This window comes from Mustela erminea, chromosome 14 (assembly GCF_009829155.1).
Source record: "Mustela erminea isolate mMusErm1 chromosome 14, mMusErm1.Pri, whole genome shotgun sequence".
Taxonomy (NCBI): Eukaryota; Metazoa; Chordata; class Mammalia; order Carnivora; family Mustelidae; genus Mustela; species Mustela erminea.
Genome location: NC_045627.1, coordinates 78,196,482 through 78,769,704, shown reverse-complemented (window position 1 = coordinate 78,769,704; position 573,223 = coordinate 78,196,482). Strand labels below are relative to the sequence as shown.

At 46.3% G+C, this 573,223-nt stretch overlaps 9 protein-coding genes and 1 long non-coding RNA gene across 18 annotated transcripts; 4 read left to right on the top strand and 6 right to left on the bottom strand.

The window, feature by feature from the left end:
• Window positions 1-11,817: 11,817 nt before the first annotated feature.
• Window positions 11,818-23,224, bottom strand: KCNK18 (potassium two pore domain channel subfamily K member 18). The gene is made up of 3 exons (XM_032312862.1): window positions 23,005-23,224; window positions 20,401-20,529; window positions 11,818-12,614 (listed from the first exon to the last, which is right to left on the bottom strand). Exons 1-3 carry the CDS (start codon window positions 23,222-23,224, stop codon window positions 11,818-11,820), a joined length of 1,146 nt encoding a protein of 381 aa, XP_032168753.1.
• A 62,065-nt stretch (window positions 23,225-85,289) lies between these two features.
• On the top strand, window positions 85,290-91,028 carry VAX1 (ventral anterior homeobox 1). Its single transcript, XM_032314091.1, has 3 exons — window positions 85,290-85,571; window positions 86,734-86,921; window positions 88,815-91,028. The coding sequence occupies exons 1-3, from the start codon at window positions 85,331-85,333 to the stop codon at window positions 89,388-89,390; spliced, it is 1,005 nt and encodes a 334-aa protein (XP_032169982.1). The 5' UTR covers window positions 85,290-85,330; the 3' UTR covers window positions 89,391-91,028.
• A 45,448-nt stretch (window positions 91,029-136,476) lies between these two features.
• Window positions 136,477-145,205, bottom strand: LOC116573658. The gene is made up of 3 exons (XR_004278915.1): window positions 144,350-145,205; window positions 143,320-143,387; window positions 136,477-137,601 (listed from the first exon to the last, which is right to left on the bottom strand). It is a non-coding gene; the product is annotated as an uncharacterized LOC116573658 (long non-coding RNA).
• Window positions 145,206-189,057: 43,852 nt separating this feature from the next.
• SHTN1 (shootin 1) lies at window positions 189,058-292,558 on the top strand. 3 transcript variants are annotated; one of them, XM_032311925.1, is made up of 17 exons: window positions 189,059-189,333; window positions 210,315-210,367; window positions 220,489-220,549; window positions 227,158-227,252; window positions 232,859-233,027; window positions 235,116-235,213; window positions 237,302-237,383; window positions 240,335-240,429; window positions 246,122-246,268; window positions 248,918-249,071; window positions 251,241-251,340; window positions 256,510-256,592; window positions 263,033-263,142; window positions 266,242-266,295; window positions 271,763-271,883; window positions 275,949-276,141; window positions 290,785-292,558. In XM_032311925.1, the coding sequence occupies exons 1-17, from the start codon at window positions 189,276-189,278 to the stop codon at window positions 291,005-291,007; spliced, it is 1,896 nt and encodes a 631-aa protein (XP_032167816.1). In that variant the 5' UTR covers window positions 189,059-189,275; the 3' UTR covers window positions 291,008-292,558. The 3 variants fall into 3 exon arrangements, with proteins under 3 accessions (XP_032167817.1, XP_032167816.1, XP_032167818.1); XM_032311926.1 differs by lacking the exon at window positions 227,158-227,252 and having other exon boundaries at window positions 189,058-189,333; XM_032311927.1 differs by lacking the exons at window positions 271,763-271,883; window positions 275,949-276,141 and having other exon boundaries at window positions 290,785-290,903.
• Window positions 292,559-294,397: 1,839 nt separating this feature from the next.
• ENO4 (enolase 4) lies at window positions 294,398-318,946 on the bottom strand. Of its 4 annotated transcripts, none has more exons than XM_032311929.1 (14): window positions 318,682-318,946; window positions 313,058-313,186; window positions 312,102-312,292; window positions 310,721-310,866; window positions 308,587-308,759; window positions 308,361-308,492; window positions 307,545-307,598; window positions 306,308-306,364; window positions 304,054-304,221; window positions 301,784-301,866; window positions 300,263-300,414; window positions 298,627-298,694; window positions 297,994-298,111; window positions 294,398-295,441 (listed from the first exon to the last, which is right to left on the bottom strand). In XM_032311929.1, exons 1-14 carry the CDS (start codon window positions 318,841-318,843, stop codon window positions 295,287-295,289), a joined length of 1,788 nt encoding a protein of 595 aa, XP_032167820.1. In that variant the 5' UTR covers window positions 318,844-318,946; the 3' UTR covers window positions 294,398-295,286. The 4 variants fall into 4 exon arrangements, with proteins under 4 accessions (XP_032167820.1, XP_032167821.1, XP_032167822.1 ...); XM_032311928.1 differs by having other exon boundaries at window positions 294,399-295,441; window positions 300,263-300,458; window positions 301,741-301,866; XM_032311930.1 differs by lacking the exon at window positions 301,784-301,866 and having other exon boundaries at window positions 300,263-300,458.
• On the top strand, window positions 318,745-473,518 carry HSPA12A (heat shock protein family A (Hsp70) member 12A). Of its 2 annotated transcripts, XM_032311922.1 has the most exons (13): window positions 318,745-318,844; window positions 334,350-334,437; window positions 440,066-440,151; window positions 441,592-441,719; window positions 445,231-445,417; window positions 447,485-447,589; window positions 452,240-452,356; window positions 459,726-459,897; window positions 463,871-463,957; window positions 464,509-464,613; window positions 465,476-465,734; window positions 468,423-468,526; window positions 469,431-473,518. In XM_032311922.1, the coding sequence occupies exons 1-13, from the start codon at window positions 318,842-318,844 to the stop codon at window positions 470,066-470,068; spliced, it is 2,079 nt and encodes a 692-aa protein (XP_032167813.1). In that variant the 5' UTR covers window positions 318,745-318,841; the 3' UTR covers window positions 470,069-473,518. The 2 variants fall into 2 exon arrangements, with proteins under 2 accessions (XP_032167813.1, XP_032167815.1); XM_032311924.1 differs by lacking the exons at window positions 318,745-318,844; window positions 334,350-334,437 and adding an exon at window positions 410,297-410,494 and having other exon boundaries at window positions 469,431-470,068.
• Window positions 473,519-474,497: 979 nt separating this feature from the next.
• On the top strand, window positions 474,498-482,742 carry C14H10orf82 (chromosome 14 C10orf82 homolog). Of its 3 annotated transcripts, none has more exons than XM_032313928.1 (6): window positions 474,498-474,657; window positions 476,432-476,497; window positions 478,662-478,880; window positions 480,298-480,484; window positions 481,003-481,103; window positions 481,225-482,742. In XM_032313928.1, exons 2-6 carry the CDS (start codon window positions 476,443-476,445, stop codon window positions 481,368-481,370), a joined length of 708 nt encoding a protein of 235 aa, XP_032169819.1. In that variant the 5' UTR covers window positions 474,498-474,657; window positions 476,432-476,442; the 3' UTR covers window positions 481,371-482,742. The 3 variants fall into 3 exon arrangements, with proteins under 3 accessions (XP_032169819.1, XP_032169817.1, XP_032169818.1); XM_032313926.1 differs by lacking the exon at window positions 474,498-474,657 and adding an exon at window positions 474,972-475,036 and having other exon boundaries at window positions 481,225-482,741; XM_032313927.1 differs by lacking the exon at window positions 474,498-474,657 and adding an exon at window positions 475,047-475,244.
• Window positions 482,743-491,213: 8,471 nt separating this feature from the next.
• LOC116573263 (pancreatic lipase-related protein 2-like) lies at window positions 491,214-510,213 on the bottom strand. The gene is made up of 13 exons (XM_032313294.1): window positions 509,989-510,213; window positions 509,617-509,665; window positions 506,886-507,040; window positions 505,990-506,115; window positions 504,945-505,079; window positions 504,114-504,225; window positions 502,488-502,607; window positions 501,188-501,307; window positions 498,750-498,868; window positions 496,591-496,720; window positions 494,744-494,849; window positions 493,711-493,884; window positions 491,214-491,337 (listed from the first exon to the last, which is right to left on the bottom strand). Exons 2-13 carry the CDS (start codon window positions 509,663-509,665, stop codon window positions 491,274-491,276), a joined length of 1,410 nt encoding a protein of 469 aa, XP_032169185.1. The 5' UTR covers window positions 509,989-510,213; the 3' UTR covers window positions 491,214-491,273.
• Window positions 510,214-516,665: 6,452 nt separating this feature from the next.
• Window positions 516,666-532,309, bottom strand: PNLIPRP1 (pancreatic lipase related protein 1). Its single transcript, XM_032313293.1, has 13 exons — window positions 532,251-532,309; window positions 532,083-532,131; window positions 531,347-531,501; window positions 530,704-530,829; window positions 528,350-528,484; window positions 527,074-527,182; window positions 525,287-525,406; window positions 525,068-525,187; window positions 523,415-523,533; window positions 522,540-522,669; window positions 520,514-520,622; window positions 519,747-519,914; window positions 516,666-516,792 (listed from the first exon to the last, which is right to left on the bottom strand). The coding sequence occupies exons 2-13, from the start codon at window positions 532,129-532,131 to the stop codon at window positions 516,729-516,731; spliced, it is 1,404 nt and encodes a 467-aa protein (XP_032169184.1). The 5' UTR covers window positions 532,251-532,309; the 3' UTR covers window positions 516,666-516,728.
• Window positions 532,310-539,678: 7,369 nt separating this feature from the next.
• Window positions 539,679-558,584, bottom strand: PNLIP (pancreatic lipase). The gene is made up of 13 exons (XM_032313355.1): window positions 558,526-558,584; window positions 558,341-558,386; window positions 557,024-557,178; window positions 551,950-552,072; window positions 549,809-549,943; window positions 548,948-549,059; window positions 547,575-547,694; window positions 547,344-547,463; window positions 546,700-546,818; window positions 544,232-544,361; window positions 541,752-541,860; window positions 541,025-541,189; window positions 539,679-539,806 (listed from the first exon to the last, which is right to left on the bottom strand). The coding sequence occupies exons 2-13, from the start codon at window positions 558,384-558,386 to the stop codon at window positions 539,743-539,745; spliced, it is 1,398 nt and encodes a 465-aa protein (XP_032169246.1). The 5' UTR covers window positions 558,526-558,584; the 3' UTR covers window positions 539,679-539,742.
• Window positions 558,585-573,223: the final 14,639 nt, after the last annotated feature.

Below are 573,223 nucleotides of genomic sequence, written 5' to 3'. Positions count from 1 at the left end.
AAAAAAAAAAGTTTTTGGAAAATTAGTTAAGACATTTGACTTCAGAACCGTTGGTCAGCAGGAAGAATCTGGAAGCCTCCTGAGCGTGGGCACATTGGGGTCTATGAAATAAGGGGTGGTCCCTCTTACAAGGAAATACCAAGTGACCACTTACGAAAATTAGGGAGCGCAGTGCTTACCATAGAAAAACATTCAAGAGATGTTATTCCCCAGTGCAATCAGAGCTCACAGGACAGCATGCCTGTTACAATCCAATTTAGGGAAGCAAGCACATTTATTACAGAGGCTCTACGTGCCGGTGCTGGCGTAAAGTGCACTCAGCTGGGTTCTGGGTGGGTGTTGGTCACCCCCCGAGGGCGCCCATGGTCAGTTCCAGGGAGTGAGATTGGGAGGGGGGCAGTGTGTAGGAGGCTAAAGATCTTTATTTTCCACTTGTAATTGTATGCCCTTCTATATTTTTAAGTGTTATTTATTACAAGCTCCTGTGGCTTCTTTCTCATATTTTTTTCATCATGAGGTGTTTGCACAGAAGAAGGCACAGCACACGTATTTATTGTCCAAAGAGGAGTTGTTCAGTAAGCCCCGTGTGACCCCCATCCAGGTCAAGATGTAGAAGCCCCAGAGCCCCCGGGTGCCTACCCTCCAACACAATCACCTCCCCTCCCCTAAAAGTAAGCACTCTCCAGACTTGATTGATGACCTTCCTTGTTATCCTTCTGGTTCCTTTTGTGCAATGTCGCTGGTGAGATTCGGCCATACCTTGTATAACTGCTGTTCACTCATGTTCATTGCTATCTAGTAGTCCCTGATACGACCGTGTCGAATTTTCCATGTTCATTCTGTGAGCGGACGCTGGGGCCTCCCCGATCTGGGGCTCTCATCCGCCGGGCTGTGGTGGAGATGCGTGTCCCTCCCCCTGGTGCACGTAGGCATGTGTGTCCCCAGGGTTTGCACGTGGAAGAGACTGCTGGATTGTGGGACAGGCACAGCTTCACCCTTTCCAGGCAATGCCAAATGCTTTTCAAAATAGCTGCATGAACACATATCGCTAATTTTAAAGGTTTTTTTAAGATCTTCATGCAAATGAAAAGAAAGGAAGGAGGGAAGAGAAATAGGAAGTAGCCTCACCGCTGCACCGCTGCCTGCACCCCTGCGTCCCAGGACCTAGGATGCCATGCGCCTTTTGTTGGCACCTGGCTCTCCCACCATCCGAGAACTTGAACCCAAGCCTTCCCCGGCAGGCTCTGCTGCCTCTCCTCGGCTGCTTGATGGCCGGACTCAAGCAGTCATCTGTCAGAGCCTGCCGCATCTCCCTCCGCAAACCCCCAGAGGGCAAGGCTGGCTGTCGCTAAAGGTCAGGTCTCCCCACAGAGCCTTGCACAAGGCTTTGCACACTGAACTGTGCACCATTATTGCCCAGTGACTCTAATTTTGGGAATGATGTCCTTTTGCGACAAACCATTCCGATAATTTTTGGAAAGATTTTTATGGTGCTTTCGCCTTCCTACAAAAGTACCATATTGACTGCAAAAAGCTGCTTGCAAAAAGTTTCACTTTTAGTGGTTTGAGGGAATCTAGTGTTTAAATGCACGAGGATTCACCTAATTGTTCTCTTTTGATGGACATTTGCACTGTCGGTCAGTGATAAGTGATGTCCGAGGGAACAGTCCCTAGGATCACAGCTTTCCATATCTGTGCAATGATCGCCTTCAGGAAAACCCCTAGAGTGTGCATATGGGGTGGCATATGGAGTCCAAGAGCAGGAGATTTCACAACATGAGTGAAGTCCATTTCAACCTTCCATAGCTGTTCTTTGCAGAGCGCAGATGTTGGGAGGGTTTACAGAGACACTGGCTGGCATCCTCTCATTCGTCCCCTCTAAGACTCTGGTCACCTCCCCTCATCCCCTGAGCCTCTAAGTCTCCTCCCCGAAAAGCAAGTGAGCGTTCCCTCACCCTGCCCTGGTTCTCCTCTAGAGCCCACTACACCCCTCCAGCCTCCAGTCCCACACTGGGCCAGCCTTCGGCCTCACAGACTCAGCTCCTGGCCCCAAACACCTCCTCCTCCCTAGAAAATCACTTTTGCTCCTTTTAAAAATCCAAAGTCTTCTTGTTTTCTCAAGGAGACATCTGTGTTTTTATTTTCTGCCGTCCTTTGAGCTCTGCTCCAATGAAGCAGTTACCAGGGTTGTGCTGGAAGATTCTTTATGAGGGACTCAAGGAAGAAAACCTTTGAAGAAACGGAAGATGTGAGGGTGAGGTTGTCAAAAATGGCGGCCTTCAGAGCAGCCCATCCCTTCCAATGTCTGGGGCAAGGCTCTCCCCGACCAAACCTTAGACGTGTTCCTGGGAACCTTCTTTCCAACCAAGCCTTGCTCTCGGGCCTGTCTTCAGCCGGCCTAGTTCAGCCGTAGCGAGAATCTTCTAAATCAGTTTAGCAAGAACCACCCCCAAACGTTGATATTGATGTCTGCTCACCCTCCACATCTGACCGCATTCCACACCCCTCACCCTGGATGTCTGATCGCCCTGGTCTGCCTTCATCGAAAATCCTGTTACATAGGTTCACCAAGAATCCCTCTACCCTTGCTCGCTGCTCCTGGAGATTTTCATTCCCGGACCCTCTCACTCCTCTCCTTGGCTATTTGTCCCCAGGTGACTCTGCAGGATTTGAACTGAGCCACCTGAAGGCCGGGGAGAAGGATACCCAGCCCCCTAGAAGGGGGGCAGCCCTCCCCCTCGCCCAGAGCCCTGCCCGGCGCCCATCTCTGGGTGGTCCTCATCATCCACAGGGCCCCCAGGTTCTCATGGAGAATGATAGTCCCTCCTACCCTGCCCCTGCAGTCAGGGAGCTACAGAAAGGAAGGGCTCAAGGAAAGGACATTGACAAAGGGTAAAACTCTCTGTGTTGAGATGCACTCGTGAAGGTGCCATTTCCTCCAACGTGTGGCCGGCCATTCCCACTTCCAGACTCATCACACAGCCACAAGAGAAGGGGAAGCAGACTGCCCACCGACCAGCTGCTTCGGGCATCTTCCCTCTGCTCCCTGCAGCTCCCAACTCCCCAGAGGATGAGGGAGGGGTGGGGTGGCAGGCCTGGAGTGTTGGTGACCCTAAACCCCACATATTCCCAGAAGAAGGGGTCCCCCAAGGTGTTGAAGCCAAGAGGTCACTAATCCTTCGCGGCTGGTGGCCGAGGGGCTGACTCTGCTGCAGGCCCACCGTGCACCTGGGGCTGCACAGTGCAAAGCAGGGCGTGGCTTCCACTTCCTGGGATCCTCTGATCTCTGGTGGACCCCAGGATAATAAGGCAAGAGGACAAAATTTCAACAGTCCCCATGTAGTGGGGTAACTTCACCAAGTTCAGGGTATTTTGAATAGGAGCTGTTCTCTAATCCAGAATCTCTCTGTTTCTTGCACGCATTTAGGATAACATACAGGCTAAAGAAATAAATACAAGGGGACTCGGGCTTGGGGCAAAAATATCCGCTTGAACCTCCAGTGGGCCCAGGTGCGCATGGCCCTAAATGAGCCTGTTTGGTTTTGCTGCATTAATAAAGCTTTCCTGCAGCTCCTCCAGACAAGAGACGGTCAGTGAAACACCCTGTCCCCAACCTATTTCCCGCTTCCCTGTCCAGAGAGTGTAAATGGCTTTTGGGAAAAACTCGGGTCACCTTTGTAATGAGGGCCTGGTGTCCTCCAGCCGCCTTTTGGGGAGGGAGAGGGGGCGGCAGAGGGCCTGCTCCGCACACGCTGCCCACTGGGTTCTCCCGCATTTCAGGAGAAAACCAGGAAGGGCACAGGGTGAGAGTCGGGGCCCAAAGCAGCAGCAGCACCAGAGGGATCCCGGCATCTGATCCAGCAAGTTCTTCAGCACACATCGTGTTGTGAAGCTGCGCTGTCCAGCCGGGCAGAGACAGCAGACCCCGAAGTACCGCAGGGCAGGGCATCGAGGCCAGGGTGGGCAGGGGGAGCTCCGAGGAGGGCGTGTTCCTCAAGGCTGCTGGTCCGGGTGAAGTCCCAAGAGGAAGGGGTGAGGACAGGGCCTTGAGGCCGGGCTGGGATCCCAAGTCTGACAAGGGCAGGTGCCCAAAGCCCCAGGTCTGCTCTCTTTCCAACACTCAGTGAGGTTCCTGACTGTATGTAAAAGGAAGGCAGGATGTCAGTCACCCAGGTAGAGGAACATCCTGAAGGCAACCTCGCTGCTCTGTCCGTCTCTGTGTGTCCCACCAGCCTGGGGAAGCCACCGTCTCCTTAGCAGTCAGCAACACAGAACATTCCATCTGGAAAAAGCCTTAGGGAATCCTTGGTTAGCGGTTTTCATTCCTGGCCCACCGTTCCCCACCCCCACTTTTTTTTTTTTTTTTTTAAGTTATGAACTTCTTTCTTCCAACAAAATGCTATTGGGAAATAGAGCACGCACATAAAACAGAGCTCAGCAGAGCTACTCAGTCACAAGCGGTGACTGGCATCTCCTTCTTTCCGCATGAAAACCCCAGGCAGCCCCTTGTTTTACACGGGGGAAACTGAGGCACAGAGCAGCGATCGGGTTGGTCTCGTACCACACGGACTCTCCAGCGCCGACCTGGGTCCTGACACATAGTAGGCGCTCAGTCAGTACTGGCTGGATAGTGACTCCGGGAGGTGCTGACCGCCTCCGCTTGGTCATCTCTGTGTCACTGCACATGGATCGCTTTTTAAAGAGACTACGGGGTAGATGGGGGAGGGCAGGGGCTGCCACGGCAGAGAGGTCCGCTAATTGCCTAGGTTTTGAATTTGTAGCCTTTGAAAGGGTTTGATTCTTTGATCTAAATGACAAGAACAAAAGCAGAGCATAAAAGGGCCAAAGAGATGAAAAGAAGCCTTAATTTGTGTCCGAGATGGCAGTGGGCTTTGTGGTCCGGCTTCCGAGCTGCTCCAAAGTTCTCTGCCCAACAGACGTGCGTCTGTCACCACGGCAACAGCAAGGGCACGGCTGGGCCTCCAGACCCCGAGGAGCCCCCTGCCAGCCCCGCCCTGTACCTGGCTCTTCCTGGGAGCTGGGTGAGGAGCCCGAGGACGTCCCTCTCCCGTCCAGCTCAGCCCGGCCCCTCTCTCACCCAGCCATCTTATGGGTTCTCTGTCAGGAGGAGGGGAACGGCCTGGGCCCATCAGACTGTCTTCACCCACTGTGCACCTGTCAGTTGGAGAGTCTACGCTGCTAGCGCCCGGCGCAGAGCGGTCCCGGGTGGGTGAATGAACAGACACCCAGAGCCACATACCCGTGAAGGGCCTTGTCTACGACCGGCTGCATCGGGGAGGTGCATGCAAAATGGGGGCTGCCCACGCGCCTCTCGAGTCACCGTGGAAGAGAAGAAGACCAAGTCAAGACAGCCTCCCCGGCTTCCGTCTTGAGCACCCGGAAGGCCGGGGCTGCCCATCCCTGTGTGGGGAAGAGCAGGGCCCGAGGGCAGGCTTGGGCTCCATCCCCGACACATCAAGTGAAGCTGCAGGGGAAGCAGATGTGAACCCAGAGCTCCGGGGTGAAGGACCGGAGATGGTTTTTACAGCCGCTGGGGACCACAAGGGAGGCAGTGGAGCCCAGAAGAAATGAAAGGCCTCAGGTATGAGCTCTGGAGCCAAGGCCATGAGGGAGTGTCAGAGGGCGGCGTGCAACAGAAGCTCAGAGAAAGTGACCAGTGCCGGCTGCGGAAGAAGGGCACAGCTGAGCACGGGGGCCACCGCGTGCGAAGAGGGGAGCTGGGAAAGGATGTCCCCACCCCTTGCGTGCTGGGGTGTTAGCTACGAAATGCACCCCGCCTGGATGGGGGTGCACATCCTGCCTGAGCCTCCAAGATCCGGATCACCCCAGAACCACTGTGGACTCTCACTTGAGCGTGTCCTGCAAACGGAGGCTGAACACACCCTTCCCACCTCGCAGGCAGTGGGGCGTGCTGGAGGCAACGCAGCTGTGCCATTTTCTGCCTCCTTTTCATAGTAATGGAAATAGTTAGAAATGTTTTAAGAGCTTGCAAAGCTGGGCCACCATACTTCCCATGGATGACCTTGGTTAGCCTCACAACCCTTTGATGTAGGTACTATTTCTAGGTCAATTCGATGGGTAAAGAAACCTAGATTCAAGGCTGGCCAAGCAGCAGCCTGTCACCGTAGGCCAAGGTCTAACCACTGAGCCACACTGTCCCTTCCTGGTCAGTGTGACACCGAGGGGTGCTCTGGAGGAAGATTCTGGACTGTCTATCTGATTGCCTTCCTCTTCACCCTTTCCATTAGTCATCTTCTTTCTGGGTGTCTCTGGATAGCAAGCCGTCCTACAGCTGGCAGAAACCAGAGCACGGATCTTGGTACGTTATTTTAAGGTCACTTTACTGTGTGCCCAGGCTGAGGCAGCAGGAAGAGATGTGATGTCCCTCAGAAATATGGCTGGACCTCTGTCTGGAGAGGACGTTGTAAGAGCCAGCGGGAGCCTGGCTTAACAGACTGTTCCTTTGGACACCGTTTCCTTCTTGGCTGGGGTAAGAGGGAATCAGGTGTTATGGATGTTCAACTTAAGGGTCCTCCTGAAAAGAATCCAAAATCACCCAACCCAAACCAGGTGAGAACATGAATATTTGCTTAGAACAAGAACAAATAACAAATTACAATGCTGACAAATAAAAACACGCCCCTATGCAAGCACATTGTCAGAGCTGCTCTGGGCCATGGAAGGTCCCTGAGCTCCTGTTTTCTTAGCTTCCAGGCAGGTCACCTCTGTCCTTCACACACTGACCTTGATCAGAGTCAGTGGAAGTCTCTGACCCGTAGTTTCAAGCACTGCCTTCTGGGGCTTGGGGCTGCCCACCCAAACTGGGGAAGGGGCAGTAGCAGAAAAGTTTCCAGTAGTTCTGAACTGGGACCACCCCAGTGATTCGGCACAAGCATTCAGGGGCAAAGGCTCTGACCCAAACCCCAACTTGTATCTTCTCTGTAGACGACCCACAGGGATTTATTCACACAAATATGTTTGCCACGAACCTACTCCGAGCCAGCCTCGCACTAGGGCCTGGGGCATACCACCATGATGAACCACACAGAGCTGAAAAGGTTTAGATTTGTAACATGGTTGGAGAGCCTGGCACATACTAGCTGCTCATTAAATGTTGGGTTCCTTCCTTTCTTCCCATCTGGCAGCACCCTTAGAAGCTGAGGCCCAGGCCAGAGCAATGCACCCAGCGGCCCCCAGCCAGGGCCCTAGGACACTGGGCCCCTCCTGCTTCCACCCATCAAAGCGGGGGACACCTGCTTTTTTGGCCACCTGGCCCAACACACACACCGTGGAAGCAGGACTACAGGGGCTTTCCTGACCAATCGCCCCCGCCAAGTGGCCCAGAAGCAGGCGTCCAGTTGTTGGGGTCATTCAGCAGAGCAGAGTGGCAGCCAGAACGAGCACTCGGTCAGGTGTCCTGACTCCCAGACCCTCTGTCCCCAGTGGCCCATCCGGAGGCCCTCCCAAGCCTCTTGCTGTCAGGCAGGCTTGGCCCTGGCCCCCCTCCCTTAGGGCAGTACTTCCCAACCCCACGCTGGGGAGAATAACCTCAGTGTGGTTAGGAACGAAAACACACCCAAATCAACAGCACAGCTCTCCCTGGGCACCAGTCACAGAGCCCCAACCCAGTGGACTTCGGGTGGGACAGGGCGGCTGGACGTTGCAGAAGCTTCCAGCGTCTTTCTGGCAGGCTTCCGCCGTCTGCTGGGAGGCCCCGCTCTCTGGAGTGAGGCTGGTGGCTCCGGGAAGAAGGATGCAGGGTGACGCGGGTATTATTGACAGGACTATGGCCAGGACTCCAGTGCTAACATCTCCGGCCCTGACAAGAGTTTGGCAGGACATGTGGTTTGAGGACCAGGGTACGGGGACCGTGGTCCTCGGCGCCCCCTCTCTGGGGGTCATGCCAGGACAGGAGTCCGAAGCGCCCCGTCTAGACCTCTGCTCCGAGGACAAGGGCTCACAAACGTGCTGCTTCCCCCATGTCCGCGGCGGCGGAAAGGCGAGGGGCCTCCTCTTTGGGGACCTCGGCGAGGACAGAAGTCTGAAGCCGCCACTTGCAGGGAGGCCCTGGCGGACGCGCCACCTGCTGGCCTCGGAGCGCGGGGCCCGAGCGGTCTGGTGGCGCCACCTGCTGGCCACTCTGGGGAGCGCGGTCCAGCCGCCAGACACGTCCTAGTGCTCCGGGTTCCCCACCCTATGAAGCTCAGAATCCTCATCTCCCCTGGCAACACCGGCAGGACCTGTGACCCTTCCCTGGGCAGCGCTCGCTTTCGCAGTCCCCAGGCTCTGCGGGGACTGGGCCTCCCAGGGCGGCTCCTTCGTCCTTCATCCCACGTCTTAAGTATCACCTTGAGAGAACTGCTTAACATCCTAGAACAGAGCTTCAGTTTCTTGGGGCGCCTGGGTGGTTCAGCGGGTTAAAGCCTCTGCCTTCCGCTCAGGTCATGATCCCAGGGTCATGGGATCAAGCCCCACATTGGGTTCTCTGCTCAGCAGGGAGCCTGCTTCCCCCCCTCTCGCTCTGCCTGCTTGTGATCTCTGTCAAATAGATAATAAAATCTTTTTTTAAAAAAAGAAGAAGTTCAGTTTCTTCTTCTGTTAAAAAAAAGGGGGGGTAGAATCTAACGATACCATGTGCTGGTATATGGGCTGGTGCACAGCTGGACAGGCCAACCTTCACAGCCATAGGGCAGCGCCTCCCAAAGGCTTTGGTCCAGGGGCGGAGAGGTCAGAGACAAGCTGTGCGTGGGCACCTGGAGTTTCTGCCCCAAGTGGGAGATGCAGTAGGTGATCACCGAAATGGTCCCTTCTGTGCCGGTCCAGGAGCCTCTGGGCCACTTCCCAGTCCCCTAAATTCCCAGGCTGACTCTAGCCAAGCTGAGACCCACAGCCCTTTCTAGAGAGCCCAGTGCTGCTGGGGATTTGATCACGGGCTCCCCTGATCACCAAGAGTTTGGAGAGGACAGAGTGTTAGCTCTTCTGGGGACAGGTCCATTCCAGTCTGCAGGAGGCCCTCCCCGCCGGAGGTTCTACCTCTGCAGGGTGCTTTCCCCATCCAGGAGACCTCATGCCTTCCCCCGGGTGACTGTTCCACCCCACCCCAGCCCCCACCGCCCTGACCGCCAACTGGTGAGTCTCAGGGAGGCTATGAATACAGCAGTTAGAGCAGTGGTTTTCAAGTTTGAGAATCCAACATTCTAAATCAAATATCAGAATCCTCTGAAGGTCTTCCTAAAACAACACTGAGTTCACTGTCCAGCATTTTGATCTAGTAGGTCTTGGATGGAGCCTGAAAATCTGCATTTCCAACAAGTTCCCAGGGGATGCAGCTATCTGATGCACTTAGAGTCAGCTTTGCCACGTCTCTCAGCTAGCTACTTGGCCTCGGCTTCCTTATCTGTAAAATGGGCACCATTCTCTCAGTGCTACAGGGACTGTTAGATAAGACCGTGGGCATGAGGACTCCACTCAAAGACGCGGATATGGCAAGTGTGCAGTAAGTGGGGGCTGACCTCTGTGGAGTTGGTGTACCTGGTCCTGCCCTCCGTCCCCTCTGTGTATGCGGCAGACACTGCTGACCGGGGGGAGGAGGATTACAGGGGAGCAAGGACAGTGAGGATGGAGGCATGTGGGCGGCTCAGTCAGTTACGTGTCCCGCACAGGGATGCAGAAACGACCAGCCCAGGGTGGCTGGAATATGGGGTGCGTGTGGGCAAGAAATGAGGAGCAGGAAGGCATGCGGGGCCATTTCCCAGAACCGCCGAAGACCACCCACTAGCAAGTCCACTAAGCAAATGATCGAGATGCTTAATCTACGTAAAAATGTGTCCCTGACAGACGGCACATGTTTGCATTGGAACAGGACGTGCCTTTGCCTCCAGAAGGGAGGGGCCGAGATTCGAAACCACCTGTAATGACCCCCATGCTTCTGAGGGTTGTACCCGCGTCATCTTTGGAATCTTCCTTGCGAGTGGAAAGCAGCAATCACTCCAGAAATGTTTGTAGAACTCAGTGAACCTTGAAGAGCCCTCCGGTCCGATCGTGTGCTCCTATCTGAGAGGCCCATCCAGACTGACTCTTGAGTTCAAGGGGGATTTGCTGCCCCCCGGGCCTCTGTGGTTTCAGGGAGGTTAAGAAACCCTATAAAAATCCTAATCCTGGTGAGCCACTGCCTGAAATCCCATTTTCGGGGCTTTCCGTCTCTCCGTGGTTCTTGCTTACCCCTTGTCAATTCCCTTTCCTGGGGCAGGTCTTAAAGAGTTGAAGGGGCAGGAACCTTGTGGTTGTGGGGAGGAGGAGGAAAGATCCAGAAAGGAAGACCCGAGGCCGGTCTGAGAGCTGGCCCTTGGCAGTGACCTGAAGCCAAGACAGACCAGAAAAGGTTCAAAAGGTAGGTGCTTCCTTTCCTTTCTAACTGGAACCTCCCAGCACTTCTTATTGGTTTTTGTGATTTTTGTGCTATACCTCGGAGCAAGGTTCATCACTTACCTATGGACTCATTTTGCGAATCACCAGATTTCCAAGATCCTCTCAAAGAAGTTTTCCAGAAACACTGATTCTCTCAAATAAAACATTTCTCATGTCTTGGGACATGGAACAAGTCAAGGAACTAGGAAGACTTGTCCTGCCCCAAGCCTGTCCTGCCCCAACCCTGACTTATTACAGCCTTTCCCCCGCTGGGCTTCCCAGGAGTGGCTCTGGGACAAGGATGCGTGTGCAGGTGGGTCATTGGCAGTGACCTCAAGAGGAATGGAAAAATGAAACCAAGACGAAGGAGGCCAAGACAGGGGGTACAGATGAGCAACAGAGGCTCCATTCCACTGGGGAACTTGGGGAGACGGTGTTGGATCCGACCCAGAGTCAGCCCATGGGAGGGGCAGGCTATTGGGTACCATCCACCCACCTGCTCCTCAGCTGTTGGCCGCGGGGTACACCCAGGAGGGCTCACCCCTGACACTTCTAGCCTGCCCCACCTACGCCCATGCGTTAGGGACGAGGAACACTCCTCGGGCAAAGGAAGCTGGAATGCCAGGGCATAAGAGTGGGGCACCCACAGCATCTGCTACACAGCCCAGCTCATTCACGTGCCAACTCAGTCAGGAAGAGCTCAGGCGCGTATCCCCCCGCTGAGAGCCGGCCCCTCCTGTACCAGTCATCCCCCCGAAGCATCAACATTTGCACGCGCTCCTCGCTCAGGAAGCACCAGCTTTCCACCTGGGTGAGAACACTGGTCTGTACAGAATCCAGCAGTCAGAGTATCCCAGGCCCATGGGGACACAGGTGACAATCCCGCCTAGCCTCAATGTATCTTGCGTGGTGGGCTGGGATTGGGCTGACCTTGCCCACATCCAGGAAGCCGTTCAAGAGGAAGAGGACGGTCAGACTCGCTGTTTCATCGAGGGTGAAGAGGGAGGAGCTCGGGCAGATTTTAACTGAGCTGAAAGACACACTGCAAGAGCAAAGGTGGTTTTTTCCTGGTGACTCAAGAGAAGCTATGACATTCGTAAGGTGTTTTCCTCTACAACAGGTGGGACGTTTGAAAAATGAAGACGGGGCTCCCATTAACTGGGCTTTGGAGGATGGTGAGAGTTTTTGTCTAACGTTTTGATATGAAGGGCATTGGCCACGCTGGGCGTCAGGACCAAAAATCAGCCCTCATGCACGATTTGTCTCTAAGCCCCAAGGTCTCAGGGGACAGGCTGCAGGGACACCAGTTCTAACCACCCTGGACCCCAAAGGACAACGTGAAGAGACCAGCTCTGGCTGGCGTCTGTCACACAAGAGATGGTAGAGATCTCACTTTTTAACAGGCTGGTAAAATACCCCTTTTGCAAAGAACAGCATGAAATTTTTGTAGATGTGAACCAGCCTGTTTTGCACCAACTTGAAAGCAATGCACACGATCTCCATCCCAATGATGATATAAATGGAGAAGAACAAGAAGAAATGGGGGTGCTCTAAAACGGTGTCCCCGAACCCAATGGTGGTCAGCGTGACGAAGCAGAAATAGAAGGCATTCTCGAAGTCCAGCTGCTTCTCCCAGATGGGGAGGATGGCGGCCGCACAGGAAATGTAGGCGAACACGAGGAGGGCGATGACCGGGAGGGGCACGTCCAGCTTCTCCACCTGTCGTCCCACCTGATCCAGGTTGCTGATGACCGAGTAGGAGAGTCGTCCTGACACCAGCTCCGGACACGAGTTACTCCTCTCCACGGCCCGCGGGGGTGGGGGCAGCGTGTTCTGTGTCTCTCGTGCAAGAAGTCTCTCGAACAGATCCGTGTTGCTGCTTGGGGCGGAGGGACACGGGCCAGGTTTGGGACCCGGAAGCTCTTGGGCGTCTATGACGATCCTGGGGACAGCTTCGGCCGCAGGCTTGGTGGCCGGCCTTCTGCAGAGCAGGCGGGAGCACCACCGGCGAAGGGGAGGCGGGAAGAATGGGAGTTTTTGGAACCGATTGTAAGATGTAGACAGGAGGGTGGCCAAGATGTCACCCATGTCCGTGAGGACTAGGAACATCAGAGGGATGCCAAAGAGTGCATAGAGCATGCACAGGTATTTGCCGAGCCTGGTGACGGGGTAGATGTGGCCGTAACCTGAAAGAGAGCACAGAGCCCAGGAATGGTTGTCTGCTCTTCCCCCTCCCCCGGAAAAGCTTTCGAGAGACCTTCTGCCATTTCTCTTCCTTGTTTACGCAATGTGTTTGAAAATACTCATCTTAATGCATTCACCGGCGCCATCTGGCCTTGGGCTTGCTTTGCTGGGGGCAGTGACAGGGGAGACTCAGCTTCTCTTTAGGAGAAGGAGCATGGCATGTCCGGATCTTGGACCCAAGACGTCCTTGGCAGGGGGGACAAGCATGTCTGGGGGTGAGCTGATCGCTTTTCACTCTGCCGCGGCCATTTCTAAACATCGACATGGCAGGACGCATGCAAGGGGGGAGGCGGGGGTCGGCTCTGCCATCAGGACCACCTCCTCCTCCATCCTTCACAAAAGCACCTGTTTTTAAGAAGCCACCCTTGTCCTCCCCAGGATGTCTGGCCCCCTCCTTTATTAGTTCCTCCATAATGGGCCTTTAGTATACGCCAACAGTGTACAGCAGTGTACATAGCATGAGGGACAGTGGGAGGACGGAAGGTGTGAGACACAAGTTGCTGCCCTCGGAGCCACTGAGGTTTAGTAGATTAGACCAACCCGTTCACAAACGCTAGTGACGTGGTAAAGATCCCAGCATCGAGCCTCTTACCAACCTGCGCTCGAATCCCAGCTCGGCCATTTACTAGAACCTTACTTGGCTTGCGCTCACGTGGTCAAGTTTCTTGCCCATAACACAGGGCGGCAACCCCCGCTTTGTATATTGACCCCCTGGAAGGATGACGTGAGACCAGGGCCCGACCCGTCGGGCGAGGCTGAGAAATGCCGGCGTCCCCACGCTCAGGCTGATCCACACTGCCGGTCGTGCTTACTGTGGGCTGGCAGCGCCCCACCTGCAGAGGCAGATGTTCTCACCGTTCACAGGTGGGGAAACTGAGGCTTGGAGAAATGGAGCAACCCAGCCAAGAGCATTCAGGACGAAGAGCAGAGCTGGCAGTCAAGCCCTTAGGCTTGTCACACCGGCATTGGAGCACCCAAGGGGGTAGAACCTTGCCATTCTTACAAACCAGTCAGCCAAGCAAAGGGAGGGTGGGCTGAGGCTTTTCCGTGCTCTTCAGGCGCCGCCCCCCTCCCATCACCCCAGCCCCGACCCTCCCATCGACTGCGGGGCCAGAACAGAGAGGCCTCAAACCCCACGGGCCAGGCAGCAGGAGCTTCTGAAGGGAACGAGCTCAGTGACCTCAACAGAGTGAGGGAAATGCTTTTGTATTAAATGCCTGTGTTTAATTTTTGATGTCATAAAGGATGATTAATACAGAAAAACCTAGGCCAGTTATGCAAATTGACGTGACAGCACTTGCTCCTCTGGCTGGCTAAACCCCAGCCCCGGCTCCCGGCTCCCGGCTCCCGGTGGCCAGCTCTGGCCTCAGGCTCTGCCTTCCAGCGGCAGACACGCATTCAGGCCCCCCCAACACCAGGGTCCCGGGAGAACGCCGCGGACCTCAAACGGGCTCATCTGTTGGCATCCATCCCAGAGCACTCCACACCCCCCTTGGCTGATTCCACGAGGCACATTGGTGGCATTTGGTGGCAGGGGCAGTTCAATCTGAATGTGCCCTCATAGCGTATGTACACGTTGAGTGCTTACTGCATGCGCTGGGGACACCGTGGTGAGCAGAGCAGATACGGAAACCCACCTCGCCGAGCTCCTGGTGTAGGGAGAGAGGCAGATGTGAATCACGTAGCCACCCTGGTGAGCTCGCTGTGGCAGGTGGAGATCAACCACAGAACATAAAAGAGCACACTGTCCCATGAGCGATTAGAACAAGGCGCTCCTCCTGGACTTGCCTTTACTGAGCACCTGCTTCATGCCTGGCACTTACGGGTGGGCTTGGGGGTACAGTGGGAAACGGGCAGAGGTCCTGCCCTTTAGGGCTCCTAGCTGAGAAGAAATCAAGGCCTTGAGCTTATCTCTCCACCATCCATAGGATTGTGAGGACCCAACAGGTGTATACGCCAGGGGACAGGAATGGGGGCCACGTCTGATGGGCTAACCCTCCCATCAGAAACCCGGGTTTTTTCAGGGGGCAGGACTTGCTGAGACAATGCCAAGGATTCCAAATGCCTCTGTTTCCCTTCCCTTTTCCCTGAGGGTCTCCAGCATCTCCGGCCATCGCCTCTAGGAGAAGAGGTTGCACAAGTGGCCTCAGAGCCCTGTCCGGGCTTCGTAAAAGCCAAGAAGCACTGAGGCAATGAAGGTGGGGGTGTGGTCTTGAAGGGGAAGGTAGAGAAGAGGAACACAGGTGAGCCACGGCTGGGATGACCATCTGCCCAGGTTGCCTAGGACTGAGGGGTTTCTGTGCTAAAACTGTGGCAGTCCCAGGCAAACTGGGCAGTTGGTCACTCCAGCCATGAAGGAAGGTATGGAAAGATTCTCTGGAGCAGGGACGATGAGGGATGAGGGCACCTGGAGCCTCCTGTGGAGGGGAAGGAGCTCAGACCCGGCCATGGAGCCCCGGGTGTCAACGAAGATGCTTGGGCCAAAGCTTTTCATGAGCCCCATGCAGCCACCAGTGCTTAGCAGGTCCCCAGCAGACATGAGGGCCCAGAAAGGGGGGCCACCCCGTTTTCTAGATGGTGGACAAGCCCCTTGGGTTCTTGTGCACCCCCAGGCAAGTCAGGAGACACTCCACAGTGGAAACCTCTCGGCTTCTAGGATAGGGTCCCAGCATCAGATCTATTTTAAGGAAAAGAACATCCCACTGCTAGAATAAAGTGCCTCTTAGAGTGAAAATTCCCTGCACTGCAAAATCCCTAATGTCAACAACCATCATTATTACCATTATTTAGCGGACAAAGAACAGGGAAGTCAGGGGACCTGTCTGCGGTGGCACAGCTCAAAGCCGACAAGGGTGTGCACCCCTCAGCTGAAGGCTTCCCTGTTCACCTGCCCCCCCGCCAGTGTTCTCCTTGGCAAGGGTGAATTTAGCGGGTTTAAACTAGAGGTGGCCGCCTCGAGGTAGAACACGTTGAGTCTAGGAGCTATGCCATTTTTCAGAAAACGTTTCAAGGAAGCAAATCTGAGAGAGTATGCGGCCCCTGTGAAGGAAATTGTATTAACTGTACCCATTATTGAATGCTGAGATGCATAACGGAAAATCCTATCATTTCTTATAATGTATTCATATATTCCAGTATGGTCAGCCCACTCCACTTAGGCTGTGAGTATTTAATAACCCATGCACTTTACTTACTTTCTCTTTAAGTAGGCTCCACGCCCAGCATGGAGTCCAATGTGGGGCTTGAACTCCTGACACTGAGATCAGGAGTCCGAAGCTTAACGGACTGAGCCCCCGAAGAGCCCCCACACACTTTACTTTCTAATCCAAGGAGACTGACCCAGTCGGAAATGCCTGGGGACTGACCAACCTCACACCTGCCAGGTGTCCCTTTTTCCCCATCAAGGCCAGGTGCATTAAGGGTGGCCCAGAGATGGAGGGCAGGAAGCACTTCAAACACTGTTATTGATCACAGGCAGCGGAGAACCTCCCCAACATCCTCTTCCAGTTGTAATTACCGGACAGCATGATGTCCTAATTGATTTGATGGTAGCCTCGCTTTCTTGGGACTTAAACCAAGATAATGCATTTCCATTAGATCAGTGGTTCACAGCCTGGGCTCCCATTAGAATCACCTGGAGGGCTCTGAAAAATACCGAGGCCTGGGTTTGTCCCTAGAGACTCTGACTTGATTGCCTCGGGGTCCAGGCTTGGGAGCTCATAAAAGATAGCCAGGCAATGTGCAGCCAGGGCTGAGAACCGTCGAATCGCATCAGTGCTTTGCAAACGTCGGCGTGCATCAGCATCACCTGGAGAACTTACTAAATACAGATTTCTGGGCCCCACACCTATAGTTTCCAGCTCAGCAGGTCTAGGATGGGGCCTGAGAATTCATTCTCATTTCTAATAGGTTCCCAGGTGATGCTCATGCATGCTAACGGGTCCAGAGACCACCGCATTCGATCAGTTCTCATTGGGGAAAATTTTGCCTCCCAGGGGACATTTGACAATGTGGAGACAGCAGGAGAAGAAGTAGGGCCCTCAGGTGGGTAGGGACCAGGGATGCCGCTAATCTTCCTACAATGCCCAGGACAGCCCCTACCATGAAGAATCATCTAGCTCGAGACGTCCACAGTGCCTGCCCAGAAAGCCGGCATCAGGTTAATCCCCTGAAGTTCTCCAGGAAAAGAAAAACAAACTGAACCCCTTTGCTCATCTCCACTACCTTCCTTGAGGCTGCTGCTTCCCCATCACTGCTGCTCCACTGAGCTGTGGGTCTCTCTGGAAAGGCCTTGCCTTGGGGGCTCTGAGCTCCCTCTCCAGAGCCTCGGCTCGCCGCTAAATGGCACAGCTCCTGCCCCATAGGCCGGTCGTGTCATGAGGCTTAGATAAGATCGTGCATCTAAAGGCTGGACACACCATGCCCCGTGCTGGGAATTGCCCAGTAGGGCGGTAGTTAGCGGTGTTCTTTCTGCCGGTCCCTCCCTGCCGGTAGCCGCCGGGAGGGGAAGAGCCCGGCTCTGAAAGGAGCCACCTGGGGGCGCGCTCGAGCACAAACTCGCGTCCATCCGTGAAGCTGTCGCCGCAGACGCGGGGTGTTCACTCCAGCAACTATTCCTTCATCTTTCCTGGGGTACCGCTGCTCCCCCACCCCCGATTTAGAGATAGATCCAACTGGTCTAGATCCTTCTGGTCATCTGCCTGGACTGACTCAGGTGTGGGGGGTTTCTAGGAAGGGTTTCTTTGCTGGTGGGGACGGCCAGCCCCTTCTCGGCTGCACATGCAGTGCCGCGCGACCCGAGTGGACTCAGGTGACCTGCTGAGCCGCTAAGCAGGATGGGAGAGGACCTGAGGCTCGAGGCCACGGCCGAGCCGCACGTGGACCGGCCCCGGAGCTGCCTCCACGGACTTCTTACTCCGGAGGGAACGTGTTCCCCCGGTGGTTGAAGCCGGTTGGGTTGGATTTTCCGTGAGCGGCAGCTGAGCGGATCCTGGCGTCACCTACACTTATCCTCACGGTGACCTGCAAGGCCACCGAGGGAGTCAGAAGGGCCACATCGCTCCCTGATGGTCACACCGCTGACCCCTGACGGCCAGTCTCCAGGGTCCACGGCTGCCCAGGTGCTCCACTCCCCACGTGGGAAGGGGCTGCAGCCCCAGCCCGCAGCCACAGGCCTGGGCTCTGCGGCCCTTGTAGGCCCATCCGTCTCAGGGACTGGTACTCTCTTGAATGAAGACCGGGGCCCCAGGGCGTTTTCACTGGCCCGAGAGGAGCCATGGGCCACACTCCCAGTGGGGATGCTGACCCAGGAGCTCCTGAGCCTTGGCTGAGGGCAGCCTCACCACCTACCCTCCTGTGACCCCATCCCCAGCTGGGGAGACTCCTGCCAGCCCTGGTGCGGCCCCTCCCACCTGTCCCCGCCTGCTGCAGCGCTGCGGAGGGAAGCCAGGGGCCCTCAGTCCCTCAAGCATCCTCAGAGGGGGGCCCAGGGACACAGCACCCAAGTGTAAGAGCAGCCCCAGGTCCCTAGCTCAGGAGGTCACTGCTCCTGCCATGCCCCCCCACTCCTGTCTGTTTCTGCTGTCCCCCAGGAGACCACACTTTGTGCGGCCCCCGAGAAGAGGATCTGGGCTCCCCCTCTTTTTAAAAGATTATTTATTTATTTGACAGAGAGAGACACAGCAAGAGAGAGAACACAAGCAGGGGGAGTGGGAGAGGGAGAAGCAGGCTTCCCGCTGAGCAGGGAGCCCAATGCGGGGCTCGATCCCATGACCCTGGAATCATGACCTGAGCCAAAGGCAGATCCTTCATGACTGAGCCACCCAGGCACCCCTGGGGCCCTCTTTAAATGAGCACGTGGGCACTGTAGGGGTCAGCTCTGCCCCACACCCTCCCCTCTACCCTGGGCTGTGAAAGGACTGCCCTGGGTCAATGATTTGCACATAAGGAATCCTTGCTTTGGGGCTGAAGACGCACTTAAGAAAGTGCAGGGAATGGGGTGAGGCGGGCTCCTTCTCTCCAGGCGCCTTTCCTTCCAGGCCCTGGCATCAACTCCAGCCAGACATAACGTCTCTCTGGGAATCTGAGCTGCCCCTGCACCCCAGGCACAGGAAGACTCTCCCTGGGGCTCGCTGGGCGGGGCTGGGCAGCATCCCTGCAGCACCCCCATGGGCCTGCAAGACTGGCAGGCTAGTCTAGGGAAAGAGCACTGGACTTGGAGTCTCGAGGCCTATTCATGGGCACCCGCTCTACTCACTGTGTGGCCTTGGCCCCTAACAACACCTCTCTGGGCTCAGGCTCCCCCACCTGATTCATAAGACCTCTCTGAGCCTTAAAAGAGGCAGCTTAGTGTCCCGAGGGTAGCTGTTGGTCCCCATTTCCACCGCAGCCCTTCCTCCTCCCTCACCTCACTGTCGGCGCTCCCAGTCCTGCTCTGGGGCACCAGCGCCCCTCCCCACACCGCGCCTCCCCCCTTCGGTGCTCCCCTCTGTTCCCCCGGGGGGTCAGTTATCATCTATATGCTGGTGACTCTGAAACCCAGCTCCCCAACCTTGCCCAGACCCCTGAGCCTCAGACCCACATTTCCAGCAAGGCTGCATGTCTCCCCTTGGAAGCTCCCCTGGAGACTTGACCTTGACTGGCCCCGAATCCTTGCAGGGTCTTCCCCACCCTCCCCGCAGCGTGTCGGTCCCTCCCAGCAGAGCTAGAGACTGATGTTTTCCTCATCCCGCAGCTATCCGAACACTGCAGACTTTCCTGCAAAGACTGCCTCCAGTCCGCCCCTCTTCTCTGTCCTCGCGACCACTGTCCTGGATGAGGGTCCATCCTCGCTCACAGAGGCTGCCACAGAAGCCCCCCCACTGCTCTCCCTGCTGCCAGTCTTACCCTTTCTTATCCCCCATCCCCACCCCATGCTACAGCTGCGGTGATCTTTCTGGAACGCTGCGCTACCGTGTTCTTCCCTCGTTTAAAGGACATTCCCACTGCCCTCAGGATGAAGCCAAACTCCTTAGCCCAGCTTGCAGGGTCTTCCCGTGGACTGGGCCCTCCTCTCCTTCCCACCTCTCGGCACCCCTAATTAACCTCCTTACAATGCCCGCCATTCCTTCTGTTCCTGGGCCTTTGTCCACACCGGGCCTGGAGTGGCCTCTTCACGCCCACGTTCCCCCACACTGGCGCCTCCTGCTCTCCCTGACAGAGCCTGGCCGTCATCCCCTCCTGGGAGTCTTTAAAATGTTCTTACCATTAAAGTGTCGCCTCTTGGGCCACCCCGAGCCTGGGGCAGCTGCCCTTACGCTGCGCCCCCACGATACTCCGAATATATCGCAGGCTGACCACATCCGGTCGCCCGGGAGCCTGGGCCGGCGGGTACCACTGGCAGGAGGTGTTTCGTACAAGAACATTCAGCCAAGGGGCAGGAGGGGGCTGAAAGGCAACCCACACCTTGCTCCCTGGGGCCTCCACCAGGGGCAAGGGGCTGCACCCACCAGAAGGGAGGACAGTCCTTCCAAATTCCACCCCCCACCCCGTCTTAGCAGGGAGCACAGTCCTGCAGATTTACGTGGCCCCTCGGCCCGGCGGACCCGGCACAGGGCCGGCCCTCCTGCACCATTACTTGACCAAGTGAGCTGAATATTCTACCTCCCCACCAAGGCGCCCCAGCCTCTCCCTGCTCCCTCTTGCTCCCCCGACATCTGCCCCCAGGCCTGCCCTTGCCCTGGGACTTACCCACGGTGCTGATCACTGTGCAGCAGAAAAAGAGTGAGCTCAGGAAGGACCAGTCTGCAAACCCGTTAAACCAGTGGGGCTTCACCTTCTGCAGCAGCACCCCGAGGTCCCGTCTCCTGCCTTCCTCCACTGGGGAAAGAGAGGACCAGAGTGAGGAAGTGGGTTTTGCTCAAGACAGGTCCCACCATGTGCAGGGGTCTTCCCTAAGGAACAGGACCCCCCTGCCTTGTGGCCCCTTAATGCCAAAACCTGGCTCTGCTTTTGCTGTCTCTGCACTTAGTTCCTGCGGAGATGACAAGGCCTTGTCCTTTGTGAGAGGAGTCCCCAGGGAGAGGCCCCCAGGGGTCTGGCACAACCTCAGCCACAGGATTGCTGTGTGGCCTAAGGGAGCTTCCAGAAATTTCTGAGCCACCGCGTCTTTCGCTTTGCAAAGGGGCATTCTACTTCTGCTCAGTCTCTTTCACAAGGTTTTGAGAATTGAAAACAAAATGGGTCTTATGAAATGCAAGCTCTTATATGGATACAAACCATCCCTACTCCCGGAGGTCATTAAGCCTGATGGCATTTGGTACTCGTACTGGGATCTGTGGGCACCGAGGCGCCTGAGGATTTCTGGGAAGCCACGGCTTTCACAGCAACTGACCCTGGGCCAGCCGAGCACGACTGGGGCCCTGGTTACTCGGGGAGGTTCCCAAATAGCTCTGTTGGCCTGGGTGTCCAGTGGGCTTTGGGACCTCAGAGCCATCCTGAGACCCTGGCATGTGGCGGGAGCTCACTGCTCATGTGAAAGGGTGCCGAGCCGGGAGTCTGGACATTCTAGAGCCGGCTCTGACCCTGGGTAGCTCCCACAGCCGTGGACGGGATGCTTCTTTCCGAGCCCTTCCCCATCAGGGAGGGAGCATGATGTGGTGACAAGTGGGGTCTGGAGTCCAACGCCCGGGGTGGAATCCTTAGCTCCACGTCATAGTTTGTGACCTTGGCCAGCTGCTTAACTCCCAGACCCTTTGTTTCCAAATCTGTGAAAGGGGTCAGTTCATACAGGCCCCTGGGGGCGGCGTGAGGACTAAGTGCAATAAAGCAGGAATGTGTTCTGCACTGGGTCTGCACTTACCGGGCATTTAAATCTCCAACAAAAATTAGTTAAAAAAACGGGGTGGGAGGGGCGTCTGGCTGGCTCGGTCAGAAGAGCAAGCAACTCTCTTGATCTCAGGGCCATGAGTTTGAGCCCCACATTGGGCACAGAGATTATTTAAAAAAAAAAAAACAAAAAAAACACAAAATGGGGTTGGCCCAGTGCTGTGTTCCCATTGTATTCTGTCCATCAGAATCACCAGGGAAATGTTGTAAGATTCCCAGCCCAGCTCTGGAAATCCTGATTAAGTGGGTTTGGAGAAGAGCCTGGAAATGTGTATTTCAGACAAGCTCCCTGGATGATTCTGATGCCTGATCAGGTCTGGGAAGCTCTGAACTTGTTGCCTTCAGAGCTGGGGATGGCTCAGTGTCCTGGCGGGGGCAGGGGCGGTGGCAGAGGACATGTCCTGGGTCAAATGAGCAGCGTGTGTCCGTCCGGTACAGATGCAGAGAGAAGGAGCAGGACCCTCCATGAAGCAGAGGCTCTGCCTCCTGAAAGCCTGCTGGAGAAGCAAGGTCCGGTCCAAGGGGGAGCCGTGAGCAGCCCAGCTGATGACTTACCCATCACACCAGGGACATCCTTCCCCTCACTTGTAGAGGCTGTTTTTCCTTTGTCTTTTACTTGTGGACTCTCTATATTTTTATTTTGGTCTGTGAAATACATATTTGCAAACTTTGGGGAACAAGGCAGAGCAGGACTACGTGACTCAAGACAAATGAAACGCAGTAAGGACAGAAAAAGTGCCTTGTGCCTTTCAAGAGGCTTCATGTTCTTAATCTGCTTCCCACAGGGTCCCTATGATTGGCAGGCCTGAGACTGTGGGCCCCCACCGTCCAGCACACTGAGACCCAGAGACAGCAACAGCTCTTCTTCAGGTCACACAGCAAGTTGGGGGAGCAACCGGGATTGAAACCAGGCACCCAAGTTACCAATTCCCTCCCCTGAGTCCAAAAGTAGAAAAGGCCACTGGGAACAGGAAGTGGGAGAGAAGAGGGCCAGGCGGCTCCTCCTGGGGGGCCAAGCCCGGTTTGATTGTCGCTTGAATCCTAGTTCCTGTAGACTGAGTCCTGGGGATAGGCAGGCATGAGTCAGAGGAGCACCTAGGAACCCCCAGCCCCAAGTCTGGTCACCCATGGCCCCCAACCAACCTCATCAAATCTCTGGCAATCCATCCTCATCAGAACCTGTCCGTCTGGGTGGGGCTGGGAACTGAGGCAAAGGGGAGGGAGCAGGTCCTTCCTGAGCACGCACTGGGTGCTCAGTGCTTTCCCTACATTCTTCATAGCGACCCTAACAGACTCTTGTTTTCCCTGTTTCATGGAGGGGAAAACTGAGGCTCAGAGAGGAGTCATTTGCCTAAGGTCCCACACAGAGGTGGAAGGGATACAAGCTGAGGGCTCCCAGCCCGCTGCTCTCTGGGGGCTGCCTCCCCCCATGGAGGAGGGCCCACCCCGCCCAGAGGAGCCACCTACCTGTTCTGTTGCATTTCAGGATGCCACAGAGCTCCACCAAGAATTCCTCAAAGTCTGGGTCATTTGGCCCCAGCTTCTGGCCACCCTCGATGGCTGAGAAGAGGGCAGCACCCAGCAGTGCGTAGGTCACCAGGGAGCAGAGGAAGCAGAAGCGAGGGAAAAGCTTCTCCAGGGCCTCCAGCAAGCACTTCCTGGCCGGGGGTGGCCCTGCAGCCTCCATCCTCCCAGGAGCGCTCAGAACAGGAGGAGCTGGTGGGAGAGGCAGGAGCAGCCCTGGCTGGAGGAGGAGGGACAGGAGAGGAATGGGAGTGCCCAGAGAATAGCCAGGCTCCAGCACTAAGTGGATGGTGCGCGTGCTTCCCCAAGGACCGGGAGGCAGCCGGTTCTCATCACGTTCAGTCACTTAGATGGCGCCCCCCAGCACCCCAAATTGCTATTGATCCACTGGCCTAGAGCTGCCCTGCAGGGGCTTTGGGTGACGCTGTGGGAGCAGCTCTGTGCTCTGGCCTTTCCCATCTGGAAGCTGCAATTTTGACTTCCAGGTACCAAATCTGACTTTTGGTTTTCAGTCAAGTGATTGCCCTTCCCGAGGGTTGTCTGTGGTATCTGGTTTCCTGGACCGGTAGTAATAATAGTCATGGGCATGGCCAGAGCTCTACAGTCTCCAGGCTTGATCGTGTACGGATCTAATTATTGGTCCTAATTCTTCACTCCCCTGTAGCATAGCCCCCCTGCCACGACTTTAAGGTGGGCAGAGCTAGACCACATGATTTGCTCTAGCCAATCATCTGTTAGCAGACATGGCAGAAGCAGGGGCTTGAAATGTGCCCTGTGCCCTATCTCTGCCATGGGAAAAACATGGCCAGTCTCAGGCACAGCATTGTTGCCCATTTGGATCCCCCTTCACAAAAGGATTCTCTGCGCAGCTTCAAGGAACACAGTTCACAACAGCCTCCAGCTGTTCATCCTTCAACTTTCAAGTCCTCTTCTCTGGGAAGCCCTGCACAATAACTGCACAAGGTGGGGGTACAAGAGCTTCCCTCCGTCTCTGGCCCCCCCCCAGGGACTCCTCCAACCTGCAACCTTTGTTCTAGAACTTCCCCGTTGGTCCACCAGAGATTTTGTCAGCTCTGCATCATGATCGGAAGGCTTTCTCAGTCTCATCCTGCATCCCAGAAAAGGTTTTGCAATTCTTACCCCATTTCTCCATGTCCACTTTGTAGAGGATCCACAGCCTGGGGTAGTTGGCAGCGAAAGTGTACTGTGAGAGCAAACTCTAAGATGGAGGTTTGGGACGGGGTTGACCAATAGCCAGCTGTTGGGGCGATGGTGTATAAAGAGCTCTTGGCTCGAGGTGGCCTTCCAGCTGATAAACATCCCCTGGTGGTGACAGCAATGGTATGCAGGTGGAAGGTGTTGACCAGTGCAGCAATTCGGGCACTGAAAACATTGGAGGAATGATCATGCAAGCACAATGAGTTTGGGTGGCTACCATGAAATCACATCGATCATCCAAAGGCAAACATAGAAGAGGGAGGTTAGTCGGACAGATTACAGCCTCTGCTGCAGTTGGTCTCAGGGCTGCAACTGATACTCATCGTCCCCTTCCTTCACTACCCATTCTAAATCCCCTTGTCCTCTTCCAACTCTTCTATTTCCTCAATGGCTGACCCAATGGCATGACCCAAATCCTCATTCCTGGGGATATCCGAGTCCATAGTAACCATATCTTTTTCAGGTTGGAGTTGCTTATTTTGTCCATACAAAGACACAGTTGGGTAAGAAGTGCCAAGAGGTGCCTAAGTGGGTCACCTGAGTCACACTCATGTTCCTTCCGGGGTCCATTGTGTGAAAGAAGTCCTACCTCCTCCTTCTGAGAAGGCAATTGCCCTTGACAAGCTGATCACCCTTCTCTTGCTTTCTGGCTACCAAAGTGCCCAGACAGCAGCCATAGGGTTCAATTGGCCCCTTACTAGCTCTCCTGGTGAATGTGTCCCCCTTCGGGATCAGGACCTCTACAGAGCCCAGAGTTGTGGAGACGGAAGACAGTAAAGGAATATGATTATGATCATGCAATTCTCAGTGCGAAATAGAAAGCAACCAATGCTTCACTGCTTCTTTACTGCCCTGAAGAACAAGAAAATCTCCAAACATAGAACAAGCCAACTGTTCTGCCTCTCCACCCTTACACTTAACATTTGTAGCTAGCCTCCTAGACGGGTTCAAGTTTAAGAACTCTTTGCCTAGCCCTAGGTCCCCAAGATTTTCTTCTGTTTTCTTCTAATAGTTTTATAGGTTTTCTGCTTATATTTAAGTCCATAATCCATATGAGTTAATTTTTGCAAAACATGTCACACTTAGTTCAAGGTTGATTTTTTTGCCTATGGACACTAAATTGCTCCAGTGCCACTTATTGAAAAGCCTATTGTAACTCTGTTGGATTGTTTTTTCACCTTCGTGAAAAATCTGTTGAGTGAATTTATGTAAATACACTTCTGGTTTCTTAATTCTGGTCCATTGATCTGATGTCTATCCTTCTACTAATACAGCACTATCTGATTACTATAGCTATGTAGTAGCCATTAATATCAGGTACAGTGATTTCTCCCACCTTATTCTTCTTTCTCAAGACTTTTTGAGCTATTTAAAGGAACTTCTATGTGAGTTTTAAAATAATCTCATCTATATCTACATAAAACCTAGCTGGTATTTTAACAGGAACTGCATGAAACCCACAGAACAATGGGAAGACACTTGACATCTTCCCTATGTTAAGCCTTCCAGTCCATGAACATGGGATGTCTCTCCTGGACGTTACTTTGGAACAACACCGTAGAGTGCTCCATTGTTCTTTACTCAAGCCAAAAACCAACATTTTAAGATAAGAACACACAAGTTATTTGTTATTAAATGCTATTAATGTGCTTGGGGGCAGTGTAACTAAGTGAAAGCATGAGGTAGTTAGGGTAATGAAGAGTATTCGCATTATCTTTTTAAGGCTCTTTTTTTTATACATAATTCAAGCATCCAGAATACTATAAAAAAAATAACATGGGGCACCTGGGTTGGCTCAGTGGGTAAGCCTCTGCCTTTGGCTCAGGTCACAATCTCAAGGTCCTGGGATTGAGCCCCACATCAGGCTCTCTGCTTAGCAGAGAGCCTGCTTCCCCCCCCACCCCCACCTGCCTCCTCTCTGCCTACTTGTGATTTCTCTCTCTGTAAAATAAATAAATAACATAACATAACATAACATAACATAACATAACAGGGGTGCCTGGATGGCTCAATCAGTTAAGCAGTTGCCTTTGGCTCAGGACCCTGAGACTGAGCCCCACATTGTGCTCTCTTCTCAATGGGAAGCCTGCTTCTCCTGCCCTTTGCCTGCCACTTCCCCTGTGTTCTTTGTCTTTCTCTGTCAAATAAATAAAGTAAGCCTTAAAAAAGAAAAGAACAAATGCCTTATACCCATTAACCCTGAGGCCATGCTCCACCATCTGGAAGGAGACAGGGAGCCGGATAGAGGAAGACCCTGTGATAGAACATGAGCTGAAGACAGGGAGCAGCAGCCCATTAGCCACATGATCTAGTTGTATGAGATCAGTTACTGTTTTTGTCAGTCTACAGGAGTTATTCACACATATTTGGGCCAATGGGATAGTGGTGGCAGGAACAGGTGAGAACCCACAAGAGAAGGAAGCTATTGTGGATAAGTTGGGGCCAAGAGATCCATCCAGTCATGCCTGCCCACTCAGAGATGACCCAAGCTTCCTCCATTTTTAGGAGAGGGGAATTTTTCTGCTTCTTATACATTATCTAGTCCCTTTACTTAGGGAGGAGAGACTTCCCCTTGCTGAACCAGCCAAAAAAGCATTTCCTGGGGGGCCCAGTAGAGGCCAGATGACGTGAGGCCAATCAAGGTTCCCACCATCCACAGGAAGCGAGAATGCAGATACCTGGGTTCATACACTTCGGTATAATAAGGGACGATTTAGGAAGTGAGCTGCAAACACTCTGTGGCTTATGGAGGCAGACGAGAGAGGGATGCATGAGCCCGAGCAGCCTAGGGCAGCCTCGTGGAAGAGAAGAGTCAAAAGATGTCCAAGGAGAAGGAAATTAATGCCCAGCAGAGAGCAGATCCATGGTAATAGGTCTGACTGAGGTAAAACTTTCTAGTTCTGGAAGTGGGGGTGGGTGGAAACAACAGCGAGGGATTTTGTTCCTTCAGATGAGCAGTGTTTTTGCTGAGAACACAGGAACACAAGGTGCAGATAAAACAAAACTGAGCTTTAAGGCTGCTTCCTGGTCTCCTGAGACCCAGTACCTGAGACCTCCCCTCAGATAGGTACGTGTACACAGACAGTGGAAAAGAGGGATGGTGCTATCCAACAGCCAAGGATGAGTCCTTCTAATCCAGACAAAGGACGAAGGACATCACCCAGCCTGGATTCCCCTGGAGCAGCAGGAGCAGCCATGGCCCATGTGAACTCTCCCACTACAGCCCTGCAGGGAGACACGGAATCATGCTTTTGCCCCATGGATGTGTGTGTACGTGTGTGCATTTCTGTTTATCTCTTGAGGACAAGTACTGGGCAGGGGGGCTTCTCAGTCACAATAAACCCATCAATTCTTTTAAAAATAACGAGAGCCAATTACACTCCTACATTAAACATGACCTTGGTTCCTAGAATCAAATTGCTGTGTTACAATCAAGTCGTATAGCCTGCTTTATACTTACGACCTACAGGCTTATCACTCAGGGCAGAATGTGGGAACTGAAGAAAGAAAGTCTTAATACAAACAGGTTGGTGGAGAGAAAGCAGGGAGGTCGGGGTAGAGTGTACAAACCAGGCCTCCAAAGCTCGTTTGCTTGATCCAGCCCACACGTGCTGCCTAGGTGGGCCCCTCTCAGATTAGGTCTCCACCTCTGGTCCAGTTGGCTTTGCCCTGGGCTTAGGGCCCTGTGGCCTCCCATCTGCATAGTCAGGCCTATGGGGAAGGGGTGGTTCCTTCAGAGAGAGCAAGACCTGCAGATCGAAGAGGAAGATTGAACATTAGGGCTGTCATTGATCAAAAACTTGCCTAGAGATCACCATTCCCTACCTGGCAGTCCCCTGTGTCCTTGATGGGGTGAAGGCAGATTTGCTTGAACTATATACAGTGGTTTTTTAAAAAGAATAAAAGGAGGTTTATGGATCTCTTACATAATAGTCCAAAAGCAAGATGTGCTCGTTGCTGGGGCATCCCTGCTTCATCCAGACACTAAGTACCCAGGTTCTTTCCATCTTGTTGCTCTGCTTTATCCCAGGGCAGCAGTTTTCAGAGTGTGGTCCCTATAGACCAACAGCATGACCACAGTCTGGGAACTGTGGTCAAACTTGTTCGAGATAGAAGCTCTTGGGTCCAGATTTCAAAATTCTGGGGGTGGGACCCAGCAGTCTGACCAAGCCCCCCGGGCAATTCCAAAGCTCACTGGAGTGTGAGAAGCACTACCCTTGGGCACCGTCCTCACCAACACACTCTGAAGCCCACCTCTGTTTAAGTCAAGGGAAGGGAAAGAGGAAATCAGGACAATTAACCCTCTTTTAAGATGGTGGGGTGGAAATTACATGCATCATTTCTTTTCTTTTTTTTTTTTTAAGATTTTATTTATTTATTTATTTAGGCGTGCGATGAAGAGAGGGATGGAGAGAGAGAGAGCACACGTGCAAGTAGGGGAAGGAGAAGGACAAGCAGATTCTGTGCTGAGCACAGAGTCAGATCCCACGACCCTGAGACCATGACCGGAGGCAAAACGAAGACCTGGACGCCCAACTGACTGAGCCACCCAAGTACCCCCACTTCTATTCACAACTACACGCAGCCGTAAGGTTGGCTAGAAAAGAAACCTCTAGCAGGTGGCCACGGTCCAGGAAGAAGGGGGTGACTGTGAAGGCATAACTGATCACACCTCCACCAAGGGGCAGAGGGTGTCCTGAGAATGTAGCTGGAGCACCACTCTCACAGACGTTGGAGGGAGACTCACGTCTCCAAGTCTCTGGCCAGGGCCTTCATAAAATCTCTTGGCAGGGATAATGACTTCTTATAGCCTGCCATTAGTTATCCTGGTTGGTGGCCGGTAGAATGAGGAAAGTCAAAAGATACATGGGAAAGTGCTTGGAAAACTCTGAAGTATAGTTATTTTTATTCTTCTAGAATGCTAGGGTCTGGAGTTTCCCACACTTTCCCTCCTGCAGACGCAGCACACAATAAAGAACCAATAGACACAATGAAGGAAAATATGATCATAATCAAAATCAAGTAGGGAGAGCGCCTGGGTGGCTCAGTGGGTTAAGCCGCTGCCTTCGGCTCGGGTCATGATCTCAGGGTCCTGGGATCGAGTCCCGCATCGGGCTCTCTGCTCAGCAGGGAGCCTGCTTCCCTTCCTCTCTCTCTGCCTGCCTCTCTGCCTACTTGTGATCTCTCTCTGTCAAATAAATAAATAAAATCTTTTAAAAAAAAATCAAGTAAGGAAAGAAACAAAAAGTAGACTCACTGATGATCCAGGTGAGAGAGTTAGCAGACAATTAGTTTAACACAGCTTAATTTGTTAAACAGAAGAAAAGGTTGACAAAGGGATGAATGAAAAATTTTAACAATATCTACAAGGTATAAAAGACAACCAAGAGGCATCTGGGTGGCTCAGTGGGTTAAGCATCTGCCTTCAGCTCATGTAATGATCTCAGGGTCCTGGGATCGAGCCCCGCATCGGGCTCACTGCTCAGTGGGGAGTCTGCTTCTCCCTCTCCCTCTGCCCTTCTCCCCTGTTCATGCTTGATCACTCTCTCCAATTTAAAAAAAAATCTTTTAAAAGAGACAAAAGGATATTCTAAATTTAAAATTAAAAAATGTATGACATTTAAAACTTACTGGATGTCCAGAGAATGTAGACAAGCCACAGACTAGGAGAAAATATTTTTCAAAAGACTTATCTGATAAAGGATTGTTATCCGCAATCTATGAAGAAGTTATAAAACTCAGTAAGAGCAACCTCATTTTGCAATGCATAACATCATCAAATCATACATTGTATACTTTAAACTTACACAATGTTATATATCAATTACATCTCAGTAAAGTTGTTACCAAGCCCTAGAATCAAATTCATGTGTCTAATGCACATTAAGCCAATATCTGAGTCATCAGGTTGGAAACAGAGAAAGCTTTACTGTCAGAAGAGTAGCCCAGAGGCGCCTGGGTGGCTCAGTTGGTTGAGCATCTGACTCCTGGTTTTGGCTCAGGTTGCATCTGGCTCCCTGCTCAGTGGAGAGTCTGCTTCTCTCCCTCCTCTCTGCCCCACCCCCTGCTCATGTGCTCTCTCTCTAAAATAAGTAAATCTTAGGGGGAAAAAAAAAAAAGAATAACCCAGTGAGAAGACTGGGGATCAATGCTCATTTTAATCTGCCTTGAATTGTGGAAGCTAAGGACAGTTTATAGGAGCTAGGAAGGTATGTGGGGGTTAGGGCAGAAACTGGTTGGCCCTTGAAAGCTTTCAAGGGGAGACCAGAATCCTTTGAGACTGTGCACAGTTTTGGACACTGGGTTTCATCCAGGGATCCTGGTATGTTACATGTTGACCTTGTATCTATGAAACACATATTATCAAGTGGCCTCCCTCCTTGGTTCCTACAGCTAGTATTAGGGGGAAAAAACCCAAATTTTAAGTTTGATAATTCTTGCAAGGCTGTGAAGGAATGTGCCTTTGAGCAGTGTGTGAGGTTCTAATGGGGGGAAATCCTGCCTAGTGACAGTTTACATGGATGAAGAAGCATATGTCCAGTTTCAAATCCCCACTCCCATTTATAATTTGATCACAGGGAGAGGGTGACAACCGATCTCAGCTACTTCCTGCCAAAGAGGGGCAAACGTTGTGTTCGAGGAAGGAAACAGCTTTTTCCCTTGTGGGAAATATTCTCTGACACTTGGCTTAATTTGTACATTTTGCATGACCCAAATATTCAGAAACCACATTATTACATATATCCAAATATTAGTAGTTCCTGTAACATTGACTTAATCCCTAGGGAATCCAGAAAAAGAGTCCAGCATTTAATATGATTAACTGTTTTCAGCATATGGAACCCTGTGACTTAATTTATAATAATTGGGAGGCATGTATAAGAATTCTTTTTTTTTTTTAAAGATTTTATTTATTTGTCAGAGAAGGGGGGGCAGGCAGAGGGAGAAGCAGACTCCCCACTGAGCAGGGAGCCCAATGTGGAACCCGATCCCTGGAACCTGAGATCATGACCTTACCCAAAGGCAGACACCCAACTGACTGAGCCACCCGGGCATCCATGAAATAAGTCCTTGTGGTGGGGTCAAAAATTAACATTCTCTCCTTTTGACATAATTTTTTTTTCCTAGAAAGACATCATAGATCACCATTATTTCCTCTTAGCTGGAGTTTAACTGCTCTATTCTGAACCTTAGCTAAAAATCCTGCTCTAACCCTCATGAACCAGTCTTAGTCTTAAGAATAGGACAGTTCGGTTAAATAGTTGTGTCATTTCAAGAAACAATCTTGCAACTGGGCTTTCAAAGTCTAGGTTGTAAAAGCAATGAGGTAATTAATAAGAAGCGTTTCTATGGAAACAAAAATAAAACACAGGTTAATGGTTGCAGCAAATTATAAATCTAGTGTCTGAGTCCCAAGTGCTGCGAATGAGAAGATTTCTAGGTATCAGGTTCAAAGCATCCCCAGATGGAGGGGAGCAGGCATCAGCAATCTAATGGATTGTTTCCTGGATAGTAGTTCAGATGTCCCTGGGGATCTTTACAAGTGGTCCACGGAGCAACAGAGATGAAGATGGACTATCCGTGAGCTACTGTAGCAATTTCTCTGAAGTCTGCTTCAAGTCATCCAGCTTCAGTTTGCAGGGGTTCAAGGAGAAGGGCAGTTTTAGTTCTCAATGATTCCAAGTCGAGAGAATGGGAGAAAATGGGAAACCTAGTTTGGAGAGTCATAGCCACGTATTTGAAGAAACCAGAAACCTGGGTTTCAGGACCAGCCCAGGTTTAAAGGCAAAGGGACATTCAAAGACAATTAATAAAAATAGAATCTAACATCCATAAAGGTATGTTCCTGAAGTAAGTTTTTTCTCTCTAAAATCACTCTTATTTCTGCCAAAGATGGCCAAATTAGGACAAATTCGTTTGCGAAATAAGACCAGTTTTTTACAAACTTGGCCTGGTTATTTACAGGCGAGCACCAAGAATAGTGGTTGACCATATAAGTTTTTTAAAACTTGCTTTGCTGGAACCTTTCATAAGGAATTTCAGATTAAACTTTTAATAGCCTCCTGAGGCCAGAAGCTGAGCCAAATACTTACCATCAGATTCGCCTATAATACCTGTCAATTTGGGTGAATTCCTCTCTTTCCAAGATCCTCAAAATAATTCTGAGGTTCCTACACCTGCCAGGAATTCTTCACTCACCTGGTAAGGCTGCTGGGGACTCTGTCAGCAAGATACAGGCTGACATTTCCAAGGGGCTCTACTGACTCCAGAAAGTCAACCTTAGTTCCTTAAATCTGTCTGGTCATATCTGAGTCTACGTGTGTGTCTCTCAGATATGAACTTCCAGCCTTGATAGTATGAGCAATGTTTCGATGGTCCCCTGTAACAAGGGGGAACAGATTCTTATGAATTTGTGTAAATAATTATAATTGTCATGAAAGACAATACTCATAGAGAGTTTCCGAATTCTGGAGGGTTCAGGTAAGGAGAAAAGATAAATGTTTGCATTTGTTTACAAAAATAGGTCAAAAATAGATCAAATTTATGTAAATCATAGATATCTTGAGAGAGACAGTTTCCTTAACTCTTTAGACCAATCTTTAGACAATTGGTGAAGTTTCAAACAAGAGTCACAAAAACTACAATCATCTTCCTCTATTTAGCTAGTTCCATGTTACTAATTCTTGTTCTGTTTGAATGCAGCTTTCCTCTTAGTTCCAGAAATTCTTGGTTTCATTTTATGATCTTATAGATGTAGGAAACCTGTATTTGTCAAAAGTCCTTTCCACCTCTGAAACTAATTAATACACTATATGTTAATTAATTGAATGTAAATAAAATAAATTTTTTTTAAAAATCCTTTCCATGAATCTCCTTGAAGCTGAAACACATTTGCAAGGGCAAATGATAAGACAATGACTTATCAGAATAAGACAATGACTATAAATGACAAAGGACTCAAAAATGGCCATGATTAAAGATCTAATGAGAGCTCATTATAATGCAGGTGACAAGGAAGTCGGTTATTTCTGTGACACGCAACATATTAATAATTAGGATCACAAGTGATGACATTCTACTAGGACATAGCAAAAGCTTAGGAACTGTACGTAATTTCTGGAACAACTATAGCATTCACTCATAATCTAAGAAGGTTTATCATCACTTGTCTGACAATGCTTCCCACGTAATTTGACATCCAACTAAAGAACCCTAAGTAGGGGCTCCTGGGTGGCTCAGTCAGTTAGGCAGCTGCTTTCAGCTCAAGTCAGGATCCCAGAGTCCCGGATCAAGCCCTGTGTCAGGCTCCCTGCTCGGTGGGGACCCTCCTTCTACCTGTCTTCTGCCTGCCTCTCCCCCAGCTTGTACTCTCAAACTCTCGGTCAAATAAATAAAATCTTTTTTTTTTTTAATTACAAAGCCCATGCCTAAATAGGATCATAGGTCACTATACAGCTTAATACTTAATTGTCTATTTAGTCAAGGTGGTAACGAGAAATTCTGAAGGCAAATGCAGAGGGTTACATAGTTGTCAGCAAAACTAGCTCCTTTAATATTGAGAAGATTGAACTTTCTTAAGTAATCAAAGACCTGATAAAGACAAAACACAGAAACTGTTTTCCTAGGCAGATACCTTTAAGGTAAAGGGAAAGCTTTGTTTACAATTCTTATTGCGAGAAGGTGGAGGAGGGTGGGTAACATATCCTCCAGATGAGAAGGTGACTTAAGACCAAAAAATGAGAGGCACCTGGGTGGCTTGGCGGGTTAAAGCCTCTACCTTCGGCTCAGGTCATGATCCCAGGATCTTAGGATCAAGCCCCGTATTGGGCTCTCTGCTCCTCGGGGAGCCTGCTTCCCTTCCTCTCTCTTTGCCTGCCTCTCTGCCTATTTGTGAACTTTGTCTGTCAAATAAATAAAATCTTAAAAAAAAAAAAAAAAGACCAAAAAATGAAGCAAGTCACTCCACACACTGACAATCTTACACAAGCTTGCTTCCTGACAGGGGAGCCGGCGGTCCAGGCTGTGCGCATCCACTCTCCGCCCCTCTTCTCCGCCCCAGCCTGACCTTAACCCGCAGCTTTTATAGAGCAAGGGGCATGGTGGTGAGGTCATAGGGTAGTTCTCGAAAGTGCTGCCTTCCGTGCGCCAGGGCATCTCGACTAGCTACCTGACATGGAGCCTTCCGTGCAACACTTTAGGGAAGGTCAGAACAACCTTTCTGGCATTGCAATCAGGCATGTGTTCACCTCCATGGGGCCTGGAGCACATAACCCCGAGGGCAGCCATGGCAGGAGAACAAACAAGATGGAGGGCCAAAGATGGAGTCAGTGTTGTCAGCACTTATACACTTATGAAGAGTAGACCAGTAATCTGAGAAAACTCATTTTGACAGAAACACCATATTTCAATTTCATATCAGTGTGCTTTTGATATTAAAACTCATAAATCTTAATAAATGCATCCTGCCCATGTATAAAATTCTTTTCCAAAGATTTCCTTCTCATAAGCCTTCCACAACCTTCTTTTTACATTTAGATATTGTCCTAAGCTTACCTTCCTTAAATAACCAGCCTCATTTTAGGACAAAATTATTTTCTTTTTCCTAAATGAAAATACCTCTCCATTCCTCCAAGCTTTCTTACCAAAAATATGTATCCTACTTTCCCTACACACATAGCTGATTTTCTCATCATTTCCAGCAGTCTCAACTACGTTTATTAGAATTTGTAACTCTTCGAAACCTCAATCTCCAGTGAAAACTAAGTAGTCACCAACTACGAGGTGTGTGTTAAACCAGAATTCTGTAGACTGGCAAATTCATGAATATATTTCATAATTTCTAGAAACATGTTCTTTTATAGTACAACTTTTGTAAATAAGGCATGAAACGTGTTTACTAACAGACCCAAGTGTCTCTAGTTTTCTCTGCAATAGGAAGCCAAAAGCAGATAAACAAATATTTAGTAATTATGTTTCAGGACTTTATCTATTTGGAAGTGATCTAGACATTTAATGGATTTAACTTTTTTTTAAAGATTTTATTTATTTGAGAGAGAGAGAGCACACAGAGCGAGAAAGAAAGCATGAGCCGGGCGAAGGGCAGAGGGAGAAGCAAACTCCCCATTGAGTGGGGAAACTGACATGATCCCAGGACATCGGTGTCTTGACCTGAGCCAAAGGCAGACCCTTAACTGACTGAGCCACCCAGATATCTCGTTAATGGATTCAACTTTACTCACCACTTAACTTAGCAAAACCTTAAAGTTCAACTGTTTATCCTCAACAATTACGTTGAGATCAGTTATGAAAATCTTACGACCCTGAACAGTTAACATTACTTTTAAGGGTTCTTTTGTTTGTTTTTTGTTGAAAAATTCTGTAACAAAGATAGCATGAGCTCATTTGACCTTTGGTAAGCCTTGGTAGAATAAAAGTTTTATATGTGATGCTGATAACTCTAAATATATGTCTGTTTAATTAAACCAACAACCTTGAATTTGCTTTAATATCAAATATTTTTTCAGACCATGTGAAATTAAAAAGCATTGGGTTAGTTATTATCAGAGTCTTAGAATGCCCAATTTTTACAAGTGCTTGCCTTTAAACCAATTAAATAAAGCTCCTTTATCAATTAATTTTAGCGGTACCATCCAAGGTAGAGAAAATATCTCATATTTATAACACATATGGACATAAATACACAAACAAGATACAAACAAAATCTAGCTTTTATGTTATTACTATTTGTGGAGAAGATATTAAGGGTCCAATTTCCACATATCTCCCTTTTACAAAATAAATGTAATTGCAAGATAGTATTATAATCTGCGGATCCATTAATTTGTCGTTTTTCTCCAGAGTCGAATAAACACTATGGCCAAGGAGTGTTGAAAAAGAAGGTAATCTTTTTCGGTTTCGTAACTTCATAACTAAAACTGGTTTTGGAATCTGAAGCCCAAAGTGTCCAAAACCAAATCAGCATTTCACGTGTTACAAGCAGGACAAACGTACAACGCCCAAAGACAACAATCAAGGCATTGTAGGAGGAAACATAATTGAACACAGGTAATTGGATGACTTTTTCGATCTTGCAAACTTTGAGGGCCCCTCTTACAGATGCCCTAGGAGGAAAATTCCCCAAAAGAACCAAAAGCAAATGAGAAGAACAGCCACTGGTTATGCACACCAGAAACTTACCCTTCAGTTGTAGAATGCTAAATGCAGCTGATGTTGCTGGGGGAGCTGGCCAGGAGAACCTCCGGAGACTCAATATGATGTCAAGCAGCTTCAGAGAATCCCCCAAGTCACCTCATGGCCAGCCTCTAACACAAAGCCTTTTGGCTGGCTCACCGAATTGTTACCAAACCCTGAAATCAAATGAGTGTGTTTGATTTGGTGTAAGCCAATCTCTGAGTCACCAGGTTTGAAGCAGAGAAAGCTTTATTATCAGACGGATAGCCCACTGAGAAGGCAGGGATCAGCCCCAAATCTGCCTTGTCTTTGTTGAACCTGGGGACAGTTTATAGGGGCTTGCAGCAAGGTATGTGAAAGTTAGGGCAGAAACTGGATGGGTCCTGAAACCTTCAATGGGTGGCTGGAAACCTTTTTTAATTTTTTTTTTTAATTTTTCAGTGTTCCAAGATTCATTGTTTATACACCACACCCAGTGTTCCATGCAATACATGCCCTCCTTAATTTAATACCCACTACCAGGCTCAGCTAATTCCCCACTCCATTCCCCTCAAAAACCCTCAGTTTGTTTCTCAGAGTCCACAGTCTCTCATGCTTTGTCTCCCCCTCCGATTTCCCCCAATTCACTTTTCCTTTCCTTCTCCTAATGCCCTCCATGTTATTCCTTATGCTCCACAAGTAAGTGAAACCATATAATAATTGACTCTCTCTGCTTGACTTATTTCACTCAGCATAATCTCCTCCAATCCCATCCATGCTGACATAAAAATTGGGTATTCATCCTTTCTGATGGCTGGAATATTCCATTGTATATATGGACCATATCTTCTTTATCCATTCGTCTGTTGAAGGGCATTTTGGTTTTTTCCAAAGTTTGGCAATTGTGGCCATTGCTGCTATGAACATTGGGGTACATATGGCCCTTCTTTTCACTACATCTGTATCTTTGGGGTAAATACCCAGTAGTGCAATTGCAGGGCAGCTCTATTTGTAGCTCTATTTTGAATTTTTTAAGGAATCTCCACACTGTTTTCCAAAGTGGTTGCACCAACTTGCATTCCCATCAACAATATAAGAGGGTTCCCCTTTCTCTACATCCTCTCCAACACTTGTTGTTTCCTGTCTTGTTAATTTTGGCCATTGAAAGCTGGGGTAGGGATTCTCATATCAGATAAATTAGATTTTTTTTAAAGATTTTATTTATTTATTTGACAGAGAGAGATCACAAGTAGGCAGAGAGGCAGGCAGAGAGAGAGGGGAAAGCAGGCTCCCCACCAAGCAGAGAGCCTGATGTGGGGCTTGATCTCAGGACCCTGAGATCAAGACCTGAGCTGAAGGCAGATGCTTAACCCACTGAGCCACCCCAGCACCCCAGTTAAATTAGATTTTAAGCTAAAGACTATGGTCAGAGATACAGAAGGACACTACATCATTCTTAAAGGGTCTATCCACCAAGAAGATCTAACAGTTGTAAATATTTATGCCCCCAATATGGGAGCAACCAACCACATAAGCCAACTGTTAATCAAAATAAAGAGTCACACTGATATGAATACATTAATTGTAGTGGATCTTAACACACCTCTCTCAGTAATAGACAGATAATCCAAGCAGAAAATCAATAAAGAAAAAAGAGCTTTGAATGACACATTGGACCAGAAGGACCTCATAAATATATACAGAACACTCCACCCTAAAACAACAGAATACTCATTCTTCTCGAACACACATATGGAACTTTCTCCAGGATAGACCACACACTGGGTCACAAATCAGGGCTCAATCGATACCAAAAGATTGAGATTATTTCCTGCATATTCTCAGACCACAATGCTTTGAAACTGAGAACTCAACCACGAGAAAAAGTTTGGAAGGAATTCAAACACTTGGAAGCTAAAGACTATCCTGCTCAGGAATGTTTGGATCAACCAGGAAATCAAAGAAGAACTTAAACAATTCATGGAAATAAGACACATTGGTCTAAAACCTATGGGATATGACAAAGGTGGTCCTAAGGGGGAAATACATAGCCATCCAAGCCTCACTCAAAAAATTTGAAAAATCTTGAACACAGCAGCTCTCTTTATACCTTGAGGAACTGGAAAATCAACAACAAATTAAGCCAACCCTACACACAAGAAGGGAAACAATCAAGATTAGAGCAGAGATCAATGAGTTAGAAACTAGAAATACAGTAGCATGCATCAAAGAAACTAGAAGCTGGTTTTTTGAAAGAATCAATAAGATCAATAAACCACTGGCCAAACTAATCCAAAAGAAAAGAGAGAGGACCCAATTTAATAAAATTATCAATGAAAGGGGAGAGATCATGACTAACACTAAGGAAATAGAAACAATCATCAGAAATTATTATCAACAGTTATATGTCAATACGTTAAGCAACCTAGAAGAAACGGGTGCATTCCTGGAAACCTATAAACTTCCAAGACTGAAACAGGAAGAGATTGACAACCTGAATAAACCACTATCTAGTAATGAGATTGAAGCAGTGATCCAAAAAACCTCCCCAAAAACAGGAGCCCAGGAGGCTGGACACTTATGAGATTGTGCACTGTTTTGGACATCTGGGCTCCATTCACTGTGTCACGTGGTGTCCATATGTCTGTAAAACAAACCTATGGAGTAGCCTCTCTTCCTGGTTCCCGTATCTCATACTGGGGAAAAAAGAACAAAGAACAAGGTTAATAATTATTGTAAGGCTGTGGAGAAATGTGCACATGTGCAGCATTGGAGGTTAAAAGGGAGAAAAAGCCTAGCAAAGGTTTATATGAATAAAGTAGCATATGTGGATTCAAAGTTGGGGAATGAAAGAAAATAAATTTTTAAAAGATTGTTGTAAAAAGAAAAGTACAACTTGATTTAAACATGGGCAAAAGATCTGAACATACACTTCACAGAATATACACTGGTGACAGGCACATGAAAAGATGTTCAGCCTCATGTGACATCAGGGAATGGCAAGTTAGAACAACGAGATACCAACACACACCTGTTACACCTGTTACCTGGAACACTGACAACACCAAGTCCTGGCGAGGATGTAGGGCAACAGGAACCCTTGCTCGCTGCAAGATGGTAGAGCTACTTTGGAAGATAGCTTAGGGGTTTCTTATAGAACTAAACATGCTCTTAACACACAAGCCAGCAATTGTACTCCTTGGTATTTACCCAAAGAGGCTGAAAACAGATGTCCACAAAACCCCTGCATATAGATGTTTATAACAGCTTTTTTCATAACTTTCAAAACATGGAAGCAGCCAAGATGTTTTTCCGGAGGTGAAGGGATCCATAAACTGTGGTTCATCCAGACAATGAAATATTACTTGGTGCTAAAAATGAAATGAGGCGTCAAGCCATGGAAACACACGAAAGAGCTTTAAAAGCACAGTACTAAGTGAAAGAAGCCAATTTGAAAAGCCTAAGCACTGTACGATGCCAACTGGATGGCATTCTGGAAAGACAGAACAATGGGGACAGTAACAAGATCAGTGGTTGCCAGAGGTTAGGAGGCAGGGAGGGTTCAAGAGGCAGAGCACAGTCAGTTTTTAGGGCGATGAAATTGTTCTGCATGATACTATATTGGTGGATACATGTCAGTATACATTTAATGTACAACATTAAAAGTGAACCCCAATGTAAACTATGGACTTCAGGTGACAACGATGTGTCAGCGTAGGCTCATTGATTGTAACAAATGTATGCATCAGGCGTAGGATGTTGATGGTAGGGAAGGTCGTGTCTGTGTCTGGGTAGAGGGTATATGGGAACTCTGTGTACCTTCTGCTCCATTTTGCTATGAATCTAAAACTGCCCTAAAGAATAAATTCTGTTTTTTTTAGAAATATATAGGTTTAACTAAATAGGTTTAACTAAAGACTTGGATACAACAGAAGTTAGAATTAGTGAACTCAAAGACAATCAGTAGGTCCAATCAAAATGGAACATCAGGGATAAGATATACCCTCCTATCAGAAAAAAAAGACAAATTACATAAAACAAGGTTTTAAAAAACTGGATATGGGGGTGTCTGGGTGGCTCAGTGGGTTAAAACCTCTGCCTTCAGCTCGGGTCATGATCCCAGAGTCCTGAGATGGAGCCCGCATCGGGCTCTCTGCTCAGCCGGGAGCCTGCTTCCTCCTCTCTCTGTCTCTGCCTGCCTCTCTGCCCACTTGTGAACTCTATCAAATAAATAAATAAAATCTTTAAAAAAATAAAAAACTGGATATCAGACAACAAAGGACAGTGATCCGTGAAGAAAAGAACAAATGAGACAAATGAAAAATAAATAGGAAGATGACAGACTGAAACCTAATGGTAACAACATAACCATTAAATGTATATGGTTTAAACATCCCGATTAATGGAATAGATTGTCAGACCAGATATAAAATCAAAGTCTAACCAGTTGCCATCTAGAAGAAACACAATTTAAATATAAGGACACAAGTAGGTTAGAAGAAAGGAGATAGATATACCATGTTAAATCGGTCAGAAGAAAAGGCTGTGGGGAACTTGGGTGGTGCAGTCAGTTAAGCGTCTGACTTGGTTTCAGCTCAGGTCCTGATCTCTGGGTCCAGGGTTCAAGCCCTGCATGAGACTCCATGCTCAGCGGGGAGCTGTCTTGGAATTCTCTCTGGCTCTCAAGGCTCTCTCGAGAGCGTAAATATACAAATCTTTTTTAAAAAGAAGAAGAAAAGGCTGTGATGGCTATATTAATATCAGATAAAATAGATTTCAGAACATAGAATACTACCAGAGCTAATGTAGGTTATTTTCTAACGATAAATGAGTCAATTAATCAAAAAGACATAACAATCTTAAATGGTTTGCTCCTAATAATAGAGCTTCAAGATACCTGAAATAAAAACTGAAAAAATTTAGGGTGAAATGAACAAATCCACAAATATAGTTGGAAATTTCAATTCCCTTCTCTAAAGTATTGAGATAAGTAGGCAAAAATTCAGCAAGAATAGACTTGAATGACACTATGACCAAAATTCTGACTGCAGAATATACATTCTTCTCAGAGGCACATTATAATCAATCATATTTGAGGTCATAAAACGAGTCACAATAGATCGCTTTAGATCCATGTCATACAAAGAATGTTCTTTGGGCACTGTGGAATTGAATTAAAAATCACTAACAGGGGGCGCCTGGGTGGCTCAGTGGGCTAAAGCCTCTTGCCTTCCGCCCAGGTCATGATCCCAGGGTCCTGGGATGGAGTCCCGCATCGGGCTCTCTGCTCAGCAGGGAGCCTGCTTCCTCCTCTCTCTGCCTGCCTCTCTGCCTACTTGTGATCTCTGCCTGTCAAGTACCTTTTAAAAATCTTCAAAAGAAAAAAACAATCACTAACAATGATATCTGAAAATTCCCAAATATTTGGAAACTAAAATAACACACTTCTAACCTGCACTTCTTTCAAAGAAGAAATCATGAGGGAAATTAGAAAGCCTTTTGAATTGAATGAAAACGAAAATACAATGGATCAGAGACAACAGGATGTTGCTAATGGAGTCATGGTCAGGATCTTCATTTTTAAAAAGATCAGTCTAGCAGTCAAGTTCAGGAACAAGTAGGGAGTAGGGAATCAAGTAATTCATCAATATTTACTGACTGTCTATTCTGTGCTAAGCCCAAAAGTGCTGAAGTGGGAGCAGGGAACATTGTTCCCGCTCTCAAGAAGCTTACACTTTAGTGAGGGGGCAAAGAGAAATAAATGCCTAAATCACAGTGTTTGGTTAAGTGACAGTGACTCGTTGATGGGGAGGGGGTGCTGACATAGGGGTGGAAAGGCAGCTTTGGTAGGTTGGTCTGGGAAAAGCACCCCTCTGAAGTGACATTTGAGCTAACCCCTTGCTAATGGGAAGGAAGTAACTGTGCAAAGGTCCAGGACAAGAGTTTTTGAAGCAAACAGAAGGGCAAACGCAAAATCCCAGAGATGGAATGAGTTCCGCATGTCTGGGGCAGGGACCCGCGACCCAGGGAGCCACAGACAGGAAATGATCAGGTAGCCTGGCCATTAAATGTATTTTCCAGGTCTAACCAGAAATCCCTGGAGAGTTTTGACATGAGGGGCGATGAGGTGGGCTTCCTCTTTAGAAAGATCCCTCTGGGGGCACCTGGGTGGCTCAGTGGGTTAAAGCCTCTGCCTTCGGCTCAGGTCATGATCTCAGGGTGCTGGGATCGAGCAGGGAGCCTGTTTCCCTTCCTCTCTCTCTCTGCCTGCCTCTCTGCCTACTTGTGATCTCTGTCTGTCAAATAAATAAATAAAATATTAAAAAAAAAAAAAAAGAAAGAAAGAAAGATCCCTCTGGCTTGCTGGAGGAAGCAAAGAGACCAGTTGTCTAGGCAAGAGATGGTGGGGCCACAATGAGGGTCACAGAAGAGAAGTATGGCGACGTCACTGGAATCCAGATATGTTTTGGAGGTAAAGAGGAGTTGCCAGTGGATAAACAAGCGAAGAGAAGACTTGAGGAGGAGTAAATGTGAGGTGTGAGAAAGCACTCAGGAAGTCCAAATGGAAGACGACTTCTACTAGAACAGGAGTGACCGAGATGGAGACAGAAGGACTCCAGGTCCATTATTTCGTTGACTCAATGATCCGCATTTTTTTAAAGATTCTATTTATTTATTTGACAGACAGAGATCACAAGTAGGCAGAGAGGCAGGCAGAGAGAGAGGAGGAAATAGGCTCCCTGCTGAGCCGAGAGCCTGATGCGGGGCTCGATCCCAGGACCCTGGGATCATGACCTGAACCGAAGGCAGAGGCTTTAACCCACTGAACCACTCAGGTGCCCCTAAAGATCCCATTCTTTTTCACATTTATGCATCTCTGAAATCAAAAGATATCCACCCAATGATAGCATTTTTCATTGTTATTAACCATGAAACAATTATGAGGTAATTATACGGTGAAAACATTTCACTGACACTTTTTGCTAAGATTTAAAAAGTACTGGGGCACCTGGGTGGCTCAGTCAGTCGAGCATGTGACTCTTGACTTGGGCTCAGGTCATGATCTCAGGGTTGGGAGATCGAGCCCAGAGTCAAACTCTGCCCTCAGCATGGAATCTACTTGAGATTCTCTCTCTCTGCCCCTCTCCCCGCCTGCACTCTCTTTCTCTCTCTCTCTTAAAAAAATAACAATAAAAATAAAATTAAACAAGTACCAGCAGCAACACATCTTGAATTTGATAAAATATCCCTAGCATATTATATGGAGATATTTGCAGGCAAAGTTGACAAGACTTAGTGATGGATTGAATGAGAGAATCGAGGAAGAGGAAGATAACTAGTCACAATTAGGAGGTCCTAATTCTGAGATGGGAGAAGTGGCTTTTGAAAGAGAAAGATCCACATCTCAATTTTGTTCAGTCAGTTTGGGGGTCCCTCAAGTCATTCGAGGGAGGCTGTCCAAAGGCTGTTGGGGATTCAGTTTGGAACTCAGAGGAGAGAAGGAGGTTGGAGGTCCACAGCTGGGTAGAAGGTACACAAGGCTGGTTAAAGACTGAACAAGACTGGGGCGCCTGGGTGGCTCAGTGGGTTAAAGCCTCTGCCTTCAGCTCAGGTCATGATCTCAGGGTCCTGGGATTGTGCCTCGCATCGGGCTCTCTGCTCAGCAGGGAGCCTGCTTCCCCCTCTCTCTCTGCCTGCCTCTTTGACTACTTGTGATCTCTGTCTATCAAATAAATAAATAAATAAATCTTAAAAAAAAAACAACGAACAAGACTTCCTGATATGTAGAGAGCGAGCAGAGAAGATGGTCCAGAGACCCGCGGAAGCCACTGGGGCTGGGCAGCCCGAGGAGAAGGTGGAAAGCCAAGCAGAAGCCGTCTCAGAAGCCAGGAGGACAAGCCAGAGTCGCCAACCCAATCAAATGCTGCTTATACGTCAAGAAAGATGCTAATGTGTGTGTCGGTGTAGAGAAAAATCTGCAGGATTAAACACCACAGAGAGGATCGGCCAGAGATGATCTCTGACGGGTGCCAGGCAAGGTACTCTTCTTCGTTTTAACTTTTACTTTGTGATGTTATCTATTTCTGTGATGTATTGGTTATTGAAAGGGAAAAAACAATAAAGCATGATTGTAAAACATTATTTATCTCGCAGCAATGAGGCCCCTGTGTAACGGGTGTTGGACACACGTTAGTTTATCTCCCCGAATTTCTGCTTTCGGAAGCAAGTCTTCCCTTCCAACGAGACAAAGAGCCCTCAGAGTGGATTTTAGAGATGGGATGGATTTCTGGCATCTCAGCCGACAGGTAGAAAAGATCTTTTTGACCAGAGACTGGGCCCTCTCAACAGCCCTGAGGTCGCCCCACTCATCGGACCCTCAGAAGCTCGGAGTTGCGTTTAAATCTTTGTACGACTTAGATTCATTCTTCCCTGAGATCTGAATTTTTAATAGTTAGAAATGCCCAGCCATTCAGAAGGTGAGGAAAGTTCCAAACACGGAAAAGGATGAAAACCCTGTTGTTCATTTCTGAGAATGTTCCTTGAGGTGAATAATTTATGCCACTTATCGATTCCCATTTCTTAAAAGGCCTGGGTTAAAGGAGCCTGAAGGTTTCCACGCAGCACAAGCCCCGCTTCCCCAGAGGCCCGTCGGCCAGCAGGACGCTCGCGGCCCAGTGCTGCGACCTGAGGGTTCTCTACTGGCAAACGCTGCAAAGCACAAATACATTTGCATCAAGATCGTGAATGTCTTGGAGACGGTTGTAAAGGTGACACAGAAAAAGTAAATTAAGTATTTCACAGGACCCCAGCCCCTTACCAAGAGGGAACAAGTCCCCACGGGAATGTGGGGAACTTGCCTGTGACAGCTTGTTGCCCCCACACCCTCAGCCCTGTGATGTCGCAGGGCCTTCTGACAGACTCGCCCAGCATTATATTCCCCTCTCCATTAAAGCTGGGCTTGGCCCTGTGATCTTTGGCCAGTGAAACCGGGGCCAATGGGAGCCTGGAAGAGGCTTTTTAATGCGTTTGCACAGATTGGTTTGGTCTCCTGCTTTGCATCTTAAGAAGAACATTCTCTGAACACTGTTTATCCCAGACGTGGGGAGCAGACCAGGCCCCCCATCCCCCACCCGCGGGAAGCCACATCAACCAGCCTGCAAACCTGAGACAGATCCTGGATCGTAAACAAGGAGATGCCCATCCTGGAGCGCGTCATCTTCCCTCCTAAGGACACATCATTCTAAAGATTCAGTTCATCATAATGTTAAACACGGGGGCGCCCGTGGTGGTCAGTGGCTTAAGCCTCTGCCTTCAGCTCAGGTCATGATCCCGGGGTCCTGGGATGGAGCCCCGCATCAGGGTCTCTGCTCACCGGGAGGCCTGCTTCCCCCGCTCTCTCTCTGCCTGCCTCTGTGCCTACTCGTGATCTCTGTCTGTCAAATAAATAAATAAAGTTTAAAAAAAAGTTAAACACGAATTACTATATGCCCCAGAAATTCCACTCCTAGATAATATGCTCAAAAGAATTGAAGACAATGTCTCAAACAAATACCACCTGCCCAGAGCAGCAGTGTTCACAATCTCCCAAAGATGGAAACAACCCCAATGCCCGTCAGGGATGAGCAGATGAATAAAATATGGCATCTGTGTAATGAAATATTATTGAGCCATAAGAAGGAAGTAAGTACTGGTCCAGGCTACAACGTATATGAGCCTGAAGCCTTTATGGTAAGTGAAAGAAGCCAGAATGACAGGTACTGTAAATGATTCTATTCCAATGAAATATCTAGAAAAAGTAATTTCGTACAGACAGTAAGAAACAGCTTGGTGATTTCCAGGGGCTGGGGGGTGGGGGATTCCAGGTGCTGGGGAAATGAGCATTGGAGACTACCTACGTGGGTACAGGAGGTTTCTTTTAGGATAATCAAAGTGCCTTGGAGGTAGATGTTTTCATAAATTCCTCCAGGAAGCACTCCGAACAGCAGAGCCCCCTGTTAGAGGCTGGAGGAAAGAGGACATCCTGCAAAGATGCTTATGACGCCATCATGAATGTACTAAATGCCACTTTTAAAAAATGCTTCTGAATTGCTTACCTTAAAAATGGTTGATTTGGGGCACCTGGGTGGCTCAGTGGGTTAAGCCTCTTCCTTCAGCTCTGGTCATGATCTCAGGGTTCTGGGATCAAGCCCCACATTGGGCTCTCTGCTCAGCAGGGAGCCTACTTCCCCTCCCCCTCTGCCTGCCTCTCAGCCTACTTGTGATCTCTCTCTGTCAAATAAATAAATAAAATCTTTTTAAAAAGATTGCATCTAAATTACTGTTTTGAACAGTATGGAGGTGCCTCAAAAAGTTAAAAATAGAGCTACCCTACAATCCAGCAATTGCACTACTAGGTATTTAACCAAAGGATATAAAAATGCAGATTCAAAGGGACACATGCACCATAATGTTTATAACAGCGTTATCAACAATAGCCAATCTCTGGAGAAGGCCTAAATGTCCAGCAACTAATGAATGGATAAAGAAGATGTGGACCGTAATGGACTATTACTCAGCCATCAAAAAGAATGAAATCTTGCCATTGGCAATATCATGGATGGAACTAGAGTGTATTATGCTAAGTGAAATAAGTGAGTAAGAGAAAGACAAATACCATACGATCTTACTCATACATGGAATTTAAGAAAGAATACAGATGAACAGGGGTGCCTGGGTGGCTCAGTGGGTTAAAGCGTCTGCCTTCAGCTCAGATTGTGATCCCAGGGTCCTGGGATCCAGCCCTTCATCGGGCTCTCTGCTAAACAGGGAGCCTGCTTCCTCCTCTCTGCCTGCCTCTCTTCCTACCTCTGATCTCTGTCTACCAAATAAATAAATAAAATTTAAAAAAAGAAAAGAAGAAATATAAAAAAACAATAGAGAACAAACTGAGGGTTGATGGGAGGGGGATGGGCTGGATGGGTGATGGGCATCAAGGAGGGCACTTGTGATGAGCACTGGGTGTTGCATGTAAGTGATGAATCTCTAAATTCTACTTCTGAAACCAATACAGCCTCGTATGTTAACTAACCAGAATTCAAAGAGGAGTTTGAAAAGAAAAACATACAAATAATGTCTATTAAAATAAATAACTGTTTTGAGGAAAGGGAAAGGCATTCAGGGGGTGAATGATTAAGGCATCTGATCTAGTTACAGGCTTGCATCCCCTCCAGGCATGAATAAAGCTTTGTGGACATTATAAACTGTTGAATTTCTGATCACAGCCCCACAAAATGAGATTCACTGCCACAAGGGGGCAGTGGTGTCCAGGCAATGACCCAACCAACCAAGGAGGAAATAAGAAAACCAGAGTTGGGAATTCCTGAGTTTTCCTCCTTGGAAGTGGTAGCACATATCCACTGGTCACTGAACACACCATCAGCCATCTCAATACATATGTGTGTTGAAGAGAATATTGTGTCTGGAAAAGAATCTTTGGAAAAAATGTTCTGCAAAGACATTATACAAACACCGTTCGGAGTTCAGTGACCAGCCAGGACCACAGAGCCAGGTCTGGAACCCAGTCTACTGTTTTCTTGTCTGAGGCTTTTGGAGCCAATGCTTCTTGCTCTCTGGAGCTCTTCCTGAGCTTTCTGTGCAAGTCATGCCTGCGAATGGACACGAGCTCTTCTCTCTATTACTTCTGCGGCCGATCTCACGGCCAACCCCACTGCTGCCCTCAGACCCCCACCCCACAGCTCCTGCCTCATCTCCCCAGCCACCAGCATGCGAGGAAAAGCCCCACACCTGGGATCAGAGCCGGCAGTCGGAGTGCAGTGACTGGGGACAAGTGTCCACATGGGGCTGACCAGCTGTCAAACCCGCCACCACCTGTCAAAACCTATGAGAAGGCATATGGCAAGGGGTAGGCAGCTGGTCATCCACCATCAGCCTCAGAGGTGACACCGCTGCTCAACTTGTGACCTGCCCTGGCGCCTAGAGCTCCTCCAGGAAGCACGCCGGTCTGCACAGACCCCTGCGGGGAGGGAGGCATCCTTCAAAGATGATCCACATGCCATGTTGGAGGCGGAGAAGCTGCCAGGCTGGTGGAGAAGCTGGGACTGGTCTAAGAAAGGCCAGACTAGGGTATGAGCGTGGAAGTGGCCCAGAGCAGATTTCCAAGTCCTCTGCCCTGGTCCCGCATCCCAGGACACATGAGCACAGCAGCAAGGCAGGACACTTGCAGGAATTCCAGCTCCCGAGGGTGCACACGGAGGGGCTGACGATCCTTAGGGAGAGAGTCCTCCCTCCTAGGCTGCCTCATCCTCCGGAAGCCTCTGTGCCACCTGCCACCTGCAAATCCCAGAGAGCAGAATTGTTTGGGGCAGCTGTCACCAGAGGGAGCTCGAAGAACAAGTCTGGATTTTACTTCCTTCCGAAAATCCAAAGATGAGTTTAAAACCCCTTGACACTTCGATTTCACTCCTAATGTGTGAGAAGGACACACGACAGATTGATGCCGGCCCTGCGAGTGTGCAGAATCGCTGTCCTCCTTGGGGAGCTTCCCATAACTATTTCAGAGTCCCGGGATCCCCGCACAGAAGCCCCTCCTTGGCGCTCCCACCTGGGCGGGAACCCCGCGTTTTCCCCACCTGATGCACAGCCCCCCACCCCTCCCCCTCCCTGAACTGCCCCTCCAGCCGGAAGGAAGCCCGGACTCAGTGTCCAGCAGTTATGGACATGCCAGCCCTACCCTCTCAGGCCGCTTCCTCCTCCCCACCTGCCCTGTGCGCAGGTGACAACACAGAGGTGACAGACGAAAATTAGAGTGGAAATGACTTCCGGCTACTAGACTCCACGTGTCCCTTTTTGGCGTACCTCATCTCAGTTTGGGAGAGGGATGCCCCCGTTGCTGTTTTGCTGCTAGCCCCAGTGCTGAGATCTTCCAGGGAAAAGATGTAGCCCAGGTACCCTAGAGCACAACTGACCCCACCTGAGATTAGCAGAGTTGAAATCAGGGCACCTGGGTGGCTCGGCCACCTTTGGCTCCTGATCCCAGGGTCCTCAGCTGGGAGCCTGCTTCTCCCTCTCCCTCTCCTGCTCCCCGGCTCGTGCTCTCTTCTTTCTCTCTATCAAATAAATGGGTAAAAATCTTTAAAAAAATAAAAGGATACTTGAAATTCATAAGGTCTCATTCTCATTACCACATGAAGGTGTCACGACCGCTTTTTTTCTCTTCTCAGGATTATTTTGTCCCTGCAGAAATTTCCATTTTTTATGCATTTGGAGACAGGGCTGTCAATAGGGATCTCTCTTGGGTCTGCAAGCCTTTGTGGGTTTTTTTGGGGTTTTTTTGTTGTTGTTTGTTTTTTTTTAAAGATTTTATTTATCTATTTGACAGACAGAGATCACAAGTAGGCAGAGAGAGGAGGAAGCAGGCTCCCCGCCGAGCAGAGAGCCCGATGCGGGGCCTGATCCCAGGACTCCGGGATCATGACCTGAGCCGAAGGCAGAGGCTTTAACCCACTGAGCCACCCAGGAGCCTCAAGCCTTTGGTTTTGAGGCAGAACTCAGGAGACAGTCTGGGGTGGGACTGGGGGAGGGAGAAAAGGGACTGCCTCTTGACTTTCAGGTTCTAGGATTCAGCAGGAATCACTACTGTGGGCTATACACGGGAAAGGGGCCAGGGGGCCAGCGGGGAAGTGGACTGGTCGACATGGCCTCAGCAGGTATCAGGGGAGTTCGTGCGCATTCAGGAATGGCAGGTGCTCCCGGGGAAGTCTGAAAGGCTTCCAAAGACAGAGATCCCCTGGGCTGTTCCGGGAGGTGGTGACTGCAACCTCACTCTGGGTTCACCCTTCAGCAGACCCCCCCCCCCCCGCCCGCCTTCACTAACAGGTGTCCCTGCGGGTGGCCTTCTGAGTGCTGGTCAACTCAGGTGACAGGACCAACAGGGCGTCACTGTTGTCTTGCCTCTTATCTCCTGTCCCCAGGCTTCCTGTGACGGATGGGTGATGCGCTCTAGGGCTTCTGGGTTCTAGCTCCACAAATGAAGTATGCGTTTGACTTCCCTTTTCTCTCATGCTTACTCCAAAACTCTGACTTTCTTTGAGGTGGAGCACACACAGGATTTTGGCTCAGAGAGCAGAAGACCCTTCAGCTGTGGTTTTTACCCACACATCGGCCGGTGCTTCATCTGAAATGGTCTAGCATCTCCATGCCCTTGGCTTTGTGGCCATGGACCTTGCCGTCCCCAGCTTGCCCAGCCCCCTTCATGTCCTCTGAGTGGAATTCTTTGTTTTGCAAAAAGCTTTCACTTTTGTGGTACTATCCCCATTAGACAGATGAGGAAATGGAGGCTTGCCAGCTTCCAAAAGTCTATGATAAAGCGGGAACCAAATTATAAATCAGCAGAATTCATCCTCCTGAAATCAAACTAATGGTCTTATATAGCTCAGGGAAGAGAAGGCTGATGCAAGGCACTTCCTGTTGATCAAGTAGCTGTGCCTGAACGGGAGGGATTTTTGTATAATCTCCTGGATTCCAGAGCTTGCATGGCCTGGGACTGGCACTGGAAGACTCATGCTCTAATTAACATCTTGTACAAATAAAATAAAATAAAATAATGTCCAATTTCACATCTGTGATGGACACCTTTATTTTTGCCGCCCAGCCCCAGTCTGCTTTCTCCTGATATCTCAACTTTCCTAAGAGAAATCGGTCTGTATGTTTCACCTGCATCAGAAATGGGCATGTAATTCACATGTGACCTTTTGGAGCATTGCTTTCTCTTGGCCACAGTGACGGTTTGAGGCATGAGTACATGGCCCAGTCAGAAGCATTGAGACTCCTACTGTGATCATTAAGAAATAGGCGCTCTCCTTCACAGCACTTAAATCTGGGAGGATGCATGCCTGGAGTGTCTGGCAGCAATCTTGTCACCATGAGGAACCCGAGAGACAGTGTGTGGCTAGCCGATGATATCATTGGTCTCTGGCTACAATACTGACTTCTGAAATCAGTATTCATCTGGACTTCTTTGGTATGTGATCCAATAAAGGCCTTTATATCTTGGGCCAGTCTGAGTCGGCTCAAATGTCCTACCCAGCGTAATATCTCTTCCACCAGAACCACCAGTCATTCCATTTCCATAAATACGTTCACTTCATTTCTAGCCAGTGGACTTAATCCTTGTCTCTGTCCCTCTTGCCAAGCCACGTGGAAATTAATTCAAGATTCTGGAGATTCATTCCCTGGTCAGATCAGTCCATTTATAAAATAAATGAGGGCAAATCACCAATGCCCAGAAGAGCGCAGCCAGGCATCTTGTTTGATCCTGAGTCTGTCTTTTTTACTTACTCGTACAAAGGAATATTGCCCTTCTGCCCAGCAACATCTTTGGTGGCTACCAGTCTGCACCTGGAGCCTGCTTCCTCCTCTACAACATGCAAGAGATGGATCCGGCCATCTCTAAAAATCCTCTATAATTCTAGCATTCTTTTATACACCCATAAAGAAAATAAAGGAAAATGGCCTTATCCAAGAAGCATGGTCTGTGATCCGAGGGCTTTGGCATTTGGAAAAAGCCAGAAGTTTCAGAGAAATGTCACTGATGGAGATGTGCTTGCACACTCTCCATTTACAGTGACCTATGACCCTAAAAATGTCTCGATCTGGAAGAAAATACGGAAGAATAAGTGAGAATAAGCGTGGAGGTGGGTCTGTGTGGGGCATTTTCTCCTTTGTCCAAGGCCTCAGATCTGCAAGCAAGCGCCAAGCAAAAAGGAGCAGAGGCGGGCCCCTTTCAGGAAAAACTTTTGCTCATACGGAGGCTCTGCGAAAATTGCGTCTGGAGAGCTAAGAAGCTTGGCCGTGAGTAATTTGTTTTTTAAATAGCTCTGTTAGTTGGTCCACATTGTGTTTTTCATTCCACCAGAGCCGAAGGTGGCGTTTCTTTTGTTTATAGTATTAGTGTTATATTATTGGTGATCTCATTGTTCTTGTTTGTGACATGTTTACCTCGGTAGGACAGTTATTGTAGGAGGCAAGTCGGGGGCCAATCTACTCACCAAACCTGCAGAACTAAAGAAAAAGACGCCAATCTATACTGCGGGGCGCATATTACTCCTCTCTTGGATTGTTAAAGTCTAATTATAGGCTGTTGATCCCAGTTAGAACCATTTATAAGCCTAAACACCATTCTGCCGGGTGTCTTGCCAATAGGTGTGTTTCGTTGTTATTGTTGTGTAAAACATAACATTTGCACATTTGGGGGACTAGAACAGGTTAGTGTTCCCTGGGAAAGTCAGATGGAAATTAGGCTAAATGACTCAAAAAGAAAGGGGTGGAAGCAAGAGACCTCGATGTTTATTCATTAGGAATTTCTGAAACTGAAGACTATGGAGCTCTTCTTTCAGATCTCTGGCTCAAATGCCACTTCCTCTGGGAAGCTCTCCCTGACTGCCCACCCCCCACATTCTTGAGACAGCAGTTCCCCTGCCCCCACTTTCTGGCATTTATGCTATGTCACAGGAGTGTGAGGATTATTTGATTGTGTCTTTCCACTAGATGGAAGGCTGCCTGGCATGATGCATGGGCATTGAATAAATGTGTTGTGTAAGGTGTGTGTGTGCAGCGTTATCTGAGAATAGTCAATCACACTACAGAAGACAAAGAAAACAACCAAGATGGGTTAAACCCATGAGAAGTGTGAGGTACAGTGGTAAGCCAGTCAGTAGGTTATGAAGTATAAGCAAAACGCATAAGATATGCACAGAACAGAGGATGAGTGACAGGTAGCTTGTGGGACACAGACAGAATTCACGTGGATTGCGAGTAAATCGGTAACCTGTGTGATACGTTAAAGATGGATAGAATGAATGGAACATAGACTAGAGCAAACCAGAGTGCTAAGTATGGAAAGAAATAGATAAAGGGTCCAAGTTATAAGGTATGCTCATGCTGCCTCGGGCTTGCAGCTATGTTATCCCCTAAATCGGATACCCACTGGTGACATCCATTATGGTCCCACTTGTGCTCTGCCTAAGAAGCACAGCTAAAACCAGAGCTGTTCAGCAGGCTAATGGATGAGCTCCTGCTGGGCCAGTCGGAGCTGCCAACCCAGCCCTCCAATAGGGAAAGGGGAGGTCATGGCCTCGGGCACCTTCTGTCTATCGGGTCCTATTACTCACTCTCAATTCTGGTCCTTGGAACCACATCATTAAGGGGGAAGGTTACTATAGAAAGAGAGAGAGAGAGACCCACTGCATTTTACATAACCCAGGATTCAGGAGTGCGTCTCCCACCTGCTCACACATTATCGTATTTGTGCCAACCTTCCCCGTGCCTTTCCTCTTCCTGCTTGCGGTGTGTATTCAGTAATCTGTGAGATTCTCGCATCTCACCTTGGTCTAAGAGCCATTCTGTTCTGTCACCTTCAGAATAGTTTGCCTGGCAGTGATTTGGGAAGTAATTTCCTTTACGATATACTGAAATAGTACATACACTACCATTGTGAATTACCTACTATGACTGCTGATTAGGGCAAGGGGTAGAGTTAAACTAGTTTTTGAACCTATCAACAAGAAAACCTATTTCTTTTTTTGTTTTTTAAGATTTTATTTATTTATTTGAAGGGGGATCACAAGTAGGCAGAGAGGCAGGCGGTGGGGGGCAGGCGCAGGCTCCCCACCGAGCAGAGAGCCAGTTGTGGGCCTTGATCCCAGGACCCTGAGATCATGACCTAAGCCGAAGACAGAGGCTTAACCCACTGAGCCACCCAGGCGCCCCAAGAAAACCCATTTCATAGCCACTCAGCAAGTACGTACTGTGTTAAGTGCTGAGGGTACAGTGGTAAGAAACCAGCAAGGGTCCCTGCCGTCATGGAGCTCGGAGCAGAGAAAGGCAGTCTGACGATCAAGTGAATAAAGGCAGCTTTAAAGGGGGTAAGTCCTGCAAAGAGAAGCCACATGGTCCTCTGAGAGCTTATGACAGTGGAATTTGACTCATTCAGACAGGGTGAAGTTAATGAAGCAAAGAGCAAAGTATAAATGTCCCAGGAGAGAGAATAACCTATTTAAGATTACAGAGTGGGATTCTCACATGAACCCTTTATTCAGCAGGTTGCACTGACCCCAGGGCCTGGCCCAGTGCTGGGTTTGAGAATAAGGAGATATGGATAGACCATAAAACTTGAATCAAAACAAGTTCAAGAAAACTGTTAGGCCTGGAAGGGTCCTTGGAGGGCCTTGGTGTCCTAACTCCCAGCACCTTCGCCTAAGTACTTACTCTGTGATGCTGGCTCCTGTCACATCTAATACTCATTATGAGTTCGGCCCTTCCAGGACTAAGAGCTGACCTCAAAATAACATCGCTGGCCACAGTGTCATCTTCCAACCATTTGCTGGAGGAAAAAAAAAATTTTTTTTAAGATTTTATTTTATTTATTTGACACACACAGAGAGAGAGATCACAAGTAGGCAGAGAGAGAGAGGAAGCAGGCTCCCTGCCAAGCAGAGAGCCCGATGTGGGGCTCGATCCCAGGACCCTGAGATCATGACCTGAGCTAAAGGCAGAGGCTTAACCCACTGAGCCACCCAGGAGCCCCTGGAGGAAAACTTTTGATGCTTCAACTCAAACCCAATTGTCAAATCATTAGCTAAAGCATCACCGACATCTAGCTTTAGGAGAAAAAACCAAGCTACCATCCCCTGCTCTATGCTAAATCCTTTACATGCATTTTGTTTTACCTTTACAACAGCATTTGAGGTAACACCAGTACACTAGGAGAGAAAACTGATGCTCAGAGAGAAACTAAGCCTGACCCATTTGGCTCTTAAGTGACAAAATTAAGACTCAAATCCAGTTCATTCCGACCCTCACCCTCGAGGAAGCCCTCTCCAGAAAGGAGGTCCCCGCTGACTGGGCGGTGCATGTTTAGGAAGATGGATGGTCTGGGAGTATCTTGGTACCGTTGTTTTGTTGATGGTATTGCGGTTTGGGAAATGTGGTGGTCTTCTGGCAACACGTGCTGGAAATGTTTGCAGACTAAATACTGTGATGTCTAGATCTTGCTTCCAAATAATGTCTCTGAATATGGGAGAGGGGCGAGGTAGAGTCAGCTAGGAGCGGAAGGAAACAGAACGGCCCGAAGTTGATTACTCGCAGATCAGAGATGGGTACAGGCGGGATCATCAGCAAACTGTCTCTTCTCTTGTGTCCTTTTAACATTTTCCATACGTTTTACAAAACAAGTAAGTTGGGGGGCATGCTCAGTGCCCACTCCTCATCTCCACATCCCACAGAACTTCACAATTGTATTTGCCTTTGGAATCAGAGGTGGTATAGAGCTGGTTCAAGAATCTGAATCACCGGGGAGGGGACCCCCAGTGGCCCAGTGGGTTAAGCAACAAACTCTCGATTTCCACTCAGGTCATGGTATGGGGTCTTGACATCAAACCCCTAGTCCCCCAGCCCCAGCTTAAGGAGGAGTCTGCCTGAGACTTTCTTCCTCTCCTCCAGACCAACCCCCCCACCCCCCACCCCCCACCCCACCCCCTAAGAATCTGCATCACCAAAGATATAAAGTCCCACCACCCAACTAGCTGGCAGGGGGAAAGCACCCAATACATTCCACATACACGTGGACGGAAGGCTTTTTCCACGTTCGGGTCAGAACAGCAAACTAGGTAAGAACTGCTCAATTCTTAATATTTTCCTTCTTCTCCTTTTTCTTTCTTTCCCTTTCTTTCTTGCTTTTCTTTCTTCCTTCTCCTCCTCCTTCTTTTTTTTTCCTTCTTTTTTTAAAGATTTTATGTATTTTTTGAGAGAGGGAACATGGGTGGGGGAGGGGGGACAGAGGGATAGAGAGAAGCAGGCTCCCCGCTGGCCAGGGAGCCTGAAGGGGGAGAAGGCGTTCATCCAGGACCCCAGACCATGACCTGAGCCCAAGGCAGACTTTTAACCTACTGAGCTACCCAGGCGCCCCCAGAATCTGCTCAATTCTGATGCCGACTCCCTGACTTACTAACTGAGCAGCGAGGGGCAAGTTGATTTTTCTCTCCTGAGTCTCCGTCTGTGAAAACGAGGGGTGGGGGCGACGGTGAGAAGAACCCCACCAAGGGTGATTGGGAGAATGGAGGAGGCCGCGTAGTGCCGGGGCGCCCTCAGCGCCCTCTGCCTCCGGATTCCGTCCTCTCCCACCGCGTCCCCCCGCCGGGGTTTTTGAGGGAGAGAAACTGCTTCACACAGAGACCCGAGCACAGGGCATCAGGGGACAGGCGTGTGCCAACCGAGAAAGTTGAGGCGTATTTACCCTTCCTGTTCTTACGATCTGGGCAAGGGGCAGGGACGCCGTGTGGTGGGCGGGGGGGCGGGGATTGGAATTCTTTTTAAGAATCCGGTTGTAGGTTGTTCTCCTTCACCTCTGAACTTGGGTGGGATTATCTGACCTTGGGGGTCTCTAAGGGGGGCGACCAGGTCCGCCATTGGAAGACGTGGCGGGCTTGGAGCAGCGGCGCTCCGCTACCAGTCCCGGAAAGCCTGGAGCGACTCTCGGCCAGTGTCTGGGGACAAGGCGGCCCCCCCTCCCCGGGGGAGGGCGCCCGGGGGGTGCGCGGGCAGCGGGCGAGCTTCCTGCCGCTCGGCTTCCTGCCGCCAGGGGGCGCCCAGCCCGGCGAGGCCCGCGGGCGGGGCGGCGGCGGTAGGGAGAAGCGGGAGGAGGAGGAGGAGAGCGCGCAGCTCGCCCGAATGTTCACTCCCCGCACCACCAGGGGAACCCTCAGCGGGGCCCCAGGGGAGGCTCGGGGTTAAGGCACAGAGTGGGGGCCCCAGGGGTGGTCTGAAAATCGAGAGTGACTTGGGGGAGAGGGCTGGATGCAGACTCGCACCCATTAGGTGCTGGTTAAATATTTGCTGAACTCCGGGACGGCTCTGGGGAGTCCAAGTGCACTCCCCGGCGTCAAGGCAGCTGACAGGCTCCTAAAGATGGGCCCTGCACCGCGAACCCGAACTCTGCAGTGCCGCAGTACACTGACTCCGGCCCATGTGAACTTCCCTTTAGGGCAGGGGGTCAAGAGACCCCTGCGCGGCATGGGCACCACCTGGAAGGGTCCCGAAGTCTCCAGGCTCCTCGTCCCTTCCCGCCTCCCCGGAACTCAGTACTCCAGTACTCGTGGCCTCAACTGCGATCTACCGCCGCCTTGAGCCTGCTGGGAGAGAAGAGAAGCCCCCCGCACCCCCGTCCCCGTACCTTTGTCCTGGCGCCCAGCCCAGGGCGCTCGAGCGGCTCAGTATGATCCAAGGCATCCGAGGGGGCCAGAGACGACCAATGGGGGCTGGAGGAGGCCCCTGGCACTAACTGGGCGAGTGGAATTGCCCGTCGCGGCCCGCGATTCCCGGGAGCGCTTCTCGGCCTCTGCCAGTGCCAAGGCAGGGAAAAGGGCAGCTTAGAGTTAGAGACTGAGTGGAAACCCAAGAGCAAAGTCTCCCCCTTTCCAATGTCACACAGCGCAGTGGTTCGGAGCTTGACCTTTGAAGGAAACCTCACTCCAAATCCCTGCTCTACCCCTGATCAGCTGTGTGATCTTGGTCAAGTCTCCTATCTCTCTGAGCCCCGGTTTCCTGCTCTGTGAAATGGAGATTTAAAAGCAAACAACTTCTGCGGTCTGGCTGGATATGTGAGCTGTTAGGCCCAGGGTTCTCATGGCCCTCAGAGCCAGACGGAATCACGGGGGAGCATGGTTAGCTTCCTAGACCTGCGAGAAGTATGCCAACTCGTCCCGCATGTACGGTATGGGCCCTGCTCTAAGAGGCTGGGAAGAGTCCAGGTCCAGCCCTGCTCTGTATCCATTCCTCCTGAAACCAGAGATCAGAAGATGCCCCAGTCCAGTGCTGCTGGAACCCACCCTCCAGGATGCTTGCTGAAAATTTTTCCTGCAGGGTCACCTGCATGAATCAGCAGGAACTAAGCATACGCTGACACCACGAAGACATTCAATTAATCCTCACAACATCCTGAAAAACAAACAAGGAAACTGATGCACAGAGAGGCCAAGTCACTGACTCAAGGTCACACAGCCAAGTATATGGCCAAGTTGAAACCCAACTCCATCTAATTCCAGAGCCTGAGCTCCTTCTTTAAGTCTCGTCTAAACACCTACCTCCCCTTCAGCTCAGCCCCAAAGCCTGGGACCAACCACCCAGCTGGGATGGGAGAGGAGGACCAGTCCTGAGGCCTGGGCCCCTCTGTCCACCCTGGCATCTGGTGCCCAGAGTGGGTTGGAAAAGGAGGCAGTCTTCCTCCTGGCACCTTCAGGAACTAAAGACCAGGCTGGACCACTGGGAAAGGAAGGAGTGGGCTGGGCCAGGGACTGGTTCCCTCTCAGGTCAACCTCCAGGATTCTGCCCTGATACTTTGGTAGGAGTCAGCAGGTGCTTTGCCCACCTCTCCCAAATCAGGGTGTGAGGAGGACCCCAGCCCTGCCATCCCTTCCTTTCTTCTCTGGAAAGCCCATAACGCAAGATGCCCTGGGAGCTGGTGTTCATTAAAGAATGAACATTCTCAGCCTCAGATGAGTCTCTGTGTCGACAAGCCCCTTCCCCGCGCCTCCTTGCCGAGGCCGGTTAGTGGAGGCCTCCTTGCGCGCCCGGATCTCTAGCCCCCTCCGGGAGACATCAGCCAGGACTCGACGCCACAGTCAACAAGGGGCGTGGGCCACGCTGGAGGCCTGGCTCAGGCAGCCGCCGGCTCCCTGGGTCTCTTTGGGGGTGCTGAGTGCTTGAAGAGGGGGTTGGAAGGCTTTGAGCAGGGCAGGAGGGCTCTCTTGAGGCCTCCAGGGACTGCTCTCTCGCGGGTCTTGCGGCCGGGAGAGGAGAAAAGGTCTGTCGCAGCCGCGCAGGAGGGAAGACCCGCTGCCGCCGAGCGGGGCAGTTGCGACGGGGGATACCAGGGGGCAGTGCTGCGCAGCGAATGCGGCCGAGCCTCCGCTGCAGCCCGGGCCCGCGTGCGCGTAGACACCCCTCCCGTGCCTCAACGCTGCAAAGTTGCTCCCCGAGCGCTCCTGACCCCAAGTGGCCTCTCACCCCCTAACACGCTAAAGGGGGCACGCTCCTCTCCCTCCGCGTGCCGCGATTAGTGCGGCCGGCCCGAACGTCACTGCTCGGGGAAGACCGCAGCCCCCCGGTGGCTCCCTGACCACCGACTTGCCCTCCAGGAGCGCCAGCTGCGGCAGCGGGGTGCGCACGGGTGGGGCCACCGGGAACACGGGCTTCGAGGGGACGTCCTCAGCCCCCGGAAATGCAGACCCGAGAGAAATTGGGCGAGGTGGGCCGTCTGCAGTCGATAGACTTTCGGATTTGCTTGGATATCCGCCCCGGGAAAGCTCGGCTGCAAGGCCCAGGCCCACCCTCCGCCCGGATGGGAGATCTCCCAGGGAGGCGGGGGTGGGAGGGTTGACCTTTGGCGCTCGGACCCCCACCCCACCCCGGAATCAGGGATGTGTTAAGGAAACGCCTTTCCTTCTAACCTAAGCGAGGTTGTGTCCGGCTTTAAAAACTGCAGCCGCGGTGGGCCGACCGGTGACGGGCTCTGGGCTTTTCACCCCCGCGGGTCTCTGAACCCCACTGCCTTTCCCGCCCCAGAGAAGAGGTCGAGCCCTCCGGGTTCTGAGGCCAAGGTGAAATTTAAACAGGACAAGATTCTCTCTGGGCACGGCCTGCTTTTACTAGAATTTTTGTTTTTGTTTTTCTCTTTCTAATAGCCGCTTTGCAAAATATAAAATAAAAAAGCATTGGCATGTTATGTTGATGGTTGAGTGCTAGTAGCTGTGTGTTCTTTGAAGAATTCACACCTTAAAATTGCTTTCTGTGAACCCAGAAGAAGAACTTATAAACCACCGTTATGTAATTTGAAACCATCAATAGCCCCTCTTTAAGGCCGTCTTTATTGTGGGAAGTCAAGGTAATGATTTTGTCGCTAATTTCATCCCAATGTACAGCGTCGCTTTTATAGCCTTTCAAAGGTAAGTGAAAGGCGTCAATCTGGGACCCTTTTTGTGGCCGATTAACAGTTTAAACTGGTTTTCTAACCCTGTCACAACTATTGGGCCGATAAACAGGATTTCTGGGGAGGCATTAGCAAGTCTGTAAATAGATCATTTTTTAAAAACTCGGGCAATTCTGAGCTCCTCTGGCAAAAATAAAACACAGGTCCACAGGGTGGGGTGTGTGTGTGTGTGTGTGACCCCCAAGAAGTAGTTACGAACGACTTTCAAGAGCTGTTTGTGTCCTGGTTATTATGATGATGATTATTATTGTCATAATCTTAGGAGAAAGTGAACAACAAGCTGAGGCCACAGGGTTGGAAATCAATGGCTTGTAGGCACTGCGCTGACTCTACCTTATGGTGGGAAATGTCCTCCCTTTAATCATTAACAAAGCCGGCAGCTACTGCAAGTCTTTTTCAACATGGAACCATCCAAATAGAAAAATCTGATTTTTTTTTTTTTTTTTGCAAGGGTTACTAATTTTTAAATTGAAGCAAAACGGCAAACTGGACAACATGAAATCTTTTCAATTTGTTTTTTAAATTAAATTTAGGCCCAGTCCTACATGAAGTGTACTTTAAATGCCGCCGATTTTCTCTGATGGAACAGCAACCTCTAACTCCCGACCCCCGTCGCGGACCGCCCCGCGGACTGCCCCGCTCCCCGGGTCACCTGAGAGTTATCTTCGGGTGCAGGCACGGCCTCTCTCTCTAAGGGGAGGGCGCAGCTACCCCTCTGCAAAGCCAACGGGAAATTCTAAGTAGGCGTGAAACTGTCAAGAGGCCCAGCCTGGCGCCCACCCCCGCAAGACACTGGGGAAGGCGACACCCCCGGGCCTGGAGCGCCACAGACTTGCTGCTCTGAAGCCGTGGGCGGGAAAGCTTTGACCGTTTTGTCCTCCCTGCCCCCTCCCGCGCGGGGTTCCGGGGTTTAGGGCCCCGGCCCGGGAGGAAAGGGCGAGGCGACGCTTCTGGGCTCGCTGGGGACGCGGCCGCGGCGGAGCCCCTGCCTGGCCCCCATCCTCGCGGCCCGAGGCGGGGCGGGACGCGGAGGTGAGGTCTTCGGGCGGGCGGGACCCCAGCCCCGGGAGGGACCTCGGCGCTCCGAGCCCAGCCGTCGGCGCGCGGGAAGTCGAGGCGCGCGGGCCGCCTCCCTCCGCGCCCTGTTCCCCGGCCCCACGTGCGGGTCCGCGCCAGGACGCCGAGGACGCCGCCACCCGGGACAGGTGGGCGCCTCCCCCGCGCGGAGGAAGGACTGCGGCGACAGAGAGGGCCCGGGGCCCGCGCGATTGCCTTTTGAGCTCGGTCGCCACCAGCAAGAGGCACAACTCGCAGCCCGTCTCCTCCCCTCACTCCCGGCCCGGCCCGACCCCCGGTGCTCCGGGAAGCTCTGATGGCCCTGTCTCCTCCCTTCCTGCAAATGCCACCTCCAGTAAAACGCGCCCGCCCCAGCCAGCCTGGCGAGCCACCGGGGCCCGGGGCTGCCCCTGCAGCAGCTCAGTCTCGCCGGGCGCGGCGGAGGCGGAGGAGAGAGGCGGGCAGAGCACAGCGTCCCCGCGGCGGCCGCACGGGCTGGGGCTGGGGGTGGGGGCGACAGTGGCCGGCCGCCGGGCGAAGGGGCCCAGCTCGGCCGCGGAGGGCGGCCCGGGGTTCCGTGGCGCCCTCTAATAGAGCCCAGTCCGGTCCTCGCGCTCCGGACACAGCTCGGGTCCCGCCCTACCTCCCCCAGCCCCCGTCTGGCTGCGCTCGCCGCCTCCGGCCTTTCCTTTCCCTCCCAGGGTTTCCACCCCCTGCTTATCTCCCTGACTCTGCTCTCCTTCCCCGACTCCTTTCCGCCCCACCTCGTCCCCCGCCCTCTGCTCTACTGCGGTTTTATCGCACAGACTTCCAAGCAACCCCCCGAAACCCAATAAACCCCAAATGTAAGCACTGCCCAGATCCGGGTACGTATCCTGTCGCTTCTAGAAGGCAAACTGACACCGGGTGGATTTGGATCGGCTTCCTCAGAGAGGCCAGAAAGCTTTCAGATACTCTAAGTCAAGAGACAGCTTGGCAATTCTCTTAGCATCTCTGCGGCGGCTGAGGACTTCTTTCTTCGTCCCCAGACCTCCCCAGCCCAGGGGCGTTAGCCCATTGCTCAGATGGAGGACGTGGAACAGGGAGGTAATCCCAACTTACTATCAACTTCATTTTACTCATGTGGTGGATTTCAGTCCTTTGAATACTCAACCTCCTGTTTCCCCTTCCTCTTAGTTGATTTCTGGACATTTTCTTGGATGGTTTTAAGTCATAGGAGGAAGACAAGGCAAAGATAACCCCATACTTTTCAGTGGAGTGCAACAAATCGCAGCCTGGAATTACAGCCACAGAACGATCACAAATGAAACTGTGCTTGTGAAAATCTGTAACCCTAGCTATGTAATTTGGAGCTCGTCCTGAAAAAGGATATTGCACAGGTGAAAGTGATTTTACAATTGCTTCCATATTTTTAATATTTTTCTAAATTGTCGAGAGGACTTTTCTTGAATACAAGGATGAATGATTCAGCCTGGGAAGTTTGCTGTAGGCTTAGTCATGGGAGGACGGCTCCACTTATCATAAATTGCCTTTAAAGTGTATATTAAAGTGATTGAAATTTGTTTCCTTTTTCTTTAAAAAAAAAAAAAAGTAGTCTCTGAAGTTGAAGATGTTCTACCCTAACCAAATAGACTTTTCTGAAACTTAAAAATAATTCCCATGAACTTTTTCTTGGAAAAATTTCACATTAAACACAATGATTCCAGAACGCTTTTGAAAACAGGAGTTGAAACACAGCCTTCGAAACCACCAATTTTCTGCCTGGTTTTTTAAGCTGAGCCTTTCCTTGGGTGCCTGGACCTCGCTTTTATTGAAGCAGATTTTCCTGAGGGAAAATATGCGCTCCTGGAAATCTGCTTTAGGGCGAGGCGAGTCTTGAAATGATGCAGGTTGAGGCATCCCACACCTATCAAGGTGCACAGGCTTTGGGATGTGGGATCAGTGTAATATGCCCAGCAAATATTCTAGGTATGCTGACCCATTGAGGGAGATGCAAAATCTCCTAGCCAAATTCATGCAAGATGAAGACAGAATTCAAAAACAGTTCCTCATTTTGCAGGACGCACTCAGATAGGGAGGAAGAGGAGGCGCTGAGATCGGAATTGTCCAAACTGTATATACGCCTTCATGTTTATTACTAATTATCATTCCTTTTCCATAGCTCGTTTTGTTCGGCCAGCCCTGAGTACCTGGGGACTTACCGAGAACTGTTTGCTTTGGTTACTCCCTATACTGTTAGGAACAACTTGAACTGAGTCTGCCTAATCCAAATCCTGATGCTTTAAATTCATTCGTTAGCAACTAGATCAACAAACTGAAGTTCTTCTGCCCCTACGTAATTTTTACTCCTCCTCCCTTACCTTTATGCCTGTCCTCCAGAGTAGTTCTTCTTGATTCTCATTCTCCCCATTTATTCTCTTGACCACTTGAGGTTTCTATGACGGTGATTTACATTACTGATCCAATTTCCGAAGCACCTTCGAAATTAACTGATGCCTTTTATCACCCACTGGACTATCTTTTCACCAAGGAGCTCTTGTTAATCCAGAAAGGTAAAGGAGAAAAATGAGATAATCATATACAGGTAACTGAAGATGAAAGCATCTCATCGCTGTTGTGCTTTTTTCCCCCCAAAATGAATGTCTTTAAATTAGAAATATCAAATTAATTACAGTAATAATAATGTCAATTGCCACCATCTATGGGGTATGCAGGTCAGGAGCCTTGACTGCTAGCAAGGCTATAAAACACATAGAGTGGCCATACAAAGCTTCCCAGAGTTGTGTGTGTTTAACCCTGAACACCTAGCTCCTATTGCTAGTGATCTATCAGGCATCCTTCTTTAAGTAGAAAAACCTGACCTTAGAGGAAAAGGAAAGCTCAGAGGGACAACCTGACAGCTGATATGAAATAGTTCTCTTGTTGGAATACATGAAGGGAACTCCACCAGCACAAACTGGTATTTCCATGTCCTGTGTCAGCCCCCCAGGAAAGAGAATTGGGAATGAGAGGAGAAATGGCAGTTATCAGGAAATGAAATGCTTGCCTAGAGAATTCTGAGCAAATCAATCAGCAGTCCAAGCAGGAGGGGGTTGTTGGGTTTTGTTGTTGGTTTTTTTTTTTTTAATATCCACTTTCCATTTGTTTTACCCAATTCAAGAATTTTTCCCAAGAAGAAAATACGCTTGTAAAATGTCTCATTAACAACAAAGATGAATTGGACCTCATCTTTTGAATGCCATGCAGCTTTAATGGAGATTGTAGAAGTTTGTGGAATGAAAGAATACTGGCAGCCTGTATTCGGACTAGTTTCCATCTGTGCGGTAGGGTCTGAGCTGTGTGTTCTACAAAAGCTTCAGTTAGTTGAAGGATGACTTTGGTCCTGAATTTTCATTTATTTTTGTCTCAACTATGAAGAGATGTTTATTTTTGAAAATTTCACGTTTTAAATCATTTCTATTTAAATTTTTATCTGGTTTAAATTTTTATCTGATTCCAATTATGTTTTGTGACAGGTAGTAGAGAGTCTCTACATTTAGTATTATTTTACCAAGAGAAAAGGCAAAAATATGGACGGTACTGATTTCCGTATCACATGATGGATTCCTGGCGTCATTCTTCAGGCATCCGCGGTTAATTCTAACAAAATAAAGGCTTTTCCCTCCAACACGTGTGGAACTTTACCCATACAAAGTGTGTCAGTGTGATGCAGTCATCAAATGAGTACAGCTAAGGGTAGGATATGGGGGTAGGGAGATCTCAGCCGGTCCTGAGGAATGATGCAGTGCTTTAATGGAAAACCTGTTTTGTCCAGCAGCTGCTGAAATTCAAAATGGTCCCCAAAGCCTATCCCTGAAGCCAGAGGTTCAGCCACAGTGGCTCAGCTAGCCTCTGTACCCCGCCCCCCACCCAACAACATCCCAGCCCAGAGCACCTCCAAAGGCAAGACTTTTATTACAGAATGGAAGCTGCTGGGAGGGGCTCAATTCCCGGATCCACGGTTTTTGCTCTAAAAAGAAGGTAGCAGTTCAGTCCCCTGTTTGTTTTTGCTGAGCACCTCGGTTTTGCCTCCACATTTCTCCACCAGCAGGAGACCATTACCCGGGACAATGTTCTATTCCATTGTCTGTTATGTCCTACGGAACTAAAACAATGCTCTGTTTGGCCTCCCAGGCGACAGGGATTTGTTCTGTTCTTCCTTAAGCAGAGTTTCCGACTGAGTTTCTGACCCAGTCACTTGATATCCAGCAGGGATACCTGGCGACAATTTTTTTTTTTAATCTGCTATCTTGTGTTTTGTAATTTCATTCTCTGAGAAATAGCCCAGAAACTCGATTCTCAATCAAGAAGAATCACACCATAGTTAGGGGAGAGAGGGTTTGCTCAAGCTGCATGAGTTCTATGATTTAAATCAGCTAGATAGGATTTATTTATAGTTGTCTTATTTTTTTGTTTTGTTTTGTATTATTGAATAGCAAAACCTAACAGGTTTGTAATATTGTATTGTTGATTATCAAACCCTAAAAGGTTAGAAACCACAGGATCTCAGTTATTTTCCGCTGGGCCATGATGTTTCCTTTCTGTTTATTCTCTTTTAAAAACATAAGTAAATTTTGTATGCATACATATAATATTAGACACAGAATATTATGACATATCAAGATTTCTAACACTCATGACACATAATAATAAACATCAACTCTTTGAAGCTATTTTTCATACTTGAAATCTTCTGTAAAAGCAGAACGAGCCCACAGAATAGAAAAAAAACCTGATCTGCACCCAGCATCTGTCTTTATATATGGTTACACAGGCTGCTATCACTGTCTTCACTGGGAAAGCATCACGTATCTTAACGCAGGTCTAGTGGTAGAAAAACTTGTTTGTCCAGGAGCTAAAGAGTCAGTAGAACACTTAGGACTTGGATGTGGGCAAACTAATCATCAGTAACCCTCCAGTAGTTCCTATCACTTGACTGCTAGGGTTTGGCTTATGAGTAACCTGGAAAGCACAGATGTAACTAACAGCTGCTTATAATGAAAGTGTAATTGACCAAGATGGGCTACCTGAGGAGATTAAGTCTCTTGCTAATGAGTTCATATGCTGATTTGCTTATCTTTGAGTTGGTAATAAATAGTCCCTGTCTGTCACAGTCCCGGTGCCTGCATCTGGGCAAACCCACCTTCAGGAGGCTAGCAGAGAAACAGTTCACAGCCCAGGCCTGGAGAAGGAGAGCACCATTGCAGAAGATGAGATGGAAAAGCACGAAGAGGTAAGGCTGCGGAGGCAAGCAGGCCTGTGTCTGAATACGGACTCCCCCATTTCCTCTCTTGGTGACTCTGAGCAACTTACCAACCACTCTGAGCTTCTGGTGTCTTCGCTCTAAAAATAGAGGAAATAATAGTAACAGTGCCTGTTCTTTATTAGGGAAACTTAAATGACAAGATGCATGTAAACCATTCAGTACTTGGCATTAGTGATCAAAACAAAGGACCACCCGTGCCCATCTAAGCCCCAACCCTAGAATTCTTGCCAGTCTTGCCCCCATCACTAGGAAGAATGTCCACTCTGTGGAGATTGCAGTCACTTGTTTTACTCCTAGATCACAGGAGCCTTGTTGTCATGAACAAGTGAAACTTCATTTATTTTGTTTGTCTAACACCAGGGCATTTGGCTTGCAAGAGCAAAATTGTGCCCAGCCGGCTCTGTCATGGGTTCTGATCAATTACACTCCTTCTTGATGACTCCATTGGGCACTATGTGTGCCCTTCCTCTCCTTAGATCCAATTCCTACACCTCTTATCCTGTGTTACCTGTGGCTTTAGAAGCCTCCCCATCACGTGGGCTGCTTTCCTTTCATCACTGTTTCTTTGACTGAAGCCGGAACCCTGTTGCTTTTCCACATTGGTCACAAGTTCAGGAGAGAGATCCCTGCTTTTGAGAACGTAGTCTAGCTATGGGTACAAATGTGCATGAATAGAAGACCAGCAGCAGAAAGCAAGGCATGAAATGGAATGAAAACGTGGTCAAGATGGGACGCGCTCTGACATATCACCCTCTGACCCTCCCTTGGCTCATCCAAAAAGCTGGAGCGAACCCTCCAAGGACAGCAGCGATCCTAGAACTTCTGTGGAAAAGAGATACCGTGGTCCATGTGGAAGCTTCCTGTCCAGTGCAAATCAACTATACAAGAAACGAAATGAGAGGCTTTATGGAATCACAAGCTGCAGGGAAAGAACAGAATTATCTCTAACCCTTAAAAGGTGACTAGAGATGGGGGCACCTGGGTGGCTCAGTGGGTTAAGCTGCTGTCTTCGGCTCAGGTCATGGTCTCAGGGTCCTGGGATCGAGCCCCACATCGGGCTTTCTGCTCAGCGGGGAGCCTGCTTCCCCCTTCCCCTCTACCTGATTTTCTGCCTACTTGTGGTCTCTCTCCCTCTGTTAAATAAATAAATAAAATCTTAAAAAAAAAAAAAAAAGGTGACTAAAGATGGCAAATGCTGTAGTCAAAAGCCTGACATCTGGGTTCCTCTGAGGTGGGAGATGAGGGGGTTGCAGTGGGATTGGGTGCACAAAGGGCCTTGGATTAGGTTGGCGTGCTTTGTCTTATGTTGAGGGACGACTGTGATCTCATTTTCGTAAATTTTGGTGTGTGCGTACGCGCGTGCACGCACATGTACACAACACAAACGACTTTAGTTATTGGTCTTAAAAGTTTCCTTTCATAAATGAGGGGCTCAGTTGGTTAAGTATAGGACTTTTGAATTGGGCCCAGGTCATGATTTCAGGGTCCTGAAATCAAGCCCCACCTCTGGCTTCCAGGCTTAGCTCAGCGAGGAGTCTGCTTGAGGTTCTCTCTCTCTCTCCCCCTCTGCCCCTCCCTTGACCAGCACCCCACCCCCAGCTGTGTATGCACATGCGTGGGCTATCTCTCTAGAATAAATAAGTAAATCTTTTTTTTCTTTCTTTTTTTTTTTTTTTTTTAAGTTTTGGGCAGCCTAGGTGGCTCTGCTATTAAGGGTCTGCCTTTGGCTCAGGTCATAGCCCCGGGGGTCCTGGGATCAAGCCCCGCCCATCGAGCTCCCAGCTAGGCAGGAAGCCTGCTTCTCCCTCTCCCACGCCCCCTGCTTGTTTTTCCTCTCTTGCTGTCTCTCTCTCTGTCAAATAAATTAAAAAAAAAAAAAAAACTTTTTAGAAAGTTTCATTTCACAGATACGAAAACTGAGACTAAAGAAGGAAATGCTCCTAGAATCAAACAGCCTTTTAGCAGTCAATTGTCCCCCCTTCCCCCTTCCCCCTCCCTCTGTATTTTCCCATCCTCTGTAAATCTTAGCATCATTTATGAGTCCTCTCCCTCTCTCACCCCCATACTCAATCCAACAGGAGGTCCTGCCAGCTGGACCTCCTAACTGTGTCCGGAGCCCCCCCCACTTCCCCTTGCCCTTGCTCGTGTCCGCCTTCCCCAGCAGCTCTCCACCACCCGTGGTGGGTCCGGGCAGTAGAGGGCTGCATGGCTGCGGTTCCCAGTTTCCTGGTTGGGTCCTAACTGAGAAAGCACTGTCTTTATTCACATGGAAAACAGAAGTGGGCCCTGCACCTGTTACACACACTTCACAAGGCTCTTATGTGGATAAACGTGAAGGTACTCGGAGAGCAGAAAGTGGGCTCCGTATCTGCACGGGTGAAGAGGGAGGCACATATTCATGCTTCTGGAAGGATTGTTCTATATCACAGGCATATACACTCTTCTCATGTCCCGCAGTGCTGTGTCCGAATTGCTAACAGAACATCTCAATCTCTCGGGTGTGACAGATCATCATGGGTCTACCTTATGCCCCTTGCTAGCTGGAAATCCCTCCATGGTAGGAGCCCAGTCTGAGTCACCTTCACATACCCCTCCGGGCCGGGCCTGCAGGGACGGAGCATGTGCTCTGCTGAATACGTGTCAAACGGATCTTTATACAAAATAAGTCCGTGCTATGGCGCTGTTGTGTCCATTCCATGTGTGCGCCTTTCCTCCTGTCCCCGTGGATGGAAGGTACCCCATTCTCTGGGACGCCCGTCCTTCAGTGCTGAGCTGTGTCTCACGTCTGCAGAGAAGCCGTGCTCCACGCCAGCTCTCCTCACTCGGCCCTTCCATTCTTCAGAACTCCTTTCCCACTTGGAAACACAAAGCTCAGCCTTGAGGGATGTCTTCACTCAATTGACACGTTCATGGAAGTTTGGAAGTGCCCCAGGCAAGGGCCACCGTGTCTGGGAGTCTCCTCCTACAACACAGGAGGCTCCTAGCTCCCTGGGGTTGTACCAGCATATCACCTAGCAGCTAGATGCTCGGTAAATATTTGCCAGCGAACAAATGAAGACCCTCTTTGGTGGGACCCCTGCTTGCACTCTTAAACCTCTATGGGTTATTCTTCACACCTTTGAAAGCATAAATCAGAATACAAACCTTCATATGGCTTCCTATTGCTCTTAGAGTAAATACGAACTTCCTTCCCACAACCTATGAAGCTTTCTATGGCATGGCCCTGTCCTTCTGTCCAAACTGCTCTGCTCCACTCTCCCTGACTCAACCAGGCCAGCCTTCCTTCTGCTCCTCTAATACGCAACATATTTCTGCCTCAGGACCTTTGCACTTAACTTCTTCTGCCTGGGAAACTCTTCCCCTGGTTCTCTATGTGCTTGGCCAAAGTAGTCCCAATAACAATAGTCCCGTATCACTATTGCCCAAATACTTAACACTGGCTGAAGTGGGATTGAGTTTCCACGTTCCTTGTCTGTTGACACCTTCTCCCCCTAGATGGTGGACAGCTTCTAGTCTAACAAGCAATGCCTTTGTTTGCTTTTTCACTGCTATGTCTCCAGCCACTTAACCAAACGTCTGGCAATTAATAAGTGCTCAGTAAATTAATGAATGAGGAAAAAATTGTATCTCACTGTGATGGACTAAATTGGATCCCAACCCCCCACCCAAATTTATATCTTCAAGCCCTAACTCCCATTGGAGGTGGAGCCTTTAGGGAGGTAATTCAAATTAAATGAAGTAATAAGGGTGGAGGCCTAGTCTGACAGGACTGGTGGACTTAGAAAAAGAGGAAGAGACACAAGAGCTTTCTCTCTCCTCAAAAGCACAGAGGAAAGGCCATGTGAGGACGGAGGGAACATGAGTGTCTACAAGCCAAGTCGAGAAGTCTCACCAGAAACCAACCTGGCAGCACCTTGGTCTCAGAACTTCTAGCCTCCAGAGCTGTGAGAAAACAAATTTCTGTTGTTTAAGTCCCACAGTCTGTGGTATTTTGTTATGGCTGACCTAGAAAACTAATACACACAGACACACACACACCCCGTCACTAGTTAGCTGACCAGCTTTGGACAAGTCGATGTGCCTTAGTTTCCTCATCTCTAAAGTGGGACCAGGAATAGCCCCTGTTTCGCAGAGTTCTGGTGAAGATTAAAGGACACTCTCTTAGGGTCAGCAATTTGTATTAGCAATAGCAGTTTCAGTCAATTTTGTGAATAACAGCAGTAATGCCAAATTTTAGAACTCCTAAGTAGACTATGAGAAGAAAATGTCACCTGAGGAAAGAGATGGCTTGGGAGGCGCTAGACAAATGCTGGTGCAAAGCGACAGGGGAGGAAGAGGAGATAATTTGGGGAGACAGGTTGAGAAGAGGGACTGTGTGATGTGTTCAGGGAGACAAAGAGGGTAGTCTAGTTTGGGCAGAATCTGGACAGGAGAGAGCCCAGGTTTGGAGGTTTTTGTTGTTGTTGTTGTTAGTTTTGTTTTGTTTTGAGAAAGAGAAAGAGGGAGAGCGGGGGAGGGGTAGAGGGAGAGAAACCACCTCCCGCAGACTCCCTGCTGGGCGTGGAGCTCAATGCTGGCTTCCATCCCAGGGCCTGGAGATCATGACCTGAGCCGAAATCAAGTCAGGCCCTTAACTGACTGAGCCACCCAGCTGCCCTAAGAGACCATTGTTATTTGCACAAAACATCATTTTTAATTTTTAATTTTTTAAAATTTTTATCTACTTGAGAGAGAGAGAAAGAGTGAGTGAGAGAGAACATGAGAAGGGAGAGGGTCCGAGGGAGAAGCAGACTCTCTGCTGAGCAGAGAACCCGACTCGGAACTCGATCCCAGGATTCCAGGATTATGACCTGAGCCGTTGCTTAATCAGCTGAGCCACCCAGGCACTCCAAAACACCTGTATTTTAGAGTGAAAGAGGAGTGAGCAGACAATCTGAGCATGTCTTTCATGGCTGCTGACTCCGTCCCCTTTACCAGCAGCTGTCACTTCTGGCCCCAGGCACCGTGCTCTTTCGCCAATTGTCAGCGCACTGTGCGCAGCTCACTCTCCAAGCACCGGCCAGAAGGAACATCCTGGAGTGCCGGTGCCTCTCTCCATTTTTTTTAGCCCCTGTGCTGTGTTGTCCCGTGTCTGCTCTTCTGTCCCTCCCTCCTTTTTCTGGCCTGCAAAGATTTGTTCTGGAAAGAAGATTTTAAATAGAATGTTCCATTTACTGTCAAGTCAGTTCTGTAACCAGAATCATTTTTTGTCTGGTTTTATTGTTTTCAACTCTCCTTTCCCACAAAACCGGAGCAAAGCTGGGGTCTGGGTGTTCAGGTCATTCATTGTCTTAATCTTTCTTCTTGGCTCTTCTCCTAGGGTTCATGAACTGGCCTTTGAACCCGTGGACACATCCTCGCGTTCTCCTGCTGCTCCCTGTCTGGCAGTGTAAACAAATGCCTGTCTCCGGGCTCTGCCATTGATTTTCTGGATGCAGGACAGAGAACGCAGGCCTTGGCGCAGAGAAGGGGGGCCGGCCTCCTGACTGTTTCTGCTTCCTCATCACTCTGGGCTCCCTGAACTCACTTGGAAAGTAGCACGGCTTGTGGGGAGGACTGATGCGTAGCTCTGGCCCCCCTGCCATGTGTTGGGTGGGTGTGATTATTCTCACTACTTTCACTACCTGACTATTCTGTTCTCTTACATTCTCTGGCTTTGTGGTGCCTGGATCTCCAAATGGAGGAGGAAGAAGGGATGGGGCTCAGTTGCTTTCAGGGCCTTCCTCCCCACTTGGGGTGTCCCTGATGTGACTTGGCATTCTAACTACTCCACACATGGCCCGAACCCTGATGGGCAGTTTTGTGAGATGTTTTTCAGAAACAGCAAGCGCTGAGGACCCGAGACTCACCCTGGGGCTCTCCAGTTTTGCTAGCTCCTCAGATAAACGGCAGCCTGCACCCCCAGCTTCTGCTGCAGCCCAATTAGCAAACACATCTGAAGCACCTGCTCCCTTCAGCATCATCTTAGATCCAGACGCCTCCAGGACTAAGCTGGTGAAGCGAATGAAGGGGCCAGCCTGGGAGTGGGCGGGGAGGGTGGGGAGCATGGGCCCCTTCCAATAGGGCAGACACTTCTTATCTCCAGCTCATTACTGATGTGAAAAAATGAGTCCAGTGCAACCCAGAGCACCTAATTTTTCAAGAGGGACTTGGAGTTCAAGGGTTTAGGTAAAATCCCCTTATTTTGAAGACACTGAATATTAACTCAAATGGAAAAAAGAATACAACATGGACCAAACAGAACACGAAACTACAGCCTGGATTTGGCTCTGGTTTTTGGCCTCTGTTTTAAAGTAATCCGCGGGGTATATTGGTAAAGGCTCAGCGTGACTGCCCTCCTTCTGTGACGTACTTGCGTTTTCTCTGGGAGCTTGTCTAGACACCCAGCAGCAATCACGGTAGACGACTCTGCCATAAAACAAGGAGTCTCCACCTAAGGGCCCACCTGTGCTAGGCTGAGCACGTGTGGCCCCAGAATTTGAGAACATTAGAGCCGGGATCACCAGTGCAGGTTGGATCACGGATCTCTGTCCTGCTCTCCCTTCAGCCAAAAAAGAAAGTGAGGGTCGGATGGAGTAGGCTCTTGTCTGGGGTCACTCAGCCTGTGAGTGACCAACTTGGAACAAGAGTACAGTCTCCCAACTCCTGGTCCTATTTTCTTCCTTTTTTTTTTCTAGAGCTTCCATTTCTAGCTATAAAATGATGCTCTTTGCTTCAACCCCAAATACATTCTCCTAAGAAGTGGCATTCCTCTGAGCCACTGGGATTTTAAGCCATTAAATAATGATGGGCAGGTTGAATGGACAGCCAACACTGTGGTCTGCTCTGTACGGCTGAGTGTCAGGCCCAGGCGAGTGCAGAATTTTTATATGGCAAGCCAAAACGCTCTTACGCGTACTTGCATCTGATTTCATCCTTTTTTTTTTCTAGGAAAATACACCAAACCGTAGGAACGGGTTAAACAATTTCCCCAGGTTAAGAATGCAGTAGGAGGGGCACGTGGCTAGCTCAGTCGGAGGAGGGTAGAGCATGTGACTCTCCATCTTAGGGTTGTGAGTTTGAACCCAATGTTGGGGGTAGAAATTACTCAAACATAAAATGTTTTAAAAAAAAAGAATGCAGTCGGAAAAGGTGCTGTAGAGTCTTGAAACTGAGTATTTTCGAGTGTGTGCGTCCCCGGGCAGTAGCACCATATAGCCCAGCCTCTGGTGCTGGGAACCGGGAGGGTGTCTGCTCCCTGCACCTCTTTATAGGGCCCTTTCTGTAGGGATGGGGGGCAGAGCTGGGAGGCTCCTCCTTCCATCCCTCCAGGGCTCTGACAAGTCCCACACCCAAAGAACCTTAAGAACCTTAAGGGGAGGTGGCCACAGCCAGCCACAAGCTCCCAGGCTGTTTGCGGAAAGATCCTTTGTGGTGTCTTCTGAGGCCACTGTCGTGGTGAGGGGCATCATGCTGCCAAAACAGCTTCTGAGAATATCAAACGCCCCCACCAAACTTCAGTATTTAATCCCCCACAAGAGCTGTTTACAGTTCTGCGCACTCCTCTTCATGAACATTGTATCTTACTTTTATTTGCTTTTTCAGATAATTCAAACAGACTGCAGAGGCTCAATTTTCCCTTCCAGAAGGCATGCTGGTTTAATTAGTTAATGTTTGGAAAGCACTTCTGAAGAGGGAAAGTGCTATGGAAATCCTAAGCAGTAGTGTTAGGAGTTCCTTGACACACCTTAAAACCTCTCTCCAGGGTCAATGTCACCCCTTCCATTGCACTGGGTGCCTCTTAGTTCTGACAACTGCCTCACCTCACAGAGCATGTTTCTGCCCCTCTTTTGGGTTACGTTGGGTTCCAAGACCAGTTTACAGCCATCAGTGGCCCTGTGGCCACAGTTCCTCTGCTTCTGTTGTAGCTGAGAATCTTGGCAAACTCTGAGAATGAATATTTCTCACAAATAGCTAAGAAGCTTCCTAGTTCCTTTCCTTCTTTTTGCAAATGCTGATGGACACCCGCTGGGGCCAAGGCATTCCCTTCCCTTGGTCCCCTTTATTTGCCTGGGCTAATGGTTTTTGTTGAGTGACCTTGGTTGAGTCATTTCATCGTTCTGCATTCTTTGACCCCCCCTGCCTGCTTTGCAAGGGATTTAACACAGAATATCTGGGAATAAGAATAACCCCATGCTCGGTTCTGTATTCCTGGGTTAAATAGCTCACCTCGCCACTTTTATTTTTTTATTTTTTTAATGAATTCTTTTTTCTTTTTTTGAAAGATTTTATTTATTTATTTGACAGAGAGAGCACACAGGCAGAGCGGCAGGCAGAGGGAGAGGGAGAAGCGGATTCCCTGCCGAGCAGAGACCCCTGACACTGAGGCTGCCTCCCAGGACTCTGGGATCATGACCAGAGCGGAAGGCAGATGCTTAACCAACTGAGCCACCCTTAAATAGTGAATAAATGGAGGTCTTTGTTACTTGCACTGCTTCTATGTAGATATAGTTTTTGCTTTTCAAAATTACAGTGACTTCTCCCTTATTATAAAGTCTAACACGGGTGATTTTTCTAAGTTTATTTTGTGTTAAAATAGTTCTCAAAGGTGTTATGTACTTCTCTGCCTTCCTAAACAAAAATGCAATTCAATCTTTGAGGGTCATTTCCTTGATTATCCATTTCACGTTGCAGTCTATGGTTTTCGTGCCTTCAAGAGCCCTTGAGGTTGTAGGTATTTGTGTCCAAGCAGAGTCACCCCAGATTGTGAAATTGTGAAACTTGCTTGGTTTGTTTCCTCTCTTTCTCCAAGATTCCTGCCTCAAGCAGTACTTTACTTTACCATTTGATGTCTCTAATCTTTCACAAGCTAGGAAATTGGAGACTTAGGCTTGTTAGAATTAGATAGAAAATAAGAGTAAATAGGCTTTGAATGAGGCATGGAGAAGGTTTCCTAGGAGCAAAGAACCCAGTTGTAACTTACAGACCCTGTGATACATTATCTTAAGTGCTCAACAACCTTGTCTTCATCCTTTTTCAGTTGTGGCTTTCTTCTAGATGGGGTGAGGTTTAAAGGGTAAGTGACTTCTGGGCAAATGTTCTTACGCATTGAAACGAAACCACTTTCTGGTTTTGATACAAGGCATTCTTAAAGACGAGCACAGAATATGTGCCAGCTGCTTGTTGAATAAATGGCTCCAGCAGCTTTTCAGGCAAGAAGGAACTTTAGAAAATGATGGGTTTAAAGATGCCTTGAAATCCAAAGGTACTCCTATTGGAAAGATACAAATTTATAAGCCAGTTTTCCTGGAAAACCTCAAAGTTCTCTGTGACCCAGAAAATGTAATGAAATCAAACTTTCTTTTCCTTCTCTCAGATTGCTTTACCTGGAGAATTTCAGAGCCAAATTCACCAGCCTAAGTATTAATGTGGCTCTGATCTCCGAAAGGTAAGAGCAGAACATATTCATTTGCATCTTTGTTTTTTTAAAAATGTTTTAAAAAGACTTTATTTATTTATTTGACAGAGAGACATAGCGAGAGAGGGAACCCAAGCAGGGGGTGTGGGAGAGGGAGAAGCAGGCTCTCCATTGAGCAGGGACCCTGGGATCAGGGACCTGAGGCAAAGGCAGACCTTTAACGCTTAATGACTGAGCCACCCAGGCACCCCTGCATTTCTGTGTTTTTTTTTTGTTTTTTTTTATAATTTTTTTTTAAGATTTTATTTATTTATTTGAGAGAGAGACAGTGAGAGAGAGCATGAGCGAGGAGAAGGTCAGAGAGCGAAACAGACTCCCCATGGAGCTGGGAGCCTGATGCGAGACTCGATCCCGGGACTCCGGGACCATGACCCGAGCCGAAGGCAGTCGTCCAACCAACTGAGCCACCCAGGCGTCCCTGCATTTCTGTTTTTTAAAAAGAAAATGAAATTCAGGGCTCTGTACTGATATCCCAGTGAGGCGACCCCATGTGATTTTCTAAAAGTGATGAGGATCTTGGCAAAGACCACCTTTGTTCCATTTCCAGTTCTAACACTTTTATTTTCTATTGGTCGTAAGAGTGACATGGTAGGGGCTCCTGGGTGGCTCAGTGGGTTGAGGCCTCTGCCCTCGGCTCAGGTCATGATCTCAGTGTCCTGGGATCAAACCCTGCATCTGGCTCTCTGCTTGGCGGGAGCCTGCTTCCCTCTCTCTCTGCCTGTTTCTCTGCCTGCTTGTGATCTCTCTCTCTCTCTCTCTCTCTCTCTGTGTCAAATAAATAAATAAAATCATTTTTTTTTTTTTTAAAGAGTGACATGATATGTACTGGGCACCTGGGTGGCTTAGTCAGTTAATTAAGCATCCAACTCTTGATTTCAACTCACGTCATGATCTCAGGGTCATGAGATCGAGCTCCATGACCAGCTCCATAACTGGCTCCGTGCTCAGCAAGTAGTCTGCTTGAGATTATCTCCTTCTCCCTCTCCCTCCTCTCAAAAATAAATAAATAAACAAACAAATAAAATGTTAAAAAAAAAGGGGGTGACATGGTATGTCTTTCACGTATGTAGCCTCCCTCCCCCACCCCATGTGATGTCTACATCGAGAAAGAACAAAAATGAACAGATGAGTTATTCTTTAGAATTTGTTTATTTTGTAGGAAACACTATATAGTTCCTTGGTCAAGATCATGAAGTTGGATATGGGATGGTCCTGGCTTTGAATCCAGGCTGTACCATTCCCTAGCTGTGAGACCATGGACAAGTTCCTTAGCCTCTCCAACTTTTGGTTTCTCATCTCTAATATGTTACTTATGTGTTTCAGTTACTTACTGCTTCATAACAAATGCACCCAAAGCTTAGTAACTTAAGGGTGTGTGGCTGGCTTAGTCGGTAGAGCATGCGACTCTTGATCTCAGGATTGGGGGTTCGAGTCCCACATCGGGCATGCAGCCTACGAAAGCAAGCAAAAAAGAAAGGGAGGGAGGAGGGAGGAAGAAGGAAGAAAGGAAAAACAACAAACATATTTTTTCAAGATTCTGCCATTTGAGCAGGGTTCACAATGGTTGGCTCATTCCTGCCTCACATGATATTGTCAGGATCCCTTATAAGGTTGCATTCAGCTGGAAGTTCAAGTGGGCAGGAACCTCTAAGAAAGCCTCGCTCCCCTGACTGGAAGTTAGTAGTATCATCTGGGGCATCTCAGTTTTCTAGATGGACTCTCTCCCTCTAGCAGACTAGACTCATTTCCATATAACATAGCAGCTGGGTCCCAAGAAAGCAAGAACAGAAGGTACCAGGGCTGTTCAAGACCTAGCCTCAGAACTGGCCCAAGGTCACTTCTGCATCATTCTACTGATCACAAAAAACTGTCACAAAAACAGCCAAATTCCGCAAAGTGGAAATAGACTCCACCTCTTGAAGGGAGAAGCGACAATTTACGGCCATTTATAATCCAACACAATAGGTATGCATAGGGTTGTTATGAAAATTAAATGAGATAATAGCAGTCAGTAAGTCTGTAATAAGTAGTATTTGCTCGTTACTGTTATATAGATGTGGGGCTTGATCCTAGGGTGCTGGGATCATGACCTGAGCCGCCCAGGTGTTCCAGCACAATAGTATGTAATAGTTTCCTACTGTTATATAACATTTGTTACATAATAACCCTGTAGATACTAGGGCTTACCTTATTTAGCAGATAGGCTACTGGGTCACAGAGAAGCAAAGTAACCGGCCCAACATCACACACATAGTAAGTGGTAGAACAGAGATAGGAACATATAAGTATGGATTGGACAGCCCAGCTTAACTAAGATCTTGTTTGTTAATTCACTCTAAGCTCCCTTCCTGCTCAAAAATTGTATGCTGCTTCTATGTACAAAATATGTAAAGGACCTGAAGAAACTAGTTTTTTGGTACAAAATGAAATTTGAGAAGTGGAGTCCAGTGGCATTGTTTGCTTGAAATGTGGTCCAAGTAACCCAGAACTTTGCTCTCTGCACATTGGTTTCTACTCTATCTGTAGTTAAAACAGGGAAGCAATAGCTAGATGTATAGATACATTTTCCATTTTGGATATTTAGTATCAGTTCTTTTTCTTTTCCAATTTTTAAGTTTTTTATTGAAATTCTAGTCAGTGGTGTATTGCTAGTTTCACATGTACAATATAGTGATTCAACACTTCCGTACACCTGGTGCTCATCACAACAACGGTCCTCCTTAATCTCCATACCTGTTTCACCCATCCCCCCCCCACCCACCTCCCCTCTGGTAACCATCAGTTTGTTCTCAATAGTCAAGAATCTGTTTCTTGGTTTGCCTGTCTCTCTCTTTTCCCCCTTTGCTCATTTGTCTCTTAAATTCCACATATGAGTGAAATCATATGGTATTTGTCTTTCTTTGATGGACAAATTTCAATTAGGGTTATAGTCTCTAACTCTATTCACATTGTTGCAAATGGCCAGATTTCATTCATTTTGATGGCTGAGTAATATTCCATTGCAGGGATATACCACATCTTCTTTATCCATTCACCAGTCAATGGACATTTGGGCTGTTTCTATAGTTTGGCTAATGTTGATAATGCTGCTATACACACCAGAGTACATATATCCTTTTGAGCTGGTATTTTTGGATTCTTAGGGTAAGTAGCTAGTGGTGCAAATGCTGGCCCATAAGGTAGTTCTGTTTTTAACTTTTTGAGGAGACCCCATCCTGCTTTCCGGAGTGGCTGCACCAGGTCTCAGCATCAGTCTTTAATTCATTTGCTTCTCCAGTGCCTTCACCTCCTCCTGTGAAATGGGGGTAGTGGCAATTAGAGAACACAGGATCCATCACCACCTGCAACTTTGGTTGGGATGACGAGATCTGTATAGATGCTACGTACTCTTGTTTCTAACTAGTCATTATTATCAGGTGCCCTGATTCATTGTCCCAGAAACTTAATTTCTGGTTGCATCATCTTCTCTGATGCAGTGGCTTTTAAAATGATGTCTCAAGCATGAAGTTACGCTGTCCCCAAACCACTCATAATCTAAGACGATCTCAGATTTTCTGTCAGCATGGTTTCCCCTCCTACACCTTTCCAAAATAAAAAAATGAAGCCGGAGAAGGAAAGCAATGTGTACTATCTCTGATCCTACTTTCTGAACGTGGTGACAGGGCAGAGGCTGGGCATATTAAAAAAGCACCCTCCAGGCTCGGATTGTGATTTAGTTCATTTATATGGCATCATTTCACCCCGTCCCAGAGAGAGAGCATTCATCTTGTTCAGGCTCTGGGAAGACTGGGTGCTGGTGGGAGTGTAGCTTTAAAAAGTCAGGAGACCGGGATTGTCACGCAGATGCCCCCACTCACTAGTTGTCTAATCCTTAACAAGTTGCTTTGTCTTTGCAGGCTCATTTTCCTCATCTGTCAAGTCAAATGAAGGTTATGGAATAGATGATCTCTAAAAAACCCTTCCAGCTCTCCAGTTCTATTCTGGGTCTGTCTGCACCTGCAGACAGGGATGTGGGGGTAGGAAGGGCACTAGGGAGGGAGGCAATTTTCCTCATGAGAATAAACCACTTTTACCTGGAGCAGTCCTGTGTCCTCACGTGTTCTGTGGTACCGGCTTATCTCAGATTATCCAAATAATTGATTGAGTTCTCTCCTTTCCTTGCCAGAGACACACAGCTTTAGTTTCTGGGAGCAGCAGCTGCTTCTCTGAAATTTTCATCCCAGGGCTTCCGTCCTCCACTGTGTCCTCTCAGAAACCTGTCATGGTTTTTCTGGATGGATGCCCACAGAATTTTAATCCAGTCTCACACACACACACACACACACACAGAGGAAAAGTGCTATGCATAACAAAAAGCAAAACCAGGTTATGGGTTGAATGTTCCTTTATTGAATTCGGTTACTTCAAGGGCTCAGAAAGGAGAGTGACGGAGAGAGGCATCGGTGAACAGCCCTCCTTGGGCTGCTAACCCCAAGCCATGAGCAGTTAGGGCCCATGAGCTCTCTTAGTTAAAGGGTTTGCAGACAAGGCTGCGGATGAAGAGGGCAATATGTATTAGCTCCCATCCTGGATCCAGGCCAAGATCCTGACAACCCTAGACTCTGGGCAAGTAGACTGTTTAATGAAACTGGGTGTCTTAACATAACAACATAATATTCCCATTTCTTCCCTTCTCCAATTAACATTTGCATTTCCACACAGGGGGTGGAAAGAGGTCCTCGCTCTCATGAAACTTAGCAGAGTCCCCCAAATGTACTCAACTTCAAAAGGCACAAAGAAGGGATGCCTGGGTGGCTCAGTGGGTTCAGCCTCTGCCTTCCGCTCAGGTCATGATCTCAGGGTCCTGGGATCCAGGCTGGCATCAGGCTTTCTGCTCAGCAGGGAGCCTGCTTCCCCTCTCTCTCTGCCTGCCTCTCTGCCTGCTTGTGATCTCTGTCTGTCAAATAAATAAATAAAATCTTTAAAAAAAAAAAAAAGAAGGTACAGAGAAAAATGAAGAGGGGGGAATCAGAGGGAATATGAATCATGACAGATTACGGGGGGGGGGGGAGACAAACTGAGGGTTTCAGAGGGGAGGGGGTGGGGGGATGGGTTAGCCCAGTGATGGGTATTAAAGAGGGCACGAATTGCAATGAACACTAGGTGTTACACGCGAATAATGAATCACAGAACACTGTATCAAAAACTAATGAAGTACCGTATGGCGACTAACATAATAAAAATAAATAAATAAAAGCTACAGTTCTCCCGGTTTAACTTGCGGGAAGATCTCCAGGGAGGCAGCTAGAAAGGCGCACTCCCCAGCACGGCTCTAGGGCATTCAGTCAGTAGGTTTGGATTCAGGAAAACTATTTTGTTTTAAAATAGTAAAACTATTTTACTCCAAGACAGCTGGAGGTAGGAGGGTGATAGACTCATGAGAAACGCTCGTGTCTAGAAAGAAATATCACAAACAAGACGTCCATGTTTCCACGTGTATTTCATGTTGTTTCGATAAAATCCATGAAAACCTGTACTGAACAATCAAGATCCCAGCATCAACGTTAAGGTAATTCATCACTCCGCATCTTGAATACATGTCATGATCACACAGAGATTCTGGAAAACTCAAAGCAGGAATAAAAGTGCGAAGCCCTGGAGGTTTGCTTTAAAAGAGTATAAATATCTTTGAGTCCTAATTCTGCACTTGCCCACTGGGTGACTGGGGCAAGTTATCCAACCTCTCTGAGTCTCTGGGTTGGTTTGTTTTTTCTTTTCATCTGTAAAACTGGGAGGTTGCTAACCTTGCTGACGGGGAGAGGGCTTGAAAAAATTAGTTTATACACCCCTAAGTGCTCAACAAAGAGTTCCCACTTAAAATATGCCACTGTTATTCCCCTGCGGGGAGAGGCAAGTGTCTCTGAGGCCCAACTTCAAATTTGGGATTTGGGATTTGGCCAGAGTTTGGCGTATTCTCTAACGCGGGATACACTCCGGGACCTCCCTGGGCTCCCATGGCCCACAGCGCTAGTCTTTTCTACGGGCTGCAGTTCGCTCCCTGGCCGGTTCCCATCCTCCACCTAAAAGAAGAGGTGGTGGGTTGGGTATTTTTATTTTAAAAGACTCTTTTCTGGGCCTTTGACTGGCGCTGCAGGTATCAGCGTGGGTTTGGAGGGCCTCGGTAGCCTTGGCGGAAAGGAGGCGGCGGCTGAGCGGGATGTGACTGGGACCCGGAGCTACCCCCAGGTGGCCCCACTGGGGCCAAAGCTTGGGTCCGGGACTCTCCAAGGCAGCAGGTCTCCTGAGGTAGGTAGGTAGGTGGCCGGGCGGGGGTGCGTGTGTGTGTGTGGGGGGTAAATCCTCCTGCGCATGGGACCCGGCGAGGCTGGAGAGGAGCCAGCAGTCGGATGTGGCCCCACGCCTGGCCAGGTGGCAGGGAAGGGCCATGGGCCAGTCATTTGGGACCCCATCATCTCGCCGCCTAAGGAGGCCCCGGGAATTGGCTCTGGCCCAGCTCTCCAGGGAAATGAGGGCCCCATCAGCGGCCCGGATCCCCTCCGAGAGGACCCAAATCCCAGGGACCTGCACTGGCTCCGCGGCAATGGGAGCCAGCACCTGGCGGCGCCCGCGCCTTTCTACCGTTCTACCCGCAAAAGGAGTGGAGCCCTCGGGGCGCCAACCTGGGCGTTTGCGCGTGGCGGGAAGTAACTGGCAAGTTTGCTATATTTTGTCTCCATCCCACTCCGCATCTTCAGACCAGGACGGCCACGAGGACACTTCCCCCTGCCCACTCCCTCCCAGGCCCACCGAACGGCTGGGCCGAGCGGGGAATCAAAGGCACTGTCCACCCGGAGGCCCAGCTGGCGACAGCCGGAGAGGACTGACAGGCCACCCGTCTGCCGGGGACCCGGGAAACCCGCCTCCCTGCGGAGAGTGGCTCAGGACAATCCCTCACTCTCTCTCACACACACCCTTACACGCACACTCACACACCCCAATCAAATAAAGCAAAAGCCCAAGGTCTGCCTCCACGGCCAGAGGCGGCCTCCGGAACCGGACGGAGCGTGGGCTCTGGGACGGGCCGGAGGGGGTGGGGAGCGGCAGGGGGAGGGGAGAGCGCGAAGCCCCCGCCTCGGCGGCCCCTCCCGCTCGCCGACTCCGCGGGGTCGAGGGGGTGCTGGCGGGGCGGCGGGACCGCGGCGCGGGCGGAGCGCGCCTGGCAGCGGGCGGGAGCCCCTCGGAGCCCACCACACACGCTCGCACCCCCTCGCCCTCCCTCTCTCCCACCCGCTCGCCGGCACCCCCGCCCCCAGCCCCCTCCTCTTCCCCGCCCGCCTCCGCCCCCATTCTGGGAATTGTGTGGAAAAATTCTCAGCCAAACCTCCCACCTCTCCGCTCCCCCCACCCCATCCCACTCCCTTTAAAAAACCCTCTTTCCTCCCCGGCCCCTGCACTCTTTGTGAATGAGGGCAGGGAACACGGCCCTTCCCCCGCCCAGGAGCCACGCCAGACCGCCGCACTCAGAGCACTGTTTGTTAATAGTCCAATTAGATAATTGCCATCTTTCACTCCTTTTGCTCCGCATTTCCCATAAAGGAATGAATGGGGAGAGCGGCGTGGAGAGGGCTTCTGCCCCGGCAAGGTGACGAGAAGGGCTAGAGCATGCTCCTTGCACAGGGCCATGCGCTTGAATTGAATCATTGTAGCCTAATCAATGCTCTTATTGGATTACTGGCTGTTGCTTTTCTCAAAGATATTGTAGCAGAGACAATGAAATAGCTAGGGGAAAACTTTTTTTCTTTTTTTTTTCTCCTTTTCTTTCTTTATTTCTTTTTTTTTTTTTTTTTTTTTTTTTTTGAAGCAGATCTCACAGTTGAGATTTTCTCGGCTCTCTCTCCTCTCCCCCTCTCTCTCCTGCTGGACTCTGAGTACAAAGCTGCCCTTTGAATGGGCTGCCTCAGGCTGCTGGAGGTGCAGGCAGGAAAAAAATCCAACTGGAACTAAATGAAGAGAGGTGGCCGTTTAAGATGGCTGTCAGCGTCGAGGTGTGTTAAGAAGGAGTTGTTTGGGACGAAAGCTTGGCTTTTAGAGTTCGGGGGAGATACTTTTTGGGAAAACTTTTACTCCACCCCCCCCTTTTTCCCCCTAGAGGCAACTGCTTTCTTCTGCTGCAGGGTGTGTAAGCGTTTTTTGTTGGTTTCTTTTCCCTCCCCCTCCCCCCTCATTCAGCTCTATCTGTCGAGTGTGCAGAAAACCCCTCTAGCCAGTATGTGAGCAGGAGGGTCAAAGGCAAAGGGAAAGTTAATAATGCCTGCTAATGGTACTAACAATTCAGGATGAATCTTGTCAAAAGTTTTTCTGGAAGTGTGGGTCTTTGATTGTGTGTTTCCTGAAAGCAAGACCAATCATTTCCGTTTATTCACTGGCTAAACCCCTACTTGATTGGGGACAAGGACAGAAACCATCCATTACGATCTGATATATTATCCAAACAATTTAGTGTATTCATGAGGTAACCGAAACGTGGGGGCTGCGAAATTACCCGTAATCAATTGCAACAGCGAGTGTACGTCCCCGCGGGTGTCGGACAACTACAACTCGCCGTGTCAGTAACAGGCGGGAGCCGCAGCATTTCGGAGTTGGTCTGCTTGCTACCTGATCGCCAGGCTGGGGACACTGGACGTGCTCAGAGAACGCGGACGCTGACGAGGCGGCCTCGCCGCGGCTCCATCGGGATCCTGGATCAGACCCGCCGCCTCTCGGAGAGCGCGCCACTCGCCGGTCGCCGCTGACCCGCCCGCGGTCGCCGCAGCCGCCCCGCGGGGACATTCATTCTTGCCGCTTTCCTCTCTCTGGGCAGGGCTCAGGAGCTCCTTTGTAGGGTTTTGTCCCCGCAGTGCCTCTTTTTTTTTTTCCTTTTCCCCCCCTTTTTTTCTTTTTATTTTCTTTCTTTCTTTTTTCCCCTTTCTTTTCTTTTCTTTCTTTTCTTCCCCCCCCCCCTCCTATGTTCGGGAAACCAGACAAAATGGACGTTCGGTGCCACTCGGACGCAGAGGCTGCCCGGGTCTCGAAGAACGCGCACAAGGAGAGCCGGGAGAGCAAGGGTGCGGACGGGAACCTCTCCGCCGCCTTCCTCAAGGAGCCGCAGGGCGCCTTCTCCGCGTCGGGTGCCGCGGACGATTGTAACAAAAGTAAATCCAATTCGGCCGCCGACCCGGATTATTGCCGCCGGATCCTGGTCCGAGGTAGGGATGGGGTAGGGCTGCAGGGCGCGTTCTTTGGGGGAGGACTCGGGGGCCCTAGCCGCGCGGCGCCCCAGAACCAGGCCCGCAGGGAGGAGGTGCGGGCTGGGACTTCCGAGAAAGTTACTGGCCATTCCCCACCCCCGCCCCCGGGTCTGGCCGGCCGCTGGGCACTCGCACCTGGGGCGCGCACTCTCCAGGAGCCTTGACCCTCCAAGCCCCGAGGGGCCCCCCCTACAGGGTTGCAGGGAAGCCTAGGGGCCGCGCAGGCCGGCCCAGGCTGCAGGCTGCGGCCTCTGACTGGGGGAAGGAGCAGGACACTATGGAGGACGAGCGCGCGCTGGGCGAGCTAGAGGACCTGCCGGGAGCCTGCCTTCGAGCTCCGGCGCCCTGGCCGACTGAGTGCACCCAAGGGGAGTGCGGGTACCGGAGAACAGGAGCCGATCGCCGGCTACGGCCAGGCCATTTGGCGCGCTGGGCCGAGGGCCCCGGCGCCGCGCTCGGGGCTGGCAGCCGCCGCCGGCAGAAGAGGCTGGGCTGCGTTGACGAGCCGCGGATGTCGCCTTGGTGCTCGGCTTGGTCCCGCAGGGCTGCGCGTTGTGCGCTGGGCTCTGGCGGTGGCTGTCATGAGGCCCGGCCCCGGCCCGGCGCCACCCACGCTAGCAGATCGCCAGGCCCCGCCGGCCCCCAGAACGTCCCTCCTCCTTCCGCCGACCGGGCTCGGGAGAGAAGGAGACCCTGGGGTGGGGCGTTGAGACCGCGGGAGCGGGGTCTGGTCAAGGCGTCCAGAGCTGGGGCCGACGCGACCCAGTCTGGTCAGCTGGGAGACCTTCAGGCTACAGGGGACGCAAACCGCGCAGGCGAGACTCCCAGGCCGGAAGGAACATCAGCCGATTTGGATTTTTCCCCCTCCCATGTCCAAAGGGCTCTAAAAGGCCAAGTCTGGTTCCCCCTTCCGTCAGCGATGTGGAGTTAAACCCCCTCGCTCCACCAAACACACCGTGTCTTTGGTCCCCGGGTATGGCCGAAGCTTCCCCCCCTGCTCCCCGCACCCCCATGCCCACCCGGACTGCAGGCAGCAGGCACCCTGTCCTCCAGCAGGCTCTGGCCAGGGAGGTGGAGGGAGACGGGAGGGTTCTGGCTACTGACATCTCCCCTTCCTCAGATGCCAAGGGCTCCATCCGAGAGATCATCCTGCCCAAGGGCCTGGACCTGGACCGGCCCAAGAGGACGCGCACGTCTTTCACTGCGGAGCAGCTCTACCGGCTGGAGATGGAGTTTCAGCGCTGCCAGTACGTGGTGGGCCGAGAGAGAACCGAGCTCGCCAGGCAGCTTAACCTCTCCGAGACCCAGGTACCAGGTGGCCAGGCCTGCACAGCTCTGCACAAGCCTGCCCCCCCACCCCCAAACTCTAGCCCGCTCTTCCCAGTATTTAGCCTGACTCTGGATGAGACTCCCAGGGGAGGTGGAGGAGACAGGGAGGATGGGGTGATAGACCCACGACTTCTCCCCTTCCTTAAACCATTCCTTTCCCTCTATGTCCCCAAATCTGGAAGGGTCCGTACTCTGCCCACCTTGGCCTAGCCCAGGAGGCCCCAAATTCTGTCCTTTGGAATTCTTTTTTGGATCACAGTCTTGAGAATTCTCTACTTGCCTCTGCTCTACAAGGAGCCAGTGTTTGCCCCTGTCTTGGTCACCCCATTTTGGCCAGATTTCCAGGCATCACCTCCTTTGGGGACCCCAGCCTTGTAATACAACACCCAGGCCTGTTCTGCAAGAATGGGACTGGAGCCAAAGCCACCTGGGTGCAGAGGGTAACAACTAGATTGGAAAGGTGCACAAACCTGAGATTCACCTGCACCGGCCAGGCTACCCTGCCTCTTAAGGCTTCCCCTGGCCCTGAGCTGGACCCAGAACCATTCTGGCCGTGGGCACCCACTGGGCACTTACCAGGCCCTGTCTTCGGTGCTGATGATATGTGAAGTATGGGATCAGAGGCAGATTGGGGGCCCTGGGAGCCAGCACTGTCAACTGTGCTTTAGGTCTTTTCCTTTACATGAAATCCACATGTTGTTACTGGAGTCAGCCACAGTAGACTCTGGGCCCAGGCTTTTCAGGGCCTGATAGATTCGCCTTGTGGAGGCCCTTTTGGGCCTAGTGAGGGCATGGCACCAACTTGGCCTAGGTAAGGCAGACGTCTTTCTAAGGGCTTGTCTCCTTCCCTGCGTCCAGCCCTGAAGCAGGTAGGGAGCATATAGGTCTGGGAAGTGGGCAAAAAGCCGAGAACTGAAGACAGATCCTATTGGATGTTCTTTTTGAGTATGAGTTGGCACAATAGCTTTTTCCTATTTTCTCTACTACCACCCCTCTTGCTTTACAAAATCTAGACCTTTCCATATAGCTGCTAATCTCCATTCTGGGCCCCCAGCGAGGCCTGGAGAGGGGGCAAAAGGAGAGGAGGAAGTGGGAGGGAGGCTGGTAGAGAGGGTTTAGTTCACCCCAGCCTCTTGACGTCTTCCCATGATTCCAAAGTTCATGATGGAGAGCAGGAGAGTGATAAATTAAGAATATCACTCAGAACCTCCAATCCAGCTGTCAGAGAGAGAAGATGGAGAAAGCTTGGCCCCTAGTCCATCCTGCACAAATTACTCCTTCTACAGCCACCTTGCCTGCTTGCTGCTAGTTGATGGTCAAGTCTGACCCTCACAAGCCAGGAACAGCTTCTGGAAACCTTGGATAGGACTAATTCCGCAGAGGCTAAGGCCGAGCTTGTGGGCTGGGCAATGGGCCTGGGTCCAGAAAGGTAGAGCAACACTCCCGCCCGCCCACTCCCACTTCCTTACAGGGCAGCCTTCAGGTCTTACCGCTCTGCCGGAAGGAAACGTGAGCTCACAAGCCAGGATGGTCCGTGTCTGGCTGCAGGCAGTGAGGGAGCCCCGTGAAGTCCCTTCTGGTCTTCCTTCCAGTTAGGGTTGTGGACCTCTTTATTGCTAGTTCTGAGCCCCCACAGCCTGGGCCTGCTTCCATGAGCCGGAATCGCAGCCTTGCGGAGCGGGGTCCAACTCTAGGTGGCCCACGTAGCTCCCGGGCTAGCCCCTCTCCTGCTGCCGGGTGGAGCCAGACTGGGGCTGCGGCTGGGCTGGGAGAGGGCTCCGAAGGGAGCCCTCGCGCCCTGGGAGCCCGCTCTTCCTTGACGGCCCTCTCTCCCGCTTCTCTTTCCAACCCTCCCTGCGCCCCTGCGCCCAGGTGAAAGTCTGGTTCCAGAACCGGCGCACGAAGCAGAAGAAGGATCAGGGCAAGGACTCGGAGCTGCGCTCGGTGGTGTCGGAGACGGCGGCCACGTGCAGCGTGCTGCGGCTGCTGGAGCAGGGCCGACTGCTGTCGCCGCCCGGCCTCCCCGCGCTGCTGCCGCCTTGCGCCACCGGCGCGCTCGGCTCGGCGCTCCGCGGGCCCAGCCTGCCTGCCCTGGGCGCCGGAGCCGCTGCCGGTTCGGCCGCCGCCGCCGCGGCCGCCGCCCCGGGTCCCACCGGCGCCGCGTCCCCGCACCCGCCGGCCGTGGGCGGCGCTCCGGGCCCCGGGCCCGCTGGGCCAGGCGGACTGCATGCGGGCGCGCCGGCTGCCGGCCACGGCCTCTTCAGCCTACCGGTACCCTCGCTGCTCGGCTCGGTCGCCAGCCGCCTCTCCTCCGCCCCGTTGACAATGGCCGGTTCGCTGGCCGGAAATTTGCAAGAACTCTCCGCCCGGTACCTGAGCTCCTCGGCCTTCGAGCCTTACTCCAGGACCAACAATAAAGAAGGGGCCGAGAAAAAAGCGCTGGACTGATTTTAAGTGTTTGCCTGTATTTATATTTATAGTATCTATTGTGGTGATATTTATGGACTCGCGTATTCGGCGCCCGAGGCTCCTGTGCTGGGCTTCCGGCCCCCACGAGGCCTCTGACAGTTCTCCTTCCCCACTAGTCTCTGCCACCAATCATATTTTGGGCTACTTTTTTCTACCTTTCCACCGTGCCCCCCAGCCCCGCCCCAACTTCCTTCTGAATCCAGGAGAATCCAAAGAATTGGGGGAAATAACCGAATTAGCCACCTGATGTCCCAACCGATGCCTAGCCCTGGAGGGCAAAGACTGGTTCTAAGTCAAAGCCCGGGACCCCTGCTCTAGATCGGGCCGCTGCTGCCTTTGATGATTCTTACAAATATTGAAAGAGCAAAGCTGCACGCAGACCCCAGGGGCTGAAAAGGCTGGTGGGTTTCGTTAGACCAAAAAGGAAGACGCTCCTTCCTCTCGCAAGAGAAACCAGGGCTTCGGGGAGCCCCTGGGCCCCACTTTTTGGACTGCTTGGAAGAGCCGGTGCACACGCAGCTTTCTGGCTGGACAACTCCTGCCGATTTTTTTCCCCTTTTAGAGAAACAACAATCACTACCGCCCCCGACCCCAGGAGATCCACCAAACATCGAGGTAGACAACGGTGGTAAAACATTTTATCTAATCAGCAATAAAGCAAGAGTCGTAATTACCACGTAAAACCAGATGAAGTGAAACTAGTTTTTAAATACTCTCAACAAGCGAGTTTGGAAGGTTTAAGAGAATTCAGGATAGGGATTGCTCCACAGGCCCAAGCAAAATTCCAGTTCCGGGTGTTATGACTTTAAATAGGAATTTAAAAGGAAAAAGAGAAAGAAAGAAAAAAGCCAACGCTGCGAAAGAAAGAAAATTCAGAATCTTTTCTCCGAGGCTGTTCCAGGGCCGTGGCCGACAGCTTCAGTCTCCTCAGGGAGAGAGAGCAGGGCGGCTGCCTGCGGAAGCTTCTCCCCACCAAGCTCCTTGACCCGTGGCTTCTGGGCAGAATCGCTGGGTTTGGAAACGAATCCGTGCCCTTTGCCTCCTCTTCCCCACTCCCGGATTCACTGAACCCTTCCAGAACGCTGGAAACGCCCGGATTTCTTCGAGGACCCGGTGACAGGGACCGAGCCCCAGCCCGCAGCGCTGCCCGGCCTCCTGCGCGGTGGTCTCTGTATTCACATCAGTTCCCTGCGTGAACAGGAAAGGCATCCTTCCCTACATGCCACCCCTCAAAAACCCCAGGGTTTCCGCGGTCACAAGTCAGAAACCCGGACGGCGACACTGTCACAGCCTCATCCCTTACCTGAGCAACAACCACTGTCCCCGCAGCCACGGCTACGCGCATTTTAACCAAAACCACAGACCTAGCCGGCGAGGTGCCGCAGTGTCTAGAATGTAATTCCTTCATCCGAAGCGAGCGCAGAGCATTTTTAAAATAGTAATTTTATTGTAAATTATTTACGTCGGAAGCTTTTTTTTTTTCCTTTTTTCTTTTCTTTTAGGAAATAGTGAAGAAAATAATGAACGATTCAAACGCGGGTAGGTGTCACTGAATTCTGGCTACTAACTCTGTTCTGAATGTTTTGGATATTTGGATGTTTTGTATTTATGTGGTGAGAGTGAAATATATATATCTAAGATGATAAATGAGGTGCATTTTTGTCTTGTGTTTAAAGGATTAAAAAAACAAAACAAAACAAAACAAAAAAAAAAAACAAAAAGGAAGAAGAAGAAGAAAAGGAAGAAAGACTCAGCCAATGATGAGTCTCGGCGTTGGGACTCCTGGGGCATAGCGTGGTGGCCCCAGAGCCCGCGGGGCCCAGCCGATGGTACCCTGAGCTCCTGGGAAGAGGTTTGGGGTGGCCCTTGGTCCCAAGAGTCAGTCATCTGGCTACAACGTTCTTTTCACTTCTTTGAGTCTGTCTCCCTCTCTAACTCTCTATCCCAGTGCTGCTGGACCCGCAGGCCCTCCCCCCTGGATCTCCCACTTTGTGTTTCTTGGTTTATTTAGGAACTTGTTTCGGGACACCCTCAAGTTCCTACCTCCTAACATTCCCAGTTACTGAAGTTTTCCAACCACAGTTCCTTGCCCAGCAGCAGTATTTTGGATTGGTGCAATCATAAGGCCAGGAACAGGCAAGATTTTCCTTTCCTCTCATTTAGAGTTAAGTCTCTCTGCCTTCAAAGAGAAACTTGAGGGAGCAGGAGAGTGGACTAGATATTTATTCCTGCGCGGACATCTCCTCCCTTTCCGCTGCAGTCTGTATGCGGTGGTGACTATGTAGATGTTGCAGGGAAAGCTAGGAAGGCTGGGGGGGGTGGTGGTGGTGTGCTCCTAGACACTCCCCTAAAGCCAGCAGCCCCGAGGGCCGCAGGCATAGTGGCCCCAGCTCCCTCTTCTGGGCACCCGCATACCTGAGTGTTGTGGTTGGGGGGGAGAGTTGCCTTGGGACATCCGCACAGGGCAGCCCCCCAGCTAACCCTCACGAGGGTACGGTGCCTGAACCACAAGTTTGAAGCATTGGAAATGAGGCGGCAAAGTGTGGGAGGCTGAGTTCCTGCGCTCAGCGTGGGTTGGGTCTCTGAGCGTTTTGGGGCCTTGTTTGGGAGCCCGGTGTTCGGCTTGGAGCAGCCACAGTACCCCCAGACAACTCACTTTTGTTTTTCAAAGTCGCTACACACCCCTTAGCTTGGTACCTCGGGGCTCCTCCCCTCCCTGTCCTTCTGCTCTGCTCACTTTCTTTCCCTGGGAAGCTGCTTTCCGTCTTTTACCCCTCTAAGGACCTCTCCCTGCTGGTGCTCTGGGTCTCTGTCCCCTAATCTTTCCTCTCTTCCATTACTTCTCCGCAGCCGGTCTGTCTCTCTGCTTCTCTCTCATATTCATTCTCTCTCTCTCTCTCTCCCTCTGATTCCTCTGCCTGCCCGGGTGGCCCCAAGGCCAAGGCGTGGGTGGCTCTGTGGCGGTTTCCTGGCTGGTGGCCTGGGGCCAGAGAAGGGGGAGAAGGGAGTGAGAAGGTGGCATAATTTTAGGGAACAAAAGAAAACACAAAATCCTAGCTTAAGGCTCCCCAACAAGCTTAGCCCCCTCCCCGAGGAGCCTCAGCCTGGGGCGGCATCAAGCAGATCCCTTAGCTGCTTTCCCTCCTTCCTCTTGCTGCTTGCTTATCCCTAAAAGGGAGAAGAGCCACTTACCCCATTTCTCTGCTCTCACCTCCCTTCCCTGGCTTTGGGAAGAGCTTCTGCGCTCTTCTCCTGCCACTCAGGGAGTGCAATTGTTCTTAACGAGACTCTTCTGCATAGAACATGAATCACGATTTTAATTAAAAAACGTTTATAGACAATTCATTTAATTTTAGTGTCTGTCTTGTTTCCCCTCCTCCCACAAGGGCCTCCAGCAAGCCGCCTGGGTCCCTGGAGGCCTCTGGGGAGGCCTCTAGCCTCTAACTAGCGGCTCAGAGGCCAGGGAGGAGGCAGGTGGCCTCTGTGACAACAGCCGGCTCTGCCTGCAAGAAGGTGGAAGGGGCTCCTGGAGGTCAAGGAGAACAGCTGGAGGTTGGGGGGGGGGGTGCTGAAAGGCATCTCCTGCGAGGCCTGCACAAAGCAGCCTCCGAGTCTGCTCAGAGCCGAAAAGAAAAAGAAAGAAAACCTCTCACCAAACTCCAGTGACTTTGGTGGACAGGTGTGGGGAAGATCTGGAGAGTCACATGGGCGTGGAACTGGGAACTGGGACGCACGCTCACTTGTACACCAGCAGCTGGCCTACCCCAGAGCACAGTGTCTTCATGATAAATAGCATTTAACAGCCCTTTAGAGTTTACAAATAGCCTTTCACATATACCATCTCTCTGACCCCTTACATTGGTAGGGCCAGCCCTCATTTTAAAGAGCCACATCAGGCTTGGAGCAGGCTAGTGACTTGCTGAAGACAACAGAGCTAGTCAGAACTAAAGGGCTGAAAGCTGGCCCCAAGGCCAGGGCCCTCTTGTTCCCGTTGGTTGGTTTTTCTCTTTCTTCCCTTCGCGCCCCTCCATCCCCTGGCTCTCTTCTTTCCTTCCTTCATTCCTTCCTCTTGTGCCCAGAGCGTTGGTATACCTGAATTCTTCAGCCTGTTTACAGCCGCATCTGCAGACTCCTATTTCTAGCCTTCTCTTTGCCACACCAGCTGCTAAGGATTTACTTGGTGCCTTCATCGAGAGGTTTAAATTTTCCCCTTCTTCCTGTGTTCTTTCATGCCAGTCTGTCTCCAACTCCTTCCCCTCCTCTCTACAGTGACATCTTTAAACCCATTTCTACCTTTACCATCTCTACCTCCTCCTACCTCCGTAAAGCAATTTCTTTAAATTGAGATCTACTAGTCATACAGTAAACATCTCAATGGTAAAGTACACAAAGCTTAAGGGTACAGTTGATGAATCTTTACAGACACACACACACACACACATGCACACACACACACACACACACACACACACTTCTTGAATTGTTTCACATCATCGTGTGATGTGTCTCCTGTTTGAAAAGAAATGATGTCCTATCATTGGGCTGTTATTGCACAGAAAACCTTTCCAGGAAGTCTTTCTAAGTCTTCTTGAAAGAATTAGAAATCATGTATTTCTTCCAATCTCCTGTAATTCTGAGTTTAAGTGACTTAGGTCAAACATTTGATCAGAACTTAAAATGTGTTAAGTAAGTCAGGGTTTCTCAAGCAACAAGGGAAGACCACCTCCCTCTGAACCTCCTGGACACTGGTTAAAATGTAGATTCCTAAACCTAGGCTCCCTCCCCATGAATCAGAAACTTTGGGGATGGGGTCAGGAATGTATATTATTAGTAAGTTTCTCAAGTGATTCTTATCAGAGTTTCAGAGTTTTTTTTTATCTTTTCAGAGTTTGCCATTTCGTACAGTTCTCAAATGTTCGAACATTTGAGAACTGTACGAAATGGCAAACTCTGAAAACACTGCAACTTCTAGCATCTGGCCCAGGGCCTGGCGTTTGGTGGGAATACAATGAATGTTTGCTTAACAGATTAATCCACATTTTCTGACACAGTTTAGGGTTTCTTGGATCACATCATACCACCGTAATTTAACACCATTTCTGCATCAGGAAGTCTTTACATTTCAAAGTCTTTTTACTGGAATAGGTTTCATTTTGATGGAGCAGGGGAGGAAAGAGGGATAGAGTTTGGTGGTTTCTCAGATCTCAGGGATGGCTTTTTTATAAACTCAATTGGGACCATCTCGGTGGACATGCTGCTCTCCTTCGGACCTGGGAGTTCGGGGAGGGGAAGAGGAGTGCCCTCCAGATTTGCTGATAGCCCTCTACCTTCCTGGATTGGGAATGAGGATTCTGTTGGAAAGAGGGTAGAGCAATGGAAAGGAGCAAGGTCACCAGGGGCATGAAATGGACATGGAAGCTGAAAAATTACTTCTGTGTTCTCTGCTTTATGCTTGAAACTTATTTTCTATTCAGAAACACGTTTGCTTATCTTCTTCCCCTTAAAACAGAAAATAAATGTGGGCTTCAATGACAATGTTGTATCCATTCTTAAAAATAACAACACCACAGAGAAACACAGACACCGACACACACACACACACACACACACACACACACATGCGCGCGCCCATTCCTTGGTGTCTCGTAATGCCCACGATGATGGTTTGCTGTGCTAAGAAAAAGTGATTATTCTTAGTGGTTACTAGTAATGGGCTCTAGAATCAGAGTGACTTGGGTTTGAATCCAGAACCACCACCTAATAGTTGGGTAATCTCAGACAAACTACGGAGCCAGCTACTTTAAGCCTGTTTCCGTAATAATGATAGCTACTTACAGAATTTTCATGAGTAATTAGATAAGATATATGAAGCGTCTGGTACAACCTAATATCAACATTCAAATACTAGCTCTTTATTTTATGGCTATGTCACAGTGGCCATGGGGAAGTACTTGAATTGTGGTGGAGCCAGTCGTAGTGGAATTTACTCTCCCTGTCTTTGGACTGGATACCAGGGTCATCAGTAAGCACACCATTTTTACCATAAATGATAAATTGTTATTTTAATGATGTGGCAGGCAGCTCTTAGCTGTCGACTTCCTTCGGGAATTAGCTTAGCTGACAGAGCCACCTTGCCAAGGATCTCTCCCCACTGAGAGTCAGGGGGAGAAGCATGGTGCTCTCCCCCAGCTCTGGGTAGATTTCAAGGACCACCCCATCTTCCGAACTCCCTGAATTGTTGACTGAGGTTCTCTCAAGACTCCAGTGCTGCTAGACTTCTTCTGCCCAGTTCTGCTTCTTACTTTTCCCTTTCATACTTGTTGAGCTTGGAGCGCTGGCTAATATATGTTTTACACACTAATCTCTCTGCTTCTTGGGGAGCCCAGCTTGCATCAGATGTTATGGGATAGAGCTTGGAGAGTGACAGAAATGGAGAGGAAGCATTGAGGACCTAGAGCATAGAATGATCGCAAATCGTGGGGGAAGAGGCAGGAATGCAGGCAGGACCCAGAGTCCCATATTCACGACATTTGTGACTTACCATTAAGGTAGTGGGGAGTCACTGAAAGATTCTCCCAAGGAGATTATGAAATCGTTGCAGATCTGTATTCTGAAAGATCTTTTGGCAGTAGGGGAAGGGCCTGCAGGAGGTAGAGTGGAAACAGAGCTCGGAGCTCGAGGATTCTGGGGCAGAGAACAGTTGGTGAGTTCACTCCAATAGGGACAAGACAGCGTAACAGTGGTGGTGGGGGTGCAGACCACTGGCCATCCGCTGGTGCCGAAGCAGCAGAAATGGAGGAGAGGGGATGGGTTCAAGGCATTTTCTGAGCTAAAAATCAACAGATCTTAGGACCAAGGGGACGTGACTGGTGGTGGCCCTGATTTCAAGATGGGGTCCAAGTGGAACTTTGCAACCATCTCCTTTGAGCCAGAGAGGGAATCAGATGCAAAGCCTGAAACCAAGAAGCGGTGGGGGCCAGGGTGGCACCAAGGCTGGTGAGGGAGGGGAAAGTTCCTGCAGAGAACTTGGTAGGAGGTCCAAGGGTTGGAAAAATCCCAGAGTCTGCGCCCTCCGCTGGAGCCTGGAGCGTGTACGAGTTGTCCCTTCTCAGTGGGCGGAGTCTGCGGTGAGTGTCTGGAGGAGGTTGTGCTCCTGCACCTGGAGTAGCTGGGCTTCGCATCCCCAGCGCTGATGCCCCACGTCTCAAGAGGCGAGCTCACCCCACCCGGTGCTCCCTGGGGCTGGTGGAGGTGGGGGAAGTGCATTGGCTTGAGATGCCAGCCAGGACAACCACCAGGAAGGCGGACAGCTGGACCGCAGGTGACGCCTCCCTGGCGTCCAGCTAAGCTGCACTTGGCCATGACGCCCTCTTGCCCAGCACGCGCAGGAGTTAGTGCTAGAGATGCCTTCCACGCAGGTCGGGCTCTGAAGATGTCAGTGGTGACCCAGGTCTGTGGAGCAGCAGATCCGACCGCGGGAGGTACGGCCACGGCCCCTGGAAACCCCTTTCTCTGCCCGCCGCCGCTGCTCTGCCGGGGCTCTCATCCCAGCTGCTGGACTCGAGAAAAGGAGAGGAAGGTAAGCCAGAGACTACCTCTCCATCCTTCAGACCAGCGCTCTGGGCTCTGGAAAGCAAGTCAGGCTGGGGCCTGCTCTTGGAAGGAGGGAGACAGGGGCGAGGGATATGGTAAGGATGCCCAATAGCAAGGGCCCACGTTTAGTTTTGTTTTCCTTTCTTCTTATTTGTTAGAGAAGATTGCCCGCTGCTAGATAGGCGGTTGGTAAGGAAGTTTATCCTCATGCCCGTTTTACTGAGGATCAGGCTTAGTCTACTCGAGGGAAGAGCTAAAGGCAAGTTTCATTTTCTGTCCCAGATGTCAGCTGATGCTGTGGAGAGCAAGCCCGAGGATGGAGAAGGCATCGTTGGCTGGGACGGACAGACAGCCTGCAGAGAAGGACTAGAGGTCCTGAGTTGATCAGGAAGGTGTTTCAGGTCTTAGCAAAGGCAGCCCAGGGATGAGCGGGAGGGAAGAGGGAAAGAAAGGCAATGGAGTGGAAGGAGGTGGGGATACTTGTGGAGCAGAGATGAAAGATAAGACTAGAAAAGTAGCCTGATCAAGAAAGCTCTAGGGGTGCCTGGGTGGCTCAGTTGGCTTAGCGTCAGACTCTTGGTTTGGGCTCAGGTCGTGATCTCATGCATCAGAATTGAGGCTTTCTTGGGCTCCAACCTCAGCGGGGAGTCTGCTTGAAGATTCTCTCCCTCAGTGCCTCCCTCCCTTGTGTCACATGGCATCTGCTCTCCCCCTAAAATAAAATATAGATTTAAAAAAAAAGAAAGAAAGAAAAAGAAAGGTCCTAAATACAGAGCTAAAGATCTTTATTATGTAGGTGAAGGAGAGGTTTTTTTGTAGGGAAGGATGGGAGGAAAACCGAATTACTGGATTAGACAGGTGCAGAAGGGGGAAAAATGTTACTAAACCTTGAGGTTAGTTAGGTGTTGAGGTCTGAGATTGGGTTGTAGGTGAAGAGAATGGAAAATAGGTACAAAGTATGTCTTTGTCATCTCGTCAGTGATGGAGAGCAGAGTGGCTTAACGCACTGATACCAGCACTCCTTTCTAAACATGAACATTATTTCATGTTATTATTCTCTTCCTGAGCTTCCTCTGAACATCTCTGTTCAAAAACAATTAGCTTCTCTGTTCAGAGATACATGGGAAGGTGGCAAATTCTGTTCAACTCTCCTGATACCTTGGAGTCATTCGTGGTGGCTGCCTAGGGTACTAGTTTGTAAAGGATTCTGAGGCCTCATCCAAGCTCTGTGGGGAAGTGTGCTGATCATTAGTGATGTTTGCCATAGCTATAAGAGAGGTTTTTGCAATTCTGAGGGAAATAGAAGTGACATTATGGTCAGGTAGCTTCTTTGGGTTCTGAGTAAGGAGTTGGGTCCAGTTTTGGCTCAGCAGGTTTGCTTAGCCTGGAAAGGTTGTGGCAGATAGGAAGCTCTTTCCAAACAACTTAGGGCAAGTTTCTTGCAGCAGGCATTCCTCTCATTATGTAGATCCCCACGACAGGCCATAGTAAGAAAACCTAGGCTCTGAATTCCATCTCTGCCTTTTATTAGCCATGAGAACGTGAACAAACTACCCCTTTCAATCCAAATACTACTCTGAAAATATTATTTGGTAACATGCTAAATATTTATTTTATCAATCATGTTGTAAAGTGCTTATTACTGCCCAAGTATGAATGTAGCAAATGTTAGCTCCTTACTTTCATTTGAAGCAAACCTTGTCTTTTAGGCTATAACCATCAACTTCGGACTAGGTTTTTCACTGGGCAAAATTATATTACAGTGCTTTTTATGAAGATTCACTGAGACATTGGATGTGGAGTGTATAGCATAGAATAGGAAGAGAGAGCTCTCTTTACAAGTTGGTAGAATGAAGGAGACACACTTTCAAGAGTTAGGTGTCTGCACAGCATTTTTTGGTGCAATTATGCAAAGACACACACTCAGTCATATAGTATAACGTCCCTGTTTTTCCTCGACATAAATAGGTTCATATTATACGTATTATTTTGTGATTTCTTTTTCATTTAACAGTATATTCTTAAAGATTCTGTTAGGCCACTGCACATAGGTCTACCTATTTTGTTAAGCTCTATATATTTCATAGTATTGATGTATCATAATTTTTTTAGCCATTTGCTTATTGATGGAAATATGTGTTCCTTTTTTTTTGCCTTTACAAATATATTTCTGAGACCATTCATTGCCTTCTGCACCTCTACTAATATTCCTAAAAATTGGAATTACTGAGTCAAACAATATGTATATCTAAATTTTAGCAGGTACTGCCAAAGATTGAATGAATTTATACTCATACTCACAGTTTTTGAAAGTTAGGCTGGATAATTTAATGTTTCCTACTGGATATAATTCACCTAGGCTCTTTATATGCTAACTCCTCAAATAATTCAAATAATTGGTGTTGAAAAATCCATACGTCATAAATTCCCTTGAAGTTCCTGCAAAAACAGTTTGTTCGTTCTCTGTCCTGGATTGACTATTAATCTTGTAGATAATTTAGGACCTCCTCTAAGATTAAACAGATATAATTTCAAAGTGATACAAAGTTAAAATTTCAAGTCTTATTTTATAAAAGAGCAGTCCCTTGCTGTCATTCTCAAGCAGTGATCACCCTAAATTCTTTAAATGATTTTCTTACTTCTTAATTCCTCTTACTCATTTCCTTTACCACCCATAGTTCCTCTCCTCCAATATTCATGGTTTAGTTTTAAAATTTGGGGGGAGGGAATAGATTAACATTGAACATTGACATTATTATGGCAATATAAATCCTATTCACAGTTGAGCTGTGTACTATATATGTTATGAATTCATTTATTTCCCTATACAACTTTTGTTTCCCCCAGAGTTAATAATTTTCTTTTCTTTTCTTTTTAAAAGATTTTATTTATTTTTTTGACAGAAAGAGAGAGGGAAAGATCACAAGCAAAGAGGCAGGCAGAAAGAGAAGGGGAAGCAGGCTCCCTGCTGAGCAGAGAGCCTGATGTAGGGCTCGATACCAGATACCCTGAGACCATAACCTGAGCTGAAGGCAGAGGCTTAACCCACTGAGCCACCCAGGCACCCCAATAGTTTTCTTATTTTTTATTTAATTGGTTCTCTGTATAGTGATCACTAATTATTTCAAATTCACATGAGTGTGAATATTTCATTTAGCTCCTATGCATCAGATATTCTCTCAAATTCTTCTTTTTGGAGACATCTGTCTTGGTATTGCTGTCCTATTCTAACAGAGACTGCTGTCTCTCTAAGCCTGAGACACAGCTGTTTTTCTGGTTATCTTTCTTCACTATTATTCTTGAGATCATTATCCTTTTCTGAATTGGAAGCCCTGTTTCCTGGATTCTCTGTCTTTCTCTTTGATGATTTATTCCCTTGTTTTGATGGAACGCTTCCTTCCATAGCTCCTTGAGACATGGCGCATGGAGGTTCTTTGTTAGTTTGTTTTTGAGAGTCTGAATGTCTGAAAGTGCCTCTATTGTATTTTTACACTTACATGATTATTTACCAGAATATTTTAAAATTACAGGCTAGAAATGGTCTTTCCTCAGAATTTTGAAGACATCTCTTTATTGCTTTCTAGCCCCCAGTATCACTGCTAAATCCAATGTCCTTCTGATTTGTGATCCTTTATACGAGACTATTATTTCTCACTGGAAGTTTTTGGGATCTTTTCTTTGTCCTGATATTCCTGAAATTTCACAAAAATGTGTTTGGAGTAGGTCTTTTTAGATCCATTGTGCTGACCCTTAATGGGCCTTTTCGGTTTGGAAACATGCTTCATTGGCAAATTGTCTTGAATTAGTTCTTTGATAATTTCTTTTCCTCCTTTAGCCTTTTTTTTTTCTGGAACTCCTATTATTTGGATATCAGATTTTCTAGATTGATCTAACTTTCCTTTTTTACCTTTACTATTTTCTATGTCTTGGTGTTTTGGATGAGTTAATGTGTTACAAAGCACTTAGGACAGTGCCTGGCCAACTTCATCTTCTAATATAACTACTAGAAGTTTCAGTTTGGCTGTCATATTTTACATATCCGAGAGTTGTGTTTGATTTTCCAAACCTGTGCTGTTTGATATGGTAGCCATTAGTCACATGTGGCTGTTTGAATTAAAATTAAATGTAATTAAAAGTCAGTTCTTAGTTGCGTTTGCTGCATTTCAAGTGCTTTATGATCAAATGGGGCTAGTGGCTACCGTATTGGACAGTCAGACATAAAGCATTTCCATCATCACAGAAAGTACTATTGCACAGTGTTACTCTAAATATTTTTTCCCTTATAATAGCCTGTTATTGTTTTAAGAATGCACATCTTCTCTTTTTTCTGTAAGGATACATATTTTTTAAAGATTTTATTTATTTAAGACAGAGAGAGAGAGAGCAAGCACAAGCTGGGGGAGGGGTAGAGGCAGAGGGAGAAGTGAGATCCCCTCTGAGCAGGGAGCCCAAAGCAGGGCTCCATCCCAGGATCTGAGATCATGACCTAAACTGAAGGCAGGTGCTTAACCAGTTGAGCCACCCAGGGGCCCCTCTCTGTGAGGATATAAATGATAAGTTGTTTGACATTTCTTCTGAACTTCTAACTTTATTCTGTTATGTTGTTCACATTTAATATTAGGACATAAAAAACCTGACTGGACGCTTACTGTGCATGGTTGGGGCTTACTGACTATTGAGATTCATCACATGGTGATCTGATGTTTTGTTAGAGATCACTGAGTATCAGTATCTTAAGTCCTTTCTTCAAAGAAGAATTTTCCAGTCTCCTAACTAGAGTGTATAGGGCTAGCTGTCAATATTTTTGGCTGTTAAACCTGAGAAGAGGGATGGCAGTCTGACTGAACAGGTGTAGGCTTCCACTTACTCCTTTTTGCCTTTAGTTGTGTGTTGTGTCTTCCGATTCAGAGTTTTTCTGGTTCACTATATCCAGGAAGAAAAAACAACCCATACAACCAAATCTCCAGTTTCTGCTGAGGATTTTTTTTTTTTTTTTTCTAACTACAACTTCTTGCCTCCTTCAAAAAAAAAAAAAAATCCCTAATCTTTCCAAAAAGATGGAAGGAGCAACACATATGCTTCTGACACAACTGTTTGAGAAAGTGGGTTCTTCTAGAGCGGGCGCTGTGTGCTGAGGAAGGCTCTCTGCTAGACCCACGCGGCTGTAGCTGCCGTGTCTACCGTATTGCAGCTTCTCTTCCGGTAATCGTGGCTGTTTGAGCCCCCTCCCCAAGTGTTTCCTTTGGGCTTCTACACACTTACAGGACACCACCTGCTGCTGGTGTGGTCTCCTGTCTACTCAGGGTGGGGGATGAGATTGAACTGGGAGTCCAGCTACTTCATTTGCGTATTGATCTTGTTACCTGCAGCCCTGATGAACTCATTTATTAGTTCTGATGGTTTTTTGGTGAGTTGGAAAGTCAGTGCATAGTTTTTCAAGATGAGTTGTGGCACTTCATGAAAAACAGTGTATTGGAATTTATTGAAGAATGAAATGAGCTTCCTTTCCCTCTGTAGTGTGGAAGCACTATTTTCAAACAGAGCCATAACTACTAAATTTTAATATGAAATGCTCCATTCTTCTAGTTGAAGTTGCTGACCTAGCTTCTCATGGACCATGGAAGCTCCGGCTAGAGATGGGGAGCCCATAGTTCTGTGGTTGCAGGATTGGGATTATGGTCCAGGAGCCAGTCTCCCCTTGGATCAGCTAGCCAGCTGTTTCTTGGAAGGGACAGATGTTGGATGACTCAAGGAAGTTCTCCCTACAGGATGAGAAAAAGCAGCACAGAAGTCAGTGAAGAAGGGACAGTAGGTTTCACAGTTGACCTTCCAAGTCTCTTAGGAGAGGATATTCACTTCTTGTTCCTATTCTCTCCACCCTAGACCAGGCCATCATCAATCAATGCCTTGAAGTCAGAATCTCCTAATTCATCTCTTGTTGTTTCCCCCTACAACCTCTGTTCTGTGTCATCGCCACCGTGGTCTTCCTCAAATGCAGATCTTTTGTTGTTATTGTTAAGACTTTATTTTTTATTTTTATTTTTATTTTTTCTAAATATCTTATTTATTTATTTAACAGACAGAGATCACAAGTAGGCAGAGATGCAGGCAGAGAGAGAGGAAGAAGCAGGCTCCCCGCCAAGCAGAGAGCCTGATGCGGGGCTCCATCCCAGGACTCTGGGATCATGACCTGAGCTGAAGGCAGAGGCTTTAACTCACTGAGCCACCCAGGCGCCCCTATTTTTATTTTTAAAAAACTTTTATTTATTCATTTGAGAGAGAGAGAGAGAATGACCATGAGTGGAAAGGAGGGGCAGAGGGAGGAGAAGCACACTCCCCTCTGAGCAGGGAGCCCTCCACGGGACTTGACCCCAGGACTCCCTGACCATGACCTGAGCCAAAGGCAGATGCTTAACTGACTGAGCCACCCAGGTGTCCCAAGATTTTATTTTATTTATTTATTTAAAGATTTTATTTATTTATTGGACAGAGAGAAATCACAAGTAGGCAGAGAGGCAGGCAGAAAGAGAGAGAGAAGCAGGCTCCCTACCGAGCAGAGAGCCCGATGCCGGGCTCGATCCCAGGACCCTGAGACCATGACCTGAGCTGAAGGCAGAGGCTTAACCCACTGAACCACCCAGGTACCGCAAGATTTTATTTTTAAGTAATCTCTACATCCATCATGGCCTTGAACTCACAACCCTGAGATAAAAATCCCATGCTCTATCAACTGAACCAGCCAGACACCCATCAAATGCAGATCTAATCTCAGTTACTGTGCTGCTTGGAACTCTCCAGTGGTTTCTCACTGACTCTAGGATCCAATTCAATTTCCTTGGCATTGCTTACAAAGCCATTCATGACCAGACCTAGCCTTTTCTCACTGTTTCTGTCCCTTTTACTTTATGATTCAGTCTTACTAGACTTTAAAATATTTTCAGGTTATGCACAGAATGCTCCCTATGTCTACAGCATGTTTCACTATTAACTCATTCCCCCATGCTCTTCATCTAACAATATATGTAAATAAATGAGAAGAAAGAAAAGATTCATTGCGGAAAACAAAGTGCAGCCCATTTTAAAGATGTAGAAGTTGAGGCATGGAGAATCTGTGTGTCAGTGAAAGGACTGTAAGTTAAACTTTATTATTCTGAGTCTTGGAGTAGTACTCTGAATATCGTGTTTAACTCTTGAATTCTGTTTCATTGTCAAACATGCTCTAGCCTCAAGCTTTCTCCCTGAGTTGGGGTCCTTTCCTTTCACTGCCTGAGGCCATTAACCACCAGGTTAGAGTCAAGACCATAAATGCTGTACTGGAAGCTTAGAGATTCTTTTAAGTCTGGACTCTGGTGGTGGGTGCATTTAGAGTAGCACTCAGACATGAAGAGTTGGGTAGAGAGAATTTGGAACGTAGGAAGGTTCTGAGTGACCCCATGTTCAGAAGTCATTTATATCATTGCTGGAGGTAACAGGGTGCTAATCACTCACCACTCTTCCTTACTGTTTGAATCAACTGAAAGCAAGATGCCAAATAGAGTTTCAAATTTAAGTGGCAGCCAGTGATTCTCAAGATTATCTTCTCTTTCCCAGTTGGAATTGAAATCATCCATCCAGGCGTAGGCAGAGAAGGAGAGAAAAAGGTGGAGAGGGATAGGTGGCTTTTTGGTTTTTTTGTTTTTATTGTTATTGTTTGTTTGTTTCAGAGAGAGAGAGAGCGCGCACATGCAAGCGACTGGGGCAAGGGGAGAGGAAGAGGGAGAGAGAGAATCCCAAGCAGACTTCCACGCTCAGCACAGAGCCCCATGCAAGTCTCAGTCTCATGACGCCATGATCATGATCTGAGCTGAAATCAGGAGTCAGATGCTGAACTGATTGAGCTACCTAGGCGCCCCAGGAGGAAGAGTTGCCCCCTTTTTTAAGCAGTGGTCCCGTGAATATCAGCGCTCACCACTCAGATTACTTCTCACTTTTCCCTTAAGTTGTGAGAATTAGAGGAACAATCCCTTTCCCAGTGTCCCATATCCCTAGGTGGGTAGAATTGTCTCGTAGTCTGAACTGCCTTTTAAGAAATGTAATTAAGTGCTTTAATTGTTAGTGTTCTTTTTGTTGTTGTTGTTGTTGTTCTTAAATTTAACAAGATACAAGAAGGTTGAGGGTTTTCATTGTTCTTTTGAATCTGTTTTAACTGCTTTGCTATTCCCAAGGTTGATACTTAGTAGGCACTTTAACATTTGTTAATCAGTTGACTGGAATCACAGAGTGGGTTCCTGAAGACAGTGTTTTGAGTCCCTTTGATTTCATAAGTCATCTCATGAAAAAAATCTACCTTTAAAAAAAAATTTCTAGGGCACCTGGGTGGCTCAGTTGTTGGCTGTCTGCCTTCAGCTCAGGTCATGATCCCAGCATCCTGGGATTGAGCCCTGCCTTGGGTTCCCTGCTCAGTGGGAAGCTTGCGTCTCCCTCTCTCACTACCCCTGCTTGTGTTCCCTCTCTCGCTGTGTCTCTTCCTGTCAAATAAATAAATAAATTCTTTAAAAAAAATTTTTTTTCTGACATGCTTTATCATTCTTGCTTTTTCTATGTATTCTACTAGCCCTCTGCCCTCTCCTGAACTGTTTCACAGTATGTCTCAGACACCAGGACATTTCTTCCCCCAAACATTTCAGAATGTATCTTCTAAGGACATTCCACAACTACAATACCACTGGCATACCTAAGAAAAGAATTTTGTAACATTACCTAATATCCACTATGTAGTTAAATTTCCCCCATTGTTCCAATAATGTCTTACATTTTTTAAAAAATTCAGTGTCAAATCGGGGTTATCTGTTACATTTGGTTATTATATCATTTTTATTTCTTATTTTTAAAGATTTTATTTATTTATTTGACAGAGATCCCAAGTAGGCAGAGAGGCAGACAGAGAGTGAGAGAGAGAGGGGAAGCAGGCTCCCTGTTGAGCAGAGAGCCTGATGCGGGGCTCGATCCCAGGACCCTGGGATCATGACCTGAGCCGAAGGCAGAGGCTTTAACCCACTGAGCCATCCAGGTACCCCATATATCATTTTTATTTCTTTTAACCTTGAGCCGTTGTCTGATTTTATTTTCTGTCTCATGGTACTGGCTTTTGGGAAATCTAGGCCTGTTGCCATAAAATGAAATGCATTGTGGATTTGTCTGATTGTTTCCTTTGGTGTCATTTAACTTGTTTCTCTGTCCCCCATATTCCTTGTAGCTGGAAATGAGATATATCTGGCTAGAATACTTCCTAGGGAGTGTTTTGCTGCAATTGACTTCTCATGTAATCTGAGAAGGAGAATGGGTCCATTCTGCAATCATCACACACCCTCACAGGTAGCATGTGCTATATTAGATGAAATGGGAGAATATAAAGAAATAATGTTTAACGTAGTGCCTGACACATGATAGAGGCTCTATAAATATTTATTGGCTGCTAAAATATGTACAAAAGATAACTGACATTCTAAGGCAATCAATGGTAAAAGTCAAATGAATTGCTGAGTAGAGCTCTAATTTAATTTAATTAACAAATACTGCTTCTATATACTCTGAGCTAGGTACTGTAGGTCCTGCTACGTACTGGGAATACACTGATGGTCTGATCTAGACAACCCCAGTTGTTGCTTTTGAAGAGTAAATGCCGTAGTATTCAGAAGCTGGAGAATTAGTTTAAGTGGGAAGGAAGAACTTGTTTAAGGACCAACGATGTAAGCTGGAGTTAGATTCTGGAAGACTTTGTATGAAGGTCAACAATTCAAACCATCAGAGAAGACACTGGTTTTCTTCTAACAGACAGAGTTCGAAAGGGGTTACTATTTGACTTTGGCCAATGTTGCCTTATAACTTATGTGGGTCTTAGTTTTTTCATTTGTAAAATGAGAATAATAATGGCTCCTAGAGCTCATATCTGTTTAGCACTCGCCATGTGGTATACACTATCCTACCTATCTATCTATGGGGAGAGAGAGGAGAGAGAGAGATCTTGATCTTTGATCTTCATAGTTCTGTAAGTTACTGCCTATAATTATCTCTGTTCGCCAGATGAGCACACTGAGGGACACAGAGGTTAAATGATTTGTCCAAGATTACATAGTTAGTAAATGGTGGAATCCGAGTGGAGCGCAAGCAAACTTGAGAGATAAGGCTCTTAGCTTTTCATACACCAAATTGCCTATAGGGCTGTTGAGAGGATTAGATGAAATAACATATTCACTTGATCAGTGCTTGGCATATCGAAGAGCTTGATAAAGTGAGCGACCATTATTACTTCACTTGAAGAGATCCTTAGTGAAGTGCTTCAAAACATGGTAGATCATTAGAAGGTTGTGAGCTGTAGAACATGTCACAATTTGTATCGATTTCTGGAAGGTTAATGTGACAGCGCGGAGGACGGGATGCAGAAAGAGAGTCTAGACACAAGGAGATGTTTGGAGACTTGAAATAGCCCAGTTGAACGTAGGGAGAGATCCACCATCATTAGAGCAGCTTGACAGAAAAGGGAATTTTAAGACAGCATGGAGAGTCCGGCAACGACATTTATGGAATACCTGAAGTGCACACATAACTGCCGGTTACTCTGGGAAAGAAAGAAAACCAACAGCCTCTGAACACCCATGACAGGTGTCATTGCCTTTTTCTTTCTTTCTTTCTTTTCCCCTTTCATTGCCATTTATTGAGCACCTTCCATGGGCAGACCTTTGTCTGTAATCATTTCCCATCCTCACAGCAATGTAGCAAGGGAGGTGTTATTGGTACCATTTTTCTAGATGAGGCTTAAGAGACTTGCCCATGGCGGGGGGTAGGGGGGAGGGAGGGAGAGAGGAAGAGGATGGAAAGGAAAGGAGGAAGAAGGGAAGGAAGGAAGGAAGGAAGTAGGAAGGAAGAAGAAAAGAAAAGCTCTTGTGAGGGTTCAATCCCAGATCTGTCTGACTTCAAGGCCCATCACAGACTAACAATACTAGTTTGAGCTTTAGGAATTTCGTGAATCTTCTGACACGGTAGGCACAATTTTATAGGCAGGGGGTCACATAGAAGATTCTTAAAGGCATCTATGACTCCAGAAGAGAAGAACAATTGTCTTAGACTGCAGAATTAGAAGCATCATCAAACACTATGGTGAACTGCCCTCACTTCGTAGTTGGGCAGACTGAGGCACAGAAAGGGAAGATTTGTTACAGAGTGATTCAAGAGTCGGAGCCAGCACTGGCACCCAGGCCCCTTGTCCTGCAGGCCACTGCGTCTCTCTTTTGAGACGTCACATCAGGGAAGCGGAAGCCTGGAGCAGCTTGGAGGAATTGTAGCGCACTGGGTCGAATCTCCTTCTAGACTGTCTTGCGAGGGGTCAGGCACCTCGGTAGAAAGGTGTGTTAAACTTTTCAAGGACCAGGTTCTAAGTTAGTACTATTTGGTAAATTGACACTTTATAGGGTATTATTAGTCAGGGGCTGCTCTAAGGCGAGCTCAGAGTGAAGGGCCTGCTTTTTGCCTTGTGTATGTTTTCTCTCCAGGTAGAGGCAACGCTGCCTGGGCTCTGGCAAATCAGGCCTTCTTTGAGGGTGCTGGCTGTAGTAGGGAAAAAGGCAGGACACGCTGCTTTCTGTACTAGAAGAAAGTGTCGTCCTGCAGGAGCATGTGGAAAGAAACAACACAGACGAATGCAATTCGTATTCGTATCCCCTCCGTGTTCTATCTTCTGTGAGGCCTTGTGGCCAGCCCCACCTTCTTCTGAGCTTGAAACCACAGCCCCTTTTCCATTTCCTCACTGTATTTAAAATTTTATTCTTTTTTTCTCTCTCTCTTTTTTTTTTTTTTTTTTTTAAAAAGTAGGCTCCAGGCCTATTTGAGCCCATCATGGGGCTCAGACTCACGACCCTGAGATCATGACCTGAACGTAAATCAAGAGTCGGATGCTTAACCAACTGAGCGACCCAGGCACCCCAACTCACTGTATTTTTAAGGCTCGTTTTATTCTACCCATCACCTAGCCCGGTGCCTGGCACTTAGAAAGTTTGACTTGGTATTCGCTGACTAAGTGAATGAATGAGATTCTGCTTGGGTTCAAAGCTGGATTCTACCACTTCAACCTGCATTATAACAAGTGAAGTTAACCTCTCTGAGCAGTAATGTGGAAAACCTGGAAAGTCTCAGTGATGGTCAAGACAGGTCCTCTTGGGAACAGCGACAAGGAGTAGCAGGAGCGGGACCCTCCTGGCAAACTTAGAGGCTGGCTGACAGTATTGTTCCTACTTCCTTCAGAGTGTGCTCAGGGTCCCTGAGGTCCAGTCCTGATTCAAAACCTCAACTTTGCTTTCGTGAATATTCGGTTCCCTCCACGTTCTTGGCCTGCCTGAGTAACACTGGGGGAACTTGGAACATTTTCTCTTCTTTTGACATGATGGCCCTTCAGCTTTTCTGTCTCCAGGGCAAAACCGAATTTATGGCAGCATCATTCAAGATGGCTGGTGTTTGGAGAACTCTTGCTCAAAGACAGGAATGGAAGGTTTAGGGTTTCTCGAAGAATAGCCCCTTCCACTTCAGGCAGGTTTCTGTTACTTAGCTTTGTCCAGAAAATGATTATTGTTTCTAGATAAAGCCTCTGTAGTTTCAGACCTAATCATGATAAATCTACCAAGAATTAATGCCTGTCTGACATTAGACCAATTGCCTAGAAATCATGACACTCCTAAGAAATAGTCATCTTTTTATTGCAATGAAAACAAAGCCTTCCAGGGAAGATGAAAAAATACATTATTTTAATTTTTAGAGGAAAAGAATTCTTTAAAGAGAATTGTCAACGATCAAAACTGGTTGATAAATCACATATGTAACTATGTAATTAAACTTCTCCATTTTCCGAGCCCTGCAATTAGCGTACTTCGTCTAGTTACCCATAATGATTCATTCTCGCTAAGAATGCTGAAGAAGAGGGGAGTCAGGACGAGGAAGTTTAACTGGAAATTTTCTCTCATTTGGATCAAGAAGCAGTGAAGTTCACCGAGGCTGGAAAGCAGGAGAACTGGGTTCTATTTTCTGACTGGCTCACAGTAGCCGAACGCGGCATGAACCAAGGAATGGCTAAGCCTTGCCTATGCCTTCATTCCCTCGGCTACAAAACAGGAAAATACTGCTTACTGGAGAGGATTGTTCTGAATGAAGCCTTGATGAAACTCTGGGTGTGGCAATTCATTGTCCATTTCCAAGTACCATAAGGCCCTCGTGCATTTTAGTCTGGCGCTTTCCTTTTCTTATCCTAGCAGGCCAGGCCCTCTGTCGGTGGTGGGAGGTAAAGGTTTGAATGTACAGTAGCAGCCTTTGTGTGGTGTGAAAAGACAGACATTAATGAAGGGCTAGGCTGCTTTGTTGACTGTGCCTGTGATTGACTGGTGGCCCGGCTTCTGATGATCGGGAATTTATTACTAAGAAAATTGCCATGTGCTCGGAGAGTGGGGTCTTGGAGGTTGCCTCCCCTACCGCTGAGGGTCACCTCGGATGCCTCAGGCGATATGAGCATTGACTGTACGGGATTCACATTTAAAGGGAAACCCCTCATTGGGACCATGTGGAGGCCGTGGGGGCTTGTGACACGGACACTGAAAATTTTCAGATTTCCATTGGGTAAGGTTGGGGTTTGAGTTCAAAGAGAAGATCAGAGCTGGAACGGACCCTGGAGATGACCTGGAGATGATCCAGGGGTCCGCAAAGTGCAGATGGTTCGTGGCCTCAGTGCCATCAGAGAACTTGTTCGAAATGCAGATTTTGGGGTCCCATCCCAAACCAGCTAAATGAGAACCCCTGGGGCTGAGGTTTCCTGAAGCCGTGTTCAGTAAGCCCTCCAGATGACTGATAACACTCTGCAGTTTGGGAAGCACAGCTCGATGCTTAGCCCAGATGGTCAACGCTTGTGGAAATGCCGAATCTAGCGCCCAGTACGTTGACAGTAGTGCATCTACCGGAGCTGTGGCTCTGTTGCTGTTCGTATCTGCGGAGCTGGGACTAGAACAGAAATCAGTCTTTCCAGCTGCAGCTTTCTCCGGGACACCACATATGGCACTGGTCCTTAGGAATTCAAATTGCACGGTAGTGACCGCCTCGCCTCGTGGGTGGTGATGGAACACGGGAGAGCCATGTGTTGTTTTCAAAGTGGGGGGGCTTTACATGGATCAGATGGGAGCGGTGGTAGAGGCTCAAGCTAGTTCTTGGGAACAAATAGATTGTGACAGCTTCGGCACCCAAGTCTGCAGCTCCCTGTCCACATCACACTAAGAGAAAATACTATTCCTGAGGGGTATGAGAGGTGTTCCAGAAAAGAGAAATTCGTCATGGTGATTGATATTTGCTATTCTAACCTCAAATCTCATCGAAGTCCAGCATAAATCTGGCGAGACTCTACCTGTTTTTTATTTTTTGTGGGGTTTTTTTTTTTTTTTAGATTTTATTTATTTATTTTTGCAAGGTTAGAGTGAGCACGAGCAAGGGGAGGGGCAAAGGGAGAAGTAGACTCCCCACTGAGCAGGGAGCCTGATGCGGGGCTCTATTCCAGGACAACGAGATCATGACCTGAGCCAAAGGCAGACTCCCAAGCAACGGGAGCATCCCCAGGAGAGACTCTACTGGTAGGAATCAGTATTCCCACCTATAAAGTGAAAATAATGTGATGTCCCCACTGATTAATTGACAGAGAAAGGGTATTGATAGGATTGGTTTTATAAGATAAGAGCCTCAGAAGAAAAAAAAAAAAAGAAAAGTTGCGTTTATTTTGTAATAATTGGGAAAATCTGGCAAAGTTGACAAAAGGAAGTATAAAAGTCACCTGTAGGGGCACCTGGGTGGCTCAGTCGTTAAGCGTCTGCCTTCCGCTGGGGTCATGATCCCAGGGTCCTGCAGGCTCCCTGCTCAGCGGGAATCCTGCTTCTTCCTCTCCCACTCCCCCTGCTTGTGTTCCCTCTCTTGCTCTCTCTCTGTCAAATAAATAAAAAGGATCTTAAAAAAAAAAAAAAGTCACCTGTAATCCCATCACTCGGGGGAAAACTACCACTAATGTTTTGGTGTATTTCCTCCTGATCTGAAATTTTAACAAAAACAGCATGAAATCAAAAGATCTTTTCTTTTAAGGGATACTTGCATGTATTGAGTGTCTGCTATGTGCAAGGCATGTGCTAATTGCTGAAGACATTTTAAATCAGGGAATCCTTATGACAGCCCCACAAAGCAAGTGTTTGTCACCTTGACTACCTATTAGGATCACCTGGAGCGGTGATTGGGGTGGTGGTTAGAAATCTGACATCTGTGCCACAGATTAATTATTTCAAAATCTCGGGGGGGGGTAAATCAAAGGGAGAGTACTTTTTATGACAACACAATGCACATTCAAGACTGAAGAGTTGCCATAAGGTGGACCACTGGTTCCCACATTTTAGTGTGCCTCAGGATCACCCAGAGATCTCATATAAGCAGATTGCTGGGTTACCCACCAGAGTATCGAGTTCTCATTGGCTGGGTCGACAGTGGGGTCTGAGAATTTCTATTTCTATCAAGTTCCCAGGTGATGCAGCTGCTGCTGGTCCGGTACCCCTTTGAGAATCTGTGGGGGAGATTACCTACACCCCATTTTACAGGTGAGAAAAAGGACGCTTGGTTAAATAATTTGCCCAGGGTATACAGAGAAAAATGTGTAGATCCAGGGTATAAACCCAGCTCTATACAAGGTCAAACTTATCTCTCTACTTCCCTCACCCTGTGTTAGTATCACTTAGCTAATGTCCACTAGTTTAATAAATTGTGCCCATAGCACTATATCCTTATTTATTTATTTATTTATTTAAGAGTCTATTTATTTATTTATTTATTTGACAGACAGAGATCACAAATAGGCAGAGAGGCAGGCAGAGAGAGGGGGGAAGCAAGCTCCCTGCTGAGCAGAGAGCCTGATGTGGGGCTCGATTCCGGGACCCCGGGATCATGACCTGAGCTGAAGGCAGTGGCTCAACCGACTGAGTCACCCAGGCGCCCCAATATATCATTTTTAAACCTCCTGACTCACCCTGCACCCCAAAATTGTAGGGAAGAGGGTCGTAGAAGTGAGTTTGAAAGGTGGCTGGGAGCTTGTTTTTCTTTGGGTTTCAATGGCAGGGTGGGGAGCCTGAACTCGATCCTCTAGTCGCTCTTTCTTCTGTTTCTCCAGCCACAGCTCTCTCTGGTCACTGGTCCTGAAGTTTGTAGCTGGGAGAACAGCCCCTGGGTGGAGTCCTGAGTGGGGCTGTGTTTCTGCTGTTCCTCACGGGTTCTGGTCTCAGTGTAGAATATCACTGGAACCGTTTTGTGATTTAATTTCATTGATTGATCTGGTACTTTAACACCACAATCCTTTCTCTGTGATAAACCCAAGCCAGAAAGACTGAAAAGCAACCCCATGCATAATTATTCTCGCTTTGTTTACAAATTGTGCCATAAACGTGGTTGATCGATCTCTGGATTAGGTTGGGCTAAGGTCCGGTGCTTATGAGAAAAGGGACTAGGAAGCCAAAGACCAGGATTCTATAGGGGACAAGCTAGTGGCTGCCTGGGGGAATGGGGAAAGAGGCGAAGGGGATTCAGATCACACTTCCCCTCGATGAGCACGGAGGGGGGTGCTGAATTGTTGAATCATTATATTGTACACCTGAAACTAATATAACACAGTGTTAATCATACTTTAATTAAAACACAAATTATTCAAGGAGCACCTGGTTGGCTCAGTCGGTTGGGCAGCTATCTCTTGATTTCGGCTCAGGTCATAATCTCAGCGTCCCGGAATGGAGCCCTGTGTCGGGCTCCCCCACTCAGCGGGGGTGGGGTGGGGGGTGGGGGGTCTGCTTATCCCTCTCCCTCTTCCCCAACCCCTGCTCTCTCTCTTTAAAATAAATAAATCTTTAAAATAAATAAATACATAAATAATTCAAAAAGACAAGACCAGGATTCTTGCCCCAGTTCCGTCAAATATTAGCCATGTGATTTTTGGCAAATCATTTGACCTTTCTGGACCTCGGTGGCTTCATGTATTAGGAAGAATAAGAATTCCTAATCTCTTTACCTAATGGGATTTTCATCAGATAAGTTTTAGAGTTTTGGAGATCACCTTTGGGTTCAGATGGTCTTGGACAGGCTGGGAGCGACGGGAGCATTGCTTGGGAGGAGGGAGGCACAGCTGAGGTAAGGAGAGGGGTGGCTGGTGACCAGCAGGGGGGGGGGTCCCTGGAGGAGTGCGTGTTGAGCAGAGGGGAGACTGGCCTTGCTGGCATGGAGCCCAGCTCATGTCATTCCCAGGGATGGTCAGACACAGCGGAATTATCTGTGGAGGCTATTTATGCGACATAAATTGGAGGCCATTCAGAACCAATAATTTTAATAGTAATAGTAACAAATTAGTGGTCAATTAATATTACCAGACTTGGGGTGGGGGCTTGTAGCAAACTCCATAACTGCCTCATTCACTTTGCTCAACAAACTTACAAAGCAGGTGTTATTTATTTTTTAAGATTTTATTTATTTATTTGACAGAGCGAGACGCAGCAAAGAAAGGTAACACAAGTAGGGGGAGTGGGAGAGGGAGAAGCAGGCTTCCCCCCCAAGCAGGGAGCCCAAAGCAGGGCTCCATCCCAGGACCCTGGGATCACGACCTGAGCCCAAGGCAGACACTTAACAACTGAGCCAAGCAGGTGCCCCCAAAGTAGGTGTTATTGTGCATTAATTTTTTAAAAAGATTTATTTATTTCACTTGTGTGAGACGGTGCACCTGCTCATGTGCACACGTGAGTAGGGGGAGGGGAGAGGGAGAATCTCAAGCAGGGCCCCTGCTGAGCACGGAGCTCACGTGGGGCTACATCCAAGGACCCTGAGATCATGACCTGAACTGAAAGAGTCCCCACCCAACCAAGAGAACCACCCCGGCACCCCACCAAGTAGGTGTTATTATTCCCACTTGGCAGATTAGGAAGCTCGATGTGGTCGCACAGCTAGTCAGAACCCGGAGGCAAACCCAGTTTTATCTGGCACCAAATCCACCCTCTTTCCCTTTATTTTGTGCCTCCTCCTTTGTTCTTGAAGTATTTTCTGGATTCTTCTCTGGTCCCAAGATGGATTCATGGTCATTTCACTCGACCATCAGGGTCCAGCTCCAATGTTACCTCTTTCATACTTTTTTCCTTCGTTCCCAGTATGGATTTGTTTTCTTCTTTCTCAGGATTTTTGGTTTGTACTGGCAACAGCCATACTCCACACTTTCTGCTTTGTGTCTTAATTATTGGGGTTCAAGAGTGTCTTCCTCCATCAGGCCATCCCTCAGCAATACATCTAGCTAAGAACTTTTTCTCAAGATCCGTTTGCTGGTAACTGCCTTCCAGGGTGGGACCAGGAGCTCTCAAACCCATAATCGCTAAGGAAAAACTTACATTAAAAAAAATAATAAATCTGTGCAATTGATTAGGCTCTGTTTCCAGCAGGTAAAATGTGAAGAAGGAAAAAAAAAAGTAAAAGAAATGAAGACCTCTATTTTTATAATCCTTCTGCCCCATGGCTCTGAGAAGGCAGGTGACAGTCAGTCAGTGGCCTGGAGCTTCACCTGGCTCTGGTTTGCAGCGGGCTTGGCTCTTTGCCTTTGAACCTAGTAATAGAAATGACCGAGAGAGTAAAGGTGCCAGGCCGATAGTTATGCCAAATCCATTCTTCCCATTGATGCTGAGAGGATTTATGGAGGTAAGTCCCATTAATGTTAATGGAAGTTACATGTGTAATTCCCCTTTTTCATCACGGAGAGAATAGAGCTTTCTAGTCCTTGGGTAATTATGGGACCAGCACTGTTCGTTTTTTCAGTTAACTTTTTCACCTCCCTTTCCTGCTCGAACTCTTAAGAAAGGAACTGAATTCTTCTGTTCAAAAAAGAAAATTGCCAAAATATCTGAGAGGTGAAACAAATGTAACTAGATCCACTTGTTTGAGGGGGGGAAAAAAAGGCGAGAAAACACTAGGGCAGGAAGCTGGAGGGTGAGCTCCTGCTAATTTTCAGATCCCAGGAAGCATGTCGTGGTTTGGCTTTTCGAACAATGCAGGGCTTTTCACCGGCAGCCCTTTTCCTCAGGTATTTGAAGTGAGAGGAAAATAACTCCCTGAACATTTTGACTGAATTAATTTTAGCGTGTTAAGATTTGAGTAGCAATGCCTAAGTCCTCAAGGAGCCTGATAAAGAATTAATCTTGGTCTCTGCCTACGACTTAATAAAATATGTTAAATGCCTTGGTATCTGAGGTTTGGTTTAGAGGAATCAGCTGTATTACCGTCCTATTAATTGTTGACCCCCTGGGGGTTCCTTTGTCACACTAGGTGCTCTGATTAGAGCATACAGCGGGTCAACCCGTTCCTTCGGTGACAAGCAGTGCCTGACCCTCACCTGGAGATGGCAAAGTCAGCAACCTGGTCTTGGTCCATACATAGGTAAATTTTTCAAAACAGGGTTTCACAGTGAAAAAAGGAAAAGTTTCAACTTTCCTGAGGTCTTCACTTCTGTCATTTAAAAATTGTTTGTTTGTTTGTTTGTTTGTTTTTGTAGCCCGGAGAATAAGAAAGGTATACTTTGACACATGGACAATTTCAGGTTTTGTGGCAACCATCAGGTCTCATGTTGGAAGGGACTTTTATAGTCATGGAATTTAGCCAAGGGCTCCAAAAACATTCAGTGAGCAATAGGGACCTCAGCCTTGTGTTTAGGATGATGTCTGGAGTACAGCTGAGTGAGTGATTTGAATGAACCTGTCAGTAACAGGTTGTTCTCTTCCTTGGGCAACTTTGTATAAGAAAATTCTGCCTCCTGGTGAGATAAAAATATATCTCCCCCACTAGTTTTCTTTTACCCTCCACCCTGTTCTGCTCTCCCACCCATGGGTCCCTGTTCTATCCTCTTAAAACCACAGAGAATAATTTAGAGGTCTCTGCCACTTGAAAATTCTTCCTTTGCTTCTTTAGGATTAAGAATGGACACATTTTATTGACCCGCCTTTCTTATTCTGGATGCACTCATATTTTAAAGCCAAAATATGATTGCCTTTTAGATTCTGGTTATTCATTCTCCAGCTCAGCTGTATTTCTCCAATTTGGCTCATTTCTTGAGAATTATGATAGAATACCTTTTGGTCTATCACTTTGTCCTTTAAATCTTCATTACCCAGATTATTGGTCCATGTGGCTGCCAGTCTCCAAAGTTTTCCTTTCAGATGAATTAATCCAAGCTTGGGGGAGACCCAAATGCTATGTTGTGTGAACTGCTTTCTCCAGAACAGCCCAGGGTAGTGAAAAGAAAATTAATTGGGAATTAGGAGACCTAGATTTTAGCCTTTTCTCAGTCTTGGACACTCGCCATTTCAATTCCTTCCTATCTAGGCATTTAATCATTATGCAGCAAAGTGATCTTAAATTATACTTTGGATTGTGTCACTTAAAATCCTTATATGGGGGGATGCCTGGGTGGCTCAGTGGTTAAGCATCTGCCTTCAACTCAGGTCATGGTCCCAGGGTCCTGGGATCGAGCCCCTCAGCAGGCTCCCTGCCCAGCCTGCTTCTTCCTCCCCTCCCCCACTCCCTCTGCTGTGTTCCCTCTCTTCCTGTCTCTCTTGGTGTGGCTCCATGCTGACTACATCTCCCAGCCTCATTTCCCTCTTTCTTTGTGCTTTTCGTTATGCTCCAGCCTCACCTTTCCCTAAGATTTGTCCCACCTCAGAATCCTCGTGTAACCGTTTCTGCCTCCTCAAATGCTTCTGCCCTCAGTTTTGGCCCAGTTAATCTCTAGATTTCAGCTCCCAGATCCCTTCTCCACGTAGCTCTTCTGTCACCTGGAAGAAGCGTTCTCGCTAAGTGACCAGCGGCAGAATCGAATCCCAGCTCCCGGAGCTAAGCAGAGTCCAAGCCTCCAGCCTGCGCTTCTGAGTCGTGCCCCGCTGGTTCTGTGGCTCTTCCCACGGATCCGAATTCTGCGCAGGTTCTGTCGTCTGCACATGCAGGGATGGGTGGTGACGGTGTGGTACCTGGGTCTTCCAAACATTAAAAAAAAAAAAAAATGCAGTTCCCTTAAGTTGAAGGGACCAGGTTCAGGAAAGGAAAGAAAGGGCAAAGGGAACACATGTTTATTGATGACCAGTTTCGGGCTTGGACAAACTTTTACTGTCAGAGGCCGGATAATAAATGTTTTAGGCATCGTGGGGTGTGCATTCTGTTCTGGATGCAAGTTGGCGGTTCTAGCCTGCAAGCGACCGTAGACGGTATGTCCGTGAATGAGTGTGGCAGGGTTCCAGTAACCCTTTCATTACAGAAACAGGTGTTTTAGGCTGCTGGTCATTGTTTCCCAGGCCCTGACTGGCGTGCACCAGATGCTTTCTGTGTATTTACTCTTTATGACAATCTGATAGGCAGTTCTTTATCCATTTTCTAGGCTCAGAGGAGGTGAAATAAATTGTCTAGAGCCACCCAGGTTAGCCTGGGAAAGAATCAGGACTCTAACCTGGACGTGTCGATGTAAGAGAAAGGTGATCATCAATAATTGTTAATTCAGCAGTTCTTTATTGAGTACCTGCCCTACGACTATGGTGGTGCCAAACCTTTGAAAAGACTAGCATCTTTATACTTCGCTTTTACCTGATCACACAGTAAGATTTTAAAATAATCTGTAGAGACATCATGGTGTGGTAAAAAGGAAGTTCGCTTTGCAATCAGACCTGCCTCAAATTTTAACTCTGCTATTGAAGGACTCTGTGAACTTGGGCAAGTTATTTAAGGTCTGGCCTAAGCATCTTGAGGCCAAAAACAAATGAAGTGATATTGGCAGGGGTGGGCCTCCATGAAATAAGTTTTAAGTGGAATTTCATATAGGAAGGGACATTGTACTTTTTACTTATACTATTTGAATTTTTTCTGTACTAGGTACTGATAAGGTCTTTTTTTTTTTTTTAAGATTTTATTTATTTATTTGACAGACAGAGATCACAAGTAGGCGGAGAGGCAGGCTGAGAGAGAGGAGGAAGCAGGCTCCCTGCTGAGCAGAGAGCCCGACGTGGGGCTCGATCCCATGACCCTGAGATCATAACCTGAGTCGAAAGCAGAGGCTTTAACCCACTGAGCCACCCAGGCGCCCCTGATAAGGTCTTTTTGATTGTAAGACTTTTAAAAATAAAGGCAGGCATTCCTTATGTCCCCTTGAGGGCTGCTCTGTCTCTAAAAAGTTGGCTTGTGTGATGAAGCATTAATTGTCTCCACCAGCAGCCTTTGGAGGAGATTCAGGGAGCATAAATACTGAGTTTGAAAGTGAGTCACTTGGGGTGCCTGGGGGGCTCATTTGGTGAAGCCTCTGCCTTCGGCTCAGGGTCCTGGGATCGAGTCCCACATCAGGCTCTCTGCTCAGTGGGGAGCCTGCTGCTTCCTTTGTCCTTCCTGCTCATGCTGTGTGTGTGTGTGTGTGTCTGTCTGTCTGTCTGTCTCTCTCTCTCTGACAAATAAATACATATAGTTTAAAAAAAAAAAGAAAAAAGAAAGTGAGTAACTTTTCAAGTCCTACATTCTTTCTCCTTATTTCCTAAGTGACAAGGGAATCATTTGGGAGAGTGACTGGTACAGGCCACATCGTGATCTTGTGTGATACTCAGAGTAGAGTTTGGCACATCAGTGGGTTATTACAGTCGGCCAATGTTTAAAGAAGATATAGTGGGAGAAGTTAAGTGGTTTGTGAGAAAGATGATTCTGAGCAAAATAGAGCTGCTATTCTTAGAGAATTGTTTTAAGTGTCCAATTGTATTACATCAACTTCATTTTGATGATTGGAATCTCTTATTCCACAGGCTAGATCATCTCAAATTTCAGACCTTCAGAAGCACACCAGAATGCCTTCTTCTGCTCCTGGAATGAGCCTCCATTGCCAGAAAAACTGGCCATTCCTTTTCTGTGCCTATTCAGTTGCTTTGAAAATACTCTACTGCATTTTACACGATGCACCTTGCAGATGCCCTCACTGGAGGCAGTCCTCTCGCTCTGTTGCCCCGATCTATGTCTGATGTGTTCATGGAAAACCCCAACCTTCAGAAATCAGTGTGGGAGATTAAAATATAAGCTAGGTCATGGTTGAAAGTTTGGCATTTGGTGCAATTTTAGTAATCCATAACCTTCATATCTTTCTGCTTGTATCAGATGAAAGGTAAGCTCCTTTGACCCATGAAGTTGATCTGTGAACTCTGTCAAAAAATTAAAAACCCCACAGTTGTAGATCATGCACGCCATTAGCATAATTTGCCACCCAGGGTGTAAACGTAGGTTCTCTAAATTGGTACATAGCACATATAGTCTTTTACGGTGTGTTAAGGAAAGATTATTTGACATGGAGTAGAGTGAATGAGAAGTTTTCCAGAAGCATTAGTACTCTTTTTCTCTTCACTTGCTCTTCCAGAAACTGCGAGTTGTCAGACAAATTTAAATCTAGTCAATGAGCTAGATACTACACTTCAACCAAATGAGACCACGTCGTCTAGCGGAATCTCTGGGGGGTTGAACAGAGGAGTGATTCGATTTTCACAAGCTTATTGGCTTGGTAAATGAGGATGGAAGAAAAAAAATCTCAACTAGACAAATGCAGTCTTTGAGTTTCAGAGAACCAGGTTATGAGCTGAAATAATCAAATGGTGAATTTGAGCATCTGAATTTCCCTTTGCCCCCACTCTGGGGCTTCCTTCTCTCCCTTTGTGTGTGTGCGTGCGTGTGTGTGTGTGTGTGTGTGTGTGTGTGTGTGTGTGTAGCTTGGGTGTTTGTAGGACTTACTTCACTGTTATTAAAGCTTTGTAAGATTTCTCTAGGATCTACATGATGATGTTCCCCTTTTTTAATTCCTGAAATTAAAATGTGTTGGAATGCTTGGCTGCCTTTCACTCCCTCCTCAATGGACCCTTTAGTTTTTCACACCAAGGTGTCCTTCTTCAGGGTGCCAGGTCAGGCTACCAAAACAGCTTCTAGAAGGGGATTAGGACCAATTAACATCTTTGTACACAAAAGCTCCTGGCAGCTGGACAGGCAGGCTGGTGGCGGCTCCGGGGCTGCATTTTAAATAGGGGCCTTCTGTACTTGAGTTCAAGTAGGAAGAGGTGGAGAAAGTTTTTATTTATCATTGAAAATGCTGTTTTTGGATAAAGTCTAATGAAAAGAAAAGTAGTGTTCAGAAGTATCTAACAAATACCATTTGAATGTTGGTCTATATTGTATGCAATTCTATCAAGGATGCTCTCTCAATATAGCCGGTTCCTGGGCACATATTGAGATGAAGTGATGTTTCTTCACATAGCAATTTTGTCCTTACATTTCTCTTGTTCTCTGTTTAAAAAAAGTTCAGCTGGATCCCTCAGCACAAAAAGGAGCTGCTCCAAAGGATATATGGTCTTAAAAGCCAGTGGCCTTTTCATAAGAAATCTATCGTATGGGTACCTGTACCACAAAATCTTTGTTTAGGGCAAAATAAAGTGGAGAGAGGCATTGTGCAAAGTTTTTTTTTGTTTGTTTGTTTTGTTTTGTTTTGTTTTGCTTTTTTTCCCTTAACGCTTTGATTTGAGAGGGGCTTGGTAATTTTTGTTTTCATTTTAATCACATGGATCAGATTCTTAGCACTTCTTATTTTGTGCCTTAAAAACATTTTTCTTTTTTTGAGATAGAACCTATTTTTGATCAGTAAGATGAAAGAGATTTTGTGACCCAAGTCATTGGGAAGAGCCTTAAACAGAGGTCCAGTTGGGCTCCGTTAAGAGTAAGGTGGGTTAAAGGTGCAGTGTTTCGACACTTGGGTGAGAGTTTTCAGATCGTTCTGAAGCTCAAGGGCAGAGTAGGAGTGTTTTCAGTCCATTTACTACTGCGCCTTTCCAGCTGCCTTGTCTGCAAGGTACGTGCAGCTTTCTCAGGGAGTGAAAATTCGAAAAAACAAAATGCTGCATTCAGAATTTACAGTAGGAGCCCATGGGGGATACCTAGAAAGCCGAGGAAGAAATTAATTAACGTGTGGTAGGTCAAAAGAATGATGATGATTTGCCAAATCCGGGCACCAAGTGTAGGGGGAGATGTGATGACCTAGTCCTCCTTTTTCCTGCCCTGTGATATATTTTTGTTTCACGGAAGCAAACGATGAAAAGCGTGCTATGCATTTCTCTTTCAGTGGCTTGAATGGAAAAAAAATTTTTTTTTTTAAGTCAGTCTCCTGGCCCCTAATCTAAATTATGGTCATTTTCAGTTTCCTGGGTTTTATGCATAACTCTAGATTCTTCTTAGTGTGATATTTCCGAAGCAAACCTTAATACAGTCTCAATGTGTGGCTTCCCCCCCTGGGTTTTAGTTTCGGATACTGTATTGTGAGTCTTCTGACACGTTCAGTCCCCCTCATGTTAAATGGTAATTGCCCGACGTATAGGTGAGGATGGAAACATTGTTATATTTGGTTCATTTTTCACACTTGAGCAGTTACCCCTTTTTCTCTCTTGCTGTATGCTTATTAGGGTATGAAATGCAGGTGTGTGGGAAATGGCTAGCGGACATTGACAGGTTATTTTGTTGGTCACTGCCTAATTAGTAGCATAGTGGATGCACCCTGCTAAGCTTTAGTGTGGGGCAGCAGAGCTGGTCTGTTCTAATTTCCTCACGGCTTTGATATTCACCAAAAGATTGACGGTTTACACAAAAAGCCACGGCCCGAAGGAGGCCTGTGGAAACAATGAGCCTTCTTGCTTGTAGACACCACAGATGTGAGAGAAAGCTGGCTAAAAACAATTGGCTGACACTGTCTAATTGTCTCCGATGTCAGCGTCATTAATGTTTTCCCATGTAAAACGGAGAAGGCCAAGGTTGTATCCTCCCTTTATTTTGAGTCACATGATTATGTAACTTATCGAGATTCAGATTAAGTGTTAATTGTATTTGTGCAATAAAGACACAGAAGCTACCTTGGATTTAATGAGTATGTGCTTAATTAATTTTGACAGCTTTAATCTTTATTACCTCTGGTATAATCCTTATCGGCATTAATAGCATTTTTCTGTAATTCGGTTAGCATAATTCGGTAACATCAGCATTAGTAGTATTGAGTGATCATAGATATTTATGTTGCTTTTTGAGTTCAGACCAGGGAAATGATCATGAAAGTTTGCTTGCCTTCTGGGAAGCTTCTCGTCAGTGCGTTAAGCAATAATTAGGACAAATACTTCGGGGGCATCGGCAGAGCTTTGCAAAGTAGACAGCTGACTCAAAGGCTCTAAAGGGACACAAGGTAATAGTCAAGAAGCACCAAATGGCAAGGTTACTCCTGTGAAACTCCCAACCCATTTTTATCAACGAAATGGTTTTAAAGATTTTTTATTTTCCTGGATGAGGGTATACCTGGGGAAGGTGAAAACCCTAGGAAGAAAGGACAGATTGAACTGAAATTAAACTTTTTTTTTTTTTTTTGCAAGGTAAGACCTGTCGTTTCCCACAGTGCTGATGGTACACCCATCCAAACCCAAGTGTATTTCTTGTCATTGCAATCAGCAAATATTACCATACAGTTTGCACTGTGCAGCTACATCAGGGACATCAAAATAAGGCAGATTCTGTAGTTTCTGCTCTTTTTGATATTGTCTAGGCAATGTTTTTTTTTTTTTTTTTCCTTCTGAGCAATGTAGTGGCAGTGGGACAGAGCTGTGCCCTGGAGAAGAGCTACTCTTGTGATTTATTTATTGTCTCGGAAGCTTTTGCGCTCAGGAAAGCCCCTGTATCTCGTATCTCGAGCCCTACATAGAGTTAAAATGTATCAAACTTGATTCCCAAAAATAATCTCTTTGAAAAATGAGCCTCCCCAAAATCGTTTTTCCTAAAAGGCCCCATGTTTTCCTCTGAACCTTTTATTACCCAGGTTTGTTACTCAAGTACACAACTGCCCTTGACCGGAAGCATTAGTTTTTGAATCTGGAGTCGCGGGTAGAAAATTACACGGCTGAGTGTCTGGCTTCCGGTATGCCTTCTTCACAACAAACCCTGCGGACTGTAATCCACACAGGGGCTGCCCAGTATGGGGGGGGGGGTTGCCCAGACAGCATCCACGGGGGTCTCAGAGGGAATGTGCCACAGCACAACTTAGGACCCCAGAGCCTGCTGTCCCTGAAAAGGGAATAGCCTTTGGGGGTCAGGTAGATCTGAGTTAAAATCTGGCCTCTCCTGTACTAAGTGTGAGACTTTGGACATGACCTTTCTGAGTTTCAACTTCTTCATATGTGAAAGAGGTAATAATGCCTTGCGGGGTTGGTGTGAGACTTAGGGATAATTGTGTAGTGCTCCGCACAGGACCTCCTGGGGCAGCGGTACAGTCCAGGCGGTCACAATGACCTTCTCTGCTCTAGGCTTTGTCTGCCTTGGGCTCCGTGCCCTCTGTGTTCTAGGTGCCTACACCTGAGCTTGTTACCTGACCCGTTCGTGCTTAGTTCCCCGCAGGTAACCTGCGGATGGTCCCAGTATGGTAGGTAACCTGCGGATGGTCCCAGTATGGTGTTGTGGGGAGGATCAAGTGAGCTGATGATGGTAGGTTCATAATAACAGACTCAGTGACTATGACCAACACTGACGCTGATGGAGGGCTCGCTGAGGGCCAGACTCTGTGCCGCTTGTTTTTTTTTTAACGCACTTTATCTCACTTAACGTGCACACCGCACTGAGTCTGAGAAGGTATTACTCACGAACCATCCCCCTTCCTCTTAAACCCTTTAGTTTCTGTCCCTTCCTTATGCGCCCCTCCCACCAACTTTAAAAAAAAAATTCTCTTCTCTATAGACAGCAAGACGGTGTGAAATAAGTCCAGGCTTCTCCATAAAATGCTATTTGCTCATCGTGGTTTATTCCAGAATACAAGCTGTTCGCATGCGGCTTTTCTGTCAATGACCTGCACCACCTGGGGACTGTTCCCTCACCGTGGGCAGATCCTTCTCATGGGGGGGCAGATGGCTGGATCTGGAAAATACCCTCTTCTTCCCCCTCTGTTTTTATTGGTTTAATTTGCCCCCAGAGGGGATAAAATTTTACAGTTTTTAAATACCGTGCCTTCATTTGTATGTATTGGTCTATTTATTTATCATTTAAGCCAACAGCTTCAAATCAGTTCAGCAGACATTTCCTCAGCAGTCATTTGCAAGCTACTATGCTGCACGTGAAGAACACAAACCTGAATTTGGGAAGGTCCGTGTGCTCTCGGGATGGCCAGTGCAGGCTCTGCAGTCACGTCTAGGTTACATCATTCATGTATCCCTTAATAGCTTACAGAAGATCCCGGCTCTCAGACTTTATCCTCCTCTGCAAAAAAAAAAAAAAAAAAAAAAAAAAAAGGTTGAGACTATCAGTGCCACAGGATTGTTTTAAAGGATTGAATGAAATAATGTATGTGAAGCAGTCATCACTCACTAAATGGTAGTCATGAATAAGACAGAATCTTCCCTCCTTGGAGGAAGCAGAGACAGAGAAAAGAAAATTTCTGCGGACTGTGGTTAAGTGTACTAGAGTCATTCTGGCAGGGTGGGAAGAGGGAGGCTTAGGAAGCCTTTCCTCCTGGAAAGGCTGGTAGCTGACTTTAGTCTTAATGAATGAGGCAGAGTTGTTCAGGTAAAGTAGGGCAAGAGACTGGGTTTTCCCAGGGAAAGGGACAGGCTGAGTAAGGGCACAGGGAAGAAAACATGGTATGTTCCAGAAACTGCATGAAATTCATTGTTACTAGGATCACAAAGTCCTCAGGTTGGGTTTACCTGTAGGAGAGGCTGCTTGGAAGTGAGCTGGCCCTGTGTAGCCTTCCCTTTGTTTTACTCCCCTCAGTCTACCTTAGTAGGTTCCCCACCCGCTGCCTTTACCAGGTGCGGTGGACTAAAGAATGCCTGCTCTTATTTAATTTGCTTAGCTTTTGCTCTGAATGGAAACGTTATCTATAGGGAAAAATCTTGTCTATAATTTGAGGAAAAGTCAAACCTGGATTTCCAGAGCTTTCCTTACCAGCTCTGTGAACTCACACTGTTATTTAACCTGTGTCTCCGGTTTGTCGTCTATGAAATTAACAGTTTGCATAATAAGAGTATTAACCTCATCCGGGATACTTTAGGATTAAATGATATAACACACGTAAGGCTCTTGCAACAGTCCCTGAAACAGGGAAAGGGCTCACTAAATGTTAACCCTGACATGTTAACTAGTCCCAGAGAATTGCCATTCAGAGGAAGACAGGATTTAACTGAGAGAAATGGTGGAATTTTCCCGCATGATGTCATTTGCTATTCGGAAACAGACTGTGAGAGGAATTAAAAAGGTGATTCATTTTATCTTCTAGAGGAGCATGCACGGCTACTGCCTATACTGTAATTCCAAATAGTGATTCCAAGCCTCCTTGTGCTATTCTCTCACCAAGTCCAGAACTTTTTTTTTAATTTATTGTTTATTTATTTTCAGCATAACAGTATTCATTATTTTTGCACCCCACCCAGTGCTCCATGCAATCCGTGCCCTCTCTAATACCCACCACCTGGTGCCCCGATCTCCCACGCCCCGCCCCTTCAAACCCTCAGATTGTTTCAGAGTCCATAGTCTCTCATGGTTCACCTTCCCTTCCAATTTCCCCCCAACTCCCTTCTCCTCTCTATCTCCAAGTCCAGAACTTTTAAACAGAAGCCCTGAGAACAATCTCATTCCAGTGGGCAGAACCGCCCCCCGCCCCGCCAATGGCTGACTGGCTCCTCCTTCTCTCTTCCTCCTTTCCGCCCCCTTCCTACTGTCTTAAGGTCTCCCCACCTTCCTCCCTTCCCCTTCTCCTCCCACTATGCCTTAAGCTTCCTTCTTTGCAAATTAGGTTGCTTGGCTTGGAGAACAGTGTGGGCTGGTTTTTCACACCCGTGGCTAGGAGCCCTTGTGCAAGACACCTTGCACACCCATGTGAAAGGGCCCTTATCCCCCCTCTGAATTCTTGACTCCTATTTGAGCCCACCGGGTAAAATATACAGAACACAACATTTACCATCTTAACTTTTTTTTAAAAAAAGATTTTATTATTTTTAAGTAATCTCTAAACCCAGCATAGGGCTCGAACCCACATGCCCAAGCTCAAGAGTTATGGGTTACGCTGACTGAGACAACCGGGTGGCCCCTTCTTAAGTGGAATATTGTGTGACCCCCTTTTTAAGTGTGCAATGTTAAGTAGTGTTAAGTATATTCATATGGTTTTTATAGCCAGTCTCTAGGACATTTTCATCTTGCAAAACTGAAATTCCACGGGCATTAAACAATTCCTCATTCTCTGCTCCCGCAACCGCTGGCAACTACCATTCTGCTTTTCATCTCAATGAATTTGGTTACTCTAGGTACCGCGCATAAATAGAGTCATACAGTTTCTGCCCTTTGGGGACTGGTATAGTTCACACAGCTTAATGTCCTCAGGGTTCTTCCGTGTTGTACCATGTGTCAGAATTTGCTTCCTTTTTAAGACTGAATAATATTGCAGTGTGTGTGTGTGTGTGTGTGTGTGTGTGTGTGTGTGTGTATGTACTACATTTGGTTTATCTCTTCATCCTTCGGTAGACATTTGGGATTTGGGTTACTTCCACCTTCTGATCATGGTGAATACCACTACGGCCAATATGGGTGTGCAGATATCTCTTGGAGACCCTGCTATCTCTTGGAGACCCTGCTTTGGATTCTTTTGGATATTCTCGAAGAAGTGGAATTGCCGAATTATATGGTAATTCTACTTTTAACTTTTAGAGGAACTGCCCTACTGTTCCCATTTGTAATGGAAATTTGTAAATGTGCCCTTTACATCCCATGAACAGCACTCAAAGGTTCCCATTTCTTTGCATCTTTGCCAGCACTTGTTTTCTGTTTTTTTTTTTTTTTGATAGTAAACTTCCTAATGAGCGTGAGGTGGTATCCATGGTAGTTTTGATTTGTGTCGACCTAATGATTAGTGACCTGGAGCTTCTTTTCATGTGCTTACCGGCCATTTGTGCAGCCTCTCTGGAGAAATGTCTGTGCAAGTCCGTTAGCCGTCTTTGAATTGGGTTGCCCGTTTTCTTTTGTGGTTGTTCTTGAGTTTTAGGTATTCTCTATTTATTCTGGATATGAATTCCTTATCACATGCATGATTCACACATATTTTCTTCCATGCTGTGGTCTTTTTTATACTGTTGATACTGTCTTTTGATGCATAAAATTTTAAAATTTTCATGAAGTCCCATTTGTGTATTTCTCTTTTGTTTCCTGTGCCTTTGGTATCATATCCAAAAGATTATTACCAACTCCAGTGTCATGAAGCTTTTTTAAAAAAATTTATTTATTTTACAGAGAGAGAGAGAGAGAGAGAGAGAGAGGCAGTACAGGCAGGGGAAGTGGGAAAGGGAGGAGCAGGCATCCCACTGAGCAGAGAGCCCAATGCGGGACTCAATCCCAGGACCCTCTGATCATGACCCGAGCTGAAGGCAGATGCTTAACCACCACTGAGCCACCCAGGTGCCCTGCCTTTTTCTTTTTCTTTCTTTTTTTTAATGAATCTTTTGTTAAATGTTTTCTTCTGTGAGTTTTATAGTTTGAGGTCTTACATTTAGGTTCTTGATCCATTTGAGTTAATTTTCATACATGATAATAGGTAAGAGTTCAGTGTCACTCTTTTGCATGTGGATATCCAGTATTCCCAGCACCATTTGTTAGAAAGATTGTCTTTCCCCTTGAATGGTTTTGGCAACCTTGTCAAAAATCATTTGACAACATATGCAAGAATTTATTTCTGGGCTTTCTATTCTATGCCATTGGTCTATATCTGTCTTTATGTCAGTACCACACTATTTTGATCACTGTAGATTTGTAGTAAATTTTGAAATTGGAAAGTGTGAATCCTCTAGTTTTATTGTTCTTTTTAAAAAATTGTTTTGGCCATTTGGGTTACTTGAGATTCCATATGAATTTTATGATGGATTTTTCTATTTTGCAAATAAATCATTGGGATTTTGTTGGGATTACACTGACTCAGTAGATTTCTTTGGTAGTATTGACCTTTTAACAATATTAAATCTTACAATTATGAAAATAGGATGTGTTTCCATTATAAATGGAATATATGTATTTCTTATTTAATTTTTTACAGCAGTGTCTTATATCTTCATTGTAACCTCTTTGGTTAAGTTAATTTATAAGTATTTTATCTTTTGATGCTATAATAAATGGAAATGTTTTTGTAATTTCCTTTTCAGAGTGTTCCTTGTTAGTATACAGAAAGGCAATTGATGGTTATGTTGAGTTTGTATTTTGCTACTTTGCTGAGTTCACTTATTCTCAACCTTTTTTGTGAAATCTTTGGGATTTTTACATGTAAGATCATATCATTGGCAAACAGTGATAATCTTACTTCTTCCTTTCTAATTTGAAAGTCTTCTATTTCTTTTTCTTGCTTAATTATTGTGGTTAGAAGTTCCAGTACTGTGTTAAGTGGTGAAAATGGGCATCCTTGCCTTGCCTTATTCCTGATCTTAAGGAAAAGCTTTTCCATTGAGCATAATGTTTGCTGTGGGTATTTCACATATGGCTTTTATTATTTTGAAGTGATTTTCTTCTATTCCTCATTTTTAAGTTGTTTTTATCATGAAAGGGTGTTGAATTTTGTCAAATGCACTGTCTACGTCAGCTGGGATGATCGTATTTTTTTTCCCCCTCATTCAGTTAATGTGATATATTACACTGATTGATTTTTGTGTGTTAAAACATCCCTGCATTGCAAGAATAAGTCCAACATGGTCATTACCTGTGTGCGGAGGGTCAGGCTGTGTTCAGGCTTCTCTTGGGGCAGGGATCCTTCCATACCACTGGGATGGGAGATGGGTGGCTACTGTTATGCTAAGAGCTGAAATTGACTGAAATTTACCACCAGTCCTTTTGCTGAAATTTGCATGCCTTCAATAGACTCCAGGATTCCGAAACAGTTATATCAGACAGATTCCACCAGTGTGATTGTTGTCTAGACATGGAGACAGATTCCTGGTGCTTCCTAATTCTCCATCTTGCCAGAATCATTCTCATTTTTCTTAGTAGTATCATTTGAAGAAGAACTACTTTTAATTTTTTAATACTTATTTTTTAAGTAATCTCTACACCCAACCTGGAGCTCAAACTTACAACCTTGAGATAAAGAATCTCATTCTCTTTCAACTGAGCCAGCCAGGCATTGCTGAGCCACTTTTAATTTTGATGAAGTCTAATTTATTCATTTTTTTCTTTTTTGGTTTGTGCTTTTCTGTTCTAAGATTTTTGGTCATCTTAAGATCACAAACATTTCATGTTGTTTTCTTTCAGAAGTTTTATAAGTTTAGCTCTTAAATTTAGGTCTGTTATCCATTTTGAATGAGGTTTGTTAAATAATAGGAAGTAAGGATTGAGATGCTCCTCAATGATTATGATTATCCAATTACTGAAAAGACTGTCTTTTATCCACTGAATTACCTTCTTTGTTAATTCTTTCTTGAAAATCCTTGTTAAAATCAATTGACAAATATATGGTCTTTTTCTGGACTCCTTTCTGTTCCATTAGTCTATATATGCCTGCCCTTAAGCCACTACCATGCTGGTTCCGTAGCTGTAGCTTTGTATTAAGTCTAGAATTCAGGTAGCGTAAGTCTTCCCACATCGTTATTTTTCAAAACTGTATTGGCTATTTCAGATCCTTTGTATTTCCCTATAAATTCTGGGACTGTGAACTCTTTGGATACAGGAGTATGTCCAGTCTTTAGTGGTCTCCCACGGTGCCTAATGCAGTACCTACTAAGGCACTTTTCCATATTTTTTGTAAACTGATCATTTAGTGAGAACTGAGGGAATCTATAGGTTCCAACTCACTGGATCCTAGAATCTTAGGCTGAAAGAGGATGCACGGGGACACTAAGATGAAGATTAGGCCCAACCTTCTCATTAAAAAGATGACACAACTGGCACCTAGAGAGATTAGGCGACTTGTTTAAGATCACAGGTTAAGTCAAGAGACAGGACCAGAACTCCGGTCTTTGACCCACCTACTCTTAAATCAGGCACTGGGCTTACTGGGTTGGTGGATCTGTGGAGCTCTATTTATCTGCCAGAGATGGGACTTCATTTTACCTTTACCACCAGGGTTCATCAGTGATGTGTCAGGTCATTGGGATACAGAGAGTAATAGGACATGGTACTTACCTGTGAAGTGTTTATGGTCTATTGGTAGCTACTTTTGTATGTCTCACAGAAAGTGCTCCTAAAGAAGGTCTTTGATGTGTGTGTGGTCTAGGAAATATGCCTAAAAGTAGACCGTAGGCATCTGTATTTTAGTGACAGACTTAAGGCAAGTGAGCACCTGTGTGAATTTGATCAAAGAGTCTTACTGGAGGCACAAGCAGCAATGCCAAAGACAAAATTCTTGCAGAGCAAATAGCCTCCACACTGCAGGTGTTGCCGTCCGCACACCTGGATTGGAGGACTTGCTGAACCCAGACATTCTGACTTCTTAATGGATGACCATGAAATTGACAAATTGGGGGCGGGGTAGGAAATTGCATCTCTGAAAGCTTCCAGTTCATCATTCTCTTTGGAATGACTCAGCTCTTTCTTTCCTTCAAGCTGTAATTTCAGTTTCTTTCTCTAATGGACATATTGATATTTTTGTTCTTGTTTTTAACCTTCTGGCCTACTGAAAATGTCTTTAAAAGGAAATAGAGAAGTTGGAAATGTGACTTGAAAAATAACTTTTATGCAAAGCAACTCTATCAATATTAAGATTTAGTCAATGCCTCCTACTGGAACATTTCTAAACTTTAATCAGCTGTGAATTAATATTGCCATTTTGCTGTAATAAAGGACATTTTCTTTCTTTTTAAGTACTTTTATTCATAGTTGTTAAGCAGAAACCAATGGGGTTTTTTTGTTTGTTTGTTTGTTTTTTAAAGATTTTATTTATTTATTTGACAGACAGATCACAAGTAGGCAGAGAGGCAGGCAGAGAGAGAGGAAGGGAAGCAGGCTCCCTGCTGAGCAGAAAGCCTGATGCAGGGCTCAATCCCAGGACCCTGGGATCAGGACCTGAGCCGAAGGCAGAGGCTTTCATCCACTGAGCCACCCAGGTGCCCCATGCAGAAACCAATGTGAATTACACTGGGAAGCATTAAAACAGGCTGTTTTCTTTATCAAAGATCAAACATTTAGAAAATGTTTTTCTAAAATTTTGTATTTAGACCTTAAGTAAACAAAACTGGGTTAACGATATAGTGAATACCTTAATATTTGTTGTCTAAACAACACAATTCTAAACAACACATGGGTCAAAGAAGAAGTCTCAGACAAAATTTAAAAATATTTTTAGCTAAACGAAAATGTAAATACAATATATCAAAATTTGTGGGATATAGTGGAAGCAAAGCCTTGAGGGAAATGTAATGTAATGAATCCCTATATTAGAAAAGAAGATGGGTGCCTGGATGGCTCAGTTGTTTAAGCATCTGCCTTGACTCAGGTCATAATCCCAGGGTCCTGGGATTGACCCCTGCATCAGGTATCCTGCTCAGCAGGGAGCCTGCTTCTCCCTCTCTCACTACCCCTTCCCCTGCTCATGCTCTTTCTCTTCTTCTCTCTCAAATAAATAAATAAATTAAATATTTTTTAAAAAGAAAAGAAGAAAGATCTAAACTTAGTAATGTCATCTTTTACTTGGGGAAACCAGAAAAAGAATAGTAAATTAAATCCAATGGAAGCAGAAGAAAGGAAATAAAAATTAGAGAAGAAATCAGTGAAATTAAAAACAGAAAATCAATAGAAAAAAATAAATGAAACCAAAAGCTGTTTTTTAAAAGAAGACTGTTATTGTTAAAACTGATAAATCTCTACCCAGGTTAACCAACCAGATAAAAATCACAATACCAGCAATTAAAGAGGAGCCCTCACTACTGAACCCATGGACATTAAAATACTTACATATACATATTTGAAAGTTGCCAAGAGAGCAAATCTTAAAAGTTCTCATCACAAGAAAAAATAATTTTTTGATCACTTTGTATGGTGATGGATGGGAACTAGAATACTGTGATCATTTCACACTGTATACAAACCTTGAGTCATTATGTTGTACATCTGAAAATAATATATATTAATGTCATATGTATTACACTTCAAAAAAAGGATACTTAAGGAATATTATTAACAATAACAATTTTATACCCATAAATTTGATAACGTAGATGAAATGGACCAATTCCTTGAAAGCTACAATCCATCAAAAATCACACGAAGAGAAATATTGAACAAACCTGTATCTGTTAAAGAAATATTCATTTATATGTAGCTACATAGTGTTACTCTTCTGGGTCTCGTTATTTCTTTGCATGTTTCTGTGCTTCCATCTGGTGTCATTTTCCTTGTGCCTACTGAACTCCCACTAGAGGTGTGTATGCACATGTCCTGGAAACAATTCTATGAACTTTTATGTGAGTGAAGAGCTTCATTTTATAGGATGGCAAGCAAGGAAAACTCTACAGATACCAATAACAGACAGGACTTAGTGGATCACAGCATGGTAATTTTTTTAACCACAGCACAGCAGATGTTAGGAACATCAACATGATACCTCTATTCTCCATATCATAGAATTTCTTGAGCACACCAGAAACTGCTGTCCTTATAGGTATGGATTTCCATAGCCACTGTAAACGTCTAAAGCTATTAGATACCGGTGGTGGCCACAGGATTGTACTTGAGGCCTGATATAGTCTATGTGCCAGGAACAAGCAGATACTCAACTTTAGAAAGCCAAGTCAGCTACTAACACGTGCCACCATCTTTGTAGGCCATTTAAGTTTCTTTGTCTTATAAATGGAAGCCTGTATATTGATCCCAATGGGCTCATAACCCAAGTGGTTATGTTGGTAAGGTTGTTGCTCCTAGTCTCAAATGCAGGAATGATTCTGGCCACTTGGGCTATAGTGGCCTTATTGATCACTTTGTTTTATTTAGTTTTGTCTGGATGTGGATTCTTATGGATACCAAAGGTATTCAAGTGAGTTCAGTTGGCAATAATCTGCTATAAGCCTTTATCTCCTGTTAGACTTTTCATGGGCACACAGGGCTGATGTCTTGAGATCCTGCATCTTTCAATACCTTTGTTGGCTTGACATCCTTCATCAAGCCTGTGCTTTCTTTTTCCTTTCTTTAAAGTCTCTCTGTCTCTTTTCTTAACATAGCATGGGAAGGAACTGGAAGCCTGGTTGTTGGTCTTTTGTACACTTGTTCCACTGTCACCTTCAAGTGGCTCTTCCTGATTGAGAAAATGTTCTTGGACTTAATGATGTAATCATGTAAAATGTCGACACCTATTACACATTCAGCAGGGGGCGCAACGGCATTGGTAGACAGCAGTCATCTGAGCAGCCTCACCTGGATGGTCATTTCCCCGCCAACTTACTGCTTTCGTATCTGGCCACAGGAATGCATGAAACTCACTCTTCAAGAGAGACAGGTAATAACACAAACTCTATAGTCTCTCCCCCCATCCCATTGTTCTTGTCAGTGGAGTCTAAGGCTTTCATTTCCCCCTGGGGTGGAAAGATCTTGGCCTCACCCAGAGTCTCCCCTGATCGTTAGAAGCTATTAAATCAGGCCATAGGGACGCAAGGTCCATTCAGGACCCATGGAAGACTGCTTCTCCCAAGACTTCATCTGAATATATCTGTATTTTAACTTTGGTTTTGAGGACTATTTTTACTGGGTATAGAATTCTAGGATGGCACTTACTTTCTTTCAGCACTTCAAAAGCGTTATTCCATAGTCTTCTGGCTTCCATTGTTTTGGTGGGGAATCTGAGTCCTTCAGCAATTACTCTCTGCCCAGGCAAAGCCTCCTGCTCTGTGGATTCACAGCTTCTTTCCATTTCCCCCAATATAGCAACTACCTCATGGGGGAAAACTCTGCTGAACATCAGTTGTCTTCTCCACCATTCTGTCTTCTCTGGAATCTCAGTCTCTTGGTCCTTGTCTCTAATGCTTGCCCTTTCAGACCCACAGGTTGTAATGGTGTCCCACTGTTGCAAGTCCTAGGATGATTCCTTGTCCCATATTGGTTTCCTAAACTCTGCCTAAACTTTGTAAGCAGGCTTTCATTAAACTTCAATTAGTTACTCTTTTTAGGTGTGACATCTATTTCCTGCTGGGACACATTTACAACAGGTTTCCTTTATGTGGAATTTCTGGTGTTTTTTAATATACTGATGTGTTCTGTGAGTTTTCCAGAAGGGTCTTAGAATATGTATCGCTTGAAGCATTTCAGAACTGTGTTTCCCAGAGCCTTATCTTTAGAAATAGTGTTACTTGAATGTGGACCTGATACTAAAGGGCTGGGAGACTTCTTAGAGTCTAAACAAAGGTCAGCAGAAGGCTCCCAACCTGGTTAACGAGGGACCTGATGCCTGTCCTTTTGTCTCACTCGTCCATTTTCCGTAGAGACGTGCTGCTTTAGTTAAGATGTCAAACTATAGACTAGTGGTTAAATACACAGACTTTGGAGGAGGACTGAACTAAGTTCAAGTCTTTGCTCTGCCAGTTATTAGCTATATCACTTTGGTAAATTACATTGTCTTTGGAGCTTGTTTCCTCATCTGTAAAATGGGTATATACTTGCCTGTCACATAGGTCTTTCTCAGAGTTTAAAGGAAATAATGCTAAGTCTAAAAGAAAAATAAAACTGCTGACTGAGATCTTTTTTTTTTTTTTCTTTAGATGGAGGGCAGAGGAGCAGAGGGAGAGGGAGAAAGACATCATTTTTTTTTTTAAAGATTTTATTTATTTATTTGACAGAGAGAGCTCACAAGTAGACAGAGAAGCAGGCAGAGAGAGAGTTGGGGGGAGCAGACTCCCCGCTGAGCAGAGAGCCAGAGGGCTCCATCCAAGACCCTGGGATCATGACCCGAGCCGAAAGTAGAGGCTTCAACCCACTGAGCCACCCAGGTGCCCCGAGGGAGAGAGACATCTTAAGCAGACTCTATGCTCAGTGCTGAGTCTGACTTGGGGCTCCATCTTACAACCCTGAGATCAGGACCTGAAGCCAAAATCAAGAGTTGGGGGCTCAACCAACTGAACCACCTAGGGGCCCCTGCTGACCCATATCTTTTAAAGCTACATTTTATTTATTTATTAAATTTACTCTTAAATTTTGGCTTTTAGTTTATATTATAAACTGTACTTCTTCCATACACAACTTCTGTACAACACTAAGTTTTATTTAGTTAAAAGTAAATTCCTATAATATTACTATTATTTTAGCAGTTTTTTTTGTTTGTTTTTGGTTTTTTTTTTTTAAGTATTTTAAGTTTAGAGAAAAAGGATTTGGACCTTAATTCTTTTGTAATTTGTTCTTTTCTCCTTTGGGGCATGTGAAGATAGTGATCAAAATGGATATACCTGATAATTTCCAAAGTGGAGTTTTGTCTACCTAGATCATAATTTTGAAGATCTCCATGATTGCTCCATAGTACCTGATTGCTCCAAATATCTAGTTATTCTTTTTCCCAAAGGCAAACTTGCCAGTGAAAAGCCCATTTTCCTTAAGTACCCAGATAGACTTGTTTTCTGCACACATACCACTGACAAAGTCAGAGATTACACGTCATTCTGAGTCTTTCCATCTAAGCCCCTTTGTCTTTGGTCATAACACAAACTCTTTAGAATCTAAATTCCTTCAACATCTCTTTCTGATCAGTCATTGGGAATAGCTGACATATCACCATACTTTCTGCTCGGGGAAATTTTTATGAAACTCATGACTTACTTTACCCATTAAGGGAAGCTACTTCTAGAGGTGAGGCATTTTTATCTTTGTAACTGTACATTCCTTCTTCAGTCATGAGGGCTTTTGTGCTGCAGGAGCTTAAAATCTAATATGAAAATTAGAGAGGTACTGAGGTATGGATATACCAATGAAAGCACTTAGAACTTTCTTCCACTAAAATACACACACTTTAGTCAACACATTAAACACAACACCAATGAAATTTTATACATCTTAAGTGAATAATAATGAATACATAATGGATACTGTGCAGTTACTTTCCATTTGTCAGTTTTTCCAGAAACTGGTAAGTCAGTTTCACTTTAAAGCAGATAACATGCAGACTGAGGCCTCCATATGACCTTGGACAAGTTAGCAGGAGGCACTTGTTTCCCCCACTCTCAAAGTGAAGTGTTCTTCAGATCTTATGAATTGTAATTAATGCTGACTTTCTTGTAAGAACCCCAGCTTTGAGTCAGAGATTCCAAATTATTCTGGAAGCCTGACAGGATGAAAGCTCTTGGTGACTCTCCTTTATCCTTAGTAATTTTCACCTTATATGAAATATGATACATATATTTATTTCTGCACATTATTTTTTGGACAAGCGTGAGGATTTCTGTCCCAGTCTCTTGTAACTTGTGTTGGTATTCTCAGACGGTGGGTTTGGGAATGGAACAGACAGAGAAGCATATGAGGGCGGGGGCGTGGAGGTCTTTCCAGGGAACTCCTGTGACAACAGAGAAAAGTTGAAGCAAAGAAAAGCCTAGGCCTTAGACCAGCCCTCTAGCAGAAAACTCTCAGGGCATAACTATATTGCAAATCATTTCCCTTCTTTCTCCCCCCGCTGTCCCTTTGCTAAATTAGACAGCCATCATCACCCCTTGGCGCTCTTCCTTCATCTCGGCCCATTCAATTTGTTTTGATATAACACCCAAGGTTATCTTTCTAAAATACAAATCATCCAGTCGGTCTCTTGATTAAAATCCTCCAATTCTTGAAAGTCTCTCCATTGCTCTCAGGGATAAGTCTTTTTAACATGGCCCGCAGAGGTGTGATGGTCTGGCCACCCCCCTTCCCCCCGCCCCGTCTACCTTATCTCCAGCTACTCGATTATTCCGGGTCTGCTACACTTATTATTATTATTATTATTATTTAAAGATTTTATTTATTTATTTGACAGACAGAGATCACAAGTAGGCAGAGATGCGGGCAGAGAGAGAGAGGGAAGCAGGCTTCCCGCTGAGCAGAGAGCCCAATGCGGGGCTCGATCCCAGGACCCTGGGATCATGACCTGAGCCTAAGGCAGAGGCTTTAAGCCACTGAGCCACCAGGTGCCCCTGCTACACTTATTATTATTATTGTTTTGTCATATGTGGTTTCCATTCTTCCTTTGACCCATTCTTTCCTTTTCTAATTAATTTTCACTCTTCCTTCAGGTCCCAGTTGAGCCATTACTTCCTTCTGTCTTCCCTGACCATCCCCCACCGGGTCCAGTTTAGGTCCCCCTTTAATGCGACTCCTGTCACAATGGATGTCACTGTGTGTAGTAATTGCCTCTAATTATTAGTTTGTGTCCCCCACTAGATTGGAAATTCCATGAGGCCCCAGGCCGTGCTTGTTGCAGTCACGGCCACCTCTTCAATACCAAGCAGAATGCCTGGCGTGAAGAAGAGGCCCAGAATCTATTTGTTGAATAACTGAACAAATCAAGGACCTGTGATTTATGTGATCAGCTCAAATGGACAAGTTATTCCATGGTTTATACTGGGATCACTCAGGACCCAGGAAATGGAACTCTGGGCGGGAACGGACAGCTCTGGTTCAATGAATCTGAAACCCAGGAAGCCTTCACCTGACTCAGGATACAGAGTATCTACAGGGAAGCAAAGCAGATTTCGAAATATTGTGTCCAGTGTCTGAGGAAAGGAGATTCTAGAACATTTCTACCAATCAGGGAAAAGGTAAGTGGAAAATTGCAGAACATTTCCCATGTCTACTAATTTAAGCTGTATACAGTTCAGTTAATTGTGTCTACATCGTTGTGTTCCAGAAACTACAAATGGGTCTTTTTTTTTTTTTCATAAGATGTTAATTTTTTTCAACCCCAAACTCCCTGGAGGGCTTGAAGAGCTGAACCCACAAAGGACTTCTGTATTTCTTAATTCCTCCCTTTGAGGAATTTTGCTTTGGTCAGGATGGCTCCAAAGTGCAGCTGTGTGTCTGCCCATGCTTCCTGCGGACACGGGAGGGCACTGCAAAAGCAGGTTTATTTTCCCTGCCCTTCTTTCTGTCTCCCACCAGGTCACAAATACTCCCAGCCCCGCCCTGCCCATTGTAGCTCTTCCTGCTCCCGGTGTCAGTTCCCTATTCTTTGAATTTTCTCCAGGAGAAATGGCCCAAGTTACTAAAACTGAGATCCTTATAGTTCCCCTAGAACAATACAGAAATAAATGTACACACTTCCAAGTCGTGCAAGAGAGGAACTAAGATTTGTGGTGCTCACTGAAATGCACTAATGCTCAGCCTTTGGGGGGTTGTAGGTTCTTTGAGAATCTGACAAAAGTTACAGATCCTTCCCCCAGAGTGATGTACATACACCCTCACCATTTTGCAGACAGTATCAGAGCATTCATGAACTACAAGCTAAGGACCTCTGCTGGAAGGTGTTTATTGAAGAACTGTCCCAAGGTTTGTGGGGTGGGGTGGGGGGCTGGATGAGAAGTACTAGAGAAGTACTAGAGTACTAGTACTCCCGCCTATGAATTTGTTATTAAAAATGAAACAAACTTCCACGACGCAATCACAGAGTTTGATTATAAGCTCTGACATGTCCTTTATTAATTTCAGACACTGTGTCAGCACATAGGCTATTAGGAATTGCATAATAGGATCCTTTGGTATTTGCTGAGAGTGGTTTGAGGTCATTAGCTTTCTAATGAAAATAGGTAGATGTACACTTAGAAAAATGAGAATTAGCTGAAGTTAGCTAAAAGGGGGGAAACCATGTGCTTTAAACTGATCTCTCCAAAGCACCGTGACTATCTTTTTAAAATACACCACTACCCCTCCCCCACCGTGTGCTGCCTTCACCCCTGACCCTCCAAAAATCCGATATAGTCTGCAGTGACTGGAGAGATGTGGGGCTGTGGGCAGCTGGAGTTCTCTTTGTAGGAAGCTCCGGAGAGGGGACAGTGCCTGCGGGGTACTAGCGCTGATGACTGTCCCAAGGGTCATGACGAAGTACAGAAGTCACACTTTAACCTGTGTGGGGCAGAGTGGGTCTCTCGGCGCTTACCTGCCAGAGACAGGATTAGGAGATGGCCACTGGGGGCTTGAGAGGATTTTTTTCAGTTTTCTTCCAAAGGCCACGTCAGGCTCGGAGGAAGAGAGCTAGCATTTAAAGCAAGCCCCGTGGAGCGGCAGGACCACGGAGACCTCAGACTCGCCCGTCTCTTGATGTTAGCAGTTCCGGAGGTAGGGGTGATTGATGAAAAGCACAAGCGAGTGGCTTTTCTTCTCCTTACCTGCAAATTCTCTTTTCCCCTCTAAGTTGTGTGGCTATTAGAAATATACTTTAATGTGGTCGCTAAATGGCTCAGCCGCTTCCCTGTGCCACGACCATGGCAAGTTAATCTTGCTGCTCTGCTGCTCATCTCGATAATGGACGCAAGAGTAGCACGTATTTGGTAGGCTTGTTGTGAAAATTAATTGGAATAATACATGTAAGTAAGGGAGTTAGTACAGTGCTTACTGTCTAGTAAATAGTAAGCGGTGACCATTTTTTAAAAAAGATTTTACTGGGGATGTCTGGGTGCGTCAGTCCCTTAAGCATCCGCCATCAGCTCAGGTCATGATCTCAGGGTCCTGGAATCAAGCCCAGCATCAGGCTTCCTGCTCAGCAGAGAGCCTGCTTCTACTATTCCTCTGCCTGCTGCTTCCCCTGCTTGTGCTTTCTCTCTCCATCAAATAAAATAAATAATAAAAAAAAGATTTTATTTATTTATGAGAGAGAGGGCATGCAAGCAGGTGGAGGGGCAGAGAGAGAAGAGGGGGGAGAAAGAATCATCGATCAGATTCTCTGCTCAGCGTGGATGCTGACGCGGGATTCCATCTCATGACGCAGAGATTATGACGTGAGATGAAACCAAGAGTCAGACGCTAAACTGACCAAGCCACCCAGGTGGCATTGACCATTTTTGTAGTTATTTGGGCATCCATCTTCCCCATGAGGCTGATTATAAACTTCCAAATGTCAGGATTTGTCCTGATGCCTCCTGTTTTTATTGCAGAACTTAAAATAGGCTTTTAAAAATATTTTGAATGAATAAATGAATGAATGCATTAGTGAATAAGGACATGAGTGAATATGGGTTGGAAAAACAGAAGTTCTGAATAAAGAGTCAGACAGGTGTCCCACACTGGCAGGGGCAGAGGGAAGATATTATATGCTAGACCCTCTAACTGTGTTGTCCTTCCCTTTGACTTTGGCCACGGTCTCTTCCTTACCTTGTAGCTACTGCCTTAGAGCAAGTGCTTTAGAAAGACTTTCCGTAAGGACCCCTATCCACATGACCTTCCTCGCCCCTGGCCCCACTGGTTACATTTTCTGTCATTGCCCTTTGTTTATAGCACTTAAAATTTGTATGATTTGTATATTATAAAGCATGTAGTTATATAGTTATTTGTTTTTTTAGCCTTGTTTATTGTCTGCCTTTCCCACTATACAATAAGCTCTACCACAACAGAGAACTGTTTTCTTCATGAACCCAGGGAGAGGCAACACAGTCTAATGGTTAGAGCTGGGGATTTGAACCCATGCAGTCTGATCCGAGGACTGCCTCCATGCCAGCGCTGGCTCTGCCAGTATTGCTGTGTGACCAGGTTATTTACCTTCTCATCTTAGGTTTTCATCTCCTAACTGGGGATAGCGACAGTACCTTCCTCCCTGATCCTGTCTTTCTATCCCAGGCAGCTAGGGCCCCTGCCTGGGCCTGGCGCTTCAGAAGGCACTGCTCTAAACCGCTCTAGCTATATCCCACCTGCAGGCAAGCAGTCCCTAGGGCCAAAGGAATGTGCCTCTACCTGCTTCTTCTAGATCATACTTGTGCTGCCTGAGATCCCAAGACTCCCTCCCCAAATAGCTCTAAGCGTGCTTCCAGAGCCCGCTGGGGTTGGCCCTAGGTCCATCCTTTCAAAGATAGACAGTGTCCCCAGTGTGTGCACCCAGAAACCTCACAGTAACTGGAAATCTGCTCTTTGCAGCGTGAGAAGGAGGACACTGTTTGGGATGTTTGTCTGAGATGTTCACACCCATTGACCCAAGGCTCCTTCTGTGGTGCAAGTTATATGACGGGGCAGGGGGGGATAGGGAGGTAGGCCAGCGTCCTCTATTTTATTCTTGCTTCTAACCTGGCAAATGCTAGAGATAGGCCAGTACCATGTAGGTTGTTAGGAGGATTACATGAGATACTACATGTAAGGCCTTTATTATTTTATTCTCTCTGCCTCAAGGAATTTCATTCTTTTTTTTTTAAATAAAGATTTAATTAATTTATTTATTTACTGAGAGTGTGAGCATGGGGAGGGATCGAGGGAGAGGGAAAGGGACAAGTCAAGCAGACTCGGTGGTGAGTGTGCAACCCGACGTAGGACTCAGTCTCGCAACCCCCAGATCATGACCTGAGCCAAAATCAAGTCAGATACTTAACCAACTGAACCACACAGGCATCCCTACATAAAGCCTTTGAAGCTCGATATACTGAAAGAGCTCAATAAATATTGGCTATCATTATTACACCTTAGCTGACTTAGCACAGACTCTGGTGCATTATAGGTGTTTGATTACTTTTGGGTGAATGAATAGATGAGTGGTGGCTTGAACTATTAGCTCATTAACTGGGGTCTTGGTTCTGTTGCTAGGTGAAATCATTTATATACTTGAACAAAAGCTTCATTTGCTGTAGTCAGTGTGGGCCGAAAGTAAGAAATACTGCTTGATATTCACAGTTAACTATGATTAACAAACTTCCTATATGGAAAAAAGTCTTAGATGTTGATTTCACAGAATGATGGTTTCAGAAAGGGGCTGCATCTTATTTAAGCTAATAAATTATTTTACAAGAAATACCATAGAGAATTTGAATTTATGTGCAATCAGATGCTCCCTGTTAGCTCAAATGCATTTGCAGTGACGTATATAATGTGGGATTGAAAACAGGATTCTAGGTTTCAAGACAACTCCAAGGGTTTTCTCGCAATGCAGAGGGCCTTCACCACAAGCAGAGTGAGTGGGCTGCCTGTTAATATTATATGAGGCCCTGGAAACCCCGCTCTGATGGCTGATCAGTGGGCAGCAAACTCATGACTTAAATTACTTCTTTGGTTCATCAACAAATGGGAAAGGATCATGGACGTTGGTGACAGACAGAGCCGGGGTCATTCCTACCTCTGTCACTTATCAGCTGTGTGATCTTAGGCCAATTTCTTAATATCACTTTTCTCCAGTTTCCTCATCTGGATAAAGAGAATAATAGTAACCACTGAGGTGGGTTATTGAGTAACGCTGTCAGAGAACCTAACCTGTTTCCTGGTAGGCAGTAGATTTCATTCCCTTCACCACCTAATTGCCATTTATAGGCCCAGGAAACAGAGAGTATCTCTGGCACTAAGCTTGCTCTGACAATATAGTTATATAAGAGGCACTGAGCATACACTTACAGATGCGATTAATAAAGTACTTTACCCATGCAAAGTGTCAAGTTTGAACAAACTTCATGATAATTGACAGCGGGAGAACACAGCAAATTACTTTTAAAAGATAATTCAAACATTCATTTTGCTTAAGGCTTGTAAAATGCCATTTTATGAAATCTTATTTGTATTCCTGGTAAGATGATTGCTGTTTTATTTGTTCAAGAAGGTAGAAAAGTGTAAATAAAATGTTTTAAAAAAATAAAGCAAAATTATATTTCAGTTCTGATTTCTCCAAACTTATTATTTTTTTTTTGAGATTAAAAAAACCCTGAGTCTATTTTGTATCTTATTAAGCCCACAACTGGAGAGTTGCTTTGAGGCCCTTTGCCCACGGGCTGATGAAGATGACACTTTTTCTCCTGGGCTTCCTGCTCCCCGAATGGCACTCTCTCTCACTCTACTCCACGCAGGTCTGCTCTTAGGAAAAGGAAAAAAAAAATCTGATACTCAATTTCAGTAAATCTGGAATAGTGAGCTGAGAGCCCAGAGGGGAAGTTTTACCTCCGGACTGATCTCTTACATCCATGCAGGGGTTCTGTAGCCACTGGGATGTGATTTCAAGGATGTGAGTCTTGGGTTCCTTCCCCAAAAGAGAACTGGCGTCTCATTTGCTTACCAGAACATGGGGACTTCCCTTTTACCATGATGCAGCTTTGAAAATACAAATGTCTTTCAAGGAACTAAAACTGGTGGTAAAAAAAAAAGTAAATAACTGAACTTACTTGCATTCTTGGCAGTCACGGTGCTGGGGGTCCAGGAGGAGATGGGGAGAAGAGACAGGAGAGCAGGAGGAGAAAGGCACACAGGGACGAGAAAAGTCCGGGGCAGGAGAGATTGGGCGCTCCATGGGAATTCTCCACTGGCTGTAGTTTTAAGCCAGAATCTAACATTTTGAAATTCTTTAGTGCTGGCAATAGGCTTTTCATTTAAACAAGAAAAAAAAAAAAAAAACCCTGTACACCAGAATAAACACACAAAATGGACTGTATATATCCACTTAGTGATGGTTCGCAACCATTTAATGAACACATGTGGTGTTGACCTCAGGGTCCATTATGAACATTGACGCAGCCTGGATTTGTGGGGTTTTTTGTGGCTTGTTTTATTTTTTTGACAGTTTGATTTTCAAGACTTTCCCATAGCTTTTAGTACTGTTTTTTGGACTTATCTTCATTAAGGATTTTAAAAGCAAAGGTCTTTGCTTACATTGAAAGTGCTACTGTTCCTAGCATCATAGTTCCTCGCTAATGGCTTTCTGGAATACCATTTTCATTATTTAATTTTTATAGAATTCTACTTCCTTTATTATTACATTTGCCTTTGCAATATGTATGATCTGTTGGCCACACATTGCTAGGCTTTATTTATTTATTTTTTCACATTGCTAGGCTTTAACTATTTTTCATGTTTACCATGAATAAAAAAAAAAATGGTTGTGGATTCATTTCTTTGCAGAATAAACCACTACCCTCTCCTGTGCCCAAAAGAAAAATGGCAGGTATATCTTCTGATTATCTTCACTAGCTGTTTTGCTCTGATCTCTCTCTTTTCCTCACCGCCAGTGAAAATATCATGTTCTCTGGTTATGGAGAAGAAACAAGCACAAGGGTAAGGCTGCTTGGATTTTATAAATGTCAGAGTAATCATTTACCTAGTTAATAATAGTAATGTACATAACTCTTGACACTTTACCAAAGACCTCCACGTAGGTTCTTTTGTTTGAATTCTGAAGGCTTGTCCTAATCCTTATCCCATTTTATAAATGTGCCCTGCCCAAGTTCAGAACTAGTGAGTGACTGAGGCCATGCCTTCCTTCCTTGGACCAGGCTCCAGTCTTTCCCGTCCTAACCAAAAGCCCTCTGTCAGTCCCAGAGGTTTTTTTGTTTGTTTGTTTCTGCTTTAAAGATTTTTTTATTTATTTGAGAAAGAGAGAGAGAGAGAGAACGAGCAGGGAGGTGGGGCAGAGAGAGAGGGAGAAGCAGACTCCCTACTGAGCAGGGAGCCCAAGGCAGGACTCAATCCCAGGACCCTGGGATCATGATCTGAGCCCAAGGCAGACACTTAACCTGCTGAGCCACCCAGGCACCCCAGTCCCAGAGGGTTTTAGCTATGACGTTTTTCTCTTGCCCTTCAGGGCTCAGCTGCTTAAGAGTGGGCTGTACCCTGTTTCCTAAGACCTCACATTGTGTTCATTCTTTAGCCCCCCAAAATCCAGGGTTGGGTCACCACTGTGCCGGGCTGACTGAGAAGTGTCGCAGCACCTTCTGGATCCTGCACGCCAGGAGTCCCATTCAGACTTTCCTACTTCAGGTCTCTGTACTATGGACACAGCTGGCAACCCCTGCCTTCCTGCGGCGCCCCCTGCAGCTTCTGCACATGCCCTCATTGGTTTTCTCCTCCTCTCCAGAAGCATCTTCACGTTTCTGCAGCAACTTCTCTTCCTGCGTTTTTCGTTCAATAAGGAGATTCCTCAGGACGCTGACCTCCCCTGACCTCACTTACCTCTTTCTTCCCATTTCTTCTCATCCCAGAGCAATTCTGTCCATTTCTCACTGGTGCCTCTATAGGTAGGTGACTTCACAGAAAAGATATTACAGGTGTTTTCAAATACAAACAAAAGTAGAGATCATAGTTTAATGCCCCTGGACCCCATCACTCAGCTGTGACAGCCCCCGACATTTGGCGCATCTTACCATTTTGCTTGTACATCCGCAAAATACACCTTGTAAGGGTGTATATTTTGAAAATTAGAGCCACCATGCCATTTTTATACCTAAGCAGAATTAATAGTGTAATTACATAATGTCATCTAACTCTTCCTAAATCTCTATGATTGTCTCAAAGATATCTTCTTACAGTTGCTTTGAGTCCACATTTAATGACCTGATGTCTCTTTAATGAACTTCCCTTTCTAGTTCTGCTGGGCCAGGCCTTTCTCTTGGGCTCCAAACCCAGGAGTCCAGCCAACCTCTGGTAGCTTCATTCGGAGGCCTCAGAGGTACTTCACTCTCTCTCCCTCTCTCTCTTTTTTAAAGTAGGCTCCATGTGTGGAGCCCAACTCGTGTCTTAAACTCATAACCCTGCGATGGAGACCTCAGACTTTCAACCTACCTAGCCAACGAGGTGCCCCGGTACTTTGAACTCTTCATGTTTCTAACTTAACTTCCTTTGTCCCTACAAGTTTATTTTCATTTTGTACATCTTCTCTTAGGTAGGAAAGGGTGCTACTGGTTCCCCCGGGATGTTTATACCGGAAACCTGAGGTTCTTCTCATATCTCCCCATCTCCACTCGCTTCTCATATGTACTGTGTTACCAAATACTATTAATTATATCTCCTATACATCTTTTCAGCCCATTTTTCCATCCTCCCTGCCATTATCTTAGTTCATGTCATCATTTTCCCCCTGGATTGCTACAGATCCAAAATGGTCCCTTATTTCTTGTCCTGGAGGATATCTTCCAGATAGCCATTTCAAAAGCCAGAGATGTTTCTAAAGTGTCAATCTTGTCATATCACTCTCCTCCTTAAAGCTCTTCCCCATTGCTCCCCATTGTTTTGGGGCTAGATTTTTTAAAAAACTTTTTTATTTAACAGAGATCACAAGGAGGCAGGAGGGGGGGAGAGAGAGAGAGAGGAAGGGAAGCAGGTTTCCCACTTAGCCAAGAGCCCGATGTGGGGCTCGATCCCAGGACCCTGGGATCATGACCTGAGCCAAAGGCAGAGGCTTTAACCCACTGAGCCACCCAGGCGACCCTGTTTTGGGGATAAATTTTAACATCTAATAAGACCTTCAAAGCCCAGTGCTTGCTCCCCTCCCCATCCCCATTCTGCTCTTTCTCCCCTGCTGCTGCTTACTCTACCGTACATCCCTCCATTGTTCTCTGCCCTTTCTCACCTCGGGCCTATGCCTGTGATGTTCCTTCCACCCAGAATGCTTTTTTGCTTCCTCTCCCTACCGGCCCTCCTCCCCTCCCTGATTTCCATCTTACTTGTCATTACATCTTTGCCAAACAATGGGCATTTCAGGGACGTCTTCCCTCACTTGGGTGGGAAGGGTACCTGGAGGTACTCAGTTTTGGCTCCTGCTGTTACATTAATTTCACGGATTTGTAACTGCTTATTTGGTGTTTTATTTCTGGTTGTCGTCTGAGTAAGAATAGTGTCAGTTATTAGGCAAATGCTCAATAAACAGTAAGGGAAAGGATGAAGTCAGGATTCTTTCAAGTTGCAACATCTTTCCCATGTACTGCTGTTTCTTAACCGTAGAGGTATTGGGTGCAATGGGCATTGATTGGTGAACCATCCAGGCCTTAGAAAATTCAGCTGAATTTTCAAAAAACAGTCGAAACATGGAAGCAAAGTAGTGTGGGGTAAATATGTAAGCTCGTTGCTCTTAGGGCCTTTGTATTAACAACTCACTCCACTTGAAATAATTTCCCTTGATCTTCACCCATTTCGTTCCTTGTCATTTAGACTTCACTGTAGACATCACCCTCTCAGAAGGGTCCTTCTGGAAGACTGGTCTAATGCAATCACAGGCTCACCCTCTTATGTCTGCTCTTGGTTCTCCACAATTCTGGCTGCTGTTTGATGTTCTTCTGTCTCTCTCCCTTCCCCTGCCAGGGAGACAAGGGACTTCACCTATCCTATTCATGGCTGTCTTGTAGGTATTCTATAAATATCTGTAGAATTAGTGGAAAAATGAATGACTGCGGTAACAGAGAGGTGATACATTTCTAGAAGAGATAAGGGGAAATGACAAGCTTATTTCCCAAAGGGTATGTTTTTTAAAAGTAAACAAATCCTCTGTAAGTTATGGGAAAGGTAATCTTGTGTGTGGCCTTTTGCTGTGCTCTTTTAAAGTTTCCTTCTCTAATGGGTTGTGGGAGCCGTTTGATGGCTCTTCATTGGGCCGCCTTGCTTAAGTGAGGCGCTAAACTCACATTAGCAGAGAACGAGCCTGCGGCTGTAGGAGAGGTGTAAATGAATAAGAAAAGTAAGCAGGGCCCCTTCTGGAAGAGACCTTTTAATAAAAGAGGCAGGCAACCGTTTGTAGAGCTCAGCTTCTGGAAGCCTGTTTCATTATAAGGCCAACTGATTTAGCCCAAAGCACAACCAGTGAGGTTCAGTTTGGATCACTGGCAGTTGTGCAGGACTTTGGGCAACAAGGCAGGGAGGAGAGGAAGGGAGGCTTGGTTGGAAAGGCAGTGGGATGACGAAGTGCTTTGCTGGTGACTGGGCAGAAGCTCTGCCCTTGGAGACCTTCTGGTTTTGTGGCTCCTTGATGCCAGTGTTCACTGAAGTGGGTCAGGGAGCAGGACAGTGAGTTTGAGACCTCTGAGACTGGGGTGTCAGTGATATTAATAAAAAGCCCAAGGATTTGGGATGGATCTAAGAGATTTCTTAGGACAAATCCCAGGGGAAATACCAGCATCGAGAGGATGAAAAAGAAGATACGGAACTCTTGGACAAAGACCTCACATTTCTAACTTGAAGGCACTCATGCTCTTCTGTAGATCACACACTACTGGTCCTTCCTTTCTGAATTCTTTTAGCATCTCCCGTCTGTAGCATCTAGGCTCCGGAGCCTTCAGCAGAGTGCTGTGCAACAGAAATACAGTGAGACCCACCAATGGGAGCCACACATATAATTTAAAATTTTCTACCAGCAACATTTTAAAAAGGAAGAAAAAAAAAACCCTACGTGAACATAATTTCAAATATTTACTTAATTTGGGGGCACCTGGGTGGCCCAGTCAGTTAAGCATCTGAGTCTTGATTTCAGCTCAGGTCATGATCTCAAGGTCATGGGATTGAGCCTTGTGTCGAGCTCTGTGCTCAGCAGAGCCTGCTTGGGATTCCCTCCGATTCTCTCTCTTTGCCCCTGCCCCCCGCCTCACACACACACTCCCTCTCTCTCTACAAAAAACTCAACTTCTGATGATTTGTTGCTAGTGTATAGAAACACAGTTGATTTTTGTAGATCGACCTTGTGTCTTGTATCCTTGCTAAACTCACTCATTTGTTTCTAGTAAATGTCTCTTACAGATTCTGCCAGACTTCCCATGTCGTGGATGAAAACACGGAATGAATCAGAAATAACTCCGTTACACTCAGTGGAACTTGGCCAGAGGTGCGTTTTGAGTTATTAAATTTGTTCCTCCGAGGGAAATAAAGCAGCTGAGGTCACAATCGTTAGATTCTGGCTCTTCTGACTGGATCTTAGAGGGAAACAGGACAATAAAAGATAAGCCTGTGATTTTGTTACAAGGACCCTGGGAGAGAGGAAGCTGCAGAAGAGCTCTGTTGTCGAGACCCTTCCTTTTGGGAAAGGCCTGATCTGGGGGTGAAGCCCAGGGCTGCCCGTGTTGCTGTTATGGGCATCCTAGCCCGGCAGTACTTTCGGGCCCAGGCATCCTCTTTGGTTCTTCCCGAAGAGGCCTGAGGAGGTGCTTAGCAGCTAGACCATGGTCTAGGAAGAGTCATGGTCAGTAACAGTGCGCTGTCTGTAGCTGTCTACCTGCAGAGTTTTTCCCCCGGGGCCTGAAGTAGATGAATTTAGGAGTAGGCAGTTACTACCACTTCATTTTAGAGTCTCAGTATTCACGGCCCTTTAAAAAAAAAAAAATTATCCCTTCTCTTGCCTTCCTTTTGTTTAAACATGGGCCAGTTGCCCCGTGTTTATTTCATTTAGGAGTCTACTTGTCACAGCCCCATTTGCCCTGGTATGGTCAGATCTGGGTCATTGTAGGACCAATGACCTACCAGCTGGCTTCTGCGTTTTGGAAACTGGAGCTTTTCCCTTTTTCATCCCTGCCTGATGTACGTCACAAAGCTCTTATAAAGATCAAGGATTAATGCCGTGAATGTGTTCGGTTTACCATTTTCTAAGAATAAGTAAAAATTGCTGATTATTATTTGACAAATACTTACTAAACATTTATTTTGTTTTATGCACACTAAAGATAGAGAACAGACCTGGTCTCTGTTCTTGTGTCCTGCAAGGTCGGGTAAGGGAAGACAAATCCTGAGCAAATAAGCCCACGAGAAGTTATATGCATACGATTGTGATAATACAGTTTCTGAAGGGAAAGCAGCAGTGCTGTGAGAATGTGCACTATGACTTGATTCAGGGATCTCAAGAAAGATCTCTCTGAGAAAGTGACATTGAAGCCGACACCTAAAACGTAAATAAAAACTGCCCAGGTAGATGGTGTAAGGAAGAAAATGTCACGTAGAAGGAACCAGGTATGAAGATATGAGGCAAGATGGAGACTGGAGTATTTGGGGAAGGAAAGACATCTGGGAGGGTCAGGTCACAGGATGAGGTTTGTAAGGTCGATAAGGATCAGGTCGTGCAGGATCTTGAGGCTTCCCTGTGGGGTTGGGACTTTTACAGATCCCTCTCTGTGTATTTCAACAGAAGGAGTTCATTTTTATTTTTTAAAAGTATTTTATTTATTTATTTGACACAGAGAGAGAGAGAGAGAGATCACAATTAGGGAGAGAGGCAGGCAGAGGGAGAACAGGAAGCAGGCTCCCTGCTGAGCAGAGAGCCTGATGCGGGGCTCGATCCCAGGACCCTGAGACCATGGCCTAAGCTAAAGGCAGAGGCCTAACCCACTGAGCCACCCAGGAGCCCCCAATAGAAGGAGTTTAATATAGGAAATTGATTGTGAACATACCAGAGGGCTGAGAAAGCAATGGGTATCCATTAAGATAACCTGATAGGGGTACTGGAGTCAATAGTTTTCACTGTTAATAGTGTGTTAGTGGTGTTAGTAGAACAGGAGTGGGCAGAAGTGGGCAGAAGGACCCTGGGGCAGGTGGTGGGATCACAGAATAAGATGGAGAAGGAGCCTTGGTGTAGGAGCCTGGGACTACCAAAGGAAAGAGCCACTTCCAGAATTGGTGTCAGAAGCAGGGAGAGACCAACAACAAGAGAGAGAATAGGAGAATGAGAGAGAGAGAGAGAGAGAGAGAGAGCGAGCAAGTGCATGCTTTTCTCTCTCCTCTGCCTTCTGCTCTCTTGCCAATACCTCATAGTAGTAGAAGCTAGTAGAAAAACACACTTTATAGACTCTTAGCCACAACATTACAGAGCAGAAAGGGTGGATGTTGAACAGAGTGGACAACGGTGGGTTAGAGACAACAACAGAGTGTGAGTCCCTGAGTTTTAAATGAGAAGTGGGTAAGAATCCCTGAATTACAGAAGAATTGACATCATGTTAGTGATAACTTCCCTCCTGGCGTTCACAAAGTCCTCTTCCCCTGAGTAATTCCATCTGGTGAATTCTCCCCTGTTACTTATCTTAAAGCCTGTTGACCTCCTATTCTCTTTCTCACAGATACCTACGAGTTAGACAAGAGGGTATGATAAGGATAGATAGCATTCGTTGAATACCTGCTTGGTTATAGTATCTTACAGTGTCTCCTGTAATCTTTCCAACAAACATGATGATCTCCATTTTACAGGAAGGTGATTGTGACTGAGGGAGGTAAGCTAGTTAGTCAGCGTGCTGACAGCTGAAGGAATGCTTTCCACCCAGCGCCAGGCTCTGTCCGTTCCAACAGAGTATCCAGCCTGGAACTTGGGATGAACCCTTGAATGGGATTCTCCAAATGGAGGTTATTTCTCTCATGTGCGATTTCTTCTGACTTGGGAGAAGCTCCTTGGTGGGAATTCTGTGTTAGTTGAGCAGGGAACATAGCACGCAGGATCTTCAGTGTGTCGAGGTTTTTTTGTTTGTTTGGTTTTTGGTCTTAACTAATGATACTTACAATTTATTGTTAAGAAAGTTGTGGGGTTTGTTTTGTTTTTACTGTAGCATAAATAGTCTCCCTTTTACTGGGAAATAATTTCGTTTTCTTCATAGCAGAAATGTCATCAGATTTATGTCCCCCCCCCACTCACTCTACAGGTTTGTTCCAGCATTAACTGAGATGCTATGATGTGCTGTAACCTAGTAGGTATTCAGCAGGAGGGAGTCAAGAAGTGGATTCATTTTTTTTTTTAATATTTTATTTATTTATTTGACAGAGAGAGATCACAGGTAGGTAGAGAGGCAGGCAGAGAGAGAGAGAGAGAGAGAGAGAGAGGGAAGCAGGCTCCCTGCTGAGCAGAGAGCCCGATGTGGGACTCGATCCCAGGACCCTGAGATCATGACCTGAGCCGAAGGCAGTGGCTTAACCCACTGAGCCACCCAGGCGCCCCAGAAGTGGATTCATTTTTAATCAGACGGTTTTGTTGAGAACACAAAGTTTAGTTAAGAGATAGGCCATTGAGAAACGTTATGTGGATAATTTGATGGGGCCACAGTGACTGTGAGGGAGAAGAATGCTTCTGAGGGAGACCTGAAATTTGTCACTAGTACTTACCCGACCCTTTTTTGAGGTTAGGAGAAAGGTAGAAGCTGATAGTGTTTGGAGTTCATTTAAACCTGAAAAAAAAAAAAAAAAAGAGAGAGAGAGAGACATACAGGTGGCTTCGTCGGTTAAGCATTCAACTTTTGATTTTGGCTCAGGTCATAATCTCAGGGCCCTGGGATTGAACCCCCACAATGGGCTCCATGCTCAGCAGGGACTCTGCTTGAGGATTTTCTCTCTTTCTCTCTAAAAACAAACAAACAAAAATCTTTAAAAAAAAAAAAACCTAAAAAAAAATCAAACCCATGAAATACCATTATGCTTTACCTACAGCTCAATTGATGCTGTGCAGACATTGGTAAAAGAGTGCTGTTTTATCATTTTTAAAATTTAATTTGTATTTTTTAAAAAAAAGTTTAAGTAATCTCTATGCCCAATATGGGACTTGAACTCACGACCACAAGAGCAAGATCCCATACTCTTCTGACTGATGTACCCAGGTGCCCCAAGGGTGTTGCTTTAATACAGAACATGGGACGATTTGTAGGAGTGGGTTGACTGGTTACTATGGATCCTTAGGTTTCTCAGAAGCTTAAGTAGAGTGACTTGGCCTTTTCAGTATAAAACCTATTGAAAAGGTGAGTTATGTAGATGTATACTTAAGCTTCTGGGGATATAAGAACAGTGGGTTTCATTTTGAATATGCACAGTAATTGTGTATTAACATAATATAAACAATGGGAGTAGGCCTTGACCATTTTGCACAAAAATGTGTTTTCATTTCTTCCAAATGGGATTCCCATGGTAGTTCAGCATTCATTCTTCTTTTCTTCTTCTTCTTCTTTTTTTTTTTCTTTTTAAATTAGAAAGCAGGGTCTCTAATGGAGTCATCCGTGCAGAGATGTTCTCCTTGAGGCACTGCATGCACCACGTTGGGTTTTTGTTAGAGTTGCTACCATTCCTAGGTTTCCTTTCTTCTCATACCAGAGACCATGGAAAATACCACAAGCTTTCCCTAACATGAATTACTACTGAAAGACCTGTTAGGCTAAGAAGTAAACTTGAAGGTAGTATTGTCATCATGAAAATTGCATCTTCTGGTTGAAATTTACCACCTTTTGTATTCCTTGTTAGGTACTCGAGGTGGGGTTCTTGTATGCTGTACACACTTTGGGCCTGGTGCCTTTGTTGACTTACTGTAGGCAGCTGTTCCCTTGATAAACAAAGTTGGAAAGACTTTACAATCTGTTGCTCTCTCTTTCTTGCTCTTTGAAGTCACCTAGGGTCCAAGTTAAATGCAATGATGTATGCCTCATCACGAATGGAGAAATAATTCTAAATCTATTGGCCATGGGGGCAGAGGACCAGTTCTCAAACTCTTCAATCCAAGGACCCATTTTTAAAATTGTTGATGACCCCCAGCTTTTCTCTAAATGTGTTCTGTTAACATTTACTCTATTAGAAATTAAAAGTTAAATTTAAAAGATTTATTTCAGAGGTGCCTGGGTGGCCAGTTGGTTAAGCATCCAACTCGTGTTTTCACCTCACTGATCTCAGGGTTCTGAGTTCAAGCCCCACACTGGGTTCCATGATAGGTGTGGAGACTACTTAAAAATTTTTTAAAGAATAAAATATTAATTTCACTGGGGTACATGGGTGGCTCAGTCAGTTAAGTGTCTGACTTTGACTCAGATTATGATCTCAGGGTCCTGGGATCCAGCCCTGCAACAGGCTCTGAGCTCAGCAAGGGGTCTGCTTGTTGCTCTGTGCACCGCCCCCACCCCCTGGCTTCTATGCACTCTCCCCACTTCTATGCTCTCTCTCAAATAAGTAAAATCTTTAAAAGAATTTATTTCATTTCAATAAAAATAATAATACAAAACCACTACATGTTAATATGAATAACATGTTAAAATAAAAATAACTATATATTTTTATTACACTTTTTATTTGGGGATAAATGTAGATTGACATGCAGTTGCAAAAAATAATTTTGCAAGATCCTTGATCCAGTTTCCCTCAATGGTACTATCTTGCAAAATGACAGTGTAATATCCATACAGTCATCCCTACAGTCAAGATGTAGGAGAGTTCCAACACCACAAGGACCTCTTCTGCTGCCCTTTTATAGCCATATCCCTCCTCCTCCAGCCACCAACCCCTGGCAATTATTAATCCATTCTCCACTTCTATAACTTTGTCACTTCAAGGGTGCTACATACATGGAATCATACGTATGTATCCTTTTAGGATTGGTGTTGTTCACACAGTGTAATTCCCTGCAGATTCATCCATGTTGTGTGCATCAAGGGTTTGTGTTCATTGCTGAGCAGAACCCTATCATTCAGATGTACCACAGTGTCGTTCATCATTCATTTGTGGAAGGACATCAGGATTGTTTCCAGTTTATAGCTATTACGAATGTGGCTGCTGTCAACATTTGTGTGCAGGTGTTTGTGTGAACATACGTTTTCATGTCTCTGGGATTAAATACCCAAGAGTATAATTTCTGGTTGTATGATAGTCAAATTTAAGTGGTCCAAGAAACAGCCAAACTGTTTTCCAGAGTCACTGTTCCATTTTACATTTCTATCAGCTTCTTTGCATCTTTGCCAACATTGAACATTGTAATGATTGTTTTTATTTGGGGAGGCAGTGGCTATTTTTTAATTCTGCAAAAATACACGTAAAATGTGCTGTCTTAATTTTTATGTGTACGGTTCCATGGTATTAAATACATTCATATTGTTGTGTGCAACCATTTGCACTATCCATCCCCAGAACTTTTTATCTAATAAAATTGAAACTCATACCCATCAAACAGCAACTCTCATTCCTTCCTTCTCTAGCCCCTGGCAAGCACCATTCCACGCTCTGTCTCTATGAATTTGATTTCCCAGGTAGCTCCTATAGGTACCTGAATCACATCATACCTTTTTATGACTGGCTTCTTTCAGTTAGCATAATGTCCCCAAGGTTCCTCTATACTGCAGCGTTGTCAGAATTTTCTTCCTTTCCATTCCAATTTCCTTCCTATTCCATTATATTTGTAGACCACATTTTGTTAATCCCTTCTTCAGTTGGTGGACACTGGGTTTGCTTCCATCTTTTAGGTATTGTGAATAATGCTGCTGAGTACATAACTGTACAAAGATCTCGGAAAGATGTTGCTTTCAATTCCTTTGGGCATACTCAGAAGTGGAATTGCTGGGTAATATGGTAATTCTCTTTTAAACTTTTTTGAAAAGCTATCATTCTCTTTTCCACAGCAGCTACACCATTTTACATTATCAGTGACAGTGTACAAGGTTCCAGTTCATCCACCTTTTTTACCATAAATTTTTTTTAAGCAGCCATCGTAATGGGTGCAAGATGATATTTTATTGTGGTTTTGATGTGCATTTCCTTAATAGCAATGTTGGGCATCTTTTCACGTGCTTATCAGATTTGCATATCTTCTTTGGAGAAATGTCTGTTCAAATCCTTTGTTCATTTCTAAAATTGGGGTTTTTGATGGTGTTGTCTTTGAGTTTTAGAAGGTCTCTATGTGTTCCAGACATTAATCCCTTATTAGACATATGATTGACACATATTTTCTGCCATTCTGTGGGTAGACTTTTCACTTTATTGATAATGTCTTTTGATGCACAAAAGTGTCTAATTTTCATAATTCAAATTTGTCTATTTTTACTTTTGTTGCCTATTCCTTTGGAGTCATATGCAAGAAATCATTGCCAAATCCAAAGCTTGTGCCCTCTGTTTTCTTCTAAGAGTTTTGTAACTGCATGTCTTACATTTAAGTCTTTCATCCAATTTTAGTTTATTTTTGTGTATTATGTTAGATAAGAGTCCAACTTTGTTCTTTTGCAGGTACAAGTCCTGTTTTTCTAGCACCATTTGTTGAAAATGCTGCCCTTTTTCCATTGAATGGTCTCAGCTCCATTGTCAAAAATAATTTTTCCACATATGCAAGTGTTTATTTGGGGGTTCTCTATTATATTCCATTGGTATGTATGTCTGTCTTTACACCAGTACTATATTATTTGGATTACTGTAGCTTTGTGGTCAGTTTTGAAATTGAGGAGTGTGAGTCTTCCAGTTCTATTCTTTTTTTCACAGTTGGATTGGCTATTCATGGTCCCTTGAGATACTATAAATTTTACAGTGGATTTTTTTATTTCTGTAAAAAAGGGGGGGAGTTTTAATAGAGATCACATTAAATCTCTGTTGCTTTGAGTAGTAAGGGAATCTCAATAATATTAGGTCTTCCAATCCAAGAACATGGAATGTCTTTCCTTTATTTATGTCTTATTTAATTTCTTTCAGCAATGTTTTATAGTTTTTATTGCATAAGTTTTTCATCTCCTAGGTTAAGTTTATTCCTAAATATTTTATCCTTTTTTGTGCTATTGTAAAGGGAATTGTTTTCTTAATTTTCTTTTTGGATTGTTTATTTTTAATGCATAGCCTCTTGATTGGACAGTTTAATCCATTTACATTTAAAGTAATTACTATTGAGGGACTGACTTCTCTCACTTTACTGTTTATTCTCCATAAGCTTTATAGCTTTTTTGTCTCTCATTTCCTGCATTAGTGTCTTCTTTTTGAGTTTAGTTGATTTTTTAATAGTAAAATGTTTTTAATTCTATTTTCATTTTCTTTTATATACATTCTATAGCTATATTCTTATGTAGTTACTGTGAGAATTACATTTAACATCCTAAAATTATCCATTTGAATTGATACCATCTTAACTTCAGTAACATACAAGAAGTCTATTCCTATGTAACTCATCCTCATTGCCTTTCGGTTTTTGATATTACAAAATTACATCTTTATACATTGTTTGTCCAAAACTATAAAATAATAATTGTTTTTTAAATATATTAGTCTCTTAAATCATGAAGAAAACAGGATGTGGAGTTACAAAGTTATAATACTACTACCTTTTAGATTAATATACATTTTAAAAAATGTATTAGTCTTTTAAGTCATGTAGAAAACAGTATGGCTCCATGGCTTTTTTTTGGCTTCTTTGTATGTTTTCTATCTCTTTATTGATATTTCTATTTTGTTTATGAGTCATTTTCTTGACTTTATCCATGCCTTCCTTTAGTTCTTTGAGCATCTTTAAGATAGTTGTTTATTTTCTACTTTTTAAGGAGTGCCTAGGTGGCTCAGTGGGTTTAGCCTCTGCCTTCAGTTCAGGTCATGGGTCATGGGATTGAGCCCCACCCACATCAGACTCTCTGCTCAGCAGGGAGTCTGCTTCTTCCTCTATCTGCCTGCCTCTCTGCCTATTTATGATCTCTCTCTCTGTCAAATAAATAAATAAAAAATTTAAAAAAATTTTTAAAAAGATCTTATTTATGTATGTATTTATTTATTTAGTGTGAGTAGGGGGAGGGGCAGAAGAAAGGGAGAGGGAAAACCACAGGCAGACTTGTGCTCACTCTGGTGCCCAATGAGGGGCTTGATATCATGACCTCGAGATCAAGACCCGGGCCAAAATCAAGATTCATTCACTTAACTGACTGTAGCCATCCAGGCTTTCCAAGATAGCTGTTTTAAAGTCCTTGTCTAGGGGCGCCTGGGTGGCTCAGTTGTTAAGCGTCTGCCTTCAGCTCAGGTCATGATCCCAGGGTCCTGGGATTGAGCCCCACATTGAGCTCCCTGCTCTGCAGAGGGCCTACTTCTCCCTTTCCCACTCCCTCTGCTGTTTTCCTTCTCTAGCTATGTTTCTCTCTGTCAAATAAATAAATAAAAATAATTAAAAAAAATAAAGTCCTTGTCTAGTAGGTCCACCATCTGGTATTTCTTGGGGATGATTTCTATTCTTTTTTTTTTTTTTAATCTGAATTGGTCATATTATCCTGTTTCTTCTTAGGCCTTGTGGTTTATTGATGATTACCAGGCATTTGAAGCTAATGATAAGTGAATAATCTGGAAATCATATTTCCCCTCTTCCCATGGTTTTGCTGCTGTGGTTTTATTTGTTTATTTTGTTTTCTGATTGTTCTAGACTTTGCTGGAGATTATCCTGACGTTTAAATTTTAGTCTTTTCAGATCTTTTCTAAGCCTGTGCCTGTGCTGTTTGGGGGGCATGTGTGGTTACTTTCTAAATTTCCCTGTATATGTAACTGCTTTTGAGTATCTTAGTCCTTAAATATCTGGTTCTTAAAAGGGAAAAAGAGAAAAATAGGGAGAGGGAGGAGGAAAGGTGCCAACCCTTTAAATCCCCTGGAAGGCACATTAGCCAGGGGGGGAAGGGACTTGGAGCAGTGGCTATCCATCTCTGTGTCTGCACCTCCAAAATCAGAAGCAGAAATCAGTGTGATCAGAACACAGTTCCCCAGTGTATGGGGACAGGGTACTTATTACCCACCCTGGTCCTCACAGGCTGTGTGCAAGATGCTCCTGGGACAGGTACATCTGTCCTGCTGTGAGTTTGGGGATAGAAGATGGTAAGCTGCTGCTGAGCTAAAAGATGAAATTGACTAAATTTAACCACAATTTACCATTCAAACCTTCCCCTTGAAGCTATAAACCTTCAATAGACCTGAGTCCGAAAATAATTACATTAGATTTTGCCAGTGCCATTATTGTCTAGGCAGGGAAATGGATTCTTGGTGCTTCCTACTCCACCATTCCCCCAGAATCCTCCTCCTGGGGAATATTTTCTTTAATAGACTTCTTAAAAAGGTCAGATTTAGGTTTTCAGCAAAGTTGAGCAAGCAAAAAGTACAAAGAGTTTCCAGGTACTGCTTGACCTCCCACATGTGTAGCCTCCCCTATTATCAACATCCTATACCAAAGTAATGCATTTGTTACCATCTACGAACCTACATTAACACATCATTATTACCCAAAGTTTGTAGCTTATTTTATTTTTTAAAAGATTTTATTTATTTGACAGACAGACAGAGAGAGAGAGAGAGAGCACAAGCGGGGGAGTGGCAGGCAGAAGGAGAAGCAGGCTTCCTGCAGAACAAGGAGCCCAATGTGGGGCTCAATCCCAGGACCTTGGGATCACAACCTGAGCCGAAGGCAGATGCTTAATTGAAACACCCAGGTGTATCCAAAGTTCATAGTTTAAATTTGGGTTCATTCTTGGTGTTTAAATGAGTTTTGACAAATGATATGTATCCACCATTATACTATCACACAGAAGAGTTTTGCTGCCCTAAAAATTTTGTGTGCTCTGCTTTGTCATTTTTTTTTTTTTTTTTTAGTCATTCTGATTGGTGTGTAGTGATATCTGGTAGCTTAGATTTGCATTTTCCTCTAATGGCTAATGATGTTGAACATCTTTTCATGTGGCTATTTGTTCTTTGTAGAGATGTCTATTTCTTTTGATGATTTTTTAGAAAGATTTTATTTATTTATTTGACAGACAGAGATCACAAGTAGTCAGAGAGGCAGGCAGAGAGAGAGGGGGAGGCAGGCCCCCTGCTGAGCAGAGAGCCCGATGCGGGGCTCCATCCCAGGACTCTGGGATCATGATCTGAGCAGAAGGCAGAGACTTTAACCCACTGAGCCACCCAGGCGCCCCTCTTTTGATGATTTTTAAATTGGACTTTTTATTTTTAATTTTACTGTTCTAAGAGCTCTCTATATGGTCTAGGTACTAGTCCTTTGTCAGACATATGGTTTATAAATATTTCTCTAAGTTTGCCCCTTGTCTTTTCATCCTCTTAATAGGGACTTGTGCAGCGTGAAATTTGAAAATTTTGATGAGATTGAATTTATCAACTTTTCCTCTTATGAATCTTGCTTTTAATGTTAAGTTGAAGAATCGCAAATATTTTCACTGATGTTTTTCTAAATGTTTTATGTTTTATGTTTTACATGTGTAAGGGCCTATTTAGCCAGAGTGACCCCACCTCGGTTGAACAGTCATTTTGTTGTTTATGCAGTAAAACTTAAATTGACCCTGCCCCCCGCCCCCCCCCAGCCAAGGGGAACTTATTTAAAAGCAATTCCGGGAAACGGGTCCCAGGTAACAAAGCCCAAATACAAGGGTGGGTCAGGTCAGGGAGAGATAACAGCCCAAATGCAGGGATGAGTCGGGATGCATACTATCTCCCTAGCTACCAACGAGCGTGGGCCCTGCGTTTTGGGGGGCAATTCTCAGCAAGGTGATAGGCTAGTGCAAATGTCTACTATGGGGTGAATTGTAATTCAAATGGCCACCCGTGTGTCACCTAACATGACTGTGCAGCTTTCTCTGTGTATTGCAATCTCATCGGCCATTGTGTGTGGCCACTATGTGTGGCCAGGCTCAACCACATGGCCTTTGCTTTATAAAAGTTAGTCTGCGAGGCGGGGGGGGGGGGGGGGGGGGGGGGGGCGGCGGGGGGTCGGGGTCTCTGTAAGAGGCATGGCCCTGGCCGGTCAGTTTGATTCTCAATGCTTGGCATGAAATAAAGCTTTGTTTGACCTTCGCTTTGTGTCAGTCTCACTCCTTTAATCACGGACCCATTATTGGGGGACCCAACACTGGAGACCCAACACATGTAACTCCGCAATCCATTTTGAGTTAATTTTTGCATAACATTTGAGGTTTAGATTGAGGTGTTTTTGTTTTTTGGTTTTGCCTATGGATGCCCAGTTACTCCGGCACCATTTGCTGAAAAGGTGATCTTTCCACCATTGTATTGTTTTTGCACTTATGTCAAATATCAGTGGACAAATTTGCATGGGTTTATTTCTGTGTTCTCTGTTCTTTTCTGTTGATCTATGTTTCTGTCTCTCCATCAGTACTTCCTGTCTTGATTACTAAATCCATATCGTAGGTTTTCATATAAGATGGAGTGGTTCCTTTTGCTTTATTCTTCATTTTTAAGATTATTTTAGCTAATCTAGGACTTGTGCCTTTTCCATTTTAAATTTAAATTTTACAGTGAGTTTTCCTATGTCTACAAAAGCCCTTGCTGAGATTTTGACAGGAATTGCATTGAACTCATATATCAATGTGGGGAGAACTGATATGTTTGCTCTGTTGAGTCTTCCAGTCCATATACATAGAACGTCTCCATTTATTTAGGTCTTTGATTTCTTTTGTCAGCTTTTATTAATTTTGAGGATACAGATCATGTATGTGTTCCATTAAATTTATACCTAACTAATTCATTTTCTTTGGAGTGATTGTAGATTGTGTTGAGCTTTTAATTTTGGTCTTACATGCTTATTGTTATAGGGAATTGATCTTTGTGTGTTCATCTTATTTCCTGCTACATTTTTGAATCCACTTATTAGCCCTAATTTTATTTTATTATTTTTTTTGGTGGGTTAGAGTCCTGCCTTTTAGTGGATATTTTTTGGTAGTTTTATTTCTTCTTTTCCAATTGGTCTGCCTTTTCTCGTTTTCTTGCCTCACTGCAGTGGCTACAACTTTCATTTCAGTATTTAACTGCAGTGGTGAGACAAAATCTTCACTTTGTTTCCAAATTTGTTACCACATTCAGTCTTTCACCATTCAGAAAAATATTAGCTGTAGGATTTTTTTCTTTTTCTTTTTCTTTTTTCTTTCTTTCTTTCTTTTTTTTTTTTTTAATGAAAATTGCTTGATTCATTTTGCTGATCAACTCTGCAAGGGTGTTCATAGTGAACCCAGGTGGAGTTTGATTTTGTGCTGGATCATTTTCTTTCCTTTAAATTTTATTTATTTTAACTGGGTTTCTAAAAAGTTTTTATCATGGAATATTTCATATATCTATACAAACAAACAGGATAGTTGATGACTTTTCATATACCCATCACCCAGTTTCAAAATATGTCAACACATGACTATATTCTTCCCTTCTTCAATCATCATAAAACAAATCCCAGACACTGTGCCCCCTTATTCATAAATATTTTAGTGTGTATCTCTAAAAAATAAAACCATAATGCCATATCATATCATCAAATATTCAGTGTACGAATTCCCCTAATTATCTCATATGTTTTTTGTTTTAGTTTATTTTATTTTTGCAGCTCATTATTTGAATAAAGAGAATAGTATGATGAATTGATACATCTCTTGAGTCTCTTTTTGGCTGTTAGTTTCCTTCTTTGTAATTTTTTTTCAAAGAATTTACTTCTTTAGAGCAATTCTAGGTTCACAGCAAAATTGAGGGATGATTCAGAGAGATCCCTCATCCCCCTCTATACATAGCCGTCTTATCTCACACCAGATGCCATCTCCCACCAGAGTGGGACATTTATTATACATCATAATTATCCAAAGTCCATGGTTTATATGATCTTTTACACTTGGTATAGTATATTCTGTGGGTTTGGACAAATACATAATGTCATGTCTCCATCAATCCAGTAACCTATAGATGCAGCCACTGCCCCCCAAACCCTCTGTGCTCCATCTACTTAATTCCCTGCTTCCCACCCTGGGCAACCACTGCTCTTTTTACCATCGCCATATTTTTGCCTATTCCAGAACATCAGAGAGTTGGAATCATACAGTATGTAGTCTTTTCAGATCAGCTTCTTTCACTTAGTAATAAGCATTTGTTCATTCTATGTCTTTTCATGGCTTATAACTCAGTTATTTTTAGTGCATAGTAATATTCCAGTGTCTGGGTATACCTCAGTATTTTTCCATTCACCTACTACATGGCATCTTGGTTGCTTTCAAGTTTTGGCAATTATGAATAAAGTTGCTGTAAACATCTGTGTGCAGGTTTTGTTTGGATGTTAATTCCTTTGGGTGATTGCTGGATCTTATGGCAAGAGTATGTTCAGTTTTGTAAGAAGGCACCAAAATATCTTCCAGAGTAGCTGTACAGCTTTGCATCCCACCAGCAGTGAATGAGAACTCCTGTTGCTCCACACCTTTGTCAGCATTTGGTGTTGTTGGTGTTCTGGACTTTGGCCATTTTAATAGGTGTGTAGCGATATCTCATTTTGATTTGCATTTCCCTGGTGACATGTGATTTAGGTGATTTAAGATTTTTGTAGATAATCTTTAACAAAGTGAGGCTTTCCTTCTTTGTTCCTAGTTTGTCAAGAGTATTGGGTTCGGGTATTGGATTTCGTCAAGTGATTTTTCTGCATTAACTGACATGATCATATGATTTTTCTTCTTTAACCCTTTGATAGAGTGAGACATTACATTGATTGAAGGGGGGGTATTCATTTATTTATTTATTCCTTTAAATTTTTTTTGTTTTATTTAAATTCAAGTTAGTTAAAATATAGTGTATTATTAATTACAGGGTAGCATTTAGTGATTCATCAGTTGCATATAATACCCAGTGCTTGCTACATCAAGTGCCCTTTTTAATCTCCTTAATGCCTATTACCCAATTATCCCTCCCACCCACCTTTCCTACATTGATTTATTTTTGGATGTTGAAACAGTCTTACATAGTCGGAAAAACTCCACTTGATCATGGTATATAAATCTTTTTATACATTGCTTGATTCATTTACCAATATTTTGCTGAAGATCTTTGCATCTATGTTTATGAGAGATATTATTCTGAAATTTTCTTTTTCTTTCTTTCTCATTTTTAATTTTAAAAATTATTATTATTATTTTTGCATTGTCTTTGGTTTGGGTATCAGAGCAATACTGGCCTCATAAAGTGAGTCAGGAAGTATTTCTTCATGTTAATTTTTTTTTCATATGTTTGGTAGGATTATCCAGTGAAACTATCTGAGCCCGATGCTTACTTTTTCAGAAACTTTTCAACTACAAGTTCAATTTCTTTGATGGTTATAGGTTGTCTGTTTCAACACAATTGAATTTTGGTAGCTTATGGTATTTAAGGATTTGATCTATTCTAAGTTGTCAACTTTATGAACATGAAGTTGTTCACAGTGTTCTTTTATTGTATTATTATTATTATTGTTATAATCATAAAATATATACAACATAAAATTTACCATTTTAACCATTTTATTTATCTTTTTAAAACAACATTTATTTATTTGAGAAAGAGAGAGAGAGAGAACATGATGGGGGGGGGAGAGGGAGATAGAGGAGGGGCAGAGGTAGAAGGAGAGTCCCTGCTGAGCAGACAGCCTGACACAAGGCTTGATCACAGGATCCTGAGATCATGACCAGAGCTAAAGGCAGCCACTTTAACTGACTGAGCCACCCAGGCGCCCCCATTTTAACCATTTTAAATGATGCAATTTAGTGGCATTCAGTACATTCACAGTGTTGTACATTCATCACTGGTATCTAGTTCCAGAACATTTCATGTCAAAATGAAACACATACCCATTATGCAGGTATTTCCCATATCCTCCGTCCCTTAAAACCCTGGAAACCACTAATCTGCTTTCTGTCTGTGCGATTTTCTCTATTCTGCATGTGTCATAAAAATGGACCATGTCAGGCTTCATTCACTCAGTATAATGTTTCCAAGTTTCATCCATAGTAAGTATTATACCCTATTTCTTTTTATGGCTGAATAATATTCCATTGCATGGATACACAACATTGTATTTATCCATCTGTTGGTGAAAATTTGGCTTATTTGCACCTTTTGACTATTGTGAATATTACTGCTATGACTATTCTTATATTCAAGACTTGTATTCAGTTTTTGCTTGAACAGCTGTTTTCATTTTTCTTATGTATATACATGGGAGTGGTATTGCTGGTTCTTTTGGTAATACTATATTTAAGATTTTGAGGGACTGCCACACCATATTCCTTAGGATCTGCATCATTTTGTATTGTAACCAGCAATAAAAGAGGATTCCAATTTTTCCACATCTATGCCAAAAATGTTATTTTCCATTAAAAAAAAATCCTGGTAGGTGTGAAGTGGTATCTCATTTTACTTTGAATTTGAATTTTCCTGATGACTAATGATGTTGAACATCCTTTCATATACTTATTGGTCATTTATATAGCTCTTCTTCAGGGAAAGATCTGTTCAAATTCTTTTGCCCATTTTTTAATTGGGTTATTTGTCTTTTTGTTGTTTAATTTATGCAGTTGAGGTACCAGACCCTTATCAGATACTAGATTTATGAAATTTTTTTTCTCTATTTTGTGAGTTGTCTTTTCATTCTCTTGATAGTGTTCTTTGAAGCACAAAAGATTTTAATGTTGATGAGGTTCGATTTTATTTTTTTCTTCTGTTGTGTATACATTTGACATCATATTTAAGAAATCATTTCCAATGCTTTCTTCTAAGAGTTTTATCTCTTATACTTAGGTATTTGATCCATTTTGAGTTAATTTTTGCACATAGTATGAGGTAAGGGTCCAATTTCATTCTTTGCCTGTGGATATCCAGTTTTCCCAGGAGCATTTGTTGAAGAGACTTTTCTTTCCTCATTGAACGGTTTTGAAAATCAGTTAACTATAGATGAATTCTGAAAATCAGTTAACTATAGATGAATGATTTTATTTCTCAGTTCTTATTTCTGTTTTATTGTTTTGTATATTTATCCTTATGTCAGTACCATATTGATTACTGATTACTATATTACTTTAATTTTATAGAAAGTTAGGAAATTGGGAAGTGTGAGTTTTCTAATTGTCTTTTTAAAAAATTTTTAATTTCTTTTCAGTGTTCTGGAACTCATTGTTTATGCACCACAACCCATGTTCCATGCAATAGGTGCCCTCCATAATACCCACCACCAGGCTCACCCAACCTCCCACCTTAAGACTGTTTTGGCTATTCAGGATTCTTTGCAATTTCACATGAATTTTAGGATAATTATCTGTTTCTGAAAAAAAAAAGTTATTGAGATTTTGATAGGGGTTGCATAGAATATGTATATATATTTGGGAAACATTACCTCTAACAATATTAAATCTTCTACTGTGATCATGGGATCTATTTATTTAGGTCTTTACATTCTCACAGCAATGTTTTGTCATGTTTAGTGCACAAGTCTTACGTCTTCTTGGGTAAATTTATAGCTAAATATTTCATTCTTTTTGATGCTATTATAAAAGGAATTATTTTCTGTATTTCTTTTTCAATTGTTAATTGCTGGTGTATAGAAATACAACAAAACTGATTTTGTATATACAATTTTGCTGAATTTATTTATCAGCTCTAGTAGGTTTTTGTGGATCCCTAAGGGTTTTTCTATATTTGTGATCATGTCATCTGGAAGTAGATCATTTTATTTCTTCCCTTCTTATTTGGATGTCTTTTATTTATTTTTCTTGCCTAATTACTTTGGCTAGAACTTCCAGTGCAATGTTGAATGTAGGTAGTGATAGTTATCATCATTCTTGTGTTCTGAAGGGAAATCTTTCAGTGTTTTGCTATTGAGTAGGATGTTAGTTGTCTTTTTTTTCCATAAATGCTCTCTAACCTATTGAGGAAGTTTTTCTTCCATCTCTGGTGTATTGAATGTTTTTATCATGAAAGAATGTTGGATTTTGTCAGATGTTTTTTTCTGTGTCTATTAAGATGACTAGGTTGTCTATTAATATGGTGTTTTACACTGATGGATTTTCATGTTGAACCACTTGCATTGGTGGGATAAATCTCCTTACATCATGAGGCATCATCCCTTTAATGTGCTGCTGAATTTGGTATCCTAGTATTTTGCTGAGAATTTTTGCTTCTATATTCATAAAGGATATTGGTCTATAGTTTTCTAGTGATGTCTTTGTAGGGCTTGGTATCAAGTTAACATAGGCCTCATGGAATGAGTCAGAAGGTGGCCATTATTCTCCTATTTCTTTCTTTTTTTTTTTTAAGATTTTATTTATTTATTTGAGAGAGAGGAGGTGAGAGAGAGCATGAGCGAGGAGAAGGTCAGAGGGAGAAGCAGATTCCCCGTGAAGCTGGGAGCCCGATGCGGGACTCGATCCCGGGACTCCAGGATCATGACCTGAGCCGAAAGCAATCGTCCAACCAACTGAGCCACCCAGGCATCCCAATTCTCCTATTCTTTTAAGAGTTTGAGAAGAATTGGTGTTAATTTATTTTTAAAAGTTTGGTAGAATATACCAGTGATGTCATCTACTCCTTGGCATGTATTTGTTGGATGATTGATTTGATCTCCTTAATTGTTAGAGGTTTATTAAGACTTTATATTTCTTCTTAAGTTAGTTTTGGTAGTTTGTGTTCCTAGGAATTTGTCCATTTTACCCTGGTTGCCCAATTTTTGGTATACAATAGATCACTGTATAATCTTTTTTATTTCTGTAAGTTCAGTAATAATGTCTCCTTATTTTTTGATGTTAGTCGTGGGATCTTCTTTTCTTAGTTGTTCTAGCTAAAGTTTGTTAATTTTGTTGTTTTATTTCAAAGAATTAACTTTTGGTTTTATTGTTTCTTTCTATTATTTTTCTAATTGTTTTATTTCTGCTATAATCCTTACTATTCTGTTTGCTAGTTCTGGGGTTCCATTTGCTCTTCCTTTTTAGTTCATTAAGATGTACAGTAAGATTCTGATTTGAGATTTGTTTTGTTTTGTTTTGTTTTAAGATTTTATTTATTTATTTGACAGAGAGAAATCACAAGTAGATGGAGAGGCAGGCAGAGAGAGAGAGAGAGGGAAGCAGGCTCCCTGCGAGCAGAGAGCCTGATGCAGGACTTGATCCCAGGACCCTGAGATCATGACCTGAGCCGAAGGCAGCGGCTTAACCCACTGAGCCATCCAGGCGCCCCTGAGATGTTTTTAATGTAGGCATAGATAGCTCTAAATTTCACTCTGAGCCCTACTTTTGCTCTATCTCATATGTTTTGTTATGGTGTACTTTCATTTCTATTCATCTCAGAGTATTTCCAATTATCTTTGTGATTTCTTCTTGAACTTACTGGCTGTTTAATCCCATATTATATTTCAAATGGCTGTAGTGGTATCCTGTTTCATTCCTATTATTGGTATATCATGTCTTCTCTCTCTTTATCTTTCTCAGTCATTATTAGAAGTTTATCAATATTATTTTTTTTAATGAAGCAGCTTTTTGTTTGTTGATATTCTCTTTTTTCCTGTTTTCAATTTCATTTATTTCTGCTCCTAATGTCATTATTTACTTCCTTCAGCTTGCTTTGGATTTATCTTGCTCTTCTTTTTATAGTTTTTTAAGGTAGTTATTTTGTATCCTTTTAGATTTTTTTAGATTTTAGATCCTTTGTATTTTTTTAGATTTTTGATTTGAGATCTTTGTCCTAATGTAAGCATTTAGTATAAACGTCCCTCTCTATACTACTTTAGCTGTGTCACATGTACTTTGGTAAGTTATGTTTTTATACTAAACATATTTTAAGATATATTATGAGTGTTTAGTATCCACACTAAAGGTCCCACATTTCTTTAACTGTAGACTCTCTCTTTTATCCCTAGCTCTCTTAAATCACGGTACCTAGAACACAGTATTCTGGACCTATCTGGCCATTGAAGAATAGAGCAGAAATGTCTGTTCATTCCTTTCCTCGTTTCTTCAGTCAACATTTACTGAATTCCTATAGTAGATTTTATGATCAATAGGAATATAGAGATTATTAAGATAGACATAGTCCCTCTTCTCATTACTCTCTATCAGAGAAGACAAAGAATAAAACAAATTAATTTCAAGCGTGGCCACTATCTCCTATATTGTAGAAATTGTACTGCCATTAACACAACGCTAAGTTAAAATGCCATTAGGTCCTCCCCAACAAATTCTGTCATTTTCTATGCCATTTCCTTCCTTCCTTCCTTCCTTCCCTCCCTGACAGGGAGAGAGTGCACGCACACACACAAGCAGGGGTAGGAGCAGAGGGAGAAAGAGAAGCAGGTGGCCCACCAAGCAGAGAGCCTGACATGGGGCTCAATCCCAGGACCCTGGGATCATGACCTGAGCCGAAGGCAGATGCACAATAGACTGAGCCACCTAGGTGCCCCTTCTACCCCATTTTCATCTCCTTTTATTATCCTCTATGCTCATTTGTTTTGTTTCTTAAATTTCACATATGAGTGAAAAGCAATGGTATTTGTGTTTCTCCAACTGAATTATTTTGCATAGCATAATAGTCTAGCTCCCTTTACATCATTGCAAATGGCAAGATTTCATTCCTTTTCATAGCTAAGATTCCATTACACACACACACACACACACACACACACACACGCCCCTATATCTATATCTATATCTATATCTATATCTATATCTATATCTATATCTATATCTTTTCCACATCTTCTTTGTTCATCCACCAGTCACTGGACATCTGGGCTCTTTCCATAAGTTGGGTATTGTTGATAATGTTGCTAAAACATCGGGGTGCATAAATCCCTTCGAGTCAGTATTCTGGTATCCTTTTCTACCTTATTTTCAAAATTCTCTGCTAGGATAATCTAAATAATCTAAAATCTAGGATAATCTAAAACTGGTCTGCACTCTACAGGTTATACCAATTGCTTAAAGCTGACTTCTTTCCAATTAATTGGGGTTGTGGTTAAATATTTTCAGTAGCATGCCTGGCTGAATTGGAACTGCAGGAAAAGGAAAATGAAGGAAAAGGGAACTGTCCCTTTTCATCGGCCATTCTTTGAGAACACAGTCTGAGTCCATAATAGAGTAGCAACTTAAATTTGGGTGAAATGATCAACTTTTTAGTGTTCTCTTGTCGGTTGAGCTTTTGATCTTCACCAAAATCCTGGGCAGATATACACCTCCACTGACAGATGAGGAAATTAAGATTTAGAGAGGTTAAGTGACTTGCTCAGTTGGGAAGGTCGAAAACATATGCAGGTTTCTAGACTCCTACTTAGGCTTTTACTCTTGCCTCAATTTCACTGCCTCTTCATAGCTGACCACTAAATATGCTTTAAAGAGGGCAGAGTCCAATTGTATAATAGATCTGCCTGTCTGAAACATGATTATTAGTGTTAATGGTTGGGTATTACCTGGCATGCATGCGCTGGGTTTACAGTAAAGAATACCTACTTTTTACTAACTGTCCTTTTAGATATATTAGCGACTGTCACACCTGAATTATAACAAAGAAGCACTAGCAAAAATTCAATGTGGGCGGCAAAATTCTTTGAAGAATAACTAGTTATAATTGGGGAGTCTGAACACATTTCAGAGTTGCACGTTTAATATGCAGTATGGTTAATTGCACTGTAATTACAGTGTTTTAGAATGCCATGCTAAGTGTTTAATCCTTTTCAGGTTTGCCCTCCAATCAGTGGTCTGCCTTCATTTTCCAGATTGATGAAGTCTGCCTCAGAGAAGGGGGTAGGTAACAGGATTGTGCTGATGTGGCTAATCAACTGGGAAAGTTGTAAAATGAATCTTTCCTGTCTGGAATTTATATTTAATCATAGTTATGTGCTCCTTATGAATGAGTGTTGATTAGTTAGTTGTCAGAATATGAAAACAATAAGAGCTTTTATTTACCCAGATAAGTTATTCTAGACTCATTATTTGGGTCTGATTGAGTTGATGGAGATATTTACATTACCTTGGCACATAGATCCACTTAGTGTTTTTCATAATGTTAATTACATACTGCAAGAGTTACTGCCATGCCCTTATTTATGGTGTTTACTGTTAGAATTTGTTTATATGTGTGGTGATTATATGGCTTCCCTCTCTCTCTCTGGACTATGTCCTTTTTAAAGCTCTATCACAGAAACCTGATCTTCAGTAGATGGTTCGTACTGATGACATCTAGTTCAAGGATGGCAGCTCTCAGTTCTGTTTCAGAGTTGGTTGTGGCTCTACCACTGAGCTGACTTTTAGTGGTTTTTTTAGTAGGCAAACACACCTTCACATGTTAGCATATTTTTATTTTTCAGCATTTGGAGTTTTTCTTTCTGTGCATATCCTCTGTAAAGTGCTATTCATTCTTCAAGACCTGCCTTGAAATTCTAATCCTCAAGGAATCACACCCTAATTCTACCAAGGTGGGGGGGTCAATCATTGCCTCTGTCTCACTCACTACTATATCCGAACATTAATACCATCACAACTCCACCACACTGGACTGCAGCTGTTGTTGGATGTATTTGCTTTCTTTCCTTAATGGATTGGTTTGAGAGTGAAGGCCAGATTGTATTCATCTCTCTTATCACCTAAGTCTAACAGCATCTGGTATACAGTAGGTGCCTAACAACTTCCCAGTGTTGAATGTTGTAGGTTGTACTTAAAAACAAACAAACAAACTTTTTCATACTTAAAGACTACATTTTAGAACAGTTTTAGGTTCACAGCAAAACTGAGAGGAAGCTGCAAAGATTTCCCATGTACCCTCTGCCCCAACGCATGTATAGCCTGCCACCCCTCTCCCACCCCCACCATTGTCAACAACTTTCACCAGAGTGGTATATTTGTTACAACTGATAAACGTACATTGGCACACATTGTAATCACCCAAAGTCCATAGTTTATTTAATGTTTCACTCCTGGCCTTGTACATTACGCGGGTTTGCTTGCACAAATGTACAGTGACATGTAGCCACCATTATAGTATCATACAGTATCATACTCACTGCCCTACATTAAAAAAAATATTTTATTTATTTATTTATTTGAGAGAGAGCGTGAGCAGGGGGAGGAGCAGAGGGAGAGGAACAAGTGGACTCTGTGCTGAGCACAAAGCCTGATGTGGGGCTTGATCCACAACCCTGAGATTATGATCTGAGTGGAAATCAAGAGTTGGACACTCACCCAACTGAGCTGCACGAGGGCACTGCTGCCCTAGATTTTTAAAATTGATATAATAATACATATATATGTACATATCTATCTTACACACATACACATATATGACATTAATTAGTTTCAGGTATACAACATAATGATTTGATATTTGTGTATGTTGCAAGATGAGCACCGTAAGTCTAGATAACATCTATTACTATAAATAGTTACAAAATTTTATTTTGATTTTTAATTTTTATGTAATTATTTAATTGCTTTTATTGAAGTATAATTAACACATATTGTTATACTAAATTCATGTGTACAATATAATGATTCAAAAATTTTATACATTTCTGTGCTCATTAAGACTAGGGGTGCTTAGTTGTCTCAGTCATTAAGCATATGCCTCTGTCTCAGGTCATGATTCCAGTATCCTGGGATCAAGTCTCATATCGGGCTCCCTGCTCAGCGGGGAGCCTGCTTCTCCCTTTCCAGCTCCCCTGTCTCTCTCTCTGTAAATACATAAATAAATTCTTAAAAAAAAAGAGAAGTGTACTCTTCATCCCCTTTGTCTATTTCATCCATCCGCCAACCCAACTTCCCTCTGGCAACTATCAGTTTGTTCCCTGTATTTGAGTACACTTTCTGGTCTCTTTTTGTTTGATTTGTTTCTTAAATTCCACATATGAGTGAAATCATATGGCATTTGTCTTACTCTGATTGACTTATTTTACTTAGAATCATACCCTTCAGTTTCACCCATACTGTTGCAAATGGCAAGATTTTATTCTTTTTTGTGGCTAAGTAATATTCCTCCGTGTGTGTGTGTGTGTGTGTGTGTGTGTGTGTGTGTGTGTAAATATATGCATCACATCTTTTTTATCCATTCGTCTATAATGGACACTTGAGATGTTTCCATGTCTTACCCTTTGGAAAAGCTGCAATAGACATAGGGGTGCATAAATTATTTTTGAAGAATTAGTGTTTTCATTTTCTTTGTGTAAATAGTAATGAAATTTCTAGATTATATGGTAATTTTATTTTTAATTTTTTGAGGAACCTCCATACCGTCTTCTACAGTGGCTACACCAATTCGCATTTCTGCCAACAGGGCACAAGGGTTCCTTTTTTTTTTTCATAACCTCACCAACCCTTGTTATTTCTTTTGTTTTTTATTTTAGCCATTCTGACATGTATAATGTATATCTCATTATGGCTTTAATTGGCATTTCCCTGATGATTAATGATGTTAAGCATCTTTTTATGTGTTGGCCATTCATATGTCTTTCTGGGAAAAATGTATATTCAGGTTCTCTGCCCATTTAAAAAAAATAAGGTTATTTTGTCTTTTATTTTTTTTAAAAAAATTTTATTTATTTATTTGACACAGAGAGAGGGAGAGATAGATCACAAGTAGGCAGAGAGGCAGGCGGCGGGGGTGGGGGGGTAGGCTCCTTGCTTAGCAGAGAGCCTGATGTGGGCCTTGATCCCAGGACTGTGGGATCATGACCTGAGCCAGAGGCAGAGGCTTAACCCACTGAGACACCTAGGTGCCCTTATCTGCCCATTAAAAAATTTTTTTTTAAATTTTTTATTAACATATAATGTATTATTAGCCCCAGGGGTACAGGTCTGTGAATCGCCAGGTTTACGCACTTCACAGGACTCACCATAGCTCATACCTTACCCAATGTCCATATCTCTGCCCATTTTTAATGGGAGTTTTTTTTTTGGGGGGGGTGTTGAGTTGTATAAGTTCTATATATTTTGAGTATTAACCCCTTATTGGATATGTCATTTGCAAATATCTTCTTCCATTTAGTACGTTGCCTTTTTGTTTCATTGCTGGTTTTCTTCACTGTACAAAAGCTTTTTATTTTGGTGTAGTCCCAACATTTTGAATTTGCTTTTGTTTCCCTTGCCTGATGAGACATACCCAGAAAAATGTTTTCAATTATCTTGGGTATATATGTAGGAGTGAAATTCCTGGTTATATGGTAACTCTCTGTTTCACTTTTTGAGGAGCTGCCAAATTGTTTTCCAAAACCACACTATTTCACATTCCCACTGGCAATGTATGAAGGTTCCCATTTCTCCACATTTTCCCCAACACATGTTATTGTCTGTCTTACTGAATATATCCATCTCAGAGGGTGTGAAGTGGTATCTCATTGTGATTTTGTAGTTACCTAGTGACTAATGATTTTGTGCATCTTTTCATGTGCTTATTGGCTTTTTTTCTTAACATTTTTGATATGATATTCCTAATTATAGACTTTATGGTATTTATTCTGCTTGATAATTTGTCAGGATCCTTAACTACAATGTGATATCTGTCAGCCATTTTGGAAAATTCTCAGTCATGATTATTTCAAAGATTTTTATATTGTTTCTTCTCTTTTGATATTTCCATTACATGTATATTACACCTTTTATAATTGTCCTGTATTTTTTGGATACAGTGTTTCTTCTTTTTTTCCCCTCTCTCATACTTTCCCCTTTGCTTTTCAATTTGGGAAATTTCTACTAATGTATCTTCAAGCTCATTGATTCTTTCCCCGGTCATACCTAGTTTGTTCATGAGCCCATAAAAGGCAAATTTGATTTATGTTACAATATTTTTTATTTCTAGTATTTCCTTTTGAATTCTTTTTTTTATTAAAGATTTTATTTATTTATTTGACAGGCAGAGATCACAAGTAGGCAGAGAGGCAGGCAGAGAGAGAGGAGGGAGCAGGCTCCCCGCTGAGCAGAGAGCCCCATGTGGGGCACAATCCCAGGACCCTGAGATCATGACCTGAGCCTAAGGCAGAGGATATCACCCACTGAGCCACCCAGGCGCCCCTCCTTTTGAATTCTTTATACAGCTTTCTATCTCTCTGCTACATTTCTCATCTGTTCTTGCATGTTGTCCATTCTTCATTAGATCCCTTCAGATACTAACCATTGTTATTTTAAATTTCCAGTCTGAAATAGCTAACATTCTGCCATGTCTGATTCTGGTCCTGATGCTTATTCTGTTTCTTTAAGCTATGCTTTTTGTCCTTTAATATGTTTTGTAATGTTTTGTTTAAACCTAGAAAAGATCCACAGGATAAAGAGAACTGAGGCAAATAGGCCTTTACTGTGAGGTTTTATGTTTATGTGGCTAGGAATTAGCCCGTGTTTGCTCTTTGCTACAGGTGTAGGTGTCAGAGGCTAAATTTTTCTCTGGTGTTTTTGTTTTTGTCTCCTCCATGCCTTTGGCTTTCCCAAAAGAGTTCTTGATGTCTGAGATGTGAGAGTCTTTCCATTATAATTCCCTATTTTTATAGAAATCCTGTAGATGTGGTGGTAAAGGCTAAAGGGGAGTGGAGCATTCCCGAGTCCTTGATTAGATCTCTGTCTTGTAGTGAGTCTGTACCCGTGGGGTGTGTCTCATTTTTTCCCCAGAAGATGTATGACTTTTATTGTGCAATTTTGTGCAGCATGAGGATTTTAAAAAACACATATGTCATGTTGTAGCAGAATGTAGCAGAATGACTATAAATTCTTTCTCCAACAGTGACAAACCCACCTCCTGTTATCAACAATTTATTTACTTATTTATTCAACCCGAGTATATGTATTGAGGAGTTTCAGAATTGCTAACCCATATTCCAGTGGAAGGCACATGTGTCAACTAGGGTAGTGTTTGTGTACAGTTCACTTTATCTTCAGCCATACAGTAGCCAGTCAAAATACTGTAGGTCAGCTCCTTCCCTCTATCCTCTTTAGTGAGATAATGTTAGACATTAGTAATACAGTTACATGTATTTAGCTCCTATACTTTGGATTTGATCCATTTCGAGTTCATTTTTAATGTGTTGTAAAATAAGGGTCTAACATCTTTCTTCTGCATGTGGATACCCAGTTTCCCTAGCACCATTTGTTGAAAAGACTTTCCATTCCATCAACTGACCACATATATGAGGGTTATTAGGGGCTCTCCTTTCTATCCCATTGGGTGATATCTGTCCTTATTTCAGTTCCATACTGTTTTATTTACTAGAGCTCTGTAGTAAATTTTGAAGTGGGAAGATTCCAATTTTATTTTTATTCTTCAAGATTGTTTTAGCTATTTGGGGCTCCTTGTTATTCATACATGTATGAATTTGAGGGTCAGCTCACTCACTGCTACAAAAAAGGATGCTGGAATTGCACTGAGTCTGTAGATTGCTTTGGGAATTACTGATGTATTAACAATGTTAAGTCTTCCCATCCATGAACACAGGATAGCTTTCCATTATTTAATTTAGGTCTTCTTTATTTTCTTTTAGTAGTGTTTGTAGTTTTCTGCATACAATTCTTTCACTTCTTTAGTTAGTTATTACTAAGTATTTAATTTTTAAGAAGCTATCATAAATGGAATTGTTTTCTTAATTTTCTTCTCAGGTTGTTCATTGCTGGCATACAGAAACATAATGGATTCATGCACATTGATATTGTACTTTGCAACTGTGCTGAATTCATTTATTAATTCTTTCCTTGAAGCTTTCTTGTGGATGTTTTTGGTTTTTGTTGTTGTTGTTGTTATTGTTCTATTAATATGATGTATTACACTGATTTTTTTCCTTATATTGAACCACTTGGTATTGTTGTATAACCCTTGCAGTATGTTCTTGGATTAGCTTCACTATTATTATTTTTTTTAATTTTTTTAAAATTTATTTATTTTCAGAAAAACAGTATTCATTATTTTTTCACCACACCCAGTGCTCCATGCAATCCGTGCCCTCTATAATACCCACCACCTGGTACCCCAACCTCCCAAACCCCCGCCACTTCAAACCCCTCAGATTGTTTTTCAGAGTCCATAGTCTCTTATGATTCACCTCCCCTTCCAATTTACCCCAACTCCCTTCTCCTCTCTAACACCTCTTGTCCTCCATGATATTTGTTATGCTCCACAAATAAGTGAAACCATATGATAATTGACTCTCTCTGCTTGACTTATTTCACTCAGCATAATCTCTTCCAGTCCCATCCATGTTGCTACAAAAGTTGGGTATTCATCCTTTCTGATGGAGGCATAATACTCCATAGTGTATATGGACCACATCTTTCTTATCCATTCGTCCATTGAAGGGCATCTTGGTTCTTTCCATAGTTTGGCGACCGTGGCCATTGCTGCTATAAACATTGGGGTACAGATGGCCCTTATTTTCACTCCATCTGTATCTTTGGGGTAAAAACCCAGGAGTTCAATTGCAGGGTTATAGGGAAGTTCTATTTTTAATTTCTTGAGGAATCTCCACACTGTTCTCCAAAGTGGCTGCACCAAACTTACATTCCCACCAACAGTGTAAGAGGGTTCCCCTTTCTCCACATCCTCTCCAACACATGTTTATTCTATTTGTATGTGAATGCCTTAGAAATAGTGTTTAATGTCTCCTATGGAACAAGCTATTGGAAGTAGGCATAGTAAATGAGAAATCTGTTTTACAAATAAACATTGAAACCCAAAGAGGTTAATCAATTAACTCAAATCATGTCTTATGTTTGAAGAAAATGCAGGCCTAGATTTTAGTTCTCCTATTTCCTAACTCTGAGTTCACAAAACCATGTGATTGCTTCCAGGGGGAAGTTGATTTAGATAAAAAATGTAACCTAAAATGAAAAATCTTGCTTTGTGATCTGGTTGAATGATTATCTATTAAGAACACCTTAGAGGAGGGGCACCTGGGTGGCTCAGTGGGTTAAAGCCTCTGCCTTCAGCTCAGGTCATGATCCCAGGGTCCTGGGATCAGGCCCTGCATCAGGCCCCGCATCGGGCTCTCTGCTCAGCAAGGGAGCCTGCTTCCCTTCTCTCTGCCTGCCTCTCTGCCTACTTGTGATCTCTGTCAAATGAATAAATAAAATCTTAAAAAAACCCCAAAAAACCTTAGAGGATATTTTTGGTTTATATTTATTTTTGTTTTGTTTTTGTTTTTGTCACTGAAAGAGTGACCTTTTTTTTTTTTTGCATGGCAGTACAGTTACACATTCATATCTAATAAAATTATAAAAAGATACAGGAGGAAAAATAATTGATGTGTAATAGTGCATTCATGGGAAGTAGAAGGTAAGGAATGGAATGGGATAGAATTTACAGGTTTTACCTGCATCTGTAACATTAATTTTTTAAAAGTTGAGGGGTACCTGGTTGGCTTAGTTGGTTAAGTGTTGTCAGACTCTTGATTTCAGCTAGGATCTGATCTCAGGGTCATGGGATTGAGCCTCAGGCTCTATGCTTAGCAGGGAGTCTTCTCAGGATTCTGTCTCTCTTTCCCCCTTTCTCCACATCCTCTCCAACACATGTTGCTTCCTGTTTTGTTAATTTTGGCCATTCTAACTGGTGTAAGGTGATATCTCAATGTGGTTTTAATTTGAATCTCCCTGAGGGCTAATGATGATGAACATTTTTTCATGTTTTTGATAGCTATTTGTATGTCTTGATTGGAGAAGTGTCTGTTCATATCTTCTTCCCATTTTTTGATATGTTTGCCTGTTTCGTGTGTGTTGAGTTTGAGGAGTTCATTATAGATCCTGGATACCAACCTTTTGTCTGTACTGTCATTTGCAAATATCTTCTCCCATTCCGTGAGTTGCCACTTTGTTTTTTTGACTGTTTCCTTTGCTGTGCAGAAGCTTTTGATTTTGATGAAGTCCCAAAAGTTTATTTTCGCTTTTGTTTCCTTTGCCTTTGGAGACATATCTTGAAAGAAGTTGCTGTGGCTGATATCGAAGAGATTACTGCCTATGTTCTCCTCTAGGATTCTGATGGATTCCTGTCTCACGTTGAGGTCTTTTATCCATTTTGAGTTTATTTTTGTGTGTGGTGTAAGAGAATGGTCGAGTTTCATTCTTCTACATATAGCTGTCCAGTTTTCCCAGCACCATTTATTGAAGAGACTGTCTTTTTTCCACTGTATATTTTTTCCTGTTTTGTCAAAGATTAATTGACCATAGAGTTGAGGGTCCATATCTGGGCTCTCTACTCTGTTCCACTGGTCTATGTGTCTGTTTTTATGCCAGTACCATGCTGTCCTGGTGATCACAGCTTTGTAATAAAGCTTGAAATCAGGTAACGTGATGCCCCCAGCTTTATTTTTGTTTTTCAACATTTCCTTAGTGATTCGGGGCCTCTTCTGATTCCATACAAATTTTAGGATTATTTGCTCCAGCTCTTTGAAGAATACCGGTGGAATTTTGATCGGAATGGCATTAAAAGTATAGATTGCTCTAGGCAGTATAGACATTTTTTAAAAATTTTATTTATTTATCAGAGAGAGAGAGGGGAAGAGAGAGAGCACAGGCAGACAGAATGGCAGGCAGAGGCAGAGGGAGAAGCAGGCTCCCTGCTGAGCAAGGAGCCCAATGTGGGACTCGATCCCAGGACGCTGGGATCATGACCTGAGCCGAAGGCAGCTGCTTAACCAACTGAGCCATCCAGGCGTCCCCAGTATAGACATTTTAACAATGTTTATTCTTCCGATCCAAGAGCATGGAATGGTCTTCCATCTTTTTGTGTCTTCTTCAATTTCTTTCATGAGTGTTCTGTAGTTCCTTGAGTACAGATCCTTTACGTCTTTGGTTAGGTTTATTCCCAGGTATCTTATGGTTCTTGGTGCTATAGTAAATGGAATCGATTCTCTAATTTCCCTTTCTGTATTTTCATTGTTAGTGTATAAGAAAGCCACTGATTTCTGCACATTGACTTTGTATCCTGCCACGTTGCTGAATTGCTGTATGAGTTCTAGTAGTTTGGGGGTGGAGTCTTTTGGGTTTTCCATATAAAGAATCATGTCATCTGCGAAGAGAGAGAGTTTGACTTCTTCATTACCAATTTGGATACCTTTTATTTCTCTTTGTTGTCTGATTGCTGTTGCTAGGACTTCTAATACTATGTTGAACAAGAGTGGTGAAAGTGGGCATCCTTGTCTTGTTCCTGATCTCAACGGGAAGGCTGCAAGCTTTTTCCCATTGAGGATGATATTTGCTGTGGGTCTTTCATAGATAGATTTGATGAGGTTCAGGAATGTTCCCTCTATCCCTATACTTTGAAGCGTTTTAATCAGGAACGGATGCTGGATTTTGTCAAATGCTTTTTCTGCATCAATTGAGAGGACCATGTGGTTCTTCTCTCTTCTCATATTAATTTGTTGTATCACATTGATTGATTTGCGAATGTTGAACCATCCTTGTAGCCCAGGGGTGAATCCCACCTGATCATGGTGGATAATCTTTTTAATGTGCTGTTGGAGCTTCACTATTATTTTGTTGTGGTTTTTGTATCTGTATTTAAAAGTTATTGTTGTAGAATTTTCTTTTCTTGTGGTATCTTTATCTGGCTTTGATATCAAGTAATGTTAGACCCATAGAATGACTTAGGAAGTGTTCCTTCCTTTTCTATTTTTTTTTTGAAAGAGTTTGAGAAAGATTGGTGTTAATTGTTCTTTAAATGTTTGATAGAATTCTGGGATGCCTGGGAGGCTCAGTCATTAGGGGTCTGCCTTCGGCTCAGGTCATGATAGCAGGGTCCTGGGACTGGGCCCCACATTGAGCTCCCTATTCGGCAGGAAGCCTGTTTCACCCTCTCCCAATCCCCCTGCTTGTGTTCCCTCTCTTGCTGTCTCTCTCTCTCTCCCTCTCTGTCAAATAAATAAATAAAATCTTAAAAAAAGATGTTTGGTAGAATCACCAGTGAAAGGATCCGGTTCTGGAATTTTCTTTGTTATAAAATTTTAAACTACTGATGCAATCTTCTTACTTGTTATGAGCCTGTTGAGTTTTCCATTTCTTCTTGAGTCAGTTTGGGTAATCTGTGTGTTTCTAGGAATTTGTCCATTTCATTTATGTTGTTTAATTTGCTGGTGTACAATTGTTCATATAATTTTCTTATAATCCTTTTTATTTTTGTATTATTGGTAGTAGTGTCTCCATTTTCATTTTTGGTTTTAGTTATTTGCATTGGCTCTTTTTTTGTTATTCTAACTAAAAGTTTGTCAATTTTGTTGATATTTTCAAAGAAATAACTTTTGATTTTATTGATTCTCCTATTGTTTTTCTCTTGTCTTTTATTTTGTTTATCTCTAATCTTCATTATTTTCTTTCTTCTGCTAACTTTGGGTTTATTTTGCTCTTCTTTTTTTTTTTTTCTCAAGGTGCAATGTTAGCCATTTATCACTCTAAACTTCCCTCTGAATGCTGCTTTCAATGGATCTCATAAGTTTTGGTATGTTTTATTTTTGTTTTTAATCCTCTCTAGGTATTTTCTGATTTCCCTTGTGATTTCTTCTTTGAACATTTGGTTATTAAAGAGGGTATTATTTAATATCTATGTGAATTATCTTGATTTCCTTCTATTATAGATTTCTTTTTTTCTTTTCTTTCTTTTTTTTTAAGATTTTATTTATTTATTTGACAGATAGAGATCTGAGTAGGCAGAGAGACAGGCAGAGAGAGAGAGAGAGGAGGAAGCAGCTCCCTGCTGAGCAGAGAGCCCAATGCAGGGCTTGATAGAGGATGCTGGGATCGTGACCTGAGCCGAAGGCAGAGGCTTTAACCCACTGAGCCACCCAGGCGCCCCTATTATTGATTTCTAATATCATTTCAGTGTGGTCAAAGAAGATAGTTTATATGATATTTATGATTTCAGTCTTTTAAAATTTATTGAGACTAAATTTTTGGCTTAACATAAATTTATCCTGAAAATGTGCCATGTGTACTTGAGAAGAATGTGAATTGTGCTTTTGTTGGATGGAGTTTTCTATATATGTCTGTTTTATATATAATATATAATATAATATATATATATAATATATTATATAATATATATATTTTATATATATACACACACACACTAGTTTTTTAAAAGATTTTGTTTATTTGACAGAGAGAGAGAGAGAGACACAAGCAGGGGGGAGTAGGAGAGGGAGAAGCAGGCTCTCTGCTGAGCAGGAAGCCTGATGTGGGGCTTGATCCCAGGACACTGGGATCACAATCGGAGCTGAAGGCAGGGGCTTAATCACTGAACCACCCAGGTGTCCCTATGTCTGTTATATTTATTTGGTTTATAGTTCTCTCTATCCTTATTAATCTTCTATCTGGATTTTACATTCACTATGGTAGTCTCCAACTATTATATTTGAATTATTTCTCCCTTTAATTCTACAAATGTTTGCTTCCTGTATTTTGAGAGTCTGTTGTTTGCTGCATATGTTTATAATTGTGATGTATTCTTGATAATTGACCCTCTGTGAATATAAAATGTCCTCTTTTGTCTGACAGTTCTTGACTTAAAGTCGGTTTTGTCTGATATTAGCATAACCACCCAGCTCTCTTTTGGCTGCTATTTGCATGGAATATATTTTTCCCACCATTTTACTTTCAACCCATGTGTATCTTGGATCTAAAGTGAGTCTCTTGTAGACAGCATAGAGTTGGATATTTGGGGGGGGGGTATTTGCATTCTGCCAATCTCTGCTTTTGGTTCGAAAATTACACATTTACATTTAAAGTAATTACTGATAAGAGGGCACCTGGGTGGCTCAGTGGGTTAAGCCTTTGCTTTCGGCTCAGGTCATGATCTCAGAGTCCTGGGATGGAGGCCCGCATCAGGCTCTCTCCTTGGCAGGAAGCCTGCTCCCCCTTCTCTCTCTCTGCCTGCTTCTCTGCCTAATTGTGACCTCTTTCTCTCTGTGTCAAATAAATAAATAAAATCTTAAAAAAAAACCTTATTAAGAAGGAAAAAAGTAATTACTGATAAGAAATAAGAAATGACTGACTTCTGTCATTTTGCTGCTTGTTATTTATATGCCGTGTATCTTTTTAGCCTCTCATTTCCTGCATTACTGCCTTATTCTGTGTTTAGGATATTTGTGTATGTGTAGTTAACCATTTTGATTTCCTTTTGTATATATACTATTAATCTTTTGTTTGTGGTTACTATGGGGATTATGTTTCACATCCTAAATTTATAACATTCTAATTTGATTCAATGCAATCTTCAATAACTTTCACAAACTCTGCTCCTACATAGCTCTTATGTTACTGTCAGAAGTTACATCTTTAGGGGCATCTGGATGGCTCAGTTGGTTAAGCATCTGCTTTTGGCTCAGGTCATGATCCCAGGTCCTGGGTTCAAGCTCCACATTGTGCTCCCTGCTCAGTGGAGAGCCTGCTTCTCCCTCTCCCTCTGCTGCTCCCCCTGCTTGTGCATTCATTCTCTCTCTCTCTCTGCCAAATAAATAAATAAATATCTTTAATTTAAAAATTACATCTTTATACAATGTGTCTGATGTCACAGATTTATAATTATTCTTAATGTATGTCTTTTAATAATGTAGGAAATAAAGAGTGAAGTTACAACCAAGAATACAAAAATATTGACTTCTGTATTTGCTCACATAATTACCTTCACCAGAGATGTTTATTTCTTCATACTGGTGTCAGTTACTGTCTAATGCCTTTTCATTTAAACCTGAAAGACTGCCTTTAGCATTCCCTGTAGGACAGGACAGGTCTAGTGGTGATGACTTCCTTTAACTTTTGTTAATTTTGTCAATTTCTTGCTCATTTTTAAAGGACAGTTTTGCTGGATATAGAATTATTGACTGACAGTTTTATTACTTTGAGGGTTTTAGATATGCCCTCCTACTTCCTTGGGTTTCCACAGCTTCTTTTCTCTTTGTGTTTTAGATTTATTTAATTGAGAGAGCGCGTACATGAGTGGGAGGGCCAGAGGAAGAGGGAGAAAGAATCTCAAGCAGACTCCATGCTGAGTGCAGAGCCTGAAGCAGGACTTCATCTCATGACCCTGAGACCAGAACCTAAGCCCAAACATAGAGTCAGATACTCAACTGACTGCACCACGCAGGTACCCTGGGTTTCCACAATTTCTCATGAGAACTTTGTTGTTAATCATATTGAGGAGTCCTGTATGGAACCGATCACTGAACTTGAACCTGTAAATTCATCTTTCAGCAAATTTGATTTCTTTGTAGCCATGTTTTGTCACATGAAAACTTTTTTCGGGGGCACTTGGGTAGCTTAGTTGATTAAGTATCTGCCCTTGGCTCAGGCTGTCATCTCGGGGTCCTGGGATGATTGCTATTTCTCCCTCTGCCCCTCTCCCCACTTGTGCTCTCTCTCAAATAAATAAAATCTTTACAAGGAATTAAAAAACCATATATTTAAAATATACCATTCTTTCATCTCCCTTCACATGTGCTCAACTGCCTGATGTTGTATTTCAGATCTATGCTGTTTAATTTGTTCCATGTGTTTTATTTTGGATTGTTACTATTGTTCTGTCTCAAGATCATTGATCTTCTATATTATCTAATTTGTGATAAATCCTACCTGATATGCATAGGGATTTTTAATTTTCTGATACTGTATTATCTTTTGTAGTTCCATTAGAATTTTTTAAAAAAACTCCCAGTTTCCTTTCTCTTTTGTTCATGTTTCCCTTTATAGCTTTGATATATCTTAAACATATTTATACGACTTACAATATTGCTTATAAGGTCCTTGTCTGCTAATTTCATCATCTCTGTCATCTATGAGACATGAGATGGTTTCTGTTCACTCCCTTCTTATTCTGGATCATATTTTTCCACTTTGCTTAGTGTAATTTTTAGGTGATGAATATTATGAATTTTACATTGTCAAGTGTTGAATATTGTTGGAATCCTTTAATGATTACAACATTAAATAATAAGAAGTCTGTCATCACTCTTATTGTTCTCCTGAATGTAATATGCACCTTTCTTTTGCTGCTTTTAAGACCTAAGCGTCATGTTTACTTTTAACATTTTTGACTATGATAGGCCTTGGCATAGCCCTTATATTCCTGCTGCACTATTTATAAAGAGACAAAAATTAGTAACACCTCAAATATCTAAGAGTCTGAGAATGGTTAATTATTCATTGACATAATGGAATGGCATTGAATAAATAAATATGTAGATTATGTTGGTACAAGATAAAGTATATATGAGAAATAATGTTTAGTAAAACTTGGAACAAACTATTATATATAGTGAGGTTTGAAAAATGAAAAATACTTGTATAAGAAACTTTAGTAGAGAGCACCTGGGTGGCTTAGTAGATTAAAGCCTCTGCCTTTGGCTCAGGTCATGATCTCAGGGTCCTGGAATTGAGCCCCGCATCAGGTTCTCTGCTCAGCAGGGAGCCTGCTTCCCCCTCTCTCTCTGCCTGCCTCTCTGCCCACTTGTGATCTCTGTCTGTCAAATAAATAAATCAAATCTTAAAAAAAAAAAGAAACTTTAGTAGTTTTTTAAGTTGTGTGTAAGTAAAGCATTTTGAAGTTTTGAAGTAAAAAAATGTTTTGAAGTGAAACATTTCTTCTCTGAAAATCTGTTTTCATAACAATTTTGAGATGTAATTCACATATTCTCCCATGCCAAGTGTACACTTAAAGTATACAATTCTAATGGTTTTTAATATATTCATTAGAGTCATGCAAACATCACAATTAATTTTAGTAAAATGTCATCACCGCAACAAGAAACTCCATACCTTTTAAGCAACCACTTCCCAGTTTCCCCAGTGCCACCCACTTTTCAATAATCACTGTTGAACTTTCTCTCTCTATGGTTTTTGCCTCTTCTGGACATTCTATATAAATGGAATCATATAATATCTGGTGTTTTCTTATTGGCTTTTTTCACTTAGCATAGTGTTTTCAACGTTTATCCATGCTTTAGCAGGCGTAGATAGTTCTTTTTATCATTAAATAATACCCAATATTATTAGTTTTATATCATAATTAATATTATAATAAATAGCTTTAAATATGAAGACTTTGAAGCCAATTCCCTAAAATGGAGTTGGTGGATCAAAGAAAATGAACTTTAATTTCCTGAAAATGAAAATGAGCATTAAAGGGAAAATCTATTGACCAGTGCTCTCTCCCAGTCCACTCGTCACTGCTTGGGCCATTATCCGAGTTTGGTACCTGTCCTTCCAATTCATTTTTAAAAAGTCTGTCCTGTTCCTCTCTCTATTATATATATGTATATGTATATATATAAATATATATATATATATATATATATAAACACCCATTTAAAAAATACTTTTAATTATATGTTATATGGAGGTTAATAATTCCATTGTGATGCTTGCAATAGAAATCCCTACGTGCATTATTAAACAGAACAAAAACTAATTATATCACTTCAGTCCTTTCCATCAATATTCATATCATATAAATAAACCATAGTGTAATGGGAGATCTGAATCCCAATAATTGGCTCTAATAGCCATCCTAATAATTCATTCCATGCCCTGAAGATAATACCATATTGTATTTCAGGAGGCTATTTTAATTTCAAGGAAGGTAAACAGGATTGATTTCAAGGGGCTTCAGATTCATCGTGGGACCAAAGCACTCAGTTTGATTATAGATTTGATAATTAATTAACTCATTCTTAAACTCCAAAAGCGATACCTAATCACTGTATAATTGGAGTCAATGATTAAATCAGCCATTAAAACAATGGAATTTTGTGAACTAACTCAAATATTTAGTAGGCACTGTGCTGATATTTGGTTGAGTATAAGAAAATATTTCTGATCAGTTAGTTTTGGAGGAGGCCTTTGGGCATTGCCTGCCTGTCAGGATGACTGGTCGGGTTTAACAGGTTTCCTGGCTGCCTTACAAAAAAGCCAGGTGGCCATGGTTTGTTGACCAAATCTCTTGATTTTTTTTTTTTTCTGGGAAGAAATGATTTCTCTTTATACAAAATCCCTGGCAGCAGCACATATTTGTATTTTGTCATAGTTGAATCTGAATTGTCTCACGTTTCCTGGCACTTCTTTGAACTCTGTGGATTAACACATAATCTCAGGTAATCTCAGGGCAAAGGCCTTTTGGTTAATCTCTTGCAGATCTTCATGATGATAGTTGATGTGCAAATCTTAAACTATTTCATGAAAAACTAGGGAAAGGATTGGATAATTAGACTCAATATACTAATAAACTAATATCAAAATTGGTTTTTCATCTTCAAAATTCTAATTCACTCTAGTTTAAAAAATACTGTGCTGCCCTTTCAGATTATTCTGCCTCTAAATCAACCATCCTAAAATATTGTATCACTCTTCTAGGAGAAAGCAAAGCTATTATTTTTTTTAAAGTTCGTTTTCCCTTAGAATTTAGCAGGAGTATCAGACAGATACTAGTTAACAGCATTTACCTGTATTCCAGTCCCCTACCCTACCTTTCACAGGGAGACCCCCTCTGTAAATGGAGTTGGACATTTGCAAGTGAGTATAGAGTAGAAGCCCTGGGCTGGTGTAGTAACCACAATAGGGGTTTGTTAGTGAGAAAAAACAAGATGTGCAATGAGCCTAATTCATTTTGGATGCTTAATGATCAGTGCAAAAGAACTGTGCCTATTTTAGCCTAAAATTAGCATCCACAACCGCTTTTTCCTGACCTGTAATCTTAAAAACAAAAACAAAAACAAAAAACACCTAAGGTATGTCAAATTCTAGATTTGGTGCTTTGTATTTTCCTGGAGTAGGTATGGTATTATTCCTATTCTTTAGATGACGTTCAAAGGGGTCAGGAGACTTGACCAAAGACTAACCAGCACCTGGGGCTTGAGGAGAGCCACTGTGAAATCTGACAGGCCTGCCACGCCTCTTCTGGTCAGGGTCTAACCCGGACCGGGTTTACACAGTGCAGAGGGGAGCGAAGTGGGCCAAATGGTGGGCTTCTCTCTTGCCAGATCTGCTGCCAGGCAGCTGTGTGGCCTCGGACATTCGGCCAGCAGTGGCAGCCTCCCCAAGGTCAAGGTCCTGACACTGCAGAACAGATGCCCCGCAAGGCCCTGCGATCCATGTGCGGCAGGACCCACGTTCCGCCCACCTTCCCAACCCCGCGCCCCTGAGGCCCCGGGCACTGTCAACTGCCTACCACGCCCTCCCTGGCTCAGGAGGCGTCAATTCAGCGGGCCGGCCTGTTCAGTCCCTGCCTGCGTCCAAAGGTGCAAAACGTGGACACTGAGCTTGCCCCGACGGGCACCCGACTTCCCACACCGGCCCCAGAGTCCACTGGGTGAGAACCGAGTTAAAGCCTCGGTGTTCATGCCCACCACGCCCCGCTCTCCCTTGGTGGTTCGCGAGGGGCGGCCCGCGGCAGCGCTCCAAGTGCGGTCGTCAGGGACGCCGCAGCCCCGAAGCCGACTTTCCTCCCCGATCGCGCGTCGGGGTGTCCTGGGACTGGGGCGGAGGAGGGCTGCAGGAGCGAGCGGGGCGCACGCCCGCGGGTCCCACGCCCCGGGCCGCCTCGCTCCTCCCGCGGCGCGGGCCTCCGGGTGGGGCGGGGGAAGGCGAGGCGCCGCTGCCGCTGCGGGCGGGGCACGGGCTGCGGCCCCCGGGGCCGCCGCGCCTCCTCCCGCCGCCCCACCTCCTGCCCCGGGCCGCCCGCCCGGCCCGCCCCGCCCCCGGCCGCTGCGCCGCCCGCAGGTGCAGCGGCGGCGGCCGGCGAGTAGGTGCGTGGGGATGATCTCACTCGCGCGCTCCGCGCCAGGAGGAGGAGGAGCGGGAGCAGACCCAACTTCCGGGTAGTGCCGCCGCACGCCACCGGCATCTTGCTTTTCCTCCCCCACCCCCCGCGGCACCCCTCGCCTCTCCCTCCTTCCCTTTATTCCCGGCCCCACCTGCCAAAATGAACAGCTCGGACGAGGAGAAGCAGCTGCAGCTCATCACCACTCTGAAGGAGCAAGGTAGGCGGGCGTGCGGCCGCCAGGTGCGGGCCGCCGCGGCCCGTGGGCGGGGTCGGCTCCCGGGCGCTGGGTTTGGGCTGCGGCGAGGGGGGCGGGGGGCTGTCGCGGCCGCCGGGCTCGCCCCGCAGCCCTGGCCCGCGTGCGGGAGCGTCCTCCACGCGCCCCGCGCGCCTCGGGGAGCCAGGGGCCGAGCGTAAAGTGCGGGGGTCAGGGGCGTGGGGCCCGGCAGTGCGGGATGCGCTCCCCGCACGTTGCCGGCGCTGGCGATCCGGGTTGGGGGAAGGGGCCGGGATTGGGGGTTGGACGGCGACCCGGGGCACCCCCTCTCACGCGGGGGAAGCGTGGTTGGGGGGGCAGATGGGTCGGGAGGAGGCGGTTTGAGCTGCTCCGCTGGCCCTGCTCCCCAGCTGCCGCCCCACCCCTGCCCAGGGGCGCGGGGAGGCCTGCCACGGAGCTCCGCAGCCTTTCCCTGCTCTCCAGTCGGCCTCGGTCTAGTTCCTCTTTACCTCCTTGGCCACGATTCCGGGCCCTGATGTGTTTCACCGCTTTCCATTTTTAACTGTCTGTGAGTCACTGAGCCAACACCCTCTCGGTGTTGGGCCTCCTCAGTGACGATTTGGCTCTGGCCTGCAGTCGAGCCAGGCCGTGTCCTTGCATTTCCACGGCGCCAGGTAACGGGAGGTGACCTCCTCCTCCAGAACTGTTCTGATCAATCATTTCCATCTCCTCCTGCACCTCTCCACAAAGGCAGATTAGCGATCAAATGGGAGTGCGAGGCTCTCTCCATTGAAAATGACTGTTATTACCCTGGCCAAGGGTGGCCTGAGACTATGGGTCAAGACAGAGAGGAACTGCACAGATTTAGGAAGTGAAAATGGGGGAGGAACCTGGGCTTTTCTGAGTTACTTGGTGACACGGCCACAGAGTGGAAGGGTCCTGCTGTTCTCTTGCTCTTTCGCTTCTGCTGACTCAACTTACCAACTTTGTGAACTTGGAAGAGGCCCTTCCCTTCCATGGGTCTTGTGGTTATCACGCCTTACTGGATTGAAGCCATGGGCTAAACCAGAGGGTTTCATTATGTCTGGCCAGGTGGTATGACCTGTTGCTCAGGGAAACCACAAACATAACCATTTGCAGGGCTGTGTGGACTTCTCTGGAGTTTACATTCCTGGAAACACATCAAAGCAGATTGTTTACCAGTCCTCTTATCTTGTGGAAATTATTACCTCCCTGAAATGGACAGAGCACATGTTTTTGTGGTATCTAGCATTTAGAAAGTGCTGGATAAATGTTAATGGCTTTTGCCTTCCCAGTATCTTGGCTCCCATCCTAGACTAGCCGTAGGTCATAGAGTCACAAGCAGCAGTGAATCTAGTGGGAGGGCAGAATGTCCTTATCTGACATTCCTCGAGTGGTTTACTGAGGGGCTAGATTCTGTTAGCATTTTATTTCTAATAGCCCTCTTCCCCCCAATAACATAAAGATTCTTCATATTCTAGACAGTTGAAGCGTTCATCATTGATAATATCTCTCAGTGGATACCAGAGCTTTTGATGGATGGTCAGTTTTCAAATAATACAGTTAAAAACTTCACTTCTTTTCATTCTGAATATAATAATGTCAATAGTTTCACAATGGATTCACAATGCAGATAATCCACAAGTTGTTTATATTTCATTTTGGAACACATTCTCTCTGTTTCTATGTTGGATTTGAGAACTGAGAAGAAAGGAGGAGTCTTAAGTTTTTGGGTTCTTTCTTATTTATTGGAAAACAAAGCCAGCGTATTGGTATTTTTAGAGGATGTATTTCCTTAATTATGGGCATATCAAAGACAATAGAACAGTTAGACTTTGAAATTTGTGTTTCGTAAAAGGTGCACTTTTTTTTAAAGTATTGAGTCTGGTTACACAAGTGTTGGCATTTTTTTTCAGCCCATCTCAAAACCAGGGCATTTATTTGTCATTGGATCATAGACTGATAACAATGGATTTATTTCGAGAGCATTTGATTGATGTTTGACTCATGGAACTAACTAACCCAGAAGCTAGGGATTTGAGATGGAAAGACAGGCAACTAGGTGTTTGGGCTCTTACCAATATGATAATTAACTTTCTAAGCTGATGGTGTGTATGATTAATTTTTGAAAATAGACTTTTTTTTTTTTTTTTACTACCTGTAAACATTGTGAATAATTCCATCACTCCTGTTAAATGAGGACAAGAAGAACCAATATTGATGAACACTCTATTTTTTCTTTTTCAACACTGGCTAAACATACTCATTGATTCCTTTAACAAATACTTAACTACCAGACATCTATCATATTTGAGCTCCATGTGGTAGGCACTGGGGGTAGAGAGAATGAACCAGACAGTCTTTGCTTCCCCCCAAGTTTGTTGTCTAGTAGGCAGTCATGAATCAGACAGTCACACAAATGTGTACCATTACCAACTGTTTTTTTAGGGTAGATTCTTAGGAAGGGAATTCTTAGATCAGAGGGCAAGCAGACATAAAGCTCTGCCGGGCCTCACCAAAGTGCCCCCCAAAATGGCTGTACCACTTCACATTCCTCCCAGAAGTGTCCATGTCCCCCCATACTTGTCAACGTTGACCAATAGCATTCTTTACTAATTTTGGCAGTCTGACAAGTTTCTTAATTTTTGCCAGTCTGATGAACAAAAATAGTACCTTTCGAAAAATTGTATTACCTGGTTCTCAGTGAGGTTTGAAATCTCTCTACCTGTTTATTGGCCGTGTCGGCTTCCTCATCTCATTTCTTCCTTGGTGAATTTTAAGTCAGAAATTGGAACCCATTCCCCAGGAGGGTGTTCAGAAAGAAGATTCCTATCTACTCTAAATGGCAGAGCTGACAGCAGCCTTCCCTAATGTGAAGGCTTCAGTGGTGTGGTGAATAAGGTTGCCTTTGACAAAAGTTGTGAAATGTAATGACGGAGTCTGTCATAATATGAACAATCTCTAATTTATACTTACCATTCCCTAAGCTCTGTGTCTTATAAATCACACCCACTCTTGAATTACTTCAAAACATTGTATGTCCCCTTCTCGTGAATGGTATAATTAGCTATATTATGTCTTTCTAGAAAGTTATATTATGTCCCTTTAAAAAAAATTAGCCAGTATGTGATTGCTTATGTTCAAGCAGATGTTGAGGTAATGAGGTAATTCTCTTTTTGTCCTTTTTGGAGCTTTATTTTATTGGACTGATTGATGTCTTTAACACACTGACAAATGGTAACTTGGGGTACTATTTCCGATGCATATTTCCTAGCTCCTAAAGTGGACATTTCCCTTACAAAACATCCTACAATTTGCTCCCCCTCCAGAAGGCTGCTGGGAAATGATCGACTTAGCTCAGCGTTTATTGAAGGTACATGATTTTCTTTGTAATGTATTCATTGCACAAGCCCTGAATATTCACAGCCAGGCACTGTGCTGGGCATCAGTGATAGAGCGATGAATAAAGCCTTGTCCCTGCTGGTGAGGAGTTCCTAGTCTAGAGATAGTGATAGGCATGTAAATTCCAGGAAGAGTTTCTAAGTGGCCTAGTTTGGGTCTTGGGTTTAAGTCCTTTGGACCAGGAAGGGCAGGGCACCTTGATTGGCAGCCCCCGCAAAGACCAGTGGATTGGAGTAGTTGTCCAAACATGTATGGCGGGCCACTACCAGACAGGGGGATGCAGGCTGGGCAGATGCAGACAACAGCTGTCCACCGAACTGGTCAGCTTGGTCATGCCATGTCATTTGGAACTTGGTTAGGAAGTTTTGAGGCAGCAATTGCCACCCAGCAGTGAGGATGCGATCATGGAAGACCAAAGCTCCAACCACCACACTGAAAATACCGTCCTAGGGTGAGAGAGTGGGTTTTGAAGCACCGTAGCCTCCTTTGATCTGTACTTGCCCCAAGACTATAGCGACAGTGCTCAAGGTTCAGATGGAAATTTAGCCCGGCTTATTCTTAGAGTGGAGTTAGTAGTTAAAGAGGCTCCCAGTGTTCCCTTGATTGCAAGGCCAGAAAGTAGCTTGAGCGTTATTTTGACAAAAGGGGCCAAACGCTTGCCTACCACCGTGACCATATCAGTCAGGAGTAGCCGCAGCACCATCAGTCTTGGACACACATGGACACACATGAAGTCCCTCAGTAGAAAGCGGTTTGGGATTAGACGGTTGCCATGGTGTCCGGTGCCAACTTGGCTTTAACATCGTTATTTTTCCAAGTGTGGTTTGTGGCCACTGGTCTCCGAATAACTGGGGTCTGTATGCACTTTCTTACCTGTTATTATAGAAAGGAGCCTGGCAAATTTATTTTTCTTCCTCTGGGTCTGTTTTTGTAAAATCGATACTTTGAAGTGTTTTGCTGTTACAACAAAATACCACATAGCTTGAGAAAGTGCACAAACTATGAATGAACAACTCAAGGAATTATTGGAAAAGATGTTTCTAACAACGCTTACATTAGAACATCTCCAGAAACCCCATCATAAGCTCTCTAATCATGATCAACTGCCTTTCCCTGATGGTATTTTTGTCACCCAAGCTAAGTTTTCTGAAAGCTGCATGAATGGAATCATGCAGGATGCAGTATTTGCTTCTGTCTTCTCTCCCTCATCACGTGTGACATTGAACCACAGTGTGGGCTGTCGTCAGAGCTCATTCGCTTGCATTGCTTAGTAGTCCACTGTGGGAATACCCCCAAAAAAGAAGTTTTTAAGTGAAGATTCTGCAGAGGTCAGCAGACTTTTTCCGTAAATGGCCAGATGGTATTTTAAGCTTTGTGGGACACCTGGTGTTTCTGGTAAACCAACATCCTGTGGCTCAGTGGATTAAGCCTCTGCCTTCAGCTCAGGTCATGATCTCAGGGTCCTGGGATCGAGCCCCGCATCGGGCTCTCTGCTCAGCAGGGAGCCCGCTTCCTCCTCTCTCTTTCTCTCTGCCTGCCTCTCTGCCTACTTGTGATCTCCATCTGTCAAATAAATAAATAAAATCTTAAAAAAAATTTAAAAAAAATGCAATTTCCTCCTAAAGTCTGTGAGCTCCTGCCGGAAAGACACAGGCAGGGCAGCCCTCCGTGAGATGGATCCTGAGCCCGGGCTGAGGAACTACATCGTGTCGTTAGAATTACCTGATTCATGTAACGCTTCCAATGGGTAGACAAATCTTTTGTGTGTTTTTTTTTAAAAAATTGAATTTAAAAGTAAACATATGCTCATAGGAAGACGAATAAGCATAGGAAAAGAAAAGTATGCTGAACTGTTCCCTCTAGTTCATTTCTTAATCTTTATTTCATGATACTTTCTCAGGGAGTCTTTTTAGACACTTTTTCCCCCTAATTGTTCCTGCTTCCCATGAAAATTTTTTAAAAAGATTTTACTTATTTATTTGACAGAGAGAGAGCAAGCTCAAGCAGGGGGAGCAACAGAGGGAGAAGCCGGCTGCCCCATGAAGTTTTAATATCTCGGTGCCACGGTGGATCTTTTTATGTCCTGTGATCCTTTGGAGGTTGCAAACCGTTGTCATACCTGTGCTTGTATTCCCCTTTGAGGTGGTGCCATCCCCACTGATAACGCATGCTCTCACCCCCTTTCTGTTGCTCAGGGATGGACTGCTGACCTTTTGTTTATTTCCTTTTGGAAATTGTGCGCTTGTATGTGGGTAGGTAGTTATCACTGAATGTATATTACAGAATTTATATCAGTTACATGTAGAATTAAATCTTTAAATAAAAATTGATTGGTTAGGAGCACCTTTAAAAATTGAGCAGTTAAATGTCTGACTTTGGCTCGTATCATAATCTCAGGTCCTGGGATCGAGCCCCACATCAGGCTCCCTGCTTAGTGGGGAGTCTGCTTGTTCCTCTGCCCTTCTCCCCCTGCGCGCCCCACCCCGCTCATACTCACACACACACACACACACACACACACACTCTCTCTCTCTCTCTCTCAAATAAATAAATAAAATCTTCAAAAAACTGATTGGATAGTGTTCCACTCTACAGATTTGCCACATGTAGTTAATGTCCTCTGGATGGACACCTCTGTGTTTCTATGTCTTTGCTATTAAAAATAATGCTTTGGGCAATAGATAATAGTTGGAGACATCAGTATGACCGTGTTTTGCTTAATCTGGATGCAGATGATTACATACAGAGATATTTATAGTGTATGTCTATGTAGTGAAACCTGTCGCAGCCAGGAGGTGGGTAAGGAGACCTGACAACTAATTGTAATGTGGTACCTGAGTGGAATCCTGGAAGGAAATGCAACATTAGGGAAAAACTAAGGAAATATGAATGAAGTGTGGACCTTAGTTCATAATAATTGTCAGTATTGGTCCACTGATTGTAATAAATATGCCATACCAATATTAGATGTGAATAATAGGAGAAACTGGGTGGAGGGCTTATGGGAACTATCTGTATTATCTTTGCAATTTTGCTGTAAATCTTAAGTTTATGAAATTAAAGTTTATTAAATAAAAATGTTGCTTACATTCTTGTACACATTTATCTCTAAGTGTAGCTATGGGAAAAATTCTCAAAAGTAGATCCAAAAAGTGGGTATATTTTATTTTTATTTTTTTATTTTTTATTTTTTTATAAACATACATTTTTATCCCCAGGGGTACAGGTCTGTGAATCACAGGTTTACACACTTCACAGCTCTCACCAAAGCACATACCCTCCCCAATGTCCATAATCCCACCCCCTTCTCCCAACCCCCCTCCCCCCAGCAGCCCTCAGTTTGTTTTGTGAGATTAAGAGTCACTTATGGTTTGTCTCCCTCCCAATTCCATCTTGTTTCATTGATTCTTCTTCTACCCACTTAAGCCCCCATGTTGCATCACCACTTTCTCATATCAGGGAGATCATATGATAGTTGTCTTTCTCTGCTTGACTTACTTCGCTAAGCATGATACGCTCTAGTTCCATCCATGTTGTCGCAAATGGCAAGATTTCATTTCTTTTGATGGCTGCATAGTATTCCATTGTGTATATATACCACATCTTCTTGATCCATTCATCTGTTGATGGACATCTAGGTTCTTTCCATAGTTTGGCTATTGTGGACATTGCTGCTATAAACATTCGGGTGCACGTGCCCCTTTGGATCACTACGTTTGTATCTTTAGGGTAAATACCCAGTAGTGCAATTGCTGGGTCATAGGGCAGTTCTATTTTCAACATTTTGAGGAACCTCCATACTGTTTTCCAGAGTGGCTGCACCAGCTTGCATTCCCACCAACAGTGTAGGAGGGTTCCCCTTTCTCCGCATCCTCACCAGCATCTGTCATTTCCTGACTTGTTGATTTTAGCCATTCTGACTGGTGTGAGGTAATATCTCATTGTGGTTTTGATTTGTATTTCCCTGATGCCGAGTGATATGGAGCACTTTTTCATGTGTCTGTTGGCCATCTGGATGTCTTCTTTGCAGAAATGTCTGTTCATATCCTCTGCCCATTTCTTGATTGGATTATTTGTTCTTTGGATGTTGAGTTTGCTAAGTTCTTTATAGATTTTGGACACTAGCCCTTTATCTGATATGTCGTTTGCAAATATCTTCTCCCATTCTGTCAGTTGTCTTTTGATTTTGTTCACTGTTTCCTTTGCTGTGCAAAAGCTTTTGATCTTGATGAAATCCCAATAGTTCATTTTTGCCCTTGCTTCCCTTGCCTTTGGCGTTGTTCCTAGGAAGATGTTGTTGCAGCTGAGGTCGAAGAGGTTGCTGCCTGTGCTCTCCTCAAGGATTTTGATGGATTCCTTTCGCACATTGAGGTCCTTCATCCATTTTGAGTCTATTTTCGTGTGTGGTGTAAGGAAATGGTCCAATTTCATTTTTCTGCATGTGGCTGTCCAATTTTCCCAGCACCATTTATTGAAGAGGCTGTCTTTTTTCCATTGGACATTCTTTCCTGCTTTGTTGAAGATTAGTTGACCATAGAGTTGAGGGTCTATTTCTGAGCTCTCTATTCTGTTCCATTGATCTATGTGTCTGTTTTTGTGCCAGTACCATGCTGTCTTGATGATGACAGCTTTGTAATAGAGCGTGAAGTCCGGAATTGTGATGCCACCAACTTTGGCTTTCTTTTTCAATATCCCTTTGGCTATTCGAGGTCTTTTCTGGTTCCATATGAATGTTAGAATTATTTGTTCCATTTCTTTGAAAAAGATGGATGGTACTTTGATAGGAATTGCATTAAATATGTAGATTGCTTTAGGTAGCATAGACATTTTCACAATATTTATTCTTCCAATCCAGGAGCATGGAACATTTTTCCATTTCTTTGTGTCTTCCTCAATTTCTTTCATGAGTACTTTATAGTTTTCTGAGTATAGATTCTGTGCCTCTTTGGTTAGGTTTATTCCTAGGTATCTTATGGTTTGGGGTGCAATTGTAAATGGGATTGACTCCTTAATTTCTCTTTCTTCTGTCTTGTTGTTGGTGTAGAGAAATGCAACTGATTTCTGTGCATTGATTTTATATCCTGACACTTTACTGAATTCCTGTACAAGTTCTAGCAGTTTTGGAGTGGAGTCTTTTGGATTTTCCACATATAGTATCATATCATCTGCGAAGAGTGATAATTTGACTTCTTCTTTGCCGATTTGGATGCCTTTAATTTCCTTTTGTTGTCTGATTGCTGCGGCTAGGACCTCTAGTACTATGTTGAATAGCAGTGGTGATAATGGACATCTCTGCCATGTTCCTGACCTTAGCGGAAAAGCTTTCAGTTTTTCTCCATTGAGAATGATATTTGCGGTGGGTTTTTCATAGATGGCTTTGATGATATTGAGGTATGTGCCCTCTATCCCTACACTTTGAAGAGTTTTGATCAGGAAGGGATGCTGTACTTTGTCAAATGCTTTTTTGGCATCTATTGAGAGTATCATATGGTTCTTGTTCTTTCTTTTATTGATGTGTTGTATCACATTGACTGACTTGCAGATGTTGAACCAACCTTGCAGCCCTGGAATAAATCCCACTTGGTCGTGGTGAATAATCGTTTTAATGTACTGTTGAATCCTATTGGCTAGTATTTTGTTGAGTATTTTCGCATCTGTGTTCATCAAGGATATTGGTCTATAGCTCTCTTTTTTGATGGGATCCTTGTCTGGTTTTGGGATCAAGGTGATGCTGGCCTCATAAAATGAGTTTGGAAGTTTTCCTTCCATTTCTATTTTTTGGAACAGTTTCAGGAGAATAGGAATTAGTTCTTCTTTAAATGTTTGGTAGAATTCCCCCGGGAAGCCGTCTGGCCCTGGGCTTTTGTTTGTTTGGAGATTTTTAATGACTGTTTCAATCTCCTTACTGGTTATGGGTCTGTTCAGGCTTTCTATTTCTTCCTGGTTCAGTTGTGGTAGTTTATATGTTTCTAGGAATGCATCCATTTCTTCCACATTGTCAAATTTATTGGCGTAGAGTTGCTCATAGTATGTTCTTATAATAGTTTGTATTTCTTTGGTGTTAGTTGTGATCTCTCCTCTTTCATTCATGATTTTATTTATTTGGGTCCTTTCTCTTTTCTTTTTGATAAGTCGGGCCAGGGGTTTATCAATTTTATTAATTCTTTCAAAGAACCAGCTCCTAGTTTCGTTGATTTGTTCTATTGTTTTTTTGGTTTCTATTTCATTGATTTCTGCTCTGATCTTTATGATTTCTCTTCTCCTGCTGGGCTTAGGGTTTCTTTCTTGTTCTTTCTCCAGCTCCTTTAGGTGTAGGGTTAGGTTGTGTACCTGAGACCTTTCTTGTTTCATGAGAAAGGCTTGTACCGCTATATATTTTCCTCTCAGGACTGCCTTTGTTGTGTCCCACAGATTTTGAACCGTTGTATTTTCATTATCATTTGTTTCCATGATTTTTTTCAATTCTTCTTTAATTTCCCGGTTGACCCATTCATTCTTTAGAAGGATGCTGTTTAGTCTCCATGTATTTGGGTTCTTTCCAAACTTCCTTTTGTGGTTGAGTTCTAGCTTTAGAGCATTGTGGTCTGAAAATATGCAGGGAATGATCCCAATATTTTGATACCGGTTGAGTCCTGATTTAGGACCGAGGATGTGATCTATTCTGGAGAATGTTCCATGTGCACTAGAGAAGAATGTGTATTCTGTTGCTTTGGGATGAAATGTTCTGAATATATCTGTGATGTCCATCTGGTCCAGTGTGTCGTTGAAGGCCTTTATTTCCTTGCTGATCTTTTGCTTGGATGATCTGTCCATTTCAGTGAGGGGAGTGTTAAAGTCCCCTACTATTATTGTATTATTGTTGATGTGTTTCTTTGATTTTGTTATTAATTGGTTTATATAGTTGGCTGCTCCCACGTTGGGGGCATAGATATTTAAAATTGTTAGATCTTCTTGTCGGACAGACCCTTTGAGTATGATATAGTGTCCTTCCTCATCTCTTATTATAGTCTTTGGCTTAAAATCTAATTGATCTGATATAAGGATTGCCACTCCTGCTTTCTTCTGATGTCCATTAGCATGGTAAATTCTTTTCCACCCCCTCACTTTAAATCTGGAGGTGTCTTCGGGCTTAAAATGAGTTTCTTGGAGGCAACATATAGATGGCTTGTTTTTTTTTTTAAGATTTTATTTATTTATTTTAGACAGAAATCACAAGTAGACAGAGAGGCAGGCAGAGAGAGAGGGGAAGCAGGCTCCCCGCTGAGCAGAGAGCCCGATGCGGGGCTCGATCCCACGACCCTGGGATCATGACCTGAGCTGAAGGCAGAGGCTTTAACCCACTGAGCCACCCAGGTGCCCCTGGGTTTTGTTTTTTTATCCATTCTGATACCCTGTGTCTTTTGACAGGGACATTTAGCCCATTAACATTCAGGGTAACTATTGAGAGATATGAATTTAGTGCCATTGTATTGCCTGTAAGGTGACTGTTACTGTATATGGTCTCTGTTCCTTTCTGATCTACCACTTGTAGGCTCTCTCTTTGCTTAGAGGACCCCTTTCAATATTTCCTGTAGAGCTGGTTTGGTGTTTGCAAATTCTTTCAGTTTTTGTTTGTCCTGGAAGCTTTTAATCTCTCCTTCTATTTTCAGTGATAATCTAGCTGGATATAGTATTCTTGGCTGCATGTTTTTCTCGTTTAGTGCTCTGAAAATATCATGCCAGCTCTTTCTGGCCTGCCAGGTCTCTGTGGATAAGTCAGCTGCCAATCTAATATTTTTACCATTGTATGTTACAGACTTCTTTTCCCGGGCTGCTTTCAGGATTTTCTCTTTGTCACTGAGACTTGTAAATTTTACTATTAGGTGATGGGGTGTGGGCCTATTCTTATTGATTTTGAGGGGCGTTCTCTGAACCTCCTGAATTTTGATGCTCGTTCCCTTTGCCATATTGGGGAAATTCTCCCCAATAATTCTCTCCAGTATACCTTCTGCTCCCCTCTCTCTTTCTTCTTCTTCTGGAATACCAATTATTCTAATGTTGTTTTGTCTTATGGTGTCACTTATCTCTCGAATTCTCCCCTCTTGGTCCAGTAGCTGTTTGTCCCTCTTTTGCTCAGCTTCTTTATTCTCTGTCATTTGGTCTTCTATATCACTAATTCTTTCTTCTACCTCATTTATCCTAACAGTGAGAGCCTCCATTTTTTATTGCACTCATTAATAGCTTTTTTGATTTCAACTTGGTTAGATTTTAGTTCTTTTATTTCTCCATAAAGGGCTTTTATATCTCCCGAGAGGGTTTCTCTTATATCTTCCATTCCTTTTTCAAGCCCAGCTAAAACCTTGAGAATTGTCATTCTGAACTCTAGATCTGACATATTACCAATGTCTGTATTGATTAAGTCCCTAGCCTTCGGTACTGCCTCTTGTTCTTTTTTTTTGTGGTGAATTTTTCCGTCTTGTCATTTTGTCCAGATAAGAGTATATGAAGGAGCATGTAAAATACTAAAAGGGTGGCAACAACCCCAGGAAAATATGTTTTAGCCAAATCAGAAGAGATCCCAAATCGTGAGGGGGAGAAAGGGGATAAAAAGAGGTTCAAAAAGGAAGAAAGAAAAAAAAAAGAAAAGAAAAGAATTAAAAAAAGAAGAAAACGAATAAAGAAAAATATAAAAAAGAAAATATATATATATTAGATAAACTAGTTAAAAACGTTAAAAAAGAAAAGGGTAAAAGTTAAAAAAAAATTTACCAGAAGGCGAGAAAAAAAAAAAACAAAAAATGAAAAAGAAAAAAATTAAATTAACTGCAAGACTAAAAAAAATCACAGGGAGAAAGCCATGAGTTCCGTGCTTTGCTTTCTCCTCCTCTGGAATTCTGCTGCTCTTCTTGGTATTGAAACCACACTCCTTGGTAGCTGAACTTGGTCTCGGCTGGATTTCTTGCTGATCTTCTGGGGGAGGGGCCTGGTGTAGTGATTCTCAAGTGTCTTTGCCCCAGGCAGAATTGCACCGCCCTTACCAGGGGCCGGGCTGAGTAATCCTCTCGAGTTTGCTTTCAGGAGCTTTTGTTCCCTGAGCACTTTCTGTAAAGTTCCAGAGGACGGGAATACAAATGGCGGCCTCCTGGTCTCCGGCCGGGAGGAGCCGAGAGCCCGGGGCCCCACTCCTCAGTGCGCCCTCAGAGAACAGCACCCAGTTACTCCCGGTCTGCCTGACCTCCGGCCACGCTCCGAGCTCTCCGAGCCTGCGACCGGTTCAAGGTAAGCCCAAGCTGTGATCTTACTGTCCGCTCTGTCTCTGTAGCCGGCTTTCCTGTTCCAATACCCGCAAGCTCTGCGACACTCAGACACCCCCAATTCTTCTCTGACCCTGCGGGACCTGAGGCCACGCTGACCCTGCGTGGGCTTCGCCCCGGTTTAGCCTCTGGAGCGATGTCCCTCAGTGGAACAGACTTTTAAAAGTCCTGATTTTGTGCTCCGTTGCTCCGCCGCTTGCCGGGAGCTGGCCCTTCCCCCCGGGGTCTATCTTCCCGTCGCTTTGGATTCATGTCTCCGCCAGTCCTACCTTTCAGAACGTGGTTGTTTTTCCGTTTCCAGAATTGTTCTTCTTCTCCTCAACTGCTTATGGATTTGCAGGTGTTTGCAATCTTTAGATAAGCTATCTAGCTGATCTCCTGCTAGCTGAAGTAGTCTCAGCCTGCTACTTCTCCGCCATCTTGACTCCTCCTTCCCAAGTCCAAGTGGGTATATTTTAAACTTTGTCTTTCTGTAGATTTTATTCTCTTACAAAACCAGGCTTTGCTTTAAAATGTAGAAGGAACATGGCTATTGTTTCTCTACCATGCTGGTAAAAATTAAATATTAAAACATGAGTCCTGAAATATTTTGTATGGTACACAGAATAGTAATAGATTAAGATCCTTTTAGTTGCTTGATTCTGTTGAAATCCTCTGTGGCACAAATCAGAGTATGATTCCATTACATACATATATGGATGTGAGTGTTTGTGTGTGTGTATACACATACACATGTATACACACACATATGTTTGTTTTATTTTTTAATTTTTTAAAAAGATTTTATTTATTTATTTGACAGAGAGAAGTCACAAGTAGGCAGAGAGGCAGACAGAGAGGGGGAGGAAGCAGGCTCCCCGCCGAGGAGAGAGCCTGATACGGGGCTCAATCCCAGGACCCTGAGATCAAGACCTGAGCCGAAGGCAGAGGCTTTAACCCACTGAACCACCCAGGCGCCCCATATGTTTGTTTTAAATAAGACTTTTGGGGAGCAGTTTTAGGTTTATAGAAAAACTGAGCAGAAAGTACAGAGAATTTCCACATAGGCTCTTACCTTCCCCCACTCCCTATTTTCTCTATTATTATCATTTTGAGTTAGCATGGTGCATTTTTTAGAATCGATGTGCCATACTGATCTTTATTATTAATTAAATTCCATAGTTTACAGTTGGGTTCATTCTTTGTGTTATATACATCCTATGGGTTTGGACAGTTGTATGACACGTACCTACCATGACATTGCCATACAGAATAATTTCACTGCTTCAGAAATTCTGCTTTGCTTGTTCATTGCTCCCTTCTGAACTCCTACAGCATCCCAGATCTTTTTACCTCTCGTTTTGCTTTTTCCACCATGTCATAGAGTTGGAGTCATTCAGTATGTAGCCTTTTCATATTGACTTCTTTCATTCAGCAATGTGCACGTATGGGTCCCCCATATCTTTTTGTGGCTTGATAACACATTTATTTCTTTGTATCACTGAATAATACTCAGTTGCAGGGTGTACTGCATCTTGTATATCCATCACCTATTGATGAACATGATGGTTTCTTCCAAGTTTTGGGGATTGTGAATGACGCTGCTATAAACATCTGTGGGGGATAAGGCATGGTGGAGGAGAAGTCTCCAGTGGTTCTGTGATAAGGTCTCTGTCTCTTGGTGAGCCTGTGCCCTCGGGCTCTGACTTTCACTTGCACTTCTTAGTTTTGGTGTTTCTTCCTTAGCTGAGACGGGAAGGCTTGAGGGACCTGGAGTTGGTTATTACCTTCTGCCATGTTTGTTCGGCTCTAGGGAAGTAATTCGTGCCAAAGGCAGGCCTTGCCCTGAAGAACAGAGGCTCCGGGCGTGTTTCAGCATGGCTCCTTACCCCCTTCCCCTGCTTGAAGCAGTAGGGAAATTTCCTCTGATATTTTCTCGAAGCTGTGATAACACTTCAGGAGATGATAAAACTCTCAAAAGATTGGGACCCTCCTAAGACTGGCCCACTCACTAGGATTTTTAACTCAAACTTGTTAGCATTGAGCCTTCAGCAATTTGCCAATGATGGCTTAGGTTTCCCTCTTTCGGTACTGGTCTCTGAGCAGGCTGCGCACTGCGGCTTCTGCCCCAGGAAGTTGTGATTGTATCTCACTCTCCAAGTGTTGAAATAGCCTTTTGCCCTGTGACCTCAGTTCTTTGGTGGATCTAAGAAGAGTTGTTGATTTTCTGTTTGTTCTGCTTTTCTGTTGTCGTGAGGACAGGAGCGGTGAAAGAAAAGCTCCCTGCCAGACTGGAAACCAGACTTACACATGCATTTAAACATACTCAGTTTCCTTCCCTTCTGTGGGTTAATTTGAAGTCATTACTCTAGTTCGTTGGGAGTCGTTCTTAAGCATCATTAATTCATTAGCATTGAACTGTGTGTTCTACCAAGTAATGCGTAAATTTCAGGTTTGCCATCATTTCTTTTCAGATGCGAAATCTGTCATCTTTGTTTTTTGATCAGGTTTTCCAGCACCGTTCCCCCCCAAACCCCCCGGGCTTTTCTAATGCTTTAATTAACAAGGGAGGTATAAATGACTTCTCTTTCTACTCTGGCTCTAAAAGAGGACCCACTGGCATATGTGCAGAAGGGAATAATGTCCTAATTGAACATTATCTCTTATGACTCATGTCCTCGTTCCCCATTAGTAAGAGGTGTTTCAAGGCTACATGAGTCTCAAAGATGCAGACTTAATGGATGAGAATCTACATTAGAAGATCTTATGAGGCGCTGTTTTTCTGGTTATATTTGATGGCTATTTAAAGCTTCACTTTTATTAAGTATCTTGTTGTAACACGTGATGTAAGAGACCCTTTTAATATGGGGAGGAGGGTCCGTGCTCTTTCACAGTTTGTTCACGGGAAGACCTCCATCCATTCTTCCTTCTTCCTTAATTTAACACACGTGTACCCAGTCCCTGCTGTGTGTCAGGCATTGTGCTAGATGCTGGTGTCTGTGTGCATAAACACATGGTCTTCGCCCTAGAGCATTGTTCCTGGTCCAGTGTTTGCACATTGTACACAGTCGTGCCCAGGAATTTTTTTTTTTTTTTTTTTTTACATGAATGACTTTGGAAATCAGTAGACTGGTCCTGCCTCCAGTAATTCTTACTGTGGAACTTGACTTCTGCATGTATTTGTATCTTCATTTTTAAAATGGGGCTTAATTGCTCCACATCACGATTTGTATGAGCCAGCCATTCGGTCAACAGAGGTATCAACTCTGCTTTGGATTCTACTGGGTCTGAGGTCTTTTGGACCGAGCTGAATAGGAGAGAAGACGAGAAAACAGGCTTCGGCTCTGATGATTTGTAATGTCGCCCATAGATGCTCTAGTAGAGGTATGAGCAGGGCGCTCTGGTAGGATATTAGAAATAGGAATGTTGATTTTTGTCTTAGGTATATGGGGAGGGTTTTTGACAGAGAATGACAGTTGAATTGCCTTGTCAAGGAGGAATTAGGGAAGATGGGGAGGGGAAAACTTGGCAGGTAAAGGGAAAAATGTTTCCTGGGTGTGAAAAGTCTTAGAGTTCTGATGGCTTGAGTGCTGGAGTCTAAGGCTGAATGGCAGGAGTGGGGATGGGTATCCCAGGTTGTGAGGTAACATCTTGGCGGGGTCTACAGGAATGATGTAACCAGGTTGCCTTGTTACTGTGCTCACCATCTGCTTTGTGAAGCATGAACTTGGGACAGAGGGAGGCTAGAGGCTATATGAGAGGACTTTATTTACCATTATCAAAGATTAGAATTAGGGCCGATATACCGTAGGGGAAGGGCAGACTGGGGAGATGTTTTATGAGGTGGGAGCTGTTTGATAATTCACTGGAAGGTGGGAGAAGGAGAAGAATCAAGGGTGATCCTGAGGTGCTAGCTTAAGGACCCGGTCGGTGATGACCCCAGAAGGACGTCATGCATATGGGAAGGAGGAAGTTTGGGTGAAAGAGACCTTGATGAGTTCACTTGCTAACATGTTGAGTTTGAGGTGCTCATAGGCTGTCTAGTTTGAAGAGATCCAGAATAGTACTGCCTAACAGAACTTCTTGCTGTGATGGGAATGTTGTGTGTCCACTGTCCACCATGGGAGCCCCTAGCCACATGGAGCTGGGGAACACTTGAAATATAGCTAGTACAACCGAAGAACGGAATTTTAAGTTTTCTTTAGTTTTAATTAATGTACGCGTAAGTAGTCACATGTAGCTAGCAGGTCCGTATCCGACAGTGCAGGTCTGGAAGGTGTTGGATGTGAAGTACTGTATCTGGTGCTTATTCTTGAGATAGTGTGATCTACCTGCCTGGGACTGAGAGGTGTCCAGGGACACTGGACTCTTCAGTCTAAAACTAGGAAAGTCCCAGGCAAAACGTGCTTGTGACTCACCGCAGCCGGAGGTGTTCTTCCCTGTGTTTGTGAACTTTAAGTGTCATGCTTCTGAAATGACTAAGTCTACTCCTCTGACTGCTGGGCTGACTATGTCATGATTTGCAACTTAGAAAGAAAGCTCCCTTTCTTGGCATTAGGGAGCTGGAAAATGGAAAACCAGCATGATTCTTGAAACACGTGCTCTGCCTGATATTTTCCTTGTTTTCTCCACGTCTCCCTTTTTCTTCCATTCTGTGCTTTTATGGAGTGATTCCCCTCCCTGGCCGCACATTGGAATCACCTGGGGTGTTCACTTCTCAAACAAATATGGTGCCCAAGGTCCACCTTAGACTAGTTAAATTAGAATCTTGGGGCGGGGTGGGTGGAGAGGGGGCCAGACGTCTGTCTGATTTAAAAGCTCCCCAGGTGATTCTGATGTGCAGCCCGGATTGGAAAGTACAGCTCCCAGACATGCTTCCGCTTCTTTGCCATTTTTTTTTTAAAACTACAACACACTACAACTGATTGTTAGCCCTCTTCCCCCTGCTTTTATTTGGCAGAGTAGTAGGGTTTCAGAGATTTTCTGCTGTGCCAGCTTTCAGGTCACGTGTGACAGAAGTCAGCCTGAGACGGATGGCGTTAGATCTCTTATCGCACACGAGATCTGATGTGCTGTGCTGTGTCAGTAACAGTAAGCATGGTTGACGTATTGCACACGTAACATACCTAAGCACTCTGACACCTTACGTGTTAGCTCACTCTTAATCACCGCAGCATGAGAAAGATACATAATTTTCCTTCTTCTTTTCCAGAGAAGTAATCGGCAATTTAGACCAAAGTCCCTTGGCTGCACTTTTTAATTACTGTGTGATGGGACCTTACCGTACCTTGAGATAAACTGTACCTCCAAAGCCAGGAGAGGAAGTCTTCCCAAGCTGTGGTTATCTTTCAGACGGCCGAGCGCTGGTCCAGTTCATCTCGACTTTTGCATTGGTTACTTCAAGATTTGGAGGCTCTGTATCATCCAGTCGCTTGAGTTGTGTGACTCACTTAAAAAATTTCCAAACTTGGAGCCAATTCTGAAACAAAGAGAAGGCTTTCTGTGTGACCCTTTAGCATTTCCAAAAAACAAGTAGCTGAATGCCGTTAAGTCACTTCAGTTTTTGCCAGCTTCGCAGAGGATGGGGTTACTCATCCTCGTGTAGAACACATCATGTATATTCACTGTGATGTGTGTGTGTGCGTGCATGCATGCTTGTTTAGGAAAGTGAGCTTGATTTTCTAACTACAATGAAATAAAAATACAAATAAATGTTTTTCTTTCCATTTATGCCCTATTCCCCAGGTGTTCCCTTTCCACCGGGAGCTCTTCTCATATTTCCCCATACTTTTCCTGTCCATTCCTTTTACCTGGCTTTATTTTTTTAAGTTGCACAAAGTCACAAGAAAGCACATTGTCTGTGGTTTCCATTAAGATGGTTTCCATTAGGTGAAGGGTTCTTAATTAATGCTCTTCATGAAGACCCTATAGTTGGGAATCTGCAATGTTTCATCTGGATGCTAGGCTATATAATGGAAGAATAGTATCGGTATTTTTAAAAAGCCTTAAAGCTGTTATCTAATGTTTTAAATAGAAAAACATTTTCGTAATGTCAATATGAGATCATGGTTTTATAAGCCTTTATTGTTCGTACGTCTGTAAAGTAGGTCATCAAGAATACAGTGGTAAATCAGTCTTGATTTTTCAACTCCAGGTACAGATACTTTTAAATGTCAAGTAAACTAAAGTCTCTTGATAAAATACATATTTATTTTTTGAAAGAATATTAGGTATAGTAATAAGACTTGAGACCGTGACCATAGACTACCCAGTGCCTAAGTGTATATTTTTAGAATCTCTTAGTTTTGTTTCTTTCTGTTAAAAAAAGGAGGGGGTCACTTTATTGATTTTTCATAACCAAGGACAGCTTCGTTTATACCCATTGGTTGGGCTTTGTGTGGTGGAGGCTGATGAGGGGCTGGTGTGCATAGGGCTTCATTCTGTGGTCACTCAGATGTTTTCTGTTGAAAATATAATTATTTTTAAAAAGGCTCTATCTTGGGGCGCCTGGGAGGCTCAGGCCATTGAGCCTTCGGCTCGGGTCATGGTCTCAGGGTCTTGGGATCAAGCCCCGCATTGGGCTCCCTGCTCCCTGGGGAGCCTGCTGCTGCTTCTCCCTCTGCCTCTCCCCTTGCTTGTGCTCTCTTACTCCTTGTCAAGTGAATAGATAAAATCTTCAAAATAGATAAAATCTTCAAAAAGAAAATACCTTAAAAAAAATCTATCTTTCCATGTATATATTCAGCTATTTTACAGGCTGTCTCATTTCAAAGGATTCTTTTTGGGTATGGCTTCAGTAAAATTGTTCATTAACTTTTATTTAGATGGTCATGAAGTGCCAATAAAACTTAGGGGTGTTGGTGGTATAGTCCCATACATATTTGTTCATTTGGTTGGATTTTAAGGTTGTGGTCCTGTAATCACCATAGTTGTTCTAAATCCTTTGGATCACGGTTATAGGACACAAAGGATATGATTCACCATGTGAATTGTTTGTTTTTGGGGTGTTCTCTGTTCCAGTGGTTAGAATCCTACACTTCTAGAATTAATGACCAGATTATCTGGGATGTTCTTGAAGCCACTGGTTTCAGATTCCTTTTTTTCCGTCTTCCGGTTATTCATGGAAATAGGAAACTCTGTTTGTCTTTTTTTTTTTTTTTTTTTTTTAAGAAAAACTGAGCTTTTTGTAGATAAATCCCAATTACATTTTTTAAACTACAAGTATAAAAATCCCAACTCCTAATGTCCTGGCTCTGTGGTGCAAGTCGAGGTGCTGGTCGGAAAATAGGCCCACCTCACACATTCTGCTCCATCCTTAAGCCTGGGTGATGCTCTTTCTTCCCATCACATGCTGTGAACATCATATTCTCAACCGTGAAGTTATCGAAGAATGGTGCTTTGGCTGAGAAAGGAATGTGGGTGTTCAGGCTACTTTATTTGTCTGGTGATAGAAGCTTTTAAATAAAAAGCTGCTGTTTTTTCACGTAGTTCGAAATATTTCCAAATGGTTCACATATTTTTCCAACTTCCTGAAATGAATCTGGCTGGTATCCGGTCATGGGTCGGTCATGGATGACCTTGAAATGCGTGAAAATAGTTGTTGTTAACTGAGCGCTCCTGGCATCAGCCTTTTGCTCTGTGGACGAAGCAGATGTGGGGGGTGCCTGGGTGGCTCAGTTGACTAAGCATCCACCTTTGACTCAGGTCATGATCCCGGAGTCTGGGGATTGAGCCCCACATTGGGCTCCCTGCTCAGCAGAGAGCCTGCTTCTTGCCCTGCCCCTCACTCCTCTCATGCTCTCTCTCTCTCTCTCTCTCTCAAATACCTAAATAAAATCTTAAGGAGAAAAAAAGCAGATGTGTGACACTGAACTGAATGTGTAAGCCTACATTATTTTCTGGAGGCTAATTTTAAAAATAAACCACCTCTGATTACAGCACTACAGACTAACGGTGCTAGAAGGAACTTCAGGGAGCACCTCCCTGTCTGCTTTTACGGGACCAAGTGCTGAGCACCAAAGAGAAGTGATTTGCCATAGGTCACTTATGGCTCTGGGGTCTTTCTGTGACCTAGGGAGAATCCGAAATTTGGCTTGGTGGGCTCACACCTGCTGTGGTCTCTTTTTCTTTCTTACTCTTAAAAGCAGAAGCGCTTCTTCTGTGGCCTTTTCTCTACCCCCCCACCAACCTCAGAAACAACAGAGGTGAGTTGGATCCCAGGTTTTCCTACAGTAAACTTTTGATAGTGTTAATAACGTTGCTTTCCTTCCCCCCCCCCCCCCCTTTTAGCCATCGGCGAATATGAAGACCTCAGAGCAGAGAACCAGAAAACAAAGGAGAAGGTTTGTACTTTACCCTTTCTTTCCTTTCTCACATGTGTGAAAGCCTGGACGGCATGGTGCATTGTTCTGCCACCAATTTCAGTTAAATGCGAATGAGAGTTTTTTCTTTTTTCTTTTCTCCTGCATGTGCGGTTCAAGCTAATATCAACTCCAGGCTCCAGATGGTAAAGAATAGCGGGCATGCCACAGTGGGCGCTGCTCTGGGAGATTAACTGCACAGCTAAATGTGCAGCAAGGCACCAGGCCAAGCAACTCAAGCCCCCAAGAATTGTACTTTTCCCCTAACAACCAGATTTGGGATTCTAGTGATGGAATTGAAGGGAAGACACGTATCTTTGGGGCTTAAGACAGAGTAGATTCTGGAGAGAACTCTTTGGCGTTAGTCATTGGTGTTTAGCCCGTCTTCTTGCATAAACCCTTTTTTATGCTCGTGTCGTCTAAGTATATGAAAAATATACTGAAAGTTGAAAATCATCCACTACAAAGATAGTAATGCCTGGCGAATGTTTTCAGGGGCCTTGGCACAAGTTTTATTTTTAAACTGAAATCACTGAATTCAGCTAACCTTTATAAACTACTTACCTTTTTGTCTCTGCACATAATCCATCTAAGATTTGTGAATATTTGTTTATGTGTCTTTTTTCTCCCTTGCAAATTAGGGAGGGCACAGAAGGGAGGTCTGAGTTAAAAATGAGGAGGGCTAAATTGAACTGAGAAGTAGGAGAGAGAGAGAGAGAGAGCAGAGCTGCCTGTTATTGTTTTTAGGTAGAAACAAAATTTGTGTTTAGAAATTACTTTGATAGATTAAATATTTCACAACATAATGTCCATGGTGGAAAATTTAAAAATAGGTCCTTCATTGTTATTGAAGTTGATGGTCATCATGGCTGTAAATGATGAGACCTTTAAAATTTGAGAGTAAGATCTGGAATGAAAATGGGCAGTGAGCCGAATATTTGTAAAACCTTTGGCATATTTGAGGCTATTTAATTTAAGTTTTTCGCTCATATTACTTGGCTACCTATATTAGCTGTAACATGGTTTGTGATATTAATGGTACAATATAGAAATGGATTTTGAGACCATTGTTTTTCACTTAGTTTTCGGGCTCCTCTGCTCATTTGCAAATAAATCTTTGCTGTTCTGTGACATCTGGAGTTTCTTCTCTTCTTTCCATCTGGTGATTTAGGGAATGGTAGGTAGGTGGGGGTGGTGAAGATGTCTGTGATACAGAGTGGTTGCTGCGTGCATCTCTAACGTGGTAAGGAAGTCCCAGAAGAACAGTTTGACAACGTTCCTAATTCTAATGCAATAACCACCGCAAATCACAGATGTCCTGAGGCTGCCAACAGGTGGGGAGTTTGTGCTTAATCCTGGCTCCCTGAGGCCCCATAATTTCAGAGAGGAACCGGCTCGGGCCTCTTCTCCCAGGTACACAAGCATCTTGCAGCTGTAGGAGAAGGAGCCAAGAAGTTACCCGCTGAGTCTCTTCTGTGTGTCCAGGCCTAGGAGGGGGAGAGCAAGACAAGTTGGAAGGGTTAATTCAGGAGAACTCTTTGACTTAACCTAGAAGATGGGAGGGAAGACAGCAAACCCGTGTCTTCATGTGATGGTGAAGGAAGGCTAGAGGAGAAAAGGAGTAACAGAGTCAGAAGAGTAAATATTTTGTTTTCCTTCTTCTCCTCTAATCCTTGCTTACAAACGGACCTTGCATTGCCCTGAAAGTAGTGAAAACAGCCATTGCTGGCGATGTTGATGGTTATTTAACTGAGAGCCACTTTCTGCAGGGAGGTTTTTAAGTGAACCATCTGTTACACAAGTGGAATTATAGGTAAAATGGATTTGGTAAAAGGAGGACTATAAATTACTTTTGCCCATTAACTATTTGCATGTTTCTCTACATGGCCTAATACTTTTGTAACATCTGTGTGCATTACTGACCTTCTTATCTGCTAATTCTTTAAAAAATAACTATTAACAGAAATAGGAAGAAAAGAAATGAATGCGGTATGGAATGCTGCGGTTGGGTAAAACAAAATAGAGTGGTTTTAAGTTCACTCTGTTCTGTTTATCTTCTGTTAAAGAACTAACGGGCTTATTATTGCAGATTTCCCCCCCCCCAAAAGAGGGCTGCATTACAAAAGTTGGAAGCATATAATAAAAGCCTTTTATACAGCATAGAATGAGAAAAAGCAGCTTTAGTTCTGGAGGTGGTAAATGGAGAACACCATTTTCTCTGGCAAAGCACTTTCTTGTTCCTGGCTGAGGGAGCTTTGCCCAGGTCATACCCGCAAATACGCATGGCCATCCTTCCCTCATAGGGGAGTTTAGAATTAGTCAGGGAGAGAAATCTAAGGTGGAAGTCCTTTTGCCATGGTTAATTTGATCTGGGGGAGTTTTGCATGAGTGGAAGGGACCAGAGTAAATTCACTGCAAGTTATCTCTCCCTTCTACATGTCCACATGAAGTCTATCTTTGTTGCTAGATGATGAAACTGATCAACGAGAAGAGCCAAAGGGTTTGATTTCTTTGGATAAGAGCTTTTGATGCTCTGTTTGGAACCTCCTATGGGGAGACAAGTGGTAGGACGTGAGTTTATGCTTAAGGGTCTGTGTTTATAAAGAAGCTGCCATGGGGCACCTACATACTCAATTATGTTCCTCGTCTGATGCTCCAAGCAGTCCCGTGTCAGCTCCAGTGCACAGAGAACAGAACCTCAGGGCTTAACAGAGTCAAGTTTCGTACACAGGTCTTCTGACCACAAATGTTCTTTTTAAAGCCAGTAAACTCATGGAGCTGATTGACTTTTTCCACCAAGGTCTTGGTGTTAATCTTCGTTCATTGTTGTTAGCTCATGAATTTTCCATAGCAAATTATCAGACTCAGGACTTCTCTGGATCACTTGTCTTGACCATCTGTAGGTTTGTACTTAAAAACTGAAAGTTAAATATCAAATCCGTCTGGTGTCAGAAACGTCACATGTGTGAGCGTGTGTGCATGCAGATTCTGATGTAGGTGTGCAGGGGAAGAGTAGACTTGGAAGGTTGGGCCGGTGTGTCAATGATCTTTTCCTTTGTAGTTATCCCTTTTTAAGAAAAATGTAATATTGATCATTTTGTGGTTTTTCTCATTGTCTTTGAGGATGGAATCAAAGTCTGTTTGAGTTTGTAAGGAAAGCTTTTTTGAAGGGTTGACTGTTGAATGCCTTCTGAGTACTGGGGTATTAAGAAAGATACATAAAGGTCCCCCTCTTGAGTAAAACCACTCTCATGAGGGGTATAGCCACATGGACAAAGGATGAATTGTGCTGTTGAAGTGAATGTCTGCAGTTTGGGGGTGGGGTGGGAAAGGGACAAAAAGATAAGGATCCTATCCTAGACCATGTGACAAATTATTATTAGCTCTTAATGCTTGGCTCAAATGCCCCCCCTTTTTAAAAGTCGTTTCCAACCTTTTCTCAAGCAGAATAGTTTACTTCTTTGTAATAAAACATCTGTTTATTTCCTTGTATTTATCACCTTTTATCAATCAGTTATCATCAAAATAGTATGGGGTTGGATTTTAATGTAAAAAGTTCAGGTTTTTTGTTTTTTTTTTTAATGTCAGGGTCAGGGGAGTTTATGGAAAGGGTGCTACTTTCTATTATTTTTTGGCTAGTTTCTAAGTGACATTATCAGCAGTATGTTAAAAAGTAAGAAAGGCTAGCACATTGAAGTCAACAAGACTTCCAAAAATGTTTTTTGATGTATGGAAAAATAGAAGACGATATATTTTGGAATCAACCAAAGAAAATGTGATTGTTTGCCTGTGAAGCAGTCTCCCACATTCAGAGGTTAGTCGTGCTCCTACAATGGAAGGGCATTCCCCTTCTGACTCATTCAGGATCTTTGTCATAATTGTGTGGGGCTTTTTCCTATATGGGGGCAAAGCCTCACTGAGCTTTTAATGGAATAGCTTTCACGTTTCTCAGGGTGGTGGGGGTGGGTGTGGAGCATGCCTAAAAAGAAGGGAATGTGTATAATAGAAGAATATCTGCCTTTACACAGTATTTATATTTAATATTATGTCTTGAGATTGAGTTTTGAAATGAATACATGTTTAAGTGGCTGATTAGAAGTCGTCTGGATAAGCTACTGTAACAGTACATCAGGCGGGTCTGTCAGCTTGCCAGGAACAATGAATGAAAGGGAACGAGGCAGACACTTTCCAAGACTTACGTTTCAAGAAGCAAGATATATGATACTGTTTGCATCTTGGCTCCCCTTGTCTATTGTCAGAATTTCTTTCTCTTGTGTCAGTTTCAGAGGTGAAGGTCCCAAAGTATTTTATTTAAAAAAAAAAATCAGTAAAGAAGCCACTTTAAAGAGCAAGATATGCATCCATTATGCTAAGCGTTCATGCATAATACATCCACATACATGCAGTTTCTTTAGAACAGAGTGGCAAGTGGTCGTGCCAGAGAAAAAGTAATTACTTAGCAGTTTGAAAGTGAAAATGAGTCTCTTATTAACAGCAATCTATCCAGAAACAAAGAGCAAGGATCTCTGTTCTGATGACATGTGTTTCCATCTAACACACAATACCTAGAATTTGGAGAATGCTGCAAGACAGCTTCAGGGGGCAGCTACTGAAAATTGGAGGGAAAGAACTTTGAATTGGAAGAAAGAACACCACCAAAAGAGAAAGAGAGTGAAAGGAATTCCATCTAAGTGGGAATGGTTTCTTTTATTGTGTTTTTTAAGGACAGGCACAGTTGAGGTCTAGCCGACCTTCCATAGGTGGAACTGTGGGATTGTCCGGCATTATTAAAAATGATTTTGTTGGGGGGCGCCTGGGTGGCTCAGTGGGTTAAACCTCTGCCTTCAGCTCAGTCATGATCTCAGGGTCCTGGAATCGAGCCCCGCATCGGGCTCTCTGCTCAGCAGGGAGCCTGCTTCCTCCTCTCTCTCTGCCTGCCTCTCTGCCTACTTGTGATCTCTCTTTGTCAAATAAATAAATAAAATCTTAAAAAAAAAAAGATTTTGTTGGTCCTCTGACAGCATCACCAAAGACGCTAAAATAGATAACTGTGTGCAATTCTGATGCTGTGCGTGTTGACATTTTAAACGTTGTAACCGGACACAAAGGGAGTGAACTTCAGGAAAAAGCAGTAGAAATGGTGGTGGGCGGAGACTGTTTGGGGTCTGTGGTGAGAGCCACTGCTACGTGTCCCTGTGGTACAGCCCGTCCCCGGTGTTCTTATCAATTGCTTGCTTCGAGGCTGATCTTCTTGGTAGATCGTGAGCATAGTTGCGAGCACCCTGGCTGTTAGTTTCCCCTGGATCCCCCCGCCCCAGGGTTAGCACAGTGCCTGGCACATGTGGGTGCTATGTCACTAGGTGGTTCAGGGCTCTGAGGAAGGAAACTGAGGCATTTAGTGATTACAGTAGACTCCCTCAGCGAAGGTCCTTGCCTTGTGCACATCGTCTGCTTTGTTGATGGTGTGTGTATGCGGCACATGTGTGCATGTCATGGGCCCCAAACTGGCCTTTCCCTAGGCTGGCAACCCTCGCTGCATCCGTGCACCACGGAGATCAAAACGGACGTTCCCGTTCTTGGGGGCAAGACACGGTTCCGAGTGCTGGGCTTTTTCTTGTGTACGCTACACACACAGCAGCGTATAAAGAAGTGTTAGTACCTACAGGCTCTCTGTCTGTCTGCTGAGACTGCGGAGCAGACACTTTTGTCTGCACCGTAGTGGCTGTGTGAGGGGGAAGGAAGGGAGTCCTGCCGGTGCACATGGCGACCACCCTGCAGGTCACTCCACTGGTGCTTTGAGATGCTGGTTGAGTTCGGGAAGCCAGGTATCTGCCTGGGTGAGGCTCTGAGAACAGATCGGCCTGGGCTTCTCATGTGGAGACCAGGAGACCAGGAGACCAGGGCCTCTGATAATTCGAAACCGGCGAGGCCAACCTCTGGTGGATCCCCCACTTCACAAAGAGCCCCCATGGAGTCTAGAAGAGACCCCGTGTAATCCAGCTAGTGGAAAGCAGCCAGCGCTCAAACTGCCGGGTTCCACCCTGGCCGCAGGCTCTCTAGAGAGTCGCTGGGCATCCTAATTCAGTGATGTGGGCCCTCACATCTGTTGCTATTGCAAAGTCTTCCTGAGCAATTCTCACACAAAAAGAGGCAGTTTCCACAAATGCTGCAGCTGCGTGGGCAGGGTAGAGGAAGGGGCCGGGTGGGTGAGGGGTTTCTGCAGGACGCAGAGACATTGCGCTCTCCCCTAGAAGCCCAGAATCCTTGCTGACTTCCCTGTATTGGTTGAATGAGAGGAAGGTCACAAGATACTTTGCTGGGTTCACCTAAAATGATGAAATAAGCGGATGTCTGGATTTCTGCTTAGTAAACGGGTACATCCTTCATATTTTGTTCAGCTGTGGTTTGGGAATAAGTCAGCTGCCTTTGCCGTATGCATAGATCCCCCCGCCCCCTTCAACACACACCCCTTTCAGCATCCATAGCAGATGGTAAATTCTGTGGCTGCCAGTTTTATCATAATGTGGTTGCAGAAAATAGAAAAGCAAAGCACCATGAAGACCCCCGGGAGAATACAGCTGGGGTTGGGTAGCGGCTTCTGCATTCTCTGGTGCCGTCTGCGGGTTCCTGGACAAACGTACGGCTGGTGATGGGAACCAGTTACTGGCATGATGGAACAGGACTGCGATGTGGGGACCTGTCCTTCACGAGAGCCCGTCCACCTGGGCCTTAGCAGGAGAGAGCGCAGGCATAAGGCTTTGCTTCTGGGAGGCTGGTGTGAGCCTCCCGACAATTGCCACGTGGTGTCCATGACCCCCGAGGGGGCGCTGCGCGAGGGGCCGTGTATGGTATCAGCCGGCGGGCCTTTTCACGCGTGCGGAGGGAGCGTGCCCTCCTGTTCGATGCTCTGGTCAGGCAAAGTGTCAGTGAAAACTCTGGCTTTTGATTTAAGTAAGAATTAAGTTAAGCTCTGGTTCCTTCAGGTGGAGCTTTGAGAGGTCCAGGGAAGATCCAAGCAGTATTAAGTCAGGGGCAGCACTCCCAGGCACCAGACCAGAGGTGATACAGCTTTTCCGAGGGCATCGTACACCTTCAGAAATGAAGATCCACAAAGTTAATTTGAGAGTAAAACAGCAGATACATTTCATTTGGCAGTCATGCCCCAGGAGTGCGAGTCTAGTCAGAAATGATGTTTGATTTTGTGCTTTAGGCAAAACTGCCTTGTTGGAGGTGGGTATGCAGACAGACTCTAGGAAACAGGAACATTCCTGAAACTGCTGACCAGAATCTCGTAAAATTAAGGGTTCTACTCTCTGGCCGGGGAAGGATCTCCACAAGCTTATTTGAGAATCCAGAACTCTAGTGTTCAGAATTTTAAACACCAGAAATCAATCAAGATAGTTTATCTGTTAAGTTGGACCTAGAAACTGTATTAGACAGCATTACTTTTTTGACAGAGGAGAGATTCCTTGAGAAAACCTTGATGAAAGAATATGCATCCTCCTTAAGGAAATAGTCCAGCCTGATGTTCCTGCGGAGGGTCCAAGTCAGGAGCTGGTAAACAGCCTTGCTCATGTAGCATTAGGACTTGGTCCATGTTCTTTTGCGGGAATGGGTTTCCCCACATGGATGGAGATAAGCTTTTTCAAGTTTCAGTTCTTGAGACATTGAAGGGGAAGACTGAGCAGTTGACTTAATTTTTTTAAATTAAAAAAATATTCTAAAGCCCAAAGAAGGGCAGAGAATAACAACAAATATGTAACTGACAGAACTAACTGTCATTCTGGGGCAGCTGTGGGGCTCAGTCAGTTAAGCGTCTGACTTTTGGTTTCGGCTCAGGTCATGATCTTCGGGTCATGGCACGGTGCCCCACGTCAGGCTCCATGCCCAGCAGGGGATCTGCTTGAGAGTTTTTCTCTCCCTCTGCCCCTCCACCCACTCTCGTGGGCACTGTCCCTCTCTCCCAAATAAATAACATCTTAGAATAAAGAATTAACTGTTTTGTTTTTTTTTTAACTTAAAAAAATGCTACAGATAAAAATGAAGATCTTCAGTGTCACCCAGCCCTGGGCCCTTTCCCTTTCCCTGTATTTTGAGAGAGAGTGCCTGTGATAAATTTTGTATGTATCCTTCTATTTTGGGTTTTTATATTTTTATGTATGCCATATATATCATGAAATATACATTTACAGCCCAAGTCTATCAAGTGATTTTATTTGCTTAAGGTATATATTGACGTGGATTCTCCAATTCCTTTACTCACTGTTGTGGCTTTTGAGGTGTAGGTTGACACGAGCAGCTTACGATCATCGAGTCGTGGTTCTCTAGCATGCTACATGAATATACCATGATTTATGCTCAACCTATCTGTAGAATGTTTACTAGAAATTCCAGTAATAGAATCTCGAAATGGAATTGCAGGGGTGCCCGGCTAGCTCAGTCAGAAGAACATGCGACCCTTGATCTTGGGGGTGGTGAGTTTATACCCTCGCTGGGTATAGAGATTACTTAAAACTTACAAACAAAAACAAAAACCAGTAGTGGAATTGCTGAGTCATAGGGTGTGTGCACTTTCAGCTTTGATGGTTTATTTCTAAACTAGTTAGGACTGTTGACACTTCCACCAGCTTCCACGTGTCACTGTATGTGACAGTCCTCAACTGACAGCAAACTTTTTCAGTTTTTGCCAGTCTTAGATGAGACTATCTCACTGTCTTAATTTGGGCTTTCCAAATTATCAGTGGCATCATAATTTTTTAGCTGTTGAAATTTGAAATAATAAATATCCAAAGGCATGAAATCCTAATATATTTATATGGCACAGTAGGATTAAAATATCATTTAAAGTTGTGTTTTACTGGGGTGCCTGGGTGGCTCAGTCGGTTAAGCGTCTGCCTTTTGCTCAGGTCATGATCCTGGAGTCGCAGGATTGAGTCCCATGTCGGGCTTCTTGCTCTTCAGGGAGTCTGCTTCTCCTTCTGCCCTCTCCCTTTCTCCCTAGCTCATGCTCTCTCTTACTCTCTCAAATAAATAAATAAAATCTTAAAAAAAAATTAAGTTGTGTTTTACTCCCATGACTCTCTTGTTATAGTATTATAGTATTTTCAGAAAAATTCAGATTTTAATTACTGCCTTTATAGTTAAAAATCATTTCTTAAAGTCATAGACATTTTTGATGAAAATCTTTCTAAAATGTTTTATACTTAACCTGCTTTGTGAAATTCATAGTAAGTTGAATCAGTCCTCATAATGAACATGAAGTTTTTATAAAATTCATTCATACCTCGAGGGCATGTTAAAATATTGGATACTTGTGTGCCCGGCTAGCTCAGTCGGTAGAGCATGAGACTCTTAAAATATTGGATACTTGTTTCTATACCAGATACCCAGAAAGGTCCTCATGCTTTAGTAGTTATTTTTGCCTTTTATGGTATTCCCTCCTCCTAGTTTTCAGTGAGTCCTCCTTCCTTTTAAAACTCAAAAGTAGTTTATGTTAGTAATATGCGCTTATTGTGGAATATTTTATCTTTTCTCATTTTAATTTGCCACCTTCTCTTTGGAATTCTAAGGATAGGAGGATATTTTCCCCTTAACTGAGGATTTCAAGGGGTGCACGACAGCAGTTTGTCTTCAAGTCGGGGTCATTTCTGGCTGTGCACCAGTGTTCTGGATAGTTCTGAGGAGTGCGTCGCTACCCAGTTTCAGGGAATCTGACCTGCGGGTGCATGGGGTGTTCACTGTATTACCGAAATACCTACTTACTGAAAACACTGGGAGGAGGGAAGACCGTAAAAGGCAAAAAGAGGCACATATATTCTCTTAAAGAATGTAATTTGAATGCAAGGATGTTAAATTGGTCTGTTCCTGAGGAGATAATGAGCAGTGAGGTGACTCATTGTCTTGGAAGGTCCAAGGCAAGTGGCCAGATACAGATGGTGCAAGGCCATGCCGGTTGAGTAGCCTAAGTACCATGTGACAGTTAATGCTTTTTAAGGATTTTTAATTTTTGTTTTCATAAAACTGCTGCTGTTGATAGGTTTGCTCTTTCTTGCCTTCGCAAACTTGTGAAACAAATTTAACATTTGTGTCTCGTCTCCTTTCAGTGTGACAAAATTAGGCAAGAACGAGATGAAGCTGTTAAAAAACTGGAGGAACTTCAGAAAAGTATGTAAGCGTTTCATTGGAATTACTGTAACGCACATAACTATGTTTGGGAATTATGTGGGCAGACACGTCCCCTATGTTTAGTTGCTGCTGCATTGGGCTTCCAAGAAAGCAAGAATTGTCTTCCTATTTGCTGCCCCCTCCCCCCACCAAAAATGTCCTGGCATTACTGTGATTTTCAAACAAATGGAATGAATATTATTGTTTCAATAGTATGTTATTATAAAAGACAGTTTGCACTTGTTATATAAAAAACTTTACTATGCAGAACAGTTAAAGAAGAACTAAAATTACTTGTTATCTTGATTCTTTGAGAAAAGGCAGTGTTAATATTCTATAGTCTTTCTTTCTTGGTCTTTTATCTGTGGGCAGTATTTATGTCCACAAAAAATAAAGTCACGCTTTTCATTCAGTTTTACAACCTGCTTTTTTCAGGGAGTGGTGTATTGTAGTCATCTTTGCATGTCAGTAGAGATGTATTTTTTTTTCTGTATTCTCTTACATGATAGTATTCTAATTTATTTGAACATTCTTTCAGTGATAGATGGATTATTTCTGAGTTTTAGATATTCTAAGTAATGTCAAGTATAAGAGTATTCTTAAACATCTTCACAGTGGTCTGGTTTGTTTCTTACATTAATTCATAGAAAAGGAATTGTAGTTCACAGAACTATCACATTTTTAAGAGTCAGAATGTTTGTAATGGCCTTCTCACCAAGGAATGTTGTATTCCCACAAAAGCTGTAATAGTGTGCTAAATGTTTGCTATGGTATTCTTGTATGCCATGCCAATCTGTCATTACCTCGTCCACTAAGATAGAATGTATCTGATCATACTCAGAAGGATCAGAAGGAAATAGGTCATGGGAAAAGGACTAGACTCTAGCAGGAAAAGTTGTCCTTCCCCTTGGAAGCAGGGTCTTTCTCCGTCTTTCTGCAGATGCTGTGTTAGGCTGTTTGATTATATCATAAAGTGTTGACTTGGTAACTATGCAACAGAACATTTTATTCTTGTTGAAGGTTAAACAGGCATGAAAATGGAGCATTATAGTTCATTTCAGTACCCAGTTTATTTCAAGTGTCTGGCTTTAAAAAAGTCTCGGGAATATTGTTGTTGGTACTTTCCTTTGGAGGCCAATATGCTATGACAGAAATATCTCTTACTTGTGAATATACAAACTGCGATTGTGTAGAACTTTCTTGTTCCCTAAGGCGGGATTAATTTGATACTCTTCCACTTTTGCTGACACTGGGTCACACTGAAAGTATTATACCATTTACATTGTTACCAATTCATGTTCTCAAATTAATTATTGATAGTGGATTGGAATGCTGTGTGTAGTAAGAATAGTTCAAGGTTTTATGTTTGGACTTAACATAAAATGCTTTGGTCGGGCAGGTAGTAGGCATTTTGCCTCTTGTGTTCTGCAGAAATGGAAGGAGCTTCTCCCCAAATCAACCTACCTTTAGAGTAACATATAAACCTTCCTCTCCCACTTCCTTTTCCCCTTTCTTTGTCTTTTCCTCTAAATATCTTCGACAGTTTTAAAAATTCACATTTTTCCTTACGAGCAACTCAGAACCTAAAAGAATCAGCTGAAAGGTTAGTACAGTGATCTTTATTGTTGTATGCGTTGAATTTTTGACTTTCCTAAGTCTGCTTAATTAATGTAAAGTTTGGATGGCAGGAGAACAGAATGCCGACTCTTTTCTCTGACTCAAAAGAGCAGAACGTGGGGATGATGAAAATTCCAAATACTTGTTAAAACATTCTGTCTGGGGTAAATGGTTGATGACTTCTGAACAGGGAGCAGGATTTCGGATTTGGAAGGGAGCACAGCGGTTACCAGCAGGAAAAAGCAGCTGTGCTGTGAATCCACGTAGTCCTGAGCAATTTCTGCATTAGTAAAATTGGGATAAATGACCCTGCCTCCGAGGCTGTTCAAGGAACAAATGAGATAATTCGTGGAGAAAGTGCTGAACACAGTGCCTGGTGTTAGAGTTTAAGTGCTCAGTCAACGTGCGCTGCTGCCACCGCCATCTCGTTGACTGTCCCGTCTAGAGCCCGAGCCCCTTCGGCATGAGGAGTCCATGAGCCTGCTCACGGGTTCGTTTGCAGAGCCTGGTCTTGGCGCTTGGACAGCCCTGGGGAAATATCTTCGGGTGCTAAGTTGAAATCTGCCTGCCTGTCATGTATACCTAACGAGGCCCAGAGCTCAGAGTGAGGGAAGAGCCCCGTTAAGCCGAAGGGCTGTGCTCACCTTGCTGGTTGTGCTCTTCTTAGCTGGTTTTGTCCATATTTCCCCGCCATTTTTGGCCTCCATCAGCTCTGCCCGAGCCTTCCTCCTGTCTTCCTGCACAAAGAGCCCCGCTGCAGAGCAAAGATTCATGTGAATCTGTCCCTGGAAAGACAGATTCACGTGAGAGAAGAAGTCACTCAAGGCCTTTCCAGTCCTTCAGCCAGAACCTGAGAGCCTTTGCGGTGTGTGAGGACACACCCGTGTCCCCCGCACGCCTGCCAGCTCTCCTCCGTGTTTGCACACGCGTGAAGACCTGTCAGACGATCTCACATCGCTGGCGAGTGGACGGTATGTCTCCACATGAGCTGCAGAGACGTCCTGCATCTAGGCGTTGCTGAGAGTTGGCTGGATGGAGAGGAGTTGCGCTCACGTCAATCCCACGCGTGGTATCACATTTGAATACAAGTTAGAAAGACATCTAGAAAATCAGAGTCCTCTAGAAGTTGGTTTAGCTGAGCTTTACACGTTAGGACTCTATTTTGGGATGTATGTTACTTGACTTTTTTGGGCTTCAGTGTTCTCCAATAAGAAATTGCTGTGATATTACATACCTACCTCGTAAGACTGACGTGAGGAATCCTGACAGAGCACATGGGGTTTAGCACAGGCTGGACACAGAGTTGGCCCAACAGTCAGTGATAGCGGTTGTGTCCGAAGCAGTTCTGTTCTAGAGAGAACATTCTTGTAAAGGGGTGTTCCCAGACGAACATAGGCCTGATAGATTTTTCCAGTCACAAACACAAACACAAATGTGACTATGTAGCACATACCCAGCAGTATGTCAGGTGCAGGACGGTCAGACATGAATGAGTAAAGCTGTGATGCTCGAAGTTAATAGAAGACAAAAACAAGTCAAAAAGAGAAAGTCCCAGTTGCCCCCCATTCTGTGATGGCAAGTATGTCAGAGTGCTTTGCGGTCGTGAAGAGGAAAAATAGACTTTGCTGGTTCAATTGGACGGGTGGAAGCACTCATGGATGCCCTTTCAGGTTATGCTTCTGAGTTGTGAGAGTCACTAAAAACAACTCTGATTATGGAAAAGATCAAGCTTATATAAAACTAAGAAAATAATGCAGTGAAGCCCCATGGGTCCATCATCAGCTTCAACAGCTACCAGACCGTGGCCAGGCATTTCATCGCTGTCCACGCATGCATTCTCACCGACCTCAGATCATTTTGAAATGAATTCAGTCATCATATCATTTCATTTCATCATATCATTTAATGATAATTTTATCGTAAATAAATATAACGATTTCAATACATGTTTCTAAAAGTCTAGAATTCATCTTTCTTCTTTTTGAACCCTTCCTGTCATGCACAGCAGAGCTATGTTAGGTGTAGTGGTCATTCCTGGTCTGGGTGTTAGGAGACAAGCCTGAATTTGGCAACATTTAGTGAGCCAGTCACTAAATGAACAAATGAAAGGTTTGGTTTTCTTTTTGTTTTTTTAAAAAACTTTCATCCTTTGGAAGTTGCAAATAAAATTACATACTGCAAAAACGTCTGTTTTGTGTCATGTAACCTGACTTGTAGTTTTGGAAATGAGGTCTGCTTTTTAAAGATATAAATGCCCTCTGAAACATGTTCTTTTCTTTTAAATCTAGAAAGTGAATAGGTGGGTGTCTTTACTCCCCACTTAGCATTGAGATAATTTTTTAAACTAGAAATCAAAGCACAACTTTTGATTTCTACTGTTCTCTCTTAGAGGAAGAGAGAAAAAAAACCTATCTGATGGGGCCTGCTGTATGAGAATTGGAGAAAATTGTGGCTAGTGCTGCCTATGTAAGTTTATCAAGTTAAGTTACAGGGCAGCTTTTTACAAAATGTTCAGAAAATAAGTGTGAGTGTGTGTGTGTGTGTGTGTGTGTGTGTGTGTGTGTGTTTCTTTTTGCTGGGCCTAAACCTTGCTGCGTGGAATGATTTTTCCTTACTCTTCCATGAGCAAGAATGTTATTGAATAAAAAGTCAAATTCCTATGAAACATGCAGAGTGTTTATGTTTTTGTTATGATGGTGGAAATACCAGATTGTGGCAGAAGAAGTCAAGTAGTTAAGGCTAAAAATTCAAAGTAATATTTGATGTTGTAAAAATTGTATAGGTTTCTTTTCTCTTTCCTTCACATTTTTGAAGAACCTACCTTGTAAACATAGTGATAAAATGCCAAGAATATTAGGATTTTAAGGAAATAATAGAGCCTATTATTTAAACTACAATATAAAAGGCAATTATATTGATGAAGAGCTACATGGGCTTTGTGTGTGTGAATAAACTTGGCCTGTGTTCAGCTTCTATTTGTTCTTCTGGCATAAACACATATTGTGTGTGATTCCAGTTTAATGGGGACCCGTTTGTATGCCAAGCAGCTGCATTTTAGGACCTATTGCGTGATTTCATAGCTCTCTGAAAATTGGTTCTATTCAGAACAAGAGATAGAAGAGGAGAGGGGGGTGGTGTGGAAGGGGGGGCAGAGCCTCAACACACAATCATTTCTTTTCAATTGGAGCCAGAAAGGTTGATGACAACATGACCATTGTGTTATAATGATAAGACCACTAAGGCATCTGTACCTCTCATCAAGGCTTTCACACAACAGCAGATACAATTTAATTCACTGCTCTGTCAGCAGTGCTGATACCATTATGCCGTCTGTCTCCACAGTTATAATCACTGTCCTCTGAGAAATGCAGTTGAAATGATCTTGAGCAGTCAAAGAAACTCTCAATTAAGGCTGCCACTTCCAATGTGTCAGATTGTGTCTTATGCACTTGGTACAATTTTCACTTCCAATCCTGTTTATTTACAATGTCTACCAGTAATTACGCTTAACGTGTCATTTAGTGAGGGGGGCCCCTGCCAAGCCGATTGTTGGGTGCTGCTGTACCATTGAGTGGGAGTTTCTCGAAGTCAATGCCATCAGCAGCTTTTAGGCCCTGATGGGATGCAGTAGTAATGTTGATAATGCAAGTATCGTGCTCATCAAGTCATAATTAGATGCCACTCAAATGTGCCACTTGTAATAACAGTGTTGATTCATGTTTTTCTCGGTGACTGCAACTACTAATTAGTTAAGTGGTTTTTGGTTGGCCTGCATTTGCTGCAGATTATTATTACCCCTGAAAAAATGTCAAGGTTAGAGATGTTTCTGGCCATTTAGTGCTGCTTTATGAATTTGAATATTAACATAATAAGAACTTTGGACAGACTTAGGAAGTAATACATTTTTGTATTTAATTTGGAGAGAAATTTTTTTCCCCTGAGTTTAATCATAATTGCAGGTTAATTAAGCTTAAATGAAGCAAAAGTAATCTCTCTTTGTGTTATGTGAGCCCCAGTGCTTTTTGCCTAACTTCATTGGGTTTCACATTTGGGTGTACTTCATTTTTCTTTTTTAAGCCAAACACATGTCAATAAGTATACACGTCCACAGTGAGGTTTAAGATGCTGAGCATTTTCTTTTAACTAAAAATGTTGGGGAAAGGAATTGGCACTTTTCTCTCAGATGATCTTCGAAGTATAATTCAGGTTCTAAATTACTTTGTACCTTTGAATCTCAATCTGTATAAACCAGCTACTGAAAGAGCCTGAAAATTACTATTTTTCAAGCATTGGTAAAGTGTCCAGTAAAATTGCATTTTTCTTCCAATCTTCCTGACAGTCTGTGATGCAAGAAGGCTCCACGTTCATCGTCATCGAGTACATAACTGGGGTTGCTGTACTTTCCTGCCCCAGAGTTTATTAAATCACAGTAACTACTTTGTCTCTCATAGAGAAGGCTGTTGCATGCTGACCTGAGCTAAACTGCCACCTTGTTATTCTGGTGAAGGAGATCAAGTTAAGATTTAATTTTAAAAATTTCTTGCTAGCTGATTTTCCTTCTTAGATCCAGGGGTTTGTCTCGCTAAGAAAAGGAAACCACGTTTGCCACTTTTCATTGAGGAGAGAGTCTTTCGTCTAAGTTAGTGGACGTGTCTAAGACTCTGTGTACAGCTGCATAGAATAAAGACACTTAAAGGCAGCCTAACTAGCTTTCTTAAAAATGTGTGCATTGGAAATGAAGGCTCTTCATTGCGTTTTTTCCCCCTCCACGTCCAAATATTAGCTAAGATTTAATCAGGGCGGCAGCTTCAAGACTGTTTTTTTGTTTGTTTGTTTGTTTTTTGTTTTTTTGTTTTTCCCTCCTCCATACCCGCTGAAGGCCTGGCGAGCTAAAGAAGTGAAGTATTCTGAGTCATGGGACACAATGTGTGGGCTTCTGGAATCGCTGACTAATCTCTGAATGCTGAGACTTTTTTCCCCCTCATTCCTAGTTTCTCACATGGTTATAGAGGAAGTCAATTTTATGCAGAACCATCTTGAAATAGAGAAGACTTGTCGAGAGAGTGCTGAGGCTCTGGCGACAAAGGTGAGACTCTTCAAATAAGGGAATTCTACCTGTGCCTTTTAAGTTCAACTTCTTTTCTGATGAGTGAGTGGCCTCTTACCTGCTTTTGCTTGTCTAGTCCCATTGCCTCTGCTCTGATGAGGAGAAGTGTCGTAAAGTGCTGTAAATTATCAAAGCCCTGGAATAGGGTTATGTAAATATCTTAATGCCTAGGTTCTTTCCATTGTAAAAGGGGCATTTACATGTGTGTATTTCAGCATTGGTGCTTTCTGCCTCTAAAAAATGGCCCAGAGTCCATCTTTCAACTGGACTTTCTTAATGTCTGAGCATTGGGTGAAAACATTCGCCAAGTTTAAAACGAACCTGGTGTGGCATAAAGGGGGCAATGAGTGTTTCACATTTGATTTAGATGAAAAAGTCAGCCTCCAGCCTTACATTTCAGGTGATTATTTGTGAAAGCAGAGTGAGGGCATGCTAAAGGTGACCTCCAGTGCTCCACTGATTGCTTCTCGCTGATGAATTTACCAAGAGTGTAATTTTCTATATTCTATCTCATCAGAAGTACATTATTATTAAAGAATGTTTTTTATCTCTGTCTTACGTATTTTGGGTCGGGTAAAATGCATCTGAACCACTTCATCAGAAAATGGATTACAGCAATTTTTAACCAAAAATCATTAGTAATGCCGGTTGTGTGCCTTTCTCTCTTCCCCATCACCTCCCTCCAAAGTATGTCTTTGGATGTCACTGAAAGTCTGCAAATCAATCAGCCAGTCTGTCTATGTATCTCTCTGTTTAATTTGTGTGCATTAGCAGTGTGCTTGCTGGAGGTATTTGCTTAATTGTTTGTGTAATGACACTACATTAGAATTCATAAGATAATACAGTCAGAACCCAAGAATATAAACATGTACATGCAACTTCTCTTCTGTTATTCCTTTGAAGAATACACAGCACTATGGGCCATTGCTTTAAAAACAGTGATCGCATGGGTGCTTTCCTATCATTTCTTCTGCGCTACCCTTCATTAAGTGTTCACTGGTCTGCAAAACTGGGTGAATCCTCTTTTTTTTTTTTTTTAAAGATTTATTTATTTATTTGACAGACAGAGGTCACAGGTAGGCAGAGAGGCAGGTAGAGACAGAGAGAGGGGGAAACAGGCTCCCCGCCGAGCAGAGAGCCCGATGCGGGGCCCTATCCCAGGACCCTGGGATCATGACCCGAGCCAAAGGCAGAGGCGAATCCTCTTTTTCATATCCTTTATTCCTTCTTTGGGAACGGATAGAAAAAAAAAATGTCTTGGGAGCATACTAACTGCTCTGAACCTTGCAGTAGCTAAAGATAGTCCTTGGATTTTCTCTTGCTATCCATAAGTATCCCTGTTGCCAGTAATACATTGCAAAATGAGAACACAGACTACCTCGCAGGACTGGCAGAATTAATGGAAAGCAACAATTTGGGAGTTTTATTCCCAGTGATGTCATTTTGGGCATATGTGACTTTGGGCAAGTTACTAGTTCTGGTCTCTGGACTGCTGTGTCTCCTCTCAAATGACAGGACGGACTAGAGTTAGGACGGCAGGGAGAAAGGGACAGACTTCCCTTTTTTCATGATGCACTCTACTCACAGGTCTGTATAAACCCTTTTAAAAAAATGATTTGAGCCCTCCCCGCCTTTCTTAACAGGTGACTTTGAGCAAGAGAATGAACCTCTCTGGGGTTCTACAGTTGCCTTGTCCCAAGTGTCAGGGTGGACCAGCATTGATTTCTTAAGAATATCCTAGACCCACTGATGCTGGGAATGTGCCCCAGGCCAGGTGTGTGCCGAGAAAGCTGCCAGGGGACTGTTGTCTCGTCCGTCCCTGTTTATGAACCACTGTATTACTAATCTCAAAGGTCAGTTTTATACTTTAGTCTTGACAAGAGGATCCTTCACTTACACGTTTTGTCCTCCTCATGAAGTCTTTCAAAGTGGCCATACGGTTTCTTTCTGAGGCTACAATGTGGCCTTGTGGGACTTGGAATAAAAATAGGTCAGAAAGCCTATAGATGTATTCATTGGATCTGGAAGATACTACAGCTTTGAATGCAAAGTCTGGAAGCTTTATTATATGAATGATCAATAAGTAGCACATCCTGGGGCGCTCTGGGTGGCTCAGTGGGTTAAAGCCTCTGCCTTTGGCTCAGGTCATGATCTCAGGGTCCTGGGATCAAGCCCCGCATTGGAATCTCTGCTCAGCAGGGAGCCTGCTTCCCTCTCTCTCTCTCTACCTGCTTCTCTGCCTACTTGTGATCTCTCTCTGTGAAATAAAATCTTTAAAAAAAAAAAAAGTAGCACATCCTGATTTAGGTATCCCAATTGTCATTTTTGAAAGTAGACTCCATTTTTAAAGCAACAAAGTTTCTGTAAATTTCTTCTTATTTTTCTAAATCTTTGCTCTCAAATTAATGACAAATGGGATGTTCTTAAGATGCAATTTGCATAATTTTCTTAAAAGCAAGGGTGGATGCTTCGGTAAAATGTGTAGGTTAAACCAATAAATGTAGACCAATTATTTAAACCATATGGTCCAAATCTGCTTAACTTGCTTACTTTGTATCTTTAAATATTCATTAAGCTGCACCCAATATAAAAACTATTTAAATTTGAACGTAGTAGAAGATTCTGCTACTATAGGTTTATAAAAGATTTATTTTTGCTTTGTGACTTAGAATCATTCCAAAAGACAGTATGCTGTTAACATATAGCTTGATGAATAATAACCTCAGTGAAATTGCTTTGCCAAAATTTATGAATTCAGAGTTTTCAAAGATATCCAGTTAGTATGGTCATGAGATCTTTATGTACATAAATCTTATGTTTCTTCCTTCAGAATGTGAGAATGATGTTCCAGAGAAATTTGCTTGTGGCTTTTTTTTTTTTTTTTAATTATTTTTTTTTAAAGAGTAGTCTCCACACCCATCATGGGGCTTAAACTCATGACCCTGAGATCAAGAGTCACATGCTCTACCAAATGAGCCAGCCAGGTGCCCGGTGTGTGGCTTTTTTATTGAGTTAGTAACTTTATTGAAGAGAGTAGTTGTATTACAGCCACATAGTGCTGGCAGATTCTGATTCCTGGCTTGATAGAAAGAGGCATTAAACTCTTGAGGGTATAACAATTAATGAACAAGTTATTAAGTATTATTGTGACAGTGGCCCAGGACTGAACCTCTTAAACACCAGATAACAAAAATTAGTGTTTTTGTGCTTTCATGAGGATCCTGGAAGAAGAGAAAATTGCACAGATGTCTAAGTTGGTTAAAAAAAACTAGCTGATAAAGTATTCCCAAAGAAAAATCAGACACACACCCCGAACACCTTTTGTTCCTATCAGGAGCAGACACTGGCTTTTTCCTGCATGTCCGTCACTGTGTGAAGCGCTTCCTGTGTAATGTCTCACTCAGTGCGCACGTTATGGGGCAAAGGCTATTTTTACCCTTAGTTCGTGGAGGAGGAGACCACTGCTGTGAAAGGTGAAGTTATTCTAGGAGCAGAGACATTGGATTATAGAGCAGGATTCTTGCCTCTGGTTTTATAGAAACAGATACAGAAGTGTTTCCTTTCTCTGTGTCAAAGATTCTTCATAGTGATGCGAAACAGAATCACCTGGGGCCCCGAGAGGGTGCTCTGCGGGGTTCCACCGCCAGAGAGTTGGGTCTGTGAGAGAGCCTGTGCACTGGGATTGTGTAAAAGCTCTCTGGAGGTTCTAATGTGGCGTGTTGCAAACCATTAGTTTAAGTATTACTAGGGGACAGAATTACAAATGAAGGCTTGACTGTTTTCACTTTTTCCTTCAATTTTGATTTTTTTCCCTGCCATTCGGAGAAGATGGCACCATCTGAGTATCAGGCAGGATCCTTGAGCCACTCGTGCCCGCTGTAGCGCCTGTGGTACCAGGAACCCACAACAGGCTTTACGAGAATGTTTTATCCTAGGGGAGAGAGGCTTAGAGATCATGGGCTCCTGTCTTATCCCTGATCCTCTAATGGACTGTCGGGAGCTAGAAGCTGGAGCTGTGGGCTGGGCACAGGGAAGAAAGGGGCTGTGTGGGATTCCCTGAGTAGAGCTCACGAGGCTTCCCAGGGGGAAGCTTTGGAAGGGTTCAGAGGTCTGGGAAACCTCTTGGGCCCGCATCAGGCTACTTGGGATATAGTTAGATTCAGTGTTCTTGGGGTGAGAATCAGACCTCCCTGTTTGGAATGGTCTGGACTTTTTCCTGAGGGAAGCCCTAAAGGGCCTTGATTATGATCACAAATGAAGGACCAAAGCTGGGCCAGTACCAGCATGACTTACTCTGATGTAAAGCTGTAGTAGAGAAGGTAGTTATTAGCTTTCCAATGAGTTGGGTTTCTGTTTCTATTTATTTCCAGTGTCAGTTATTTAATTCAGAACTTGTCTTAGTCGCCATTAGCCCTGAGTGAAAGAAGAGAGGTTGCATTTCTATATGTGCATGTGTTCATAGGAGACCTTTTATTTTTTAGTCTTCAGAAGAGAAAACATAAGGAAACCATACTTTCCTTCTATGGGCTTTGGACCACGTTGAGTCTTTGTGCTTCGCACTAATACCGGTACACACATAAACAAGGGAACCGAAGAAGACGGTGGTAGTTGAGCGACTGAAACTAAAGAACAATTCATTTCTAACAAATACATTAATTAATTAAGATTTCTTCTCTTTGCTATGAACTATAACTCTTTTTATAGAGAGAACAGAAACATACCTTGAACTTTCTTCCACTGTCAAAAGGAAAAAAAGTAGGAATTTGTTAGTGAGGGATATTGGGGAATCCCATGGCATCCATGAGCTAGGAGCATTTTGAGAATGGACCAGAGTCCTGTGGGAAACCCATCTCCATTATTCTTCTCTGTGTGTCTCTACACACCAGCTCCGTTTTGGGCTTTGCTATGGACTCCCTTCCTCTGTTTCTCAGTTCAGTAGTGAATCATGTTTGCCTACAGCGTCTGTATATCTGGACACATGGACGGAAACTCATCTCTGTTCTAGCCTCCAAATTTCTAGAGGAGGGATTCACCTGGCCACGCTTAGGCGCACGTGCCTGATCCCCGGACTGATTAGCTTCAGCCAAAGGGATGGGGTGTTCTCTAGGGGAACACAGTTGTTCCCAAAGGAATGCTGTGGAACAATGAAGAGGAGTAGCAGGTGTTCAGAGAAGAGGGAGGGCTGGGCTAACAAACATTTGAAGGGTGGGCACAACAGCAAAGAAAACATTTTCTTGAAATGAAGTGCCTTAATTAGGACTATTAAGGATGGAATAAGTTGAAATTTGATTAAATCTAAGTATATAAATCTATACTGGTATCTTGTCTTAATAATTCTTATGTCATCAGAACTAGCATTTCCCCATGCTGCTGGCTGTAATCCAGGCATCAGGTCTTAACTTTAGTTAGTTTAATACTAAAAAGTGTAAATAAAACCTTACTTCATGAATCTTCTAATTGTTAGTTCATGCTGTGGGTGTTGATGAATATGTAAGACAGAAATACACTCAATCTGTCTATTGTTTAAAAATGCAAGACATTCATTTGACTGCTGTTAAAATGACTGTTTTTATATTTTGCCTTAGCTAAATAAAGAAAATAAAACATTGAAAAGAATCAGCATGTTGTACATGGCCAAGCTAGGACCAGATGTAATCACCGAGGAGATCAACATTGATGACGAAGATGTCAGCACAGACCCAGAAGGCACCGTGGAGACCTGTGTCTCTGTACAGTGTCAGAAGCAGATCAAAGGTGGGATGCTTGCACTGGGCACATTTTGGATAATGTTTCTTAGCACTGGGTGCCCATTGGAATCACCTGAGAACTTTAGAACTTGGGTCCTGCTTCAAAAAGTTTCAGATTTAAATGTCCCAGAGAGCAGCCTGGTTGAGAATCATGATACGATGTGATATTGGTGCATTGTGAATCACTTTCTCATTTGCGATTAGACACTTTTGAAAGTGTTGTCTTGATGGAAACAGCCAGCTTGTAAAAATTCTTAAAAATATGGACTACACATTGAGATAATTTTGTTAAGTGAAAGAATGGATAAAAATATATGTAGCCCATGCCTCCCATTTGTCTGGTTCTTTTTTGGAATCTTTCGGGAGGATTCCTCCCCAGATGGCTTAAGTCTCTGCCCTCAAAGGACTTCTCATCTGATTGAGGCACTGAGCTGTAAGCAATCTGCAGTGTTCAACTTAGACACGGTTAGACCACTCACTGTGGCAGTCAGCGGCACGTAGAATATCACATGGAACCTCTATTAAATACACTTTAATTTTATTCTTGATTGTATATACACCTGATTATATGTACACACTGTTTATGTTACAGATGGAGAAGAGCAGTCCGGGGCTCAGTGACTTTTCGGGTATTTCAGCATCAGGCGCATGCGAAAAGCAATACTTACTGGCATGTTGGGTTGGATAAAACTGCAGTTGGAAGGAGGGGAAGGAGGACACAGACACATTGTTACCTGACTGTCCGCCCCGGACCGAAGACAAAATAATACTTGTCTGGGTGGGGAGGGAGTAGTTTACAGGATTTTCTTCTGTTCATGATTCTTCCCTCCTCTTAGGTCTGAGACAGTATAGTCTCTCGTTCCTCCTTCAACATTACCCAGCTAGTGGAGAAAGAGGTTTCGAAATAAGATCTGAGAACTCTTCCAGGCTGGCCTCCTGTAAAATCTTGATTCAATTTATAAATAACTCCAGAGAAGGTTTTTAATTAAAAGCAATTAAAACCTGAGTAGCAAACCTGGAGGCCTTGGATATCCATTTAAGGACTGACTCTGTGCTAATATGTGTATTTGTATATATATATATATATATTTTAAAAAGATTTATTTGAGAGATGAGATGGAGAGAGAGAAAGGAGAGGCAGAGGGAGAGGGAGAGAGAGAATCCTCAAGCAGACTCCCAGCTGAATGTGGAGCCTGACTTGGTGGGATCCTGACTTGGTGGGATCCCAGGACCCTGACATCACGAGCTGATCTCAGGCCGAAGTCAAGAGTCGGGCGCTCCACCAACTGAGCCACCTGGTCGCCCCTCTTGTGTACTTTTTTACTGTTGAGTGGTGGGAGTAACTTTTGTCTACTACCAGAAGCTTTTGCACTTCATGGTTGCTAATAGTTTCATTTTGGTAATACAGTTTTCATTAAATTCCAATAAGAAGAACTAGGAAATAAATTAAGAAACAAAGCACCAACAACTCTGGAGAGAAAATTACTAGAATTAACCCTTTTGCAAATAGGTTATATTTTGAGTCCATTCAAATAATGTTTGAGGGCTATAAATTGGCAGCAGGTCAGGATTTTTTTCTGCAAATCAAAATCTGCAAATTATCAACTGCCCCATTGTTTGTTATATTTTATTGTGACAAGAGCCCATGGCCATTTTAAAATAAAAAGGAAATTAGTAATATGCCTTAATTTGTTTTGCTGAAATCTTAAAACATTTACTTCTAAAATGCCAGATAGTTTCCTAAAATATGGGCTGATAGCATGCAAAGAAAACATGATCTGGTACATTTAATAACACAGTGAGATTGCGTGGTATAAAATGATTAATAACTGTGGCTGCATACAGGGGCAAAGAAGTGAGATTTCCACCATTCTCTGCTTTATTTGCATTTTATTTGTTAAGTAACCTTGATTGTAAGCTACATATGGACTGGCATTTTCAGTTCTTTTGACAAGATTAATGTCTTTTAAGATAAATTTAGAAGTTACTACACTGAAACTAACGTTGTACTCTAAGTTCGCTAATTGAATTTAAATTAAAAAGTAAGTTTGCTTAGATTGTTTTCCTCCCCTTGTTTTTTTCTTTAAAAATGCAGAACTTCGAGATCAGATTGTATCTGTTCAGGAGGAGAAGAAGATACTAGCAATTGAATTGGAAAATCTCAAGAGCAAACTTGCAGAAGTAATCGAAGAAGTATGTATCTTGGGCCTGAAAAGCAAGACTTTTGGTGTTTTTAGGGTGTTTGGCTAAGTTAAAAACTTGCTGTTGGAAGTTGATTTCAGGCACGAGAACCATGTACCAGTTCTGACCTTCTCTTCTCCCCTCCGTTTCAAATATACGGAAAGGTGTAGAAAATAAGATCGTGAGCATTCGTATACTCACTACCCAGCTCAGTAAATCAGCAAAATAGCAATGAAGTATCCCGGTTGTCCCCGTATTTCACTATGGGAGGCCGATTTGTAAGAACGCTCTCTGCAATTTAAGTCATCTGCTTTATTGCTGCTGGGGAAGAAGTATTTGGCTTCGCCATCAGATGGTTTGGCTCAGTTGGGAAGGGCTGTCTTCTTGTGTACCAGCAACATAAGCATAGATGTCAGAATGGGTTCAAAGTGGGTGCTTCAAAAATCTCTTTATTTTTCCTTTTGAATGGTCTTTAAGAACAAGAGCACATAATTGCCTTTCTGTGCATGGTGCTTCAGAGAACTGCCTTTGCAGTCATGATTTAACTGGTGTCCGTGGTTCCCAGATTCTACAGCCCAAGCTTCTAGACCCATCCCTCAGGTAATGCTGAGGCCTTGAGGCTTCGATCCCTTCAGTGGGCAACCTTACCCAGCTACCTCAGTTTGCATACGTATCTCACAGTTTTCCTAAGGGCCAGAATACGGGAAAGGTTGGGAGGTGGTGTCCACCAACGTCAGCCTCGCATTTACTTAGCGTTACGGAACATGCTGAGGCATGGGAAGGATGATGCTGTTTTGGAAGTGGCGTTCCTGGGGAGTGTACACCGGCTACTAATTCAGACCAAAACCAAAAACGGAGCTTACGCTAAAAGCATCCAGTTCACAGGCTCTCTGGTGAGCCGATGGATTCAGAGTCCTTTTCCAGGACCATTATCTTAGTTTCTTTCTTGTCTGAAACCACAGGAGAGAGACAGACATGTTTTGATGCACTCTCTTCCTCAATTATGATGATTTACTGATGATCCTGTCCCCCTCCCATTTAGAGGTATTATTGGAAATCCTTTCAGAAGTTCCTTTTATTACGACTATTTCAGACATGTGAAGAGTATAAAAAACAAAATAAGGAACACCCATATGTCTACTACCTAGTTTAATACGCAGTCTTGATAACCCCCGTGTCTCTCTCCCTACTGTATTCCCCTCACTCCGTGCCCTGTTCCCCTACACAGCCATTATTCTGAATTTGGCTTTTATCATTCCAGTGCGTGTGTGTGTGTGTGTGTGTGTGTGTGTGTGTGTGTGTGTGTGTGTGTATTTATTTATTTATTTTGCTACAATACATAGGATTTTGAGTGTTTCTAAATAATGTAAATGTACCTGCTTTTTATTTTTTTAATTTCTATTTTAAGTAGGCTCTGTGCCCAGTGTGGGGGTTGAACTCACAATCCTGAGATCAGGAGTCAGATGCTCCACTGACTGAGCCAGCCAGGCACTCCTGTACCTGCTTTTTAAAATTCAGTGTAGTGCATTTGAGACATGCCCACTTTGATACACCTAACTTCACATTCTTTTTTTAAAATGGTCCCTTCATAGTCTCTTCCCATTGATGTCAAAATTAACTCAGAAATGTAAGTCTTTGGGGAAGATTTTTATGTGTGTTTTATTTAAGCCAGAAGTCATCAAAGTTTAAAGTATTTTTTATTTTAAAAATTCATGCATTGTTTTCCTTACGTTAAATGTCATCAGAATTTGAAGTGAATATTGAAGTTGAGTATTGGATCTCTGACTACATGATTTGTCTACTTTCTGGGTGCTTTCTACTTGGATTTTTGCATTAAAAATATCAATCATTTACATGGGTAGGGACCAGTGCCATTTGGAATTTGTAAGAAAGTTCTCTACCAAAGGATGTCCCAGCTTAAACAGCTACCCCCGAGGCCTTAAGAACAACTTTACTAAAAGCCCAACACGGTAAAGCCGTTACTGCCTGAAATTGTAACTTCATGTTGAATGTTGAACAGCAGTCTGGGTGTCACACATCACCTTATGTCGTATTTTATAATGTCGGGTGTTTTCTTCCCTCACAATTTCACATTTTTAGGTAAATAAAGTTAAACAAGAAAAAGATGCTTTAAACTCAGAAGTTCTTGAACAGAGAAGAGTCTTAGAAAAATGCAATAGAGGTAGGTGTTTCCAGTCTTTTTTTTACAGATACCTGTGTAATTTATTTGGTTTGCATACATTTTGTGTTGTTTTGTACCTGTGCCTGAAGAGTCTTGGAGCAAAAATATCCTGTCTTGGTTTTCCTGGTTTCTAGCCACGAGTCTCTCTCTTTCCAGTTATTTGATCACCCACCTTAGGGTCTTGGGACTTCTAAAAGTCCCTTCACTTGAGGAGCGTACGACCCACCTCAAACCAAAACACTGTTCTGTCTACATGGATCCTGGGACCATGGCCGTATTGGCATTCCCCTCAGTATTTATGTATTTGGTAGGTGATTTTTAATCCAAGAGAGAGGATATCTACACAGACACATGTGACAGGATATGAAAACATTTTAAATTACGAGAATATACAAAGTGGGGCAAAGCAAAAGTACAATTAAATACCGCTCTACAAGGTTCCATGCTTGCCGTGAGGTCTCGTGCAGTCCTGCCTGTGTGCAGTCAAGTCTGGCTTAGAGCTGTCTAGCAGCCAGAGTGATGAGAGATTTACGACCGTTCATATGAATCATATTAAAATGATCCTCTTGATCAGGAGAAGCAGGCATGGTCTCGTGGTGAGAAGGAGATTTCTCCAAAGGCTACCTCTAGAGAAAACGGAATCCTTGTTGTAAAACCCAGCATCAAGTCCCATGGGGGCTGTGTTTTTGCGTCCTCTGGTTCAGGACAAGGGAGTGATGCCTGAGTGCAGGAAACCTTTGAACTTTCATTGTTGTCATTGGTGGTAGTTCTCCACCTTTGGGGAACGAATTGAGATTTTTGAATAAATAAAGGACCTTGTAATTCAGTGTGGGAGATGTGGTGATTCTGACATTTCTCAGCTCCTCCCACATTCAGGAAGATAGAAATGGTTTTGATGTACTGTGCTAGACACAGAGGGTTGGTTCTACAAAGGTCGATCACATGGATCTTGCCTTCGGAGAGCCCTTTCCGTAGGAAGAGAGAGAGAGATGGTATAAATAAATGCAAAAGAAATAAATAATTTCTTGCAGAAGCCAAGTCAGAAGGGGCAGGGCATGTGAAAACTCAGTTTTCGTTATGGTGTTCTGGACTTAGAAAAGAGCGTCAGTTACCTTGCCCCGGGCCTTTAGATAGTCATAGTTGTCTTTGTTTCCTTCCTGAAAATTTCTTTTTTAAATAGGTTTGAAAATCATTTGGCTCTCAGGGACCTATAATTCACACCGCAAACCATCACTTACTTTGCTTCACTCGAGTAAGACCGTTCGTCTTCCCTCCGAGAAGGCAGCAGATTTACAGAGTACAGAGTTGGAAATTCTATGTCATTACACAGCAAACCAGTCCTTAGTCAGTTAGGGCTGAAGTGTCCTGGCGGAACGTTGTGTGAAAGCAGCCATTAAGAGCGCCTTTTTAAAGATTTTATTGCTATGACTCAGCTCAGGATTGAAAGTGCCTGTGTCGAGGCAGATGGCAAGACCAGTGTGAGATCTCCCTGTGTTGTGCCTAACTCCTAATGGCGTCATCACTCCCTTGGTCCTGCCTATGTCATTATTTAACAAAACAGGCCCCAGAATGTCAAAAAGTAGCAAAGATTTCATGTTTCTTCTATTTGATAGACCTTCCCTTTGAGATTCCTGTCCTTCAGTGATTCTTTAATTCAGAGCTCTCACTCTGGGCCTCAGTGGATCTAAGGCCATTTCTCTGTAAGCATGCTTAAACATGTAAATAAGCTTAAAAATAACGTATATATATATTTTTTTCTTTTTATTCAGCTAATACATTTTTTTAGTGGAAAACATAGATTCAAATGGAAAAGGAAAAAAAAAATTTCAATCTTACAGTCCAAAGATAAGCACTTATTAACGTCATGTATATTCTTCCAACCTTAAGACGATATCTATAAATAAATCATTGGTTAAATGTATTTATAACATTTATGGAAGCTGAAAAAATCTCAGCAAAAGAAATACGTCTTTACCCGTTGATACCTTAGAAGCCCCTGAATATCGATCTCCACTTGCATCCCCTCACGTAGATTTTTATCATTGCTCTTGTTTATAGCTCTACCAGGTGTGTACAGATCTCTAAGTGGCATGTTGTTTAACTTTGCATGTTTTTGAATTTTATATTCATGCTATCACCTTGCATATGTCCCTGTGCATTTTTTGGTTTGCGAGGTCTCTATTTGCCCTGGTATGTTAACTTTCCCTGCTGGATAGTATTTCATTTGCTGTCTGTCACAGAATTTATGGTCTTTTCTGTGGCTGTTTGAGTTTTTTCAAGTTTTCTGCTATTCCAAGACCTGCAGTTATGAAAATTCTTACATGCGTCTTCCGGTGCACGTGCCCTCACATAATGTGCCAAATGCCAAGGTTCATCTTCAACATCAGAACATGATGCCAGGTTACTTTTAGGTAGATTTTCACTCCTGTGGGCAATGTGTCTTTTCCCATCGTCCTGTGTCCTCTCCAAACTTGGTGTAAGTCTACTTCTTGATTTTTGCCAGTTCCCTCTCTGCTGAGTCTAAGAAGGTGTCTGTGTTTTTCCTTTCCATTTCTCTGATTACCAACAAAGATGAGTATCTTTGCGCATTCACTGACCTTTCCTGGGTCTGCCGTGGGACCATCTGGGTCATTTCTCTGTTTCAGCAGCGACGCCAAGAGCACTCTTGGGGCTGTGCTGCTGGATGTGTTCATGATTTGTGCTCTTGGGTGAACTGGTACGTTCCTAAAAGCAGAATTCTCGAGTCAGAGGGTATGAGTGGTTTTAGATTTTTGATTCACATTGCCAAGCTGCTCTCAAAAACATTTGATCTGTTCATACTTGAGTCAGCAGTGGCTGAAGGAGCCTGTGTGCCGGTACGCAGAATCTTTGCAACACTGCTTTTCATCCATGTTCCTGACAGTCTGTGTGGTCACTGGTCTTTATGCATTTCTCTTCCTTGTCTTCCTAAGTGTCCATGCTGGCGGTAGAAGAATATGAGGAAATGCAGGTAAACCTGGAGCTGGAGAAGGACCTTCGAAAGAAGGCAGAGTCATTTGCACAAGAGGTAAGCATCCACAGAGACCTAGTTTTAGATTTGTGTTTCTTAAAGAACTTTGCAGGTGACATGTCAAAATGTGTAGTTTTTTTTTTTTAAGATTTTATTTATTTATTTGACAGAGAGAGCGAGAGAGCACAAGTAGGCAGAGCAGCAGAGAGAGGGAGAAGCAGGCTCCCCACTGAGCAAGGAACCCGATGTAGGGCTCGATCCCAGGACCCTGGTCATGACCTAAGCCCAAGGCAGATGCTTAACTGACTGAGCCACCCAGGAGCCCCAAAATATGTTTTGAAGTTGAAAAAGAACTTAACATTTAGAATTAAGGGAGGCCAGCTATGGGATAGTGTCAAGTTCACTTAAACAGGTGTTAGAAATCTGGGTTCATATTTTGGCCATATTAGTCAGTTGCTCATTGTATGACCTGAGAGTAGCCCTTTTAGTTCCTTGGGGCTTCACTTTCACCATCTGTAAAATGGGTGATGCTATCAGCCCGACCAAGTAGATTTTGAAATCTGGTAGCACAGCTCTGCAAAAGGATTTCGTACTATAGAATGCTGTTATAGGGGAAAGAAATTATATTTAGGGATACCTGCCACTTGTGATGCAAAGTCCAGCCTGAGTACAGGATTTCTGTCTGTTTCAACAGCCTTAGGAATCTAGGTTACATCTCCAAATACCATCTCAAATAACAGCATCATGGTGTTAGTATTTTTCTTCACCTGTTAGACAGTGATCTCATTACATGAGCTGATCTTTCTGCTTGCTGTGGAACATTGCCGTGGTGTGCGTCCATCATTGTAGGCTTTCACCAGAGTCCTGGTTCTCCTCTCCTGTCAGAGATAAGCTTTGAGCTTCTCATGTTCCGGCTTCCCTTTGTTGACTTGTTGTCACTGGATATTCCGCGGCCCGGGGCTGGTTTACAGGGAGGTGGTGAGGCACCGGATGGCAGAACTGTAACGGCTGGTGAAGGGAGCACTGGTCTGCCTGAGATTTCCATCATGTCTCAGTATTTTGAATCTGGGTGCACACCGCAGGTTGCGAGGGAAAGTAGCTATGGAAATGTGAAACATCCGTAGGTAGAAGTATCCAAGGTGCTAGAGGAAGACGAAGCGTGGGGTTGTGGGAACGACCTTTGAAAATCAGATTACGGTTTTGTGCAGGAGTCTTTCTGCACCTGAGTGTAGCTGTGCTAGCAATGAACTCTGGGAAAGGTTTAGTCCAAGATGTGATTTGAAATATTCTCATTCATTTTATTCAGAGAGCTTAATGAAAGGTGAGTAAAAATTGTGCTCTTATTACTTGGAAGAAAGAAAAGAAATTGAGGCGTGTCAGAGCCCCTTGGGAAAGCTGCAGCGATAGACACAGTAGGGGGGAAGGGAGACGGGGCTCATGGGAAGACGCCTCCGAGGTCAAACTGAAAAGGTGGGCTTGTTTCGACCCGAATGCCAGGGTCTTACTTTGAGAGACATTTTCAGTTTTCCATCTGTTGTTCGTGGAATGATGTTAGAATACAAAGCCACTCGAAGAAGACTTGAAGGCCACACAGTAGCAGAGAAGACAGATACAAGAAGCAGGATTCTGCCAAGAATCTGAAGACAGTGATTTACTCTGCCCTTCACTGGCCATGTGATCAGTGACCATGACCTTGACACCAGCTGAGAAGCCAGAGGCGGGAGGAGGGAAGGCCAGGGTGGCCACTTGCATTCTTCCTATGGGGAGCCTCAGTGTCTGCAGCCGTGCTGGATGGTTTTATAGTATCTAGATTTTATCTGCACAACTGTGAGATGAAAACTGTTGTTGTTTTTTTAAGATTTTTTTTCCTTTTTTTTTTTTTTTCAAGATTTTATTTATTTATTTGACAGACAGAGATCACAAGTAGGCAGACAAGCTGGCAGATGGGCAGGGGGAGCAGGCTCCCCGCCAGGCAGAGAGCCCGATGTGGGGCTTGATCCCAGGACCCCGAGATCATGACCTGAGCCAAAAGCAGAGGCTTTAACCCACTGAACCCCTAAGATTTTTTTTTCAAGTAATCTCTACACTTAGTCTGGAGCTTGAACCTACAACCCCAAGATTGAGAGCTGTGTGTTCTATAGACTGAGCTAGCCAGGCTCCCCAGAAGCTGTTCTGTAGAATAACGTTAGGCTAGAACCCATACGCCTTCTGCTTTGCACGGTTTATAGACTTGTAGCTGCTGCTGCTGCTGCTGTTTTTTTGGTTTTGTTTTGTTTTGTTTTAAGATTTATTTACTTTTTTGAGAGAGCATGCGTGTGAGTGGAGAGAGGAGCCCAGGAAAGTCCTACAGTCTCCTCACAGGTGAGCTTCGTGACCTGAGTGGAAACCATGAAGACTGAGGTGCTTAACCATTGGAGCCACCCCGGTGCCCCGACTCTCAGCGTTTCAGCAGAAAACTGTTGCTAAAATGTGGAGGTCTTGGTTTAACAGGAGAAGAGCCGGTCTTGTACATTTTGGTTTTTCTTGTGTTCAGCAAACATCTTCATAAGCCAGACACTGTGCTGACAGTAGGAATGTAAGGGTGAAGAATTCAAGTGCGATCCCTGCCCCTTTGGAGCTTATAGTCTGGAGCCCTAGAATTCAATAAAGTAATTTGCTTTATATTTTTAATTACAAAAGGGATACATATTCCTTGTAAAAGGTATATACCTTTTTATAAAAAGTATTTGTAAAAAATATGAACAGTTCTCAGATGTGGAAAGGAAAACATGGAATGTTTCTCCCACACTCCTACTCCCGTTTGTCCATTTGAGAAACAAAAGCTGCAGGGTGCCTGGGTGGCTCAGTGGGTTAAGCATCTGCCTTCAGCTTGGGTCATGATCTCAGGGTCTTGGGATCGAGTCCCACATCAGGCTCTCTGCTCCGCAGGGAGCCTGCTTCCCCCTCTCTCTGTCTGCCTCTCTGCCTACTTGTGATCTCTCTCTCTCTGTCAAATAAATAAAATCTTACAAAAAAAAAAAGCTGTGCGCGTGTGTGTGCACACATGCACTTGTGCGCGCACACACACACAGAGGAATATTACTCGGCCACAAAGAAGAATGAGATCTTTCCTTTTGTGACAGCATGGGTAGACCTACAGGGTATTAGGTTAAGTGAAATAAGTGAGACAAAGACAAATGCCATATGATTTTGCCTCTTTGTGGAACCTAAAAAACAAAGCTAAACCAAACAAATAAAAAGCAACAACAAACCCATCGATACAGAAAACAAGTTGGTGATTGCCAGAGAGGAGGGGAGAGTGAGGGGATGGGAAAAATGGGTGAAAAAAAAAAAACCAGCAGCATGAAAACCAAAGTAAAAACTGTACCCTCCCCTCTTCAATAAGGAGGAAACGGCCAGTTGCCTTCCTACGTTTTTGTACGTCTTCAGTGTTAACTTCAGGTTTCAATGACAAATTTTCCTTTACTTTTTGAATCTGTTCTTTCTTGTTGGTCATTGTAGTTTTCTTGGCTCAAAGGTGTGGATACCTCATTCAGTGTGTGGTCTGGATATACTGTGAGACTTGTTTTTGAGTTCTGTTTTCTTCCCGGACAATGCACATGACATTTTAATATTCCTTTGGAAAGAATGAATCCTATAAAAGTGACATAATGTTTTCTTCTTTTTTTTTTTTTTCATTCTTTGAGAAGATTTATCACGGTCCTTGGAAATTCTGACGCCCCGATGTCATTTGTGTGATAAGAGACCACCTCCCTAACCCTAGCTGTCAGGTTCTTATAGTATAAAGCCAAATCCAGGGGTGCCTGGGTGGCTCAGTGGGGTTAAAGCTTCTGCCTTTGGCTCAGGTCATGATTCCAGGTCCTGGGATCGAGCCCTGCATTGGGCTGTGTGCTCAGCAGGGAGCCTGCTTCTCCCTCTCTCTCTGCCTGCCTCTCTGCCTGTTGATGATCTCTGTCTGTCAAATAAATAAATAAAATCTTAAAAAAAAAAAGCCAAATCCATCAGTGTTTGGTCACTAATTTTTTTAGGCCTATCTTTAGAAGATGTCATGTTAGTGTCTTAAGGTCTAGAAAACATAGTCTAATGAGTAAGTTTTCCAAGTTACCATGGTTATCTAGATGTTCTTTTCATCTTACACCATTACTATTTAGGTGTTGCTAACGGGTTTTGCGAAAGAAATTAACATCAGTAACATCCCCAAGACATAAACTTTATGATTTTCTTTCTACAATAACCAAGTTGAGATAATTTTTAATCATGTAAAGTTGAACACGTTTTCCTGAGTGCTCTGTGGAGAAGGAGAACTGTTGCTTTTTCCCAAGAGTGAACTGAAGCTGGGGGAGGCAGTGCAGTGAGGGACCAGCTGCGCCCCGACCAGCAGTCTGTCCTGGTCTGCGCACCCAGGGCCTTCTCCCCGCCTCTGAGCACTGGGGACATGTCTCACTGGCTGGGAAGCTGGCGGACTTACTGAGTCCAACTGCTGTTTGCAGGGCGCCTTGTTGGCTCTCTGAGGCATTTGCTAAGACATTGGCAAGGGACCCCAAGCAAATTAACTTTGAGAGGGGAAAAAGTTATTTAGCAAATGACTACTATGATGATAATAACAACTCGAAGCAGTTGTTTCAGTGATGCCATTGGTCTCAGATGTCAGAGACTAGATGAGACGTGGATGGCTCCCTCGCACGCCGGTGCACGCAGTCTCCTGGTCCTGGAGCTCAGCCCCGTGCACGCGCACACACACTCACTCCCTCGTCCCTTCTCAGCACCTTTCATCCTTACACGGAAGTGAGCGGTCAGATGGAAGAAGAATGTACATTTTCCTTTAAAAATGCAATTAAGAATCTGATGAAACGGTGAAGCTCTACTATAAAATGGGCTTAATGTCAGAGTTCATAAAATATTCCACTTGTAGAATCACCCACTGGCTGGCTCATGTAAGGTATTAAGGAAAAGAAGTAACTAGTAAATAGAAAATAATGTTGTGTTGGAAAGTGTGAACTTATAAAGACTGAATAATATGTGTAAGTTGCACAGTAAAGTGCCCAGTCAATATTGATGTGCCTTTTCCCAGCTTTTGGTGTAAAACAAAACACTAGGTTTAGTAAATACCAGAGGAAGAAGATTAGCCAGATGGTTAAGAGCTCAGGCTTCTAAATCAGACAGATCTTGGTTTAAATCCTGGTTTTGCCACTTTCATGTGTTCTTGGGAAAGTGGCTTAGCCGCTTTGGACCTCACTTACCTTCTTAGTAAACATGGGATAATAATAGTATCTACCTGACAGTGTTGTTCTAGGGATTAGATGATACACATAAAATCAACGCTGTATCTATCACAGGATGTTAGTCAGTTTTAGCTGTTCAAAGCAGAAGTATTCATAGGATTGATGTAAGGGTTAAATTAATACATAGAAACTATCTAGCAGAGTACCCACTATAAGTACGTGATGAGTAGCAGCCAGTAATGTTAGTATTAGTGCATTTCAGAGCAATAACAGAACATTAAAAACTGAGGCATAGGACGCAGCTATTGCACATGTACGTCGCTGGGGCAAGGGTGAATGAAGATCCTTGAAGACCGCATGAAAGTTACAGATGAGGTCGTAGCAGTCGTTACTGTACTACCGCACAACTCAGAAATAGCCCTTAACTTCGCAGTGAAGACTCCGTGTCCTTTCCTGTTGCTCCTCTCGCAGTGGAGGACGTGCGTGAGGCTGACTGGTCTGTACGTTTCTGTCGTGAACTCTTACAGATGTTCATTGAGCAGAACAAGCTGAAGAGACAAAGCCACCTTCTGCTGCAGAGCTCCGCTCCAGACCAGCAGCTTCTGAAAGCTTTGGAAGAAAACGCAAAACTCATCCAGCAGCTTGAAGAAGAGAGAATTCAGCATCAGAAAAAGGTAACAGATTTTCTTCTGGCGTCTTAAAACATACCCACAAACATGAGGGTCACTCCGGTCATTTTTGGCTCCCTGGTTGGCCTCAGTTAAGTCTTTTCTGCCTTTTTACTTAGTAGAAAGTAACTGCTGAATGAGCCTTAATTTAGTGCCCACGTAAAATCTAGAGCACACTGTCGTAGACGCATAATGATCTTTAACCTGTCCAAGGTCTGAAAAAGCGAAGGACGGAGAACTCAAAAGAGAGCTTGCATAGCGCTCATAATGCACAGTCGGGGCCCCTGGGAGCGGATTGTTTTCGGAGCCCGCATACACCGGGAGAGTACGTTAGTCTCCGAGAACTTACTGGAAGGCGCGAGTTTGATTCAAAGAGGGATGAAAAGTCCACATTAGTAGTAATTGTTTGCTTAGAGGAAATTTCTGATTTTGTAAACTTGCACAAATATATGTGTTTAAAGACTTCCTAAGTGGTTATTTTTGTTTGTTTGTTTGAGTGGAGCTATTGCAGCTGACAGAGCCCACCTTTGTGCACCAGGCAGAAAAGATAGTCATCGTGGCGGGTGAAGGGAGGAGGCGGAAGGGTGGGGGAGGCGAGGAGGTGGAACAAAGGCTTGGACGTCCAAGAAACCACTTACGAGAAATCACATCAGTATTTATACTCCTTACAGTGCACCTCATTTGTGAAGAAAGGGCTGTTAGCTGCTGTTTATTATCACCTGTCAAAGTCTCTTGAAGCAGTAATACTGACATTTAGTCCTTAGAAGTTTCTGAAGTTTTTATGAAGGTGGTCCTGAGGCAGAGGTGATTTTTCCCCTCAGTAAGAACCGCTGGTGCATGCGCAGAACCTCCAGAGGAGTCGGTGGTGAGGGCGGCGGCCCCTGGAAGGAGGACTAGGGAGTAGACTGCGGAGAGAACTAGGAGACGAGGAGAGAGCTAACTTCTTCCTTCCTTCCTCTTTCTTTTCCTTCCTTCATCCTCCCGTCCCTTCTCTTTTCTTTTTCTTTTTCTTTTCTTTTCTTCTCTATTTTTCTTTCTCTCCGTATGCAAGAATTACCATTTAAAATAAAGAGAAAATAAAGGAATATTTTTAAAATTTAGCTCATGCTAGAATTTTTCGGTTCTGAAAAGTCTTAGTTGTAGTTAACCTGCTTAGTAAATAACACGGGCCTAGGACCTACTGAATTGAACTGAAGTGTGGGACTTAGTCGTTGGACCTGTACCTTGTTGGGGCAGGAGGAGAGAGGAGCTGACACTGGAGATTAGCTAAAAGTCATGAATGGCTGTGACCAGTATTTCTAAGAGTATTCTGCTGTACTCTGCAGTTGTTCTGTGTAATCTTTCCTGTGTGTGGTCCTAAATAGTTCTTACCAGTCTGGTAAGTTCCCCTGCAGATTCTCCAGCTGTTGTTTAAACACTGTGTTGTTTCCTTGGTGATAAAAGCAACATACGCTTCTTCTTATAAGCAAATATTTAAAATACAGTACAAGTTAAAGAAGAAATTAAGATTACCCAAGAATTCCGTATTTTGGTACCTATCCAAACCTTACACAAATGGATAATTTTATGAAGGTGGTTGAAATGGGATCCTATCATACATCCTGTTTACAGCCTGATTTGTTTTTAGTTGATAGCCTATTGTTCCCTGTCAGTGTGTGGTGAGCTTTGTGATTTTATCTTAATTTTTTAAATAGATTTATCTAGAGAGAGAAAACACAGGTGGTGGTGGGGGGGGGCGACAGAGGGAGAGAGAATCTCAAGCAGACTCCGCTGAGCATGAAGCCCTACATAGGTCTCAGTCTCCCGACCCGAGATCTCGAACTGAGCTGAAACCACGAGTCGAATTCTCAACCAACGATACCATCCAGGCATCCCAACTATGTGATTTTAAGTGGTTGTATGGTATTTCAGTTCATGAAGACAGGATGACTTATTAAATCCATAATTTGGTGGATATTTAAGTTATTTTCAGTTATTCGCTATTACAGATATTTAAGTTATTTTCAGTTATTTGCTGTTACTATTTCCTTTTTTTTTTTTAAGAGAAAAAGCATGTGAGTGGTGTGGGGGAGGGACAGAGGAAGAGAGAGAGAGAGAATCTTAAGCAGGCTTCATGCAGGGCTCGATCTCATGACCTTGAGATCATGACCTGAGCTGAAATCAAGAGTCATTGGATGTTTAACCAACTGAGCCACCCACGTGCTCCCTTGCTATTTCTTTAAATCAAGTTCTAAAAGTAGTATGGCTAAATCAAGCCGTCTTTTCATCTTTCTTTCCTTTTTTTTTTTTTTAAGGTTTTTGATACTTGTTACCAAATTCCTCCCCCACAAGTGTTCTTTTCCATGTTACCTGAATTTTCTCTTGAAAAATGGGTACAAAGGTAATAATTTGTTTTAAATTAATTTCTTAGATATTATTTTACCTTTTTGACCCATATTTCAATACCCAGTTATCTGGGACATTATGTCTCCAATAAATTTATGTTGGCTTAAATAACTGGTATTTTAAGTATCATCTGTACTCCAAAATTTGCATGGCTTTTAAGATGGATTGGTATCTTTTTGCTCTGAAATGCAAAGTAAAGGGAAACTGATTTCCCCCCTTTATTTTTCCTTGAGAAAGAAAAAGCTGCAAAAGTCTGTTTGTGAATTACAGGTGAAAGACTTAGAAGAGCAGCTCGAGAACACAGCCCTCCACAGAGAGATTCGCAGCCTCAAACAGCAGTTGGGGCTTCTGGAAGAAGACAAAAGAGAACTGGAGTTAAAATACCAGAATTCGGAAGAGAAAGCCAGAGATTTAAAGCATTCCGGTAAAAGCGTCCAGTGGGCTTCTGTGTCTGAGTAGTCTTTGACTTCCCTGTGCCCAGCACAAAACCTGGCCCGTAGCTAGTCCAGAACACTCGCTGAATGCTATAGAGAAACACCAAGATCAGTTCAGTTGAATGGCCACCGGACTCCAGAGAGTCACAAGCCCTTGGACTTCTTGGTGGACTCAGAGCATGTGTGCCAGCTTTCCGTACCGAATGAAGAGATAAAGATACTGTTGATCTGGGAAGACCAACATTTCAGCATTTCTCAGGGCTTCAGATAAGATAGTTAGGAATACTTATTTTGTTCATTTTAGGGGTGGGTTTTCCCCTCTTTTCTTTTTCAGAGAGAGAGCGAGCATACTAGTGACTGGGGTTGGGAGGGAGGGGGAGAGGGAGAAAGAGAACCCCAGGCAGGCTCCATACCCAGTGCAGAGCCCGATGTGGGGCTCAGTCCCATGACTCTGAGATCATGACCTGAGCCAAAATCAAGAGTCTGATGCTTACCCTACTGAGCCACCCAGGCCACCCTTAGGGTACAGTTTTCAAAAGAGTTAAACTTTCAGGGTTCATACAACCCTCATCTGTGGTCTAATTATACCTATGAACTAATACTTTCAGTGTCACACCTGACAATAAAATGGGCAACAATATGTATATTAAGTGGAAAAACTTTTAAAACACCAGGGGATATTTAAATCAAAGGATTTATTCATTCAGTTCCAGAAGGCTTGACAGGAATGTGTGAATTGAATTATTACACAGGGATAAGTAATAAGTTTCTGTTGGAAGGGAGGTGATTTAAGGAGGCAGGTTGTTCCCTTTTATAACAGCTTCAGTATTCACTTGAGATATTTTTGGTTAATTTTATACTAGAATTTTGAAATCTGTATAGAAGAACTAAGTAGGGTTTTTTTTCCCTTTAAAAAACATCCAGTGCTTAAAAATCCACAATGAAAATGAATTGCAATTTACTTTTTTAAAAATCGATCTAAAATTAAGAAGTATTCTATTCTTTTTAGTGAATATCCAGGCAGCCTGTGGCCAAAGCCTTTTTTTTTTTTTTTTTTTTTTTTAATGGAAGAGACAGACACTAGAGAGAACCTGAGATTCAGTTTTGAGTATGTTTTATTTAGGATCTGCTGTGTGTATAGCCAGCCATACCCTAGGGTACTATAAAAAATCTAGAGGAAAAGAAACCGTGCCTTTTGTCCTTGAGGAACTCAAACTCTCTTTGAAGAGACAGACACATGCACATGAATGACGAGAGGACTCTTGGCCATCAGAGAGCGTAGCCCACACTGCTTATTTAAGTGTTGAGAGTAGAAATAAACAGGCAGATCATTGGGGGTTCAGTCATTCATGGAGAGAGGAATGGCTGGGGACAGAGGGGGCCATTCCTGAGTGCACACAGTATTCGGTACCTAGAGCCTGTTGGAGCCCCTCTGAGAGGTATTCACATCTGCAGAATACATAGAAATCGAGCTCCTGGAACTCAGAGCCTGCGTCTTGAACGGCACCAGGCATGGACCCTTTCACATCGCTGGTGCCCGTTTACCTGCTTCATTCGGGACGTGAGTGAACTGGGTGGATAAATTCTGTTTCCAGAATGCTCCTTCAGAAGAGCGAGATGTTTCTGAAGCTACAGACATTTGAGAGTCTGAGTCTGGTTAAAACTAAGAACTCCAGGATTTGCAATTTTTGAAGGAAATGAGGTGGAGGAGGAAAGTATGTCATTAAAATTCATTGCTCTAAATGTCATCTTTAAAATTAATTCCTGGTCTATACCCTTTAAAAGTCAAGTATTCACAGTTTCTCAGTGTTCTGAGTAATCCATGCCATTGTCCACAAATACTTCTTCCACCAGCTCAGTCCCTACTTCCACCCGTCCAGCCGTTGTCCCGAATTATTTTTCTTTTCCATAGCTGTACGTGCAGCCACAAGACAGTAACATTTCCTTGTGACCCGTGTCAGACCCCTTCTTGCATTAGTGGTCGCAGCCTGGATGACAAAAAGGTTAAGACTTTCTGCAGTTTCATACTGAGATTTCTAACTTTGCCTTAATACCAAGAACTTGACTTTGAGAGAGGTTACATTTTTTTTCCTTTATGTGTGTACAAGGTGCTAAGTGGCTTGTTTCAGCTCCTTTCTGAATGCTTGTTCTCCGTGCAGTTGATGAGCTCCAGAAACGTGTGAACCAGTCTGAGAACACCGTGCCTCCGCCTCCCCCACCTCCACCACCGCTCCCCCCTCCTCCCCCCAACCCCATCCGGTAAGTAAGTGCGGGCGATGGGGTGTGGGCCTGGGGGTGGGGGGGTGGGGGGCTGGGAGGCAGGGGAAGGGGGACTGTTCTGCGGGTCTTGTCATTCCTCCTCACAGGACCTGAAGTGTATGCTAGTGGGTAGTGGGATCCCTTCCTTAAATGCAGAACCAAAAACTGCCTTAGATTGCATCACTGGAGGGACCGGCGGTCAAAACTCTGAAACATATCAGCTGGTATTCCTCTCGGAAAATTTTCTTTTTTAAAAAAAAATTTTTTTTATTTTTATTTTTTTAAGATTTTATTTGTTTATTTGAGAGAGAAAGATCATGAGAGAGCACAGGCAAGGAGGAGAGAGAGAAGCAGGGTCCCTGTTGAGCAGGGCATCCCCTGCGGAGCTCTATCCCAGGACCTGAGCCAAGGCAGCCGCTCAGCTGACTGAGCCACCCAGGCACCCCTCTCAGAAAATTTTCTAAAGGCCGATGAATCACTCCTTTCTCTTAATGTACAGAGAAAGGGCCCTAAGACACCCCGGGCAGAAACACTCCTGGGGCCACCACCTTGCTCTGCTCCATGGAGACTTTCAGATCTCACGTGGATGTTCCGAATCCAGGAGCTGGACATGCGGTTTGGAAGTTTGATATTGGGGTGCCTGGGTGGGTTAAGTGGGTTAAGCCGCTGGCTTCCCCTCGGGTCATGATCTCAGGGTCCTGGGATTGAGCCCTGCATGGGGGCGGGGGTGTCTCTGCTCAGCGGGGAGCCTGCTTGCTCCTCTTTCTCTCTGCCTCTCTGCCTACTTATAATCTCTGTCTGTCAAATAAATAAATAAAATATTTGAAAAAAAGAAAGAAGTTTGATACTTCAGTGTTAAGATTTCAGCCCCTGATGTTAGGATTTCCTTCAACTGGAAGACCAAGGAATTTTGAGCTCTCCCAGAATTTTTTTTTTTTTTAATCTTTTCTTGCCTTAATTTGAATTTGAAAAGCTCTGGTTTGTTCATTTACCTTAAAAATAAAAGTACTAAAGGAAACAAAAACTTATCAGGACTAATTGTTACACACTAGTAATTAAACTCAGAGTGCTAATTATGTTTTGTCCCTAACCTCATATTTAAACCTTTATTAATGCCAGGAGAAGAACCCTCCGTAAGAAGAAGAAGAAATTACGTTTACATTCTTGCGACAGGGAATCACATATGCAGACAGGAATTCACTTTTTCTGAAGCCTGAGGTGACTGGGTGGTATTGAGTGCCTGAAGTAAGCACGGTCCACCCCAGGAAACCTAGGGGCATGTTTTGCCTTCCTTGTGGTTCTTTCTTACTCCATCCAGAGCTACATAAGACACAACCTGCTTGCCATGGTGACGGCTTCCCTCTTCATATCATGATGTTAGCTACTTCTGTATCATTTGTTTTTGAACAAAGGGAATTTAAAATTTTGCTAGATTTTTCTTTTACCTTTCATTGACTCATGTGATTTGTTTAATCCTTTCACACAGAGGCCGTTTTTTCCTACTTCGCACCTTTGCAAAGTCTTTCCGTGTTAATACAATGTGTAGTATGTTCCTCCCACACAATGATGAAAATGGGACTTTGCCCTTTAAAAAGATTCTCATTAGGTTTTCTTACTGAGGGTATGACATAATCTGCTTTGAGCCATTGAAGTAGTCAAGGCAAAATAATTTTTACAGCTGCTCAATCCAAGAATCCATTGAAAGAATTTCAGGTATTATAAATTCTTTCTGTCCTGGGTAGCTAAAATCTGTTGGAGATATTCTGAATTTGACATTTAAAATAGGAAATTCATCACTTTGATCTTCTAAGGTGTAGAATTTTGAGCTGATAAGAAAGATAATTTCTGGGGCACCTGGGTGGCTCCGTGGGTTAAACCTCTGCCTTCAGCTTGGGTCATGATCTCAGGGTCCTGGGATGAAGCTCTGCATCAGGCTCTCTGCTCAGCAGGGAGCCTACTTCCCCCCTCTCTCTCTGCCTACTTGTGATTTCCCTCTCTCTGTCAAATAAATAAATAAAATAAAAAGGTCACTTCTGTCTATGAGGAGGGAGAACTATTAAAAAAAAACACGATTATAGTGTTGCTTTTGTCTTTAATTTTTAGTCTCACAAATCCGGAAGCCCTTGGAATTAAAAGTAAAGTATAACCTAAACAGAATATTTTCCCAGAGCACTTTATAGTTTTACTGAGAAATGAATACAGGGTTCAGATTATGTATGTCTAAAGCATGAACTCTTTCATAAGGGCCCTTCGAAGAAAGTTTTCATTGAATAACATGAATGATTTTTATTTTAAGGTGAACTTAAGTAGTATAAGATGTAATTTCTCAGAGTTTTCTTTGTTGGTTTTCTTTTCTTTCTTTCTTTCTTTCTTTTTTTTTTTTTTGACAAGGGGTACTTTCTTGTCAAAGAAATATATTTGCACGTATATGGAGTTTCAGTGGACTTTGAATCCACTAATCAAGGTTTTCTAACTTTGGTCCTGAGCCACATTTGTTTTACCCTGGCAGAGTCCTTGGATAGAATGAAAGCAGAGATTGGGGGAGAGGGCAGTCTAGGGCCTTGAGGAAGAAGGCAGACCGTGGTCGTGTTGTACCAGCAGCAGTGAACACGGGAGAGGTCCTGGGCAGATGTGGGTCAAGGGCGGGGGCTATATTGGTGTATTAGTCAGCATTCTCCAGAGAAACGGAACCAGCAAGGGTGTGTGTCTGTATATGTATACGTACATGTATATACATCATGTCCGTTCAAGGTTTATTCGAAGGGATTAGTTCCTATGATTATGGACTGTGGCAAGTTACAGGGTGAGTCAAAAAGCTGGAGCCAAGGAGAGGCTGTGGTGTGGTCTCAGGTCAGCAGGCTCCAGACCAGGAATAGGCAGTGTTTCAAGTCTGGACGCAGGGAAAAGCAGATGTCCTAATTTCAAGGTATTCAGGCAGAGGAATTCTGTTTTATTTGGGGAAGGGTCATCCTTTTGTTTTATTCAGGCCTTCCACTGATTGTGTGAGGCCCATCCACATTAGAAAGTAGTCTGTGTTCCTCAGGCTACCAAATGTTAATCTTTTTCCTCGCGGGGGGAGAACCCTCTCTAAGCCCCACTGAACGTTAGCTTGTAGACATTGAAGAGTTCTGCCTTCAGTGACAGAATGGGGAACATGGGCAAAGTTTGCATGATTTCATTTCTTCCAACTTCTGGAATAAAATGTGCTTGTTGGTAAGTTCTAGAAACCTCCCAGGGTAGAGCATAGTGATTGCTTTCTCCTGTGCTTTGTGAGAGATTGTTCAGTGTGTTTGGGAATTTTAAGAAAAGGCAACTAGAGAGGGGATTAATCATAGATCTCAAGGCAGAAGTAAGAAATTTTAAAAAATCTAAAAATTACGGTGATTAAGAAACACTGAGTTGTTCCGTCCTCCGCCAGGTATTGCTATGTGCGTCCAGGTGCTGCTTTTCTGGAGGCAGCGATATGCCTTCCCAGCATGGCTTCCTCAGGACTGTACTTTGTCAAGTCTGCTTTACCACACTGAGAATATTTATAGTGAACACTTATAATAAAGTTCTAGAATTCTTGGTTGATTTGGGTTTTTTGTAAGCTTTTTTGAGGGGAGACTGATAACGTGTGTAGGAGCGTACACACACTTCTGTACAGTTTAAAAGTAATACAAAGTGAACATCATGTGTTCACCCTCCAAATCAAGAAGCAGAAAAATACTGGTAGCAAGAAAAAATTTTTCTTTCGTATATATCTCTAAACTCCTATAAATATGCATATGGTTTTTTTTTCTAACTATATATTGGAATTTTGCTGTATTCATTTGGGTCTTGTTCTTTTTATTCCATGTTACTTTGTAAGATTCTCGCGTGTTCTGTTGTGTAGCTCAAGTTCATCCATATTCATGGATACATAATCCATTTTACAAATGAATTATGTATGTTTATCCATTATGGCCCTTATACCTTTGAGTTATTACCAGTTCAGGGAAGTTCTGGAAATTCTACACGAAGATTCTGGTAAATGAATCCTGGTGCACAAGGATTGGTTTCTGTAAGATGGTCAGAGGTGGAACCCCTGGCTCCAAGGATCAGTGTGTCTTCTGCTCCACTGCATAATGCCTGACGCGTTTTCCAAAGTTTTCCACCATCGGTCTGTCCGCCATCTTCAGTCTGAAGTTATCCACTGTCTTCCTGTTACTCCACAGACCTACCGGCACATGATAATATCAGACTAGAAATTTCTTGCCTGTTTGATAAGTGTGTAGTAGTATATCAGTGTGGGTTTCATTTGTGTTTTCCTAGTAGCTAGTGAAGTCAAGTGATTTTTTTTTTTTTTTTTTTTTTTTTTTTTTTTTTTTTTTGGTATGGTCTTTGGAGATTTGGGCATCTCTTATGGTGTTTCAAAGCTTTTATCCATTTTCCTGTTGCATTATATGCTTTATTAATCTGTAGAATTTCCTTTTATTCTTTTTTTTTTTTTTTTTTGAAAAAATTTTGAAGTTTTCTCTAGTTAAATAATCTCTACACCCAGCATAGGACTCAAACTCATGACTCTGACATCAGGAGTCACATGGTCCTCTGACTGAGTCAGCCAGGCGCCCTTTCTCTTTATTCTTTCTGGTGTCTTTTCATACGTGGAGGTCATTTAATGTTAAATTTATCATGATTTGCCTTTTATACAGATTTTATAAATATAGACCAGAGAGACTATGGTCTAAATGTATTTTGTCCCTTAGGTATCTGCTCTGTGTCACTCAGATTCAGATGTCGTTATGCGCATGTTTCACAGATAAATATTTACTGAAAATATCCCCTAATTCTTTGATTCTTCCCTCTCCCTCAAACGTTTTACATAGATAGCTCTTTCTGAATTGTAGGTTTGCATGTTGACTTTTTTTCTGTTTTATTTTGTACAGTATTGGTCATGATAGCGGCTCCCTTCTTAGAGTAATGAGTTCGGTTCCACGCAGAAAGGGATGAGACATCTCTCTCTTCCTTAAAGTGCTGAAAATTTAATAATTTATTAAAAATGGAAAGTAGACTCCTAAGTTCTAGCTCTCCATTTATGCACCTAGAAAAGAATTGGATTTTTACTGATTATTTTGAATCAATACATGTTATTTCTAGAATTTTCCAGCACCTAGTAATCTCCTTTCTTTCTCTTTCTTTCTCCCAAAGATCCCTCATGTCCATGATCCGGAAGCGATCCCACCCCAGCGGCAGTGGTGCTAAGAAGGAAAAGGCAGCTCAACCAGAAACAAGTAATTCTCACCCACTTGGGTTTTACTCTCAGTGGTTTCAGCACAGGTTTTCAACAACACACATAGTTTTTGAGTTCTTTGACTGTGAACGGATTGGGGAGAAATGGGAACCTAGCAGCTGATAAGAAATAAGAAAAGGGTCCCTGCCTTCCAGCCACTCCCTGTCTGGAGCGGGTCACCTGTAAGGTGTGGTCTGCTGGGTGTGTCTGCTTTCCAGGGTGAGGCTACAGGAGGAGGTATGAAGGAACGAGAGGGAGTGATTGCAGGTGCGGGGGTTGGGGAAAGACTTTTTAGAGTTCACAGCAAGTGAACTGAGACTTGATCAAGCCCCGGCTATGTACTGACCTCGTGCTGTGTGCCGGAGACAGAAGACAGAGAGTGACACTGAGTGGGGGAGCAGTAAGCAAGGACGATTTCCTCGGGGAAGAACACACGTTTCTACAAGAGTATGGAGGGGGGGATGTGGGTATCAGGAAGCAGTGCTTAAGCTGAGTAGTTTAGATATGGGAAGTCAGGATGGGATATTTAGAATAAAAGTAGTTCCCATAGGGGGGCAACCAAATCAAAGTGGGGAAGGAGCTTGGCGTATTAGGAAACTGAACAAAGGTTGGTATTTACTGGAACGTGGGGTACAAGAGAAGGAAGTCTGAGCCAGACTTCGGATGTGGTCGAGATTTTGAACTGTAAGGCCAGGAGAAGTTTAAGTAGGGGTGTGGCAAGGTGAGATTGGTCTGTTTAAAGAAATCACACTGTTCGCTGCGAGAGGACAGGGAGCAGACTGCAGAGGAATGAGAGGGGGGTGAGCCGAGGTGGTCATTCAGAGGCGCGTGGCTCAGACGAAGGTGGTAGCAGTGGAGACAGAAGTGGGTAAATCCGGGAACAGCTCTGGGAGGGGCATTCACAGGGGTTAGACTGGATGGAGAGCGGCGAGGTTGAGGATGACCTGATGATGGGGTTGGAGGGAGGAGGGTTTTCCCCTTGAGCCGAGGCATCGGCCGCCGGGAGCAGCGCTGGCTCCCGGAGCTTCGGGCTGACCAGTAGAACCCACGTTAAACTCAGCACCTGCTAGTTACAAAGCATGGCAGGTTTGCCTGGGTCCAGCCCAGTTGGTGCAGACTTCTCGGCCCCCTTTTCCTGCCCCCAGGTTCAGCGATCCTGTCTCCCCAGTTTCCTACCATTGGCCGACTGATGTCCTCAGATTGTTGTCCCGTGTCCTGTGACATTGAGTGCTCTCACTGCATCAGAATAGAGTCCAAACCCTGTTGTAGGCTGCTTAGCCTCATTTCTGTATGTCTGCTCTACCTTATGGCTGGACCGTGACCTTGAAGACTCCCCTCTGCACTCGCTCTGGGTTTGCGTTCCAGAATTGCTCTGCTGCCTTCCTCTGGTCGGTGCTTTCTGGGGCAGGAGGCTCGAATTACATGTCTCCTGTGTAGGCTCCAGGCTCTGCCTCCACTTCCTCTTGATCGTCAGTGTTAGCTCCTTAGTATGGGTCCAGTGCTCTGTGTGGCTGTAGCATTTTGCTTCAGGCTTTATGATGTCCCACCCCACAGCCCCTGCTGTGGTGTTTGGGGGTTATTTCCACATCTCTCCCCCTGAACTGACTGCAGACTCTTTGAGGGCTTACTCCTGCCTGCAGGTCTCCCACAGCTTGTATGGACCTTCAGTGAATTCAAGTTTAGACCTAACCCTAGCCTTGCTACCCAAAACCCTGCAGCACCACTACAGAGGTAGTCGATTTCATCTGTATATGTCGACTTTTCGTGCCTGCATCTTACAGTGCTTTGGGACCTGGTTCTCTCATAGTACTTCTGAAAGGGACATTTTGCTTGCCACAAGGCATCACAGGATTCAGAAGTCTTGTCTTTGGTGATTGCAGGATAGCTCTGCTGTGTTACTGACAGTAAGCCTTCCTGACATTCTGGTTAAACTTAAAATTTTGTTTCAATCTTGTTTGGGGACCATTGGTAAGACTTAGAAGGTCAGGAGAGCAGTCAGAATAAAATGATTTCCCCTTCTAAGTAAATGACATTATCGGCTTGTCATCCTCAACGGCATCCTTAAGTTAAAAAAAAAAAAAAAAAGTATTCTAAGCTTGCTAACCCCAGTGTTAGAAACCGTATAGTTTTCCTTATGAAAGTGATGTTTCATTTACAATTCCCGATGTGGGGCATGTTCTCTCCCTCATTCCTGAATTATTGGGTTGTCACCTGGGATAATTTAAGTCGAGTGACTGGTACAGAAGTCACTCATGGGGTTTTAAACTGAAGCCACTCTAAACTATACCACCTGAAATGGTACGGACCACGGACACTCGTGGTTGCAGCCTCTCTCTGTCTGGCAGGGTCGTTACTTACGTGTCTCATTAACACGTCGCACCAAACCAAGTTGTTGAATGAATAAATCAACAATGATTAAATGCATGATGAATGAAGGCAGAGCATCAAACATTGGGGTCGTCTGTGACGCTTTGGAGCTTACATTTCTAAGCAGGGATCGGTCTTGCTGTCATAGTGTTATCTTTTGTTAGCATCTTATGATGGTTTTTACTGGCCAGTTGGTATTCTTCTCAGAGCTGATGAATGAAAAAACTTTTATTGCTAGGGTATGGCTCTTAACTTTTTATTTTCCTTTTAAGGTTTTACTTATTTATTTAAGAGAGAGAGAGACAGCAAGAGAGGGGAAACAAGCAGGGGGAGTGGGAAAGGGAGAAGCAAGCTTCTTGCTAAGCAGGGAAGACATGGGGCTTGATCCCAGGGCAGAGGCTTAACAACTGAGCCACCCAGGTGCCTCTAGGGTATGGGCCTTAAAAAGCCAAATTGTAAGGGAAGGTCTGTGGAATATTTTAGGAGTAGCTTTAAGGTCTAAATGTAAGAAATAATTAGCAAACTTTGAATTAATAACTGTAATTTCGGTAAGCATGCATTTATTGGACAAGTTCTGAGATTTTAAAGGTATGCTTGCTGTTTATCGAATATTTAGGCCGTTAATATGTTGACATTTTCTTACCTCAGTTTGCTCACCTGCTGAGTGGGTATAATCATAATCCCTATTTCATAGGGTGGTTGTGAGAATTAATGAGTCTCCTAACATGTAAAGTGTTTGGAGAAGTACCCAGCACATTGAAAATACTCAAAATGTTAGCTTAAAAAAATAACAACAACAAAAAAAGACGGGGTTCCAACCACCCTTTGAGGGGCAGAAGTCCTCATTCGGCAGGCTCTTGTGATCATTGTGGCTAAGGAAATATCCTTAACTTTATGACCTTACGTCAAATTCAGACTTACTCAACCATGATGTGTTCTTTAGAAATTTTGTAGATCAAGGTGGCATAAGATTCTTTTTAGACGCCTTTTTAAAAATGTTAATAAAAGAGAACAGTAATTCCCTGGAATTTAGAAATTCATTTTCATTTCCCCTAAGTAATAACAAAAGGTTTTATTGAGCAACAAGGTGATGGTTTTGTCTGTGGGTCTTTTCTTTAAGGAATGAACTTATTTTTCAAGTAGGTCTTAAAATTTAAGCCTCAATTAATTACGTGTAGCTTTCTGATCTAAGACTGACCTTGAAGCACTAACTCAAAGAACATTTGATTTGATTTTCCTGTGGCAGTTCAGTGACATTAGACCTGTTGTCTTCATTTGTCCCTTTTCTTTAATCCCCAGTATCCTGCATATTTCCATTGTCCTTCTGATTACATGCTTTTGTGAGACAATTACCAGCTGCGTGATCGCAGAAAGAATTACAAAACATACCATGAGCTCTCTGTACGTGATTCTTGTAGATTTATTAGAATTGCTTAATAGTTTAGAAGTTTGTATAGATTGCTTTTTGCTAGTTCAAAAGCAGGGTTGGTGAGAGAGAAAGCTTGTGTAGCTAACCTAGCGTTGCCCTCTGTATTGTGCCTGCGCAGGGAATCTGATAAGAGTGATTTTTCCTTAAGACCAATTAAGCCTTTACATTTGAAAAAGACTAAGAAATTAAAGCCTGGTTTATAATCTGTACACAATACAGATAGTGGCACTTCTCTGAATTATCACTATGATTCTGGCAAGCAAAAATAAGAAACTACTTTAAATTCCTGTTATGTTAGATGCTGCAGCAAATTTGAATGGTGTCGACCATAATTCTCCATCTGTCTGCCTTAATTAGTTTTTGTATGGTGCATTTAATTGGGTTCCAGTCCTTCCTTACAGAGCGCTAATCTGTTTGTCGGCCGTGTTCCTGTTGCCATGCAGCTCTTCTCAAGTCTCACTCAAAATGGCAGGCTTTCTGAAAAATCACATGTCTTTTTTTAGGATTTAAGAAAAAATTTTCTTTTCCTCAGAAATAAACTGCATACCCTTACCAGGCGCTTGCGTGGCAGATCTGGGCTTTATCTCCCCTGCTTGGAATAGGGTCAGCACACGCACCCTGTTGTGCAGAATAGGTATTCTGATACTGAATGAGTGAGTGAGTGAACAAATGAATGAATGAATTTCTCTCTATAGTAATTTTCTTGTCTGTCCCCTTGTTGATGCTTGGGAGCCATCTACAGAAGCTGCCCGAGAAAATGCTGCTTAAGGGCACAGAGTCAATCAGCCCACAGTTTTGCTTTCTTTCATTTACTGGTGGGTGAGTTCTGACTTCGGTGCCATGTTTACCACGTTGCCCGGCAAAAGATGCTTTCTTGCCATCTGGATCTGAAAAATGCTGTTTGGGTTTGAGTATGGAGAACTTTTCATTCATATCAATGGCCCGCGAAGATGGCAGAGCCCTAACTGAAGTTAGGACCCTGTCGGAAGATTTGGGTTGTACCATGAGTGTAGTGGTGGTGATCCCATCACTGTGGTGCCGCCTAGGTGAGGATGGTGGAACCTTCTGGATTCTTCTGGTTGCTCCCCTGGGTGTAATGAAATAGCAGTAGCTACTCAGTCAGTGTTAGTGTGAAGTCCACGTGGCAGAAAAAGAAGCCACAGTGTAGCCCTTATTAGTGCGAAGCCCGACACTCCCATCCATTGCCTTGGGGATGTTGTTGTGATGGCTTCCATTTAGAAGCTGTCCTTTTGGGCGTTAACTATTTCTGCTCAAATAGCAAAAATATTCACAACCACATAAAGCCAAAAGTTTAACAGGTCAGTCAGCGGATAGGGTACTTGCTGAGTGCCTACTGTACACCCAGCATTGTAGAATGTGCTAAACAGCCTTAGAGGAAGGTCTTGGTGAGGTACTTAAATATATCGGTTGCAGTGAATGAGACAGATGTAAATACGAGATCTAGAATGGCAATGATGGTGATAAATGTTCCAGAAACGACTGAGTGCTTTTGGTCAAGCTATTGTGCAACAGACAGATTTCATTATTCTGATCAGTAGCTTTAAGCCCACCTCAGCTACATTCATCTAATTGATGTATATTTTAACAGCTTTATTGTTTTTGCAGCAAAATAGTGCAAAGTTTAAACAATAGTTGAATTTTTAAAATCAAATTTAATTACTTAATTGCAATCATTTCTAGGTGTATGTTTTCTTTCAACATTGACAATGGGTAAAAAACTTGAAAAAGGTTTGCTTAAATGTTTCCTTCCATTGTGATTCCTAAACAAAAGATGGCAATTTAAAAATAGATTTCACCTATCTGCTGTTCATCTTCTGACTGTGGGTTTCTTCCAGCAAGTTAACAGATCTCTTTTATCTTTTATTTCCAAATGGCTTTTTAATAGTTATTCCTTCTTTGGGCTGATTTCTTTGACATAGGATGTTATAAGTTATAAAAACATCTCTGAGACAAAATCAAATGATTATTTGTGGTTAGATAGAAAGCTGCAGAAGTTCAGGTCTGTCATTATGCTGACATGGGACCGAATCCACTTGAATTTTAACAGAGATGAACGAGTATTGATTTTCAGGCTATAAATTAGCAACTCTAATTTTTATTTATTTTTATTTTTATTTTAAGTGGAGCCTAACATGGAGCTTGAACCCTGAGATCAAAACCTAAGCTGCGATCAAGAGTAGGACATTTCACTGACTGAGCCACCCAGGGGCCCCTGTAACTCTAATTTGTTTTAAAAAACAGGTCTTGGGCGCCTGGGTGGCTCAGTGGGTTAAGCTGCTGCCTTCGGCTCAGGTCATGATCTCAGGGTCCTGGGATCGAGTCCCGCATCGGGCTCTCTGCTCAGCAGGGAGCCTGCTTCCTCCTCTCTCTCTGCCTGCCTCTCTGCCTACTTGTGATGTCTCTCTGTCAAATAAATAAATAAAATCTTAAAAAAAAAAAACAGGTCTTTTAATTAAAAAAAAAAAAAGTGTGGCTACCTGGTAGCTGTTAACCTCAGTAAATTGTTTTCTGATGTCTTGTGATTCTGTCTGAGAAGCAGTTGTGCTTAATTACAAAGTGCATCGGAATAGAAAGTAGCTGTTTTCTTGTAACATAAGATGATTTCTGTGTGTGTTCTTTGACAGCTGAAGAAGTCACGGATCTGAAGAGGCAAGCAGTTGAGGAGATGATGGATAGAATTAAAAAGGGAGTTCATCTTAGACCTGTGAATCAGACAGCTAGACCGAAGGCAAAGGTATGGAATGACTAAATGTTCCCTTTCCCGTGATGCTTCCTTTTTTCAAGAATAGAAGTTTGAAATTGGATGAAAGCGACATCAGGGTGACTGAAATCTTAGGATAAGGCTAATGTGTCATAAAAGGCTATCCTCTCATACAAGCGTGTCTCAGGATTCCCGTTTGAGCCGCGGTTAACCTAAATCCTTATAGAAAGTCAGATTGTTGGAGATGCTGTCCTCCGCTTGATACGAACCTCTGCACCCAACAAATGATGATCATGCGCTTTCTTTTCTTTAATTCCTTTTGTGCAATTCAACAAGTATGGATTGAGTATCTCCTGTGTGCCTGTGTGTACTGTTTCAGACCCTGAGGTTAAAGCAGGACACAAAAGAGACAAAAATCCTTGCCCTTCCTGAGGCTTCTGTTTCCGTGTGAGGGGGAGAGGGGCCAGGTAGACAGGGGGCATAGCACGATAGTGTCAGGAGGACTAAAGACAGCTTTGGGAAAATAGTGAGGTTTGTCTGATTCCATTATTTTACAAACCTGGTCCAGGCCACTGCAAGGAGAACGTTTTGTGTATCTGCGTCCTCAGCTGCCTTCTGAGCTGGACCACGGGGAGCACCGAGATCTGGCGCCTGGAGCCAGCTCAGTACCTCTCCCTTCCCTCGTGGGTGCGTCCCATTGAAATAGACCAACAGTAGGGTTTTGATACTTTGTGTCTTGAAAAATGATTTGTTTATTTGTTTTCTCCCTGTAATAAAGCATCAGCAGATGGGTCCTCTTTCTTCTTCTAAACCAAACTTTTAAGGTTCATTCTTGCTCTCATGGATGCTCCTCTTCCACTGCTTCAGTGACCCCAAGGATCATGACTGTTCAGTACAAATTCTGCTGGACTTTAAAGAGTTGTCACTTGATCACCGGCCGGTGAGGTGGCCAGGCAGGGCAGGAGCTGTCGTGGTGGGAGGGCTGTCTGTGGAAAGGGGGAAGAGGGAAAGAATACCCAAATGCAAGCAGTGGGTTGACAGAGTGTGAAATGGAAGCTTTCGCAGCCACTGGAGTACAGGTCTGCTAGTGCTCTGAGCAGTTTCCGAGGCAAGGGACGGAGCGTCCGCAGTCTGGCCTGTGGGCTGGGCGCCGGGGTTTGGCGTCTGAAGCTCGCTGCTGCAGGAGCTGGGGCCGGATGCTACCCGCCTCCCGCTCGCCAGGCTCCTCTCTCCCCGGACTGGGCGGAGCGCTGGCCCTCTCCCACTCACGGGGTTGTCGTGGGGCTCAAGTGGATGATGGTGTAAGACTTTCACATCACAACCGTTTCAGAACAAATCAGCCAAACCAAACAGACTAGAGAAAAACGCAATGTCATGAAGAAGCCAAAATTAGTTTAGAGAGAAAAGTGTTGAAAGCTTGTTGAATCCTAAGCGATCAGTGTTCTGTATGTACTTTGCTTTTCAGAGGATCGCTTTGTCCTTCTTCTTCTTGCCCTGAGTCTTCCAACAGTTACTTGTTATATAATGTCAGTGCAGAGCTGGGGAACAGCCGAACAAGGAGAGTGGACGCCTGGGTGTTCCGCGGGTAATCGTCCAGCCACATAGCTGTAGTGCTGAATGACGCAATCAGTCACCTTTGAGCAAGTGGCCACTGCATGCGCTTGACTCCCCGCCCAGGTCACGGGCCGAGCACTCGCCAGCCGGGCTGTAAGAGGTGCTGCAGTCCGAGGCGGTGGCGTGGCATGGGCACTGAGTGGCCTGGAGCCAGGGCGCTTGCCCAGACATCAGTCAACGCTTGTCCCCCGAGCAGCGCACCTGCAGAAGTCAGGCCTCCCTGGAGAACACTCATTCAACTGCAAACTTTCTAAATTCCTTGATGTCATCGTTGATACTGTTGCGGTTACAATTAGTGTCTTGGAGCTTTGGGCTGGCACCTGTGACTGGCGCTCTTGGCACGGGTGTTTCCCAGAAAGCGTAGCCTGTGAAAGCAGAATGTTTTCATCCGACTGGTACATAAGCAGCAGACCTCTCTCCCTCTCCCCGTCCCCGTCCCTCTCCTGCCCCCTCTCTCCCTCGTTCACTGCCCATTTAAAAAAAAAAAAAATTGGCACGGATCTTCCTCTTTTCTTAGCTCTTGGAAGGAAAGGTTAGAGGTCATGATTAATCCCTTCCGGTCTCTCCATGACCAAGAGATTGCCTTTGCCTCTTTTCCCGGAATGCGAGGCCAGGGAGTCCCCTGCGTGTCCTCTCTTCTTCTCTGTCCTTGTGAGAGGACGTGGTACCGGGGAGATCAGAGGTCTTCTTTTGAGGACCTCCTGCTAGATTTTCCCTCCATGAAGGTAGTCGAGGGAACCACAGAGACTTTTAGGTATTGTGGGGTAGGCGAATATTCCCCAGAATTTCATTTCAAGTTATTTTGTTCATGGCGTAGCCAGAAGCCAGATTCCAACTGGGCTTGTCATCAAGACTCCAATACAGCCCTTCTCAAGGTGCACCTTTCCTCCTAAGTAAGACGGAGGCATTGGACTGTGCGCCCTCCATGGCCTCTCTTACTGCTTCGGTGGCCAGTGATGCTAACATTCTCCTGTGAAGCCAGGTTCTTTGCTGATCCCTGCTCCTGACTCAGTGCTGTTGTGAAATTCCTGCAACCAGACGTGCCTTCCCCTATCAGCCGGCATCCGCCTGGAGCTAGCGGAGCCGAGAGAGGTTTCTGCCCTGTCGCTTGCCGCCTGCCCCGCGCTGCTGCCTTCACCCCTGCTCCTCGCTCACGGGTGCCCATCCAGCCATGCCAGCAGAGAGCTGCTTATTGTAAAAAGTGAATAATTTGAAATAGAATCCCTGAGATCTGGTGCTTCCCAGACCTTTTCTCTGTATGATGATAACAAGAAGTAACAAAATGGCATTTAGCATATGTGGGCTTGAGTCCTCTTGCTTCGACTGCCTCTCCTAATTTTCTGTTTCACTGCCCCTTGCGAGCACTAACCCGTCTAATATTTTTTCCTAACCGTAAGACATAGACTTAATTAAAAAAAAAGATAGTCAATAGAAGTTGCCAATACTTTGCCATGTAAAAATCACTGTTTAGTATTTTTAAACCAAATCATTAATTGTCCTTTCTTTTTAAAATTGTAGCCAGACTCTTCCAAAGGCTCTGAGAGTGCGGTGAACGAGCTCAAGGGCATACTGGTAAGAATGGATCTGGGTTTTATTCTTTAGTTTATGGGAAACTGAGAAGAGAATATTTTTTAAATCTATTTTTACAAATAATTGGTTTTGATATGTTTTATTTTCATTCACAATAATCCTCAGTTCTTATGATGGTTCTCTTGATCGTGCCGTGGACTGCTCCATCGGATATGTTACTGTGTGTCATGCATCCATACCCTGCTGCTGCTATTCTAGAAGAATGGTTACACTTTCACCAGAATTGTTACTTCCTGTTCTTGCCCTGCAGTCCTTGCCTTCAGCCTCAAGACAGAGTGACCAGATCGGAGGATTAGGGCGTCATAATGGAAACACAGTAGAGTTTTTTACATGGACAGTGCTTAAGTTGGGGACGCGGAAGGGGAACTGTTGGTGCCAAAATGTCGACCTGAGCTCCTACCCAAATACGTTAGTGTCAGGAATCAGGGCCACTCACTGTCTGCTCTTCCTCACAGTTTAAAAAATTACATGATGATAAGTTGGAGAATAAGATAAAAGTCTCTGTCTTTATGTTACCGATTTCACTTTCTTTTTTCTTTTTTTTTCCTAAGATTTATTTATTTATTTGAGATTTATTTATTTATTTGAGAGAGAACGAGAGAGAGAGCGCGCGCGCGCGCGCATGCGCACATGCATGAGCTTACACAAGCATGGGGGGAGGGGCGGGGAGGAGCCAAGGGAGGAAGAGAGAGAGAATGTCAGGCAGGATCCCTGCGGAGCCCAGAGTGCAAGGTGGGGCTCCATCTCACAGCCCTGAGGTCCCCACAGAACCCAAAACTAAGTCAGATGCTCAACCGACTGCGTCATCCAGGTGCCCCATTACTCAATTCATTCTCTAAAGGTAACTCCTATCCATTGGAGAACAGGCCTAATGCCCGTCTCCAGCTGTTTTTTTTTCCTTCCAAACTATGAGCTTTTGCCCACAATGTACTGCCCTGACCAGCAGTTGCTGCCTTACTTAGTGACACCTCACTGAGAAAATGTCTCGGGCACTAAGAGCTCTGTTCTCAGATCCTGTTAAACAGTCCCAACACCACTTGCTACACACAGTCAATGACCGTGGTGGGGAGGTTGAGAACTGATACTCCCATGTTTGCTGTTATGGTGCTGATTATGCATTGCATGTAGACATCCGCATAATTGTGGCAAACAAAATTATTTTCATCAAGCGTGAAACAGCAGACTGAACTCAGAATGGCTTAATTAGTTTGCTTTAGATTTAGATGAGTGGAATTAGTCCTAGAGAGAGGTATGGCCTGGCTGGCAGTGGCGGTCCACCTACGGAATAAAGGGTGACAACCACTGGAAAAGTATGTGGTTATTATCTAATGGATTCTTTGAAGAGAAAACTTGGTTATCCAGTGAGAACTCCTTATGCTGGGCTCTTTCGTTGTCTGCACATCAGGTTGCTAATTCCTCTTCATGAAGCTCCCCCCGGAGTAGGATTCTGATCATGAGTGAAAAGGCGCACTGAGGTTGACTATTTAAAAATGGGGTTTACTTGAACAGTCAGACATCTGTCTAAGATACAGAGGACATTTGATCAGCCAAGATAGCCCCCTCCCTGTTAGTGCTGTATGGTAACAAGTTTACTGATTGATAGTGCTTAAAGGTCACGTTCACTAGCCAGTCATGTTCAGTATAGTTGTGTGCCACTTCAAGGAGAGAAGTTTGCAGAATAGAGTTTTGGGAGTTTTTTAATTTACACATTTAAAAAATTGTCAAAACCTCTGTCTTTTCTGCAAAGTGCCCCCATCCTCTTCCCTTTGGATTTGTCATTAGATTTCTGTATGTCACCTGGCATTAAGGTATCCCTAATAGCCATAATTCTAGCCATGTTTTTCCTTTGCATTTAGTGTTTTTTAAGAAGTGGAATTCATGGTGCTCTACCCTACTCTTCTGTGCCGAATGGCAGCTCTCTAGGACTCCCATAGAAGTCCCTTTGAGGGATGATGGATCGTTGGGGGCCCCCAGTCACTTGGGGCCAAGAAACCATACAACTTCTTGTAAAGGGGAGAGAAGGGAAGCCCCTCTTTGGTGAGGCTCTGTTGGTGCTTTTTGCTGGCATGCAGCCTGTTGGGGTTATCAGTTAGGACCCAGCAAAGCACACAAGTGTGGAAAGCCTGCCAAGGGTACACTGTGGTGGAAAGTTGGCCCCTGTGCCGAGAGAGGCCAAGAAACCTAAGAAATTCCATGCTCAGTTTGACTTAGAACAGAAACCAGGAAAACTAGCAGAAACTGGTGGTTTTGCTGAAATCAAACGTGACCTGAGTTGGAGGGACATCGCCATTTGGAGACTGGGCCTTTTGCTGGAAGTTAGCACACAAGTAGATGCACATCTCTGGTTTGGGATTTAGAAAATCTCCCTTTCTTTGGATGTAGACCCTTCCCAAGTCAGTTGCTATAGTCTCAGTGTCAACCGAACTTACTTATCCAAGCCTGTGTCCACGGAATTTTTAGAAGCTGTATGTCTTATAGATTAAAGAAACCTATAGTTTATTTCTCATAGTCACACAAGGGTTTTTTTTGGAGGTTTTGGAAACCTCTTGAATCACCCCAGTCACGTAAAAGTCACTTTAAGTAGGAAGAGTGATTTCTGAAGAATAAATCCATACAAATTATCTAAAAGTCTCTTTAAAGTTCAGTTGCCTCTAATTCAAATAAAAACAATTCCTAAGAAATTATCTTTTAGGTTTTTCCTGAACATCTTCAGTTTTTCAGAGGGAATCATCTAATAGTTGGTTTTGCCTCCTGACCATTAGATTAGTCAGTGTTAAGAACGTTTAACCAATATGGGGACTGAGCCCTATTACTGACTTACTGTGGGGCCTGGTCCAGACCCCAAGGCTCTCTGAGTTTGAGTTCTCTTCTCTGTAAAGTGAAGGAGTTCTGTGTACCACATGCCTTCTAAGTGAATTTCTGATTCTCAGACTTTACGACACATACATAAACAGACAATTTAGATAGCTTTGGTACTTTATCAGCTGAGCTCCTTGAACATTTCAACTGAGAGTCTTTCTTTTCTCCACAAGTGCCTGCATATTTAAAGTTTACTCATGTATTAGTCACCACAGTCAGTGGATGGGGAAAAAAAGGCTCGAGATTCAAAGATTAGAACTTGGAAAATGAAACCTCTCAGTGTCATGTGTGATGAGAAGACGGGCGACCCAGCGGCATCAGAATTTGGGGAAGTTAATGCTGTTATTCAAATGAAAAGTCGGGATTATGGTCAGAGAGAATTTCTTCTTAAAAGATATCCTTGCAAGGTATATGTGTAGGCTTGTGTACACAGACACCCATCTCTTTCTCGAATTAATTCCAGCCCAGGAAAATCAAAGAATGTTCTTGACATTCAAACAGTGTAATAGTTTCATGAGTTATATCAATAGCAAAGGCCTTACATTTTTCAAATGATCTATTTACAAATGATACCACTGGTAAGTTTTTAAAAAATTGTAAATGCATGATTTGACAATAGTTACTCCAGTACATTTTTCTTCAACTTTGTCTCATTTGGCTTTAGGTACATTTTCTTTTCCTGCCAAGTCTTGGTCCTATTTTATTAAATAAATTAAGTCCTTGATGAGTAGGTTACAGATCGGCATTAACTATCAAATAAATAAACCACATTATCCAATTTTTTAAGTTCTAAAATTAGCTGTTATTTTGCATATGTTACATGTAATGTGATTTTCCTTTGAATATATTTTATGAATTTTTGCAATAAATGAAAAGCAGAAAGAGGTAACCTGGGGGGTGGAGTACTATATGCTTGATTATAGTCTGACCCTTACCTATATATGTTACACCTTAGTCTTAGCTGGGTAGCTGATAGAAAAAGAATAAAATCTCCTAATCTTGTTAGTGGGGAGGGTGGGGCACCCCCACAGGCTGTTTCTCAAAGACTTTACCCAATTAGGGAAGAAATCTTCCTAAACAAAACATGATAACCTGTATCGTGTGAGATTTTTTTTTTTTTAAAGATTTTATTTATTTATTCGACAGAGAGAGAGATCACAAGTAGGCAGAGAGGAAGGCAGAGAGAGAGGAGGAAGCAGGCTCCCCGCTGAGCAGAGAGCCCGATGCGGGACTCGATCCCAGGACCCCGAGATCATGACCTGAGCCGAAGGCAGCGGCTTAACCCACTGAGCCACCCAGGCGCCCTGGTGTGAGATTTTTAACTACCTAAGTATTACAAGCTACTTTTTTTGTTGTTTTATAGGCTTAAGAAGAAACATGAGTTACCATTTTTAGCGGGTAGAATTCTTCGAGTGCTTCAGGAAGTTGGCAGGGGGCAGGAGCAGGATTAAGGCAAACCCGCAGAGAGCTGAGGTGACTAAGGCTGGCCTGGTTGGTAGCCTTGGGGGACAGAAGCTGCCTCTGACTCTGACAGGAAGTCTGGCAAGTTATGCCAGATTTGAGGTTCTGATTTGCTGAGATCCAAAGATTGTGGATCTCCTGGCTTCCCCCTGCCCAAGCACGTGGCCCAGTGAAGGAAGGCCATTTCAAAGAAATAGTGGGCATTTCTTCCGAAAGAAAACGAACCCCTAGTAATGGTGCAGTGCCGAATCCTTCCATACAAGGTGTGAAGTGTGTCACCCAGCACTCCGTACAGACCCGTGGCTGGCCCTGGGCGATAGAAAGCCATAGTTCTCCCTCTAGAACAGACTGAGCCAAGGCAGGGAACCATCACCTGGGTCTTTCTGTTGTCTTGAAAGTCAGTACCAAGTTCAGCAGGCACTTGGCTGTGTGCCATCTCTTGTTTTCTTTCCGTATCTTCTGGGCCCTGGATGATACAGTCACCACATCCTCTGTTAGGGATCTGGAGTGACCATGCCCTCCTTTCCTTGGTTCCCTGTGTCCTGGTAACCCTTCCCATTCACAGTGGAATCAAGGTGCCCTCAGGGCATCCCTTCTCTGGCACAGCGGCAGGAGAGCAGCCCGCGCCTCTGGTGAGCCAGGACACCATTGCCGCCAGGCGTGGGGTTAGGGTCGTTCTGAAGACTCAGACACACTTGTCAGTGCCATGAGGATTGGGGTTCAATAGCTCATGGCCGCTGGGTCAAGAAAACCTTCAAAGGTGAGTTCTCTTCTCTTCTCCCCACGATCGGTCAACCCCATCCACATCTTCACCATCGACGTACAGGTACTTCCCGCCACTGAGTCTCAGTGAGCTCATCGAGAGGGTTCTTGTGCTGTCCTTCCGGTGTGAGAGCTGACATCTTACTCCCTCGGTAGCATCTTCTTAAAGGATCCAGCATCGTGTGTTGCCGAAGATACACACATTAAAAATTAATATATGTATAGAGAGAGATACACCGCACATTCATTCTGTTTCCTAATTCCATTCAAATTCTGGTAATGTTTTGCTGGTTTGATTTTTATATTTTGTATATTGTATTAAGACATTAACCTTTTTGTTTTTGTTTTTGTTTTGTTTTCACTTTAGGGGACACTTAACAAATCCACTAGTTCAAGAAGCTTAAAATCCCTTGACACTGAAAACAGTGAAACTGAGTTAGAAAGGATTTTGCGTCGCAGAAAGGTGACGGCAGAAGCAGATAGCAGTAGTAAGCTGGTTTGAATTCTCCACTGTTCTTCTCTTCCTCTCTGAAACATCTGCCTCTAAGTCCCTTTTTAACATGAAATGATCTTTTATAATTACTAATTTTTTTAATGTGATTGAGAAGTATTGGATTGGCAGAGGTGCTTATGGATAGATATCTCATAAGTACTTAGGCATTTTTGTTTATATTGGTATGTTTGTTTATCTGTTTATTTGCAGGTAATCAAGGTTTTAGAGATCGGGCCTGCTTAGGGCAAGATGCCCTCCCACGTACAGATACTTAGGATGGGCTCCGACAGTCATGTAGCAGTGAGGACGGGCTCTGGATCCAGACCACCCGAGTCTGAACCCTTTATGAGCGGCTTGCCCTTCAATTGCTCAACCTCTGTGCCTCAGTTTCTTTATCTCTGAGATGAGGCTGTTAAAGTGCTGCTGCCTCACTGGATTATTCTAAGGGTCATAAGTCAGCAAATGGAAAGCGCGGGCTGTGTATGGCACCAAGTCAGTGCAGAGGGAACGGCAGTCAGAGTAGGGATCTTGTATCGGTTCCAGGGGCAAAGGGATCGTCTTTGTCCCTCATACATAGTCTGTTCACTGTCTGCCTGTGAACCAGGCGAGTGAGAAACGCCCACTCTGTCCCCAGCCAGGAACGACCACCTGAGCAAGTCTGGAGCTCAGAGTCTGCATTTGTGTCCTGATAGGCACGTATGAGACCTCACAACTAACTTTGCATGTGTTCCGGTTTTTTGTTATTGTTGTTGTTTTTTCCCATCAGCTTGGTCACAGGAATTAGCAGAAACCCATATGAGCTCTTCCCCTGGTGGTCTGGAGGCTGACTTTGAAAACCTACTCCAAAGTCAAGTAAAGGAACCTCCCTAGCTAATGGGCGGAGTCTTTTAGATTCGGTTTAGTCAACTCCAGTCGGTCCGTTGTAACAGGTCAAATTTGTACTGAGTCATGTTTACCAAGTTTAAGTTTCTAGAATAGGAGGGATTTGGATTTTTGTTAATCAAACTCTAGTTTCCATGTAGGGATTTTACTTCCAACAATTTAGTAAATTGGTTTTTAGTATTGGAAGCAGCAGCCAAACCTTTATTATATAAAGTTGAACCTTTTGTTTTCTTCTTGGAAAAAAAAAAAAATCAGCCATTCAGGTTTTAGTTTGGTCTAGATATTCTGCTGTTAATATCCTAGAAGAATTCCTTCCCCCAAAAAATAACCACCTGTCAGGAAACTTAAGCAGTGCTGTAAGAGATTTTTTTTTCTTAGAATTGCTTTATAAGCATTTATCAGCCTCCACAATAAATTATTGTTCCTGTTGTGGTAATCACTTCTTCCAACGTTTCCTCCTTGAAGTATTCATATAGCCATCATTATTGTTTAGGGCTTGGTGGATCCCATTTTTGTTCTCTGTCATTTACATTTTGTATTTTGTTCCCATGGAAGCATTCTTATTTCTCTTGTGAACTCGAACTTGGTTAGATGTACAGCACTATTTCAGAGTTGGTTTTCAATGGAAGAAACAAGGAAACATTTTCATTTTAGTCAGAATGGGAATTTGAATATTGCAAAGAATGGAGGAAGAAAGGTAGGAATACATTGCACAGGCATGGTTGAGAATCTTTCATTTTATTTATTATACCCCACTAGTATACACATATTTGGTGTATCATTTGAGGGATGTTACAATAAGGTATATTGTCAACAGAATCCATTAGCATTTGGATAGAGAAACAAGAACTCTGGCAGATTGGAGAGGAACCATACTGGGGAGAGTAACTTGCAGCTGAGTAGAAATTTTCTTTTGAGCTCCCTAGTAGCCAAAGCAAAAAAAAGGGGAGGTGTAAGAGGAGGAAACAAACTTAGTCTATCATCTAGAAAAAGAAATCATACCTTTTTTTTTTTTTTTTAGGTGGTACCAGTGTTTTCCTTGCATTGAACTAGAAGGAGTGTTTACCAGATAAATCTTTTTATAAGGGTCACAGAATGACAAAGTAAAAATCCAGGGACGGTTCAGGGAGTGGGGGAAGGGAATAAGTTAGCATAGTTGCACGCTGCATGGTGGGAGCAAATTACAGAGATGAATTTGACAGGTTTATGGCTTCAGGTACACCTGAATCTCTTGAGACTTTTTCCTTCTGCACACAAAGGCTTATGGGGAAGCTAATGTGAGGTCACAGAGTGGAGAAAGGAAGCATGGTAAGAGAGGCAGGAGCAGCCTAAGGTTTGTAGACTTCAGGTCCCAGGATAGTTAGTATCTGCCTCCCAGGCCAGTGAAGCACGTTTCTCTTTAGGGTTTCTCTTATCAGACCTAACTGTTGCTTTTGCTCGTGGCCTACTAAGCTGACATTTTGAAGACCAGCAAGTACCTCTTGGAAAACACTGGACAGCTTAAACAGGATGCAATAATAATAATAATAAGCTTAAACATTATTTATTTTTCTTTATTTCTTTTCATATGTAAGAAAAACCAGATCTCGGGTCAGCTCACGACTTTCTGTCCTTTGTAGCTGGCCTCATTTACAGAAGCAGCAGCAGCAGCAGGCGCTGGTGTTTCAGAAGCAGATCTGCTTTCCTACAAGGACAGATTGCTTAGAGCTGTCTAGCATTACAGTCAGCGACTACCCACAGGCAGAATGGAGCGGCTCAGAAGCAAATCTTGAATTCAACTTTGTATTTTTTCCAGATCTTTCTGGTCTTCCAGCTCTTCTCTCTTTACGCCTACATCCCCTTGCACCAAGAGGCTTATCCTAGGTGGGAGGGAAAGATCTTTGGAATCAGGATAGTCAGTGATGTCACACGCTCCTCTGGCCAGCTGGTAGAGGTAAAATAAAGGAGGAAGGCAGCTCTGATGTTTTGGGAGCTAAGGCTGCCTGCTGGAGCGGGAGTGGGTGTGTGTCTCCTCCAGCGAGTGAGGCCAGGGGAGGCGGGACAGCGGAGCTCAGAGCAGTCTGCCAGCCCCCGGGCTGGAGCTGGGAGCTGGGAGCTGGGAGCTGATAGGTTCCACTATTGGGATCTACAGACACAAGCACATGCAGATGTGACAAAAACATGCCAGAGCTTAACATTGACGACCAGGAATCGGCTAGTATTTGGGATTGTGCCCACTGGTACTTCCCATTTTAGGAGATGATCTGACATTTCTGAAGGAATCATAGACTCCCAAGTTTTGTCCTGTTTTCAGTGGCGCCTTTCAGGGTTGTCCACCAGCTTAATTTTTAGACATTCTAATTTTGTCTGTACATTTACAACTTATTACATAAATCTCTGTGTTTTGTGAAGATTTCTTCTGAGGTTTCAAGGAAGACATGTTGGAATCTTGCTTTGGAAAAAAGCTGGCTGGGACAGTGTCTTTATGACCAAAGAGAGAAAACAAGTAATGAGAGAACTGTTTCAGGGCCCAGGAGTTTTGGGTTGGTACACCAGTAATTTCGGTAACAAGCCCTATTACAGCCATTTCAGTCTTCCCAAAGGGCAGAAAGGTCCAAAAGGTAAACAGCCAAACTCTTTGCCACTTAATTTTTAGAATCCTGTGTCTGTATTTTAACAGGAAATAAATCCACTTACTTCTCAATCACATTAAAATGAAAATGTTCATAAAAGCTGTTTAATGCTTAAGAAGCCTTCATGAGCCTTTTTGAAAAGAACCTTTTGACATTGTTCCATTTGCTGTTTAAAACGCAGAGCTGAGTTTTGGGAAGAATTAACTCTTGAGAGGCCAAATGGTTCAAGTAGGGCTGTCAGAAAGCCATACTCTGAGAAAAAAAGAGTTTTCACAATTCTGGTATTAATAAGGACTCCGGTCAGTGAGGGAACCATGGCCTGGGGTTTTGTGCTTTCTTAAAGGTCTGTACATAATTTCTCAGCATGGTTCTGGTGCACTGAAAAGCAGTAGTACCACCCAAACAGAGCATATTTTAACAGGAACATTTTTCAGCATGCTCTCAAAATTTTAACAAAACTTGGCCTTCTCACTTCCTGAGGGATTTTCAGCTAATCTGTTTTTCAGTACCATATTAATAAGCATTGCACAGAATTATTAAACTTGAGGTATGTGTTTGGTTTTAAGGTCCAACCGGGATATTAGCCACCTCAGAGTCCAAATCCATGCCAGTGTTGGGTTCTGTATCCAGTGTAACAAAAACAGCCTTGAACAAGAAAACTCTGGAGGCAGAATTCAACAGCCCGTCCCCCCCAACACCAGAGCCAGGTGAAGGGTCGTGTAAATTGGAAGGATGCACGAGTCCCAAGGTTACGTTTCAGTAAGTAATGATGCTCTTTACTAAGTAAGTGTGTAGCAGAATCTGTGATGCCTGAACTGTGTGTTGCTTTGCTTTGTTCCTCTTTAGTGAGATTTCGATCGGGTCAGCCAATAAGCACTCTTGCTCCTTTGTTTGATGAGCCAACTTGGGATTCTAGGCTCCTAGCTTAGAGGTCTTATTCTGATCCGAAGCCGACGTGGGTTAAGAGAATTCCTTCCCCTAAACTGGTTTGGTAATCAGGTTCTTCTTCCACACACAGAATTCACCTGGATGACAATTACTCCGCATCACGAGACACTTAATCATCCTTTCAGGCTTAAATGCGTGGGTCATCCCTCTTAATGATTTATGAGCAGTCAAGGAAGATACTAGGTCTTCCAGAAGATGCTAGATCTTCCGAATTTGAAGGAGACATTTTTAGAACCTTGTTTTCTAGCCCTCAGTGAAAGATGTGCCTTACTATACTGCTCTCTCTAGAGACTGAAGAGATACTACAGAAGGAGTTCCCACCGCAGACTTGCTCTGGGAAAGTGGCACTTTGTCCAAGAGTTAATCTTGCTTTGAATGCGTTCAGAGCGATCTGGTGAAGGGTCAATTTGTTTTATAACAGAGGCAAGCTCTCTCAGAATTAGTCTAGTTTTGCTGAAGTTCTCTTGCCAGGATGTCAGCCGGTTTGCCGCTTGAAGAAAAGAAAGAGGTGAGACAAATCAGATCGGCCGAATATTGTAATCATGGTTAATTAAAACCTCTGACTTCCTGTTCTCTCAGGAGAGAAAGAACCTTTTTTTTTTTTTTTTTTTTAGTAGCTCTACCTGTCTTAGTTTAAAAGGTAAAGCCTGGACAAACGAAGTTGCAATTCAATTTAGATCTATTTTTGTCAACTGGTATTTTCTTCCGCTCTTACATTTCTCTCCCTGGCCCTATTAACTTTTTTTCCCCCCTCTTTTGGAATGAATGGCCTTCTTTGCTGATTCACAGCTTTATCTAATTTTTTTGTGTTTAATTAAAAGCACACTTTCTCCTGCGGTCCTGCATTTCCTTTCTTTTGACTGGAGTCATTTGAACAATTCTAACAGAAAGATGATCTATACTCATTCTTCATCTTTCCTATTAAATTTGTTTAACACCTAATTTGACATCAACAGCCTGGCTACATCTGAACCAATATCCAGACACAAAAGCAATTTGGCTGAGACAGGTTAGTTGCTGAGAACTGCTTCAGTGTGTGCGTATAGATTTTTTTTTTCCTTTACCGTTTTATACAGATAATCTTAATCAGAAAATACTGCAACTCCTTCCTCCTTTTGTCTGTCTTTTATTCTCCAAAAGTAAGTGGAAATTACATTTCCAAGAAAGGAAATGAAATAATTGCAGGCCCAAGGTCTGCAAAATGTGTGTTGAATTGACAGTGAAAAGGATCCGTGTGTTGACAGACACAGTTGTTAGATGCCATAAAGGCCTAAGTGAAGCTCAATTTATTTCTCATCTTGCTTGTTCAATGACTGCTTAAGAGGCACATTTCAATTTAATTTAGCTACTTAAAGCACTAATACAAATACTCGGGGCTGCTGTATTAACTTTTAAACTTCGTAACCCATTGCTTGATGATTCGGTTCCTGACATTCTTTAGCTGAAATAACTAACGCCATGTATTTTCATATTGACAGTCATTTAGCAAAGAAGAGTGCCTTTCTGAAAAATCTGTTTCTTAAGCATAATTAGACTATCCAAATAAACCCAGTATTTCGTGTATGTACCTGGTAATTACTCATGTCCTAGACGGGCACACACACTTCATTCATTTATGATCAAACCTAGGGTTTTTTTTGTGTTTTTTTTTTTTTTTTAATGAGTAAAAGAAGTTTAACTTAATGTAGTTACATGAAAGCTTTGAAAGCAAAATCTCACATGGTACATCAGGATTCCTTGAAAACCAGCCTGCCAGGACTGAGAAGGGTTATCTTGAAGACTGTTTCTGGCAGATTCTAAGAAGTCCTCCTGGTTAACACCAGCCTGAGGGGGGAAGCTTATCTCTACCTTGTCTTATCTCAGACCTGGATGGTCAAAGCACTTGGAAATCACATCAGCAATCCAAATACTGAATGTTACTTTTGCTTTTTAAAACCCGCTCTACTCTTAATAATCGCATCTTTGTTTTGATCTGTGGCTGCACCATCCTGGGGTTTGAGCCTGGTGGCCGCCCACCCCCAGTCCCTGCACCCTGCCCTGCCCTCCCGCTTCCTCCTTTGGCCCCTCTGGCCAAGTATCGCTCCCCCCCCCCATTCCTTTCTTTTTGCTGTCCCTGCTGACTCCTCTGTCGCTCTGTCCTTCCCCACTGACCTTCTTCTTAACCTCACCTCCGTCCTTTTTTTGTTCAGATGCCACCTCTCCAGCGGGGCCTGCCCAGACCCCTCCACTTAAAACTGCAGTTCCTCTTCCTCCAAGCTCTGATTCCCCTCACCCTACTCTACTCTTCCTCCGCCAGAATGTAAGCTCCATGAGATAAGAGGTTTTTGTTTGTTTTTTGTCTGCTCGCTGGAGTTTCTAGAACACCTGGGAAAATCCTGGAAATTCTGTAAATACTTGTTGAATAAATGGACAATGAGTACATTTTTAGTATTACTAAAACAACAGAATGTCTGTTAATTAGAATACCCAGTTAACCAGCATTTCCTCTGTTATTCAACAGTCCCACATATGCATAGACTAAATAATGGAGATTTTTGAGTGTTCTGTGGTTGGCTTCTTTGGTTTTGTAACATTTTTTTGTTTTGTTTTAATGCTCTGCCGCATTTCCAGGTGGTTCAGTTTTGTATAACTTCTGCATCTTTGTACCTACGTGAGATAAAGTTATCGGAGACAGTAGCATGCACAGTTTTAAAGGAAAGATTCAGCTATGCTCGCTTGTATGGCCTCAGGTAGACAAGAATGATTGGAAACCCACTAAGAAGGGTTTTAAAAGAGCAGAAACAAAGGTGTTTTCTGCATAAGATCCTCGCTTAATCAGAAAATTATAACACCAAGCTATTCCTGGAAAGTTTTTTCCTTTTAATAAATTCCTAAAATAAATAAATAAATATATATATACATATATATATACACACTAAATAATTGAGTTAACTCCAGTCTTGTGGAGCAGAAATATATGGATTTATTTCCTAGGGACTCATGACATGGCAAGAGATATCTTTAACACTTAATTGTAAAGATTAATTAAAATTAACATTCTTATCATCAGCTTAAGCAAAGCAAGGGTTTTATATTTTTTTTAAGAAAAAAGAAAAAGGAAAAGATAATCCAAGACTTGGAGAAGCCTAATTATTTCCATTTTAATAATAGCTTTAGAAATATTTGTGTCCGGTTAATTATCTCTAATAGGTATATGTTATCTAGTAATAATATCTTAAATCTAATACTGAGCTTGAATTTCGTTATTTTTGATTAGCTATAATTCAGACAGGAATGATGATAATAATCTCCCCTCATGCTATGAGGGGTGAAGAGTTGGCCAAGTAAAATAAAGAAAGAATACACATATAGGTACATAGCCAACAACCCAAAAACCTGATTTTTGCTTTCATGCTCTTTCCTATTGATTGAGAGCAAAAATCTGGCCTTGTTAAAATATGTAAGACTCATTAATTCACGTTATCCATGCTTGGGATGGTCAATGTAAAATAAGAGAAAATTCCAAATTATAGACTTGTTTAAAAGAGAGTTATTTTATTACTTTGAGACAGCTGTAATACCTGGAAACAGGCTGGGTGTTGCACAGGGTCAGAAAGATGAGGATGATTTGTATTTTCCCCTGTAAAAGCCTGTAGACCAGGGAGTGGGGGAGCAGGGAAACAGCCCGAGCCTTTCCATCTGTGCACAGGGTGCCCAGAGGCTTCCGGTTGTTGCCAGAACTGGAGCTCTCCCTACACCACCAGATAAATGGGCGTCCTGATCTTGGGTTTGCCATTTGTGGCCATTATGACCTTAAGCAAGTTACCGAGCCCAGGATTCGGGTTTCCTCGTGTGTAAAATGAGGGCAATAACACCTGCCTTGTAGAGTCGTTATGGGAGTTGGAGACCTTACGAGAACTATTTCAGTAAATTCCCTTTCTGTCTTACATTGAAATCGTAATGCGAGGCCATGGCTGCCTCATCCAGGACCAGAGCTGAGTTCAGAGCTTCGACATCGGTCACTTGTGTTCTTGACTAGGCCTGGTTTCCTTGGGAAGGTCATGCAACCTCACTATTCTGTTTTCTTTTTGTTGTGTTTTTTTTCTTATCTAAAATCGGGCAAGTGGATGAGGCACTCTCCAGAGTCCCCCGAGAGCTCTACAGCCTTGGTCATTTCTCACAAATGTGGTTGCTTGGGAAAGAGGTTCACAGTTAAGATAAGCAACAAGAGGCAAGCCCGTATTTTCTGCCTGCATTGTGTCTCTCAGTACAAACTGACAGTAAAACACACACAAACCCAGGAATATAAAATAATTTTTAAACTACATTACCAGAATTTACAAATCCAAATCAAAATGATTGTCATTGTTCAGAAAAGTGCTCCTGAGTGTCAGGAGACTCCCTGCAGCCCTGTTGCTGTCGTTCCAAATGCTCGCAGACCTGCCTGGGTTAGAGATACCTGATCACGCGGGAGAAAATTGGACAGCTGGTCCTACGGGAGAGTTAGTGCCAGCATCCATCCATCCATCCATCCGTCCGTCTGTCTCTCTGTCTAGGTTTTATTTATGTGCAAGAGAGAGCATGCGCAAGCAGGGGGAGGGGCAGGACAGGAGGGAGAAGGAGAAGCAGACCCTGTGCTGAGCTGTGGGCCCCACACAATTCTCAGTTCCAGGACCCTGAGATTGGGACCTGAGCTAAAGTCAGACGTTTAACTGACAAGCTGCCCAGGTGCCCTGTGTGTCAGCATTTATTTTGGTAAAAAGTGATATGGCCTAGTTTAATCTCCATTGTATGTTCGGTGCTTCCAAAGCACTTTGGCTTTGGAAAGTGAATTCAGTTTTTAGAAATAGCCATCAGTTGCCATGATTGCAGCTGTAGACTTTTTAGTGTGACACAGTATACACAGATACGGGTGAAGCTGTCTTTGTTCTAAGTCTGTGTGAAGTCCCTGAAACATGTTAGCTCTGTTATCAATAGGATGCAGGGGCCTGATGTCCTCTAGTATTACAGGCGAAGGGGACTAGGAAACAGTTTGGGGGAAACGCCTATGACATTCCATTGTATATGTGTTTTCTCTTTTTTTTAGTTAATATTTTTTATTCTTTATAACATATATATAAGTATATATTCATATTATAACAATATCTATCCAAGGAGGGAGAAGTACTTTAATTGCTCCCAGCAGGAGATACATGTTGATTATAGATGAGACAATGAGTAATGGCACCAGTTTCCATTTTGGAAGTTTTCTGGACCTTGGAATTCACTTCGGTTTTGCTGTTGTTACTCTATTTCATTAACATTCATTAAGTCCTATACATTCATGTGTTATTTTAATTCTTCTAAATGTACAGATTGGACATAGCTCCATTTTACAGATGTGAAAACTGAGGCTTGACGAGGCAAACACTTGGCCCAAAATTCTGTTCCTCATCGAGAGTCAGGTCAGATCTGACTGTACCTCCAGAGCCCATGCTTCTGAACTGTATTGGGTTGTGCATATTAAGAGCTTGAGGGATGGAGGGGAAACTGACTGAATGATTGTCTCCTATTAGAAGCAGTGATGCTGCAGTTAATCCCTCCCCATCCCCAGTGATGCTCACGTCCTGCTCCTCTGACCCTGTGCCCTCATGGGTAGGTCAACCCTCTGCCCCTCCCACTCCTGAGGCTGACCTCACTGGTCACAGAGTCTCTTGCCAAGGGAAGAAAGTGTTAGCCAGTAAAACAGTTCTGAAAAGAGGAGCCAATATGAATTAGCACAAAGACTTAAAGAGTAGGCGAAATAAATCATTTTAATGTGTTTTTTTGTGTCAAATGTCCAGTAAAAGAGGCAGGCTTCACAAATTTTGCAAAGTACCATATCACAAAACCAGCCCAAGTGACTTTAGAGTCTGTGGCGTAAGTTTCATTTTTACATTTTTTAAAAATTTTTTTGACATTTTCAAACATTTTTAAGAATAATTTATTCCCCCAGGCATCAAAATCTTGAAATCTCTAACTCATCATTGCATGCAAAAGGTGCTTTTTATTTAATCATAATATAACATGGCAATATAAAGTAAAGGTGAGTCACTGCTGTGACAGTTTCAAAAAGATACATTCTATAGCCCAAAATAAATTTTGTTGTATCAACTGTGTGCTGTACCCTTTTGAGACACCTCCGTCTTTGGTCAGTTCCCCAGTAGCTCCTTTGAGTTTGTGCATGAGTGTCCATTGGTTGTCATGTTTTTAGGACATCTCTATTATAAAGAGAGGCAGACGAGGTGGGCCTTCATTATAGAGAAGGAGCTGAGCAGATCTTCAAAGAGTCTTGCCTCCCCGTTGGGCAGGGCCCACGGTGACATCGTGTGCTCTTGTCCTCTGGCTTCTCTGTCTCTGAAGCGTGTCATGAACCAGTGGTCCTCCCCATCCGTACTGAGCTGTATTCAACCATGCTCACTTTTCCTGTGAACGCTTCCGGGAGGGTCAGTGTCTTGACAGTCACCGCTAAAGGCAGTCAGTCTCCAGGATGATTGTTCATTTCATCTAGTTACTCCTACAACACCTAGCTTCCAAGGGGGGAACCCATGTGAAAGTGGACTCAGGTTCCATCATCACTGGTGTGCTGCTTCTCAGTGATTCCATAGCTGGGTCTTCATCTCTTGGCCCTCATTTGCAGAGATACTGGTAAAGCCGCATTTGCCAGAGACCCACCCAGAGAACACTCACTCATCATGCTTCTTTTCAACCCCAGATCTCCCCTTAAAACACTAAGCTTTTTCAAACTCTTATACTTTTTTAGCCACGAGACAGGCAGCTAGCTTGCCTTTTTTTGTTCAGGAGGTCAAAACAGGCCACACCATGCTCTACAAGAATTTAAAAAACCAAAGCCCAGGTATCAATGACCGGAATTCAATTTCAGTAGAAAAATGTCCATTTCCAATGAAACCATTTTTATTATAATTTGCATTTAATTTCTAGATCTGTGGTATCTCTAAATACATGCGTCTTTTGTCCCCACGCAGATTTATTTTTGTAGGAGTTCATCTTGTTGAGCCATTAACTGAATGGCAAAGGGTAGTTGATGAAAGACTAACATTAGATGTCTCTAGGTTACTGTGATCAGTCAAACATTTCTATGAAAGAAAAATACCTAATTGCCTTTCAGGTTTTGAATTAAAAGTAAGATTGATTTTATCATCATTTGACCTCTAACTGGTCTCTTTAGTTTTAGGTCATTATTTCTAGTGTAAATCTGATGTAGAAAAATGAAATTGAAAGTGCTGCTTTTTTGGGTTGGAGCTGGAGAAGCTGTGCTTTTGCAATAGGTTACCAAATAGAACTCAAAATTCTTAACTTACTTTTAGGGAAGCTTGGCATAAAATGCTTCTCTCAAACATTGACCTCAGCCGGAAATGAATGTGGCTGGTCATATACCTACTCCTTGAGAGAGGTCGGGGTCAACATTTTGTTCACATGGAAAATGGAGTTCTTTTAGTCCCCACGGTGGAAGGGGCGGGTTTTCTTCCTGTTCTTTCATCCGACACCATTGCCTCATCTCCCTCTCTCCTCCTTTCTCTTCCTTTGTGTGTGTGTGTGTATGTGTGTGTGCACGCGCGCACGTGTGCATCTGTGTGTGTGTGCATGGCATGGAGGGGAGAGTGGAGGGCCCCTTCCCTGTCCTTAGTAAACATTTGCTTCTGAGAAGAGACTACGAGCCGGCAGAATGGACCGCATGGAAGTTACTGCTTAATCTGATGCTCTTATACAATTAAAGGATTTGCTGTGCCCTCCACTGTAATCTTAGTGCTGTCGAATTGTGTACTCACACCGCAGGAAACAGCTCTGCTCAGCAAAGCCCTGCTACAAAGGTTCTCCTTGTGTGCCTGTACATGGGTAATTAAGTCTTAACAACAAAATTAGCAGAACAACTGGATGTTCTGGAAGTTGAGATCCCCTCACTTCGTCTTTTTTTTTTTTTTCCTCCCTGCCCCCCCACACCTCGCCCCGGGAGTTCTTCTGTGGACTGGCAGAGAGGTCCGCCCGTCGGTATTGTCTAACAAGTGTTCTGAGTCACTGTGCGAACACCTTCTTCCAGGTTAATTGTTGAGGCTGTCTGACATCTAGTGTGAACATTCTGTTGAGTAAATCACAAAATGACTGTGAAAAATGCTACCAGTCATGGTCAACTCTCTCAAAGAATTAATTGCCTCCTAACATTTGCCTCGGGTTGTAAACACCTATGATTTTAAGAGACTTAGCATAAAATGTATCATTTCTGCAGAGAGAACCAAATTGCCTTTCGTACTTTGTAGTTTTTTTTTCTTTTAAGCATCTTTCAGTGTTTGTTTCCCCTTTTTGTTGTATATGGTGATGCCGAGGGGAGATTTTTTAATCTGTTCAAACAGAAGTTGCAAATTAAAACTTAAATGCAATTTCAGATCTCAGAATAAACTGACTTCACTTCTGGACCCTGATAAACACATCTCATTTGAAATATACTTTGTCCTGTGCATGAAAAGTGGTACACTGAATTCTCTGTGACCTCCCATCTTAAAATACATAACAAAGTAAATGTAAGGTGAAGTGTTTGAAAATTTTTAAATATTGTTCTGAAAGCCTAAAATAAAAATGCAACACTGTATACATGTTATGCACTGTATGCACTGTATGCAACACTGTATGCATAGCCCTTTGGAGGAGCCAGTGGTATATATGGTAAATTTTGTAGAAGACTACGTCTCTTAAAATACTTTGAAATAACGTTCACTTTTTAATAGCTGGGATCTGGATGGGTTTTTCATGGTGACTTAAAGTGGGGAAAAATTACAGAAAGCTTAAAAAGTAGCCCAAAAAAGTATCACACATGTTTCAAAATCTTTGCCTGAGCTGAAATCAATCTTAGTTCCTGCTTTATTGGTGTTGGTTTTGTTGGTGAGAATGGCCCTGGGTTCCTGAGCCTCCCTGGGGCCGGAGTGTTTCCGGATGTGAATGTCCACATCTTGCTCATGTTAGGATCAAGGGAATTGGGACGCGTCTTTGGGGTGCCTCCCGCGTCTGCGCCAGAACCCATGCACCGAGTTCCCTGTGCTCCAGTAACTCCAATAAAGAAAATACGGCTCCGTGTGGACACACATGTCTTTGCTCAGCCATTGTTACTTCTTTTAAGAAGGAATTCTTGTTAGTCTTTAGGGCAGAGCAGCATCTGATAGCTAATGTCAGGTTTTCAAACCACAGTGCTATTCTGTTGTTAAACAATGGTTGTTGTTTTTTTTTTTTCATACTTTAAAATTATATCTATTTTTTTATCAGATAGAGAAGCTGACCCGAATTGAAAAACTATTCTTTGACCTAAAATGGAGTTTTGAAAAGCACACAAAGCCAAAAGAGTTCAGCTTTGTTCTACCTTCATTATATTCGAAAGTATTAAAATTGGGAATCATACAGACAGTCGCACCTTCTATTTGAAACTCTTCTGGGAGATTTTGGACAAGTGTATTAAAATCTCCTGGAAAAGAGGGTGCCTAAGGGAAACAATAAACATTACGTCTGCTACAGAGCCGCCCCTGTGCCCTGCCCTACAGACTGTATAAAGGGCTTCGAAAACAAAGTAAGACTTCGTATTTTTACACCAGGGAAAATATAGAAACTGACTTCCTCTTTGGAGTTTTCCCAGGAAACTACTTTATAAAGACGAATTTAAATCTTTCCGTTTTCTGTCCTTGGAGGTGGTAAATATGATTGCGGCTTTATTCATTTTTATTGTAAATGAAACAGAGTTCAGACCGTCCGGCTGTGCGTCATTTGCTGGATGGCTGCCACCGACTAATGCAGACGTCCCACTGGGAGACCAGAGAAGAACTATACTTTGATTCACCAGATTGTGTTAAATAGTCCAGCTGTTGCGATTTGAAAGATAGTTACCTCAGAAGTGAAGTAGAAATGAACTTGGCATTTATGCCTCAAACCATTTTTATACTGTTTGGCAATCAGCTTTTCAGAGGTAGCATTTTATAAAATAACTCTCGCCGCTTAAAAGTTTCATTCACTGTAATGTTCAAAATGTCCCACCTTTATATTATCAGTAAAATTAAGCTTGAGTGATATGCAGAATTTGCATGAAATAAGCATTTCCCCCTTCATTTCATGAGCTTTGATTGTATTCAATTGAGCTCAGAACCACATCTATTAGGGCTCTTTTGGGCATTAGTTAATTTGAATTGCAGCCGAAATGTTAGCTAGAATGTTGTTGAATATAATTGGAATGTGGAAAGTTGATTTTGAAAGGAGTTTCATTGAATGCAAACAATGATGTGCTTTAAAAAAAAAAAAAAATTAGAATGCTGCTCTTTCGTCTCTTGTAATACAGTCTGAGAAATCACGGAGTCCCTTTCTGGAAGTTCAGCTTTGGCAGTTCTGTCTACTGTAGTTCGGGTGCTCCTGGTACCCCTCTGCTCTGGAGTCGGGTCCTTCTTCCAACCAGCAAGTGGTCCCACGTGCCCAGCCCCGCACTCTGGCTCCATTGGCTGCTTTCTAAGAGGGCACCCATCCGGCTTCCTGGAGCGGCACAGATTGCTGCGTTGCCTCTTAGCTCTTAATTCGCTTTTTTTGGTTTTTCTTTTTGTCTTGAAACAGCTCTTGAGCAAACCTAAAATGATCCATGAAAATATTTTGAATGGATCCTAAATGACTACCAGGAAATCCAGATTCCAGGATTTTAGCCCTGGGTCTGCTCTTAACAAGGTGTGTGCCCTCGAGCAGATCGATTAACTCACTCTTCTTTGGTGTCTTCATCTGACAAATGGAAAGGTTAGACTAGTTCCTGTCCGTCAGGCCTTTCAACCCGAATAGCATGTGAGTTTAGTCTTACTTTATGGAACACCCATAAAATTTAAAACTTGGAGATTTTGTAGTGTACAGGAGAAGATCTGCCATACTTTTCATGGTTGCTAAATATTATTAATTCCTCATTTGTGGTCACTGCGCTTAGGTGAACAATTAAAGCAGAAAAATGGAACTGAATGATAGTCTACTGTAATTCCTGTTGGATTGTGGCATTTGAGCCCCTGGGAGTTTATGTTAGAGGAGAAGCTTTAACCTGTTAGAATCTGCCACCGTGACTGCCCAGAGCAAGAGCCTGGGTTCTCGGCACTGTCACTGATGGTACTCTCTGGCTCTTCCCGTGAGACGGGGATGGAGAGAGATGGGGGCTGCGGAGGAAGGTCTCTCTTTCCAGAAGGGCCCCGGGCAGCTCCCTGTGGGGACCAGGACCAGGCCTAATGTCTCAAATCCAGAGGAGTTACAAGATAACAGAGGGGAAAACAGCAAGGCATAGCTGAAAGGGACAGACGCGGAAAGATACATCTGAAAGCAGATTCAGAAAGCCATAAACCAGTAAGCATGCCAAAATTAACCTGTGACATCATTACCCTGTTTCTGGAAGAAGCCATCTGAGGTAAGCCTCATGGAAAATGCAGGAAAACAGAGATGGCTCCTAACTCTTGACCTGACTCTGCCACGGGTTCTTCCCGCCCAGCCTCATTTTGCTCCTCGGTTAAAGGACCACTTGGACTCGATGATTGCTGCAGTGCCTTTTAGCCTTAACCCATTGGGATTCCAAGTCCATGGTCATTATCCTGGAGAAATCAGTTACTCTGACTCTCAGTGCAGAGATTCAGAGAAATTGCCCACAGCGCCAAGTTCAGCAATAATCAACAAAGGAAAAGAGTTCTCAAATTGTAGGCTGTGGGTGACTTAATAATAGATTAATCTGCAGTTGAGAAACTTACTTCAGGAAAGAAGAACAATTCTCTAGACGGAGATAATTTGGGCCAATTTCATCCTGACCACACAGGGTGTCTGAGTTTTCAGTTCAGTTGACATCCAGCTCTCTTTTTTTATCTGTGCCCTGAGAGCATCTCCTGGAAGTTTTCACTTCTAGCCGAGGCAGAAAGCTTTTTTCAGATGTGTTCCTCCCCACTTCACTTGCAGACACACACGGGCTCGAAAACATTCGCGGTGGTTCTGCAAAAGGAAGAAGGTCAGTGTGGGTCGATGGAAGTTGCCCACCTGGAATGAGGTGAAGCTTCCTTGCCATGCTCAGAGCGGACTGGCTGGCTTAGTTAGCGGTGGGCTCCGCGACAAGATGGCGGAGTCGGACTGGTGGCCAACCTACGGACGGTTGTGTCTTTGCCTGGAACAACCTGGCTAGGCTGGCGCTTCATTTCTTTAAATTCCCTTGCCCCTTTGTCTCCAGGTTAGGGTTGACCACAAGAGAACTCTGCGTGAGATTGAGAAGGCAGCAGTGGCCTAGTAGTCAGCTGTTTTGTTCTGATGGCCCGGAAAGTCCATGTAGGGCAGGTGCTACTGCGGTTCATGTGAGGTATCACCTAGTTGGCCCACAGTTTTCCCAGCATCCCCACCTCCTCCTCCAGCGTTTCCAAAGTTTAGACTAAGAGTGTGTGCAGTTCCCTGTGTCAGGCTCCAGGGTGTCCTACAGGTGGTCTGCATCGCGCGGTTAGAGACTGGGCAGGACGGATGCACCTCTGGTTTGTCTTCCATCTCTTGCCACTTTTCGCCCACCTTCCAGTTCCTTGCTGGAACTGCGGACTTCAGGCCCAGGCTCCAACACAGAGGCCACAGACTCCCCTAGACGGACTGGCTCTTTCCCTTGCCCGACGACTAATTCGGATTGTAGAGCCCGCGTCTCTCTCATAGTGGTTCTGCTCCTCTGCCTGTACCCTAGTGGACACTGTCTTCCAGGTGTCGCCTGGGTCCAAGAAGGTCAAACCAGGTACCACTGGGGAAACTGTGGGGAAAATTCCCAAAGCATGGCAACAGATGACGCGAGAAGTGGATCTTTGCCCAAGGTTGACCAGTAGTGTCCTGGTGTTTTCTAGTGACAAGGGTGTTGCCGAATCTGGCCTCCCTCTCACGCTTCTGGCCATCCCAGTGCTTTCACCACTGCCACAGGAGACCCTGTGTGTTTGTGACCTGGTCGTCGTCAACAAATGACAATATAACCGGGCAGCCAGGGGGCGTGGCTTCCAAGCTTTTGGACAGGTTCCGTAGTGCTGGTCAGAAAGCGGGAAGACCCTGGTTGTGCGGTTTAAGTTTGTAGTACCTGGGGCCGGACCCTGGGGGCTGCTTTTTTCAGTTGTGCATCTGTTCTGCTGTTTTTGTCATAGAAGAGAGACCTCCAGACCTATTCACACCAAAGCCTGGGTTGCCGAGCCTCTCACGCTTCATTAGTATCCGCCCATTTATGCCACAAGTGGATCCATGCTAGGTCCCGGGTAGAAGTGTGAACAAGGCTAACAGTCCCTGTTTCGTGGACGCTTCCACTTTACTTGAAGAGACAGATGTTAGACAGCTAATTACCCGGTGTTGCATGACTGTGGGGAGACCAGCAAGGGGGAAGGAGCAGGTGATAAAGGAGTGGCCAGCGGTTCCGACCTGCTCCCGGGGTCGGGGAACAGTAGCATCAACTCTTGCAAGGGGCAGGGCGAGCAGTGAGCTCCCCAGTACAAGTCTTGGCGTCCAGAGGTGGGATGGGGGTGTGCTGGTTCATGCTTAACATCTTAGCATTTGCCAAGAAGATCGGAAGAGCCCCTGCCCTGTCTGCTGCATACCCATCAAGCTTCAGGACCAGGTCAGGTACCCCAATACCTTCACAGGGTGGCCTCTGACTAGGACTCCTGAGAGGAGTCGGTGCCAGCGGCCGGGTTTCCTGACCCGTGGCAAGAGAATACACAGATAGCTCTGTCGCAGAGACCGTCACCCACGTAGCTTGAGAAGAGGAAGCTTCTTGCATCAGAATAGAAGGGAAGAGGGGGAGCCTCTGTGGAGAAGGAAACAGCTTCTGAAATTCCTTAAGACATTTCTCAAGGAGCACGATTCTCCTTTTTAGAAAGAGTTGATGGTCACTTAGCATTTGAGCTTATTGCCTGGATTCTTCCATCGGCCTCAGTCCTCCCTGAGCCTTTCCTGGCCTGACCAGATTTCTTCTTGTCCGTCCTGGCAGGAGCATCTCAGCTCTACCTCCTCGGCGGGGGTGGCTTCCTTCGCTGGGAGCTAGTCTGCCACCAGGTGTCGCCAGGGACGCGCAGGGGGTGGGCGTGGGACTGAGGGGCTCCTGGGTAAGTGAAGGTGGGACAGGGGTCTGGGTGGCAGCGGGGAGGCCTGCGCGGCACCCAGGAGCTTTGCACTTCTTGAGAAGAGTGTGTAATTAACAGGTAGGTGCGTTTGGCTTTTTAACACTTCTATAGTTAATTGCTCTGACTTTTTCCGCCTTCTTTCTTCTGGCCTCACGCTCCTAATGTCATCTAATAGCTCCTTTTTTCTTTTAATGGCTGGCACCTCAAAGACCACCTTGTGCATGTTAATTAGACTTAGAGCATTTGGGGTTTTTTTTTTTTTTTGGTTGGTCTGAGTCCAGGAATATGAAAGCCAAATATTTTCTGTTTTTTATTGTTTGTGTGACTGTTCCTCCTCCAGGCCTCTCAGTAACACCGGGCACAGGAGCGAGACTTCTGGCCATGAGCAGCGAGCGGGACCCGTTGTAGTTTTAGATCCTGTTTCCACACATGAACCCCAAACCAAAGACCAGGTCACTGAAAAAGATTCCACTGCACGCAAGGATGGCGAAGAGGAAATAAAACCGGAACACAAAGAAGACGGCATTGAGAAAACGAGAGACGCAGACAGCTCCCACTGCTGATCCGTACCCCAGAGGGCTGATGGGTGCACAGACCCTTCCCGGAGGGGTACGCGATCAGTTCTGGTGTGTTGGCAAGCGCCGTAGACATTCTGTTCTTGTCACTGTACTCAGAATGCGGGCTCTTTTCTGGTGTCACTTTTGTAAGTAATTTACCTATAAACATAAGTAAGCTCAGCAAAATACACATCCTCTGTAGGTTTTGTTTTTCTTCCTAGGGATAAGATATTTTTTTCGAATTACTGTGTTAAGTGTGACTTCTTCTGGAAGGTCACAGAAAATTCGGGTGTCTGTCATTTTAGGTAACGTGCATACCACTCATCAAATGTACTGCTGAAAGTCTGCAGGGCTGTGGATGAGTGGATGAGTAGAACTGTCCAACTTTAAGGAGATTTAAAACCCCCTCTCCCCAAAGCAGATTCTGTTTTCGGTCTGATCTTTGGAGAGAGAAACTGGAGCAGCGTGAAAATTGTGAGGCACCGTGGTGTACAGATCACTCTCTAGGATATACCGAGATAAGCTTCAAATTCAGGAGCTACAAACCAGCCCTCCCAGAGACCAGGCTAATTGCATGCATTGTCAGCTCTGGAACGGGGCATGTGCACCAGTGACTGTGTCCAAAGTCATTCCCGGTGGGAATGCGCTGTTGGCCCAAATGTAAAATGGAGGGGAAAGTCCCAGCCTTGGATTTCATCAGGTGCTATCTCAGTAAACCGTGTGCCCTGTGCTCGGAGCTCCTCGTGTTTTCTCCCATACTGAGCAGCACCAGTACCGTGGTTTATCGCGATTTGTCGCGATTTCTTCTGCAGTGACGAGAAGTAATAAGCACACAGTTTTCTTGCTTCACTGCTGTTCTACATTACACAGGTTTCTTGTGTGCGTTTGTGTGTTTTCTTAAAGAAATTAAGTGGTAGTTAGTCTCTAAAAATATGTTTCAGTCTACCACAGTGAATAAATAGAAATGTAATCAGGGATTTTTAAAAAAGAAAAAAAAAACTTATACAGCTTTTTCCACGTTGATTGTTTCCAAATTGGTGTTTATTTAAAATAAGTGGTAATGTACTTGAATGCATTTTTTATGACAATGATTCAGTAATGGTAATTTTACTATTAAAGAAAGTGGAAGGTTTAGTTTTGTTAGCGTGGCTCAGCATGTAGCTGTCAGGTGTTTCTCACCTAAGGGCAAAAGAAAATGATAGTAATAATGTTAGTGGTTGTGTTTCGTTTTTGCACGTGTGCTAAGCGTAGGCTCGAAGACGCGGGTAGGCAGGGAAATCAATGTACTTCCTAAATTTGGAGATAATTACCCTTCTGTAGCTTTGTTATGCTTGCCTGTTTCCATGTTCTTCCAGTGATGATTTTACAGTTACTTATCGGTTTACTCATGGGGAATTAAAATGTAATGTTTTCCAACTGTAATTTTCCTAATGGAATAATAGTGCTCTAGGATATACTGACTACAGACTGCATTAGCTCTGAGACAAGTTCTGTTGTGCTGTGATTGGAACTCTCCTCGCCACACTTATTAAAAAGCACTGACAGTTTCCCACTCAAGGTCAACTGTGGTTATTGACAGTTTTGGTTGAGTTCCCCAAACCAGTCACTATTCGGTAAGAAAATTGCCCAAGAGTCCATGACTTTAGTCATTGTTCGTAATCGGCACCGTGGTTTATTCTGAGGACTTTTACCTCGTGTTTTCTTCATGCTGTCCTTCGTGGGTCTGACAGGAATCTGCTGGCAACGGGTTTTACGTACACCTAGGAGTAGAGGGACACGCACACCCATCATTCCGTATTTCATCACACTCATCAGCAGGATGATACCCTTAGGAAGACACTGTCCATTCCAGGGTAAGACGGTAACCGCTTGGTGAGACGTGTTGCGGGGCCCGGCACCAATCAGTACCTGGTCTTTGAAAGTCTTGTCTTTTCCGAGTTGCCTTCTTACTTTGTGGTGGTCAGAAAGCACTGAAAATGAGCTTGGTGGAAAGGTATATGATGTAGGATTTTCCTCCCCTTGTTTTCCCTGCAGTATTCCTTTTCACATCAGTGTTGGGGTTTGGCCCACTGGGGTGCCATTGTCAGCAAACAGCCCGAGACAGGAAAACCCAGGAAGACCAGTGCACGTGTCTTCAGGGGAAGTTCTTAGCTATTTCCTCAAAAACATTATAAATGAGTGAAAAAGATGGGTGTCATGGCTCCCGCCATTCACCGGCAACTCTTCTTTCCTCACCTTCTTTGTTAGCAGCATGCTGGAAATGGAATCCTACAGGGACAGATGATTGTCATCCTTCCAGACCATCTTTAGGTTGTAGGTTAGGTAAATGCTGGTCCGTATTACAGAATCCGGGATGATTTCTCTGTGTGTGCTGAAGGGCTTTCACTGTGGAATGACGTCAGCTTATGTGGCAGGATGTTGTGAAGAGAGGACAGCTGTCCGTCATCATCACTGACCTCAGAAGGATCATCAAGCAGCCTTTATGTAACAGATTGGCTCGGTTTATGTAACAGATTCCTGGAACTAACATTCCCCAGTCCCATCGTCACTGATTTATATGGGGTTTGCCTAATCTCTTTTACTTTTTTTTGTAGGTAATTTCCATAAGTGTATAATCCATGTTTTATACTGATGACATATTACCATATATGTATGGAGAGAGAGATAAGTAGAAATTGTGTTTCTCACTTTGAGAGATTAGAATGTTCCCTCTCCATTGGTGACCCTAGTCCTTGAGTGAGGAAGAGGTGGACGGGCTGTGCCCTACATTGAAATGAAAGTCCTGACCTGGTCGAGATAATAAATGACCTCTTGAGTTAATTTAATTTTGTTATTAACTTAGTTTATAAATTTTTGTGCTGGTTCCATTCATTTAATTATGATAATTCGTGTTATGGTTCCAGGGCAGACTCTCTGATAATCTCCCCTGTTCCGTGTGTGTGTATATGCGCAAAGTCTATGCAAACACCCAGTCATGCTCTGCCTGCCTTTTAAATGAATTTTCCAGGGGCGCCTAGGTGGCTCAGTAGGTTAAGCATCTAGCTGTTGATTTTGGTGTCCCGTCATGATATCAGGGTCATGAGATCAAGCCCCGTGTCCGGCTCCGTGCTGTGTGCGGAGCCTGCTTGAGATCCTCACTCTCCCTCTGCTTTTGTCCCTTCCCCCCTCCAAAAAACAAAAAAACCCCAAAACCATAAATAAAATGAATTTCCTTACAGTTTCTCTTACCTCACTGTGTGTTGCTAAGCACCAGGCCAGGCAGTAGCAGCCACAAACAGGCACGGTTCTCCCAGCTTAGATACCAACCAGCCCTCCTGCCCCGGGCTCTGAGAGAACGTGCCACTGAGCCCGTTTGAAATCACTGCTTTGAGCATAAGGCCCTGGTGTTACCATGAGGCCATTAAATTTCCCTATGGGGGCTCTTCAAGAGGAAAAGTTCTCAGAAATCTCAACTTAGCCAACTCTCCCACAGGTCAGTACATCACAATTTTTATCATTTTGGAGGAAAGCAAATGGTAAGTTTAACCAGACAATCTAAATTATACAAGGCAGTAGGATATTATTATATCTATAAGGTATGTGTTTGAATAAATTTATTTCCAGTACGTTTCTGCCATAACCCCGATACTGCCTTACAAGGGAGGCACTTAGTCAGCCTGCGTGATGCGTCCTTTGTCTCCTGTGAGATGCTGTTGCGGAAGTAACTGAGCATTATTACCTTCAGAATCTGTATTCATTTACGGATGGCTTTATTCATTTAGACTGCTGCTTTTTCTAAAAAGGATCTTAGGACACCCACAAGCGTATAAGTAACATAATAAAGATGAAAATTTAGAAAGAGGAGGGAGTCAGGGAAGGGGCTGAAGGGCAAGGTAGTAAGCAGCAGCTGCGTGGCTGTTAGAAAGACTGACGTTCTCACATTTCTCCCTGCGCGAGGAAGGCGGCAAAAATGCGCTTGTGCCTCCGGGCACGGCTACGTCGCTGCCCCCCATGTGCGCTCAGCAGCAGAGGCGCTGGACTCTTTTACTAGGTCTTGGCCCCCCAAGTGGACAGGAGGGAACTTCCCCATGGACATTCGAGGTCTGGAAGACACAGTTTACAGGCGTAATTTCGGGCGGAAATACTAGGTACCAGTGTTACCAAACGGGAATCACAAGAATAAAAAGCACGCTGGTTAGGGATGTTTTAGAGCAAAGCCCATGTGAAGACACAGGTGGGCTCTGCGGGTCTCATGCTAGCAGCGTGGCCGAAAGGCGGGGTGTCCACAGCCCCATCCAGGAGACGCTCATGCTTTGGCCGACGCCTCCATCACTTCTGTGGGGAAGATGGGCTCCGGGAGCTCGGCTGGCTCGCCAGCCACGGTAGTCACAGCCTCGGGTGCCTCGGTCCCCTTCTCAGTGTCATCATTCAAGGGAAAAAATATGTGTTCTTCATTGAAACCTATTTAACAACAACAACAATAAAGTTTAGTGTTGAATCCGTGGTGCCAAGTTTGATGTTCTTGGTTCTGTGGGTAAAGGAGACCACCTCCAGAACTGCCCAGAGGTGTCCCCTCACCATGAGAAAAGGTCCCAGGACCATTCAGAACTAGGCCTGATTTGCTCAGTCTGCATGGTGCCCTTCTGGAACATTCGGTATGCAGTGGACTTTAGACAGAGGCTTAGCGGAAGAGGAGCAGAGGAAGCAGAGGAACTAGAAGAGAGGCCAGTCCACTATGTGAGTACACACCATCGCCAACTAAGCGTTCCCAAGCAGATGACTGCAGACTTCGTTCCAGTCGGGTCCATGTGGACAGTGACAGTGACAGTGCTCAGTTAACAGCTAAGCTTTGACAGGATTTCCTACTCCGTCTCTCAGAGGGGAGATCTGTCTCTCCAGTTCTTGGTCTCCTTCCCATTTATCGACCACTGTCAACAGGGTGTACGACCACAGGCCAATGACAGGGAAATTTTCATCGCAGGCACTCGTCAGAGATCCCAGCGATACGGTTCTGGACCCCGCAAGAAAGCGAGTCACGTGAATTTTTTGGTTTCCCAATGCATATAAAATTTCTGTTCACCTGTGCTGTAGTCTGTGAGGTGTGCAAGAAGTAGCATTATGCTATAAATAAATTTGCGTATAAATAATATAATAAATATAATATATAATATAATAATGATATAATATATAATAAATAATAAATAAATTATGCGTATAAAATTTCCATTCACGCTGTGCTATAGTCTGTGAGGTGAGCAAGAAGTAGCATTATGCCTAAAAACAAAAACACCCAATGTATCTACCTTAATTAAAAATCTTTTATTGCTAAAAAATGCTCACCATCATCTGAGCTCCCAGCGAATTAATCACTGATCACAGATCATAACAAAGATAGTTTGCTGACCCCACAGAGACGTGGAGTGAGCAAATGCTGTTGGAAAAATGGCATCCAGGGAGTTGCTTGACCCAGGGTTGCCACAAACCTTCATTCTGTACAAATGCAGTATCTGAGAAGTGTAGTAAAGCAGAGTACGATAAAATGAGGCATGCCTGTGATCTGATCATCTAGGCCAGGACGCCCTGGGAGAGGGGCTGGGCCTCAGGTCACTATCCTTTCTGATGCCTGGAAGTAGCTGTTTTCTCTTGTGGGGAAGTCTGGCTAGAAATGTGGCGGGTCCTTTAGGAACTTAAGGCTTTCACAAGTCAGGATGACATTAAAAAAAAAAAAAAAACCACAACCTGGTAATATGTAGGACAATATGATTTTACCTATTGGAAAAAACAAGGCCTGTGTAGCACACTGAACAACACTAACTTTGATTGCCCTTACCTAACTCAGAAAGAGTCTCTCAATCACATTTTTATTTTCTATGAAGCTTAGGAAGCATTTTGAGGTTGTAACATATGTTAAACATGACATTCCTAATTATAGTCTCTCTTGGCTTCTTTATTTTTTCAGTGCATATCCTGAGGCATAGGACTAATTCCTTGCTGTCATATGCAAGAACTGATTTGCTCTAGAGGCCAGACCCTGATACATTTATCATATATGAGATCTTACGGATAGCACCCAAGAAAATTTCGTATTTTGTCACTACTACTTAAATAAACACATACTTTTCCCCCAGCATATTGATTCATTTGTTCTGTCCTAAAATGCAAAATATTTTTAGAATTGCAAAGACAATAACTTGGTCTCTTTAAATATCTCTGTGTGCCATGCACCTGCTTTTGGCCATCACAGGAACATGAAGGGTAAAAATTCATCTTTGGGGTGTTTCTCTCCAATTAGCCCAGTATACAAGGTACCTTCTATGCAAGCAAATTTGCAGAGGTTTGACTTCCTAAATGATTGGTTCGTTTCTCTCAAGACCACAGCCTTGGGGCGCCTGGGTGGCTCAGTGGCTTAAAGCCTCTGCCGTCAGCTCAGCTCAGGTCATGGTCTCAGCGTCCTGGGATCAAGCCCTGCATCGGTCTCTCTGCTCAGCAGGGAGCCTGCTTCCTCCTCTCTCTCTGCCTGCCTCTTAGCCTACTTGTGATCTCTCTCTGCCATATAAATAGATAAAATCTTAAAAAAAAAAAAACACAGCCTTTTCCACGGATGACATTAAACTTAACATGCGGTCTACTTGTCTTAAGTAAAACCAGTTGTTTTCAAGAATCATCAGGAAAACACCTGCCTTTAACGTTTCAGGGGCTGTGCAGAGACCTTAGCTATAATGTGGACCGTAATAAAAGGTGGGCTTGGAGATTCCAATCAATTAATTCTATTGAAAAGCACCACGCAGCTTACTCATCAAGAGGAAGGGCAAGAGTTTGAAACATCCAGGTAAACAGATAATCCATTAAGAAAACAAAGCACATTGCTGCAACTGCCACCCTAGTTTTGTCAGCGATTAGTAACTGTCTTTGGATTCCCCTGCCCTCCCGCCGAGGGCCTCCAATTCCCCGTCTCCAATCTTTGTTCTCTTATTCATGGCTAAGTGAAAACAAAGCAAGAAAGCAGCACGTACCCAGTGTTCCACTCTGGAGCAGTTCTTCCTCTATAGCGAAGAGGCGGTTGTACTTAGTTATCCGCTCGCCGCGAGAAAGACCTCCCAACTTGATAAACCGGACACCGAGCCCGATGGCCTTAAGGGGGGGACAGGGAGGTGGACAAAATTGATTTTAAGCGAGAAGTCACGTTTTGCTAAAAACAGGGAAAAAGGGCATGGACACTGTGCTGGTTTTGGTTTTTCTCTTCTAACTTTGTATTTGATCCTTATGTAGATAAGGAGGTCTGCATACAAACAGAGACGGGAAAGGTAAACAGCGTGACTACGAATTAGATGCTTTACTAGGCATGGGAGCATGCTGATTTCGTCTAAGAACAGTCTGGTCTTTCTCGCTGCCTTTCAGGCAGTTACACTGCAAGTGCACATCCCAGCCACTCAAGTGTCTCATCATTTTCCCAGGACTTCAATTTTTCTTCTTTTTAAAAGTTCAAAGATTAGCTCTTTGCAAAAGCTAGCTGTCTGGGAGGAAGCAAGTCTTTCATAAAAGGTTACATGACTTTCTCCGCCAAAGACTGCATTTCTCTGAAATACCAATTCATGATAAAAGCAGTGTTTTGGCAGTTCTGCAATTGACCAGCTTTCAGTACTTGCCAGATCAACCAGGCTGTCATCAGACGACTCCCCTTCCGCGCTTCCGAACACGGCCACGCGCTGCTTACCTGTGAGCAGAGGAATTCTTTTCAGGTTTAGATGGCATAGGAACAGTGAGCATAACGGCATATATATACACACACATACATGTACACAGACACACATGTATGCACATGAGCTTGTACATGTGTGTATGTGCACACACATGTATGAGCCTCTGGAAACAAAATTGAAAAAATTGCCAAGATTTACAGCTTTTCTGTGAAGAGTCAATGATTTGACCACCAGAGAATTCTGACCTAAACATTTGTATTTTTTAATTACCCTGGTTTTATCTGTTTATCTCTTTCCAGTAACTCAGATGCTAAATACTACACGAATGCCAAATTTAATTAAAGATATCATAAATTGTAAGATCTTTAGGACCACTAAAGGGGACCCCAACTGTAAGACACATTTCCATTTTGTCCATGTTCCGTGTAGAAAAGTGTGCATCTTTGAGACAAAATAGAGAGGAAGTGCAAGGGTATCATTTTGGGAGCTGACAGGCCTTATTGGATTTCACAATTTATCGTGTAGAATTTTATTCAAAGGGATCTTTCTGAACGTAAACGTATTTGAAGAACAGTGTGGATGGTACTTAATCCAAATTTGAGGATCTCAGAACCCCTTGAAGTTTGCCAAGTCTACAAAGAACACAAGCCAAGGTTCCTGCTCTGGAGACAGTGTTTGGTGTTTTGGAGGCTGAGCCATGGTAATGATCCGAAGTGGAGGACAGCGTGCCTGCTGAGTGGGTCGGCCCTGGAGGAAAGGCTAGGGCTGCGACCTCCTGTCTACTACCTATAAGACAGCCCTGCCTGGGCCCTAGTCTGGGCCATCTCCAGGACAAGGCACTACAGGCATTCCATGCCATTCTCTGGTACGAGCCCAGGCCCATGGCTGCTAGTCCAGCTCTGAGCCCTGCTTTAGGTCTTAGACAAGCCTTCTGCCTAACTCCTGAGACCCACCCATGTTTCAGGCACTGAATAAGACTCCTGTGAGCTCATGGGACTTCATAGTCTCATGGGCAGATACTGGACATTAAATCACCGTACATGTAATTGTGGCCAATACTACAAAGAGAAAGTATCAGAAGCTAAGAGGGAGGTTGAGAGCAACCAGGTAGGGGTGGGGAAAGGAAACCAGGAAAGTCATACATATCTGAAAACATTTCCCTTAAGGAAAGACGTGAAGGATCAGGAGTAGTGAGCCAATGGTGCAGGGCAAGCATGTTCACAGACCTCACGGTGGTAAAGAGTTTGAAACTTGTGAGGAATTTTTAAAACATCAGCGTGGGCGAGTGGGATCACTGTCCTGTGGTGTGAAGCTGAGAAGGTACTGTCCTCAGTCACGCCTAAAATGGGGGGCGGGGGTGGGACTCCTGAACTGGGGCTGTTGTGGAACCACCAGGAAGTGGATTAGTACACTAGCTGCAAATTGTCTCCCAGCACCAGAGCTCTGATGGACGGCTGGAAATTTGTTTTTCTGCCAAGATTTACACCATGCTTTTTATTAACTGACAAACTGTACCTTTTTGGCTCCTTGTGTAACCAAGACAAGTTCCTTATGAGTCTTGTAGACCTATACTTCTACTCACTGTCAAGAAGACTGGTTATTTCCACCAAGTCAGAGATCGTAGTTTGGTTGGTATGTCTGATGATCAGCCCACTGGATTTGGGGGTGCTGATGTCCCCACCCTCTAGAAGTTTAGAAATGCTTTTGGATGCAGCTCCTGCAAGGATGTAACACCTGGAACCAAGAGCATTACAGATGCTGCCCCACTGTTCAGAGTCCTGGGTAAATATTTAAGAATCGATCGTTAAAATGTATGAAGCATGATCACAAAACAACAGGAACCCTAGAGCCCCTCATCAGAGTTAAACACCTTTCTGAGACCCACAAAATGGTTTTCTGTTGTTTCTGCGGCTGAGTGGTACCTGAACCGTGGCCACACAAATTAACCAGCTTCGTGGAACAGAATCTTCAAGTGATTAAATTTGAGCTTAAAGATATTTTGGATAAATTGTTTAATACACATTAAATGTTCCACGTTGATTCTGAAGTTCTTCCAGCCCAAGCTGTTCCTACCCACTGTGTTATCCGTAACGCTACTCACAACTGGCTGCCCAGAAGCTGCCACTGTTATTTCTGGTGAACAGAAAACAGAAGGAAATGAGCCTGTGAAGGCTCTAGGCTCTCCCTTCTCAACACCCTTGTTTTTGTTGGTAAGACCATCACATGAAATGAAATACTGTTTTAACTGATGATCTACCAAGTCTCCCAGACCACTGTACCAGATTCTGACCTATCCCATTAGAACAGACCAAACATGGGCCATCTTAGCACAGTAAAACCAGACGAGGCCAGAGCCCTTGAACAAGGTCTGAAGACGCCGCCAGCACGTTAAGGAGCTGGGAGGCGGCTCCGTGAGCCCCGGGCTGTGGCACAGGCAGTGACAGGAGTGATGGCCGAGGGAGGTATGGGGACCCTGAGCGTGATGCAGCTCTCTCCTCATGCTGCACATCTAAATCCACGCCTGATGCCCCGGACACTGTTCAGTTGATCTAATGGTTCTCTCCAATTCATACTATCAAGAATTTAGGTTTTGGAGATCCAGAGCGTTAGGGAGAGTGACGGCCCCCTCTGGCAGAGGAACAACCCTCGCCGGATGTCAGAGCTCAAATAGATAGGAAAACCTCGCTCTCTGAAACCTTTTTAAAATACACCTTTGCAGCTTTTCAGCGTGTATGAAGTAGAAGGAGGATGCCACACGGGCTGAGCAGAGGGCCCAGTTCCGGGAGCACTTAGCCCGGCCAGGGTACTGGCCCGCTGCAGCAGGAGCTGGTGGCTCGGCGGCCAGCCCTGGCTTGCTCATGCAAACATGGGTACCCCCAAGTGCCTGGGAAAGCTCGCTTGTTCTGCACACAGGCGCCCTCCCAGACCCCCTGCTTCGGGTCGGTGTTTGCTCAGTGCGTGACTCCGCCCCACCCCAAACTGCACTATTTCCAGCCACCGAGCCAAAAGAATGAGATTTTGCTCTCCGTTGTTATACAGTTCAAGGTGGGTCCCTGTTACCTCCTTCCTGAAAGGATCGATTAAGGCGATAATTGCAGGGAACCTGTTGATCAGATCCACATAGAGGTCCACCATCTCCGCTGCGTTTTTGTATGTTCCCAGCATCACTTCATACTTTCCTCTACTCTGGTGGGTGGAAGGACAATCACAAAATAAAGAGGAATGAGGAATTCCTCAAAGGGGAAAGGCGGCATTCCCACTTGTGTTTATTCATTGCCTATAAAAGATTGTAAACGTCCTTTTTGGGCCATAGTCTCATGAGTCATCTGTGTACTTTAAATATCTGTTACATACTAGTCTGGGGAAACCACGTCACCCTTCCTCTTCATGCCCCATGGTGCTCCTCCCACGGACTTCAGACGAAGCCTTCTATGCAAAAGACCAGGTACGCAGCAGGAGGGGAAGAGTTTCTTACTTAGTTTCGGCATGTGGTGCCAGCTACCTGGCTGCTTGGGCCCACGGGCGACGACATGAATTTATAAAACAGGACAGCAGTGCATAGCTTCCCACTCACCAGAACCCAGCATCTTTCCACTCACAGTAAACAAACAGCTGGTCTCCTGTACCGTGAATATCCTAAAATTTGAAAGCAGGGCGAGGCTTTGGAGATACGAACAGCCACTGTGAAATGTCCCATGACCTATGGGACAGCATCTCCTTCGCAGGTAGCAAGCACGCCCTGCCAGTAACCATATGGTTCTGAAAGAGCTCTAGTTCAACTCCATTCATCTGAAGTCTGGGAAGCCCCAGGTCATCAAGAACAGAAGTAAACGGGGCTAACAGATCCGTGTCGTGTCTCTGCAAATCCTGGCACTGATTCCCAAGTCTGTGTTCAGGGATGGCCCCTGGGTTATTCGGGTACCAGGAAGGAGGCAGGAGGCGACAGAATGACTGGTTTGCTGACACCTTCCTGCTATGGCTGCCAGTGGGATGGATTCCATTGGAACTAGGCAGGTTCCAGAGAAATCCATACTTGAAAGGATTTTGTACTTTTCTCAGATTAAAAAGGCAGCCGGAACTTTTAGTTTCTTTACTGCAAAACCTTGAGAAGCCTATCTTGTCAGTAAAGAAATGCTAATGATGTTGAATTAACATTGTAAGAACTATCTGATATCAAGCTAATTCATTTCACTGAATATAAGCAAAAAATACCCATTCTAGCTAGCACTAGCAGTCAGTATATTCATAGTTCTCGGTATACATTGCTGATGAAAACATGCAATTATTTTTTGTAATAGTATGTCTAGGAACCAATCATTATGTGGAGAATAGGAAATTACATTAAACAAGGCTTCCTGCACTTCGTATCTTTAGAAAACTTAAAAGGACTTAGAAGTCAGCTGAAACTTAGAGTTCTTGTATGCTGTTCAAGTTTTCCTTTGAAGTTAAAAGAATCACAGATTAAAGCGGAATTCTCTTCAGCCATATCCCCTGAATGGGACATTAATTACCAAGTCACCACAAATGTACGTCAACACGCAGGGCACTGCATACATCACAGACTCCGCATCTGTGTTTTTGAAGAAGGGAACTTGTATGTGGCAGACAGACAACTTTTACCAGTTTCCCTAACATGCCGGCTTCCCAAGTCCAAAGGTTAACTGCGGCTCTGTTACACTGAGGAAGTCAAATGAAAGCTTTTTAAAAATGAACCCGTTTTCCTCTCTTTTTGAAATAATTGTCCCCACGGGGTGCAGTCTCCGGAGAAGTTTCATCGCTAAAGCTCTCTCCTCCTAACCCAGGCTGTGGATAACACCGTGGATGGGCTTAATCAGATAAAAATACAGTCTCCCCAGATATCAACAACTTGGAAATATTTTTACATTTTAAAAAGGGAGTCACAGCAGAAACTCAGAACCACCTACCTGGCCAGACGGGCTTACCAAGTGATAGCTACAACGGATCCATTTTCTATGCCTGGCAAATTCCTTATCTACCAACCAAGGGAGTGAACCCAACAGAACATACCAGTTTGTTATTTTTCAATAGCTCTCACGGTCTATGTGAGCACCCCATTTTAGCAATTTTTGTTACAGAATTTCTATATGTAGCTATTTTGACATTTCCTGTTAATTTCTAAAATTATATGGTTATGTTATTCTCTGGTCATTAGCCTAAAATTATATGGTTATGTTATTCTCTGGTCATTAGCTAAGTCAGCTTTCTCGACTCCATTTATATTTGGAAGCTGCACACAATATTAATAAAAGCAATAGGATCTGTTTGGAAAATATTCAGGTATGTGCTGCTTTTGAGTCCTAATTTAAAAATAATGGGACCCAACAAGTTACGTGTTCCGGAGCAGAAACTTACATAATCCATCAGCTCATGGGCAGCACAGTTGATGGCTAGGTGCAGGTTTGTCCCCAGGTCCAGCCCCAGGTTCGCACAGATGCCTTGAATTAGGACCAGCGGTTGTTCTATGGTGTCGTAATTAATGGTCAAACAGCCAAGATGCGACATCTTGCCCGTGATGGGCTGCTAAAAGACCGAAGGCAAATGACGCTTATAGATACAGAGCGGTAAGGTTCTTGGAGCTTCCTGGTTATAAACTAGGCACCACTGACAACCAGACACAGCTCTCTAAACATGTGGTCTTCTGAGTCTGCATCAGTCTTATGTCTGGGCATCACCCATCTCTGCACGACCTTTAGGCATATGATTGCCCAAAGCGTCTGGAGTAATTTTCTTACCCTCATGGTTTCAGACTTGACCGGGGAACACACTTTTCTGTCTTAGATGTGCCTGTATCATGTCCTGATCAACCCTGCCGTGGTACACGGGCTGACCTGAGCCGCGACCCCAAGGTGGGCGAATCTCCAGGCTGTGCTTCTGAGTACCTGTCCGGTCCTTACCTCTGTCCTCCTCCACCCACTTCCAAACCTGTTCTTTCCTGTGTTCCATGTTCCTTTTGGAGAATGTAAGTGTGAACATGGAACCCTCCTTCAGGAAAGGTCTTACTTGAGAAAAGATAGAAGATTTCTGCTAAAATAAGGCAGCACTACGGATGGATTTCAGTGGAAGGCGGTTTGGGACCGAAAGCAGCCCCGGGAAAGGCAGCCATGTGTTTCTGATGCAAGGTCAGCCCTGCCGTGCCCTCCTTCTAAGTTGCCACTATGAATTATCACACATTTGAAGCAGAATAACGGTGATTCTGAAGGGGGGGGTGTGTGCGCGCGCCTGCGCGCCAGACGCAAGGGCAAACATGAACCGAGGCAGAAATATCCCATTTCTCTGCTGAGCGCACGAGTTAATTATAAGTGCCATCTGACATTCTTAACGGCAGGGACAGGAACCCTTTATTCAGCAATGGAACAGGTGGGGAAATTGCTGTGTATCAATCGAGTTTTGTTCGACTCTTCTCAACTGTAAGCATCACTTCTTGAGAGCTTATTAAATGCCCACTACTGTTCCAAACGCTTTACATAAACGCATTTACTCCTTACATCAACTCCCTGAAGCACCTAAAATTACTGTCCCATTTCACAGAGAGGTAAGTAACTTGGGACAGATTTTAATCCAGGAAGATTAGCTCCAGAGTTCAGGCCTCTTAACTGGTACGGCTGGCTCTCTAGAATCTCCCATTTAACCTGTTTCTAACAGGAAGAAAAGAAGTAGGAAAGCTGACCATGGGAAGGGCTGATGCTGGCCCGCGTTTCTCAGAACACCCAGGACAGCCTGCTGGAGCGCGGCGGAGCGCGCTGACGCTGGGTCACTTGGTCCCTGCGCCCCGGCTCTCTCCCGGGGTCTAGGGTGAGAGTGTTGTGCTCATCCCTACAGATTACCGACCAGGCACTTCACTTCCTCATGTATTTCCTCACACATTTCTCTTCTCTCTCCCAGTGCAGAGGAGGAATTTAACTTTTCACCTTTACTAGTCCCATCACCTACTGCACCGTCTCCAGGATTCTGACTGGTTATCCCGACTCTATTGTTAAAGCCCAGGCATCTGAGAGGTGTGTCTTCCTGGGCGCCCACAGCCACCGAAGCCGTGGCCGGATCAGGTGGCGATGGCTTCCGGAGGCTCTTGAGGCCACCCCGGCCAGTGTGGACAAGAACTGTTTGTCAGGCTACCGACAAAATCGGAGGTCTGGTAATGGTTCGTCTGAAATGGGGCTTGGGTGCCTTTTCAGGACCCGAAGAAAGAGAGGGCTATCATCTTGGGCCTTCTGTTTGTTTCTCTCTTACTTGGTAGGGATAAGATTACAATCGAAAACATTCTATCTGCCGTTCAGCTGGTTAGCCAGATTCACTCTCCCCAACACGTCACCTACCAAGTTTCAACTCTGTTATATTGGATTCATAAATGCTTCCGCACACCTTCAGGGGCGTCCGTTAGAGAGCCAGCCGCTGGCCCGGCAGCCTGTGGCCAGAGGGGTGGGGCCCAGTGACATTCCAGCTCGGGGGCTGTGGGGCTCAGCGCTCCTGGAGGAGTATCGCTGTGTCGTTTCTGTATGTGTGTAAGCCCTAGGCCTGGAGCACCGCTGACCGGGGCTGGAACATGGGCAGGGGCTATAGCGGTAAACTGTGTCATACTGAAGTCTGGTTAAGAAATACATAAACTTACTTGACTTCTTTTGCTTCCGTTATGCCCTTTTTTGGTCTCTGTTTTTGGAGGTGGCAGCTATGAGATAGGAGAGAGAGAGAAATCACTTGCCATTTTCAGATTCTGTGGCAGCAAGCAGAGCTTCAGGTCCTGGGGCCTGACCAGGCACACTGTGAGTCTCCCAACACACACACACACACACACCCACCCACACCCACCCCATACCAGCCCCTCCCGATTTTGAAAAACTCCAGACTGTTTCTCAAACTCGGGTATGTGGTCCTTTTCTCATCCTTCTTTTCCACCTCCGTTCCTATAAATGCATTTCTATTCATATAAATGAAGCATTATTCACTCCTACAACATCCCCTCCTTGCCCTTAGGGAGCAACACCACTGTGCGATTTGCCTTTAGTTTGTTTTGAACATTGTTCTAAATAATGTACAAATAAATAAGGTACAAACACTTCCGCTGCAGGGTGGATTTGACTTTTGGAAACAGCCAAAGGTCATTAAATCTGATGAAATCTGGTTTGCGTAGTATCATTTGAGATGAAAAGCAAAGATACTTTCCAAGGACATTTGGTCATTTTCAATACCCACAATGTGGGGTGTTGACCGAGCTCTGGAGCAAGGATTCAGCCCTTAAAGGGTGCATTTTAATACCCAGCATTTCCTGGCTCTGTAAACTAGGGCATGCTTGTCAAGAATCAATCAGGGCTCACACCAGAGTACATGCAAAGACAGTTCTCCTGCTTCTTTGCACCACGGAGTCAGCTGAACTCTCTATCCCTGGTAAAAACACCATACTCGGGAAGCATGATGTGCGAGGCAGGAGACATATAGCGGAGAAGAAGACAAACACGGGCACAACCAGGGACTCATACCTACGGCTCCCTGTCATCGCCCTGCCTCTGTGGCCTCCCTGTCGAGGTTCTGTCTGGCCAAAAACTCACATTTGCTCAACACTGGGATTCTAAGCAGACCTCCGAGTCTGGGCCTTAACTATTATACTAAACTGGCTCACACATCCTAGGGGCCAAATCCTTTCCTTGCAATTCCTAAGGGATAATTTTACCACAGAGGCAGATGATGAGATTGTCAAGTGCCTTTAGATACCAAATCCAGGGCCCAAAACCCAATTAATACATTTACATATCCATAACAACAATATTGAGTTAATTTCATAATAAAGTAAAATTTGTATACTGGGAGGTGTCAGTATCAGCAATTAGATACCATAGATTCTCTTTACCTACCATTTCAATTGTTTTGTTGATATGTTTCTGAATTTCCAGAAGCATCTCCACACCCTGTAAGTATAATAACCGTGATCTTCCACAACTGTAGTCTAGAAACTTCAAATACAAAAACTTACGGCACACACTGGCTATTTCTAACTGAGTATTTGTAGGGTCCCCAATAAGGTATCCTAGTTAGTGGATTAGATGTGGTCTACAAAATCAGAAGATTAAATGCTAATCTTCAGCCCTCAATTTTTATTTGGTTGGATATGAATGAAAGCTCTTCTCAGTTACGCTTTCTTCGCTGTTCAGAACTGACTCCCAGCCCATCATGGCTGCCAAGTTACTCACCCAGGGCTCCTTGGAGAGTCACAGGCACAAGTCCGTGCTGAAGGGAACCAGAGACTGAAGGTGGCTTAAATGGGCCCCTTGTATTTGAGGTCTTGCTTTCTTTCCACTTCTGATTGCCTAAATTTTTTTTTTTTCATTTTATATTTAATTCTCCCTCCCTTGGTGTCATAGGCCTTGGGGACCTACACGAAAGACTTGTTGATGACAGTGCCTTTTTTTTTTTTTTTTTTTTTTAGAAAAAGTAGTGTGAGGGGAACCTGGGTGGCTCAGTCAGTTGGGCGTCTGACTCTTGATTTCAGCTTGAGTCATGAACTCAGGGTTCTGGGATCAAGCGCCACACTGGGCTCTGTGCTCAGCCAGGAGTCTGCTTGAGATTCTCTCTCTCCCTCTTCCCCTCCTCCTGCTCATGCTCTCTCCCTAAATAAGTAAATAAAATCTTAACAGAAAAGGGAAAAAGTAGTGTGAGATCATCGAAGGTACTTGTCTAGCTGTTAATCCAGGATGGGGTATACACATCACTTCTTTCATTAAATTCAGCTTCCCGGGCGATGACTTCCCGCAGCTGACCAGAGACACCATTGGCAAAGGTAAGATGAGCTTTGTGGGCTGTTCCTGGAAGAGGGGAAACCAAGGAGAAACAAGAAATGTGGTTCACTGGTGTTGAGATACTCACAGGTCTTCGTGATGGAAGACAACGGATACTGACCTGACCTGACTGCTTCAGTAGCGCAATATTTAAGTAGAGGGGGTTATTGTCCAGGATGGCCCTGGTTTTGGCCACAGCGAGTGACACAGCCCCTATGGCCATGCTACCATTCAGTACAGGTTCAACAGGTTCTGGAGGCACAATAGGTTTCTCTGTAAAAGTATCGTTCCTCCCTGGAGGGAAAAACAGGGATAAAAGATTCCTTTCAAGGGTGTTTGACTACGATAAAACTCTTATTTTTTAATGCTTTGCTTACAGATGTGAAGAAAGTGGAGGCACTGAGGCTGGGGAGAACATGGTCTCCACCTCAAGCCCTCAAGAAGTTTCTGTGTGACTTCACTTACGACTCCCCAATGTCCAAATCATCTGTAGCCATGTGGCAGATTTTGCCACTCTGAGAAATTTTCAGACATTCGATATGAACTCCTTTGACGATGGTATAGGGCAAGTACTGTCAATCCCACATTCACTTAGGAGTAAAGTAGGGCTTAGAGAGGCCAAAAGACTTGCCTAATATCCAAAAGGAAGTGAAGGAAGAAGAGCTGGAGTGTCTTTGAATCCCAATCCTTTGTTTTCTACACCCACCAGAGCTCCTGCGTATCCAGCTTCCTGCTGAACGCGTCTCTTCGTGGATGTGTATCTCACTAGTAACCTTGCCGGCTAATCCCAAACAGGTGTCCCATTGTAATAGAAATGGCTTCCAGAGCTAGCCGTGCACCCTCCGCCTCACCGGCCTTTCACTCTTATTTGCTCCCAGCCGCCGCCCAGCCTGCCCAAGTGCCACACCATCCTTTGTAAATGGCCAGTGCCTGTCCCCAGCTGCTGGCCTGGGTCAGGTGGGTAAGACAAGCGGAATAAGGCACGTGACCCCATAACCCACAGCAAAGGTTTAGCGAACTACTGTCCCCTCCGACTTCTTCCCTTCTCTGGCGCTCCAAGTTCTGTCAGTCAACAGCAACCGCCCCAGGAACACCCACCGCAGATCTCTACCGGTAATTTAGCAGTGGCCCCCCCTGTGCACGGAGATTGGTCTTACATGATTCTTTTGCCTTGGGAGACTCTCTTCCCTCTCTGGGCCTCAGCATCTGAGTCCAGGAGATAAGAAACCATGTCTCCATAGTCTCTTCGGTCCCTTCCTGGTTCTGGTACTTTCTTATCCCAGGGAACCCTCATTTATTGGGTGTTTATTTTGTGCTTTGGCATCATGCTAGGCCCTGGTGGGGCTAAATTGAATGAGACATGATTCATGTCTTTAAGGAGCATGTTGGAAGGACGTAAAACTCTATTTACAACATGAGCAGCAGCTCCGGAACACTAGAGGGGCTGAAGTTCACCATATGTTGGAAAGCGTGGAACAAAGGGTCATGATAACTTGGACTATTTGCTTTAAAATAGCAAAGGCTCCCAATGAAAACTTAAAAAAAGATTTTATTTATTTTATTATTATAATATTTATTATATTATTTATATAATTTTTATTTATATATTTATTTATATAATATTTATTTATTTACTTAATTTATTTGCAAGAGAGAAAGTGAGTGAGAGATTGCATGAGCATGAGCTAGGGGTAGGGGCAGAGGGAGAGGCCATCTCCCTGAGACGGGGTTCAATCCCAGGACCAATCTCAGGATCATGACCTAAGCTGAAGGCAAATGCTTAACCCACTGACCCACCCAGGCACCCCACAAGAACTTTTATTAATACGTTATTAATAGGATTGAGAAAATGTTGGTTATTCATATCAAAAGATATCACTAATCCTTAAAACATCGAGTGGCTTTTAATGAGCTAATGGATATTTGGGGGACAGTTAAAGGTCCCCCATGCCACTTTCCTTTTCCCTGTCCCCAGCATTGCCACTATGCAGTGTACTTTGCTTGGAAAGTGCTCACTTCTGGGTAAGAAATATTTTTTCTTTTCAAACAAAGGGGAGGGCGGGATGGGGTAAACCCTTGCCTGCCCCATATGGCAGCGTCGAGCAAGGAAGTGGCATTGAGCATGGATGGTCCCTGGGGCGGGGGTGCCACCCTAGGTCTGCAGCAAAAAGACTCTAACTGGAAAGGCAACCGGAGCTTCAGCCTTTCTTCCTCACACTCTAGTTATCGAAGGTTCTGCAAGATGAGACACTGACCTTGCTTTTGTCCCCTTTTTTTGGCTGGGGGTGGAGGCGGCGGTGGTGGTGGTGCAGGAGAAGGGATGGACACTCTTGTGTCTTCCAGGCTCTTTTCCAGTTCTCTCCTCTCTTTGTCTTCTTGCGCTTTATTTCCAAAGAATGTCCTTCATGCCAAGAAAATATGGCTTTACAGTGAATATCGCTCATAATTTTGGTCAGTTTGAGTGCTGACCTCCATTCAACATGTGTCAACAATTAACTCTGCTTTTTTTAGCTACTTAAAGACAAATCAGCTTCACTTTCCAGGGCCCCAAAATAATGATGCTGTTAAAACACCGTGTTCAAGAGCTGAAATTAATTTTGGCCTGGAAATAAAGTCTTAAAAATTTTAGGTGCTTGTTTTTTTTTAAAATTATTTGAGCCTATTTGTTCATATATTTAAAGTAAAATTTGAATATGCTATTTGATTAAGGGCTACTGGATTTTTCTCTTTGAATAAACGACCACGAAAAGAAAAATGGGTCAAGAGTAGATAGTGAAATGTATAGTACAGTGGACAGGAATTCATTTTCTTTTTTTTCTTTTTTTTGGTGGGGAAGAAACCGTAAAATGAATAGTTTAAAAACAAAAACAAAAACAAACCAAAAAAATCCTTGAGAAGTCCCAAAAGGTACACACAAAAATGAACTCAAAATGGACGAAAGACCTAACTGTGAGACAGGAATCCATGAAAATCCTCGAGGAGAACCCAGGCAGCAACCTCTGTGACCTCAGCTGCTCCAGCTTTGTGGATGTTCTGTTTAATTAAACAAGTGGTGGAGCTTTGAGAGAGACAGAATCCAGCTGACCTCTGTTGGGCCAAGAGGCTCGTGGCACTGGACTTGCACGAAAGGAACAGTGATGCTCACCCTTCCTTGGCTGGGCATTGAACTGCACTGACACGGCCCTAGCGACCACTGCCTTGGTTGTCACGTGTTAAAGTCAACCTGTGGGCAGAGCACGAAGGACTTGTTTGTGGCTGGAGGACTGACCGCAAGCGTCACCCACTGGGACTCGGTGGAAGCGTATGAAGCCTTCAAAGGTGGCATAGGAGGTGGGGGGCCGGAAAGGACACCATCTGGATTCTTACCAGCGCTCTTGCTGAGAAACTTTCTACTGAAACTTTGACTGAATACACATGGAAAAGAGGCTGAGAGGCCTGATGTTCCCTCACACAGGAAAAAAACCCAGGTTTTTAGAAAAGAGCATTTCACCGCTTTCGAATAGGCTTCTTACTCAACTTGCTGACCATACCTTCTAGATATGACAGACCTGTTTTACTGGCGGGTGAAATTTTAAAAAAAAAAAAAAAGAGATACTCTTTGTACTGGACACTTCCGTTTGAAAGCGGAAGATCTACCTGAGCACCTGGTCCACCTCAGCCTGGTCGGAGGGCGTCAGGCCCTGAAGCTCCTCGGTGATGGTTTCGTTGACCCACTGCACCGCGATGCGGACCGCCTCGGACCTTGCTTCTTGCTCCGCGTCTGCCAGCTCCGGCAGAACATTCTCGAGGACTTCAAAGTGCGTTGAGATCACCACCGAACATATGCTCTGGAAATAACATCAACGAATTCTACATCTTCCCTCCCTCTTCCAGAAAGGAAGAAATTGAATGTATCCGGCTTTTAATGTGCATGATATTTTATCACCAGTTTCAAAGGGAAAATGAGAATATGTAATTTTCCTTGAGATATTTTTATAACTGTTGAAACTGTATGGAACCCAACTTCAGGGAACATTTAAAATTATTACCTTGTTAAAATACACTTACAAAAATCTTACATTGAACTTCATTTTTATCACTCCCTCTCCAATAAACAGCTAAAAGGATACAGACTTCATCATAATTATTTGCCTCCCAGAGACAGTAGCAAATTTACTTCCAACAAATATGTAGCAATTCAAGTGAATTATTACAATTATGAAAATGAAATTTTCCTTTATGTCGATCAGCCCACATATCTATAAATCTATGTAAATTTATATATAAACATATGAATCTATAAACATACCTATAGATTTACAGAACTCATCACATTAATGATGTCAGATTTTTTTAAAAACTACTTTTGCCCCATTTCTCCATCTTGGATCATCTACAGGCTAGCATGCCATGTCTGTACCCATATTGCACTTAAACCTAATAAAGCCATAATGCTTCCTTGTAGGGTTCATGCTTTATGTGCATGACTACCTACAAGTTGTATGAATGTATTTCACAAACATGGAATTTCAAAACCTTAATTTTCTACAATTTAGACAATAAATGCAAAGGAACCAAGACACAATAAAGAACATATTTGAGCTGCGTCCTACCTTGGGGAAATTTTGAATGGTGCAGAATATTTCCACTTGGAGGGTTGGAAGCCCCAATCCATCCAATACACTCTTCCCCACGACTCTGCATATGGTGGGAGGCTTTGCAAGTTTAGAAAAGCAGTTTGCCTTCAACACACACACACACAAACAAAAATTACAATACCATGACTAATTTATATTTAAAAGATCATTCACATTTACTCTAGTTTCTTTTAGACCTCTCCCCTCAGTGTCCTCCACATGCAGGGGTGGGGGCAGGGGATGGGGGTGAGGTTTGAACTACCAACTCTGTGGGAACTGCCCTGCCCTCACGTGCTGAGATTTGGATTAACTTGATGTGGGGTCTCCGGGATATGGAATGATCTGTTCTCTTTTGAACTCTAAGCAGAAACTCATGTACATTTACTTCTTTTAATGATTGTAAAACGTGAATTTATTTACAAGCAAAATGAAACATCTGAACAAAGTTTTTAAAAAAGGAAAACAAAAGCCTTTTATTCTTATAAAAGGACTGATTCAAAAATCAGTTTTAAATGACATAATCCCACAATTTTAGAAATCAAATAAACGTCTCCATTTTACAGAATAGTATCTAAGAAAATATAGAACTATAAGGCACCTAAAACATAGTTATTATATGTTTTATTTTTACATATAGTTACATATATTATATGTTTTTATAATTACATATACATATTTACATATATTTTATGTATTTACATATATTATATTTACATACAATAACATACAGTTATTGTAGGTTTTATTTTTAAAGACTATATCATGGTATTGGCCACTGTTTTAAGGGCATCACCCACATTATTTATGTCATATAACAACCCCATAGGGGTCAGTATTTTTTTTTTTTTAAGATTTTATTTATTTATTTGACAGACAGAGATCACAAGTAGGCAGAGAGGCAGGCAGAGAGGCAGGCAGAGAGAGAGGAGAAAGCAGGCTCCCTGCTGAGCAGAGAGCCCAATGTGGGGCTCGATCCCAGGACCCTGAGACCATGACCTGAGCCGAAAGCAGAGGCTTTAACCCACTGAGCCACCCAGGCGCCCCAGGGGTCAGTATTTTTAAAATCTCCACCTTACAAATGAGGAACGCGAGTATAGAGAGATGAATATTTTGCCTAAGATTGCACAATAGCTGGCTGAGCTGAGGTTCGCCTCTAGGCAGTCTGAGTCCAGAATCCATGTCAACAGCTCTCAATCAATGGGCGAAAGGGAGAAGGACATGAAGTCTACCTCCAAATTCAAAGCATTTTAGGAAGAAAAATAAACATGAGGAATGTGGTTATGCTCCCTGTTTTTACAAATCAGGAGTATGAGGCCCACACTAACTCAGGCTGTTCCTGAAGCAGATAATCTTCCATCTGCCACGTTGCCTTCCAATTTGTTCTGGAGACGGTGCCTCAGAGTGAAATTTGTAGTACAAATGAATTTAAGGGAGGAGAAACAAACAAATAGCTCAAGATTGGAGTCTTAGCCATATTAATTTACTTTGAAACAAATGCCTCTGATTTAATTAGATGATTCGAGCTACCCAATGGGGGAGATTAATTGTTTGAAAATTAGGATTTAGCTTCTACAAAAAGATGCCTATTTGGAAGCAAAGTATCCATCAAACATGACACACCTGAGAATGTTTTCCCATACATTTCTTAGAGATCCCATGTCACTTTTTAGCAGGTCCTAATCCATCCTGCTGCACAAGATCCGGAAGACAGATCGTCTCTAGAATGCTGTGAGGCAAACTCTGGAACCTTCTGGGGGCCAGTTTTTATTCCTCCCCATGAGGCATGGCTATTTTAACGGTGAAGGCTTCTGCAGAGGTTCTACTCACTCACCAGCGGTTCACACACAGAATGTGTTCAAAGCAGGTTGTCGGAACCTTGGTGAAAGCCATTTCATTGATGTGGAAGGCAGAAGCCATTTGGAAGTGCTCTAAGAGAGAGGGAGAAGAGCACGAAGCTGAAGCAGAAAGCCCACTCAAAAAGCCCGAGTAAAAAGATTCAAGATGGCGTCTCTACACGGAGGAGGAGCAGGAGCAGGGGAGAGAAGGAGGAAGGGAAGGTGAGGGGACACCCTCCTGGTCCTCATCAACAGACTGTACTGGGCTCTTTCTCTGCATTCACTGCCGAACAGGCCTCTGATCTTTGCATTCAAAATTCAGTGACCTCAGCCTACATAACAGGTCATCTCCTACCCACAGGTGGTGCTTCAGCACAAAAAAGCAAAAGTCAATTTTCAAGCCACCATATACGTATATATAGATGTACCTGTGTGTATATATATATGTGTGTGTGTATAATACATATATATAATTTATATATATGTATATATAATTTATTTTAGAGAGAGTGTGGGGGGGCAGGAGGAGGGCCAGAGGGAGAGGGGAAGCAGACTCCCCGCTGAGTGCAGAACCCCCAGACTGGACTCTATCCCAGCACTTTGAAATCACGACCCTAGCTGAAATCAAGAGTCGGAGTCTCAACCACTGAGCCAACCAGGCACCCCAAGCCATCATGTATTTTAAGGATGATGGTTCATATGTTACAGAGTAAGTGTCTCAATGAATTTAGAACCAGGAGAGGAAAAAATATCATCTAGCTTATGTGTTGTGTTTTATAGTGAATTTGAAATAACTAGTAACAAGTCTCCACAATGTAGACTATTATGTTAGGAAGAGAGAGGAACTAACATTTTTTAAGTATTTAGTATATGCCTTGAAGGAGTGTCTTGTTTATCACTGTATCACTCACAACAGTGCCTGGCATATTTAGGATTCCATAAATTAAATCTTGTATAAACTAATGTGTCAGACACATCCCTGGGAACTTATACATTATGTCGTAAAAGTCTCAAAACAACCCTGTCAGGTAAATCATATCATTTCCGTTCCACAGAGGAGCAAACAGTTCCAGAAAAATTGTATAAGGTAAAGTAACCAATGTCTTAATTACTCACTGCTTAGTTACAGATGACTCAGAACTTAGTGGCTGAAGCCATTTTTTCACTCATGATTCTACAATCTGGCCTGGGCTCAACACGGTAATTCTTTTGGCTGATCTTCCCTGGGGTCTCCCATTCAGGCTCCATGACCTGGACACTTGACTGGGTCCAGAGTATCCAGGATGACTTAACTCATGTGTCTTGGCGTCTCAGCCAGGATGGTTAGAACATCCTAGAGGCTGGCTGGGCATGTCTTTCTCACAGGATTTCCTGTAGCTGTTGCATCTGCCAGAGCCTCTCTACCTTGATCTCTCTCTCTCCAGTTGGGTAATTGACTTCCAGGCAACACGATGACTGGTTACCAGGAGGGAGTACTCCAATACTACAAACCTCAATATGGCAGCACTTTACCATGCTTTTGTCTGCATTGTGCTTGGCGTGGGGCTTGTGATCAAAGCAAGTCATATGGCCAGGTCCCAAGGTGTAGGAGAGATTTACATAAAAGCAGTCACAATGGTGGTATGGTTCATTGGGGAGCATCAATATCATAGTCCACTACAGCTACTAAGTGGAAGGGCTAAGAATCAAATCAGATCTGCTTGACTTCGGGTCTCAAACTCTTTATCAAACTATAAGGGACTAGATTGTATTACTATTGCCCCCAAGGATCTTCCTCATTATCTCAGTTCCTCAAATATGTACAGAAGCAGTGAAGAAATGGCATTTGAACTTAACACTGGAGAATATGTAGTATTTCACTGGGCACACAAAGAGGAGGAGTCAAGGGCAGATACTTTGGGTAGAGGGAGTATGATAAGGCAAGGGGAGGAAGTGAGGAACTTCAGGCTTTAGGGAATAGTAAGGAGCTACAGGACGTTTCTGAGCAAAAAAATGATGATCAGATTTAAGGTTAGGAAGGCTGCTCTGGTAACATGATTTAGTTGGACTTGATAGAGGGAGAAACTAAATGAAAATACAGATGGCTAAAACTCAGGCAGTGACACTGTCTTTTTGCCAGTCATTCCTGAACATCCTTCAAAGTCCAAGCCAAAACCTTCTCAGATGCTACAGCCTACAGGTTCTTCCCTATTCCTGAATTCCTTTGACATATAGTGTTCTGTCCCTCAGTCTAGCACAATCATGTATCACCTTATCTATTACTCCAGTTCTTTTACATAACAGTGGTTTTGGTCCCTAACCAAGGTATAAACTCCCAGAGAAGTGTACAAACCAAAGTCCTGGCTGCCTAGCAGACTGGGAAGAACATTAAATCAAGGAACCCGAGTCCAAGTGTCTAGTCTTAACTTTTGCACTAGGTAGCTGGGAGGCAAGGTCTTGGTGTCTTTGTGAAATGAAAAGGTTAGACTAGTTAACTTTCAAGAATTCCTCAAGTAAGAGAGAGTGCAAAGAGAATGGAATGTAGAATCGCATTCATTCATTTGAATGAATGAAATAAGTGCTTGAGTGTCCACTATGTACCATGCAATCCCTTGGTACTGGGAACACAGACCTGGTTCGATTTGTCACTGTTATTCACTGTGTCCCTTGGGAAAATCACCTAAATTCACCGGGCCAAGTTTCCGTATTTGTAAAACTGAAATTAATTTTTACCTCCCAGTGGTCCTAAAGATTTAAGTGAAGTAACATAAATCACAGAGCACTGGGAGCTCAGCATGTCCCTCCCCACCCCACCCCAACATACAACTTTTACTTCTAGGACACGACCAAGAGAAATAAACATTCATGGACCGCCCCTCCCCCCAATATCAACTGCCACAACCAGGTGTGGTTTTGAACCTTGTAAACACACTGTGCGTCTTTTCTGCATGTACATACTCGGCTGTCCCAACCACACTGCCTTCCAGGAGGAAGGTGTTGTTGGCTAGTTCTTAACGGATCTGGAAATGAGAACACGCTTGTTTGTTTCGACTGCTCATTGCTTAAGGCTAAGGTATGTGCCTGACCCTGTGCTGAGCACAGGCGCTAGGTAGGTGGTCGGAAAAGGCCCCTGCTCTCCACGAAGCTCGCAAGCCTAGGAAGGGTCTCATTACGTTTAGGAAATGATTTAGGAACACGCGAGGACAGTTAGTTCAGGCGAAACGGGCAAGACTGATGTGAATTTGGAGTTTGGGAGGCAGCTGGTGGGGTGGGGGTGGGCATCCAGGGTGAGAAAGGTGCGCACTGCAAGGCGAGCATAGCTTGGACGGAGACTTGGGAGCAGTGAGAACGGGCTGGGCATGAGGCCCTAGGGCAGGCTGAGGCCAAGCTGAGGCGCTCATCCGTGTTCAAACGGAGGTCGCTGGAGGTTGGTAAGCTGAGCTACGCGGTATTAAGGTCTGTGTTTAAAAAGCACTGCACCCGGGCGGACCCGCTCAGAGGCAGCGAGGAAGCTGTCGCTTCGGCCCCATAAGCGCCTAGACCCCGCTTTCTTCTAACCACTGCCTGTCCACCACTTTCTTTCTCTCTCTCTCTCTTTCGATTTCTCCCGCCCACGTTTCCGCACCGCTTCTTCCCCAGGCGTCGCCTCCCCGCAAGACCGCGGACCCCGAGCCCGCGGCGGCGGCGCGCGTGCGCGACTCAACGGCGCAGGCGCGTGGCGTTGCCGCAGCGTGGGGCGGGGGGAGAGGGGCTGGAGGGAAGAGGGTGTTTGTCCCAGGTCCCTACCAGGTGCCCGTAGACGTCGGCAGGCTGGAGGTAGAAGGTGGAGTTGAGCAGCTCTTCCAGCCTGCGCGGGACGTCGTTCTCCCGGTAGTACTCCATCGCCTGCTGCTTCAGCCTCTGCAGCTCCCTAGTGGTCCCAAAGCTACGGCCGCCGCCTTCTCCCATGGTAGGAGATTTAAGGCTACAGCAGGGGTTAGCTTGGGGGCCTGCGAGCGTCCTGCCCGTCGCTAGGCAACGCAACGAGATTCCCGAGCCCCCTCCCCAAGATCTCGCGAGGCTTCCAGCCCTGGTTCTGGCCGCGGGAGCTGCGCATGGCTTCTCTAACCTCCACAGTCCCCTCCGTGAGGGTTTGGGCCCGGGGCTTGGGCTCCTTTACTCCCGACGTTTTTCCTCCGCCGGCGTCATTTTCCACCACTTTCCCCGACAGTTTTCCTGATGGGGATAGAATTCATGCTCTCAGGAAATGCCTTCTGCGGAAGCGTGGGAGTGGTAGCCCCGGCCTCCAGCGGGGGGACCGGAGCCCCTGGTGGCGCGTCGTGGTCCCCACGGCCCTGGGCCATCCAGCCTCCCCTTCCCCGCAACGCCCTCGTTGGTCGAGGTCGGTGAGCGCCTCCGGGTGGCGAGGGTGTCCCATGCCCGCCCACTCTTGGGGGGACCAACATACCCTTACTGGTCCGTGGAGGTACCAGGAATTCATGCATTCGTCTGTATTTAGCCACCTGCCCCGAACCTAACAGTGTGCTGGCTGGGCACGCTATGGTGTGCAGGAGAGAACCGGCTACCCAACCCCCATCCCCACTCCGGGAGATCAGTGGGAGGGAAAACCAGCGTGGCCCGGAAAAATAAGGGATGAACCCCGAATGGTTATGGCTTGGACAGGCCTAGGGGTGGGCAATGATACAGGCAAGACCTGAGAAGGAAAAGCGGGAATGCGAGACTTCATTGGGTCATATCCCTTCTCTTGCACCTTCAGAGGCTGCCTCAGTCCTGCCCTTTTAAATCCAGCTGCCTACTTGGCTTCATTACACCTGCTACGTGTCCTATGCAATCAGAGAGCTTCTTGTGCCCTCTGCTCTAGATACTTCTGCAGAAATGGGCCGAGATGGACAGGGTGTGCTTGTTCTACTTTTGTCTGTGTGTGTTTCTGACTTGAACACATCACTTAAAACATCTGTGCTGTATTTTGCTCATCTGGAAAGCAATCTAATCTACTTTGCCTGCTAAACAAGTCACTTAGGATAAAATGAGAAAGTGAGTGAGAAGACACTTTAAAACAGGATAGGTATTTTCAGTAGATGCATGTAGATGTATAACAATATGTGATTCAGTAAATGCTGTTCTAGGAACCCAGACATGTACCTCTTTCTGAACTCCTTCAGTGTTGTCTCTGAATCTCTAATGGAACATCTCACTTTCTGGGGTGTGACAGATCATCATGGGCCTGCCTGATCCCCCTTGCTAGCTGGAAATCCCTCCATGGTAGGAGCCCCGTCTGAGTCACCTTCACATACCCCTCTGGGCTGGGCCCGCAGGGACGGACCATGTGCCCTGCTGAATAGGTGTCAAACGGACCTTTATACAAAATAAGTCCGTGCTGTGGCTGCTGTTGTGTCCATTCCATGTGTGCGCCTTTCCTCCTGTCCCCGTGGATGGAAGGGACCCCGTTCTCTGGGACGCCCGTCCTTCAGTGCTGAGCTGTGTCTCACGTCTGCAGAGAAGCCGTGCTCCACGCCAGCTCTCCTCACTCGGCTTTTCCTTTCTTCAGAACTCCTTCCCCACTTAGAGCCACAAAGCTCAGCCCTCGGGGATGTTTTGACTCATTTGACACGTCAGTGGAAGGTTGGGAGTATTCTGGGATTGGACCACCATGTTTTGGAATTGCCCATCTATAACCCACTGGCCTCTAGGTTCCATGAGAACAGAGACTTGGTCAGTCTTGTTCACCATTGTGTCCCCAGTATATTAACTTACAGAATTATTGCTCAGTAAATATATGTTGAATGAATGAATGGATTTTTTTAAAGATTTTATTTATTTATTTATTTGACAGACAGAGATCACAAGTAGGCAGAGAGGCAGGCAAAGAGAGAGGAAGGGAAGCAGGCTCCCGGCTGTGCAGAGAGCCCAAAGCGGGGCTGGATCCCAGGACCCTGAGATCATGACCTGAGCCAAAGGCAGAGGCTTTAACCCACTGAACCACCCAGGCGCCCCTGAATGAATGGATTTTTACACATAATGAATGTTTCATAAATACTTTTACTGGAAATGATTTGGAATTGAGTGATAACGAATACACCAGGCTGTCTGGAGCAAGGCTTTGTTTTCAGTAGTAATGAGACATCAGGATGGAAAAGTAGGCTGGGCAAGATGGACACGGTGTTTTAGGAAGTTAGCTGGTAGCAGTGTGTAAGCTGGGTGGGTGTTTAGTTGTACAGAAAGCAGGAGACACAGGTAGAAAATCATGTCGATGTAAGGGCCTGAACTGCACTGGTAGGAATGGCGAGAGATGAATGACAGATGAATAGGAAGAAGGATGGAAATCACTGTGCGTGGTTGGACGCGAGTTGGGGGACCAAAGATGATGCCATCGAGGACGGCCTGTACAGTACTCTTGCAGTGATAGAAATGGGATAGGTGAACTAGCGATGTGGTTTTGATGGAAGGAACACGATGCGTTTGGTTTTAGAGGTGTGGAACTTGTGGAGCACTGGTATCTCAGAGAAAAGGGAGCACTGATGATCCAGCGATCACCCATCCACATGGAACTTAAAGTTGAAACAAGAATAGATGAATCCTCTGGAGGGAGAAGGCGGGGGGAATCCTCTTGAAGCAAGGACCTAAATATTGAGGAAGGAATATATTTAGGACATAGGAGGAGGGTAAGGTGCTCTAATAGGGCAATAAGCAAAAGGGCTTAAGGAAAAAAGAAAACGGTCCAAATCTGAAGTCTAAGGCAGAGAGTTTTGTGTCAGATGTGCGTGGGTACATATGCTTAGGCTAAAATTGGAAAGAGTACACTTTAGCATACTCATTGTGTCGTCCTTGGGTAGTGAGATCATTGGGAATTTTATTTTTTTATATATTAGCTGTATCTGATTTTCCTAAAACGAATGTACTACTTGTATAACTTTGAACAATTACATGAAAATATTTGAAGGAAGAATATTACATCACGTTAAAGACTGAAATTAAAGGAGAATTAAAGACTGAGAAAAGATCATTAGAAACCAGTTGTTCCATTATAGAGTCATCCCATCTTCTTAAAAATAGAACTATATGTAGGCTAAATAAATAGCTAAGACCATCATCCCTGTTTACTTCTGTCATTCACTCAATCAACAAATATTTATTGAATGTCTACCATGTGCCAGATGCTGTTCTGGGCACTGGGAAAACAGTAGTGAATAAAATAGGGAACATTTCTTCTCTTCATGGCACTTAGTTCTCGTGGCCCTCAATCCTAGCACTTATATGCTGGTGAGCCATCAGGACAATAAACTGCATTAAGAGATGTGAAAGCATTTTGAAAAGTTGTTATGCTAGGGGTTTATTAACATCCTATTAGTGTTGTCAGATTCAGATGAAATAAAATGACTATTCATGAATATTTCAATTTTCTTATTTTCTGTAGATATTAGAAGCACTGGGGTTTTAGCTGTAAAATATATTCATGTACATGCCTACTGTATACATACTTCTCACATTCCTTGTTTTAGTACCATGGAGACTATATTTCCACTTCATATGGAGACTGAATGTCCAGGGGCACTCAAAGAACATCAGAGCTTGAAAGGGTTTGAGTGCTGCTCACCCTAAAGGTTTAAACAGGGGAGTAGAGGGGAAGGGAAAGTAGGGAAGGAAAGGCAAAGGCAAGGTTCAGGAGATAAGGAAAGTTCATATCCAGGGAGGGAGGGCAGGACTATACTCTCCTCTTTTAGATAGAGGACATAGCCATGACTATTGACTTCGCATGGATGGGGTGCTCACAGTCGAAGAGATGTATGGTGTTGGACAAGGGCCATTTGGGAATTAGGAGACAGATTGGAGTCCCAGCTGTCCCCAAGATCTAAACCTCACCAATCAAATGAATGGCTGGACTAGATCAGTGTTTCCCTAAGCTTTTTGAAAATGAACATTCCTTTTTAACAGCAAAAAATTGAGGGGACCCCCACCCCATATAATAGTGGCTATATGCAGTAAGTATGCATTCAGTAGTATGTTTGGAGCAATTATATTTCATTCATGTAAATTCCATACAAATGACAAAGACTACGTTTATAGGCAAACCACTCTTCAGTGTTGGGTGTGTATTTGGTGGACATTTGGAATGGTGAGCCCCTTGCCCACAGTGCGCAGGCTTCTCAGGGAGCTCGCCTGAGAACCACAGCGCCAGGTCTCCCCATCCAGGACCTCTTCTGTTTTAGCTCTGATTCAAAATAAACATCAGGACATATTAGCCTAGACCTATTTGCTAAATGAAGACGCTTCATGGAGGAAATTAATCATTCTTCAGGCTGCATTTCAAAAAGGATTTCTAAACCATGTCAGGTATTTCCTAAATGAATGAGGATAAAGAAAAATATATTTGTTCATTTTCCCTAATCCTCTGCAACACCTTTATATAAATTGGAAGTTGTTTGCCATGACTTTAATGCTCAGAAGTGATTGTTTAGATGTTATTTTGGCGTTGCTATCAAGTGCTTGTTAATTCTTGCCTGCATTTAACATCTGTGTTGAATATCATTTTTCATAGGGAACTAATGAACATGATTGCAGGTGCCTTTAATCATAGAGTCATAGAAACTGGAGACAGAATAGATGGAAATGTTGCCTTTTCCCCATCTAGAAAATGGGATTAATAATGTTACCCCTCCTCTCCCAGTTGTCAGGAATGAGAAATAGGATTGCCAAGCTAATTGTAATATAAAGAGCTGTAAATTAAATGCTAAGTAATAAGAGTAGGAATGATTTGACTAATAATAAAACGTTTTTTTTTTGTAGTTTGATTTTTTAATTACCAGTGTCTCCCAGCAGTAGTCATTACCCCTGTGCTAGAAAAACAAAAACCAGGGCAACAACTACCATTGCCGGAGAACTTTTATCTGCCTGGGGTTTTCCTTGTATCATCTCATTGAATCTGCAAAACCACCACAAAAGGTAAGCGGTTAGCCCAAGGTGGACACAGTTAGCGAATGGTGGAGTTGGAATTTGAACTCAGGCCCAGTGGACTCCAGGGGCATGCAACCCTCCCCCCGACCCCCCGCCCGGACGCCTGCTACCACTGTGCTCCTCTGCCTGTCAAATCTGGAAGTTTTGTAGTCAGATCCTGTGGTCTCATGCCTGTGATTGCTCGGGGCTTGGCCATCCTTTCTGGAAGAAGCCAGTTGAGTTGCTCACAACTCAGCTGTGAAAGGAGTTCACAAAGGAGGAGGAGAAAAGAGAAAGGAGCCCGGGTAAATGGTGTGAAGCTCTGGGTCACCGGTTCTCAGTCTGGGCTGCACATTGGAGTCACTTGGGGATTCTACTAGATTCTGGTGGGGTCTAAACTCTGTTAGAATTTAAGCACCAGGAAGAGGAGGGTTATCTATTCACTGTTGTAGTATTAAAAAAACACTGATACCTGGGCCCTACCCCAGACCTATTAAATTGGAATCTCCAGGGGTGGGGCACACACAGAGGTATTTTTTTTTTTAATGTGTATGATATTAATGTGGAGCCTAGATTGAGAACCTCTGCTCTAAGAGATTTCTTCATAGATCATGTCAGATACCGAATGGATAAGGCTTCCCCCAGGAATGATTTGATAGTGGATACTGCTAAGAAGTGTTGAGCCTTGGAACCAGACCATGTGGGTTCAAGCCCTGGTTCTTCCAGTTCCCAGCTGTATGACCTTGTAAAAGTTACTTGACCTCTCTGAGCCCATTTGCTCATCACCCAATATTTTCAATGTCATAGGATTGCTATGAGATTAAATTTGAAAATCCATGGAAACTTCTTCCCACTCTGCCCAACACATAGTAAAGGATGTCATTATTACCAAAGAAATTAAGGAGAAGGAAAATAACATTTTTAGAGTTTTGCTGTGTTTGTCTGAAAACCTTAATTTAGCTTTGTAGAGGAATTCAGGAGGAACTGAATTAAATGATAAGGGGACCTCCCCCACCCTTTAAAAACAATATTACTGACCTTTTAAGATAATCAGACCTCCTGGTAATCTATCACTTTTGTTTTAACCTTTACCATTTGCTCAAAATTATAGAGTTGATGCATTATTTCTCTCTTGTTTTCCAAATAAAGCAGAAAGCTGGAGCCATGGTTGTAATGTGAGTGTTCAAAGCTGGCATCCTGTCAAAGGCTCTTTTAGATCTAGCCTTCCGGTCATTTGTTGTGAGGGCTTTGACACTGAAAACCAAAAGATACTGTTGGAGATGCTCTTGCTGGCAGTTTAATTGGTATTTTTCAGGATATAGACACATAATTTCTATATATGCAGAATGAAATGGGGAGTGGGGCAATTATCCAGTGAGATTAAATAGTAAAAAAAGGGGGGGGGGAGAATCAGGCCAAAGGAATTCTTTAAAGCAAGCTATTTTGCCATTTTTGAATAGATACTTCTCTAACTTTGTAGAAGTAGATAAACTTAAGAGTATTTCTGTGACCTAATTACAGGCTAATAAATCAAAATGAATACATATAAAATACCCTACAAAGGCCAGGTTTTCCAATGTGTACTTGTTAATATAACAGCAGCAAAATAACTATAGGAATTGCATTTATTGCAAATGAAGGAAATGTTAAACATCTTTCCCACGTAGGGGGCAGCAAAGAAGAAAGAGAGGAGAAATCCCACCCAGTAAGAGGACCAGTAAGATGTTTTATTAAGTTATGGCTGAAAATGTTTTCTCTGTAACTGCTGCAGACATTGATTTGGTTAGTTTCCTGTCCCCTGAGAGTGGTATGCCCTTCTATTTCGTTGTTGCACTTAAATGAAAGCCAGTAAATTGTTTGACTTTTGTAATTAAACTGAAGAACTTGATTGAAGGGGAGTTTAGCTTCCCTGAAAGTGTGCTTTAAGCTAATCTACTTAAGAGGAATTATCTATTTCTTATTAGTGAAATCAAAATACTCTGTGCCTTTATAACTGATGATTTCTACGGGCCTGGTCATGAATCTTATGGTAATGGTAAAATGTCAAACATTATTTGGGGAATTTAGAAACTTTCAGTTGTCAAAAATTTAGGACTTGAGTTTTGACATTTGGTGTTGGCAAAATGTAGAGTCATATTTGTTTTCTTTTTCTTCCTTGATTTGCCATTTTTGGGGATCATGTTTATAATATTTGAGACTTTTTGTTTCTTGAATTTTTAAAAAAAAATTATAGTCATGGATGCAGATGAGAATTAGTTCTTTTGTGGGAGTAATTTTAGGGAGTAAATTTCCAGGAATTTTTAGCAAAATCATTTTAGGCAAATTTTTCAGTATGGGTTTGATTTAATTGCATCACTTTTATATATGACAATCATATATAAAGTACTACCATTGGAGCCCTATACACTTCCAAAATTATTTAAAGTGATGTTTGTGAATGCATCTCTAATGCCAATCTAATGTATTAAATTTTTGCAAAATTAAAAAATAAACAGAATTATATGTTAGCAAGGGACAGTAGATCTTGTTTTTAATTAAATTCCACTTATATTTTGTGACTGTGCATTCAAAACTGTAGGTGGATATTGTAGAAATAAAAGCGGTAATGATCAGAATTAGTTTCTTAGCAAAACAATGTTTCCATTAATACTTAAGGAGAAAGAGAGGATGAAAGTCTAAAATGTCATTTCTAAAGTGGAAATAATTTTAATATGTATTTAATGATGCCTGTCCTCTGTTTGGGCTACAGTCAGCATAACCATCTTTAAGTGGTAAGTTTGGAGATGGGAAAGAAAAGGGAAGTACAAGAGAATCTAACACAGATGTGCTCAGGAGTAAAGAGTGATGCGTATTGGGATGGTTTTGTGTAAGGGAACTTTCACTTGAAATAAAAAACTGAGGCAAAGTGAGGTTGAAATTGAAGTTTCTGGGTGCCTGCCCTGGTCTCCTCTTCTTTTTGTGTGCACAGAGAAATGGCCAAAGGAAGCCACAGGGTCACCGAGGACCCCCCCCCCACCCCGCCACTGCCCCTGTTGGTGGGAACTGGCCAAACTCCCAGAAGGAGCTACCCTTGTCCAGCAGCTACTGTTAGACTGTTGTAAAAATTTGAGTTGATTTATGAACAGCCAGGTGATTTAAAATATCCTGGAGCCATTCTCGGTAATCATCTTTCCTAAAGTTCATGACCAAATATTTGCACTCTAGGCTTAGGACCTTTATGGGAATTTGAAACTAGAGAGGACTGTGTACCAAACTCATGAGGCAGAGAATTTCTAGCAAAAAGCATCTCAGTTAATGTGAGTTATCTCTGCCTTCTAAAGAATTTTTCTACTTCTACAGCATTAAAAGTAGAGTTCCTGTTTGAGAGAACTAGTAACAAATGTCTTTTGGCCATAAAATTATTCCATATCAACACTTGTTGGATTTTTTTTGTATTTTTTTAATATTTTATTTTTTATAAACATATAATATATTTTTATCCCCAGGGGTACAGGTCTGTGAATCGCCAGGTTTACACACTTCACAGCACTCACCATAGCACATACCCTCCCCAGTGTCCATAACCCCACCACCCTCTCCCAACCCCCCTCCCCCCAGCAACCCTCAGTTTGTTTTGTGAGATTAAGAGTCACTTATGGTTTGTCTCCCTCCCAATCCCATCTTGTTTCATTTATTCTTCTCCTACCCCCTTAACCCCCCATGTTGCATCTCCACTTCCTTATATCAAGGAGATCATATGATAGTTGTCTTTCTCCAATTGACTTATTTTGCTCAGCATGATATCCTCTAGTTCCATCCATATCATTGCAAATGGCAAGATTTCATTTCTTTTGATGGCTGCATAGTATTCCATTGTGTATATATATACCACATCTTCTTTATCCAGTCATCTGTGGATGGACATCTAGATTCTTTCCATAGTTTGGCTATTGTAGACACTGCTGCTATAAACATTTGGGTGCATGCGCCCCTTCGGATCACTATATTTGTATCTTTAGGGTAAATACCCAGTAGTGCAATTGCTGGGTCATAGGGTAGTTCTATTTTCAACATTTTGTGGAACCTCCATGCTGTTTTCCAAAGTGGTTGCACCAGCCTGCATTCCCACCAACAGTGTAGGAGGGTTCCCCTTTCTTCGCATCCTCGCCAGCATCTGTCATTTCCTGACATGTTAATTTTAGCCATTCTGACTGGTGTGAGGTGATATCTCATTGTGGTTTTGATTTGTGTTTCCCTGATGCCGAGTGATGTGGAGCACATTTTCATGTGTCTGTTGGCCATCTGGATGTCTTCTTTGCAGAAATGTCTGTTCATGTCCTCTGCCCATTTCTTGATTGGATTATTTGTTCTTTGGGTGTTGAGTTTGCTAAGTTCTTTATAGATTTTGGACACTAGCCCTTTATCTGATATGTCGTTTGCAAATATCTTCTCCCATTCTGTCAGTTGTCTTTTGGTTTTGTTAACTGTTTCCTTTGCTGTGCAAAAGCTTTTGATCTTGATGAAATCCCAATAGTTCATTTTTGCCCTTGCTTCCCTTGCCTTTGGCGATGTTCCTAGGAAGATGTTGCTGCGGCTGAGGTCAAAGAGGTTGCTGCCTGTGTTCTCCTCAAGGATTTTGATGGATTCCTTTCTCACATTGAGGTCCTTCATCCATTTTGAGTCTATTTTCGTGTGTGGTGTAAGGAAATGGTCCAATTTCATTTTTCTGCATGTGACTGTCCAATTTTCCCAACACCATTTATTGAAGAGGCTGTCTTTTTTCCATTGGACATTCTTTCCTGCTTTGTTGAAGATTAGTTGACCATAGAATTGAGGGTCTATTTCTGAGCTCTCTATTCTATTCCATTGATCCATGTGTCTGTTTTTGTGCCAGTACCATGCTGTCTTGATGATGACAGTTTTGTAATAGAGCTTGAAGTCCAGAATTGTACTTGTTGGAATTTTTATTAACTTGTGGATCTGACCTAAACTTTGGCTGTCTAATCCTTAAATGCTTTCTTTTTTTTTGCTAGCCAAGCTGACAGTATGCAGGGGGAAAGTAAGGCTTATGTACTGATTTTGAGAATACAGCCTCAAAGACTGTATTTTATAGAGCAAGAATCAAAGACTATGTTTGTAGAGTAAGAACAAAAACAAATCTTGTTTTAAAGTATCATATTGAAATAACTATAACATGCGGTTATCAATTTATAAGCTTTAGAATGTATATCATCCTGTGTATCATATTCTATTACTTTACTGAAAATCCAGGCATTTTGGATTCTTGACTAAGACCATTGCAAGAAAAATATCTGTTCAGTAAATAATTTTTACACATTTCTTATAAATCTGTTGTTGGAAACTAGTTGTCTTCTCTTGAGACAATTCTAAATGCAAAAGCAGGAAATGCAATCAAAACCAGGCATTGAAAATTTACAGAACTTTTCATTTGTATTTGTAATAGACTTTATATCCATGTATTATTTGTGATATGAGAATAGGAGGAATCACCATGTGTTGGTATTTTTTTTTTTTAACTAAAAATCACCATTTTACCTTCCCTAGTACATGTTGTCTGAGTCTGACTCTAACTCACTAGGGACAAGCCTTGAACGTTTTATGCTCTCTTTGAGTACTGATGCTAAGAAACAAATGCAACACAGCTTGGCACAAAATTTGACACTTGCTGGTGGGTCGGAAAATGTCACACGCAGAGCCTGTATGCTCTGGGGCAAAGGCTCAGGTACCACATCAGGATCAGCCCCTCTGATCACCCTGTTTCTGAGAAACATCCCCTCGCTCTCCGAATTTAGACTTCAGCATATACACCTTGCGCTAGCTTATCCTGTCTATTTTTCACAAGATAAGTAGGTAAAATTGTCAGGTTTTTAATGGCTGGTGTCTGCAGCTAGTCCTTTGGGTCAGTCATCTTTGTGTTGATTCTCAAGTGCATCTGTCTCAGTTGGATGTTTTAAACTAAGCTGAACTCTGGAAGGCTTGGATTGGAGGAAAGGGACTGTAATCCTGTGTTACGCAAACTGGAGAGAGAGAGTATGGTATCGTTTCTTGGCTGCTTAGTGCTTTCTGACTTTCGGAAGAAAAGGAAACTTGGCAGCATGTAATTCTAAGAAAATTGTAAGAAACAAAGTAGAACCCAGCTCTTCGTGGGGGCAGGGAAGGGATGAAGTCTGCCTAGATGGCTTCCGCGTTGTCTGATGTCCTCACAAACCTTGAGGGTTCAGTGTTGACTGAGAATGAGCCTGTACATTCCACCGAGGGAAGAAAGAGCAAAATCTTTTTCTTCCCTTAGCCGGTGGTTCTGTTAATTCAGGAGCTAGAAAGCAGATTTTAAATTGACATCATTTTCAAACTGGAAAGTTAAGTGCCCCTTCTATCTGGAATACAGACATTTCAACAGGTCCTGTTGCGCTTGATGTGAACTTTTTATTCGAGTATAAAGGATCTTAACATTTCTGGGTGTTAACTTTTAGGGAATACATAGCAGTAGCAAACACAGCAAACACTAAATAAACAAAGGGTCTCAGGCTGAAATAAATGTCTGTGGCTTTCACGACGTAAGTACATCCACAGATGTGATTATGAAGAATGTTAGCTTTTACCCTAGAGAACAATCACATTTTAGCCCCGGGGTACCGCTCTCACTGCTGGTGTGAACATTTCACCAGTTAGGTACGCACAGACACAGGAATGATGCAGCATTTTAAAATACATTCTTTTCTTCTTAAACACATGCCCACCATCTTAACAAATGCTGTTTAGTGCAAAGTTCAAACACGTCACCCAAGGTTAATTTCTACCTCGTGCAGTCAGGTGGTTTCAGAAGTGCTGCGAGGATCCGCAGGAGCAAGGAGATGCAAATCCCCATTTTGCTGTCTCTGCCCTTTGGAATTCTGTTCAGACCTCTTACGTTGTGCGCAGACATAGGAAAAAGGAGGACGCACAAGTGAAACCAGTGCTGGGGCTGCTGTCAGTGTGGACGTTCTTTCCACTGACCGTGTGCTTGTTTCACTTGTTTTTGTCCTCTTCACACATTCTTTTTCTCCCCTCTTCACACTGTCTACCCAGGCTCGCTCTGGGAGTTCATGCGGAGGACACCAGCCCGAGCACCAGCAGCAAACACCGCCCCCCCCCACACACACCCCAGGGCCACCTTCCTCACATTCCTGCTTCCTGGGCCATTTTTTGCGAGGCGGTTTGGGATTCCAGCCCTGGTGGTCCAGGCTCTCCTAGCTGTGGCTATAGGGACTTAACCCATTGACCGCCTGTCCAATAGGCAAAGCTGTTGGAAATAGCTGTGTGGTTATATTTACTGCTTCTGTGTTTCCGTGATAGGAATCGTCTTTATAGATAAGAAAATCATAGAACCACGCAGAGCTTTTGGGTCATTTAGTTCCACACCGTCATTTTATACACACACACACATACACACACACACACCTTCATCTAAGCAAATAGAAACACCTCTAGTTGCTGGCAAAAAGCTGTCAAGATAATTCTTTTATTCAGGAATCAATTTATTTAATGAGCTTAAATTAAATATTTTTAAAATCCTCTTTGTTATGGGTAAAGGAAAAATACCATTTATGATATACAGTTAGTATGGTTATTTTGGTATAATACGTGTAATTGTCCCAACTGAATATCTGGCATATTCTGACAGTATTACAAGACTTAAAAATGTAAAGTCTAAAATTCCTAAATTCCGAGAAAAAAGTGCGGCACCTGTTTTGGGTTGTGGATCTCGTACCGCGGCCTCTCAGAGGTTTAGCTGGATAAAGTTCTGTGGCTTTCCTCAGATTTATAATTTTAAATGGCCTTTTGGTAGCTGTGTTCTCTATACCCTAGTTTGTCAAGTAAGCAGGCGGATGTTTTTGCCTTCTGATAAATTACCATTATAAACATGTCTGCCTCCCTTACTTCATCTGCTACAAAAAATATTCAGGGCTCATCCGGTTGGAAGGTGAGTCACCTGAGGCTTTGTTCCCGAATTAGTAACGCAGCAGGCTCTCATTTAGCAAATTGTGCTTCTCATCAATTAAAAGGCAAAAAGTTTCTCTCTTTCCCTCAGATAGAGACTTAGGCTTTCACCTGTCAGAGGAAAATGAAACCGTCACTAACCAGTGTTTATTTTGCTGGCGGGTGCATGCCTACTACAAAGTGATTTTTTTTTTCCTCCAGGTGAATTACTCCCCACGTTGGCGTGGCAATGACTAATAAAGTATTTATGAAAACGCAAGTGTGTCGTCCCCACTCCCACAGTGTGTCACTGCTGCCGCCAAGTGACAGGTCTGAAAAAAATACATCAGCAAACCTTAAACAATTAGAGCATCGATTCCACTTTGGAAAACCAAGGCCCCCACTCCCTCCTAGACAAAGATACCTTCTCCTTATAGGAGGAGAACGCAGAGGCTCTCCTAAATCCCTCTGACCCATGTAGCCAGCCATCCCTCGGAATTCGGGTTTCTGAGACTTAAGAATGGCACGGTGGTGAAGAAAAGAATGTCTTTCCCTGAACCAACTCCATCTCATTCTGGCGTTGCGGGGAGTTTTTAGTCCGGTTAGTTGTCCACAATCACACACAACATCCTCCTGAGCTACAGGAGGGAGCAGTCCCTGTCTTAAAAATCGAGTAGACACACCAAGAACTTGCAACTCTGGGAACCCGCGAGTGCTTGGAGACCTATGCAAAGACCATTCTCCTGAGCAACCTCGTTCTTGAACTGGGCTAAGAGCTTTCAATTGCTGTGACATTTTCAGCCAGGGAAGGGAATAGTTGTTGCGGAGAAATGTTTTACAGGCAATTACTTTATATTATCAACAGAGCAATTCCCTGTCCAGAGAGGGGCCAAAACGATCAAGTTAAATCGTGAAAGAGAGAAAGAGCGAGCGGGAGAAGGGATTCATCTCATTAGCAGGTGCCAGTGCGGCTGGCTCTGCGGCGCACGGTGTCACTGGCCCTTTAAGACGATGGCTGCGCTCCCTCCGCCGCCGCCGCCCCCTCCCCCGGAGCTGTTGACAGGTCTAAACCTCCCGAGCAGCCCATTGTGGCCACAGTAGGAGGCACCTGCAGAAAATGTGCCAAAACCAGGCAGGGAGCAAGAGCTTTTCAATAAGCCCCGCAGCTGGAGAGGAGAAGCAACACTAAACACGCGGGCGCAGACCAGGCATGTGATGGGAAAAGGGGTCAAACCCAGACACCTCCTATCGGCTTTCTGAGCTTTCTGAGCACCGTTTGGTTCAATTTGCTGACATCTTCTAGCTGGCTTTTCTCTATTTGCTTAATATGCTGAGGTATTTAGCTTAAAAGCACTAAATACTCCATCACGAGGAGCTCTTCTCTCCCTTTCCCATTTACTGTTATTAAGGACGTTTTCCAGTATTTTCTCCCTCTTTCTGCTCCAAACTAAGATTGTTTTCTTTCAGTTCTCTCTCTCTTACTGCTACCTCGCAGGCATTCGCCGCCACATGCTGCATTGCAGGCTTGATTGGACTCTTTCTTAATTCGAGGGCAAGTCAGGCTCTCCCAGTTTGGGCTCTGGGCTGCCTTAGTAAAGCACACATTCCAGCTGCTATCAGCACATGTCTGGAAGATGCACAGCATTTCGACGCAGTAAACCTTTGCTGGGCATCTACTGTGTCCCCACCACTGTCGTAGGGACTTCTGGAAATCCAGAGATAGACAGATGTGCCTCCCCTCCCCTACTGCTTAGGACCCAGCAGAGAGGCCAAAGCGCTGATGGCACCATGGGTTTTAGGAATTGGTCTTGCACCCATGCATTTGTCTTTGTGGTACTTACAGCCCTTTGGAGAATAAGCTGGAGTGGAGGTAGGGCAGGGGGGGTGGCAGGGAGCGATCTGGCATGTGCTGGTGGTGTAGTGGCTTTGTCTAGTCTCTCTTGAGAAGCAAGAGGACAGAGTCTCACTAAGCTGAGAACCTGGCATCACACCTCAGTTTTGGCAGCTCTCAAAGGTCTGGAAATACTTGCCTTTCTTTTTTTTTTTTTTAAATTTTTTTCTTTATTTATCTGACAGAGATCACAAGTAGGCAGAGAGGCAGGCAGAGAGAGAGGAGGAAGCAGGCTCCCTGCAGAGCAGAAAGCCCGATGTGGGGCTCGATCCCAGGACCCTGGGATCATGACCTGAGCCGAAGGCAGAGGCTTAACCCACTGAGCCACCCCGGTGCCCCAATCCTTGCCTTTCCATGGGGCCTTCCGGCTCACATGATAATGTTCCATCTGTTCTTTTTCCCACTGGAGGTAGTAAGGCATTACCTTGGTCTTACAGATGAAAACATCTGAGACTCAGCACAAAGCACCTTGCCCAAGGGCACAAACCAGTGGGTGATAAGTGCAAAGGCCCTGAGGAAGCTGACCCCTCTGCTGCCCACCGTTACCTTTCTGCTTCCCTTCTACCCTGTGCGGCCTCTTCCACCTGTCTCCCAGCGCGAACACACACGCTCTGAGAGTGGCGCAGAAGCAGACCAAGGGACATTTTCACAGTGAAACTTCTCCCTCTTCCTACAGATGGAGAGTGTTGGCGTGTACGGACTCTGTGGGTGTGCAGCGAAGAGCAAAGTGAAGTGTGACTCCAGGTGGGAAATACCAGCTTCAGGTAGGGAAGGAATGGATTTGTGCAAGTACCAAACTGGCGTCGGAAGTTGTCCCACCGCACCCCCCCCAGCCCCAGCCCCCAGCAGATTTCATTCCTTGGGAGAGGGATGAGGCCCATTTCTAGCTGGTACAGTTACCCTATAGCACATGCAAGATATTTGCCAAACCACTGCAGAACATCTGGTCACTCAGAGCGCTGACGAGTGGTAAGAGGCGTGAGAGCAAGAGTATTTCAGAAGCCCCCTTGAGTCGGGAATTGAAATTGTTTCCCACCTACTCAGAGCTTGGAAAATGGGCAACAGCGGACATCTACACTCCCCAGCACAGCTGCGGAGCGGGACCTGGCTGGGCGCACTCCTGTCCCCTCCCTGCCCGGGCTCCGCTGGCTCTGGGGGCTTGCGTGTGAGAGTTCAGGCCTGTCCTGAGGCAGGAAGGGATGGTCTCGGGCTCCTCCAAGCTTGTTTATGCTTTAACATGTCTCTCCCCACAGAGGACTGGTCCTCTTCTTCCTTCTTGCCCAGTGCCTCCCTCCAATTCTGGAGGAAACAAGTGGACTATTCATGTAAAAAGAGAAAGAGTGAGCTGGGGGGCGGGGGGCGGGGGGGGGGGATGCCACCGACAAACTCCATTGAAAGCCACTGGCTGTTCATTTACATTCACACTTTTTAAAAATGTTAACTAATGATGTTAAATGGTTTGCCAAAGGTCCTGGCAGGTCAGTTGTAGAAGTGTCATTTCTGCCTAATTAGGGCTCTTGTGGCTGCCCGGGGCCTCCCAGTGCAACTGGTGACAAGCCGAGAGCTGACAGCTTCAATTGGTGCCAATAGGAAGGTTGGGCCGGTCATGTTTTCCAACTCAGCCAGGTGTTTGCTGAATGGGGGAGGGGGCCTGGGGAGATCTGAGCGCGTCCATGATCCGTCTTCTTTCACTGCTGCCTGGCAAGTCCTCTCCCTCTGCCTGTCTTGTCTTGTGTCAAGGTCAAGAATGGGCTTTGCTAAATCAGCAATTTGGGTTATCTCTGGGAGGTCATTAGCAATCCCTGGCCCAGACATTTCAAGTGGTCTCAGACCCCAGATGCTAGATTTTTTTTTCTCCTCCCTAAAATCAGAAAGTAGGAAGAGAAAAGGAAAGTTTTAGGTTAAAAAAAAAAATAGTAGGAAGAAAACAAAACAGACCAAAAAAGACCCAGAAAACTCTGCATAGCCCTCAGAGTGTTAAGCTTCTGAAGACATTCATAATAGGAAAACTGCTAGAAGAGAAAACAGCTAAAACATCCAGCTCGATGCTTTGAATGTTTTCCAGGGAAGACGGTAATGAAAAAGAAATCATGTAATGTGCAGCTGGATGTTGCGTGCCTGTCACATAGTAGGTGTTCAACAAATAAGTTACTGCTGATTTGATTTTTCAAGGGAGAAATTTTTGCCTGGAAAACAAAGAGCAATTGATAGAGACCTGGTATATTCCACACCTGCTTTACTTGTTCCTGAAATGCTCTTTGAGTTTCTCAGTTCATCATAAAATACGTGCTAAGTTGGAGTGCCACATGAGAGGTTGATATGATTATTTTATTTCAGTTTTTTGTTTTTTTCCCCCCACTTTTTTTTTTTTTTTTTTTTAAACAACTTAAGCAATAACTACTTGGGAGCCCCAGGCTGCAGCAGCCAGAGCAAAGAGGCACTCCCGTGGCACTGAGAGGACCTCTGAGTGCAGAATTTGGCTTGAGCACACTGGCGGGTCCTGTGGGGGGTGACAGCACTCCCTGTTCGACCTGAGTTGGACACATCCACACTGGAACACACGCAAACACACACACACACAGTGCACATGTCCGTGGTCCACCTGACGGAACGGCAGGATTCAGGCATGAGCGTCTACGGGTCATGCTTGTTAAATCAAAGCGGGGGTGGGGGGGGAATGCATTAGGAAAAAAAAAAAAAAAGCCACGTTCATTTTATGAAAATCTGAAGACCAGACCCAAAGAGGTCAGTTCTGGGGAGGAGGAGGGAGACTACAGTCATAGGCGTCTGAAACCGGCAGTTTCCAGCTCTCTGTCCTGCTTGCTGCCTCTGTTATCTCAGATAGGGAACAATGAAAGTTGGGGTCAGAAAGGAGACTGTTCCCATCTGTTGATTTTCTCAATGGCGTGGAGTGAACATAAAAGGAGGCGGCCTCTGTAGGCTCGCCAAGGGACTAGCTGGTCCTTATCAGGGCCCACGCGTAGTCAGTCATCTCTCTGTGGCTGGAGACCACGTCACCGTATTTTCTTCAGACCCAGGACAGACAGACGCTAACAGAGGGAATTCATAAAATCGCCTCATAGGCTGACCTCATGAATGCTATGTGAGCAAATGAATCTAGATACCTCCAGACAGTTCAATTGACTGTTTCCAATTTTCCAGGGCCCTCCTTGGTCACTGAATGCCCTCCAGGGGTCCACTTTGCATTCTCGCCCATTCCTTTGGTGCTTGGCACATGTTCATTTTCTTCTCCTTCAGTCATCTTCCTGGTTTTGTCCTGGGATATGGTTTTGCTTCTAGTTCCAGTACGGACCCCCACCATGGCTCTGCCTCCCATATCCGCCTCTATCCGCTAGACATGACCTGCCACCCATAATGGCTGTTTGCAGACTTCGAGGGCAAACGTGTGAGTGTCTGGCTCTTAACGAATGCTAAGAAGTGGCCACTGAAGCCCCTCATAGGGGTTAGGAAGGTGAATATTTAAAAATCATTCTGTAAGATATTCGTGGTAAAGAAAAACATTCTTGCAGCCATGACACCAGCATGGGAAATAAGCCAGTCATTTAGTATAACGAAACAAAGCAACAAAAAACTTTTGAAGACTTGTGAACAGAGGAAAGAACATACACGTGACAGGGAGTCTTCTGTTTGGTGGCGTTAATATATCCTGGTGGTGCTCATGAAAACTGGTCCTCACAATGGCAAAATCATGTTCAGTTGGATATTACCTAAACCTTTCTGAAAGCAAATCTGATTTCGACATTCCATTGTTTTGAGGCTTTTTGATGGCCCTTTCAGATCTGATTCTGGCTTCTCTTTGACCTTGAACCCTTACTCTGCTGTGCTGATCTGCTGGCAGTTCTCAGGACCTGCCAGGATGTTTCATGCCTCAGGGCCTTTGAACAAACTCTTTTTTTAATCCTTGGAATGCCTTCTCTCCCTATTGTTCTCCCAACAAACACCTATTTCTTATACCACCTCCTCCCTAAAGCTTCTCCTGACACCCCTTTCTTTCTTATGCGCCCCTCTGCAGAACCTCACAGTCTTTCGAAGAAGAATAATAGTTGTGATAATAAAAGCTCCGTTTTACTGAATGCCTTGTGTGTGCCCGTGTCTGTGCTTTTGCTAGTTATACCGTTCATTCCTCACTGCCCTGTGAAGAAGGCGCTGTCGTAGATGCTCATATCACTAATGAGAGCCTGTGGCTCAAGTTGTGTGTTGAGGGTCACACAGGTTGAACATGGTGGAGTGGGACCTGAGCCAAGCCAGCGTGATTCAAGCACATGTAATAACCACCTTTGATCTAGAACCACCGAGTCACGTGGACTCCCATTATAAGTGGCTGCCGTGCTGGTGTTTGGGTTTTAGTGTGTCTCCCCTCTAGCTGGTGAGCTCGTGGGTGTTGGTGACACTCTTTGCTAAGTCTGTGTCTGGTGCCGAGTAGGGTCAGCACATGGCAGAGACTCTAAATGTGGGTCGAATTTAACAAAATTGAATAGAATTGAATTTACTACATATTTATGCGTATGTGTGTTATGTATATATTCTCTCTCCTGCCTCTCTTATTCTCTGTGTGTTTTTTATATATACATATATATGCACACTATACATACATATATAGCTAGGTACACAAGATGCATATATGTATATGTCGGTATATATATACATAAACAAACAGACATATATGTATATAAAGAGATTACAAGGCAGGGAGCGAGAGAATCAGTCTCAGCTGGGAGGAATACACATGCATTCTTGTCTGTTTGACTTTGGTTGGTGAGTTTGTAGTCTCTGTTAACCTCGTTGCCTTGTAGCATGGGGGAGACAGCATGTACCTTGGCCCGGAGGCTCCTAAAACCAGACCTTGAAGCTCTCCAAGTTCTTCTCTGAGTGTCCTATTATGGTTAAGCTTACTGGTTATCAGAGGAAGCGGATGTTTGGGTAGAAGGGCATTTTTGAGGGTTTTTTTGTTTTGTTTTGTTTTTTGTAATTTTTTTTTGTTGTTGTTGTTTTGGGCGGTAGGGGTGGGGGGGGGTTGGCTATGCATTGTCTCAGGTATAGAGCTGAGTCCTACTTTGTCTAAACAGTTTTCTTCATCATTCGGTCTTCTTGAGCCTGAGCTTGTTAGTGATGATGAGCCTGGGTCTCGTTCCGTCCTGTAAGGTCCTGTGCATTATGAAAAGGGCAAGACTAAGACCCAGCGTAGAGAGTAGCCTTAGCACAAAACCGAAAAGTTCTCTTAGAGCTAAGAGGCACCCATCTGATCTGGAACATTGGGTGAGGATTCAGTCATAGCCAGTTCAAGGACAAGAAACTCCCTCCCGGATCCTGTGCTCATATGTCGCTTGCTTGCAGGGGGAGACAGTTCGTGTGGCATTTGTAGACAGGTGCCCATTTGTCACACTTATTTTTATCCTATGAGCATGAAATCCCAGTTTTAAAATCAGATTCCAGAACTCAACAAGCTTTCAGGTTCTTACTGATTTTCTAAAGTAGTTCAGTGGCCCTTGGTGAGCCCGCCCTGCTGTCCTGTTGACTCCCTTCCTGCCACTGACCAGCCATACCCTTTGCTTCTCTCTCTGCTCTTTCGCTCCCTCCCGGGAACCCTTCCCCTTGGCCTTGCCAGACCCTGTCCATCCTTTGAGAACCTGGTCGGTCGATGGGGATCTGACCCTTTCCAGCTTTGCTACGCCATTGAAGGTCTTGTTACTCACCCCAGGCTTCTCTCTTGATGTGCAAAATGCTTTCAGGGTGTAGAGCCTTGGAGGAAAGCGGGGTGAAAGTTAAGACAGTATCTCGTGCATTTTCACCAATGGAGTCCTGATGGCGAGCTGACTCAACTGGCACTTCGGCAAGAATAGCATGTCTGAAGTTAAAAAAAATTTTTTTTGAGTATTTGCCAACTTTTAGTGTTTTTCTATTTTAAAATAGGGCTCTGTAGTTATAAGTAAAAGTAATTTTTCTGAACTATGCCTCTGAGTGTCCTTGGTGTATCATTACATTCCTTTGGGCGGGCAGGCCGGCTTGGATGCGGGATCCCTGCAGTTGCCCAGGCCCTGTGCTTGTTTTAATGCTCTGATGTTGCCATCGTGAAACTCGTAATAGCTTGAATGAGGGCTCCTGCATGTTCATTGTGTCCTGGGTCCTGTAAGGTATGCAGATGGCCCTGCCTTTGGGGTTTTGTGACTCTTCTGACTGGGAAGCGTGAAGAGACAACGTTAAAACCTTAACGTGACTTCGGTACCACCGACTGGGAGGCTGCGTGAGAGTCTGGGGGCTCTTTAAGGGAGGAGTTCTAGGCCGAAGACAGGAGGGTCTAGAAGGGTAGAGGCCCCTGAATGCCGAACTTGCCAGGGATCAGCTGTGCCCAGCAATGTTCTTAACATCCGTCTACAAAAAGCAGGGAGAGAACAGTCTGTGGTTCTATAGTTGATGTTCAGAAAGCTTCCTGGGAGAGCCTGGCTTTTCACCTCAAACTCCCAAATCATTTGGCCAAGAATTTCTGCTTGTTTGAAGTCTTCAGAAAAAAATCCCCAATGAAACATACCAACGCCGGAAGTGGGCTCCCCATTTTCAAAATGTGCGTGTATACGTTCCATTGTCGCTCTTCTTGGGACCTCCTCTTGTTTTACTGCCTTATTTGGAGAGGGACCTGGAGACGCACATATGATGACATGTGGGGTGGTGTATTTGAGAAACAGGACTAAAGGGAAAATAGGGCCAAGTCAGGAGGTGAGTCCGTGGATGCGAGCTGTGAGGTCTTGTGGTGTTTTTAAAATAGGGACCATCTCTGTGTCTGTCGGCCTCCACAGTGATGGGACAGAAGTGCGTGGGCAGCTGTGGGGAGGCGGGTCCCAACCGGGGTTGCACTGCTCCCCACGCCCGGTATTTAGCCGTGTCTGGGGAAGGTCGGTTGGGCTTTCTAGAACTCTGTCTGCGTGAGGGAAGAAGCCCTCTCCCAGGAGGTCTCAAGACACAGTCCCTTGCAAAGCTTTATTTGGAGGAGAAGGTGACTCCGAAGGCTTCCTGATGTCTCACAGTCTATCCCCCGTGACTGCCCCATCCCCCAGTAGCTCCAGTGACCCAGCGGCAGTGGCAGCAGAGCGGTGAGCCCGGCGCTGGCAGTGTTGGTGGCACTTGCATGGTGGCGGTGGCACCAGCACTGGCGGTGGTGGTGGCACCAGCACGGGCGGCGTCTATATCAGCGGGACGTGGCACCGCGGCTTTGAAGCAGACGATTGGACACGGCAGCGTCACAGTGGCTGTGTGGGCGCATCAGGTTCCATGCAGATTGGGGGGCAGGTGGCTGGAAGTGTCCCAGCGTGGGCTCTGCCTGCAGGGATTGGGCAGGTGACTGAAGCCTGGACCGCGGAGACCATGGAGAGAGAGAGGTACTGGAGGCTCCGCGGGAGGATGAGCCCAGCTGGTGGAAGATGGACCCCATTTTTTGCCTTAAGATAGAGTATCCCAAGGAGAGATGAGGGCTACAAGATTTAGAGCATTTGTAAGATAAGAACCAACCTGCTGATTAGGAGAAGCTTGCTTCCTCCTTGTGTGGGCAGTTGAGCACACATTCATCCGCTCCTGTGTTCTTTCAGTGATTGGTTCAGCAAACATCATGGGACCTTCCTTAGAGTCTGAGGTCAGATTATTGGCTTCTGAATCTGTCTCTGCCCTTGGTCTCTGCCGCTGGTAGACTGTACCATTGCCAGTCTACAACCATGACAACATTAGGTCGTGAAAGTTGGGTGATTTCTCTAAATTTCAGTTTCTGTGTCTCTAATATGACTTGTGAATAATAGTAAGTGTCCACCTCATTGGGTTAGCTAATGCATCTGCTTAATCCATTCATCAGTTGGGCTATTCCTTACTTTGGCTAGTATAGGTAATACTAGTGCTCATACTAATGCAGTAAACATTGGGGTGCGTGTGCTCCTTAGAATTAGTATTTTCGTATCTTTGGGTCAATAACTAGTAATGCAGTTTCTGGATCGTAGGGTATTTTCTGTCCTTTTGATTAGTCACCCTCATGGGTGTGAAGTGATATGTCATTGCATTTTGATTTGCTTTTCACCTATGCCTGCAGATGCTGGCCTATTGGCCATTTCTGTATCTTCTTTGGAGAAATGTCTATTCAGATCCTTTGCCCATTTTTTGGAAGTAATTTATGTATTTATTTGAGAGAGAGAGAGAGAGAGCATGAGAGGGGAGAAAGTCAGAGGGAGAAGCAGACTCTCCATGGAGCAGGGAGCCCAACGTGGGACTTGATTCTGGGACTCCAGGATCATGAGCTGAGCCGAAGGCAGCTGCCCAACCAACTGAGCCACCTAGGTGCCCCCTTTACCCATTTTTAAATTGAGTTGTATCTTTTTATTGTTTGCTTATAAGAGTTCTTTATATATTCTAGGTACATACTCTAGATGCACAGACTCCCTCATCAGAAATATGATATTCAAATATTTTTCTTTCTCTCATTCTATATATTGTCTTTTCGCTTCTTTGGTAGTGTCCCTTGATGCACAGAAGTTTTAAATTTTGATTAAACTTTAAATTTTGATTAAGCCACATTTATCTTTTTTTTTTTTTTCCTTCTTTTTGCTTGTTCTTTTGGTGTTGAATCTAAGAAACCATTTCCTGGTCCAGGGTCACAGAAATTTAGGTCTATTTTTTCTCTGAGTTTTAGCTCTTACATTTTGGTCTTTTTTTCGTCTGTTTTGAATCCAGTCTTGAATATGGTGTGATAAAGAGGTCAGCTCATGGTTTTGTATGATATCTCATTGTCCTGGCACCGCTTATTAAATTTACTGTTTCTTTCTCCCACTCAATCGTCTTAGCATCCTTGTCAAAAATCAACTGATTACCAATGTGAGGCTGTATTTCTGAACTTTCAAGTGTGTTGCACTGATCTGTCTGTCCTCATCCAGTACCCTACTGTCTTAATTATTGAAGCTCTGTAGTAAATTGTGAAATTACAGATTATGAATCTTCCAACCTTGCTTTTATTTGTCAAGGTTGTTTTGGCTATTCTGGATTCCTTACATTTCCATGTGAATTTAGGATCAGCTTGTCAATGTCTATAAAGAAGACAGCTGGGGTTTTTATAGATTGTACTCAAACTGTAGATCAGTTTGGGGGGTTTTGCCATCCCAACAATAGTTAAGTCTTCCTATTCATGTACATAGGATGTCTTCCCATTTCCTTCAGTCTTCTTTAATTTCTTTCCACAGTGTTTTTGTTCTCAGAATATAAGTTTTATCCTTCTTCTGTTAAGTTTATTCCTAAACGTTTATGGTGTTATAGGTATAATTATCTTCTTAATTTCATTTTTGGATTGTTCATTTCAAATCACTTTTAAAATGTTGTCCTTAAAACCACTGGACTGTGCAAAGTGGGGTGCACCTCACACTTGTGGATACGATTGCATGAATATAACCCAAGATACAGTTGTGGTTTTGTGTGAGGGGCTGTCGTGGGTGAGGTGTTCTGCATAACATCAGAATTTTGACTCAGGTCAACAGAATTCCATCATACTTTTTGAAGTCTTCTGCTGCTCTATCATCTTTCCCTCACTCTATACCTGGATGGGTAGCACTGAGAAGCTACCTCAACCCATTGTCAGTAGGCTATGAGATTGATTTGGATACCGATTCTGACCCTGGTCATGATATCTTTGTCCTTCAGCCTGTTCCCAAATGTAGTGAACACATCCTCTTTGAAGTTTTCATTCAAGCCAGTGATAAAAATGTTCAGCAGGACTTTGCCAAGGATAGAGGCTTGAGGTCCTGAGTTCAGAACCTCTCTCTGAGATCGTTGAATTTCAGCCCACAAATAACAGTATCCAATCAGTCCCCAAGTCACCCAGTGGTCCTTGTATCCAATTCAGTAGTCCCTGCGTCCATTCCATATGGTAACCCCATTGAACTTCTCAAATGCTCTGCTGAATTCCTAAATCATTGATCTACTTCATCTCTACCAGTCTGGTAATCCTATCAAAGAAAGAAACAAGATTTATCTGACAGAGTTGTTTCTCTGTGAACCTGCAGTGGGTCCTGGTGATTCCTGCTTTCTATATGCTTATAAACCATAAATCTCCTTAAACAAGTCATTCCTGAATCTGCTACACCAGACTCACTAGCCAGTTATCCTCTTATGATAAGAGAATTAACCTCAGGTGAAGAAACAGGATTACATGGGTCAAAGTCTTACATAAGGCTGGTGAGTGCGGAGGGAAGTCTAGAACCCAGGCTTACGATGACCTGTCCTTTGCCCCCTTCACTCACATGGAGAAGGTGCCTATGCGGACGATGACAGGACCAAGTGTGAATGTGGGAAGCTACTCAGAAGCTCCATGTCCTCCCGTGAACTCAGAACTTCAATTTCCTGTGTCCGAAGTGAAATACTGTTAACCATGTGACGTGGTTGCCTCAACAATGACTAGAGGGTGAGAAGAGCATGAAAAGGGGTCTTTGGAGCTGCATCTGTGGTATCATATTATCTCATTTAATTCAGGCTCCTCTTGTCCTGAATTATCTGGATTTCATTAGTTCAACAAGCATCTCTCCACTCACCTTGTTTTAGGCCCCACAGTAGGCTCTGAGGATCCCAAGACAGGAGAGGCACAACGAAGGTTTACGGGTGTGTCCAGCATGGTAAGGCCCACAGTGGGTCCTGTGGTAGACAGACTTGCCGTCCCGTCCCCTGGGGCTCTGGGCTTCCTCCCATGCAGTTGAGATGGCCAGTGACTCAAGTGAATCAATATGGAACCACAAACCAGCCAACAGTTGTTTATTTATCATGTATTCTGTGACAAGTGCTGCTCTGGACATTAGGATACGGCCGTGGATAAAACATAAAAATCCTTGTCCTTTTGGGGTTTACACAAAGAGTGTGTTTGTGTGTACTTGTGGGTATGCACAAATCTTAACAACTGTGTCAGATGATCTAGAGAAGGACTAAAGCTGAATGGGGGAGAGGGAAGGGTGCGGTGGACATGAGGTTAGAATTTAAAGTAAGAAGTCCAGGAAGGCCTCACTGAGAAGGTGACATTTGACCCGGAAGAGGGTGTGTGAAGAAGTCATGTGGGTGTCTGAGGGAGGAGCATTCCTGGCAGAGGAACAGCTAAGGCAGAAGTCCTGAGGTAAGAGTTGCCTGTGCGTTAGAGATCCAGCGAGGAGGCCACACAGCTGGGGCGTGAGGCCAGGTGGAGCCTTGGAGGTTGGCCACCTTCTCCTCTAAGAAGCCAGGGGCTTGAGTGAAGGAGTGGCGTGACCCGGCTTGCGTGTTTGAAGGATCGCGGAGGTCATGCTCTGAGTACACTCTGGTGGGGCCTGGGGTGGGCAGAGGAGAGGCAAGGAGGCCTGTTGGGGAACTATTCATTGCAAGATAACAGAGACAGTGCCTGTTTTCAGCTCAGGGTAAAAGGAGCGGCAGTGGGGAGACCCAGACAGAGGCTGGAGGGGAGGCCCCAGGATTTCTGGGGCCTGGATGTGGGACGTGGCAGAGGGAAGACAAGGACAACGCCGGCACATTTGGTCTGAGCGCATGGACGGATGGAGTCGCCGGGGACTGAGGTGCAGACAGGACAGCTGGTGAGGACAGGCTCTGGGAGGGGAGGGGGCAGGCTTGGGGCCTGTTGACTGGAGTTACCCGTGAGACATGCAGGGGGAGGTGGGTGAGCTCGGGCTGGAAATGTCAGGGTGGGAGTCATCACCACGAGAGTCCCGCAAGGAGAGAGTGTGCGTGGGAGAGAGATGTCTGTGGACTCGAGCCTGGGCCGCTCCCATATTTTTTTTTTTTTTTTTTTTTTTGCCCATCAGCACCGCTCCCATATTTAAAGCTCGCAGAGAGGAGAAACAGCCGGGGAAGGAGTCTGGGGGAGCTGCTCCGTCAGTGGCGGAGGGAAAGCAGATGTCCTGAAAGGCAAATGAAGAAGGCATTTCTGGGCAAAGGGGGAGGTCTCTCCTGTCGAGTGGTACAGATGGGTCACGTCCGATGAGGACTGAGGGCTGACATGTATTTCCAATCTTTGTGGCCACATCAGCGGCAGAAACAACAGGCAGACGCCACTCCTGGGTCCTGGCGTAGGCTGGGTGCGAGCTGCGCCCCTCCAGGCGGTCACGGTGACGGCCCTCTGCACACATCCCCGCCTCCACCTCCCGCCTTGGTCATGCTCCCTAAAATGGCAAAGAGGAGTCTCTTCCCCTTTGATATTCCTGTGCCAGCCAGTGTCCCGCTGACCAAGATGTTTGTCAAAATGCATAAAATGTATTATTTTTCCTTGGTTTTTCTGTATTTTGCTGATTTAGGCACATTTGTCGAGTTCTAATGCAGCCGATCCATTACACCCTATCTCAACCAGTAAAAACATTATTTCTAAACACATAGGATCACATACAGCTCTCCTCGTAAGGTACACTTCCAATACACGTATTATTTAATATAATGATGTCCCCCTATTGTCACCGTTCTCTGGACAGCCCCTACCCATCCTAGTAACGTGTAATGGGGACCACTTTTTTCCTGTTTTGGGGGGGTAAAGAGTGGGTGGATCCAGGAAACCTAAGAAGTGGAATCGTACAGATAAGAGGGGGTGGGGGGCTGCACAGTGGTTTATGGGCGTTCAGGGCAGAAAGGATGGCAAAAGCAGAATTTGGGAGCTGGGAAAATGTGAGTTTGGAACCATTAAATGACCACTGTGAGTGAAATGTAGACTCCCAGGACACAGGACCTGGGCTGCCCCATGTGGGGCTCCTGTGGGGAAGAGAAAAAGTCAGGGACCCCCAAGTCAGGGGGACCCTTTCTGTAGGTCTTTCCCAGAGAGAATGGAGCCAAAGGACCCAGTCAGCTGTGAGCCCGGGTGAGACCCAGAGACAGGAAGCAAGGGCCAGCGGGCGTTGAGGGCTGGCGTAGGGTTAACAGACCTGGCAACGTGCAACCCGGGGTTGGGGGGCTGCCGGCAGGTGCCACTGCCGCTCCAGGGGGCTCACTGGGGGGCGACGGAGGGAATGTCTGCCCACCGCGAGGCATTTGTTAGTTTCCTTTGTTGTAAATTTCTATCCCATCAAGACTTCACACTCACTGACTGTATGGACCCACGACTTGTGGATCACGTGCTGCCACGTCCCTCGTCCTAGCACTTCTCATCCCTGCCGGATGCATTTTCCGTCGGGCACATCAGGCCATCTGTCTGTGTTGTGGAGATGTGATGTGACACTGGTTTGGTGGGGCAGAGCGTGGAGATGCATCTGAGGTCTCCTTCCCAGTGCTGCTGCGGATACACTGGGTGTCGAGCCGCCCAGCGGAATGGAGGAAACGCGTGGGTGACTTAGGGTGGGGCTCGCTGGGCTGAGGCAGAACCTTTGAGGGTCCCAGAGGGGCAGGAAGGCTCTGGTGGATTCTCCAGGGGATGGAGCTCTTACGCCGGGGCAAGGAGTTCAGACCTTATTCTGTGGCTTAGGGAGAACCACCCAAGCTCTCAGGGAGAGGGCCAGTGTGATCGGGTTTGTTCCTACTTGGAGAAACCCAGTGGGAGCGTGTGGCAGGGGCAAGTCGGGGGTGGGGTGGGGTGGGGGCAGTGGACATGGAGACCATATGGGGCTGACTAGCAGCCCAGGTGGGTGGCCATGAGGGCCTGGCCCTCAGGGTCACTGCAGAGGACGAGGGAGCTGGACTTGAGGGTCGTTGTGGAGGTTGGGTCAGCAGGCAGGGGTGCCTGATTGGCTGCTGTGTGACATCCGGGAGGGTTTGCCAGTTGTCTGACCCAGGCCACCGAATCCATGCTGTGGCTTTCAGCTCCTGCTCAGAGATCAGTGAGATGGTCTCACACCCTCTTCATATTCTGCACATTATCTTGAATGACCCACATTTTTGAGGCAGAAGTATTTGGAGCAGGGAGGGACATAGGGAAAGTGAGCCTGAAATATTTAAACAATGACCTCGAGTCTCCCCTTCTCTTGTTTCTGTCGGAGGCCTGGCAGACCGCGAGGAGAGCGGAGCACAGGGAGACCTTAAACAGAGACATTATGTATAGATAGAGGGTGCTGTGGCCTGCCCTGGATTTCCTGTGCCAGAGCCATGGAAGCAGTGAATAGAAGAGCAGCCTGTCCCTGAACTTGACTGCATGGGGAGCAGCTCAGCTAAGATCCCCGCAGACGGCACTAAGCCTCACCTTCTCTCCTATTGTCCCTGGAACTCCATTGTTTTAAGCAAGCTGGCTTTGTCATCAGAGTTCATTCACTACTGACAAAGCCTCTGTTAGAAAAAATTAGATCTTAGAACCTTCTAGAGAGCCGGAGAAAATCACAAGCCGCCAATAGTGGGGGTGCCAATTCCTGATCCCCAGACAAAAATGGCAGGTAGGGTTTCTCCATTTGTTAATTGTTTAAAAAAAAAAAAATCTGGATGGGGCATGGGGGAAGGAACAGCCTGAATAATTATTTCATCCTGCCAGACCCCAGAATACAGTTTAAAGTTAACAATCCAGGTGATTCTGGCAAACTGTAGATCTCATCGTCCGCATTCAGCAGTACGGTTGATGGAAGGGAGGAGACACGTGAAACATCTCTCTCATCACCGGAGTGGCTGAAATAATATCTCGGTTCTGTTTCCTTCCGGAGACTGAGTTTTTTTTCCCTCGTTTTTTTCCCTCGAATTATTTTCCCAAAATAATTTGGGAATTATTTTAAAACAGCCCAAGGATTGCTTTCCCGTTAGGATAATAAACTCAGTCACAGTAAAACAGCCGAGCAAGTGGGTGGTCGGAAGCATTTTATAACTTCCGGCATTAAGAAGAAATATTTTAAGTCCAAAAAACTGTGGAGGATTTGAGGCGGCCTTAAACTTGGCCTTTCTCAATAGAAAGACTTCTGTCACCCAGAAGAGAAGGAAAACCTCCATTTAAAAAACATGACTCCAGCGAGCAGTAGGTTTTCCTGGAGCCCACAGCCCCACAGGCTGGCTGAGTTCAAGTTCATCGGTTGCCGGGCTCACAGCCATTTCCAAAGTCTGAAAGGACCTGAAGCTGCTAAAAAAAAAAAATCGGATAATGTTGGCTAACTGAACATAATAAAAAAAAGAAATAGGGTAGGAATCCAAGTACTCAGGTTCAAAAGCAGACGGCCTACGCTGCTGCCCTACAGTTCTGGCTGTCTCCGCACCTCCATTGTGCCTCCAGGCAGCGGGTTCAGTTGTGACCTTGGCTTCGGTGCTGCTGTCCATGGGAGAGATGGTCTGCCACCAGCCTCCCCCTTGTACACAGAAGCGGAAGCTGCTCCCTTCTAGATGCATCCGTTTTCCTGACAGTGTGGACGTCATGTTCTCTTACTAAGGCTGGGGCCAAATGCGCAGCGTGCTTATGCCGTAGTGTAAGACCTAAGGCAAAGGGCCTCTTTTCCCATCACTATCGCCACCAGCCTGCTCCCTCTCCCACCAGACTCTGCTTTTATTCCAGAAGGCAAATGTCGGACTGGGAGGGAATGGGCCCGCTGCGTTCTGGCCTGGATGGATGGTAGCACGTAGGGAGGCACAGCGGATGGAGGACAGGCCCCACGAGGAGCTCCGGGCGTGGCCAGCCCTCTCAGAACGCTTACGGAATCTTTTCTTGGGATGCCTCTCAGATATCACTCCTGTGCCTAACTTGTACGTAGGAAGACGGGCCCAGAGGTCATGTTTCAGAGCCAGACCTGCATGGGGGCGACTTGATCCCAGAGCGGCCACAGCGCCTCGTAATGGATGTGAAGATGCACAGTCTGGATGGGGAGGTGAGGGCGGCAGGCTGACCCCTTGTTTCAGTACCTGAAGGACAGCGCAATCAGAATTGGACTCCGCCTAATGAAAGGCCCCTTAGAACTTTCCAGAGCTGGACAAGCTACCTTGCTTCAGGTATGAGGGAGGACGAGAGCTTCCTGGGCTTGGAGGATTCGCAGAGGCTGGGTGAGGTGATTCCGGTCTGAGGCCCCTCTGGCAGGTGGAAGAGGAGTGCAGGCAGCAGAAGGAGCCCTGAGGGCCTGAGGGGACCTGAGGGCTAGGAGCCCTGGCCTGAGGCTTAGGGGAATTGGGTGTGGGCGCTCTGAGGCCCACATAGCCTCAGCCTCCGTCTCTGACTTCTCTCTCTCTCTCTTCACTCTTCTGTCTGCCTCTCATTCTCTCTCTCTGCTTCAGCCACTCTCCTCACTCACCAAACTGTAGCCATACCAGTGTTTCTGTTTCTAGAAGAGGCCAAGTGCTTTCTGGCTCCAAAGCTTTTGCATAAGCTGCCTCTGCCTTCTGTTGTTCACATGACCAACTCCTGTTCATCCTTAAGATCCAACTCAAATGTCACCTCCTCCAGGAAGTTTTCCCTGACTATCTCCTCCCAGGCAGCTCTTTCCCAGTTGATTTCAGTCCTATTTTCATGTTTGTTTCCCTCTCGGCACTAACTTCAGTCTGTGATTATCCTCTTTGTTTTTTTCTGTGCAGAGAGTAAGTTCCACGGAGGCAAGGCCACATGTGTCTTTTCCATTAATATGTCCCGAATCCCTTAGCACAGTGTTGAGTATTTGTGGAATGAATGAGTGAATGACCTTGACCAAATTACCGTAACCGGTCTCACTTTTCTAATGTATTAGATGGGGTGGAACTGTACAGGAAATTTAATCAGTACAGTGGTTCTCAAACTTGAACATGCGTCAGAATCATCTAGAAAGCTTATAAAAACAGACTGCTGTCCTCACCCCCAGAGCCTCCACAGGTCTGGCATGGGGCCAGAAATTTTGCATCTCTAATGACTTCCCAGGTCATGTTGATGTTGTTGGCCACGGAGCCTCTCTTTGGGAACTATTGGATTTGACTATCTGCAGGTCCCAAGACACTCATTTTCAATTTTTCCAGATTGAGTAAATGAATATGAAAGTGCTATGGTTCTAAAAACAGTATATTTATTTATTTTTAAAAGATTACTTATTTGAGAAAGCAAGCCAGCAGGAGCAGTAGGGAGGGCCAGAAGGAAAGGGAGAAACAGACCCCCGCCGAGCAGGGAGCCCAATGCGGGGCTCCATCCCAGGGCCCTGAGATCATGGCCTGAGCCGAAGGCAGACACTTAACAGATGGTCGGAGCCACCCACGCTCCCCTAGAAACAGTATATTTAGATACAAGGGCTATTTTGAACCATTACTTTCAAACATAAAGGGGGGGGGGAGTTGGTGGAAGGCAAGGAAAAGGAAAAAGTCCTCTCCCAATCAGGAGGGATTAGCCTCTACGGATGGGGTTGATAATGTCTGTGATGGCAAAGGGTCAGTTGAATGGAAGTGCCCAGGACCTGGGCGAAGGGCCGAGCAGGTCCCTAGGAACAAGGCTCGCAAATGGGGGGCTTGCGGGTTTCAAGAGCGCTTCCTGCCGGCTCAGCATTTAATCTCCACCTCAGAGGGTAAAGCTAGAGAATCACAATTAATAAGGGAAGTAGGAGTCCAAAGCAGAGGGGATGGGGAGTGGGCAACAAAACAAAAGAAACAAAAGCCACGAAACCCCTTGTGATACCCTGGACACACCTCATGGCCTGGAGAGCTGCCTTGCCCTGGCAGGAGGGTTGTTTGTTAAGCGTGGCTCAGAGTTCACCCCCAGTGGCCTGGGGATGCTTCCTTCTCTCCACCCACACAGCCTTCCAGCCACCACCTGCATCGCTACCCAGGGACCCTTTGCAGTTAGACTGTCGGGATTCTGCCGTGACGGGTTCCTGGGGCCGCCTGCTGTCTCCACTGAAGGTCTCCCCTCTCCGTGTTCTCGCAGTTCCGCTTGGGCACAAGAGAAGCATCTGTGTGGGAGAGTGTCTATGCGGTTCTTTACGGTGCCCCTTTTAGCCTGGAGGGCCCTTCCAGAGAGACGCAGTGGCAGGGGCAACCTGGGGAGGCCCCAGAGAGCCAAGAACCCTCCAAGCCTGGGCACAGCAAGGAAGCGAACCAGGACTCCCCCCCAGTCCCAGGAGTGAGCTCTTTCTTCTGCAGGCGGCCCCTTCCAGAAGCATCCTCCTCCTCCTCGTCGTCGTGGGCACTTACTGGACTTCCTGCACTTACCACTTACTGCAGGCAGTGGGCTTTTCCCTGGACTCTTCCATTTACTCCTCCTCTCAACCCTGAGAGCACAAAGGCTAATTGTGTCTCAATTTTCATAAACAAGGAAACTGAGGAAATTTAGAAAGTTCACCAAACTCAAGCTAGAAAGGTGCGGGTCTCACTTTGACTCCAGGGGTACCTGACTCCAGAGCTTGTCCTTAATAAGGGGGGGGGAGGTGCCTCCTTCTGTGCGAAGAGGTGAAATGGAACCCCGTTAGCAGACTTACAATTGGGAGCAAACCCAGTGGTGGTTTGTGTTGGTTTGTTCTCCCCCAAGTTAACTGTCCCTCTTGATTTGCCTCACCTCTCCCGTGGGGGATCCCCACTCAACTGTTGCCTGGGGGGAGGTGCCACTGTGCCCTAGACCTTTGCTGCTGCTGGGAAGTCCGAGCAAGACAGGGGAAGGTGGGGGAGGGGATCCCTAAGTCGGTGTTGCACAGGAGAGTCAGCTGCTCAAACGTGTGAAAGTCAAAGACCACCTGGACTTGAAAGGCCATCTGTCCTCCCAAGGAGGCGCTTGGAACTGTGGTTAAAATAAAGCAAGATGGCAGGATAATTGTGGATCTTGTCATAATTAGACCAGAACCTGTTTTGTGGAACAGGATGTCCCCTGGACTTTGGTCAGTTGAACGGTGCAGAAGAGCTTCTGGAGTAGTTTTCGGGCAGTGCCATTTTGAAGCCCCCACAGGTCTCTTGACCAAAGGACTTGCTAGTGTCTCTAATATGCTCATGGGGTCATGACCACGTGCAATGTGGAAATCAGCCTGTTATCATGTTACATCCCAAGACACATACATCAGACCCAAAAGGATTGCGGTTACGTGCGTTTTTGTGGAGGGTGTCTGAGGGTGATCAACAGAGGGGAGCCTACGGCCTGGCTTGCATTGAAACTTCCTAAAAATCCTCTTTAATTTCCTGGCTGTTCCCCTCCTTCTCAGGCCCCCAAGGCCAGAGACACACCTGTTAGACTGTAGCAGGAAGGGTACGCTTGTTCACCAATTCTGATGCGTACTAGGACCTTCCGGAAGGCTGTGCTAGGAAAGATCCCAGGACAAGGGCTGGTGTGAGTCTGAAAGAGTGTCATGACTGATTTAGCGGTGTCTGCCATGGCCATGGCCGAGACTGAGGCCCTGGCAGCCTGAGGATCGGAGATCTGCCACCCTAGACCGACAACTCAGAGTAAGAAAGAGCTGGAAATAGGGGCGCACGGGCTGCATTGTGAACCTTGCTCTGCTCCAAACTTGTAACCATTGAAAATTCAGTGAGCCTCTGTGAGCCTCACCTCCCTCTAGGGGGCAGAGCGTCAAGGTCACGTGTGCCACCCCTATGTCCTGGAGAGATGGTGACAAGGCACTGACCTACCAGGAGAAAATGCGCTTTCTGAGGATAGGGAAGTCTCACCGCTTCGGACCACGTTACTCAGGGTCTTGGCAGCTTACACATGGCCTGCTCAGCTGTTCATTAACTTGAATATGTTTTGCTAAAGGGACTGTTGCAGAGGTGAGGTAGGACCAGGGCTAGTGGCAGAGGGAGCCAGTACAGGGACCTAGAAGCAGGCGGTCCCATGAGGCTGCCCTGAGAGGAGCTGTGACCGTGGGGTTGAGAGTCACAGTGACCCCACAGAGGGAGCCAGAGATTCCTGACTGACCTCTCCTGTCCCCCTCCCTCCCTCCAGCCTGTGCCCTGGCTAAGCCAGTCAGAAGCCAAAGGAGCCCTGTGATGTCCAATGTTTGGTCTGCTTCTGGCTTAGATTGCACTGTAACAAACTATCATAAATAGAGTGGTGGTTTACCAACAACAGAAACCTGTTTCTCACAGCACTGGAGTCTGGAAGTCCAGAAATTGCGGGGGGGGGGGTGCTATCTGGCCAGGTTCCGGTGAGGGCTGTCTTTCTGGTGGCCGCCTGTGGACTTCTCCCATGTCCCACATGGTAGAAAGAGAGAGCTCGGATGTCTTCCTCGTCTTGGAGGAGCATCAGTTCCACGATGGCTTCACCCTCATGACCTCATCCAAGCCTAATTCCCTCCCCAAAGCCCCACCTCCCAATATCATCCCACTGGGGATTAGGGTTTCAACCTAGGGATTTTCAGAGGACACAAGCATTCAGCGTGTGATGCTGTCCTTCCGCAGAGACCTTGCGGTGGCCGTTACATCTTGCCAGCTGTATGAGGTTTCTGTGGCTGCTGTAACAAAGGACCATGTCCTGGGGGGCTTAAAGCAACAGAAATGTATTCTTTCAAGTTCTGTGGCCAGAAGTTCAAAATCAAGGTGGAGGCAAGGCCACATGCCCCTGGGGCCTCCAGGGAAGTCTCCTTCCTCACGTGTTCTGGCTTCCCGTGGCTCCCGCTGTTCCTTGGCTCGCATCTGCATCACCGGAATCTCCCCGCCCACCCTCACAGCATCTTGTCTGTTTCTCCTCCATGCGCCTCTTATAAGGACCTTGTCGTTAGATTTGGGACCCACCTACATAATCCAGGATGATCCTACGTAATCCAGGAGGATCTTATCTCAAGATCCTTAGTTACATCTACAAAGACCCTCTTCCCAAATGGAACAGTCACGGGTTTCAGGGATTTGATGCGGGCATGTCTTTTTTGGAGGCTACCATTCAACCTGCTACACCAGCCTTCCACATCTGACTTTTGTTATTGAGCCATGAGAAGGAGCTGAACGGTTCCTCCTGCAGGCCTCCCTGAGCTGGGTGAGCTAGCACTCTTTTGCATGTCTGCTCTCATTTGATAATGACCCGTGGGTTGGGGATCCTTAGGAGAGAGGGTGCACACTGTACTTCATTTCACAGAACGATTTAACTAAACGGCATGGTCTTTGTCAAACCAGGTATCCTCTGTGAGCCCCTCTTCTGTGTCTCTACAATGAAGCAGTGAGATTAGGCCACATCGGAAAGAATTTCTACTTCTAGAATCCCACATGCTGCAAACTGATGTCAGGATGGGGTGGGTATCTCCCTGGTAACCTTGAGCCCACCACTCCTGGTCTGTGACACACTTGCTGGCACCTGGGGTCAAGCTCAGAGCCACAGACAGGTTCAACCTTTCCAGGCCACTGGGTTTCCATCCGTAGCCTTCTGTCCCTCACAAAGAAATGGCCCAAGGAGAATGGTCGGCGTGCACAGGATGCAAGGCCCACAGGTGCCCTCGCTGGTACCCTGACCTGGCATTTAAGCTCAGGCATGTTGGGTGAGCTCAAGTTCCCAGCCAAGCGATTCTTGAGTCTTTTCATGCAGCCAAATGTAACAGTGACACCGTGACACCTTTCCTAATTGTGTTTTAATTGAAAAGACTTGATTTGATTATAGAAGCCTACACTGTAGTTGAAGGGCTTGTTAAAACATGTATTAAATCCAAAAGATTGCAATGTTTCCCTGTGTAATTATGTAAACAGTCACGTAAATGGGGCAGTTTACAGTCAGCAGGAATGCTTTTTCAATAGCACTGTAGCAAACTGGCACTGCCGATCAGTGGCAGGTGAAGTTATTTTTCTAAGGACAAACGCAAGTTGGGATCCCACCCCTCCCCGCCAACGTCAGCCACGCAAGCTTTTTAAATTTCTCCTTTTGTGTACGTGTTTCCTCGAAATCTGTTGTGATTTTAAGTAATGTTTCTGTGTCCTCTGGGGCATGTGAATTTCCCGTAAACAGGTAAGGAAAATAAAATGTGCTGCATCTCTGAAATGTTTAGATTTCTCAGCAGCAAAAATGATCCAGGAATTTAAGAAAAAAAAAAAAATGCTGTGCTATAGTTTTAAAATAGGAATAGAACTGCCTTAAAATTCCCTGTAGTTTTAATGAAAGTGTCCATTAAATTTACTGAGGATAAAAGAGTTATTTACCTCAAAACCCGCTATCCCTGGCTTCCCAAAGGACTTACGATGCTCACCTATCTTTTTTGAACTTCAAAATAAATGAAACATCGATCAGAGATGTCGTCGAAACATCGCTTCTTCTTGTCCATCGCTTGCTCAACCCTGGCCTCTTAGAAGGAAACAGGCCCCACAATCATGATTTCCTCTCAGCTCCAAGAAAATAGAAGCCGCAAATGGGCTGGTGAATTATGTGCTTCCAGTGGTTTTGAAGGGAAGCATTTACTGAGGGAGAAAATTGTTTTAATCTTATAACAACCAAGGAGGAGAGTTTGTAAAAACACAGAACACCTACACATACACTTGATTCTGTTGCATAGAAACACACGGGAACATTTTTTTTTCCCCATAAATTCGCCTGATGCCTCAGCTGTGGGATCTTGCTATGGTCCGTTTGGGGGTGGCCGGGCCTGGGGGTGTAGGGAAGGGACTGGGAAGCGTTGGGGTGAGTGTGAGGGTCGTGAGAGCATGGTCAAGGCTGCTGGGAATCCCAGGGTCTCCGAGAAGGTGGTTCCAGGGCCGGATGAAGGCCTTCGCCCCCTTCTGGAAACACAGGACCTGCAGGATACCCTGAGCTCTACTTCCTTTAAGACCCTACTCCTCAGATCACAGGATGGAGAAATCTGGTGCTGCCTTCCCCCAAGGCTGACTTGAATAATGTCCTGGCAGACCCACTTCTGTCGTCCTTACCCTTGCTGTCACTGGCAGAACTCAACACAGGGGGTGTTTTAGGAGCGTGGCATCAACAGTAGCAGAAAACAACAAACCAGCAAATAAATTCACATTCACTAAGTCGGTCCTAGAAATGACTTAGGAGGAGAAAATTAGAATAGCGAGTGGCGGACAAGAACAAGGCACGCTTCCCACTGCTGGCGGGAAGAGGAAGGAAGGAGGGAAAGAGGGAAACGGGCTCCCTACGAACGCGTGCGCCCCTCTCTGTGGAGGCAAACACACCTCCAGGCAAGAGTGCGTGTGCGTTGCTGGGGAGAAGGTGGGGGGACGTGCTGAAGGGCGGCTTTCACTTTTTGCTTAATGCACGGACGGGTTTGCATTTCTTTTTTTTTACCAAGGGACTTGATAATGGCTCACTTGTGTCATTTTCTAAACGGGGTGGGGGAAAGATTTTAAACAGCAATGCCCAGATTTGGAGGAGAAAATTACAAGTGGCCCGTTTGTACGACGTGGATTATGAATGGCCCGCGGCCCCCCAGCGGATGAAGAGGCAGAGGGAACTTGGTATGTATATCCTTCCTCTGGCTCGCATCCCTTTGTCTCCTTTAAGAGAATGCATTTTGCACAAAGACGTGCCTTGTCCAAAAGAGAAGGAGCTGGTTTCTGGAAATAAGGTTCACGCGCCAGTCATTTCCGAGAGACACACCGTGGGTCATCCGAGAACGGATCTTCCCCACGGGGGAGAGCACATATCCTCGTAACAAAAAGTTCAGAATCGCCAGGTGGTGGATATTTTCTTGGAACCTTTAGTTTAAAGGGCAGGATGATTAAACTGGTGGTGGCTGTTTTTGTACTTTATTAGAATGCCCTGATTCAGCTCGCTTAGGGCTTATGGACCTTAGATACAGACATGGAAGGGCGTACGTGAGGCTCGGCCTGTAGCGCCTTCCTCCCTCCCTGATCACAGCTCTCCTCACTGCCAGGCTTTTCACAGGACACTGCGCTGCTCTGTGAGCTCCGAGCAAGTGTATGTGTGTGTTGGTGTGTGTGAGTGTCATCTCCCCAAGCACTTGACCTTGTAGGGAATGAAACAAATTTTTTCTTTCTTCCTTCTACCCTTTGAGGTCCTCAGACTGGGGGCTCTGTTAAATTAGACCAACAAAAGACAGGTTGACAAGAGAAAAAAATCAGTTTATGGTGGTGAGACTTGGGCTTATAAAGCACTGAGTATGATAAATTATAGCATAAATTGTAGCATAAATTATAGCATAACTTATTATACTATAATCAATTAAAGTAATAAAATATTAAAATTAAAATAAAAGTAAATTTTAAATTAAAATTTTAAATTAAAATGTAAACTTTAAATGAAAATTTTAAATTAAAAATAAAAACTAAAAATTAAAATAATAAATTAAACTATAATAAATTAGTAAAGAAGTGACAAGACAAAGGAAAAGGTTATTAGATTTCCAAGAGCAGCAAACTGGGAAGGTAAATATCAGGGGAAGCCATTGGTGGGGGTTTATGGCAGTCCGATTTTCTAGAAGTTTCTACATTTAGTCAGATGAGGGAAACTCTGAGAAGGTGTAGTCCTCCATCTGTTGATTCTCATTTACCTCCAGCTGGAAATAACTCTCACGCCAAAGTGATATATTTGGGGCTGGCGTATTCTGATCTCCTACAGTGTGCTGCTCCTCACATGCTCTGTGCTCAGGCTTTGGCCCCTTAACTCAAGTATAGGTTCTTTGCACAATGTGCGCTCAGTAAATACTTTTTGGGGGGCTCTTTGCTCATGTATAAGCTTTCACGAGGTAAGGCTGCACAGCAAACATCGCAGCGGCTTGGTGCACCACGGTTTCCCCTCCTGGGGGTTGCCGATTGGCTATGGCTCTGCACCTTGCGTCTTCATTCTGGGACCCAGACTGAGGGGGCAGCCACTGTCGGGAACACACAAAGGGGGAAAAAAGCACCAGGGCTGGTGGAACCACACGATGGCTCTTAAAACTTCAGCTCAAACTTTTCACTGCTCATCTGCTCACATTTCATTGCCGAAGCAAGTCTGTGTTCAAGTCGAACGGCGGAACGCGGAAGGATGCTCCTCCAGGGGAGGGCTCTGCACAGCCCTTGCCTACAGATGGGATGTTTGATTCTCTCCCAAGGAGGAGCCAATGGCTGGTGATGGAGGCAGCCTGACTCCAGTGTCTGTGACCATGTGGGCTAAGCCGCCTTCTTGTGGCTTTATGTGTCAGTGCGTCTTGGGTTCCCAAGTCAGGTCTTTACACTCTGCCAGTGGCTTTCCTTGTTCTGTTGTGCCTCCATTTTGTTTCTTTTGTGTGTCTTCCTTTCCTTTTCTTTGTTTCTTTCTTTGTTTTCTTTCTTTCTTTCTTTCTTTCTTTCTTTCTTTCTTTCTTTCTTTCTTTCTTCCTTAAGATTTTACTTATTTTAGAGTGAGAGAATGTGAGAGCACATGGGCGGGCAGAGGGGCCCAGGAGGAGGGGCCCATCCTGACTTCGAAGCTCCACATGGGGCTCGATCTCAAGACACCGAGATCATGAGTTGAGCCGAAGTCAAGGGTCTGATGCTCAACTGAGTGGGTCATCCAGGCGCCCTTTCTTTTGTGTTTCTATTATTTTTGTTTTCCTAATTCTAAAAGCGACACATCCTCACTGTCATGTATTCACACGAAGTGGAAGTCCCCTTATGCCTACGGAAGAACTTCCCCTCCCCGAAGCAATCACGCTGAACCGTGTGGGGTGGTAGAGTTGTAGAACGGTCCCGTGCTTACACAACCACATAAAGGGTGTGCGCATAAGTAAGAGTTTAGGTGAGTAGCCAGATTTTCTTGTGGCCACACCGTGTAGTTAGCGTCGCATCTCAGACGTCTTTGTGCTGAGCTGCCTTATTCTTTTTAGGATGGCATGGTATTCCGTGGAACAAGCAATTGCATTGACTTACTTTTTCCCTACTCACGGGGATTTCCTTTGTTTGCATTTTTTGGTCTATCACAAAAATGCTGCGAAGAACATTCTAGATGCATGTGTGCAAGTAGTTTTGTAAGCTGGCTCCCTAGAAGTGGAATTGCTGGGTTAGTGTTCTCTAATCGCGATGGATAGGGCCAGGCTATTCCCCTGAAGAGTTGGACCAGTTTATACCCTCATCTATGTGGCTAATGTGGCTGCTTCCCCTCTACCCGACCCTCGCGTTTCTTTTAACTTTTCATTCTGAAATAATTCTAGAGGCACACTGAAATTGCAAATATAGTACAAGCATTGGCTGTCCACAACATTGGTATAACCAGCCTCCTCCGAAACCAGAGTATAGCTTTCAGAGCCAGGAAATCGACAGGGGTACAGAACCAAGTCCTATGTGGATGTCACTGGTGTTCGCGTGCACACTGCTTTTTTCCTTTTAGTAACCAGTCCCGTGAAATGTTATCACACAAAGAGTTTGGCCACAGACCTTTTAAACTTAATACATACCAGTTTTGTTTATCAGAAAGAAATCGTTTTCCTTGGTGCAATTTATTTTTGCAGTTGTTGCGTCCTTCTGAGTTCCTATGCCAGTGGAAATGTTGGAATCTAGATCTATTGTGTGCCGGCTGTCGATTTTCAGTGTGAAGTGAGCAGATGCTAAGAATCTGCTCCCCACCCCCACCCCCCACCAGCTTTTCCTTGAGCACCCTCTTGGGACAAGGGCTCTAACACCCAGGACAGTCTCCTGACCTCAGCAAGCATCAGTTTTCTGTTGCTTGTTGACGTGAAAACCCCAGACTGGGTTTTCATTCGGCATCTTGGTTATTCAGACTTGCAAGCCTCCCATGAATGTGCGTGAAAACTTTAGGGGAAATTAATCTCGGAGAAGTAAAACACGCCATCTCATTTTACTTAAAAAAGGAAGAAAATTAATGTGAGTGCCGGTGCTTCCTATGTGTTTATACCGAGTCCATTCACTTAGAATCAAGCCATTATGAGTACATTTGTTCTTGATGAAAGGAACCCAGCATTAGACCGGAAATAGGATGTGTTGAAATCAATTTAGTGTCAGCCACATCAAGCCTTTCTAAAATTGTAGGTTTTACAGAACTTTAAAACATGACTTGTTTATTTGGTAGAATTTAACTGTGATTCATATTTCTCTGAAGCAGACAAAAAGGCAGGGAGTCAGAGAAAATTGCCAGCGGGCAGTGTCCTGGGGCAAGGAAATGTGACTTTTAGAGTGTCTCTGTTCTGTCACGCCACCCCCCACCCCCCCAGCCCCACCCCCCCCCGTCGCTGTTTTTTGTTGTTGCTGTTTTTTGTGCTCATTTTTGTTTCTTTCTTTTTTTTTTTAAGATTCTATTTATTTATTTGACAGACATCACAAGTAGGCAGAGAGGCAGGCAGAGAGAGCAGGCTCCCTGCTGAGCAGACAGCTCGATGTGGGGCTCGATCCCAGGACCCTGAGATCATGACCTGAGCCGAAGGCAGAGGCTTAACCCACTGAGCCACTCAGGCCACCCCCCACCCCCACGTCACTGTTTTTACCATCGCAGCTGAAACAAGAATTTTTCAAGGCTGCCTGTTTTGATGGCACCTTTGCTTTGTGCACTCTTACGGGGGCTTCATGAGGGCTGTTATCTGAACGGAGAAAGCGACGGGGCCGATGTGTGACCTGTGAGGGGATGGGCATCACTTAGCCCAGGATGGCCCAGACCATGAGGCGAGGTACATGCGCCGTGTAAATGACCCCTGTGAATTACCCTGTCCTTTCCAGCTAAGAAATGCATCTTGGAGGTGAGGTGCGGGCCATTTTTTTAGTTTCTTGGTATCGGCTGGCATTCACATGAGCAGAAGGCAGAGGGAGAAATGTTCTGGGACACCCAGATGTGCCAGAGGAGTGGCTGCAAAGCTGGGCAGGGCTGGGGACTCCCTCTCCATCAAGAGCTGGTCTTGGCTGAGTCCCAGGGTTTCCTGCTGAGCCAGGGCCCCTGCTCTGGGGACACAGCAGGATCTTAGGAGCTGGAGAGGACTGTGGAACTCACCCAGTCTTCTCCTTTTGTGATGGTGGCCTTGTCACTGAGTGACACCCCCCCCCCACCCCCCAAGTCCCTGCGAGCCGCCCCTCGGTGGAGCAGGCCTGGGGCGGTAGGTCATCAGCTCTCAGAGCTGGGGGTGAGAGAGGGGGAGGGCCGGAGCCTCCACACAAAGCTTTAATTCCCTTCAAAACCAACTTGGCGAGTGCTGAGCCAGTGCCATCCACAGCTTTCGCCTGGAACCTTCTATTAGCACAAATCCAGTCGCCCACGGGTATCAGCTCCCTGCTTTCATTTTCCAGGAGAAGTGGGTTTCTATTTCATCTCTTCCATTGTGGGTATTAGGAAGGAAAGATGGAATTAGTGTAGGAGGAAGTGAGTTTCCTATTGGATACCCTGGGCCAGGGGTCGGGGCGGGGGGAAACAAACCAAACAAAACCACAGTAACAAAAACACCTTCACCCACCCACTTATCCCTGTGCCCATAAGATATATATGTGCTATGTAGGGAAAGATTTTTTTAAAAGAAATTTTTATTTTTATGTAAACTCTGTACCCAGCATGGGGCTTGAACTCACGACCCCGAGATCAGGAGTTGCTCACTCCACCCACTGAGCCAGCCAGGTACCTCAGCAAAACACCGGAGGGGAAGATTTTTGTCTGTTCTGCTCATGGCTGTTTTCAGACATCTGGAACGGTACCCAGCCCATAATAAGTTCTCACTAAATCTCTCTGAATGAAAAGAAATGAGTCATTCACTAAACACAGGCTGAGCACTTCCTCCATGTCTAGCATTTGGAGGAAGAGGGAACAGATCAGCCTTTGCCCTTGTGAGGCTTGGAGTCTCCAGGACAGACAGACAAGCAAAGAGACCATCACACACAGGCGTGGACTCAGCATGGCCACCTTCGGAGAGCAGGGAGCACCTTCTGAGATTTCTGAAAGTTGCGAGGCTTGATGTGTCCTCCAAAGCTGCCTCTGGTCCCCTGGCCAGTCGATCAGACCTTGGAAGAACAGGGGACACACTGTGTGTGTTGCGCGTGCGTATGCGTGTGCATGTGCAGGTCACCCAGCACTCCGTGGGAAGCTAGAATCTGAACTCCCATCTCCTGCTTCCAGATGCAGCGGCCAGTTCACAAACTGGGTCCCAAAGATGCTGTCTGGTACCTGAAGGGACAGAGCCTCTTTTTTTCAGAACTGGCTAGAAGGCAACCAGAGGAAGTCACAGCCTGTGCGGAGATCTGTGTTTGTGTCCATGGGAGCGGGAATGACAGTCAGTCAAGGATCAGAGACGGCCAGTGGCCTGGAGCTGGGGGTCAGAGCAAACCTGATCAAGTCCATGGCCAGGAGTGACAGATGCCTTCAAACCCAGGACAGTAAAACATGCCGGATATGCTGGGGTCGGCGGGGAGGCAGGTGAAGGTGGGTTAGAAGGCAGAGCTTGGCTGAGGGGTGGGGGTCCTGCACAGGCTCAGCCAGTGCCGGCAGCGAGAGGGTGTCCTGCCTGCTGGCCCGGTCTGCCAGGTTCCCTGCCAGTGGGCCCGGCTGGAGAGAAGGGCTGTGGACAGGTCTGGCCGGGAGGCACAGCATCAGGAACTCAAGCAGAAGGAAACGACCGTCTGGGTCAAGGTCGGTTCATAGGGGGATTGGATTTTCTTGCAGGACACTAACGGGTAAGGATGTGGATCTCCTTCCAATTCAAAGAGGCTGTGGAATGGGCTTAAAGTTTAGCGTCGTCTACAGTGGAATCCAAACGTTGATTTCAGTTCTGTTGGGTTTTCAGTCAACAAATGAGCGGAGTCATAAAGCTGAGCAGGACCCTCCAGCCTGGGGGTCCGTGGCTGTCAGGGGCTGTGGTCTGCGCAGGCGAGTCAGCGCCTGGAGGGAAAGGGCAGGCCGCTCCCCTCACCCCCGACCTCCCCGTGCCCACACCCCACTCCAGCCTCAGTGGCTTTGCCTTTCTGTGTTTTCTACACTGCCGTTCTGCATACGCTTTTGTGTTACCAAAACTTACTGAAAAGTCATTGCCCTGGGCAGTGGTCACAGGTGAGAAAAATAAGGATCTGAGAGCTAAAGGGAGAGACCCAGCTGGTTAGTGGCCAGTGGCTGGGTGGGTGGCCAAGCCCTCTCGGTGTGCCTGGACTTCCCTGGCTTTAAAATGGCAAGTCTGGAGTCCTGGGAACCCACCAACCCCGGTCCCAGGAAGACTGGAAAGGGGGGTGGGGTCACACTCTGGCTCTGTGAGCTCAGCTGAACTTTGAGGACTGCCGTAGCCTCTTGCCCAGAGTTCCAGCTCCTTCCTCGCCTCCCTGCCCCAGCCTCTCACTCTCCATCCTGCGGAGGAGCCGCCCTTTCCCGTCGGGTCACGCCTGCCGAAGCCCAAGGAAGACCCACCACCACAGTCTGAAAGTCGCCGTCCTCAGCCCCCTGAGAAGGCCTGGCAGGATCTGGCCCCTACCTCTGCTATCCCTCCCTCCAGAAACATGGAAACTACTCACAGCTGCTACGTCTGTGTCTCCGCCCAAACTGTGCCATTTGCTGGCAGTGTCCTCTCTGGGCTGCTGGCTAAAGTCAGCTGTCCCCTCTGGGCCTCTGGGAAATGTCTCCCAGCGTCCAGGCCTTAGAGGGAGCAGACAGACTTTCCCCCATGGCGTGGTGTGGTATATATGTCTGTGTTGCACAAACCATGGATGATTTGTTCATAGGCCCCACGGGAACCCAAATATCTGACGTCCTGGCAGGTGGATCCTTCTACCAACCCGTACAGACTAAGCCCTAAAGGGTCAAGGCCTGTGACTCACAACCTAAGGGGCCCAAATGAAGCCCCTTCAGCGAGGCGCTGTCAGTCCTGGGCACCAACCAAGAAGGAGAAGCAGATTTACACAGATTCACACAAACATATCCTGTGTACGTTTGTAGCGTCCCCATAAGCCACAGCTTTTCAAAGAACAAGGATACCCTGAGGCTGAGCCCTGGGCTCCAAAGAGAAAGCTGGAGCTCCCCCTAGCGGCGTCTAAAAGTTAGTGCTGCCAGCCTGCTCCTATGTGTGGGACTTGACAAGCCACCTGCCACCCTGGTGGGTTTCACTACCGTAGGGTTTTCTTCCAGGACCTGAAGGCTAGGCCCCAAGGAGCAAGAACAATCAGAGAAAGTAAAATCACTGCAGTGGATAAGGCAAGCCCCCCTGGTAGCTCTGCTGATCTTCACCTTTGAAGGGGGAGGGAAATGATACAGTGGGAATTGAAAATGACAGAAGGGAAGTTTCCCTGGTATAAAAAGCCCTCAGACACCCAAAGATATCACTCTTGTCAAGTCGCTAAAAGCCAGTTACCCTCAGCTCTGGGACTGTGCTCTCTACCCCAGGCAGAGGCTCTGCTGGGCGAAAGGGATTCCCTGGAGGAGATGCCCCAAGATGGGGTGTTTCACCCCCAGATCTCTGTCCTGTGCCTCCACAAAGATACTGCAAAGCCACAGATGAGGTTTCTCTTTCTGTGTTAAAGGCCTTCACCCTTCTAAACAAAGATTTTGTAGAAGCAGTAATATTCGAAGTCCCTTCAGCCCTATGTGGGGCTCTGTGGTACGAATGTGATCATTTGGGGCCATCTTGGTTTTGATGGGGACACTGAGGCAGAAGCAGGCCCAAAACCTGGGGCAGGACCAGTGTGGGGCCCAGGGGCCCAGAGCAGCAAGCTCTCTGGAGGAGGAGGGGGGACAGAAGGGGACAGAGAGCGCTGCCAAGACCAGCCTTCTCTACTTGTACCTGTGCCCTGTCATTGGTCTGAAGTTTATTTTTGGAGATTTAAGTTGGATTACTGCTTCTCAAAAAAAAAAATTTTTTTTTAAAGTAGGCTCCAATGCAGGGCTTGAACTCATGACCCTGAGATCAAGACTTGAGCTGACATCAAGAGTCGGATGCTTAACCGACTGAGCCACCCTGGTACCCATGTTTCTCAAATTTTAATCACTCAAGTAATAATGATAGTTATGATCATGGTAACTAACATTTATTTTGTTCTTGTTAAATACCAAAGACTGTTCAAATGCTTTACAAGTGTTATGTTAATCCATGACGCATTATTTGATATTGTGTATAATTTACTCAGTCCTCATAACAGTGCTGTAATACAGGAATTGTTAGTATTCCCATTTTAGGAATGGGGCTTTTTTTTGGGCCAATGAATACTGTATTATTGAATTTCATCCTTTTCCTAAATAAATATGTTTTTAAGAGAAACCCGATTTTCCTACTATAAACAAAAAACTACATTACCTGTCTTAAGAAGGAGAAAACTATTTTTAAAATCTGCTGAAATAACTATTTGCCCAGGTACCTTCAAAAATCATCTTCTGTACCACCAGCAGACAGCCAGGCATGTTTGGGGAAATGGAAGGGATCCCTCCAGGGTGGAAGAAAGCCATTTTGCATTTTTGAATTTGAGCTTGAACTGTGCTCCATAGAGACCTGCTTTAAAAAATGTTTGCATTTAATTGCTTTTCTTTATCTAGCTTCTAAGACAGGTGCTTTGCTCATAAATCTTCAGCCTTTCTTCTTTTTTATTTAATAAAATACAAGCAATTAAGGTTATAAGTTTTTCTCTATAGCACTAGCTGTGTCCTGTATGTTTTGATTAGTGTATTTTCATCATATTTCACTTCTGAATATTTTCTTAATTCTGATTATCATTTCTTCTTTGACCAAAGGGTTATTTAAAAGTATTCTTCTTCATTCCAAATAAAAAATAATTGTCTTTTTACTATTGATTTCCAGTTTACAAATTATGATCAGAGAACATGACTTGTATGTTTTCAGTCCTTTGATATTTATTAAGATATGCATTGCAGTCTAATATGTAGTCACTTAGTTAATGTTCTTTTCGCTTACCTTAGATATCTTTTCCCACTCTTATACTTTCCAGCTTTCTATAGCCTCAAGTTTTTGTTGTGATTTTTTATAAATAGCAAGTATTGGATTTTTAAAAATCTTACCTAAAAATCTTTATCTTTTACCAGGAGACTTTAATCCCTTTACATTTATTGTAATCACTGATAAATTAAAATTAGTGCCTACCATCTCATCTCATACTTTTTATTTTTTTTCTTTTCTTTTTCTTCTTACTTTTTGGATTTTTTTTTCTTATGTCATTTTTTCCCTCCATTAGGTTGGGAGTCACATACTTTGTTTTCATCAGGTTAGTGGTTACCCTAGAACTTAACAATATGCCCACTTAATTTGATCAAAACCTAAAGATAAATACCTTTACTTTCCCTCCACATAATACAAGGATCTCAGAACACTAATTTCATACTCCCTCTCCTGATTTGCATGTTATTTCTGTGGTATCTTCTATTTCTTTTTGTTTTTAACAACGATAAGACATTATCATTGTTGTTTTATACAGGTGATGTTTGTTTAAATTTCCATGCATTTCATTTCTCCTTACATCGTAGGTCTTCACACTGGAATTACTTTCCTATTGTCTGAAATTCTTCCTTTAGAGTTTCCTTTACTGAGTTTTGCTGGTGGCAAATTCTAGGGTTTCTTTGCTGGTTTGAAAATGTCTGTATTTCACCTTGTTCTTGAAACATATTTTCAGTGGGCACAGAATTCTAGAAAAATAACAGATAGTTATTTTTCTGTCAGCACATTGAGTGTATCATTACATTCTTCTAATTTCCATTCTTGCTGATAAGAAGTCACTTGTAAGTCTATTGTTGAAAGCCTTCTGTCTTTTCTTTCTGATTTCATTTAAAATCTTCCTTTGTTTTGGTATTCAGCTGTTTCACCATGATGTGTCAGGACATGGATTTCTTTTCATTTTTCTTGCTTTGGATTTACTGGGCTTTTCAAATCCGGGGGCTGGTAGCTTTCATCAGTCTGGAAGATTCTCAGCCCTTTTCTTATATTGCCTCCCTTTTCCTTATAGAACTTCTCATTCTATACTCTGTGTCTTTTAACTTCCTGTTATATTGTCCAGTTCTTGTCCCTTGAAGGATCATTTCCTAGGACCAGTATTCTGGGTGGATAACTTCTTCAGATCTAATTACTGATTATCTTATCTGGGAGGTATTAGCTTTAATTACTATTTTTTTAGTTCTAGAAATTCTATTTGGTTCTTTTTAAGATCTGTTTGGTTTTTCTTTTTTCTTTTTTTAAAGAGTTTATTTATTTATTTGACAGACAGAGATCACAAGTAGGCAGAGAGGCAGGCAGAGAGAGAGGAGGAAGCAGGCTCTCTGCTGAGCAGTGAGCCTGATGCGGTGCTCAATCCCAGGACCCTGAGATCATGACGTGAGCCGAAGGCAGAGGCTTTAACCCACTGAGCCACCCAGGTGCCCCTGGTTTTTCTTTGTAATTGTTTGTTTCTTTCCCATATCCCCAAGTTTTGTCTTTTAATAAACATTATGACTTCTAGTCTATGACTCTTAATTTCGGAAAATGAAGTACTGCTCCTCGGCTTGTTTGCTCAGAGGAGGAGGAGGAGAAACACAGGCATCCACCTCACCTGCCTCACCATATTGCTGTGCCTACAGGCACAGCACCCTGAAAAGTGCCATTTCCTAGAGCAGATTTTCTGCCCTCCAGCAAGTCCAAGTTAGGGCTGAGATTTGGGCTTGCTTTGCATCTGCCCTCTTCTCCCCCGTGTCTCTGGGGCTTACAGATAGCAAGAGCATGGTTTCAATCCCAAGTAGACCAGTCAAAGGGAGAGAGGGGCTCTGACGATTGTCTAGGCACCTGAGAGCCTCTTGAGATAGGACAGGAGAGCAGCTAATTCAAACAATCCAGGTGACGGAAGAAAAAACAGCGAGAGAATGACCTCCCCGTGGGCTTTCCACACTGAGGAATCGCAGAACTGGGGAGGGGTTGGATTGCTCCAATCATTTGCTTAGCTGCCCGATAGACGTGGATGTACGTAGCTTCCTATGGATTAAAATCCTGCCTCTGTAATCCATGAGCATGGTGCCTGAGACATAAAAATGTTCGAAAAGTATTTACAACCGTGATTATTATTGTTGTTGCTATTGTTACTCCGTTCCCAGGAAATGCTGATCTGTTGAGTCAGCATGTCCAATGTGCCAAGTCGTGGGTCTTTTCGAAAGAACCCGGTCACCTGAGCAAGGCAGAGTTTGCATCTTTCGCCCAGATAGTAAGTTTAGAGCAGGGCCTGGGTTGTGGGAGATGCGGAGGAGCCCCGGGGTAGGAGAGAAGCCTGTTTGCGGAGACGGGAGATGGGCAGGCAGGGGTGAGGAGAGGTGCGCGCCCAGGGAAGGGAAGGTGAGCCAAAGGGATGCTGGTGGGGGCTGGGGCGGAGGCGATGAATAGGAGGTGCCAACATTTTCTCCACAATTTTGTTCCATCTTGGGGAAAACGGGGGCTGAGGAGGGCCCTATGATGACAGCCTGAATTGGGTAAAATTTAAGGATAAGGAATTACTAATTAGTAATAAGGTGGAATACTTAAGTGTATGAAATGAATAATATGTAGCTAAAAAATAATGATATAGCATTAGGCATCTGAGACATGTGGACTCCGAGCAATTAACCTCTATTCTTCTCCTGAGTCGCGGTTGTGCTAATTGGCTCCTTTCCTCTGACGGGGCGATGTTAACCTTTCTGTTTTTCTCTAAAGGAGCAAGTACGTGGGGTAGATGTGCCGCTCTGGTTTGCAGGAAAGGTATTTTTTTTTTTTCCCTGAATAATAACCCATTTGCAATGTTTCTTCCAAATTGTTGCATTAAAAAGGTTCTTTCAGATTTTCCTGATAACCCTCCTTAGAGATGGGAAAAGATGATTTAAACACACCCGACTTCCTTCTGGAGCAGCTGAGAGAAATGGCGTGTTGAAGTTCTTCAAGCTTCGGACATCACCGTGTTACCAGTTTCTTATTTTTTTTTTTAATTTATTTATTTGACAGAGAGAGATCACAAGTAGGCAGAGAGGCAGGCAGAGAGAGAGGAAGGGAAACAGGCTCCCCACTGAGCAGAGAGCCCCATGTGGGGCTCGATCCCAGAACCCTGGGACCATGACCTGAGTCAAAGGCAGAGGCCCCCCAGTTTCTTATTCTTTCAAGGACCACGTCCTTATCGAAAACTACACACATGAAGCCCTGCCCTGGGTGTTGGGGACACGACATGGGCAAGGCAGCCTTCTGCTCTCCTGGAGCTAATGACTTAGTAAGGGAGGAACACCAAAGGCAGATGAACATGCAGAGATGTAAAACAGCCTTGGGTCTGGGAAGTAAAAGAGAACTGTCTAAAGAGGCAGTGTTAGGGAGGGGAGAGGTGCCTTTTAAGGCAGGGTGTTTGGGAAGGCTTCTCTGAGGAGACAGTATTTGAGCTGAGGCAGTGATGAACGGTGGTAAAGAGGCTTGTAGTTATTTGAGGTGCTATTCCAGGCAGAGGGAACAGCAAGTGCAAAGGCCCTGGGGCTGGCATGTGGTTGGAGTATCAGGAACAGCACGCTTGCCTCTACTGCTTGAGCAGGGTGGGGGCAGGAAAAGGAGGAAGACATGAGGTTGGGACATGAGGGCCATATCGTGCAGGGCCTCAGGGGTCATGGTAAGGAACTTGGGTTGATTTCCAGAGTTTAGTGAAGTTACAAGTAGGGTATGAACAGGGTCTGAGGGGAAAGGTTCACCCTGGTGCTGAGAGGAACAAAGGCAGTAGGCATGGAGGTGTAGTGGCAAATGGAATCAAGACATCAAGAAGAGAGCACCCTGGGTGGCTCAGTGGGTTAAGCATGTGCCTTCGGCTCAGGTCACGATCCCGGGGTCCTGGGATGGGGTATAGCGTCGGGCTTCCTGCTCAGCAGAGAATCTGCTTCTCCCTCTCCCTCCACTCCCTGCCCCCCATCGCTTGTGCGCGCTCTCTCTCTCCCTCTCTCTGTCTCCAACTCTATCTCAAATAAATAAATAAAATCTTAAAAAAAAAAAAAAGACATCAAGTGGGCCATCTGGTCATAAAAGACCTCGTGAACCTGACCCATAGTCTGGTGAACTAGAGCCTCTTGAGATACAAAGCATGAGAGAGGCCATGCCCTGCCCGCATAGAAACAGGTATTGGGCACTTCAAGAACCCAATCGGGTGGAGAGCAGTCACATCAGATTCACTCTGTGATGTGTTCACAGTCAATATCATGGAGTGCACTTATACAGAAACTAACCTGGGAATTCCAGACCCAGGATGGGACCCAGACAAATACACAACAAGGAATTCAAGTGCAGAGTGGTTCCTCGTAGGACACCTGTGAACAACCTGAATGTTCATCAGTAGAGGAACATTTAATTAAGCCATGGTGCATTCAGGCTTTGAAATCCTATCTTCAAGCTGATAGTGTTTTCCCAAATCCTACAAACCAGAAGAGAAAAAGGGAAAGTTAAAAATTTCACTTATCTTTTGTTTTCCCAATCATCTTTCCTAAGAGGGTTTCCTGGGTGTCCTTCAGGAAACATTTTCTTCTCAGATACAGGCATATCCATGTATATTCCATACATGTAAAAATGCACTCTTTTTAAAGCAAAAAGAGGGTAATTCTATAAATGCTATTGTGCAATGTAATTTTGTTTCATTATATGATATACCTTTGACATTTAGCCACATGAGTACATCGGATTAATAGCTGCATAGTAAGGATATGCCATAATTGACTCAATCAGTCTGCTATTAATGATATTTTCCTATATATGTTCCATTTGTGTTACTCAAAGGTATATATTCACAAGTATACTTTTTTTTTTTTACAATTTAAAACACTAAAAATGATGATGTAGCATGCATTTATTGTGCAGATTTCCTAAATGTGTTATGGAGAGAAACGCACCAGACTGCAAAATAATATGTGTTGGGTAGCCCCATTGATGTACGTTTGTGTGTGTGTGTATATATATATGCATATACATATATATATTAGAATATATGTGCATATATTTATAGAATCTAGAGGGATGCTCGCTAAAATGCTAACAGGAGTTATTGATCACAACCTAGTGATTGTAGGTGTTTCTTCTTGTTGGTGCTTTTCATGATGATGATTATTTAGAAATTGAATATATTTTTGGGGGGAAAAGCAAGCTGTCTTATATTTGGAGAACAATTAATTGGGAGCTGGTTCATGCGCTACACTTAAAATGTTTTGCGTTTGGAGCTGTACTTATCTATTGAGTACTTCTTTCCACTTGAAAATTAAATTGAACCTTTTTCCTTCTCCAGTTGTGAACACACAAGCCGCCGAGTGTGGACCCGCGCGCAGTTCACAGCCGCACCACAAGAGGGCAGTGTTTGCAGGCCATTGTGCGCATGGCCGCCTCCCGCCGCTCGCCAGGCTCTAGAATTTTGCAGGATGTCATCTCTGCGTGGCCAGAGCAGAGATGAGACGTATGTCCCGTGGCTACCAGTTTGAGCCGTGACACATATTTTTCCTTCAGCGAGTTTGTGTGGAGGTGGCACGAGGGTGGGATCGCCGGCAGCCCCGCCCTCTGCAAGCCGGCACCCCCCCCCCCCCCCCCCCCCGCCCTCCTACTCACCGTCAGATCGGGTCACTGCTCCTGCCCATCCATTCTGGGCCCAGCCGGCTTCTGCCTGCAGGGCTGACCTGAGCGCGAGGGGATGGGATATAGGGCGCCCCCCACCCCTTGCCCCACCCCCCACTCCCACCTCGTGGTGCTGATCTGGTGCTCTGGGAGCATCCCACCTACCCGGCCACATTCCGCCCAGATCCCTGGAGTCTGAGTTCCTGTGCCAAGTAGCCGCCTGGTCTTCTCTTCCCTCCTCCTCTCTTTCACCGCTTCATTTTTTTTTTTTTTTTTTTTTCAGAAGCGATGCATATTCATGACAAAAATTCAGATAATACAAAAGGAGAAGCTGATGAAAAGCAGGTCTCCCCTCCTCCTGTCCTAGCTTCCCAGTTTTCTCCCCCAAGGCAATCAAGGCTAAGAGCTTTTAGCAGTATGTCTCCTCCCAGAGATTCTGGGGACAGATGCAAATACAGATGTGCATGGATTTGTTTAAAACCACACCCTCCCCTTGGCTCCTGGTTCGCATTTACTAGCCATGGGAATTCCACATCAGTGCGGAGAGCGTCTGCCCAGGGACCTACTTAACTGGCTTCCGACTATTCTATTGCACAGATGCACGATGGTTAAATGAGCCGTGGGGCCCTTTGAACTCTGCCGGGCCCTTGCTAGCAGGACAGAGGGCAGTGACCAGTCTTGAAGCACAGGTGTACACCCTACCTAGACTACGTTCTCAGAAGTGGGATGGTTGGGCCGAGGGTCCATTTTGAACCAGTCCCTCCCCCCACCAACCCCCGCTTCCCGGCCCGGTGCAGGACACAATCCCAGCATGAGTCCTGTTTGTCCGTTGGACAGGTCGCTGGTTCTCAGTCCTGACCAAGGTCAGGATACCTGGAGAACATCCTAAAAATGCCAGTGCCCGGGCCATCTCCCATATCCCATGACTGATTAAATTAGAGTGTGTGTGTGTCGGGGGTAGTGGTGGGGAGCTGTAGGGGAAGGGGACTGGCCTTGGCACTTAAAAATTTCCCCAGGAGATTCTAAGGGGCAGGCAGGGATGAAAGCCACTATGATACGTGGAAAATATTGATTTAAATGTACATAATTTTATTGGAAAGGAAGATGAGGATTTTTCTGTGAGACCAGTGATTTGGGCTTTTCTTGAATCACAGACCTTTTGAGATTCCAACAAAATCCTTGGATCTTCTATCCAGAAAAATGTGCACCCACGTTGGTCTCAGTTTAAGTGATCCCAGACTCACTGGAGCTCCCCCTCAGGCTTCCTGGCACCGTGAGCCCCAGGAAGGGGTCAGGCCCAGAAAATTGTTCTTCTGGGGCCTGACTGCAGGCCCTTGGGGCCCCGCCTGCTGAGATCCCTAAGGAGCCTCTGCTCCCAAATCCCATCTGTGTGCCCGCAGAATAGCCCAGGCACTCCCCGGGGGTTTCCCTGGTGCCCGCCTCTGAGAGGAGCTCCAGGAGCCTCTGCAGGGGTTCACAGCGGGAAGGGCGCGCCCTCAGCCCACAGTAGGCAGACCTGTGGCAGGGGCAGGGGAGTAGGGGGTGACACGGTGCTGGGGAGGGTTCAGGGAGTTCAGGGGGAGCACAGACTGAGGAGAAGCGTGGCCGGGGTTGGGCGGGGGGCTGTCTGGAGGCAGGAAGGAGCAGAGCTGGGAATGATGGGAAGGGAAGTGTCAAGGGGGTGCGGGAGCTCACCACCTGCTGACGGTAACAGCCAGGAAGGTGTGGACACTTCCGGGGGTGGCCAGTAGTTTGGGGCCTGGGTTTTAGGGGGAAAGTGGGGAAGGAGAGATAAGAAAAGCCGCATGACTGAGCAGGTGGATGGGGGGGCCGGGTGAGCTGATAGACCATTCGCTCTGTGGGGGTCCAGGCAGGGAGTGGGGAAGGAAAGGGCTGGTCCTGGGGTGTTAGGGCAGCGGGCTCAGCGGGGGAGGGGAAGGTTGGCTCCCATGTGCCGGCTGAGGCTGGAGGGTGGTTAGGACCCCATGGTCCTCGGGAGGGGGGGATGAGAGTGCTCAGTGGGCAGATGGACGTGTGTGTGTGTGTGTGTGTGTGTGTAGTGGGGAGGAGAGGGAGAGAGGGCAGGAGGTAGGCAGACAGCAGAGCACCAAGCATCCCCTAGGCTAGGGAGTGAGCAGTGGTGGGGGTGGGCACCTGCCGACCGGCATTGAGGGACAGTCTCCAGTCTTTAAGGAGGCACAGGAAGCAGGCGGGGGTGGGAGGAGGGCCAGAGGGCCCAGTGGGGCAGGGCCTTTCTCAGGCCACAGGGACTTTCCCAGGACCCACGCACAGCTGCTCTGTGCAGCAGGGCTGGGCCCCTCTGCAGGCAGGTCTCTGCCGGGGCCATCTTGGTTCCTCCCACAGCAGGACCCGGACAGGGTATGGGTCACTGTCCCTGTTCCAGAAATCACCCAGACCCCTACCCCGGGCTCTGAACACGGCATTGATGGGAGGGTAGGGTGAGGGGGGAGGGAGTGTGCTAGCTCACCGAGGGAAATCGAGCCCCAGAGCCAGCACAGAGACCACATGTCAGGGTTTTCAAGACCCCCTCCCTAAGGCCAGGAAATGTCTCCTCTGGAACTCAGCGTCCAGGGCCTTGTCCTTGCCTGTGCTGCTGATTATGAGTAGCAGAAAGTCATCTCCAGCCAGTGTGAGCGAAGATGGCTTTGTAGTTAGGGCCCGGGGGCTCCACAGCATCCACGGGGTGGGGGGGATGCGCCGCAGCTGGGCCAGCGGCCGGGGCGCTCTGCGAGCCCCTCCTTCCCCCCGACCCTTTGCAGGCTTGTGCTCAGCATCTTGCGGCCCCACGGGCTGCCCCATGTTAGTGTGACCCGTTCAGTCCCACCTGGACAGAATCCACCTGTGTTGATGCCTGCTGCTCCCCCCTCAACTCAAAGATCTCCAGGAAGGAGCGCGTCGGTACAGCTTGTTCAGGGACTCACTCCTCAGCCAACCAGCGGGGACAAGAGGCACCAGGACACGGTGACTCCAAGGGTAACCGTATGGAGGAAGGAGTAAGGGCAGTTCTTGCTAAGGGGGTGCTGGGCAGACAGTCAGTCTCCTGGGTACCAACCACAAGCCAAACCTGACTTCCCGAACACATTCCCGAGGTGTTCACTCATTCATTCATCTTACAGACCCCCCTTGGGCAGCTACAGCGTCCAGGCCCCTCTCTAGGTGCTGTGTATACAGAAGTGAGTAAGACAGGTGACGTCAGTGCCGTAAGGAAGCCTACACTCTAGTAGGAGGAAGGCGAGAAGCCGATAAATAAACAAGAAAGATGCCAGGGCATGATAATCTGCAGAACAGGGAGATCGCATGGATAGCCAGAGGAGCCGGTCAGAGACTCGCCACTGCCTCTGAAGGACACGGAGCCAGCCAGGTGAAGGCCAGGTGACCAGCACCAGAGGCTGTGGGGACAGGGGACAGGGACCTGAATGAGTTGCGGGATAAGCCAGGAGTGTTTAAGACCAGCAAGAAGATGACCTGGGTAGGAGCCACCCTGGTAGGGAGCCACCACGGGAGGGTTATTTTCTTTCAACTGTATTTTTTAAAAAATATTTATTTATTTAACAGAGTGAGAGAGAGAGATCACAAGTAGGCAGAGAGGCAGGCAGAGAGAGGGGGAAGCAGGCTCCCTGCTGAGCAGAGAGCCCGATGCGGGGCTCGATCCCAAGACCCTGGAATCATGACCTGAGCTGAAGACAGAGGCTTAACCCTCTAAGCCACCCAGGCCTTTCAACTGTATTTTTGAATATATACTGCACGCAAATGTTAGAAAAGGTAAAACACGTAAAAGCCTTAGACAGTGAGGAGCTGAGCCCTCACCCTCCTACTAGTCGGGGTAGCTCCTATTAGCTACCATAAGAGACACTCCCAAGTCTCAATGACATGATGTGCTATAGGCATGTCTTGTTCCTGACACAGTCTGGGGCTCCCCGGGCTGGCGTCCTCCCACTCCGAGCGATGAGGAGGGAGCCGGCTCCTTTCCTGGTGTGGCTCCGCGGTCCCAGAGCGCTTCCCTTCCAGCTTTATGGGAGGGCGAGAGGGAGCAGAGGATCTTGCCGAGGAGCCTGGCTTGGAAGAGACGGGCAGCACTTCTAGCCGGAGCTAGTCCCACAGCCCCCCGAGTTACCAGAGGGGGCTGGGAAGTGGGCACTTCCCGTGTGCCCGGGAAGAGGAAGCGGGATTGGCGAGCGCATAGCCAGTCAGCCTACTCAGTTACCTGCTTCCCCAAGAGGCCACCCCTGTAACCCCGTAACCTAGGTCCTCATGTGTCTTCCCAGAGAGATCTTATGGTCACAGAAGAAAAACATATCTGCGTATCATGTAACTTTAACCACTACAGACACTGGCACGCCATTATTCCATACCTTGCTCTGTTCCCCCTTAAGAGTATATCGTGGACAGCACTGAAAGTTCTAATCTGGGGAGTGACGGGCTCTGATTTATATTGTGCGAGGTGCACGCCGGCTGGTGGGAGAGGATGGACTGGGGTAGGGCAGTGGGAGCAGGAGGCTGGCCAGCCGGTTCATTTGACGATGCCACATTATTGATGCCTGCGATGTATCGCGGTAGAAGCCTCCGCCGTGAACCAACCCCCCTGCCCATGCAGCCACCAACCCGAACGCTGTGTGTCTGTCCCTTGTTTTGTTCTTAAATAGTTGACTCCCTAGATGTGAGCCTTACCCGAATATATTGAGTTTTGCTTGGTTTTACTTTCCTGTAGTTCCTTCCTTTGCAAAGCTAGATGGTACCCACTGCGTGACTCAGCCACAGTTCGTGCATCCATTCTCTAGTCAAAGGACAGCTTGTTTTTTTTCCCTGAATTTGAGCCTTTAAGAACAGTGTTGCCATCAGCCTTCCCATATCTTTGACTTGTTAGAGTTTGCCGAATTCCGCTCCAAAGTGGTCGAATCAATCGCTACCCTCTTTGGCGGTTGTGCATAAAGACGCCTCGCCCTCATCTTCACCAGCCCTTGGGGACATCCCATTTCTAGATGTTTGCCAGTCTACAGCTGCGTCTTTTCATAGCCTCACTTTGAATTTTCCTGGTCACAGCTGAGCCTTAACATCTACTCCGTCTCTTTACCCTTTGTGTGGCCTCTTCTGTGAAGTGCCTGCTCACCATCTTTCTCTCTCTCTCTCTTTTTTTTTTTTTTTCATGAATTGCCTCTTTAAAATTGATCTGTGGGCATTTTATTCATCTTGGACACCAGTCAGCCCTTTGTCCATTACAGGTGTAATGAACATCATCTCCTGATCTGAGGCTCCCCTCTTCCCTCTTATTGATGTCTTTTCGTGACTGTTCTCTTCCAGTTTTAACATAGTAGGATATTAACATTCTTTTATGCTCTGTACAGTTTTGAGCCTAGTTTGAAGAAATCCTTACTGTTTAATAATAAATAAATAAATACATAGATAGATAACATCTATCTATGTATTTATTTATTTATTCTGGAGGGAGAAAGCGAGAGCGAACACAAGTGAGGAGAGGGGCAGAAGGGGCAGAAGGGGAGAGAGAGAGAGGGAGAGAGACTCCCCAGCAGACTTTGCACTGAGCACAGAGCTCCACATGGGGCTTGATGCCCTGACCCTAAGATCATGAGCCAAGCTGAAACCGAGTCAGTTGCTCAACGGACTGAGCCAGCCAGGTGCCTTGAAATCCTTCCTGTTTCGAGTTGGATTTGATGACTGCACCCCAGGACCCCAGGACCCATAAGCAGGCCGGGCTTATGGTCAAGAGGCTCCTGGGGAGGCAGAGCCAGGCGCAGCCCCTGGGGCTCCCGGGGTGGCTGGCCACCGACAGATGGATTTACAGCCGGAGGCGGTGAAAGAAAAAGACGGAAAGGGGCTTTCTGAGAACAAGGCACAGACCGCAGGAAAATCCTGTCTGCTTGGCCTCCCCTTGGAGCCATAGCCACCTGGTTTTTGCCGCCACCTCGGTCAGCCTGTATGGAGACATTTCCTAGCAACGAGCATCCTCGTCCAGGGGCAGGCTCCACTCTGGAGCGCTGGGGAGCATCTGCGCATGCGCTGGGCCATCGCGGGGCCGACTCGCCGCGTGGAGCAGGGAGGGGAGCGGGAGCCACACGGGGCGGCCCAGAGCCCGAGTCCTTCATGGGGCCAGGGGTCAAGCGGGCAGTGAACTTGGGATGGGGGGAAAAAGAGAAAAAAATATATATATATTCCTTATTTTCAGTGACTGCTAGATGTGCCAGCGTCTTGTCCCTCAGAAACATCGCAGACCTTCTTATATCACTTTTTTTGGTAGATATTTTAAAAAATCTACTTTAAGATTACAGTTGTAATAAATCTCTGCCAGAGCTTTGATATTTCGTGTGTTAACGAAGAAGTACCTATATTACTCTAGCACATATTTAAAAAGGATTTTGATAATCCTGGCGAATAACTAGGTTCTTTGGTAATCCTGTGTGATTTATCTTACGGATTTAAAAACATGATTCTGGGCGCCTGGGTGGCTCAGTGGGTTAAGCCACTGCCTTCAGCTCAGGTCATGATCTCAGGGTCCTGGGATCGAGTCCCTGCTCAGTGGGGAGCCTGCTTCCCTCTCTCTCTTTCTGCCTGCCTCTCTGTCTACTTGTGATCTCTCTCTGTAAAATAAATAAATAAAATCTTTTTTAATAAGATAAAATAAAAAATAAAAACATGATTCTGAGGAGGGTCTCATAGGTTTCCCCGGATGACCAAAGGACCCCTGAGACACAGGAAGTTGAGAATGGGCCCCTGGAGCCAGGAGCCTTCTTCTCAAAGGAAGCTGCTAAGCCCTGTGTCCTCAGACAAGTGCTGTGTGTGTGTGTGTGTTGAGGCTGGAGGACACGGAGTAGGTGACTGTGCTTTGCACACGTGCAAGGAAGTCCTGCCTTCCCAGGTGCCCCGTGCTGGGCAGGCCCTGGAGATGACGCAGGTGACAGGGGATCCCTGCCCTTTGGGTGAGAACAAGTTAGAGCTAAAACCACTGGCGCTGGGCTCTGGGCTTCTCTAGTTAATGGCGTCCTTCCTCTCAGTAGACTCTAAGCCCCTCCAGGGCGGGCTGGCACCGTCCACGTCCTCTGGCCATTGTCGTCACCTGAGTGTGTGTGTGCAGATGCGGAGGGGAGCTAGGAGGACACAACGCTCAGAGCCCCTCTGACTCTGTCCCTGCCCCACCTCCCCAGCCCCATCTCCTCTTGCTGACTTCTCCATGGCCGTGTGCACACCACCCTGTTCCCCATCCGCACTGGGCTCCGTGCTCCTCCACACCCACACCCTGCACTAGCCCGCTTCTGGAACTTTGCTCACACTCCTATCTGGCCCCGTGTAGACCAGGACAGGTTTAGTAAAGCTCTGGGAACACACGACTTTCTGATTCCGTCATGGGCTGGGTGCAGCTCTGCTCCAGACTGTCGTCCCTTGTGGGGAGAGGCTGACAGAGCAGCCTCTACCTCGAACCTTCCTGGTCTCCCGGCAAGGGAGGCAAGACCATGAGCATGTGGGCCTGAGTATCACTTCCTCTCACAACTCACTGGGCAGAGAGAGTCTGTCACATGCCCACGCCTGGGCTTGGTGGAGCAGGAATGTCATCCTCTCTGAGGGAAGGGGCCGTGGCCCGAGGCACCCACGCTCCCCATCCCTGCCATGTCAAGGCAATTCTGTCCCTTTCTCCAGACTCACCTGAGGCCCCGCCTCGCCTGGGCTCTTCTGCGGGTTTGTCTCTTCCGCCTGCCTTCTCTCGCATTTGCTTCGGGCGCCCAGCTGCACTTCTGATCTCAATTGCACTAGACCTTCAGCGGTGGCCGGCCACTACCGCAGCTGGCTGAGCTCCCCAGGTGTGCATCCATGATTTGACTGATTTGCGATGTTGCAAAGAGAAGCCACAGCTGCTTGAAGCCCTGGGGTGGCTTTGAAACCACGTACCAGGAGTGATGATTATTGGTTTGAGAATTTTAAGAAGGATTTTTTTTTGCTTAACTGGAAAGGGGTGAACTGACCTCCATCAGCATTCCCCCCCTTTGAGACCCAAGAGCAGAGGGACACTTCCTCCCTGCACAGAGGAAGCCCGGCTTCATCTTCATCTGGGTGGTGGGTCTTATGGGCAAGAAAGGATATCCTCTTGTTCATGAACGGACAGTTCGACGAAAAGCTTCAGTGGGAGGGCAGCTGCTTCTCACTGGTTTCTTGTGGACGTTGGGCCTCCTTTGAAGGCCTAGCTCCTTCTCTGCACCATGGAAGGCCTGCTGTTAGAGCGCCACCTTGAGGTTTTGCTGTGACTAATCAATGCCCAGCTGCCCTTTGGTAAATTAACTGCAAGATGAAGCCGGTTTATGGGAAGACCACACCAACTGTGAATCAGCACACCAGGTGCCTCTTTGAAGGCTGTTTTGTTTGGGAATGTCAAGTAACCGTCTTGTGTCTAGTGTCTGGGCATGCCCTTCCCCTTTCCGACCTGCAGGGACCCATGAGGACATGCCCAGAGATGTACTGGAGCCACCTGGAGCAGGTGCCAAGAGCTGAAAGTTAAATCTTCAGGCACCCTGTGAGCCAGTGGTTAGACATAGCCATTACCGAGAATGAAAGACAGACTGTTACAATGGAATAAATTACCTTAAAAACAAAGATATGACAAAATAGCCCTTTCTAATTGCTTTGCTATTATCTCCGTGCTGGGGGTTGCTTGTGATGGAAATGGGACCTAACGGTGTACCCCTGTTCCCAGCTCTGCATCTGGTGACATCAGCTTGGGGGCCTACGGTGGGTTAGGGTAGGAGTGTTCACAGCAGGAAATGGCCAGACGCTGCACGCATGCGCCGTGAGACAGCCCTTGCTAGACCTTTACCAGCAAGCACACCTCCGAGCGTGACCCCTCCTGCTGGGAATGGTCCGGGAGGGAGGGGGGAGGGATGCGAGGGGGGAGGAAGGAGGAGAAAGGGGCAGGCGGCCCGCCCTGACGCTCCGCCCACCTGAGGAGTCGGGCTCCCAAAATGCAGGGCTTAGAAAAGACACAAGAATTATTCTAAAATACATATTTCCCCCAACGATTTCCTTTATTACGGTTTAGATTCTTTTGGCCACTCGCCCGCGTGGCGGACTCCTCCCGAGCTGCCCGTGGAGCGTTCCCAGGAGGGCGTAAATGGCAGAGAGCGCGTGCGGGCCCAGATGTGGGGAGAGTGCCCAGCGCCCCCCAGCAACTAGGCAGCAAGCAGGTGGTGCTGAGGGGGACAGCCGCCGCCCCTGCTGCCCCGGGCCGGCTGGAGTCTCCCACCATGTGGGGGTCTGAGTGCAGCCCAGAGGGACGCACGGAGCCACGGTCTGCCCAGACGCTTTCTTGGCTCTGATTCACCCTGTACGTTGCTTCTTGGGTGCTTCGGGAGTGAATCAAGTTAAAAGCAAACTTGAACTGAGTCCAACTTGTCCATATTTCCCGTTCTTGAACCCCGTCCAGGTTCCTACCGCAGGCATTAGGCAGTTTATGTGAGGCATTGCAGCTCCCAGACTCACATCACGCTTTTAAAGGTCTCTCAAAAAAAAAAAAAAAAAAAAAAAAAAATATATATATATATATATATATATATATATATATATATATATATATATTCCTAAGTAGCATTACTCATTCTAACGAGTAAGATTACATTAAGTCCACGTCGTGCCTGTTCATAGTTTTTAGCATCCCGTGGAAATAACATTCTAAAAAATAAAACCGATGCGTTTTTAATAGCCTTTGAATTTTGATGCTTGGTGGCACCCACTGAATCCATAGGTCTGAGCGCTTCCGAGAATGGCCCTTAACCCGGCCTTTTTTTCCTGCTAGAATAATAAATTCATTCCTCAGCTATGACAATCGAATTTCGACTTTTTTATTTTGCTTTGCCTCCTGGCAAAACAATGGTCTCAAAAGCCCGGCTTTGTTAAAAGGTAAAAAGGGCTTTCCAAACTCCAGGGCTTCCCTCGATGTAGGAAGCGTCCCTACCATAGACTCTGATGGCAAACAGAAGTCAGCATCCGTGGAAGCCAAGTTGCCAGCAGACAGGAAGGCAAAGGAGAAGGCACTCCGCCCTGCCCAGGGGAGACTGGACGGCGATGAGACAGCAGCCTGGCAATGGAAGTGGCCAAGAGCTGGGGAACCTCTGAGAGAAACCCAGAGGCTGGGGAGGAGGGAGAGTGCCGGGGAGGGATGCGTAGATGGACCCAAGGTGGTGCTCCCTGGTGTGCGCTCCTGGGAGCCTCTCGTCTCCTGCAGAAGCCGTAGGGGTTCTTGTTGTCTCCTGAGGCACACACAGGTGCTGAGAGATGACTGGGGTGGGGACAGGCAGAGTGTAGGGGGGTGAAGGGGGCTGCGGACAGGGCACCAGGAGCAAAGTCACAGTCCCAGCTTAGCAGCACAGAGCACGGGGAGACCTCCTAGACCAGGAGTGCTCTCATGTCAGCAGAGCAGAGATGAGCAGGACCGGACACTTAACTGGGGTCCATAGAGGACCCCTAGGACAGCAGGTGCTCCCGAAGCCCTTCCCGCCACCACCCTTGGGCCACGTTCCTTCTTTTATGGCCTCCATATCGCCATGTAGTCAGCCCATTAGAGGGCGTATCGGAGGGCCTGGCTTTGTTCTGGGACTTGTGAAGGGACCGCAGGAGTCCTCGTGCTCTAGGCGGGGGCTCAGCCACCCCGAGAAGTTCCTGACGGGGACTGCAGGGTCCGGCCAGGCCGTTCGGTCACTGAATCTTGAAATTTCTGTTTCTTCTGAACGTCTCCATGTGCTTGGGCTCCTGGGCTCAGATGTTCCCTTAACACAGAGATGAAACGGCCTAGCGCCCTCCCAAACCCTGAGGGAAATCAGGCCTCACCCCAGCGGGCCTAAGGATCCCCGGAACAACGGTGACGCGAGGGAGGGGGCGGCCTTCCATCCTGTCAGCTTACAGCAGGCTCTCTGAAATGCTGTCACCGAGCTACTGGGAGGAGCACACTTGTCCGGAAGGTTTGGGGGAAGGGATGAGCCAATACACAACAGGCAATGAAACAACTTCAGACTCAATATTAGATTTCCCATTTCTGGAAGATGTATTGGCTGATCGCAGCCTTTAAGACTCTCTCTCAGAGTCAGACAAGGAGGAGTTCAAATCCCAGACCTCTCCTTTGCTGGTTTTGTGCCCCTGCGCATGCCATGTCCCTTCCCGAGCCTCAGTCACTCATCTCTAAATTGGGGTCATAAGGCCGCTTCGCAGGTGTGAGGGTCCTGGAAAACCTGAAGGGAAGAACTCACACGTTCAGGGTCATAACGAAGGCACCACAGAGGCCGACGATCGCTGCTGCGGGCTTGTGGCCCCGCGCCTTGAGGGGACCTGTGCCAGGCTTTCCAGAGGACACTAACGAAATCAGGCCACAGGATGGGAAGGAGGCAGACGAGAATGCTGGGTTCCCCCAAAGCAGTGGGGTGCTTGGGAGGTTGTGTCCAGTGGGAGGACTACGGAGGGGTCAGGACTGGAAAGCCGGCGGAGGGGCGATGGTGACCTGCTACTCCCGACAGAAGGAGGGGGGAGTGACAGGTGCGTCTTGGGCACCTCAACTCAGCACCAGCAGAAGCAGGAGGCAGAGGTGGGGCCTGCAAGGGCCTGAGGGCCAGAGAGGAGGAGCCACAGGCAGAATCAGTCAGGCGGCCGCATGGGTGAGGCTGCAGACCTAGGAGAGGGGCTCAGCCGATGGCGGACCCCAGGTTTTCTGGTGGCATGTGCTGAGACCTCTTCGGCATGTCTGCTCTCCTGCAAAGAGGTGGAGCGGGGCCACCAACTCCTGCTTCAGAGGGCAAGGCCTTCCTGTCAGGGGCCATGTCTCTGGGGAGACCGAGAAGCGCCATTGACATTCCTGTGTCCCGGGGGCTCTCGGGTTGTGGCCAGAGCCCGTGAAAGCACAGTCGCTGAGGCTTGCCTGGGGTTTCTGGTTCCGTAGGTCTGTGATGGGGCCTGAGAAGTTGCATTTCTAGTAAGTTCCCAAATGATACTTATGCGGCTGGTCTCGGACCACATTTTGAGAACCACTGACCTAGATCTCAGGCCAGCATCTTCTGGGAAGCTCAGAGCGTGTTCTGCGGTAGATACGAGCCTCCTCCACACAGGTCATCGCTAATGATGCTCAAGGTCAGAGAGGGTAAGTGACGTCACTCCGTCCAACAGTGGCAGAGGCATAATCTGCGTTAGGTCCCGCCAGCACCTCGCGCTCCGCTCCTTCACCGAGACAATGACCATCCTTGTCCTAGTCATCGTCATCACCATCGTCCGCCTACTTTGAGCTCCCTAGGATCCCCGTCTTGCAGCTTTGCCCTTGGTGGGGGGGGGGTGGGGGGCAGTGGCGGGGAGTTCTGCCAGGGCTTAATAATTGTTAGCTCAATGGGATCCCTTCCTGGAGCCCTTCAGTGAGGAAGACTTTCTCAGAGGGCAGTGGTGGCTGTCAGCAGAGACACCCCCTGAGGCCTTGGCAGGTCGACCAGGGCATGAGGAGGTGGCTAAGTGGTTGGTTGGTTTGTTTACTTACTTAGGACAAGGGGATGGGTGAGGGCGAGGTTTAGAGATGGCAGAGGGAAGTGGGAGGGCACCCTGGCCATGCTGCCCTTCGCTCTCTTTCGAGATGCTCTGGGAGCAGGAACGCCTGCCCAGGCAGACCAGGGGGGGCTCTGACCCAGGTGCAGCTCCTAGGCCTCCCACACGTGGCCTGCCTGCCGGGCCGTGCTGCCTGGTGGTCCCAGCCTGAGCTGCCGTCTCCAGGGGTCGGACCTGGTTTGCTGTTTGCCTGCAAGGCCTGCTTCTGTAACCGTGCTGTGTCCCCCAAAGGACCCCAGCCAGGGGCTGCTTGAGGGGAGACAGGGAGATACCTGGGCCCAGGCGGGCCTGCTGTTGCCTTGCTGGGACCTCTGGCTGCTCGGCGGAGGACAAAGAACAGGAGAAACGAGGGCCCAGCGGAGGCCGGCTCATTCCTCATGCGCTGACAGAAGCTTCTGGGGCTGCAAGTATTTGGTGGGGGGGGGGTTGCCCCACCCCCCATCTCCCCATGGCTCTGGACAGCCTCTGGGCCCATCTCAGTCAGCTAGGGCTGCTGAAACACAGATATCAGAGCCTGGGGGCAAAGTGGGCAGACACGCATTCTTCACTGTTCTGGAGGCTGGTGGTCCAAGATCAGGGAGCTAGCATAATGGGGTTCGGGTGAGAGCCCCTTCTGGCTTGCAGATGGCCTCCTTCTTATGTCCTCACGGGGAGGGGACAGGGAGCCAGGGGACAAAGCAAGCTCCCTCCTGTCTCTTTCTGGAAGGTTCTTGATTGCACAGGAGGGCTCCTCCCTCGTGACCTGCTCACCCCTAAAGGTCCCACTGGCTCACACCATCCCAGCGGAGCTGAGGGCTTCCAGATGGACTCTGGGGAGACAAGAACCTTCAGTTCCTAGCAGGCCCTGTCTGCTCATCTGCCTTCTAGCTGTCATTTAACTTCTGTGCCTCTCAGTTCCGACATCTGCACAAGAGCTGAAACAAGTGTCCCCTGAACATTTCAGCAGGTGACAAAGCCCCACGTCTGGGCCCAGCATGCAGCTGGTTCTCCATAAATGCTGGTCTGCCTGTGGGCCCCGTGGCCCTCTTCCCTGACCTTGGAGAAGGAGGGTGCACTCTGAGGGCCCCTTCTTCTGCCACCACTTAAGTGTCAAGGCCCTGGGACCGTCCCAGACCCTTGTCCCCTGTGTTCCTGTACACCAGCTCCAGGATGAGCGCATCCACTCACGGACTGCTCAGTCCCTCCTCTGCCCCAACTCCTGCTGATGGGCCCCAGAGACATTGATCTGTACACCTGCCCTTGGACATCTCAGGGAGACACCCTGTCCCCAGGTGGAACCCCCATTGTCCTCACTGCCCCACCTCTGACCCCATCCTGTGCTCCCTGTTTGCCCAAACCCAGATCCCAGTCCCATCCGGGCACTGCCCACTCCCATATGACCCGCCACCAATTCATGGATTGCAGCTAGCTTGGCACGCGTGGGAGGCGGGAGATTCGCGGGGGTATGGTTAGGTGTGGCTAGGGCAGGGGGCGCGCCGTCCCCGGAGCAGCTGGAGTCCAGTCCCCCTCCAGACCTCCCATCGCTGTATTTCAGTCCCCAAGTGTCCTCAGGGGCCACATGCCTTCCACATCGTCCCCTCCCAGAGGCAGCCCTCCTGACCTGAGCCTGGACCCCTTGGGGCAAGTCCCCTTGGCCTGGAGAAAAGCCTCCAACCGCAGCAGAGAGCACCGCCGGCCCACCTCTCCTATTCCTGCCTGGGAGCCCCATAAAACAGGCAGGCAGCCTGGGATTCCCCTTCATGGGATTGTGCAATTACCATCCCATCCCTTTGGATTTATTCACTCCAGAAACATCCTCGGGGGCCCCTCTGTCCAGGCCCAGGAAATGATTCAGACCTGAGCACTGCCCTGAACTCTTGCACAGCTTAAAACCCTTTTCCTCCCTGGACTCATTTCAGCTCCGGGAGGAGGCTTGCTCCCCCAGGCTTGACACTGACGTCACTGCTGGGCTCATCCCTAGGTTCCCGCTCTGGCCTGCGTCCCCAGTGGCTGTCAAGGCTTCCATCTTCCCCTCCCTGCTGCTTGGCCTCCCTCTGGCCGATGGGAGCTGAGAGCAGGAGCTCCGGGCGGGCCTCCTAGGTTGAAGTCCGAGCTGAATAAAGCAGCAGCGCCTTCCTGCTTGGTCTCTCTCTCTCTCTCTCTCTCTCTGAATGCAACGAGGCAGGAGATCTGCGCTGAGGTCTGAGCTCTGCACATCTCCAGGGCTGAGGAGTGGCCTGCATGACTCCAGGCCTCAGCAGCTCCCCCGGTTCCCGGGAGCTTTCTTGGAGCCTTCTCCCGGAGAGCTGGTGCTATCGGGAGGGTACTTGGGATAGAATGCATCTCGAGCCCGGGAGCTGAGGCCTGCCCTCCGTGAGCTGTCTTCCTGCAGCCTCGTGCTCCTTAAAAAGAAATTTAAACGTTCACTCAGAAAACAGAACCTCTGAAGATTAAATCCTCTTCGGAGCCGTTTTGTTCGTTTTTCTCCCTCTCGTGTCTGGCGCTTTGTGCATCTCTAAGAGAGTTGATAACAGAATCAATAGCTGTTTTCCTCTAATTTATTGACCTCGATTGCCTAAACCTAATTAGCATGTTTCAAAGCCATGAAGAGCTGCTCGGTCCCGGACTTGGATGGGGGAATTGATTGCGCAGCTGCCCGTAGCTGAGCCCATTGGGAGGGACAGATCTTACCGACAGCGTCAAAGGAACAGCCCGGGAGACGTGGCTCCTGAGGGCCAGCTGCGGGTGGTTTGGCTGCTCCAGACCCCAGCCCCAGAGATGGGGACCCTTCTCCCCAGAACCCGGCCTCCCTCATGGGAGACCACAAGGGTCTGTATCGGAGACCCACCCCCTTGGTAGCTGGGTCTAAGCCTCCTCCTTTCTGAGAGCCCTGTAGCAGGGGAAGAAAAGGCCTTCTTTAAGAAGTGACTGCCACCAAGGCCACACCTTGGGCTTCTGTGATTACGAAGACGAAGCCCTTTGGTCCCAGCGGGAGGGCGGGTGGCTGGAGGAAGTGGAGGCCCAGTGTGGCTAGAGGAGAACATGCTGGTGGCCAGACCAGGGGATGTCCAAGGACACAGATGCTGAATATCTGATTTATATGTCTCGGTGTACTGTGCTGGATGTCACCCCGTCATAATCCCCAAATCTGCCCTGAAAATCTCCCCCAGCAGCAGAGGTATTTGGGGAGGGTCAAAGAGCAAGCTTGCCAGGTCAAAGTCAGGGTGACCTTAGCAGACTGCTTTTTTTTTTTTTTTAATTGAGATTATAATTGAGAGAACAAAAAATTCACCAAGGTAAAAATGTACCACTCAGTGGGGTTTTAGTATATCCACTATGTTATGCAACCACGACTGCTGATTTCAGATTTCCATCCCCCAATAGAGAAACCCCATCCCTAGTAGCAGTCACTCCTGTCCCCTCCCCCAGGCCCCCACACCTGCCCATCTGCCTCCTATCTCCAGGGATTCAACTGCTCTATCCATGGAATCATAGAGCGTTGTCCTTTGGTGTCTGGCTTCTTGCACTTAGAGTCATGTCCTCAGGGTTCCTCTGTGTTGTAGGAGGTGTCAGAGCTTTATTCCTTTTATTGTTGAATTACTTTCCACTGTATGGATAAACTAGATCATATTTATCCATTCATCACTGAGGGGGCTTGGGGCACTTATACCTTTTGCCTATTGTGAGCAGTGCCGCTGTGAACACTCGCGTGCTGCTTATTATATGAGGAGAGCTTTTTAGTTCTCTTGGCTGTATACAGATGAGTAGGATTGCTAGTTCCATTGATAGTTCTAGGTCTGACTTTTGGAGGAACTGCTGAACTACTCTCATGGGTTGATTTTGCAGCCTCACTTGTGAGATACTGGGGCCGCAGGGGATTAGAAGAGATAGTCCCTCCCTACTGAAAGCAGGTACAATTAGGAAAACAGAGAGGAGAGAGGCTGTACAGGGCAGCGGAGGAGGAGCCCTGGGGACGAGCATGAAGAGGGACAAGGGCTCCTTCCTTCATTAATAGACCCGAGCCTGAGGCTCAGCCCGAGCCCTGGCAGGTGAAGGGTGCTGGGGGAACATCGCCTGCTCCTGTCTGCTCTGTCTTGAGGGACCCACTATCGCTCTGCCGTCCCTGATAGGAGAAGAAGACAAAAGGGGGGTGGGGGCCAGACAGGAAGTCTGGACCGAAGGAGGGGTGCCAATGCATCTGCTTTCTCCAGGCAGCCCCTTCCAGCCTTGTGTGGGCCGCTCAGTGCCAGGCCCCTGTCCTCCACTGGTCTCTCTCCTGCCTCCTTCCAGAGCCTCTGTCTCCCAGGCCAGTTTTGCCTCCAGGCTGATCAGGAGAGAAGGAAACAGGGTAGGACAGAAAAATCAGGACCTGCTAGACCCAGGCGGGGGCCTCAGCTCTTCTCTCTTCAATTCTAGTTCACCTCAGGGTCACGAGTAGGAGGCAGATGTCGGGGCGGGTCAGTCCCTCTGGGGGGGAGCACTGCAGCTCCCCGCTCCCCACGGGGACAGGGTTGGCTGTCAGCCTGCTGGGGCTTTCTGGGGATGACTTGTGCTAGCAAAGCCGGCGTGTCCCTGAGGGCCCATGTGAGCCAATGTGAGCTTTTCCTGAAGTCTCTGGTGTATTCTCTAAAAGTCTCTCAACAAAACTGTTTATTAAATTACAATGGTGAAGGAGGTTCGGGGTAATTGGAACCAAATATTCGTGAATGGCATGCTAGGCTCCTAGCAAGAGTGATTTTGAAGAGAAACATGATTAAAACAAGGGGATTCCCCTGAGCCAGGCCAGGCTGATTGAATCACGGGGAGGAAATGACAATCTGGGTTAATTTGTTATGCCATTTTTAGGCATTTAAGATCACCGGGGGAACTCTGTGCTTCCTTGTGAATGCCTCTGAGAGAAGACCAGACAATCATGGCGAGGGGCTCTTGGGGGTGGGGGTACCCTTGTCTGGAGGTGTCAGCAGGCCCAAAGTATGTTTCTCAGAGGCTGTCAGATGCTGGCCCCTGGGCAGCGGTGCCTGGTGGAGCTTTCTGGAAGGGAGTGATGTCTACCCACAAGCACATTCTGATCTTCTCCAGGCCAGCAATCTCTTTGCTCCCAGGTGAGCGACCAACCATCGTGGTTTACCCAGGACAGAAGGAGTTCCGGGAACGCAAGAGTTTCAGATTTTCAAACCAGGATAGTCCCAGGCAAACTGGGAGCCCAGCTTCCTTTCAGTGGGGAATGGTATTTAGAAACCAAGATCTGGGCTCTCCGTGGCTCATTGCTACCAGAGGACCATGGCTTCTGGGTCTTTTCTGTAAACGAAACTAGGAATTCTCTATTGTTTAAACCCATGAGTACGCACTGATCTATCTCATTCAAATTCAGTAATGTACATTTTTTTTTTCTCTTTTCCCCTCATTCTGTGTTTGTATCTTCCTCTCCACAGCAAACCCTGGTCTACAACATCGAGTATTTGCTCATTTGTTCTATCCTTCAATATATAAAAGACATAGCTTCAGAATTATGCCGCACATACCTCTACCAGCAACAAACCTACAAAATTAAGTTTAAGATGCCTTCATGGTTCTTTTTACTGTGAGAAAATGTCATTTTTAAAGATAGATGGTCATGGGGCACCTGGGTAGCTTAGTCGGCTAAGCATCTGCTGTCTGCTTAGGTCAGGATCCCAGGGTACTGGGATTGAGCCCTGCATCAGGCTCCCTGCTCAGTGGGGAGCCTGCTTCCTCCTCTCTCTCTCTCCCTGGTGTGCTCTCTCTCTCTCAAATAAATAAATAAATCTTTAAAAAAAATAAAGATATATGGTCATAATACTGTGCCCCAAATTACTTGAATTAGTGATTTTTTTCTGTCAAGTTACATCATATGTACCATTCATATGATACAAAGTAAGGTTTATTTGCTTCCTCTGTGTCAAATTTAGGGGACCCTTTTAAATAACCCTTGGACTTAATTTTATTTTTGGATGTATGAAGCACTCTGAACTGAAACTGTGTACCGAACAGCTATCCTCATCTCCTTCACCACACCTGCCCGGTTTTATTACCTTCTGATTTATTGCTTCTGTGCACCCTTTTGCAAAGCTAAGCATGCCTATATGTTTATAGGCATGCTTAGCTTTGCATATATATATATATATATATATATATATATATATGCATGCTTAGCTTTGCATATATATATATATATTTATATTTATGTTTTACGGTCTTTTGTAATTTGCTTGTTTTACTTAATAATATATATCCTGGAAATTGCCCCATGTTAATTCATAGGAGTTTCTTCATTCATTTCTATGACTCTGTAGACTGTCATCAAGAGGATACACTATAGTTTATATCCAACTAGTTTATAAATGTCCATTTGTGTTGTTTCTGATATTTAGCAATTTCAAATAATCCCGCCTTTTGCATTTCCATTTGTAGCTAGATTCCTAGACATGAAATTGCTGGGTCCAACCGTAAAGTCATATATAGTTATGGCTACCTCAGGGTGGTACCAGTGAGTGGACTTTCCCCAAAGTGGGTTATAAAGGAACCTGCCCCTTGTTTGGCAGCCATCACAGGGGACCTCTGGTGGGTCCGTGAGACTCAATCTTGGCGTGGGGCAAATCCAAACATTAACTCACTCATGTGCCACAGTCACGGATTTCCTTGCGCCAAGACCCCACTGGAGGACCTAAGGAAGCAAGAGAGGCTCCTTGCTGGGCCCCTCCCACGACTCAATGGTCCTTTCGGACTCTTCGGCTGTCCTATGGGGGTTGAAATTGTAGCCACGCTTTTTCTTTGTCCACAAAAGCCTGCTGTTCCTCCAGCTTCCAGCCAATGACTTTCATAATTCATGACTATTTTGGACAAAAATAAAGCTTCAGTCTATGCCATCTTTAAATATGACTTTCTTGGGAAACCTCAGATGATCTTTTTCAATGGAATTGAATCTCATAACCCAGAAAAACTCCCAGTCTGCAGCACACTTTGTTCATGAGGGAAAGAAAAATGGCCCTTTTGTATCTGCCTAGAGATGGCCTCAAATTGGGAGTGGGGCCAGCTCTGTCTTTGACCAAACCAAAGCCTCAAAGAGAGGGTCCCTTGGCCCCACCCTTCTGGGGCCAGTTCCGCTCAGATTCTTGGAAGCTGGGGCCCTTCGGGCTTGGGGATCGTATGACACGCTATGGACCAACTCAGGGAGTCACAGTGACACAGAAACCATTGTCCACATGTCTACCATGGTTATCTCTGGGCAAAGTTCAATATTCTTCTTTGTGTTTATTGTTCTTTTGCTGATGTTGTTTGAAAACAATCATATTCTGCAGGTGTCATTTGAAAATTTTTAATTTTAAGATATTAGCCAAAAGGTCACTGATGTCTGCTGGTCCCCACACATGCCATGAGATAGAAAACACAGATTCATTCAAAAGCAGCAAGTTTCTACCACGCCTAAGTTCAAGTTGGATTACGAGTTTGGTCGGACCACCCCCTCCCAACCGTCAGACATATTTTTCTGTCCCTTGTCACCTCTGTCCCCATCAACGATATAACTCCTTGGTGCATCCACCCTGTGCCTGGAGCTGTGCGAGACATGATGCATTATTGTCCCCAGTGTGGTGGCAGCTGGGTCCCAGGAGCAGGTAGACAAAAATCACTGCTGAACGTAAGGATAGGAATGTCCTAGGGAGGGGAGGGTTAGGTTTGTGTGAGATGGGGCCAGGTAAAGATTCCCAGGGAAGAGGAGGGAGGTCCAGCTGAGTGTGAAAGAGGAAAAGTGTGAAAATGTGGGAATGTGACATGCAGAGACTGGCAGTGGGGGGAGGGGAGGGGCGAGGATCTTAGACCAGATCCAGATCCCAAGGGTCTTCCTGAGAGCTGGAACATTACGATTTGATCCTATAAAGGGGGAGGAGGGGGAGGGCCTGAATGATTCAGTCTGTTAAATGTCTGCCTTCGGCTCCCGTCATGAACCTGGGGTCCTCGGATTGGAGCTCTGCATCGGGCTTTCTGCTCAGCAGTGAATCTGCATCTACCTCTGCGATTTCTCTTGCTCTTGATCTCTCTCAAACAAATCTTTTTTAAAAAAGTATTAAAAAAAAAAAGGTGAGGAGGAAGTCAAGGTTGAAAGGTTTCAAAGGGGAGTAAGCCATGAGCATGATTCGCATTTTGGAAAAAATCATAGAAAGTGGACTGGGTGTGGGGGCCTGGGACTAGGGGCAAGGACACCATCTGACAGAATAATCCAGAGAGATATGGCCAGGCCTCATCTGAGGCTGTGTGGGGCAGGGGCGGAGTGACTGTGGACGTCTATGGGGTCCAGTGGTCACCGGGATGGGCACAGGCCAAGTGCTTTCTGCACCGTCTGCGAGGGCAAGGATCAGGGGTATTCAGAGCCTTGCATAGTGCCTGGTGCAAACGAGGAACTCCGTGAATATTTGCATATACCATAAAAAACAGGGCTGCTGCTGTGGTTGGAGAAACATCAGTGCAACCTCCCCAAATAATGGAAAGCAAATTCAAACGTTCCTGCCATCTCCTAGGAAATGCAAAGGGAGACATTCATGACATCCAGCAAAACTTAAAAAATCCTTTTTTGCTTGTCATTGCCTGCCTCCCTACATTCTCATCATCCCATATTCATGGCAGCCGCCCCCAACATCTCTCCCCTCTTTCCAGATTTGCAAACTTTCTTCTTCGCGTCTGTTCTTTTTTTCCCTTCCACCTTCAACTTTTAGGTCAAAGCTGTCTTCTTTTTCCCTCTGTTTGTCTTTTTTAAACTCTGGCAAGAATTCTAGTTCTCTTTCCCATGTACATTAGCTAGCCTCTGGCTTCTCTAGTTGTGTCTGTGTATGTGTTTTATCCTTTCTCTACATTAACATCATAGAAACCCAAGTGTCAAGGATGCACAGAGAAACATCCTTTTTTTTTTTTTTTTAAGATTTTATTTGCTTATTTAATTATTTATTTGAGAGAGAGAGAGAGAGAGAGCGGGAGGGAGAGGGGGAGGGATCTTAAGCCGCCAGACGAGGGAGCACGTCCCACCACCTTGAGATCATGACATGAGCCCAAATCAAGAGTTTGTAGCGTAACTGACGTAACTGACGGAGCCACCCAGGCGGCCCAAGAAGTATCCTTTAGAATCGGGGAGAGGGGGCGGAGAATGCACACGGTTAGACTTGCCTATCTTTTTTGTTTTAGTTTTTACTTATAAATAAGCAAATGTTTTCAGCAGATATTGGGAATATTGATTCCTTGCACTTGGTGGCATTAAACAGAGTAGAAAATATTTTTACAAATACTGTACTGCATTATCATCCAAACGCCCTTATGCAATGTTATGAATATCCTCATTTTACAAATGAGAAAAACGAGGTGTGGAGAGGTCATGTGACTTGAAGTTTGATAACTACCTGAGCAGATAGATGGTGACTTGTGGCTTCTTATTGGGACTTCTGACGGTAGTATTTCTTGAGCTGAATGGGCCCGTTCATGTGTGGGGTTTATGCATGTGTGTGTGCACTGTGTGTGTGTGTATGTGTGTGTGTGTGTGTTTGGTTCTTGTTGTTCTGATTTTTGTTGTTGTCATTTGTTCGTTTCTTTGGCAGTTCTTGTTAGGATCAAAAAGATGTCAGGGTGTGACTGACCAGAGATGTTGAGTGACTTGCACAAAATCACACAGCGAGTGTGAAGATTGCTTAGATTCTCATTTCGAATCCAGATTCTACGTTCTAAATTCCCAAGTCAGACCCTGGGCTGCTACCAGGCCAGGAGAGTAGACCCTGGAGCTCTTGGTGCATTTGAATCTTAGGGACTGGTTAGAACTCTTTGGCTGCAAGCCACAGAGACTGGGTATGGCTATGGAAGCTATAAAAAGGGGGGTGGGTAGTAGAAGGTTATAGGGCAGCTCACAGAATCAGCGAAGCTGATCGACTAGGACTTGGAAAGCATAGGATCTTGAAATGAGGGTCTCAGGGAGAGGTAGTTCCTCGGAGCAAGTAGGCGTGTCTCCAGCAGAAGAGGAGTGGGTGCTGGGCAGGCCCAGATCCCCAGAGTCCCCCCCAAGTAATGTCTATGACTCTGCACACTAAGCGCTGGATGGTGTTGAAGCCACTGTTACTGACTCAGAATCAATTCCCACCTTATCTCTTTTGGGAAGAGTCCTGATTTTGCTCGTACTCATGGAAGAGACGATCCCCAGCTCAGGAGGAAACCCAACTTCATTTAAGCCGGTGGAGATAATCCCGTTGTCCTTGAGCAGGGCTGGTTTCAGACTTCAGAGTGGACGTGTGGTCCAGCCCTGTCGGGTGAGGAGTGAGCAGAGGCTGGGCAGGGAAAGAAAACAGGCCCGCAGGAAGACTTACTGTCTTTTGCCTCTGGCCACCCCGTGGCGAGATGGGACACATGGAAGGGCAGCCATCTCGCTGCCCTCCTGAGGTCATCCACCCACAGTGTAACTGGGCAGGGCCGCAGGGGTGGACACAGAGCCCCCTCCTAATCACTTGTTACTGAGTCAAGGTTTTTTATTATTTATAGCTGGAGGTGTCCTGATACAGAAACTCTGGGACAGAATGGCACATTTATTCCCCATTACTCCAGAGGTTAGAACTAAGGCCAGAAAGTGACATAATGAGGAAGACATTTCCACTCTTAGAGGAAGAGCTTGCTGACACCACTCTGAGATGGGGTGGGGGGAGGGGGCGGACATGGGACCTTCAGGGAGTGAGCTTCCATCCAGGGAGGCATTCAAACAAGATGACTGTCCGTGGTGCAGCAGATGGGTTTTCTGCAGGGAGAAAAAGATTCAACAGGGTCACCTCTAAAGTTCTTCTGACCTTGAACTTCCAGGGTTCTGTGGTCAGGAGCAAAGACCTAGAATCAGCCCGGGCCTCCATCCTCAAATATTCCACAGGGTCAGATTTTCCTATTTCCTATGCATTTAAATACATTCTTTTAATTTTTTGTTTTACTTTAAATTCAGTTTTTCTGATACTTTGGAAAAACCTGAGCAAGCTCCATGTGTTGCTACCTATTCTTAGAGTCTCTGAAAAACATTTTATAAATACATTCTCTCTCTCTTTGTCTCTGACACACACATACACACACTCACACGGACACACAAGTACATAGAAACGTAATTACACACAGTCAACACCCAAATTATCCATAGGCAAGAATTCTAACCAGAAAACAGAAATCTCCACCCCTGGCCCCTGAGCATATTCCTGTAACCTCTGTTTTCTTCGGGTCACGAGCTGTCTAGTAAGATCACCCGTGGACTTGAAGTGAGAAGTTGTGCGTTTGAATTCTGGCCCGGCTGCTTCCTGGCTGGGTGGTCCTGTGCAAGTCCCTTGCTTTCTCTAGGCCTGAACTAATAGACCAGCCCAAGTAGAGTAGCCATCCAGGGCTGGCACATCGGTGAGCCGTAACTAGCAACTGAAGTCACGAGGCATGGCCTCCAGGAGGCTTGGACACGTGCAGAGAAGAGGACCCAGGGTAGGGTGCAGGTGGGCACGGTCAGCACTTGGGATGCTGATTTGGATGACTCAGAGGTTTCCAAGGAGTCCAAAGTCTACATCAAGGTACCCCCTTCCCTGAATGGTGTTAGGCGCCTGACATTAAGAAGTGCCTTTGCAGCCTCACCCCTCTGTTTAAAACCCTCTCTTTCTGACCTATCCCACTTTTGCCGATTTAATTTTAAAGATTCAAATATTGATTTTATTCAGATTGTAAAAGAAAAACGTACTATCTGTTGAAAATGTGTGGCGCAGTGGTAGAATAAGAAAATCACTCATAAGCTTATTATACAGGGATTACCACTATCACTGCATTAATGTCTTTCCTTCTAGTCTTTTAAATGGATGGGTAGCTATTACAGAGGAACAGAGAAGTAGGTTGGTGGTGATTTGCATTTATCTGGATATGTAGATACTGTAAGGACTCAGGCTATAATCAATAGTACCTGACATTTATTGGCGCTTACTTTGTGCTAGTGACTTGTTCTACTTGCAAGTATTATGTCATTTAATTTTTGGAATGCTCCTCTAAAGTAGGTACAGTTACTATCCCCATTTTACTGATGAAAACACTGAGGCAACAAGAAGTGGCCACCGCCATGCAGATTCACTGTGTCGATCTATGAACCCCTCAAAATAGTGGGCAGCGTCTGAGCCCTTATCCGATTCCCAAAGGGGCACATGACCCAGGAGGTCCTGAAGGGTGGCCACAGGCCCTGGGATGGGGGAGGGTAAGCCCCACCCTGCACTGGCAGGTGTCCAGGGGGTTGCCCTGGCAAGTAAGCTTGGGGAAGGGCAGACTTTCTGAGCTCACTTGTGGAACCTGAGAAGGACTTTTGTGGGATCTGACATTTAGGGTCCAAATGTGAAATTCCTTGGCCCCCGCACAGAGCTGAATGTGTTTGCTGGAGCTTGTTTGCCTTCTGATCTCACACGCACACCCCTGGTTTGTTTGGAGAGCTGCAGTTTCAAGAAACAGCAACACAATTTAGAAACCAAATCAAACGGCCAGAGTGGGAGTAGAGGCCAAGGCAAGAGGCAGCTCCCCACCCTTCCTGGGAAGCGAGGGGCGGTCTCCAGACAGAGTTTAGAGAAAGAGAGAGAAAGAAAAATATGATAAATCATTAAAGGGAATCTGGAAAGGACCAGAGGCCCCCTCATTATCCCTCTGTCTTAGCACAACTGTTTCATTTCTCTGATGCCAGTATCTATCCACATGCAGGTGTAATTTTAGTGGTTATAATCATTAGTCTATAGATGTTTTCTGCTTTTTTTGAACTTTATATTATGACATTTTCCCATGTTTCTAGACCACCTTCCCATTTATATTTGTCATTCTACTCAGTTGTATGCTTTGCATGAAATAACACTGAAACATACATGCTTAAGTTGTTTCCTTTGTCCTAGAATAGATTTCTAAGAGGATTAATCGATCAAAGTACTTTTAATGTTACATATGCTTTTCTGAAGCATGAAACTTGGTTTGTGACAGCATCTTCTACGTCTTCATGAAAGGATAAGCTTCAACACAACCTCATCATCATTAGATACCATCATTTCATTGTTTTATAATTGATGCCACATTTTCTCAGTGTTTAATTATATACACACATATAAATTACTGATGAGAATGATAGTTTTTCATGTGCTTGCTTAACTGTTTTCTTTGTGGAGATATTTCTTTGTGACGGTTGTGTATTTAGCTCTGGACTTTGGGAAACACACGCTTGTGCATACACACAGCCTCACCTGTTAGATCATACGTGATGCAACATATTACCTCATTTATTTTCCTTCTTTTTTTAAATTAAAGATTTTATTTATTTGTTTAAGAGAGAAAGAGCGCTCACACAGCAGGGGGAGGGGCAGAGGGGGAGGGAGAGGGAGTAGCACACTTCCCACTGAGCAGGGAGCCTGGGATCAGGACCTGAGCAGAAGGCAGATGCTAATGGGCTAAGCCACCAAGGGGCCCCTCTTCTATTTTCTGTCTTATCCTCAATTTGCTTTGTTTCTTAAAAACAAACAAACAAACAAACAAACAAAACAGAAACTTAGCTTTTTAAAGTTCAATATTTTGATCTTCTTTTTTTTAAATTCTCCTCTTGCTCCAAACTTAGAACTTTATCAGGATACTAGGAAAAATAGGAAATCAAGACAGTCACAGCATTTTGGGAGGGGTAAAACAAATAACACCCTCTTACCTTGACCCAGACCTAAGCACCCTCCATCCTCAGAGCAAACTAGAGGTTTCCGGACAATGTATGTCTCCCCACTTTCCGGGTGCAGCCTGTCCGGGTGCAGGCTTGTCACAGGAGGAGGCTTCTTCCTTCTCTGCCCTCCCACCTCTGTGCCAGCTGGGGAAGGCCTTTGGTGGGGCGGTGGGACCATCGGGTGGCCGAGGAGTGCTGGTGATTACACGGCACGGGGCAGAGCGCCAGCGAGGGAGAGGCTGGCTTGTGGACCCCCGTGTTGCTGGAGCCGGCTGGTCCTGGCCCGCACACGGGGTGCTCTCTTGGGAAGGGAAAATGCAGTAGCACAGTGGAGCACTGGGCATCTTGTCCAGCATGAAATAAGCAAACACAGAAGGGGCTGCTGCTGGTGGTGACTGAAGTTGGTGTTTAGCTTGGGGAGGGGGGCATCCTCGGTCACTGAGCACTTACGTGCCAGCGTTTCAGTCGTCATTTTACACACATGCCTCATTTTCTCTTCGCGGTGACACTGGGAGGTGGATGCTGTGATCAGTCCCATTCGGCAGATGAGGAAAACAAGGCTGAGGGTAATTAACACCGCAAACTCAGAAGTGGCAAAGCTGAGATTCCGCTCTGGGCCGGCAACAGGCAGCGTGAGGCAGGAGGAATCAGTGTGTTTTGTATCTGCATTGAAGGAGACTGGGCATCAGAGAGGCTTGGTGACCTGCTTGAGGCCACACAGCGAAAGCCTGACAGAGCCTGGTCTTAGAGAAAGGGGTCCTGAGACCAAGTCCAGTGCTTGTCCTGCTACTGACATGGCGATCACCACTGTTGCAAATTGCACCCACCTCAGGCCAGGTGGCCCGGGACCCTCTTGGTTCTTAGCAACCTAATGGGAAGTCCTGGCGAGAGGCTAGGTGAGCCCTGCGCCTGGTGCTTTTGTTCTAGTCACTGTTCTAGCCGCAGGCCCGTTGCATGTGGTTTAGCCCTGCGGGATCGTGGAATGTGTGCCTGGGTGCCAGCGCGGGGCTGACAGACAACACAGCGCCTTTGTCCCCGCTGCCCTGACCACCACCAGATCGTCCTGCTCACACGTGGCCCGCATCCCTCGGCTGGCTGAGTAGGGTAGGCTGTTAAGTTTTACCTTTAATTTGTTGATTTTCCAAATTTACAGACTTTCTGAGGAGAGGCTGAGTAAGAAAAATAGTCTCTTGGGAAACGCGTACCCTCTTTTCTAAAGCTCGTGCCTCATTCAGGCACCACAAAGCCGGAACCATTACTGAGAACTGGTTGTGAGGAATAACCAATCGTACTGACCGACACTGATGGGAAGTTTCCGTTGTTGAAGAAGCTGGGGAAGCATTATCTGATGTAAAGCTCTAGTGGCCCTAGGGTATGGGGCTTTATCGACCCTCTTTTACAAGGGAATCTGAGAAGGACGGTTACTTACCCAAGACTACAGAGCTGGAAGGGATGGAGCTAGGGTTCAAACCCAAGGATAAACCAATTCCCAAACTCATAACCTTTTTGCTTAACCCTTAACCCTTTTGCTCCCTGTCCCCTGCCCTCCAGGGCCTTGCTTTCCGATGGAGGAGAGAGAGGGTATGGGAGGCCCAGAGCGTATTTCCATGCCCGAGTGCTGGTCAAGGTGTGCCTCGAGTTTGGGTTGTGCCCATCTGCCTCTCTCCTTTCTACCAAGGCTGGGAGCTCCCGAAGGCCGGGTCCACATCTGGCTAGACTTTGTATCTCTGCCCAGCGGCACAGTGAGGGGCTTGCAGGTGTCTGTTGGAAAAGGAGAATGAACAAGAGAGAGTGTCTCAGCAGATTTGGAGTGGGATGTTTTAAAAAATGGTGTGGACCCACTTCCTTTAGAGCAGGACTTCACGTCCAGATGGTAAAGCTGCCCAGCTCTGGGTGGCTCCCGGCTCTGCTCCTTCCGGCTCCAAGACTTCCGGCAACGTCCTGCCTTGACTACCTTCAATGTCCACATCTGAAATCCAGGCCAATATTAGCTTGTGCTTCAGAGGGAAGGCTGTGGAAATTAAATGAGCATATTGGCACATAAGCTGTGAATGACAGCTGTTGCAATGGCTTCCTGGAAGAGCCCGTGTCACTTGATGAGTTGGATTTTTTATAAAAATTTGGTAACTTGGATGTTGGGTACCCGGGGATTCATTGTATCATTCTGTTCTACTTTCGTGGATGCTTGAAACTTGCCGCAAGAAGATGGATGCTTTAAAAACAAGTACTAGATATCTAAGATGTTAGTTCTGCTTAAAAAACAAACACAAATATGGGTGGGGGGTTGGGCAAAATGGGGGAAGGCCGGTGGGAGGTCCAGGCTTCCAGTTACTGAGTGAGTAAGTCATGAGGGTAGAAGGTACAACATAGGGAACATAATAAAAAACAAAAACAAGGGCGCCTGGGTGGCTCAGTAGGATGAGCCTCTGCCTTTGGCTAGGGTCATGATCTCAGGGTACTGGGATTGAGCCCCGCATCAGGCTCTCTGCTCAGCAGGGAGCCTGCTTCTCCCTGTCTCTGCCTGCCTCTCTGCCTGCTTGTGATCTCTGTCAAATAAATAAATAAATCTTAAAAACAAAAACAAAATACAAATGCAGACACATCATGGGGTAGGATGCAGAAGATACATGAAAACGTTGAATCAAACAGCAGATTTGAAAGAAACGAATGGTTTAATTCAGCCGCTTTGATTTATGACCTGAGGCCAAGGTTGCCTGTGGTCTCACGGGGCCTTCAATGTTGTCATCTTTAAAAAGTCAGGAATAGTGACACTTCCCTCTAAGTATTTTATGAGTCAAGCGAGAGGAGAGATGTGAGGGTGCTTTGTAAACTGTAATTCTGCCTTCCAGTTGGATGATTTGTTCATTCATTTGACACATTTCTTAAGGCCCTGCTACATGCCAGGTACTAGGCTAAGCACCAGGACACAGTCTGGTGCAGCTCTCCATGGTATGCAGAATAGACTGGGACATTCTCCTGTCATCACACTGTCCAGGTGCAAATTCTGAACCTGCCACTCACTCCTTAGGTAATTATGGCAGGCCTCAGTTTCCTTGTCTGTAAAATGGGGACAGTGACCCTTCCTCTGCATTGTTATGAAGATTAAATGGGACAATAGAAGTGAGGTGCCCAGAGCAATGTCTAGCACACAGTAAGCACTAAATATATACTTACTATTGCTACTGCCTACAGGGAGGGGACAGTCTAGTGGGAAAGGCTCAGAATAAACAATAAGGGAAGTGGCTTTAAAGTATGTTTGTGTCATGGAAAAATGGGGTGGCATGATGTAACATGAAACAACACATGGGACCAGAGAGGGCCTCTCCAGGGTGCTGGCCTTTAAGGTGAGTCAGTTGGATGATATTAAGCAGGGGCAGAGGTGGGTAGAGAGATCAGCAGAGGGGGAAGCAGGGAGTATTGGACCTGGTCAAGAAGAGAGAAGACAGAATAGTGTCAAATTACTGGGTATAATTGATTAGATTGTAGACTGTTCAATCTGGGGGATATCTTAGACATTGTGGACCTGTATGTTTTTTTTACCTTAATTTTCTGGAAGATAAAATTAGTGTGTTATTTTGATTAAGTCAGGATATTATGCTGATTTCCCAGCAGTTGGAAGTCAAGTGTCTTGAGGAAGGGACTCCTTGTTCTAAATGTGAGTGTGTCATATGGGTTAGTGAAGGCCCAGGAGTAGGGGGATGAGAGCGGGGTATGACCAGGATGGAGCTAGCAGGGTGAACGGGGTCACATCCTGGAGGGCCTCATAGGCCTGGGAAACAAGCTTGGGTTGATCTAGTTCCAGCGGGAAATCTTTGGAAGGGTTAGGAATAGAGAAAAGTGAATCTTGACCAACTTCCCGGGCATCTCTCAGGCTGAACTGAAGGGGGCGCAAGAGTAGCAGTTGGAGGCCCAGGGAGGCTGTTGAGAGACCAAGGGGATGGTCTGTGTTAGCGAGATGGCAGTGATGGCGGTGGCCATCCAAAGTGATGCTCATCCTGCATTTGTTAATGAGGAAAAAGGCCAAAGCAGAGTAAAAGTCAAAGGGAGATGGGGAGAAGACAAGGTTTTGAAGATATTTTATAGCCAGAGGCTATCTTCTTCCTGAATCCCGAAGTCCGTGAAGACCCCCTCATGTGCCCATCTCTTCACTTTGGTCAAATGCTCGTGCTTTGTTCCCAGACGGCCTGGCGCACTGTCCAGAATGGAAGTCCATCGCAAGCAAATAGATCCGGGATTTGGGGGGAGAGAGAGTGAGGGTAAGCAGACCTCTGAGGCTGGAACTGGGGGGAGACAGAGGTGGGCCGGCTGCTCTGGGTGTGATGGCTCAGCTGTGTCCGCCCCAGCGGCCGCCTGAGTAGCTCTGAGCACTACGGGCACTGTCTCCACTGATCATGCTACCCTGTCAGGAGGGTGACATCACTGTCCTCTCTACAGGGAGAGACAGGGGTTCTGAGGAGTTTGGCTAAGTTGCCCAGGGCACCCAGCCTGACACCAGAGACCTCCCTTGCTCCACCATTCAGAGCCTACTTCCTGACGTGGCCCGGCCTCCTCTGCCCAGTGTACCCATGGAAAAGCCACCATTTTGTTTAGCTGCTAACCAATGGAGACTTTTAAAAAATATATATTTTATCTATTTATCTGACAGACAGAGATCACAAGTAGGCAGAGAGGCAGGCAGAGAGAGAGGAAGGGAAGCAGGCTCCCTGCCGAGCAGAGAGCCTGATGTGGGGCTCGATCCCAGAGCCCTGGGATCATGACCTGAGCCGAAGGCAGGGGCTTTAACCCACTGAGCCACCCAGGCGTCCCCACTGGAGACTTTTGAGTCCGATTCTTAGTCTGGATTCTAAGGGCCCTCAGCTGGGCTTTAGCATGCTGAGAACCCGGAACTGTACGGTCGGGGAACGCTTTCCCCCAGAATAAAGACAGAGTCTTGCTGACCAAGAGTACACATTTTGGTGGTTTGGCTTCCTCCAAGCTTAAAACAAAGTGCCTGGTACATAGTAAAACCTCATGCATATCTATGGAAGGAGTGAATGAATCTCGTGATTAAGGTCCTTATCCAATTGTTCTTCCTTAGTCTATGGCTTGCAGAACTCAAGGATGTCTTTTCACGGGCACTCGGTGAAGACTTAATGGTCCCTCTCCACTTGATGGGTGAGGCCCAGAGACAAGCTCTCACAAGGCTGAGCTCAGGGACCTGATGACCTTAAAGCAGATCTCCCTTCCCTCAGCCTGGTGCTGCCTTCCCCCCTTCTCCAGGCAAATCCTGGGACGGTATACCTGCCTCCAGGAAGAAGACACAGAACCATGCAGGCCAGGAGGGCACAGCAGCCTCTCACATCTACGTGGGATGTGCAGATGTTCCCACAATTGGGTAGAACTATCCACACAGGCAGCTCTAGGTGCCTGGATGGGGTAGAACCATCCAGACAAGCAGGTGACAAGGCAGCACCAAGATAGGAGAGATCTGATTTTTCGGGGGCTTTTCCCGCAGCTGCAGGTGGCTGGATCTGCTCAGATTTATCTTTGCAGGGTTCAGAATGCTCTCTTTGCCTGGTATAGAATTCTAGAAAGTTGGAGAGGAGGGATCCTGGAGGTCAGCTCCATGCCACACTCTGCAGGAGGCGGACATTGCTACTCATCACCGCATTCCTATCCGCAGAGCTAGAAAGGGCCTTGTTGCCTCTGGTGTCCCTGTAGTCATCAGGAATCAATTGCAGTTAGTCTCCTGCTGGACCTTTTGCAGTGACGGGAAGGGGGGTTTGGGGGGGGTTGTGGGGGGGAGACTGAAAGCCCAGCAGAGCTGAGACGCAGGGGGCTGTCCCTAACTGCATGACTTTGAACGAGAGATCTAGCTTCTCCGAGCCCCAGTTGCCACCGCATTATTTATTTACATGATCACTCATTCATTTCTTCAACAAATGTATCTTGAGCTCCTCCAGAGCCAGGCACTGGGCTAGGAGCGAGATGCAACAAGTAATTTTTTTCTGTAACTCGAAACCTTTTGGCTCTAACAAGCTAGTTTGTTGCAGCCCTTGTGATAGCTCTCTCGCCCCGGGATCATTCCCATTTTCCTTCTCTGAGCCTCATCCCTGGTTGCACTTTCTGTGCTGGCCTCCTTCATACACGGCTTCCAGAATGTTCCATCTTACCAGGAACCAGGCGCTTGCAGGGCCAGGGTTTGAGCCGCTCTGAGAATACTGCTGAGAGAGGGGCCGCAGACGCTTGCTCTGCTGTTTGAAATACTTACAAAAAAATATTTGGACGACCCTTCATTACCTGCGCGGGCATGTTTACATTGCAGGCCGGAGTGGTTGTGAAATTCTGAGAAACAGTTTCCTGTGGAACGTGAATGTTTCTCCTGGAAGACTCCTGTGGCAACCCATGTTGTATATGTGAAGCGTGTTTTGGAATTTTATAACAGAGAGGCTGATTCACAGCAGATGGGACAGAAATCCATGGGAAAAGGATGTATAAACTGGGCACCACGATTCAGCTCTGAGTTCAGATTTTCAAGATGTACTAAAGGTCAGAGGTCAAGGACCTTGACCTATTGCCTAGGCTTTCCCTTAAGTTTTTTTTTTTTTAAGATTTATTTATTTGAGAGAGAGATAGCGCACACGCACGTGTGAGTGTGCACACATGAATGGGGGGATGGGGAGAGGCAGAGAGAGACAGAGAGAAATTCTCAAGCCGACTCCCTACTCAGTGCAGAGCCTGACGCAGGGCTCATTCCCAGGATCATGACCTGAGTCAAAACCAGGAGTCGGCCGCCCAACCAACTGAACCACCCTGAAGTTTTCATGTTGCCTTGGCTCATCTGAATGTTGGTGCCATTATAAAGGAGGCAGTTTTATGATACTCAGTTTATAGACAAAATTCCGGCGGCATATTATAAAGTCCAAATCAGCTTTTACTGGAAGCTTCCTACATAAAAGCCCAGATTTGGATTAGTATCAGTGTTTCTCAAAATTTTAAAGAATTTTTCTTGGATAAACATTTTGTTAAAAGCCACTCACCACCATATCTTCCATGTGTCTTTTATGACCCCCCAATTTTTTACCTAAATCCATTCTGTAATTTATAATATACAATATATACAATGTATTATAATATAGTAGGCATTTTTGTGGCCCCAATTTGCAAATTAAATAATAAGTCCTATTTACTGTAGTGTATGTAGCCTAGCCCTACGCCGAGTGTTTTACATATATTGTCTCCCACAATTATCCTGCCTATGGTTATCAACGCATTTTATAGATGAAGAAACAGATCCAGAGGGGTAGGGAATGACTCAGCCTGGATTTGAACCTTGGTCTGGCTGACTCCATGTGACCCCACACTTCACTTGCTCTGTCCCTGTCTTGCTGCACCCCCAGGACCAGCACCCTCAGTGGGAGATCCATCAGGAAGCGAGGAAGGTGTGTATTTGTGTGGGGGCTGAAAGACAAGGCGGGGGCCTGTTGCAGCGAGGTGTCTGGGGGCTCGGCTGTGTGCTGGGGATGAGTCAAGTGAGGGCCTGAAGCCGAGGAGCTGTTTTCCTTTTTAGTATTTAACTGTCTGTTCCAGGCCCCATGTGAGTCTGGGGGCCACGGTTGTGCACATGGCTGACCCTGCCTGCTGGTGGGGGAGATGGGCCACCCAACATTGGAAAGACCTGAGTTCTAGTCTCAGCTCTGCAGCTTCTCAGCTGCACCTTTCTGGGCCTGGATTTTGTTTTCTATATAATGGGTTGATAATAGTAGTGACCCAGAGCTGTGATGGTGCTATGAGAGGAGGGTCAGGGGAGTGGGGGCCTCGTGCTGTCTTGGAGGGCCTGGTGGTTTTCTGGAACAAGTGCTGTCTAAGCTGAGACCTGGAGGAAGAGAGAGATTTGGTGGTAAAAGGAATGGAGAGTGGACTCCCAGGGAGGTGCCAGTTCTTTGGGGACCTGAGGACAGGCCCATGTGACTGGAGTGATCAGCATGAGATTACCAGAAGGTGGTGACTTGGCTCTGGGCTGGGCCCCTTTTGGGGACTCAAGTGGCCCGCTGAGACCTGTAATTGGTAGGAGTGGAGGTGGGGACATTCTCGCTGCCCACCACGACAGACCACAGTCTGGGCCCCTCTGGCCCAGAAGGTGGAGAAGAAATCATATGGAGGGTTCTGAAGGGAGTCCACAGGGAGCCCTGTGTGGGGAAGTTCGAGGAGGACTGGCGGGGACTTGCTGCCCAGTGACCTCCCACAAGTGCTCTGCCACGGCTGTGAGAGCCCCCAGGAGTCCGTGGGATGTCCCCGTGGCGGGCTGGCTCCTCCCACTGGACGAAGCCTGTCACGCTCCTCTTTCAGTGATGGAGCCCGTCCCTTCTCCATCAAGCTTTCGTTGGGCACCGGCCACACACCGGGTGCTCGTCTAGACCTGGGGATACAGAGGTGAGCAGCGCAGTCCGAGATCCTCCTCTCACGGAGCTTACTTCCCTGTGGGCACGGGACGGCAACAGGAGAACCATCTGGGAGGGCGGCATGTCCCGAGTGAGTGAGGATGCAAGCCATGTGCATGTCTTGGGCACTGGGTCCCAGGCAGGGCCGCCACCTAGAGCAGAGGCCGAGAGGTAGGACGAGATCGGGGCTGTGCACATGGATGGCCTGTGCGGTTTGGAGTGAGGGATGGGACAGTGGAAGGAGCCAGAGTCAAGAGGCAGCAGAAGGCCAGATCATGTAGGACCCAGTAGCAGAGGAGCGACGGGATCTTAGGCTGCTGCTACTGGTGGACGAGGCTCTGGGTGTCAGGAGAGGAGAGGGGGAGCCCTTCCCTCTGTCGAGTGACAGAGACAGGCCATGCTGTTTGTGGCCAGAGAAAGCCTGCGCAGGTGCCCCCACCTTCCTGCGCTTCCATCTGCTCTGCTAGAAGACAGCGGGGAGGGCTGTGAGAAGTAGATGACGCCCCTGCTGGCCCAATGTGTGCTCGCCAGGGCGGTCTCTAATTAGTGAGAGGATTAAAGCCCCGAGGACAAGCCTCAGGCAGAGGGCGCACTGCCTTTCATGCTCCCGGAAAATCGAAACTGTCTTCTGCTCTGTGCCCACAGCATGGGGCTTACATGTCCCCCCCCCCCCACCACCATTGTCCTCACGTGCCCTCCTGTCACTGTGGCTGCATGTCAGCAGAGAGGGCAGGTGGCCCTGAGGCCTTTCCACCACAGGTGGCAGGAGGGTGGGGACCGCGGGGTTCCTGCTGGTTCTGACAGGCTGCCAAGACCAATGTCTTGGTGCTGGGGGTCAGGACTCTGAATGGAGAGGGACAGGGTGCCGTAAGGATACTGAAGAGGGGCACCCGGGCCGGATGGGGGTGCAGGGAAGGCTCCCTGGAGTTGGGAGGTCTATGCTGAGGTCTTCAGGGTGCTGGTGATGAGGGATGAGGGGCGAACTGGTCAAAACACCAAACACATTTTAAGGCATTTGAAATACCAGCACCTGAGGCGGGGTTGGGGGCGAAGGACTGAAAGAGGTCCTGAGGGGCGGGGCGGGGAGGAGCTGAGAGGCGGGTGGGCGGGGCAGACCAGAATCACAAAAAAAAAAAAAAAAAAAAAAAAAGGCCCAAAGGGTAGGACAGGAGCGGGAAGGTGAGGAGGTCGTGCAGACAACGTAGGCAGTGAGACGTGATGGGGACGTGGACGAGGGTGGTGGCTGTGAGGACGGAGTGGAAATGTCTACGGTCAGCTAGGTAACGCCGCACTTGGAGACTGACCAAACTCAGACGGACGCAGAGAGAGGAGTGAGAGCTGATGCCCAGGTGTGGGCCTGGGTGGCTTGTGGGTGATGCCGCCTTATCGAGGGAGGACTGCAGAGGATGAGCTGGGCTTTGGGAGAGAGGGAAGGGCGTCGGAGGTGCCCTGGGGAGACTTTCAGGAGGTCTGGAGCCCCAAAGGAAGGTCGAGCCCTGGGCGGGGAGGTGGGCATCTCTGCAGATAGATGGAGGAGGCTTCTGAGTGCTGAGCTGTCTGTGCAGCAGTGTGGAAGAAGGAGAAAAATAAAACAAAATATGCGAGTGTGTAGATTGCCCTGGGAGCCTTGGGAGTTGAGTGGTGTCCTAGGATTCCCTGGGCTGGGAGCCTGGGACTGGGTCCCTGAAGGATGCCTGGCTGTGGGCAGGTAGACGAGGGAAACGATGGGGTTGTCCAACATGGAGAGAGACGTAGACTGTGGCCATATCCGAGGAAGGCTGGTGGAAGGAAGGTTTCTTGGGAGAGAGATGCCAGACGAGGCACATTGTCAAAGGTGTCGAACATTAAGCTGAAGAGTTAGAGCTTTTTCTTGTAGAAGAGGGAGGCTCAGCATGGTTTTGGAACACAGGAGACTTAGTCAGAACCACGTTTAATAAAAAACTCTTTCTGGCCTCACTGCCTTGGCACGTGTCCTTATGACACGTGCTCAGTGGGCAGCGTGTTGGTGGCTGTCCCTGCCCTCTGAGCTTCAATTCATGTGGCTTCAGCCCGGCCAGCTTCACTCAGTGGGGGTATAGGGGCAGAACTGGGAAGGCAGCTTGAAGGGCCATTGCAGGGTCAGCCTCGTCACCTCCACCACTGCCTTCACTCTTCCTCCAGCCTGCATTTGGGTGCCCTGTGCTCTTGGCCTCCAGACCGTGTCTTGAGTCTGCCTCTGAGATAATGGGGGATTGTCTCAGTAGGCAAGTAGTCCTGGGAGGGAGAGGGCGCTCTGTAGAAAAACAATGTTCTCCACTCTGGGAGTGCCCCCATGGGCTCCCCATTGCCCACTGTCTGACCATTGTCCACTGTAAAAAGGTGCCTATGACTCAATAACATGTAATACCTTTTGGACTGCTTACCACGCGCCAGACCCCAACCAAGTCTACATATAGCAGTTCATTTAGTCCTCTTCATTCTTAGGAAGTGGGCTCTCTATACCCATTCCACAGATGAGAATACTGAGGCTCAAAGAGGTTAAATAATTAGCTCATGGTCTCATCTACAGTCAGAGACTATAGGCTCAGGATTTTTAATGCAGGCCAACAGAGGTCAAGTTCATCTTTTTAACGCATCACCCTAAAATCACTCTGAGTAGAGGCTGGTCTCTGGGGTCTCCCAGCAGCACCCCACCCACCCCCTCCTCCATAACCTGGCAGCATGATGAAGCCTCCTTTAGGTACCTTTTGAGAGCTGTGGCCATCTCAGGGCAAGCTGGTGGTTATCCCACCTTGGTCACTTACTTGATGTGTGTGTTCTAGGGATCATCACTGAAATCCCTTAAACCTTAGTTTCCTTCTCCGCAAAATGGGGACCACTAGTCACCTCTTAGAGTTATGCGAAGCAAATGAGATAAGGCTCTTAAGCACTTAGTATAGGGCCAGGCGTCAGGGAAGGGCCCGGTAACGGTGGTCATGAGAGTCGTTGCCTCCTTGCACAGAGGACCCAGAAGCCACCTGGCCAGTCGCGAACAGGTGCCAGTGGCACGTGTGTGTGGCGGGGCCAGAGGACAGGGAGGATGAATCATTAACCGAAGCTCTGCATTATTGATGCCGTTATTCTCAGACTTTGAACGAGGGCCGGCTTGGGAGCCCATATATGGAAGGCGCGTCGCAGCCTCCGCGACAGGCAGCCCCCGGGGTCCCGAGTTGCCATGGAGTTCCGCAGGCAGCCCGGGGCAACCTCCCGCGGTGCTCAAAGCGAGCCCCCCCACCCCCCCACCCCAGCGCAGGTCCTCGGTCTGAGGCCTGAGCCCTGGCTGCGCCGGGTTCCTCCATCGCGTGGCCCTTGCTCCCCTTGGACCCAGGGGGAGAGAAACGACCGGTGGAGACTGGGGCGGGCTTCCTCCGGAGACTGCGGTTCCTGCGCGGTGCCTGCCGCAGGGCTTCGGCCCCGGGCTCTTCCGATGAGCGGAGGCGCGGCGGGGCGGAGGGGACCTGAAATCCGGTCCCCGCCGCTGGCCGAGCAGTGCGCCTTCAGTGCGCCGGCGTCCGGCCGGCTGGCGAGAAGCCGAGTCCCCGCCGCGCCCCCTCCTCGGCGGCGGCGGGCTCCGGGGGGAGCCCGGGAGAGGAGGGGCCAGACCCGGAGCGACGGGTCCCGGGGGCGGGGGGACGCCGAGCCGGGCCCCGCGCCGGCCTTCCCCGGCCTTCCCCCGCCGGCCAGGCTCCGCGGGGCGGGGCGCGGGGCGGGCCCGGGAGGAGCGCGGGGAGGAGTCCGGGCTGCGGCGGCGGCGGCGTCACAGCAGCGCTCCCGCTGCCCGGCGCATCAGACCCGGCCCGAGCGCCTCCGAGGACGCGGACTGGGACCCACACGGGCACAGGGGCTGCGCCGGAGGTTCCTCTCGCGGGCGGGGGCTGCGCGACCATGGCGGACAAGGAAGGCGGCGGCGGCGACACGGGTCCCCGAGGTGAGCGCCGGTCGCGGGTCCTGCGGCTGCGGCGGGGCGGGCCGGGGAGGGATGAGGCGCGCTCGGCCCGGCGCCCCGCAGCTCCCTCTCGGAAAAAGTGGGCGCGCACCCCTCAGCATCTTGCCCTCGCTGGGAGCAAGGGGCAGCGCCGCGGCCGAGCAGGGGGTCCGGGGGAGGGGGACCGCCTGCGGCCCGCCGGTCACGTGCTGCGCTCCCCGGCTGGGGTGCGGACACTGCGGCGGGAACTGCAGCCCCTGCCCGGGTGCCCTGGACATCCCGGTCCCAGGGTGGCGCCTTTTGGGGGGAGGGCCTTGCGAGTCCGGGTGAGAACCAATCCCGGGTGTCCATCCCCTGAGCGCGGTGCGGGGACGCCCGCGATTGCCGAATAAGGGGCCGGCAGCCGGGTGGCCCCGTATCCCCAGCGGCTCGTTTCCGTGACTCAGCGAGGCGCGGGTGGGAGCCTGGGGGCAAATCAAGGGTCTGGAGCTGTCCCCTGGCCCCGCCGAGGTCGCGCGTACGTGCGGGGAGTGGGGGCCGCAGCTCCGGGCTGGACTGCAGCTCACTGCCCGCCCCGCCCATCCCCAGGGATTCTGCCGGCGGTGGAGGGGCCAAGCGGCAAGGGCTCGTCTGTCCCCTCCTTGCCCTGGCGGGGGAGAGGAAGGTGGCTCCCAGTGCGGAGGACGGACGCTCGCATTTTGCAAATGTTCTATGGCCGCTTTCTTTGGGAAGCGTGGTTAGGGCTCGGATGGGGCGGGGGTGCCGGGTAAGGACCGAGAGAGGACCCGGCACCGGGGGGAAGGAGGAGGAGCAGCTTTTGGAGTCCAGGACTATAAATCATGGTTTCGCCAGCGGAGGGGACGGCCTGACCAGGATTGTGGGTCCCAAGTGGGGAAAGTTGGGCGCACGGAGACGCCGCGCGTCCCTGACCTGAGGGGCTCTAGCAGTAGCAGCCGCTGGAGGGGAGCGCAGCCCAGTGGCTTCCGGCGAGCGGCAGGGTAAGCTGCCTGGCGAGGATGAAATTAAAATGTCTGGGACGTGAGGGAAATTCATCCAGGAAAAGCTCTGCGGGCACCTCAAAGCTGGGGAAACTGAGTCAGGTGGCAGCGCAGCCACCATGGGCAGGGTGCTTGCAGTCTTGCAGACAGGTCGCGGCCCCCGCCCTCTGCTGCGCTCTGAGCGGCACCTGCCCCCTCCCCAGCCCATTGTTCCAGCAGATCTGGGAGGTGCCTCCCCGCGCGGCACTGCAGTGGTGGGGGAGTAGGGGGGGAGGGGGACATCCTGACAGGGCTCACTCTTGGGAGGGGCCTTGGAGAGCTCAGGCCGGGCCCAAAGGCGCATCAAAATCTGCCCCCACCCCTGCCCTTCCCCAGCTGGCAAACGCGGGCAATGGGCTGGTGGCTTTGTCTGGATATCACTCAGCAACTGGATGGGTTCATTCCCCCTCCCCTACTTTTTCTTTAAATTGGAAAAAAAAAAAACGTAGGGTGATAGGGAGGGACATCAGATTTGCTAAGAATTGCTAAAGCTTAAGTTTCTTGTCTCTCATGCTGGGATAAACAGTGGATGGCTGTATCAAATTCAAGGTTGGCTATGAGTGTGTGAAATCGGAAGAGTGAGCAGGAACGTGCTTCCCCCTACACCCCACACGTTTGTCTTGTAAAATCGGATTCAGCACCCCTTACCCTAGACACACAAGCGTGCGCCCGCGCACGCGCACGCGCGCACACACACACACACACACACACACACACTGGGTGGTTGTCTGTCCTCAGGCTGGGAGAGCTCTCCATCCAGGATGGGGAGACACATGCTGGGTGTGCTGGGCCACCTGCCTCCGTTCCCATGTGCCTGCTCTAGAGTGTGTCTTCACTTCAGTGATCTGCAATTTGAGGCAGCCTGTGCAAATATCCAACACACGGACTTGGGGCACAGAGCAGGCAGTCCCTGGCAACTTGCTGGTTCTCTCTTGGTTCCCAACCCTTCATCTCTAACATGGGAGATATTAATAGTATCTTATAGGAGCAGAGCCTGCTCACCCATCATCTAACACATCTTTTTGTAAGATTTCCTCCCTGAATATTCTGTGTGGGGCAAGGAGCATAGCTTATTTTATTTCTTAAAGCCTCAGCAACAGACCTGTTACCAGCATTGCCCTTTCCCCTAGGTAGGAAATAACTAATCTAGATTGAACGACCTATCCAAGGTCACACATCTAGGAAGTATTGATTTGGACTTAGGCCATGGGATTGCAGGGCTCTAGCCCTTTGCTGCCATCCTATGTAGCCCCTGTGGGTGTGGCCAGTGATGACTGCTGTATGAGGAACATGAAAATGGTGTTCTTCTGGGGATTATTTCAAGGATGCTTCAAGGATGATTGCAGAGGGATCAAGCTGTTGGGGATTTGGGGCAGTGAGAGCCCTGGGTGGTGCGATGGGCCGGAAAGACTGGCTACAACATGTTTCCCAACGGAGCACGGCGTGGGTAGAGTTCTTCGTGAAACAAGAATGGCAGAATGTTGGTAGTTGAAGAAGCTGTCTGATGGGCACTTAGCGCGTCATCACTATTCCCTTTCTCTATGCATTTCCTATGAGTTTCCTTTAATTAAATATTTACATTAATTTGCCAAGGGCCACCTTTTAATCTTTAGAGCTTTGGACGGCAAAAGCTGAGATGACCTTCATCCTGCCCCCACCAAGACCCGCATTGGTTGACACAGGGACCCCCTAGAAGGATGAGATGAACGGGCAGGGTGGGGGGGGAGGATGGGGGGCCCCGTGGGATGGCTCAGGCCAGGCTAGCTCTTATGGTGACCGAGTCAGGGGTAGGCGTGGGCAGTGGAAACCTAGTAAATTACTCCAGGGAGGAGATGGGGTTAGGGAGAGGAACGGCAGACAGGGGGGTTTGCCCATGTTGGGGGTGCCTCTGGAGGCATTGGGTTGGGCTTTGGAGATGGGATTCTTAGCATGCTGGTAGTTAATCACGATAAAAACAAACATTGCGAACATGGACATTTAGTGAGGACTCTGTTGAAAATTTTGAATTATTGAAATTATTGAATTACTTCTTTTGGCCCTGTGCACATTTGTTATTGAACGAATGGCTAACAGGGGTCCTGTTACGCCCATTTTACGAGGGAGGGAGCTGCCAGGCCTGCATGGCTCAGTCGCTCAAGAAGTGGGCTTGAGTGAAGGGTGGGGGGTGGTCAAGCTGTCTAGCCTCTCTCAACATGCGCCAGGCCAGGCATAGGCCCTGAGGGAATTCCACTGAGGGTCGGAATGAATGAGCGCACACACGCCTCGAGGAGTGTGGCTGCCTCACTTCCCCATGGCCACCAAACTGCAGATGGAAGTGGAGGGCACTGGCTGCAGCTCCCAAGAAGCCGAGGACAAGTTGAAATGATGCTCTGGGTATCCCTGGCTGGGGCTCTGGCCAGGGACCCACTTCCATGTCCGTGTGTGTCTGTAGCTGTGCCCCTGCTGCTGTGTACTCTTCCCTGTGCGAGCGCCCCACACAGTGTCCCGTTTCCCAGAGCCCTGTGATCTCCTTTCTTCTCAGGAAGCCTTTGTAGACTCATCCAGCTTAGTGAGATCTTGCCTTTGTGGTCCCAGAGCATTTGGTACTGATCATTGGTAATCTCAACTAGTGTCCATTGAGTGCTACAATGTTCCAACTTCATATGTGCACATCCCATTGACTCCTCCGACAGCCCTAGGAGGTTGGGGTTATTATTACCCCATTTTGCTGATGAGATAGTTGAGGCTTTTGAGACTTTGTTAGTTTGCTCAGCCAAGGGATCAAATCATGTGGCCAATGAATGCTTGAGTCGGGACATCAATCAGTCAAGGACCCTAAAAACTTGAGATTTTCTCTTAATGTCTTTTGTCCAACAAAGGCAAGGACTGTGTCTTTCATTTCCATATTCTTAGGGAGGGCACATAGTAGGTGCTCAATAAACACCCTACTGTGCCTTGAGTGACTCTCAGTCAGTAATCCATAAGGGAACACAGCAGTGGGGAATGGCATCTGCATCCAGCCCACTCTGCAACAAAGTGGTGCTTCTAGAAACATGGATGCTCAGGAGTGGGTTGAAGCTGAAGGGCTGTAGGCAGGGCTCAGTCAATCCTTGAAGAGCTGAAATTTTGATTCCAACAAGGGTTTGAGTGACGACTCAGTATTGTGGGGGCGAAATGCTCTCTCAGCACATAAATAGGCCTCTGGTAAGGGAGAAAGCGTCTTTATTATTGCTGTGCATAATTAGAATGGCAGGGAGGAACCAGGCGCTTTAATGAATGAGCAGCGTGGGGTAGGGAGTGAGCGCCTTCCCCCTGCAGCATGTCTGGACGTTGATAGGGGAGCAGGGTGAGCCATGGCGGGGACCAAGAATTGACACCGACCCCACCGTGGCGGGTTCCTTAAATCCTTGCTGCCCCCCTTTTATTAGAAACGATTCCCAATCCATTGCTCAGAGATGGGCTGTCACAGGTGCGTAGGGGTAGGGGAGCAACATGGCTTTGGAGCCCTAAGTGCGTGTGGACTCCAGCTAAGTTTTCCCTTCCTGGTCTGGATGAGGGGCACATGGTGTCTGCCTTGGTCTGTTGTGGGAACAGTGCAGATATCAGAGGGGCCATAATTTATCAAGTTCTTTCCCCACCGGAGGAAGGGAGAGGGGACGTTCCTGTCTCTGCCTCCCAGATGCCCCCAGGGATGACCATTGCCTTGTGTGGCATGATGGCGGGTCCGGCTGATCTGCTTTCTTTGCAGGCGTTAGAAGGAGGGCAGATTCTGCTCGGGTTTTTCCGACTTGGGTCTAGGTAGGGAATATGTCCAGGTCCTGAAGCAAAACCCTGGAAGGGAGGAACACTCCTTTCCCAGCAAACATGAAGTCGGCCCTCCTTGAGCGCCTTACCCCCATGTCTGCAGAGCCCACGGATGAGAGGCAGGAAGGAAGGCGGCTGAGGGCGGGTCCAGGAGCATGTCAGTGTCGGAAGCTACACATTTTGGTCACTGGACATCCCCTGGGGTTTGTTCCCCATCCCGGCTGCCTGTTAGAATCACCCGGGGAGCTTTTTACATGTCTTGATGCCTAGGCCTCCTTGCAGAACTGTTCTATCAGGACTTCTTGGAGTGAACAGCCAAGTTTGGCAAATCTGTGAGTTAGCACATATCTGGATTTCAGACTTGGGACCTCAGCACGAGGGGGTTAGAGGGCAGGAGCCTCGGATGCGATTCATTCCCTGGTGCTAGACTGAGTCAGCAGACTTCGTAGGTACCAGCTCCGTGCTCCATGGTTCGCTTGTATTGTGTCATTTCATCTTCATAAATACCCCATGAAGTGGGAGATTTCACACAAGGGGAAACTGAGGCTCAGAGGAATGGAGGAGGTGCCCCAGGGTGAGATAGCTGGGGGAGGGGCGTCAGGGAGGGGTGACCTTAGAACAGAGCTCAGGGCTGTCAGCAAAACCTCCACGGGCACATTTTATACGTAGGGAACTTTTTCTCTGTCTTCAGCCTCTTCAAGATTCACCTTCCTGATTCTGCCATAGGTACTGACCACCTAAACCGTGATTTCTTGATGACTTTTAAAATTGATCTGCTGGTTTTTGAAAAACGCATTTATTTTAAGAGACTTACTTATGTCAGTTCCATAAATGGGAAACCTGTGTCACTTGCCCCACATAGAAGGGGACTGCAGTGAAAATGTGTGGCATCCCACATACAGTCAGAATGCTTTCGGGAGATGCTGTTGCCCGTGGAAGGTTTTGGGCTGAGGCCGCGCTCGGGGTAAGAGGGAGACCAGAGAGTTCTAGAGGAGGTCAAGGATACAGGAGCACCAGACTGAGACGTTCTCTTTTCTGGAAGTCCTTCTCCAGAGGGGCTTGAACAAGAAGAGAAATGGTTTAGGAATCACCTGGCGGAAGGTCCTTGTTTCTCGTTCCTAGACCTTTTGGAACTGGAGCGCCCAGGAGAAGGGGCCCTGGGAGTGGGTTTGCAACACCTGACAGTTTATAATCAGGTGAGAACTAGTGCCCTGTCCATGGGCCACCACAAGCAACTCTGTCTATCAGGGAATGGGGCCCTCCCTCAGGGACCCTGAACTAGGATGGGCTGCTTTACTTTGGCCACGTGGGGGACAGAGAATGTTTCCATGCAATTTTACAGGGACAGTCCACCTGGATTCCAGTTCTGGCTTTACCACTTGCCAGCTATGAGATTCTGGGCAAATACTTAGCCCTGCCCCCACCCCCACCTCAGCTTCCCCATCTGTAAAGTGGGAGTAATCAATAGTACCGGTTTCAGAGCAGATTTTATGTACTCCCACAACCTCCAGTAAGGTTGTGGCTCCTTTGCTATTGTCTGTTATTACTTATTATTATGAATTCTGTAGCCATATATTAGTGGCTGAATTTCGTGAAGGAGGCTCAGAGGGGAAAAGGGCTGGCCTGGAATCCTATGGCTAGGAAGGGGGAGACCCTAGCCCGAGCATCAGTCTACATGACTTCTTGGCCAGAGAGCCCAGAACTTTGGAGGGCTGGGTGTCTCTGACTGTTGGCCACATTTCATGCCCATGTGGCCCTTTGCCAAGGCTCTGAGCTCCCTGCTGGCCTTCTTGATTGAAACACTAGTGGGGTTCAAGGTCTTTCTGTATCCCTGGACTCTATCCAGGGATGCCAACCTCTGCCCTAAGGTGGACTTCCCGTCCACCTTTGGATGGGCCCTGTCTCTGTGTTGAGACTCCAGACCTGGAGCTTTGCAGATACTGTTCTGGGCTCTGCCAGAACCATCCCTCCAATCATGACCCTGACCTGGGAGCCAGGGAGGTCAGCTGGGGCCCGTGTCAGCTGGGGCTCCACAGTGTCCCCACAGGGAACCGTGAACTGCAGCTTATGGGTCTGGGTTTTTGTCCGCTTATCTCGAGGGCGGCCATGTGGCCCGGTTTGCTGGGACTGTTCTGGTTTGTACCTCTTGTTCCAGTGAAATTATTAATAGTGATTCCTTTCACTTTCTGGGTATCCCAGGTTGAAAGATAAATTCTGTTGTCGTGATACTTATCTCTGTGCTTTCCTCAGCCACGTGAGCCTCACGTGGGACAAGAGAAGCAGGAGGACGTGTGGTTGAACCTGAGTTTTGGGCTCAGACACTCCAGGGTTCAGCTGTGTAACTCCTGGGTGTAACATTGCTGTGTCTCCATTTCTTCTTCTGTAAACAAGGATGACTGGTAGCCCTGCCCCAGTGGGGTGCCGTGAAAATTAAATGAGAGAATATAAGTCAAGCGTGAAGCTTAGCTGTAGAAGGTGCTCGCTAAGTGGCCAGAACAGACTCTTCTCCCTGCTGGTTTGATTTGGGGGTTAGAGGGGTGTAACGTGGGGTCTGGAGCCAGACCGCCTGGGTTCAAGCTTGGCCTGTGTCATTTACCTGTTCTGTGACCCTGGCAAGTTACCAAACATCCAGAAAGCTCAGTTTTTTCATCGGTAAAATATGGATTGTACTAGTCTTCTTCATGTGGTTTTCGTGAGGGTTATATGAGTTTATGTAGGAAGAGTGCTCAGAACAAGGTCAGCCGTAGACACGAAATTAATGTCAGTTATCATTATTAGCTATTATTGTTATTATGAATAAGAATCCTAAGCTACATCGTTGTAGGCAGGGGGAATTATCTGCTGTATTAGCTTCCTGTTGCTATCGTAAAAATTACCACAAACTCAGGGGCATAAAACAACACAAATTTATTACCTTATCGTCTTCAGGTTGGAAGGAAGTCCAAAGTGGGTCTAACTGAGCTGAGGTCAAGGTGTGGGCTGAACCTTCCTTCGGGAGGTTCTGGGGGCCTCTGCTCCCTTACGTTTTCTGGCTTCCAGAGGCCACCTGCATTCCTGTGACCGCCTCTGATGGCTCCCCCGGGGCCGGCGAGCCCGCGTTGGTCTCACTCAGGAGCCCAGGGGTCGGTGCTGGCTGTCAGCTGGGCTGCTGTCCGTGGTGGTCTCCGGCGGCTAGAGGAGGAGCAGGAGGTCACAAGGAAGGCCTCTTGAGAAGTTGCGTGCCATCACTTCTGCATTCTAGAGGTCAAAGCCAAGTCACTGGCCTACCAGGTTCGAGGGGTAGAGAGGCAGATCCCCCTCTTCGTGGGAGGTGCTGCAGAGAATCCATGGGCCGCTTTGAATCTGTGTCAGTTTGATGAAAGGGATAAAGGTACAAACTTAAAAATTGCTGTACGTTTTAACACAGCTTGCTGGTCAGGGTCACTCACTTCTTAGAACTTTCCGTGGATGTGTAATGTCAGGAAGTCTGCCCGTTGACAGTCAGATGTTCCTATAGTCCTATTCTCTGAAAAGCAACTTCTGGTATCTTACATTTGAAATTACATGGTTGTTGGTCAAATAAAATCTTAAAAAAAAAAAAAAGCACGGTGGGGGAGGGGAAGCGGTGGCATCTGCGTGGCTCAGGTCATGATCTCAGGGTGCTGAGATTGAGCCCCAGGTCGGGCTCTGGCAGTGCTCAGTATAGAGTCTGCTTGAGATTCTCTCCCCGCCTGCTCGCACACTCATGGGCTTTCTCTCTCTCTCTGAATAATAAATAAATAAAATAAAATTTTTTTTTTTTTAAAAACGTGAGAAATTACTTAATCGTTGGTCTACAGCATGTGTTTCCATGAGGGATGAACGGGGGCTTGATGTTGGTACGTGTGGAAGTCTGTTGGCTCCCTGACGATTTTTCCCAGTGGTTTGTGGGTTGATAGGTCAGAAATGCTTTCTCACGAGTAAAGAGCAACAGAGGAACCCCCCGCCCCAAATGCTGAAAGTCTACAGGTGCACCTTCGAGTGCAAGTTGTGGCCGCTTCAGTGTCTTTCAGCTCCCCTCATGCTGAGTGGGGACCCCGAGGGGGCCGGGGAAGGAGCCGGATCGGGATTACCCCGTAAGAACACAGCGAGTGCAGGTGATGCTCTGGGTGGGGTTTTTTGAGTTGGGCGAGAGTGGGCTGTGTAGGAAGTGAGTGCCCCCGAGGCCTGTCCTCTCAAAGGAGGAGCCCCAGCCAATGACCGACTCCGTGGGGTTTGGGGTCCAGGGGCCGGTGTGGCCCACTGTGCAGGGATGTTACTGGATCCACAGCCATTTTGGGAAGAGTGCAAGGGAAAGGTCCTATAAATGTTGAGTGACAGTCACCAACCCTGTCTTTCCCATGAATCCTTTTATTTTTAGCGTGCGATTTTGCAGAATGTGAGGACTCGCAGGAAGACACCACTTTATAGCAGAAAGGCTGGTATTTTGTTTGCTGTCCAGCGAGTGGCCCTTTGACAATATTTGCCCCGTGATGGAGTGGGACCTCGAATGCCTCGGCCAAGTGGAAGAGCCTCCTCTCTTCTCGGCCCCTCATGTCTGAGTACATGAACTGGACTTTTGAGACTGTTTTTATTTCTCTGAGCATATTTTTTTGAGTTGTTTTGCTTTACTGTGTTCCACTACTGCCCTCTGAAAATCGAGGCTCCGGGAAGGTAGTAGGGTCTGTAGGATGGACCCGTGAAGCACCCCGAGACCTCAGACAGAAGTGGGTTTTGCTGGTGTGCGGCACTAATGGGGTCCTCCTTGGCGCCTTCTGTTTTTTGTAAATAAGACCCCGTGGTCTGCAGGTTTCCCTGGGACTGGGAACCGTGCTTTCTGTGCCCCGATTCCTGGTTCCGGCTTGGGACACAGATGATGCAGGTGTGGGCGCCCTGGCCTGCTGCTTCAGAGGCCACAACGTGGCCTCGTTGGCCTCATGCTTCTGTGGACTAAAGGCCAAGGTCCTCTGGCCACTTCCTTCCTTTCTTTTTCTTTCCTCGTCCTTGAGGGGCCATCTCTGCGCGTTGGGATAAGAAAGTGTTTGCAGGACCGATGTCAGGAGTTCTGTTCCCAAAGTGGACTTGGAAGCTGTTGAGGAAACAGAGCTGAGGACGGCCTCACTGGCTGGTGGGACCTGGGGGTCTATTAAATGTCTGCCCGGGGCCCCTGCTCTCCTTCTATAGGTGGGCACATGGAGGCCAGGGAGGGCTGCAGGGACTGCCCCCAGATACTTGGCAAGGCCAGCGTGAGAACCCAGGTCGGCGGACTGCCTCTGCACACTTCCCCCCTCTGAACCAGTGCAGGCCTCAGGATACTTCTGGACACTGGGGTCCAGCCAGCCCCTCCCAGTCCGAGACAGCATGGCGACCTGAACCTGTCTGCGGGCAGGTGGTTGAGAGCGACAGGCCCTCATGGGGGAGCCCCTGGCACAGCCTTTTTTCTTTCCTTGCATTGTTCCTCCGTTCTTGACACTGGTGGTGGCCCATCTATTGTGCCAGGATTAAGGAGGGCTTAACTAGCCCTTTTCTAGCCAGAGGGAGCCAAGAAGGAGAATTTAGAGACAGAGGATCCCAGGATGGCTTCTGGAACTCCCTCCATGTCCGGTGTAGGAGGAAAAGTGCTGGGAGCCTAGAGCCCTCCCCACCCCAGTCTCTGACTTCTGCTTTAGCCTCCTTGTAGCCTCTCCCTTCTCCCTGCGCGCCCACGGTATGGGCTCCCCCATCTGTCTTTCTTGCTCAAATCCATATCGCCGGGGGGGCCTCTGGGTCCAGGCTTGGTGGCGACCTATGCCTGAAACTGTTCACACTAGCCGGGGGCTGGGGTCATTTGCTGGATAGGGGGGAGCACGGGGGTGCCCTAGCCGGTGGTCAGGGAGCGGCTGCCACTTGGGAGTGACGGTGCGAGTCATCGAGGAAGTCATTCGCAGCAGATGGTTCCTAGGTGAGGACTGTGTAGACAGAACGGATGCAAGCCTGTGAGAAATGTGGGTCTTGTTTCTAATAGCAACAGATACTTGAGACGGTCCCATTTTCCTTTTCTTTTATGAATCAAATGTAATAGCAGATGATAGATTTAATGAAAAAAATTTTCAGTGTGTCTCTGTCCTTGGCAAAATCAAACCCCAACACTCTGTCAGCAATTTGGGGCGGAGGTTTACTGCTTGCTGAGTTGAGGCGTCATGGCACGTGGAATTGGTGGAGATGTGCGGGAAGGACTCAGAGCCTTGGGTCTTTATCGCCATCAGTGTGGTTTGGGGATGGGTTTGGGAAGTCGGCACAGCTAGAGGCTGCAGGTGGGGGTCTTGAGCATTCTGAGCGACCCCTTCATGCTCCAGATGAAGAAACAGAATCCTAGAAAGGAGCAGTGACCTTGAGAGCCACAGTGACCTAGTGACCGCATAAGGTCATGCTGTCCCTTAGAGCAAACTCACACTCTGCCCGCCTGGGTTGAAACGCTGGGGATGGGGGTAGGGCTGAGGATAGAGACATCGGATGGCAGTACCCCGCTGGTGCCTGGTGGTGTCAGGGACACCCTGGACGGATTTGGGGAGCAGGGGATGGTCTAACTAGGGCACCAAGCTTCTGGGGGCCAGTCAGAAGGAGAGTGGTGAGCAGAGGTGCTGGAGACCCTGCCAAGACCTGATGCTGCCAGAGGCTTGCCGGGTCCCCTCGGAGCCGTCTAAGGAGAGGCTACTGGGTGTTTGCATGTGTTTATGTGTGTACATGGGCTCATGTATGTATATTCATGGGGAGAGAGGCAGTACCAGAGATGGAGGAGACGGACGGAGAGAGACAGAGACAGACAGACGAGGGGAAAGACTAAGAGATGTTAGAAGCTCCTGGTGGCTCTTCCCTTGGGATTTGGGTGGTTCTTTCAGAAAGGAACCCCAAAGAACTCGGCTGGTTATAGACATTGAATCCGCTCATCCCTCGCGTCATTCCCCAGCCCTAGCTCGCACCTGGAGCTGCTCTCGCAGAGAATCTGCGAACTGGTTTCCATCTGTGAATATGCTTACAACTCAAGGTGACCCTCCCTGCCCGCTTTCCCCAAAACTCAGGGCCCAGGAGCCAGGGGGGGCCATATGGTCATCTCTTGGACGTGGCCAGGTCCGGGCTCGTGCTCAGATCTGCCAACTGAATAGCCGGGCTCTGACCAGATGTGAACGATTAAAGCCTCGGACAGTGTTGGTTGGAAAGGTTGGAGCCCAGCAGTACAGCCAGGTCCTGGGAGCCCAGGGTGAGTCCTGGGACCCTCACAGAGCCCACTCCCCTTTCCCCTGACCGTGTAGGGTGGCAAGTTTTCTGTCTCAGCACCAGAAGGACCCACTTCAGGCAGGGAACCCTGGGGGACGTTGGTGGCAAAGGGTTGGGGGGTTGAGGATTGAAACCAGAAGTGAAACCCAGGAAAGTGGAGCTCCCCTCCTGGTTTTGGAGGAGGCTGAGGCCAAGGCTGGTCAAGACCCCCTTCCAGGCGGAGGTCCCCGAACAGTGCTCCCTGTGGGAGACCGGAATGAGCTCAGGTCCTGAGTTCCAGTCTCAGCTCCGTGGTGTGCGTGCTTTGGGGCCATGGGCAGACCTGGAAATCTCTCTGAGCTTCTGGTTCCCCATCAGTAGGATGGAACTAAGGAATGAAGCCTGCCTCTGCCCTATGGGGCTGCTGGGGAGATTGACCGGGCAGAGAGTCGGCCCCCAGGAGGTGGGAGCTGGGTGATCATTGGGGTCTGGGTGCAGGAAACAGAGAAGCAGGCAGGGGCCTTGGGCAGGACCAGCACTGCGGGCGGGACAGTCGGACGGACCCCCAGGGAGGCTGCATGAAGTGAGGTGTGAAAGCCAAGCTCTCACCCTGAGCACCCACTTCACCCCACCCCCTCCTCTGTCCCCCTGTTGCTATTCTGGGTAGATGCAGGGTGAGAAAAAGATAACTCTGCTTCTCATGACAAAAACATTTCATGTCTGTCAAGGAAAACATCCTCCATCGGAAGAAAAGAGGAAATGGCCAGGACCTCACGCCCAGAGTCAGCCCCATTAACCCCTTGGTGTTCAGAACTTCCAGACCTGCCAGGCATAGCGAGACGAAGCTAAGAGATGGGCTTTCGTGAAACCTAGCACCACGAGGTAGTGGTGTTTCTCCTTTTATGAATGAGGACACAGAGGCTTGAAAGTGTATGGTCCTTGCTTAAAGTCCCACAGAGAGAGCGTGGCCTGCGGGCCCGCTGCTTTCTGAGCCTCAAGTGTGAATTCTTCAAAAATCTTTGTCCTGGATCACTCCTGTCATGCTCCCTCACGCCCCTTGCTGCCAGCCACAAGAAAGCCACCCCCAGGAAGCCTCGCTTCCCTTTCCCCGAATACCCCAGGAGCGCGATGGCTGGGCACTCACCGAGGCAGAGCTCTGTGGGGGCGTGCGGGGCGGGGGCCTGGAGAGCAGACCTCACTCTCTCTTCCAGAGCTCCTCGGGTGCTAGGCTGGGGTGCTCCTGGCCGTGGCTGGCTCCCCAGAGCTCTGCTAGAACCGGGATAAGGGGAATCCGGGCCCCAGATATTGGGGTGTGGTCAGGGGTCCCAAGGTGGACACCTGCAAAATGGCAACTAGGCCTGGAAGCCCCACCCCTTCTCCTGGCACGGGGCCTTGGTGGTGGGAGCGGCCCCCTGCTGGAGCAGTACCTTGGGTCCCCTCTGGAAGGGGCACCGGCTGCAGGCGGGAAGCCTCAGTACAGCTGCCTCCATGGTCTTCCCCCAGGAGCTGTGGGCTCCCTTCTCACGGGAGCAGCCTTCTTTCGAGCAGGCTCAGCGCGAGCGCCCCACACCTTGCAGGGGCGAGGCTGCCGCTTGCTGGGGGGCCTGGAGGGGCAGGTGGGAGGGGAGTGTGGGTTGTGCCAGGTGGCCAGCTTGGGGGGGGCTGTGGAAAAACTCACAGTGCTCACCCATTTCAGTGCCTTCCCTTTCGTTGCAACACCCGGGGGATTGCCATCGAAGTCCGGGGCTCGGCCCCTCTCAACCGGCCTGGGCTCTCTGGTTTACCGTGTCCATAGCTCCATCGTCCCTACCTTGACCTTTGTTTTTTCTCACCCCCCTGCCCCGGTCCCGTTGTTCTTCTTAGAGCAGAGTTAGGGGGAAATTTTTGTACTCACATCACAGTAAGAGTGCGGCGTTAAAGAAACCCCTTCTCCTTGGTGTCGCCTTCCTGACCTCCGGGGCGGGGTCTTTGGTGACCTTGAGGAGCAGGGCCTGGGAGTCCTCAGACTGGGACTCAGATGAGCTGTGTGTCCTGCCAGCTGCGAGAGAGGCTTTCGCTCACCTGCACCTCAGTTTCTGTAAAGCAGGGCAGTGGTGCGGGGAGGGTGGGGATTGAGTGAGGGGGTCTCTGCAAAGCCATCTCGGGCTGTGACCCCTGCAGCCCTCCCCGGGTGCTCTTTGGGGTTGGGATGATGAATATAGCTGGCGTACAAGGATGCTTCGGGGCTGTGAAGCATACAGCCTGATGGACGTTCACATGCGAACACACCATGTGTGGGAGGCCGAAGATGTCTGTGTCCTACCTCCTGGAACATTCATAGCATGTTATCTTGTATGGCAAAGGAACGTGGCAGATGTGTTGAAATCCAGGGTCCTGGGAAGAGGAGATTATCCTGAATCATCTGGGTGGGCCCAGGGTCATTCCGAGGGTCCTTAAAAGTGAAGGAGGGGGCAGGAGGGTCAGAGACCGAGAGGGACTGGAAGGTACTTTGCTGCTGGCTTTGAAGATGGAGGAAGGGGACCTGAGCCGAGGACTGCAGATGTCCTCAAGAAGCTGGAAGAGGCAAGGAAATGGCTGGAAATGGCTTTTCTCCTGGAGTCTCCAGAAGGAGCACAGCCCTGCCAGCCCCTTGAGTTTGGCCCTGTGAGACCCATTTCAGACTTGAGACCTCCTGAACCCTGGGCACTCCAGAACCCTCAGGTTTTAAGTCACTGGGTTTATAATAATTTATCAGCAGCAATCGGAAGCTGATACACTGTCACCACGGCACCAGGCCGGATACGGAATATTTTCATCACACCAGAACATTACCTGGTGCCTTGTCCCAGGCTGTATCTATCCACCCTGTGAGGAACAGCTGTTCTGACATCTTTCACTTCTCATGTATCTGTTCTTGAACTTTGTGTGGATGGAATCCTCCTTCAGGTCCAGGGTCTTTTACTCAAGGCAGTGCTTTTGAAGTTCATTCATATTGTTGGGTGTATTGTTACTTTGTTCCCTTTTTGTTGCTGAGTAGTATTTCGTGGTCAGGCTATACCACACTGGGCTCCTCCATTCTCCTACTGATTAGATTGTTTCTAGTTTTTGGAGCTTATGAAAAAAAAAAAAAACAAAACTGCTGTGAACATCCTGCAACAGATCTTTCTTGTGGACACACACATACACTTACTTCTCCTGTGGAGTTGCCAGGTGCCAAGACAAGGATATGTTCTACCCAAGCTTGGGTAGAAATCGTGGTGCTGTGAGTGTGAGTCATCGTGGCCAGCCTTGGGACCAGAGGCTGGTGGTCACTCCACTGGCCCACAGTGGTTTCTGGGGGTGTGCATGATGGTGTGGGTCTTCTCTGGTCCAGGGTGGGGGCTTAGCAGCCCTCAGGTGGAGATTCAAGTGGAAAGCCCTAGCCAGCAGGTGGGTGCGCTGGGTCTTGGAACAATAGGCGAGTCTGGGTTTCTTGAGCACCTACGCTGGACCCAGCTCAGAGCTGGAATTTTCTTATAGGTGTTCCCTGGTCTCTTTGCATAGCCCTGTGAGGGGGGATAGTTGTTCCTCACTTTGCCACTGTGGAAACTGCGACCCAGGACACAGTTCTGTCTGAGGCAGAGCCAGTGAGGGTGGGACCGGTGTCTTCCCAGGCCCAGCCGACTTCAGATTTTTCAATCCTATCCCCAGCCCTGGAAAAGGAGCCCAGGGCTGGGCTGGGTTGGAGAGCAGCCCTGAGGGTCAGCTTCTCCCATGGGAAGGACAGTGGGTCCCTATAGATGGGTGTGTGAGCCAGGCCTTGGGGGGGGGTGACAGATGCTTCCCATGTGGCAGAGAACAGTCCAGCTGGTGGAGGGGTTTGTGGGGGTGATGGGGCAGTGGTGAGGGGCTAAGAGAGACATCTGATTGGTTAGCAAGCTAGACCTGATATGTAGGACAGTAGAGAGCCCCAGCAGGTGCTTGAGGCTTGGAGTGACCTGATGAAATCGTGGCTGTGACCTGATTCAGAGGAGCAGACTGTTGGCAGAGTGCGGGGCTCTCTGGGAAGCTCTCCCCAGCTCTCTGCCTTTACCTATGCTATTCCCCATCTTGTTCACTCAGCAAACTTGTCCTTGAAGATGCCAGGCAAGCATCATCACCCTGGGACTGCCTCCCGCACCCCAACCCCCTTTTGGCACCTACCACAGCGTCTAATAAAGAGTACAAAATAGAATTTTACAGTTTTCTTAATTACAATATTTGAATTGAAATCATTCACCCTGTTTTGGCCTGATAAGTCATGGTCAGATTCTCGTGAATTAAATACATATGTGATGTGTGTCCATTAGACAAGACAAATGGCAGCCTGATGATGATGGGGCAGAGGAGACCTGACATGCAGACCTGGGGGTATGGGGGGCTGTTTCACCTAGCGGGTGAATTCCCAGGTAATGCCGAAGCGATTGCCCTGCAGAGTGCTGCTTCATCGTACAGTGACGCCACACTTGGTTCACCTTTCTCTTACTGATGCATGTTTGGATTGCTTCCAGTTTTGGATGATTATGGGAAAAAAAGCTGATTCTGGAACAGATCTTTTTGTGGATGCCTGTATACACTCACTTCTCTTGAGTAGAATCCTAGTCATGGAGTTGCTGGTCCTAAGGCATTGTTCAGTTTGGGCAGAAATTCCGACTGCATATTTTAGCTTCTAGAATCTTCTTCTCCACTAACCCAGAATGTCCTCAATGTTGTGTCCACATCATCAGGACTTAGAATGTGTCTGTGGGGAGAGAGACACAGGGAGACGAGGGCAGGAGAATGGATCTGTGCAGGTGTCCCTGTCACCAGCTCCACTTTTCCTGTTGGGAGCATTCCTGCGGTCACTTCCTGTGGGTCACCGTCCAGTGAGGATGTCGCTGCCCTGTGCTCATACATTCCCATCTCAGTGGGGGTGTGCCTATCGCGAGTCAGGCGGGTCACTCTGTGTCTGGAGCATTCTGTTCTGCAGAGGAGATGGCTGTTGATTAATTGAGTTCCAGAAGGAGCTGTTAAAGATAACAATGAAGTCAGAGAAGCTGGCCGTGCACATGGTTGGGCTTAATGAAGCAGGCTGGCCATCATCCTGGGAGGGATGGGCCTATGGGACAACGCTAATTAAAAGCCCCAGACAGACCACCTGGGCTTACAGATGCCCCAGCAGTTCTTCCTAGTCCCCATCGTGGGCAGTTGGCCCTCTACGGATGGTAGGGTGGGTGGGAAGTCGCATTCCCCGGGCCTTGGTTCTTGTCCACCTGGGCACTGCAGTGGCTGGAACAGGGGTGTTGGAGGCTGCGTGCACTGCAGTCCCCTTGTGCATGTAGGACACACATGCTCTGGGGTGTGGGTAGCTGGGACCATCTGTGTGGCCTCCCTGTGGCTGCTGAACCCAGAATGTGCAGCATTTCCTGGGGATTCGTATGTATACTCAGAGAATATGGAGCACACTCATGTAGTACACTGCGATAGTGTATTAAGGCTCTACTAGCCTCCTCCAAGCTGCTTGGTCTCAGGTGGGCCTCGAGATGCTTCAGCAGGGTCAGTGGCTCAGAGTCCCCACCCCTGGCTCTGGGAGTAGCTTGAGGAAGGCAGCCTCATTCCCTGGAAAGTACCTTTGCATGGCCTTTCTACTCCTTGGGGAAAGACTTGGAGCAAATTTGGTCCAGGGGGAATTGTTCGTTGGTTTTCTTTCTTTGTTTTTATCTCCCTTTCCTGCTCTGGAAGTAGATATTCTATTTTAAATCCTTTCAAGAGGAGTTTCTCTTGAAATTTTGCCATGCCTGCTTAACGCGGCAAAAGCTAAAGTTGATCAATATCTTAACTGAGTTTACGAATTCTTCCTTTGTAAGAATGCCAGTTCCTCATTGAAGGTTTTGTATTAAAAAAAAAGTAAGAATGAGGGATTTTAAACCTAAAAAGTCTTTTTTAAAAAAGATATTATTTATTTATTTGACAGAGACAGTGAGAGAAGAAACACAAGCAGGCGGAGTGGGAGAGGGAGCAGCAGCCTTCCCAGTGAGCAGGGAGCCCGACACGGGGCTCTATCCCAGGACTCTGCAGATGGAGTGTGGCCTTTGGTTTTGTCCAGCCGGCAGCTTCAGAGCATCTAGGGGAAAAGCGAAAATGCAGCTGGTGGCTGGGGTGCCGGCCCTGCTCTGGACCTATGTTGACATGCTGCCCAGGAGCAGGGTGTCTGGGGAGAGGTCTTTGCCAGCCGTTGCCCCTGGCCCACTCGGAGAGTCCGAGACAGGCAGCCAGCTCCGCCACTGGCCAGGTTCCGAGAGAATTGCTGTAAACTGGGCCAGGCAGAGAGGTTGGCCACTGCCCGGGGCTGGCAGGAGGGCAGGAGGGAGCGGTGGCCAGGGTGGGTGGCGGTGACTAATGTCTGCTTCTAGGGAGGAAGGCTGTGTTCCTGAGTGCAGGTGGGACGAGGCACAGTTTTCCTGGCAGGGTGGTTTCCAGCAGCTCTTTGATTTTTTTTTTTTTAATTGAGATTCACATATCATTAAAAAAATAACTTACCATAAAATCCAGCATTTTAAAGTATACAAAAGTATACAATTCTGTGGCTCTTGGGACAGCCACAAGGTTGAGTAACCATTGCCACTGTCGAATTCCAGAATATTTTCATCACCCCGTAAAGAAGCTCCTGACCGTTTGCACTCCCTCCCCAGTTCCACCCTCTGCAGCTCTCAAGTTTCTCGCTGTGGTGTCACCAGCTGCCCCGAGGAAAGACTCGGGCCAGTCACAGAGTCCTGGAACCAGGGCTGGAGTGTGGTGGAGGGAAGGAACTCAGGCACGGGGCACAGGCGCTCACGACTGCGTGATTTCAGGAAGATGCTTACCCTCTCTGTGCCCCGGTTTCCTCTGCTGTTAAATGGGCCTAATAACTACTTACTTTCTACCTCATTGGGTTGATTGTAAGGATAAAATGAGACCCTGTATAAATAATAGTAGCTAGGCTTGTTAAGACCTTTGCCTGGGGTATTTTTATTTAATCCTCATTAATCCTGAGAGGTAAGAGTTATCATTATCCTATTTCATACAGAAAGAAAACCAAGCCACAGAGAAGTTCAGTAACTTGTTTAAGGTTGCACAGCTATGAATCTGTTTTTGGCTGAAAAGCATGGACAACCTGACTTTGTCTTGTTTCCAGAAAAGGGAAGTTAATTATAACTCAGAGTAGAAAGTCCAGAAGTCCAGCAAGCTCCAAAGCAGGTTGAGTTGGCAGCTCATGGACCCCATCCAGAATGGATGGAGGTTCTTTGGGTGGTGCTGCCTCTCAGGCTGGTGGCAAGATGGCGCCCACCAGCTCTTCCTCAGGGCCCTGGCTTCAGGGTAAGAATATTTCCTTCCCAGAAGCCTCCAGGTGACTTTCCCTCACAAACCCATTCCCACTTCTGTCATTGGGGAAGGGGAAGGGTTCGCCATGATTGGTTTTAATGACCCGGGATCAGCCCCTCTGCCGCCTCCGTAAGAGCCATGCAAAATTGAGGTTTAGCTAAGAAGAGCAAAATGTTTGGTGGGTAGACACAGCAGGATCCACCAAGGCCAGTAAGGAGCTGAGCTGGGATTTGAATCAGCCCTGCCCTGGGCTTCACCACACTGCAACACAGCCTCCACACAGCTCCTGAAGGGTGGTATGTGCGTAGTGAATCTAGGCGGAATGCAGAAATCTGTATAGTCCAGCTCCCAACACCCCTCCCCCCGTTTTTCTTTGATACCTGACTGGTTGAACCCCTCTGGTGATGGGGAACTCAGTGTCTTACCAGGCATTTTCCTTTTCTCATTTGACTGTTAAGTGCCACGGCTACCTTTCAGAGTGCTCTTAGGTGATTTAGGAAAAGATCTGCTCTAGGTGCAGAAATTGGAAAATGCTGCCTACTCTGGATGGTAGAGTCCTTCATTTCATGGCTTGGGGTGGTATGTTGGCGGTAAGAAAATGGCACCCTGCCTATGGGTGAATGCAGCCCTGCCTGGGAGACATCGCTCCCCCAAGGCAGACACCTTTGGGCCGTGTGCAAACTGTCTCTTCTGTTAAGACCCTCTCCAAGAGGGGCCTGTCATGTATGTGCATAAGCCTCGGCTCGCAGGACACTGGCAGGGCATGGGAAGTTCATGCTCGGGTTCCCCAGCAGGGGGGTACACCTGGGCTCAGGGCACCCCTTCCTGCCTGGAGGTGGTACAGCTCTCCCTCATCAGGAAGGTTCAGCTGTCTGTCTCCCTGGCCCTCACCTCCTGTTCTGCCTTTCCTCACCTCTCTCCAGGGTCAGTGGTGCATATTCGGGGCATGAAAGTTCCACTGCCTCAGTACGGTCAGCACCGCTGTGGACTGAGCCGTCCCAGGGCTTTTCATGGTGGGAACTGGGGAAGTCTAAGCCAGGGTCTTCCCAGGGCCCAGGCAAGTGGCATCTTTTCCTTAGAGTGGGACAGAGCTATTTCATCGACCTGTTCAGTTTCGAAGTGTGCTTCACTGTAGAGAACAGGAAAGCCTGCATCTCATTCCGTGGTGGGAGTGGGGGCAGGTGGCTTCCCAGATTCTCCTCTGTCCTTCTGAAAATGCCCCTGGGGTGAGCAGCTGGGCTGAGGAGGGGAGTCGGGACCAGACAGTCTCTCTCACCCGTGGCAGCACCAGCCCCGTTCCCATTGCTGAGTTTCCCTGGGGGTTCCATGTGCCAAGTTTCTGTCTGGTCGGTCTTTCTATCCTTGATTAACAAGCCTGGAGAAACACTAGCGAAAGGAAGTCCATTCGCGGACTGCATGTCTGGTGGTGCTCGTCCCCCTGGCGTAGGCACAGGGCCTGTTTCGCAACAGCAGTTGCTGTTTGATGATGATGATGATGGTAATGATAATAAACAGCTTCTGTAATTTACCGAGTGCTTGCCCGGCACCAGGGTTTATAGGTATCATTTCATTTTGTCCTTAGAGCGACCCTATAAAATATATCACCATCATCATGATCCCCTCTGTCCTTCAGTTTCCAGGAGAGAAAACGGAGCCTCTGAGAAATAAAAATAGCTCACCCAAAGTCATGCACCGGGGAAGTGGCCATGCTGGGATTTTGAACTCCAGCTTTCCTGACCTGGAACTTGTACCTTTCACTTCCGTGTTATCAGCACCCCCCCTCCCACGGCCTGATCTTTGGGTTGGAAGAATTAAGGCATTTGAAATGGAGCATCCTGATGGGCTTCAGAGCCTCAAGAAGGCCGTGCCCCACAGAATTCTGAGCCTGGAGGCGGCGCTGGGCAGCTGGGGCTCGGGAACGCCCTGTGACTGTGCCCTCCTGATTTTCCTCACGCCTTTTGCTCCTCTGTGGAATGGGGATTTATGTTCATATCTTGTAGCTTCATCTGTTTTGAGCAGTGGCACCTGTTGGAGACGTGACATTGGTCGTAGCACCGGCGCGCAGGCTCAGAGTTGGAGAACTTGACGCAGCTGGGTGGCATCCTGACAGCGTGGGCTTCTTTCTTAACCTTCTAGGCCTTTCTTTTCTCATCCGTGGATGGGAAGGATGACAACACCTCACACAGCAGGATTTCCTGAGTTACCCCAGCACAGCGGGGAGCTCGACATGAAATTCACGTTGGGAGATGGTTGACAGTGATGGTTTTCCTGATAGATTTCTGGGTTTTGTACATCTCTAACAATTTCAGATTAACCATGTGAGTCTGAATAAACTTGTACTAGAGCCCAGAGTCAAAACTGTACATAAATAGCTGACCCCAGTCAGGAATGCAACAGATGGTGGGCGGGGCCGTTATTCATTTCAGAGGGTTTCCCATGAATTATGTCCTTTGTTTCAATGAAATGGCGTCCCTGGGAATGTGGATTCCCACTTCACAGAGGGAGAAGTTGTGTCCAGAGAGAGGGGAGCATTCACACCTGTGCATTCTCCAGCTGCCCAGCCTGCCCACGTTCTGCATCACCATCGGGAGCCGCTTGTTTTCCTGTCATCCCTCTATGAGCAACAGCCAAAGAGCCAACTCTGTCTTTGTTCTTCTGTTCCTAAGCTCTCTTGGTTTCGAGGGCCACCCTGCGCCCCGAGCTGGTGGCCCTCTCTGCCCCCTCTACTTGCTCTTGTTTTGTTCATTTGAATCACGATCCAGTGTTGGTCCATGGATTGCAACAACAGGGGTCATGATGTCTCTTAAGTGTCTTTTAAGCTGTGGGATTCAGTCTCTGGGTCTGATCGGGATGACCCGGGAACCTCATTAGAAATGCAAATTTTCAGTGGTCCCAGACTTGTCGGAGTAGAGACTTTAGGGTGGGGTTGGGGCCAGCCATCTGTTTTAACAAGCATTCTTGGTCATTCTGTTGCAGGAGTCTGAGACTATTTGATCTGTAGGTTTCCCCTCCTTTCCTGTATATTTCCTTTGTAACTTACATCTTGGAGAGACCTGGCATTTGCCCTAGCGGTTCCCCCAGCCTGAGTTTTGCCTGTTGATCCCATGGTGCAGATGACCAAGGTCTTCTTTCCTCCCTGCTGAGGATGACAGGAAGACTCTGCTCCCTCAAACAGAGGGGGCTGACTTTTGGAGGTTACTGCTGAAGTGGGGTGCCCTCCTGGCATAGTATGGGGTGGGAGCAAGCACAGATGTTCCAGGCTCTGTGAAAAGGCTTGGTATGGCCAGGAAAGGGGGGCCATGGAAGAAGGAGAGGCCACAGAGGGAGGTGAGGATGGACTTCCAAGGGCCTGGTGCCGGTGGTAGGCTAGACTTCGTTTTGCTGGCCTTGGGAATTGAGGGGCCTGACAATGGGAAGGTTGTATGAGATCTTGGTTTGACCAGATGGCTCTGCCTGCAGGAAAGCATGACTTGGAGGGGGTAGACCTGGAGAAGGGAACCCCGGGGATGCTGGGCGGGAGCCCTGGTAAGTGTCAGCAGGATCTGGACCAAGGTCTTGGTGGTGAAGTTCCAGAGGAGGGAGTGAATGTGAGAGATGCTAAGAATCTCTCACAGGAATGACTTGGCTCGAGAATGCAGTGGGAAGGGAGGGAGGAGTCTAGGACTCTATCTGGGAGCCATGGTGGTTGCACTGACCAAAGGGGATGTCTAAGGAGAGAAGCAGGTCTGAGTGCTTTGAGAGCTGGTCACACATTGTTGGAGGCAGGTAACTCAGCACATGTGTTACCAATATCCTGACTCAGAGGGGTCAATGCCTCAGTTGGGAAAGACCTCTGTGACCCTTCAAATCTGTGCATATTCACTGAATCCACTTTTGGGGGTACATAGAAACATCCATCTGTCCATTTACCCATCCATCCACCCATCCATCTATCCACTCAACTATGCATCCTTTTATCCACTCTCACAAATATCCATCTGTCCATCCACTCAATTCTCTAGCCGCCTACCTGTCCACCCACTCATCTTCCATTTTTTATCCATCCATCCATCTGTCCATGCTTCTATCCATCCTTTTATCCATCTGTCCGTCTATCCATCTCTCCATTCTTTTATCCATCCATCCATCCAACTACTCCACATTTATTGAATGCCTGTGAAAGTCAGGAGCTGAGGAGCCAGAGAGGAAGTGAAACATAGCCCTGCTCAGACGACTCCAGGGTCCATGGAACAGAAGCCAGGTGGACAGAAGTATCTCAGTACTGTGCGTGGGGTGATCTGGTGGAGCCCCTCCAAATGCTGGTTCCAGGGGTCAGGGCTGTGAGATTGCTAGGTGTAATTCATGGAGGTTAGTAGGAAGAACTGTTGATCTAGAAACCCATTTCCTCACCTCCCATAGCAATGTCCCAGGCGCACATGTGCGTGTGGATCTCCCCCTACACGCGCGCCCCCCCCACCCCCGCCAAACCATGGTATGGGCTTGCAGGGACTTGTGGGGCTCCCTGTCTCTCCAGAAATCCAGATGTTCCAGTTTTCCCTCACTGGGACACCTCATCTCCCAAGCCGTCCCGGGGGGCAGATAGCTGGAAGATTCTGCCCCGTGTCAGAAGGGGCCCAGTGCAGCCCGCCGCTCTCGGCTGTCATGGTGCTGTGGCTTCTGCCACTATAAATACTCCTTTCCATACTTATTATTTAGCATTTGGAGAGCAGCTATTTTACACTCGGTGTTCTTTGTAACCAGGAGGGTCTTCCAGTTCATGCCAATAAAATTTCCATTTACTCTGGACATCAACCATGGTGATTAAAAAAAAAAAAAACCCATAAATTATTTACTGAAATGGAAGTTCAGCTTACAGTAATAATGCATTAGTTCAGCTAGCCGTGACGCCTGTTATAGGATAATAAATTTTTTTTATTTTCCTTCTTAAAAGACTTTTTGCCTGTAACCTACACATGACCTTGAACTAATCAATTTTCAAAGATGACAGTGCAGGGAGGGCATATAAGGAGAGTGAGAAAGGAAGGAAGAGCTTTTCTAAAATAGCCTGATTTTAGGCAATTGTCAGCAAATACCCGTTATCTCACAGCTAGGAGGGGAAAGAAATGAAAATATATATTGCATTTCTTAAACCGTAAGGACCAGACCTTAAAAATCCTTTTGAAATTGAGCATTTGTTTGATAGAGACATAAATCTGGCAGCTGGAAAGAGGGCCTGTTCGGAAAAGCTGGGGAGTCACCATTGTTGAGACCAATTGTCATGTCACATGAGCCTAGAGCCTTGGGGAAGAGAGTCAGCCCAAGGGTTCTCTCTTCATTTTTTAAAAAATGTTTTATTTATGGAGCAAGATCAATTTTATATATCTCGGGAAGTCTACAGTTCTGCTCACCGCCATTTGCTGACTAATGTCTCCAGCAGAGAAGGATGACAAGCAGGTTCAAGAATTATGGCTAGCTTTGACGTTTCTTATCAAGGCTGTTTTTTATTTTACGAACATCTGCTTTGATTAAAGGCATTAGAGCCAGGAGCAAATAAAAATGTGTCTGATTTTCACATGTCTGGCATTTTATAACGGGAACCATGACAAAATCTGTGTCTTCATTCTCACACCCCTAAGTCAAGTGATGAGTATTAACCTAGTATAGTTCCACTAGTTTCTTCTCCATTATCTGGTTTGGGCTTCTAAAAAAAAAATTCCTGTGGCAGGAGACTCGTCGGTTGAGTCAGACTCTTATTTATATCCTCTTCTTCGCTGCAAAGATATTTTCATACCCCTCTTTGCTGCAAAAATTATGTTAAAAGTGACTTGGTTGAAGAATGTGTTGGGACATGGGTCCTGGATTGAGTGAACCTAGAAACATCCCCATCAAATTATTTTTGTATTCCCACAAACTAAAAAAAAAAAAAAAAAAAAAAATTCGCATAGTAAATACACAAGACAGAAGTGACATTAAATTATTTGAAACGAATAACAAAGGAGAGCTGACAATTGTTTTCTGTGGGTTTACTAGAAAGAGTCAGGTGTCTTTCTCTTCAGCTTGACCATCCTTCTGTGGCAGATGGTTTGCATTCTTGAAATGATCGGTGTTTTTCTGATTCTGTGACGTGAAATCATCAGCTCCCTCTGTGTTACCGCATTTCGGGGGGACGTGGAAGACGCTGTGAGTGTCTGTGTAACGTCTATGTAACGTGGCTGGAACGGTGCAGTAGGTGTTTCTTAGAACTCCCAGATCCCTCTGCTCTGCCCTTGACCATACTTACTAGCGGACTGTGTTTCTTTCATGTCTGTTTTGCTATTCTTTTCTCCCTACCTCCACAGATGGGTCTCAATTCTCTTTCCATCAGCTTCCTTTCTGGCCCCCAAGCCTGCACTCTAAAAATCTCTATCCTTGTTGCCTTGTTTGTCCGTCCCCCATGTGCTCAGGCCCTCAGTGTGTCCTTGAACTGAAATATCATGTAGGCGGGTGTTTTCACGGGGCAGGTGTTATTGTATTGGCTTTGATCACAGTCAGTGACAGCTGGTATTTTTTACTGTGGAATGTAACATTACCTTAACATTACACTGCTGTAATTAACAGTATGTGTAAGGAACATTTACATAAAAGTACGTGTAAGTAACTGGTACGTGTAAGTAACAGTAGTGTAATGGCCAGTGTGGAAGTGGTTGGTAGCCTGGACACACAGTAGGTCCCTTGAGCCTATAGACATTCCATATATCAACTTTTCTCCCTTGTCTGTTATCTCAGATCTGTCAAATAGCCATAGATCAATAGATAATATTCTGTTGACCCCGTTGTGTTTATTCCTGATGACTTACTGTTGAATGAGAGCTCCCTGGATTGGTGGAGAAGATTAGGACACTAGAAACTGCCCATACCCTTCTGGGCCTGAAATAGCCTTTTCCATATTCTTTTCCCTACGAATTGTTTTTTTTAATTTTTAAATTTATTTTCAGCATAACAGTATTCATTGTTTTTGCACCACACCCAGTGCTCCATGCAATCCGTGCCCTCTCCAATACCCACCACCTGGTTCCCCCAACCTCCCACCCTCCGCGAATTTTTGAGCACCATTTGGACATCCTAAATGGTTAGCTAAAAGAACACAGTTGTCAGTCCTGGCTCTGTGTATTCCTGTGGGGGGCTGGTACACCTTAACTGGCAAGTTGTCTTTGATATGGGATATGCAGAGCTCTAAATGGGGGCATGCATGATATGTTGTTGGATTTCTACGCATCTCTAAAAATGTTACTCCTCTATGCAAATCAGTTTTAAGCCATCACGTGGTACAGCTGCATTTTCACTTCTGATGGAGGAAGTCCATGAGGGTCAATCACCTCTAGGCCTGGCTCAGTGATCAGCAAGGAATTGGGTGGGGGAGGGGCAGGGAGAACCGAGAAAAGCCTTGGTTCTTGTCCTCACATATCCTGGAGTCCTCGGGGGGCCCAAGGCATGTGTTCAACGTGTGGCCCAACACATGCTCTTCTGCAATCACTGGGACGTGCTCTGAGAAGAGCCGAGTGATGGGATAATTAGGACCGAGCAGACAGCGGGGTGGATGGTTTGTCTGCAGATAATAGCTTGTTTGCTAATTGCCAACACCAGATTTACTGGGCAATTAGACATTTGGTGTCTTCCAAGACCTTCTGTGCAAATGTGGACACATGGCCGCAGGCCTCACAGGTAGCAGGTGGAAGGAAGGTGGTTCACTGCTGGATGGCATCTCTCTGCAGCCTGCCCAAGGGACCGTGGGCAGGGCAGACTTCTCGCCGACAGGTGGGAAGGACCATCTGGCAGTGCTCCCTAGCAGCGAGGCTGGAGTCCCCCTGCTTTATGGAAGGGGAGTGCCCTTGGCTAAGAGATTAGCGAAGAAGGTGGACTTCCGCAGGCTGGGCCAGGGGCTGGGCTTACGTCTCTGTTCCCTTTTCAAGAGTACCAAGCCATGGGTGCTCCTAGGAATCAGAAATTGCTCTCCCTCTAAGATGAGCAAGTTGAGTATTTTAAATGCAAATTTTTTATTATGAAAAAGTATATATGACACAAAATCTGCACTTTTAACCATTTTTAAGTGTACAAATCAGGGACATTAATTTAACCATTTTTAAGTGTACAAATCAGGGGCATTAATTGCGTTCACAGTGTTATAAACCATCATCATCCCTATTTCCAGTAATTGTCCTCACTCAGAATAAAAACTCAGCACTCCTCATTTCTTCCTCCTCCCTCCCAGCCCCTGGTAACGTCTGATCTGCTTTCTGTCTCTCTGACCTTGCCTGTTCTAGATATTTCATGTATGTGGAATTATACAAAACTTGTCCTGTTGTGTCCAGCTTATTTTACTTGGCGTAATGTTTTCTAGGTTCCTCTGTGCAATAGTGTGCCCAAGAACTTCTTTCCTTTTTGCAACCAAGTAATATTACATTGTATGGACACACCCATTTGGTTTACTCATTTGTTGACGGAGACTTGGCTTGTGTCTACCTTTTGGATATTATGAATAATATCACAGTAATGTGTACATTTAAGTGTCTGTTTGAATCCTTGTTTTCTGTTCTTTTGGGTAGATACCTATGCGTGGAATTCCTGGGTCATATGGTAATTCTACATTTGACTTTTTGAGGAAGCACTAAACCATTTTTCCATAGCAGCTGCACCATTTTGCACTCCCACTGGATATCTACAAGGGTTCCAGTTTCTCCATATTCTTGTCAACATTTGTTACTTCTTTCTTTCCTTTTTATAGCTGCCATCTTAGTGGGTGTGAAGCCTTACCTCATTGTGGTTTTGATTTGCATTTCTCTGGTAACTAATGACGTTAAACATCTTTCCACATGCTTATTGGCCATTTTTGTGTCTTCTTTGGAGAAAGGACTGGAAGTCCCTTGCCCTGCAAGTTGGTTTTGGGTCTCTGTAACGACTCGCTTCTGTGAGTTTCTCCCAGGGTTTGGAACTGGATCCTCCCCAGGAGAAGGGAGACCAGATGTCTGCAGGGAGTGGAGGTGGCTGTGCAGATCTGAAGGCTCACATTCACCCTTTCATGATTCACTTCATTCCCTCAGCCCATTTGGTACCTACGGTAATGATGCTCTTTGAGTTCTCACGGAGCAGGAAAAAACAAAAACCAGTAAGTGTGTGGGATTAACCAGAGTGATCTGAGAGCAAAGGCTGATGGAACCACTGCTGTGCTCCCCTAGAAGCAGGACTTTCTCAGACATCTCACGCCCTCTGGGTTTCCTTGACCATCAGTATGTTTGAGCAAGCTTCCCAGTTCTTCCCTCCCAGGATTAGGCTGTGTACTAGCTGGGCAATGTTTGCAGAGCACCCCAGTGGGCCCTGGCAATCTGTGGGTACCCAGGGTCGCTCACAGTCCATGCTCTGCTGCCCTGCCAGTCCTAGGTGGCGGGCGAGGAGACCAGCATGGAGCTCCCAGCAGGGACAGTGTGACTTCTCCTTGGGTCCTCATTCCTGGAGGAAGGCCACTGGGCCCCGGCAAGGTGTCAGGACAAATGTCGGTGCCTGCATAATGGCGAGGCCAGCAGGTCCATCATCATAATGATGTCTGGGCGGCTTGGCTGTTGCCTCTTCTCTGGTTTGACCTCATGTGTGTTGTGGGGCCTTAGGCATGGGGTGCGGGGACACTAGCCTGCCTGACTTTCTGCCATGGTTTCTCTTAACCGGATGCCAGAGCCGGCAGGATCACTGAAGAGAGATGAGTTCCCACGTTGTGTGTGATGCGGCCTCCTGCTAGAGGCGGGGAGGAGCGGATGTGTCCACTAAGCAAGGAAGTTCTTTCTGGACGCTGCACGCCTGTCCTGTATTCCTGTAATGGGGCTTGTTAATCTCTGGGGTAAGGCAAGGAACCTGGAACCTCTTCCCAAAAAACGCATCCAAACATTTGCTCAGGTTCATCCGGTCCATGGCTGGGCTCAGGTGAGGTTCCGACTCTTGGGAGAGCGCACGCCTGGAGTGAGGCCATGTGGGGGTCGGGAAGGTCTCCGCCAAGCAGGCCCTGGGGGGGACTTGGTGAGAGGCCTGGTGGTCACGGGGAGAGGAAGAATGTTTCATCTGGCTCTAAGTACCGAACACAAGGGAGTGCCCGAACAGACAGACCATACTTGTTTGGCTGGGGTTTGGCTTCCCGGGGCTCAGCCCATATCACTTCTAAGGAGGCCTTTGTCTTTCCTTTCAGAAACAGCCCCCACGTCTGCATATTCCTCTCCAGCCCGGAGTCTGGGGGACACAGGGATAACACCGCTGTCTCCTTCCCATATCGCGGTAAGAGATGTGTCTCTATGTGCAGGGCTGTGTGCTGACGATCTTTGCTTTCTGGATCTGCTCTCACGATCCAGGCTGCTGGGCAGCCGCTCGTCTTTGTGGGCGGGGAGTGCATGGTCCTGGGGACTGGCCGTGTGAGCCCACCAAGCCCTTCCCCACCCTGGGCCTGGAAAGGCTTTCTGGGGTGTGGCTGGTGCTTCGGGGGCTTTTGGCCTGTGTGCATTAGCAGGAAGGGCGGGAGGACCCGTTGAGCTCGAGGGCCCAGAGACGGTGAGGCATCTTTTCAGCAGCGAGCGCCAGCTCTGGCCGGGGCATCAGTGAAAAGCACTCCAGTCCACGACTCTGTGGCTGGGCTGGCTTCTGCATTGGCCGGCCCAGGGAGGCGACCTAGTTGGGCAGGGGACTGCAGACTGGGCTTTGCTGCCACCTGACCCCTCACTGAAAAGGCCGATTTTTGTGGGGCAGCTGTTCAAGGGACTTCCACGTAGCCGACCAGAGAAAATTGCCCTGGGAGGGGTCACTTTGCCAGAGGCTCCGCTAGGCGGGGGCACCAGCTTGCCCTGGTTTTCCTGTAACTGTCACCTCCCTCAGTGTCCTGGAACTCCCTCCGTCCTGGGAACCCTGGGGAGCTGGCCTCCTAGCGCCCGTCCTCACACTGCGGCTTTCCAGACGGCACCCTGAGGGGCCCCCATAAGAGCTTCAGGGTCACCTTGCGGTGTGTGGGGAAGGAGGAACCGTATGACAAGAGGCCAGATGGGTGGGGCTCTCACCCCCTGCTCTAAGCAGTACGTGTCAAGCCCGACATCTATGGGTTTATAACATGAAGTTCTGGAGATATAAAAAAAAGTCTACACTGCTTTAAAAAAAGGTTTGGAAACCTGGAATGGCCTGATCCACTCACTTGATGTTGAGGAAAGGCTGTGTCCCCTGAGGGGACGCGACTTGCCAGGATCACGTGGCCAGGGTCCCTGGCACGCAAAGCCCTCCTCCCACACACAACACGCCTGAGCAGATGGAGTGGTCACTAGAGACGTGGCAAGGCCACAGCTGGCAGAGCATTCTGGGCCGTGTCTACGTGGGAATTCGGGGGAGGGGGCAGTGAGGGAAAGGTTGTGTCACTAGGGGAACAACTGGGCTTCCAGACTGGATGGACTTTCCATAATTAGTCAAGTTCACAAGCAATTGATAAAGGGGCTGGTGGGCAGGCTGTGGGCAGGTGTCTTCACCCTGGACGCCCGGGCCTCTGCTCAGGGGGCACCTCCATTTTTCCCTGGAGCCCCTTGGGTGGGGGCTGAGGCCGGCCCGCTCTCTCCGTGGGGCTCACTTTGTGGCACACTTGAGCCAGTATTCTGTCTGTAGTGGGTGCACACCTGGGCAGAGTGGAAGGCCAGGCTCGGCCACCCCCGCCCGCCCCTCATGCTTTACCTCGAATGTCCGCAGAATGATGCTGACCCGAACGTCTCGGAGCAGCAGACGTTTCTGGTGGTGGTGGCCATTGACTTCGGAACCACGTCCAGCGGCTACGCCTACAGCTTCACCAAGGAGCCAGAATGTATCCACGTGATGAGGTGAGCGCTGTGGGTAGGGAGGGCGGTGTGGGGGTGCCATCACTGCACCTGTGGAGACTTGGAGGAGGGCCCTGGGGCAGGGGAGGGGGATTTGCCTAAGAAGCAGGTGAATGGCATTTTGTAGGCGGGTCCTGGATTCTGGCCCAGCTCCGCCCCAGACCCCCTGTGCCCCTGAGCCCTCTCTCATCTCTGGACTCCAGGTTCCTGGTCTGGAAAAGCATTAGTTTAATTCTGACTCAGTGGGTCTAGGGAAGGGCCTAGATGGCGTGTTCGAAACCTGACCCCGGTTATTCCAGCACGCAGCCCAGGGAAGGGTGCTGACTTGTAGGCAGCTTGCCATGATGGAGGAGGTCCCAGGCGTCCGCCCGGCCACACACTGTGCGACCTTGCGCAGTTGCTGGACCTTCTAAACCTGTTTCCTCATCTGTGAAATGGGGGTAATATCGGTGTCTGTCTCCCTGAGTGTGTGTATGTGTGAAATGAGATTGCCTTCAAGCTTAATACACAGTAAAATGTAAACAGGGAAGGTGCTAGTCCTCAAATGATAGTAACCAGAAAGCAGAGTTGGGGGGAATTTCAGCCAGGTCAACCTATAGGGTCACTGGAGTAGCCTGGGGTCTCTTAGGACATGCTGTGTGCTCGTACACCGCGGGCCTCCTCCGCCTCGCCCCGCCATGCACACAGCCGCCTACAACACCCTCTCGTCCTCCTCATCCACGCGTGATGGACTGTCTGTGAGGATGCTGGTCCGTCGGGGCACCCACACAGGCTCCTCCAGTCTGGTGCATGCTCTCCTGCAGAGTCTGGGGCCCCTCGAAGCTTTGGGGGTCAGGGCTTTATCTCCCTGATTTTCCAAATCCAAGGATGGCTCTGAAGATACCCTGTGATCGGCTTTGGAACTCATTTAACTGGCAATTGTGGAATTAGTGATAGCTCCCAGATTAAGATCTTATGCATTTTTGTAGTGTGTTGCTTAAAACAGAGGTCATAATAAAAGTGACCCCCAACCCCAATCTTGGTCGGGTTGTCCTAAGGGGCTCCAGACACCTGCTGTGTTATATTATCAGGAAATAACAAAAAGCCAGTTCTAGTAGAGAACCCTGATGATAGCAGAGCCCTCTCCCTCAGTCACCACCAGGGTTCTGCCTCTGGGTAGCGAGGCACCTGCTGTGAGGTCTTCTCTGCCGTTCCCGGAAATGGAAACCTCGAAGGGAGACGAGCATGCTATCAGAAGCTGGAGTCAGTGTTTCTCAGCCTCTACATAGTTGTTTTAAGAAATGGTATTTTGAAGGGATAGTCTTGCAGTGAAAATTGAAAAAAAGAAGAAGAAGAAAAGAAATAACATTGCATTTGCTCGGGGGAGGCGGGGGGGGGATCCCCACAGTATCAGCAGCGCTCAGACCTCTCGAGACATCATCTCCATTCTTGTAGAGATTTTGGAGGGAGGCCCTACCTGAATTTTATTTCAACCAGAACACGTTAACCTTGACACAGACTGACACAATTATGGTGGAGAAAGTTCAATTTTTTTTTTTATTTTAATAGGAATGAAGGAATAAAATTTGGAAGGGGAAAAAACTCTGGAGGTTTATTGCCTCGTGAAAATGTCCGTGGTTGATGGTAACAGAAAGTCTGTTTGTGAGCGGTCGTGTGGGGAGCGCCTGGGCGCCTGGCGACTGGGGTGGGGAAGAACCCAGGGTCTCGGTGCGCTCATCATGGCGACCTTGGCTCCCTGGGAAGAAGCCTGCGTCTTGATGGAGCTTTGACAGGGGAAGCTGCCAGGGGACGATTCCAGACCCAGCTGCATGGCTGAGCCAGGCTGGCTGTCCACCTGGGTTGGGACGGTTTCCTGAAGCCTAATGATGCCATGTCGGGAGCAGGTACAAGTCCTGCCAGGCGCTCTACCACCTTCCCAGCCGGCCAGGGAAAGAGGTCTGCTTCCTCTGGGATACGGTGTTGCCACCAGAGGCTCCTGTGGTCCTGTGGTTCATGGCAACACAGGGCTGGGACGGGGGGCAGCTGCAGAGTCGGGACCTGGGAGAGAAGAGCGCATCCTGGCCACCTTGGCAGCCGTGGCTTCTCCTGCCTTCTCGAGGAGGAAGGAAAGGCACCGAACCACCTGCCTTCTCCACTCCTTCCGGTTCTTTGTCTTTCTACCTAAGAGAAGAAGGAAGCTTCTCTGGGGCCCCACCTACCTCCGCCCTACCTTTCATCAGCTCCAGGACAGACTCCCCTCCTCTCTGCCTGCCTGTCTGTAACCCCCTCTCTCTTCTGGCGTCTCTTCAGTATCCAGCCTTGCAGGACGTAGTCCCTTCCCCCCTCACAGTTCCCATCAGGGCCCTCCTGCCTCCTTGTCACCGGGGCTGTCACCCAGTAGGGAGGCACCAAGTCTCTCTCCTCCTGGATCTCTCCTGTGGACACCAGGCTTGCATCTCCTGCCCCCTCCGGGGAGTTCCATGCCAGCAGGTTCACCTGGAGTCCCTTGTTCCCTGTGGCCTCCTTGGTGAGGGCTCCAGGTTCCCAGGAAGAGGGCTTTCTCCTCTGGCTCCCACGTGGAGGCTTCTGGTACCTCTCCTCCTACTCACACCATGGCCACGTGGCTCAGTTCTCTCTCGGGACGGCTTGTCCACCTCCACACCTTTCTTTTACCCTGTTGGAGCCTCCTCGCCTCCGCTCCCAGACAAGGCCTGAGCCTCCTGCTCAGTCTCCCGGCTTCCCGTCTAGTTCAGCGTGCTCTGGTCACCCACAGCTCTGATTCTGCCATGCCCCTGCCCTCCAACCTTTAGATTTTCTCACACTTCCCTTTTACATGCTCCATTTCCACCCTGCCCAGTCACTTAGCAACCCTGCACAAGCCCCATGTTCTCCTACCTCTGAGCAGCCGGCAGTGCCCTTCCCTCCTTCAAGATCCCGGCAGCTCTCTGTCAGTCCTTTGAGTCTCTCCTGAGCCCTGCATTCCTCCCCTTGCCCTACCCTCCGGCACCTCTGCCTTCTCTGACCCCTAGGGTATTTCATGGGTCCCTCGTTCCCCTGCGGTAAGGCAGGCATTTATGCATTGGTTTATACCCTACCTTGTTTTAGAGAGGACACAAGCTGACTATACATTTGTTTTGACGGCTTGCAAGTTAAAAAAACAGACCCCCCCCCCCAAAAAAAGGACATAACATCCTAGACAGAGACCTAAAGTTTTCAGGTCTGGGTCGCCAGCACTGGCAAACAGTAGGTGCTCAGTAAATGCTGAGTGGATGATCGAAGCAGACCTTCTCCTGAAGAAGACCCTGGTGCTTGCCCCTTTCCTCTTTCTTTCTGACTGAAATCGTGGCTCTGATCACCCCTCAACCAACGGAATCAGAGCGTGCCTGTTGCAGCTCCCATGAGCTCCATACCTGTCGCAGCTCCCGTGAGCTGCCACATCTGGGAGAATCGTGCATACAGTAGGTGTTCTCACCAGTGGGCCTGAACTGCGACTCTGAAGGAAGGTCCCATAACCTCTGCCTTTCCTTGGTGTCAGGCGATGGGAAGGGGGCGACCCCGGGGTGTCCAACCAGAAGACTCCGACCACCATCTTGTTGACTCCCGAGAGGAAGTTCCACAGCTTCGGGTATGCCGCCAGGGACTTCTACCATGACCTGGATCCCAACGAGGCCAAGCAGTGGCTGTACCTGGAGAAGTTCAAGATGAAGCTGCATACCACTGGGGTAAGCAAGCCTCTCCCTGGTCCCCACGTCCTCTGCACTGGAGAGCCAACCTTCCCTCCGGCCCCGAGGTCTTCCCAACCCAGGAAACCCTCAGGTCTCACCCGAGCAGAAAGTAACATCCATTTACCTTGATTTTGGAAACAACCTGGAGCAAAAGACACTTTTGCACAATACACGGCACTTTCTGATACACACACGGGCGGAGGGATATTCAGAATGTTTAACAGCATGTGTGCCTTGGCAACTGATCGGTCAGGGCAGACACCTGCTGGTGTTCACCATCTCCTCGGGGGCCGGGAGGTCCCTCCGCAGTTGCTGGGTTGTTGGGAAACCCGGGGGTCCTGTAGGTGTGCCTCAGGGGCTGAGGGCATTTGGGGAACCCAGGGCAGAGGCGATTAGCTAACAAGTTTAGAAGGAAACAGGTGCCTAATGCATTGGTGGCTCAGCTTGCCAAGCAGCTCTGTTCCCAGCATGCCGGTATCCTGTAAGCGGTCCTCATCCTCGAGGCCCTCCCCCAAGCTTCATGGAAAAGTTTGGATCACAGGATAGGATTTTTTCAGTTTGGGCATTGTATCCCACAGATTTTCCTTAATTCTTGGTACTTAGAGATTCGGGGCGTCGATGGTGTTTAGGACCACGGACGCTGGGACCGCACCGCCTGGATTTAAATCCTGCCTCTGACACTCACAAGATGCTTAATCCCAGTGACTTAACCTTTCTGGGCCCTGTGTGAAATAGAAACCCTGACAGGGCCTTCTTCACAGGGTTGGTGGAAGGATTAAAGGAATCTAGCTACCTCAAGCTCTTTGAGCGGTGCTCGTATCGAGAAAGTTCCAGCCGGTTGCTGGCTCCCATTGTGATTGCTTTCGTTGGTCTGCGTGTTTGCAGGTACAAACACACGTGAAGGGAAGCCCAGCAGCCAGCACCCTGCCTCCAAGGCTCTGGGTGCATTGGCGTGGCTCTCTCTCTGTGAAGCAGACAGGCTCCTGCTGCAAATGCCTCCTGCCCGTTTCACCCGACGGGAGTCGCTGCCGAACAGCCCTATGGCTGCCTGGTGGTCAGCCCCCTTTCTGAGCCTGGGAGTTGCCTCCCCATATTGGGGTTGTCTTTGTTGAGCAGCAGGGGTGGGGGGGCTGGTTGGGAAGAGGAGCTCATGCCGATGGGTCAGAACACCGGACAGGCTCCGCGAGGCTGGTTCAGTCTCTTTGTCCCCTTCATGCTCTAAAGGCAAAGCCTCCTTACCCGGCTGGACCAACTTGGGGGGTGGTTTTTGTTTTTCCCTCTGGCAGGAGCAGCCTCTGGTAGTAAGGAGCCTCTGGTAGGAGCAGCCTCTGGTAGTAAGGAGCCTCTGGGTTCCGGCTGCCTTGGGGGCCTCCTCCTGATGACCGCCCCACTGTCTGCCCATTGCCATGCTGTGAGCACTTTTCTGGTCATTTTTGAATGACCCCAGTGTGGCCAGCGCCTCCCAGCCGGGCTGCTTTGGCTTCTGGTGGAGAAGGCAGGCGGCGGTGCTGCACTCCCAAGAGGGTTAAGCACAAACCTTAAAATAGGAGCTCTTCTGTTGGCGCGACTTGGTTGCAGCTCATGGGGAGTGAAAGCTTCCTGTCTGCTCAGTGCGTCGGCAGGTTGGCGGGATGCTTTAGGCCTCTGGGAGGGAGGCTCCTGAGGTGACTGTGAGTGTCCGAGTGTGGAAATAGTGTGTCATAGTGTGTCAGCTGTATCAGCAGGGGTGCCTGCTGCCTTTCTCTCCTCCTGGGCTCTGTCACCTCCCTGAAACCTCTGCTTCGTGAGGATCCAGGGGAGACAGAATGAGAGGGAAGGAGGGAGAGAGGGAGAAGTGTGAGGTAGGGGCTAAAGGGAGCAGCCGGGACCCCCGCCACAGGAAGGGGGTGATGCTGCCAGGACCCTTACTGGGGGAGAACAGGGGACACACTATCCTAGTCTACCAAGTATCAGGAAACAGAAATATGGCTCGCTGACTTTCCCAGACCTCCAGGTAGGAGTTCCCGAAGCCAGAAGGCGCGTCTCTGCTCCCCCGTCTTACTGTTCCTTCCTCTCCCCGACTAGGACCTCAATATGGATACAGACCTAACGGCGGCAAACGGCAAGAAAGTCAAAGCCCTTGAAATCTTCGCATACGCCCTACAGTACTTCAAGGAGCAGGCGCTGAAGGTAGGGCATGTGCCAGGGCCCTGTGGCAGGGGGAGGCACCCCGGCCAGTCGGGAGCAGAGGCGACCTCGAGGGAGGAAATGTAGGATTTCCATTCAGAAAACAGGATGCACCCTCGTGCCCCTGCTGGCGGGAATGGGAAGTAGGGCAGCTGCTATAGAAAAATCTGGCAGTTTCTCAAAGGTTAAACGTAAGAGTACCACATGACCTAGTGACTCTGCTCCTCAGTATACAGCCAAGAGAAAGGAAAAATGCGTATTTCCATGAAAACCTGTCTGTGAGTGTTTCCAGCAGCAGCATTTGTAAGAACTAAAAAGGGGAGACAACACGGATGTCCATCGGTGGGTGGAAGGGTCCCTAAGTGGGTCTTTCCGTACAAGGGGATGTCAGTCAGTCATAGAGAGGAATGAATCACGGACGCCTGCGACCACATAAAGAAACGGTGACGACATTACGCTGAGCGAAAGAAGCCAGTCAGTTCTGTGTGATTTCATTCATAAGAAATGTCCAGAGCAGGTGAATCCCCGGAGACAGGAGGCAGATTGGCAAGTGCCGCAGGCTGAGGGACGGCACAGGAGTGTCTGCTAATAGGAATGGGGCTTCTCTTTGGGGTGACGGGATTAGAGAGTGTGACGGTTGCATAACCTTGTGAATACACTGGGAAAAGGAGAATTTTATGGCATATGAATTATATCTCAGGAGACACCTGTGGCAGCTGGCGGGTCTCGGGCGAGGTGCTTGATTTCTCCAATACCCGCGTTCCTACCTGGAAGAGTGGGGCAGGTTGTGTACCTCGTGGGTTGCTGGATATTAAACCAGACACGAGGCACCTCCCTCGGGGCGGGGCCCAGTAGGCTCTTGGTAAAGGGTTGCTGCCATCTCTCCTCCCTGACCTCCCAGACCCCAGGGGAGAAGCTGGTGCCTGAGTGAGCGCCTTGGACGATTATTGCAAAGTCTGTGCAGTCAGGCCCTGGATGGGGAGGGATTGGCTACCTTCTAGGTGGCTACAGCTGGCCACTCAGTGTCTCTGCCTGTGGGCATGGTGACAAGCGGCTGGGGGTCAGATGCATAAAGAGCCTCACGTACTGAGCTCCATCCAGAAAGAATTGGGAACTTGAGAAGCATTTGGTATTATGGGATCACTAGAAGAAATTTAGTGAACTCTAAAAATAGAATAGAGTTCTAGAAATAGGGCCTGAGGGAAACAGACGTGAGAATGTAACCCTGCTTTCATCCATTCAAGCACCTGCTTCTTCTTCTTTTTTTGAGTACTTTTTGTGTCCCCGATCCTGGGCAGGTTCTGGCAGCATTGTAGTAAGCAGAGTATGAAGGAGTATGTGGTCATGTAGTCAGCGGATTGGTGTTGTGAGGGGGTCACTGTGGGTGTTCGGGGTTTGGTGAAGGCAGAGGTTCTGCCCAACGGGCGGCAAGCAGGGAAGGCTCCCTGGAGAAGGTGCATCAGGGGCCCCTCAGCGGCGGCAGCTGGAACAGTGTGTGTTTCGGGCTGGTGGAATGGCGCAGGAGGAACGCAGGGGGGAAGAACACAGCAGACAGCTCTGGAAAGCAACCAGTCTGGGATGAGAGAAGGGCAAGGCCACGGGGTCCTGTGGGAACAGCAAGCTTGGGTGGAGATCGTGCAAAGCCTCGAAGGCCAAGCTAACGAACTACTTGAGTCATGGGGAGCCATCCATGACCACGAAATTAGCCATTTCTAATAGCGGAATACCATGGCCGCAGAGACAGCATTTGAGGGGGGGAGACCGCAGCACCCCCACGGCCTGCCGTGTGGGGGAAAGCCCTGGGGAAGCAGTGGACTCAGATCCCAAAGCAGGTGTGTCTGAGCGCTCGGAGACTTGGAGAGTGGGGGGTCACACGGGGAACGCGAAAACCGAGAAGAAAGATGGGGCCAGAGCGGAGGGAAGAAGTAGACTCTGGGAAAGAACTCTTCCACCGGGAGAGGCGAGAGGGGACAGAAGGAAGGAGTAGGAGGGAGACGGAGGGAGTGAGGAGCGCCTCATCGACCCAGGCAGCAGCAAAGGGGACCAGGAGGTGCGGAGATGTGGGCCTCTGCGGGCAGGAGAGCAGGGATCTCAGAGGGATGGGCTCGGCGCCCGGTAGGCCAGACAGCCAATGAGGAACCCTGTGCCTACAGTGCCTGTGGCCACCCGGGGACAGGTGAGGGAGCAAGGCAGGCCGATGACTCGGGGGCCCTTTGGATTAGGAGGAGGAGACATGGGGACCTGGGGAAAATTTAGGACCCGAGAAAGTTGTGACACTGGCTTGTGTTTCTGGTTGATCGAGGGGGAAAGAGTGAGGGGAGAGAGGGAGGGGGCCGAGGTCCAGCAGGGGTGCAGGAGGAGGGGGTGTGGTTTCGAACATGTCAGCTCAGCTGAAAACGGCAGGAACCTGCTCGCACTTTCTCCCAGCAGGAAACATGCTATAAAGAAATTCCACGAAGAAAAGCTTTTTGAGGAGATTTGTAGGAGCCCGGCCCTTCACGAGAGGGCGGGCTGGTGTTTGAAGGACCCACAGATTCAGAGGAGGGGACAGTTGCACAGTGTCTACGGAAGCAGCGTATCTCGGGCATCACAGGCATGAAGCAGGCTCGATGTTCACGAAGGAAAGCCAGTGAAAAGTGCAACATAACGGGAAGTTTAATTAATGGCAGGGTTCTTTCCCTTCTAAGCTGTACTAAATCCACTGGCGAACAAACAGCTTATTTATTTATTTTAAAGATTTTATTTATTTATTTGATGGGCAGAGATCACAACTAGGCAGAGAAGCAGGCAGAGAGAAAGGGGGAAGCAGGCTCCCTGCTGAGCAGAGAGCCCAATGTGGGGCTCGAACCCAGGACTCTGAGATCATAACCTGAGCTGAAGGCAGAGGCCTTAACCCACTGAGCCACCCAGGCGCTCCTCACGTTCTTTTAAATGTCACATATATCAGGGATAATAATGTTCAGAACAACTTGTCTTTCCTTATTTTTTCTGGCTTAATCCACTGAGCCACCCAGGTGCCCCCAAACAGCTTATTTAAACAACCGTCCCTATGGCCAGGGAAGCCCATCGTTCACCTTTTGAGCCTTTTCCTGTTTAAAGAACTTAAAATAGCCTGGATAGCACTTGCCGTTGTGCTTAGAACCTTCCCAACACGTGTCACCACTCACCTGCCTTTAAAGCCCAATGCAGACCTGCAAGGAAATACAACACGATTAAAGACAAAAAAACAAAACCCACTGTTTCACTTAGGCCTCATGCAGAGATGTTGTGTTTTGAAAAAAGAAAATTTACTAGACATATTTAACACTGCTGAACTGTAGGCTTAAAAAAATGTTCATGTGGTCGATTTTATGTTATGGGTTACTGTCTCCATTAGAAATGAAAAAAAAAATTAAAGGGCAAAAAATAAAAAAAAGTTTACTGACTGATCATAGAGGGAGTTAATTCCGTGACACGGTAGCTCCAACCCAAGGTATCTACAGAAACAGAGGAAATGAGATATCTATCAGAAGAAACAAATCAGCAGCCTGTTAATCTTCTGAAACCTGTCCCCAGAACCGACTCAGACGCAGACGCGTGTTGGTGCGAGTTGAGGTTTGATTTCAGATTTGTGTGGTGCGTGTGGCGACCAGAGGGGAGCGGTAGGAAGGAACAAGCTTTATCAGAGGCCTTCTCGGGTGAGCTCCTCCTATGTGTTCTCAATCTCCCCAGAAACACAGAGCATTAGTTCTATTCTCCCCATTTTACAGATGGGAATACTGAGTCTGAGAATTATTCTAGAGTCGTATCTTGGCTGTGTGGACTTGGATTGAACCTCTGGTGCTTCTGCCCCTCCTCGTTATCCGATGTGGTTGAACTTGAACCAAAAGCTAAAAAGCAGCATGGTTCTTGCTTAGTTGTTTGTATCTCCCCTCCTGCCGGGAGGACTCCTCTGAGGTTCTGGCGTTGCCATAAGGCAGGAGACAGGGACAACTCTGACAACAACTGCCACCAGGTGTTATGCAGAGCTGTGAGCCAGGCCCTGTTCTAGATACAAACCACATGTGACAATTTAGTGAAGACCTCGGTCTTGAGGATTAAGATATCCCTGGGTCTGGTCCAAATCTTGACTCTGCCACTTCGTAGCTGTGCAGCCGTCAGAAGGTACTGCGTGTAGCTAGGACTCAGGCTCCCGTCTGCAGGAAAGGTGCGCCGTTATCATCCCTTCCTAGTGAGATCCTGGGACTCATGGAGGTGAGGTATGCAAAGTGCTAGGTGAGGTTGTCACAGAGTAAGCTCCCAGGAAATGTAGCTCTCAGAAAATTATCACCCCTCCCAACAACAGTGTGAGCTAGGTATTATTATCCCCATTGTGCAGATGAGGAAACTGAGGTCTGGGAGCCTGTCAGGTATCCTGTCACATGACTCAGAAGTAGCCAAAGGCCTGTGGCCTGCTTGCCTCCTGCCTGCAGTCACGTTCAGTGAGTGAAAGGAGTAGACTCCCAGCTTGTGGAATATTCGGGAAGCAGACCCTTGCTCTTTGACACGGGTAAGTTCAGCAGGCTGTAGGGTAGATGGCCCAAGAGTTCACAGCCAGGAAGCCTGGAATTCTCCGTGAAGCTGTAGGAGGACCAGCTGTGTCCACTTGACCCGCTGCATTTCCCTTGGCTATAGGAGCTGAGTGACCAGGCGGGGTCGGAGTTCGAGAACTCTGACGTCAGATGGGTCATCACGGTGCCCGCCATTTGGAAGCAGCCCGCCAAGCAGTTCATGAGACAAGCTGCCTATCAGGTGAGTGAGGGGACGGGGCAGGTGGTAGCCCAGGGTGCCCATGGGGGTGACTGTCACCTCACTCAGGTGTCCCCAGCCCTCATAGGCCTCCCTGGGAGGCAGGGAGGGGTCTCCCACGGGCCAGGGGACATGAAACCTTCCTTTTGGGGGAGGAGAGAGGGTCTGGCCCTCCGGGGTTGGGCCCACAGGGGCTGGGCCGGGCACGATTTTCATTCTGGCTTTATATATCCTATCCTGCAGATTCCCCAGGGCTAGGATTTCAAACTGGGGTACAGGGACATTTCTCCATGGGTGAACGGAACCTCAGGAAAAGGCTTGGGCAATAATAATGTTTGAAGAAGAAAGGAACAAAGAGAAAGCTGATGGCCATGCACCAAGCACATCAGCTTGGTGTGGAGGTTGAGATCTGCACATGTACAGCTGGGACAGGAGGGAAATAGGCTGGTCTGTATGTTTCACCTCGTAGCAACATGGGAGCACACACGGTCGGGGTGGTGAGGCCTCCAGACCTGCGCGGTGCAGACACCTGGCGGGGCAGTGGCATGGCCAAGGAATGTGTCAGTCAGTGTGGCGCCATGGATAGAACATTCTAGTGCCAATGGCCAGCTCATCCCTCTTGGGTGCTGGGGGCATCCCTGGTACCGTGAACCCTCATGGCCACCAAGCCTCACACTGTCCGCAGGCCACATGTGCCACGACGGGGCTTCCCTAAGGGTTTGACTTCATGGCAAGAATGGCCGGCTGTGCTGACCTGCTGTTCTGAACCCCAGGGCCGAGATGGCTCCCCTGGGCTAATGAAAGCCCACCCTGGGGCCTTGGTCCCCTCTGTGCAATGAGAGTCTGTTTCCAGAGCCTTCAGCCTGAGCTGGGCTGCGGCAAGACACCAACGTAATAGATGTTCCCTTGCGCCCTCCCTGCCCTGCTCCCAGGGGACATGTCTCTGATGTTGAGTTTGTAGCCGTAGGTATAAATTTCCTTTCAAAACACCCACCGGAGCAACCCTGAGCACCAAATGCAGCAAACTGGCCTCGGGTACCTTGGTGTCACGAATTGTACTCACCGCTTGGAGCTTCACTCCAGGTGACAGGCAGAGTTCCAGGGAGAGCCATGTCTCTGCCCACCCCCGCCACCTCCTCCTACTTCCCCCTTTTCCCTTTCCTGCCGCAGGCTCTCTGCGCTCCCCTTCAGCGTGAGAACCTGGCTCAGTCGAGTATCTGCCAAAAATAGATTTGTTTTTATAGGGATGAATAAATTTCTCCAGAAATGAAGGAAGAGGGTAAGTTCCAGAAAGAAGCAACTTCTTTAAAAAGGAAGAAACCCAAATGTAGTCTCGCTGTCCGCAGAAGCCCGGGGCGCCCTGGAGCTTGTCCACAGTGTCGGCCTTCAGGCAGCACCCCAAAGACGGGATGCCGGGACATGGCTGTCTACGAAGATACAGCCAATGTTCTGAGTCTGCACAGGAAGGAGACTCAGGATTCATGGCTTTCACTCTTGCTTTCCCCTTTCCCACAGGAAAACTACAGCAACAAACATGTGACCCGGAAAAGGGTCAGTTCTTATTTTTAGCCTGAAACAGAAAGAGGCGCAGGGACTGGGAGATTTGTCAGGGCTGCTCGAGCCTTGGGCGGGCTCTTCCAAGGACTGCCTCTTGGAGCAGTGGAGCCTGGTGGGGAGGCGCCTCATACTTCGGGTGAGGAAAAAAACAGGCAGATGGGGGGGGTGTGCCCTGTGGGGTTTGGCAAAACCAAAATGGCACCTCAGAGGGATGAACGTAACCAGCATTTATGGATGTGGGGACTTCTCTTTCTGAACCCCAGAGATGACTCTGCAGACTGGCCCGTCCTTTAGATGCTGGGCAACTTCTGATGGGTGCGGACTTTGTGAGCTTAAATTTTGGCTCTTTGTAATTCTGATTTGATACTTGTGTCCAGTTTAGTCACCGAATGGCTTTCAAGATGGCAGGGGCCATTCAATCATTCTTTGTTTACTCATTCATTTATTCAAACTCATTCATTACTCATGCAGGTACTCATGTGTACTCATTCATTTATTCACTAAACAAACCCATACCGGGAGACTTCTGGGCGCTGGGACATGGTTGGTGCTGGATTCGTATCCTGTGTAATCTGTGTAAGTCCCAGGTTGCTCACAGCTGAGTGGTTCACTGCAGCCTTTTGTACTTCAGGGAGAGGGGCGGAGGGGGTTATGGGGCACAACTGCTTTGCCAACTAGCCTGTGGTTATCTTTTAGCTTGTCCTCTGGAAGCGTCCCCATGACAAAATGGAAATGAAGCACAGCCAAAATTAGCATCTCTCTAGTTCTCTCTCCTCATCCTCCATTTAATTATACAGAAGAGAAATGTGTGCCTCTGATAGTTCATTTTATGTGTAAACTTGACTGGGCCAAGGGATACTGATATATCTGGTGAAACATCACTCCAAGTATTTGCTGTGAGGGTATTTTTGAATGAGATTAACATTTAAACTGACTGACTAAATAAAGCAGATTGCCCTCCCTAAGATAGGTGGGCCTCATCCAATCAGTTGAGGGCCTGACTGGAATAAAAGGCTGAAACTCCCTAGAATAAGAGGAAATTCCTCCTGCCTGCCTGTCTCTAAACTGGAACATTGTTTTTCTCCTCCCTTTGGCCTCAAACTGAAACATTAGCTCTTCCTGGGTCTTGAGGTTGCTGGTAAGGGAATGATACCATCAGCTCTCATGGTTCCCCAGCTTGCCAACTGTAGATCTTGGGACTTGTCAGTCTCCATAATGGTGTGAACCAATTCTTTATAGTAGATCTCTTTCTGTGTTTACATATGTCTTACTGGTTCTGTCTCTCTGGAAAATGCTAATACAGAACCTGAGCAAAAAACCATAGTTCTTGGGTCAGCCAGCTTCTGAGATCTGAGGATACCCACCATCCCTTGCCCCCAAAGTGGTGTCCATCAACCTGGCTTCAGGAGGAAGAGCTTGAAGGATGAGGTAGGATGGAACTCCATCAGGGCAGCTGGGAAACTGGTCACATCTCCCCTGCTTGCATGCAGGAAATGGAGTCCTTTCTTCAGGCTCCTTGGTGGCCCCATGAGCCTGAGTGCATGGCACAGTCAGATGGGGGCTGATCTTCGTTCCTCCACTGGCCTGGTGGGGTTGGGGGAAGAGGCCTGATGCAGAGCAAGAGATGAGGCTCTGGGCAGCATCTCAGAAGAAACAGGCCCAGAGGGGATGGTTCCGGAGCACTTTACGGGAACGGTTTTATCTGTGAAACTCCAAAAACTCCTCTTGTGTCAAATCCTTGTTGAAAAAGTAGGTTCAGTCTCTATGTTTTATAATTCACTGCTAAGAACCCCCTTAGACCCTCCAGGAGCATTCACTGAACAGATCGTAGCAGGAAGAACAGCTGATCCTCTTCCGAGGCCTTCCGGAAACACCTAGAATGGGAGACAGTTCCAACTGAGTCTTGAGGGATAGTCATAGTGGACGGGGTCTAGTTGATTTTTAAAGGCATTTTGGCAGACCCTCATGGGTTCTGGAAACCTGTCAAATAAAAGACATTGCATTACATAGGATGATCTCATTTAACGTGGAGTTACACTTTGCACTGCTGTGAAAAGGAATCACATCAGAGGGAAAAACAACAGCCACAGCGGAAGGTTGTCATTCAGCGTTTGGAGACAAGGGCCAGGACGTCACAGAAGGAAGGCTGGCTGGGGGGCGGGGGATTCATTCTCTCCGCAGCTGCTGCCAAGCCCCCACTGTATGCTGCCCTCAGAAAGTGTAGCATCTTGCAGGAGCGGCTCGGTGCGTCTGCATGATCTGGAGTTGGAGACAGAATAGGCTAAGTGCTCGGCCAGCAGGGTCCAGCGGACAGAGAGCTTGGGTGGAACAGCAGCTGCGAGTTACCACCTTCAGAGGCAGAATTTGCCAAAGCAGCGAGTGCTCCCCTGCTCTGGTGGACCCAGGCCTGATCCCGGGACACCTAACAGCTGCCAGGCTGTGGGCCTCTGTTGAGAAGGACTGCAAGTGTTTATGCAGGAAGAAAGCCTACCCTTCCAGGCACGGGGCCCTTCTGCCCACAGATAAAGACATCTGAGTTTTTGAGCATCTGGCAGATTCTTTTGCATTTCCTCCTTCTCTTGGAGTCCAGAAGCAGCTCTGGGACCCGTCCTAGGGAGTGGGAACCTGGCAGAGCCAGCTGCCTCCTCTTGCCTCAACGCTTCAGCTCTCTGCTGTGGCCTCCATGGGAGTGCTATTGGGACATGGCCCCTCACCCTCTCTGGGGAGCAGGTTGGGGGCTGGTTCGAGCAGAAGAGTGTGGTTACTTTGTGGTTACTTTGTCCTGGGCCTCTCACGGATCTTACCCCCCACCCCCCGCCCATGCTGGTTCAAAGTCCTCTGCACCTCCATTCCCCTTCTGCATCTTCTCCTGGGTACCATGAGGAACCCTCCGTGGAAAGGGGTCAAAGCTTTTACTGTGGGGCCGAGGCCAACCCGGCTGGTGGGGGACAGATGAAAGGCCTCCCTGGAGGGGTGTAGCCATGCTGTTTGGGGCATTCTGGGGCAGCCTCTGTGTCTTTCATGTCTTGAGGATGTGGAGCCTCCCGGGGGGAAGCTGGATTGTGTAAGTCACATACTGGGGACCCTTGGGCGCCTCAAGTTGTGTAACTGTACTCCATGCTTTTCACTTCTCTGGACTTCTTGATTTGGTTTTCTGTATAAATACTTCAGAGCTGTTTTTTGTTTTGTTTTTTTTTTTAAGATTTATTTATTTGAGGAGGGGGAGGAGGAGCAGAGAGAGGGGGAAAGAGAGAACCTCAAGCAGACTCCCTGCTGAGCACAGAGCCTGATGCGGGTCTCACGACCCTGAGACCAGGACCTGGGCTGAAACCAAGAGTCAGACACAACGGACAGAGCCACGCCAGAGCCCTGATCTGTCACGTCTGCCTCAGAGTGGCTGCTCACCATCTCGGGGAAGGTGTGGGGAGGGACGAAGGCAGTTATTATTTTCTTCTGTTCCCCTCCACTCCCCCCGCGCCAGGTCCAGGCCCCCCGGTGCTCCTCCCTGGAGGAGGGAGACTGCCTGGGGAGCGGACATCCCAGGGGGACACAGGGCAGTAGTGAGCCTTCTCCTCCCTTCCCACCAGCCCTGGGCACGGCCCCGGCGCTCTGCTCTCCTCACCCCTCCTCCCAGGCCATTTTCCCTTCTGAGCTTCGGAAGACCACCGTAAACATGTCGGTCTGGTGGTTTCTTGGCAGCTAGTTTTTCCTTCTCCCTCACCCCGTTTTCTGGAAAGCTGGACCTGTTAGCTTCTATTCTAGGAAGCCCACAAAGGTGGAAAAGTCAGTCTTGGAGAGCGGGTCCTTTAGAGGGGGGCTGCTTTTGTTTTTATTTTGGATTTCTTCTGGGATCCTGGGGCTTAAGGCTCAGAAGTTTCATCTTGCCTGGCGACACTTAGGTCTGTAAGCCTTGTTCCGTCATTGGGTGCTGCAGCTGTCTTGGTGCCAAGGAAGTCTAACGTGACCCTGAGGGAGACCCGGGGAGGGGGACTTTGAGTCCCTGGGGTCGGGAGTACTGGGAGATCTTGTTCTGCATCTGGGTCAGGGGCCTGTTGGTGGGCAGCAGGCTTCCTTCCACACGGAGACCAAACCGATGGACAGAGATGCCGCCGTGTGGTCAGCTAACAGCGGAGGGCGCAGAGCAGTAAGGAGGCAGTTTTCCTGCGGACGGTGTGGGCTTTGTGAAGTTGGTCTTCCAGAAGGGCTTCGACTGCTTGTGAGGCATCTGCTGTCGGCAGCGGGGAGAGCTAAGTCACCTGCCTGCCAGTGGTTTCTCATTAAGACACAGTTAACTGGTTCATTTGGGGCATGGTTGTTGCAGAAAATTGATGCACGCACTTAGAGGCGACGTACCGTCTGTGCTGTCCTGGTAACTGGGTACAGAGATTCTACCTTGAAACCAGCAGAAGGAGGATCCTTAGAGACACCCCGGGAGCTTCGTCCAAGTTGAAAGGCCTGGGTCCCACCCTGGTAGCTGGAGTCAATGAAAGCAGAAGAACAAAGAACCAATTAAAGAGCTGGTCTGCGAGGTTAAGACTGGGTCTCGCTCGCTCAGCCCCATCCACTTGCCACATACATGCACTGGAGCCTAAGACTGTCCGAGTTTCAGCCCTGAGAGCCCATGTCCCAGGAAACCCGGGACTGTTGGTCACCCTACTTCTCCAAGCCTGGCTTTCTTTCTCCATAAAGTGAAGGAGTTGAGTAAAAGGCCAAGAAGGGCCTTTGCATTTCTAATACTCTAACCTGAACTCTCCCTCTCCCTTGTCCAACAACAGAACCTTCTAAGCCCCTTCCATCTGTGACTCTAGGCTAGCTCCTTCTGGGCAGAGGTCACTGTGCACGTGTGACATTAGGCAGACGGTTCACCCCCGATCTACAAGCTGAGTCCACTACCCCTTGTAGAATCGAGTCTCCTCCAAAGTGGGTGAGGTCCGAGGGCAGCACCCCGAGGTTCCCTAGGGAGCAGCAACAGAGACAGCAAACACAGTGGTGAGACACAGCACGTCTCTGTCCCGTCATGCTGGTGACCTGGAAACCCTTGGGGCTTGAATGGCTTCAGGGAGTGAGGCCTCGTGCTTCAGTTCAAGGCCATGGGAGGTGGGCAGGGACCTGGCAGAGGCCACGCCAGGCTCATGTCTCCGAGCGCCCTCTGTGGGGTGGTCCTGGAGTGTCCTGGCCGGCTCCTGTCACAGGGTCTGTGATTGGAACAAGCCAGACTTCAGAGCAGAAGCGTGTCTGCCATTAAAGGGGTAACAGCTTTGAATAAAATAACTGCCAGCTGCCTTCTAACCCATATTCTAGAAAGTGTGAGACTGTGTGATTCCAGGAGGGCTTTCTCCAGAGCCCGGGGCCCTCCTTGGTGTGCTGGAGGCACACTGGATTCCCAGACAGCCGAAGCCGATGCTTGTGTGTAGCTGAGGTCCAGCGATGGCCCATTGGCTTTGCAGGCCACCAAAAACGGGGTCTGCCCTTAGAGCCTTTGGCCCATTGTAACCAGAAAGAGACCACCTGATAGTTTTCAGAGTTTGGGGGCATCTCCCCCTTCATGCTGCTCAGTTCTGGGCCCAGGAAGTCCCAAATGAAAGAGGCCTAGGGCCCAGAGAGCCCTGCCTTTCCCAAAGGCACCCATACATTTTCTTTGCCCCTCCACCACGTTTGGGAACCCAGGCTGGGGCCCAGCACCCCGTCACCCCTGAGTGTAAGCCCTGCAGGGGAATTTCCCAGACAAACAGACTCTGAGTGTCCCTTCCTGGAGCGCGTCAGTCAGCACAAGTTGTGTGAGTGTCTTCAGAGTGGTCCTGCCTCTGTCTTCCAGGCAGGCCTGGCCTCCCCGGAGAATGCGGAGCAGCTCATCATCGCCCTGGAGCCCGAGGCGGCCTCCATCTACTGCCGGAAGCTGCGGCTGCACCAGATGATCGAGCTGAGCAGCAAGGCCGCGGTCAATGGGTACAGCTCCGGCGACACAGTGGGAGCTGGGTTTGCACAGGGTACCTCTGCTCTCTCTCTCCCCTCCCGGCTCGCTCCCCTCCTGCCCCTGCATGGTTCTCGGCCCTGAACACCGAAAGACCCTTAGCACAGTAACGAAGAATCAAGATGCTCCCGACAGGTCAGCTCTAAGCACCTGTGTGCTGGCCCCCTGACCCGGCCTCCCCAGGGCACCCTGGGAAGCTGCGCGGTAGTTCCCCGGGGTCCTCACCTGCGCCTTGGGCAGGGGGAGGGTGCTTGTCTCTAAGCACCTGGGGGTGGCCGCAGAGAGCAGCTCTTGGCCTTACATGTCACTAGGCTCTTAATTTTTCTTGTTTATTAACGGATTCTTAATTGAATCCCACTTGCCCGTTATTAATTCCTCCATTAAGACTGTTGATTTACTGCTGACTCACTCATTAGGGCCGCGTCGTGTATGATGAGCTCATTCTGGGTCTTAGCCATGAACCCGGCAGAGGTGAAAACACAGCTGATCAGAGCCGAGTCTTCCTGACCTGGCTGGTGCGCATTTAGCTGCGAGAGGGGCACCGCCTGGGGGGCTGGGATGTGAACTCCTCTTTAATACTTACCTGTGTGCAAGCTGGTCGCAGCGTTGGTCCGCAGATCTGACACCCTAGGTCAGGGACAGAGCCACCAGCATGAGCGAGCACAGGCACTGAGGGGAGTGCTGTGGGTGCTGTTGCCGAAAGCCACCCATCCCGTGCCCATCCCATGCCCCCCCCATCCTGGAAGGCCCAGAGGAGGCGAGGGGGAGAGCGTTAGCGAGAACTGCCGCCCCTGCTCCCCCCAACCCCCCCCAGACTGGGTCCAGGTTCTCCTTGGTCCCCACACCTGAGGCCCGTCTCTGCTCCGCCCATGGCGCGGGGCCCTGGCTCCCCCTTCGCAAGGCCCTGCAACCTCTCTTCCAGAATTCTCCTCTTGCTCTCCACGCTGTCACTCTGGTGCCCCAGGCTGCGGGGGAGAGTGTGTGTGTGTGTGTGTGTGTGTGTGTGTGTGTGTGTGTGTAAATTCTAGCACCTCCCACCGGACTCTCCTGCAGCCAATGGGAGCCGCTGCTCTTCCACTGAGGGCGTGGTTTGCCTTTTTTATTTTTGGCCATGTTTGGCCTCCCCCAAAGCAGGCAGAGGCTAGCCTTCCTGCCAACTAAATCAAAGGTATTAACATTTTAAATACTCATGATGACATTTATTTACATTTTAATTGGAAAAGAGATCCAGGACTGACTGGGCTTTCCTGCCTTGCATGTGAGCTGATCTCTCTCTCTCTCTCTCTCTCTCTCTCTCTCTCTCTCACATACACACACATACACACTCACACTCAGGTTGGAATTAGCTAATTGTAGCGCAGCTCTTCATTCGTCCCAAGTGTAACACTGACATTTGAAGGGGAAACTGTTTTCAAAAGCTAGCCTTCCCCAAGAGCTCAGTGTGGGGGTTCCTTTCCTTTAACTTTATTATTATTTTTTTTATTTTTAAAGATTTTATTTATTTATTTGACAGACAGAGATCACAAGTAGGCAGAGAGGCAGGCAGAGAGAAAGGGGGAAGCAGGCTCCCTGCTGGGCAGAGAGCCCGATGCGGGGCTCGATCTTAGGAACCTGGGATCATGACCTGAGCCCAAGGCAGAGGCTTTAACCCACTGATCCACCCAGGCGCCCCTCTTTCCTTTAACTTATCCCGTCCACCCGCACACTGCTCCATGTCTGTGTCCTGTGCCTTGTGGAATTTGCTCTGGTCTTGTGCTCAGAAGGTCTCTTGGGTTTTTGAAATGCTCGCACTGCTGGCCGCCACCCCTCAGAGGGGCAGAGAAGTAGGGGTTCCGGCTCAGCCTTGTCTTGTAGTTACGGCCCGTCTCCCGGAAGGAGGGGGAGCTGCCTGGGGAGGCCTGGCAGAGCCCCTAACCAGAAGTCCCCTGGATGGCATTGGGGCCCCGAGTGCCCCCTCCTCACCGTTCTCTGCCCTCTGCTGCTTCTCCATGATGGACGCCCAGTGGACACTACTGAGGGGACTGGGGCTGGCCCTCTGCCCCCAGCACCACGGGGTTGCTCTCCACATTACTTTGCACCAAAAGGATTTCATAAGATTAGTAAAGGATCTGTGTTGTTTTGTTTTGTTTTTTTATAATCTCGGGCTTAATTTGCCAGAAAACGTGATTTTTGGTTGTTTTGTTTTGAGAGGCCAGAATATGTTTATTAGTCTGGCTTGGCCATTTTTTAGTAAAAGACATCTAGATTATTTTAGCAAACCAAATGCTCGCTGTGAGATCTGCAGTAGAAGTTCATCCGGAGCCAGTGCTGGGAACGGGAGAGAAGCCCTAAATTTGAGGATCCCTCCCAGGCCGGCAGAGACGCGAACCAGGACGACCTCAGCACTGGACATCAGGGCCCGAAGGACTTCAGAGCTGACTGGCTCTCGGCATCCCAATCACCAGAGAAGACGCAGTTTTGCAAACACGGTGCTCCTTGCTAGAAGAGGCTAGAGGGTCAAGGGTCCTTAATTGGATAACCAGCCACAGACGGATTTGTAGGACAGTTCAAACTCAGCAGCACCAGTTTAGGGACTAGAAAAACTGGTGGTGGGGGCGGGGGCAAGATTGTGGGATGGGGTTGCAGAGTAGTGGACAGAACCTTTATCTGTAAAATTGGGGGTTGCTCTCAATTGTTCATTGTAGTGAACGTTTGTTGGGTACTGGCTCTCAGACTTGGTGCTTTGCCTTCCTTATCACCTACTGTGTGTGCCCGGCGTCGCACAGTGCTGAGATGAAATCAGAGAATCAGGCCCTGCTCTGTCTATGAGGAACTTAGGTCATGTGTTATTTTTTTTTTTAAAGATTTTATTTATTTATTTGACAGTCAGAGATCATATGTAGGCAGAGAGGCAGGCAGAGAGAGAGAGAGGAGGAAGCAGGGTCCCCGCTGAGCAGAGAGCCCGAAGCGGGGCTCGATCCCAGGACCCGGAGATCATGACCGGAGCTGAAGGCAGAGGCTTTAACCCACTGAGCCACCCAGGAGCCCCCCAAGTGTTATTATCCCCATTTTATGGATGTGGAAACCGAGCCCCGCTTAATCAAATTAATCACTTCGTCAAATTAAGTGATTTGTCCCAACTGGGCACCTTAGCTGTGCCCCGATGATCTCCAGATACCCTCTCAGAGCACCTTGCTCATCTCTTAGCATTCGTGTTCTGCTTTTTTCACTGTAAATTGTTAAATCTCAAAGGCATGACTGTGCACGGTCCCAGGGTGGACTTGGAGCTGCGAGACAGGGTGGTGGGAACTGTAAACCCCTTAACCTCGTCTGACCAGGTTTCCTCCTCTAAACAGAAGGACGATGATTTGTGCCCTGTCTGCCTCCCAGGGCTGAGGTGGCCTGTGAGAGATGCAGTCACCCCACGCAAAGCGTCACAGCCACTAAGTGGCCTGAGCCACAGCCCTGTGGTTCCCCAGAGTTAGGAAAAAGGCGGCCAGGGCTTTGCTGGGTTCAGAGGGGCCGCCCTCTGGCTGAAGCGCCACCTTGCGGCTGAAGAGCAAACTGCCTGCGCCGGGGTCGGGGAAATGACTCCAGTCCCCTTTATCCAGGATCCAGATTAGGAAAACATACCCGACATTCCTTGCATCAGACAGAGTTCCTTGAGGTGAAGCTGTTTAACCAAGTGCACTGCTAGCTACTTGGCAGACAAGTTCCTCCCTGGGACAGCAAAGCCAGGAATCTGGTCGAATTATTAACCCCTTCCCCTCAAACAGTGTCCGGGGAGGAAGGGCTTTTCCAAGGCAGCTGCCATGCAATGGATAGATGGAGGCTGGTGGAAATGGTCTGGCTTTGTGTTACCCGATGTCATATTTATGTAACCATTTTGGTCAAGTATTGCTAAATGTTCTGTCCTTAACCCTTCTCATGCTGTTGCCTCCACTGACGGCTGATGACTGCCTGCTTTTTCATGCTTTCTTACCCGTCCTTTTCTTTTTGTCGGCCACTAGCTAAGGAACACATACGGCGTAATCGGCAGAGTCGGACCTTTTTGGTGGAGAATGTCATAGGAGAAATCTGGTCGGAGCTGGAGGAAGGTAGCGTCCTTGAATATCCTTTGCCCTTTGCTGGATTTGTTCTGTGTGCTGCCAGCAAAAATGCATTCCTGTTGGTTCCTTTGGCACTTGGGGAAAATGTTTGGAAGCAGGTGGTTTTAAAGACCACCTGCCCAAGGAGAGCTCTTTTGGAGCTATAATTCTGCATGTTATAAAACCATACAGACTCTTTAGAAGCAAAGTGGGAATTGGAACTGTCCAGCTCCGGATTAAGTCTTGTGTTAAACAGGAGGTTATTTTATGGTGTTATAACCTTGGCAGGGAGTTGTCTGCTTGTACATGCCAGGGATGCAGCGGCATGTGGCAGGAATGCTTCTGTCTTAAAGATCCTCTCATCCAGGTTCTTTATCGTCCCTGGTAACCGGCACTCCTGGGCAGACATCACTGCATTCTCTTCAGTCACAGGCAACTTTGCTGTGCAGCTAATGTGCAAAGCCGTCGTGCTCCTGAGAAGTGTTGATGGGTGTTGGGCTGGGAATACCAAGATGGGGCTGACAAGCGGTCTGTGTAAAGGATGGCTGTCTTTGTCTCAGGCGACAAGTATGTGGTCGTGGACAGTGGCGGGGGCACCGTAGACCTGACCGTCCATCAGATACGGTTACCGGAGGGACACCTGAAAGAACTGTATAAAGCAACAGGTGAGCCCCGGCATGGCTGATTTTCTCATTCCTGACAATTCTCTCATGTCAGATTTCTCTTGGTACTTCCTTCTCTTGGTTTGCTCCCGGCACGTGGGGTTCTAGGCCGAGAGGGTTCCTGTGTGGAACTGAGGAGCAAAACGCAGTTAAATGTTCTCTAAAACACAAACCACCATAACTTGGGTTTTGGCATAAAATTCCTAGACATGGGAATTTTTTTTCTGAAAGATCTGATGGTCCCCTGATTGTCACCTGTGATTTCAAGCTATGATTAAGCTTTCTAGGGAGGTCGTGGGATACCTGATCTTGGATCAAAGTTGCCAAAGCAAGGCACAGGCTCTCTCCCTCAGTGGGGGGGTGGGAGGATGAGTCATTAACAGATCCGGGGATCTAGGTGGGCCTACTGATTTTCAGGCCTTGTCCTTAGATTTCTTGGGCGTTAATACTGTGATGCTCCTACTTAGTTATATGTATCCATTTTATTTAACATGAAGTAGTATTATGGGGCTCCCGACTGGCTCAGTCGGTAGAGCATGCGACTCTCCAGCTTGGGGTTCAACCCGTGTTGGGTATAGAGATGACTTAAAAATAAAATCTTTAAAAAATAAAATAAAATGTAATGGCTTTTGAACAGCTTGTTGACAGGTAATTCTGTAGGAAAAAGTTTCTCCACCTGGTAGGAAAAGAACCCAAGGGTTTTAAAGCAGAAGTAAAAATTCGGAGCTGCAGTCTGTTGGCGAACTGGGTCTACGTCGCACTACTTGGAGTTTCCGAGAAGAACACAGGGTACGCAGTTGCCCAGAGTTTGGATTCAGTCTGGCAGTTTCTAACATGGGGGGCTCTCCTTTTGTTCCTGACCCAGGTGGACCCTATGGATCCTTAGGAGTAGATTATGAGTTTGAAAAACTTCTGTGTAAAATATTCGGAGAGGATTTTATCGAACAATTCAAAATCAAGCGTCCGGCGGCCTGGGTTGACCTAATGATTGCATTTGAGTCTCGTAAAAGGGCAGCTGCCCCAGACCGAACTAACCCACTGAACATCACCCTGCCCTTCTCCTTCATCGACTACTACAAGAAGTTCCGAGGGCACAGCGTGGAGCACGCCTTGAGGAAGAGCAAGTGAGTTGGACTCACCAATGGCTTAAGCCATTCTAGAGGGTGGGTGGTGTTGATGGGAGGGAAGAAGCGGGGTGGGGGGGTGTAGACTCTGCCTTCCAGTCCTACAGAGAAGCTGTTTGACCTAGGGCAAGTGACTCAGCTTCTCTGTTCTTAAGTTTTGCATCTGGAAAACAGAGATGATGGTTCCACTTACCTCGAAGGGTTGTCGTGAGGATGAAGTGAATTCATACCTTGGCACTTAGCACAATGCCTGGGACCTGGAGAGTACTGTGTGTGTGTGTCAGCTTTTATTAGGTACTAATAATTAAGTTTTGTGAAAGCAGGGAATTTTGTGGGTTCTGGTCCCTGCTGTATCCCCAGTATCTGCACCAGAATCTGGTACAGACATAGCAGGTTCTCCGTAAATTTTTGTTGAACGAATCCCGTGGGATTCCGGGTTTCCTGTTACTCTGAGTCCCTTGGCTGCAGGCAAGTGTTTGTCGTTCAGCTTGTTGCAAAATGAACATTTGGAAGCTGTTTTAAAGCTGAATTACAAAATTAATAGACAAAAATTATAAGTTTCTCAAAGTCTTTTTAGAGTGAAAAATTTCAAACATTTCTTGTGCAAAATGAACCTTCATGATTCAGCTTCAACAGCTGTCAGTTTCCAGCCAACCTAAATCCTTGTGTACGCATTTTAAAGCAAATCTGATCATCATCTAACCCATAAATATGTCGGAACGTATCTCTAAGGGAGATAATGTTAAAATCATAGCCCTGACACTACTATCATGATCACACTTAAAACAGGCCATTCTTCTATATCCTCAAATACCCAGTTAACATTAAAATTTCTCCCATTGTCTTCTAATTTTCTTCAGTTTGCGTTAATATCCAAAAGATGGCTATACATAGCAATTCTCTGATATGCCCTTCACTCCCTTTAATATGGAGGTTCCCCCTCTTGTTTTTTCCTGATGGTTTATTAAGTGATAAAGCTGATTGTCCCATAGCGTTTCCTCCAGTCTGGGGTTTTTGCTCAGTGCACGCCCACGTCACATGTTTGGCCTCCTGGTATTTTTTTTTAATTTTTTTAATTAATTAATTAATTTATTTATTTATTACAAATTGGCAGGTTGAGCTGGAGATTTGGTCAGACTCAAGTTTGCTCAGTGGTTTTGCTTGCCCTGACTTTCACATAGGAAAGACAGGATATAGGTTTGGTTCTTTCATTTATAAATTTTTTGTTAAAAAATAGTGGGTTGATTTCCTAGCATTCTCCTGAGTGACAAAAGCATTTTCTTTTTTTTGTGGGGACACAAGCAGAGTAGCGTTAAGATTTCATGGATTTAGGCATAGTTGATGTATATGAAACTAGGGCGGTTTTATCCTCATGGATAGTCAGAATGCCCCATCTTGGCCAGTCGGAGCCCTTCAAGTTGGCTTCTGTGTCCCGTTGATTCAATGTGTTGGTCTTCTGGTCTTCTGGTCGGACTTCCAGTTAGAAAAGACGCTCCTGGCTCATCTTGTATATTCCGCATCCCAGACCGGCAATCGGCCATTTCTCTAAGAAGCCTGGGTTCTGTTTAAAAGAAACAAAGCCGATGTGATTTTATGTCTTCTTGCCCTTGGAGCAGGGTCCTGGCCAGACTCATACTAGGCTCATGTTCTCTCTGTCCACCAGCCACCCCCACAGAGGGGAATTCTCCAAGTTGAATCTCAAGTCTGCTCCCATAGTTCTGGGGCCTGTCAGCTCTCCTTCGGGGAAGACTGGCCACAACCAGCCACCGGCTCATTCTACACCATCCCACACTGTCCTACGGCCAAGGCCACAGGAAGGCTGCCTGGTCAGGGAGCCCGGCAGCGTCTCGACTGTGATTCTAGGAAGCAGCTGATGCATGCTTTGCTTTATGGACAGAGACCCCATTCTCTTGGCCTCTTTGAACTTGAGAAAGGGCTGGTATGTGCTGTAACAAACAGTCTCTGGCATTTCTTTAGTGCCAGAAAGTTTCCAAAGTGTTTTCACAGATGTGGCATTGACTTCATCTTCACAACAACCCCTGTGAGGGGGGTAAGACAAGTTGTATTATCCTTGATTTCCAGACCAGAGATTAGGGCTCAGAGAAAAGGCAACCCAACTTGCCCCCAAAGTCCCATAACCTCTGGGTGGCAGAGGCCGTCCTGGAGCCCAGCGATCCTGACTCCCAGTCCAGTGCTCTTTCTGTTCCATGGCATTGCTTTGGATGTTCTGCGCCTTTGACGGAGAAGGGAGCATCCCGGTAGGCTTGGGCTCATCACTGTCAGGGGACAGGTGCCTGCGGGGCTGAAGGGAATGGACCTGAGCCCCAGGCTCATGGTCTCATGCAGCACAGTGGACGCACCCCATGAGCCTTTAATGGACTTGAATCGGACTATTGCTCCATTAAAACGTGTGGTCATTCAAACGAGAAAGACCCCTTTCATTCTTTCCCTATCTTTTGCACTGGACTTTGGCTTCCACCACCCCAAGGGACATGGAAGAGGCTGAGTCTTAGCTTTTGCGCAACTAAGGGTCCAGGTTCTGGCAGTTGAGGATATTTCCGGGGACTTTGGAGCCTTTCTGCTCCCTCTAGTGTGACAGCTCTTCTGACAGGGCCCGTCTCTGTGCACCTAGACTGGGTATCGTTCACGCACTCACTGCTTATTTCTGTCTGTGCCACACCCCCGCAGTGTGGATTTTGTGAAGTGGTCCTCACAAGGGATGCTGAGGATGAGTCCAGATGCCATGAACGCTCTTTTTAAGCCAACCATTGACAGCATCATTGAGCATCTCCGTAAGTACCAGCCAGTGCTCGGCCACTCAGTGGGGCAGACCCAGGAAGGGGGACGGACTTTTCTAGCATCACTAGCTAGTGTGTGTGAAGTCAGGTTGGCAGGGGCTCTGGGACTGCGAGGCACAGGTTGGGGCCTGGGCAGGAGCAGACGGGGTTTGGGTATGTGTGTGGGAGCCTGGATACAGGCTTTCCAGATGCTTCTCCGCAGGCACTATAAAGCAGCCCAGAGCCTGTCTTCACCTTGGCCTTGAGTTTGACTTCAAAAGTCAGGGTGCTGGGAGCTCAGCAGCATTATTCTCCTAGAGTGACAGGGCCTAGGGAATGGATTGTCTTTGCTTGGTCGGGATGCCTTAGGATCTGTAATCTTTGCTGGGGAGGAGGACCAGTCATGTGGGCCATGGAAAGGTCTCCCGCAAGGGGGCAAACATTCTGGCCGTGTGGTTACTGTTCTACCTCCATGGCCCTCTCTTGGGGCCACGCAGGAGACCCACTGGGGACCTTTTTAAATATCCCAGCCCCCCCCACTTCCTACCCCACACCTACCAAATCAGAACCCCTTTGAAAACCAAAGGACAGTTTTTAGAACACCCTTCCATGACTGCCTTCAGAGGACCCCAGGTGGGGAGAATGTTGGGAGTCTTCATCGATGCCTAAAAAACCGTCACCATCTCACCATAAAAATGAGTTTCTACTTAGCAGCAGCTTTGGTTGTTATTCCTGAGCGTCCTGGTGTGCAAACCCCAGACCAGCTCTACAAAGCTTCAGTCCCACCAGCTCAGCCATATCTGTCCCCCGGGGGGGCCCAGGAGGGTTGGTCTATTTCCGCCCCATTCTTGGGGCCACCAGTCCCCCTAGCCATCTGGCTTTGGGTGCCAGAACATTGTCCCTTCCTCTTCTTTCTCAGGGGACCTGTTTCAGAAGCCCGAGGTGTCCACGGTCAAGTTCCTCTTCCTGGTGGGAGGCTTTGCGGAGGCGCCCCTCCTGCAGCAGGCGGTGCAGGCCGCCTTCGGCGACAAGTGCCGCATCATCATCCCCCAGGACGTGGGCCTCACCATCCTCAAGGGCGCCGTCCTCTTCGGCCTGGACCCCGCTGTCATCAAGGTGCGCCGGTCGCCGCTCACCTACGGGGTGGGCGTGCTGAACCGCTACGTGGAGGGCAAGCACCCGCCCGAGAAGCTGCTGGTGAAGGACGGCACTCGCTGGTGCACCGACGTCTTCGATAAGTTCATCTCCGCCGACCAGTCGGTCGCCCTGGGGGAGCTGGTCAAGCGGAGCTACACCCCGGCCAAGCCCTCGCAGCTGGTCATCGTCATCAACATCTACAGCTCCGAGCACGACGACGTGAGCTTCATCACCGACCCGGGGGTGAAGAAGTGCGGCACCCTCCGCCTGGACCTCACGGGGACCAGCGGCGCCGCCGTGCCCGCCCGGAGGGAGATCCAGACCCTCATGCAGTTCGGGGACACAGAGATCAAGGCCACGGCCGTGGATATAGCCACCTCGAAGAGCGTCAAGGTTGGGATTGACTTCTTAAATTACTAACAGGTCTGCCCCACCCCACCGCCTGCCCTCCCTGGGACTCTGCTCCCCTGCATCCGCTGACCTCAACCCTGACTGTTCTTTCTCTGTCCTTGACCCTCAGCATTGCCCACCTGAATTTCAGCAGGGAAGATGGGAACCACGAGGGCTAAAAAATGATTAGGGATTTTTGAGGGCACACTGGAGTCAGAAAAAGCTGTCGGAAATGGAGCTTGAGGTTTGGGAATAAGAATTCTGAGGATCCTGGGGGAGCAGCTGGTTTCCATAGGTACCCAGTGGTGAAACAGCCACCCGACGCAGGGGGGCAGCCCGTTTCTGTAGCAGTCACTCAGCTTGCTTTGAACGGATCTCTGTTAGGGTGCCCTCGTCTATTTGAGACTTTCTACGTGTTTTGGATGGCAGTCAGTATAAAATGCGGTCCATCTGCAGTTCATTTCTTTTTGTCCTCCCATGATGGAAAGCGAGGACTCAGTGGGAGCTGGGAGCCTGCTCACCCGGCGGCAGAGGCCTGCCCACGCTGGGCACTATTTTAGATTCTCATAATTTCCATTCTGAATAGGTTCAGGGAGGAGTTAAATATCGCCTGAGCTCATCTACGAGGATTCGAGTGAGTGGGAGAGCTGACACGTTCCCTTTTCGGCAGGTGAACGCTTGCTTGGAGGGAAACGGAATTTAGGTGCTGCTGATTTATCCCAGATCATCTGCTGTGGCATCGTTCCCCGATGCCGGATCCTGATTTCTGAATCCATAAGTAATTCAAGTCATCCTGGGGAGGCTTCTGTGGGGGGGCGGGGGGGATGGGCGTGTAGTTTGCCTTGTTCCCATCCCCCAGCCCAGGAGTCTGGAACAGCCCCTCACCTTGACAAGGGTCCATGTTTTAAATTAAGTCCCCCCCTCACCCTCATCTCCCAAGGAGTTTTGGCCCCACAGTACCACATTTCAAAAAGAATACACTGGTGATACATGGGTAAAGAGTCTGTACTATGAAAGGTCTCTCTAAAATCTTCATTTTTTAAAGCTTAACTAAAAGGAATTCATAATCTATACATGATGAATTCAGCCAGGTCTTTCCAAAGCTGATCTGTGGGCCCCCCTCGAGAGAACTGCCTGAGTGCCTCTTAAAAGCAGGTTTCTGGATCCTATTCCTTTTACAAATTGAAGTCAAGTCTTGGGGGGCTGAGGGGGGGACAGGATTTGCATGTTTAGTAGACACCACAGAGGACTGTGGGTCCTTGGGAATCTGAGAACCCCTAACTTCAGGTTTTGTTGGAAGCTGAAGCGTACACCAGCGCCTGCAGTGTCCCCCCCTTGGGGAGAGGATTTCCAAGTGAAGAGCCAGGGGTCCGTGCCCTGCCCTGTCTGAGTGGGGTTGGGGCTCCACGTGGCTTGGGGGTGGTTCTTTTCACCCTCACGCCTGGGCCTGCGAAGGAGGAAGGTTGGAAGGGACCCTAAGAACGAGCTGGGGAACCAACTGGTGTGTCTGCTGGAGCTCACTCCGATTTGAAATCCCTGGAGGCATGCATAATGAAGGAACGGAGGATGCGCTAAGGCGCTGGCTTGGAAGGCAAGCTGGATTCGCAAATCCATTACCATGGCCGGGACGCAGATTCCAAATAGCATTTCCAGTTGCATTTGAACTTGTCTTTCCACACCGCCTGCTGCAGAATTTCCTGCTAGAATGTGAAACATGAACAGGCCGCTGACCTAGAGGATGCGAGTCCCGTCCTTTCCCTCCGTAGCGGGATTGCACGTCTGGGCACACAGGTGTGTTTGCTGGGGTTCTCTTGCTGCCTGCTCTGCTTCAAAAGCTAAATGTTCTGGGTCTTTCTTTGGTGTTGCCAGCCATATTCTGGCAAATAAGACTTCTCAAGTTAGTTATAAGTAATATAATTTTATGTACATACGATATTAGAATATTGTACAGAATCTTTATTTCTACAATGTGCTTTTCTTGTTAAAAAAAAAAAAAGGGAGAAATGCTCTTTGAATTTTGTTGATGACATTGCTGCCTTTCTTTTCCCATGGCTTCATTTTTTTCATTGCACTTACTTACCGATTTGCACCTGATACTAAGCTTATGGACTATGTATGCGGGACCGAGCCAGAGTCAGAGGTGCCGAGGCTCCGAATACTCTGGAAAAAGAAAAGGGGGACACCAGCGGGATCCACAGCTTCGTGAGACCTTGCTTCTCTCACATCCTTCCCAAAGGCTCACAGTTTATGTTGAAAGGAGCATAATCATGTATTGATTTTCCCCTCCAGTCTTTGAAAGCTGAGCATGCTGGTTCTAGGCGCCACGTGACTGTGCAGGACAATATATGAAAACTCTGTGCATCCCTGCAGGGGGGTCGACTTCTTCTCATGGGGCAGAGCAGTTGCTCTGACGGTCCGGTGTGGTCTCCATGTGCAGGGCTGTCAGTCCAGCAGGGTTCGAGGACGGGATTGAGTGGTGCACAAATCCTGATGTTCCACTCAATTAAGTGTACGTATGAGTAATTTAGTGAATTCTTTTTTTTTTTTTTGGCTAATGTAAGACCTTTCCCACCTTGCACTGAGGATATCTCTTTGTCTGATTTCTCTTTAGCGAGTTGGTTGAATTCTGCACCTGGCAAGCAGGTGTTGGAGGGGGTGATAACTTCACTGGACTTTGTTCTGGCCCCAGAAATGCAGCCCCGATAGTCAGTCTTCTTAAAGGGACTCCCGAAATCCATCCCTCCTCTCTTTCCTGCCCACGGAAATATTCTAGAATGAGAACACTGGATAAATACACGCAGACACATTTTCTGATCTTAGAAAGTTCCTAAAAGGCCTGTTGTCTTGACCATTTCTCAGCCGTCCTTGACATATTAGCTGAGGTTCGTGTTTTCGCAGCAGAACTTTGGAAGGATTGCCTTTCTAAATGCCCTCTGTACACAGCAGGCAGTAGTAAATGCTGAATGCCAGACAAGTCACAGACAAGATAGGGAAGAGAAGGAGACACACAGGCACTCGCCCAGAGTTGGAGATTGAGTCCAGATTGAGTCTGGACTAAGCTTGAGTCCAGATTGCAGAGCCTGCCCGCCCCCTAGGATGTTATTTAGATCAAGTTTAGCTTTTAGAGTCTAGGTCTGGTTAATTGCCAGGGTGGCAAAGAGTCGCATGCGCCCATATAAACAGGAGTCCAAGTGCACTATTAGTCGAAGATCGAATTTCACATTGTAGAGTTGAAGTAGCTGTAAGCTGCGTATTTATGCTGAGAAATGACTAAGTGGATGACTCGTATAAAAGTTGTCCGCTATGTCACACCTCTCATCTGCTTGGAACATGGAACTTTATTCCAAAATACCAGCCATTGGGGTCTTGTTCACTGCAAGATGAATTCACTCTCCACGGAACTTTGCAGCTGTTCATGACGTGACGAGATTGTACTGCAAGCTCTGTCTTCACAGATGTCTAATAAAGCAAAACTCTGGATCTCGTGTGGCCCCCAATTTTTTTTTCCTGCATATGAATTCGTGAATGGAATCATGGATGAATCATCTCTGACTTCCCCCTCCTCCCCATCTCACTCAGATGGAGACTGATTTTCAGGTCTTTTCTTAAATGTTGCAAGCTTTTAAAATTAACTTTCATTCCAACAAGACTGGGTCCTTTGCTGGGAACCAAGGCTTCATCCACGTTCATGAGCCCCTTTTCCCTCCAAGCTACAGAAAGTGGGCTAGGCAGACAGAAGGCAGAGGAGCTGGGGCTGCGGCTGACCAAGGGTACCACACCCAAATGCAGATGGTTAAAAACAAAGCAGATGGGGCTTAGCCCTCCCATCCTAGCAGGCACACCAGATGGGCTGTCAACTAGAGCCTTGAGTTGACTCCAGGCTCTGTGTCTGGGTCATTCTCCAGAGCTGGCTTTAGTAGCTTCCGGAGAGTCTGTGGTGGAGTCCTGAGGACACCCACGGGGGTTCAAATGGTTCCTTCCTAAGTGGGCAGCTCCCCCAGCCTTCATCTGAGGTTCAACTCCCAGGAAGTAGGTGTGGGGCATGGTGGGGGCGGGGAGGCAGGGAAACAAACAGATCCGTTGGAAGGTAGTGCTCTTGGGCGATCAGGGGTCAGTTGTAAGCACAGGGCCCCCCTGGTACTAACTGTCTGGAAAGGCCCTCATTCTCGCTGTCTGGGTCGCTGGTGGGCATCCTGGCTTCAATCCAGTGAGATGAAAGCTCAGGCCCCTTTTAGCTCCCCCCAAATGCCGATGATCAGAAAGCAGGATGGCTCCGCTTCCCTGGCGCCGCCCTCTTCATTTTGGTGCTTTGCCCCTTTTCTGCCCCCTCCCTGTTCCTCCCCTCTGAAGACGGAGGACTAGGGGGAGGAGTGTGATGGGAAGTCCCCACCCACACAGGCCTCTCCTTCCCTCCCAGGCTGCTTGCTGCCCCCTTACAACCCCTCTCTGCCGCTCTGACTCCGGAGAGGAAGGCGGGGTGCCAACCCTCTTACCTCCCGCCCCGCCCCAGGCCGCGCCAGTGTTGGTCAACAGCAGAAAAGGCAGCGGTGACCTAGATCCTCTCGCGTAGCTCTCCCTCCAGTTCCAAAACCCAGAGGGGCCCAGCGCGGGGAGACCAGGTGCCAAGAATCAGATAGGAGAACAACTTCAGAGGCCAAGTATCTGTTGGGAAACCCCTGAACTTCACGCCCGGGGGCTGACGCTGAGCAGGGAGCGCGGCGGGGTCGGAGGGTGGGGGGAAGGGCCCCCCATCCTCCCGGGTGGACCCAAGCCCCAGGCCGGCGGGGGGAGGGGTGGGGGGGAGGGGGCCTCGCGTCCTGTTTGGGCGGGCTCGCGAGGGGGAGGGGTAGCAGGGAGGGTCCGGCCCCTCCTTTCCCCTTCCTCCCCCTCCCCCGGGGTGGGGTGGGGCTGGTGAGCGCACAAAGGCCAGGAGCGCTGGCGGACAGGGTCGGCCTGGAGGGCAGGAGGCCTGGCTGGCAGCGATCCGGGCTGGTCCAGGTGAGGACGCGGGACTGCGGCTGCCCCGGGACAGGAGGCAGGAGGGGGCCGGGAGCTGTGACGGAGCTTACCGACCCTTCAGGGCCCCCACCCCCAGCACACATCCTGTCCACGCTCTTCCTCTCGGATTCCACCTCCTCCAGGCAGCTGCCCGGGCTGCCACCCACCCTCACCGGACTCCGCCCCCTCGCCAGGGCCACGCCTTCGGATAACATAGCCCTGCCCTCAGAATGTGGATGTCCTGCGTCGGTTCATAGGTCCTTGGATGGGAGAGCCCTCGACTAAGTTACTTAGCCTCCCGGAGCCTTTCCTCCTCATCTATAAGTGGGAGACAGAAACGGGAACTAATCCTAGGGCAGCGAGGGTTTTACAGGAGTGCAGGCCCCTGTCAGCGGTGTCCTAGCAAGTGTCCTGTAAGTGGCTGAGCGTGTTTAAAATTCCCACCACTGCTGACTAAACGCGGACCGTGGCCCTCCCCTCCACCCCTGAGACCACCCATCCTGGCCCCGAAGACCCCACTTCGGAGAGGTGAATCGGCTGGGAGACCTGGCACTGGACAGCATCAGCGGAAGCCCAGGGGCAGGACCTGGCCCTTTGCTGGGACCAGAAGCCATCCCGGAACGGTGGCAGTAGCCGCATAAACCGATGCCAGGTGGTCAGCCCCCGCCACCCTCTGCTCACCCATCTTGGACTCCACGCCAGCTCTTAGGGACCTCTGAGCCCTTCCAGCCAGAGCTTATTCTAATTCTTCCTTGTGGGGCTGCCCAGTGTCCTGTAGGATGTTTAACAGCATCCTTGGCCTCTTAAGTCACTAGGTACTAGTAGCGCCCCATCCCCCAATTGTAATAGCCCAAAATGTCTCTGGACACTGCCCACTGTCCTGAGGGGGGTGGTGGCGGGGAGGGGCAGCAGACATCCCCATTGCTTGCGACCTTTTCCCCCCCGGAGGGAGAAAGGCTCTGGGAGCGGGAGTTCTTCATCTCTTCCCTCTTCTGGGGCTCAGGGGTTCACAGGGGGGCTTCTGGGTCCTGCTCATCTTTATGTTCCTAACCGCATCGCCATTGTTGGCCACAGTGTGTGTATGGTTCACCATGGCTGGCCGACCCGCTGGGTGGCAGGTTGCTGGATGGTGGAGGTCCCAGGAAGGGAGACGCTCGCGGATGGCGATCAGACCATATGTATGTAAACTCATGTAATAGGGGAACGCCTGTTGTTTTCATAACTGACACCAACTACGCCTGCCGGTTCTGTGTTAAGATGACGGCGCTGCCTCTCTGTCCCAGCCCTCCCGGGCAGGGTCATTCTGCTCCCAAGGGCTCCGGCCACACACACAGTGAGTTCCGAGGCAAGGACCCTGGATGAGATCATCTCATTCCCTCTTCCCTTCATTAACAGCGAGCGGGATCATGGAGTCTTCCAGGACCTTCATGAGACATCTGCCAATCACACCAGGCTACAGTGGTAAGTAGAGATGTGCCACGTGGATGCGCCTGGCAGGAGAACCACATTCCTGCTTGCCGTCCCTGCCCTGGTCCACTGTCTGTGTCCTTCTGACTGGCTGGGCCAGTACGGGCGGGCACTTTAGCTTTTTAAGATACTTGTTGAAAACCTCCCTTACTGAAGATGGCTGATAACTGAGTTCAAACTAATGGAGAGATCGAACTCAGGCCAGGTCTCGCAGGATGTGGCTGGGCCTGTGGGAAGCACTTTATGGGTATCATTGCCTTCGGGCCAAGATAAGGGATAGATGCAATGGATAAGGTCCTTTTTCCCAAGGTGAGCTTTCTTGAGTTTTGCACTAGGACTGTTCTTAGGGTCCCATTCCTTCCTGGGTCCCCTAGAGGGAGAATGATCCAAATGATTTGTCTGGAATGGCTCTGGTTCTAGCACTGAAAGTCCTCAGTCCCAGGAAACCCCGAAGTCCTTGGCAAACAGGGATAGTCGGTCACTACCTAAAGGTTCTTGTCCTCAGGCTTCTGGGTTACTGAGAACTTACTTTCTGCAGTAAGTAAAAATGTCTATTAAATGGGTGTATTAGTTTCTTAGGCCTGCCGTTTAATACAAAAGATGGTTATCCTCTCCTAGGGCTGGAGGCAAGCAGTCTGAAATCAGGTGTCGCTAGGGCCATGCTCTCTCCGAAGGCTCTAGAGGAGGGTCCTTCCATGTCTCTTCCAGTTTCTCATGGCCTTGACTGTTCTGTGACTTACGGCAGCATGGCCCCAATCTCTGCCCCCACCACCCCCTGGTCTTCCCACGGCTCTTCTCGTGCCTTCTGCCCTGCACCTCTGTGTCTCTTCCTCAGATCCCCCTCTCTCTTCTAACAGAGTATTTTCAACAAGTGTCCTAAAAAGCACAAGTGCCTGTCCTGGCCCAGCCAGCTGGCCACACTAGACCTGGGACCGAGACAGAGACAGCTGGATTTAGGGCCCTTCCCCAGACAAGGATAATCTCATTCCCAAATCCTTAAAGACCCTATTTCCAGATAAGGTCACTTTCATGGGACCCATCGGTTAGGACTGGGACATATCTATTCAGGAGACACCATTTCAGCCCTCTACACAGGGTAACGATAGGTCTCTCCTAAGATTGTCCTGGCCCTTAGTAAGATTCTGGGAAGGTAGCTTGAATTCCTCTGTGTGTACATAGATACAATTACGTAAAATCTATCCAGGCACCAGGACCCCTCGGTTTCTACGATCTCCCCCAACAACACTAGGGAGGGTATCTTTTAATTGCCCCAGGGTTGAGGAGCCTCTCTGGTGGGTGGAGGGCTTCGGAACAGCCTCATAATCAGATTTTTCCAGAAGTGGCTTCTCGTAGGATGTGGGAGGCAGGGTTGCTACTCTTGACTCTGAAATCAAGTTTTCTTGCGGGACGCGGGCGAAATGTGGGGCTTCAGTAATGAGTGAGAGGTATTTATTTATTTATTTATTTACCCATCGAAAACCAAGTTCTTAACCACTTTTTCTTCCTTTTGTGCTTTCAAAAACTAGTTTTATTGTGACAATGGTGTAGGCCCTGGGATTCAGCCTCCAGTTTAAATAAATACTTGTGTTTTACCCATACTAATTGTAGTGATTATATGTTATTTTGTGGGAAGTGGTAAAAAATTGTTCTAGGGGGTGGGCCCCACAGATAATGAATTTACCTTTTTTTGTGTAATAGGTCTCAGCTTTTAATAAGCCCCGCAATCTCCTGATGGTCCGACAAAAAAAGAAAAAGGATCCCAAATTGCATTTGGGAAGTGTCAAGGAAAATAAGCTTTCTCTCTAAAAAAGATGAATAATTTCAATTACTCCTCAGACTATCATTTTGGCCCATTAAATGCTTTCCCCATTTGTGGTTCAGACTGACATCAGGGGCTTTGCTATCAAAGAATATTACTGTCATCGTCTTTGTTGAAATGGGCCTTCCCTCCCCAGCTCCAAGGTCATTTTTTGTGTGTGTGTGGCCTTGGGAGGGCCCAGTGCGGTGCAGACAACAGCGCTGCTTGTATTAATGGCCTTTGGGGAAAGGCAGTGCTGTCCGCCCGGGGAGGAAATGCCACAGAGCGGGCTGGGACTCTGGGGAGCATCTGTAGGTTCCGACGGCCTTGCTGAAGGCTCCCATTCGTTGGCTCTTGCAGGCTTCGTGCCCTACCTCTGCTGCCAGCAGGCCACCAGCAAGGACAGCATGGCGCACTGTCTGAAGATCTTCCAGGAGATCACACAGCGCTATAAAAACCAGATGGAGGAATTTCACTGCTCGGTAGCCACTGCCCGGAGGCTGAAGCCCGTCTGCTCCGAGGAGACCGTCCTGCGGGCGCTGCACCAGTATTACCGGCAATATCACCCCCTGAGTCTGGGTACCAGCCCCCCGGAAACCAGTCCCCTTCTGCTGGGGCCCAAGTGCAGGGCCCAGCAGGCCCACTGGGCTGGCCCACGGAACAGGGAGTCCAACCCACTTCCAAATCCCCAGGCGGTGTGGTGCAAGACAGAAAGGCTTGGTTTCATCCAGTGAGAAAGAAACATCTCCTGGGGGAGAGAGCGACCCAGTCCTGGTCAGGCCAGAGGGTGCTGTGAATAGAGACCCCCTTCCCCCTGCATGTGGCCACGATCGCTCAGACTGCACCTGCTGTCTCAGGATGGACGCTCTGGGGTTGCTTTCCCTGTGCTGGGCACCATTATTTCAAGAGGTCAAACATGATTATTCCCATTTTAGAGATGGGGAAAGTGAGGCTGCGGAGGTAATGGCCCTTGTCTGAGTGAGGTCAGTCCTCAGCTGGAATCCAGCTGTGGCAGGCACTGGAGAACAACCATGATAACAATGACAAAACCAACTTCTGACGTGATTCTATAAGGCTAATCACGATGATTTGTCCTGGACCGTTCTTAAGGTCTAAAGGCCTATAAGAAAAGTAATGGACTCTAGAACTGTCTTTATTATTAGGACTATAGTTGTGGGACGGCTAACCACACATTTGTTGTGCTTGAAAGTTTTCCGAATCATAACAAAGAACATCTGCCCAAGAGTTTGAGATTTCGCCCAGCTCTGTGACTGTTTGCTGTGTGAACTATGGCACATGGTCTCCCCTCTCTGGGCTGTAGTTCGTTCCTCCCGCGCAGGGAAGGATGGATTAGATGCTTCCCATAGTGCCTTCTGGCTCTGATTCTGGGACTCAGTGGCCTAATTCTATTCTGACCGCACCTGGAGGAGGCAGGCAGACAGGAATCTTTGATCTCACCAGTGGGAATTGGGCCAGGTCAGCCAGCCAGAGTCGTTCATAACCTGAAGGCAGATTCCTGGTGCTGAGTCTGATGTACTTTCTTCTGACCTGGATGCTTCTCCTGCTTCTTTTCTGTAAACTATCCAAGAGGCAATGTGTGAAGCTTTTTTATTAATCTGAATGAGGAGCAGGATCTGTTGAAGACAAAGAACCTGAGACTCAGGTGCAGGTTTGAAGCTTGGTCCTACCACCTCCTTACTGGGTGACCATGACCAAGACTCTTTTAACCTCTGCAAGGCCTCTGTGTCCTGTTCGTAAGGTGGAGTCAGTAATGGTGTCAGCCTGTCCCAGTGTGTGAGAAAAGGAACTCCGAGGGTATTCGGAAAGCCCCTATCCAGGTGCCTGGCTCACAGAATCAACCGACCAGGGGTAGCTGCTCTGAAGGCCTCTAGAGGCCTAGGGGCTCACCAGGGTAACTGTAGGGGTGCAGGCTACCTGGGGAGCAGCCACTGGGTGGCTTCTCAAAGCCCTCAGGAAGCATGCTATCTTTTTACAGAATGCAAAAACATCAAGAAACCCCTCTACGAGCCCCCGATCCCGGGCTGGGCTGGCTACCTCCCGAGAGCCAGGGTCACCGAATTAGGCTGCGCCACGCGGTACACTGTCATGGCCAGAAACTGCTACAGGGACTTCCTGGGCATCATGGAGCAGGCCAGGAGGGCACACCTGAAGCCATTTGAGGAGTGAGTCCGGCGTGGGGCTGGCGTGGGGCACAGCCACAGGTGACGAGAGCCAGGGCCAGAGCTGGGGCTGGGCTGGGGGGGCATTTGTAGGGGCCCCACCCCAGTTCCACGGCTGCTTTTCTGTTTGGTTTGTTGTACAGAAGGGGCCTTGTTGGTAATAGCAAGGCCTTCACAGGAAGCAGCGACCCTCCACCCCACCCCCACCCCCGACCCGGCATTCTCCAGAAGCCTGCTTGCGGTCTTTGCTGGTTGCAGGGAGAGACCAGAAGTAAAAACCCACCGGGCCACCTGTCCTGGCAGCAACCTAAGTCCTGAGGAGGGGCATGGTAGGGCCCTGCAGAAGGGGGCTGTTGGGCCTCAGTTTTCCCTCCTGCAAAATGGAGATATGAGAATCCTTTAAGTTTAGGATAAATCCCCGTCAGGATTAGAAAGTAAGCTGCTGTGCTCACACAGGACAGATTGTATTTCTTTTCTTTATTATTCAAAAGAGGAGTAAGTCTATGACTTTTGTCCTTTAGAATGTATGGCAAGGGGTCCACCCAACCTCTTTCCGCCCCTTCTCCAAAAGTTTTGCAGCATGAAGGATCGCTGCCCAATTGTCTGGATTTTTCTGTCGCAGGTAAGGGAGCGCTCTTTCTTTCTTTCCTGCTACTTTTATAAAGGGGATGAGATGTTTGCAGTAGCCTCCCTGCTTAGCGGCGCTGTCGGCCTGCAACTCGTCAGGATGGTTTCTCTTCCAGGTGGCAGCTGTCTTGCCCACGGGAGACCCCTGACCGAGGAACCCAGACCTCCAGTGACATGTGGCTGTGCCCAAGGGACAAATATGTCGTGCAGCGGGAAGATTTACCTCGAGCCACTGTTCTCAGCAAAGTATGTGGAAAGCTGAGGCAGACAGCCTGCCGAGGAGAGGGGAACTTAGCAGGGGACTCAGAAACTCATCACTCTTGCGAGAGAACCAGCCCCTCCCCCACACCCAACAGGCCCTAGGAAAATTTCAAAACCTAAGAATCCTTTCAGCTGCCACAAGCTCACTGTCTGTTTGGCAACAGCAAGTCATTAATGATAAAGACCTTTCACTGCAGTGTGGGAATAAAGAAGCTACTTCTCGGCATGCTGAAGGTTTCTGTGGGGACTGGGGGTTCCTAGGTTGTGTTGACCTTGAGAAGAGCCGGGGTGAGATTCATCTCTTCCTTACCTTGAGGTAACATTGTGCACCTGGATCAGGCTCTTATGGAAGCCCTGGCCCAGCCCACTAACCCACCAGCGGTCCCTGTCAGCCATCTTGGGTCCTGACCTGGTGGCCCGACGGTATGCCTACCCAACCCTGGTGTTTCAGAATCCCACTCCTCAGGAGACCCCGACTGGCAGACAGACACAAGATGTATTTGTTTCACAGCGCTGCTGTAACAGTACCTCACACTGGATGCCAATAAGACAACAGAAGTGTATTACCTCATGGTACTGGAAGCCAGAAATCCAAATTCAAGGTGTTAATATGGAAACCTCAAGGGAGATTCCTTCCTTACCTCTTTCTTTCCACCCCCTGGTGGTTTGCTGGAAATCCTCGGCCTTCCTCGGTACATAACTACAATCTCTATCTTTATGGTCCTGTGATGTCCCCTCTGTGTCTCTGTGTCTTCACATGGCTGTCTTATAAGGATGCCAGTCACCCTGGATTAGGGCCCATCCTTTTCCAGGATGAGCGTGTCTAAGCTTAGCTCATTATACCTGCATCGAGCCCCTTTCTGAAGAAGTCCTAGGCTGAGGCATCCAGCAGCCCTCAGAAGACGTCCCATGCAGCTCACGGAGCAGCGAGACCATCGCAGACGTCCAAAGGCTCAGTAACGGGCAGAGCCAAAACAGTACAGCACTCGGCTCCTGGGAGACCTGCCCAGGGCAGAGAAATCAGATGCCAAATCTTTAACTCTAATGAGTACAAAGGACTTTGGTGAGAAAAAAGTCACCTCTCAACTGTTTTTTACGAACCTCCCAAGTGTGATTTAGCATTCCCTTCACTTAACGCAACAAACCACAGGCATCCCCTCCCGTTGGCCTGATAGAAGCCACAGATCCGTCTGTATCATGACTTTTGCTGCGTGCAGCGTCACAAAATGTTAGTGTTGATCGTACTGTATAATGATGTAGTTATTAGAGCGACTGTATCGACACTCTAACATACGGCTATTCAATCTGTGCCTAAAGAAGCACATGGTTGGGGGGCACCTGGGTGGCTCAGTGGGTTAAGCCTCTGCCTTAGGCTCAGGTCGTGATCTCAGGGTCCTGGGATTGAGCCCCGCATTGGGCTCTCTGCTCAGCCGGGAGTCTGCTCCCCTTCTTCTCTGCCTACTTGTGATCTCTGTCAAATAAATAAATAAAATATTAAAAAAAAAAAAAAGATGCACGTGGTTGGTTCACAGAATTGTCCTAATACTTGGATCCTATTTCAATGTAATAAGTTTCCCTTGTAGTGTCACGTATTTTGCTTTCTGCATTTAAACACGTTTATTGTGAGCAGAGGCCCGCATAGTTCACCCGCCAGCCAGAGGCGCCTGGCCCAGACATGATTTCTCATCCAGAAAAACAGCCAAAGATGGATGTCCAGGGTGATTGTCGTACAAAAAAAAGCAGCAGCCCAAACCCCACAGGATTTGGGATTACCATCTCTCCCACTACCCAACAATGATGTGATAGAAGATTACTGTTACGGACAGATATTTATAGATCATGAAAAACGGCCAAAAAACAGGCCATAAAACTGTATGAGAACAATAAACCTATGTACACACACACGCGCGCACACACACACACAGTGATCCTATTTTTTCATTTTTAAAACAGTGGGGGGAGGGGGGAGGACACTAGCCCATAACGCTTGTGGTGGTTATTTGGATGATGGTGTATCGTTAGTTATTTTTATTTTATTGTTTGAGTGCCTTCCAATTTTCTACAGCACACATGTATTGTTTTCACAATTAGGACAAAAATGTTATTTAAAAAAAAATCTTTATTTTAAAGATTTTAATTTTCTTGAGATTGTATGTTTACAGGAAAAAAGTCACATGTCAATAGAGGGTAGCTGGCATCTTGTTCAAAGGACTGGAACAAACCTCCGTGAATATAGTTAATATTTTTTACAACTTTGTTAAGACCCTGGGAGAATGACACCCCCTCCCCCGCCCCTGCCTCCGTCCATGATGAAAGCAGGAGATAGATGGGTCCCCTGCCTGGGGTGGGCGGGCCAGCCTGTCGCAGCTCTGGCCCCTCGGAAATGAGGGAGGTGGAAGCCGTTTCTGCCCAGCCCCCTCTCCCAAACCCACAGAGTTTGTAGATGACGGCTCTGGACTGAAGGTTCTTGAGCTCTTTGCCCGTGAAATTAAGGGGTGCCAGGATTGAAATGATTCCTTGCAAGGAGCCCTCATCCTGATCTTGGGATCCTATTGGGCATCAGTGTTTAAGTCACTGACTAAATCAGTGGGTATCGCCTTTGAAAACTGGCTTGAACTGTAAAACAAAAGCAAAAAACAGCAACCCAGGGTCAGAGGTAACAATTGAGTAACGGCCATCATAGCATGTAATTCGGCTACAACTTCATGATTAAGAATGCCACGTTCAGTGTGCAAATCTGCAAGTCCTTTTGTGGACGCCGTTCCTCACTGTAATTCTTTTCCTTAATCTTCCCCCTCGCTGCTCCTCCCTAGCATGTAATTTTGGGAGCATCGTGCATCGGGGGAGGCAGAGAGGTGATTTCTGCAGAGCACGGTATCATTATTAGCACAAGTTGCATCCGTAATGAGCTCATTCCTGCCACTAAAAACAATTGCGTTACCTGATAAGACAAATGTCTTATCACGTCTGGAGACGTGAAGAAACTGAAGTGAGGGTTTGTGCGTTTGCTGACGACCACAGGGCCTTTTGTCGGGATCCTTTGGGTTCCCCAGCATTAAAGTGCTCTTCTGCGGTCACTTCTTTATCTTCCTGTGCCAGAATCCTCTGGAGGTGAGCTGTTGGGAGGGTCTGTCCTGTTGCTTGTCCTGACTGCCCCTCCCACCCCCAACAGACTGGGGACAGGCTGCCTCTAACCAGGATCTTAATCTTGGCTTTAACATCGTTCCAATGCAGCTATGAAGCCCGTGGCCAGGAGGGAGACTCCCTGAGTTCAGATCTCAACTCTGGGTTCTTCTGGCTGTGTGACTCCGGATGCTTGCCTTAACCTCTCTGATCCTCCAATGCCTACTTTGTAAAAGGAATGAAGATAACAAAACAGCTCACTCAGGAGCCCTGTTGATTATGGAAATAGGGAGCTTAGGCAGGTAAATCCGGTCCACACCTGCTCAGGAAGGATTGTCAATTACCCCTGGGGCAAAGGGACCCAAGAACGCAGCCGACATGGATTGGAGATGGGTTGGCGTTCTGTCCCTCATGGTGAGTTATTAACACAACGCGGTTCAGAACCCTGGGCTCCTGCCCACAAATGGAGGCCCTTTACTGCTGGACATTCCTCCCAGGGATTCTACCCCGGGAGGGAGGCTGCTCGGGCATCACGGACCAGTAATAAACCCAGCAGCAGCTGCTAATGTGCTTGCTTGTGTTAGGCTCTGGCCTAAGTCCTTCCCTGGAATAACTTATTTAATTAGTCTTTTTTAAACATTTTCATTTTATGAATGAATAAACCGAGGCACTTGGCTCAGGGTCACACAGACAGTAAATGGCAGGAGGTCTGCGGTCAGAGTCGGCACACATAATGTTCATGCCACGCTGCCACGTCGCCGCCACGTCACGGCCACGTCGCTGCCATGTCACTGCCACGTGACCCCCACGTCGTGTGATCCTCTGAGGCCACTGTCACAACATGAACTACTGCTCCAAGAGCTGCTGGGTCAATTCAGAAAGAAAAGAGATTAGAGGATTCATGAGAAACCCGAAAGTATACGAAGTGCAAGAGTTGGTATAGTGGGGTTCAGGATGTCGAGGGCTGGGCTCTGGGAGGCCTCACACCTGTTTGTGCCATGTGGCTGCTGTGTGATCTGGTGGGAAAAACTCACCCACTCTGAGCCCCAGTGTCCTGTGATGATGATGTAATGATGACGCCTTCTTCATGAGGTGATTTGAGAGGATTAAATGCATCATGAACACGAAGGGCGTGGCCTGACATTTTGCCGGCACAAGGCTCACGGGCAGCCCTTGACCGAGCTGAAGGCCGTGGAAAGGAACACCACCACCGGAACAAGAGTTGAGAGGTTTGAGTAAGGCCCGAGCCTGGAGGGCCTCATTTCCTTGCCCTGCTCTAGGCCTTGCTCATCAGCCTCTCTCCCACCCCAAGAGTTTCAACCAAGAGCTGGGGACTTGGCTTTTCCCAAATGGCCTCTGAGTTCCTCAACCAAATTACCCCCATGTCACCCCCAACTCCTCCCCTAACAAATACCCGAAGTTTCCCCTGGTGCCCAGCCCAGAAGCAGTGCTCTATAGTAGGAGCCATCATTAGATGGGAAGACCTAGCAGGCAGAGTCCCCAACGGCCCTCTCCTTAAAAGTATCTTTTTCTCAGCTGATGGAGATGAGCTTGGTGGGGAGACGATGGGGTACACCAGCCTCCATCAGTCTTCCAAAAATAGGCCCTCCCCCAGAGGCTGATATGTCCCCAACAAAAGCCTGTGTTCGTATCTGGATTTAAACTAGATTTTTTGAATTCTCCAAAGGCTAAGAGCATATACTCTACCTTCCCTGGCTAGTCTGGGGTGCTATCAGGAAGGGGCACCAGGTACCCTGAAGGGACCAAACACCCAGCCCTCGTTTAGCCCTCGTTTCCAGTATGTGTTCTGAAGGTCACACCAAGGGCAAATCTCCCCAGGCTTCTCCATCTGGCTGAGGCACCCCCTGCCTTCCATAGTCCGGGTCTGGGTGACTGGCAGCTGCTAACAGACCTCTGGCTTAAGGCCATTTGAACCAAAGCCACTCCCATTTGCTTAAACTCAATACAGTTTTGGTGATTGCTTATTTTTCAACCCATTTGTATAAGGACATTTAGGAATTATTTTATAATTTGTGCACACGTTGATCACAACTGCAGCTTTGTGAAAGTTGGGGTTGTTTTATTTCTTGGTTCTCCTTTTTTCCTCATTTTTTCTAAAACCTTTTATCTAACATCTAATAAAAGGTTGAGAACCTTTCAGCCAATGCATCTATAAAGCTTTCTATGAAATTGATCGTGGCGAATGCAATGTTTTATTTGAATGCTCCCTCAGCCCCCTGCCCTGAAGGTGACAATCCTTTTAATAAAGACATAAATTACTAAGGCCCTTCCTTCTAAACCAAGGTTTGAAGACTTTCTCTCTAAAGGGCCAGATAGTCAAATTTTTAGGCTTCTGGGCCATCTGGTCTCCCTCGCAAATACTCAGTTCTGCCATCTTAGCAGGAAAGCAGCTATAGACAATATGTAAATGAGCAAGGGTGGCTGTGTTCCCATCAGAGTTTATTTATAGGCACTGAAATGTTAAGTTCATATAATGTTCATGTATCACGAAATAGTATTCTCCTTTTGATTTTCATTAAAAAATTTTTTAAAAAATGTGACCATTTTTAGCTGGAGGGTTGTACACACACAGGTGGCCCATGGGCCCTCATTTGCCAGTCCCTGCCCTAGACAATGAGTTAAACCAAGGAGATGATGCTAGCCTGGGACTAGTCACAAGTGATGCATCTCATAAGTAATTTGGGTCAAGCAGGTGCCCTCTTAAGAGAGACCCCTTTGGGGGCTCTGGAAAACAGAACCGCCATGCTCCCAGGACACAGAACTTCGCCCAAACCAGGGCAAGATGATATGGAGCTCAGATTAGCCAGGAGGAAGCCTGCAATGGGTCGAGAGAAAAGGTAGAGACAAAGACCTGGCAGAGGCTTTTCGTATCCTGCATTACAGTTAAAATCTGATTTAGGTGAAAATAGATGCACAGAAATTAAATGTGCATGTGAGGCTTTGGTGACTAAGTTGTGTGCCCCGTAATGATAGCGTCGCCAAATTTACTCCTGTGGCTGGAAAACAAAGATGCTTTTTGAAAATTTGATTTTGTTGTTTGACAAATTGTTTTAGCTTTGCAGATAGTGCAAACCTCATTTCTGATCTGCCTGAAACAAAAATAGAACATTAAAGCATTTAAGATTCAATCAAGGGCTTGCTGTGAGCGGCACAATATTAAAATAACAGAAAAATCAATTCAATTTTTATTTTGAACATGATTTATCACAAATAGCATTCTAATAGATAACACTGATTATATGGTAGCCAATGTAATTTATATATTCCAAGATCTACGCCTTTGTCAGAGTCATCATTAAGAAATTTGACACATATGCAGGAGAATAATAAATGTCAACTGAAATATATACCAGTTAGATATAAATGGGGTGCTGAAATGCGCGATGCTGTCACACGCTGTACTTATAAGTAATAATATGCAGTCTAAAGTAGCTTGCGTTTTCAAACAAGAACTCTTTTTACGCTGTCATTTAAAATATCTCCTATATCTGAAGGTCAGGGATAAATGGCACTATTAGCATTAAAAGCTAGTAAAAGAAAAAGTAATTTGTTGTTCATTTAACATAACATGTTATGAAATAGCTTTGTAAAGTATTCATTATTTTTCCCCCATGGAGGCTGAGAACACAGGACGAAGACGCCTTGGTTCTTAATGGAGGGCTTTGTATCACACTTTTGTTACCATTCAATCTTGATTCAGTGAGATCTTTGCAGGAATTCCGTGGTTTGTGGCAGGGGCAGGTGAACGCTAAGAAATAAAGCTGTCTTTCCCAGTGAGGTCTCTGCCGGTTCTGGCAGGTGGTTGCCTGGGTCCTGGGTCTCATCGGTAGTGCCATTTGGTCCAGGCGTGACCGACAGGACACTGGGGACAAGTGGCAAGACGGTCAGAAGCTGAAGATGGAATTTTTTGATGTGACAGATGCAAACTCCCAAGATAAAGAGGAGGGAGGCGCTTGCTGTGTGTCTCGGGAACAGTGGCTGATAAATCAGGAGTTGAATGCAAATCAGACATGGAACCTTCTTGGGGTCCCAGAAACCACCCGGTCATCTCTCACCGGCAACCCCTCCTACCAGCCACAGCTTCTGAACTCCAAAATATTGGAAACCTCTCTTTCGTTTTTTTCTTTTAAAATTGGATACAAAGTTAAAACTCCAAAAAATAGCATGGACAAACACCTCTCTGACCACCGTGTGGAATTAGCAGTGATGAGTTTTTTTTTTTGTCATATTGGCTGTGCATCCTATTGTAACAAAAAATAAATAATAATAATTATGTAATTATAATTATGGAAGTTAATAATAAGGATTCTGAATGTCCATGTTTTGGTATTTTGTAGTGTGTATGTGGTGGGTAGCAGTACTTGAGCAATAATAATGTACATAAATGGTAATTTCTGTATCTAAATGGTGTCTTCCCAACATATGCTTTTGTTCCCAACAGGGCCCTGGGGAGAATCTACCCATATTGATGTATTGACCTACCCATATTGATACATATGGACCCTTCATTTCTTTTTTATTGCTAAAAACAGTATGATGAGTACAAATGTCATGTTCATTTCATTCATATTCTGCTCATTACTGGCAAAGGTAACTCAAACATTCATTTTTTTAGAAAATTTTTTTAAAGATTTTACTTATTTATTTGACAGACAGAGATCACAAGTCAGCAGAGAGGCAGGCAGAGAGAGAGAGGAAGGGAAGCAGGCTCCCTGCTGAGCAGAGAGTCCGATGCGGGGCTCGATCCCAGGACCCTGAGATCATGACCTGAGCTGAAGGCAGAGGCTTTAACCCACTGAGCCACCCAGGTGCCCCATTTATTTTTTTAAATTAAAAAATTTTTTTAAAGATTTTATTTTATTCATTCCAGAGAGAGAGCGAGAGAGATGGAGAGTGCGAGAGAGCACAGTGGGAGAAGCCAAGGGAGATGGACGGCAGACTCTGTGCTGAGCGCGGAGCCCCATGCGGGGCTCAATCTCCCTCTGCCTCTTCCCCAGCTTATGTTGTCTCGCTCGCTCTCTCCCTCAAATAAATAAATAAAATCTTAAAAAATAATAATAAAAATAAATAAAGTAAAAATGAGAAGAAAAAATGCCTAGAATTGGCAAACAACTTGGACAATGTACAGAGAAAGAAAGACAAAGGCCATTAAACACGGAAAAGATGTTCACCCTCATTCCTAGGAAAACAAACACAAATTACAGTTTACAGAACAGCACTTCAGTCTACCGAGTTCAAAACTGGTTAGACAATTGCCCGTGCGCGGAAGGCTGCGAAGCGTTCTCCGGTCGGAAGGGGCCGAGTGAAATTACCACTATTTGGCTTTCCTGGCCTACAAGGCCTGCAAATCGGTGTGGGTCAGCGCCCCGTGGTGTTGGCTGGAGTGTTGGTTGGTATGTTGGCCACAGAGGGCAACTTGCGAATCCCGACCAAAGGAAATCTAGCCTCGACATTTACCGGACCAATTTTTACGATGTAAAAGCATCATAAAAGATAGTAGTTGCATGAATATTCCTAATGCGGAAGTGCTGGAAAACACTTCCACGTCCATTAGCATAGACACCCGCCCCAACACGTTCCTCGGTGCAAACGATGAAGCTGTAAAAAGAACGAAGAGCCTCTCTCCGTATCATGAGAGAATGATAGCCGGTTTACTGAGAGTGCAAAAAGCAAAGTGAATGGTACCTATTGTGTCCTACCCTTTGTCTGAAATAAAAAATGTGGGGCTGGGACTGGGGCTGGAGCTGGCTGTGTGAGATGGCCACACGTGTGTATGTGTTGAATATTTCCGGGAAAACAAACAAACAAACAAACAAACTGGTTGTCTCTGGGGAGAGGAACCATAGACTTGGCGGTTGAGCGCAGACAGCGACATACCTTGTATAAGAATACTCTTCTGGATCTTTTGCGCTCTGGGCCACATGCAGGTATTAATTTTTTTTAAGCCCCTCTTACCTCATGCCATGGGCAGGCTTTAATCTAACTAATGATTGCTCTAGGGCGCCTGGGTGGCTCAGGTGTTAAGCCTCTGCCTTAGGCTTAGGTCATGATCCCAGGGTCCTGGTATCAAGGCCCACATCGGGTTCCCTGCTTGGCAGGAAGCCTGCTTTTCCCTCTCCAACTCCCCCTGCTTCTGTTTCCTCTCTTGCGGTGTCTTTCTCTGTCAAATAAACAAATAAAATCTTTAATAAATAAATAAATAAATAATGATTGCACTGAGTTAGCTCTGTTGGAGGCTGTTTTGACATAGGGTCACTTCTTCCCCTAACATGTTAAGATTTATTTATTTATTTATTTGACAGACAGAGATCATAAGCAGGCCGAGAGGCAGGTAGAGAGAGAGGGGGAAGCAGGCTCCCCACTGAGCAGAGAGCCCAGGACCCTAGGATCATGACCTGAGCTGAAGGCAAAGGCTTTAACCCACTGAGCCACCCAGGTGCTCCTCCCCTAACACGATAAAAGCTGGGTGGGCAACACATGGGGGCAAGGATGACCTTACCAGATAGGAGAGACATTCCTTGTCTAAGGAAACAAAATACTAACAGGCCCCACAATGCGTCCTGAGAGAGAGAGATGGTGGCAGGGGAGGTCTGGTGGCAGATTTCAGGTGTTACCTCTGGTCAAACGTGGCCTCAGTCCCACAAATTGTTTCTGAAATGTGACCCCAGAACACGGAGAATGTCAAATTAACACCTGAACGTCCAACGGAGGGCATTAAAAAATTTATTACAGCCAAGACACAAGAGAGAGGACCACATTTTTAACAAGGGTAAAGAGATTGTAAAACATCTTCTTGGACCGTCTCACTGCTACAGAAATTGTACCTGTGGAGGAAAATATTTTGAGCATGAGACTCATTGACATATGAAAATGGGACCTCAGGTGAGCAGTTAACCAGCCCCCGGGACTCTGATCGCTCGGACCCAAGGGCTTTTTGACACTGAACAGAGTCCAGATGATTCTCCATAAGCAAAACCCCTCAAAGAATGTCCTCTTCTCCTGTGGCTTCTTAATGAGCTGAGAATGAATCAGCTGAGTCAGGCCAAGGATTTTTTTTTTCCCCCAAACCAAGAGAGTCTTTGATGCTCTGGTAGGCCTGCACTTGTAGGCCTGACACTGTGTCCCTAAGGGTGCCCTACCCTGCCCGCAGGGGACTTTCCCTATAGAGTCAAGATCATGAATGTTCTTCATACACTGCTTCTAGAAACATAAAATGTGGAAGCCACTCTGGAAAGGCAGTCTGGCAGTTCTTCTAGAAGGAAAACCTCAAGTTCTCCTATGACCTAGTGATTCTGCTTCTATATATGCAAAATAAATGAAAATGTATGTCCACACGGAGACTTGGATACAAGCGACAGTATTCATAAAAGCCCCAAAGTGGAAACCACCCAAACATCCGCCAACTGATGAATGGATAAATAAACTGTGGTCCATCTAGATGATCTTATTTGGCAATAAAAAGGAACGACTAAACCAGACTGATACAGGCTGCACACGGAGGAGCCTTGCAGACACTGTGCTGTGAAAGAAGGCAGACTCGAAGGACTGTATCTTATATGATTTCTTGTGTCTGGAATGTCCAGAGCAGGAAAATCTAGAGACAGAAAATAGACTAGGGTTGCCTAGGCCTGCGCAAAGGGATAGGGAGATGAGCGGGTGATGGCTAATGGGTGTGAGGTTTCCTTTTGGGGTAAGGAAATGTTCTACAATTGCGAAGATGATGGTAAACTCAGTGAATATGCTGGAAGTCCCTGAATGGCATGCTTTACATGGGTTGAATTGTATGGTACGGGAATGAGCTCTCAATAAAGATGCTTAAAAAAAAAAAAAAAAAAAGACTGGGAAGGGTTGTCACTCCTGAGCAGTGAAGCCTGGTTGGGACTGGATTGGGGCTGGTACCCAAACATGAGATGCAGGGTACCCCTGGCCTCTTCCTGCCCTGGTGGTATCTCTGGCTAGAGAATTTGGCTGACCACCCAGCCTTCCTCGGGGCTCGGCTTCAGAATGTAGCTCTTTGATGGGGGACCCCTTATGTGAGGGGCTGACTTTGGTACTTGCAGTATATCAGGTGTGGGCTCTACTGTACTTGAAAACAGTGACTCCACCCAACCGCCACCTCATGACTCTGAGATCCAGACTATTCCGCAATGCACCCACCACCAGCCCTGACCGATTCTCAGCTCCACGTCTGGGTGTAGACGGGCCCCAAGGCAGGCGGACCAGACTGGCTGTCAGAAGACCTGTGTCCAAGTCTGGGCTACGCTAATGCTTGTGCTCTGCTCTTGAGTGTACAGAGGAAGGTGACATCTGATCCTTCCATCAACACTCAGAGGAATCGGGATTAGTATGGCTGACCTCCAGTGCAGTTAAATGATGCAGCTGAGCAAGGTCTTGGTGTGTGTTTTTAACACATTTTGAGGTCTAGTCATCTTTCCTCCAGCTTCCTTGTGTGGCCCTAGACAAGCTGCACGACTCTCCGTATCTGGCTTTCCTCATCTTAAAATGAGAGCAGCTAAGAGGGGATACCTAAGTTCCCTTCAGACCTTAACAGCCTGTTATTTTATGATGATCTTCTTGAAGGTGGCCTTCTTCCTTCAGTATTTTAAATACAGCTATATCCTCTTCCAGCCCTGACCAAGTAAGATTCTGTTCCCTTGAAGGAGAAGAGAATGCCCCTGTGAGGGAGATCCTGACCCAGTTTCTATCCTTTTCATACCACAGTCCCCAGACAAACTGGTTTACATTAATAACTGCTCCCCAACTGGAATGAACTTCGAGATTTCCTACAAGTTCTGCCTACGCGTGTATCTCATTGTTCAAGGTCAAACAGTCTCACGTTCGCCTATTTCTCAAATCTATGCCTTATAACTTGCTGATGCCTTGCTCCATTGAATTTGGGTAAGGGAAATGATATTTGGTCTTTCAAAGTGAATCAGAAGGCTGCATGAAGAGTTGAGATGAATAGTGGGGTAGGTAATGGCTGGATGGCCAGAAGACTGGCTAGATGGCTGATAGATGAATGGATGGGTGAGCGGTTCAGCAGATGGGCAGAAAGGGAGCGACGAACGGCTGGGCAGACTGTCACCCAGATGGGCAGGCGGGTGACTGGATGGATGGATAGATGGGTGGATGGATGTGTAGCTAGATTGGTAGGTCAATATAGACACTAAGATGTAGGTAGAATAAGAGATACGCACTCAGTCCCATTTTCACCACTTTGCACGGTGATTTGCGAAGCCCCCAGCTTGGTCCGGAAAAGATTTATCACATGGTTGTTCCAGAGGAACTTAACCTTCTGGATTTTTCCAACATTGAGGTCCATATCAATGTCACGCGTATGATTTGCATGTGGTTTTAGGGAGCCTCTGAAAGCACAGACATAGAATGTTGTCTCAGCTGGATGTAGGAATACATAGGATGATAGCAATGGTTGCTGCTGGTTTCTGCAAATACCTTGAACAACTTCATGGGCATCCAGGAACTGCTAAAATACTAATATATTTGTGAAGAACACATCTGTTAAAAAGGATAGGACTCTAGATTTCTACTGTCTTAATTTGTCCTTAGGGGAAATCAAATATTTGAGGAGGCATATTAACCTTATAATTATACTATAAGACTAATAAATGCAACGTTTTATGTTTAAAGATGTATGGGGCCGAGCAGAGATCTTCTGTTAGGATTTCATTTGGGGCATAGAAAGTTGTCAAAAAGCTTCAACTTAACATGAAAAGTATTATGGAAAAGTTAGTATAAAAAAACACAATATAATTTCACAGCCCACTCACGCATTCATCCAACACGTATTTACCAAGCACTTCGTCTGCCCAGCAAAAGCTAGGGGCTGAGGCTACCACCAGAGCAAGAAGGTAGGTACGCCTGTGTAGGGGGGTGGAGAGTACAGATGTTGGGGGTAATTGCCACATAAATGTACCTTACTGGAAGAGAATTTGATACCATAAAACCAAAGTCGGAAAGCCATGACTGACCTTCCAAAAGAAGTTAGCACATATCTGATCTTAAGTAGTGAAGTCCCCCTCTGGGCCTCACTCTTCTCATCTGCAAAATGGGATCACTGGGTCAGATGCCAAGATTTTCCTCCATCTCTGACATTCTAGGATTCAATGGTTCTCTCTAATAGATGGCCAGATTTAGAAAGCATTTTATGCCCAATCTCTTATGCATACTCAATGATGAAAAGTCTGACCATTTCATATTACTGTCAAACTTACTTCATATTGTTTTGAGTTTCTGTTACTTCCATACAAAGCAATCCTGATGTACCCACTTGTTTTCTTTTTTCCAGCCAGCGTGACGGATACCCTGTATCTCCAACCTGTCCGAAGACATATAATCAGTTCAATGAACTCATCTTCTTGGGGAAAAAAAAAAAAAATCATCCTATGGAAGGATTCTCGCTGCTAGCTCTGCATCCCCAGCCTGAAATGTCAATAGTGCCAAGGTAGAGAAACCCTAATCTAGAGCTTTCTCTGAACATTCACACGTCCACAGATTAAGTTTATGAAAGAACATCCAAGCTTCTTTTCCCTTCCACAAAGAGGATGTGCTATATTCTCTACTGTCTTCGCCCATCCCCTCCCCAGACTGATCTGCTACCCTTCTCTACCCGACCCTGTGTTCTGGAAGGCCACCCCCACCAGGGATCTCACCACTGGCATTCAGCTGAGTTCAGCTGATAAGAGACTTACACAGGAGATCGGAAGGCAGGAGGAAAGGGAGGGGGGAACGCATCTCTCATGCTCCCCTGCTACCTCCTGGCTCTGGTACTGGATGTCTGGTGGTAACTTCCTCTCTGGGAATCGTGCCACTCCAGGAGCCCCACAACCACCCGATGCTGGGCTCCTCGGCATCCCTTGATTACTCCTTTAACCTTGACCACACCTCTCAAAGTAGACCCTTCAATAAAGTCTCTTCATTTGAACTATGTCGCTGAGTTTTCTCTCCTGTTGGGACCCTGAGTGATACACTTCGTTTGCATTTGTTGTATTGATACATGTTTTTTTGTCCATTTGCCTTTTCGCTTACTGGAGAGGATTTCTCTCTTCAGTACATAGAGCTATCTCCTTGCTTTTAACAGTTCACAGAGTAGCTGGTTGTCTACCAATTGGTGGACATCTAGGTTTCTCCTCGCAAACTTTTGGTGTTAAAAACAATGCTGCAGGGCGCCTGGGTGGCTCAGTGGTTAAGCCGCTGCCTTCGGCTCAGGTCATGATCTCAGGGTCCTGGGATCAAGTCCCGCATCGGGCTCTCTGCTCAGCAGGGAGCCTGCTTCCTCCTCTCTCTCTCTCTCTCTGCCTGCCTCTCTGCCTACTTGTGATTTCTCTCTGTCAAATAAATAAATAAAATCTTTAAAAAAAAACAACAAAAAAAAAACAATGCTGCAGTGAACATCCTTGAGCACACCTTCTTGGCAAGCGTTGTTCCAAGGTACGTCTGAGAAATGGAACATCTGGGTTGAAGGAATATGCACAGGAGACGTTACAGACTGCCCACCTGTTGTCCTCTATCATAAGTATTGTGAGAACAGATGTTGGGGGTAGTTGCCACATAAAAAGTGCACGGGAAAAGTGCTATATGATTTTTTTAATTTAAAACTCCCTTGAAAAAAAATGCTCTTCTATTCAGCCACCATGTATTATTACTTATGACAAATGAATGTTGATGATGTTACTATCTTGTACTTTTTTGGTGAGAAGCTGGGCAAAACAACACAAACACAATGTGTGTGTATGTGTGGGTATGTGTATGCATGCATGATTGTGCAGGGAGACTAGAATGACAGATGATCATGGCCATGTCTTGACTTACAGGGATTTTGCCCCACATGACCCTGTTCTTCTGTTGATGGATTCACCCCTCCCGCTTCCGGGGTGGATGAACATGTGACCAGCCTGTGCCAATCACTGCACTTCACTCCGCTGATCAGGCTTATTGGTTAAATAATGCCCTTCTATTACAGCTAAGCTGGTTGGAGTTGTTTCTGTCCTGACTAATTAGGCTGGTACACCTTCCAAATTATTTGCAAGAGTCTTTAAATGAGTAAATTGGAAACTTACGAGTAAAGTTACCACTGTCTCCTGTGTTCAGGAAAAAGGTTTGTCCCACGGCACTGGTTTTCCCCTGAAACCGGTCAGCGTAGTGCCCCATTTGGGGGCATCCTCCAGTTGGACAAGGGAAACAGCTACTCTGGTAAGAAAACACAATTTGCTTGTTAGTGGTGGGCTTCGGCTGACTCAACCTATCAAGTAATTCATCTTCCCATCCATCCTCCTATTTATCTACCCATGTACCCCTCGATCCCCCAACCACCCATTCAACCATCCACCCATCCATTCTTCCACCCCTCCACTGACATCCATGCACTTATCCTCAGAGTCATGCATAGAACTGTATGAAGCCTCATTGTGTACCCAAACAAGTACCCAGAGAACCTGGAGTATAGTTGGGTAGACAAGTCATCTCCAGGGAGCAATAATGTTCAAGTCTGGAAGGGAAATGCAAGACATCTTCCAGGAGGAGTAAATGGGACCAATAAGTTCTTTCGAAAGAGCAGAGGAAGAGAAGGTCTGTGACCATCTTCACTTTAATGTGAATTATCTAACTGATCCCTTGGTGCATTCCTCAAACAGTAGCTCATTAGTGGGGGCTGGAGGAGGTGGTTTGCTCTGTTCAGATCAGACCAACATTTCAGGCTACAGTGTCACTGGTCTTCTGTTCTTTGCTCTCACCAAATCCACCTTCCGTGGTGTGCACGGCTATTTTGCAATTTGGAAAGCACAAAACAAATGCTGGAGGCTGTGTATATTATTATCCACACCCCCACAATAACGAGCAGGACTATGCAATGACTACTCTTGGACCCTGGGGATGGAACATGATGTCCTTTTGACCTTAACCCAAGAACGTTACAGCCAAAATCAACTTTGGAAGGAAAACATGTGCATATAAATATATTTTTATGTTTACTTTTGAGAAAAAATATTTTGAAACTTCAAATGTTTGCATCCCCAAAGTACCAACTGGTTCAGGTAAGAAGCTCAACCTTTCATACTGATTTGTTGTTGTGGACACTGCACTGTCACCTTGGTGGTAATCGAACCTGTGCAATGGAGAAATCTGGCAGATTTTTAAAATCTTAAGTAATCAAACTGTAAGTCATCAAATAATGAGACAAAGTGCCACTAAATGAATGTCAATGTGTCTGGTTGCATACACTGAGGACTCGACAACACCCAATGAATCATGAAGAAATAACCAGACAAGTTCAGACTGTGGTTATGCTACCGAACACTCGGTCTGGAATCCTCACAACTGTCAATGTCTTGGAAGACCAGTGAAAGATGTAGAGCTGTTCTGCATTAAAGGACCCCCGAAAAAGGGGGTCTGGCTGGCTCAGCTGGTTGAGTGTCTGACTCTTGGTTTTAGCTCGGGGCATAAGCTCAGGGTCGTGAGATCGAGCTCCACGCTGGGCTCTGCGCTGGGCCTGGAGCCTGCTTAAGATTCTCTCTCCCTCTGTTCCCTCCTTGCCTACTCATGCGCTCTCTCTCTCTCTTTCTCTCAAAGAAGAGAGAGAGAGAGAGAAAGATTAAAGGAGACTTCAAAAAAGGCAATGCAAGAAAAAGAAGGGAAGAAGCGTAGGGAGGGAGAGTGGCAGGGAAGAGAGGGAGGAGAGGAGGAGAGGTAGGGAAGGAGGGAGAATGGAAGAAAGAAAAAGAAAGAGCTCTAGAGGACATCGGATATCTGGAGAAGTCTGAATACGGACAACATATTAGAAAATAGTAGTGTATCAATGCTAAATTTCTTGGACTTTGTTCTATAGGAGGGTGATCTTGTTCTCAGGAGATGAATGTATTTATGAGTGAAGTCTTGAGTTTGCTTTCACATAATTTAGAAGAAAACTACACATAGGCACGCATTTAAGTGTCAACAGTTGGTGCCTGTAGTGATGGGTAGACAGATATTCACGTGTTCTTGTTTCGACTCTTGTGCAGATTGGGAATCTTCCAGAACAAAAAGTTGGCATGGAGGGAAGGCCCAGCAGTCACGCCCCCTCCTGCCCACCCTGCTTCTGGGAGAAGTCTCTGGGAGGCTCCGACGTGCGGTCCCTCCTCCCATCAGTCATGAGGTTACAGCTGTGCTCTCTGCCAAGCCACAGGAACAAAACCCCCATCACCCACAGGGCCACCGACATCTTCCCCCGACTGGTGTGACCTACCTCCTGAAACTCGTTGTAGGAGGCACACGGGTAGCCCAGGAAGCCATCAGGATTGAGGATGCTGCTGGAGTAATACTTGTAGCTTCTCAGGTGATTGCAAGCCACAAAGTCTCGGGTTCCTGAGGAAGCAAAGGCCATGGGAGCTCACCGGAGGCATTTCACTTTTAAAGGCTGAACCGTTCGGACCTAGCGAGGAATTCCCTCCACATTGCACAGACGGGTGTGAGGGCGCAGTCTGAAAGGTCTATGACTGACCTGTCAGTCAAGGGGGTTGTTTAGTAGCAGGGGTTGACCAGATATCTCTCCTCTCCGTCCACTGTGTCTGTTTGCTGGGACGCTGCAGGTATTGGGGAAGCTGCTACTCTAGGGCCAGCAGGTGTTGGGGAGTGGCCAGTGCTAAGGAGCACATGTGTGCAATCCTGGGGGCTGGGCAAGTAATTAAAGGAATGATGAGGGCGGGCCACGCAGGGGCAGTGAGAAATGTTATGCAGAGAGAGACTGACAGAGAGAGAGAGAGAATAGGATAATAATTGCTCAATTGCCTTTAAGGGGATCCTACACGGTCCAGTCAGTCGTTTTATGGTAAAGGCCCAGATTACTTGTTCTGATTTTTCACGAGAAGCCAGCATCTTGACTTTTCTGTGAAAATCTTTCCGTGCTCAAATGACAGCCATGCCTTCCCACTTCTAAACAGTCACTGGGAAGGCCAGTCACATACAGCCGGGGGCTGCCAATCTGCCCGCAGGCTGGGCCTCAGTTCAGGAGCTGGACACAGCCGCTTCTGAGGGAAGCAGGCTTCCCTGTGCCTTCGGCCCCAGGCTGAGAACTCCTTCTTTCCTCCTTTTCCAGGCAAAAGGCAGAAGCAGTGGCCAGTATAATCGCTGTGGCCTCTGGGCACTCTGTCACTGCGTTTTATGTGTCATTTTTTTTCTTTAGACCAAAGTCCTCTTGTTTGGAAAATGGTTTTTTCACTTCTCCAGCTACTGGCTGCAAAACTTCCTACGAGGTAATCCCCGGCAACAGCAGAGGTAGCTGGGGGGGTCCCTTGGGGATCGGGGCAGGGGGTCTGGTGGCTTCATCCACTACCCAGGGAGAAAGGCACATTCCCTTTGCATCTGGGAAGCAGCGGTAGGATCAGCCCCCCGACCACTTTGGGCTCCATGTGCTACCCACCCCTGTCCTGTCCCCAGTCCAGAAACTTCCTGCAGAAGCTGGTTCCTTGTGCTTCTCTCCAAGGCTCATCACCAACAACAGAAACTGCTTCATCCTGAATTGTTTCTTTCATCCGGAAGTGCAGCCCTGGGATCCCAGCCCACGGAGCAAGTGGCTTTCACCGTTCCTCTCGGTCACTCGGAGCCGCACGCGATCACACACACTCCCGTGTTCATGGGCTTCTTCACTCTAACTTGTCTTTTTAATTAAACCTGGGCTCCCATTCTGGCTGGCCTGCTCGGCACTTCTGGGAGGGGGCAGACCTTCCTGTGACTCTGGCAGGACCTCCCAGGGAGCTCAGCAGCCGCATCCTCCACGGGGTCACTGGTGCGGAGCCCGGAGGGGGTTAAAGCTTGTCGCTTTAGCAACCTTGCTCTTTAACATCAACATATAGAATATAAAAATGCCACCAAAGGTCACTGAGCCTTGTATAAAGGACTGCACTGGGTGCTTGCTTTGGGCCACACCCCGGTGGGTCTGGGGGGCCCTTGACACAGTCCCTGGCTTCAGGGAACTCCCAGCTCGGACAAATAAATCCTAAAATGAAATGATCACAGACTCAAAGCCTCCACTCTCAGGGAAGACAGTGAAGCCGATCTCAGGGCTGGGCCACAGGACTAGCCGAAGGTCAGAACAAGGGCGGTGAACACAGATGATGCTTTAGGTCACCTCCTATTAGGGCCACTGAGCCCGTCCTCTCAGATGAACACAGGTCAACAAGGCTCATCCCTTAGAGCCCAGGCCTCATTCTCCCAGCATGCTCTCCCCAAACCCGCAGAGCACGTCCCCCGACTTTGTCTTCCCACCAGCTCAGCTCTTTTCTGTACCTGGAACCCAGGCACAGTAAATGGCAAGAAAGTCTAAGGCCCTCAGATCTTGCTTACACCCAGCAAGCAGTCCTTTAAGAAACAGGCATGGAGGACAGAAGGCCAAGGCCGGAGCTGGGTCTTTGCCGGTGAACTGGTCCCCTCCTGCCTCGGCATCTGGCCAAGGGGAAGATGGTGCCAGATGGTGCAAGAGGTCGGGGCTCTGCAGCCAGAAGTTGGGCTTAAATCTAGGGGTCCCTTGGGCAAGTTTTATACCTGTACTGACCCCGTTTCCTTGTCTGTAAAATGGGACTGATCAGAGTAAAGACCTCAGGACATGGCCGTGGAAATGCCCGGCACCGAGCACACCCTGTTTCTCCCCAAGTGGATGGCAGCTGTCTTGCTTCTCTACTTACATACCTTCCCACAGGCCGTCTATGTCAACAATGGTCGAAAGACTATTTTTCTGACACCCGGGCATTTGCTTTCCTCCATTTGGATAGAAGTCCAGATGGCCCACCGTTTGGCTCATTCCAAAACCTGAAATAGTATAAGCAGAGGGGAGAAGGGAGGTGAGCGGCCCCAGCGTTAGGGGGTGTGGCCACAGACAGTGTTGGCTCCTTCCAGCCACAGCGAGAACCTTCTTGGCCAATTCTCTCCTCGGCCTAGCCATGCTGTCTGTGACTCTGCAGAAAGTGCTCAGAAATGGGCATTTGGCAAGAAAAGAAGGGAGGAGAGCACACAGGAAGAGAGAAGAGGGGGAAGCTGGGCTCTGGGCGTGCTTGCACACAGGTGTATTTGTATGTACGTGTGTGTCTGTCTGTCTGTCTTGGGGAGACCCTAAGCAGTACCGTCAGGCCCTGATACCACTATGTACCAGGAGCTGCATATCAGGGCTGGTGCAGCTTTTCTTCCTGTAATTCATTTAATAATTTTGACTTTGATGTTCTTTTGTTCTACTGAGATCATATTCCATTAGATCGCTATATTGAGAGCCCAGAGCAATGGTAGGAGTTTTGGTTTTTGAGGCATTCAGACCTGGGATCACAGCCTATTCTACTTATAGACTTCACTGTCATGTTCGGCAATTACTTGACCTTGTGAAGTCTTTGTTCCCTTGGCGATGAAATCGTCATAGTAATACCTACGTTTTAGGGTTGTTCTGATTAATGAGCTAACGTGTACACAATATTCAAAGAAGCATATAGTAAGCATTCAATGAGTGATATAATTTTCATTAAAAAATACTTTCATTGGCAGTTTTCATGAGTGGTTGTACAAGAAAATCATGAAAAAAGAACACTTCTTTAGAAGAACCAGATAAAAGGATATATTTCATCTCCAACAAAACAAACGATAACCATAGCTTTGACAAAAGAAGTAAAAAAAAAAAAATTCAAAAATTAACATTTGCATTTTGCAAATACAGGTCAAACATCAGGAAGAAATTTAACTGTCCCTCTGGATATTGGTAGATCAGAAAGGACTAAAGTTTTGAAGACTGGTGAGGCCCTTCCAGGCTGCAGAAGTGTTTCAAGCTCACCTGGGCTGGCAGGCCAATCCCACGGGCACTGTCCTGACTGTCTATCTGGGGCTGGGGCCCGAGGTCTTCCTGTGGTTGACCTTTTTGAATATCACCTTTGAGGCAAGTATGTGGGGTACACCTGGACCCACTCCATCTGTCTTAGCTGGTCACCAAGAGGTGCAGGGGGGAACTCACCTAGGAAGGGGATGATCGGAGCAGAATCCGTGTGGATCACATCCACAAACATGGCATCAGATGGGTCCAGCCGAACCTCCTCAGGCGTGCCCTGGAAGCATGGCTGTGCGGGGTCCAGTCCTGAAATCGGGGAGCGGGGTAGTCAGACCGCATTCTAACACAATACAGGCTCTAAACCGTCTACCGACAAAATCTATGGGGATTCCTGGGCCAGGAGTCCCAGAGCCCAGCAGCCGTGATTTGGGGAATTGGGTCTGTAGCTCCTAGTCTGCTTAGGAGAGAGGACTTGAGACAGAAAGGCTAAATGTGGGGTCACTGACTGTCAACGAACATCCAGAAGTCCCCAGTGCCTGACTCCAAGCACGATCTAGGGGGTCTCCTTGCCCCCTCATGTCCTTTGTCCTTTTTACCCTCACCCGTTCCTATGTGGCCACAGCTCTCCAAGACTGCAAGCTCCCTGGCCTCTCCCGGCCCCACACAGTCCCCAGTCCCCACACTGTCCTCTGTGGCTGCTTCTGCGCTCCCCAGCCTGCTGTTCATTTCCCCACATCCTCCCCTAATCAATCTGTTCTCTCCAAGACTGGGCTCAAACACCACCCCCTCAGGGAAAACTTAGCCTCTCCTTTCTCAGTGCATGCCACCCACAGGGTATAGGGTTATTTTGTGTTTAATTAATTTCACTCTGAATTTACTTGCCTACTTAACTGTCTGCCTCCTGGACCAGACTGTGGGTCTCCCGAAAGGGGCTGTGGCCGCTTCGTCTTTGAAGAGAGGCAGAGGGTGGAACCCACAGGGCACCAGGGACTCAGGGACCTGTATTTAGCCCTGGTTTTCTGCTCAAGGTCAAACATCTGTCCCTTCTGACCCTCAGTTTCCTTGTCTGGAAGGTGGAATAACAACCACTCTCTTCTTACAGGGTTATTGTAAAACTCCCATGAAAAGATGAAAGAGAAAGGACTTTGCAAACGGAAAGCTTCTACAGTAACATGAACTATAATGCCCCCACTCCTCACCCGACCCTGGCACAGGGCCCTGAGCAAAGGAGACACCCATTTCATGGTGCATTGAACTGTCTGCCAAAGCCACGTGCTGATTCGCCTGCACAAAATGAATAGTTGTCTGTGTCTGCCTCGTGTGCGCTCATTTTGCCAAGTGACTCATTCATTTATTCAGCATTTACTGAGCACTTCCCATGGAGCAGGTTTCAGGTGACCACTTCTCACTCTCTGCCTGTGCGTGGCCCAGCATTCATATTTGTGGAACTGACGCACTAATTTTTAAAAAATCAGTTGTTGTTGTTGTTATTATTGTTATTATTATTATTATATTACTCTTGCAACAATAACCCTGAAGTTTTAAATTCTCAGTCAAGTATTCCCTAATGAAATCATGGACAGGGACTTTTGGAGTCTGGCAGGGGCAGCCCCTACAGCCTGCTCCCCCCCGGGCCTGCCAGGGCGCTCTGCCCGGGCTCCCGCGTGCGCCGCGCTCCCCTCTCGCCCACTCTGCCCCCACCGTACCCCCGGCCCCCACCCCCGTCCCCCACCGCCCCCTCCCGCCCCCTCCCGCCCCCTCCCGCCCCCTCCCGCCCCCTCCCGGACCCGGTCGGGGCCGCGCGCCGCGCACCTGTGATCCTGCCCGCGTGGCCGCCCAGCCTCCTGCCCGCCTCGGCCGCCGCGTGCGCGCCCAGGCTGTGGCCGATGAGGTGCACGTTCTCGGGGCTGTAGCCCAGCACCGTCTGCGGACAGATGGCGCGTCAGGTCCCGCCGGAGGGCGGGGATGCGCGCACGAGCGGGGCGCGGGGCGCGGGGCGCGGGCTGCAAATTCCGGAGGGGACACCTCTAGCACGCCGGCGGGGACTGCACGACCCGACCCCAAAGTCTGCATGGCCCGCGGGCCAGCTCGTGCACGGGGCAACAGTGCTGACCAGCGGCCACGGAGTCAACTGCAGGCGACCCGGGCGGGGACCAGACGTGGGCTGCCTGCTGCCACCCACACCCCCGCCGCTGCGGGGCCACCTCCCCTGGACCCTGGAGGGGGTCGGGTCTGTCGGGGAAAGGGCGGGTAGTGGGCCCGGCTCTGGGATTCTCCAGAATAGACCTTCCAGAAGGCTGTAAGGGGCCTTCCCGCCTGGGCTGTCTGAGAATGAAGCCTCATCTGGTGTCCCAGCGTGCTCTGGAATTCCCAGAAAAGCCTACAGGGAAGGCTTCCTTCCAGAAGGAGAAACTGAGGCTCAAAGAGTTTAGTTGGCCTCCAACGCCATAAGTAGGAGTCTTCAGGACAATCCAGGAGGGGAAAAGGGACAACTGCACCTTAGAAAAGGTCCTGCTTGGGCTTTTAAGCCCAGCCCCAGCCCCAGGGGTCTTTAGGCTGCCTCTTAGGGGGAAGGTGGTGTTCGGGGGAGAGGGGGCCCTCTCTCCCGGCTCCCCACAGGATGTGGCCCAGGCAGGGTTTTACCGATAGACTTTGTATGAAGAAAGCTATCTCTGCTCCCACCACGCGAATGTTGTGGACAGCTTGGGTATATTTGGTCTTTGCCCCTCGTTTCCAGTCCACAGAGATGCAGTTTACCTTCTCCACTTGAAACATATTCTGGGGACGACAAGCAAGAGGGAGAGACCGATTTACCAACAACGACAAACTGTGCACTCCAGAGATAGGCATCCACACCCGTCAAGCACATAGCTGTGCCAGAGCTCTAATATTTCCTTGCACATGTCCAAACTTCTGCCACGTCACTATTGATTGGGTGTGCTTATCCCCACTTAACAGATGTGGAAACTGAGGCCCGGAATGGATTAAATGACTTGTCTAAGGTCTGACAGATACTTAGTGACACAGCCAGATCAAAAAGATCACTTCCTACATCAGGGGTTAGACTATTACAGTAGGGCCACATCCACTGCTTTTACCAATAAAGTTTTATTGGAATGAGCCATGCCCATTTGTTTACTTAACTGTTTACCTCTGCTTCTGAGCTGAAGCAGAGTTGAGTTGAAACACTATGACCCAAATTGAACACAAATGGTAAAGTGTCTGCTACCTGGTTCTCTACAGGAAAAGTTCATGGACCCCTATCGTAGATAGTCCAAGCCCTGGGTAGTGCAGCTGTTATGTACCCAACAGTACTCTGGGTGTTCTAGCCTGACCCCGGCTCCTGATTTGGACAGTGCAGATATAGAACATTCCCAACAGCGCAGAATGTTCTATTGGATAGCAAAGCTCTATATGCAAATTCAAGTTGCTTTCCTGTCTGGGACTTTCTGACTGGACCCTGGTTCCTTTCAGCCTCGAGAGGAGCTGATTGGCCAGAAGTTGTTGGGTTGGGAGAACCTGACAATGGATACCCGGGGAACCCGGGCTTTCCTTGGTGGTTTTTGCAAAGGAGGGTTCTTTCCCTATTTCCTTTCCCAACTTCAGGAACGCTGGGGCTGTGGGGATTGCATCTAGGTGCTGATCTCCGTCTGGAGTGGCTAGGTGCAGGGTGGTGGGGGACCCCTACCTTGCACATGTTCAACAGCCAGTTCTCTTCCCCCTTGTCTATGAAGCCGTGGATGATAAAGCGTGTCTTGCGGTCCAGTTGGAAGTTGGAAGCCTCGACCGTGGCTAGATCAGTGGCTGTGATCAGCTGGTTTAATAACAAAAAAAGTGCTAAGCAAATGTCTGAAGAAGGATCACAAAGTAAAAACAGCACCGTGGCCATGTCCAAGCGGACTCCCAGCTGGGAGCAGGGCATTGGTCCCCTAGAACCCCACAGTGGGCGACCTCACGGACCTATAGATAGACACCAGCTCTCTGAACTCTCTCAGGGAGAGCGGGGAGCTACTTGGATCCTGAGCATGTCCCTCCTGGTCACTTCTGACCACCTGTAGGAAGCCTGTCCTGCTTCCACCTAACAGGCCTTCTGGGAACTGAAGGGTGCCCCAGGGGTCCCCACCTTTTGTCTTTTGTGGCTATGTATTGCCTCTTTCCATCTGTCCTCTAGCTCCTCGAGAAGGATTTACTGTTCCCCACTCTACTCCACTGAGGGCTTCTCTCCCTCCCCAGCCTGGTGCAGGAAAAAGACAGACCCTCTCCGGGAATGCCAGGCCTGGGCTTCTCGAACATAAAAGCCACACATACTTCCCCGGGAGCAGGCTGCTGCTGGGAAGCTTCTGCAGGTCTGTGCACGAGTGTGTGTGGATATTAGTTTCTGGGTTGGGCGTCCATAGATTTTATTATTTATGCATAGTGGTCTGTAATCCTGAGAGCTAAGTTGACTCTAGGTCTACCAATGGTGAGGAAGCCTCATCTGGAACATTCCAAGGCTGTGCATTTTTTTCTTGGACGACCACGTGAAGGCTCCAGCGGAGGCAACCCAGTCCACCCACCACGCAGTGTTTCCACGCCCAATCTTACTTGGAAGTTGTTCGGATTTTCATTTGTGTACAGGAGAAAGCGGGTGTCAATGTCCTTGGGATCCCAGGGAAATAACTTTAAAGGCCGCTGAAGGGTCCCGCACCATGGCTTTTCATCGGGAAAGCAGCCAAGATGTCCATAACAGATCTCCTTTCCTGGGGCAGGAAGAGCAACAAACAGGGCCCTTGTGAGGTTCTGGAAAGAAGCCCTGTGTTCTCAGCTATACAAGAGGATTCTTCAGGGTGAGCCCAGGGCTGTCTCTGGCCAATGCTGGTCTTCACCTTTGCTGGCCATTGTTCCCCCAAACTTCCGTGGTGATGGGAATCACCTGGGGACTGGGAGTGACTATACCTGTCGCGTCTACACAATCACAGACCCTCCCTCAGAGACTCTGATGCCCCTCACTCCCTAGGATGGGGTGTGGGAATAGCATGTTTAATGCTATGTAACCCTTATCCTCTGGCCAGTCAGGGAATCACTGAGAATTCCTGGGGCCCTTCCGCCTTAAAACTACTTCAGGAAAACTACCTTAAAACTACCCAGGAAACTCCCAGATGGTCTTGGGCTTCTGTTCATCAAACATCAGGTAATTATCCCAAGTGTGAAATCTGTGGCTCGGTGCTTCCTGATTCCCCTTGACTTCTGCATTATAACCACCACCAGCCAAAGCCAGCTGTAGGCATTCGTGGGCATTGGTCCTATTCATATAGCTCCATGTCATCCTTTTACACACACTTTTGCCCCCAATTATGCTCTGCCATTTCAGATTATAATTCACCTTAAAAGGTGAATTTTCTAAGAACAGGGATGACTTCTTGCTGCATCACACGGTGTGTAGTAGGGCTCCAACCCGCACAACTGATGAGGGCTTAATCGTAAATGCTGGTCCTTTCTGTGCCTACAAGATGCACATTTCCACTAGCAGTTGTCACAGGGGGCGGGAGAGGGGGACATAATCAAATCCGGAGGATTGCAGTGGGTCTCTGTCTTAGGCTTCCTCAGCTCCTAAACTGGTGGGGCCAAATGTTGGCCGGTAATTCAAAACTGGTGATGGTTAATACTTGTTTGCTGGGCTTCAGAGACCATGCTAGCAATTTAGCAGTATTATCCCACTAAAGACTCAAAACAGCCCCATGAGTAAGGAATTTGTATTATTGCTCCCATTTTACAGATGAGGAAACCAAGACACAGGGGAGGGGCAGCGGTGGAGCCCGGATCCGAACCTGCGAAGTTTAATTGGGAATAAAGCTAGGTGTTGAGGAGATCAGGTTCAAACCCTGCCCTGAGAGAGAGGAAATCCAACAGGGAAGGAGGGACTAAAATAACTCTTGCTTCAGGTGCCAAATGCAGGGGCTTGGGGGCCTGGTTAGGACACCTGGACTGTTGGGGGAAAGTGGGGAAGTGCTGGAGGGCATCGAGCTGGTGAATGGTGGCGGCCCTGCTTCATGAAGGAGTTTTGTGGAATCTCGTGTAGGGGGCTCAGAGGAGGGAAAGCCTGGGAGAGGCAGGGGTGTGGAGTGGGGCAGTGCAGGGGCAGGGCACCTGGGGCGGTCAGAGGCAGTCTAACCTCTGACAATAGTGGAAATTAAGGCAAAAGTGAGGAGATGGGGGTAGGAGGTGACGTCTGAGCCTGGTTTGGAAAAAGTGAGTTTGAGGCATGGTGGGGGGTCCTAGAGCTCAGGAGGGTGGAAGGCCAGAGGCTAGGCAAGGGGAAAGCCCCAAAGCAGAGAAGGAAAGGTGGGGTGCCTGGGAGGGACTTTTGGGGGCTGCCCAAGTCTGGGGCAGGAGGTGGCAGCCGGCCGGCAAAGGGGACCAGAGGGCCCAGAAAGACCTGAGATGCATCCGCACCCATCCCAGACTCTGCTGTCGGGAGCCAGGTCTCGTTACAGGGCTGGGGTGGGTAGGAAGACCCGGAGCGGCTAGGGACAAGCCAAGGACACCACGGGGAGGAGTCTAGGTGCAGAAGGAAGGCCCAGTTAGGGACCGGAGGAGACCATGTCTGCAGTTGTGGGAAGCACTCTCCAGCAGGGTCTGGGGGGCCCAGCCAGGCAGGGAGGGGTTCTGCGTGATGGGAGGAAGTGAGGGAGAGAGGCAGAGAGCCCCCAGAGGGCACCTGTGAGGTACACCTCTGTGAGGTGGGGTGATGGGCAGTAAGCAGTCTGGAGGTCCCGGGGGCTGTGGCGGCAAGGGAGGTTACTTCTGTTTGAGGACAAGTAGACCTTGGCTTCTGTATCTGAATCTGGACAGAGGCCAGGGGACAGGGACTGATCGGAGCTGGGGAGACAGAGACCCTACGAGGGGAAGGAGTGGGCGCCGTGAGCGGGAGGGTGGGCTCACTTGGCAGGCCTGTCCCACCATGTCAGCTCTGTGACATTAGTCTGCAGACACGCGCTTGGCTACTGGACGGACTGAAGATGTGGGGGGCCTGCCCAGAAAGCCTCCCCCTCCCCCTGCCCCGACAGCTGCCACCTCTCACACCCCCCTCACCGCCCCAGAGCCTCTGCAGGAGGAACAAGACAGAGCAGGAGGATTACCCGGGATTATCTGTGACCAGAACATTGCCACAGAGGCAACCCTCCCTGAATGGTAGCAGTTCAGTTTTTCTTGAAATAATGTAATGCTGTTGTTCATGGCGGCGGTAATCCCGATGATAGAGTCTCCGGCGGCCTCACCCAAAGGCCAACCCAGACACCGTCCCTTGTCCCCCGAGGGACGGTAACAGCATCCTCACCTCTGACTGTGGCCAGCAGGAGAAGGCCGATGGTCCAGGAAGGCAGCATCTACGTGGAGGAAAACAGACACACAGACACCCCTGGGCACAGGAACGAGGCTGGCGGTTGCTCAGCCCAGAGAGGGCAGGAGGCCCGGGAGCACAGGGTGTGTGGAACCGAAGTCCAGTGCCTGGGCCCTCTGGGGCTTCCCCTGGGGCTCCCCCTGGGGCTCCCCCTGGGGCTCCCCTGAGTCTGAGGCCTCACATGGCATTGGGTGGCCCTGCTCTGAGGGCCCCGGTTTCTGGGTCTCCCCTCCACAGTGACTCCCCTCACCTTCTGGGCCGCGTCCCTCTGGCAGCCCCAGCCCCCCCAGGATCTGGGCTGTGACTTACTGGGCAACACCAGGGCGTTGTCTCACAGCCCGGCCAATTGGCTGTGGCTTTTATACGCAGGTCTCCCCTTTGGACTCCCAAGATGGGCGGAAGGGAGGGCTCGATAGGGCTGTGCACCTGCGTGCTTGGGACGTAGGTTATCACGAACACATGACACAGACACACAGCAACACATTTGGCCAGCTGGGCAGTACGACCCAGATGCTCCAAAGAGGAAAACGAACAGGCTCCACTCCGGCTTTGTTTGGAAACAAACAGGGTCTATTTTAAGACCCTTTCTGAGCTGTACCTGGACCTAGAGATTAGAAGGTCACTTCCTTCAAGGCTGAGAGGAGGGCCTGGGTGAACAGCCAGGTGCCGCCCTGCCATTTTTCTTCAAATTGACCTATAGTTTAGATATACCACAGTGCATAGATCTTAAGTTTAAAGTACAGCGTAATGAGCCTTGACAGCTGTGTACTCCTCTGCTAACGTCCCAGGTCAACATAAAAGGTGTTTCCAGCAGCCAGATGTTTCTCTCATGATCTTTTTTTTCCCCCTCATGATCTTTTAGCATCAAGCCCACACCTGTGCTTTGATTTTTATAACCATGAATTAGTTCGCTCTGTTCTAGACTTGCTTATAAATGGAATTATACTGTGTGTGCGCCCTACGTCTTGCTTCTTTCCCACAACCTGTTTTTGAGACCCAGCCATGTTGTTACATGTGTGAGGTAATTGGCTAGTCACTGTAACAGGTTACTTTATTACTTTTAATTACTTTTTATTAGCTTTCTGTTACCGTGTCCTATTAATTTATTTCTGCGTGAATATATCACAGTTGGGTTATCCATTCTTTCATTGGTGGACTTGTGGGTTCTTTCTAGTGTGGGACTATGTAGAACGATGTTGCTAGGAGCGTTCTAGTCTGGATCCGGTTTTTAGGTAGACACATACAGTCATTTCTCTCAGGCTTATACCCAGAGGTAGAACCACCTGGTCCTGTGGCGAGCCTATACTTAGCTCTAGAAGATGCTGCCAGACGCTCTCCTGAAGTGACTGTTGCTCACAGAATGCCATAGGCAGTTGGGTGAGAGTTCTAATTATTCCATGTTCCAGTCCTGCCCTTGGACCAATCCCAGAAACACTGACGTTGCCAGCCATTTCCTGAGGGTTTCAAGTGTAGAAAATGGCATCTTTTTTTTTTTTGGGTGACACTCCCTTCTGAGAACTCAATGGTGAGCTGAGGGAAGCTAAGATACTTCCGTATCTTGAGCAGGCTTCAGAGAAGTTTCTGGAAAGGGTAAAGTGATAATGAAGCCTGACAGGGATTCCTGTGCTTCAGAAAGCCTAACGTTGCCCCTGGCGGTATCCAGCATCAGAGAGAAGAGGTGAGGTCCAAGGCTGATGAAGGACCCCAGTGAGGAGCCTGGAGTGACATTAGGCTGGATGGAAGCCCGAGACCCATGATACGGCACCCCTGTGGTTACCCACTACTTTTGAGAAAACCTGCACCCCTTACCAGGATCCTTCGGGCACCTGGACCTCGCTCCCCTTTCCTTCCTTACCTTGAGACTAACTCACTGAGCTCCGCACACGCCAGTCATGCGCCATCTCTCTTGAAAGTGTCCATCTCTGGGTCTTCCCCTACTCTGTTTCTTCCTGAAACACATGACCCTCTCTCTTTAACCTCGGGGCTCCCCTTCAATGTCATACCCTCAAAGATGCCTTCTTCAATGTCTAAAGCAGAACCAGACCTTTCTGGACCTCTATCACTGTCCTTATTTTTTCTTTCATAGAACAAATCCCAGTTGGTGATTTTATTTCCATGATTATTTGTTTGGATCTTGCCTTGATGGCAGGGTCAAGTTCTCTATAGGCATTTCTGTCTCTAGAGCCTTGCACGGTATCTGGTAGATTTGGGGTAATCAACAAACATTTGCTGGGTGAAAGAAAGGGACATTGGAAGCTGATGACTCATTGGGTTGTTGAGCTGGATAACTTCCAGATCTTTCCTGCCGTTTCCTCCCTGCTCTGTGCCCTGCTCCGTGGACTCCCTCCTTAGGCTACATGACTTTGGCCTTCTAGTTGGCTTGAGCCAACTGGAGGCACCATAGGGAGAACAGAGGGTAAGAGGAGAGGTTAGAGTATTTCTTCCCAGGCCCCCTCCCTTCTGTGCCATTGGTTGGACAATATTGGCACTTATTTCTCAATTTAGGGACATTGTCTCTGCACCAAGCTGCCCCCAAGGAGGGCTGGGCACTGCTTCCACAGTCACCAGTGGCCGAGGGCTGACCCTGCTGGGTGCTCCCATGCATCCCAGAGCCTGACTGGTCTCCTTGGGAGGGTGGCCCAAGACAGAACAAGGCAGCCCCCCTCTCCTCTCTGCGGGCCTGAGGTCCTGAGGTCTAACGTTCTGCCAGCCGTCTGTCCTGGGAAGGCAGGGAAAGCCAACACCTGTGGGAAGGGATGTTTATTATTCACATGTTGGCAGGCACCAGGGTCAGGGCCTGGAGGAGCCCTCCAGCTGCTACGGCGGCTGCCCAGGGAAGGGGACGGCTGGGCTCTCCTTCTCCTACCCCCTAAGGTCTGTTGAAAACGGTCTGCTTCTCTCCTTCAGCACCTCTTCTGCCTGTCCCCTCCCCTCACTCCCCCTGCTCTCGTCCTGCAGCAGCTGGCTGGTCTCACCTCTCTCTAGGCCAATGCATCTCCCCTCCAGGTCTCCTTCCAGCCTCCTTCCGGCTTCGACCCTGGGGGCGGGGCTCCTTGTTGCCCTCAGGGGTGTGTTTGGTGTGTTCGGTCCCTCACTCGGGCTCCTTGGTGTGTGGCTACAAGTGCTGGATGCTCTTGCAGCCTTGAGGCCACAACAGTGAACGGAACAGGCTACTTCCCTGCTCTCAGGGATGGCCGGCCCCCTGGGGCCCCAGCACGGATCCCCTGCAAGTAAATACACAATTACAAACGATCAAAGGCACTAAGAAGAAGAAAAAGCACACCAAGGAACTTGTAGGTCAATTGTATAATTTGGGCTGTATGCAAAGGGAGTAACTTGGGGATATCCGGCGGACAGGGGTCAGAATTTAACAGACCCTGAGGTCGGGTATGTGAGGTTGTGGGTTGAACTGTGTCTCTCACCAGAAGATATGTTGGGGGTCCTAACCCCCAAGACCTCAGAATATGACCTTATTTGGAAATAGGATCTTGACAGCGATACATGAGGGAATTAGGGTGAGTCCTAATCCAATAGGACTGCTCTCCCTACACAAAGGGGATATCTGGACAGAAAGACGGGGACACACAGGAAGAGCACTGTGTGAACACACAGACATTGGGGCACAGTTTCTGCCAGCCAGGAAGCACAAAGAGTGCCAGCAACTGCCCGAAGGAGGGAAGCATGAGCAGATTGTCTCTGTACAGCCCTTCCGAGGAACCGAGCCGGCACCACCTTGGTTGCACCTGTAGCCTCCAGAACCGGGAGAGAATGAGTTTCTGTTGTTGAACCGTGCGGTCCGTGGTACCCGTGAGGCAGTCCGCGCAGACTACTGTGGCCACCACGGGGGCCTCTGCCCAGCATGGCTCCGGCTGCTGCCCAGAGCGCCTTCCCACCCTGCACGTGCTTAGACGGGAGGGCTCAAGGTTCTGGAACGGACCTGCCTGTGCCCTCTTCTGAGCTCCTGCACCCATGGCTGCCCTGTCAGGGATGGCTATGTCGTCCCCCCACTCCCAGAGACGCCCGGGTCCCCACAGGGCGTCCTCTCAGGGCGCAGACGCCCCTCCCCTCCAGGTCTTCCTTCCAGGGAACAGACTCTGCTCTCAAAGCCTGGGACCTGCGTGTCTCTCCACTTTCGGACCCAAATCATATTCAGACCTGAGGAAATAAATACGTGGGTGTCCCCCTCGCTAAAGAGTCTCACAACCCCTGCGACATTCCTTTAACCTCATTTCATGGCACATCAACTCAGGAAACCAAGGTCTTGCTGCAAATGACTACAACATGGAAAGCTTTGTCTCTGTAACTGGTTATAAAACTAGACTATCCTCAGAGTAAAAACACAAAGGCCACCTGGGTGGCTGAGTCAGTTAGTGTGTGCTCTGGCTCAGGTCATGATCTCCGGGTCCTGGGATTCCGGGTTCCACGGTTCTAGGCAGAGCGAGGGGGGGTGCAACGCGATTTAGGAACTGGGCCTGGTTGTAACTGGTCAGTCAGGGCCTGTGGCTGTTACGAGATGGTGGGTCGCTTAACGAGCCTGTGTGCATTCAGCTCGCTGGTCGCTGTGGGCCCTTGTGCCTTGATCGGGTTTCCACTGCTGAAGCCTCTTGCCTGAAAGTGGCCTCTACAGAACTCCTTGTTCCAGGTCACCTTGACTGGAAGGTGGCTTGACGGGAACCCCGTTAGCTCAGTGCCTTTTCCTTTGCTTCCAACCATACTGAATGCCTTCTGAGCTTTATGCTTATGAACTGAATGTGAGCCTGGGGTATTTTCATCACCACACTGCCCCACTTTTGCCATATATACAATAAAACAAAAATAAAGCCCAATCAAACTGGTCCCAAGAAGTCCCTAAAATCTGGAAAGTGGACCCGAGAGGGCCCGGGCCACACGGGCACTGCAGGTGGACCCCCCGGGTAACTACAGAGAGCCCCGAACTCCCTCTCTCCCTGGGATGGTGTGTTCGCGTTGCAGATCTGTGGGGCTGAGCTTGGTCTTCCCTGTGGTGTGGGGAAGTAGATGCCCCATGACCACACTGGTACACAGCAAACACGCACAGCAGGGATCTGGAACCTGCTGTCCTCTGCCTTCCTGGGAGTTTCTTCCAGCTGTGTATCTGATAAGAGGACATGCATTTGAGGAAAAGGATGCAGGAGGAGAGAGCAGGGGCCTAGCCCCACTCAAGCTGGGGTCTCCACCAATGGCTCCCCTGACCCTGGAGCATAGGCTATCGCTTCAGCTTCAGGTAGGACGCAGGTCACCCCAGGACTCCTGTGGCTCAGGGCAGTGCCGGGCTGAGTGCCCGTGATGTGGCCCACAGCCTTGGAGATTCTCCCCAGCTGGCTTCCTCCCACTCTACCGCACACTTTTCTCAGTTTTCTCTTTGTTTTAAAATAATTTTTCCCCAAGCCTTTAGCCATTTCTGTCGGTCTGGGGAGCAGGTGAAGCCGGTTGTCTCTGACCAGAGAGAAGGGCTCTCGTGGCCAACCAAAAGACCCACCCCCTCCATTATACCTCAGTTCCACTTGCCACCTTCACATGATCCTCATCACCTCTCCTCTGCATACCTCTAGGGCCTCCTCCTCCTAGACGGCCTCCCAGCCTGCAGTCTCGGTAGACCCTCTTCCTGCAAACCTGGGCCCGGAACCCACAGCTCTCTGGAGACTTCCTCATCTTGCTCCTCCCCCTCCTGCACCCCCCTGTCCTGGGACATGCTTGCTTTTTGCACTATCAGGCGGCGTGGTGGTGTTCACACCTCCGCGACTGAATTCAGGTCTTGTGCTTCCTCGAGTTCTGGAAGCTGGTGCAGAGCTGGTATTTGGTGCTGTAAGCAGAGTCTACGTTCTACTGGTTGAGCTCTTCTGCCAACACGGTGTGACTTGCTCAGGGGGTGGGTCCACGGCCAGTGCTGGGCAAAACTGTGACAAAGGGGCCTCCGCCCCAGGCTTCATGTTCTCCTGTTCGGTGCCCCCACCAAGGTCCTGTGCCTCCCTCTACCGCCGCCACCGTTCATCCTCACCCTCCCCATGACCACTGTGGCTGAGCACTCACCTTGTGCCCTTCGCTATGAGACCCGGACTACAGGCGCTCCTTTAATCCTTACCCAGCATCTGCTTTCAAAGAACAATCTGGAGTTTGAATTCAAGTTTTGAATTCAGATTCAAGTGCGAAGCTCAATCAGAGCTGGATGTGCCACCAAGGGTGAAGAACAGAGAGGCCACGGCACCGACACGGTCATGATGGGATGTGAGGCCTGGTGACCAAAAGAGGAGTCGCTCAGGGGAGGTGGTGACCTTCCTGGTCTGGCAGAGCTCCAGGGAATGATCACGGGATAGCCTGAAGGACACTTTCTCCTGTGTAGGTGGGGCTTATGGCAAGTTCTGATTGGCTGAGTGCTCCCCGGTGACCCCAGCTGATGGATGACTGAGCAGTCCCTTCTCAGCAGAGGGGTGCCCAAGGCACTCCTCCCAGAAGCCATCCTTCCTCCGTGCTGAGCCCTGCCCCGGCACAGCCCCTGCTGGGGCCCAGGAAGAGTAGGGGCTGGAAGCCCGTTTGTGCTCAGCAAATACACCATCTCTGGCTGCTGGGGCATCTTAGACCTCACCAAGACACGGGGCTGCTGGGTAGCTCCATCACCACAAGGAGGCCATGTCATAGCATGGCCTTTCCAGTCAGGGGAATGGAACCCCCAGCCCCCAAGGGGCCCCGGTTCACTCTGTGCTTGAACAGCTACCTCCCCCTCTCCGGGCCTCCGTTTCCTCACCGGTGAGATGAGGTGCAGAGCTGTAGGCTCTGCTGAGGCCCCCATATGCCCATCCCCCAGTCGTTCTGTGTCACCCCCTGAGCAGACAGTGGACACGAGGACCACGGACCCCAGTGTGTGGTCAGAAGTCAGTGGCAAGAAAATCAAATGTCGGGAAACACTCAGGACTTAAATTATCGACTCCCTAATGTCCCCAGGGGCCAGCTGACATCAGTGACAGACGTTGTGAGTGGGTAGATGCATCAGTGGTTTTATTGCTGTAACACAGTGACCGGATGGCACCTGGACGCTAACAGGGCGTGAGGGTGAGCAGAACGTCCTCTTTCACCGTGCTTTCGCTGCAGAAGCTGTGCCTGCAGACAGCAATGAAAGCCTCGTGAGTGCTGGGCAGCTTTATGCAGAGTTTCCAGTTGTTAAGAAACGGTAATGGCCGATTTTCATCACAAGGAATAAGGGGAACATTAGGGTTGTAGCTTCAACCAGTCCCTGGAGAACTGATTGGAGCTTGGAGCTTCAGGTGGCTGGTGTCTGGGACAAGGTCCCCTGTGGGCTCATCTGCGACAAGGTCCCCGAGTGGCCCAGGTCTCTGGAACCTCAGTCTGACAGGACTGTCAGGCCTTGAGACAGCAAATGAACCTCTCACTGGCCTCCTCCTCCACAAGTACCCTTGGGCCCTTCTTGAACACAGCAGACTGGTTTACAGATGGGCTCGCTCTGGACCGAGCCCCTCTGGAAATGGGATTTGACCTTCTAAAAGCAACAGTGAATTGAGCTCCCACTCACTCCTGGCAATGGCGCTGAGCTGTGGAGCCTTCACCCTCACAACCCATGAGTCACCCAGAAAAGGAGAGGAGGCTGAGGCACGGAAGGTTCTCAGTGTGCGGAAGAACCAAGGTGCAAAGACAGGTCCAGTGTCACAGTCCACATTGTCCAGGATGGGGTCACCCTTCACCCTGCCTTCCAGGGGTGACACGGGGCTGGTTACTTGAGTCTCTGAGCCTCCGTGTCTTCATTGGTGGAAGAGGACACATTTCCCTCCCGGGATTGCTGAGAATCCCGTGTTAATAATACAACAAGTCATAACAGTAAATGTAAAAATGTATAAATTGATTTAAAACGATGCAGATAGAAGTGACCATCATGCCTGTCATTCCAAGAACCACAACCACAAACTTGTTGAACCTCATCACCTTTGATCTCTGAGGCTTTGCCGGGGTTTCTCCCTCATCTTCACCATGGTCCCTTTGAATTTCATTCGTCTTTCCTGGCTGCCCTGACTCTATCCCTGATCCTACTTCCTGTTCTCCACACCTTGAGCCCTGTTGCCTGTGTTCGGGGCCCCCCCCGCCCCTCACACACCAAGCCCATCGCCCCTGCTCGCGGCCTTCCCAGTGGACGTCCCTCAGCCCAGGAGATCCTCGTGGCCCCCTCTCCCCTCCGTCACTGCCTCCCCTGGTTCCCTGGCTCTGCCTTCCTCTCCAGCCACGCTCTTTGGGCTCTTCAGGTGAGTTGTTTCTTCTGTCATTTGACTTTCCATGTGAACCTGACGTCTGTGGTGCTCAACAGCTTTCAAGCAAACTCTTGGAGAGCAGGCTCGACCTTTGCATCTCCTACTGTTTGCCAGGCATACAGTAGGTATTAATAGGGTCAGGCAGAAGGTGGGGAGAAGATGCTGGGGGCGGGGAAGAAACTGAGAGAGGGAGAACTACTTTCTTCTTTTGAAGCCATATCACTGGGGAGGAATTCTAGTCACCAGGCTCCTCAGTAGGACTTGCAATCCTAATGGGGCCGCTGGGTATCTGAGAAGAGCTTGGACTAAACTCTTGATTTTTCAAAGCCTCCCAGTGATGATGCTGATTTTTTTTTTTTTTATGTTACTTACTGGTTGTTTTACTAACAGCAAAATATTTGAGTAATTTGACAAATTCAGCTTTCTTTTTTTTTTTTTTTTTTACTTCCCAAACTTGTTTGTGATGTTTGATGCTGTTTTGATTGAACTCTATTTTAAGAAACCTGATGTCCAACATCTAGCTTCCCTTAAGATAGATTTCCTCTGCAGTTGACAGGCAGGGGACTCAGGGACTCAGGCCATTGGAGGGTCCAGGTGGCAGTTGATGGACTCAGGGCCTCAGGGGTGGCCTCAAGTACATTCTGTTCCATTTCTAGAAAGTGCAGAATGTCATGGCCTTTCCTCAGAAAACCTGGAAGCTACAATGCCCTGACTGACTTGGTCTTGTATCTCTTTCCTTCTTCCAAATCTGCCTGTGAACAAGTCATCACCTTGAACACTCTGCATTTTTAAGGTTCTAATGATACCATCTTCTCCTGACAGCATTTTAACCACACAGTTCCAGGATCCAGGCTCCGGTCCATTTCCTAACGGGGCCTTGGAAACTCACTTTAGAGGCTTATTTGTCCTCCGAGGGGGGCGGGCAGGGAGGTGCCGGGTGCACCTGCCGCCCGCAGAAGGCTCTCCACCGGCTTCCTCAGTACCGTGCTCTAGCTGAGAGCGCCTTGGGCCGCTGACCACCTGGCTGGACCAGTCCCTTTCTCCTCCCTGACTCACAGGCATAGGGAGGACCCCACGGCGGTCATCCAGCCTGAGATGTGACTGTGACGTCGGCCAGCCCACCCTCGCTGCCTGGGGGAGTCACATTCTCTGAGGCCCGAGTTGAGCAACCTCACCTAACCTCCCAAACCTCAAGACCATCAGTGACCACGTTCCCAGGATCCCCTTCCGCAAAGAGACCCCAGGAGGGTTCTGTTGATGACAGTTGTGGTCCCAGTCTTGGGGACAATGACTCTGCTCCCCTCAGGTCACGTGCCCACATCCCTCCAGCTGTAACAGCAGAGGACACTGAAAGTCAGGATAGAGATTCTATAAGGATCCCTACCTCAGCTCACCCTTGTCCTATCTCAGATTTTATATCTTTTCCTCAAATTGCTTTTTTTATTGGCCTGAAATTTCATCATCTTCCCCTCTTTAAAAGGTAGCTACTCATTAGCTTATATTTATAACCTTATACCCTCAGAAATTATTTCTTTCTTCTCTCTCTCACTTTTCCTCTTTCTCTTTCCTTGAAGGCAGCTGATACCGTATGTATCCTTCTCAGATAGGGCTGGGGACACCCAAAAGCAATGCTTTATGCAGCCTGTCAATTGTTTGCCTGCAAAGAAAGGACCCCAGGTGGGTAGATGGTCTTGGCTCTTCTGGCTGAACCATGACTATCCTTCTGGGGCAAGTTTCCATTACAAACACCAATCTCTACCGACATCCTTAGGCACAAGCCAGCAACGCTATACATACACTGTCTTCTCATCTCCTTTCTGCACCGTGATCTTGGCTGCGCCCACTTTGGGGAAGGTTGGGTTCACCACGTGGTTATTCCAGAGAAACTTGACTTTCTCAATCGTTCCAACATCGAGCTTTGCATCAAACTCATTGGTGTGGGTAGAGCCTGGTTTGAGAATCCCCCTAGAAATAAAGAGAAACATTCCCATGCGTAGAAACAAGCTCTCAAGACAGATGAAGGCCAAACCACTTTATTCTACTCGAGATTAATGAGATCAGTTTTTAAAAATTAATTCTCACATAAAGGATGGAGAAATGGAGAAGCCAGTTATATGCCAGCAGCTGCACACTATTATTTGAATATCGTTTTCTCAAACTCAAGTTAATTGCTACCCAAAATGTTGTTATAGAGAACTATATTATTCCTTCCTATTATTATTTTTTCTGAAATAATTATTTATATAGTAATAAGTTATCCACTTAGTTTAACCCAACAAGCATGTGTTACTATGGTAATCAGGAAATATGACATCGGGGGTAATATTAGATATATTATTTTAAAAATATATTTTTAAAAATGGATCTACCGAAAGAGAAAAAACTAAATGTCTGGATTTATAATTGAGAAAAGAAAATTGTCAGCAGACGTCTGAAACTGACTTTACCACCTAAAGTAAATAATTTAAAATCAATTGATAAAGAGACGTTAAGCATTTCAGTACATGGATTGGAAGGTCGTTTACATCAGCCAGTGAGATGAGAGGCTGAAAAAGGAAACTCACCTGAAGACATTAAATTGATGAGTATTTCCCTTATTTCCAAACAAAGCAACTTTGACCTGACCTGTGGCTGTTTTTCCAGACAGTGTTAGAGAAACCCCGTACCTCCAGCCTGCACAGGGGATAGAAAAGAGTTCAATTCATTCATGGACAAAACAGTTGAACCAAATTTCGGAATCCTGTCCCCACCCCTTACACTAAGGCATCAAAGTATAAGAAGTCCTTCCTGTTAATCTACACCTCAAGCCAGGCTCTAAGGAGAAGTATGTCCCTAGCAGTATCCCGTCTAGACCCGTACTGCTCAGGAAAGGGGCCACTACCCACATGCAGCTGCGTAAATTTTTAAATTTAAATTAAATCAGATCAAAAATTAATTCCTCATTCTTACTAGCCACATTTCGAGGGCTAGATTGCCACATGTGGCTACTGGCTACTGCATTGGACAGCAGAGAACATTTCCGCCATGGCAGAAGGTTCTGCCGGGCAGCTCTGCTCTGGAGGGACCGTGCTATGGGAGGAGATGAAAAGAGAAGGGACACGGGCTCGTTCCCACATTGGGAGAGCTGACCCAAGAGTGCAGTCCTGCCGACACAGGAGCGGGGTCGGTCTGGGTCCTATCTGTGCAGCCCCAGGGGCCCAGGTGTGTCCAGCAGAGAGTGGGGCTCAGTTCTTACCCAGCTCTATGCCTGCCGTGCTGTCTCCGTGCCCACGAGCACGCATACACACAACCTACACGCATATAACCACACGCACACACACACAGGCATACACACACATGACCGTCCTGCACACACACACATAAGCACAGGCGCACAAGCATACACACACATGCACACACCCACACATATGTACATAAACACACACATAGTTTGCCTCACTCCTACTCAGCTTTCACATCCTCAGACAGATTGTCCCTGTCTCAGTCAGGTCCTCGGTCCCAGGGTGCCACAGCAGTGACCCGCCACGCCCAGGCCGAGTGCGGCTGTTTGCTCAGTTCCTGCTTCTCTGCCGGGGCGCCCATTTCACACACAGACCGCCTCGCTCATCCCCGCACGCCCAGTGTCTAGCGGGCTCTGTGCTCCATAAATCAGTGTTGGTTGAGGAATGAGTATGTGGTTTTTTGAATGTTTCATTTGTTGTTTTAAAATATGGGCCAGCATTCATTCCGTGTATCCCTACAGTAGTAGGATTGATGAACCAATGTCCTTCTTAAAAATATGTAGAGTGAGGGAAGTATTCTACATTTTGATTGCAGGGATGGTTACATGGCTCTTCATCTATCGAAACTCATGGAACTCCACACTGCAGAGAGGGGTGAGTTTTTCAGTGTATAAATTGTATCTCAATAAACCTGACTTTAAAACCTAGATGAGACGTATATTATATTTATATTTTTCTATAAGTACAGTGTCTTTTTTACAGTGCAACTTCGTAAGGAATTGTCACAGAGCAGGTTGGCACAAAGTGGCCCAACCATGTCCTGTCTATCCTATGTCCTAGATGATTCAGCAGATTTTTGAGAGAAATCACTCCTTCCTGATTCCCACCCACCCTCCACCAGAGAGGGACCCCTGCCGGGGGCATTGGGGACAAAGGGACAGAGAGGTGGAAATGGGGCAGTTGGAACTGGGCTTCTTAAGGGGCTCAGCCCAGCAAAGAGCTCGTCCCAGATGAATGTTTGATGAATGAATAAAAGAAGAGATGTGCACGCACAACACAGTCTTAAAAATGAAAAGAACAATGGACTGTGGAATGGTAAAAATTCAGGGGTCAACATCGCCACAGAGAAGTGCAAGTTGCCACTATGCCCTCATTCATGCTTCTATGCCTTTCATGTTATCGTCACAAAAGGGAATACATGCAGACTCTTTCCAAATCCTTGGTTGAGTCTTACAAGGGATCGTTTGGGCAGGTGTGTCCTTTCACTATCAGAATGTGCTCCGAGTATTTCAGGTTAGAGAAAAACCCTTCTTGTCTATCAGAAGCTAAAGCGTCTTCCCGTGGGTGAGCAGGACAAAGTATAACTTACGAGCAAAATTGCTGGAATCCCCTGTGTTCAGGAAGAATTTCTGTGGCTCGCCACTTGTTTTGCCGGCAAATTTATCAGCGTAGTGGCCCATCTGGGGGCACCCTTGATCTGGGCAAGGGAAGCACTTGTTCTAAGGAGAAGAGAGACATCAAGCTGTAAGGTGTGAATCAGTCTTTTTCTGACCCACGCATCTCAGGAAGAAATTCTCCAACAGCCTGAGTTCCCTCACCTGTAACAGGAAGGAGATCGGGATAGATGATGTCTAACTGACTTTCACCCAGGACAGGACTCCCGACACTGAGGTACATCCTGTCAGGATATACAGATGCCTGGGTCCCAGGCTAGATCAGTGACCCCTCCCATCACAGGATGTGCTGGTGAATTATTAACAGCCGACCCTGGGACAAAGAGCCTCCAGCGTAGCCTTTGCCAATTTCCGTGGTGTAAAGACTCCGCTGTCAATTTCAGAGGCCCAAGCCCCCAGCCAGGCATCTAAAACACCAAGCATCCAGCTTTCCTTCTCTCTGGCATATGAATTCTTCTCTCTCATACGTTCTTCTGTCCTTGCTCTGCCCTTGGCAGAAATGCACACCCCTCTCATCCTCCTAAATTCTATGAATTTTCAAGCCAGATTCAAACACTGCCTTTTGCAGGAAAACTTTCTAGATCATTGAAAGGATGGGTCTTCTGATTTCCCAGTATCTTCCTCACCCACATGTCTTATCTGGAATTTTAGCCACCTGCTGCCTAATTTTTTCCCCCCTCTGCTTCTCAGGATCATAAACTCAGAGACAAGTAAGGGATGGTCAGACACTGCAAATGTCCCAGCAGGACAACTGTCCCACAGAGGGACTCAGGGAGGGATGGTCACTTACAGACTCAAAGGCCCTGTAGGAAGCACAGGGGTAAGAAGCAAACCCATCAGGGTTGAGGATGCTCTCTGAGTAATACTTGTAACTTCTCAGGTGATTGCAAGCCACAAAGTCCCGAGTTCCTGGGGAAAGAAAGGAGGAAGTCTGCAAAGGTGGTTGGGGGGGCCAAGAATTTCTCTCGTTCCAAGTGGACAGGTTCCAAAGTGGAACCACATTTTCAGAAATTTAAGGTAAGGTAAATTTAAGGTAAGTCCACAAGAAATGACAGTTAACATAGAGAGCCAGCTTTCCAGCAATGTTCTGAGGGCTCCACATGCATTGTTTCTATAATCCTCGCCTTTCTAGGGGGTGGGTAACATAGCATTCCTAAGTACAGAATGATATGCAGATTACAGCCTCGGGTATGCAGGTTATAGCGAGGAAGGAAGCAGAGCTGGGGATTAAACTCAAGCCCATCTGGTGCTTGAGCCCCTGCCTCTCACCATTGTGCCATCCTGTGTCCCAGTCACCAGGCCGGAGGTCCTTAAAGACACAGCCAGATGTGATGTGACTTCTCAGACATGACAAAACCAGGGCAAGGACAATTAGGACGTTGTCATGCTGTGTTTAGGTGAATAAAAGGGAGAGTCGAATAGCTTTAGGTAGCTCTTTTCTCTTTTTCAGAGCATCTTGCCTTTCCTGATCACCTACCTTCCTTGGCCCCTACAGCTTCTGTCAAGGGACAGAGGTCACAGCATAGCTGTTGGAACGTGCCCTGAACTTGCTTGGCCATTACTGATGAAGCGATTAGGCAACCCTATCCATGTAAACCCTCAGAAGGCTATAAGAGACGAACACATATATTTGCATTCTTAATATTGGCTTTGATGGCATCCAAACGTGCTGAGACATTTTGATCAAATTCAATAAAAATCTATACTCCTTACATATGGTCGGACCACTAAAGGTTTAAACCTGTGTGGTACCAAGTGATGAGCTGGGCTGAAAAATTCACTTATCTTTTGTCCTTTTGAACTGATTAGAGGTAGTCTGTATCTGGAGGAGGACCTTTACTCCTGGAGCATTCCACCAGCGATAAGGCTTAGCCACTTCGAATAGCAGTCTCTGCATAGCCTTCCCTACCGGTGATCGGTGATCGTTTCTTATCCCGACCCAAAATAAAGGAGTAGTGACTCTCATGGAGCAGATGACTTTGCCGTGGAAATGACTGGGGAATATTCTCCTTCTGGCTACAGGATCGAAGGCAATTACATGTGCTTGAACGGTATCACTGACTCCCAAGGGAAAATTGGCAGAAAAATCCCCTTAAAACTAGGATGTCTGCTTTCATGGTATTTCTTTTCTTCATTAGATAGCTACCAATTGATTGCTAGAGTTACGGCTTTAAACAAGGTTTTGTCATTCTTTGTCGCTTGAACAGTCCAGGACACCCACGACAGTGTTTTAGGGAAGTATAAAATCCGTAGAGCAGAGATATAACAATATGTAGCTGTATTTTTTCCAGAAGTAAAGTCTAGAAGGGGGAATTATATATTTTTGAAGAGCAAGGTGTTTTCATTTTGGAGATTTGCTATGGAGGATTCTGCTCCCCCTACCCCACGCGACCCCCTAGGCCCCTGCCCCAGGAAGTGATGCCTCTCTCTGCTCTGACTTTACCTTCCCAAATGCCATCTAGGTCCACGATCTGGGACAGGGCATTCTTCTTGCATCCTGGCATTTCTTCTCCTCCATTGGGGAAGAAGTCAAGGTGACCCATCTGTTGGCTTGCTCCGAAACCTGAAAGATTTGGAACAGCAATGAGCTTTTCACCATACAGGGCTCCCTTGGTTAAAACACAATGGCACATGCTTGCAGCTGAAGCGTCATTGAACTCACCCAGGAAGGGGATCAGGGGGGCTGCATCTGTGTGAATGACATCCACAAAGTCAGCGTCACTGGGATCCAGTCTAACCTCTTCAGGAGTACCCTGGAAGCTTGCTTCTACAGGATCCAACCCTAAAAGAGATGACCAGTGCTGCAGACCAACAGACCTGGCTGTGGGGACTAGCAGGACCACGGGGTACAGTTGCTCAGGCTACGCATTGCTCAACCCAAGGGATGCCATACTCTGCAGTGCCATGACCCTGTGCATGGAATATAGGGACAGAGAGTTTCAATATTTTTCCTCAGAAGAGGGCTCCAATGCATGGATAAAGAAAGGCAGGTGAGCCAAGAGATTTACACTTGTCTGACCAAGGATTTTTTCCCCCACATGACTTTCTCCCATTCATTTTCAGATCTTTCTTCTTTAGAGTTTTTTTCTTCTTCTCAAGTTTGAAGAAAAAAGGAACAAGGTAGTAAAGTATCATAGTTAAGACCACAGATTCTGGAACCAGGCATCCTGGCTCTAAATCCCTACTGAGCTCTTTCTGGGGCAAATGGCATAACCTTGGGCAAATCATGCAACCTTTCTTGAGGGCTTCAGTTTCCCCTTTTATAAAACCCGGGTATTCATGTGGTTATACTAAGATTAAATGAGATAATATAGATAGAGCTTTTTAGTGCAGTGCCTGGCATATCATCATGGACATGTGAGTAAAATATTATTATTTCTTCCTTCGTGGCAAGGGCTCCTGAATTTGTCCATAGATCTCAGAGGTCTGGCCAGAGCAGCTGGAAAGGCATGAACATAATTGTCTGTTGAAAATAAAAGGGAGAACTATAAAGTAGAGGCTTGCGTGAGCCGCCTGACTGCAGGACTGGGTTTGAATGTTAGTTCCGCTCCTGATTTATTGCATGATTTGGGGCCAGCTAGCCAATTCCCTGAGCCTCTTTCTTTTTTTTTTTTTAATTTTATTAATTTTATTTATTTGACAGAGAGATAGATCACAAGTAGACAGAGGCAGGCAGAGAGAGAGGAGGAAGCAGGCTCCCTACTGAGCAGAGAGCCCGATGCGGGGCTCGATCCCATGACCCCGGGATCATGACCTGAGTCGAAGGCAGAGGCTTAACCCACTGAACCACCCGGGTGCCCCCTGAGCCTCTTTCTTTAGTTCTGAGGATTCAATGAGAAAATATAAAGCCCTTGGCATAGCATTTGGGGTAAACAGGCATTTTGTCTAAGCTTGCTATGATAATGACAATAGCATTATAGTATTATGATGGTATGATGTAGATGTATTTTGTTGCTGTTATTACAAATTAAAGGCTTTGCCTGGGTTAAAGGAATGCTCTGCAGGACTGTGGCTGGGTTTCCTCTACCAGCAGAGGCAAAGGAAGGCTGTGACTCTGCCCTTGATTTCAAGAGAAGGGGGAAGCGACTAACAATGTAGACTCTTAATTATGTTTGTTCGTGTTCACACTAGCTTTCCTCTCCGTTCTCTTGGGCGCCCGGTCCTGCTGGACGGCCCACACTGTCAGGAAACACAGATCTAGAGCGGAAGGATGGGGCCAGAAGCGGAAGAGGCTAAAGGGGATAAAAGGGGGAATGAAAGCACCCTTTGCCCTTCCACAAAGTCAGGCCTCTTGGGGGCCTCCTGAAATATCCTGTGCCGGCTCTAAGTGACCCTGCCACAGCCTAGGGGGCAGACTACTTTGGGCCGGTTTTTAGCTGGCATGTAGGTCTGCACCACATGCTGGGGCTACTGAGGACAAAACCTGTGGTCCTGCCCTTCAGGCCTTACCTGTAATCCTGCCCAGGCCTGGAGTCCTGCTCCCTGCCTCTCCAGCCACGTGGGCTCCCAGGCTGTGGCCAATGAGGTGGACTTGGGAAGGGGAGTAGCTATAGTTTGCCTGGAGAAGGAACATGGTATGTTCAGAACATTTTCGTGCTGTGGTTTTTGTAACAGGCCAACCTGACGTGACTCCTCTGCGGAAAACCTTCTGTGGCTCCCACCGCCCTTGGGATCAAGCCCAAACTCATTACACTGTCCACTCCCCAGCCACGTGCCCAGCTCATGTGAACCCAGCCGGGCATCAGCTCTCAACTTAAATGTCTCTCCCTGGGAGACATCCTTAATCACTCTCCCAGCCCCACTCCCCCCAGCCTGGATTAGCTGCCCCCCAAAAGTTCCCATTAAGCCCTGTAGCCGCCCCCCCCCCATTTAAACACGGATCACACTTTGTTGTCAGGGCCAGCATTCACCCTGAGCTCCCCCAGGGCAGGGATGCATCCCCTCGGCCTCTTAGCAGGGCTCCTGACCCTGTGCTACCCCCTCCCCACAAGACTGCAGAACAAGCGACATAAAGCTACAAGCGTTAGCACACTGGATCTCAGAGGTGTTCACCCATGTACTCATTCGTGGTTCCTCAGAGCTTCCAGAACAAGCACCACGGGTTTTAAGTTTTGCAAGGGTGCATAGAATCCTTGACTCCAAGACAGAAACGGCGGGAGCCTTTATCTGGTATAGAATAGAGTCCTGAGCAGTGAGTGACTTCCCTGAGAGGATTAAAGACTTAAAGAATTAGCCCAAACGGAAGAGCAGGGTAGATAAAAACAGCTGAATTGATTGTGACGAATGAAATTCTCGGACATCAACAGGACCATCAACAGGGCAAATGCCCTCCCCCCCTTTGGTTCCATGTGGATCTCCCTGGCAATGTCGTGTTTGCCCCACACAGGGTCTGCCCGGTGTTGAGGGGGCCCTTGGAGCTGGACAACTCTGGTATTCCCCTGTGCTGTGCTTTGTGGGGGAAACTCTTTGACCCTCTTTGGCCTTAGTTTTTACATCTGCTGATGGAAGATGATAATAATAACCCCCCCCCCCCAAGTATTAGCTATTACTGACTTTTCTTCTGCTGCTCTGTCGTTATCAAGGCAAATTTCAGTTTTAGAAGTAAAATTCTGAGACAAATATCAATTCCAGTTCTTTTTTAAATACCTAACTCCCAGCTGCATCTTTAGCCCACAGAGGCCCGCGGGTGCTGCCTCCCTCGGAGCGGCGCCGCCGGCGGACTCACCGAGAGCAAGCCGAGCAGCTGGGCCACCTGCGCGCCCACCACCCGCACGTTGTTGGCGGCCTGCGTGTACGTGGTTTGGGAACCTTTCTTCCAGTCCACACAGATGCAGTTCACCTCCTCGACCTTGAACATGTTCTGGTGTTGGAGAAATGCCAGGATGTTATCATGGGAGCACGCGAAACCGTATCCGACCAAGGGCTCTGAAATGGTCGCTAAGGGTTATTGCTGGCCGTTGTGTCTTTTCCTCGCTGGGGCACTGGGACACCCGGGGCTTTGTTAGGAAGCCTGCCGTCCGCTGGGAATGAGCGCTCAGAGAGCTTGCTACAGGAAAGGCAAATCCATTCCCTCTCTAGCTGGCAGATTAATTCAAAGCTGGCCACACCCTGGTTTTCTTTGACCAAATTCAGTAAAGTTGATCGGGTGGGGTGGAAACAGGGCATCGTTAGAAGAGCCGTGTTTGGAAGCAGAAAGATTTCAAGTGCCGTCTCTGATGGCCAGGGTCTAAATGACCTTGTGGATTTGACCTCTAGCCATCCTCTTAGCCTCGTGGCAATGCTGCCAATGACTGACCTTGCCTTCACCCCAGGCGGCTGGGCATTTTAAGTTTTGACGGTCAAGATAGCACAGTATTTTGTGGAGGAAACACACCGAGCAGCTACTTGAAAAACAGAACGGCACTGACTTAAAAGAGATTGAAGAATTCCGAATGCGAGATTTCTTCCAGAATGTCAGAGAAACTGATCTACCCTGAGACCCTCCTGCCAGGCAGTACACGTGACCAGCTTGAATTTAATGGTGCTATGAATTTAAAATCCACTTAGAATTGTTCACATATGTGGGGCGCCTGGGTGGCTCAGTGGGTTAAAGCCTCTGTCTTCGGCTCAGATCATGATCCTAGAGTCCTGGGATCAAGCCCCACATCAGGCTCTCTGCTCAGCAGGGAGCCTGCCTCCCTTTCTCTCTCTGCCTGCCCCTCTGCCTACTTGTGATCTCTGTCTGTCAAATAAATAAATAAAATCTTAAAAAAAAAAAAGGATTGTTCACATATGTGATAGTAATAAGTGTGGTCGCACACAGAGAGAGACCAAGAGCTATTTCTCAGGACCTTTCTTTTTAAAGCGTACCTGAGGAATTTCTTACAAACCGGAGGAATTTGGGGGTATAAACTGTATCTTACAGTTTATGCACTAAGATCCTTATTAACGAGTGGCCCCTGGGTGGCGGTGACTCAGTCAGTTTAGAAGCTGACTCTTGGTTTCAGCTCAAGTCATGATCTTGGGGTTGTGGGATTGAGCCCCACGTGGGGCCCCGCTCTCAGTGCAAAGTTGTCCTGGGATTCTCTCCCTCTGCCCTCCCCAAATACATAAATAAAATCTTTAAAAAGAAGATACTTATTAATGATGGGGAAGAAGAGGTGGCAAGAGCTAAATGACTGATAAATCAAGGCCAAGTGCAGAATGACTTTAATTTTCTAGGTTTGTAACTTTCCCTGTGGACATTATAGGTGGGAATTATAATTTTTTTTATTTATTATTTATTTGACAGACAGAGATCACAAGTAGGCAGAGAGGCAGGCAGAGAGAAAAAAAGGGAAGCAGGCTCCCTGCTGAGCAGAGAGCCCGATATGGGGCTCGATTCCAGGACCCTGGGATCATGACCTGAGCCGAAGGCAGAGGGTTTAACCCACTGAGCCACCCAGGTGCCCCATAGGTGGGAATTATTAACGTGTATGGAAGGTGGGCTGCTAAGGTACATTCTTAGGTGTCTGAAAAATAGATTGCATCAACGTACAGACAAAAGGAAAGGATGATGGTATGTTACGTATTTGTGCGTGTGCCTGTGCACATGTGTGTGTGTTCTTCCGCTGTCTGTCCTTCTAACCAATAGATGCTGTCTTACATACAGTTTTGGCACTTTCTATTCTGCCATTTTGCTTCCTGGTCCATGGTAAGTTCTCCATTTCTCAAATAAATGGTTATAGCAACACATCATCTCAGGTTAGAGGAAGAGGCTTGAACAAAAAGAACATAATCCTTCACTTACAGGAAAACGAAATGCCCTCACTAAAACCAGAAGCATATCTTTGGCCCTGATTTAGCCAGAACTAAGATCGTGGACATGTGTGCCCGCACAGCCAATGCCACCACTTCAGGCCATGGATGTGGTCCAGAAATGCGGATGTCAATTCTTATTTTTTGCAAAGAGAGGCATTTTAATTGCATAAAGGTGATCTCCTATGTGGGGGTTCCATGTTTTCAAGCTCATCTGCTGCACTTGTTGAACGGGGCGGGAGGTGTTAGGGGATGGGGCCGGGGCGGGGGTGGCAGACCGTGGGGCTGGGAGCCGGCCCCTACCTTGCACATGTCCAGCAGCCAGCTCTCTTCTCCCTTGTCTATGAAGCCATGGATGATGAACCGGGTCTTCCTGCCCGTTTGAAAATTTGATGCCTCAATGGTTGATGGATCAGAGGGAAGAAGAGTCTGTGACAAAAGCAGAGTTTTGCATTCTTTCATAGCCCAGCCACTAAGCCAGCCTCTCCTTCCCCATCTCTGCCTGTCCCAATGCCATGATCTTTCTAAGCTTAGCACAAAAGTCACCTCCTCCAGGAAGCCTGCCCTGATTCTCCTTTTCCTGCCTGCTCCTGCCCCCATTCCACCCCTGCTCAGTCAGGCATGACTACCTCCAGTGGGGCTGGAATATGGCTCACAGTCTTACCTTCCACAGGGTTCTTGGTAGATGGCAAGCTCTTGGCCCCAGACCAGAATCTCATAACCAGTTAGAGGTTCTGGCAAATGTGAACCATTCATTCTTTCGAGCCAACATTTTACAGAAGACCTACTCTGTGCAGGTCTGGCTAGGCCCGGGGAGCAGCTGGAGGGATAAGGTGGGACAGAACATGGCGGGAGAGGAGGGAACAGAGACAAGGAACTTCTAGTCTGCAGGGTGGGCACAACCCCTCCCCCAATCACAGTGATGTCAGTATGACAGAGGTCTCACTTGAAAGTTGTTTGGGTTCTCGTTGGTATAGAGCAGGAAGCGGGTGCCGATTTTCTCGGGGCTCCAGGGCAGAACTTTCAGGGGTCTGATTGCAGTCCCGGCCCAGGGCTCCGAGTCAGAAAAGCACCCGATTTGTTCATAGCAAACTTCCTTTGCTGTAGAGAAAGGATGAATCTGCTCAGGGCTCAGCTCCCCAGACTCTGGGAGGTCACAGCTGTTGGGTCCTCACTCCCTTGCCTGGGGACAGTCTGAAGACAATGAAGACACCCTGCCTCTCTTCTCACTCTCAGGGCCACCCTCTGATCTGGGACCAGTGCCACTGAATGCCACGGAGAAGCCGGCTGTGCCGCTGCTCAAAACCACCATCAGAGCCCAAGCATTGTTCCATCCCAGCTCCCCCGATCTATTTATTTGACTAATGGGATAGTCACATACTGACAAGTCTGTATGTTAACCCAGGCAGGTGTGTAATACTTTACCTAGAAAGCCTAGAGCACCTGGACATGAAGACAGCTCAGCGTGGTGAAGCTCTGAAGAGGGTCCCCCTCAAAGTGCCTACCCTCCCAGGCAGAGTATCAGCCCCACCTCCAACCCCACCCTCCCTCCCGGCTCTGGAACCTCAGGGTCATTTGGAGCCACTGAAAGCCCTGCCCCGCCCCGGGGTTAGGCTTTCTTTGGCCAGTGCTGAGATGCCTCATTTAAGCCCTTCCCAAGGGGCAGGTGCAACGTTTCCTACCTTTGACTGCTCCCAGCAGAAAAAGCGCGATTGTCCAGAGGATCTCCATCTACAATAAATTCGGACAATCTCAGCCTCACCAAGCATTACCAGAGCAATGAGCACAGACTCTCAGAATTCAAGGCTCTCTGCTTCAAACCGTGCTGGGAGGACACACAGGGGACTTACCCTGTGGGACGGTCCAGGCCTTCCCTTCCTCTAAGTCAAGGACCCAGACCTTCTTTTTATACTGGAGCCTTATCATCTGGAGCCACTTCAAGGAAACGGCAATTGATAATGGAACATGCTGTGTGCACTTAGTATTGTAATCTGCCCAAACACACAGAACAAGGCTAGTTACAGTCGCCAAATCTTCCCACAAGTCTGGGAAGATGAAAGAATGCTTCATTCGAAGTGGGTGAAAGGTCCCTACCTTGGTACCTATGTACCTGTCTGTGAAGCTAGGAGCCAAGTGGACCCTACTTTCTCATTTTCTATTTGTTCACCAAGTAGTTTACGCAGCCCAGGAAGGACGTGGCAGCAAGCCCTACTAGTGGAGGGTGGCGTTTCTCACTTAAAATAGATGGGCACGCCCCCCCCCCCCACAAATAGCTGAAAGTTCTGATCAAGAAAATATCCTCTGTCTGTCTGTCTGTCTGTCTCTGTCTCTCTCTAAAGCTCTCTCTCTGGCAGTCTAGTACCTGAGCACAGGCGCTTTGGAGACAGATTCAGGAGCCCTGACAGGAGCCTATGACATAATCCCTATTAACTACCTGTTCCAGTGATCAGTCGCTAAGTAACGAATCAACGCAAAATATAATGGTTTAAAACAACAACTGTTGCTCTCTTATCCTATTAAGATTGTGAAGAGTTAGGCTCAAGAGACCCGGAAAGCCCACGTCGTCAGGCCACGTCACGTCTGTGGAATTTCCCCAGACGCTCTGAAGCTTGCACACCTGTCCTACGAGACCAGGCCCCAGCGAGGCCATCATGAATGACCCACCGACCTGTGCATCTGTGAGGAGCCTGGCCAGTTCACACCACAGGCAGATAAGCCTTCACATGGCAAACACCACTGGTGCCCTAGCACCCCCCCCCCCACCAAGTTAAATATGCCTGAATGTTAAAGTACATGCTCTCCCTGAAGAACCAAAATTCTGGAAGATTCGAGAAAAGACTCCCCCTGGGGTCATAAAGGATAGCAGGCAATGGTCACCAAAGCTTTCTGGGGGCAGTCAGAGCACTGGGCATGTATTACCTAATTTATGTCTTCAACAACCCCATGAAGTGAGTATCACTAGTTGTCCACCTTTTTGAGTGTGGAAACTGAGGCACAAAGAGATAAGTAAATTGCTTCATTTTGATAAAGTCACCCAGGAAATGAGTGATGGGGTGGGATTTGAATTCAGACCAAACAAAGTGAAATAAGGACTCATTGAACATTCAGTTAATCTGAGCAAGTTGTCTATCAGAGTTGTTGAGGGTTAACCACAAAGAACAGAGGACATACATAAAGAGAATAGTTGAAATAGAAAAAAACTTTTCCCCTGCAGTGGCAGACTTGAGTCAAATGTGATGAGATATAAAACTTTGGAAGTCTACTCATGTGGTCTAGGAAGGTGCTGGAGCAATTTATAGACTGTGGTGAAGTCAAAGGCATTTATGCTTTCCTTTGATGTTGCAGTGAAGAGATTCATGATAATCTAATGGTGGATGAGTAGGTAAATTGGTTGGTGGGCGATGTCAGATGACTCTGTCTGCCTCTTGGACCTCTTCTCCTTACCTTCCACATTGGCCTCATTGGCTGCCATGGAACATGCCAAATCCTTTCCTGCCTCAGGGCCTTTGCACTTACTATCCCATGTCTAAAACTCTCTTCCCTAGACTTTCACTGTGCTGGATCCTTCTTGTCATTCAACAATTAGTTTAAATGCCACCTCTTTAGTGAGGCCATCACTGAGCACCCCTGAAGCCCTTTCACTGTCATCCTCCTAACTGATCCCAGACCCCAGTTCCCTAGCACCCTATGTGTTTCCTTCAAATCCCTTGTCATGGGTTATAATTATCTATCTTATTCACCTGTTTATTTTTCTGCAATCACATTTTCCCACCTTGCAATGAAATTCCATGAGGACCGAGGGACAGAGTCCTCATCTGTTTGGGCCGGTGCTATGACTCCAGCCTCTAGAACCATGCCTGGCACTGAAGTGGCTATGAATTAATGAAAGGATGAATGTACCCATGAATGGAATTCCTTGGCAATTTACCCTTATTCTGAGAGTGCATTTCTGGGCTGGGGAAGGGGGCTAGGACACTGTTTAAAGGAGTGGAAAAAAAAGAGAAGGTCTTCTGATGAGCAGTCAGAATGGAACTATCTGATTAGATTTAGGGAAACAGTCATCACATGATCTGCTATGATTTGCCTGGAAGGTCAGGTGCCCAAGCCTGCCCTCTGCTCACCTCACTGCCAGTTCATCTCTGGGCTCCGTGCTTACCCCAAGGGAAAGGCCCTGCTTCAGGGGTGCGATGGCCGAAACTGACTCAGGGTGATCTGAGTTGATGGAGAAAGCCTCCAAGCAGGACAAGAGGGTTTACCTGCAGCAGCCACGGGGGTCTGGCGGTGGCAGTGAAGGTGAGCTCTGGCCCTGGAAGATAGAGACACGGGCATTCAGAGAGTAGTTTTCTTTCTTAAAAAAGCTTTATTTCACTCATTTTTTAAATGGGTATGGATGCTTCTCCATACATCTGGTATGGTACAAAGTTAACATGGTTCCTTTACCAGCTCTTTGTGTGTCCTTCCAGAGATACGTCTATACATAGTATATTTTACCTAAAAATATAAATGGTTGGGGCACCTGGGTGGCTCAGTTGGTTAAACATCCAACTCTTGGTTTCAGCTCAGTCATGATCTCAAGGTCATGAGGCAATGAGATGCCACTCCATCTCTTAGACTAATTAATTCATTCTGTAGCAGATAGAAAGATTTCTTTAAATAATGGTGACAACTGAAATATGCTGCGTGAACTTCTGGATCAGCTTCAGGGAATTGGGCAGGGTTCATATGTACACAGATCTGTGGATCTTTTTTGGAAACTGTGACTCCATTTCTACTAGACAGCTCTCCCGTCTTCACTGTGTACGGCTCCTGGAAGGTCACAAAGTAGACACTGAAGCTGCCAGCTGTCATCTGGGGCGTCCACATGCCTGGATGGAGCCAAAGAGCTGCTTTCCTCCTGCCAATCAGCTCTGTCCTTGTCTTCTCCTTCAATGTCAAGTTCAGAATATACAGGTACCTTGTCATCTGGTGAGAGAACAATCTTTTGAATTTGGGGAGAAGAGTAGGGTTGGTTCAAACTTGGTTTGTTCAAAGGGGTTTTTGTCTTGAGAAAGCTAATTTCTAAGTCTTCTCCATAGCCTAGACAGTTACACACATTCAGTGGAAACACATAAGTATGCTTGTTTTAGAAGAATTTATCCCTGTGTATTATTGTGGAAGTGGGTGTAAGACTTACCATCAGTCAACTCTTGACTTCTTTTTCTTCTCTCAGAGATGAACTGTCTGTGGGACATGAACTCGGCTGTAGAGTGTAGCCCAGATTTCCTGAGTCCTTTCCAAAGCCATCAGTAGAGCCCATCAGTTCATGTGGGCTGACTAACAAGGAGAAGACTGAGGACACACAGATCCTATTGCTACCCGGGGAGCATTAGGCTTTAAAATCTGGCTCCCCTGTGTTTCCTACTTTATGAAGCCTTTCTCTGTCCTACCGTTCCTTCCACCTCTCCCCCAAAGTAAACACCAACTCCTCAGTCTTCTCAAGGTAACTTATACTTCTGAGACTGCTTCCTAACTGTTTCCCTGTCCAGTTCCCTCCCCAGACTACAAGCTCCTCCGAGGGTGAGGAATGTATTATTTATTTCACATTTGAAGTGCCAAGAGTGATGTCGGGAATATGGTCTTGGAGATTGCACGGATGTTTGTTAAATTAAGTAATACACTTAATTTCAGTTCTAATGAGGATGGTACCAAGCTGGCATCACTTCCAGAGAAACCTGCAAACGAACAAGGCAGGACCCTGTGGTGCCCACGGAGGTGTGCCACTCAGATCCCTTTAAGAGAACCTCCTGTATAAGAGGTAACTGACAGCTCAGATGCCACCTGTTGAGGTGGGCCATGTCATTCATGCAGAGGCCATGCTTCCGCCAGCTGCCCTCAACTAATGACCAAGCACGGCAAAAGAATAAGAGCCCATTCACTCCTGCCTGAGGTAGGATCCTTGCAAAGGGCCTCCTTCACTTGGGGACTCTCCATGAACCTGACCAAGACTTCCTCAGAACTTTGCTGAGGTCTGAGTCTCTTTCAATCCAATTTTTCCTTCCCTTTCTCCTCTCGTGGGCGTTAGACCTGCATTGCGGTCTGATGGTTCTCCTTATCTACCTCGCTTTCTCCTCTTTTACTCTTCACTGACGTTTCCCTGAATAAATCTTTTGCGTGTCTGATCCCATCTTGGGGTCTGGTTCTCAGGACTTGTATAATAACCTCTCTGTGCTTCATGCTTCCCCTGAAAATGGGGTTAATAGGAGTACCTACTTTATAGTGTGTTGTCAGAATTAAAAGAGTAATATGCATAAAGCACTTAGAATCGTGCCTGGCGGATTGTAAGGGTAATGCATATGTGAGGAAAAACAAAAACAAAATAAAGGGGCAGTCAGCTGCCTTCTCAAGGAGCCGGTCAGAAAAGAAATAAAGTCCAGCAAGGAACGGGTTAAAAATCACATGCTCAAAGGGAATCATCTATACATGGACTGGCTCATCCTTTCAAATGGGTCTAGAACTCCTGCCTAAAAGGAGGAAAAAATCTGAGTCGGGCCTCTAAGAATAAGAATATTTCCAGGGCACCTGGGTGACTCAGTGGGTTAAGCCTCTACCTTGGCTCAGGTCATGATCCCAGAGTCGTGGGATCGAGCCCTACATCAGGCTCTTTGGCAGGGAGCCTGCTTCCCTCTCTCTCTCTGCCTGCCTCTCTGCCTACTTGTGATCTGTCAAATAAATAAATAAAATCTTTTAAAAAAATCACTATCAAGTGATGTTGTTAAAAAAAAAAAGAATATTTCCTAAAAATTTACTGAGATCAGAATTAGGTAAATGATCTGAGCAAACAATTCATTTAAAACAATTAGAAACTTGCAAACTGCTCCATTATGATGAAAATGGATATCCTTCCTCCCTAACAGAAGGGTTTCTCACAGATGTATTTTGAAACATTTAATTCTTTGAAAACCCTTTGTTCCACCTTGTTACTTGAGTAAATTTGTAGACAATCTTTTTATTCATTTCTTTCATTATTTGCTATTCATTGTTATTAGTGTATTATAGAAAAGTTCCAAGAGCAATTCATAGTAATTATAATTAAAAACAGTGATTAAGCCTTCAACATGTATTAAACGCGCTCATCCCAAAAAACTTTGTGTATACACTGAAGACACCAAAGTTGATGTGTGTAACCAGACCTTTACCCTCAGTTCAGCTCTGTACTCGTATATTTAACTTCTCAATTGACATGGCAATTGGATGTTTGATGGGCATCTCATATTTGACAGGACTAAACCTGATCTCCCTCCTCAAATCTGCTCCTCCCAAGCCAGTCATTTCAGTCAATGGTATCTCCATCTAGTTGCTCTGGCCAAAGCTCCAGGAGCCCTCCCTTCCATTCAAATATTCATTCCTCTCCCATACACAGGGTCCATGTGTGTTGCAGATGCTGGCTTCCTACCTGGTCCAGTAGTGCACCCTGACTGGCGTAAGCCAATGGGCACATTCCATTTATCAGGCCACAGGCCAATCAGAGTGAGTCTTGGGGATTTTATTTGGGAAAATTGGTAGGGAGATATACCTTTGGTCTCCTACTGAATGTAAAAGAGAAGGTCTCCTATTAGTCCTAACTGTGGTAAATAGCCCTTCTTCAATTGGGAGAGGAGCTGGCCTTGGTATAAAACCATTAGACACCATAGACAAGAGAGCATGGGAGCAGATAAAAAGTGGCTCTTGAAGAGGTCATGAAGTTGTTGGATCAATAAAACCTGAAGCTTTCCCACGTCTGGGCTTTCTAGTCATGTGAACCAGTATATTCCTTGTTGTTAAGCCAGTTTGAATTAGAGCTTTCAGTTCATGTGGAAGCATCCTGATTAATACAGATCAATGTTCTCAAAACACATCTTCATGTGTTGATCAACTTCATATACTTTGGTGAAACATGGAATGAAAAGCATTTTCACATCTCTGTGGTTTTGCCTATGTTGTTCCCTTTCTGGAGCTGCCCTTCAGCCATGTCCTCTTGCTAAATCTCCACCCAACTTTCAAGACCTAGCACAGATTGGTGCTCAGTGATTGGACATGGCCTAATTTTAAATACTTGACTCTAGTGAAGTCATTCATTCTTTCCATTAGTGAGATGGTCATTGAGAAAATATTTATTTGGTCTCCTACTACCTGCCAAGCATTTGTCAGCCACATACAACACGTAAACACCTTAAGGAGAGACATGCAGACGAGTAAATAAGCACTTCTGATCCAGAGAAAGAAGTTCTGAGATGGAGGAAGTTCTGGGTGCAGCAGTAATGTGGTGGGGGGCCTCTCATCCAGTCTTAGGGGGTGTGGAAATGGAGGTGAAGAAAGACTTCCTGGAAGAAATGCTGTCTACACACAAATTTAAGAACCAGGAGGAGTTCAACAGGCAAGAAGACAAGAGAAAGAACATCCCAGGGAGTGGAAGAGTTTGTGCAAATGTCTAGCCACATTTGAGATCAGGGCCCTGTTGGGGGCAGTGCGAGCATATAGATTTCTAGAAGGAATGTGGTAGAGATGGTGCTAGAGTCCTCAGTTCAAAACTGGACAGGAGGACCTCACAAGGCTTACTGAGGGATATGGGTTCTTTCTTGGAGACCATTAGGAGGATCTTTGATTTGGGCTTTAGAAAGATTAAAAAGGCTATAGAGAGGAGAGGAGTTTGAGGGACTCTGCTGGGAGCAGGGAGACTGGTCAGGAAGCATTGGATCTGCCCCATCCTTGCTCCTTATGTGTCATCTTTCCTGAGATGTCTGATTAGGAGCAGACACAGAATGTAAAGATGATGGGGAAGTGGCCAAGTTTGATACTTGCCACGTGTACACCCTGGGATGTGGGTCATCTTGGATCCGGAAGTCTGTCTTAACTGATCTGGATGACAACAATAATATTAGCAATGTGCATGATGTCAGTGCCAAGGAAACAATTTTCTCAATCTCAAATGCCCACATAATATGTAGCAAATTTCAACCATCATTTGTGGTTCTTCAGACCAACTCCAAATTTTGGATTTTTTTTTTTAAGATATCATTTATTTATTTGACAGCAAGATAGAGATCACAAGGGGGCAGAGCAGCCGACAGAGGGAGAGGGAAAAACAGCCTCCCTGCTGAGCAAGGAACCCGATGCGGGCCTCGACCCCAGGACCTTAAGGATCATGACCTGAGCCTAAGGCAGGTACTTAAACGACTGTGCCATCCAGGCGCCCCAAATCTCAGATTTTAATTGCATTATCCAAAAGAGCCATGCGAAAAAAGAACATGATAACGAAGAGATGTATTGCTTCACCAATAGATTTTATTAACAGTAAGATACGCGGTGGTCACATGTCAGTGATTCTTAACACGGGGTAAGAGTGAGCAGAATATCTTCCCTCACGGTTTCTTGACTACAGAAGTTGAACCTGCAGAGAGAAAACAACAGAAAGTCAGATTTTCCTGGTGGACCGCTGGTGTGTTGAGCGTAACACAGCCTCTCATCTCCCCAGTCTGAGCAAGAACCACTCCCTGTGGCTGGGACCAGACACTGGCCAAGGGAACACAGACCTCTTCTGTATAAAGGACTGCGTTTTCCTTTCCAGGGTTCTTTCATAGCTGCGCAAGAGCTGAGAGGAAGTGTCATTGGACATCCCCAAGAACAGGGAGCGTTCATTTGCCATATCCTAAAGCACCCACTAAACACTTGGCTATTGTCAATCAGTGCAACCTAGGAAGGGCAGGGTCAGTGGCATGATAAAAAATCAGCCCAAGGGAAATTTCTGAGGTCCTGGTGTTACCTTCACTAGGCATTCTTACTTAATTCAATAACCAAATTGAAATGACTAGCATTACTCACTAAGACTGAACAAAACTTAGTTTGCCTAGGAGCTCATTTTCTTCAATGACATACATAAGCATGTGCAAAGGGCCTGGTACATAAAAGGTATTCAGAAGGCGCTCTCTTCTTTTTGTCTTCATTTCCCTCCTTGTGGTCCGATGGCCAGCAGACTCGCAGATAGAAAATTAAAGGTTAAACACTACTAGGGATAAAGGACATGAGAAAGGAAGGGCACACATGATCTGTATATGAATAAAGGTGAACTGAATTTGTTTTGTGGTCGTTAAGAACTTGCTGAAGTCAAATTTCCTGCCTACGAATTATGGTACCCAGCTTTCATTTAATTATCTTTAATGGAGACAAGAAAATAGTACTCTCATCCCGTCACCACCATCAAGAGAGTAAACATATCCATTACCCCAAATTGCTCTTCTGTTCCTTTTTAATATCTCCTTCTTGACCCTGCCCATTTCCCCTCCCCGCAGGCAGCCAGTGACCTGCTGTCAGACCTAGGACACAAGGCTCAGTTGCTCAATGAAATCCCTCTTTCCACTTCAGGGTCATGAAGCCAGATTCTCCGTTTAACACTTTACTTGCATCAAATGACACATTCGTATCTACAAATCCCTCAAAGTTCTTCCCCGAAAATTCTGCTCTCTTTCCTAAAGAAACAGAAGGTACTAGGAAGCAACGGTGACCATGGCTTAGGAGAATCATTGTCGGAGATTGAGCCTACAGCAGACTTCCAGTGGGAATAGTGTGGGTGACTCGGGACTGCAAATCTCTTGAGATTTTTATTACTTACACTTTTCCATCGTTTCTTTCCACCATGATCTTGGACGCTCCCACTCTGGGTCGAGTTGGGTTGATCACCCTGTTGTACCAAACAAATTTAACCTTCTGCAAATCTCCAACGTCCACATCAGAGTCAAATTCATTGGAGTGAGTGCTGTCTGGCTCGAGAGTACCCCTTGGGAGTTGAGAAGTTAATAAAAACATACATGAACATACAAATATAGACATATATATTTCTAAAATGAGCTTACAATGTATCTCTAGTAAGGTGATTGACGGTACATTCGCTCTTCTAAGGTATTAAATGCAGACACATATGCCAACTCAGTGGTAGGTCATTTGCCAACAATAACTCATATTCCTTTAAAGTCATCCTTACTTTAATAAAACTTCAAATGTGTTTTAGTCACAAACCTCCCACAACTTAATGAAGGATGACATCATCATGTCATCTTTTCCCGGTGGTTTTGTGGGCAGAAAAATTATTTACTGATTATAAATCAGATGCCATGCATCAAAGCAAACATCAGTGGTTTTCTCAGGAACTAGCAGAGAAAAAAATTCAGAAACAGAATTCTGTAATGTACTAAGGTATAAGATAAAATGATCTCTTCCTTGGAATGACGTGTGGTGGTACTCTATTCCCATATATAATGAATAAATGCGTATGTTCATAACTGCATTATATGGGCAAAGAATTCCAACATTTAAGAAGTGTAGGATAATATTTTACTCACTTGAAAATTTCATACTGTTTAGAATTTCCTTTATTTCCAAACAAAGAAACTAGCACGTGTCCTGTAACCTTCTTCCCAGACAATGTCACAGCCACCTTATACCTCCATCCTGCACAGGGGGAAAATATTTGCAAACTGTCAGTTTGTAGAGAAAATATGCTAAAAACAGGCTTACTTGGATGCCATTGCTGCTGAATTTTGGATAATTTATATATAAGATTGATTGTTCTTCCAATCAAATAATCTCCTTTACCAAAATGTTCAGAAGACAGGTATGAAGCCAAGGCAGGAGCACAGAATCTTTCCAAAGTCCATAGATATCAAGTAGTATATGTAAGTCATTAAATTTCTGTTTTCAGTTTCTTAACCTAACAATTTATTTTGAATATTATAAGAACTATATCTTGAAAGAAAGTAGGAAGGGGGCACCAGGGTGGCCCAGTCAGTTAAGCCTCCAGCTCTTGGTTCCAGTTCAGGCCATGATCTCACAGTCTTGAGATCAAGTCCTGTGTCTGGCTCTGAGCTCTGTGTGGAGTCTGCTTGGGGATTCTCTCTCTCTCTCTCTATCTGTCCTACTGCCTTTCCCCAGCTGGCGAACTCTCTCTCTCTCTAAAATAAAATAAATAAAATCCAAAAAGAGAAAAGATAAAAGAAAGTGGGAAGAGGGTAGAGTATGACATTTTCATCAGTTTACTACTTTTTAAATATTTTATTTATTTATTTGAGAGAGAGAAATAGCACAAGTTGGGGGAGGAACAGGGGGACAAGCAGACTCCCCACTGAGCAGGGGGCTCAATGTGGGTGGGGCTTGATCACAGGACCCCGAGATCATGACCTGAGCCAAAGTCAAGTGCTTACCGGACTGAGCCACCCAGATACCACTCAATTTACTATTTTCATAGGTCATCACATTTTAGAGTCCTATTTTTTTTTTTTTTTTGGTCTACATGGTCTACATTTATTTTAAAAAATCTATTAATTCAGCTTTACCTTGCCATCAGAATGGTATTAAGTTATGGTAACCATTTTGTGGTACTAGTCCATAGTTAACTAGCAGCTTATGCCAGTTAGAGCTAGCCTGGGCCAGATGGAGGAGGGAATAAAACTTGGCTTATTTTTTGCAGTGCAGCCAACCCCACTGGCTCTAGTCTAAATAGTTTCTTCCTCTGCAACCCAGGAAGGAACATGTCCCACCATCCCTGTACTCGCTAATTCCTATCACCCATGGAGCTTCCCACCCTAAATATCTCTTAAATCTGTCAACTCCCTACCATTCCCACGATCTTTGGTATCTCTCTTCCGGATTACTTTTGTGCTTGTACAGAACCTCAGAATTTTGCTTCTGTGAAATCTCTGACTGAGTTGGAAGAGTCTGGAGCAAAAATAATCTCCTGAATTTGGCACCAGAATAAAACACGAAGAAATTCCTTTTCCTAACATTGTTTTTTTTTTTTTTCTTTGTTCTCCCAGATTTTTATTTTTATTTTTTTAATTTATTTATTTTCAGAAAAACAGTATTCATTATTTTTTCATCACACCCAGTGCTCCATGCAATCCATGCCCTCTATAATACCCACCACCTGGTACCCCAACCTCCCACCCCCCCCCACTTCAAACCCTTCAGATTGTTTTTCAGAGTCTATAGTCTCTCATGATTCACCTCCCCTTCCAATTTCCCCCAACTCCCTTCTCCTCTCTAACACCCCTTGTCCTCCATGATATTTGTTATGCTCCACAAATAAGTGAAACCATATGATAACTGACTCTCTCTGCTTGACTTATTTCACTCAGCATAATCTCTTCCAGTCCCGTCCATGTTGCTACAAAAGTTGGGTATTCATCCTTTCTGATGGAGGCATAATACTCCATAGTGTATATGGACCACATCTTTCTTATCCATTCGTCTGTTGAAGGGCATCTTGGTTCTTTCCATAGTTTAGCGACCGTGGCCATTGCTGCTATAAACATTGGGGTACAGATGGCCCTTCTTTTCACTCTATCTGTATCCTTGGGGTAAATACCCAGGAGTGCAATGGCAGGGTCATAGGGAAGTTCTATTTTTAATTTCTTGAGGAATCTCCACACTGTTCTTCAAAGAGGCTGCACCAACTTGCATTCCCACCAACAGTTTAAGAGGGTTCCCCTTTCTCCACATCCTCTCCAACACATGTTGTTTCCTGTTTTGTTAATTTTGGCCATTCTAACTGGTGTAAGGTACATACAAATGGCTATCAGACACATGAAAAAATGTTCATCATCACAAGCCCTCAGGGAGATTCCTATCATTGTTCATTCGGGCTCCCAAATTCTGCTCTTTTACCCCAATGAGCCAGAGTTACATTGAACATAAGAGCTTTTGAAAAGTTTTCCATGTTGGAAAGGAGCATTTACCACTTTTGTACTGAAGAACAGTTCCACACATTTCACTGAACACGGTAAAATACATAGCATGTTGAATTTAAGGCACATATAATACTTACGAGCAAAACTAATGGCATCACCAGTGTTTAGATAAAATATCTGGTTCACTCCGTTTGTTTTTCCAGGAAATCTGTCAGCGTAATGACCCATCTGTGGGCAGCCTCCGCTTGGGCAGGGGAAGCACTTGTTCTAGGGGAAATTAACAAATGATGAATGAGGACACTCTTTCTTTTTAACAGCGTGTCATCTTTTTCCACCTGTTGTTGCAGTTCAAATATTTGAAAGCCAATTCTGTCGTGATGGCAAAAGACAACTTTCATAGTGTTTCAGCAAAGGTAGAAAATGCATTTCATTAGTTACAATGACAAATTTGATTGTTAAACAACACGATACTAACAAAAATACAAAAAAATCATACATAAAAGGGAATTTAAATATATACTTATACATATATTTTAATCTTTTCTCTTTTGCTTCTGTATGTTGCTCAAGACATCCATTTGCCTACAGGTAGTTAGACTTTATTTTAGAAAGATTGCAAAAGAAAGAGCAAGGGGTGATCATCAGCTCCAATATGCAAAATAGTATCCATTAGGAGTCAGGTTTTTCTCACATTTTTCATTTCCCACTTTAGCATATTAAGGTCTGAAGGATTCGGACCTCAGAATTTTCCTAGTGTGAACAGAAAATGCCCCAGTTGGCCCTTAAGTCCTCACTGTGAGGTTGGGGTGTGGAGAATACATGTATCACTTAGGAAAAATGTTCTCTTTCTGGGCCAGGAATTATGGGAAGAAGAGAGGAAGAGGGAGAAACAGAGTGGGGAGGGCAAACATCACAATTTCTTCTGTGGAAAGGTAATCCTACTCCACAGTAGAGGCAAGGGGCAGACTCTTGGATCAATGAACCAGATGGGGACTGGGCCAAGTCTCAGGGTCTGCGTCTAACAAAAGTTAAGGAGAGACTGAGCCAGTCAGGAGGAAATGGCCAGAGTTCTATGGGGAAGATGGCCAAGCCAGAAGAGTTGATGTTCCTAAACATTATCTGCAGACACCAGCAGCACATCCATCAATAATGCAGACCCCCAGGTCCTCCCCTCTGCCCTACACACATACTGGCCACCAGCACCATAACCACTGTGCCCAATACCAGCTTGGAGAGAAGATGATGAAAGGGTCCAAAGGCTGAGAAATATGCAAAACTGAGAACTTTTCCTTATAAAAGTGTCTGAGCATCACCTAAAAAGACTGTTTATATTACTGAACTCAGACTAAATTTTAACTGAATAAAACCTAAAGCTTCTTTGTTAATTTTCCCCATTATCTAGAGATTGGGGAACACGATAAAAATAAAGTTAAACCAAAGGAAGGGGATGGTGATCTTCTTTGTGCACAGCTGTACTATGTATCCTCCCAACACACATAGCCAACAGGTGTTGAATGCCAATTATTAGAGTTCAGATTCTGAACTAAGGAACTAAAACATATCTCATTAAATCCTCCCACAAAACCAATGGAGTCTACCGTTATTATTTACATTTAGAAATGGAAAAAACTGCCTTAGAGAGACGTTAAATATTTTGTCCAAATTATTCAGCCAATTAATGGTGAAACCAGCTTTCAGGTCCTTTCTCTTTGACACTAAGTTATACATCTTGATAATTATGACTTCACCTGGTGTGTTATTTAAAATTGTCTTTATTAAATATACATAGGTTGTATATTTTTATAGTGAAAAATTATAGTGAAAGGAAGAACAATAAAAATTAACAGGCAACAGATACATAATTTTCAAGATTACATGTAAGGATCCTAATCCAGATACCTAGCGAATACCAAACAAGATGAAAACTCAAAAGCAAGCAAGCAAACAAACAAAAACTTGACAATTATGAGATTGCACAGAAATATCCACAAGCACATAATGATACAGTTTTATAGGGTCAGCATTTAAGACAAGTTTTCCATATTTATCAGCATCCTGTAGCCATAGCTCAGATGTCCATAGACTTTTTTTTTAGTAATAATTATTTCTAAAACAAGTTTGAATTTTTGCCTGATATACACTGAAGGGATAGAGAACAAGGTAGATATGGAACATCTCAGTACACAAGCCCATTTTTCTAAAGTTCTCCAATGTCTCATCACTATTATGATAAATACATATGTCAACTATATTTCTTTAAAAAATAAAAATATATAGAGGCACCTGGGTGGCTCAGTGGGTTAGACCTCTGCCTTTGGCTCAGGTCATGATCTCAGGGTCCTGAGATCAAGCCCCACATGGGGCTCTCTGCTCAGCAGGAAGCCTGCTTTCCCCCTCTCTCTGCCTCTCTACCTACTTGTGATCTCTCTCTCTGTCAAATAAACAAATAAATAAATAAAAAATATATATATATAATTAAAAGTATAATGTGGCAATCATATAGTGGCATTCATTGAATGCATGTCACATCACATACAGTGAACTACACTCGTCATGAGAGGCGATGGTCACAAAATTCTTTAGGTACAAGGCAGCTTCTACTTACTGCAGTGAAAACGCTGTAAGAGGCACAAGGGAATCCAGCAAAGCCATCAGGGTTGAGGATGCTATCAGAGTAATATTTATAGCTTCTTAAGTGATTACAGGCCACAAAGTCACGAGTTCCTTTGAAATCAGACAGTATACATTAATAACAGATTTTATTTTTCCAAGGTAATGTCACAATTAGAACATGGTGGTTGAATAGAATTTTCTAATTCGTGGGAGCTCATGGTGGTCATGGAACAGAGTCATCCATGAAGTATATTTATGATTTGTGATGCAATTAGAAATTAAATGTCATTTAAGATTTTAATAGAAATGCCATAGCTAAATGAAATAGAAAAATAACTTCAGAACGAAGAAATTCGTCATTTGAAAAAGGAAGAAATTCGTCCTATAGATAGAAGGACAACTTACTAAAGCATTCCCTGAATTAGGAAATTCTGAATTGGAAAGTTGACTACAAATACATTGTCTTTCTACAGTCTCCTCCTGCCCACTTTCCCCAGAGAAAAGCCTATATTTTGGATTAAAAGTCCTTTGTTGTAGAAAATATGAGACCTGTACCAAAATATTGAGCAAGTTTAGTAAAAAGTGAAACACAAAGTTTGCCCTATGAAAATCTCTTCATGCACGTAATGGTTTTACCTTCCCAGATCCCATCTATGTCAACAATCTGAGAGAGAATGTTCTTCTGACATCCGGGCATGTCTTTTCCTCCATTTGGAAAGAAATCTAGGTGGCCTGCAGTTTGACTCATTCCAAAACCTAAGGAATATTAAAATATGAGAAAGTTGATGTTGATGTATAGACTCAAACACTTTAGAACACTCTACTATATGGACTCAGAAACACTGGCAGATGACTTGAAGGACTCACCTATGTTGGGGATTATAGGGGCACCATCTGTGTGAATTACATCCACAAACTGGGCATCACTGGGGTCTAGTCGGACTAGTTCAGGCGTGCCCTCAAAGCAAGGTTCAGCTGGGTCCAACCCTAAGGTAAATAGAATGTGTCGTGTTAATATCAGTGTACACCCACATTGAGCTTTCCTCATTAATTACCCACTCAAGTGCAAGCACTGGCGGGAGCCATGACTTAGGCCTGGAATGGGATAAGCTAGTTCTTCCTGATCTTATCATTTTCCTACACTTTCTGTGTCTAATTTTCTATTTGCATGATAGTAAATTTTCTTTAAACCATGGGATTTGGTTCTACTTATGGATGCTTAATCCCTGGGACAATCCCAGCTACTAACAGCAGTTACAAGGAAAGAGACAGGTTCTGGTAGACTCCTAAAGCTGGTCAGGATAAAGGAATCCCTATTCTACTGCAAAATCCTGTGAGGGCAAGATTTTGGTATTCATGGTCACCAAGACCACAGCTTCACAGAGGGCCTGGCTGAGCAGGCTCTTGTAAACATTTACGGACTATGAGAAAGAATGTTGTCTCCAGCAAACTAATGATAGACATCTAGACGCCCCCATCAATCCAAATGTGACCAATTTATCTAAAATCAAAAAGAGTCAGAAGGTCAGAGACAGAGTGGGATGATGGAAGAGGAAAGTGGGTGCTCCCTAAAGTGGTCCCCTCACAGATCCAGGACAGCAAAGTCTTTCCTATAAGGTTGCAAAGTTGTTTTAGGGCCTGGGTATATACCATGTGATCCCACTGGCCAAGTGCAACCAGTCTGAGATTCGTGAGATACTATTTTTTATCTAATAAGAGCATGCAGAATTGGTTAGCCCATCCTGATCCCCTGCCACTCTTGGCTTGTGTTCAATGAGGCCTGGGATAATTATCAATTGCTACTGAAGCAGAATGTAAGTAATGATGCATTTTTGAGCTTCTTGGGTTTAATTCTCTTTATTATTTATTCTATTATTTATGCTATTTATTCTATTTATGAAACTTGTCCTTTGTGAATGCCTGACAATAGAAAAATAGATCTCCTGATGTTCTTAATTAAAATTTTAGTCATATACTATATATATATAGTATATGACTAAATCATATACTATATATATATAGTATATGACTAAAATATATATTTTAACATAAATATATATATATATGTTAAATAAGGCTCTGTAGGCCAAAGATCAATATCAACAAAAAATCACAAGGCCTCAGTACAGACTAATTGCTGATCGTGTGGCCCAATTCAGAAAACGCCAAATTTCCATCCATTTGGACCTCCTATAGGCTACACTGAGTCCAACTTTCCAGTATTTACTGTTTTGACCAACCTGTGATTCGCCCAACAGTCCCGTTGGTCCGCCTTCCCGCCTCTCCAGCTGCGTGCGAGCCGAGGCTGTGGCCAATGATGTGGACATTGGAAGGTGAGTACCCAAACGCTGACTGTTGGAAAGAAAATTTCTTCAGAATATTTCCTAATACTGCAAACTTCAAGATGGCCACAGAAGGGGATCCTTGCAAAACATGAAAACATGCCACCCCTTCAAAGCAACTGATTTTCGTGACTTTTTTTTTAGTTGTCATGGAAAATGGCAATGGTCTAATGTTTAAGCTGGTAGAATCTGGGCTCTCTTTTGCTGTTTTACTATGTAGAGGAACCCTTGCTGGGTATGAGGAATTGTTACCCAGAAGTGGTAAAGCAAATATATGGGTTAGCAAATAATAAAACAATTACTTAAGGAGATTCCTGTTTAACATTTTTTTAAGGTTTTAGTTACCAAAGCAGATTAGTTTGGTGTCATTGTGCTCTGTTAAAAAAATTAAAAACATAACCAAAACCAAGGTAGTTTCATCTTGAAGTTAACATTATCACACCTACTTGGTTTAATAAACGGTAAAATGAAAGGAATACTGATGGAATTCAGTAGCAGCAACCTACCCAACTGCTTGAGTAACATCACTTAAAAAAAAAAAAAACTAGTTTTTTTTAATTTTAAGAGGAATATTGATGAAGACTAAATCTAGATTGATTGATTGATTTTGCATTTTTCTTTCCAACCACAGGGAAAGTCAAATCTCAGTAGAGGAATGTCTTTAGTAATTACCATGCCTACAGCAATTTTTAAAAAAATTTTTACAGAGAATCTGGAGAGCAATGTGCATGGACTTTTATACAACCTAGAGGGAGTTACCTGAAGAACTTCAACAAAATAAGCCACTTCTGCCCCCACAATCCGGATGTTCTGGGACGCCTGCGTGTAACCAGTGCGGGAGCCACTTTTCCAGTCTACACAGATGCAGTTCACACTTTCCACTTTGAACAGGTTCTGATGGAACAGACACAATAAATAGATAAAGAATTCAGGATATTTATGAATCAATAATTAACACATTTGAGAATGAGGGTAAATTTCCTCTATGACTTGTACATCATCAAGCTTATTTTTAACCCACAACAATGAACAAAACTACAGATATGAAATTCCTTTTGAAGTTTAACATTGGCTCCAAATTTAAGGTCTGGCCATAGCAGGAGCTGGATTCTGGGGCTATCTATTGTAACAGATGCATAGACATTTGTTGCAGGGAGAAATGTATAAAATGGGGTACAGTGGATTGTCTCATCAGAGCATCATAAATGTCATAAGCCTACATTGTCCTTACCAGAATACATCCCAGGACATTGTCCCTTACTAGAAGGCATCGCAGGAATGTTTTGTTCACTGCTGTATCCTCAGTGCCTCAAATAGTTCCTGACACATAGTAGGTGTTCAATAAATATTTACTGGATGAATGAATAAATGAAAGGCTATGTTAGGGCTCCCTTAAATAAATATACTGAACATAAATGGGTAAGCTTTTCCATGATGGAAAGAATAATCAAAGTTTTTGGATGAAAATATTTTATTTTATATTACTGATGAATTACTTCACATAAAAGCATAACCCACTAGATATATACTGGAAGCTTTGTTGATGCAGGTCAATGATAGTTTCATGAATATTAGATCTGGGAGGAATTTTGTTTGTTTGGGTATGTGTATGGTTATACATATCCCCACCTTTTCCCCAAGACTTTCAGGAGGATGAAGCAATCTTATAAATCACCTCCAATTCTTTTATTTTATAGATAGAAATATCCAAAGAGGGAAGATGATTTGCTAATGTCATGGTTGGCTAAGGATAGAGTCAGAACTAGAGTCTAGGAACTTTGACCTTCTAGGGTAATCCATTTTTGGGTTTTTTTTTTTTTTTGGTTTGTTTGTTTGTTTGTTTGTTTTTACCATAAAGCAACCATGTAGTTGCTTGGCAGAGGGCCTGCGAAGATTGTGTACACATATCTAAAAAATTTTAGATACACTTATCTAAAAAAATTTACATTCCCTTTGAGCTAAGAATCCCTTTGTCTTTTTCCTTCATTGTATAAAAATTGATTTCTACCCTCCCCTTAACAATCATCAGCTTAAATTATTTTAGAAGACAAATTAGGGTTTTGCTGATTATTTTTAAACTTGTGAAGTGAAGCCCGTTATGTTGTCGGTCTTCAGGATCGGTGGATAGTCTCTAGAGTTGATTCAATCCAGCCTTTGGCTCAAGTCATAGACAGGTCTGAAATTAAAAGTGTTTAGGAGGACCGTTGTGTCTTGTTTTTTGGACCTTGGAAGAAATGACTGCACCTGTGCTCCATGCTGGCCACTAATGCTTGTTGAATAGATGAATCAAGAATAATGTTCCTCAAGCACTGGCAGTTGCTAGGAAAAATATGTTCTATTTGATTTTCTATCTTTTAGTTCTTCATTATCATGGGGCACACGGCCAAAGGCAAATTAAAGAAAATTGGATCACTATGGTTGAAACAACAGAAGCCGAAAATGAAAACCTACACAGTTTTCCCAGTTATTGCTACCATCGGAAATCAAAGAGTAGCAAGTGAAAATCAAAGGAAAACAATTAGTTTGGGCAAAATAAGTTATCTTAGTTCTTCATATAGAAATGAAAACCTACTGAAAAAATTAAAGTTATTGAAAACACAACTAATATTGCATCAGTAGGGCAACATCTGTTGCTAAAGTTTTGAAATATCTCTGTATTAGTTATTAAATAACCACTACCTAGAGCCACCAAATGCTTGCCAACCTTGCTGCCCTGACTGTCCTGGTACCCTCTACACCCTACCACCCCTTGTACCTCCCCTTGAACCCTCAGGAGAGTCAGATGATTCCCTGATGCCAAAGTGGTTGGTATTTGTCCTGATTGGTTGCAACCTGTGCCTTCCCCATTGTTAATCATCATTCTGGGAACAACCTTCCCTTAATTGATTATCATGTCTCACCTTGCATAGATTGGACAACCAGTTTTCTTCTCCCTTGTCTATGAATCCATGAATAATAAAGCGGGTTTTTCTATCTGTTTTGAAGTTGGAGTTTGTGATAGTTGATGGATCTGCAGCAAGTTCCTATTTAGGGAAGAAAAGTGTTTAATGTTCAGTTTCTTTTATGTGCAATAGAACCCTTTGTACATGGAGGAAGACAGCAGGTAGGAGAACACCATCAAGACTTGAGATCCTTGTGAATAAGGATTCTCCTATTACAGGCAGGCTATTTGCAAGCACCAAGTTCCAGACATCATAACATTTTTGCAGTTGTTCTACTCAGAATAAATGTCTGCTATAATATTGATGTAGAGGTTTTGTTTCCAGACAACAGAAGACTTCGTGTGTGTGTACAATTTTATACACACACACACACACATATATAATGCTTGGAGATTATATATAATATTGGGAGAGTTTATATATATGTATACATATATATAACTATATTCAGAGTGTTTATTACATGGTGACATAGAGGTAGGATAAAAATGATATCAAGTTCCAGTCAAGACATAGAGTGGTTGAATGGATTAAAAAAACAAGACCAATCTATAGGCTGTCTACTGGATCATTTTAGATCATTTCAGATCTAAAGACACATGCAGACTAAAAATGAGGGGATGAAAAAAAGGTATTCTAAGTAAATGGAAACAAAAAGAAAGCTGGAGTAGCAATACTTGTATCAGACAAAATAGACTTTAAAATAAAGGCTATAATAAGAAACAAATAAGGAATTTATGTAAAGATAAAGGGATTTATCCAATAAGAAGATACAACACTTGTAAAAATTTCTGCACTCAACATAGAAACACTTAATTATATAAAGCAAATATTAATGGACGCAAAGGGAGAAATTGATAGTAATACAATAATAGCAGGGGGATTTAACACTGTGTTTACATCAATGTATAGATCTTCCAACAGAAAATCAATAAAGAAAAAGTGATTTTAAATGACACCTTAGAACAGATGGACTAACATATATTCACAGAACATTCTATCTCCAAACAGCAGAATACACATTCTTCTCAAGTACATGCGGACATTCTCCAGAATAAGTCAAATGTTGGGCCACAAAACAAGCGTCAATAGATTTAAGAAGATTGAAATCATATCAAACATATTTTATGACAACACTGGTATGAAACTAGAAATCAACTATAAGAAGAAAAGTGGAAAAAAATACAAACAGGTGGAGACTAAACTATTAAACAACCAATGGGTCAAGGAAGAAATTGAAGATCTAGTTAAATCAATATCTTGACATAAATAAAAATGTAAATGCAATGTTCATAAATCTATGGGACACAGCAAAAGCCATTCTAAGAGGGGAGTTTATAGTGATACAGGCCCACATCAAGAAATAAGAAAAGGCTCAAATAAATAATCTAACCTCATACCTAAAGGAACTAAAAAGAGAAGAACAAATAAAACCCAAAATTAATAGAAGGAAGGAAATAATAAATATCAGAGTGGAAATAAATGCAATAGAGACCTAAAAAACTATAGAAAAGATCAATAAAACTTAAGAACTATTTCTCTGAATTGTAAACAAAATTGATGAACCTTTAGCCAGACTCATTAAGGAAAAAAGCAGAGAGGGCCAATAAATAAAATGAGAAGTGAAAAAGAAGTTACAGCTTATACTGCAGAAATACAAAGGATTATAGGAGACTACTACTAACTGTGATATGACAACAAGTTGGACAACCTAGAAAAAAATGGACAAAGTCCCAGAAATAGATGATCTTTCAAGACTAAATCAGAAAGAAATATAAAATCTGAACAGACCAATTACTAGTAAGGAGATCGAATCAGTAATTATACTCTCAGCAAACAAAAGTCCAGGACTAGACAGAGTCACAGGTGAATTATACCAAACATTTAAAGAAATCTTAAAACCTATCTTTCTCAAACAATTCCAAAATACTGAAGAGGAAAGAATGTTTCTAAACTCATTCTACAGAGTTAGCATTAATCTAATACCAAAACCAAACACTATAAAACAAACAAACAAACAAACAAACTCAGACCAATATTCCTGATAAACATAGATGTAAACATCTTCAACAAAATAGCAGCAAACTAAATTCAAAAATACATTAAAAGGATCATTTATCATGATCAGGTGGGATTTATTTCAGTGATGCAAGGATGGCTCAATATCTACATATCAACCAATGTGATACAGCACATTAACAAAACAAAGAATAAAAATCATACGATCATCTCAATGGATACAGAAGAAGCATTTGACAAAATTCAACATTCATTTATGATAAAACCTCAATAAATTGGGCATAGAGGATATATAACTCAACTAATAAAAGACATATACGACAAACCCACAGTTAACAGCATACTCAATAGTGAAAGCTGAAGGCTTTTCTTTTTCTAAAATCAGGAAGAAAATAAGGATGCCCACTCTTGCCACTTTTATTCAGCATAGTGTTGTAAATCCTGGCCTCAGCAGCTGGGCAAGAAAAAGAAATAAAACCATCCAAACTGGAAAAGAAGAAGTAAAGCTGTCAGGATTTGCAGATGACAGGATACTATATATTGAAAACCCTAAAGCCTCCACCAAGAAACTATTAGAACTAAAAAATGAATTCAATAAGTCGCAGGATACAAAATCAATATACAGAAATTTGTAGCATTTCTATACATAATAATGAGCTATCAGAAAGAGACATTAAGAGTACAATCTCATTCATAATTGCAGCAAAAAGAATAAAATACCTAGGAATAAATTTAACCAAAGAAGTGAAAGACCTATTTTCTGAAAACTATGACACTGATGAAAGAAGGTGAAGTTAACGCAAATAAATGAAAAGATTACCTTGCTCACTGACTAGAAGAATTAATATTAAAATGTTCATGCTACCCAAAGCAGTTCAATGCCACACAAATTCAAAGCAATCCCTATAAAAACATCAATGACACTTTTCACAGAACTAGAACAATAATCCTAAAATTATAGGGAACCACCAAAGACCCTGAGTAGCCAAAACAATCTTGAAAAAGAAAAACAAAACTCTCAATTTTAAACAATAATACAAAGGTACAGTAATCAAAACAATAAAGCACAGGCACAAATACAGAAACATAGATCAAGGGAACAAAATAGCCCAGAAATAAGCCTGCACTTATATGGTTAACTAGTGTACAACAAGGGAGGCAAGAATATACAGTGGGAAAAAGATAGGATCTTCAATAAATGGTGTTGGACAGACATAAACAAAAGAATGAAACTGGAACCCACTCTCGCACCATATAAAAAAATAAACTCAGAACAGAGTAAAGACAAAATGTAAGACCTGAAACCATAGAATTCCTAGAAGAAAACATAGGCTGTAATTTCTTTGACATTGGCCTTAGCAATATTTTTTGCTTAGCAATATTTTTAGACAAGAACAACAAAAGAAAAGGTCAACAAATGGGACTACATAAAACGAAAAAGCCTTTGTACAGCAAAAGAAACCATCAACAAAAATGAAAGACAATCTACTGAATGGCAGAAGATATTTGTCAATGGTATATTTATTAAGGGGTTAACACCCAAGTTATATATATTAAGAACACATACAACTCAATATCAGAAAAAAAAAATAGTTGGATAAAATAATGGGTGGAGAATCTAGATAGATGTTTTTCCAAAAATGATATACAGATGCCAAAAGGCACATGAAAAGACACTCAACATCACTCATCACCAGGGAAATACAAATCAAAACCATAGTAAGATATCACATCACACCTGTCATAATGGCTATTATTAAAAAGACAAGAATTAACAAGTATTGGTGAGCATGTGGAAAAGGGGAACCCTCAAGCACTGTTGGTGGGAATGTAAATTGGTGGTTACCAATAATAAATGGAATGGATGTTCCTCAAAAAATTAAAAATAGAACTACCATATGATCCAGCAATTCCACTTCTAGGTTTTTATCTGAAAAAAATGAAAACACTAATTTGAATAGAAATTTGCACCCCTATGTTCACTGCAGTATTATTTACAATAACCAAGATAAGCAGGCAACCTAAATGTTCACTGATAGATGAATGAATAAAGAAGATATATAATATATATTATTATATATAACATATAATATTATATATATCTATATATATAGATATATAGTAATATTACTCAACCATAAGAAGAATGAAATCTTGCCATTCATGACAACATGCATGGACTTAGAGAGTATTATGCTAAGTGAAATAAGTTAGATAGGACAAGTACCATATGATTTTACTTATATATGAATCTAAAAATCCAAAACAAATGAATAGGCAAAACAAAACAAGACTCATAGATACAGAGAGTAAATTGAAATAGTAGCCAGCAGGGATGGAGGTGGGGGGATGGATGAACTAGGTAAAGGGGATTAAGAGGTACAACCTTCCAGTTGTAAAATAAATAAGACAAGAGGATGTAATGTACAGCATGGAGAATATAGCCAAAAATATTGTAACAACTTTGTATGGTAACATGGTAACTAGACTTATTATGATGATCATTTCATAATGGTTTTATATAACAAATCACTGTGTTGTACACCTGAAACTAATGCCATATTGCATATCAATCATTCTTTAATAGAAAATAAAGTGGGGGCGCCTGGGTGGCTTAGTGGGTTAAAGCCTCTGCCTTCGGCTCAGGTCATGATCTCAGGATCCTGGGATGGAGCCCCGCATCGGGCTCTCTGCTCAGCAGGGAGCCTGTTCCTTCTCTCTCTCTGCCTGCCTCTCTGCCTACTTGTGGTCTGCCAAATAAATAAATAAAATCTTAAAGAAAAGGAAAATAAAGTGAATCTAAATTAAAACAAAGAAAATAATTAAGTTAATCCATTAATCAAGTTAATGGACCTTTTATACAGTTACGTAAAATAATACTTAACCTCACTGCCCCAAAAGTCTACAAAGATGCAAATTCCACTAATTTGTTTCTTTGGAAAACTTAAAAATTTAGTATTCTTATTACATAAAATGGATAGGACGTAGTTCTGAAAACAGTGAGTTCTCTTACTTGAAAGTTATTCGGGTTCTCATTAGTATACAGGAGGAAGCGAGTATTGACATCTTTTGGAGCCCAAGGCAGTATTTTGAGGGGTCTTTCCACAATTCCTGCCCATGGGGCGTCATCACTAAAGCAGCCAAGTCTTGGGAAGCAGACTTCTTTTCCTGTAATCACCCAAAAGCATTTCAAGGATGTTAGTTTAATCAGAATTCTCTTTTTTTAATGGTCTCTCTGCCAAAATATGAGTTAAATTACATTTTGTGGGCTCTTTGTTTCCTGGGCATTCCCAGACATCTTCCTATCAATGTACTCACAAAATAGCTTCAGCATCCCAGCTAAAGATAGGCTTCTGTCCCTCATTTCTACAATGTACAACTACCCGACCCTCCTCGTGTCTCTGTCCAGTCCCGTGCTGGGACCCAGTTTCGCTTCTCAATGCGATGTCTTCCTTGGGCCACCAGTGCCCAAGAAAAGAGCAACCTTGTGTCTCCAAGCCTTTATAGAGAGGGGTGAGGTTTTCAGTTATTTACAGCCATCTTCTGGTGTTGTGCTTTGGGTAGAAAGCTTAAGTCTCATGCAAATGCCAAAACTTTATATCTCTACCTCGCTGAGAATTTAGGTCTCTGACCTATGTTTGAGGAGCATTCTGGATTCCCATGATGAAGAAGCGGTTCATGAAAAATCAAACAGAAAGTCTATGGTTTGACACAACTCTGTGCTTAGATGTTAACTCATAAAAGAACAACACAAAGGAAGGGATATCCAGGAGGATAAAGTCTCAATTAATAGTAGGCGTAGGAGCAGTAGCTGTTGTGGGGGTGACATTCTCAAAATGTCACTACATGCCAGGGGCCAGGTAAGACAATTTACAGGACTTATGTAAGTCTCACAATTATCCTGTGTTAGCGTTATATGCCCATTTCACAGATGAGGATAGTGAAGCACAGAGAAGGTAAGAATTTTGCTCAGGTTAATACATCTGTGGCCAGTAGAAACGGCTCAACTTCCACCCTTGATTCCAAGCCAGGGTTGCTAGATTAGCAAATGAAAATAAAAGTCACATGTGAGTTTCAGATACACAATGAATACATTTTAGTATAACTTTGTGTCACATATTCATTGATTATCTGAAATATTTATCTGAAGTTCAAATTTAGCTATCTTAGGTTTTATCTAGCAACCGTACTCAAGAGCTTGTACTCTTAATCATGTATCTTTTTTGTTCTACTCCTTATGCCATAGTGGCTTGAGTTCAGGCATCACAAATTTTCTGGAAGGTGTGAAGCAGGAAATCACTTACAGCACTACATAAATATCTTTTCTTACCTACTACTGCTCCCAGCAGCAGTGATAGCGTCCAGATTAGCAGCATCTAAATAAAGTAAAAAATATGATTGAGTGTGGCTAAATAAGTTTTTAAAACATTAGCATAATTCAAGTTCAGTTAGAGCTCTGGAGGAAAATTGGTAAATTCTAGTAAATGAGGTTTGGGAAGCACGTTCCTGACTCACCGTGGCAGTTCCGTCAGGTTCCACACACAACCAGATAGCGCCTTGCAGGTTCTTTTATAAGCAAACCTTATCTGTTTGAGAAGTTCCATGGAAAAGTGGCATGAAAACGGAGGACGTTCCAAGTGTGCATTTATAATTTTAATCATAAATAAACCAAGATTGATAGAGTAGGTCAAGTTTCCTTGTGGGAAGTTGAGAAAAGGGTTCATACAGACTGTTCTCTTCCAATGAGCTTACATAATGCTCAGAATCACCATAATTTCATTGTAGTGATAATTTCATTCTAGTCTACCGCTCCCCCCACCACCTTTTTAAAATTTCACGTTTACAATTCTCTGTGCTGCTGTATGGATATGTGTGAAACTAAATTGTTTTCACAGATTTGATAACAACCGTCTTGAAAACAAATACTAAAAGCTTACCAGCTTCAGCAGTTTTCGCATAACCTTGCCTTACCCTCAAAAGCATGAAATTAGAAGCCATTCTTCAAGAGGGCTCATTCCTTTTAGGAAAGTTGTTGTTATTTTAGTTTGATAGCCTACAGAACTAGCTTATTTCTCAATAATAACATGGAGAAAAGAATAAATGAACTGACAAAAGGAGTTGGGGGTCCTTCCAAGAGCAAAGAGGTGGAAATGGTGACCTCACCATCAAATAAGATTAAGAATAGGAGAGAAAAATAAAATTCAACTTGGAAATAAATGGTCTGGAGAAAATACTCTGAACTCTGATTTCAGAGTATTTGATAGAGGAGAACTGAAATGTTTTCAGTTGGTGATAGATTGCTTAAAATAAATTTTTAAACTACTGTAATGGGATACCATAATTTTAAGAGATTGGAGACATTCAGCTTGATACTGTCACAGATGTAAGTTGAATCCTATGAAATTGCCATATTTGCAGGTCAAAAATGGTCAAGGAATAATTCAGTTCCCTGACAAAGTTTATAGGTATAGGAAAAAAAGCAATGAAATTATTTGTGTATAAGGAGAAAGTTCAAGAAAGTTGGGCAAGGCAGAAGCACAGAAAAATCAGAACAGAAGACACCAGGAAGGGATTCCATGGATGGGAGTCAAGCCAATCCCCACGGAGACCTTCTTGTCTTAGCATTTTTGATCTCTTCCTTAGGGACTCTTGTCTAACCCTGATTAAGCTGGTTTCCCTCTCTCCTCGGAATACACCTCTCTTTTGAACACCCATCATGATCAGTTGTGGGCCAAAAACTTTGAGAAGAATGGAATTCTCTGGGCCTTGTTGTCCCTCCTTAGCGTGGAGCCCACCTGATACATCGCAGGCCCTTATACTTGATCTTAGCCAAAAGGCCGAGAAGCCATCATAGCAGGCCCTTAACACATGTCTGTGGGATGAGTGAACAAGTGAGGAAACGGATACAAAAAGCAATTTAGTTTGCATAATTTCTCCAAAACAATTATCTACACAGTCTCTTAGTAAATTATAATTTTCTTCTTTTTTCAAGATTTTATTTATTTGTTTGACAGACACAGAGAGAGAGAGTGCACAAGCAGGGGGAGTGGCAGACAGAGGGAGAGGAAGAAGCAAGACTCCCTGCTGAGCAGGAGCCCGACATGGGGCTCGATCCCAGGACCTCAGGATCCCAACCTAAGCCAAAGGCAGACACTCAATGACTGAACCACCCATGCACCCCTATAATTTTCTGAACCTCTTTTAACTCAGAACAAGCAAGTAAACAAATGAAAAAAAAAAAAGAGAGAGAGAGAGAGAGAGAGAGAGAGTGTGAGCCAAACTCTGGATTTCACTCTGAAGTAAACTACATTCTTGGTGAATTACCAAACTCACATCAAATTTTCAGGTGGGAAATTTTAGACAGTACAAAACATAATCCATAATTTGGGTCGTCTTTATTCAATATAGGCTATAGATTTAGGAATAACAGTCACCAAATTCTGAAAGTGAGACTAGATAGAGTTCATAGGGGAATTATTTTTAAAAACTGAAATAGATTGAAATTTTAGAATGTTTGGGGAAGATTTAATTTCCCAAACTGTTATACAAGTTAAGAAGGGAACTGTACATAATCAGTGGCCTATCATGCCAGCTCTTCCCTTAAATTCAATCTGGCTCAACTCTTGAACTGGGTTGTAAAATTTTATAAGCCATATTGCTTCCTGAGATCACACTCATGTGATCTAGAAACGTCTGGAGTATGTGGCAGAGATTGCTGGCCTCTTCCTACAGAGGACAGCATTAGGCTCTATTACCCTATCTCCTTTGCAGGAAGATGGGCCACAGAATCAACTTCTGGTCAATGAGATGTGAGTGCACAGATATGCCCCAGTTTCAGTCCTGTTCACATAAACCCACATGGGATCCTCCATGTGCTTTTATCTTCCATGGCTTGAAGTACACAAAGACAGTGAACTTGAAGGCCAAGTGTGAAAGCTGGTGAGCCACAGGATGGAAGGAGTTTGGTTTTCCTGCTTAGAGAAAAGCCACCCATGAACCACAAACATGCATTTTAAAATCTACATGAGCAAGAAATAAGTTCCCATTGTTTTAAGCCACTGATATTTCAGAGTTATAACAGCTAGCATTAACTTAACCAATAGAGATTATTTTGCTGTACAATGATTTCTCCTACTTTCAAGAACGTTCAGGTAGAAAACATTGAATCCTGGGCTGTACCTTTTACCATGAGATTTGGAAGGTATACATGCATAATAGTAATACTTTGACAAATTATTTTTTCTCATTTTTTATTTAAAAAACCCCTTTCCTGCTAGTCCTTAATTTATAAAAAGTAATTGCTAACTTCTTCACTCTGTTTTTGTAGAGTATTAATTCTAATGGACATTTTTCAATTTAGTCTTTGAAGGTGACCATTGTTTCGCAAGCAACCTGAAGCCACATAATATCCCAAGGTTTTGTGAAAATTCATCCAATGTTGCCTGGGCTCTGAGATACAACTTAAGTGTAGCTGGAGTTACAGCGTGCTGAATACATTGGAAATTCTCAAGTCCTGCAGGGTGGGTGGGTTGGAACTACTTCCCAAGCTCTGCTTTCCATCGGCCTTTGTTATTCCTTGTGTCTCAGGATTGTGGGCTCTGAGGTGGGCCCTGTAAAGGATGGTAGAGATTTGGCATTCCTTCCCCAGGTATCCTATGCCACTGAAAGTGCACTCTCAGAAAAATAATCTCGTGTCTCCTGAACTCAACAGCACATTACCTGACATTGACTCAACGTTGACCCTAAAACCTTGGACATTTAAAAATAAAAATGTAAAAATTTAAGTTTCTAATCCAGGAGCAGTGTTTGCTGGGGAAGTAAATATTGACATACGCTTTGGCTCTGAGTCTGAAAACCTTGTGATAGCCAACTCAACGGAGGGAAAGAAAAGCTCTGGGACATCTGTATGGCCAGATAGTCCGCCTGTTAGCCGCACGGGGTCTCATTTACTTAACCTTCAGAGAGCCTGTCCTATCCTTCCTTATCCAGTTCAGCCTACTGCCAGGGCCGTCAATGGGAGAGAGAACTGCTCCCCTGAGGAGGCCAGACTGCTCTGAGCAGAAGAATGTCTCACACCATCCAGAGCCAGCGTCTTGCTAAGTGCGAAGACCCAAGGGAGTGAAGTTATAGTCAACCCCCCATTTTGCATGACAGTGGTTTACTTTGTGGCATAGAATAGCAAGCGAAACTACAGTTTTATGGCATTAGTTATTTAGTTTTGCATACTTTTAAAGTTTTTTCCTTTAATATCCCACAGAACCTGTGGACGCTTTAGGTCTTTTTCTTATGAAAAGTAGTGAGACTCGAGAGAGTTTAAGCAAAGGGTCACACGGTTGGTAATGAGCAGATCTAAGTCTGGAGGGATAGATTCTTTCTACCAGCTCCAGATTACTTGTTTGTGTGAAGCCACAGAAGGCCAAATTCTCCCAGGCTGTGTTAGTCTAGAGTTGATCCAAAAAAATGTTCAGGAATGGATACAGCAGGAGGTGTTAATATATTTGTGTGTGTGTGTGTGTGTGTGTGTGTGTGTGTGTGTGTGTGTGTATAGTGTGTAAGTCTGGTTATCTGCATTCCAAAACAAAGTCACTCGCATATATTTTGGAAAAATTATTTTATTTGTACTTTGCATCCATACTACTAATGCAGCAAGTGGCGACTTTATCAAATAGAAATACAACTTCTGTAACATTGTGTATGATAATCAGTTCTTTCATGGGTCATCACAGCAGTCTTCTCATTGTTTTCTTTGCCCTCAGACTGTCCCATCTTCTGTCTCTCTTCTACACCCTGCTTGATAGTCAAGTTTCAAAAGCAGACTGGCCATGCTATTGTCCTTCTTAAAATCCCACTCCCCTTCCCCTGCTCTGTGCTTTCAGGTCAGTGCTGTCCTGTAGGAATATATTGTAAGCTACATTAAAAAAAAAAAAAAAAGAAAAGAAAGAAGAAAGAAAAAGAAATGAATAGATTTTAATAATTTATTTAACTAAAATCCCCCAAATATTATCATTTCAACATGTGGCAGTAGCCACACTTCAAGTGATCAGTGGTCACATGTGGCTAGTACCTATCATATTGGAAAACACAATTCTGGATCATATTTACTCTTAACCTCACAAAATAAGACTTTAAAGATATGGTTAGCTTCTCTGAGGTTTATAACCTTATTGCAAACACATTTAGCCCATTTTCCAGCTACTCTAAACTCCTTTCACAATATAAAATCTTAAGAACTTTGAATGGAATCCAATTATAGGGTACTTAGAATAGCATGATTTTCCAGATGTCGTCGAACAGGAAGAGAGCAAATAGAAATGCAAAATTCTGCAGACCCAGAGATCAGAGCTTAGATCCTGGGAGCTGTGATGAAAGGGGGGAAAGAGAGCAAGCAAAAGAAAAAAAATTGTACCCCAAAATCCCCCCAAACAAAAAAACCCTTTTTATTCTAGACCTAAGGTGTTTTGGCAATGAAACTAACTATTGGAACTGATGTGAGGATCCTCACAGAGAGGGAGGCAAAACCAGAGACAAATACACATGTGTATTTCATAACCAACCTTGTAAGACAAGTAACAAAGTCCATTTCAAAAATTATAAGCGGAGGGACTTCTACATTCTAGCTATGGTGGAGCAACTGGCACCAGAGCTGCCTTTTTTATCATAAATAATTGAAAGACTAGACAAAACTTATGAAGCAATGATTTTCGCAGACTGGGCAATAAATCGTAAAAGATGGAAATAAGCGAAAAAAAGAAAAACAAATGAGGTGATGTTATGCCCAAATTCCAAGGCCCCCTCCAAAGACGACCATCAGAGTCCAGAGTCAAAGCCAAACAGCAAGGGTCATTTATTACGAGTTCCAACCCGGACCTCCGCGTACTCCTTGCTGGTGATGCTAAGAGGTCCCGAGCTCAGGATCACAACACTTTTTATACACTATTTTTGGGGAGGCAGGGACTTAGCATACATCATAGTATCTTGTAACAAATCACCACATACGCGGGAAAATCAAAAAGGAACTCTATAATATGACTGGCGCGCTACAGAGCGGGAAAAGGCTGGGAACGGATTATTGGTTAGGGCAAAGGGCTCTTCAAACAAAGGGTCATTCTTCAAACTGCTGAGTTGGCCCCGCTAGGGTATGTGTCACCTCAGGATTGACCGGGGTCTTCCTGTCAAGCCGCGGGGCACCAGATGGTTGTTATCTCTCAGCCCAGAGCCGGACGAGGAGTCCGGGAGTCATCATTCTGTTACGTCTAATTCCGGGTGGGGGTTTCTCTGGCATCAGATAGCTGTTATCTCTTGGCCCAGAGCCGGGGGAGGGGTCCGGGAGCAGCCATTCTGTCAGGTTCAATTCTGGGAGGGGGATGTGTGGTTACAGAGTGTCTATAGAAAGTCTGTTGGTATTTTTCCATCTCATCATGGGTTAGCAAGCGAAGGTACAGAAGCAGAAAAAGCGGTAATGGTTATAATTTAGGCATCTCAGTGAGACCTTTAGTCTCTCCAGATATATGGCCAGAGGCATTTCCTGGACCCGAGGAAAGGGAGGGAGATCCAAGCAGAGCAAGGAAGACTCATCGAGCTGAGAAACTAGAGATCAGAGTTCAGGGAGGCTAAAGCAGTTAGAATTTACAGAGCAGAGTACTGGAGGGGAGGATGCTACAAGGGGAAGAGTTTCAGAAACTGGCGTGGGGTCCACCTGAGTCTCAGGATGAATGCTAAACTGTCAATGTAAAGAGTGAAATTCCGGGAGGCTGATCAAACAACTACTGGGGAACAACCAGCCATTGGGAGAATTTATCATCCCAATAACTCCTGGAGTTCACATACAATTGGGAGATGCTCAGCCCAGGGGAGTAAGGTTTCATTGAACATTCGAGACATTCAGCAGATACCTCCCCCAAAGGCCATGCCTTAGGAGAAGGGCTAACCTAGCCCAAGAAGAAAAGCTAATCCCAACCTAATTTAACAAAACGTAAGAACAAACTAGAAAAATATCAAACTGACTTGCAAGTAAGTCAACTACCTGCTCCATTAACGAAAAATAAAAAAATGAATAAACGTCTTTCTCTTTATTAGAAGACAATAGTGAATTCAATATGGTAAAACTGCAAATGCCTGGCATCGAGTCTCAAATTATTAGCATGTGAAGAAGTACAAAAATATGGCTCATCAGTCAATGGAGAAAGAGCTCCTGAGCTGATGGAGATGATAAAATTAGCAGACAAGAACTTTACAATAGCTGGTATAGTTAATATAAATATATTTAAGATTCAAAGGAAATCACAGACACGATAAGCTGGGGAGAAGAAATTGTAAGGCATAAATTTAATATCCGATTATACACTTTTAAAGAAAAGATCAGTATGCTGAAGACATGGGAACAGAAAGTATCCCAGCCGAAGGAAATAGAGAAGGAAGATCGGCAGTGACCTGTGGAAACATAATGAGCTATACAATGTACAAACAATTGGATTCCCGGAGCAGACGTTAAGTAAACTATATAAAGAAATAATGGCTGGAAATCATGGCTGAACATTTCTACTATTGATTTTAAAATACAAACCCACATAGGTAAGTAGCTTTATCCCCAAAAGTATAAATCAATGAAAAATGCACAAAGGCATATTGCAGTAAAAATTTACTACACTGTAGTAAATTTACCACTAGTAGCTGAAACCCAATGATGAAAAAAATCTTAAAGGCAGAAGGGGGAAAGAGATGCATCATATAGAGAGAAAACAAAGGTAAGGATGACTACAGACTCATCAACTGAAACAAACAAGCCCTGTAGTGAAATGGCTTATTTGAAGTCCTTAGAGGGGTGCTGGCTGGCTCAGTCAGTAGAGCATTAAATCTTTGTCTTGGGGTCATGTGTTCAAGCTCCATGTCAGTTGTAGAAATAGCTTTAAAAAAATAAAATAAAAAGCAATGACAATAAACAAGTAAAGTGCTGAGAGCCTGACTTAAATGCAAAAGCTTAAATTAAAACTCTTTGATAGAAGACCTAGGAAAAAAAATCATTACGGTCATAGGGTAGGTAAAGATGTCTTAGTCAGGAAATATTTATTAAAAATAGATAAACTGGACCCCCATTAGAAAGAAAAACCCTCGTCTTCTTCTTTTAAAAATATTTTATTTATTTATTCCACACAGAGAAAGAAAGTGCAAGAGCAGGAACACAGCAGGGGGAGTGGGAGAGGGAACACAGGCTCCCCGCTGAGCAAGGAGCCATGTGAGACTCAATCCCAGGACCCCGGGGTTAACAACTGAACAGAAGGCAGACACTTAACAATGGAGCCACCCAGGTGCCCCAGAAAAACCCTGTTTTTTCCAAAGACATCTATATGAGCAAAACGACAAAAGTCTGATGGATGAAAGCCAAAAAGAACTAAAATAAATAAATAAATAGGGAGAGACGAGCGAGACTAAATAAATTGGGACAGGGCGACTCAGTATTGTTTGCTCTTCCTAATGGGATCCACTAATTCAATGCAATCCCAATGAAAATTCCAGAAATCTGTGGCTATTGACAAACCAGTTCTGAAGTAGACATGGAGAGGCAAAAGACCCAGAATGGCCAGCACAATACTGAAGAAGAAAAACTCTACCTCAAGACTTACTACAGAGCTACAATAATCAAGACAGTGTTATCTTGGCAAATGGATATACAAATAGGTCAACGGAACAGAGTAGACAGCCCAGAAATAGACCCACAGAAATATAGTCCACTGATCTTTGGTAAAGGAACAAAGGAAATACAATGGAGCAAAGATAGTCTTTTCAACAAATGGTACTGAAATAACTATTTGAACTGTACTCAGAATGGGTGCATCTTCTTTTATGTAAATTATACTTTAATAGCATCGAAAAAATTTACATGCCTGGCCCACAGTTAAGTGCTCAGAGACTATTTGTGGAATTAAATCTTGTGAAACGTGGATTCTGTCCATTAACATCCTCTCCGTACTTTGATTCTGGTAATTCACTCACGCATCTTCCTCGATACTGTCATAGGTCCTGGGGGTGAATAAGACCCAGAGCCGACTCAGATCAGCAATGAAATAGTGAGACTTGCCCAGATTCAAGATATATTTAGAAGGTAGAACGGATAGGACTTGGATGGAAGTGTGGGAAATGGAGATGAATTAAGAATGACTCCAAAATTTTGACTTGAGCAACTGGAACGTTGGCGTTGGATTGACTAAGATGGTGGAGACTGAGTGTGAGCCAAGTGGGCCTGGGAGTGGGGGTGCTACCTTTGACATCTTAAGAACAACCCCCTTCCTGGCTATAAGCTCTGTGGGGTTCTGTCCTTCCTTACCCCAGTGAATCTCTTTCCGTCTGCCTTACAGCTCACAAAATAACCACTATGAGGAAACTCAACGATAAACTAGGCAGAAGAATGTGCAAAACACTTTTCCTTATGCCACACATGCCAAGAAACAATCCCTACCCTGCACACTAGGGAGGCTGTCTGACTGTAAAGTGAAACATGCCTCCAGCACACTCAGAATAATAATTTCACATAGTTTGCTGTTGATACTATGTAGCATCCAACAATGTCATCTGATAAGGGGATTTGGCTGATAGCTCATTCTTTGTTTTCTTTCCAAAAATTATATGTATCATTATTATTGTGGCTGCTGGTTGGTTTTAAAGCCTCCTCTGTAATCGTGTAATTTGAAACAGCTTTTGCTACAAAAAAAAAATGCAATTTTAAATAATGCCTAAATAGTCTGGAGTTAGTTTCTGCCTTTTGTGGCAAGATTAATTGATTTCATCCTGGAAAGCATTAATTTTTACTTATTCTGGGGAGAAAAGCAATTTACTTGAGCATACCAATGTATTATTTGAAAATATGAAAACAGAAACAATATAAATTCTGCTTTGGGCCAAATATTCTTGCTAATCCTGCTGCAGACAGGAGATGGTGTATACAGCACAAAAGAATGCTGATCTAGTACAATCCACATTTCGATCATCACTGTAAACCTTAGTGGCACCATCACATTGTCACATTTGTTTCAAGAGCTCAAGATTCATGCATGACATTCTCACCGGAGTCTTATCTACTATTTAGCTTAAAAACAAAAAACAAAAAACTATGGTATTTGTGCTATTATATTCATCACTATCTTTTCACTTCAATGAACCACTTTTGAACTGTTGATTCTTTTTTTGGTGTGTGTGTGAAAATGAGAATATAATGGAACAGAATAGGAATGACATAAAAGGGTATGTTTAACACAAATGATATGAAAATGCATTAACCTAGAAGAATTGTTCTCTGATGGTAAGGAAATGGTGCTAAGGCAAAATGCAGGGGTCATCTGTACCGCATTTGGCCCCAGTTATTAATAAGGGAAAGGAGGGGCACCTGGGTGGCTCAGTTGGTTAAGTGTCTGACCCTTGACTTCTGCTCAGGGCATGATCTCAGGGTCATGGGATTGAGTCCTTCCTGGGGCTCCATGTTCAGTGTGGAGACTGCTTGAGATTCTCTCTCTTCTGCCCCTTCCCTGTCTATGCTCACTCACACTCTCTTAAATAAATAAAATCTTTCTTTTTTAAAGATTTTGTGTATTTCTTTGACAGTGAGAGAGAGCACAAGCAGGAGGAGCTGCAGGCAGAGGGAGAGAGAGAAGCAGGCTTCCTGCTGAGCAGGGAGCCCAACAAAGGACTCGATCCCAGGACCCCAGGATCACGACCTAAGCTAAAGGCAGCTGCTTAACCAACCGAGCCATCCAGGTGCCCCTTAAATAAATAAAATATTTTTTTTAAAAAAAGGAATTTCTGCAGAACTCTAATAGATTTTACACCTCAGGTTTGTCAAAGGTAGGTGAACAAATTGTTTTTATCACATTCTTTACTGTAACCGACAAGCCACCTAGATAGATTACAAAAATGGTTCTGAAGTCCTATACTTCTTTCTGTCCAAGACTCTTGGAGCATGACTTTTCACTTTCTTCCATCAAGAGGTAGAATCTATCCTCTTTTGAATTTAGGCTGGTCTTGTGGCTTGCTTTGGCTGATAGAAGTTTGTAAACATGACAGTTTGTAAGCCCTGAGTCTAGGCCTCAAGAGGCCTTTCTTGCTTTCGTTCATTTCCTTAAACCCCTGGGAGTCTCAGATCAATAAGTCCAGGCTAGCCTTCAGAGGGATGAGAGATCATGTGGAGAACAGTCAGAGCAGACAAGCCCATCCTAGACCAGTCAGCACTCTGCTGACCTACCGACTGACTGCAGGCACATGTGGGAGACCAAGCAAGGACAGCCAAACCTGGTCGAAATCAGCAGAACACTCCAGCTAACTCATGGAAAAATCATAAATGCCTTTTGTTTTAAATCACTGAGTTTGGGGGTGGTTTGTTATGCACCATTAGCTGACTGATTCACCCTCTGTGTTCTATCTGATAGACTACACTTTGAGAAACATTGAATTAGAGAGAAAACTCCATCAAGGCGTAGGGATCATATCTGTATTTTCAACTTCAGCTCACCAATGTCTACACTAGGGCCTAGCACAAGGTTAACACTTTGTAAGTAGTTATTCAATTAGTGAATTAACCAACTTCCTGCTATCAGTGGCAAGAACATTGTGCATTTGTGTATTCGTGAATGTTACCAGCATTTGCTCTAGACATTTTTGGAAATTGAGAGAGATGCATACAACTTGCATCCATTACTCTACAATGTAACCTGGTTTAGAGATCATAGTTACAAGAGGTATTAGGCCAAGGATAGCAATAGGTTTTAATTTGTGTGTCTGCCATAATCAGCTGGTCGTAACCATCTGGAGCCCTGGGGTGGGGAGGATTCTGGAGTGTCATTTAAGGTCAGTGGAAAGAGAATTGAAATGAATGAACAATGTGTGTTCTGGGTTGGGTGGTTAGAAAGACAGCAATCTGCTTTGTGCTTGCCCATCCTTCATTAGGGTGGTTACTCACTGCTCAACTAAAGCCTAAGGGTTTGTATTAGTTTATTATCGTTGTTGCCACAAATTCAGTTGCTTAACAGAACACAAATTTACTATCTTATTGTTCTGAAATTCAAAGTGTTCTACAGGATTAAGATCAAGACGTTGGCAGGACCATGTTCCTTCTGGAGATTCTAGGGAAGAATCTGTTTCCTTATCTTTTCCAGCTTCTAGGGCATTCCTTGGTGTGTGGTAGGCCTCCTCCCATCTTCAAAGTTAGCCATGTGGGGCCAAGTCCCTCTTATGATGTCATTTCTCTGGTTCTTCCTCTTCTACCTTTATTTCCCACTTTTTTTTTTTTAAAGATTTTTATTTATTTATTTGATAGAGAGAGATCACAAGCAGGCAGAGAGAGAGAGAAGGAAGCAGGCTCCCGGCTGAGCAGAGAGCCCGATGCGGGGCTCGATCCCAGGACCCTGCGATCATGACCTGAGCCGAAGGCAGCGGCTTAACCCACTGAGCCACCCAGGCGCCCCCTTTCCCACTTTTAAGGACTCTGGTGATTACATTGGGCCTACCTGTATAATCCAGAATAATCTCCCTATCTTAAAAGTCATCTGCAGCGACATTAATTCCACCTGCAACCTTGATTCTCCTTTGCTGTGTAACATAACCCATTCACAGGTTCTGAGACTTGGGATGTGGGCATCTTTGGTGGGTGGGGGAGGCATTATTCTGCTGACTACAGGCTTTGTACACTGAACATGGACTCTCAGCCCTCTCTGACTAGGAGGTGGGGGGGTCTCTCTTTGATGCTCTTGAAACTTTATTGGTGACGATTTTTAAGTCTATTGTGACTGATTTTTCCAAAGAGTTAGGGAAAAATCTGGCCCACACATGGTTTTCTATAGATTATCCTATAGGGTACTTGGAAAAATAGAAGAGCCATAACCCAGTGGTGTCAAGTCCTGAGGAACATCACAAAAGTTTGGATTTCTAGGATGTGTCTTAAACCTACCGAATTAAATTTTTCAGAGGTGGTACTAAGGAATCTGTACTTTTGAGAACTTCTCATGACTCTGACACACACACAAGTTTGGGAAACTCTAGTGTAGTGTCCTGGGTTCCATGACTCCCTTCCAGAGGGATGCCCAGATTATACTAAGCTATATTTCCCTAGCTGACCCCAACACCTGCTGGCACAGACATTTGAATTTTCTCAGTCAAACCTCTGGATATTTCACAATCTATTCTGAAAAGAAAGGCCTAGAAACTCATCAAACCTAAGTTTAATATAAAGACATTTACTTTTGGTGATTCTAGAGTTTAGACCCCCAGTCTGTATCAAAAATAATACAGAAACTGATCATTTTTTCACTCTTGACAGACATGCTTTCATGCATGTACATGACACCATAAAGGGTATTTTTCATCTTTATACAGAACTTAATCATTTGAGAAAGTACTTTGGAAATCATGAACAACATGACTGGCATCTCTGGTATTTCGATAATTGGCCTGACCCACTTCACAGGTCATAGCACAAATATATCAGCAAGGCACCCACCTGGGCTAATGAAAATACATAAATCTTTGGTATCTCACCTTCTCCAGCAAGTGGAATATCCTCAAGTAATCTCTGTTTGGGAGTGATTGTAATAATGCTAGAAAACACAATCTCTTGAAAGACAATTACTCAGTCAAGACACAGAGTTTTTCAGCAATGCTGTCACTTTACAGCAAGGGCACATGGGGCTTTGGCTTCTTTAACACACAAGGGGAGGGCTCACTGTCCTCCTCCCACCGAGCCTAGGCAGGCTGCACCCCTGTTCCACCATTTATAACCCCCCTACCCCTAACCCAGACCCTGGGGACGATCTCTGCAGGCCTCCAGTCCCAAATCCCTTCCAGGTAATGATGACAACAGGTAGATGAGATTTTTGTCCTCCCTTGATTTACTGGCTTTGGTTTTAACCAGATCAGTAGGGGAAACCACAGGTATGTGTTATAACCAGAAAACTGGGAGCACAGGTCTGCTCTTCCCGGTCTTATCCCTTCCATCACCCGCGCCTCTCCCAAACTCCGCCCCACAGCTCCTCCCTAGAAAGAGCAGTCCAGACACTCATTTCTCTGCCGATTGCTATTTACCTAATTGCATGTGGGTTTTCTCATTAACTCTCGTGTTCATAAGGTGAGGCCCCCATCGCTGGGTAAACCTTGAGTGCCTCACACTCAGTCCCTTTGGATGGATCCGCTATGGCATTTGCTCAGATTCTGTATCCTTAGTTTTCTTCACTCTTGTGGTCCACAGCAAGGGTCGGTGAGTTTTTTTCTATAAAGGGTCAGGTGTCAAGTACCTTAGGCTTTGTGGGTCACAGAGTGTCCACTGGCATTATACAACTTGGCTATTCAACCATGACAACCAGCATAGACAACATGGAAACGAATGAATGTGTTTGTGTTCCAATAAAACTTTATTTATGGGCACTAAAATTTTAATCCCATATAATTTTCATGGATTAGGAAAATATTATTTTTCTTTAGGGTTTTTTTTTGACTGTAAAAACCATTCCCAGTTTACAGGCTGAAGGTGGCGGGACGGATGTGGCCTGTGGGCCACAATGTGCAGGTCTAAACTCAAACCTTCTACACTTCTGCAGTGAAGTATATGCGCCCAGAAAGCAGATTTTGTAGGTGCAGATCCCAACACTACGTGTGTTGATGTGACCTTAGACTTGGTGTCTATGTCTTTGTATCTTAGCTTCTTCATCTGTAGAATAGGAATGTTCTAGGACCTACAACATCAGTTTCCTGTAAGGAATAAATGAGACAAGACAGGTAAAGCATGTAGAATGGGGCCTGGCACATAATAGGTCCTTAATAGATATTATTATTATTATCCTGATGAAAATTTCCTGTTTTATTTGTATTTCTATAATGCTTTGCAGAATTTACTACCTATTTTATTTCTTCTCATTAACTCAATACCTTTTCTTCCTCTAAGCCAGAACTCACCTCTGATTAATACCCCACACTTAAAAACACAATTTGATATTTTAATTGTGAATGACACATATCATCAAATCTGAGATTAAGTATATACGTATTTTAAAACTTGATTATAAGAAATAATTGACAAATAATTAATAGTACATAAGGAAAATCACAGTTAACCCAACACAAGATAATGAAATCAATTACTTTTTTTTCATTTACATGATGACTATAACTATGTCCAGAGAGTATTAAACACAGAGATGAAAACATTTCAGGTGAGGCAGTCATTTGGATAATTGAAGTT

Coding starts and splice junctions, on each gene's coding strand:
- KCNK18 (XM_032312862.1), bottom strand. CDS start 23,224: ATGGAGGCTGCAGGGCCACCCCCGGCCAGGAAGTGCTTGCTGGAGGCC. Junction 20,530..23,004: donor CCTGAAATGCAACAGAACAG/GTAGGTGGCTCC, acceptor CTCTTTCCCCAG/TGGAGGAAGGCAGGAGACGG. Junction 12,615..20,400: donor CACAGTGATCAGCACCGTGG/GTAAGTCCCAGG, acceptor GCTCTCTTTCAG/GTTACGGCCACATCTACCCC.
- VAX1 (XM_032314091.1), top strand. CDS start 85,331: ATGTTCGGGAAACCAGACAAAATGGACGTTCGGTGCCACTCGGACGCA. Junction 85,572..86,733: donor CCGCCGGATCCTGGTCCGAG/GTAGGGATGGGG, acceptor CCCCTTCCTCAG/ATGCCAAGGGCTCCATCCGA. Junction 86,922..88,814: donor TTAACCTCTCCGAGACCCAG/GTACCAGGTGGC, acceptor CCCTGCGCCCAG/GTGAAAGTCTGGTTCCAGAA.
- SHTN1 (XM_032311925.1), top strand. CDS start 189,276: ATGAACAGCTCGGACGAGGAGAAGCAGCTGCAGCTCATCACCACTCTG. Junction 220,550..227,157: donor ACTGGAGGAACTTCAGAAAA/GTATGTAAGCGT, acceptor CCTCATTCCTAG/TTTCTCACATGGTTATAGAG. Junction 240,430..246,121: donor CAGAGTCATTTGCACAAGAG/GTAAGCATCCAC, acceptor GAACTCTTACAG/ATGTTCATTGAGCAGAACAA.
- HSPA12A (XM_032311922.1), top strand. Junction 452,357..459,725: donor TGAGACAAGCTGCCTATCAG/GTGAGTGAGGGG, acceptor TCTGTCTTCCAG/GCAGGCCTGGCCTCCCCGGA. Junction 464,614..465,475: donor AGAACTGTATAAAGCAACAG/GTGAGCCCCGGC, acceptor TTCCTGACCCAG/GTGGACCCTATGGATCCTTA.
- ENO4 (XM_032311928.1), bottom strand. CDS start 318,843: ATGGGAGAAGGCGGCGGCCGTAGCTTTGGGACCACTAGGGAGCTGCAG. Junction 308,493..308,586: donor TACTGAAGCAGTCAGGTCAG/GTCAGTATCCGT, acceptor CCCCTCTTCCAG/GAACAGCCCACAAAGCTCAT. Junction 298,112..298,626: donor ATGACAGCCTGGTTGATCTG/GCAAGTACTGAA, acceptor CCCCCCCTTAAG/GCCATCGGGCTCGGTGTCCG.
- C14H10orf82 (XM_032313928.1), top strand. CDS start 476,443: ATGGAGTCTTCCAGGACCTTCATGAGACATCTGCCAATCACACCAGGC. Junction 480,485..481,002: donor CACCTGAAGCCATTTGAGGA/GTGAGTCCGGCG, acceptor TTTGTCCTTTAG/AATGTATGGCAAGGGGTCCA. Junction 481,104..481,224: donor TCTGGATTTTTCTGTCGCAG/GTAAGGGAGCGC, acceptor TTTCTCTTCCAG/GTGGCAGCTGTCTTGCCCAC.
- LOC116573263 (XM_032313294.1), bottom strand. CDS start 509,665: ATGCTGCCTTCCTGGACCATCGGCCTTCTCCTGCTGGCCACAGTCAGA. Junction 501,308..502,487: donor TCCGATCATCCCCTTCCTAG/GTGAGTTCCCCC, acceptor ATACTATTTCAG/GTTTTGGAATGAGCCAAACG. Junction 493,885..494,743: donor AACTCAAAACAATATGAAGT/AAGTTTGACAGT, acceptor CTATGTCTGTGC/TTTCAGAGGCTCCCTAAAAC.
- PNLIPRP1 (XM_032313293.1), bottom strand. CDS start 532,131: ATGGAGATCCTCTGGACAATCGCGCTTTTTCTGCTGGGAGCAGTCAAA. Junction 525,407..527,073: donor AGGCCTGGGCAGGATTACAG/GTAAGGCCTGAA, acceptor CATCTCTTTTAG/GGTTGGATCCTGTAGAAGCA. Junction 520,623..522,539: donor GGATTCCAGCAATTTTGCTC/GTAAGTTATACT, acceptor TCCCCTGTGCAG/GCTGGAGGTACGGGGTTTCT.
- PNLIP (XM_032313355.1), bottom strand. CDS start 558,386: ATGCTGCTAATCTGGACGCTATCACTGCTGCTGGGAGCAGTAGTAG. Junction 557,179..558,340: donor GCTGCTGGGAGCAGTAGTAG/GTAAGAAAAGAT, acceptor GGGTGATTACAG/GAAAAGAAGTCTGCTTCCCA. Junction 549,944..551,949: donor GGTTGTCCAATCTATGCAAG/GTGAGACATGAT, acceptor CTGTTCCATCAG/AACCTGTTCAAAGTGGAAAG.